The sequence below is a fragment of the Cydia pomonella genome, chromosome 26, assembly GCF_033807575.1.
Source record: "Cydia pomonella isolate Wapato2018A chromosome 26, ilCydPomo1, whole genome shotgun sequence".
Lineage (NCBI taxonomy): Eukaryota > Metazoa > Arthropoda > Insecta > Lepidoptera > Tortricidae > Cydia > Cydia pomonella.
The window spans coordinates 4763562-5231075 of NC_084728.1; the positions used below are offsets into that span (position 1 = coordinate 4763562).

Genomic DNA, 467514 nt, shown 5'->3' on the forward strand with positions numbered 1-467514 from the left:
CATATTACATGTAACGTATTACAACGATATATGAAATATCCAAAAAAATATCCCAGCAGAAATACCAATATTAATAAAATATAATTTTTGGACGTGTCTTGGACCGGAAAATTACTCCGTCTAATTTTTTCACTGGAATGCCAGTTTATTGCCGTTTTATAGCTACAAAATGAAAATCTAAAAAAAAATCCATGTAACTATACTCTTTTCAGAAATTGCCTTTTAATTCGCTGTGTAAAATTTCTCTATCCATTTTATTTATTGAATTAAGATCACAGTTTTATTTCCATCCAACTATAAAAACATCCAAAAAAATAACGAGCGTATTAAAAACTTAACATATCGGGAGCAGTGTGTAGGGAGCGGGGTGCGGGAGCGGTACCGGCCGCCGCCAGCGCGCGCGCCGCGCCTGCCCGGCGGTGGCAGCTTGCTACTTTTCTATTCATTCGCGTATCGCCGAGGTGAATAGGTTACTGTTTTTTTTTTTAATATTGCTACTTGTTTCTATTTTGACCTGCCTAATGCCTGCCTGTCTGTGTAGTACCTACCGTAAGTATAGTCTCTACCGTACCTACAAATGAAGTAGGTAGGTTATGCAGTGTCTCTAATTTAAATATTTATATTCTTAAATTCAATTTATTCAATTCGAGTCGTACGTATTAGGCCACCAAACGAAGGAAAAAACGGGGAAATAATTCGTGTATAAGCGAATTTTGGCATAGTTGTAGATAAAGGTACCTTACATAACATACTGAAAATACTGATAGATGGGGGTGGCGCTATTGTGTACGGGGGAGGGAGGGTTTAAATGTCCCTTTTTTAGTTTATCTTAAATAACTCGTAAACGGTGGCCCATGTCAAAAAATGATCTATCACGCAAATCATCTATTTAACATTTCCTACAAGAAAATTTCAGTACACTTTTTCACTAGTATAAATATTTAAAATGATATTAAAGCGGGAAAATTAATTGAAGTCAATTTTCTGGTCCATTTTTCTATAATATTTTCGTAAACGGTTGCAATTAGCAAAAAACGCTGTAAAATGTAAATAATCTACACAAAACTTCTACAAAAAAGATTCAGTACACTTTGTGAAAGGATCAATATTTAAAAAGATATTAAAAAGGGAAAGTTAATAAAACCAATTCTAAGGTTCCTTTTTCTTTAGTTTTCGTAAATAATTTGTAAAGTATGACCCATAGCAAAAAAATGTCTCTTACTATCTCACATATCTATAGATGTTAAGAAACCTTAGAATTGGTTTTATTAACTTTCCCTTTTTAAATATTGATCCTTTCACAAAGTGTACTGAATCTTTTTTGTAGAAGTTTTGTGTAGATTATTTACATTTTACAGCGTTTTTTGCTAATTGCAACCGTTTACGAAAATATTACAGAAAAATGGACCAGAAAATTGACTTTAATTAATTTTCCCGCTTTAATATCATTTTAAATATTGATCCTAGATATTAAACGGAGAAAGTTAATTTTAATCAATTCTGCATATTATTTGTGTTTCTCGCTTTAATAGCTTAATAAATATTGATCTTAGGGAAAAGTGTTCCGCATCTCATTTGTAGAATTTTTCATTATAATTGTTTATATATATATATATATATACATATATATATATATATTTGCTATAGGTCATAATACTTTACAAATTATTTACGAAAAAATAAAAAAAAGAGACCTGAGGATTCATTGTAAGTAACTTTGCCCCTCTGACTAAAAAAAAACCGAACAAGTCCGAGTCGGACTCGCCCACCGAGGGTTCCGTACTTTTTAGTATTTGTTGCTATAGCGGCAACAGAAATACATCATCTGTGAAAATTTCAACTCACGCAGACGGACGGACGGACAGCGGAGTCTTATTAATAGGGTCCCGTTTTACCCTTTGGGTACCCTAAAAAGGACCTGGAAACTGATTATAATGAATTTTAATATCTCATTAAATATTTATCCTAGCGAAAAAATGTACGGAACTTTTGTTGTACAAAATTACATTTCTATTATTAATGTATAAAGAACTTTTTGCATTGGGCCACTGTTTACGAGTTATTCACGAAAAACAAAAAAATTAGGGACTTTCCCCCTTTAATATTGTTTTAAATATTGATCCTGGAGAAAAGTGTTCTGTATGTTTTTTGTAGGAAATATTATGTTAATTATTTATTAAACCTTAGAATTGGTTTTATTAACTTTCCCTTTTTAATATCTTTTTAAATATTGATCCTTTCACAAAGTGTACTGAATCTTTTTTGTAGAAGTTTTGTGTAGATTATTTACATTTTACAGCGTTTTTTGCTAGTTGCACCCGTTTACGAAAATATTATAGAAAAATGGACCAGAAAATTGACTTTAATTAATTTTCCCGCTTTAATATCATTTTAAATATTGATCCTAGTGAAAAAGTGTACTGAAATTTTCTTGTAGGAAATGTTATATAGATGATTTGCGTGAGATAGAGAGATATAGATATCTATAGATGTTATGTTACTTATTTATACATTAACGTATAAGTAACATAACATTTTCTATAAGAAATATGTAGCACACTTTTCGCTTGGATGAATATTTAAAAAGCTAAAATATATATAAATCAATGTTAAAAACCCTTTTTAGTTTTCGTAAGTAACTCGTAAACGGTAGCCCGTAGCAAAACACGTTCTTATACATAAAGAATGCACATAATATTTCCTACAAAAAATACTTCGATCACTTTTCTCTAGGATCAATTTTAAGAAGATATTATAGGGGGTAAATCAATTCATAGGTACTTTTTTTAGTTGTTCGTAAATAACTCTTAAACGGTGCTCCAGTGCAATAAGAATGTTAAACATAAATACTTAACATAAAATTTTCTAGAAAAAAGATTTCTTACACTTTTTCTTTAGGATCAATATTATTGAGATATTAAACGGAGAAAGTTAATTTTAATCAATTCTGCACATTATTTGTGTTTCTCGCTTTAAAAGCTTAATAAATATTGATCTTAGGGAAAAGTGTTCCGCATCTCTTTTGTAGAATTTTTCATTATAATTGTTTATATATATATATATATATATATATATATATATATATATATATATATATATATATATATATATATATATATATTTTGCTATAGGTCATAATACTTTACAAATTATTTACGAAAAAATAAAAAAAAGAGACCTGAGGATTCATTGTAAGTAACTTTGCCCCTCTGACTAAAAAAAACCGAACAAGTCCGAGTCGGACTCGCCCACCGAGGGTTCCGTACTTTTTAGTATTTGTTGTTATAGCGGCAACAGAAATACATCATCTGTGAAAATTTCAACTCACGCAGACGGACGGACGGACAGCGGAGTCTTATTAATAGGGTCCCGTTTTACCCTTTGGGTACCCTAAAAAGGACCTGGAAACTGATTATAATGAATTTTAATATCTCATTAAATATTGATCCTAGCGAAAAAATGTACGGAACTTTTGTTGTACAAAATTACATTTCTATTATTAATGTATAAAGAACTTTTTGCATTGGGCCACTGTTTACGAGTTATTCACGAAAAACAAAAAAATTAGGGACTTTCCCCCTTTAATATTGTTTTAAATATTGATCCTGGAGAAAAGTGTTCTGTATGTTTTTTGTAGGAAATATTATGTTAATTATTTATGTATAAGAACTTGTTTTGTTATGAGCTGCCGTTTAAGAGATATTTACGAAAAACTAAGAAGTGACTTTAAAATTGATTAGTATTAATATTCCCGCTTTAGTATCTTTTTAAATGTTGATCCTAGCGAAAAGTTTCACATATCTTTCTTGTAGAAAAATTTATGGTTAATATTTATGTATGAGAGATTTTTTGCTATGGATCATACTTTACAAATTAGTTACGAAAAACGAAAGAAAAGGAACCTTAGAATTGATTTTAATTGACTTTCCCTCTTTAATATCTTTTTAATTATTGATACTTTCAAAAAGTTTACTGAATCTTTTTTGTAAAAAAAAATTGTGTAAATTATTTACGTTTAACAAGGTCTTTGCTATTGGGGACCGTTTACGGGTTATTCACGAAAATATAGTAAAATGGACCATAAAATTTATTTTATTAACTTTCCCGCTTTAATATTTTTTAAATGTTGATCCTAGCGAAAAAGTGCACTGAATCTTTCGATTAGGCAATTATATATATATTATTTACGTTAAAGAACATTTTTTGCTATGGGCCACCGTTTACGAGTTATTTAAGAAAAACTGAAAAAGGTACCTTTAAACCCCCCTACCCGTTAGCGCCACCACCATCCATCAGTACTTTCAGTATGTTGTGTAAGGCACCTTTAACTACAATAGTACCAAATTTTGCTTATACACGAATTATTTCCGCCAGTGAGCTGTTTGTGTTCTTCATTTGGTGGGCTATATGTAATAGTGTTAGAGTTGCATAATATTTATAAATGTCAGTCTATGTGGGCGTCTAAAGAAGGTAGCTGGCTGGGACTGGATGCAGAAAACGGGAAATCGTGTTTTGTGGCGCACCTGGGGGAGGCCTATGTCCAGCAGTGGACTACAACAGGCTGACGATAATGATGATGAAGTATCTTTCAGCTTATAGTACAAGTTTCATCAAAACTGGTTCAGTAGTTTTAAAGATCTCGACGGTTAAGTTTTAAGATATCGCAATTTATTAACGATAAGCATACATTATGTAGGTAATCTTTATTACGTGGCAAAAATTCTAGAACCTAATTGTTTTTGACGTCGGTTGTTATTAACGTCTTTAGCGTGATATTATTCTAATCAATGTTATATAAAACTGCGTAAGTATATATTATTCGGTACAAAGAAAACGCAAAAATCACTAAATGTAGTGTAAAGACTCACACACCAGTGACAACGACAACTCCCTTCTTAAGTGTGGACTGCGGGTCACGCGGTCGGGTCGTACTAGTAGCACAAGGACACGTATCTGCACTTAACTGCTAAAGGAAGACGGTACATTATTGCGTAACCGCGGGATGGATTTATCTTCGCTTCAAAAATTTCGGTGTTCTGGATGATATTTCTTTTGGATATTTTGAATTTAAGTGTATACGTGACTACTTAGTATATATTTAAAAAGAATACAGGCTGAGAAATTTTCCACTCTCAGTTTTTAATAGTTGTAAAATACATACATTTGGGTATGTATTTTTTTTGGATATTCTTACCCACTACGCCAAATTATATTCTAAGATCATATAAGAAGAAAAAAAATGATAGAGCAATTTTCCGATGAAAATGAGTGCCAAAAAAAGGAATTATCATTAAAAAAAAATCTCATGTTTGACAAAGTTTTTAGATTTTTTTCTAGTATTACATACTGATACAAATAACTTATTTGGTAAAATAATTTTGAACAGAGGAATTACTCGGTTAAACATATAAACAGATTTATATTTTTACGTATAAATACCTAACTTAGAAGTGTTTTTTTTTTTGGATATTTATATGTTAGTTTCGACTCATACTATACAATAACCAAGCAAAATTTCATCGACTGAAAAATTAATGCATGGGTCTCCATACAACAACTTGCTTCATTTCCTACACTAATGACGAGAAACGTAATCTTAAATCTTCCACCGCTTGTACCAAAATAATATGTCCACAAAAGTACCTACGAAAATGAGACGATTCAATAACTAATAATGACCACACGGTCTAGCTATAAATTAACATTATCGACCCATTGTAAAAACTCACTCCTACACAATGAAATTAGTAAGAGAGAGACCCTGAAACCTAAAGGAGTTCAGACCAAAAACTAGTTCTGAGCATATAAAATTAACACACCTAGCCAGCGCACCTAGCGTATTCTTGGTATTAGCATTGAATGTGTATGTGTAATATTAAAATGTGTAAATTTGCACTATAAAATTCATCAACGATGCCAAACTTAGAACATTTAGACAAGAGTCGCCTTTTAGAGCTTACCCTTCTGCCGAAAACCTTGCATACTTTGCGGACTGAAGTTTTATCTGATAGCTATTTTTACGTTACGCCAACCATACATTGAGTGCCCCTCCCTCGCAAAAATCGGCAGACAGTTTTGAGCATGACAGACATGGCGTTTCCAGTGTTAATACTCTAAGATACCAAATGGACATTGATTTGAGTTGTAACGACTTTATCTTGTGTTCGTTGTGTCAAAAAAACTGTACGTAATTAACGAGGCAGCTAGGTAACCTAATTTGAGTAGCTTAAAGAAACAATAATGGATACCTACTACGAATAGGCTGGCATTAAAATGGGAGCCTTACTATGTCTCAGTATGAGTTGTATTTTAATATTGTTACAGCTAATGCTTTACTATAGGCAGGTAATAATATTTACATTGTCAAGAAAGATAATACACGGGCGACGTTTTTTAGGGTTCCGTAGCCAAATGGCAAAAAACGGAACCCTTATAGATTCATCATGTCTGTCTGTCCGATTATGTCACAGTCACTTTTCTCCGAAACTATAAGAGCTATACTGTTCAAACTTGGTAAGTAGATGTATTCTATGAACCGCATTAAGATTAATAGAAAAAATAGAAAATAGAAAAAAAACAATAAATTTTGGGGGTTCCCCATACTTAGAACTGAAACTCAAAAAAACTTTTTTCATCAAACCCATAGGTGTGGGGTATCTATGGATAGGTCTTTAAAAATGATATTGAACTTTCTAATATCATTTTTTTCTAAACTGAATAGTTTGCGAGAGAGACACTTCCAAAGTGGTAAAAAGTGTGCCCCCCCCCCCCCCGTAACTTCTAAAATAACAGAATGAAAAATCTAAAAAATATATAATATACATTACCATGCAAAGTTCCACCGAAAATTGGTTTGAACAAGATCTAGTAAGTAGATTTTTTAATAAGTCATAAAATAAAAATATTTTTTTTTTCATCAGACCCATACGTGTTGGGTATCTATGGATAGGTATTCAAAAATGATACTGAGGTTTCTAATATCATTTTTTTCTAAACTGAATAGTTTGCGCGAGAGACACTTCCAAAGTGGTAAAATGTGTGTCCAACCAAACTGGTAAAATGTTGAACGAGATCTAGTAAGTAGTTTTTTTTAATACGTCATAAATGGTACGGAACCCTTCATGGGCGAGTTCGACTCGCACTTGACCGCTTTTTTAATTTCGACCGCTCGATTTCTTGTTCCCCCTTTATTAATATCTCCACTACTAGGCATTTAAACTCTACTAATAGAATTGAAAACGAGTGGTAAATTTCACTGGATTCCCAATTTCTATCGCTCCTACTTCAAAAATACCATTTCGCCGTTTTCTACAGATTTTCGAGTGACGAAACCGAGCGCTCGAAATTCAAAAATCGGTCCCCAGCTATTGATTTAGAAATGAAGCTGTTTTAAAATATTTCGGCAGTAAATAAAAAAAATATTCATTTCAAATTTGGATCATGTTTATTGTATGTTGCATTTCCACGTTGTTACAATATAAGTCATGGGCACCCTGCCCTGGGCACAGCAATTCTAATTCTAAAAGAATACATTAATTCTTGGCATGTTAATAGAATTAAAATAACATTCCATAAATAAACTTAAAAGTTTACATCATTAAATTCTTCTGCATCCAAAGGTGCCCAGCGCCCGACAGCCAACGATAGTTTTACGAAATACCATCTGAACTTCCAACCCAGAGCCCTGACCTTTCAAAACCTCGAAACATTTTTGTCCGATATTTCATTTGCCAAATTTGGATCCGGGTACGTCCTTAAACTACGTCCAAAAGAGAGGTATGGGCATTGTGAATGTCATCTCGCTTTGTGTGGTAGGGCACAGCCAGTGGATGTCATTCCAGATCTAGAGCAGAGCCCAACTGGGGAAGTACCTCCACCTTACAGAAAACAGCAGCCAAGTAACACTAGACCCTACTCATAGTGTTGTTTTCCTGCCGGTGAGTAAGATTGCCAGAGCTCAACGAGGGGTTTGTTGGGGTCGGCAACGCGCATGTAGCTCCTCTGGAGTTGCAGGCGTACATAGGCTACGGAGACTGCTTACCATCAGGCGGGCCGTATGCTTGTTTGCCACCGACGTAGTATAAAAAAAGTATATTGGTCATTCATTTTGTACTTATCTACAAAATTGAATGGCTTACATAAAATTCCAATTACTTGTAACATTTATGTCCACGGCGGCGTTGAAGTTTATGACAGAAAATAAAGCTACATAGGTACCTAATTCTGCAAATTAATTCATCATCAGTCAAAAGGTACTGCTTGTTAGGCTTTGCATTCGCATCCGCACTGTCAGGCGATAGACACGGAGCCGGACGCGGGCACCTTACCGCCGAACTCGACGGAGCCCAGCACGGGCACGGAGCCGACGGCGGCGATGATGCCGCTGGCGCCGATATAGATAATTATCGCAGCACCCTTTATTCGACATTAACTAAGTTACTCTTTTTTTGTAAACTACGTCGTTACGTTGTACGTCGGTGGCAAACAAGCACACGGAGTTGCAGGCGTACATAGTCTTCGTATCCCATGTACGCCTGCAACTCCAGAGGAACCACATGCGCGTTGGCGACCCCAGCAACGCCACCCCTCCTCGTTGAGCTCTGGCAACCCCACTCATCGGCAGGAACACAACACTATGAGTAGGGCCTAGTGTTATTTGGCTGAGGTTTTCTGTAAGGTGGAGATACTTCTCCAGTTGGGCTCCGCTCTAGATCTGGAATGACATCCGCTGCGCTGTGCCCTACCACACAAAGCGAGATGACATTCACAATGCCCATACCTCTCTTTTGGAAGTTACTTACCTTTTAAAAACAGCAAAGATTTTAAACTTCACGCATTATTTTAAATAAAACATATTTTAAAACTTTGCCGAGAAAAAATTTATTATATAAAAAAAAACAATGTTAAAATCATCGATATCTGCATCCACACTGAGCAAGGTTAGCCAGAGTCAAGCCATTCTTCGACGCCGCATTGCTGCCACTCGGGTTGCCGTTCTCCTGCACAATGACGATGTTGCCGTCTCCACATCCGTAGGCAACAGTTCCGCAGCCAGAGGTTCCCAGGCTGCCTTCTAAAGCCACAGCGCTCAGGAAAGGCATGGAGCCGGTCACGTCCAAAGAACCTTCCATGGCTAGTTCGGAGAGAAGAGACAGTCCGTTGCTGGAAAGAGGTCCGGAGCAGGTGACAGTCACGGGTCCTCCGGTGGAGTAGGTGGCGGTTTTGGAGAAACCGTCATATTCGCCGCAGGAGCAGCCGCACTTCTGGGCGGAAATGGACTGGAAAAAAGGAGGATTATTAGAAAGATAGATACTTATTTAACTATAGTTGGTGCATGAGTTCCGATATGATTACGAGAAAGCAAAATTAACCCCCCTTAACCCCAAAACGCTTCCGCTTCATGAACATCCATAGACTTAAAGGGGCCCACTGAGTAACAATTCATTGGAGGATAACGCCCTGGCAGCGCTTGCGAATAACTGTAGGTTTCTGTATGAACTGTAGGTTTCGGTCGTAATTAACATAGGATTTTTATATTGTTCACGCCAATTAAAATTACTATTCTCTGCCGACATCCCAAAAATTAAGCAAATTGAAAAGGCTAACCTACTTTGGTATAGAATAATTGCATTTATATATATCATTGTCTAAGTACTCTCAACACAAGCCTTATTGAGCTTACTGTGAGACTTAGTCAATTTGTGTAATAATGTCCTATAATATTTATTTATTTATTTATTTAAAAATCAAACGATATACAAAATGAGCTTAATAAAGAGCGGTGCCTCCCAACACAAGCATTGTTTTGCTTAACGGGCGGCTCCATCCCCTGCATCACAAGTATTTTTGTATTTTTTAATTATATATCAGCGTCTCATCTTCAATTGAATATACTCTGATGATACGTTTATTTAGGTATGACAAAAGAAATAAGTAGAAACAAGTCCTCAATCCACAGTTCGTGATCAGCATGGCAGACTTCGTCAAGTGGACACAGAAACAAGTCAGCTACAGGCTTCATCACCTACTTACAATTGATACTGGGGATACCGGGGTGAGTTAAACAGAGGTAAGTTAAAACAACGTTAATTTAGCGGTATTTATTATCGTTTTGAGGCAAGGACGCATATTGAGGGACCAGCGGACGGGGGAACGAGGCTAAACGTCGTTTTTCCAGCTCGATAACACTTAACATTAACGTTGTTTCAACCTACCCCTGTTTTAAGAGGGAAGTCACATACTCATCCATACCAAAAGAGAAAATGATTTTCCACTTCTAAATATTATAAAAATAGGTTTATAGGTTTTCCTTTTTTACAAATTTTCAATACCATTTTTGTCTTCAAAGCGAAACCTATTAACCTACATTATATTATTCTGAAGCGATTGACAGCAAAATCAAAGTGATTTGTTAAGATTTAGTAAGAGAAACCGTTTTCTCCCGCAATAGAATTTCATAGAATAATAACCGTTATTTCGTTAGGATCGCACAGATATGCTTTCCTCATACCTTACCTTGGTCTCCCCTAATTCGCAACAAGTTGTGTCAGTCTTAACCACAAAATTAATTACTTTGATTAGAAAATAATACTTTAAAACTAATTACCTGCAACAAAGCAGCTTGAAGGCACAGAACGAGACCGACTTTTCCGAGCATTTTAAATAAATTTCAGCTGGCACTATAAGCTGACTAATATTTAAATATTTACACGCATTTATATGTAGTTTGCGTTGCTCAAATATTATCGCAATATAATTACAAATGCGACTGAGGCAAGCGAATGCGATAAAATTTTCCAAACGGCATTTGTTTCATCATGTAATAAAGTGTTTAAAATATATAGATGTAATATAATTATTGTCAATTATTTATTTACCAATGGTTGACTGAATAACATATGATGAACACTAGTTAAGTTTTATTTTGGTAGGTTTATATACTTAAAGGGCCATTTGCGCGTTACAGGGTTAGTCAACTAACTCGAAATTAATCGTTTATACGTACAGTGTTAAACTGTACTGTATAAATGATTAACTCTTAGTTAGTTGGCTAACCATGAAACGCACGCAAGTATTTCGCACATGCCTACTGTTATCGTAAAACGATATACACCACGTTTTTTTTTTTCAAGGGTACATCCCAGAGCTTAAATTAAGTAACTTTCTCAAAGACACTAGTATTCTAATTAACTCCATTTCGGAGATAACTAATCATTATTTTTTATCTTATAAGGCCCTTATAAGCGTGTACACTAGCTCTAGGGCCTGTTTACTTATTGATTAGTGTTTCGTACGAGTGTATACATTTGTAAACGTAAGTGCTATCTCTCACGATTGATGTTCGAAATGACATTGATATGTCACAGTTTTCAATTGTTTGGTTGAGTTTAAATGCAATGCCAACGCTATATGCAACATTTAATTAATTCTTCATAAAAAAAAAAAAAATTTTTTTTTTTGAAAATAACTATGCCATTTAGTTTCCTGAAATTTACCGATACTCCGAAGTTCATTCAATAAAAATTCAATAAAAACACGATGTAAATGATATCGTTTTTATGATAAATAGGAATCCTTATACCTACTTAGGAAGTGTGATCTTTGTACCCATTACAGGATGGCCTAAAATTGTTTTTATGCTGCATATTGTTGAAAGGTAAAGTAGGATATTTTAAATAATTTTTGTGTGATGATGCCTCGACATTTGGTTTCGTCGGTAACTGATTATGATTGTAAATGTCTATTGTAAATATTGATAAAGTAACACAACGAAAAAAACTTATGAAGCCTATGTGGTTATAAAAAAACACGTTTAATGATTGTAATTTTAATTTTTAAGGCCATTCTGTGAAATCTTGCAAGAAAATAAAATGAATGAACTATCGCCTGCGGTATTTCCGGACCGATACGACCTTCAAACCTTCAAGAAAAGAGCGTACTCCCATCTTAAAGGCCGGCAACGCACTTACAACCCCTCTGGTGTTGCAGGTGTCCATGGGCAGCGGTAATCGCTTACCATCGGGTGATCCGTCTGCTCGTTTGCCTCCTCTACCATAAAAAAAAAGATAATAATCCTAAAAATTATACAAAAAAATACGGTTTCTGGAAACAATATTAAATAAATATTTTTTAAGAACGTTGCATGAATATAGTTTTTGTAGTTCTATAGCATGTTTTGAGTTAAGATTTCCTATGAGTCATAATTAAATATTCGTATGTCGCAATTTTGTAAAATTTCAGTAGGTAAATATAAACACTAAGTAAATAATAAGCATCAACACTAAGACAATAGTGTCAGCAAAAAAAGTTAAAACATTTAAGCAAAAATGCTTACTTAATTGTTTACTTAGTGACCTAAAGGTGGAAATAATGTAATATTGAAATACATAGGATTAAGCAGTACCTTCCCTAAATTACTTTTCTTTTTCTCGGACTCCGAATAAAAAGTTTTTATCTCTGACCATTTTTTGGTTTTTTCGTATTATAATATTTAGTAGTTTGGATCCAGACATTTTTTCATCATTAAAAGCAGCGGATCAGACGTCAAAAGTTGTATTATCTAATCATCTGAATATGTCTATCTAAAATAGTACATTACGATACAAGTGCGAAAAATAGGAAATTCGAAACGAGGGGCGATAAATTAAAACACGACCGAAGGGAGTGTTTTAAATCGACACGAGTTGCGAATTACCTATTCGCACATGTATCGTACAACGTTTTACAGTACATATGGCCCTTTAAATGTTCGACACAGTAACATAATATGCTACTTCTCGCACTAGTGCTATAAAGTAGCCCCATATGTACTGTAAAGACATATTCAGGCCAATTCCAACAATATAACGTGATACTGATCGAACATGGATCTGACATCATTCCAATATGAGATGGTTCTAATCTCCTTTAGATGACCTGCTGAATTGCGCATGATATCAACCTTCATCTAAAAACGTCACATTTGACACTTCGAATCCAAAAACTATGGAAGGTAGAGGCAAGGAACAAAAACTCCTTAGGTAGGATTTACGGAAGGTGGAGATAAGGAACGAAATCTCTATGTACCAGAAAGTGTCATCAAAAAACTTTAAATAGGTGGCGCTACAATACCTAGAGTACTTGAACAAAAAAATCAAATAATAGACAGCGCAATTCACTCCGTCAATGACGCCTAGGTTCTTAGCTACTCTAGCGCTACTCTGGATACTTTTGCAACAGTTCTACCATAAGAGATACCACTCCTCTTAATGCCACACTCCATAGTAGGATTGTTGTAAAAGTGTCCAGCTGTCAGCTATAAATAATAGTTCCACATTTCGCCAGCGTAGCGCTAGAGTAGCTAAGAACCTAGGCGTTATTGACGGGGTGAAGTGCGCTGTCTATGATAAGATTTTTTTCTCAAGTCTTCTAGGTATTATAGCGCCACCTATTTATAGTTTTTTGTCGGACACTTTGTGGTATATGGAGATTTTGTTCCTTGCCCCTACCCTAAAAAGGGAGTGTACAGGTCTAGGGTCTGTAGTTGGATGCCTCCATAGGCACGATGACTGCTTACAATCAGATTGGCGTATGCTTGTTTGCCACCGATGTGGTATAAAAAGTGAAGCTTCCTATATAAAACTGAAGTGACTTATGCCCGGACCCATGCCGTTCTAGTGTGAGCTATTCTTAATTGGCTGTAATTGATCGAGCTAACAATTCTGAAACACTAAAAACGATTTATTAATACAGTTGCTCAAAAAATGGTACTTTACGTAGCTGTTTAGCGTGCGGAAAGTTGGATTTCGCGAACTAGTGCTTTTTACTTTTCCACTTGTTCCAATGGGGTTGGCAACTGTCAAAGGTTTGCATAGATGGCGCCATCATAGCTTGCCCCTGTCTCTAGTTTTGTTCTATGAGATTTGGCTTACTTTTACTGGAATCCAGGTCACCAAATTCCCAAAAAAAAACAAGAATTTGACACAATTCTAGGGATTGACAGGGCAAGCTATGATGGCGCCATCTGTTTAATACTTCGACCGGCCAACCCCATTCATGACTACTTATTGATGAGTGTTAATGTTAGTTTCCTTTAAAAGCCGTAATCAACATAATAATGTAAAAAATAATAAATATAAGCATATTTCATACTTTTTTACTTACCTCTTCCTCATTATAACACGTTTATTTCTTATTATTGAATACTGAAAAACCGTTTTTAATAAGTTGTCTGAATGGATCGGAATAGCTGCCGAAACGCCTGTCAAACAGAGGCGTTTTTTCTTACTGCAAGAATGTTTTGTTTCCAAAGGCAACATTCGATATTGTTTTCATACAATTTAAATATACGATACGCAAATAATCGTAAATAACGATACTTAGGTAATAATAGTATAATATTTTGTATTTACAATTGTTTCTGTCTTATAGAACATGCATAAAAAAAGTACTTGTTTTTATTATTTTTTCGCAACTGTATTAAAAAACGTCGTTCGATATACGTGCGGAAATGTCATTCTTCACTCGTCCCGAGTCTTGCCACGAGCCGCAGGCGAGTCGAGCGAGCACTGGCATCAAAATGTACTATTTTATCTTTTATTACGACCTAGTAGCTTAAATGTTTGTAACTTTGTACCTGCCTACGACGTATCAAGGTTAAAAGTGATAATGTTTGTATTTCATTATGTCAAGTTCATTACAACTCGACTTATCTGTCGTACGTGTCTAACGTGGTATTGCATTTCACTCACATCGAGAAATACTGACCGAGTAAAGTAAATGCCAGCAACATGCAGCAGCTCAACGAGGGACGGGAGGGGGTTTGGGTCGGCAACGCGCATGTAACTCCTCTGGAGTTGCAGGCGTACATAGGCTACGGATACTGCTTACCATCAGGCGGGCCGTATGCTTGTTTGCCACCGACGTAGTATAAAATAAAATAATTCAAACTGACTAAGGTCTGTTATTTTATTCCGTAGAATAAAATGACGTTTCATATGTAAGACATGCCATTTCTTAGTACCACATGAAATGTCATTTTAGTCTACGGAATAAAAAAAACAGAATATATACAGTTGATGTTTTATAAGGGGCTAACGTAAAGAACCATGAGAAACTTTGTATGGAGCCTGGTCCAAAACCAAAAGAGTTGAGAATTAGGGGATTCTACTGAGATACTTACCAATTTTCATTAATTATTTAGGTTTTGAGGACCGGTCTGGCCTAGTGATGGGTAGTGACCGTGCCTATGAAGCCGATGGTCCCGGATTCAAATCCTGATAAGGGCAATTATCCGTGTGATCACCGATACTTGTTCCTGAGTCATGGGTTTTTTTATATGTATTTAAGTATTTATAAATATTTATAGTATTTATATATATCGTTGTCTAAGTACCCATAACACAAGCCTTATTGAGCTTACTGTGGGACTTAATCAATTTGTGTAATAATGTCCTATAATATTTATATTCATTTCATTTATTTACAGTTTATTTATTTATAGTAGATTTTTTTTGTATACAATAGTGATATAATCAAGCTTTTCAATCTCGTACCTTACATAGACAACTCAGACAAACAAGGTATTCGATTGAAAGAATCTTTATTATATCACGTCACGATTGTATAAAATACTATTCAAGTTTGTTACTGAGCTGATTTTATATTTGTTGTTTTCATTGTTTTTGTTGTGTCTATATGAGTTCCATATTCTCTTGGGTGCGATATGCAGTATTCGCAACGGGGCAGGAGCCATTTTGACGACTTCATCATGCTGAAGTAGTTGGTCTGCGCCACTGTTCCCCGGCAGTTTTGGGGTCCAAATACGTCCAATACCTAGGCACGTAAGGCACGGTTGTATAAAATACTATTTTTGAATGCTGCCTACGGTTGTGATGAAGAAAGGGAACATGTCGCGCGAGTGACTAAAAATAAGTCAATTAAACCGTAAACTTTAATTAGCTTTAAGTACGAGTAATTGTTGAAAACATGTTTACAGTAACGGTTAATTTCATCCTGTAGTTGTTAACAACTGGAGTAAACTGACACTTGCTGGCGCGTGCCTAATAGAAATTAGTGAGTAATGGATAATATTAGGTTTATTCAGCGTACATTGTTGACATCATTACATATCCTACAGGGGACATTCGGATGTCAACAGTAGTTGTATTACTTTTGCGACATTATACTAGGTGTAATGTTAGGTGACAAAGATAAACATAGTTTATTATTCAAGTAGGCATATCACAATGTGCTTATGAACGTATATATAAATAAATCTACGACGGCTCTAACCCTACACCTCAAGACTTAAGTCCTCCCTCAATTACCACCAGGCCAGACTGCTTACCATCAGGCGGGCCGTATGCTTGTTTGCCACCGACGTAGTATAAAAAAAAAATTGGAGCATGATCCCAATATGGGACCGGCAAGAAACTCGTGCGGGACACATCTTTTCAAAACAATACATCTTATAATTAACATGCATTAAATAAGAAAAGTGATACAAGATATACTGGGAGTGGCAATGTTTCGAGCAAATAATTATAACATAGGCATATTATATTATACTCCTCAAACGATGCCACTTTTATTCAATAACTTTTAAAAATTATGAAGACTTTAGACTTCATATTTTCATATAAATGAAATATTACTTATCTTAAATGTACGCCGTCAGCAATGTAATTGATGTTGCTTGTCACGCTTTAAACATGGCAGAATTTGCAATACATTGCGTCTTGGAATAAACTTTAAATTGTGCTAAAAATCCAAACACAAGTTACTTTTAAAAGTCGCTGAACAAATATATGTTGGTCAGTCCAGTGGTCAATATCACTCGATTCCCAATTTCTATCGCTCGTATTTTAAAAATACCAGTTCGCCATTTAACATATATTTTACAGTCACGAAATCGAGCGCTCGAAATTCAAAAATCGGTCATTAATACGGTCAATTTTGCGTGGTCCGATATACGTACTTGGTCGGATTAATTCTTTTAATAACAGGCAAAACAAATAAATATTAAAAAATCTAGCTTTTATTCTGTAAAAATATCGTAAAAACTTATTCTTCTATCGTTAAACTTAGCGACCGCATCCACAACCGCCGTATCCGGAGCTGATGCCGCCGATCTGCTGTGTGATGGCGACGCTGTCCCCGCAGCCATAGCTCACCGGCGCCGAGCCGCTGGTGTCGAACTGGCCCTCGAACGCCACTGCGCTCAGGTACGGCAGCGCGCCGGACAGGTCCAGGTCGCCGGAAAGCCCCAGCTCCGTGGCCACGGCGATGCCGGACGGCGTGATTGGGCCGACGGCGGTGATAGCAAGCGGTCCGCCATTGTTGGAGAGGGTGATTGATTGGCATTGGCAGCCACAACTTCTCTGAGCAGCAATGGTCTAAAAACAATAATTATAATTTTGTTGGAAAAATTGGACACAGAATGATGCCATCGGCTACAATGTGGAATCCTCAGTCCGCATTTGACTTTTCTACACTATCTGATCTAAACAAGTATGATTCTTACATGAGAGTACTTTTTCAAAACTCCACAGAATGATTTTGTTATAAACTTAACTAAAAACAGATAAACACAAGGATAGGGACCTAGCCAAATTACAATTGTTTATCGATAAACGCCAATTGAAATGTGGGGGCTGGGGAGAGAGCTTGTGTGGGATGCCACCTGCAATGACACGCTCGCGCCGTCCCACCTAGAAGCGATCTCCGGGAAGGCGGGCCTGCAGCTACAACCTTGCTGATAGCTTGCAGGCCTTTTTAGATTCGACTTTAAAATGGATACAGTTTTTAGTGGCCTAGAGCCAACAAGGTCAAGGTAAAATAAGGTAATAGTTCGAAATGCCAGCTCATAAAAAAACACTAAATGTTATGTATTAGTTTATGAATGGTATCCCCTTCGAGGGTTTTTTGAAGGGGTATTTTTTACCAAAGCCGTTGCTAACTAAAACCCTTTCATTTGGCTTTTTAAGTGCTTTATAATACGGGTAAGCTGATACCCGTTCCTAAGCGCTAACCCTTTGAAAGGGTATTGATTATAAATTATAACGCTCATGCCATTTTCAACTTTCTCTTAGTAAAAATAGAATCAAATAATGCTTATTTATGTTTAAAGAGAAGGATTTGGGGTCTAGCGCGCTGACAGCACAGGTGTCATAATTTTTGAATTAGGAAGGGAATACCTTTTCATTTAGCGATATATCTGAAAGGGAAACCCCTTCCTAGAGCTAAGTCAAATGAACGGGTAAGCCATTCAAAGGGAAAGCCAATCGTTGGGGCTATTCGATGAACGGCTAAGCCATTTAAAGCCTTTTTTCTTGGGAAGGGTGGACGGGTCCCATTACTTACATATCAAACATGAATTTCATATTAATTTATGTGGATGTTAGTAACCTACCTGGACCATGACAGCGAATGCGCAGAGGATAACAATCTTGAATGCCATTTTATTGACCTTGTTTGCCAGTAGGTAAACACAATGAATAATTAGTCTCAGCCACCCAGTTTTATACAGCTATCTGTAACCATTGCGCCACGATAAAAAACTATTGAGAAAAAATATAAGATAACTATTACATAGTCGAACGTGTCGTAAAAAACAATTATGCATATAGCAAGCATTTGCTGAAATCGTTGATCTATTTCTAAATAATTCTTGTAACTGTTCCTATAAAAGTGGACGATTAAATCGGATCAGTCATTATAGTTGCTGTCCAAAGAAAATTTGTAAATTGAACATGTCCCGCTTCGCAGTTCTAGTTTTCTGCATTCAGGCTCTCCTGATTCAGGTAAACGACTTTTTGTTTTCGTGAAATTTTTATTCAATCTGATAATATAAGAGATGCTTAGGCATCTGATAATATAAGAGATGCTTAGGCATCTGATAATATAAGAGATGCTTAGGCATCTGATAATATAAGAGATGCTTAGGCATCTGATAATATAAAAGATGCTTAGGCATCTGATAATATAATAGATATTTGGCATTAGGGCTGATCCTTTTCCTTTATATTTTTCTCCCTTCTCGTCATTCTTCCACTTTTTTGCTTGCCTAAAACGAACTAGAATGAATTTGATGACATTCATTATTATAATCCCTTTCGCAGCGTTGAATATTACCAAATACACAATTAAAAAAAAAACCGACCAAATGCGTATTATTAAGCCAAGCCTGTATATTATTATATGATGTAACTAAACATTTCGGGTTTTCGCAATTTTTCCTTTATCTGTGCTATAAGACGTTGCTACTTGATATAAATTCCAGCTTGATACCTCTACGCGTTCTTGACGGATAGACCAACAACAAAGTGATCCTATAAGGGTTCCGTTTTTTTTCTTTTGAGGTACGGAACTCTAAAAAACGGTCAAGAGTATGCCGGCTCATTGCTCAGTGTAGGGTTCCGTATTTACCCATCCGTCAAAATAGGCTGCCTTGTACGGGGTGGGGTAGGAAGAGCGTTGGTGATATGCTTCACGTCGTATCCATTTCGGTCTTTGTAAAATTTTATATCAAGCAAGGTCGATATCATCTTGAGATGTCGTTTGCTCCTTGATTCGAAGCGTTGGTTCTTCTCCGTCTGATTCGCTGTCGGTTTCGTCAAGTTGATATATTTCTCTTGCTGTTTTGATGAATTTGCCTTTGTCGTCTGCAATGTTGAGCTACTCAGAGTGATGCCTGGTTAGTGCTGTGTTAGTAAGTTTTCCCACGATTGGTCTACCAACTTTCCCCCTTATTCATAAACGTGTACTAAAGTTACGATGCCGCTGATCATCGTTTGTCCCTTTCCATGTATGTGATAGGCTCGACAAGTTCGTATTTGCTCTAAGACGACTTAGCAGAATTTCCTCTAAAGCTGTGGCCTTAACAGCCTACCACGGACATGTCTCATCCATCTTGAGCTATGGATTATTGATCTGGGGCAACTCTGTAGATGTTCATAAAGCATTCCTGGCTCAGAAAAAATGTGTGCGTGCCGTTTGCAATGTCCATTTTCAAGAGCCTTGCAGACCATTATTCAAATCTACAAAAGTTCTTCCACTGCCATGCATGTGCATATTACAGGCATCTTTATTTGTGAGAGAGCACCTTGAATATTTTGACACAAATAGTAATTTTTTTCCTAGATCGACCAGACGTAGAAACCAAATATTCTTACCTAGAGCAAGAAAAAATGTGTTTAAAAATAATGTATACTCAATGGTCATTCAAATTTATAATAAATTACCAAAACACATATTGGAAACTGAACCGAGGCTATTTAAAAATGCCCTCTGTAAATGGTTATTATTAAAGTGTTACTATTCAATTCAAGAATTCATGTCCGACGAAAATCAATAAATAAATTATTTTATTATTATGTGACCTATTGAAATTTTGTAAATTTTTCCATGATTTTATTATTTAATTGCTTTATATTGCATGCCTTACATAGGGTAGAACATAAGGACTTTTTATTCTAAGACCACCAATTGTATCAAAATACTATGTTCTTGCAATAAATATATTTCTGTTTCTGTTTCATCATACCAATACGTCGGAAAGGGACAAACGATGATCAGCGGCATCGTAACTTTAGTACACGTTTATGAATAAGGGGGTTTAAGTTTACTGGCTCTATAGATCATAGATATCTCCTTCCTTCTGTAGTAACACAAAAACATACTATTCACAAATCATTTCCATGCTAGACTCAAAATATTTTCTTAAGTTTCTGCTCCTTCATATTCAACAGTAAATAAGTAATTTAAACTTAACCGTGTATTTTCTTACAGGCCGCTTTCAGCCAGTCATGCGGTTGTAATCAATACTCATACGGATCGTCCGGACTGAGCTCACAAAGCTACGGCTCGTACGGCGGCACCGGCACCGGACAGGTGGGCGTGTCCGGCAACATCGACGCGTCCGGCAACACCTGCGTGGTCGGCTCCGTGCCCGTGCTCGGCTCCGTGGATTTCGGGGGCAAGGTCGCCGCGTCCGGCTCCGTGTCTATCTCCGGACAGTGCGGATGCGGATGCAGTTAAATACAATAAGTGCATTATAAAGCTGTTTTTCATTTAATTTAATGATCGAAAAAGTCGTGTAAAATGTCACATGAATTTTTAATATGGAGGATATCTATTATAGGTTTCGGTATATAGTGATACCAGAAAAATGTAGTTAGACAAATGACTTCTCACCCCACCAGCTGGTAAAGGCTCTCTTGGTCATTCAAATGCGGATAAGATAAAGACATTGAAGATATTGTATCCACATGTGTGACAAAGTAATCTGATGGAGTTGTTTGCTTACGTTTTATGGAATTACTTATAACTTGATAGATATTGTATCCACATGTGTGGCAAAGTAATCTGATGGAGTTGTTTGCTTACGTTTTATGGAATTACTTATAACTTGATAGATATTGTATCCACATGTGTGACAAAGTAATCTGATGGAGTTGTTTGCTTACGTTTTGTGGAATTACTTATAACTTGATAGATATTATTGTATACACATGTGTGGCAAAGTAATCTGATGGAGTTGTATGTATGCTTACGTTTTATTGAATTACAGCTTCATAGAATTGACTTTTAAGTGATGATTTTGAATGATAAATATTTGATGTGTGTAGATTGACCATAGCATTATTTATAGTGGAACTTATTAGTACATAAATGAAATGAAATCAAATAAATCAGAGTCCTCACGTTGGTGTGGTGAAAACAAAATGTTTAACTCGGGAACGAAGTTTGTTTAATCGTCGTACCTTGAAACTCTCGCATCGCTCAAGATTCAACTTTTCAAACCACTCGCAATGCTCGTGGTTAAATTTTGGAATCTTTCGCTTGCTCGGATATCAATATTAGTACGATGGGTGAAACAAATAACTATCTATATCACAACATTAGCTTAAAACGCATTTAATTATGCAAAGATTGCAAAAGCAAAAAAATTATACTTGTGACCGCATGCCATAAGGACCATATTTGCTTGTATCTGTATAACCGAATAACCTGAAAAGACGTCCTTATGGCAAGCGACAAAGTGGGACGTTTTGCCGGCCGCGGTCACGTATTTGGGTTTTAGGGCACCTAAAGGTTTAACTGAGCGACCTACTGTGTAACTAAGACGATTAGTATATATGTATACTTTTATTTGTCCAAAAACTCAGACAATTTCTACTAACAAATCAGGGTGCAACATTTTGCCCGAAAACCTGAGTTTAGCCGTAGATTCGCATTATAATTTTTATCTATTTAGGTAGGAATCACTACACCCTATAAAACAAAGTCGCCCGCTGCGTCTGTATGTATGTATGTATGTTCACGATAAACACAAAAAGTACTCAAGGATTTTTATGCAGTTTTCCCTATCAATACAATAATATTCTTGAGTGGTTTTGTGTAACCCGCGCGAAGCCGGGGCGGGTCGCTAGTAAAGATATAAATTTGTTAATCCATTTTAAATTGTTAAGAGTGTAATTTACACACTGGCATACATATCCATATAGGTATGTACGCAACCAATAAGTACCTAGTCAGCTTAGTAATAAATAAATTAAAAGAGGACTTTTGTTAAGTTAGTGTTTTTGTAGTCAGCATAAACAATTAAGTAGGTTTCATTTTCTAATGACTTAACATAAAAAGGTGTATATATTTAGAACAATACGATTGACAACGCGTATTCTTACACGCGTTCGATTTTGTTGTAGGAATAATTTAGGGCATGCTATATCGTAACCTTAGAAGCCACCGTTCCGCCGGCACACTCATTCGATCTAAGTTTTCCCCCCGATGGAACCTGCTGGAACTGCCGCTGCCCAGACCAACAGGAGCTTTGCTCGCCCGGCGGCTAACTCACGCCGCTAGCGGCCCCTTACTCGCTTGCTGACAGGCGCTCACTCACCGCCGCCAGCCGCTCACCCACCGCTGCCAACAGCCTAGCCCCTCACTCACCGCCGCTGACAGCCGCTCACCCACCGCCACCGCTAGACACTCACTCAGCGCCGCCGATAGCCGTTCACTCCCCGCTGCGGACAGCCACTCACCCACCGCCGCCGACAATCGTTCACCATCCGCCTCCGATAGCATGGGCATCCACAGTTCGAAAGTACCAAATAAATTACAATAATGTAAACCGTCAACGGCCTACAGCAGCAGGAAATTAAGTTATTGTTTCTGGACGAGATTCGAGCTATAGTCATCGTCGACTCTTCCTTTTTCAAGTGGCGGTCACCGTTCTCTTTAGTTTATCATCATGAAACTGAAGCTCCTTGATAGGAAACAGTGTTGGCCAAACGTTAATTAGAATTGACCATATTGAAAATTAACCATTACAAATTGAACCTTATACTGTAACCGTCCATTACGGTTTACGGTTCAATTTATAATGGTTATGTTTCAATATGGTCAATTCTAATTGACGTTCGGCCAACACTGATAGGAGAGTGAAAGCTGTCATGAATAGCAAACATCATGTGGGGAGGTTGATTTTTTTAAATGGGCCATATGCCAGGCCTTATCTGAATCGTGCCGATAAGTTGCAACGGATCTTCGTGAGGTATCAAACTGTTTTTATTAGATATGGTCTTAGTATTACTCGTAAATATCATAATTAAATCAGTTTTAAGATGGAAAAAGGTCTTATTTCTCACACTGCCACATATATTAACGTGGTGACTGCTACTGAAGAACCAGCAGATGACGCTATTTCTTCTGGACGATAATGGTAAATAAAAAAAGGCTTGTCGTTTAGCTAAACCTAGTTTTCACTGAAATATATTTAATAAACCATTAGCTAAACTAGTTTTCTGGGAGTCACTTTGTGACCAATAAATTTTACTGAAAAATCCCAGTTTAAACTAGCACCTAGGCACCTACTGAAAACCCGCGATACGGAAAACTAGATAGGAAAGCAAGTTTTTACTAAACACGGTTTTTACAATTTTTACCGTATCATATCTAAGTACCTAACTCTATTTGAAAAAGTATTCCAGGGGTACAGATAATTTTGGCTCTTCTAGATGCAGACTGTACAGCGAGATGCAAAAGTGTATTGTCCTCTTTATGAATTAATTCCATCGCTGAAGATAACATCAAATGGCGCACTAACAAGCAAAAGGATAGTCACGAAAAAGATTCAAATCCATTTTTTATTTCAATATAATACAATAGACAGGTTTTTAGCGCCTGCCGCATCCGCATCCACAGCCGCTGGAGCCGCCGATTTGCTGCGTGATCGCAACGCTGTCCCCGCAGCCGTAGCACACCGGCGCCGAGCCGCTGGTGTCGAACTGGCCCTCGAACGCCACTGCGCTCAGGTACGGCAGCGCGCCGGACAGGTCCAGGTCGCCGGACAGGCCCAGGTCCGAGGCCACGGCGATGCCGGACGGCGCGATGGGGCCGATAGCCTGTATGTTCAGAGCGCCGCCGCTGCTGGGAATGCTGATCGATTTGCAGCTGCACCCGCAGTTTTGCCCAGCGATATTCTGAAACCAACATAAGAAGTTCCGTTAGTTCTAGCTCGCCTTCATCGCTTTAGTCAAAATAATTATTGTAGTTCCAGTTTTATTATATTTTTTCATTTTCTTCATAGTGCTAGCGAATTGAAAGCCCAGGAAAATAAGTATGTGATCAATATTTTACGCTAAATGAGTAAAATACTGGTTTTCCTAAATAACCTTGAGAACAGTTAATTGACTATTCTACAATTCATTTATGTTCTTTTATTTGTAGTTTTTTTTTAATATTAAATAGGTAGAAATTATATATTTGGAATTAAAGTTCGTTTAATTCACATTAGATTTAAGTTAAAATTGCTAAGCACAATGAATATTGCATTAAAAAAACTTATACATACCTGTACTAAGAAGGCAAAAGCACAGATGATGGTAGCTTTGAAAACCATTTTTGCTTCTTCCTAAGTCTGTTCAAAAACTAAGAATGAATAACTGTGTTGAAGCCTCAATATTTTATACCACAATTCCATTCTTCTTTCCTAACGAAAAAACAATTAATTTATGTTACTAAATTGTATTTTATCGCAAATATTTAAGTAACAATATTTTGACACTAAGAATCATTAAGTATATTTAGTAAGAGAGCAAGTCAGTTCAGTGTTATCGCTGACCTATTTCTTCATTTAGAATATAAAGGCAGTATAAAAGAGCCTTCAAAATATAAGGTCATCATTCTAATATCTTTGTTTAAAGAATATTAGTGATTATTCTAAAATGTCTCGCTTCGTAGTCCTCGCTATCTTCATCCAGGCTTGCCTGCTCCAGGTAAACAAATCTTTTATCATTTTGAATACTTTATGTAACTACTTCACTACTTAATTTTAATAAACCTTAAAAATTGTTACATGAATTAAGACAAAAGGGAACGGCCGATTTACATATAAATGTAGGCCCCATTTTCCTCTCTGGATGTTGACATTATGGAAAGTATTTTACGTAAAATGATGTAAGTATATTGAACATAGATGGTCCTTTGCCTTTTTTCGTTTTTTTTTTATTATTGTAAAAAATAGGAGCGAAAACCAGATTTGCTACAAATTGTGATATAGCTCCTAACTCTTATAATAATTAATAAATCGAAAAATAACTCGTAGGGGCATAGGTGTATTGATATACAACAAATTGTTTAAAAAAATATCAATATTGTGAATATCCATAGAGGAAAATGAGGACTACGTTTGTATGAAAAGGCGTTTTCGCCCGGGTCCTCCACGTTCATCTTAAGGTGATATTCAGATGCGGGCAGTTGCATTATTGTTGTGACATTATCTGTCAATTTCTTGAATCAAATAAGTGACGGCGTAGTCACTAATTTTAACAAGGAAATGTATATTTTAATTGTTTGACGTATATTTTCACATAAGTATTCAATTGTTTGACATATTTTTCACATATTCAATTGTTTGAGATATTTTTGTAATTTTGACATTTTAACGACAATTCCAAATTAATATTAAGTTGGTATATATTCAATTGTTTGGCATATTTTTCTTTACACATGACGATCCTTATTGGGAGACACAATTAATTTTAATTTTATTATTTTTAATATATAATGTAATGTTTGACCGATGGACTTTTATGTCTGAAATAAAGTATTTTTATTTTATTTTGACGGTCATGATGAGAAAATAAACATACTTTTGACGAATGTAGCAAATTTATAGTGAAATTAATTTTCATCGTAAAATAAAGAAATCTTAATCTAATATTTATTTGGAAAGAAAGAGAGTTATGGTATTTATTTATTTGTTTTATGATTCTTATATTTTTTCTTTATTTCACAGATGGTTCTCAGCCAGTCATGCGGTTCTAATCAGTACTCATACTCGTCCGGATTGAGCTCACAGAGCTGCGGCTCATACGGCGGCACCGGCACCGGACAGGTGGGCGTGTCCGGCAACATCGACGCGTGCGGCAACACCTGCGTGACCGGCTCCGTGCCCGTGCTCGGCTCCGTGGACTTCGGCGGCTGCGTGCCCGCCTGCGGCTCCGTGTCCATCTCCGGACAGTGTGGATGCGGATGCGATTAAATACGCCCGCCAGTGATTTTTCTTACATGATTCAAAAAAAAGTAATATTAAGCATGTGTTAAATCATTTGTTTTATTGAAGGAGGCATTTATGCTTAAACCTACGTAGGTACCTATAAATCTTGTTATATGTTATTTTCTACTGACGAAAATGGCCTGACAGGCTATATTAAAAGTCCGCAGCAAGCTCGGTTCTGCATACAGATGTTACAGTTACACTCTCATTTTAAAACGACCAGCTAGATTGCTCGGAATTTTTGTACTTACAATAGGATAAGGTATATCTATGCATGTAATTAGTTTATGTAGCTTCAGATACATACCATAGCTAATAAAAGTTTGTCCGAGGGTTTATAGTATAAGGTTCGTCAAAAAAGGAGTAAGTATACAGATTTTTAAAGGGTAGGCAACGCGCATGTAACATCTCTGAAGTCGCATGCGTCCATAGGCTACGGTGACTGCTTACCATCAGGCGGGCTTGCTTGCTTGCCATCGTCTTGGTATAAAATTTTCATATAAAACTTGTTTTTGCTCTATTTTGTTTGTTTTATAAACTGGAGTTATATGAACTAAATTCAGGCATAGATATACCTCATGTCATTATATGTGCAAAGTTTCAGTACAATTAAATACGTAGTTTTAAAATGAGAACAAAACTCCGTTTGTATGTAGCTTAAGTCTAAATGTCTTACTGTACTTATATTGTTTATCCTAAGATACTGGAATAAGCTGTGGTTACCTATAATTAGACAGTCAGCGTCAAATACTTTGTAGCAGTCAAAGTGGCCAAATAGTTCGGTACACCATACTAAATATATGGTGTACCGAACTATTTGGCCACTTTGGTTGCTACAAAGTATTTGACGCTGACTGGACAAACATCTACCCTTAATGTTATGTAAGCTACAGATTATTTTTTCTCTGATGTATTGTCTGTTGGTGATCCTAAATAAATTAAATTAAAAAAAAAAAGTATGGGAAAGTGAAATTCAGCGCTTGTTGCCGACTTTAAAAACTGCATGATTGGCAATTGGCAATATCCTAATACTGCATGATTGGCAATTGGCAATATCCTAATACTGCATGATTGGCAATTGGCAATATCCTAATACTGCATGATTGGCAATTGGCAATATCCTAATACTGCATGATTGGCAATTGGCAATATCCTAATACTGCATGATTGGCAATTGGCAATATCCTAATACTGCATGATTGGCTCGAATTCGTGTGCGTGACGCCGCTGTACTGGCCCCATTCTTATTGCCCGTAAGGCCTGTCCTTTAGATATGTCAATGCCTAATAGTCAGAGGTGCATCCCAAAGCCCAGCTTAAGAGGAAAGTGGAGAGGAACCTAAATGGTCACGCACTGTGCGGTTAAAGAGGAACTTCCTCCCACACACGCTCCGGTTGTGGAATGAGCTACCTGCCGAGGTTTTCCCGAGGGTTTACAGTATGAGGTTCTTCAAAAAAGGAGTGTACAGATTTTTAAAGGATCGGCAACGCGCATGTAACACCTCTGGAGTTGCAGGCGTCCATAGGGTACGGTGACTGCTTACCATCAGGCGGGCCGTATGCTTGCTTGCTACCGTCGTGGTATAAAAAAAGTATACCACGTGATCGTCCATATAAAAAAAGAAAACGTTTTTCGTGTGTGTGTGTGTGTGTGTGTGTGTGTGTGTGTGTGTGTGTGTGTGTGTGTGTGTGTGTGTGTGTGTGTGATAACAGATAGTCACTTTCGCACTTATAATACTTGCGATCCGCCCTGACCTTGCACGGGTGCATCATTGTTTTATGATTAATTTACGAAAACGTTAACTGATGAAAATCCCCATAGGATTCGTTCACAAAGTTAGAAACAATGTGATTAAACAGAGATGATCGTGAACAGTTAGACACTACATATAAGTCGCAGACCACGTTTGACTACGTAGAAAAGCGATGCCTCAACTTATTGAAGCATTGAGGATTGGACATTGGTCCAAGGCCCTAGATCAAGCAATAGACCTAAACAGCACTGGCTGGATATCGTGAAAGCGGATATGGAAGAGAACAATCTCGCACCTTAGTATGCTGAAGACCGGGCAAAGTGGAGAAGATTGTGAAGGAAAGCGGAGCCTGGCACTATGCCGGAAAATGCTAGATTGGAGAAGACATGATAAAGTACGTACAATGCATTTATAATACCATACATTAATTCAATTCTGTGAATTGTTTTAAAAATTGACACGGGCCTTAACGACGCAATGAGGTGTGTTTACGGTACGATCAAATCGATCTATATATCTAGTAGATGTCAGTAGCGTATGCATTTCGCTCGTACTTGTTCGTACATGTATGGGAGCGAGCGAGATGTACGGGCGATTATCTAAATTTACCTCAAGGGCACACGCTCTTGAAAAAACCCGAAAATATATGTCTGATCCGATATACCTGGCACTCAGCGAGTCAGAAAAAATGGAACAATCTTACACAAATCTTAGTCCCACAAGTAGATAATAGGGCTTGTTGTGGGTAACAGTGGCGGATCGTTCAAAGAACTCGATTCCCACCGGCTTGTCTAGTTTCAGTCCGTTGTCAGTCCGTCCGTTACTGTCACAATCGGTTCATGAAGAAAAGGAATGCAAAATTAGCTCCGGGTTCCCTACGAATACTTGTGACGCGCCGCCACTGGTGGGTAGGTACTATATGTAATTATGTATACGTAATACATACATTTGGAACAAATGCATAGAAAACATCCATAACTCAGGAACAAATATCTGTGATAAACACACAAATGAATGCCCTTGCCAGGAGTAAAACCTGGGACCTGCTGCCCTGCTTCATGAGGCAGTCTCTATCGACTCGACTAGAAAGTTTAAATTGATGTTTTCATACCAGAAAAGAAAAATACATGTGTATTTTACAAAACATGGCTAAAGTATAAAATATTTAAACAATTGAAAAAAAAGATCGTTATTTATGGATCCAGAAGTTAAATCACAAAATGGAAGTTATACGACTAATATATTTAAACCCAAATTCTCATTGTATAAATCGAAAATAGTTATTTGTTTTAAAAGGGGGCAAAGTTGTTGTTAAACCGCTCGTGCTAATATTGATACCCGAGCAAGAGAAAGATTCCAAAATTGAACCACGAGCGTAGCGAGTGGTTCGAAAAGTAGAATCTTGAGCGTTGCGAGGGTTACAATGCACGAGTTAAACAAACTTTGCCTCCGAGTGAAACACAATTTTTTTCGCCACACCAACACAAGGAAACTACTAACTATGAAATACCAAAAAAATCAAATGAAATCAAATCCAAATGAACGTAATAAAAAAATAATCATTCAAAATCATCATTTAAAAGTCAATTCTACTAGCTAACATAAGGAAACAACTCAAAATTTGCATTTGATTACTTTGCCCCACATGTGAATAAAATACAACTTTCTTATTCGTTTTTGAACAATCGAGAGGGCCTTTACCAGTTGGTGTGGTGAAAAATCACTTTCAACCTACTTAATATATAGACAATGAACCACTTTCAGTGCATGAGAAATGAAAATACTGAGGTACTTATTTATTCTATGCAGCGTTACGTGACAAAATAAGCAAAACGTGATACGCATTGTCTGGCCAACCGTCTGTGACAGGTGTTTGTTATACCTAATAACTTTAAATTATCAATATCAATTTCTTGGTGATTATGTTGTAAAATTCGCTTCGAGCTTCACCCAAAAGGCCTGGGTAATACTAGGTATACCCAAGTAAACTTGACCTGGGAGTACCAATTATTACCCAAACCTTTTGGGTAAAGCCCGAAAATTAAATCAACTTTTATTTGTATTCAGCGTGTACCCGTATACATCTAGGTTTACCCAACACTGAGAGGGTAATGGTAGAAATGATGATGCAACACCTAACTTTACTCAATTTTCGGACTTTACGCAAAAAACTTGGGTAATACTAGTTATACCAGGGTTAACTTGGTTGACCTTCTAACATTACCCGTAACATAAGCAAATTATACAGGACATGCTGCACAAGAAAATAAATATTCATTAAAACAACAATTTGTAAGCAAAGTGTAAATTTATGTTTGCATGTTTATGATGTATAAAAAAGGGCTTTAGCGTCTGCCACATCCGCAGCCGCTGGAGCCGCCAATCTGCTGTGTGATGGCGACGCAGTCCCCGCAGCCGTAGCTCACCGGCGCGCAGCCACTGGTGTCGAACTGGCCCTCGAACGCCACCGCGCTCAAGTACGGCAGCGCGCCGGACAGGTCCAGGTCGCCGGACAGGCCCAGGTCCGAGGCCACGGCAATGCCAGACGGCGCAATAGGGCCGATAGCCTGAATGTTCAGAGCGCCGCCGCTGCTGGGGATGCTGATCGATTGGCAGCTGCAACCGTAGTTCTGTCCGGCAATACTCTAAAACAAATATGAGCAATTTTTATGCACTTATTTTTTTGACTGATCTTGTTCAGATGTAAATTTTAATTCTTTCGTCGTAGCCAAGTAAATTAAATCATAATTGCATAAATAAATTGTTGTCGTAATTTTTTTTATAATCTCAAACAGCTAGAAATTATACCTTTACAAAAAAACCTTTCGTTACAAACCAGAAAGTTAAAATTGCTAAAATTTAGATTAGAGTTCAATCGAATCTTATGCATACCTGTACCAAGAAGGCAAAAGTGCAGATGACGGTAACTTTGAAGACCATTTTTGCTTCCTCCTAAGTGTGTTCACAAACCAAGAATGAATAATTAGGTTAAATATCCTCATTTTATATACTATAATTTTATCCTTCTTGCCTCACAAATAAAACAATTAAATACGTTACTAAATTCTATTTTATCGCAAATATTTAAGCAACGATATTTTGACACTGAGAACTATAAAGTATATTTAGTAAGAGGGAGAGTTAGTCCACGTTATCAATGACCTAATTTCTTAATGTATAATTCAATATCAGTATAAATGGGCCTTCAAAATATAGGGACACCATTCTAAGTTCTTTGTTTAAAGAATATTAGTATTCTTTCTATAATGTCTCGCTTCTTAGTCCTCGTTATCTTCATCCAGGCTTGCCTGCTCCAGGTAGACAAATCTATTAATTTAAATTATTTACCTAATATTTAAACCTTAAAAATTATAATACGAACTTCGATGTGAACAAATATTTAGCCTATTATATTACATATTTATTCTGATTGTTATCGTTTTAAATATCCATACGCAAGGTTTTTTGTGGCTATTAAATATTTTAATTCGAACGTAGATTATTTACGTAACCTAATTTTGTTTGTTTATTTGTTTTATTATTCCATTTTGTTTGTTGCTTTCACAGATGGTTCTGAGCCAGTCTTGCGGTTGTAATCAGTACGGATCATCCGGACTGAGCTCACAGAGCTGCGGCTCGTACGGCGGCACCGGCACCGGACAGGTGGGCGTGTCCGGCAACATCGACGCGTGCGGCAACACCTGCGTGACCGGCTCCGTGCCCGTGCTCGGCTCCGTGGACTTCGGCGGCTGCGTGCCCGCCTGCGGCTCCGTGTCCATCAAGGGACAGTGTGGATGCGGATGCCAATGATCTGCTTACTTTACTCAAAAAATACAAATAAAAGAAAAAAACATTAAATATGCTTTTTGTTTAAGTTTCGCTTGAAGGCTTCCAATTATACTTGCATTTCTATAGTCCATAATAATTTGCATGTCTTAACTCGTAAAAATGGTGACTTCATTGGGAGCAACTATAGACATATTATTTGAACATATAATCCTCTTACGGCCCATTTTTGTGAGGGGGCAGATGGATGAAGCCTCACTCAACGGTGTTGCAAAAGAAACTCAGGTTCTGGACGACGAGGGTATTTAGTATTGAAATTAAAATGGCACAATTAATATGCCTTTAGGATGTAGGTACTTTTGGTGACTCAGCGGACGTTTACACTGTACATTGAACTTACAGTTGTGTGCAATATAATAAATAGCAGTACATAAGAAAATGAAAATTAGGGCAAAACTATATCTGTGGATCTATTGGATCTTTTTTATAATTATTCTGTATTACTTGACATTGTTTCAAAATTAACTTTAACCTTTACTAAAATAAAATAAAAAAATATCATGAAAACCGGCTTTTATACCAACTCGCCGAAATTCTTATAAAAACGTAAAACCTCCACGAAAAAAATTACAGTAGTGTGCTATAATTGTAATTTTGTAACTTGCTTATCATTTCCAATCAAAGTTTTACATTTAAACCGATGTCATCCAGAAAAAAAATAAACTTTTCTATAATATGATTTTCGTCTCAAAATGTACTAGTAGTCCATCATTGAGACTTTGTTATGGGTGGCACTATATATAGAAGCTCCTCAAGCAAACTAACAAAATCTAGTATTTAGTCAAAAATCAACAACAGAGTCCGAATGATGGGCCACTTGTACCTACACTCTGCGACGAAGATCGTCTTGTAGGAAAATATAGTTGGTCAAACCAATTTGTCAGTAAATAAGAACAAAAAAAACTATACTCATCCTTTTCTTTTGGATGCTAGTACTAGTGTAAGACAAAGATAGTATGACTCCTTCTGTCTATGTTTGAAATGAGATAGCCCTTTGACAAACATTATCTGAGATTTAAATATTTTAGGTGAATATATCCATCTCGCTAAACTAGTGCAATAAGAACAATGCCAGCATAGCTGAAAAATCCTGCGTAAAAATCTCAAAAAACGATGTTTTGTAGTCGACTGTTTGCCCCTTCAAAACCAAATGTAACGAAATTTTGAGATATAAATGGTAATGAAATTATCTGTGTCGAACTGTTTTGCTTTTCAGGGTAATTGATGTCAGTTTTGAATACCATGCTTCCCTTTGCGGCTTAGTAAATTAGGGGAATATTAGAAGTGCACTAGAGCCTTAAAAAACAAATATATCCAAAAATATATTAATAATAATAATCTGTGTTGTAATAATCGACGACCGGTCTGGCCTCGTGGGTAGTGACCCTGCCTATGAAGTCGATGGTCCCGGGTTCAAATCCTGGTAAGGGCATTTATTCGTGTGATGAGCAGGGATATTTGTTCCTGAGTCATGACTCAGGTCAACACCCATGGGTGTTTTCTATGTATTTAAGTATTTATAGATATTTATATATAATACACTATAAAACTTAAAACCTAAATCTAAAAATAAATAATACTAAACTTAAAATAAAATACTAAAAAATATCCCCCTGCGGCATGGTACCGTAGATACTGGCAGCATTTCCTCGCTGTATTGCAAGACTAATTCTTTGAGCGAGAAAGCTGCCAGCTCTGCGGTCGCCGGTGACCTCTGCTATCCTTTTTGAAAGGTCCTTAAAGAGCTTAAGGGCACTTGGACCCCACGGGCCAAGGGTCTCGACGCCAAAAGGTATGAAATTGTATTCGGCGCCGAGACCCCTATATTTGGACATTTTTAAATTTTCGGCCGCTTCTGCCGCCGCGCCGACCTTAGCAGATGTGCCGTGGAGATGAGACGGGGCTAGGGTGTCTACACAAGTGGCGTCCCATACCAGCACCCGTCCCATCTTCCACGGAATTAGTGTCATTCCGTCCGGTCTCTTACCATCGTCTCTTAAAATGCCGGCGGGCTCAAGTAAAGCTGGCACGTTGACGCTGGCGAGAAACCGGCGGAGAATATCGTTGAGCGCGGCGTGTCGGGAGAAGCGGCCGGCGCTCCTTTGGCAAGAGAGCCCGTGGTGTCCAAGGACGTCGACGTTAGTGCCGCAGGGGCACCTATGTGGGGCACAGACCCGGACGCCGAGTCGCAGGCAGGCAGCAACGCGCAGAGTGTGCGGTTCCAGGAAGGTACCGGTATGTACCGACGGGAAGGCGTGTAGCCAGGCGCCGGATTCCCTAGCACCTGCTGCTAATAGTCTGGCGCGTGCTGAACCTGTACTGCGGCTTAAGAGAGAGTCGTAAATGATTTTACATTGTATGTCATCCCAGGTCCTTTGCGAATTTAGATTTTCGGGGAAATCCTTACCCGGGCAGACAATGGACCAGGCGTTTTTACAGTCCGTTAAGCCAGCAATCTCGTAGTTTGATGGACAGGCCCTTAGGATTTTACCTACAAGAGTTGCTGAGCTATGGACGGAGGATAAAAACGCCGGGGTAGAGACACTTGAAATTTTGCGGATCCCTAACCCACCGTGACGAATGGGAAGGGATGCCTGGGTCCAGGACTCTTCGCTAAACTGCAAGTTCAAAATAGATTCTAAATTGCTTTTGATCAAGTCGTCAAGTGGTGTTAATAAATTTTGAAATTTTGAAAAAGGGCAGCAGCGAAGTACGTACATTAATTTTGGAACAAAGAGGCAGAATTTAATTATAGATAAAGCGAAATGAGGGCTAATTTCGAGAAGACGACTTTTGTAATCTTGAAATTTAGAAGTAGTATCGGAAATGAAATTTGGATAGGATTCTTCAAAGATGGGGGACCCTAGGAGGCAAAGAGAGCTTTTGTCTATTATTTTAATATTTGGCGTAAGTAGGTCAAATTTTGGTTTTATAACCGAAAAATTTAAGGAGGCGTTTTTAACAAAAAGTTCGCATTTGCTATAGTTTAGCTCTAGCCCAATTGCTTGAAATTTTAATTTTATCGTCGAGAGGTCTGACAGTACGGAATCGAGGTCGCCTCCGAGGGTTCCATCATCTAAATACCAGACATTAAATTTTGATTTTAAATTTTGAATAATCGGATTAATAACCAAACTGAATATTGCCGGCCCGAGAGGATCACCTTGCTGACAGCCGACTTCAGAAGATAATACATTTTCGCGATAGATCAATTTGGTAGGGTCAGCATAACAATGCAAGAGGTAGTTGTAAATTTCCGGAATGTTGTTCTTTATTTCAGTCAGCAAGGTATCCCTGTTTACTGAATTGAAAGCGTTCCGAACATCAATTTTGACCAGCACGTCACAGGATGAATTTGAGAGGTATGTGCGTAAGGCATGGACGGCTGCCTCACAACCTCCTTTTATGCCGAAACCGAGCTGTACAGGTTCAAAAAGTGGTTTTAATTTGGAAATTATGTACCTGACTGCAATTTTGGAGGCGAGACGTCTGATAGTAGAGCCAACGGCAATCGGTCTCACCCCTCCGTCCTTTTTGGTGAGAGCGATGAGATTTGCCCCGTATAGAATCGGGACTATTTCCGGATTCACGTGTCCTGTGTACATTATATATTATATATAACGTTGTATAAGTACCCTCGACACAAGCCATATTGAGCTTACTGTGGGACTAAAAAAAAATTCATTGATCTAGCTTCAAAAATTACGTAGGAAACAGTCGAGTACGTTTGTATGGAGAAAGGACTATTCCTGTTGTCTCTTAAAAGTAAGAAATAAAACGCAAAGACACGGTTTATTTTTTTATTACATTTTATTTTCGTCTACTTTAAATTTTGCAGCCGCACCCGCACTGTCCCCGGATGGACACGGAGCCGGTCGCCGGCACCCTGCCACTGAACACCACTGAGCCGAGCACCGGCACGGATCCGACGACGGCCGTGTTTCCGTACGCACCGATGTCGCCCTCAGCGCGCACCACTCCGGCACCCTCGCCGCCGTACGACGCGCCGTAGCCGCTGCTTATACTAGATGTACCCAGGCTGATGCTAGGTGCACTTACGGCAATGCTAGGCGTACTGTAGCTGACGCTAGGCGAACTGTAGCTGATGCTAGGCGAATTGTAGCTGACGCTAGGCGCACTGTAGCTGACGCTGGGTGCATTGTACTCATATGCACTAATGCTGCAGCTTGGCGCACTAACACTGTAGTTCTCGATGACTTTTTCGACGCCTCCGATGCAACCGGAGGGCGCGTAAGAAATTTGACTGCAACCACACGGCAGCCCGCACAGAGCAGTCTGTAAGAAAATATAGAAATATATTTATATGCAAGAATGCAGGTCAAAAAAGGTACATACAAAGTTCCAGATACGTTCTGCCACAATAATAACTATTACTATTATTATAATAATTGTATTATGATTATTAATTAGATACCTACATTATTAAAGAAAAAAATGAATAAGTCTGCTCAAAGGGCCTTTGTGGGATAGATCGATGACCATCTAAATATGGCTGGAGAGACAAAGTTGACAGAGACCTACTCGCTCTGAACACAGAAAACTGGGAGGAAATTGCACTAGACAGGACGCGCTAGCGCTAACTCGCATCGGAGGCTACGACCTAGGGGACTACCGCAAAAACCAAAATTCGCATATTGCGGTAATCTCTCTCGTTTACTCTCACTAAGACGTAATTAGAGTGACAGAGAAAAATATAGCCCTGAGATGTCGCTTAAGGCACCGTTCAGATTTATAAAATGAGCAGTACTGCCGCAGTATTCCAGTATTACCTACGTTAATACCGATTTGTTGCTGGCAATTTTGCTGCCCGGATTTTTGGCAATTGGGGAAGCAATCCAGTCGACAGTAATGTCGCGCTGCAATACTGCTGCCGCAATAATGGTACCTTTAGCCAACGGATTAAGTAATGTAAGCTATTTGGTCTTTGAACAAATGAAATTAAATTTGAATTGTAAGTAATCGTTACCTGGATCAGACCAGCCTGGACACACAACAGGAGGAAAGCAAAGCGAGACATGTTTGTAATACTTTTCTTACTTATAAGAAATGATGACTTACCCAGAATTTCTACTGTTTTTATACTAACCTAATCATACAAAATTTGGAAATTAGGTCAATGATAACACACCTGTGGTATTTTCTTTCTCTGCCAAAGAAAGGTAATAGGAAATGCGTGACGATGCGTGAAAAGTTACTTCTTTGTCATTTTGTTTGAATATTTGACCTAGATTTATGAGCATGATTGATAACAATGTTTAATAATAGTAGAATAAATCGCAATAAAAGGATCTGTCAAAGTTGAAAGTAACAAAATGTCATTCAAGGCAGCATTACTCTGTGTGGTCGCTTGTTTAGTTCAACTGGTAAGTTTTTGCACCTTGATGTTTTCGGTGCAAGATAGATATAAGTCGGCTTACATTGGCATTGGATGGTAGCTTTGGCCATGGAAATTGCTGGTTTGATTATTGCATCGAAATTATGCTGTCTTGTGGTGATGTGGTTGGCATTAGCTGAGCGTTTACGTTTATTTATATTTGTTATTATATCGTTCTACTAAAAAATACATATAATGAATACGTGCTCTTCATGTGGACTAAAGTTACCCTCTGATGGGTAGATCATAGCAATGTTTAGCCTATGTTTCTGTACTTAAACAATCATGGTTGTCAAACCTTAAAATATTAATGATATATTGTTTTAATTTCCCGACCGACCGCCCGGTCTGGCCTAGTGGGTAGTGACCCTGCCTATGAAGCTGATGGTCCCGGGTTCAAATCCTGATAAGAGCATATATTTGTGTGATGAACACTATTTGTGTGGGACTTAGTTAATTTGTGTTATAATGTCCTATAATATTTATTTAGTTTGACTGATCTTTGTCCCAATTGACTTTGACTGTTGTTGATCTTTTTTTGTTTAAATTAAAACTTATAGTTTTCTACCTGTGACGTCATCGGCGTGGGATGATGATGATGATGATGATTGACAATAACTATCGTCTGTCCTTCCCCGGGCTTCAAACTCTCCCCATACAAATTTCACATAAATCGCTTCAGTAGTTTTACCGCGAAGGGGTAACCGACAGACAGTCTGACAGTTATTACGCATTTATAATTTTATTTATAAAGGCTGATGTAACCGAGGCATACTATATAAAATAAAAACCAGTGTTGGCAGCACGTTAATTAGAATTGAACAAATTAAACCGTAAACTGTAACCTCTATTCTGGAAAATTAAGAAAATAAGGAAATGTAAGACGTCAAATTAATATGGATCTATAATTTTTTGTGGCAGACCAACATTTTGGATTTTTTTTCTTGCTTACTATTACTAAGGACTAGTATTATAAATGCAAAAGTAACTGTCTATCTGAGTGTCTGCATCTGTTTCCTCTTCGCAGTTCGCACTTAAACCGCTGGACCGATTTAGATAAATTTTCATTTGGAGATAGTACGAGGCCAAAGAAAAGACATAGGATCATTTTTATCGATCATCGTATGAAATTGTGGGCAGAAGATTATTTTTTTCTATTTTCAGTCTCTAGCTGGTCCGTATTGCCTTCCGAAACCGCCTAGCTGCAGCTGCGGTAACGTGATCGTCAAAGAAATCGATCAGATTAGTTACAAACCTATTCGACCGAAAACCGCTGGTAAAGTGATCGTTGAAAAAATTTAGCAGATAAGTTACAATCCGATTCGTCCGACAAAATATTTAAGCAACAGCGCGTCCATCGATGTAGCTAGTTATGGTGGGGCCCTGGCTGTTTCTAGCATCGGGCCGATTTCGCCCTCCGGTATCGCCGTGGCTACCGACCTGGGCCTGGCGGGAGACGTGGTGCTCTCCGGCGAGCTGCCGTACCTGAGCGCGGTGGCGTTCGAGGGCCAGTTCGCCACCGCCGGCGCCGTGCCGGTGGCGTACGGCTGTGGAGACTACGTCGGCATCACAGAACAAATCAGAGGCATTGCTGGCTCTGGTTCTTACATTGGAGGGAATATTGGTGCTAGCTCTTATGGCTCTTCTTACCTTGGTTGTGGATGTAAATACTAAAAGTTGAACGAAGTTGCTAAACTGAATGTTCAAATAAACAATAATAGTTATGTCATAATTTTTCTCTATTCGTTTAGATACCTATAAAAACTGACCCATGGTAGCGCATAACGAGCTAGAACTGCGTATGTAATTTTTTATTTGACGACCTGTCTGACCTAGTGGATAGTGAACTATAGTGACTCTGTCTATGAAGATGGTCCCGGGTTCAAATCCCCGTAAGGGCATTAATTTGTGTGATGAAAAACGATATCTGTTCCTAAAAGTCATGGGTGTTTTCAATGTATATAAGTATTGTATTTGTCTATATACGTACGATTATATATATCATTGCCTAGTACTCATAGTACAAGCTATTCTTAGTTTGGGGCTAAGTCGTTTCGTGTAAGTCCTCAATTTTTTTTTCAAATAATTATTTATTTATGTAAAATCTTCATCAGTTACATGAGCACGTCTACTACTAAAATAAGTTCTTTAAGTTTACATATATGACACACAACAACAACCGGTCATTTATCAAATATCTAAATTTTCCGGCTTAAAGTTCAAGTGTGGCTCGGACACGTATGCCGTCCATTATTTGACTGTGTTACATGCGTAGAGGGAGTCCTGGGGCCCATTTCTCGGACGGTATTAGACTAATATTATTTGTCCACGAACTGTCAAATCGTATGGGTTACCATGGCAACACCTTATAATATTAGACTAATTAATACCGTTCGAGAAATGGGCTCCAGTTCGTGGACTAATATTAGTTTAATACCGCTCGAGAAATGGGCCCCTGGAGACTTACCCACGCGCCACGTGGGAAACTTGAACAGTTCAGTTCAGTTCATTTTCTTTATTGGTAAAAAAATATATATCAGGTCACACAGGTACATTTGAAATTATGCTACTCGTAGTTACCCGTATAGTGTTAGGTATATATAGTGTTGAGTAAACCATTTTATAAATAAAAATCGGCCTAGAGCATGTCGGGCCATGCTCAGTGTAGGGCTCCGTAGTTACCATTCTGTCAAAATAATTGTGGCATTATCTATGAAAAGGGACCTTATTGTCGATGGCGCTTACGCCGCACTGCGTCGCGCAGCGTTGTATTTGTTTCAGAGCATCGTTTATAACGGCGGGAGCGCCATCGACAATAAGGTCCCTTTGATAGATAACGTCACTGTGGCATTATCTATGAAAAGGGACCTTATTGTCGATGTAGCTTCCGCCGCACTGCATCGCGCAGCGTTGTATTTCTGTATCGGAGCATCGTTTTTGACGTCGGAAGCGCCATCGACAATAAAGTCCCTTTTCATAGATAACGTCACAATATGTAGTTTAAACGGTTATTAGTAAGTATCATGTACATTACAAGCATAAGGGAGTACCTACGCAGCTCTTTGTACGTCTTTTTACTAAGAGGAGAAGATTTTTTGCAATTACTCAAAAAAGGCTAGACCGATCATGTTCACTATAGTTTGCATTGAAGTTATTAATTATATTTTAAAAACCGGACACCTGAGGAAACTTATTGGTGACCTCTATACATATATTACGGTAGTGTGTACATATTTTTGTCACTTAGTCTGTATCGATATTTAATACCTTAATTGTACCTACGTCGCGCCGCTGACTAAATAAATACCTACTACACTACTTAATCAACAGCAAATATTGCAATACAACAAATCAAATATAATCCTGAACACTTCGCTTTAATAGGTACCTACAGCATTTTTTTATTTATATGTTATAAGTTAAGTTATAGTGAAGGTGGCCATACTAAAGAAGAGACGACTGAGGTGGCTTGGGCATGTGTATCGAATGGAACGGACTCGTTTGCCACGTCAAATCCTGCTAGGGGAGGTTGCAGACGCAAAAAGACTGGTCGGGCGGCCAATGCTGCGCTTCAAAGATTGCGTCAAGCGTGATATGGTTGCTTTTAATATCACATGTAACCAATGGCAAAAACTGGCCGAAGACCGACCCGTATGGCGTCGTGCTGTTCACGATGGTCAAGCCAAACACGACGATGCCTGGTTTACCTCTTTAAGAGAGAAACGTATGAGGCGCCACGAGCAGGCCTCCAACCCTCGCCCACCTGGGCAAGCATACACCTGCCGCGTGTGTGGACGTGGGATCCTCTCTCGCATAGGGCTATACAGCCACGAACGCAAGTGTCGTTACCAGGATGCTGCTTAAAACATCTCACACAGATGAATAGGCCTAGTGTGTTAGTGAAGGTGAACGATTGGCACGTTGGCTACCATCCCACGCATTTCTGAGGCCAAGAGAAGGAAAAAATGTTATATAAGTTTAGGTCAATTTCACAAGCATAAAATTTTTGTTTATTTTTTTTCGAATTTTTGTATGTATTTATACTTACATAAAATGTAAATGCTAACTTTGACTTTAAGCTTTGTAAAACTAACTCAAAATAAATTTAAACTTTTTTTTGTAATATGTACCTGTTTTTTGCAAAGTGTTACTTGTCACTTTTTGACATCTATCAATAAGGATATTTGATTTGGACTAGGTCCCTTAGTGGCAACATCGCCATCAAAAAAGACGTTTTCTCTAAGTAACAATAAAAAGATGTTTTTATTTGTGAGTGGCTTTAACTCTGAAATTAGGCGAGTTCCAAAAAAGTTTATAGAGGTTAGTCTTTAAATATGATCAGGAATATACTGTTAACATCTCTCGCCATGCTCAGGGGCACCGTAGTTATTGTGCATTTTGAGACTCACGATAACAACATCATTCAGATATCATTCTGATGTCAGTGTACGTTCGAATTGGCCTATAAGGTAAAATAATGATTACCTACGTGAATTGACGTCCGTTCTTACTTATTTACTAACTTATATAAGTGTACTATGTACTTATTCTAATCTATCAAAAAGGGGCATTATACCCTTGCAATAAGAAGGACAATTGTGATGTAAATCAATGTGAATATGAGGCACTTTGGGTCTCGGGTACTAACTCATGATAGTACTTCTACTTCTTAGAAATATTTTTTGTTTTTAAACAGATTAGCTTCGGTACCTGAATAACATTTAATATAATAAAAACAAGTAATTAAAAATAAAATATGCAATTATACATTGTTACACAATCGTATTTTCGCAATATTTTGCAACCTTTTAACCTCCATGTCACTTTATCATTTTCCGCCCGCGCGTCTCCTCCCGTGCGTATGTCCTGGGGCCTTATTCGAGATGCACAACTGTCAAATTTCGCGTCCACATCCAATCAACACTTGATTCTATCGCATGTTGATTGTATCAAGTGTTGATTCTATCAACTGTGGATAATATCATTTGGAACAATCAAAACTCATTCATAGAAAAAATAATCAAACAAAAATCAACTTTGTTTATTACTACTATACAGTTTGTAATGGCTCTGAACTCGAAGTGGTTCGGTTTGATTTGATTGTCACCTGACTGTGGATTGCTAATGTCAAATTTTGACATGTGTTGATATTATTGCTAGACTTTTTTGTCCATGGGCTTGGGCACCATCTTGGATTTTTTGACGTACGACAGGGAATACCCTTCCTTTCATACAATATATGGCATAGAGTAAGGCGTCTTTTTTTTAAAAACATAACTTTACAGGAATCAGCGACATCTTGTATTCGATAGAATAAGTAATGCGCTATGAACAATGCGGCGGCGAGTAGTGAAACTATACCTGACTACGTCAATCAATTAAAAAGTGACCACACAGTTGATGGTCGATAAAGGCGATTATTAATTGAATTTTAACGACAATAAAGCACTATTGACATGCGATCTTTTTGTTGAACCCACACCTACACGTCGAATAATGCTCGCTCCACATATTCTCCTATGAACGCTTGTATTTGTAAAAAAATTGAATTCTCGAACCAAGTTATAAGTATAGATTTAGAGATAAAGTCCGTTTTTTTTTAAGAGGTGGTTCATGAATAACCCTATGTTGAATTTATTACTATAAAAATAATTCTACATTTGTCAAAAAAAATTACTATGTTGCGCTATTACATTATGCATAAAATAGATACAAAGATAGGTACTTTAGTAGCTGGCTCACTTGGTCTATCAACAACTGTTTTAATGCTCTTTGTACTCGTATACGCGACCCCCATTGTATGTACAGTTTCCATCAGATATATCGGAACGCATGTATGAGATCTCAAATTATTAAGATAAGACCTACTGTACTGTCTATATTACTTACCAAGACCTAAATACCTATTGTTGATATGTACAGTCAGCATCAAAAGTAGCGGATGAAACAACGCGCCAAAAGTATCTGATATTCCGGGTAACTTTTCCAAATATAGATAAATTTCTAAAATTCGCGTTATATTTTACAGTATTAGTTGTTCTATATTAAAGACATCACTTTTTGTTAAGCTGATACAGAATGGCAGTTACTTATGAAACGTTATTTGATCCGCTACTTTTGATGCTGACTGTACCTACACAAAGATGATTCCTATGTTAAAAGGAGATCAATGACATAATTCTGTTATTCAACTACAAATAAAAAAACAGATATTTTACAGTTAACATATTTTTATTATCGATTTCTTCAATTAAATAAAACATGTGACTATATTTCATTTTCTTCAGTGTAAATTATTTACTGATATTCCAGTTTCCTGTATCAGTTTGATACCAGGAAATATAAAAACTACACCTCTTCAAAAACTTTGCTGGTAATTGGACATCTGTAAGTTTAAATAAAAAACATGATAAAAACACTTAAGTTAAATACTTATAAATCAAATATTTGCCCTATATTCTGGTCGCTCGGTAGGGTGCCCAGAAGGCTGGCTGCATTGCCCCCCTGGATAACAATGCTGATCCGCTGAGTGAAATATAGGCCAGTCCTCTGGTCACCAGAAGCCTATATAAGGCGCTCTCATAGAGCCACGCTAGGGCCCCAGAGTTTCAAATTCAACCCCAAGCGCCACAATGTAGTTAAGGGTTTAAATTCTAGATCAAGAACATGGAATACTGTTCGCTAGTAACTAGTAAGGCCATACGTATTAGAAAAATTTAATGGTAGGAGACGGCCGTGGTCGTGGTAGGTAGGTACAGCATACGTGGGCCAGGCAAGCCCTGAAATTATGCACCTATTTTACTATAAATTTGTTCACCTGTGTATATTTACTGTTTCCATGATAATCATTTTTAATATGTAGCCCGTGTAATCGGGCTGTATTATTTGCTTCATATGTTTTAACACAAAATCATAATTTTAATTCAATAATTAATGGTGTTTTACATATTTTTACATATTAATCATGAATGTACCTATTTTGCAAACTTTTCTTGGATATAATAATATTGTTTACTTCAATTGACGTGTTTATTATTTTCGTTACTATGTCAACGTTAATTCTTAAAAAAATATAACTTTAAGGTTGAGTCCGCAATACAGTTACAGTTTACTTACATAGTGGCATTAGCACAATCGGATTAGGACCAACCTCGAAATCTCTGGAACTGTCGTGAAATTTGGTATGTATATACATTAAAGGCCCCCTTTTCATGCCCACACCATTTAACATTTGGGGACCTCGAGGAATCGCAGCCATCTTGGAAAATGTGTACCATCCAGGAGAAAATCGCGTTTTACTCTAAATCTACGTTCTTTATTCAAACATCGTTTAGGGCAACATTCAAGCTTCTTAAATTCTACACAAAATAGTTCCAGACATCTTTGCGAAAAAAATTGATTTTGCTATAAAAGTACTTGCTGAACCCAGATTTAGCGCTTATACCCTTTCAGGGGATATTCTCTTAATAGGAAACTAGGAAGAATAAAAATTCCACTTTTAACTATACATTTGTACATGATCTACTCCAATATCCATATTTTGCTTGACTTCAACTTAACCAGAAAGTAGGGTTATGGGTATGAGTATTGATTATTCAGTACACTGTAGCTTAGGATAATAGACGGATTTTTTTAAACGACATATCGGTAGATTCCTCTTGCCATCCACAACCTATTTTTACTTGTTCTATTAAAGAAAAATCAATACAACCGTCTTGAGTTGAGAGGATTCCGAATATTAAATCATATTTTTTCTTCTAGCGCCTTAACTATTGAGCGGATTTCAGTAAAATAGACATCAGTAAATCCACAATTAGTATAAAAGTGCTATGCAATACAAAGTTACTAAAATTAATGGATGAAAAAAGTTTAGGGCTAAATAATGTTATTGCAAAAACAGATTTTAGGTCTTAAATGGGGTTCAAAAAATAGTGACAGTAATCAAATTCTAGGATCCCCATAACACACTCTCGGAGATCCTAGAAATTGTAGGACTCCTACAATTTCTAGTATCCCTGTTTACGTGTCTTAAAATTTAAGCTTCAGGGGCCACTGGGATCAGACGGCATAGGAAAAAGTGTGTGACTTATTTGTTTTTTTTTAAAGAATGTAGATTTAGAGTAAAACGCGAATTTCTCCTGGATGGTACACATTTTCTAAGATGCCTGCGATTCCTCGAGGTCCCCAAATGTTAAATGGTTTGGGCATGAAAAAGGGGCCTTTAATTTATATACATAATAAATTTCATGACTGTTACAGAGATTTCGAGGTTGGTCCTAATCCGATTATGCTACATTGTGCGTCCGCAGCAAATTCGGTTCTCCATACAAATGTAGTTACGCTCTCATTTTAAATCGGCTAGCTAGATTGCTCTGAAACTTTGTACTTACAATAGGATATGGTATGTCTATGCCTATAATTAATTTAAAACATAGGTAAATGTGAAATGAGAGCCAATTAAGTTCAATATTAAGAATATGTGTCGTTGTTGACTCGCCGACAACGGAATTGAGATCTATATGGGTGCCATTTCTGTGCTGTGTAGAAAATCCTGAAATTATAAAGGATTTGTCTTGGCTAGTTTTTACGTATAGGCTACGTATCACCGAAACGTCACAAACACCACGAAGGTTCGGCTTATACGGGCCCTCGTTTTTCCTATATTCTTATATGCTGCGGAGACCTGGATTATCCGAAAAACAGAGGAGAAGAAGATAGACGCCCTAGAAATATGGTGCTGGAGGAAAATGCTGGGGATATCCTGGACCGAGTTTCGGGCTAATGTCTCCATCCTTAAAGAACTCCGTATCAAGCAGCGCCTTTCGACTCTCGTAAAGACCCGCATACTCAGTTTTTTCGGTCACGTCTCGAGAAGGAACAACGGCTCCATAGAGCGTCTAGTGGTGCAGGGTAGAGCAAACGGAAAAAGACCGCGCAAAAGGCCACCTATGCGATGGACTGACCAAATCAAATCTGCCATGAAGGGACCCCTGAACGCATTTGCCAGAATGGCCCCCAACCGCGAAAAATGGCGAGAAATCGTACGGCAAGCAACATCTGCGCCTGATGTCAGCAGTTGACCACGACGCTCTGCAAAGAGTACAACGACAAAGAAGTAGAAGACGTATCATATTTGTCTAAAATTTGGTTTGTTGGTACACACACAAGGGATAGTCTCTAACTAGGTACGGGGTGCCACACTCGTCAGCACGACTGCGATATTTACCTAAAAATCTCAAATTTGTGTGCGGACTCAGCTCCTGTTTCGCCTTAAGCCTGAATTTAACAGATTCTGACTCACAGGGGGCTTTGAGCATGCTGTTGCGTTCATTTTCAAATTTTGAAAAAATAATCTAGCCTAACAACACAATAAATACTTGTTTTTCCGCATTCTTCACTATATCTCCCTGTCTCACTACTATCTGACCTTCTAACCCAGAAGGGAAAATATACCTTATTGGGGCTACTCCATCTTCCTCATGATATTTTACTTTACTGAAAAGCAATCGGTACATGTTACAAGATGCACATTGTTAAGAGCCGGGGTTAGAACCCACGACCATTGGTTTTAAAACGAAGCTTTGTATATAATTTGTATTTTTATAATAAATCTGTTTTCTTTTTGACATTTTGTGGTATTGTATTGCTTTATGTTAATTGTCAGATATTTTTTTAATCCTGGACAATTGTCACTTGCGTCACATGTACGTTTTTATGATAGATCTACATCGACGCAACTGCATGTCATTGTCATGGTTCTTGCGGTTTATTTTTATAACGCCAAGATCGGAATATTCGGAATCAAAGAGCATATATAATCAATACATTTTAAGAGACGGGACTTCCATACTAGCGAGTGGAATCAGTTTGTTTCGCAAATCATTACCAAAATATACGACAAAGAACTGTCAAAGACCCATAGTACCAACATAAGCGATTTAAATAGTGTAGTACGCTACACGCTTGCGATTCTTATCGATATCGATAAAATGGGGAGGGTTGAAACATAGGCTCCTGTCTACAAATTTTGTACTCGAAATCAGGTTAGCATCGAGTCCACATTTAAGTTGTATGTTATATAGTGGATAGTTCTTAATTGGACTACTATCTGGTCGGGCTTAATGTGGACTCGAATTATTTTAATACAGTTTTTAAGTCGTGTTTTTTTTTTATTAAAGCTTTATTTTCAAAATGATGTGCACATACATGTTTGAATAAATGTAACTTTTCTATGGGAAGATGTATCAGGTCTTCGTTCCCAACAAATTTGACCCACTGCCTGCATCTGAAAACATACAGCCTTGGACAAACATGACTTTATCTACAGTTTATATTCCAAGTGTTTGCTAATGAAATGATCAACTGATTATTTCGCGCTAATATGCATCTATAAATCATGTTTTTCGGCATCCAGTTATCAACAACCCTTTATCAATGCTTTAACTTTTTATGTATTTATATGTCTGTTAATCATGAGAACGGGTCTGGCCTTGTTGGCAGCGACCCTGCCTATGAAGCCGATGGTCCCAGGTTCAAATCCTGAAACGGGCGTTTATTAGTGTGGGACATGGGTGTTTTCTAGTACATTACGATACAAGTGCGAAAAATAGGAAATTCGAAACGAGTGGCGATAAATTAAAACACGACCGAAGGGAGTGTTTTAAATCGACACGAGTTGCGAATTACCTATTCGCACATGTATCGTACAACGTTTTACAGTACATATGGCTCTTTAAAGTTTCGACATAGTTACATAATGTGCTAATTTACGCACTAGTGCGGAAAAGTAGCACCATATGTACTGTAATATGTATTTATAAATTAGGTCTATGTAAATATATATATCGTTGTCTAAGTACCCACAACACATGCCATGCATACTTTAGTACTAAGTCAGTTTGTGTAATAATGTCCTATAATAATTCTTTATTTATCATAAAAACAGAGATTAATTTTCTTACATTTTAGGTTAATATATTAAATAATGACTAGATAAAAAAAACATGTTAACTAATGACCATTAATGCATAAGTAATAGATAATTTATGCATTATTAATCTTCGACGAATTAATTATGGTCATATTGCATGCAAGTTCTCAGGAAATTTTACATATTTAATTTAATTATTTACACTGATATACAAATAAAACTACAGTTATCGATAGTTATAGTACATCCCTAGTTCACAACGAAAAATAATATAAAATATCTAATTTTCGATGTGTTTATAGCCTGCTGACCCAAAATAAGGCCAAAAGTATCGAAAGCAATACTTACCAGTCTTCATCCAAGGGAAATTTCGCCATAAAATCCCTTTTTTCGTGATTTTCTCGAGTGGCTCGCTTGCCACATATTTCACACTTAGAAAACCGTTTTCTCGCTGGCATTGTAACAAACTCGCTCTTTACTCTGATCACGGTTGACTATTTTCGATTTTTTCACTAAATAATAAAGAAATTACACGAAATACCCGAACAAAACATTGAAGCCTTCAAAACAAACAAAACAATTAGACTGACAGTTGACTTGATGTAAACTTGACAGAATAAATAGCACTGACGTTTTCTTTTTCTTCGTTGGCAATGATTTGCGAAACAAATTCCATACAAAACTTTTTTATTCCTAGTTGCGTCAGCCTGATCGGAATTTGGCAGCTAACTCCATCTTGCGTCCAGTAGAAGAATCAAAATCGTACAGAAAAAACTTCTCTCTGCCTTAGGATCCCCTTTCAAATGTCATAAATCCAAACATGGCAGCCATACCCATCGACAAAAAAGTCTACCGTTGATCTAATTTCATTTGACAGTTAACTAATACGTATTCGACACGCTTATATTTGACAACTAGAATCCTGACTAGAGCTGGGACTGCGTACCAAAAGTACGTCCTCTGTTACTCGTACCAAAAGTACGTCTAAAATACCAGTTTTACGAGTATGACCCCCAATAGGCAGTTTACGTATTTGCCGTGCTTAGGCGTCTTACAAACAAGGATTATTTATGCAAATATCGACTTATTATTTCGGTAAGGGTCGGAAATATGGTGACTTTTTGAGTGAAGGCTATGAATCTATTGTCATATTTTTGTTATATATTATTACATTATTTTTAGATACAACAGACACCCAGACGACCATCTGTTAACAAAATTTTATTTTGCCTAAAGTAACGGTAAGAATGGAGGTACGAGGTGATAAAAGTTTCATATTTGTTTTATTTCAGAAATCAAAGTCCGTACTTTTAAATACTCGTCAAGCTAAAAGTAGTCTATTACAAATAACCTGTTCTTAAACTATTCCGGTACAACGCCCCGCCTCTAGTGTGGATATTATTCACTGACAGGTGGTGATGATAGCAATTCGACAAGTCACAATATTTCCCACATCAAATGGAAATCAACACGAAACGTCACTTTTAGCATGTCGAATAAGGGCCCAGTACTTAACAGTCTCCTATTAAAGCGCACGATTGGACTAAGTTTATTCAGTTCTTAAATTTGAGTCTTGATGTACTACACCATGCAGTTCGTGTCCGCGTTACTGCTGCTGGCAGCGTCGGCCTTCGCTTCACCGCTCAACGACAACCAGCGTTCAGAATCCAGACTCGGCGTTCCATCGCCTGCAGTTGTGTTCGTCGGCAAGCAAAATAAGGTGCTGAGGTGTCTTTACGAAGATCCTAATGAGTGCGAAGTTTTTTCTACCACTTTTACCTTTGTAAATTCCTTGTGTGTCTCCGGGGAGCATTTATACGTCGGCCTACAAAAGGGCGTGATCTTAAAGTGTAATCTATATCAAAAGGAGTCGTGTAAGAATTTTCACACGGGTGCTGGATCAGGGGTGAATGTTTTAGCTACAGCAAATGGGTACATTTATGCAGCTCTTTATAGTGGTACCATTTTGCGGTGTGTATTGGATGAACCAGACAGCTGCCGACCCTTCCACGTACCGGGTAATAATCTCTTTTCTTTAATTCATTATAATGAATATATCTACGCTGGCTTAGGAAATGGTACACTGGTGCGTTGTTCTTTAACATCTGAGAACAGCTGTATGCAATTGTACACCATGACCAGTAAGGTATTTAAAGGCATTATGGGCCTTTCAAGAGTTGAGAACAATATATTAGCCGTCGCTCAAAAAACACCGCATTTGTGGAAGTGCACCCAAAAACCAGATGCTACGATAGATTATTGTGAATCTGTGACTTTGAATTTGAGTGGCGTTAGAATTAGAAATATGGTATCATTCAAAGGAGTTCTATATATGGTTGAATTAGATAAAGGCATTCACATTTGCAAATGGGCAAACAATACTGAGTGCTCCAGCTATGGAAACTTCACCGGCGTTTGGAGTATGGCATTCGCGTTCGGTGCATATTATATGCAGAGTCGCTTCCACAACGAGGATAAGACTTGCGTTTGGCAAAAGAATTTCGAGTGTCCGCCTTTCATTACTTACTATGAAACACAAGAGAGAGCCGCCCTCGAAGTTCATGTGAAGAACGGCAAGCTATACAATTCACAAGGATTATTGGTGGACACTGAAGATGCCGATGTCGGCGAGGGACAATCGGGACGGTTCTCCATCTTTGTTATGCGCCCTGATGGTACAATTTTGTTGTCAAATTGGCATGTAACAGAACTACTGCACACGTCGAGCCTGCTAGCTGGTCACCCGGTATCTGGTGCGGGGGAAATGGTCGTCACTGAAGGCGTGATTGAAAAGATAACCACCTGTTCTAACCATTATCGTCCCGACTTAAATTTGAACCGGCAAGTTGTCGAGTCGTTACATTCACAAGGGTATACGGGCAACATAAAATTGGAAGAGTGTAGAGCGGATCAGGGCCGGATTTAGGGGAGGGCAACCGGGGCTACTGCCCCGGGCCTCCACAATAGAGAATTCGGAAAATTTAACATTTAATTTGGAAAAAATTTGGGGCCAGGGGACCTCCACTCCTTTATTGCCCGAGGCCTCCAGACCTCTAAATCCGGCATTGGTGCGGATGTTGACCAATATGATTTTGACAATGATGCAAAACAATTGGCGCAACGTAAATGAAATAGGGTTCAATTAAACGGATCGTAGCGTCATAGGTACCCTTGAATATCTCAAGGTTGCTTCCCAGAATGCTTTCAATAATTGGTAAATTTGATTTATTTCTAAAATTCTATCTGTCTTTAGTAATGTTTTAATTTCGAATTATTGCATTTGGTTTTTAACATTAGTTTGGCATTGTTAATAAGTGAAACTTTTCAATTTCATTTTCTAATAAATATTTTAAATTTTTGTTTTATCCGTGTTTTTATTTTACCTACTATAGCTTTCCTATCAGTAAATTGCCTATGTTTTGTCAAATATATATATAATATAAGTTTTTGGCAAAAAAAAAAAAAAAACATTTTTGGTACTAACTTTTATCGCTGACTGTACTTTTCTTCCCACAAGCAACTAATACTCATCGAGGCAATTCTAAAGAACCCAAACACAATTAGTTCGCGTTGTTTTACCACAGTGTTCCCAAGGCCTACTGCTGTCTCCATCATCAGGTCAGCTCTATGTTCTCATAATAATGCATTATCATACGATTTGCATGAAAACATATTCAAAATTTCATCTCAATCAGAAATCGGGAAGTTGGTCAAATTCAGCCAAGTTTTGACCGACACTAACTAACATATATACCTACAGACTAGCAGGGCAAGTTAAATAAAAGCTTGTAAAAAGGATTCTACTTCAAAAAAGGATATAATAAAATATTATCTTTTAAGATGCTTAAAACTAGAGACTAGTAAGAGCGTGCGACTTGCATACCGGAGGTCGCGGGTTCAAACCTGGCTCGTACCAATGAATTTTTCGAAACTTATGTACGAAATTTTATTTGATATTTACCAGTCGCTTTTCGGTGAAGGAAAACATAGTGAGGAAACCGGACTAATCCCAATAAGGCCTAGTTACCCTCTGGGTTGGAAGGTCAGATGGCAGTCGCTTTCGTAAAAACTAGTGCCTACGCCTATTCTCGGGATTAATTGCCAAGCGGACCCCCGGCTCCCATGAGCCGTGGCAAAATGCCGGGACAAACGCGAGGAGAAAGAGGAAGAGAGACAATGCTTAAACTAGCACTTATGTCATTAACTTACTCCTTAAAAGCGAAAAAAGTTTAGAGATTCCAATATATTCCGTATCAATTTATTTCAACCAATACCTCCACCAAATCGCTCAACTTTTAGTATTTACATCCACAACCAAGGTAAGAAGAGCCATAAGGGCTAGCACCGATATTCCCTCCAATGTAAGAACCGGAGCCAGCAATGCCTCCGATTTGTTCCGTGATGCCGACGTAGTCTCCACAGCCGTACGCCACCGGCACGGCGCCGGAGGTGGCGAACTGGCCCTCGAACGCCACCGCGCTCAAGTACGGCAGCTCGCCGGAGAGCACCACGTCTCCCGCCAGGCCCAGATCGGTGGCGACGGCAATGCCGGAGGGCGAGATCGGTCCAACACTGGAAACAGCCAGCGAGCCTCCATAATTGGGTATATCGATGGATACGCAGTTGCTCGAAATGCTTGTCGGTCGAACAGCGATCGGATTGTACCTTATCTTTTCAATTTCTTCGATTTCTTTGACGATCACTTTACCAGTGCTCTTCGGTCGAATAGGAATCTGTTTATAACTTATTTCATCGATTTCTTTGACGATCACTTTTCCGGCGTTGCAGCTAGATGGTCTAGGCAGGTAACAGCTAGCCAAGGACTGAAATTAAAGATATGTTATCAGACATGAGTCGTACAGAAGGACCAGAAACGACAAATTATAACATTTATGTTCTTGTGGTTTCTTTTCCGAATTATACGAATAAATGCTCAAAACTTTGGTCCAGCCCAAAACGTTTAATGTGACACATATACTCGTATTTAGGCGATGTATAACACATTAACCAAGATTGATTGAGATTGTAACAGATTAACCAAGAGATGAAAGGCACTCATTTCTGCCAAGGAAGTTTGGCGCTCGAACGCAGCGAGAGCGCCAATAGTCCGAGACTGAAATGATGCTTTTCGCCCGAGTTAAATACTCTACTTTTCATTTAGAATACGAGGATAGTAAAATACATGTGTTTTTTTTAAACATGACTAATTCTTATAGCATTTCTTGAGGGTACTTTCAATTAACCATTTAGGTAAAAGTATCTTTACTCGTATTTATGAAATGGAGTGTTATCAGAATGGAAATTGCATAACAAATCAATTTAAAACCAAATTTCAATGCTTTTAAATGTGTATAGGGAGCGTGCGTAAACTATAGGGGACAGCACAGGAGACATCAGATTTTTGGCCCGTGGTGTATCTAAATATAGTTTATGCTTCCAATGTAGCCCACACGATGGCAGAACCTACTATGCACAAGAAAACGTGTGATAACGGTAGATGGCAGCACTTGCTTTGGCGTGAAGTGTCAATGTACATGTTTATGTTTCCGATTCAGGCCACACGATGGCAGACCATCCGACGCGCACGGTCTTTATACTTATAGAGTACTAGCTGTGCCCGCGGCTCCGCCCGCGTGGAATTCGGTTTCTGTTATTAAGCGGCTATTTCGCCCCTAATTTCTCTGCCTCTCCCCTGGAGGTGGAACTTAAAGTAAAGTTGACAGATGGATACGCTAGAGGACTATAGTCCAGATAAAATATTTTACAATTAGGAACCCCTTCAACTACACTCCAAAATCAAAAGTATTTTTCGCGCTTATTCAAATTTTTGAGGTGATTTAAACGACAGAGTAGTAGGTGTATATCGGACAATACAGTACCATTTTTTGTATTTTTACGTGCTTGACTGTACCTATCCAAATCATGTCCATGGCAAATATCATCCAAATCGGTCCATGAAAAGGTAAGAAATATACACATAGAAATCCATACTTCCTAACATACTTTCGCATTTAGGTGTAATATTAGTTAGAAAATGAGAGGAAAGGAGAAGAGATATCAAAATCTTGAGGCCGAGCATTTGCATTTTATTTACAGTTACGTTTATGTATACACACCCAAATATATACATACAATTATATCTACAGTTACATACAAATAAGTAGGTATGTAAAGTATATTTACATTGACATATAACATTGACATTTTACAATATTTCTTTGTACACCACATTGGAAGTCTCCCTGGCGGGTATTACCACGAATAGCTGGTATAAACGCGCAAACACGCCACGTAGAGCTGCCCGTGCGAGAAGCAGCCCGTGCCCAAGTCCATGCCGGCGGCGCGCAATGTCTGCCCCTGCGACTTGTTAATGGTCATGGGCGTCATGGCAAAGCAGACGCTCAAGGATAACTGTAGGTGCTTGAAGCGGAACGGGAACTTGCTCAGGATGAGGGGCATGCGCGGGATGAACACGGCTTCTCCGGCGCCGCACCCCATCAGGATCTGCGCCTCGATGAGGTTTCGCTGCAGTTGCACTACTTTTAGCCGGGTTCCGTTGCACGTGTGCTAGGAATCCTGAAGCACTCGATGAGTTTAGGAACTCCATCGGGTATGTTGTGACGTTGCCTTCATCCAAGACAGTGTTAGAGGAATTATATACTGCATGTTCACCTTCGATTTCCGCGCATTAATTGCCGCTGCCTATTCCTTTTTTTGCGTGAGTATAGCTCTCTCACAAACCCAGGATTTCTCACGCTGCGTCACCTGTGTCAGGTCTCCGTTCCGAATGAGGTTTTCACGGACGGAAGGAACGATTCTGCATAACGTCTCTGGTAGTCGTGGCTACGTCTGAAATCTCGATCGTCGCTAGTTTCGAGCGATCTCACAGATTGCGTACGATGTCTTTGGGATCGCAACGGAGACTCGCGCTGGCATGCCTTTTCAGCCGAAAGCGAAGCGGTCTGCTAGAGCGCCACTGAGTCTCTTACCGTGGTCTTCCTCAGACTCCTGAGACCGTGCCCCTTGTAGCCTTAATGCGTTGCGAGACTTTCGCGAAAGATTTCATTTTTTTCGGGAAGGCATTTAAACGCGTATAAAATGCGTGTTCCAAATCGTTTGACATTTACTCCGCAAACGTCAGAGAAAACTGTTTTTTTTTAAAGTACCCACCTTCGAGGCCATCATTGAGTGCTTAAAGAAGGCTATACGTATGAATATGGATGCGATATAATTACGATTAGGTATAATTCATGACGGAGAAAATTAATATTTTTTAAAATAATTATGCAATTATGCGCGTGTTAATTTTACCACTAATACGTAAGTATGTAAGTAAACTCATTTTTAGTTTACTTGATTACTAAATGTTTAGTCAGTTCCCCAAAAGATGGCACTGTGCAATGTGTGACAACCAATTTACTGTTAAATACAATTAAATTTGTTGATATCCGTACCCCCTCTTCTAAATTTAGAGTTAATTTGGCAAAAATCCTTCCTCGGAGGTTTAATTTCAGCGCCAACTGTTAGTTTAGCAGGGTACTCGATAGTAGTAGCATATATTTGAAAAAAGTTTGCACCTCCTTCAAACTAAAAAAAGAAAAACAAAAAAAGTTTGCACCTTCTTTCCTTTTTTGTAGCGCCATAAGATTCAGGTGCAAACTTAATCGAGTGTAGTGGCTACCCCCCCCCCCCCCCCCCCCTCTAGGGGTTGAATTTTTTTAGCCTATAACTTGGCCGGGGATTTTCTCGACCGATTAGTAAAGTTTGCATCAAAATCCGTTTAGCCGTTTTCATGTGATGCGCGGTCAAATAAACAGACAAACAGATAAACAGACAAACAGACAAAAATTCTAAAAACTGTTGTAACGTGTTCTGTTATCGAATATAAGTATCACCAGCCAACTTTTTTTCGAATATCTTCCATGTACAGACTTTCGACCCTCTTCAGCTTTATTATATGTATAGATAGATACTTATATGTGCCTCAGTTAGTATTTACCCTACTCTTTACATCAGTATTTATAAAAAGAAATAGGTACCTACTAGATTACATAGATCAGTCAAAACCTCATAAATCTTGGGCGACGCTTATTACGTGACCGTGATACATATGAGTAAAAACATATAACGTAAGAATGAAAATAAAATAAAACCTACCTGTTGAACTAAACACGCGACCACGCAGAGTAAAGCTACCTTGAATGCCATTTTACTGCTTTCTACTCTGATAGTTCCTTTAGTAATGATTATTCTAATGCAGCTACCAGCTTTTATTAAAATTGTTATCAATTTTTTATAATAAAGTACGTCAAATAATTAAACAAAAGATAGAGAAAAACCTTTTCGTCACGCATTTCCTATCACCTTTCTTTGGCAAAGAAAGAACAAACTGCAGGTGTGTTATTGCTGACCTTATTTCCAAATTTTGTATGATAAGTATTAATATAAAAGCAGTCGAAATTTTGGGTAAGTCATCATTTCTTTTAAGTAAGAAAAGTATCACAAACATGTCTCGCTTTGCTTTCCTCGTGTTGTGTGTCCAAGTTTGCCTGATCCAGGTAACGTTTAGCTTATTAAATACATAATATCTTCTTGTCCTATCCCTTTATCTGAGGTCAGAGGAGAGCTGAGGGCCTACCACGAACCACGTTCGACGTGTTGCCTCTCTATTGCACTTGTAAATTCGTAGCTAAGTGTGACAGGGAGGAAACACGTCGAACGTGGTTCACGGTAGGCCCTCAGCTCTCCTTGTCTGCCTTTTTCACTGTTCCCGGTTTTGGGCTACGGTGTCACCTACGCCCCTACGCCTATCTCTTTTAGGTCCTTATTAATTCAATTATATCCAATCTTAACAATGGCTGCCACGATATCTCATGTATATTAGTAGCAGGGTAGGATCCCATAATAATATACCTACTTAAATTCCTGATCATGTGTTTTTTTGTTTTCGCTTTTTAAATAAATAAAATAAATATTATAGGGATATTCTTACACGAATTGACTAAGTCTCACGGTAAGCCAAGAAGGCTTGTGTTATAGGTACGAAGACAACGATATATATAATATACAAATACTTAAATACATAGAAAACATCCATGACTCAGGAACAAATATCTGTGCTCCTCACACAAATAAATGCTCTTACCGGGATTAGAACCCAGGAACATCCACTTCATAGGCAGGGTCACTTCACTACCCACTAGGCCAGACTGGTCGGTCGGTTTTTTAATTCGTAATGGCCAAGTTTTTAGGGTTTCGTAGTCAAGTAGGAACCCTTATAGTTTCGCCATTTCCATCTGCCCGTCTGGCCGTCAGTGGTTTAAGGTCAGTGATCATTAGTACTAAAAGCTAAAATTTGGCATGGGTGCTGCCAATCAGCAGAGAAAAATGACCTTCCTCTGTATAGAAGTTTGTATGAAAAGGTGCAAAGCGAATAGTATTGCTGTACAACTATAAATTAGGTACACGGACAAAATGTTAACAGAAAGTAGGGATATCTTTTTGCTATAGATTTAAGGATAACTTACACTAGACCGGGACGGGCCCAGTCCGAGGCATCCGCCACGTCATTTTCTATGACGGCTGATCGGTGATCATGTGGTGTTTTCCATAGAAAACGAAGCGCCGGATTTATTATGAAAGACATATTCAACGATACACCACACCACAAAGGACTGAGCCGGAGCTTCCGGCGCTTCGTTTTATATCGAAAGCACCACGAGGTGGCTTTCAATTTTTTTTATGTAAATCTGTTTCACATATTTGGAATTCGAAAGTTTGATCATATAGCCAGCTACCGTCGCCAGCTCAAGTGGCTTCCCATACGTCAGCGCCGTTCCTTTCGAATACTCTCCTCACTTTTCTCTATCCTATTCGAGCCCTCCACTCCAGAATATCTCAAATGTAACTTCAACTTTATGACCCCCCGCCCAGGCTGCGAGCTGCGCTCTGTCCGTTCTCTTAAACTCTCTGTTCTCCCTCACCATACTGGTTTCCTAAAGTCTTCTTTCGCTGTTCAAGCAATCCGTCTTTGGAATGCGCTTCCTCTAACGATTAGACAAGCCCCAAACAAGCTGAATTTCAAACGAACTCTCTACAAGCACCTGCTAGATACTGTCTAGTGGGACCCCCCCCCCTCTCCCCCCCCCCCCTGCCCCGCACACATGCAGAAGTATATTTATGTATATTGTATAGTATATTATGTAATTAATTTATATATGTATTTATAATGATAATTTGTGTAGTTTATAAAAGTATTATATATATTACCTATTAGTTTGTATACTGGCTTAGTAGTATTAGACTTAGTATTTAATTTTGGAATATTTTTTTTCACACTGCACCCACCTTAGCAAATTTCTGTTTGGCCCAGTGGTTGACTGGTAGAGAATGCCTCAAGGCATTAAGTCCGCCTATTGTACGTTATACTTGTACTTGTGCAATAAAGTTTAAAATAATAAATAATAAACCATGGGTCCGAAAATATGATAAAGAAATGTATGAAAAAGGATTAATAAAATGAATTTATTTGGCAGACTGTTCTGTGCGGGCTGCCGTGCGGATGCAATCAGATCTCTTACGCGCCCTCCGGTTGCGTTGGACTTGGCGGAGTAGGGAAAGTCATCGAAAAGTACAGTGTTAGTGCACCCAGCTGCAGTATTAATGCATATGAATACAGTGTACCTAGCGTCAGCTACAGTAAACCTATCAGCGTAAGTGCACCTAGCATCAGCGTGGGTGCATCTACCATCAGCAGCGGCTATGGCGCGTCGTACGGCGGCTCGGGCACCGGAGTCGTGAGCGCTGAGGGTATCGTCGGCGCGTCCGGCGAATCGGCCGTCGTCGGATCCGTGCCGGTGCTCGGCTCAGTGGCGTTCAGTGGCAAGGTGCCGGCGAGAGGCTCCGTGTCCATCCAGGGACAGTGCGGGTGTGGCTGCAAGGTTTAGGTACTGATGATGGAAACAAACTTTGGTTACTTAAAAAGTCTAAATGTTAGTGAATAGTAGTGAAGCAAGAATAATAAATGGAATGGCAATTTGTTAAAAGTTTTTTGTTTTTGTATTTTTGGCCCTGGCAAATGCCTTGAACCTCTATAGATCCAATGTAGATAGATTGTGACATTTTATCTAATTAGGTCTACACTTTATATTTACAGAGACTAAATTAAGAAATCCTTGTAAAATCCTACGTCTCGTTTAATTAGGTATGCGGTATTAAAAATACAAATAGCGAATGTAAGAATGACAAATTAGGATGACTATAAGATAAGGCTGCATCTAATACAAACTATATTGCAAACCGATAAGAAGAATCGATAAAAAGTATAGGATGACTAACGCTAGAACGGTCCGGGCAGGGGACAAGGCTTTAAAAAAACTAACACACTTCGTTGTCTATGACGGGTGATCGGTGATCACGTGATGTTTTTTATAGAAAACTGAAGTGTCGGACGCCCCGGCCCGGCCCCGGGCCGTTGTAGCGTGAGTCATCCCTGAGGCAGTAAAAAAATCAAAACCTTATTAAAAGATGGATGATGGTAGGGAGTCCGCTTAGTATTAGCTACCTATATTCAGTAGGTAGTAGGTCGCTCACGTTCATATCAGTTGCGTAGGTTGCCTATCGTAAATTTTACCTTAAGGGGCAGTAGGCTCAGAGAATGGAGTTTTTGAGAAGTCGTAGCGCTTACACTCAGTGAGAGTGAGAGAAGAACACAAACCTACTGGGCCTTAATGGATGACCAGATTTGACCTAAACTCAGCTCTAATTACAATGTTGGTGCTGATGATTAAATAATAATTAATAATTACAGGCCGGCACAAAAATATGTTAACAAGATAATCTAGTCATTGTTTTTGAAAATATTTTTTTTAGATTAGTTTTTGTTGAAGTAAGAAAAATATTCATAATAAAAATATAAATAATTTTCTACGTATTTTTTGGCCACCCTATGTCGTTTTACTTTAGGACTATTTAATTAACATACTCGTAATAAGTAAGTAAATGATGTTCTTGTGCGTATAGAGTAGGGAGTGCAAACCGGACTGATATTCAATCCAGCCGGATCCAGCCGGATTTTGACCAGAATCCTGCCGGATCCCGGCCGGCCGGGTCTGGTGTAGTACAAGAATTTTGGAGTTAATTAAATGACACATTTTTCAAGATTTTTGCGTAATATGAGAAATAAATCGATGAGTGTAGATAGACACCGAACCGATTATATATTTGAATTATCGCATACGATCGCTTCTGCCTTGATGAGGATTAACTATGTCGACATTGGTTAATTTTAACCGACTGATTTACCTTAGTCATATAGGGAAAAAATCAATGCATTTTGCTGTTTTATTATAAAATATGGCAATTCAAGTACACAAAGTCTTAGCGTCTGCCGCACCCGCAGCTGCTGGAGCCGCCGATCTGCTGAGTGATGGCGACGCAGTCCCCACAGCCGTAACACACCGGCGCCGAACCGCTGGTGTCAAACTTGCCCTCGAACGCCACCGCGCTCAGGTACGGGAGCGTACCGGACAGGTCCAGGTCGCCGGACAGGCCGAGGTCGGAGGCGACGGCGATGCCGGACGGCGCGATGGGGCCGGCGCTGGTCACGGTTAAAGCTCCGCCATTGTTGGACACCTCGATGGACTGGCAGCCGCAGCTTCTCTGAGCGGAGATGCTCTAAAACATCCAAGAAAATATACAGCTTTTGTATGAGAATTGTATGAGAAGAAAATATAAGTAAATTCTTTTAAAATTAACCATCATGTGCTTAGAACGAAATATCTTTTGGTCTGAACTCCTTTAGGTTACGGGCTCTCCTACTCTTGGTTTTTTTTTTCTCGAAACAGAACAAAATCGATTGTTTGGCATGTAAACTATAGCGAATATTGATTTATTCTATGTCAACTAAGTATTTTACTTATAAAACTACAGGATATTCAACATTTAATAGTTTATTGTGTTCATAATTACCTGAACCAATAAGGCAGCGGCACAGAAAATCACAGCCTTGAAAGACATTTCGTAAATTTGTTAGCAAACTAGGAATGAATATTCCGGTCGAAGACTCCATTTTTTATACTGTTCCAATATCTCTTGCTTAACTTCGAGGAAAAACAATTAATTAATAATATGCATTGAACATTATCACAAATAATGTAATAGTCTTGACACAAAAACCTATTAATAAATATTTAGTAAGAACGGAATTTCAGGCTTATCTTCAACATATTTCTCCATTCACATTACAATGTTAGTATAAAAATTGGTTCAAATTCTGGGTTGATCATTCTGTCAAAGAAGTACACAAGTCACGAACAATGTCTCGCTTCAGCATCCTTATTCTCTGCGTCATGGCTTGCCTGATCCAGGTAAAATAGGTTTAAAATTAAGTGAGGAAGCCACCATAAAGAAGTAAATGACAAAAACATATTTTGCTAATAATTTATAGATCGTGTGATTCATGACGACGCATGCCTTGACTCGTATTGTAATATTATTAAAGGTTAGATTTGACAAATCAGCGCGTCATCGTGGATGACACGATGACACGAACTATAATATCCAAAATGACATGTAAACTATTAATTTTATTAGTTTGCTTTTTAGAAAGACTTTCGACTGGAATTATTTAATGTTTTCAGAGTATTACCGATAAATTAAAAAAATAATTTGCACTATATTTCTTCCAAAATACAAAATTAAATTTCGCGTTAGCCATTTGAAAAATGAAATAATCTACTGAGATCAGAGACTACTTTGCAGGTCCTTTGATGGTGAATTTTACGATACTCATTTTGGAACGGATGCATATTCAAACCTATTTCTTCCACGAACAAAACTTAAGAAGTTTTCTTTTACATCTATAACTTTATTACAGATGGCTTTAAGCCAGAATTGCGGTTGCAACCAACTCTCGTACAACGCTGGCTCGTACGGCGGCACCGGCACCGGACAGGTGGGCGTGTCCGGCAACATCGACGCGTGCGGCAACACCTGCATCGTCGGTTCCGTGCCCGTGCTCGGCTCCGTGGACTTTGGCGGCAAGGTCGCCGCGTCCGGCTCCGTGTCCATCTCTGGACAGTGCGGATGCGGATGCAACTAAATTATTTTTAATAACCTTTTTTTACTCATTACACAAGTATTTCTAAATAAGAACTGGTTTTGTTTTTAATGTCAGCATGCGACTGAGTTTTGGGTGGATACTAAAATCTCCATAATAGCTACACTTTTTGCATTATTGTCTAAGAATTCTCGCTGATTAGTGTGGGGGATGGTAAATATTGTATTGGTTGCATCCAACACGAGTTTTTAATACCTACATAATTCATAGTAGTTTTGCTAAGGAGTAAAAACTTAGGAATGCGCGTTGTATACCTATGTCAGAAAAATAGTCATTTTATCATTTAAATCAATTATAATTATAACATAGAAAAGATTGCACTAAATAGAACGTTTTATGTGTATATTTACAATACATTTGGTGCTACTTTATCGCACGAGTGCGATGATGAGCACATTACGTATCCATGTCGGAAATTTAAAGGGCCATATGTACTGTAAAATGTTGCACGATACATGTCTGAATAGGCAATTTGCAACTCGTGTCGATTTAAATCACTCCCTTCGTGTTAAAGCACTCCGGTGGTGTTTTAATTTATTCCCACTTGCATTGCGTTGCATGTTTCTTATTTTTTGCAGTATTGAAATGTACTATTATGTGTTTCTTATTAACAAGGAAGACGATGACCTAGAAACATCTAATACGTGACATATCTCGCTATATGCATAATGTATTGAATTTAATGTGGCGTCATCATTACGTAAAACTACTTGCAACGATTGATAAAAATAATGTACCTGCCTAGTATTCATGTAGGAAAAAGGCGTGCATCGAATTTCAAAAAGAAAGATGCTATCAGTCATCTTTAGGATTATTTTACGACTTAAATGTTCGAAAAAAGGGGGTCTGATTTTTTTGGGATCATTGTTTTTTGACGTACCTAAGTATGTTCTCCGATGACTCCAGCTAAACCGGGCGGGGCCGGGCCGGAGCTTCCGGCGCTTCGTTTCCTATGAAAAGCACCACGTGATCACCGATCAGCCATCATAGAAAATTACATGTCGGACCCCTTGACCCGGGCACGGGCCGATCTAGCGTGAGTCATCCTTTTCGCGGCTAGGTCTGACTTTAATAGGCTCGAAAGGCTTATATCATCAGCCCTGGATCTCATGATGATCCTTAAAAATCGAAGGAACTCTTCAAATATCATTGGGGCAACTTATCTGCGCCAAGATATGAACATCTATGAACGAATATTTATGGTAGAAAAAAAACTTTAGTTATTTAGAAATAAATACTAATTTATTCAGTCAACAAAATTAAATAAACTTATAACATTAACAAAACTTAATACTGATGCTTTCTTGTTAAAAACACACACTCTTACTTAAAGCCCTATATTAAGTTTTGAGAATAAGATGATCAGTATTTGCCACTGACAAGAGGGTTAAAATTAGGGTTTCCCCTTATTTCTTCCGTGATAGCCACACAGTCGCCACAACCATACTCCACAGCTGCTGCGCCGTTAGCATCAAACTGTCCTTCAAAAGCTACGGCGCTCAAATACGGAAGGACGCCGGATACCTCCAACTCACCGCCGAGACTTAAGTCGGTGGCAACACCGATGCCGGACGGAACGATTGTGCCGACGCTAGTTACGAGAAAAGTTCCTCCATTACTAGGCACGTCAAGTGAGGGCACAAAAACAGGTTTGTTGGACTTGTAGCTCTCATTTTCGGAAACTCTGACGTAAGTAGGTTTGGACCTGGACTTGTAGCTTTCTTTTGCCGATGTGCTGACATGGTAAATAGGATTATAACTTTCTTTTTCAACCCTGACTGAAATAGGTTTGTAGCTTGATTGGGTGTCCTTTTCGGAAAAACTGATAGAAATAGGTTTATAACTGGGTTGGTAGTCGATTTCGGAAATAACGACGCCGTCGCTACTGTATACTGGGGGGCTAAAATCTTGAGAGCAGCCGCAGCTAGATGGCGCAGCAAAGGACTGAAAAGAAAAGTGATTTTAAAGATTATAAAACATACGATTATGCTACTTTATTAGTAGTAGTAATAGTAGTTTATGTAACTGCTACATAATAAAATGCATTAAAATACACGAGTGTGGGTTTAAGAAACGAACGAAGAGAGTTTCTTAATAGGATCACACGAGTATTTTAATGCCTAATTATGTACAGTTACATACACTATTTAATCTACACACATACTTATTATAAACTTTCTATGATATATTGACTAGCCCAAATTACAGCCAACGTTGGGGCATGTCTTGGCGAAACTCGGGGAAGTGGCGTGGCGTCAGGTGGGAACAATGAACATGTAAAAATACGCAAGTAAGTATAACTGATTGACTAGCACGTTATCTTTTCGCGGATAAGCAAAGTAATATTTTTTTGTTTTAATTTCTGAAATATGTCGCACGAGTAATTAAAAATACGACAATTCAACAGTAAAATTAGTTTAACTGTATTGCTTCATTATAAAAAAAAATTCTATCCTAAAGTTTCAAAAAAGTCTTGCCAAAAGTCTTTCATAAATAAATAATAAAATTATTATAATATATATTTATTAAATCATTTCTTATTTACCTGACCCAAGACGGCAATAACACAAAGTACAACTTTAAACGCCATTTTAACTATCACTTTCCTTTTTAGCAGTTTTCTTAACAATGACTTAGTTTTCGAAAATATTGGTTTATATGACCCATATCTAACTATTGCCTAATTAAAGATATGTATCGAGTTTTAACTTTATTGTGAAAAGTCGTTTTGTAAGTAGTTTTCGGGTACGCTTATCGCTTTTCACCGAAAGAAATAAAATAATTTATCACTGACCTATTTCTCCATATTACATGAAAGTTTTAGTATAAAAGGTATTTTAGTACGAGTCAATCATTTAATTTCTTTTAACGAAGAAATATCATGCTGCCCCGCTTTGCTTTTTTAGTTCTATGTGTGCAGACTAGTCTAATTCAGGTAAAAAAAAGCCTTTTATTTTAGACTTTATTTTTTTTTCTATTTAATAAGCTTATTTAAGCAAGAATAATTTCAAGCCTGTATACTATGAAAATTTGCTCAACCATATCAACTTCACACTTCAAACATGCATTTATTGTATCAAAAAAATAAGATTCGTCGAGGCTGAATATCTAAAAAAAACGAAAATTAATAAGTTTAACAGTAAGTTTGTATATTTACACATATTCCTTCTACTACTTCAACTAATTTTCATGAATGAAATTAATTGTACCTATCTACATTCTTATAAATTATTTTTAACTTTATACTCCTCAGTACAGCTCCTTAAATAAGGTGCACATTAATTAATACAGATTTATTTCCTCACAGTCTACTCTGAGCGATGAACCATGCGGGTGCGGCCAAATCTCGTACGAATCCTCCGGACTCAATCTCGGCGCCATTGAAAAATACAGTTCACTTAGCTTAATCCCGCCCAGTCTCAGCTTAAGCGCGCCTACGCTCAACCTGGGGGCATCTGCCCTCAGTCTGAGCGCGCCTGCTTACGGCGGTTCGGGCACCGGGCAGGTCGGCGTGTCCGGCGACATCGGCGCGAGCGGCACCACCGTCGTCGTCGGCTCCGTGCCCGCGCTCGGCTCCGTCGAGTTCAAGGGTATAGTGCCGGCATCCGGATCGGTTTCTATTACCGGACAGTGTGGATGCGGGTGCCAGTGAATATATAATATTAAAAATAAATGAAAATTACGTACACTTAGTTGTTTTATTAAGCCTGTCGTGGTAACAGAGTTTTATGCTTATAATCTGACACACAACTAAAAATCTCAGCTTAAAATAAAATGACATCACTATCATATCAGCCTTTTATCGGTCACTGCTGAACGGCCTTTCTTCGAGTACGCCACTTATCCCGGCGCTGAACCAAACCCATCCAAAAGTGACCATAAGTCCTAACCAAAGGTGACAAAAGTCAACATCCTCACACCAAAATATATCTTTTGTTAAAACGACAGGTCAATAAACTACAACAACGCTTATCAGTCATAGGTTACATTTAAAAATTATTCCAGCCATGTGTACCTTATTATTCTGCGATAAAGTTCAACATCGAACAGCCTCCAACGTCACTTACGTCTGTTTTGCGCGATGGGACAGTGATTATGCATGTTTGGGTAATCATGTACATGTTAGGTAATTTGTTAAAAAACTAACGACATGAATTTGCATAACATAATTTTTTGCTGTACATTTTTGAACATTATTAATTTTGGCGTTCCGTAAAAACCCGTATTCATCCGTTTTTCAAGGACAATACATAATAATATAATTATACATTTTACATACATATAAATTACAAATAAATTTTAACGGAAAATAGAACCAGGTAACAACAGGCGGTCTTATCGCTATAAAGCGATTTCTTCCAGAAAACCTTTATAATATAATTGTCAGCAATTGGAATTTAACTTATGAAAGGAATTCGTATAATACCTCCTTACTAATAATTGTACTTAGGTTAACTTGGTTAATGCCTTTATTAAATATTCAACATTTTTCACGACACGAATGCAAGGAAATACTAACTAAATTCTTCTTCCTCGCGTTTGTCCCGGCATTTTGCCACGGCTCATGGGAGCCTGGGGTCCGCTTGACAACTAATCCCAAGATTTGGCGTAGGCACTAATTTTTACGAAAGCGACTGCCATCTGACCTTCCAACCCAGAGGGTAAACTAGGCCTTGTTAGGATTAGTCCGGTTTCCTCACGATGTTTTCCTTCACCGAAAAGCGACTGGTAAATATCAAATGATATTTCGTACTTAAGTTCCGAAAAACTCATTGGTACGAGCCGGGGTTTGAACCCGCGACCTCCGGATTGCAAGTCGCACGCTCTTACCGCTAGGCCACGAGCGCTTTTTTTTTTAAATACTAACTAAATTATTTAACAAAAACAAACCGAATCCATTTAAAATTAATTTATACAAATATTTATCATAAAATAAAAAATACAATCATAAAAAATACTTAAGGACTAAAAAATAAACTATCAATAAACTTAACTATAAATAAAACTAACCCTAAACTAACCTATAAAAACTAGTCAAACAACCCACCCCGCATCGCTTCTAACGCAAAGGTGCCCATCACGCTCGCTGCGTTTCCGCGTTGAACCGCGATGGACAACCTTTGCGCTAGGAAAGACCCGGAGCGGGGTCGAGACCCCTCTCCTGCAAGCGCCGCCTCAGTTCCCCAAGAAGAGATTTCGCCTCCGCGCACCAGCACCCTGACGTCTCCACGGCAAGGGGAACAAACCAGTAGCTTGCTAGCCCCAAGTACTTGTCCCTCTTTAGGGACGCCGCCTGCTCAGCAGCAGCTCCTGCCGACCGCACGGTGCGGCCAAGGTGCGTGGCGGCGAACGTACTGACGCAGATGGCATCCCACAAAAGGCACTTACCACTCTCCCACGGCACTAGAGTCAAACCGTCCGGCCTTTACCATCCGACCGACTCAGGCCCGGCGGCTCCAGGACACACGGGACACCAGTGCCCCTCGAATAATATCGTTTAACGCGTGGTGCCGTGAGAACCTCCCCGCGCAGCGGCGACAGCTCGAGGCATGGTGCCTGTTGCTCTCCACCATAGACCCGCAGACGCATAGATGTGGTTCATAAACATCGCAGCCTAGACGAAGAGCAACGGCCACCCGCAACGAGTCGTTGTCAAGCAGGGTGCCAAAGTTAGGGGCGGGGAGGGCGTGTAGCCAAGCCCCAGATTCCGGCACCGAAGCAGCGTTTAACCTGGCTCAATCTTTAATATTTATCATACACAATTATCATTCAAAAGTCAATTCTACTAGCCAACATAACGAAACAGCTCAAAATTTGCATTTGATTACTTTGCCCCACATGTGGATAAAATGCAACTTTATCATGAGTTTTTAAACAATCAAGAGAGCCTTTACCAGCTGGTCTAATGAAATAGTTATCAGTATAAAACATTAACAAACAAATCCTGATGCAAAGATTATCCATAGCCGTTCAACGTGGCAACGCGGCGAGTGTCATGGGTACTTTTTATTTAGGTTAGGTTAGTAGTAAGTACCTAATGTCATGAACTCTTTAGTAGCTAAATTTCTAGTTTTAGTTTAGTCTTAACAAACAACAAATAATAACTGACAAACAAATTCAATTTTACCAGCCAACATGAAGAAACTACTCAAAATCTGCATACGTTTTTAAGGAATAAAGCGAGCCTTTACGAGCTGGTGTGGCGAAAAAAATTGTAGATAGGCATTTCTGATCTAAACACTGCACAGGTAAATTTTGATCTGCTCAGACCAGTGGCGGATTAACTGAACAGCAGAAAAAGCATATGCTAAGGGCCCCGCGCCTAAGGGGGGCCCCGCGCTCCGACCCTGACCATGCGATTTGGGCACGTGGAACCGGCCAAGTTCAAGTAGAACTCGCACTCCGCGGATCCTGTACTATCACATTATATTTACAATGTATTTGTTTCGTAAGTCAGTAACAATATTGATCAATTATTATTGTTTGTTATTATCCTGTAATTTTTTCTTTATGACGATACCAAATTTAAATAATTTTTAGGCTTACGCAAAGACCAAGAGCAGAGTTTAGCATAAAACCGAAGGTGCAGTGTCTCAAAACTTTTGTGCATGGCTAAGCTGCAGGAAACAGCAGAGCTCGGAAACGAACAAAAGAAGATACTGTGTTAAAAAACAAACATATTAGTGAAAAGCAAGGAAGGATGATTTATTTATTATTTCAAATAACAAATTTCACCTTACCGCTAATGCCTATAATGATGATCAGCTTTGAACCCGTAGTAGGCCAAAGGACGCGCTCCTCTACGGCTGGCCGGGCGCCCGAAATATGGCGAGTTGCTGCAAAGCCGTTGTAAAAAGAAAACAGCGGGGCCCCTATGCAGGGCTTTGCATTCGCGTAGGCCGCGATTTTTTTTATAAGTAGTTTTTATTTTACCGTACTGTCGCAATGCATAATTTATGTATCCATGCCAAATTACAGCTATCTAGCACTAACGATCACGGAGCAAACCCTCGGACAGACGGACATGGCGAAACTATAAGCATACACTGCATAACATGTTACAAACTAATCGAGAACTAGTCAAAAAAAATTAAGACATCGTAAAAATGTTGTGATGCTACTGAATCCTCGGGGTGCGAGTCCGACTCGCACTTAATCTTTTTTTTTTTTCAAACCAGGGGGCCCCGCGAGCTATTGTGCTAGGGGCCCCGCGCCTTCTTAATCCGCCCCTGGCTCAGACTGCTAATTTCAAAATCGTCTTCTAGACCTCTTCCACACTGTTTTTACTTAAGATATACCAGAGTCCCTAGTGTAAATTTATTCGATTTCGTAACGTGACGTACGCGTTTGCGTTAAGTCTAATTTTGAATGGGATTTAGAAACAGCGCGCCAAGCGGAACGTTTTGGAAAATCAAATTCCCATACAAAATGAGACTTAACGCAAAAGCGTACTTCACGTTACGCCATCGAATAAATTTACACTAGGGGTACAGGTGATCGTCCATAAAATAGTACATTTCGATGCTAGTGCGGAAAGTATGTCATTACTTCACGAGCACCGAGATATCAAATAGACTCGGGACGAGTGAAGAATGACATTTCCGCACCTGTATCGAACGACGTTTTTTAATACAATTGCGAAAAAATTAGAAAACCAACAAGTACTTTTTTATGCATGTTCTATAAGACAGAAACAATTGTAAATATTATACTATTATTACCTAAGTATCGTCATTTACGATTATTTGTGTATCGTATATTTAAATTGTATGAAAACAATATCAAATGTTGCCTTTGGAAACTTAAAACATTCTTGCAGTAAGACAAAACGCCTCTGCTTTGACAGGCGTTTCGGCTATTCCGTTTCATTCAGATTATTAAGAACGGTTTTTCAATATTCAATATTAAAAAATAAACGTGTTATAATGATGAAGAGGTAATTAAGTAATTAAATATGAAATATGCTTATATTTATTATTTTTACAATAACAGTAGGTTTTTATGGTGATTGTGGGTAGGTTCTTATTATTCTTTATATGCATGTGGGTAAGGAGATAAATAAAGGAGTCAGTCTTGATCCGAGCACGTAGTTTTATTAACGCATTCCAATACGTTTACATGGCGCAGCCGATTTAAAAGAACCTTTAGGTATCTAAATATTCTTTGTGATATTCTAGTGATAGTGAATAATAGAAATATAAATAAATAAAAAAGAGAGTCTTTGGAATGGAATCTATCTTGCCGCCGCCGCCGCCTTTTATTTTCGATAATAACCTTGAGAATGTGACCTCTGGTAATTTGTCTATAGAATGGACTAAGTGGAAGAAAGCGTTTAATATTTACTTCGACGCGTGTGAGTTATCTAAAAAGGAAGAAAAGGTGCAAATTAATATTTTGCTGCATGTTATTGGAGAGCGGGCCCGTGAAGTGTACCAACAGTTTGAATCGGAATGCACGACTTTGAAGAGTTTGATTGCGCGGTTTGATAAGTTCTTTTTGCCGAAGAAAATTTAACTATAGAACGGCACAGGTTTTTTACACGTTGTCAGCATGATGGTGAGTCTATCGAGCAGTATGCTTTCGAGCTCAGGAAGCTGGCTGCCACTTGTGAGTTTGGCACACTAATGCAGGATTTGATAAAAGATAGGCTGATTTGCGGCATAAAAGAGGACGCACTTCGGGAACGATTGTTACGTGAGCCGGATCTGACGTTGAGTAAATCTTTGGATATTTGTAATTTGGCCCAGATGTCTAAGATGCAAGCGGGGGCTATAAAGCAAGAGGCTGTGGAACATAAAGCGTATGTTGTAGAAAATAATCCCAAGCATAATACGGAGTATAATTGGATTAGTGAAGGTGGTCAACAGAATCAAATTTGGGGGGTAAGTCACCGAGGAGCGCCGGCGCATCGTGGAACGGCGAGGAGTCGGGGGCGCGGTGGCCGTTATCAGACCCCCGCCCGCTACCCCGTGACCCCGCGCCCGGGTCTTGCTCGGCGAAATCAACTGTTTAATCGACAAGTGCGTGATGTCAATAGTGCTAACAACAGCAGTGCTAATTTATCGTGTTCGCGATGTGGTTTGCCTCATGGCAGTTCAAGGTGTCCTGCCATCGGCAGAAGGTGTTTAAAGTGTAACAGTTATGATCATTTTTCGCGTATGTGCAATGTATACGAGGTGCGAGCTGAGGAAAACAATGATCAGGTAAAAAACTGCTGTACTAGTTCGAGTGATTGGTGGGTCGATTTGTTGTTCGAAAAGGGAAAGATTAAATTTAAGTTGGACACTGGGGCCGATGTAAATATAATACCACTTCGTTTCTTGAATCAAATTGGTATGAATAAAAACGATTTAAGCTCAACAGGTGATACATTGAGCGCTTACTCTGGCGGTGCTCTCATCGTAGTAGGAAAATGTAGCTTAAAAACAAAATACAAGGAACGTACGTATATTTTAGACTTTACTGTTGTAGACACTACTTCACAGCCGATATTGGGTAGGGATTCGTGTGCGGAGCTAGGTATAATAAAGTTGGTTTTAGATATTGAAAGTAATACCGGTAGTGACATACAAAAGCATGTGTATAGGGAATATTCGGATGTGTTTGAAGGAGTTGGGTGTATGCCGGGAGTGTATAAGATTGAATTAAACAAAAATGTTAGGCCAGTGGTACACGCACCGCGAAAATTGCCGGTAGCTTTGAAAGATAGTGTTAAAAATAAGTTGGATGAGATGGTTGGTGATGGGATTATTGCGAAAGTTGAGGGGCCTACGGATTGGGTCAATAGCATGACCGTTGTGAGGAAGGCTAACGGTGACATAAGGCTATGTTTGGATCCAAGGGACTTGAATCAGGCGATTAGGCGTGAGCATTTTAAATTGCCAACGTTGGATGAAATGTCTGTCAATTTAGGAGGTTCCAAATATTTTAGCACCCTTGATGCCAAGCAAGGATTCTGGCAGCTTCGACTTCACGAGGATAGTACCGATTTAGTTACCTTTAATACGAGTTTTGGAAGGTATAAATTTTTGCGTTTGCCGTTTGGAATAACTTCGGCGTCAGAAGTATTCCACAAAAAATGTACGAACAGTTTGATGATATGGAAGGTGTTTGTTTATTTATTGATGACCTACTCATTTACGGTCGCACGAAAGAGGAGCACGATGCTAGGTTGAAACGAGTACTAGATCGCTGTCGTGAGATTAATTTAAAATTAAATAAAAGCAAGTGTAAGTTTGGCCTATCGGAAATAAAATATTTGGGACATAAGATTACCCCGAATGGCATTTATCCCGACAACTCCTACACGTCGGCAATAAAAAATATGCCTTGCCCAAAAAACACAAAGGACCTTGAACGATTTTTAGGAATGGTCAATTATGTAGGTAATTTTATACCCAATCTGTCCGACAAGAATCATGCACTTAGGCAACTGCTTAAAAAAGATATCGAATGGCATTGGTCGGAGTCGCATGATAAAGCTTTTAATATGTTAAAACAGTGTTTGACGAGTGTACCGGTTTTACAGTATTACAGTTTAAAAAAGCCCGTAGTGATTTCTGTTGACGCTTGTAAGAATGGGCTAGGTGCTTGTTTACTACAAGATAATTTGCCCGTATGTTATGCCTCGAGATCTTTAACGAAGGCTGAACAAGCGTATGCGCAGATAGAAAAAGAACTCCTCGCATGCGTATACGCCTGTGAAAAATTTTATACTTATATTTATGGTCGAAGTGATGTCACGGTTGAAACCGACCATAAACCATTGGTAAGTATTATTTGTAAACCGATCGCCTCTGCTCCAGCCAGGTTGCAAAGGATGCTCCTGCGTTTGCAACCCTACAACTTTAAACTTGTATACAAACCAGGCAAGTATATGTATATGGCGGACACTCTCTCTCGTGCGGTGGATCCGGCGAGTACTCCAGATGTAGTGCCGCGCGACCAGCTGGACGCGCGCGCACAGGTGTGCGCCGTGCTGCTTAGCAACCCGCTCGTCGACTCGCACTTTGTACGTATACAAAAGTTGACCCAGGACGACGGTGAGCTTCAGGCGCTAATAAAATATATTACAGAAGGCTGGCCGGAGCATAAGCAGGATGTCGATGACCAGGTGACACCCTACTGGGGTTATCGTGATGAATTGACGGTCGCGCATGGTATGGCATGGAAGGGTGATCGGATTATTATTCCAGTAGCTATGCGGAAGGAAATGTTAAGGCGGGTGCATATTGGGCATTTAGGGTTAGAGAAATGCAAATTAAAAGTGCGTGAATCCATATTTTGGCCAAATATAAGTAGTCAGTTAGAGGATTTTATTAAAAACTGTCAAGCATGTCTTACTTTTAAAAACCAGAATGGAAGGGAATCATTGATACCACATGAGATACCGGACAGGGCATGGTCAAAGGTTGGGGTAGACGTGTTCCACTTTAAGGAGAAAAAATATTTATTGATAGTAGATTATTTTAGTAAGTTCTTGGAAGTTCTAGAGTTAAATTGTTTACAGTCTGGTCATATTATTGAGCAGTTAAAAATTGTTTTTAGTCATCAGGGTATACCTGACATTGTGATGTCAGATAATGGCCCCGAATTTTCCTCGAGTCAATTCAAACTATTCTCTCAGCAGTGGTGTTTTGAACATATTACTTCTTCTCCATGTTATGCCCAATCCAATGGGCAAGTGGAACGGAGCGTCCAAACGGTGAAAATATACTTAAAAAAACTAGTGTGGAAAAAACCGACTTCAGGCAAGCACTGTTAGAATATTTAACCACTCCCATCACTAATCAGCTAGCATCTCCATCAGAGTTATTGAATAATAGAAAGTTTCGTGGAATCGTACCGTATGCACCCCAACTTCTTCATCCTAAAATCCAAATTAATGTCACGGCACAGTTAGAAAAGAGACAAAATAAACAAAAACAGCAGTACGACAAGTCGGCCCGTGATTTAAAGCAATTGATGCCCGGTCAAAAAGTTAAGGTTAGAGTAGATAAGAAATGGGTTAGTGGCACAATTTTGCATGTTAGAGGTATCCGATCATATTTAATTCAATTGATGCAGGGTGGTACGTTGGTGAGAAACAGGCGTCATCTTATATTAGATTCGGAATATCGCCCGGAGTTACCTGTGTGTCCCGATCTTATGACGATATCACAATGTCGAGTGATAATGATAACGCTAGGGCGCATGCGCCCGCCCCGCTACCTCAGTCGCACGCGCAGCGTGCACTTATCGACACGACCCCAGTGTCCGAAAATGCTCCAAATAATAATTATTATGTCACTCGTTCTGGCAGGGTGGTGATTCCTCCTGATTGGTATTAATTAGCAGCCGGGTCGAATAGTATGTGCAGTTTCGAAGATGGATTTTTATATATAACTAAACAATTTGATAGGTACCTATAAACATGAATCAATAAGGTTCAACTTGCATTGACATTTCATCATTGTTTTTATACTCGTACAGCACACAATATTAAAACCATTTAATACAGATAACGGATTAATTTTTGTAAAGCAAACCTGTATTAAGTAGTTAAGTACATAATATAGGTATTATTAAATAATGTGTAGCCGTTATAATGAAATGTTGGCATTGTTTACCTACCTACCTGTAACTGTCGCAGGTCACAAAACACATTCATGATTATGAATGTGTTTTAATAAAATAAAATAAATTATGAAATGTTTGTTGTAAATTTTCGTTTATTTCCTGGTGAAAAGAAATTAGTTTCAATTACATAATGTGTTGCATGATGTTTCATTAGTCATTGTTATCAAATTAAGGATGAAAATAAGCATCTATTTCCGATGCCTGCATTTAAATATTAATGAATGAATGTTATTGATAAGTATATAATCTTTATATAATAAGTATGAAAAAATTATTACAATGATATGTCGTTTTGTATTCTGCCTACCTATATTGCTCAATAGTTTTGAATGATTATTTACTATGTAATATCTTTATGAAATTATTAACAATCTATTACACTGGAAAAGAAAAAATATATATATTATATGTATATATATTTTAACTTGTTCTAGCGATGACATTAAATTTCTTTCAACCTATTACCTAAAAGAACCTACCATAAAAAATGATAATGTAATTATTATAATTTTTTATTGATAGGTTTTAAATATAATTAGTGATTAAAATATTACTATTCTTTGAATGCCTGATTTCTTTTATCTTTAATACCATCACTGTAATTTTGCGAAGTATATATTGTAAACATTAGCGAAACATATATATATATTTTTTTATTTGTGAAAAAGAAAAATGTGTAAGCACTTACCTACTTATATTTGTTCTTGTGAATAAAATGCTTAAATGATAATTTGAACCAAATACAAAAATTGTAAAATGAAAAGTATAAAAGGGGGTTGTGGGTAGGTTCTTATTATTCTTTATATGCATGTGGGTAAGGAGATAAATAAAGGAGTCAGTCTTGATCCGAGCACGTAGTTTTATTAACGCATTCCAATACGTTTACAGTGATTACGACTTTTAAAGGAAACTAACATTAACATTCATCAATAAGTAGTCATGAATTGGAACAAGTGGAAAAGTAAAAAGCACTAGTTCGCGAAATCCAACTTTCAGCACGCTCAACAGCTACGTAAAGTAGCACTTTTTGAGCAACTGTATTAAAGAATATTTTCCCACTTCTAAATATTTTCCATTCTCCATGATTTTTTAGTATATTATTGACACACTGAAAAACTAGGTTTATAGGTTTACCGTTTTTTCAAAATTTGCAAAACAAAAAAATATGGCGAAACCTATAAACCTAGAATATATTATGCTGAAGCGATAACATAAAATTCAAAAAGAATTGATAAGATTTAGTTAGTGGAATAAGTTTTCTCCCGAAATGGAATTTCATAGAAAAATTACCGTTATTTCGTTAGAATCGAAAAGCTATTCTTCCCTATTAATATTTTTAAATATCGAATAGAACCCTGCATCCGTTTTATTTTGGCAAGGTCAAAGATCGGCCCTTGACAATTATTGACACAGTGGCATGGAACAATCTCGTGTCGTATCATACAAGTCAATTCCTGATGTTAGTATGACATCTAACTTATGTCATTCAGTTATCGTGCATTTGGCTCGTACTGTTTTATATGTACATGCATTGGCGCGGGCGAGACGCAGGATAACTAAATATCAAGATTCAAATATCATTTTTATATCAGTGTACGTTCGAATTGGTATTACAGACTTAATAAAAGTTTCGTTCCTCGTTTGATTTCAGTGCATTCCGGAAATTACACTGGTTTCACGCAGTCTTTTACGGAATAACCCTGTATTTTTGAGTAAAATATAGGTAAGTGCTATCTGAATTTTAATGTTGGGATCATGTGTTTTTTTAGCTTAACACGTGCAACTTCCAAACGTAAGATTGTGGGTTTAAACCTCGGCAATTATTATCCTGACATCGGCAATAATGATTTCCCAATACTATATAAATAGGCATCGGAGTTTTTATCGCACGGTAAGACTAATAGCGAGCTATGGAGTCGACATTAGCAATAAAATTCAACTCATATTCATATTCATACTCATTCATCTATTTAATAAGTGATTTTAATTTTATAACCAAGAACTAGAACTTTGACGAGTGATATACTATAATTTAATTTTGTTTTTGAATATATACTTTACAAATAAGAATAATTACTATTTTTTGGATTGATTATATTACGAAATTTAATATAAAAAAAAAACAATATGTATATTAAAAGAGGTGAAAATAATATGAATGTAAATTAATCAATACATAAAAATGGTGATTATTTTTATTAGTAATATTTATGTCCGGAAAGACAAAATTAAAGGATCGTTTACAAACATTCTTGTCCTTGTAAAATTAAAATCACTAATTAAATAAGTGAATAAGTATGAGTATGAATATGAGTTGAATTTTATTGCTAATGTCGACTCCATAGCTCGCTATTAGTCTTACCATGCGATAAAAACTCCGATGCCTATGTATAAATATATAAATATTGGGCATTATTACACGAATTGACTAAGCCCCACGGTAAACTCAAGCAGGTGTAAGGATACTGCTTAGTTTACATAGATATTTAGTAATTATAATTCATTTTTCTAGATTAAATAAGCTAAGTATCGTATATATTAAAGTATTTGTAGTGATCGATCACGTGAAGGGTCACGTGATCGATCTCTCCATCTTGAATATTTAACGATCATCCGGGAGGCGATGTTCGAACGATAATACAAGTGGTTACGTTGATTGTATTGGTAGCAGGTCAGTACTTTTGTATTGTTAGAACTCGAGACAATATGATGCGTGTCTAAGCATACCTACTGTCGTGTGGTTAGTAAGGTTATATTCATTGTGCCAAATAAATGTATTTTGATCACACTTCAGTTGTTTTAGTAAAATGGTTAGACCCCCAATACATGCTTGTTTTGTGGGTACTCAGACAACGATAAATACAATATACCTACAAATACTCAAATACATAGAAAACGCCCATGACTCAGGAACAATATCTGTGCTCATCACACAAATAAATGCCCTTACCGGGATTCAAACCCAGGACCATCGGCGTCATAGGCACTATATATGTACTTACTTACGTAATATCTACTATATAATTTTCCTGTAAATTTCTTAATCGTGAGCAATGAAAACATCTGAAAGAACTCGTAAGAAGTTGAGCTCCACCTAAGGTTTATTTTTAATTCGACCTTTCAACGCCGGAGAAACCTGCAATATATTACGATGGGAGTTTATAAGTATAGGTCATACTGAGCAACTTTTACTATGAGACTATTGTTTCCCGAAAACACGAAATAACAATCCTGCTGCTGTCAAAAGCACACATTTGCTGTTCACCATGCGCACTGATTTCTTGTTATTTTGCTGTTGTTGTCTGTACATGTTCATATATGTTTTGTGATCATCACGAATATTTTATCTTTATTTTCTAAAATAATGACATCCACTGTTCGAGAATTTTTTGTAGTTCTGAGGCACTTTTCTCTAGGAGCATGATGTCATCATCAAAAAACTTTTTTTTCACGCGTTATCTAGTCCATTGTTAAATTTAATAACATTGGACTTAGAGCCGATCCTTGCTGCACTCCATCTTTGGCCAGGAATCACTTCAACCTGCTGGGCTACGAATTTCTGTGCTGATGTCACGGTATATGCTTACTATAGCAGTATTATTTAAGTATAAAATAGCTAGGTGAGGAGGCGCGCCAGATCTTTTGTTCCTTCCATTTCCAGGCTTTAGAGGGAAGAGTGGGGACCCTCTCAAGCGGGAAATCGTTTAATGTAATTGATAAATCTGATTACCAATAGAATTTTATTATTACTTCTAGATAAAGCAATGACTCCATACGCAACCGATCAAAGGATCTTATCAAACACAAATGAGGAACTGCCAAAATTAATAGCCCCTCGAGCAGATGAGTGGAAATTCAAGGTTTCATACATAACAGTAGCTGCTATGACCTTCCTGCATTTGTCGGCGGTGTACGGACTATACTTGAGCTTTACATCAGCTTATTGGGCCACTATAGCTTTTGGTAAGTAAGTTTGAAAAGTATGTCGATTCGTTTAAATTAATATCGAATTATTCAAATAATTCCAGCATAATTTTTCCATCCATTTGTCGGCTAAATCAGCCAGGGACTCGTGCGTGTGCGGCTATGCAAGCTTAACATACATTTCAATTTGCGGAATTTCCCAAACTAAATGATTCAAACTCGAAATTATTTTCCAGATCTAATTCTCCTGGAAGCCAGTATGCTCGGCCTGATGGCCGGAACTCACCGCCTCTGGGCTCACCGAAGCTACAAAGCAACCTTCCCTCTACAGACTATACTCATAATCTTCCAATCCTCAGCTGGCCAGTACACCGCCCTCAACTGGGTTAGAAATCACCGGCTACACCATAAACATAGCGACACTGATGCAGACCCTCATAATGCTGCGAGGGGTTTCTTCTTCTCTCATGTGGGCTGGCTGCTGGTCCATAAGCATCCAGAAGTTAAAAGACGGGGAGCCAGAATAGACTTTTCTGATTTGATGAGCAATCCTGTGCTAATGTTTCAGAAAAAGTGAGTGAAAAGAGTTTCAGAGAGTTGGTTCTAGTACTTCTGGTTATGCAATCACACTTAGCTAATCCTTTGCTATTTATAATTTCTTTTTTTTTGCAAGATTATGTCGTTCTGTAATCTTAAATAAAGGACTTACTTGCTGTAAAAAAATGGAAGGTTATTTTCTGTTGACGCCACTTGACGCTATGCTGTCCTTATTTCAGTTAAAATGGGTATAGGCACGTCTTTATGTTCTAATGCTTAAATACTTTGTTCTTAACTGTATGTCTTTTCTAAGCATTATGTCAGTCATGTTACTCCACAATCCTCATTGCGATTAAATTCAAAGAAAAAGTAAATCTATGAATTAATTTTCATTGTTAATAACGAGGTGTGGGAGTACGAGTCTTAGCGCCTACGAAAAATTGCCTGTAGAAAACTTAATAAGTACTTCTTGCTTTTAAATTATGATTTTTGTAGGAGTATAATAACGAACAATCGATAACAAAGGAAGGTTGACGCAGCGTATCAATAATAATAATAGACCAATAGTAACGTGTTTGTAAGCGTTTAATTTTTGTTATACATTTGCTGCGTTTACGGTATCTACAGCAACATATTTTGAACAGCGGCGTGGCCAATTTTATTGTACTATAATGTACAGATGTGTACATTCTTCGGGCTTTACGATTCCTCATCCTTAGTTTTTTACCTACTTTCCCAAACTTGAACTAACTTTTCTCTTTTTTCAGATACGGCTTCTACATCATCGCTCTATTAACCTACGTTCTCCCCACCCTTTGCCCGATGTACTTCTGGAGGGAGACTTTCAACACAGCCTTCCATGTCAACATCCTTCGCACCATGTTATGTCTCAATTTCGTCTCTCTCATCAACAGTGCATCTCACGCGATCGGGAATAGACCTTATGACAAAGAGGTCCGAGCTACGGAAAACATGGCTGTGAACTTAGCTACGCTTGGCGAAGGATTCCATAACTATCATCACGTTTTCCCATGGGATTACAGAGCTGCAGAACTAGTCAGTAAGCTTAACTGGACCACGGCGTTTATAGATTTCTTTGCGTGGATTGGATGGGCGTATGATTTAAAGACAGTGGAGAATGGTGTGGTTGTCAAAAGAGCCAAGAGGTGTGGGGATGGGACTTACGAATAACTGGAACTGCGAAATGAGACGGTTTTTAAGAATCAGTAAAGTTTGGATTAAACAGTTTTATTATTGTTTTATTAAGTTTAAATAAATAAAATAAATATAAATATTATAGGATAAAAAATTAAATTAATTTAATTAATATTAAAGATCAAATATAGGGGTCTCGGCCCCGAATACGATTTCGTACCTTTTGGCGTCGAGACCCTTGGCCCGTGGGGTCCGAATGCATCTATACTGTTCAATGAAATATCCAAAAAAATAGCAGACGCTACCGGTGATCGTAGAGCTGGCAGCTTCCTCGCACAGAGAATAAGTATTGCGATACAACGAGGAAATGCTGCCAGCATCTACGGCACCATGCCGCAGGGGGATAGTTTTTAATTATTTATTTTAAGATTAGTTTTATTTATTTTTAGATTTAGATTTTAAGTTTTATATGTATTATGTTGTGTTTATAAATACTTAGTGTATTTATTAGATAAAAGAACTTTCATTTGTATATTAAATACCGTAAGTTTGGTGAATAAAATAATATTATAGGACATTTTATTACACAAATTGACTAAGTCCCACAATAAGCTCAATAAGGCTTGTGTTGCGGGTACTTAGACAACGATATATATAATATATACATATGTATACATACTTAAATACATAGAAAACAAATATCCATGGTCATCACACGAATAAATGCCCTTACCAGCATTTGAACCCGGGACCATCGGCTTCATCGGCAGGGTCACTACCCACTAGGCCAGACAGGTCGTCAAAAGTCGTTAAGTTTGCAGGTTATCTGTATTTTTGGACCCGGGTATGTCCTCTCTGTGTGGTAGGGCACAGCACAGCGGATGTCATTCCAGATCTAGAGCAGAGCCCAACTGGGGAAGTACCTCCACCTTACAGAAAATCGCAGCCAAATAACACTAGACCCTACTCATAGTGTTGTGTTCCTGCCGGTGAGTACGGTTGCCAGAGCTCAACGAGGTTGGGAGGGGGTTAGGGTCGGCAACGCGCATGTAACTCCTATGGAGTTGCAGGCGTACATAGGCTACGGATACTGCTTACCATCAGGCAGGCCGTATGCTTGTTTGCCACCGACGTAGTATATAAAATAAATAAAAAATATTCTTAGATGACATACGAGGGCTGCTGCTTATGTATCCGGAAACACAAGAAATAACCAATAGCTATAAATGGTTTTATTGCCTATAATTTATTCACCAAGATGAAAGATGCACTTTTGAATATGTAGAAACCACGTTTCATAGCACTTTTTTCATTCTGATCTATGTATACAAAACAAGTATAACAAAAACAGTTTTTTCACGAGTTTTTCTTTTTTTTTTCAACAAAATGTTCATGTAATATCTCACAAATGCTCATCATACTATTGCTAAGAGATGCCTCTATCTGTATTCTGCTTCCAAAGAGTTCCATTTTTATATGTTATATATATTTTTAATGTAGTTCCAGTACGAGTAAGTGGCACATTCCGGACACATAAGTGGCAGCCCTTGTAACAAAGACTACTTTTTTTTAGCATTTGACCGAAAATTTAATTTAGGTACCCAGTAGTGAGAAAATTAAGTCAAAATTGTTGATAAAGAAGATGCGGCATGTCGGGCTATGTTTTGTATATGAAGGTTTCAGTGGTCGTCTTCTTTAAATTGAAAGGGCGTCTATAGGCTACGGTGACTGCTTAACATCAGGCGTATGCTTGTTTGCCACGGACGTGGTATTAAAAAAAAGAAATGCAGTAAAATCCGGCAATGTCAATATTCAATAAAACTGACTGTTATTCTTTCAAAAACAATGTGCCAATATAAATGAGCTCTTGTTGTATTTTATGACTTATCATCGGTAGCAAACAAGCATATGGGCCACCTGATTGTAAGCGATTACCATAGTCTAGGCCAAGACACACAAGGGTTGTAGCGCCATCGGAAACGAAGAAGTGACTATTAGTCTAGAAACCCTTACAACTCCAAAGACGTCACATGCGCGTTGCCAACCCCTTAATAGTTTGTACCGCTTCTGTTAAACAGGTCACTTTAAAAGGTTTAAAGAAAATAAGAAATTGAAATAATAAAAAGTAATTTTATTACTATAAATATGATACATCTAAGTATAATTTAAGAACGTCTACAACCACACGTGCTAATGTACGGGGAGCCGGAGTTGACGTTGGCATTGTTCCCGCTCGGGTTCCCGCGCTCCTGCGTGATCGCCACGCAGTCCCCGCAACCGTAAGACACCGCCGCTGACCCGCTAGTCGGGTACTGGCCTTCGAACGCCACGGCGCTCAGGAACGGCAAAGCTCCGGAGAGGTCTAAGTCCCCGGCGAGGGCTAGCTCCGCGCCTAGAGCGAGGCCGGAGGGAATGATGGGGCCGTTGCTGTTCACTGTTAAGAGGCCGCCGTTGTTGGGCGATGTGATGCAACCGCAGTTTTCACCAGATATGCACTGGAATAGGGGAAATCGTATTTGAGTACCTATTACCTAACTCACAAAAGGATTTTGTCTGCATGTTTGGCACTATTGCCTTAGAGACTAGTTTTTAATGAGGTTAAATTTAACAACAAAATATTTTTGTATACAATACATTATATACTTTGTAATTTATATATAAATGTGAGTTTATGTGATCAAATAATAACTCACAAAATGCAAACTTATGCCAATGGCCTAGGAGACCAAACAAGGATGTGCGTTATTCTAAGACGAACGTAGTAAATTCAAAATGTTCAAGTGATTGATTGAAACTATATTGAAACGCAAATATATCAACGCCTACAGTTTTAAACAAGCAATATCGTTACCCAAAGTTTTTATTTGGTCGTCTAGATATTATTATAGGTAAATGTTCAATGTCAGTTGTTTTTACCGGATTTGACGCATTATTTTGTTCATTAGGTTTTTTTTTTATACTACGTCGGTGGCAAACAAGCATACGGCCCGCCTGATGGTAAGCAGTCTCCGTAGCCTATGTACGCCTGAAACTCCAGAGGAGTTACATTCGCGTTGCCGACTCTAAACCCTCTCCTCGTTGAGCTCTGGCAACCAGCATTTGTTATTGTTGTTGTTTTGGTACATTTTTTTACGACTGATTACTTCATTTAATCATAAAAATACTACTAGAGTGAGTTTCTCTTAATTACTTCTCTAAAATCATGCTATCGCACTGGCAACAATTAGCTAATATGATTTTTCACGTCAGCAGCTGGAACAAGGGTAATTTGCTGTTTAAAAACAGTGAGCAAAATCGCATTTTGCTCACTGAGTGAGACAAAATAACATTCAAGTGACCTTCATATTCGAATGTCATTTTAACGTGCGGGGCCTAATACAAGTTCGAAGTATTTGGATTCTATTGTCTTTGTCCCTTTCACGTCATTAGCAAAAAGAAAGAGACAAAAAAAGTGCATACGTAATTCAACGATATATTGACGGTTTATAATAGACCCCCGAAATAAGTCAGACCGCATCGTTCCAAAACACCCTACGAGTCTTCATTCGTAATAATTAATTAATAAAATAAAAGTTTAAAATTTAATAAAAATACCATATTTTACGTATTTTATTATACAATCAAAACAATGTACTTATACAAATTTACGCAATTGTTACGCAGTAAATAATTCTACTTAACGACTTTTAACGATCTCTACTATAGTTGACAAATAGTAGTATCCGCAATTCGGACCGTATCTTACAAAGTTTTTTTTAACAAAAAAAGTTGACGATAACTGTCAATTGATGTTCGTTAATTCATTATTTTCGTATCATTTTATTGAAATTTCTTTCGTTTTGTTTTATTGCGGTAATTAAAATTAATTGTTAGAATACCTTCAGAAAACATGTGTCGTCAAGCTCACCATACTTATTAACCTATCGAATGAGCTAATGCTTTTACGGATACTGGAAAGCGATATGTAAATGTACTACATACCTATACGAGGCCTGGATGTTAGTGAGATGACGATATGAGTTGTGCTGGTGTCCGACTTTATTATCACATGATTATCCACCTGGTTTCTTGAGCTTAATAGTCGCCTCCAAACCTCCCCTTATAGCGACCCCATTCCTCACACAAAGTTTACCTTAAGTTCATATTAGCCTCACTGGATCACTGTTCACTCTGAGTACTGATAACGTTGGTCACAATATACCAGAGACACATCATTATTCTAATAACACCATAAGAACGTTCTTGACTTGATCTAAAAGCAAGTATCACTGCCGCGTCGATTTGTTCGCACACAACCTCCTTTTTCCTACTGTCGTTCTCATCTACCCTCTCAACTTCCCTCAAAAAATCCCAATAACCTAGAAGCGGTTACTTAAATTAAACGTGACTACTAGCGCCATCTACTCCATGACGTTGGCAAATATTAGCTGGTTCGCAATACGTTCGCGACACTCCCGCCCAGAAAGAAAATGCTACTCTTAATTGAAATTAGATGTCTATAGGCAAACATATAAATAAATCAACAATCAGATAATAAGAACACTTGTGAATAACGATGTGTTTGAGCCGTCCATTCTCGAACCGCATGGTTCACCCTTTGCGTCGTGAATCGGCACGGCCTGAGACTTTGTGCAATTTCTGATGACGTTACAGAAATGTGCTGAGACACTGCGTTTCTGAGATCGATCCAATCGTGCATCTGGTCTGAGTTGAGTTGTGAGTGATCTGTCTTGAGATGATAAAGAACAGGATTCTGAGTCTGGTCTGAGCATTCATCAGTGTTTGTGCTGAGCCAACTAATAACAGGATCCTAAGACTGATCTGAATACTGATCAATTTCCGTGCTAAACTGATTGAAAGCAGGATCCTGAAACTGGTGTGAGCTTCCATCGATGTCTGAGCTGAGCTGAGCTGAGTGGGATCACGGCTGCGACCTGTCATATTTGGTCCATTACTGGTCTCTCCGTCAACCCATGACCAATGTTATTTCCTACACTCCCGCGCGTACGGTTCTAGATTGCTCCGAGCAGTCCCTAGTTGCAATTTAGGTCACGAGAAGAGACCGCGTCATGCGGCCCATGTGTCAGAGAGTGCCAATGCGATCTGATATCAAATATCGGTATTGTTAAACAGTGAGAACTCCGTTCGCGATAGGTCTATCCCATCTATAACTACCATCTGTGATTCGCTCTGTCACTTTGTCACTTTGCTCTTTTGACATCGTTATTAACATAATAACCTATTTCACCACTTCAAGTGTCACAACTATTACTACAGCAGACGTAAACAACTGTAACTGTTTTGAACACTACGACGACCGCGTGATCGAAAAGAACATACGTTTTTATATGCAATGATAGTTACCACACAGACAAATGCGGCCGTCTTATCCGAACGGGTGTATGTAACCTAAATTCCCACTACTTCTCTTTACTGTATATTACTCGCAGTAATCTACTATGTTAAGTATTCGCTTTAAATCTATTCGCTCATCCATTAAAGCCACTGTTGACATGTCCATCTCTCGGTGCACCCACTTCATGTCCGGCAGCCCTCCCCAGCCAAGGGAGAATCACGCTATTTCTATATAATCACAAATCAGAATGTAAAATAGAATCTATCTACAACTCGACCACACTCCTTTTTTTTATGCTAATTGGACATTCAATAGACTTGTCAAATCAGGCTCCCACTTCGAACCGTCAAATCCAAAACAAGTGATGTGATATTCAAGGCACCTTTTCTTACCGTTCATTTCGATTTATCAAGCAGATATTGAGTCAAAATGAACTGTGTTTGTTTGTTTGCAAAGTGGTTTTTATTCTTCTTATCATTCTCTGGTGCTTTTATATCGCGTCCGTGATTTTATTCACGTCGATTTACGCATAAACATTTTTGCCACACTTTATTCTGTCTAAATTGAGCTACACTGATACCGCCTTTGGGGGGTGGATGCTGGCGAGTACCTCGGTATTAATTCAACGCATTCAAAATGCTTTTCTTTTCTGTTTCTTGCCGTTCTCACATCACACCATTTTTTAAACCGTTATAACCTATTAAATATGTCTGCCAGACCTACCTTGCACTTTGCATCATTGCTTTTTGGAGTCATTCGCGGTTAACAGCCGTCTTATCTATTTGAAAAACTTAAGATTTCGAAGGGTCATATACGTGGTGTACTCAGGCTTAACGGCACGCAACACAGTAAGTCCGCTTTTCGTGGCAGCTTTCGATATGTTTACTCTTTGATTACATCCCCGTGCACATGCATCAGTCCTGCTAAGGATGGTAGAAACAGCAATAAATATACTGTACATCCGAGGTACCGATCCATCTTCCTCATTCCGATCAGATCTTAAATTAAGCAAAATATCGCCAGCCTTCCGCACCACAGTGTTTTAACTGCGGTGTCCATCAAATTGACCCACTCTGTTTCTATTATTCACGAATAATCACTTCACAACTTTAACAACCATGCGAGACATATAGATGGGTACTCAGTAGCAAATTCTCAACGTGTGCCAATTAATAAAGAATACAGTGGGTGCGGCGTCTGTATACTCTTTAAGGCTTTGCGCTTTATTGACTTCGCATTCGCAAAGGCTCTGATTCCTTCAACTGGAGTAAAATGTTCAGAGTTATGAGAAATGGGGATACCGCAACACGTAATCCTTTTATAGTTGAACGAGGAGTGCAACTGTTCACTGAGATCTGTGAATAGACAATGAGTATTGGAAGGTTGTGAGGGTGATGTCCAAGTTGGTGGCCAACTAATCAATAAACTCAGTTTTGCAGATGACATGACTATATTAGGTTAAGTGTCTGTGAAAAATGAATTTCGGTTCTGCTACAAAAGATTGAGTATGCCAGTAATGAGTCCATTTTCAGGATCCAGATCCATACATTATGATCAATAGAAATGAGAAAAAGATGATGCATGTCGATCTTCCTGGTAAAATTAAGAGAATCAATGAATTGCACGATCTTGAGGCAAGTTGTTGGTTTACTTGGTATCTTAAATAAGTGACGATGGCATCTGCGACTAAAAGGTGATCAGAAGAGCTCATATGGCCAAAGCTGCGGTGAAACGACTCGCCAGGATATGCATATGGAATAACATAAAACATGGATCAGACTAATGCGCCCGCCTTGGTTTCTCGATCATATTCTTTACATGTCCGAAACCTAGACCATTGAAACTGAAACCCATCATAGGACAGATGCATTTGAAATATGGTGCTGGCGAAGAATGCTTGAACGTTACTACGGTACAACTGCTTCATCTCTTGACAAACTCGACATCACCGAGGTTATCCACTGTTTGGACCCATAGCGTTCTTAGTTTCTTCGGCTATCGAGGCCGAACCAAGAAAGGAAGAGCCAAGGAAGCGTAAGGATGGACGTATGGTCACACGGCGTTGGGTGAACAGAATAACATTAAAGATAAATCCACATTACAGGCTAGCATACACCGCCCAAGAAAGAGTGGCTTCGAGTGCACTGGTGAAGAACCACACAGGACAGGTGTCCCCAGTGACTTATGACGATACGGCAACGAATAAGACTTTGATAAATCTGTCTTGTGACTATTGCTACTGTAGGAGTCGTACATAAAACAATTACGGCTCCTCTTCCCGCAAAATACCGTAAAACTAAGTTATTCAGAACCATATTTTATATTAAAGATTGATACTTTCTGAGCAGCAAAAAATATATAACAATCTACAAGATATGACCAACGATATATTTTCCTGGAAATCTATTTTAATGTACACAACTATATTTCTTTCAGTTAGATCGGTATTACTTCTGCAAAAATATGAAACTTTACAATCATTCTCACAAGACACTATAAAATGATTTGGTTTACTTGCTTTTTGCAATTTCATAAAACTATGCCTCAATTCCTAAAAACAATAAGCCTAAATTCCGCCTAGATGCCTACCATCACCCCCCTCTGCGGAGGCAGTGCGAGGCAAGTCGTATTGCTAGACGGACCTGTGCTGCATTGCACGCGCGAGCAAGCGATATTCTATTTCGAACGCATAGCTCTGCGCGCTAGATATTTTGCAGCGGGTGGTGCGGTGAGGGGTATAAAGCTCCGCCCACACGCGCGAGGTCATTGGCGTCAAGTGCAGCCTTAACACTACGATATTTCACGGCAATATTAAAATGAATCAAGAAAGATATCGAACTTCCTTATATGACATCTGATTCTAATTGTGATTATGATTCTTGGGATCATAGTGTAGCTCCAGTCTGCATTTAAATTCGATTAAATCTGATAAATAAGCTAACAAGCTGAGGTGTCCCGATCAATAATTATTTGGCTTATGATTAATCTCTTCCTTTTAAAGGTTTAATGGTCTGAGCTTTTGCATACTAAAATAATTAATAATAAAGTTATTTTTATTGTTTCTAAAGATGATATTATACAACATAGATATTATATCTGAATTCCTTCTGTCATTACATTTATTAAAATAACACAATACTTGAGAAATTCTGATCTTATTCAGAAATGTATCCACCATGGTCTTCTACCGCCTTTGTAATTATTACTATGAGTATGAAGGTTGAAGGTACTTAATATGTACATCTACGACGAGTAGACTCGATTGAGTTGACATCTACTGCTCGATTCCACTTTCATTTAACAAAATTAAAATAGTTATGCATGGCTAGTGACTATTCTTTAAATTATCTACCACTCCCTTACCTGTTTTTGTTCGAATAAAATAGATAATAAAGAAACCACTAGCCCATTCAATTAGTATGCCTTTCATTTGAAGTCTTCTCAATAATAATATATTTTAATATTTTTAACCCTAGGTTTGGGTCATCGCATGTACATGACATAGATACAGACACAATTCAGAAGTTAAGTTAATATTTATCTAATTAGTTTATATCAAATCGCTAATCTGTGACTGTCCACACTATGAATCAATGGTTGAATAATAATAGGAAGTCCTTATACCTATAGGGTATGGCTTAGGTGCAAACATATTATAATAGCCTGGTGGCTTATACTAAACAGTTTTGCCTTTGCAATTTACTGTTATACAAGTTGATATTTACTGATTCTCTGATGACAATCTCTAGATTGGAATGTTAATTGGGATTGAATCAAGATACTGTGCTGAGTTACATGAACAGAAAAAGTAAGTGAATATTATTTAAACATAATATATTCGGCAGTTCTTTATTCGTTTACAATCCTTTTAACCGTTTATTTTTCAGGACAGCAATATCATGCATGCCAACTGTTAAATCTAGCGAGAGCCCCATTATTGGCAGTTTGCTAGTGCCATTGGAGTGGCTGCGCGATTCTGATTATGTCTCAATGATGGTCCTGGTCCTTTGAGTTTGGGTAGCCATGTACATATTATGACATCAAATTGTAATCTGATTTCAAGTGCCTCCTGCATTTTCACTAAGGCACGTTACAGGTTATATATACATCTAAATGATACCTATAACTTCTAAGAAACCAACCCGTACCAATACCTTACAACTGTAACAACAAACAACAATGAGGCAAGACATTCCTTAACATCTCTTATGTTATGAGTGGTTCTAGTCCTTCAAACGAAGTGAAAGGGTTAATTTCGAATTTTGAATTACACGCAATGCGAATGCTTCTGATTTTAGCTTAGTGAAGATATGGATGCGCAAAATATACGATTATAATAGCCTAGTTTGGTTGTTTAGAAGATATTGCTCTTCAGCGATAAGACCGCTTGTTGTGCACAATAGTTTGAGTTATGTGCTTAATCTGTATGTTATTTTCGTTTTTATATTGGTGAGCAACAAAGAATATTTGTACTGTATTATTTTATTAATCTTGATAAAATAAATTTTGTTTCATTCTAAGAGAATATTTATGGATCATATAAGTATAACGAACGAATGTTAAATCTGGTTCCTACCTAATACGTTAAACATGATACATTCGTTTTCTAAAAAGACACGCAGTATAAATTGTTTCCATACACCACGCACACTTGCTCGCACGACGAGTCAAATCAGGGCTGAGCTGATAATTAGTGATAAAGTGGATATTCTGCAAGCAATGCGTGTTATACAAAAGCATCATGATTCATAAGAGATTATGGTCCTTTTCACAAAATATTATAAACACCAATATAACTAGATCCCGAAGTTACAGAAAATATACCAAATCGGAGGTCAGACCTAAACTGGTTTGTAAGCAACAACAGTCGGCAAGGCATTATATCAACTATCCGCATGATAAATAAACTTTAAATTTGATACTATTAAGTATAACAACTATTCCGCCAAACAGAACAATGAATGTGAGAGTTTGATTCTTATTATTTTAATATTAAAATGTTAATTATTTTGTTAATGAATTGTTGATCAACAGCATGACTTGAATCTGTGATAAAGTCGCTGTTTGAAAGGATGCATCCTGGGTCACAACACAAATTGACCAGCAAATTTCAATTCAAAATGTCGCAAATGTTTATTAGTGCATGATTTTATTTAATTTATATCAAAGATTGGTCAGGCAACTAAATCTAAACACGTAGGTAAAGTACCTTGTCCCCTACATAATCAAATATAAATATCAAAATTAACATAACGTATAGGTACCTAAATACAGATTATAGTTAAACCTCTTGTTCAACTTAAACTTAGGTTTGAGCAGTTTGACCTGTTAGGTATGAGCAGGTATGGTAATGGCACCATTCATATGACATTTAAGAGAACAATTGGATAATTGCTGACACTTCACTGATAATTGAAAAAATTTCTACCGCTTTGGGCGTTAAAATTTGAGTTGAATGTCCTTTCACCTTTTATTATTTTCGACATGTTTAATGAAATATGTAGTTAGGTACTTGGTTTCAATATAATGAAATGTGAGACTTAAGAGTTCTAAGGCTCTTGTTGAAGGTAAAATGTTACAAAGTCAGTGTTTAAAAACTGATGATAAATACTTGTTTTATAAGATTTATAGTAAACACGAATTATGAATGTTTACTGAGACCTACCTGATTCATAATGATTACTGATTACCTTTTATTATTCAGTAGAGATAACTATATTTTCTGATGTGACAATCTTTGCCACTCTCTCATTCTTTTAACATAGAAATGTTGAATCTGTTTAGTAACGTCACATATAATCATGAGCGTAAAAGTAAAATCTTGAGCGTTGCGAGTGTTTCAAGGCACGTGAGTTGAAAACAAACTTTGCTGCTCTGGTAAAACACAAACTTTTTTATCACATCAATTAGTGACAAATACTGGTTCTAAAACATAAAAATTTAAATATTTATATCATTCAAAACCATAACTTGAAATTCCATTCCACTGCTTATAGCTGCTATAGGGCTAATAAACACACTGTTTTCAAAGATTGAAGAAAGCTTTTTTTTTAATTCAGACTACCCTTTGTCGCAAAATATTAATAATCGTGAAAGTATGTATTTATATATCTGCTTTTTATAAACTATATTATGATACCTACTGACACTTGCAATCTCTTGTATATCAAAGAGCAAGAATGTTCAGTTAAAATTACTCACTCAATTGCCTATGTGCTCAGGTGAACCACTAACATTCTCCTGCTGAATACCTTTTTGGTATAAATAATATAAATATGGGCTTCATGGTTGAAATAAAACATTAAATTGAATTAAATAAACCAAATATTGTAGCTCTTTAGTTGTACGCGCGTAAATAAATTAACTTTTCATATGTTAGAGATAAACATATGTTACTTTTGATGATGATAACAGTGCATGTGAATAAAAATTCCCAGCATGCTCCACCATGTCGTCAAGCTCACCATACTTATTAACCTATCGAATGAGCTAATGCTTTTACGGATACTGGAAAGCGATATGTAAATGTACTACATACCTATACGAGGCCTGGATGTTAGTGAGATGACGATATGAGTTGTGCTGGTGTCCGACTTTATTATCACATGATTATCCACCTGGTTTCTTGAGCTTAATAGTCGCCTCCAAACCTCCCCTTATAGCGACCCCATTCCTCACACAAAGTTTACCTTAAGTTCATATTAGCCTCACTGGATCACTGTTCACTCTGAGTACTGATAACGTTGGTCACAATATACCAGAGACACATCATTATTCTAATAACACCATAAGAACGTTCTTGACTTGATCTAAAAGCAAGTATCACTGCCGCGTCGATTTGTTCGCACACAACCTCCTTTTTCCTACTGTCGTTCTCATCTACCCTCTCAACTTCCCTCAAAAAATCCCAATAACCTAGAAGCGGTTACTTAAATTAAACGTGACTACTAGCGCCATCTACTCCATGACGTTGGCAAATATTAGCTGGTTCGCAATACGTTCGCGACAACATGAGTGAAATAGTGATGAAGACGGATTAAATTTTTTCAGGTTGTATTTTTTGATGGCTGACTGACGTGAAAAATTTTGTGTACTACACGAGATCAAAGTTATTTAGGTACATTATAGAATTTTTCGCTTGCACGGGACTCAAAACAAGCACTCGAAGAAACATCAAACTTTGCTCTCTTGTTGTACAAATAACTATTCTCACCTGGACTAGGAAAGCGACGCAGAGGACAGTGACTTTGTAACTCATTTTGAATTAAATTCCTTGTTTAAAGTAAACAGTGAATGACCTACTTTATCAACTGGTTTACCTTTTATAGGTATCTAACACATTTATGTAAGATTTCGATAACAGTAACAAAATTAAAAATAATATGATGCAAATTTTTAACACTTCGCGCGCAATTTTTTTTAGATTCTGAACTTAATTTACATACTCCTAGAATTTATAATTCAAAGCATTTTCTATGTAAAAAAGAAGACGTACCACAGGTTAATTGTGGTGTTTAATAATAGTTGCTATTAAGTTATATTTTAGGTCTATATTTGCATGAAACTTGAAGGCATTCGACTTATTACGTGTAACATATTAATATTATTTTGTAAATATTTCTTATCATATGATAAGGAAAATTTCATATTTATAAACGTTTGATAAACCAATTAAGTGATTATACAAATTATAAATTGCCAATAGTTTACGTAACGTTGACCTGCAATTGCTGTGTCAATATAAAAATGCATGACATAAGTTAGTTGGAATCATTCTAATTCTAATTGTTTCGAAGAAAACGGGACAATCATTGTAACAAAATGTCTCCCTTCATCATTTTTGCCCTGTGCGTGCAGGCTTGCTTGATCCAGGTAAATATCATGATAATCATTCTAATGTTTTCCCAGCCTTTTCGCAAGGGTTATTTACGATAAAAACCGAAATAAAAATCAAACGATAGTCTTGTACGTACCTATAAAACCACAAAGCATAAGTTCCGAAAAACTCATTGGTAAGAGCCAGGATTTGAACCCGCGACCTCCGGATTGAAAGACAGACGTCATATCCACTCGGCCACCACCGCTTAATTAATATTACAAATGGGATTGTATCTTTCTGTTTGTTACCTATTCACGCTTAAACAGCTGAACCGATTTAGATGGCATTTGGTATAGAAATTGTTTGAGACCCGGGGAAAGACAATAGTTTTCGTAGGTTAATGTATATTATTACATATTAGATTGATAGCGTAAACTCACATGCGCTAGGTAAGCGCTGGGAATGCACCATAGTTACTTGTACGAGTTAAGTTATCCAAGTCGGCTAGTTAAGTATTTCTTTTCTATTCTACCCACTTTGTAACCTAACTAAAGTTTTGTATCGATAAATCTTACATTGTCTGCATGTTAGTCCTAAGATATATTATATAAATATTGTATTCTCAAGTAAGCGAATTTTGTAAATTCTTTTTGAGAATAAATTTCTTAAACCATATATAGTTCATATCAATCATCATCATCATAATTCCACGGATATGAGGCAGTGAATAGAAGCTAGTCAGTATATACAGTATATGTAGGTATATAATACATATTTCATCCTTTCACAGTCTGTGCTAAGCCAGTCCTGCGGATTCCCACAACTTCCCTACGGGTCCGGCTTGAGCGGAATCGGCGGTCTCAACAGTGCGAGTCAAAGCGCGCCCCCGCCGCCGCCCGCTCCGGCCCCGCCGAGCGCGTCGTACGGCGGCGTGGGCACCGGGCAGGTCGGCGTGTCCGGCGACATCGGCGCGAGCGGCCAGACCGTCGTCGTCGGCTCCGTGCCCGTGCTCGGCTCCGTCGACTTCAGCGGCACCGTACCGGCGTCCGGCTCTGTGTCCATTTCTGGACAGTGTGGATGCGGGTGCAACTAGTCTAAATCCCAGTATTTTAGTTTAATATAGCAAATTTATGAATAACCGTGTTGTTTCTCACTTTTTCGTCATATAAGTAATAACTATGGAACCTACTATCATCCACATTATTGCATTATCGGTAGTGACCCTGCCCACAGAAGATCCCGGGTTCGAATCCTGGTAAGACAATTATTTGTGTGTTTATCACATTACTCAATCTCAATGGCATGTGTCGTCTAGCTTCCCCGGTTATTCGACAGGTTTTCCATCACATAATTTATGCTAATAGGTATTTATTGCAGCGACGATTATTAAAATTACTCGCTAAACAATGCACAGGGAAACCAACCTTAAAAGAACTCTTACTTTTTTAATGCCGTTCATAAACCATACAGATCGTGTCATTCACGAAGACGCGTGCCTTAACTCTTATTGTCATGTTATTAAATGTTAGATTTGACAAATCTGCGCGTCATCGTGGATTACACGAAGAATACAACAACAACAACAACAACAACAACAACAAACAACAACAAACAAACAAACAAACAAGTAATATCTGCTGATGTAAAGTAACAATTAGGGCCACTCCACACTAGCGTCTCCCGAGTCGGTGTCGAGCCAACTCTAATGGCTGCTGCTCGACTCAGCGTTGACGCAACTGCGTAGCGACGCCATTTTCCATAGTGCTGACTAGACGCCGATGCTTGAATAATAAAAATCTTGAAAGATAAAAATCATTTTGGAATCATAGTTCTCCGTTGCGTCACGTGTTCCAGTCCGGTGTCGGATTCGGCAGACTACCATGGAACTGCCGAAACTACTACACCTTTCGGCCAGAAGTCCGAAGATGGTGGCCGTTTGAGCACGACCCCAAGTAAATGGGAAGGAGCCAGGCAAAAGAAGAGATATATTTTATATAATATGTATGATACTTTCAAGATGTATGTATAATATATGCCACTACGAGTAGTTGCCTAAAATAAAGATTTGTAATTTTTTCCACCGTCTCTGGCCAGACTTGTACGTTTGTTCGCGCAATAACGGCTATTATGTCGTATTATGACCAAGTCACATTGCATTGTGTTAGTTTAACCTCTTTATAATAGGCTCGGGGTGACCCAAGCGCCATTTCCTTAAACAGATTTAGAAGAGTCACTTGGACACTAGGACTTATACTGTTAGGTCTAGTCGGCATAGTTTATTAAAGTTAGCATTTCATTGTTCTAGGTTGTTATAGATTTTGTCTTTGAGCATATTGGGAAAAAGTGAAAATTAATGGTAAGTATATTTGGTATTAGAGCATTTACAGAAAAAAGTATACTTACCATTTACTTTCTTATAAAAAGTTACAATTAAACTTAATTTTTGGATTATTTCTACGAATCACGAATTAAACTTAATTTTTGGATTATTTCTACGAATCACGATGACTATCGAACTAAAAAAAGAAAAAAAATGACAAAAAAGTTGTCTTGTTTGTGACGCATTTTCTCATGAACATTTTGTATGGACCGTCACAAAACTGACACCCAAAATTTGTATGAAAAGCAGGGGCGATTTTTTTTTCTTTATTTTAATCAGCAGTCCGCGTGAATATGAGTAGAAATAGCCCAAAATTTGTAGGTTTTTTGACAAAAAGTAAATGGTATGATGCACTACATTTTATATAATTACTTTTCATATAATATAGTTTGAATAATTGTCATTTTGAATAACGTAATACAAGGCATAGTACTACATGAACTCATCGACGACATACAGAATGCTATTCTTGGTATACCTAATGGTTATAGGGTGTATTTATATTTCGTCTAATATTTATTACATACACCAAAACATTTTGTTATATTACGATTTAATCTAAGCCGTAATTGAAATAATGCCTATTTTAATAATTAGTATAAAGAAATATTGTATAATGGCTAAATTGTTATATTATATTTTAGTATAACGTATAATGTATTGACATTACATAATTACACATCTGTAGGAATATAGAATAAATAGTTCCGAGAAAAGTGAGTTAGGTTAGAACTGCGACCCTGTATAAAAAACAATGTTTTTAATTGTATAAATACATTATACGTTATACTAAAATATAATATAACAATTTAGCCATTATACAATATTTATTTATACTAATTATTAAAATAGACATTATATCAATTACGGCTTAGATTAAATCGTAATATAACAAAATGAACGTATTATTATAATAATTACATTATAATAAATAATTATATGTGAAATGGCGTTATGACAAGTGTAAGATAGTTTTTTATAATGATATTAAACACTACACACCCATATTTATCGTTGTTACCCACAAACCAAGCCATATTGAGCTTACCGTGGGACTTAATCAATTTGTGTAATAATGTCCTATAATATATATTTATCTATTTAAGCATACAAACTGACGATCACCGACCGGTTTGGCCTAGTGGGTAGTGACCCTGCCTACGAAGCTGATGGTCCCGGGTTCAAATACCGGTAAGGGCATTTATTCGTGTTATGAGCATGGATAATTCTTCCTGAGTCATGAGTGTTTTCTATGTATTTAAGTATTTATAAATTATATATATCGTTGTCTAAGTACCCTCAACACAAGTCTTATTGAGCTTACTGTGGGACTTAGTCAATTTGTGTAATAATGTCCTATAATATTTTATTGTTTAATTAAAAAAATATATATGAAAGTACTTTTTTCTTTTGTGTAACACCCGAGTCTACGAAAAAATTAACCGTCTCCCACTTAGTTTCAATGTTAGTTGCAAATGTTGCAATTATAGGACAACATAAGATTTGCAAAAAACAATGACTACACCATAACAATGTACTTAATCAATTTGTGGTGATTAGTGATTAGTTAATTACCAACTAGGTTGCACTAATTTATTCACGCTTTAAGGCGACTGACAATGCCAACGACCTTGAACAAATTGAATAAGTCACTAACGAAAATAACTTTAAATACTTACTACAGTCCAGTACCAAGAATGTTAATGCTAACAGTATATTATGCCTAAAGTTATTATCCAGAATATAATCATTACAAAAAAAATATGCCAAAGGTAGGGGAACCCTTATCTATATCATAATATATAAATATAATAAATAAATATATATATTTTTTTTATAGGACATTCTTACACAAATTGACTAAGTCCCACAGTAAGCTCAATAAGGCTTGTGTTGAGAGTACTTAGACAACGATATATATAATATATAAATATTTATAAATACTTAAATACATAGAAAACATCCATGACTCAGGAACAAATATCCATGCTCATCACACGAATAAATGCCCTTACCAGGATTTGAACCCGGGACCATCAGCTTCGTAGGCAGGGTCACTACCCACTAGGCCAAACCGGTCGTCAAATATATATGTATGATAATCTGTTTAAACATAAAGAATAACTGGCAGATTAGATTCAACTAGACTGTACTACCTTATATTAATATTCTACGTATCTAGTCGCCTTAAGAATTATCGAAATAACTGATCTTGAAGACAATGGAATTACTACCTGAAGTGTATTTATCCTGTTAATTTGCTCGCAATCAATAACAGATTAAAACGTATATTGCGAGGATGTAAGTTTTGAGTAGGCACGGGGTACAGAAAATAATAGAATTATTATAATAGAAAATGATAGGGTCCCTCTAAAGGTTGGGCCACACCGGTGCTCAAACAACGGTGACGGTTGTGCCGTTCTCCATTTTGTATGAAGAATATTCTCGTGCGAAAACATTCCTCTACTAAGACTAAGCTTGCTTACTCTAAACAAAAAAATGAGCTAGGATGAACAAATACGAAAAAACGACTTTTTTTAAATCGTCTATTTTTTTGTCCCTGTTAGCTTAAAAAGCCTGTAGCTCCTAAAGTATTGATCATAGGGTAAAAATAAACTTTTCAGGAAACTATTTAAGCCATAGAGAAATAAGAAGTAATAGAGTGCTCACTCCATACATCAGTTTTGGTACTAAAATGCTTATTATTTTCGCAGTCGACATCTAGCATCGAGTAGCGGAACTCTCAGTACTGCTACTCGACAATAGATATCGCCGCAAACAAAAAGTCTAATGCTCAACAATTTTCCGCTTTAATATGAACCTAACCTAACCCAGAACTTATCGTTATCGTATCTCATTCTTCGAATCGGGCCGTATGGCTGCGATGCATTTCGCAACCCCGCTGAGCTTACGTGTGCTTATAACCTATCTCGAATAGTTATTATGATATCATTAGCGAATGCGCGAAGGATATGGCATCTATGTACTCTCTTCTTCTTCTTCCTCCTGCCCTTATCCCACGTTATGTGGGGTCGGCACAACATGTTCTTCTCTTCCATTCTCCTCTATCTTTCGTCACCTCAGCACTCACTCCTTTCTTTCTCATATCCTCTTTCACACAATCCATCCATCGTTTTTTGGGTCTACCATCCGCTCTCCTTCCATCAACATTTATTCCTAACATTCTTTTTCCTATATGGCATTCACAATGTGTTAGACTGAAAATAACTATACTATTAAATTTAATTTAATTGTTCATTCTATAGTGTTTAGTGAGAAAGATTGTAAAGTTTCATATAATTCGATTTTGCAGTAGTAATTAGGATACAACTGAAATAGGGGTGACTTTAAGTTTTTTTTCTTCTCTTATTTGAATCAATATAAATTTTTCAGAACAACTATATCATTTCTGATATCTTGTAGATTGTTTTATATTATTTTGTGCTCAAAAAGTGTCATATTTAATATAAAAAATGGTTCAGAGTAACTCAGTTTTATGGTATTTTACGGGAGGAGGAGCCTTAATGGGGAATTCTAGGATTTCTGAGGTTAAATGAGATGTGAAATCAATAAGCAGTTATTCTACTTACTCATGCGTTGTATGTTGCTTACGCGTTTAGGTCGCAAGATTCACGCTCCGCTTCTATGTCAAAACAACAACAACTCATGGCGCAAAATACTGGTTCTCTGTGCCGGTTCCATACATAGTAGTAACAGTTTTCTATAAACGATGCCCCCTGAACTCAGTTGACAGTACTTAACAGTAACTTTCTTTTTACAGCTTCCAAAATGACTCCCGATGCCCGCAACGAGGCCGAGGGACGTATGAAGGACGAGGCCTGCGAACGTCTGATCGCTCCTCAGGCCTCACCGATCAAATTCGAGCCCTCCTACATTAATATAGCCATGTTCACATATTTTCATACGGCCGGCGCTTATGGGATATATTTAGCGATCACTGAAGCGAAGTGGTCGACTATATTATTAGGTATGTATGAAGCCGCCTCCATATAATCGAAATTAGACTCTTATTTGATAACAACATTCTGAAATAAAATAAAATTTGACATGAACATTGAAGTTAAAGATTAATGAGTATTAACAAAGAGTTCGCCAAACGCCTAATAGACGCAACGGGTGACCGGAAGGCTGGAGCATATCTCGCCCAACGCATTAGCGTTGCCGTTCAGCGCGGCAACGCCGCCAGCCTTCTGGGCACCATACCGAACGGCACAAGGGTTTCTGCTCGAGAATTCTCGAAGCGATAAATCTCGAGAAATTCGTCCTTCGTCGAGGTGGGAAAAAAACCCAATGCCTCGAGAACTCGAGAATTAAATCTCTTGTGATAAGGAAAAAGAAAACACGCGATAACAAGTGATGTGTCTATAGTGTATTTCATTAGGCAGGTAAAAAAATTTAAACAACGTTTTTATTTATTAGTTAACCAACAAAATAAAAAAACTGCCTTGATCCGTCCCCTATCGTCCTGACTTCAACCGACTTTCCTGTGTTGAAACTTGAACCTTCAAATGTCTAGAGAATTCATCTGGATTTAGGATCTTACTATACTTCCGTTTTTTTAGCATTAAAAAAAGGTAGACAATTGATGGATCATTCCAAAGGTAAACAATTTTGACGTGTCTTTTTTATCGAAAAACGCTTTAAAAAAAATTGTAACTATTACTTTTGAAAGCAAAGCAATTTAAATTATCGTATATTATTTAAAATTGTTAAATGTTTGCCGCGACTTATTTTTCAATAAAAAGACACGTCAATATCGCTTATCGTCTTTCTAAAACAAAAAAATAATTAATTATAGGGCCATGTAGTAACAAACATTATAAAACTAAATTAGTATTTACATTTTACTGTAATTCTTTTTAATTATTAATTGTTCGAAATAAATAGTCATTACTATTAATAAATCAATTCATCCAGATATATTCCTATTAGCAGAATAGCAGAATTTTACAGCTTCATTGCTACGTTGAGTAAGTATTAAGTAATATTACGTAGTAAAACTTCTGTAAGTTGACTTGAATATTGTTGCCTATTAATTTATTATGTTGTGGTTTGTTTACATTTTGTTAAATACCTAAAGAAATATTATACACTATCACACATAGTTCACACATATAGTTTATTTTCGTTTTTTATTATTATTGATTTTTTGATAATTAAGTTTAATTTATAGTAATTAAAATTTACCATTTGTTTGATTATTGATCTCACCTAACACCTAGAACTCGTATGAATCTGATTTGCAACAAACCAAAAAAATTCAAAACATTTCAAAATTTCTCGAGATACTCGAGAATATCGAGAAATCCTAGTCGAGAATTCCCTTGCCTCGAGAAATAAAAAAGGTCGAGAAACCAGAAACCCTAAACGGCACAGACCTGGGGCCAATTGTCTATTTGTAGTTAGGCTTTTATCTTTTAGGCAGTTTTAGTTTAGTTTGTTTAGTTCTTCGTTAAATTTATTTTAACATTTTAGTACCTAATATACGTATGTCTGGTACGGTCACGGACTTCAATTGTTGAGCCATTTAGGGTTTACTTTATATTGAATATGTCTTAGTGTTAGTATAACCAACCAAATTAAATTGAACCGTGAAAAAAAAATATGGCTCGTCAATTTAAATCCGTGACTGTACCTATATGTCTTTTCATTCTTTGTATAAGAATTCAATCCTTGGAGACCCCTTACATCTCTAAGGATATTTTAATTTTTTTTATTGTATTTTATCTCTGACACTTAAGAGACTTTTACATCGCTAAAGTATTTTAGTATTTGTTGTTTATATTTTTTATCATATTTTTTCGTGTAATTCGACAATTAGAGACTGTATACATCTCTAATAAAGTATGTAATATTTAATTAATTCCATTTTTGTAATTGTGTGTGTTTATTTATTGTAAATAATTTGACATAGTAGCCTATTTGCAGAATAAATGTTTGTTTGTTTGTTTGTATATTTTTCGTTGCTAGAAATTGTAATTTATGTATAGTCAGCTTCAGAGTAGTTCAGAGAGATTGGACCCCCCTGCGTACAAACAGTCTATGGAGAGGGAGGGTCAAATATCTCTGTAGCTGACTATGACTGTGCCTAAATAGAAATGAGAGCGAGTACAAGATTTACATAGAAAACTTCTACTTGCTCTAATTTCTTCGTCTTTTTTTATACTACGTCGGTGGCAAAAAAGCATACCGCCCGCATAATGTAAAACTTTACATGTTTACAATCATGGTAGGTAAATTAATCTTCAACCATAGACATACAATATAACTAGACAAGAAGTCGAGCGACCAGGGGTAAGAGAAAGACATATATGACGTCATCATGACATCATAATATGGGGTTACCATGGTCGCAAAAAATTACCCTAAAATGTAATAGGAAAACGATGCAACAAGTACTTAAATTACGTAATGAGTGAGTCGCCATTTTGACTCCCTAACTTGCGAAGTATCGCAAGAGAAATCGCAAACATAATCGCAACTAGTAGTCGGTTTATTTGTTTTTGTAGTAATTTGTAAGTAAGCCTTACTTACCTATATGAAGTTTTGAGTTGATATAAGATTAGGTGATTGTTGGAATAAAAAGGATAAACTATCAAAAGAGGTAATTTCTTTATTCAAAACTTATATTATTATAACTGTACTTACTAGAAATAATAATTAAATGTGTCGTTCTCAAGTAAAAGGTACCACATAGTCGCTTACCATAAGGATACAATTTGCTTGCTCTCTATACGTACAACCTGTAAGAGCGTTCTTATGATAAGCGACAATGTGGTACCTTTTACTTGAGAACAACACAAATAAATTGAATTTTAGGCCATAATTTGGTAAATATATATATATTATATAATACAAGCATTTCAAAATGGAAACAACCCTATTGCAGCGAAGGTTCTTGACGGTGTGCTTGAGCGACACCTCAGTAGATACGCAGTATATGATTTTAAGCTAACATGGTCATTTACATTAAAACTGTTACTTAAAACCGAATATTTGTGTTTAAATAAAAAATCTTACGTGTTGCGCGTTGTGCATACTGTGGGGGTCAAGAAAACTTTATTTACACATACACTTGTAACATGTGGATCAATTATATGAAGTTCAAAAATAGCTTCAGAATGCTGTTGAGACTGCCACGACTACGACGTGCACGAATGGACGATTTCCATGACATGATGAAGAAAAGAATGTTCTCTCTCCTCTCCTGCGGGGTAGTATTAATCAATTTTAATAATTACATTATTTTAGAGTTTTATACTCATATAATCCGTAATCCCATGTACCAAGCCTCCAAAGAAATAATTTAAAAATTTAAGTCTGTGGTCTTAATAGTACAACGGGTTATTCCTACTAGTTACCACCAAGTTTTTACTAGTGTTAACTACTAGGAATTTTTGTCCACCTTTTACCACAGGTAGTTACACTAACTTTATTCCCACGTTTTACCACTGGTAACTACTGGGAAATAAAATTCCCACTGGTAATAGGTAGGATTTTTAATTCCACTGGGAATTAACTCTAATAAATTATTGGGGGTGATTACTGAATTACCCCCAATAATTTGTTAGAGTTCAAGAACCCAAATAAATACTTCAAAACACTGTGAGACTTATGTTAAGATGTACCAACTCTAATATAGTGTATAGTGTAACGGGTTATTCCCACTAGTTACTATTACTTATTTAATAACAGCCAACTTACGTGTATGAACAAGGTTGGAAAAGAAAACTTTTCGATGAAAGTTCGTTTGCCCAGTTTGCGGACACAATGTTGTTCAAAATGTTTGGAACAAATACGCGAGTATTTGTGAGGCATCAAATTTGATTTTCCAGTTCCCGCAATCCATTCTTTAACAATTTCATCCTCCGTCGGAAAGCTGGAAATATCAAATAGCTTGAAACTCCCGAAATATGGGGTAATTGCAGGGGACTTTTTTTTCTATTTGTTTGCAACCCTAAATAAAATACTACTGAATTTGACTGGTTTACATAACCAAACTTTCTGTTTTATTTTTAGCAATAATTTACTGATATCTCCTATTTTATCAAGTTTTTCATAATCCAACTAATGATGTAACTCAGTAACTTGGTTCCTGTGAGATTTGAGAAAGAAATACATGATCAAAATACGAAAAAGTTGTACTTACGCATGAAATGTTACACCCGCTTATTTTCGCAAGCTATTGCTTTTGTAGGCAACCACTGAACAACCCACCATGTTAATTGTACGTAAAAACTTCTTACATCTCCATTAAATACTTAATAAACACAATCATTCACTTTATAAAACTTCTACAATAAGAAAACCACATTGTTTACTAGCACTCTTGACAATATGATTGACAGTTTAATGTATGGCATCTTGCGGTATTTTGTCTCTTTCACTCTTATAAATTTCTGTATATCGCCATCAGCCTCCTTCCTAAGCTGCCATAACCCGACCATGAAAAAAAACCCGGTCGGTGATAAAGACAAAGCATTGCACTATTTTCTCTTTCCTCTTATAGGAATCGCAATAAGACTATCTTTCTCTATCAAAGAGTGTCAGGCCCTTGTCTTCAACCCAGAAAACTCGCGTTAGATAAATAATTATGTTTCAATTTGAAGAAATCTGCTGATTTAGCGTCTGCTTAGGTAATATGCTTAAAGAGCAACAAACTGCATTAAAATCAAATGCACTCACATATTTATTACCTACTTAACGTTATATATCAATTCGTTTAATAAAAAATAAAAAAAATTGTTGTCAATTCAGCGCTATTACTGCGAAAATCGAAGTTCGTCAAATGCGGGCATTTTTCTCTGTCACTCTAATTATGTGTTAGTGAGAGTAAAAGAATTTCGATTTTCGCGGTAGGCCTCCGGGGTTACTTACATGCCATGCGTTACGTGAAACAACATTGTGTTTATTTCTAATCTAGAAAACGAAACGATTATCCAATGATATATTCATACAGCATATTATTGTTTTAATCTCAAGAATTGGCGTAGGAGCTAGCTTTTACAAGCTTTTATTTAGTTTCACCTGTCCCGTTGTCTGTCTGTAATCAAATCTTGCAAGTTAAATTTGATCCACTTCCCGGTTTCCGATGAAGCTGAAAATTTGCATAAGTACATATGTAAGTCGGGTGACAATGCAATATTATGGCACCATGGAGCTGATCTGATGATGGAGACAGGAGGTGGCCATGGGAACTCTGTGATAAAACAACGCAACCTAATAATGCTTGGGGTTTTTAGAATTGGCTCGATGAGTATTAGTTGCCTGTGGAAAAAAAACACAGTCAGCAATAAAAGCTTGTACCAAAAAATTAAATTTTTGCCAAAAACTTATTTCGAAAGCGACCGCTAGGCCACTAACCATGCCCGAGTCTAGAGACCTAGGGCCCCTAGGCACTTGGTATGGCACTTGAAATTTAGAGAACCCCCTTCTCCATCTTAATCTAGGTTGCCTGGGACCAGGCCTTGCGGACCTAGGCGGAAATCGGGCCCTGCCACCAGCGCTTTTTTTTCAAGAATAATCTAAATAAATCTGTATTTTCAGCTGTCATCCTCCACGAGGCAGCCATAGTTGGAACTACAGCCGGCTCACACCGCCTGTGGGCCCATAGAACCTACAAGGCCAAACTCCCCCTCCAAATACTCCTCATGCTGCTCCAATCCTTCGCCTGCCAGTACTCAGCCTTCCACTGGGCCAGGGATCATAGACTCCATCATAAGTTTTCTGACACGGACGGAGATCCTCATAACGCGACCAGAGGATTCTTCTTTTCGCATATCGGGTGGTTACTGGTGAAAAAGCATCCGGAAGCAAAGAAGAGGTTAAGGAGGATTGATGTGTCGGATCTTTTAGAGAATAAGGTGTTGATGTTTCAGAAAAAGTAAGTATTTTACTATTAGCCCATTTAGACGTCAAGTAACGCATAACGTCAAGTACACTAAGTATATTGAGTATCAATGTAGACCTCAAGGTCCCCTTTCGAGTTAGGGGACCGTGTACTTTAATTACAAATTGATTCGTTACGTTAATACACTAAGTGTAGCCGCCGTGCAGGTCAGGATCTCGACGACTTAAATAAAACTTCGATTTATAATGAAGCGAAGTATAATCTTCCAAAGGGTACTGGTTTACAAGGGTTCTTGTCAAAACGGTTCAATGTAGAAAAGTGGGTGTTGATAGTATGGAGGATGATGAAAGAGTGATTTGCAATATTTGATTTGATCAGTACAAAAGGTTTAGATTTAAATGCTTCCTATTGGCCGCGATACAGAATATGTGAAGCGCTCCTATTGGTGCTTTTAAAAAGCCTCCGAATACTAGCCGAGCCCGACGGCTGCGTTTAGCTACTGCATTGATTTTTATATCATAATAAGTTGCATTCGCAACACTAAGAAAAAAGAAAATAAAAACAATTGAAATTGAATAAAGCAGTAAATTTTACTGTTCGTAAACCAGTAAAAGCATTACAGTAAATTTTACTGTTTTGAGTATTACGGTTATGTTTGCGGTTAAATGTTCAAACAGTTAAAGTTACTGTTTTGTATTTTACTGTTTTTTTTAAACATTTGTTGATATTGTATAAAGCAGTGCGTGCTCGATAAATCATTTTTTTTTTTCAGTGTAAGCAAGTGCTGCCACCTACTGTTCATATTCCCTCTCATTCACGTTGAAGGGTATTGAAGTCTAAATAAGTAACTTAAACTACGTAGATATTGACCCTTCGTGATAGTTTATAAAGGGCTTTATTGCGCCCATGACTTCGGTTTTTCTATTTGAAATTTTCAAATAAGACGTATTGCGACGTTAGGAGTTCTTGGAGTCAAAATGTTTTTGATATAATACGTACAGATACGAGTAGGAAATTGTCCACATGATTTATCTTTTATCTTCCAGATATTCCACCCCATTCATCGGAACCATCTGCTTCATCTTACCAGCCCTCTTCCCCATGTACTTGTGGAACGAAACCTTCGCCTCAGCATGGCACCTGACCATCCTTCGAGTAATCATATCCCTCCACGTTACGTTCTTGGTCAACAGTGCTGCTCACGCCTTTGGCAACAAACCTTATGACAGAAACATTACACCGTCACAGAGCATTTCAATATCTCTAGCAACATTAGGCGAAGGATACCACAATTTCCATCACGTTTTTCCTTGGGATTATCGAGCAGCAGAACTAGGGAATAATGCTGTAAACTTTACTACAATTTTCATAGATTTTTTCGCCTGGCTTGGGTGGGCGTATGACTTGAAAACTGCTGGGAATAATATCATAGCTAAGAGAAAGGAGAAGACTGGAGATGGGACTAATCTTTGGGGATGGGGAGATAAGGATATGCCTCAGGAACATGAAGAGATTGCTAAAGTGTTGAGTAAAAAAGAGTGAAGATTTGTTCGAATATTTCGAGACACAAGTCTATACTGGTCCTAAGTAAGTAGACAATTCAGTTTTTAATCAAGAAAATCATATGAAGAATGTAATCTCTCGAATAAGATATCTCGGACTCTATAAGTACCTGAATTTATTTTGTTACTTATTGAAAAGAACTGTAAGCACGCAAAGTGAAGTAAAAATAAATTTAAAAGTAGAAAAATTACTGCCTTGGGTGAGACTTGAACTCAGTGCCCGTGGATCGATACTCCAGCGCTCTGCCAACTGAGCCAACAAGACCTCTTCCATAGCCAGCCAAATTTCCCACAATATGGGTCCCATATAAGGTCATAGCATAGTTCGCTGAGGTTTCTTCATGTTAAAAATTGATTTAAAAATATATGTCCATTTTTGTCAATGTGATTATATTCTTGTATCGTTTTGAAAATATTTATTAAATGGCATAACATAATCTTAATTTATAGATACAGATAGTGGACAGTGGAGATATAACCATCATCTACTTAGGGCTTGTGTTCATTCGGCCTTACTATAAGATAAACAGTATTGTATACAACTATACAGTAAATCTTGTATAATTTTCTATTTTCGTTATGAATTTAATTTATATTTATTATACGCGCTTCAAAATTTCGTGAACTAGTCTCGCAATTTTAAAGTGCGATGTGAATTTGAGAAAAAGTATCTACTCATTTGGTAGATATTTTTTCTTAGTTTCGTTCACTGTAGAAAAATACACGTGAGGTGTCCTTATACCCCCCTTCCCGCAACGTGAGCTGTCGTGATTTTTTCGTTACCCCCCCCTATCGAACCTCACGTGACTTGTGCACAAGCCCTTACAAAAATCTGTGGACTATGCTTGGATATTTTTGCCATTTGACACTAGTCTAAAAAAATATATTTAATATTAATGCAGTTTCGACCATAATGTACTAAGTTGGAGTTAATAGATAAAAATAAAATTTTCGTGTTGATAAATATTTTAATCTTAGTGTTCTTCTTAACATAGGTAACTTTGTACATATGTTATTTTTATTCGTTATTTTTAAGCATATGAATAAATAAAAATATTTATGCCAAAAGAAATTAGATACTCAAAAGTTACCGACTTTATTCTTTATTACAGCTATCTATTTTTTCGAAGTAGTCACCGTGAACACGTATACACTTTTCCATCCGTCTAAACCACTTAGAAAATACCGATGACCACTCTTCTTTAGATACCTCAGAAATTTCATAATTATACGCAGCCAGGGCATCTTCTTTGTTCTCAAATCGCCTTCCTTTTAATTTTTCTTTAATTTTGGGAAATAAGTAAAAATCGCAAGGGGCTAGGTCGGGGGAATATGGCGGGTGGGGCAAGATAGTCACGTTTTTTGAGCTGAAATAGTCAAGTGTTCTAGCAGAAGTGTGAGGGGCAGCGTTGTCATGGTGCCAGAGCAGGTGCTGAGTTCCCGATTTCGGCCGCTTGTCACACCAAGCTGACAGTACTCTGGGGGCACAAACTGTCACATACCATTCAGAGTTGACTGTCCTTTGATCTTCTAGCACTATCGTAGCAATATGTCCCGTCTTGCAGAAAAATGAGGCAATCATTTGTTTTTGTGTACTTCGGGTTCGGCGACATTTTGTTGGCGTCGGCTCATCTTCAAAACACCATACTGTGGACTGCCGCTTTGTTTCGGGGTCGTAGTTATATAGCCATGTTTCGTCACCTGTAAGTATATCATATACATTTTTTTTCTCGCCAGCGTCGAATTTATCTATCATAAATTTGCACCAATCTACGCGGCGGTCTTTTTGCAAATCGGTGAGTTTGTGCGGCACCCATCTTGAACAACGCTTATGAAGGGCCAGATGATAATGAATTATAGTTTGCAATGCTGCTGATCCAATACCCAGCTCACGCTCGAGCTCTGCATATGTAATTCGTCGGTTCGCACGAACATTTTTTTCCACAGCCTGTACGTTTTCTTGAGTGACTGCGGTTGGCGGCCGTCCGGTCTTCGCCTCATCTTCAAAGGTCTCTCGTCCCCTTTTAAATTCAGCAAACCAATTAAAAACAGTTGCACGTGAACAAGCAGACTCGCCAAAAGTTGAAACTAAAAGTTCAAAACACTCTTGAGGTTTTAAACCTTTTTTAAAATCATAATAAATCATAACACGAAAATCACGTCGAGTGAGCTCCATTGTTGCGAAAATTTCCCTCCAAAATTACCCAGAAAAAAAATAATTAAAAAAGGAATCCTAACATTTTCCGAGTGTTCCATATTTGAATTTATTAGCAAATAACCTACCTTTACAATGGTGTATAACTGGCCAGTATCGATCAAATGACCATAGAGTATCTAACTTCTTTTGGCATGACCCTCGTATTATTCGTAATTATTACTTCAATATTATCAGCCTTCTATTGTATTAATCCTTTCAGAGTTTTAGCCCACCCAATACGAGTACCCAACCCTTAATCCGTAAATACTTTATATATAGCAAAAACCTCTTAATCCATACTAATATTATATAAATGCGAAGGTGTGTCTTCTGTCTGTCTGTTTCAGCTTCATGCTTAAACCGCTGAATCGATTTAGTTGAAATTTGCTATAAAGATAATTTGAGTCCCGGGGTAGGATAGCTTTTATTCCGAAAATTATCCCTCAAGGGGGTGAATAGCGGGGTGGAAGTGAGATAATTAATGCATCGCCTGATAATTGATGCAAGGGTATGCTCAAATCGAATGATTGCAATTATACTTTATCTAGGCGTTATACTTGTCTCAAATAAAGAAGTTTGCATAGAGAATGAATAAAAAGCAGATTGTAAAAAATATAACCTACCCAAATGACTAAATCCACGGAATCGAAGTCGCGGGAAAAAGCTAGTTAGTAAATCAATCCTATACAGTGACTTTCTTAATGTAGCTAATCAAAGTTAATTGTTTTTATACTTACAGTAAGTCTGGTAAGCGAGTGATTGATTTGGCTTAATGAAAAAATGTAGTCTAAGAAAACAACTCTTAAGGTAATCAACCTATTTCAGAATTCGGTATTTGAAATGAAATTAAAATCTTAATTTTCAGGCAACTATTGGCAGTATTGGCCCATAGATAAATACCTTAAAACTATCATAAATCTAAAAACACTCAATATGGCTGCGATGCAGTTTTCAACCCCGCAGTGTCAGAGAGCCGGCCGCGTAACCGCCAAAACATGACACCCTATTTAATTAACTACTACATTTCGAGTTTGATTGTAGTATCTTGAACATAAAAGTTTAAAACCTAGTGTCTGACTAGCGTGAGGTAGGCCGTGGTCAACCCGCCTGCCCGCCATGGTCAACTTGGCGTTGGGCGTTGGGTTCACCGACACCTGCGTAATGGCGACGCCGTCTCCGCACCCGTACGTTAGCTTGGCCGGTCGACTGTAGCGTACCCAGCATCTGGACAAACTTAAGGTCTTCGCACACTATACCAATTCCACACCAACTCAACTCACTTTTGGTTCACCTTAGTGGACGACGAGTGGACGACGCGTAGACCACCCGACAGTTACCTAAATTTTAAAATTGTACTATAGGACATACAAGATAAGGCTTTAATTTCAATATTTAATTTTGAGTCGAGTGGCTGTTGAGTTGTAACAATGTGCTAAGACCTTTATAGGTCAATTCGAGCTTTATACTAATCTGTCAGTGTCACAAGTGAAGTTTTTGGTTGAAGAAATGGCACTTTTGACACTAACAGATCAGTATCATCGGAAACAGTACCCCTAGTGTGATCGACATCATAACGTGACGAACGCGTTTGCGTAATTTGCGTTAAGTCTCATTTTGTATAGGATTTTGAGTTTCCAAAACGTCCCGCTTGGCGCGCTCTTTCTAAATCCAATACAAAATGAGACTAAACGCAAACGCGTACGTCACGTTTCGAAATCAAATTTACTTACACTACGGGTACATATCGAATAACTGAAACTCAAATTGGCCTGTTAGAATTTGAAATCGCATGCGACTGGGGAAACGAACGGTGAGCACCTTTCATACTATCATCACAAATGATAGTAAAACACATTAGGTAAACATTTTAATGTTTTAATATCAGTTAACTTTATATTATAGGTATCTGGTATAACGTTTATGAATAAATATAATCACTTAACCCTGGCAGCACGTTATTTGTTTCAATAATCTTAGTAAGTGGCTGATTTAACTCTCGATAAGAATTCTTAATGTTCCATTTTTTAAGATTTTTTTACACTAAGCATATTTGTTTTTATTTGTCATTAATGAATACAAACCCCTATAAAAAGAGCATAAGCGTTCTATGAAAAAATCAATTATTTCCAAGAAATATCATCTGATTTGCGTTTTAACTGTTTTGTGTTGGCCACGTTTTTTTTTCTGTCAGCCGTGGTCAGCCCGCCTGCAAACTTGGCGTTGGGCCCGCACGAGTTCCCCGCTTCCTGCGTTATGGCGATACCGTCTCCGCACCGGCCATAGTCTACTGTAGCTTGGCCGGCCGGAGCTGACCATGAAAGGTCTGACTAAGATGGACAATAATAGCATAACACATATTGCAACATTTTTAACGATTTAATATCATTTAACTTTGTACAATAGGTATCTTATGTCTAACATTTACAAATAAATATAATTACTAAATCCTAGAAGCAAGACTTTTGTGAAGTGTAATCAAAGTTATTGTTTTTACTCTCGGTAAGAATTCTTATAATTCCAATTTGTAAAGGAGTTTTTTACACTACATTTGTTTTGTGGTATTATTTTATTGTTGGCGGTTCGTGTCCGACTTATTATTTGTATTATCTAAGAAATATTCACAATTCAACGTCTAACTAAAGCAAGGTCAGCCGTGCTCAACCCGCCCGCAAACTTGGCGTTGGGCCCGCACGGGTTCCCCGTTTCCTGCGTTATAGCGACGCCGTCTCCGCACCCATAGTCTACTGTAGCTTGACCAGTCGACGGCAGCGTGCCCTGCATCTGCACCGCACTTAGGAACGGCATGGAACCAGAAACGGCCAGCTGACCTTGCATGCCAAGGTCGGAGAGTAGGGAAACTCCGGATGGTGCAATGGGACAAGTGCAGGTTATGGATATAGGGCAGCCTTCGTTGTTTACGAGGGTTTTGGTGAAGGCTACGATGGGAGGTTCGGGGCAGTAGTCGTAGTACTGGGCGGTGATCGTCTGAAAATTAGTAAATTGATGAGGTTGTATCGCTAAGAGGGCGCGTAAAGTCAAAAAAATTAGAAAGGAACAAAAAATATGGCGCATCACGCGGAACGTGCGATGGAAGAGTTGACAAGGTTTTGACGTTTTACCTTAACAACTCTGAAAGTATACTTCTGATTAAAATTTGGCTGGTTAAATCCGGCGGCTATATCACATGTTTTTTTTTACTAAAATGATACTGCTGTGGAATGCAGGGTAATGTAGTATATACAATTGAAAATAAATTAAAAAGCCAAGATCCTAATTCATTTTAAATTTAATTTTAATTTTAAGTGTTGGTTAATATTGCACGCCTTCTCTGCTAGAACATAAGACATGCTTTTTTTAATTTTATCATCTTAGGTACTTAAGTATGTAATTTAACAATATTCTTGCAATAACATTATTGACAGAAAATTATAGATGTAGGAATACAAAAAAAATCTTATATAATTATGGTTACTTACTTGAACGCAAACGGCAAACACACATATAACTGTTCTAATATACATTATAATTATAATTTAAAATAAGTACCTAGAAGTATTAACTGCAACTAATATGATTAACTATCACTGGTTGATTTATACCGCTTCTTACCAAATAGATAAAATATTAAAGGGGAAATGCAATCAAATGTTAACATCAATAACTATGAATTTTACATTCGTTATCGATTTATGGATCGATTAGGTTGTAACATGGTGAGGAGTTTATCATAACGTAAGTAAGGTATTCAAAGCTTTTTTAAACTATACGTAAAGGCCGTAAGGAATTATAATTTATTGAAATGGGTGGCTCTTACAATTCATAGCATTCAAATTTGCTTAGAATCTCTATATAATAATTTTATTATATTAAGACAAGGCCTTTACTTATTCACTTAAAAGTGAAACAGAAACGATATTTTTTTAAATATTTTATTCCATTTGTAGCAGTAGTACTCGTAAATAAAACCACGTGTACAAAAAATTAGGATTAGAAAATTAGGAGGTACAAAGGCGAACTTATCCCTATTTGTATAGGTATTTTATGATAAACTATATGCAAAAATAAGGTATACTCGTACATAATTAAAATTACATTAATAACAAGTATTTCTATTTAAAAGCGTTTGAGAATTAAAGTAGCCGATTGTGATTATCCGTGTTTAACCTTGCGGATATAAAATACCAATTAAAATCTAAATCTGTGTGACGTTACTGATCACAAGTTTCTTTTAAAGAACAATAAATTATAATAACCAAAAACAAAGAAATAAACAAACATAATAAAACTTACTAAGTACTTAAAATAAAGATAAAAAATGTGGCCCAAATCGCCGTCAATGGGCAAGGCATAGAAGGCTGGCCGGCTGTGTGTTAAATGAAGCAGAAATTATAAGATTAAAATATACATTTTGTAATACAAGAGATGTCACAATTATTTAAATTTTGTTCGAATACAATAAATAGGCTTTCAATTTCACGTTAAAGGCCTTAGATGTCGGATGTCTGCCCTCTACCAGAGGCCAGACGGTCAGACGAGAGTTAATACAGTTAATATTTACTTACGTTACAAGATAAAATTAGAAAAATCTCCTTTTTAGGGTTCCGTAGCCAAAATTGCGAAAACGGAACCCATATGTCCGTCCATTCGTCTGTTCGTATGTCAACGGCATTCTTTGGTTTTGATTGAAATTAGTACAGTAGATAAATTTAATATATCGCTGATTATGTACATTTCATATCCAAACATTACTATAATATGTTTATATTGGCATTATTCTATTTGGGTAGGTACATAAAATATTTCAGGTTTATTTACATTAAAGATAAGTACATTGGCGGACTTAAATGTCTGAAGTAATTCTATATCAGTCAAACTAAAGGCTTAAACGCAACATTTTGTAAAGATCAAAACTAGTGGCATTTTTTAAATGCATGATATTTATAATGACAAAGTGAGGCCATGTCATCATTCACGTAAAATTTGTATAATGACACTACCTAACTTTGCTGTTACCGGGCGGCTCCATCCCCTGCATCACAAAAATTTATATTATTATGAAATAAAGAATTGTGTGTTTGTTTTATTGTTTTTTTTTTTGTTTGTACCTAAATCTGTACAAAATTAATTTACATGGACCCTAATACTCTTTTTTGGTAATTACGGTCACAGACTAGACAGACTTTAATTGCTGATCCATTTAGCGAGGGCAGCGGGCAGAGCGCGACATCATCGCGGCAGGCAGTGCGCGACGTCATCGCGGCAGGCAGAGCGCGACGTCATCGCGGCAGGCAGAGCGCGACGTCATCGCGGCAGGCAGAGCGCGACGTCATCGCGGCAGGCAGAGCGCGACGTCATCGCGGCAGGCAGAGCGCGACGTCATCGCGGCAGGCGGCGAGCTACGCGTGGCACAAACTCAGCTTTACCTGCTCCACCGGCATCGGACGAGTACCGAATTACTTTTTATAGTTTGGCCGGGATTTATCTGTAATTAAGGAGGAATAAACCAGCCTATTTAATACAGTCCGTGTTTTTATTTCTACGTCCAGTAGGACCCAAACATTGGTCCTTCGAGCCGGATTTAAGACAAAAGTGAAGACCCGCGCGAAATCGTATTTTCATACAAACGTTTCATACAATTTTCCTCTTTGGATATTAACATTATTGAAAATATTTTGAAACAATTAGTTGTATATCAACCACAGCTATGCCCCTACATTCGATTTTTTTTTTTCGAATTTTTAATTATTATAAGAGTATTTAAAAATTAGTATGAAATCTGTATTTCACTCCTAATTTTAACAATAATTAAAAAATCGAAAAAAAATCAAACGTTGGTAAATAGCTATGGTTAATATACATCTAATTATGAAAATAGTACATTAGTAATAGTAGCTCGGTCTGTGGTATACGAAGACTGGGCCCTTATTCGACATGCTAAAAGTGACGTTTCGTGTTGATTTCCATTTGATGTGAGAAATATTGTGACTTGTCGAATTGCTATTATCACCACCTGTCAGTGAACAATATCCACACTAGAGGCGGGGCGTTGTACCGGAATAGTTTTTGGAACAGGTTATTTGTAATAGACTACTTTTAGCTTGTCGAGTATTTAAAAGTACGGACTTTGATTTCTGAAATAAAACAAATATGAAACTTTTATCACCTCGTACCTCCATTCTTACCGTTACTTTAGGTAAAATGAAATTTTGTTAACAGATGGTCGTCTGGGTGTCTGTTGTATCTAAAAATAATGTAATAATATATAACAAAAATATGACAATAGATTCATAGCCTTCACTCAAAACGTCACCATATTTCCGACCCTTACCGAAATAATAAGTCGATATTTGTATAAATAATCCTTATTTGTAAGACGCCTAAGCACGGCAAATACGTAAACTGCCTATTGGGGGTCATACTCGTAAAACTGGTATTTTAGACGTACTTTTGGTACGAGTAACAGAGACGTACTTTTGGTACGCAGTCCCAGCTCTAGTCAGGATTCTAGTTGTCAAATATAAGCGTGTCGAATACGTATTAGTTAACTGTCAAATGAAATTAGATCAACGGTAGACTTTTTTGTCGATGGGTATGGCTGCCATGTTTGGATTTATGACATTTAAAAGGGGATCCTAAGGCAGAGAGTAGTTTTACCTGTACGATTTTGATTCTTCTACTGGACGCAAGATGGAGTTAGCTGCCAAATTCCGATCAGGCTGACGCAACTAGGAAGAAAAAAGTTTTGTATGGAATTTGTTTCGCAAATCATTGCCAACGAAGAAAAAGAAAACGTCAGTGCTATTTATTCTGTCAAGTTTACATCAAGTCTACTGTCAGCCTAATTGCTTTGTTTGTTTTGAAGGCTTCAATGTTTTGTTCGGGTATTTCGTGTAATTTCTTTATTATTTAGTGCAAAAATCGAAAATAGTCAACCGTGATCAGAGCAAAGAGCGAGTTTGTTACAATGCCAGCGAGAAAACGGTTTACTAAGTGTGAAATATGTGGCAAGCGAGCCACTCGAGAAAATCACGAAAAAAGGGATTTTATGGCGAAATTTCCCTTGGATGAAGACTGGTAAGTATTGCTTTAGATACTGTGGAGCGTAGACTAGTAGGGTTGCTGAAGAAAGAAGCCCGTCGATAGCACACGGGACGCTCGAAGACTCGAAGCTGGAACGCGCTGGCTGAAGACTGGAACCTTTACCGCATACCGCCAAGTACCATTACCGGGTAGTGTTGTGGGAGATTAAAAACACATACTTTTGGTTTAAGAACACTGGGTAGTGTCAGTATTGAATGTAAATGTGGAATGTGGAATGAATTTGGCCCGACCTAGCATCAATTTATAGTCAGGCCACGCCCATTTGTCACGTGGGTGTTAGGTGCAGAGTGTACTAGTTGTTTATTGACCAATCAGAGCACGTTATTACATAATAAGGTATTTACAGTATATTCTTAACCTAGTTTGTAAAACTTATGACTAACACAGTAAATTACACGTTATTAAGACAAATGGGACAAAAAATAAATAATAAAAACACATAAAAATACACAACAAAATTATACAGAAATTACAGCTATCTATTTACATTTCCTATACCTATTCGCGACAGTTCTCCCCCTCGTGCGTGAGCGCCGTATTTCGTAGAGGAGCGTATGGGAATAAGCCGGGAAGCTGGGCAGCGGACGTCACCTGCGCGCGTGCGTACTATGGCTACTCTTATGTGGCCGTCTGGGCCGTGAAAGAGTTGTGCGATTTCGCCTCTAGACCATGTACCTTGTGGCACGGAGCAGTCGCTTATCATGACGCTGGCGCCTACGTGCAATTTCTGTTGGTTGTGATGAGAGTCGGTTATATCTGTAGCTGCAGCGGTAGATGGCAGTGGATTCGTTCGAGGCCTCTCTGATGGTAAGTCGCCCACGGGAACCTTGAGGTTGGCCCCGTTACAGGTCCGACACCATTGGCGCTTATGTTTTCGATAACGAATACTACCGCGCAGTCCGACTATATGGAATTTACTTTTCAACTCGTTAATTAAGGACGAGTGATTGCCGCGGCACAGAGTGTGAAAGTGGTGGATCAGCAGCTTAGTGAAGTCTTCCTTGGCGTGTAGGACGGGTACTTGTTTGCTTCCGCCGTCTGTCACGATGACTCCAAATTCGTCTAGCTTTACTGCGATCTTGTTTAGCGGAGATTTTTTCGGCAGCGCATGCCCAGCTTCCAGGGACTTAATCTCTTCTGGATAGGCTTCGTATTGGCTCCGTTTGATCAGCGATATCTCGGCTAAGATCAAATTCCCCTTGTTTACCTCTGTATCCCTTTTCTTATATGGCATTTTGGCATTGTTTACCTCGGTGACAACCAGAACTCTAGCGGTGACGCGAACCAAATGCGTGAACTCGGAAAAACGATTTACCTTCGGCAGGTACTCGAATTCACGTTTAGTTTTCCTATTTGAGCGAACGGACCTACTTGACATGCGTTGTCGAGTATGACTCGTCGCGGCGTCGCCGGCGACTGGCGCGAACGTTCGTACTATAGAAGGTCGCGGCTTATGATCGCGTTTACGTTCGGGTTTTACCGCCCACCGAGATGTTGCTCCGATTTGAGCGGGTTTGCTTCGGTCGAATGTTGACGCTATCTGCCGCTTCGTAGGTAATATCGGAGTGGTGGGCACGTTCTTGAGCGGGTCTTGGAGGCCTTCGCTCCCCCCCGCGAAAGACGTGTTTCCCTCGCCACTACTAACGCTCGATATTACCGCGGACTTATTCGACGCGAAGCCGACTGTGTTCACTGCGCTCGTTATGCTATTACCGTTCGCGGGCGCGGGCGCGGCCGCGCTCAACCCGTGTAATAACCTATGGTGGCCTGCCTCGCATTGGCCGACGCCACACGCGACGTATTGGCATTTACCCGACCTACGATGCGCAGATTTTAGACAATTAAAACACAGCCGTACCTCCCTTACTAGCTGCCACCTTTCTGGAATCGTTGCCGCCGTAAACTGTGCGCACGTGTCAATCGTATGTTCCCTTTCGCAAATAGGGCACGTATTGCGCGGCGGAGTACATTTTGACGATTCCTGGCCGAGTCTAGATTCGGAGGGCGCGGGTTTTGTCTGACTACTGTCGCGGTGTTCCGCGAGCGCGACGGTAGGACATTTTTTATTTTGCGATTTATACTCATCCTCGCGTGCATGAGTTTCGTGGGTATCTGACTCCGACCCACTACTGCTACTGCTACTACTATCACGGGTAGATTCGGGGGCGCGAGATCGCGGGAGAGTTACGCTCGATCGCCTAGATCCGCGCTCAGAATTCGCCGTATCTACAGTATAACGTGATGTGCTGTTTGGATATTTATTACACGCTTTATTATCCGCTTTGCGTGTGTGAGTTTCGCGGATATCTGATTCCGAGTCCGTGCTACTGTCACGTGAGAACGCGGGTGCGCGAGACCTAGCGAGAGTGTCGCTCGATCGCCTAGGTCCGTGTCCGTAAGAAACCGCGTTCGCTGCATTACGCGACCTAGCTGACGGCCTATGTCGGTTTACGCGTTTGGACGCAACACTAATCTCGCACAAGAACTCCGACAACGCGACTAAGTCGGGAGTTCCGCTATTAGAATGCCTATACTTTGCCCATTCGTAACGCACTATCAGATTTAATTTGTCCACGATTTTGTTTACAAGTTCAGGCGCGTGTAAGTATTTATCTTGCCGTAACGATTTGATGGTAGCGACGGCGTTAGCAATATGCGCGGCGAAAGAAGCTATATTGCCGTTGTCCTCGGCCAATCGCGGCATACGCTTTACATTATGCAACTCGGTGAGTACTATCTCTTCCGGGTCGCCGAATTGCCGTTCTAGCGCCTCCATAATTTCGTACGGATCCTGAACTGTGTACATTATTGACTTTACGGCTGTCCGAGCCTCCCCTTTGAGTGCGCGCCTAATCCGACTCACGTTGTTGACGGCACTAAACATGGGGGCGGAGTCTTCGAACTCCGCTCTAAAAGCGATCCATTCCGTTATATCGCCTGAAAACGCGGGTAACTCGGGCGGTTTATGAAAGATCGGCGCGTAATTACTATGCGGTACCTCGTAAAATCGCGGTTGTGGTCGGCTAGGCCGGTCGACGGCGGCGGCGGGCGGCGCGGTCTCTCTCGGTAGAGGGAATTTATCGTCGTTCGCGATCTCGTGTGGTGGTCTAGCATGTCGTCCTACCCAATTTCTAGTTCGTCGCTCAGAGTCGTCAGCCGCGACACTGCCGCCGTCAGACTGCGCCTCTATTTGCGCAATCTGCAGCCGTACTTTGGCAGTTTCGGACTTCGTCTGGGCGACGGCTAGAGCGGCTTTATGGACCTCCAGCTCGGCCATCAACACGGTTATCTGACTATCGCGATCCCTATTTACCGATTCGCGGTCTCCATTCGATGCGCGAACGGACGGCGCGCGCGGCGGCGGCGGTGCGACTACGGCGTCTTTGTTGACTAGCGTACTCGACCTACTGCGGGGTATAACCGTATCTTCTAAATCGTTTTCAGAGTTACGCACTGATTCCCTATCTCCACTAGTATTCCGGTTGCCGCTGGTGCCTTTGCTCCACGTATTTGTCCCGCCGGAGGTAGTCTCACCTGGCGACGGGGTCGGGGTAGGCGCGGGGGCAGACGGGCCCGGGCGCGTGCGCGGACGTAGAGATCTTCCTGTCTCCGACATCCTCTTATTTCTTGTTCACACGCGGGGGTCCCTAACTATATACAATTTACCTGCCTAACGCCTATGCGCTGACGTCACAGAGCGCAACGTCAGTGCCCCTAAGCGTGGATCCCTCGGTGCACTGAATCTCCCGCAATGGCTAAGTGCAAGGCCTAGAGCGTTCGAAAGCAGTGTGTTGGTATCACCGTGTGACACATGCAACGAAAGTTGCCAGGACACGTGAGTGGAGGAAAAACCTACAACACAGCACGGTCCGACCGGTCAAGCCGGTATGGTGGGGTATGGTATGGGTAGGGGTAAAGGTTTGAGCCGAAGCGTACTTCTAGGCTCAGCGCGTTCGTGTTTCTTGTTTCTTTCTTCTTTCTGAGTCAAGTAAAATTTACTTAAAACTCAGCGCGTACTTGTTTCTTTCTTCATTCGGCTCTCGAAGGACCATTGATGTGGAGCGTAGACTAGTAGGGTTGCTGAAGAAAGAAGCCCGTCGATAGCACACGGGACGCTCGAAGACTCGAAGCTGGAACGCGCTGGCTGAAGACTGGAACCTTTACCGCATACCGCCAAGTACCATTACCGGGTAGTGTTGTGGGAGATTAAAAACACATACTTTTGGTTTTAAGAACACTGGGTAGTGTCAGTATTGAATGTAAATGAGGAATGTGGAATGAATTTGGCCCGACCTAGCATCAATTTATAGTCAGGCCACGCCCATTTGTCACGTGGGTGTTAGGTGCAGAGTGTACTAGTTGTTTATTGACCAATCAGAGCACGTTATTACATAATAAGGTATTTACAGTATATTCTTAACCTAGTTTGTAAAACTTATGACTAACACAGTAAATTACACGTTATTAAGACAAATGGGACAAAAAATAAATAATAAAAACACATAAAAATACACAACAAAATTATACAGAAATTACAGCTATCTATTTACATTTCCTATACCTATTCGCGACAGATACTTTTGACCTTATTTTGGGTCAGCAGGCTATAAACACATCGAAAATTAGATATTTTACATTATCTTTCGTTGTGAACTAGGGATGTACTATAACTATCGATAACTAGTTTTATTTGTATATCAGTGTAAATAATTAAATTAAATATGTGAAATTTCCTTAGAACTAGCATGCAATATGACCATAATTAATTCGTCGAAGATTAATAATGCATAAATTATCTATTACTTATGCATTAATGGTCATTAGTTAACATATTTTTTTTATCTAGTGATTATTTAATATATTAACCTAAAATGTAAGAAAATTAATCTCTGTTTTTATGATAAATAAAAAAATATTATAGGACATTATTACACAAACTGACTTAGTACTAAAGTATGAATGGCATGTGTTGTGGGTACTTAGACAACGATATATATATATATATATACCCACAACACATGCCATTCATACTTTAGTACTAAGTCAGTTTGTGCAATAATGTATATATATATGTACATAGACCTAATTTATAAGTATTTATAAATACATAGAAAATACCCATGTCTCAGGAACAAATATTCATGCTCATCACACTAATAAATGCCCGTTCCAGGATTTGAACCTGGGACCATCGGCTTCATAGGCAGGGTCGCTGCCAACAAGGCCAGACCCGTTCTCATGATTAACAGACATATAAATACATAAAAAGTTAAAGCATTGATATAGGGTTGTTGATAACTGGATGCCGAAAAACATGATTTATAGATGCATATTAGCGCGAAATAATCAGTTGATCATCTCATTAGCAAACACATGGAATATAAACTGTAGATAAAGTCATGCTTTTCCAAGGCTGTATGTTTTCAGATGCATGCAGTGGGCCAAATTTGTTGGGAACGAAGACCTGATACATTTTCCCATAGAAAAGTTACATTTATTCAAACATGTATGTGCTCATAATTATGAAAATCAAGCATTTAATAAAATAAAAAAACACGACTTAAAAACTGTATTAAAATAATTCGGGTCCACATTAAGCCCGACCAGATAGTAGTCCAATTAAGAACTATCCACTATATAACATACAACTTAAATGTGGACTCGATGCTAACCTGATTTCGAGTACAAAATTTGTAGACAGGAGCCTATGTTTCAACCCTCCCCATTTTATCGATATCGATAAGAATCGTAAGCGTGTAGCGTACTACACTATTTAAATCGCTTATGTTGGTACTATGGTTCTTTGACGGTTCTTTGTCGTACATTTTGGTAATGATTTGCGAAACAAACTGATTCCACTCGCTAGTATGGAAGTCCCGTCTCTTAAAACGTAGTGATTATATGCTCTTTGACAATGACATGCAGTTGCGTCGATGTAGATCTATCATAAAACGTACATGTGACGCATGTGACAATTGTCCAGGATGAAAGAACTATCTTGACAATTAACATAAAGCAATACAATACCACAAAATGTCAACAAGAAAACAGATTTATTATAAAAATACAAATTATATACAAAGCTTCATTTTAAAACCAATGGTCGTGGGTTCTAACCCCGGCTCTTAACAATGTGCATCTTGTAACATGTACCGATTGCTTTACAGTAAAGTAAAATATATAATTATCATGAGGAAGATGGAGTAGCCCCAATAAGGTATATTTTCCCCTCTGGGTTAGAAGGTCAGATAGTAGTGAGACAGGGAGATATAGTGAAGAATGCGGAAAAACAAGCATTTATTGTGTTGTTAGGCTAGTTCTTTTTTTCAAAATTTGAAAACGAACGCAACAGCATGCTCAAAGCCCCCTGTGAGTCAGAATCTGTTAAATTCAGGCTTAAGACGAAACAGGAGCTGAGCCCGTACACAAATTTGAGATTTTTAGGTAAAAGGTAAAAAATATCGCCGTCGCGCTGACGAGTGTGGCACCCCGTACCTAGCTAGAGACTATCCCTTGTGTGTGTACCAACAAACCAAATTTTAGACAAATATGATACGTCTTCTTCTTCTTTGTCGTTGTACTCTTTGCAGAGCGTCGTGGTCAACTGCTGATATCAGGCGCAGATGTTGCTTGCCGTACGATTTCTCGCCATTTTTCGCGGTTGGGGGCCATTCTGGCAAATGCGTTCAGGGGACCCTTCATGGCAGATTTGATTTGGTCAGTCCATCGCATAGGTGGCCTTTTGCGCGGTCTTTTTCCGTTTGCTCTACCCTGCACCACTAGACGCTCTATGGAGTCGTTGTTCCTCCTCGAGACGTGACCGAAAAAACTGAGTATGCGGGTCTTTACGAGAGTCGAAAGGCGCTGCTTGATACGGAGTTCTTTAAGGATGGAGACATTAGTCCGAAACTCGGTCCAGGATATCCCCAGCATTTTCCTCCAGCACCATATTTCTAGGGCGTCTATCGTCTTTTCCTCTGTCTTTCGGATAGTCCAGGTCTCCGCAGCGTGTAAGAATATAGGAAAAACGATGGCCCGTACAAGCCGAACCTTCGTGGTGTTTGTGACGTTTCGGTGATACGTAGCCTATACGTAAAAACTAACCAAGACAAATCTTTTATAATTTCAGGATTTTCTACACAGCACAGAACATGGGACCCATATAGATCTCAATTCCGTTGTCGGCGAATCAACAACGACTCATATTCTTAATATTGAACTTAACTGGCTCTCATTTCACATTTATGTTTTAAATTAATTATAGGCATAGACATACCATATCATATTATAAGTACAAAGTTTCAGAGCAATCTAGCAAGTCATTTTAAAATGAGAGCGTAACTACATTTGTATGGAGAACCGAATTTGCTGCGGACGCACTATGTAGCATAATCGGATTAGGACCAACCTCGAAATCTCTGTAACAGTCATGAAATTTATTATGTATATAAATTAAAGGCCCCTTTTTCATGCCCAAACCATTTAACATTTGGGGATCTCGAGGAATCCGAGCCATCTTGGAAAATGTGTACCATCAACACAACAGTCAACATTAAAACTTATTAAATTCTACACAAAAAAGTCCTCGATATCTTTGCAGAACAATACATCTTGTTATAGAGAATACTTGCTGAATCTAAGTTTAACGCTTATACACTTCCAGGGGACATTCTCTTAAAAGGAAACTCGGAGGAATATGAATTCTATTTTTAACTATACATTTGTACGTGGTCTACCCCAATATTAACATTTTACTCTACTGTGACTATACCAGAAAGAAGGGTTATGGGTGTACGTACTGATGATTCAGTACACCCAGTAGCTAGGTATTAGGATACTGGACGGATTTTTTTAAATGACGTATCGTTAGATTTCTCTTGCCATTCACAACCTACTTTTACTTGTTCTATTAAAGAAAAATCAATACAGCCGCCTTGAGAGGACTCCGAATATTAAATCATATTTTTTCTTCTAGCGCCTAAACTATTGAGCGGAGTACAGTAAAACAGACATCAGTAGATCCACAGTTAGTATACAAGTGCTATGCAATACAAAGTTACTAAAATTAACGGAAGAAAAAAGTTTAGGGCTAAATAATACGTCATTTAAAAAATCCGTCCAGTATCCTAAGGTACAGGGTGTCCTGAATCCTCAGTACTTATACCCATAACCCTACTTTCTGGTTAAGTTGCAGTCAAGTAAAATATTGATATTGGGGTAGATTATGTACAAATGTATAGTTAAAAGTGGAATTTTTATTGTTCCAAGTTTCCTATTAAGAGAATATCCCATGAAAGGGTATAAGGGCTAAATCTGGGTTTAGCAAGTATTTTTTACAGCAAGATCATTTTTTTTTCGCAAAGATGTCTAAAACTATTTTATGTAGAATTTTATAAGCTTGAATGTTGCCTTACACGATTATTGAATAAAGAACGTAGATTTAGAGTAAAACGCGAATTTCTCCTGGATGGTCCACATTTTCCAAGATGGCTGCGGTTCCTCGAGGTCCCCAAATGTCAAATGGTGTGGGCATGAAAAAGGGGTCTTTAAGGGGCCATACATACCAAATTTCATGACTGTTCAGACATTTCGAGTTTGGTCCTAATCCGACTGTGCTAATGCCACTATGTACGTAAACTGTAACTGTACTGCGGACTCAACCTTCACGTTATAATTTTTTAAGTATTAACGTTGACATAGTAACGAAAATAATAAACACGTCAATTGAAGTAAACAATATTATTATATGCAAGAAAATTTTGCAAAATAGGTACATTAAACATTAATGATTAATATGTAAAACACCATTAATTATTGAATTAAAATTATGATTTTGTGTTAAAAAATATGAGACCAATTATACAGCCCGATTACACGGGCTACATATTAAAAATGATTATCATGGAAACAGTAAATATACACAGGTGAACAAAGTTATAGTAAAATAGGTGCATAATTTCAGAGCTTGCCTGGCCCACCTGTACCACCTACCATGACCACGGCCGTCTCCTACTATTATTTTTTTCTAATACCTATGGCCTTACTAGCGAATAGTATTCCATGTTCTTGATCCAGAATTTAAACCCTTAACTACATTTGTGGCACTTGGGGTTGAATTTGAAACTGTAGGGCACTAGCGTGGCTCTATGAGAGCGCCTTATTTAGGCTTCTGGTGACCAGAGGATCAGCATTGTTAACCAGCGCGGAAATGCACCCAGCCTTCTGGGCACCCTACCGAGCGACCAGAATATAGGGCAAATATTTAATGTATACGTTTTTGACTTAAGTGTTTTTATCATGTTTTATATTTAAACTTACAGATGTCGAACTACCAGCAAAGTTTTTGAAGAGGTGTAGTTTTTATATTTCCTGGTACCAAACTGATACAGGAAATTGGAACATCAGTAAATAATCTACACCGAAGACAATGAAATATAGTCACATAATACTTTAATGTTTTATTTTATTAAAGAAATCGGTAAAAAAATGTGTTAACTGAAAAAGATAAATTTTATTTTATTTGTAGTTGAATAACAAAATATGTATTTAATCTCCTTTTAACATAGGAATTCTCTTTGTGTAGGTACATATAAATAATAGGTACTTAGGTCTTGGTAAGTAATATAGACAGGACAGTAGGTCTTATCTTAATAATTTGAGATCTCATACATGCGTTCCGATATATCTGATGGCGACTGTACATACAATGGGGTCGCGTATACGAGTACAAAGAGCATTAAAATAGTTGTTGATAGACCAAGTGAGCGAGCTACTATGGTACCTATCTTTATATCAATTTTATGCATTATGTAATAGCGCAATACAGATTTTTTATTTGACAAATGTAGTATTATTTTTATAGTAATAAAGGTTATTCATGAACCATCTCGTAATTTAAAAAAAACGGACTTTATCTCTAAATCATATGCCTTATATTTACAGATGTGTTAGGTTACAACTTGGTTCGTGAACGTGGTTTAGAAGCAACTTGAGACTGGGTGCGGAGTAAATTGCATCAATTTTTTTTACAATTTTGAGCGTTTCTAGGAGAATATGTGGAGCGAGCATTATTCGACGTGTAGGTGTGGGTTCAACAAAAAGATCGCATGTCAATAGTGCTTTATTGTCGTTAAAATTCAATTAATAATCGCCTTTATCGACCATCAACTGTGTGGTCACTTTTTAATTGATTGACATTGTCAGGTATAGTTTCACTACTCGCCGCCGCATTATTCATAGCGCATTACTTATACTATCGGATACAAGATGTCGCTGATTCTTGTAAAGTTATGTTTAAAAAAAAAAGACGCCTTACTCTATGCCATATATTGTATGAAAGGAAGGGTATTCCCTGTCGTACGTCAAAAAATCCAAGATGGTGCCCAAGCCCATAGACAATAAAGTCTAGCAATAAAATCAACACTTGTCAAAATTTGACATTAGCAATCCACAGTCAGGTGACAATCAAATCAAACCGATCCACTTCGAGTTCAGAGCCATTACAAACTGTATAGTAGTAATAAACAAAGTTGATTTTAGTTTGATTATTTTTTCTATGAATGAGTTTTGATTGTTCCAAATGATAATATCCACAGTTGATAGAATCAACACTTGATACAATCAACATGCGATAGAATCAAGTGTTGATTTGATGTGGACGCGAAATTTGACAGTTGTGCATGTCGAATAAGGCCCCTGCTCAATGTGTGCGAGGCCTATGCTGCTAGTCACGGTCTGAAATATAATGTTAAAAAAAGCCAGTATGTCGTCTTTGAGTGCGACCGCAACAAATATTCGGAGTTCCCCGCAATTGAGCTAAATGACAGTACTATGGACCGGGTAACCCAATTTAAATATCTAGGCCATGTGGTTGCGGCCGACCTCAAGGATGACATGGACATCGAACGGGAGCGGAGGGCATTATCGGTTCGTGCGAATATGATAGCTCGAAGGTTTGCGGGGTGCTCCAGGGGGGTACGGGTTACTCTTTTTAGAGCTTTCTGTACTTCCCTGTATACCTGCAACCTTTGGGTTCAGTATTCGCAGCGGGCCTATGGGGCTCTCCGCGTCCAATATAATAACGCGTTCCGGGTGATTGTGGGACTGCCTCGCTTCTGTAGCGCATCAGGAATGTTTGCGGAGGCGCGCGTTGATTGTTTTCAGACGACCTTGCGCAGGCGCGCCGCATCCCTGGTGCGCCGGGTGCGGGACAGTCCCAACATCATCTTAAGAATGATAGGGGATAAGCCTGATTGTCCGCTAATGCTACACTGTGCGGGACTACATTCCCCTATGGGTTCCATACAGTGGTAGCTGGTAGGTTAAGTGTGTAGGTTTAGGTATAATTTTTAGATATAATTTTTAGGCTTAAGTACTAACCCTTTTCAAACTGTTTTTTTTCTTTGTAACAAAATGTATGTGTCACAGTTACATGAAATAAATGTTTTCAATTCAATTACGATACAAGTGCGAAAAATAGGAAATTCGAAACGAGTGGCGATAAATTAAAACACGACCGAAGGGAGTGTTTTAAATCGACACGAGTTGCGAATTACCTATTCGCACATGTATCGTACAACGTTTTACAGTACATATGGCCCTTTAAATGTTCGACACAGTAACGTAATATGCTACTTCTCACACTAGTGCTATAAAGTAGCCCCATATGTACTGTAAAATATTTTTCATAATGTCAATATCCAGAGAGAAAATGAGGACTACGTTTGTATGGAGACGCGGCCGTCCTCTTTCCTCTTAATACCAATGGTGAAATCTCCATTCAAAAGTAAACCCTAAACGGCTTAACAATTAAAGTCCGTGACTGTACAGTCACGTCTGAAAACATCGACACGATCGAAGTGCCAAAAATATGTATACACGACCTTATAGCATAGCCCATATATGTATATAGTCCTTCACATCGATTTCGATGACGGCGATCTCAGCAATCAAGGGTTTTTCCTCTTATGAGCTCTTATGTGGCTGGCCAGGCCAAACTTGCTCTTAAACACCCTTTCACATTCACAACAGTATATTAGAGCCCATATATTAGATATACATATTTTTGGCACTTTGTCCGTATGGATATTTTTAGACGTGACCGTACTTACACGTATCTGTTAGCCTGTTACATATTCGGACCTACGTGATCTATAAATACAATGTCATTGCCATTTTCTTTATCGTTCTAAATACCGCACTGATAACCCAATATAATCGATGCAACATCACGTCCGATTATCGACATTATGACATAGATTGCTGATATGTATAACAAGTGCATTGTGACATTTTGATAATCGGAAATACCCATAGAGGTACAATAATATAGAGATGAAATTAAGGAGGAGGGGGGAAGGGGGATTGTTTGCAAGTCTTCAACCAGCGATGGCAGCATGGTTCCATTTTTATCACTTGTCACTATGCCCGTCACTTTCGCGCTTACATACTTGTTAGAACGTGACAGGCATGGTGGCAGATGATAAAGCCGACCATCTTAGCCCTACAGGAGCTCGCACAGATCCATTTCTACCACATCCACCCATTGACATCTATACACTACAAATACCGGGTAAAAACTGAGAACTATAAATTTGTAAAAAAAAGTTGTTAAATTTGTAGTTTGTACGGAGCCCGACTCGCACTTGTCCGGTTTTTAAAAAGCAATGCTCAAGGTGTAGTTATGTAGTTTATGATTTTGTATCTCATTTTTTTTTTATATACAATAATACAGTCCGGCAGCTTAAACATGGCGGGTGGCGTCGTTGATCGGGTCGCCACTTTCCCGAATGAAGGTTGAGGGAGGCGATGACTGAGATACGCGTCATACTCGTGAACGGGTGCTATTTGTGGAGACCGGTCTGTTTAAGCTTACAGGGGCTACATGTTATGTTATAAGTATGTAACTTACTTTTGAGTGGCATTAACGTGAGACACTTCATTCGGTTCTTGTCTGATTTAATTTCTTGTCTTTTAATTATTTATATATGTAACAATTCAAGTCTTGGAGACCCTTTACATCTCTAAGGATAATTTAATGATTTTTTTATTTTATTTTATCTCTGACACTTAGAGACTTATACATCTCTAAAGAATTTTAGTACCTATCTGTTGGTTTTATTTTTTTATCAGTATTTTTGTGTAATTTGACATTTAGACAGTATACATCTCTAATAAAGTATATATTATTTCATCGTTTCCATAATTAGTAATTGTATATTGTATTTTTTATTGTTTGCAAAAATTTACACTTAAAAGTCCTGTGGAGTTTGCTGAATAAATGTTTGATATTTGTTTGACCGTGGGCCAATTAAACCCGACAGATTTTAAAGGTGTATTCTTGATTTAGAGGCTAAAATGTCATACAAAGTTTCCTAATATTGATCTTGTTTAAGAGGTGATAATTTGTGAAAATTTGTTTCTGCTATAACTTAGTGAAAAACGCCTTTTTTTAGCTGTGACTTAGTTTAGGCATACCTATTGACAGAAATTAAAGTGTCTCGCAATTTTCATCTGTAAATAAAAATATAAACTTTACTTATTCGTTGTAATGATTTTTTTTCACCAAGGTGTAAAAATATATGACGTGTGGTGTGCAGAAAATGCAAAACTATTTTCGGAAGAAAAAATATTTTCTGGCATATTTGGCCAAAACTCATATAATATTTTTTGCTCCTTTTGAATGCGTGGTTAACATCTGTCGGGTTCAATTGGCCCACGGTATATATCGTTATTTTGATATGATAGTACCTAATGTATACTAAGTAGTAGGTATTTCAACTATCGTGTTTTTAAATTAATTCATTATAGTTAATTGTTGACTTAACGCACAACTTGTTGACTTTCGTTGTTAATTGTTGGCTTGAGAAATAAATGACGGTTGTCAATTGTTAACCACGGTTGCCTATTACTTAAATTTTAATGGTGTTTGTTTAATGTACTACTTTAATTATGTAATTATGAGTCATTATGGTACTTGAAATAAATAATTTTAATTTAATTTAACGAAACGTGCTATAGAGTGTGTAAATTCAATACGAGCTAATATTTAAACGGTTGTTATCATTATGACTTAAGAAGTATATTGAGATCATTTTTACTTAGAAATGCAATAAAAATATTAACCACACAAAATAATTTTGTCCGCAATACAAAGTAACACAAGTTTCGAGATACGAGCTTTTTAAAGTAACTGTCAGTGTCAACGCTTGTTGGCAGTTACTATAAAAAGCTCGTATCTTGTAATGACATGTTATGTTTCGTTATGTTTGCAGTATATTGCTGCTCGGTAAATATTCAAAATTAAGTGTAACTTAAAAAAACTTCTTAATTAATGATTACACGGATAAATTCTATATCTGGTAATTATATATTATCACCCGTACCTATTGGATTTTACACACTGTATAATTTGTTTTCCTTAATAATATCTGCTTAGTTATGTCAGTAAATTGTGTATAGACCGATGTTTAGATTATTTAAAACGATGACTTATCATTCGTAGCATGTTAAACATTGCTTTGGTAACACAATTTCCACAACTCCACAATAATATTTGCCTCTGACACATTTTCACAACGTTTTATTATCAAGGTTTATAAATTACAACAGAAATAAATTACAATACAAAACGAATCATTTATTAAACTTATGAGCAACCGCACGCATGGTTGACGTAACCCGTTCCGGCCGAGGGAACCGCTCCGTCAACGGCAACCACTCCGTAAACAGGGAAGCAACCTGTTACCCTAATGGTTCCACCAATAGGCAAGTCACCGGTTACAGAGACATCGCCGCATTGGAGAGAGGGAACGACTTCGGTGACCACTTGGCTGCAAGGTTCGATTATTACGTTGTTGGTGAGGCAGGGCTGGTTGCCGGATACTTGAAGGTTGCCGGGTAGGAGGAGGTTGTTGCCTAGCTGCAGCATAGGGCCGGCGAGGGCTTGCTGGAAAATAAAATATGTAAATTAGACAACTAATAGTACTGTGATCCATCATAGGTAAATTTATTCATCGATTTTGTCTACTTAATGGTTGACTTATTACTACTTAAAGGTTGATGTTGAAGAAAAGCGTGTTATTAAAATTAAGAGGAACATAAAATGTTTTTTCTTATATATAGCCTATATAACCAAATAAATAATAACTAGTGTAAAATTATTGTTAAATATTTAAATAGACAAAATTGCAGTAATTTAAAAACAATTTATGTACCTATGGTAGCTTTTTTATTAATTTACACTTAATTGATTAAATCCAAGCACTTTGTACGAATGAATAAATATTTAAAGTAATTAAGTCTTAATTTATTTTTTATTTTCACTTAATGGTTGATAATGGCTAATTATCTATGCAATAAAATAAGAGGCTAAAACAATTAAAATCTAGATGTATTTCTAACTTGTCCTACTTACATTCAATAAAAATGCTTGGAAGCACAGAAATACCACCGTCAACCGACACATTTTTAAGAAGGATTGACGAATAATATTGAAACATTAACTTTTATACAATTCATGTGTTATCACTGTTTTAGTTCTCTGTGAAATTACTTACGCAATTTTGAGCAAACGTTGGAAATAATTATCAATTTTCATTATGAAACTGAATATATACCAATTAAAATTATAGAATTATATTGGTTGCAAATGAGAATCATTGGATGTTGGTAAGGCTGCGGTCAAAACTTTACGATAAGCGGAGACGTATTCCCTTTGATAAAAAAATGCAACTCAACTAAAACTGACGTTCAAGACGTCTTTTCGAAAGGTGTATGTCAGTTCATTAGCGATGTGCGCCAAATACTTACACATTATAGGTACAAACAAACACACAAACAGAGACGCTTGCGGTGGCTGGGGCATGTGCACCGGATGGAATCCTTTAGAATACCTCGACGTGTCTTGCTTGGTGCAGTTGCGTATGCCAAAAGGAACGTTGGAAGACCGATGCTGCGCTTTAAAGACTGTGTTAAGCGAGACATGTCAGCATTTGAAATCGACCACCATGCCTGGGAAACTTTAGCTGAAGACCGTGATGGATGGCGCAAGCGTGTTGTGGAGGGGAGAAAGCTATGCGACCAAGCCTGGTTTACTACGTTAGATAGCAGAAGGTGTCGCAGAAAGCAAATCGGGACTGGAACCTCAGGCGCCATGAGCTTTTTCTGCCAAAAATGTGGGAGGTCGTGCCGCTCACGCATCGGCCTCCACAGTCACCAAACCCGCTGTCTAAACTGCAATGCTTAAATCGTCTGCAATAGACGCAAAGGCCTGTGATGATAGGTACTAAAAACGTTTATATTTTTATTTACAATAACAATATACACAATAAAAAAGGATGCAGCTTCTGCGGTGGCCTTTAAGTTGAAATTGCGCAAGTGGCTTCTTAGCAATACATTCTATTCCATAGACGAATTCTTTGATCTGCCTAACATATAAATATTATTCATTTACTAAATCTAGTCACTTGTATAAAGCATAGATACTTAAATTAAATGTGTAATAATTAAATTGAATAAAATTAATTAATTACCTAATGATATGAAAACCATCATGCACATAACATGTAACTTGGCGTTATAAATAAATTATTTGTATTTGTATTTGTAATTGATATATACAGAGGATTACTATGACTAGCTTAAATCTAAAATAGGCCCTTAAGGGATTGCACCAATGCTAGGGGCATTTCCTCGTTGTATCGCAATGCTATTTTGTGCGAGGAAGCCGCCAGCTCATCGGTCACCAGTTACGTCAACCAGACGTTTCGCGATTTCTACAAAAAACTTGAGCGCGCTGGGACCCCGTAGGTACTTATATCTAACATTGACTAAGATTAATTCGTTATCTTGAAATCGTTGATATCTATACCATTGCATCGGCATCGGCTAATGCCTAATTTAAGGTAATTCAATAAAAAGAAACCTTATAATCACTGACCTTCTTTCTATGCGAAAAAACGAAGCATAGGGAAATAAAAATATACAAGAGTTTTTTATGATTCACGGTTCGTTTCACTAGACTTAAATGGACCGGGATATGGACCGTGATTACCTTTTGTATTGTTCCCGGTTGATTTAAGTCTAATAAAAATATACTTATGTTACAATGTTTGTTGTTGTTGTTCGATTGAAATCTAATAAAAATATACTTATGTTACAATGTTTGTTGTTGTTGTTCGATTTAAATCTAATAAAAATATACTTATGTTACAATGTTTGTTGTTGTTGTTCGATTTAAATCTAATAAAAATATACTTATGTTACAATGTTTGTTGTTGTTGTTCGATTTAAGTCTAATAAAAATATACTTATGTTACAATGTTTCGTTTTGGAACTCCAATATACAGGATCTTTATTTAGTCACCTGCAATAATTTACGGGGTGAATATATAGGTCATCCTGAGCAACTTTTACTATGGGACCAACCCTGAAAAAATTGCGAAAAAAAATTGTCTGTTTCATACATTTTGACTGTATGACCTTGACATGTTGTATGGGAGAGTAATTTCTTTTCGCGATTTCGGGGTTGGTTCCATAGTAAAAGTTGCTCAGTGTGTTGTATCCACCCCGTAAATTATTGTAGGTGACCAAATAAACAGTATAAAAAAATGAGAATTTCACATTTTTTAGGTGTTAATTTCTTGTTGAATGTGATTACAGAATAAAAATTGAAAAATATTTTTCGTGCATGAAGCCAATTATCAAGTTAGAAGGCCTTATAATGTTTTGCGTGGATGCGTGGCAATCTTAATACACTGAATATCTCAGATGGCGCTGTTCAAAATCGTAAAAATCATGAAATGCGCTATCATTGTTTTCTTAGGAAATTGACCCAAGAGCTCATACAGTTTTTGTATAAGTAACTAGTTTATTAATTTTACGGGATAGGTACTATAATATTTCCCGATGTTCCGTGTAAATAAGTAGGTTTATGGAACATTTAAGAGAAAATTTGGAGTGTTTTTGATATTGAAATATGTAAAATTTCTATCGCTTACGCTTTAAAAGTTGAATATCCAATTCGTCCTTTATGTTTTCTATATATTTAATGAAAGCTACTGCAATTGGTTTCAATATTATTAACCAATTAAAACTGTGGTTTTTTTGCTCCAGTCATGGGATGTATGGCACCATTCAATTTCAAAATAACAAATATCAATGAAAAATTAAACTTAAGCCGCTCTTTGGCTCTTGTATATGGTAAAATCTTGCCAGCGTTTAAAAACTGATGGTAAATACTTGTTTTACAGGATTTGTCTATACTATCCCATTACTGGTGCCTGTTCCATTATAGGGGTGTTTACTATACTACAATTTTATTATAAACGTGTATCAGAAGCATCCATAGTAAAATTTACTAAAGCGTATTGACAATTTTTAGAGTTCCATTCCTCAAAAGGACTAAACGGAACCCTTACCTATAGAATCACTTTGTTGTTCGTATGTCTCTCTGTCTGTCAAGTCAAGACCCTTATCTCGGGAACGTGTGGAGGTATCGAGTTCAAATTAAAACCACATACTCAGGAGGCCTACCGCGAAAACCGAAATTCGCAAATTGCGGGGATCTTTCTCTTTTACTCGTAGTAAGACGTCATTAGAGTCTCTTCTTCCTCGCGTTGTCCCGGCATTTTGCCACGGCTCAAGAGAGCCTGGGGTCCGCTTGACAACTAATCCCAAGATTTGGCGTAGGCACTAGTTTTTACGAAAGCGACTGCCATCTGACCTTCCAACCCAGAGGGTAAACTAGGCCTTGTTAGGATTAGTCCGGTTTCCTCACGATGTTTTCCGTTATAAGTTCCGAAAAACTCATTGGTACGAGCCGGGGTTTGAACCCGCGACCTCCGGATTGCAAGTCGCACGCTCTTACCGCTAGGCCACCAGCGCTTTTAAGACGTCATTAGAGTGACAGAGAAAAATGCCCGCAATTGAAGAAATTCGATTTTCCCGGTAGCCGCCCGATCTATAGTCCCTTGAAGTAGTAAAAAAATGAAACTTTTAAGTTAATAAAAAAAAATACGGCCGTTTTTTTTTTTTTTAATACTACGTCGGTGGCAAACAAGCATACGGCCGGCCTGATGGTAAGCAGTCTCCGTAGCCTATGTACGCCTGCAACTCCAGAGGAGTTACATGCGCGTTGCCGACCCTAAACCCGCCCCCCTCGTTGAGCTCTGGCAACCTTACTCACCGGCAGGAACACAACACTATGAGTAGGGTATATTGCTAAAATTGTATTTTATACAATCGTGGTAGTGTAGAAAAGTACATATAATTTACGAGTATTAACCTATTGTTATATCTAGTTAAGAATATTACTATCTATGGACTTATATGGTTTGAAATAACAGACTCTATTATTATTATTATAATAGAGAGCTTTTCAGTCGAGTACCGTGTTTAGCAACGAAGCTTGCTGAGTTGCCTAAGTAAGGTACCAGATTGACAAGTACCCCTAGTGTAAATTTAGTCGATAGCGAAACGTGACGTACGCGTTTGCGTTAAGTCTCATTTTGTATGGGTTTTTGAACAGCGCGCCAAGCGGGACGTTTTGGAAAGTCAAAAATCTCATACAAAATGACACTTAACGCAAACGCGTACGTCACGTTTCGCTGTCGAAAATATTTACACTAGGGGTACTGATTGATTATATTACTATTGTGTATACGGTACTTTTTCTACGAGTCATCTAAAATAATACTATTTTACTACAAAACCTAAATAATTAATGAAATGTGGTAAGTATCTCAGTAGACAAAATTGTAGACATAAACGCCCGCCCCGCGTCCCGCGCCCTTTCGGTCTTTTCTATGGGAGCGCAGCGGTACGTGATTGGTCAATTTTCTTTCAGTTGACTACAGCGTATCGAAATGAATCTTATAGTTGAGTGGCCCATACATGAAAAGTACGCAATTATAGTTTGGTATACGAAATCTTAATTCAACCATTACAGCAGTAAATTTCGACACTCTCAATGGAATCAAAATAGAGTACTTTCTGTTAACCTAGATTACCTAGAACTATGAAATTTCGCAAGTAATATCGTCTTATACTACAAGTACAGGAAAAAATCTGACATTTCTAATTATAATTGTATGAGTGCCTTTTTGTAGTTTTTTTGCTTCCTGAAAGTCATGCCACACACAATTGTCAACCTAGACAGATTAAAAACATAATTTCGTAATGACTAGCGTTAAGAAATAGCGTTTTATAATTATTAGGTCAATAGGCCACGCACGTGACCATTAAATAGGTTTTCTCGAACACGTTTCGAGTTATGTTTAATTGCATAAGTGGACTTACAATGGTATATATCATATATATGTGAGTAGCAACAGTTTAGGTATAATAATGCGGTTGACAAGGTGACCTAAGCAAGTAGGTACTGAACCCTAGCCAAGTTTTCAAGAAAAAAATCAAAAAAGCATTTATTTCGTTAAATAGTATACAACATAATACCCAACATTCATGGTTGGGACTTCCTAGTAAGTATGTATAATACCTGTTACAGGAAGCCCCGCTTTTCTACATTTGTACACGGTTAACGACAATAAAGTCTAACATTGTGCAAACGGCTATTATTTTAAGTAAAAGAAAATAATACTATTATTAATATTAAAGAAGCTTTATTTATGTAAACATTATTGCCTAATACATGAATGCACAAATGGCGGACTTAATGACAGATGTGCAAACAAAGTAAATTAAAAATAATTAAATACGATATATTAATAAATAATATACTACTCTCTGGACATTGGCCGAAATCCCGAGTAGAGTTCGTTCTCAGGAATGTTCTAATATGGTAAATTATTTGATTATGGCTTGTGCACAAATCACGCGAGGTTTTTTCAGCTACTTTTTGACCCCCCCGTCCCCCTTGGTGATATTTGGTGAGGTTCTTGGCGAACCCCCCCTCCCCCACACAAACTCACGTGTATTTTTTTTTATTTTTTCCGCCAAGTAAAGATTTATGCTTAACATTACCGAGAAAATGTATGTGGTAGATATTTTTTCTTAGTTTCGTTCACCATAGAAAAATACACGTGAGATTTTCTTATAAAACGTGATCTTTCGTGATTTTTTTCGTGACCCCCCCCCTATAGAACCTCGCGTGATATGTGCACAAACCCTTAGTTTAACATAAAATGATTTTTTTTTTTAGTTCATATTGATCAAAAAAAATTATCAATAAATATGAGCATACTGTATTAGTCGTTCACGATGACGATAAGATTAAAGTGACACTAGTAACATGACATAATCTTTAATTACCGTGTATCTACAATCTACATACAGACTGTTCCAAAGTAGGTATTATCGTAAATCATTAATTTCTCCATTACTACTGTTGCGTGTGTAATGAGACTTTGTACTAGGTTAGAAATACCCTCATCGACATGTCATATTTAAGTCCCAAAAAGTAGACACACGTTGTAAACAAAATAAATAAATATACTTACACAGATAAATAAGGTTCCAATCGTTTACGCCGTGGCGAACCGGTAATGTGACCAGCTGACGGTCTTTCCACCGCGATAGAACTGGCTGACGGTTGTTTTTATTTAAAACAGCATATAAACTATCACCTTAGACAGTATCAATCGGGAGGCGATGTCTGATTTTTTATTTCCATTTCATGTCATCAACTGACGGTCTTTCTTCGCCATTACAACCGGCTGACTCAAATATCAAACATTTATTCAGCAAATAGGCCACGGGGGCACATTTACATGTCCATTTTTACAGACAATAAAAATTACAAAATACAATTACAAATATGGAATCTTTGAAATAATATGTACTTAATAGAGAGAAAAAAATGATAAAAAATAAAACCAACAAATACTAAAATTCTTTAGAGATATATAAGTCTTTAAGTGTCAGAGATAACATATAAAAAAAAAAACATTAAATTATCCTAGAGTACCATTTTGTACCATTTGGCGTTGAAACTCTAGGTCCATGGGGTCCCAGCGCGCACAAGTTTTTTGGAGTTTATGTTTTCTAAGTATATATTTAATGAAAGCTACTGAAATTGGTTTCAATATTATTAACCTATTAAAACTAAGGTTTTTTGCTCCAGTCATGGGATGTATAGCGCCTTTTTTCAAACTAACAAATATCAATGAAAAATTAAACTTAATTGGCTCTATTGCTCTTGTTTATGGTAAAATATTACCTAAGTTTAAAAACTGATGGTAAATACTTATTTTACAGGATTTTTTATACTATCCCATTACTGGTGCCAGTCCCACCATAAGGGTATTTACTACAGGCGAAAAACCCACCAGGCTCAAATGGGATTAGGCTGGTCACATCCATCACATGTATTTGGATAGGTGGGCCAACGTAGCCACCAAGTGGATGCCGATAGAGGGGCGTGGGCGGGGCAGGCCCGGAGATGACGGGATGACCTGGACAGCTTCCTGAACAACTGGCCGAAGGAGATTTGGGAGTCGTGGAAATTAAGGGGACACTGCTGACAGTGGGACACTCAAATCGGCTAAGAAAAAAATATATTAATAAAATCTTACTTGTATAACATAAATATTTCATGGTGAAAGACTGATCTTTCACGAGTTTTAGGTACACATAATACAATGTGTATTTTTGATATAACCGCAAACGTAAACTAGACGTAGGTTTTAGTGCTATAAAACGATTCTGAAAGATTTGTTTAATTTTGTCTCAACTAAAACATATTTAATTATTTTTTTAATATTTTTCAAGCGGTAATGTATATTTCATACATCATAGGCACTTCTGACAGTTGCGTTGTGATGTCACGTCATTAAATGCGACGTTTTGACTTAAAACAAAGTAGTGATACATAGATTGCTGAATTATTTTATATGGAAAAATAAAAGTCGTCTGTTGTCCCCAGGTCGCTATCATGTGTTAAGGTGCCCGGAAGACTGGCAGCGTTACCTCTTTGGACGAGGAATACAGCACAACAGACAACAACTGGCAAATGGCGCGTAGAATCGTCACCGCTGAGAAACTCAGGTGGGCCATAGACAGCTTCCATCCCTTCAAGGCGGCTGGTCCGGATGGGATCTTCCCTGCTCTCCTACAGTGGAGTCTAGGACTCATCCAGGAAACTCTAACCGATATCATGGTAGCCTGCCTAGCCTGGGGGTACGTGTCCAGGAGATGGAGGGATGTCAACGTGATTTTCATACCAAAACCAGGTAAGAATGACTACATGGCTGCTAAATCCTTCAGGCCCATCAGTCTCACATCATTCCTGCTGAAAACTCTGGAAAAACTGTGCGACAGGGATCTGAGGGATCGAACGCTAAAGAACATACCGATGCACAACAACCAGCACGCGTACAGCTCAGGTAAATCCACAGAGTCAGCCCTACACATGGTTGTAAGCCGCATTGAGAGAGCCATCCACGACAAAGAACTGTGCCTCGGCACTTTCATTGACATCGAGGGCGCTTTTGACAAGACCCACTTTACCAGTATAGGGAATGCCTTGGAAAGCCATGGCGCGGAACCCGGACTAAGAAAGTGGATCATGAACATGTTAAACAAGAGGATTATAAGGTATGCAGGTCAACCGCAGGCCGTAGCAGCGGTGAGAGGATGTCCTCAAGGGGGAGTCCTGTCGCCTCTGCTGTGGAACCTAGTAGTTAACAACCTTATAACCAAACTGAACGAGGAACACTTCTACACAATAGGCTACGCTGACGATCTGGCAATATTGATATCAGGTAAATTTGCCAGTACAGTATGCGACCTCACCCAGTCAGCTCTCCGGATCGTAGAACGCTGGTGCAGAGAATTTGACCTATCAGTTAACCCCACCAAAACAGAAATGGTAATGTTCACCAATAAATGGGCGCTTGGCAACTTTACCAGACCAACACTTTTCCAAACCGAGCTGCAGCTGACCGATGAAGTTAAGTACTTAGGACTAACTCTCGACAGTAAACTCAATTGGAACAACCACATCAACAAACGTATAGACAAGGCGGGAGTTGTCTTTTGGCAGTGCAGAAGGATGATTGGTAAGAGGTGGGGACTCAACCCGAAAATCACCCTTTGGCTCTATAAGATGATAATCCGCCCCCTACTCTGTTACGGTGCCCTGGTTTGGTGGCCAAGAACAAACATAGGCAACGTACGAGACAAGCTACAAAGACTCCAAAGGCTCGCATGCGCGGCCACCACTGGCTGCACGAGGTCCACTCCAACTGCAGCCATGGAGGTCATGTTAAACCTTCCACCGCTGCACCTACATATACAGCAAGAGGCCAGTCTCTCAGCGGTAAGGTTGCGAACCCTTAATATATGGTCTAACAGCATAGGAGCTCTCCACACAACATGCCTGGAAAAGGTATATGACGAATTTCCAGTGCTTAGGTCGGGCACGGATCGGATTCACAAACAAGCTATCTTTGACAATAGGTACAAAATACAGTTATATGAGGACGACAACCACGAAGGACTCAATCTCCGGGAGCTGAGAATCTTCACTGATGGGTCCAAAACAGACAGCGGGTCGGGCTCCGGAACCTTCTCAGAAGACCTGAACATGTCAATCACCACACCGCTAGGAGCCCATAACTCGGTATTCCAAGCTGAGTGCATGGGCATCTTAAACGCGGCGGCTGCCATCATTGCAAGGAAGGTAGTAGGATCCTCCATCCGCATACTCTCCGACAGTAGAGCAGTCTTAATGGCTCTAAATAGCCATATAATTACATCCAAACTTATACACGAATGCCACGAACGACTAATGGAGGTATGTCATAATAATAATAAGATCACTTTACAATGGATCAAGGGACACAGTGGATCCCGGGGTAACGATGCTGCGGACGAGCTTGCCAGGCAAGGATCTGGTGCGGGGGCGATTGGTCCGGAACCGATTCTTCCGATACCGTTTAGCAAGGTACGCTCAATGCTGCTGGCACGTACAGGGAAACTACACACAGAACACTGGCTGAATCAGACTGGATGCAGACAGGCAAAAGAAGCCATGCCTGGCATCAACGGAAAGCTCACAAGGGCGCTCCTTCAACTAGGGAAGGTCCGACTGAGTATGGTAACCAGTGTCATAACAGGTCATGGACTATTTAACAAACATCTTTTCATAACAGGTGTCACAGACAGTCCCTTATGCCGAGGATGCATGGAGACAGAAGAAACAGCCTCTCACGTGGTGCTGGAATGCAGCGGAGTGGCCCCATACAGGGCAAAACATCTCGGATCCCCGAGAGACCTCCCTGAGGTCCTACTCAACATCAAAGGTTTGATAGGATTCCTCGAGGAGTTGGGCTGGCAAGAGTAGCCAACCCTCCACCCCCCTTGTCACGCAAAATAGGCGCCAGTCGTCGAGTTGCGGAAAATCGCCCGAACTACAATACAATACAATACCTCTTTGGATGGCCAGACTTAATCTCTGGCCGAAGTAGCTGCCAGCCCTCTGGTCACCTGAGGCATCCACGCGGTTTTGGGAAATCTCTTTATATAGGGATTTCGCGCTGGGCCCCCACGGTCTCAGAGTTTCGACGCCAAAGGCGTAAGTGATTGAGGTTGAAACATTTAATATAAATCCTTAGGATATTTATTGTTGTACGAAATGGAAAAAATAAAATAAAAATCCCAATAATTCAAATCAAATCCAAAAAAACCGGCCTAGAGCATGCTCAGAGTAGGGTTCCGTAGTTATTCTTCCTTCACAATAAGCTAAACTGGAGCTTTAGACCCCTATTAGTTTTAAAAGACCTTTCCAACGATATCCCACACTGTAGGGTTGAAGTAAAAAAATTACCCCCACTTTACGTGTAGGGGAGGTACCCTAAAAAAATATTTTTTTAGATTTTATAGTACGACTTTGTCGGCTTTATTGATTTATATATCCATGCCAAATTTCAGCTTTCTAGCACTAACGACCACGGAGGAATGCCTCGGACAGACAGACAGACGGACATGGTGAAACTATAAGGGTTTCTAGTTGACTACGGAACCCTAAAAAGGGGTTTTGTTAAGGATATAAAAAACTTGATTTGGTTACTTATTGTATGTCCAGGGATCTATATTACTTACACGTTCATATAGGTATATGTAGAATTAAACTATGTGAGTAACTAGTATGTAGAAAATTTAAATAAACATGTTAGCTCAAAGAAAAATATAATTAACATGTAGACACTTCTAGTCTGATTATTTCATACTCTGTATTTAACATAATTACCTATATTTTATTCGTTGGATAGTTATATTTTATAAGTATCCAATAATATATTTTTGTATATAATTTTGCTTTGTTACACTTAACTTTATGAATAAATGGTTATGATTACCTATTATATAAATGGTCATAAATAGGTCAAATAAACATTATTTACTTAGTCATTAAATTGAAGCAAAAAACACAAATAAAATATAATTATATTTAAGCATGTAGGTAATTTACGTCATTTCATTACATAAGCAGTTATAGAGGTCATTCACTCTGAATAGCAACCAAATCGCCGATATGATCATACAAAAAATATTATTAAAATAAATTTCAAAAATGAAGATATTTTGGGTAGATACTATATTGAGGGTGGTAATTTATTACAAAAATGAATGAAATACGAAAGGTTATGTTTAAAATTGTATATTTCATGTACATAATAGATATAATTATGGTACTCGTAGTAAGTACTAAGTATACAGTATCTGAATAAATAACAACAAAAATTGTACACTTACACATATACATAAATAAATAACATTATTATATACATCACTCCCATAAATAAGTAGGATCGTCTTCATGTTACTGAAGAACTTCCAGTATAAATACATACATAAATATACTACATATGTATTTTTATAATCACTGTCAGGGGTCATCCATTAACTACGTCACAAGAAGTTCAAAGTTTTTTGACCCCTTGTCACATTTTCTTGACCCCCTCCCACCCCCCAAACGTGTGATGTAATTAACGAATGACTCCTCATTTAAATCCGGTCCACATCCGCATCCGCACCCACATCCGCACCCGCATCCGCACAGCAAGACGGGAGCGATCAGCTTCGTGCACGCTAGCTGGTTATATAGCAGCGGCGTGGTAACCGACAGTATCTGCAGCATGATACGCAGTTTGTCCGTTACGCTTTCTTTCTGAACTGTCTTTCGTCTTTTCTATGCGTTTTGTTGTATGGTATTTTTTTGTAAAATTAGTAGTTTCCTTTAAGGCGGTAAATATTTAAAATAAGTTTTTAAATACCTACCTAAACTATAAACGGTGGTTAATGTTCTAATTAATATATTTTCATAAACATGATAAATATGTTTTGGCAGTATACAATACCTACTGAATAAATAACAACAAAAAATTACACTCAAGAGACTTTTTACCTATGTTTGTTCTTAAAAATGACCCATATGCATTGCTCTTAAGTGTATATAATAAATAAACATACATAAGCAATAATTATTATGTATACATATCACTGCAATAAATAAGTCAGAATAACTTAATTACTTATATAAATACATAAATACGAGTACATTACATACAAATATTCTAAAATTCACTGTCATTTAAATGATGATAGGTCCGCATCCGCATGCGCATCCGTACGCGCAACCGCAAGGCAGGACGGGAGCGATCAGATTCGTGCACGCCAGCTGGTTGTTTAACAGGTTGGTCACCGGCAGCATCTGTAGCACGTTACACAGTTTGTCCGTTACGCTCTCAGACTGCACAATGGTGGTGGTGGATAACATGGGAGCGGGGAGGAGAGGAGCGGTCACGCACGGGGAGATGATAGGAGATCGCACGAGAAAGGGGGCGCCGATGCATCCTGCTGAAGTGCCCTGGAAATAGGTAATTAATGTCTTAATATTGCATGTTTCATGTGCACGAGCTTGGCGAGGAATAGAAGCCTATGGAGGAACCTGGTCTTCAACAGAAGGACATGAGAGAGGTATGGGTACTGTGAATGTCATCTCGCTTTGTGTGGTAGGGCACAGCACAGCGGATGTCATTCCAGATCTAGAGCGGAGCCCAACTGGGGAAGTTCCTCCACCTTACAGAAACCACAGCCAAATAACACTAGACCCTACTCATAGTGTTGTGTTCCTGCCGGTGAGTAAAGTTACCAGAACTCAACGAGGGTGCGGAATGCTGGGGTCGGCAACGCACATGTGACTCCTCTGGAGTTGCAGGCAGCTACAGGCTACGAAGACTGCTTATCATCAGGCGGGCCGTATGCTTGTTTGCCACCGACGTAGTATAAAAAAAAACATGATGTCACGATCCTCAACATTTAGGGACCGACTGAAGAAGAAGAATTCGTGTCTCTCCCATCACGAAATGAAGCCAAGGCGTAGAGGCCAATTTTACACGTCAGTGAAATGTAAGGGGTACACCAAGCGGAAGTTGCCCTTGCCCTTGTCATTGGACGCACGCAGAGTCAGCACCCGCCAGGGTGTAAGGACTATTGGGTGAAAGCGATGGACTAAATTCTGGGCTATGGGATATAAAACCGGACACCTGCCTAATAAAACGGTATGTAATTCTATTTCCGATAGACGGTGACTCGCAATAATTAACAGAGTAAAATTTCGTTAGGATTAGTTAAGTTTTGGAGAATTTTGTCAAGACCGAAACGTCGATTTCTGAGATTTTTGCGAAGGGTTTTTCGAATACGCTGCAATCGAGCTTATCGCACTAATTTTAGGTTAGAAACCACCCCTGTCAGCGCGACGCGATATTTACCTAAAATTCTCAAATCTGAGAAGGGGAGCTGGTATTTCTTCCTAATTTTGTTTCGTTATTAAGTAAACTGTTTGTATAGTAAAATTATAATACAGTCGGTTGCTTACGAACGGTTTTAATATTTAACCACTACTATCATTGTTATTGGCGCACATTTTTATTAAAATTCAAAATATTGTTTAATTTACTCCTGGGCAAGACTCCCAGTTTTACCCTGCTTAAAAAAATCCGAATTCGAATCAATAATTTATAATGTACAAATCAAATTACCTTAACGAGCACAGCAACCAGGGCAGCCAGAACCACGTAGGTATTCATTGTTAAACTTCCAAAAAAATTAATGTATGGACTCGAAAACCCCTAGTATTTATATTAAATATGTCACAATATAGGCGTATGGTTTTTATCATTGAATGTGTCTATCTGCCTAAAATGCAGGTGTTTTATTAGGAAATCGCCTAGTTCAGTAGGTAAGAGATAATTTGAAACTAGGTCAGGTATATATTATTTATGAGTCGAATCGAATCCCTGTTTTGGATTTTTCGCTAGCGCAGGATGCATACCTATCGAGGATAGTAAAGTTAGTCATCGACAAACGCCAAGCGACATGAAACAATTTATCGAGATGACAGTACCCCTAGTGTAAATTTAGTCGATAGCGAAACGTAACGTACGCGTTTGCGTTAAGTCTCATTTTGTATGGGTTTTTGAATAGCGCGCCAAGCGGGACGTTTTGGAAAGTCAAAAATCTCATACAAAATGACACTTAACGCAAACGCGTACGTCACGTTTCGCTGTCGAAAATATTTACACTAGGGGTACAGATCTTACGAAAAGCCACGTGACTTTTTCCAGACATAATTTAAAACCAGTAATTTTTCCAAACTTTTGAAAAAAATCTGATAGGCACTGGATTAGGTTAGGTTAAATTAGTGAGCATTGTAAAAATTCAACAGTTTTAAAAAAAACGCGTTCGTTCAAATGAAATTCAAAAATCACGTCTTAAAAATGATTTTTCTTAGGAAAATTTCTTTGAACTGGCGCCTAGCCTTTTATAAGACATGACTTTCTGAGTTATTTGAATTTAACAGGTTAATTATAAAGTTAACCATTAAAGGTACTAAATCTTGGCTTAATAAAAATAATTATACCTTAATACTTATATGGGCACATGTCTGAAATAAACAATTATTTTTTTTTAGCGTTTTTTCTTAAAAATGAGATCGATAATTTGAAAAAAATATAACGCCTGCAAAAGTGTAATAGCAAATATAAATGAGTAAAACTTGGAAACCACAAATAAAATGGCTCATATTATAATTGAATATGAAGGTACAAAAATTGGGCTTTTATAGAATTTATCAATAACCACGGGAACATAGCGTAATAAAGTACACCCGCCAGTCTGACTGTCAGGATGGCGGGTGTACTGTTTTATGATGATAACTTTGTGTACCGTGAGGTACATTTTTTTTAACGGAGGTACTAAATAGTACTAATTAGGTACAAAAATATGGTATGCTTTTCATTTAATTTTATTTAGGTACACCCGCCATTCTGACTCACGAATTCGGGCGCGGAAAAAGCCGTACATTTTAAAAGCTCCTATTTGACCTATTTCTTGTAATAATTTTCAAAATCAAACGAAAAGGCATCTACTTAGATGTGGTTAGTATATAACATACTACGTTAAAATATATTCTATAATGTTATTATATAGGGCATGGAGGAAAATGAGGACTACACTTGTATGCAGAGACGGTCGTCCCCTTTCCTATGAAGCCGTGATTTAATTGAGTAAAAAAAGGTGTTCACGTAAATAAAAATCACAGTTATATATCATGGAATGCATTGCGTCCTACATTTTTAATCGAAATATATTTTAGTAGGTACACGCCTTAGCAGTTTGAGGTTTATAATTTTATATGAGTATACCTATATTCTCAGGATTTTTATTGCGTTGATAACATTGTAGAATTGATGACTTTGATGAAAATTGTTGTTTGGATGGGACATTATATTAAATATTATTTACAGTATCATAAACTCTCTATTAATTAAGTGTTAAAAAGTTATGGCTTTCAAAAAGAACTGTTTTATTATAACAAATCTATGAAACTGTTATTGCCCAATAATAAAACATCGAGCGGTGCTCTAATCTCTTTCATTTTTACTGGAACTAATCGATATCGAGACTTTTTACATGATTACTTTATGACTTGAGTCAATTGCTTGATAATCCTGGCATGGTCAAGCTTTGATAAAAAGTATATTCTTCTTTTTCTCTTCTTCCTTGTCGTATCCTCATAACTGATGGACGTAACGACAGTGGACACTCTTCACCAGTGCTCTTCAAATATCTTGGGCCCGGTGTATGCTAGCCTGCAATGTGATTTTTGTTGTCCATACGTCCATCCCTACTCTTTACCATGCGGCCAGCGATTATGAGCTTTTCCAGACTATCTGGCCCTGTCCGGCTCAGATGGCTGAAGAGACCAACTACACGTTGGGTGCAAACAGTGGAGAGCCTTGTTATTTTAATGTTAAGTTCGTCAATGCATTTTTACGGCGTTCAGTCCATGAGATCCGGAGCATTCTCCGCCAGCACCATATCTCGAACGTATCTATCCTTCGACGGGTTTCAGTTTTAATGGTCCAGGTTTCGGACGCGTACAGAAGTAAACAAAGTAAACAAGGAGCCAAGGGAAGAGTTCATTATTATATAACCGGATACATATTCTCATAACAAGTATTTATCGATAATATTATCGATATTGCGCCATAATGCTTACTTATCACTATGCGATAAATATTTTTCACAAGCGCGTATCAAGCATAAACTAAGGTTAGATTAACAACCTTATCCTTTACGACTTAAACTCTAATTTAGAGTAATGCTGATTCTAAATGCGACCTAGATATCAATTTTTCATCGTAATTTTACAAATGACTAGGACTTTGATAGTGATGTGACAATTCGCAATCGATTATTGTTACGATAATTTTTCGTAATGTATAAAAATTGCATAAAAACTTGTCGTTAGTGTCTCTTAGTTTCATTTGTTTAACTGATGTTGATAAAACAGTGTTTTTATATTTATAATAATGTTAAAAGTTTTTGGATTGTGTCTGTGTTTTGCGAGTTTTAATGTAAGTGTGTTGCGTACTTATTTTATTCACGTATATAAATGGAAGATTAAATAATGAATATATCGTCACTGAAACATATTGGTTTTACCATATTCTGTGACTTAAATATCAGCAGATTAATTAATAATTATGATTATTATTATGCAGTTTTTAAGTCAACTTCATCATTAATATTTTAGGTCTACTTACATTTTATTGATTTACCTACTTCTATTTTCAGATAGTTAGCTGTGACTGCGACCTAATATTGCCTCAAGTATTCATCCCAGAGATAAAACTATATCCTCAAAACCCACCTAAATTACCCGTACTCTGTTTAACCGAAGAGAAATTCTCACTACCGCAGTTCTGCCAAAACGCCTCCGAATGGGAAGACGTGGACATGTCTCTTAAAATTTTAACGGATTTCTCAGAACCCGACCCAGAAAGATCAACATTCGCAGCTTTCATAAATCTTATAAAGTTCATCCTGATCAAAGAAGAGCTGTCTTGCATTGACGCTATGAGCGGACCTATATTAAAAGTAAAGCGTCCAGAAGGAAAGATTTTCAAAGATAACAGAGAAATTCTAAACGATATAGAAACAGCGTTAGCTAATAAACCTAAAATAAAGTCGAGGCCTGTAGATTTTTATGATAACATTGACATTTCAAATTTGTGTCCGATTTGGAGACCCAGAGGACCTTATAGGAGAAGAAATAATAACGTTATTCCTACAGTCAAAGCAGTGAATTCAACTTGTACTTGTGGTTGTTCATGTCCGAAAGCGCCGCAGAATTTGAGCCCTGTAACAATTTTTGATGGCAATTTGAAGCCAATGGCCAACGGAATAGCGCCTTGTTCGCAATGCCAAAAACTAACCTTGCAGCCAACTGGCTGTAAATTACAGAGTCTACCTTTAACTAACATAAAACCGGTAGCTTTGGGTAGCGGAGGAAATTGCAATTTGTGCCAAAGAATGGCAAGTCCACTTAAGGCTGGTTGCCCGAAACTGACTACACCACTTTTGGCTGGTTACTCAAAGCTAGGCAGTCCACTTATGGGTGGTTGCCCGAAACTTGCACCGGTTTTGAATGGTTACTCTAAATTAAGTCCAGTATTGGCCGGAATGGCTGGTTGTCATAAAATGGTAAGTCCATTATTGTCTGGCTGTCCGAAACTAGCCAGCATCGCGCCTGGAATGGGCCTTGGTTGTGATTGCCCGAAGACAAATATGATTTTAGGTGGTTGCCCATATGCGAACTCGATGTACGGTTGTCCAAAATGCGGTTTAGCCAATTGTGCCTGTCAAGCGAATCAGGCTATGTCTGTTCTGCAAAGAGAAACGATACCTTTGATAGATTGTTTTGGAAATTTAATGAAACAAGTAAAGACTACTGTTTTAGTTCCATATACTATGTCACAAATAGTGGCTTGACATAAACAAAGCAAATGTGCGACTGTTTTTATGGAATAAGCTAATTAATGTGAGTTTAGTTTTTAATTGTACAGAGGCCCAATTTGACTCGAGACAGTAACAAATGGCGAATATGTAACGATTTGTCAAATTTTGCAAATCCATAAATAACTATACGGTACCTACCTACCTACCGTTAGCTGAGGTCTATCTATTGAGTTTCAAAATTCATATTGAGTTTCAAAAGACATTACCGCCTATCACAAATATAGAAGTGTAGCATTACAATATAGTAGTCACGTCACCTTCTGTTACTTGCCTCAGTCGAATCGGGCCTATATTATTGTAATTTTAATAATTTATTGTTATAAAAACTGTAAATACCTTCAGGTGTTTTTATTTAATTTTACCTATTTCCAGTGGGGCGAAACTGCTTGATCCTTTAGGGCATTCTCGGTTCCATTCGGCTTAGCATTGCTAGAGTAAGACCAAGCTAAGTTGGCAGCGATTTTGATAGCCTAGAAGGGGCACGTGTTATTTTAAACGTCAAACTTCTATGAAATTATGACTTTTATTTAACACTTGACACTTGCACCATCTGGGCTATCAAAATCGCTGCCAACTTATCTTGGTCTGACTCTACCAGGAATATTTAGGGTTGGCAGAACTTGACTCCCTTTGCGTGCACAACGACAAATAATGGCTTGAATTTTGACAACCCTAAATAACCGAAAGGGAAAGTGCCATACATTAGAAAGAGACAACATGATTTGTCCCTGAATCGCTGTCAAACTTCGGTTGTGTAGGAAGTTTCTTTTCTGTACGATAGTATACCTACTATTACTTAATCTGTGCTATTTCTACCAAAATCTAGTGTAATGTTTATTTATTTAAACTTTATACACAAATTTACAAAAAAAAGTACAAATGGCGGACTTAACGCCTTGAGGCTTTCTCTACCAATCAAGCATTAGGCTAAACAGAAACAGTTAGTTTGGTACAGGATTGTAAAGAGTTGATATTCATATAAGTGTTCATCCTCACACCCTAGAACCTAAATGGTCACGCACTGTGCGGTTTAAGAGGAACTTCCTCCCGCGCACGCTCCAGTTGTGGAATGAGCTACCTGCCGAGGTTTTCCCGAGGGTCTACAGTATGAGGTTCTTCAAAAAAGGAGTGTACAGATTTTTAAAGGGTCGGCAACGCGCATGTAACACCTCTGGAGTTGCAGGTGTCCATAGGCAGCTGACTGCTTACCATCAGGCGGGATGTATGCTTGATTGCCACCGTCGTGGTATAAAAAAAATATGGAAATAAACACAAGTCGGGACTACTATGCTACTAATCCTACAAAATATACATTTTTTTAGTTTATTCAGAAACTAAACAGACATAAACATATTAAATAGGCAATAAAAAGATGTACTGCAAACTGCAACAAAAGAATAAGGCAACAAAAAGACCTGGAACTTCATAGTTATAAATAATGTTAACTAAAATAAGTACTTATAGATACAAGTACCTATATAAGTAAGGATCTCAAGGTTACCGTCTTACCGTTACCCTGGTTTAGTACATAATTATAGTTCGTGGCATCCACGATGACTCGCAGATTAGTCAAATCTAACCTTTAATAACATGATATTAGGAGTCAAGTCACACTTCGTGAATAACACGATTTATAATATGCTAATGTCACTTACGCTCGTGCTAGTGATGGGAACACGCGGCCCGTGCTTTGGGGTAAACAGGTGACGTCACGGGCACAGCGCGCATGCGTCCTGAGAGCGATACTCACGGGGTGAATTTCAATCCAAGATAATTTTACAAGCTTTTATTTAACTTGGCCTGTTAGTATGTTTGTTAAAGTCTGTTCGGAAAGAGAAGATTCGTGGAATGTTTGAGCCCCAGGCATTCCACGACTCTTCTCTTTCCACACAGACTCTAGTTAGTGTGGGTCAAATCTTGGAAGTTTAATTTGACTTTTCAGGTCCCTTTCTTTTGAGATGTAGACCTCCTTAAATTTTGGCATACTGGTCTGTTTTGCGCTCTATGTACCCATATCGATCCAGCTGTTCTCTTGATATCGTCACACAGGGCCGGATTTAGGGGAGGGCTACTGCCCCGGGCCTCCACAAAAGAGGGGCCCCCACAATAGAGAATTCGGAAACATTACCATTTTATTTGGAAAAAATTTGGGGCCAGGGGGCCTCCACTCCTTTATTGCCCGAGGCCTCCAGACCTATAAATCCGGCACTGTCGTCACACCAACGCATTTTTACCCGACTGCCAAAGGGAGGAGGGTAATGTTTGTCGAGTGTATGTATGTATGTATGTGTTTCTTTGTGGCCTCCGGTAGCCTAAACGGCTTGATGGATTTTGATGTATGAGGTATCGTTAGATTCGTCTTGATCACGGAGTGTCATAGGATGTTTTTTTGGGGGTAACTAAAAAATTATAAAAAAAAAATATTAAAAAAAAATCGAAAAACCCGACTGCACACTAAAAAAGAGGAAAACAAGCCCCACAAGAACATTAATTGTTGTTGATGGTAAGTATCGCAGGCGGGGACCAACAACCAAACAATATTCTTGTGGGGCTTGTTTTCCTCTTCTTTAGTGTGCAGTCGGGTTTTTTGTTTTTTTTTTTTTATTTTATAATTAGCTTCCCTGCTGGGCGCGACTCTCCCCAAAGTCTCCACTCTACCATCCTCTTGCACCACGAGCCGACTTTTCGGGCCACATGCCCAGTTTGGCCATGCGCCTGGTTAGATCAGTGACTTTACTGTGTTCTCGAAGCCACTTGTTTGTTTTTCTGTCCCTAAGTGAGATTCCTACCATTCTCGTTTCCATCGCTCCCGACCCAGGTTTCCGCTCCCTAAGTAAGTACTGGTATGGTAGGACACACAAGTCAAATATGCGAGCCTTTTGTAGTGCTGTGAGTTTCATTTCAAAAGCGAATTTCAAGTTGGAGTCATTTTTTATATGATTTCAATATTACCAGCACAGCACCTGTGTCTGTAGTATATTTTGCTTTATTCGATAGTCTTGTACGGCCTACGGCCTAATAAATGCACCGTAAGCAGACGCCTAGCATCCAAGCAACAAAAACGCAAAGATTAAGTAGGTGCAGTGTCTTTTAAAGTAAATGAATTTGTAACCGAGACTATATATGAATATAAACTATATATTGATAAACTTACACTTATACTTAATACAAATAAACATACATATATTAAGACATACATAATTATACCAAGTGTGAATCGTTAAGTTGATGAAAAAGAAAGTTTGTCAAGGAAATACTTGCGCAACATGCGCTTGAATATGAATTTGGTCTGCGCTTGTCTGATAGAGAGTGGGAGAACGTTCCAAAGTCTGATTGCCTGGACAGTGAAAGAATTGGACATGAAACCCGTTCGGTGTTGGGGGACAATGAGCTTAAAACTACGGGAAGAGCGAAGATCTGTGCCTGGACGTGGGGTAACAAATATAAATTTCGAACGGAGATAATCTGGGGAGGACGGGTCAAACAAGATTGAGTAGAGAGTACATAGAATACGAAGGGACCTACGCTCTCCAATAGGGAGCCAATTAAGTTTTCTACGGAAAGAGGAGATATGGTCATACTTACGAAGTCCGAACACGAACCGAATGCAGCTATTAAAGAGCCGATCAAATTTATTCAAGGAATCTTGAGTGAGATTCGTGTAACAAACATCAGCATAATCAAGGACAGGCAGAACAAGAGCTTGGACGAGGAGAGTTTTTGTGCTGACCGGGAGAAAATTTTAGCCAAGTGCTAGCTCTTATAGCCAGACGCGTCAACGTGACACTAGGAAGAAGTTAATATAGTAATAATTTAAAAATGTAATGTAAATAATGTAATATGTCAGTGCCTTATGGAAATAAACGAGCAAAATGCATTAACCTTCAACATATTATGCGTGTCATATTCCTGCACCAAGGTTTTAAGGATTCCTATTTGATTCGATGCTATGGTGGGCTGTATATAATGTTTATGCCTGCTGTTCACACTCGTCGAGAACCTCTCGCCGAGAGTCTCGGCACCACTCAGGGGGCCTACCGTGAAAACCGAAATTCACAAATTGCGGGGATCTTTCTCTTTTACTCTAACTAAGGCGTAATTAGACTGATAGAGAAAAATGCTCGCAATTGGCGAACTTCGATTTTCGCGGGCATAGCCCGACCCGAGTAAGAACAAAACGATAAAACAGAAGACGCAGGTTCGATTCTAGGTCTGGGCACTGGATGCTTTGATCACTTGTTTTTGAAGTAGGTAATACTTAGTTGGTATACCTATGTCCTATGTGGTATCACTACACGTGACTACACCTTATAAGACAAAGTCCCCCGCCGCGTCTGTCTGTCTGTATGTTCGCGATAAACTATGTGTGATTCTTAAGGTTTAGGTGTATAATTTGATTTGTTAATCCACGAGAAGCCGGGGCGGGTCGCTACTGTCGCTAGTATGACATTGTATATCATGGCTATAACCGCGAAAATCGAAGTTCGTCAATTGCGGGAATTTTTCTCTGTTACTCTTTACGTCTTAGTGAGAGTAAAAGAGAAAGATCCACACAATTTGCGAATTTCGGTTTTCGTGGTAGGCCCCCAGTATACATACCCAGGGAAAATTAGGTAATATTATTTCGTTGTTTGGTTTAGGTTGTGTTCGGTCAGAGTTATGCGTTCAAGTATGGTCAAAATCCACCCCTGTGTATCAGCCCGGACAAGGGAGAGGGAGGTTTTGGTTATACAAATTCATATCTATACATATATCGCTTTGCGGCCTGTTCAGTCAAAAACCGAACTTCGTGCCTGAATGTCGTTAACTAAGCACATAACTACTGTCAGAAGATACCGAAACAGTGAAAAAAAGCTTAATGTACGCCAAAGTGCAAAAACAAAACGCTAATAAGTAATTTTTTTAAGTGAAGTGATATCTGAAAGTGAAGTTATGACGTTGTATGCCTTACCGGCATCCAGTTATATGATACAGGAACAAAGGTTTAAAAGTATTGATTCTGAAACAAGTATGCCTTCATTAATATTTCGTAATCGGTAAGTAAAATAATCGTTATTGTACTTATTGTTATTTGCGTATTAAAGTAATCAATATTTTTAAATCGATCACGTCTTGCGGCTAACTTCACTGTGCTACAGCTGTTTTTGTGTGTGACGTAACGAAACGTTCCGTTCCACGTATAGCGGATAGCTTTTGTTATAACAAAGAACTAGTTTTATATGAACAGCGCAACATGTAACATAAATATATTATGAAATGTAAAATTTACTTACAGTTGCCATGTTCAATGAACACGTTACTAATATTTTATTTTAGGTTAAATTATAAACCTATAGCGTTGTGAAACTGCGGTGGTTCCTATTGAAATTATAAAATACTTTAATCAATAGTAAATATACGGTTCAATTAATACAAATACGTATTTTACAATGCCCGTTTAGATGAAAAATATTTTAAGCACCAAGATATTGTATATGAAACGGAACGCAAAGCTTACGAGTGAAACGTCACGTATCCGGTCGCCATTACGGAAAATTGTATTATGCTGCCAAATTCAGACAGCGCCTTGCCACGTGTACCTTGTATGTAAACAACCGTCAATATAATTCGGTCCTTATCGAAATCACTTGAATTTGTTCATTCGTCATCACAGATTACCCTGTTGTGAAATCGTTTGCACGCTTTCGCTGCGCAGTTACTTTTTCAAGTCCTTACGGTTTTGACCGTCCGTTTTTCACCCAAGTGCTTGCACGGCTTAACTACGATTTGCCAAGATGACGAAGTTAATACAACAGTTATCGTTTAGTAGTAGTATTTACGGGTCATCTACGGAACCAACCCCAGCGAAGGAGAAACAGAAAAACTACTTGTAAGTGATTTCAATTATCTACGCACTTTTCTACAGCTATTTAAAGGCAGCTAAGATGATCGACCTTTCTTATGCAACGGCAATTATTATAATGTAACGCAAATTAACAACGGTTTATATTACTACCTTCACGTTTTTACATTGAAGAGGTCACACTACTGTCCTTTGTTTAGTTTTTATCTTTTTTTAACTAATTCTTGTTTTAATTATATTATGTACTATTGGTAGGTGTCATAATTATAACCAAAAAATTGAAAACTATGATAAAGGGCTATTTATAACCAGGTACATATGTCGGCTATGTAGATGTGTGTATAGTGAGGTAGGTCAGAGTGTCTCTGAATCTCCTCCCACCCCATCCCCAATACACCCAACTCTTGCTCCATGGAACGGCACTAAGTAAATTTAGGGCCACCACGTTTCAGTTTTCCGGGCATCTTCCAGGTCAGGGCCATTTCGGATAGGTGTGTGTCAGGCTCCCTGAGGATATGCCCAATCCAATGCCATTTGCGCGTTTGGATCTCCTTGTGTATGGGTGCATAACGGACCCAACTCAGCATAATGCAAGCCCTAGCTATGAAGCCTGCGTTGGTCTGCTGTAGGACCCATTGTAACACACTATAGACAGAAGCTGTTGAAGTTGTAGTCAGACCAATCTTTTTGCATGCCATTTGTAATGGCAAAATGTGGAATGTCAAGTTTCTATGAAAATATGAGATTTATAATGGCTTAATGGCACTCCTACCTCAGCCCCAAGTCAGTGCAATGTTAGGTTGCATCAGCGGTACTCTAATGGGTCAGGGTTTTCTGGGTGTAGCACCAGGTGATGCTGGTATAGATACATAACCTTGCCATCCAAATGTCACCTTTCACTCATTCACTGCCAAGAACATGTATGCGAGTTCATTTCCTACTGGAAACAGGGCGCCCGGCACTGAAGTAGTAGATATAGTATATAAATGTCTGGGTTCTGATTCTGATGGCTAAGCAAATTCATCTTGGGCTTCAATACCGAACCATCTTTGCGGTTCTCATAAAAAAAGGTTGATTACTACTGGGCGGACTCTATAATATAATATCAGTCACCCAGTAACAATCCTTTGATGAGGGATCAACCAAAGAGAGGGATGGAACGGAGACATCACAACATACTTTTTTCTCTAACACAGTAGTTCCAAACTTATAAGATGTTTCATAAATTATTATAATAGGACTTTCTTATTCTATAATCTAGAAACATTTACTACTTATGTATCTAGTTAGTATAATAGTTAATACAGCTGCATAGATAACATTATCAAATGCAATTAACCAGTGTGATACCAAGCAAATGCAATGCACATAACATAATTAATTGTATGAGTTCATAACACAATTAAGACGAAAGATAATGAAGTCTCTAACCGCGTTTCCATGTAAAAATAGTCCCCATTTGTCTCTGGATATTATAAACATTACGAGTATATAAAACACTTATATGCTATTTGATGCATGTAACAGTGATGCTCCTCTGATTTTTTATTATTATCATACATCAGGGTTTTTGGTGCAGGAATATTTTACACTAACTATTTAACTAGAGTCTATGAAATTTCGAACTTCAAAACTATACTGAGGTCTTATAGTCTGCAAACATTAAGGCTTGACCATTTTCAAACTTGTCATAGAATTCTATAGACTCGAAATTTTACCATACAATATTTAATATTTTCTGTATACCTACGAGTATGAGATAAGACACTTGAGATATCATATTTCACTAAGACTTATAATTATCACCCTTTGTCAAAACAGAGTATTTAATGGAATTATATTATGATGCTCCACTCTGTAAATTACACCTCAAATGTATGGGTTGTTTTCTTAATGAATTTTAATGGAAATAGTGCTTTATTGACAAGTACTCTTTTTGTTGAAAACTGTATTTTCTACCTTGAAAATGTTGTAAAAACATTATCTTGATAAGAACAAATCTTTTCATGCAACGCAAATAGACTATCAACAGATATAATAGGATTATAAGTATTACCACTATTTAGAAAGTCAAATAAACAGCTTAGTTATATTAGCTTATAACTATATTAGCAGGCTTTTTGTTATTAAGTATGATTCCTTTTATATTCTCAGTGCAATCATTATATAATTACTTAGTATTAGTTATTTTATTTAATCGTATGGCATTATGGGGTATACAGTATGGGGTTCTTCAAAAAAGGAGTGTAGAGGTTTTTAAAGGGTCGGCAACGCGCATGTAACACCTATGGAGTTGCAGGCGTCCATAGGCTACGGTGACTGCTTACCATCAGGCGGGCCGTATGCTTATTTGCCACCGTGGTATAAAAAAAATGTATACAGTTCTTGTTTTCATTACATTACAATCACATGTTAGGGAATACACTCTTACAAGGGCGTCGCCAGCGGATGCTGATGCTGGGCTAGAGGGCAGGGCAGTTGCTAATGTTGGTAAGGGGCCAATGGCGGAGGAGGGGAAGGGTATACATGTAATGTTAGGGAATACAGGTAGGGGGGCAGTTGCTTATGTTGATATGGGGCCGATGGCGGATGGGAGGGGGAGTGGCATACCTACATAACTTATCTAGGGGCAGCTGCCCCCTGTGGCCCCCCTGGCGACGTCCTTGGTCTCTTAGTTCTAATGACAAAATGTTAGGAAATACAGATATGGGATTCACCACTATGGTTGGCAGTCATCAACTGTGCGTTTCTACAGAGACTTCCTGCCTCGCACAGCCTAACTGTGTAATGAACTATCGCCGCGGTATTTCCGGACCGATACGACCTTCAAACCTTTAAGAAAATAAGGCACTCATCTTAAAGGCCGGCAACGCACTTAAAACCCTTCTGGTGTCTATGAGTGACGTTAATAGCTTACAACTGTTGTGGGTACTCAGACAACGACAGACAGAAAACACCCAAGACTCGGGAACAACTATCTGTGCTCATCACACAAATAAATGCCCTTACCAGGATTTGAACCCGGGACCATCGGCTTCATAGGCAGGGTCACTACCCACTAAGCCAGAACGGTCGTCAAATTCTTAAACAATACTCAGAATTTAGTGACAACGTTCTCACCAGACATAATAATAACATTACACACAGTCTTTAATAATTACAGTTAAAATATTTTATCTGTCAGTCCTTATGACATTGATACAAGGTTTAATATTGCTTGAAGGTTTATTTAGTTAAGTTTTATAATAGAACTCTAATGACAACATACAATTGCACCAGCCCTACAAGGAATGCAGTATTTAAATAAGCTTAACATTATGAAATCTAGACTTAAAGAGTCATTTTTTAAATTATTAATTTTAAGAGTTAGCTTTTAGTATAGAATTTGATTTTCTCTCCAAAATTTTATAATAGTCATAAAATCGAGAAAAGTCTAATTTAATATACCTACATCAAACCGAATAAAAGTATTTTCCATAATGCCAATATTCAGAGAGGGAAATGTCTGAATTTTCGATTGCTATCAAGCGAACTTATATATTATAGGTGCGAATTGGAGTCTCATGTTTCATGTGACTCACGTCATATGCAACTGCACTGTGCAGTTGCATTTCTATGGATGCCGTATCTACTTATAATGTATTAGTGCGCATAGGTCGTAACGTAACGCAATAGCCAGCAATTTGATGCCATGATACACCTTTGTTTGAGTCAACTTTTATGGTTTTGGTTCGATAAATTATACAATGCTTTTACTATAGTCTGTATCTTTAGGTATTTAAAAAATTTAAACAAACAATTTGTACATTTTCGGGTAGTTTTAATATTTATTGGTTAACCAATCAAATACAAAAACGACCTGACTTTAAACCTACATTATTTGATCATGTAATGTTTTCATCTACCCTCAGCTGCCTTAAGGAGCCATTTGAGGGTAGATTTTGTTTACCTTTTTTTAAATACCTAAAGATACAGACTATAGCTCACCACATACACATATTGCACATTGCATATAACGGGGAAAAACAAAAATTTAATATCATCTAAGCTTCGGCGAATGTCGGACGCAGTCCCAGAGATGCGTACATTGATTAAGTAAGATGTGTAATATCTAAGACAATTTCGTGTTTCGAATTTGATAGGTAAATGAGATGGCGCTGTACAGCTCCATACATTTTGCGGTAACTCTGATTGTCATTGACGTTCGACAATTTAGTGGCCAAAAAACATCACACACTCATCAAATCATCATCACTCACTGCTCAATGCGCTCCTGGCATTGACGCCTGAATGCGATCTATTTGCTTGGCGATGGGCGGCAGTGTATAGTGAATGCTTGAGATTCTGTGAGGCGATGGATGCTAGGTGCTCAACTGTCCCAATTGAATTTGTTAATGTGCCATTATTGTTTTATAATTGTTAATACTTATAATTTAGTTAGTTTAAGTTTCGTGACGCATTGGTTCAACTGTAATGTCATGTAAACATTTTTATCAATAAAATAAATAAAATAAAATATATAGTGCAGTACAGCGCCATCTGTTTTGGATGTCATACTAAGAGGCATGTTTGTTTCTTAGACTTTACCTCACATTCAATTACCTTTGCTACAGAGTAATTAATATTAAAGTAAAACAACTATAGCCAACAAATGTGGCTATAGGGAGTGACTCTTTAATATCGAGTGACGTTATATGGAGTTTACACTAATTCAATGCAAAAAACTAATTTCGTTAGCCCCTCTTTATATACGTTGCCTGCTAGAAAAGAACTTATTCAAATTGTACCAAACAGATCTATTGATCTAAATTACAGAAATCTGATTCAATACCTACAAATATGACAATAATAACCTGGTAAAACCAGAAACAGCGTAACTAAATATACCGTTAAGTCGCTTACGGCATTTCTTCCCTATTCAATAGTAGTCCTCAATTAATGCTAATAATACAACAGCTGATACACACACATGACATGAGCACACTTATCTCACATAAATATAAACCCTGTTTACTGATTCTTAAAGTCCAAATCAGGTCGTGAAAAATCTAGATCTTATTAACACCTTTTTGTTCTATTTTCATCTCTATTTGGTTAGAAGGAAAGTTGAATTTCTAACAACTGTTTGGCTCACCCTATTTTAAACGTTCTTTCAATTTACATTCATTTGTCATGACCTTGAAACCACTCAAGGTAGGTACCTACTCGTTTATGACGTTTATGGTATGATTTTTATATGTTACAAGCTTTTATTTAGTTTCCCACATGCAGCACATGTCCCGTTGTCTGTCGGTCTGTAATGAAATCTTGCAAGTTAAATTTGATCCACTTCCCGGTTTCCGATTGAGCTGAAATTTTGCACGCATGTGTAAGTCGGGTGACAATGCAATATTATGGTACCATCGAGCTGATCTGATGATGGAGACAGGAGGTGGCCATAGGAACTCTGTGATAAAACAACGCAACCTAAGTGTATTTGGGTTTTTAGAATTTGCTCGATGAGTATTAGTCGCTTGTCTAAAAAAACCGGACAAGTGCGAGTCGTACTCGCCCACCGAGGGTTCTCTACTTTTTAGTATTTGTTGTTATAGCGGCAACAGAAATATATCATCTGTGAAAATTTCAACTGTCTAGCTATCACGGTTCATGAGATACAGCCTGGTGACAGACGGACGGACGGACGGACAGCGAAGTCTTAGTAATAGGGTCCCGTTTTACCGTTTGGGTACGGAACCCTAAAAAGTACAGTCAGCGATAAAAGTGTGTAAAATGAAGTTTTTTTCCAAAAACTTTTAAACGTGCATTTGTTGACGACATAGCTCTTTGATATCTTATGATTACATTGATGAGGCATCTAGAGTTTTCATCGCACGGTAAGATAGTAAGCCAGTCGCTATTAATATCAAAATTAAAGTGATGCCATTGAAATTTGTGATGCCATAAGGACGAGATTTGCTTGTATCTTTATACGAATAAGCTGACAAGGCGTCCTTGTGGTTGTGGCAAGCGACAAAGTGGACGTTTTGCCGGCCGCGGTCACATTTTAACATATTTTGCATTGCAATTATTTTGTGTGATATCACTATTATTTGAAAAGCTCGTCTTATAGAAATTCTGATAAATTTTAAATTTAATAAGTTCATTATTATCTCATATGAAAAGCAGCTTCATACCTAAAATAAATCAGTTATATCGTAGGTATGTTTAATCTAAAATATAAATATACTTTGAATTAAACGGCGCATTTATTTGGCCGTTTGAGCGCTGTTTGAAGTAACCTACAATACAATAAAATACAATACAAATTCTCTTTATTGCACACCTCAATACAATAACAATACAACTAATACAACACAATAAGAAGAGGTAAACAGCAGGCGGTCTTATCGCTAAAAAGCGATCTCTACAACCTAGAACCTACTTCTTATTACAACAAGAATATCAAAAAAAGAAATACGTACAGACACAGGTATTGGTAATATTGACCCCTTAAAAAAAACTATTCATCTAGGGCCAAAATCCAGACAGGAAAATGTCGAGTACGTTTGTATGGAAAAATTAACACTAAATGTTTGCTCTTAAATATTTTTTTCTCATTGAACTTCCCGAATATAGATGTGAATTAATTCGGTAATAACAGAAAACTTACTTACTTCGTTGGCTCAGCGACCCAAAATGATGGCTCCCCTACATGATGGCCCAGCGCAGGCCAGTCCAAGGGACGCATTTATGCGTTAGAGGGAGTAAGTGATATTGCTATCTCATTCCACCTCATAGCTGCGTCCCTTAGACTTTGCCTCCACACAAGACAGCGCCACTTTTATCGATCCTATGCGACTTCTCGCCAATTACAGAAAAGCTAGATTTTTTTTTCTTTAAATATTTCGGTGACTGGTCACCGAATCAGCGATCAAAAATAGTACGCACAGTTCCTTAGTATTTAAAAATAAAGTAAACAATTCGCGCGCCAATTGAACACGTGATATTTGTTTATTTGGGTGCCCCTAGGGTTGTCAACCGAATAATGAGGACTGTCACAAACGATGATATAAATTCAAGTTTATTATGTGCGCACATGTCTTTTAATTTAGGCAATTGTTTATAATTTAGAAAAGTGGTCTAAAGCAATAATGTACTGGTTTACTAGAGACAAAAAGAGGAAGCGTGGCAGGCCAACAAGAAGATGGGAAGATGAGATTAAGAGTGCAGCAGGAGGTTGCTGGACTACAATAGCAAGGGATAGGGATAAATGGAAAGAGTTAGGGGAGGCCTTTGCCTACAAAAGGCATACAGATGGATATTAGATATATATATATATATGTTAACAACAAAATGTACTTACAAAATACTTGTCTGAAATAAAGGCTATTTCATTCATTCATTCATTCAATTGTTTATAAAGAGATTGCTATATCAAATATAACACTAAATATGTCAAATATAACAATAAATCTGCAATGTTGGTCTTGATGTTGTTATGTGAAAATTACATAAGTAATATTTCTCACCACAGCCATGTTACTTATTTAGATGAGTCAATAAGGTATGACAAGTATATACATACTATAATGTCAGTATTGGAAGCAATACAGAAATGTATACAAGGATGATAATTTATAAGAATACTTACACTGATGTTTTGAAATTTGACACATTTTAATGCACTTACTGCGTTTCCAGGGTTGCCTGAGGAATTTTTTTCAAATATGACAAGTTGGATTGTTGTTGCTACTTCCAACTACATTTTCTGTTTTAAAAATATGTTTTATAAAATAAAACATGATCTGTCAAAATTAAACCTATACAATTAGCAATGAAATGGGAAAAAAATACTATTGGTGTGGGGGTTAGTTTAAGTACTTCGCAACGACTAAGTCGCGGGTATATCATGACAAGATATTATCAATATATTATAATAAAAAAATCTGTGTTTATTTGGCCCTTATTATATTTCGGATTTTCAGTGATACTAATTTTACTGGCAAGGAGACTCTTTGACCACAAACCTTGAATTGAACGTCATCAAATGTCATCTTTGTAAATAAAAAGAAAATATACACGATTACACCACAAAAATGTGAAAAATATTGTCAAAGATGCAAGATAAGTTGTTTTGAATAAAATAAAACATTTTATGATTAAAAAGACGAAAGATTGCGTAGCATTTCAATAAACAATGTTGTGAAATTAGTAAATGTACAATGAGGGGGCTACCGTTTTCGGACTCATCAGTTGGCGCCACTGTAGATGTAGGTCCAGAAAAACAGATCTCAAAATTCTGCTATGTTTTTTTTTAAATCAATACGTCCTAATATACACAAAGGTATTTTAACGTCTAAATTAAACGCGGTAGCCCTCATTGACATGACTGGTACTGACATTTTATTTGACTATTTATGATGTATCCACATTATTGCCATATGTAAGCTGCTTGTAGTGATACTATCTCAGAGCCAGATACAATCTTGACAGGCTTTAGAAACAAGTATCCAGTAAAATACATGTGTGGTGTTATGTATTCCGCTTCGCTAGTAGATAATGCTACAATATTTATTAGTACCATTGCTCACAGGCATGGCATCACATCAAATTTTCAAACCGCTGACGCAAATGCTGTCTATATTTAGAAAAACATTTTAATGTTTGTTGAGTTCCCGATACAATTCATATCGGTATCAAAAGCATATTTTGTTAGTTATACGACATTTTTGGCTTTGAACTTTTGCAATGATATAGTTTTTACAGTACATATGGGGCTACTTTATAGCACTAGTGCGAGAAGTAGCATATTACGTTACTGTGTCGAACATTTAAAGGGCCATATGTACTGTAAAACGTTGTACGATACATGTGCGAATAGGTAATTCGCAACTCGTGTCGATTTAAAACACTCCCTTCGGTCGTGTTTTAATTTATCGCCACTCGTTTCGAATTTCCTATTTTTCGCACTTGTATCGTAATGTACTATTACAGTACATATGGGGCTACTTTATAGCACTAGTGCGAGAAGTAGCATATTACGTTACTGTGTCGAACATTTAAAGGGCCATATGTACTGTAAAACGTTGTACGATACATGTGCGAATAGGTAATTCGCAACTCGTGTCGATTTAATTTATCGCCACTCGTTTCGAATTTCCTATTTTTCGCACTTGTATCGTAATGTACTATTTTACGATGATAAATAATGATAATGCATGTAGGTATATATTTTAAACGGGTTATTCACCCGTTTAACATAACACCTAGGTGGTAACTAGTGGGAATAACCCTTTTAAACACGCAAGTGATTTTATCGTAACCAAAAACATAAAAAAACTTAGTACTCAAGTCTACTTTATATTTTGCAATATTACGCAGCTTATACCGGTAAAATCGTAAACACAGCTAATTATGCAAATACTTAAGTATTTAAAATCATACGTAAACAAAACATTTACTATACCAAAAATATGACCAAGGAATGGTGCCAAAACGAAACCGATTTAGTAGAATGTGAAACTCAGCCAAAACAATATTTCTGTATTAAGTATACAATGTATAGGCATTGGTATGTAAGGAGAAAGTACATAGTTATGTTGGAATTACGTCATTATTTTGGCAAGATTTCAAAACGGAATATTATAAGTATTGTTTTATGTTACGTACGTATAATAGGAATGTAGTATCAGGATATCTCGATACTCGATAAAATGAAACGAAATAAGTAATAATAAATAAATTAGCAGTAGGTATTCGTGAGTCGTCAGCGATATCCGAAGTATCTTTCTACAACCCGAATATCATTAAAATCAAGGGCCTACAAACGTTGCAACAAATGGCATGTGACTTCGCAAATCGCACGTTTGAGGAGATATAAATCATTTTTTTTTTTTTACGAATTTAGAAAAACATGTGTTTTGCCCTCATGCGGACAGACACCGGCCGCTACTGTTTTCGTAATACCAAACGGGCCTCGCACTAAAACCGTCTTTTACGCCGCTTTTAATCTATTTTTACATTTGGCACTCATATTTGGCTCCAGCTTTATTTATCCTATCTATCAGTAGCCACTAGGAAATCAAATAATTCGGACGTCGAAATACCCCCGAGAAATTAAAAACACTAAAAAACTAAAAAATAATATGCTGTATATAAATTACAGCATAAAAATATATTTTATAAAATTGCCGTTAAAAAAACCATTTAGCTAAAACATTCCGTTGGTTGTGATATATTTGTATTTGTTATTAGTTTTGTACGAATTGTATTTTGTTGTTGTATATAGAAGGTTTATTTTTTATGAAGAATGGTCATGATTATGAAGTACTGGTGAGTTATTTGATTTTAATAAGTTTATTGCGTGTGAAGTGCCCAATCCGCATTGGGGCAGCGTGGGGACTATAGTTCAAGCCTTCTCACGCATGAGAGCTCTGTGCCCAGCTGTGGGAAGTATATAGGCTGAATTATTATTATTTTTTAAATGAGTTTTTTGCGTACCAAAACATGTAGAGCAACGGATGTGATAGTGAATTATTTGGATATGTATTCACTACAGTTGTATTTTGTCTATAATTTGAGTAGGTACTGCCAGCTACTATAGTACCGGATGAACAACTTGCCAACAGCAGCTTTCACTCTAGAAAACTTTCAAATACGTACAGGGTGAAATTTTTGTTTGACCGTACGGTGATGGATGAATATATGGGTCATACTGAACAACAGGTCATCCCAGAAATCGCAAAAAAAAATCTGCTGTTACATATTGACATGTGATTCAAGATCTGCTGTTCCATAGAAAACATTGACATGTGATTCACCAAAATTTATGAGACGGCAGACTTTTTTTTTCGATTTTCGGCGTTGGGCCCCATAGTAAAAGTTGTTCAGTATGACCTACATATACGTATGGTCAAACATACCAATTTCACCCTGTAGAGATATATCTCTAATATCTCTATAGTTTTTAATTTAATTTAATTCAATGTTTTTCATTACACTTGCTCGAAAAAGATCTTATTTCATTCAAGTATACTGAAATACAAAGGTGTGTTTTGTTCCTGGGGGACTTATGGACTGTGGAAAAAAGCAATAACTCCCGAGGGAGCTATAGCTTTTTTAAATTGTGTCTAATTCATACGAACCAAGGTATAAATGAGTTTTACTTTTAAAACACTGACGTTTACAATTTATTTTTATTGTTTATGTAAAAAATATTTAATTGGATTAATTGAATAGCTTTTTAAAACAATTTTACAGAATTTTCAATTGTCGCTGAATGCCGGATAGGTCTGTGCCTTCGATGCCTAACCTGCCAAAGAATGACAATATGGCGGACGAATGTTTGAAATGTAACCGCATTTAAGAATTATTACGCTTAAAATTCAGTTTTTTCTTCGCAAGTGTGATGAAAAACATTGTGTTAAACTCCGTGGGTAACAATATTACAAAGTCGAGTCTTTAATGAGCTCTGGCAACCTTACTCACCGATAGGAACACAACACAACACGATTTTCTGTAAGGTGGAGGTACTAATATAATATTGAATGTCGCCTCAATAGATTACAATACAATGCGTCGTTATCAGTCGACTCGACTGGTTTGTTGCTCTCTTATCACTATTTGAAATAGACTAATGATAATGCGTAGGATGAATACTTGGATTTATCACATTTCAGAAAAAGATCACTTCTGTGGACAAAACGATAATAATTTTACAACCCGGGTGGAATCAAGTATTGAAAAAATGTATTCCGTCTCCGGTTGCAGCGAAAAACCTCTTTAACTTTGCGAATTACTCGAAAGACGAATGAGTTAAGCATACTTACAATAAAATGTGTATGGCATATTGTAATGTAAGTAGTAACTTACATTTTTTTTTTATATACTACGTCGGTGGCAAACAAGCATACGGCCTGCCTTATGGTAAGCAGTCTCCGTAGCCTATGTACACATGCAACTCCAGAGGAGTTACGTGCGCGTTGCCGACCCTAACCCCACCCCCCTCGTTGAGCTCTGGCAACCTTACTCACCGGCAGGAACACAACACTATGAGTAGGGTCAAGTGTTATTTGGCTGCGGTTTTCTGTAAGGTGGAGGTACCTAGTTGGGCTCTGCTCTAGATCTGGAATGACATCTGCTGTGCTGTGCCCTACCACACAAGGCGAGATGACATTCACATTGCCCATACCTCTCTTTTGGACGTAGTTAAGGACATACCCGGGTCCGGGTACATTACAATATGCCATGGCAATGAGGTTTATTTTCATATCAACTCTTTACAATCCTGCACCAAACTAGCTATTTTTGTTTAGCCCAATGGTTGACTGGTAGAGGATGCCTCAAGGCGTTAAGTCCGCCATTTGTACTCTTTTTTTTTTTTAACCGACTTTAAAAAAGGAGGAGGTTCTCAATTCGACTGAATTTTTTTTTGTATGTATGTTACTCGATATCTGCGAGAATCGTGAACCGATTTTCAAATTTTTTTTAATCGAACGGGTATAACCCCGAGGCGGTCCCGTTGGCACCAAGTCGGCGTCAGGGAGAAATCGAGGGAACTCTTCAAATGTTATAGGTACATGTATGGCGCTTTTGGTAATATTTGAAGTCGGTTTTATTTTTGTTAAAAAGTTTTTGTAAATTTGTGCAATAAAGTTTAAACAAACAAACAAACAATATTATTAAATTATTATCTAATGTGAACCATTTTGGCCAGCTTACAAAAAGGAGGGGATTCTATTTAGAGAATTAGTTTCATGCATAAATGGTACGATCATATACGTAGATGTATACGCGTGCGCTCGTGAAGGACAATGCGACAAAATTAAAAACACGTTTTGACATTTCTGACAACATGAAACCATTTACTTAATTTGGTCGGGTTATTTGTTGCCCACCATAAAACATACAAAAATTTACGGCGGGGAATAATAAAAAAATCAACTTTGACGAGGACAAACAATAATAAAATAACGCTTTCTCTGCTACTCCTACTGAAAGATACATAAGACTATCCCGTTTGTCAGTTACCCCACTCATGGCCAATCCATACTAGATTCATGTTTCCGTGAGGTACAAATGTTTCTAATAAACCTGATATCTATTATATCACAGAAACTTACAAATTGCAAAAGTAAATATGGCGCGTTATATGCATTCCATTCAACACTCCATTCAAAAAGCGAGTGTGAAGTGACGTCATCTCGCCCACGGCTGCGCAAACATGTGTGCAAACGATACATGAAAAATATTGTACACCTATTGTATTAGGGCAATAAAATATGTCAAAGTTTTATTTATTTAATCTTTATTTAACATAAGGAAACACAATGTACAAAAGGCGAATTGAATGCCATTCTCTACCAGTCAACCTTTAGGAAAAGCAGATGAGTTGTAGGCGTTACAAAAACATGTGATGTAGATGATACAATTGGGTACCTGGACAAACACAATACAATATAAGAAATACACATGCATACATATATAAATAATATTGATACAAATACATATACTCAGAAAGAGAAATCAGATGAACTTACAAAGCAGAAACACTAAGATTTTACGTTTTTAAACTCGAATATTTTTACAAAAACGTTACAAAAATTTGCGTATTTCACATTCATAAATTACTTTCGTGTTGTTTAACGTGATTATTCAACAGAAACTTCTAAATATTTTTCACCACACCAACTGGTAAAGGCGTTCTTGATTGTTCAATAACTGATAAGAAAGTTGAATTTTATCCACATGTGGGGCAAAGTAATCAGATGCAAATTTTTAGTTGTTTCCTTCCGTTAGTTGGTAGAATTGACTTTTAAATGATGATTTTGAATGATATATTTTTATTAAGTTCTTTTGGATTGAATTTGTTTTGATTTTTTTTTTGTATAAATTTCATAGTATTTTCCTCGCGTTGGTGTGGTGAAAAACGTTGTCTCATTCGGAAGTAAAGTTTGTTTAACCCTAGTGCCTTGAAACTCTCGCGACGCTCAAATTTCCACTTCTCGAATCTTTCGCTTGCTCGGGTATCAATATTAGCCCGAGCGGTTAAACAACAACTTTGCCCCCTTGTAAAACAAATAACTATTTAAAGCTTATTATAAATAAACTTTGGTGTAATTAAAGTTAAAATCGGTTAGTAGTGTAGGTTAAGTAATCTAGTAGATATAACGATGACGTACACACATACGGGTCAAAACATGCGATAAAAAGATTTCCTCAAGGCTTCACTTGGAACTGACGTAGCAAACGTACTTTACAATCGAGGTCAAAGATATAGTGCTATACAAAAAAATTTAGAATGGGCGTGACGATTGGTTTTTAAGCTGCAGTAGGTTTAGAACCCGGAATTTTTATAAAGTCTTCCTGAAATTTAAACCTTTTGTGTTGAAATTTGAACCTGTTGTGTAGGAAATAGAGTACATTTTGTTTTGTTTGGAGATTGAACGAAACAAACAAATGCAACTCTTTTCGTCAGGGCCAAGGGCCTGGTTACATACACGGTGTTTTTGTTGAATTCCCTTGACTTCGGGATAGTGCTAACTCGATAAGTGCATTTAAGGAAACTAAAAATAAATGGCATAGTTAATTTTTTATACTTACATTAATTTTTTTGTAAACATTTTATACGTTAAACAGTATACATAAAGGATGGATACATACAGTGGTGTTACTATAGGTTAAGTGAACCCTCAGGGTCAGTTAACTCCGCAGCTTACTGTACATATTAGTGAAAATGTTTTCAAAGTTCCTTACCCAAATGGTAAAACGGGACCCTATTACCAAGACTCCGCTGCCTGTCCGTCCGTCCATCTGTCCGTCCGCCCGTCTGTCCGTCCGTCCGTCTGTCACCAGGCTGTATCTCATGAACCGTGATAGCTAAACAGTTAAAATTTTCACAGATGATGTATTTCTGTTGCCACTATAACAACAAATACTTAAAAGTACAGAACCCTCGGTTGGCGAGTCCGACTCGCACTTGTCCGGTTTTTAAATTAATCGGGTAATTTTTAATGAATAGGTAGGTATATTTATACAAAATACATTGCAAGGTATCAAAACAACGGCCTTAAAGTAAGAATCTCATGGAAAACACGTTAACTCATTAAACAATGATGTAATTATTAATAATGAGAAGTCTTATCTACGGAATTACCAAGTACAGTAGCCGTACCACGAGTTGACACTTGACGTTTATGTTAGCGACTGCGTAAACGATAACAGTCCTTCTCGCTCGCACTGATGTATTGGTGCGATAGAGGGAACAAGGCTCGGGAACCGGTTATATTTAACCATTATCATGTACTTGGCACAAAACCTTTTAATTTCGGCTTCGCTCGAAAAACCGTTATTATAAAACCGGTTTTTATGAGTACAGTTCTTGTCAAATTAACCGCTTTAGAGCGATAAAAACCGGTTTCTTTCTATGTCGGTGTCTATTGCAGATAAATAAACAGGCGACGGGGAACTGTTCTCAGACGCCCTGTAGCTCGAAGCAGTCAAATAAGTTTCTTTTTTCGAACTGTCAAAATGATTTGCTACTATGGATTTTTTATGAAACACTAGCAAATGACGTCACGATCAAGTTACCTACTCTTTATAGTTCTATACGAATTAATAAATATAAATAGTGTCTAACAATAACTGCTGTCTACGTTTCTTTATTACTTGCTTTATTTCGTTCATTGTGTGAAATAATTTATTTTAAATAAATTATTTGGATTTAAAATACGCAGTAACTTTGATATAATTTACTCAGCAACAGCATCGGTATCTCTTGTTTACATAATTATTATGCGGTCCAGACTATCAGTATGACATGAATAATATTGTTTTTCCAATTCTCTTATCATTTCGTTCCTATCACTGTCAGTGTCTTATCGCCTTTGAATGAATCAGAGCGGCCATTGGGCTCAAAAATATCTTAACACGCACTTCTGTGAACACCCTGGCCTCTACGATATATCTAGATGACTGTACAGTCTAGGTACGTTCTAGTTGATAAATATATATACATTTTATCACCTTATTGTGGGAAATAACCATCTAAAATTCCCATATTGCTATTGTTCATACTAAATTGTCTTTCACTTGTTAGTGTTTGATTAGCTGGAAGAGATCCCTTTTAGGGATAAGTTCGCCTTTGTACTGTTTTATGTTAACCTGTATATGTGCAATAGTGATATACATACATATATACTATAGGAATGTAGACCGGGATTTTTTTTATTTTCGTTTGACGACCAGGCGGCAACCCTGCCTTATTGAAAATGGTTCAATGTGTACATATTTATGAACTCGACTGTACTGATAGTTTCTGGACCGCATTACTCTTGACTAGTCCAGTAGAAACGTGTCCTTGAAATTTAAATTCACTTTATTTCACCCTTTTCTATTTACGTACCCTCGCGTGTTCCACAAAACGTGCTTTACTCAAGGACCGCACGTGTACGTTACGTAGGTCGCTTTTATTATTCACTTGGGGCTTCTTCAATGGAGTAACTAAACTTTTACAACAAAGGTGAATTCCTACTAAAATTATGTCTTTTCTGAAAATTCTGGTAAGTTGAGATTGGATTTGAAACTGTTTTGATTTAGCTTCCATCGAATTCCATCAGACCATTTTTTGCCATAGAATAAGCGTACGTGGATATATAACATATATTAATCGTTGATGTGAACTGCCAGCAAAGTAATGCAATGGCAAAGGGCTTTTTATACGTAAAAACCTAGAAAATTCATTCAGCAGTATTAGTAAAGAACCTACCGTAAGAGAAAAGGTTTTATGTTTTTATGAAGTTAATGTTTAGTACCATTACTACATTGGAATAATTATATTGTTATGTACAATTTCGTCATTTATTTCTGCGAACATGGTTCATGTAGCAGTTGTTCAAATATAGACCGTCAAACCTGTCTGCAATCTTAAGTTATGATAAAGAGGGCATAGCGAAACATGTGGGTCACGGAGTGGATGCTCCAAAAGTCAAACTCGGGATCCGGTAGATCTCGTCGGCGATGGCAGGATAACTTAGACTGTTTTTGTGAGACTGACCAGACATTGCACAAAACTGGTACAAATGGAAGAATAGGAGCCATATGCCTAGCATTAGGACACAATAGGTTCGATATAATGCATTATACTATAATATTTGTTTCTTTGTTACAGCGGCGATGGCGCGTCCCTGAGCGCTGCCGGCAGCAAGCGCTCCGCCGTCTCGGCTTCGGACGCCGAGTGCTTCTCGCTGTGCCTGGGCGCCGGGCCTCTGTGGTAAGTGATATGTAGGGTATAGTAGCTTCGGATTACAGTTACTTTATCGAAATCCTGAAAAGGCAACCAAGCTAGGTACTAGACGAAAGCAGCAAGCGATTGAATATTGTTACGTCGTTTATATTAACCATAAATATAGATGGACCAAATATGAGCCCTGAGGCACTCCACAAATTTTACTATAGTACCATTAAAACTGCATATAATACAACGACAGTTTTAATCTCATCGCTGTTGATGCAATAAGATTTGAGATAGCAGACAAGTTAAAATAATCCAATTTAAATAGAGCATTCCATGACCAACGTAGTCGAATGCTTTAGCAAAGTCACAAAATATCCGGACACGAAAACTTACTGTGCTGAGGAACCTGACCTCTGTGGTAAATGAGATGAGATGAGGTCTTGTGGGTAGATATAATGAAAAAAAAAACATTGAAAGATTTTCCTATCCACGAAAAATAGAAAAGATACCGTATATGTTGAGCGTCTTAAACCGAAAATAAAATTTATTTGTTATTTTATTTCCAGGTGGTCCTGATGTCCCAGCGAACGACTCGGCACCGCCCGGAGGGGTGAACAGCGGGGCTTCGAGCCCCGCTACCCCATCCACCCCCACCCACGACGACAACAATCGTAAGTTCTCTTCTTAATCTTGATCTTCGTCTTTTGGAAATACTTACCCCTCTCCTATTTTCTTCCAAAGCTTATACGATCTACTGTGGAATGTACCCATTTTGTACATACGCTTATTTTACAAATTTATTCTTAACTTTGTTTTCTCCGAAGTGGATCTTAAATCTTTTTGTTATAGGCTTATCTGGTTGGAGGTTTATATAAAGTCAGTTTTGTCCATTCTAGGCCGGGAAGTCTCAGCGACATACGTTATCCATTTCAGAGTAGCAAGCCGTCTACCCTTAGAGGGGAAAAACAGAAAACTAAGATTTATGTATTCTGGCAAAACCACATTGTAATTGACAAGGAGAGACGAGAGCCACGTAACGCACGCACAACTCTGATTTGCTAAAAACAAATGTATGGCGGCGCTTGCGTTTCATGGTTCACGTGGTTTCACTAAGCTAACTAAGCAAACAGGCATAAGGCAACAAACAAGCCTATCGTTATCGTACACTGACCTATCGTTCTTATCGATCCATTGCGTGTCTTTTTGCTTGTTTTCTTATGACTGAGAGTTAAGACCATGGGCGTCTCCTTTGATAGTGTTCAACGTCGTGTCACAATATTCTAACAGATGGCGTTAGCACGTTCTACATCGCGCTTACGGAGTTTCGATTGTCAGTTACTATAAATACAAAACCTGACCAATTCTCCGTGGACTTACGCCGCACACGCCAGCTAAGCTACCGGTCGCCTTCACCGCGACCCCGAACCCTGGCCCCGCTCAAACGGTATCACCAGGCTAGGGGTCGTGGGGTTGGGTAACGATCGGTAGCGAAGAGCTGGCCCACACCAGTCACACACCGTCCCCCAAATGACGGCCAACTGACCTCCCCACCGGTCGACAGCCGCCGCAGCCGAAAGGCGGAAGCGGCCCCTCATAACCCCCTGACGGGGGGTATCGAACGACATCCAGTCTCCGTGGACGTTGGCCCCCAGGCATAACACCCGCCTGGAGAGAGTAATCTCTATCTTACCACAACCACATAAGGTCGTTCATATTCCAAGGCATAACTATAACTGAAGCACGTATAATTGCTATACTTAATTAAATTCATGGTTTATTTCGCGTTTACACGTGCCCTATTTCCATTCGCGGGGTCGACCACGATTCTTTCTAAACTGACTGGCGGCCACTTCCCGATTTACCTATACAAGTTCGTTTTTTTTTTGTATTAGAAAAAAGTTAAACAATCTTAACATTTCTTATGTCCAAACGCTTTTTAAAATCAGTAACTATGTCTTACGAAAGCAAAAGAATGATCGTCTATGATTTATATATTGTTTATTTTTGACGACCGTTCTGGCCTAGTGGATAGTGACCCTGCCTATGAAGCCGATGGTACTGGGTTCTAATCCCGGTAAGGGCATTTATTTGTGTGATGAGCACAGATATTTGTTCCTAAATCATGGGTGTTTTCTATGTATTTAAGTATTTGTTTATTTCATATATCGTTGTCTGAGTATCCACAACACAAGCCTTCTTGAGCTTACCTTGGGACTTAGTCAATCTGTGTAAGAATGTCCTATAATATTTATAATTGTTACATATTTGTCGTGACTTATTTTGCAAGTGTTATTAAAAAGACACGTCAAAATCGCTTATCTTCTTTCTAATTCTAAAAAATAAGGACCTGGGAGACCCTCAAAAATACGCGTTTTCCCAGAGATAAGATCTAGCTAGATCGATTTTCCGCTCCCAAAAACCCCCATTTAGCAAATTTCATCGAAATCGTTAGTTGTTTCCGAGATCCCCGAAATATATAAATATACAAGAATTGCTTGTTCAAAGGTATTAGATAGGATCTGCCTTAACCCATTGACCGCCAAAGAAGGCCACAGACACGCACGGTTACAATTGAATTGACCTTCGTACATTCCGATAAGCTATACAATGGCGCGTTTTTGGTAAAACATTTGTATAATAAATAGACATAGCTTAATTATTAATTGCATCTAAAAATACGCAAGTAAGTATAACGGCTTAGCACTGTTTGACTAACACGTTATTTTCTCGCGGATTAGCAAAGTAATATTTCTTGCTTTAATTTGACATAGCTTGCAAAAGATTAAGCCACTTCTTGTACCGTTAAAAATATTGTTTCACAAACATTTGTTTATATTTCAGGAGACTTGTTGAGCGCGCTACTATGGGGCAGCGCGTCCTCGCTCAGCGGCAGCGCCGAGAGCCTGTGCTCCGAGCATCCCGCGCTGCAGACGCAGCATCAGCAAGCGGTTTGTATTATCCCATTGTCTCAACACATTCTAAACGCTTTTTGTTGTATCCCATTCTGTTAACTCATTCTAAACGAAGAAAGTGGCAGGTTCAAATGTCGAGCTAATGCATTTATTTTCGACGAAGAAAAACCGGACTTCGTAGTTGCGTCACGTTCCTTTGTCATGAATGAGAAGTAATAATAAACTACGAAGTGAACTTTTATCACAAAGTTAATTTAATACGTATAACCGCCCTTTGTCTCAGCTTCAGCTTTCAGTTACGAAACCCACTTGATGAGTGGTTTAGATCAACTTTTCGGAGGCCTAAAGACGCTTGCTAAATGTTGTGGCAGTTAATTTCACAGCTAAATTGACGCTGATGCTGAAAAAATGACGCGGAACGGCGTTAATTTGCGGCGTATTTAGCATCACCAACAATAAATCATGAAAAAATAATCTGCAGCTTACATAAGATTAAGGGTAGATGTTGGTCCAATTATAGCTAACCACAGCTTATTCCAGTATCTTAGGACAAACAATTAGGACATTCAGACTTCAGCTATTAATAAATAAAATTTAACAAATATTAAAAGAATAGTAAGACGTAGACGTAAGACGACCTGTCTGGCCTAGTGGGTAGTGACCCTGCCTATGAAGCCGATGGTCCCGGGTTCAAATCCTGGTAAGGGCATTTATTCGTGTGATGAGCATGGATATTTGTTCTTGAGTCATGGGTGTTTTCTATGTATTTAAGTATTTATAAATATTTATATATTATATATATCGTTGTCTAAGTACCCTCAACACAAGCCTTATTGAGCTTACTGTGGGACTTAGTCAATTTGTGTAATAATGTCCTATAATATTTATTTTATTATTATTTATTATAGTAGGAAATTATGATAATCGAATCAATTAATTAAATTTCCAGGTGGTTAACAAGATCCTGGAGCGTAAGGACCGCCAGCCCGTGAAGATCGACTTCAAAATCTTCCTCACCGAGAACACCGTCACCCGTTGGGAAGCTGTAAGTACCACACACGAGTAAGCTTATACATAACCGTTATAATCCTGAATTAATACGGGATTTATGATCAGCATCATATCAGCCCTTATCGCCCACTGCTGAGCACAGGCCTCTCTTCAAGTACGCCACTTGTCCCGGTCCTGAGCTAACCTCATCCAGAAGTGACCCGCAATCTTCCAAATGCAGTCCATTTAACAAGCCAACAGACACCAAGCGCTCCTTCCGCTTTTGGTCCACTTGCCACCACTATGTGCTAATAATAATTATTTTGGACCCGGGTACGTCCTTAAACTACGTCCAAAAGAGAGGTATGGGCAGTGTGAATGTCATCTCGCTTTGTGTGGTAGGGCACAGCACAGCGGATGTTATTCCAAATCTAGAGCAGAGCCCAACTGGGGCAGTACCTCCACCTTACAGAAAACCGCAGCCAAATAACACTAGACCCTACTCATAGTGTTGTTCCTGCCGGTGAGTAAGGTTGCCAGAGCTCAACGTGGGGGTGGGGGGTTAGGGTCGGCAACGCGCATGTAGCTCCACTGGAGTGTCAGGCGTACAAATTATCCCGTTGTTTAAATCAGGAACAAGAACCGACTCCACAAACTTTAGACCTATTTCAATACTACCGGCATTAAGCAAAGTGTTCGAGAAACTTATTCTAAATCAACTATCGTCACATTTCAACAGAAATAAACTGCTTGATAGCAATCAATTTGGTTTTACCAGAGGTCGATCAACTACTGACGCCGGTGTGGTACTTCTAAAACACATCTTTGACGCTTGGGAAAAAGCTCAAGATGCTATTGGAATTTTCTGTGATCTGTCGAAGGCATTTGATTGCGTTGATCACGAAAATTTAAAGAAAAAATTAAGTCACTATGGGATAAAAGCTAGTGCCCTTGACCTTGTCTCATCGTACCTTTCGAATAGAACTCAGCGAGTAGTTATTAATGGAACTCAATCGGCTGGGTCCCCGGTAGCCCTCGGAGTGCCGCAAGGTTCAATTCTTGGTCCCTTCCTGTTTTTGGTATACATCAATGACCTACCAAAAGTTGTGCAAGAAAGACATGATATAGTGTTGTTTGCAGATGACACTTCCCTTATATTTAAAGTGAACAGAAAGGAAAATAGATTCGAGAGCATTAATGACGCGCTATCTACCGTATTAAACTGGTTTACGGCAAACAATTTGCTTTTGAACGCAAAGAAAACCAAATGCATAAAATTTACGCTACCTAACGTCAAGCAGGTAAATAACAGCAAGATTAAAATAAAAGGTGATACGCTGGAATTTGAAGATCGAACTGTTTTCCTGGGAGTCACTTTAGACTCAAAACTGCAATGGCATGCACATATAGCCACTTTAGCCGGCAAACTTAGTTCAGCAGCCTATGCAGTGAGGAGAATCAGACAGCTAACAAACGTAGAGACGGCCAGGCTGGTATACTTTAGTTACTTCCATAGTGTTATGTCGTATGGAATTCTGTTGTGGGGAAAAGCGGCAGACATTCAGACAATAGTTGTACTGCAAAAGCGAGCTGTACGTTCCATCTATGGACTAGGCGCTCGAGTATCCCTAAGAGAGAAATTTAAAGATGCAAGCATTCTTACCGTTGCATCTCAATACATACTTGAGAATATTATGTATGTTCGGAAAAACATCAACGAATTCAAGCTTAACAGTGATATCCATAACTATAACACTAGAAACAAGCATAAACTTGCTGTGCCCGCCCACCGCCTCCGTAAGGTTAGTACGTCTTTCGTCGGGAACTGTACACGTTTTTATAACAAAGTTCCCACTGATATAGTGAATTTGCCTCTTAACAAATTTAAGTCACACGTTAAGAGCTCTTTGTTAAGTAAGGCGTATTATGCTGTGAATGATTTCATAGATGATAAGGATGCCTTTAAGCCAGTAGCTTGATCTTGATAGTATGATAAAAATGTAAGTAATAGTGTTTTCGTTTTCTTTCTGTGAAATAACCATACTAGCGTCCAGTAGAACTGACACAAGAGAACATCATGTTCTCGTTTGATTGTATTATTTTAGTTTTGGACACTTAGAGACCTTATACACCTCTAAGATTTTATTTTATTTTAAATTTTATTTTATTTTAAATTCAATTTTATTTTAATACCTATTTTAATGATTTGGACACTTAGAGACCTGTACATCTCTAAGTCAATTTAAATTTATAATTTAGTTTTATAGGTAGGCACTCCTTCTGAATAATATGTAGTCGCGTTTATGTGGCGCTATGCCGTCTTTAATGTAACTTACAAGCACAAATGTTGTATCTCACAATTTTTTATTATATTTTTATTAATACAACCCGGCAGCTTGAACATGTCATGCTCGCTTAAAAGTCTTTACTTACGGTGGTGTCGTTGATCGGGTCGCCACTTTCCCGAATGAAGGTTGAGGGAGGCGATGGCTGAGATACACGTCATACTCGTGAACGGGTGCCGTTTGTGGAGACCGGTCTGTTTAAGCTTACACGGGGTACAGGTTATGTTAAAGTATGTAACTTTACTTTTGAGTGACATTAACGTGAGACACTTCATTTGGTTCTTGTCTGTTTTATTTTTTTTGTCTTTTAATTATTTATATAAGAATTCAAGCCTTGGCGACCCTCTACATCTCTAAGGATAATTTAATATATTTTTTATATTTTATCTCTGACACTTAGAGACTTATACATCTCTAAAGAATTTTAGTATTTTATGGTTTTATTTTTTTATCATAGTTTTTTTTGTGTAATTTGACATTTAGAGACAGTATACATCTCTAATAAAGTATTTATTATTTCATAGATTCGATATTTGTAATTGTTTTTTTTTTAATTTATTGTTTGTAAAAATGGACATGTAAAAGTGCCCCTGTGGCCTATTTGCTGAATAAATGTTTGATATTTGATATTTGATATTTGACATAGGCTACGGAGACTGCTTACCATCAGGCGGGCCGTATGCTTGTTTGCCACCGACGTAGTATAAAAAAAAAAAAACTGCCTGGCAATATGTCCTGGTAATGACGGATCCCATATCTTGCACCTGCAGAATTATTATATGTATTATAAATTAATATACACTTAATTATTATACATATATACATACAGGTGGTGCAAGGCAACACCATGTTCCTGCGTCTGCCCGGAGTACTTCAAGCCGGCAGCAAGGAGAGCTTCATGCTGCTGCTAGATTTTGCCGAAGAACGCCTGCATGTCGCTCAGTAAGTATTTATGTAAGCGTAGAATTTAGATAAGGTAAGAGAAATAACCGGCCGAGAGCATGTCGGGCCACGCTCAGTGTAGGGTTCCGTAGTTTCTCTTCCGTCACAATAAGCTAAACTGGAGCTTAAAGTATAGTAAATTGTTAACCAAGGGATGAAACGGTACCTTTCACCCGTGTTAAACAAATGGGCAAATTTGCATAATCAGTACCTAATTAAAGTAAGTATTTTTAATATGAAGGGAAAACTTTTTGCGATAACTCAAAAACAGCTAAACTGATCATGTCCGCTATAGTTTTCATTTAATGTCTTTCTTAAGCTCTACTTCCACGATTATTTTCAAATTTTTTGGACCTATGGTTCAAAAGTTAGAGGGGGGGGGGGCGGACATTTTTTTTCTTTCGGAGCGATTATCTCCGAATATTATATTCACTTTATCAAAAAATGTTTCTTGAAAACCCCTATTAGTTTTGAAAGACCTTTCCAACGATACCCCACACTCTAGGTTTGAAGCAAAAAAAAAATTTCACCCCCACTTTACGTGTAGGGGAGGTACCCTAAAAACAATTAAATTTTTAGATTTTATTGTACGACTTTACTTTGTACTTTTTTTTGTAGATTTTATTGATTTATATATCCATGCCAAATTTCAGCTTTCTAGCACTAACGACCACGGAGCAAAGCCTCGGACAGACAGACAGACAGACAGACGGACATGGCGAAACTATAAGGGTTCCTAGTTGACTACGGAACCCTAAAAATTGCAGGGAATTCTCATAGGTACTATTTCTCGTACCCAAAATGACTTTATGGCCTATGCGGAAACGCCATATTTCCGCTATACACATGCACACAACATCAAATTATTACGCGGAGTATTTTAAGTTTAGTTCAACGACTTTGGTGTTTTGAATTTAGAATTGAATGTTGATTTTCATTGCTGACCCGTTATTGCCTCTGTGGAATTCGAGCATAGGATACAGGATATTTTTGATAAGCTTGCTGATGGTACTTGTTCTATCGTTTATTGTTGTTGTGAGCTTCAAGGTCATGTCTCCGTCGCAGCCATCTGGTTAAATTAGTCGCTTAGACTTAATTGGACGCCGGCATTCAATTTGATGCCTAGACCGATAGTTGGAATCACTCAATGATTAAGAACTTGGCGTAATTAAAGCCAGCTCTTTGAAAAAGACTGGTATACTCAGCCAAGTGATTTAAATGTAACCTAAGAACTTAAACAAAAAATGAAGTAACATAAGATAAAATAAATAAATGTACAATACATTAAATAAACAAATACTACAATCTAACGAAACATCATAAATTCATCAATGTCAATTAAATGTCTACACGACGTTTAGTCATCTGGTTAAACGTTAAGATCAATGATTTGTCTAGTTGTTATTCAGCCATTTAATTAAACGACGAGTTTAATGAACGGGCTAGGCGTCTCATTAGCTGGCTAAGATAATCAGTCGGTCTCCATAAACAAACACTTGGTTTATTTCAGTTTATTTCAAAATTTGAAAATTGTAATTCTAATTCACAAATGTTCTGACAATTGGTCATATTCGATTTCAGTTCCATATAAATAAATAAATATTATAGCGCATTATTACACAAATTGACTAAGTCCCACAGTAAGCTCAATAAGGCTTGTGTTGAGGGTACTTAGACAACGGTATATATAATATATAAATATTTATAAATACTTAAATACATAGAAAACACCCATGACTCAGGTACAAATATCCATGCTCATCACACGAATAAATGCCCTTACCAGGATTTGAACCCGGGACCATCGGCTTCGCAGGCAGGGTCACTACTCACTAGGCCAAACCGGTCATGTTGGGGTAGTATCTTTTTGTTAGCATTAGTAAGTTGTGTTGGTCGGTCCAGCTGCATCATCTGCGTGCTGAAGTCCCGCGCGGACCGCGCCACGCTGCTGCGCACGTTCATGTTCATGGGCTTCTCCGCGCTGCCGCCCGCCGCGCCGCTGCTGCCGCCCGACGTCGCGCACCCCGACTACATCTTCCTGCACTACAACATGCAGTGAGCCCCGTAGCCTTCTGTCCCCACTCTCTATACCCTGTATCTTTAGCTAATTCAATAAAAGACAAACTATTTGTACATTTTCGGGTAGTATTTTTTTTTTTTTTTGGGACAAAAACCAGTAGACAGAAGTAGAATACAAATAATAAAGTGCCAGACCAACAAGATTGTCCACAGATTACTAGATTAACCAACAAATCTAGTTATAACATTTATTGGTTAACCGACTCGATACAAAACCGCCTGGATCTATTAAACAACCTGGGGCTAGTTCTCGAACGGTATTAGACTAATATTATTAGTCTACAAATTGTCAAACGGTTGCTATGGCAACACACTAATAATATTAGACTAATATCGTTCGAGAAATGGACCGGTGAGTTTTACATTATTTGATCGTGTAATGTTTTCATTTACCCTCAACTGGCTTAGGAAATTTGAGGGTAGATTTTGTCTACTTTTATTTAAATACCTAAAGATACAGAGTATTATCCAGTCTGAAATGAGGACCACTTTGGAAGTTGTTGAATATAATGCCCATGTAAATGTTTCCATCGTGTTTGTCACCGACATAAAAAAATATCACAGTAAATCTTGCAAATCATACGACATGACCCCGATCATAAAAAACCTGCAGATCACTGTCTAAAACAGGCATTTTATAACTTCGCTCTAGTGAAACCATCATAAAAAAATAACTAATAGTCCTCAAAAGACTGGACAACAGAATCATACCATTATATTGGAGCAATGCTATACTTAAATATATGAATTGTACCACCAGAGTCTACCATCTATGTAAGAGAGTTCGGAAACAAAATTACCGGTTAACAATACAAATTAGATATCCAACGAATAGTGGCTTGGCTGAATACCGAATAATGGCCGAATATTAATCCCAATACAAATCCTCTTTATTGCCCAATAAAAAAATAAATATCAACACAAAATACATGAAGATAGAAGTTGTCCTGGCAGGAACGCCATGTGAGGTGTGGCATCAATTGAGACAACTTTTTGGTTGGAAGTATAGTTTAATTATGAAAAACGATCCTTAACCTACGGAGTATATATAGCCAGATTATCTGAAGGTATGTATAACGTACAGTGCACACGACAAGGTAAACAACAGCCTTATCGCTACAGAGCGATTTCTTTCACACAACTTTTTAAATTACCGGTTAAATTATATTTTGAAACTCCAATTTTGCTCAAAAACGTTTAAGATAGCATTGCTCAAGGCAACTCGAATGTACTCAGGTTTCGGCAGTAGTGCGATTAGTAATAGTTGGCCTTAAAGTTGTGTTGCGATCTTAATAAACTTTACCCTAACAGTTATAAACACAGCAATACAGATTGTTTTTTAACTGTTGCACATAAATATCACGACATTTGACTATATGACTAACTTTAAAATACAATCTACAGTGATTTTTTGTAAGCATGCTCCATCCTAGACCGCATTGACACTTACCTTCTAGTGCGATTGTGGTCAGATACGTTCATCCATTAAAAAAAAAATGAAAAGTGTAAGTTTTAAATGTGTTTAGCTGTTGGGTAAAAAGTTAATTATCTAGAAGGCATTGAGGTAGTATTTTCGATCAGCACATTTCAAACACTATGTCACGGCTTGCTTATAGTAAAAGCGACAACAAGTCTTATTAGTATTTAGATATTAAGTATATATCGATCTTACTCGATTGCTTGATTTAATGTTAACTTTATTTTTAAGATTTTTCTTGATATTTTACTAACACAGTCTTGTAGACAAAAATATGGATACTTGGTGTCTGAATTAAATATTTTCATTTTCATTTTCATTTCATTTCATTTTCATTTTTAAAAGTATTATGGAGACTTTAGGGCAGATATTAACATTGGTAATCTGCTATTTTGTAGATTTAGATTATTTCTGATAGTGTTTGGCCTTTTTTTTTAAAATTTCATTCGAATTAAAAACAGTATTTGACAAGCAAACGAGTAAAATTGTATTCAATTTCTACGAATTCAGCTTTGGATATATGCTAACTTAAAATCATGAATTAATTATTTTGCATTAAATCTGAAGGAGTAGAAATTTTGATAATTTCTTTATTCATTATTATTGTAATAACAAGTATGTATGTCGTCGTGTATTATCAATATTCACCCTATCCGGGATAGTGCGAAAAAAAAAAACAAAAAAATAAATAAAAAAAACTTAAAAAAAATAAAAACCCAAAAAAATGTTTGTAAAAATATTTCGAACTCTTCACGGGATTTTTGTACACAATTCTGTTGACACTGAAACACCAGCAGTCCGAAATATTTTCTTTCTTTATTACTTATATGAAATCACATTTTTTTTCCTACGCTGCGAACTAGCAAAAATTATTTACTAAAATTAACTTTTGCTATTTAGTGGTTAAATAATATATAAATTACTTAGAAGGTAAGTGGTTTATGTTAATTCCCGTATTTAGTATTACGATTATTTCTCGCCGTGTTGAGCATAATTATGTATACAAACCTGATTTTGTATGGACATACCATGAGTACTTCTTCATCATTTGTGTATTCGTGATTATGCTCAGGGGTAAGGCATAGATTATAATTTCACAGCGTGTTCACATTTCAGTATTTTTCACTAAAAGTATTATTCGATCTTTGTTCTTTGTTAAAAGTGAATAGGACACGCTGTATGTAGAATAATGGTAACTTTAAATGTATTATTAATTGATAAACGATTAAAGTTAATCTTAATCAATGCTGTTTCATTTTTATACTCCTTTTGAATTGATTCCTAAAAAAAACTATTACAACGATGGGTTTGAACTTTTTTGTTTTGAAGTAAGAATTAATTTAGATAATTTTTTGGCTAATAAAGGCTGTCGATGAGATTCAAGATGGCGAAGAATTCATGTAGTTTAAAGTGTAATATTGATAGCTTATTATGCAGTGAACTATCTAAGTGTGCAGCTAATGAAAAACTAATCTTGAACGTTTAACCATGTTCTAATCAACACCCGGCAATCCATCGTGGCTTTTAGTAAAGACCAGCTATCCCTTTACTAGACTAAAAGCAACTACCGCAGAACGTCATGCTCTACGAGCACACTTGAAACTTAGAACGTAACTTGACATCATCATAAATTTGATGGAAGCCATATTTTAAAAGAAAGCTCCGTCCTGCCACCAAATAACCATAAGGAGAAGAACCCACGTAGCAGCGTGGCACCGCTGCACCGCGCGGAACGGCGGAGGCGCGGCGTGAGATTTTGTATCGCGGTGCAGCGGGGTTTTTCGCTATAATTCATAATTCTGGTCCGAGTGGACGCTCGAGTTGGGTGTGCAGCGGGGCGGCGTGCGGCGTGCATATTAAACAAATGCAAACGTATAGGAGCGGCCACAGTGCACGCTGCTCACGTCACTTGTGAGCCCGACGCCACGCTGCACGCCCCGCCGAACGCTTCGCTTAGAGCGTCCACTCGGACATTACACTTAAGAGGATATATCAGCTGAGCCCCTTCTCAGAAATGAGATTTTTAGGTAAATATCTCAGTCGTGCTGACGGGATCGTCGTCGACGTCGAAGAGGAAAATGTCGAGACGTTTGTATGGGGAAATGACCACTAATGTTTCCTCTTAACATGATCAAATTGATGGATTCTTAGTCGGACCAAGCGAAGTTGGCAGGGTTTTTTATAGCGCAACCTGTGCAATTGGCTACTTGACTCTTTTTTGTAAATAATGTCAAACTATCTTGATTTTCCTGAGAATCAAATGTCTATATAGGACTCATGGCATTTAAGCAACACAAAGATCAGAAATAAGAATTAAAGTCTGACGCTCGCACTCGACGATTAAAACGCCTCTAACAAAATGATAAGGTGATGTGACGTCACATCATATAAGTTTGTCCTAAATGTATGGAAGATCAAGGAAATTGCCATTTTGACACTGAAATATTGCGTTTATGTGTATAGTTGTCATACAATTTATTTTTCAATAAAATGTAAGGAATCGAATGGTACCATTGTCTTTTCTATTTTTATAAAGACAATTTTTTTTTTAATTTTTTTTGGAGTTTTCGGAGCCTTGTATTTTTTTATAATCTCAATATTTTTTTTTAAATTCCACTATTTTTATAATGGATGGCTCATTTTCTATCCAACTAACTAAATTTTGTTATAATATTCAACATGTGTCAAGTACCCAATTGTTAAGTAAACGTCATCATTTCATAAAAGTTTGACGTCTAAAATAACACGCACTATACTTGCACTCTCTGAATCTTTCTCTTAGGGGTCATCCATTTATTACATCACAACATTTCTACTTTTTGGACCTCTCCCTACCCCTTGTCACACTTTTTCTTTGGTATGACCCCCTCCACCTATTGCTGTGACGTATGTGGATGATCCCTTATCAGCAAAATAGAATGATTTGCAAAGGAATATTAAAACGAATGGAGGCCAATGCAAAAATAACTTTATTGCTAATATACAAAATATAACACCTTATCAAATGACAACATTCTGGCAAATAATGTTAACATTATACCGGGTGTTTCCTGTAACAGGAGCAATAAATTAAACTGTAGGCTGTACTCCTCAAACTGACCAACGTTTGTTTAACAACTTTCAAAAATAACTTGTTTTGATTTTTATTATACGAATTTTGTTATGTTTAAAGCGTGACAAGCAACGTCAAACACACTGATGTCAGCGTACATTGAAAATAATATTAAATTTGCATTAAAAAGATAAAATCTAAATATTTCATAATTTTTTAAAGTTGTATCGTTTTACGAGTACAATATATGGTTAAATTATTTGCTCGTGTTACAGGAAACACCCGGTATAAACATCCAAAGGCTAGCTTAATTTTAACCCTTTGACCGCCAATCGGCCATAGCCTGCCCTTAACGTAATTACTGCGTAATTTTTGCAGTACTTTATGGCTTATGATTAAAAAAAGGAAAACAGCTCAACGAGGGTGCGTTGTTAGGGTCGGCAACGCGCATTTAACACCTCTGGAGTGGTGTGAAAGGGGGTGTTTTAGTAACCATAAGTTTAAAGTCTCTTATAAACCCTAAAGAAATAGCTAATATCTCCCTCCACCTGCCTCTCCTCAGGAATCTCCTCTTCATTGACCAGGTGGAACTGCTGTTTGTCAATGTTCGGGAAGAAAGTGTCACAGTCGAAGGACTTCTGGATTTCTGTCAGGTAGATCTTGCCGCAATTTGGGTGGGCCATGGCTGCCTGAAAAGAAGTGAGTGACACCGCTGAACTAGCACCATTTTTAATGCCCGTAAGGCCCGTCGTTAGAGATATGTCAATGATTGTAACAAAATTTTCAAGAATACCAGCAATGTATGTATTTACAGCAATGTAAATTTAATTTACCTCGTATATGGAAGATCCTCCTATGACCCATGTGCTCTCAATGTCCGGCCGATTGTCAATGTATTTAATGGCCTCATCCAAACTAGGAACTACTATTACACCTTCAGGGACCTAAAAATAGAATTATAATTTCAAATAAATTAAATATGTAACAAACCATGAACACAGTGAAATGGTTAACCGATTTTGATAAAAAAGGTTTAACACACATTGGCTGCCATGAGCATCACTGGTTGGGTCAAAAGCTCTCCATGGGAGCAACGATTTTCCGCCTTCCTAATAATAAGCACCTGTGTAGATACCTGGCAGGCCCTCTTTACAATGTCCACCCAGTGGGTTGGTGAATGTATAACTTTTCCATGTGAACTTTTGTACATTGCAGTGTTTTTTAGGAGTTTATTTTTTAAAGAAAAAGTCAAAACAAGGTTTTACTGATATGTAATTGTAAATTTTGCCATTATTCCTTTATTTCAAAATTATTAATATCTAACAAATTATAAAAGATAAATCACTATACCTTATTATTCAGATTGTCAACCTGCCGAGTCATCACTATGTTCACCCTGTTGGCCAACGGTCTATACTTGTCCGGTATACAGTCCCAAGTGATTCTGCCCATTATTACTGCATTCACCCGGTCCGGAGATGACACTTTGGTTGTCATTGTTGTGAAGTATGCCATTTCTTTCCTGCGTGCAATATAAGAATAATTTATTAAGAAAACCATATTGCTAATGTTACATTATGCGTGCACAATATATGAAATGTTACTGTGGATAATTTTTTTCTTCTTCACAACAGTGTATTCCTAATTTGTCCCCACCCCCATTCCCCATTGTAGCCCAATGCCAGTGTTGGCCGAAATTAGTTATTATTAGGTTGATTAGAAATGACAATTAACCATTACAAATTGAACCGTAAATTGTACCATCCTTTACACCGTAATTAATGTTCGGTGAACACTGCCTGATGCTCCTTTAAGTTATTTAGCTAATTACTGTACTTACAAAGTTATTTTAAACTACCTACCTAGATTGTAATATGAAATGCAAGTCTAACATTTTACTAAAATTCGTAAATATATTATTGGGTATAGTTAGCACACTATGAAGCAGAGGGTGGATGGGTCCATCAATACCTACCCTTGCTTGAAGCATCGTTTTTTTTTAAGCCCTCATAACTTGGGTTAGAATTATACCAGATAAACAAAATTCTCGAGATATGATGTCAATAGTAGACTTATCAAACATAAAAAGTTCCAACTGCTTAGCTCATATACTTTAGATTTTATTGATATCTAAAAACCTGGATTTCGTTACTGACTTACTCATTCATGATGTTCATTCAAGCTTCTAACTGAAGCTTGTCTCTACATGAGATCTGATAAGTTTTAGACTGTGCGAGCATTTTACATGAAAATGTTTTTTTTGGGATTCATGTTTTTAAAAGTTCTACTCACTTTAATCTCCAAGGAAGAGTTCCGTTGGCTCCAATCCCCATGTTTTCACACGCTGCAACGATCAGGTTAAGTTTTACTTTAGACATTATTGAGAAAGTGATAAAGGTCCAAAACAAAATCTTGATTCGTGTTTGGAATGTTATTGGTCGAGGTAGGCTTAATTTATAATTATATATTGATTTTAATTAATGTAGCAAACTGAACTTGCTTTTAATTATCTGAACACATTCGATGTATTTCGTGAAATAGTAATTTTATAACTTCAATCAATAAAACGTGCAATATTACCGCCTCCCGGCAACACAAGTTACCGCTAAAATATGACATTGACATTACAATGACAATGACATTTAAGTTAATGTTACTATAATAAAAAATATAGAATCTCTCGAAAAATATGCGATGACCGATTCGATCAACTACTAAGTACTAATTTCTTTTTTATACATTAGTAGTTTATTTGAACATTTTATTACGTGTAAAAGTTAAAACAAGAACTAGTAGGTAGTTAAATAAAAATAATCATTATATTTATGTGGCCGCATTATTATATAACATTGCTGAGTAAAATAAATACATTCAGACCAAGCTAAGTTGGCAGCGATTTTGATAGCCCATCGCCCAGCCTGTACAGGTGTTAAGTCAACGCCATAATTTCATAGAAGTTTGTCATTTAAAATAATACTTACACTGTCTGGGCTGTCAAAATAGCTGCCAACTTATTTTGGTCTGAGTCTACAATTATGTTTTCCAGCTGAATTATATTATGTACTCAATAAATAAAACTAGAATATAGGATATGTTTTGTACTGGTAACACCAAAATATGTCATATATCAAAGTGACGTATACGTTTCTATTTACGTAGTCATCAAATGTTAAACATAGTTATGTAAGTTATGTTCATCGATTTTATTTAGTATGGGAATCATGCTTATCATGAAATACTTTATAAACAATAAAATTGTATTTGCGTACAAATTACATTGTCACAAGATAAAGCAGCTTCTACACGGTACCAATAAAGCTTTCGTTGCCGAAGGTTTTCCTGCAACACGGCCTTAAGGGTTTGGCAGACGGTTGCCAACTAAGTTTCCCACTATCCAGTAAGTTCATCCCGGACCTGGTCGCGGCGCACTGTAATTTTATAGCAAATCAACGTCCACACGGTTAGAAAACGGCGACGCATGTGGTCATATCTTGTTGATTGTTATGCCGCTTACACACTGCACTAACGAACGCAAACGAAGGATATTCAGCGTTTGCCTTCGGAAGTACATTTGAGGGCCTACAGCGAATACCGAAGTTCACAAATTGGCGGTATCTTTCTCTGTCACTTTTATTACGCCTTAAATGAAGTATAAAAGAAAGATGTAACTTGCGGACTTCGGTGTTCGATGTAGGCCCTCTATAACGCCAACGTGCAATGGACGACGACGAAATAATGATTAAGTAATAGAGTCTGTGCGGAAAGAGAAGAGTCGTGAAATGTATGGGGCCCAATAGGTACATTCCATGATTCTTCTCTTTTTTTTTAAGTTAGCATAGTTAGTAAACGAGCAGACGACCCGCCTGATGGGAAGCGGTCATCGTCGCCCATGGACATAAGCAACACCATAGGAGCCACTTAAGCGTTGCCGACCCTTGAGAACCCTAAATACCCGCTTCTTGAAGAATCCCATGTCGTAGCGCAAAGGAAATACCTCAGGAGGCAAGTCATTCCACATTCCGCACGTTCTAGGAAGAAACGAGCGAGATGCCCGCTTATTCTTGGTGTGCCATGTATCTAAGAAGTGAGGATTCTTTCCGAAGAGACTCTATTAGTTTTATTTACCATAAGGATTTAGGACACCCGACCTCTCAGGGTGGAAGGTAGGAAAAGTTGGCACCATGACGGAAAAGACGATGGTTTAGAACATAATAGAATAGAAATATTTTATTTGATGTAAAACACAAATAAAGTAAAAAAAAAAAAAAAAAAAAAAAAAAACACCAAATTGACTCCGATTAATATTTTTTATTTTTCCGTCTTTTAGCTACATGGTTGCCATTTCTTAAGGAGATCGTTCCAAAACAATGCATTACATAAATTGGAGCGTGTGGCTAAGATCGATCGGTTTTGTAACGTTCGCTTCCGCTGATTTCCAGGGGGACGGCCAATCAGCGGAGGGCAATCTCCTAAAATAACGATATGCGAAGTCATTCACTAAGAGTACCATACCATAGAGTAAGCATAGAGGATTAAGCTTTAATGGGGTTGGCCGGTCGAAGTATTAAACAGATGGCGCCATCATAGCTTGCCCTGTCAATCCCTAGAATTGTGTCAAATTCTTGTTTTTTTTTTTGGAATTTTGTGACCTGGATTCCAGTACTTTAAGCCACATCTCATAGAACAAAACTAGAGACAGGGGCAAGCTATGATGGCGCCATCTATGCAAACCTTTGACAGTTGCCAACCCCATTCTGTTCAAGCGGGCTACCGCGAACTGTGAATAGACACAAACAGGCAGAAACCTGCCAAATTGACACGCTACCTTTTGAATATTCATACTCTATTTCGTTAGAAAACTTTTTCAGGCTTTCGTTTTATTCAGTGTCAGTTGCAAACAACTTTACAAACCGATAACAGACAGATTCATGCAGATGGAATCTAATCTGTTCTATCATAGAATACGAGTCAGTATTTTTTTTATAATGCGTCGGTGGCAAACAAGCCTACGGCCCGCCTGATGGTAAGCAGTCTCCGTAGCCTATGAACGCCTGCAATTCCAGAGGAGTTACATGCGCGTTACTGACCCTAACACTCCGCACCCTCGTTGAGCTCTGGCAACCTTACTCACCGGCAGCAACACAACACTATGAGTAGGGTCTAGTATTATTTGGTTGCGGTTTTCTGTAAGGTGGAGGTACTTCCCCAGTTGCGCTCTGCTCTAGATCTGGAATGACATCCACTGGCTGTGCCCTACCACACAAAGCGAGCTAACATTCACAATGCCCATACCTCTCTTTTGGACGTAGATTAAGGACGTACCCGGGTCCTTACGGTATGTAGGTAAGTATAGGATTCGTAAAATTGGCTACGAATTGGGTCTTGACATCCACTAAGAAGAAAGGGGACAACCGCTTCTTCATACAAACGTAGTCCTCATTTTACTCTCTAGATATTAATATTACGAAAAATATTTTTACCTAAATTTTATGTTTATTAACCATAGCTATGCCTTTTCTTTTTTTTTTTCGATTTTTTTGTTTATTATAAAACTTACGAGCGAAAAAAATCAATACATAAATTTGTAAAAGTGCTCTTAATTTTTATAAGTAAATAAAAATAAAATCCAACGAAGGGACATATCATAGATATGGTAAATATAAGTAGGTACAGTCAGAATCAAAAGAAGCGGATGAAACAACGCGCCAAAAGTATCTGATATTCCGTATAACTTTTCGTAAAAACATATTTTACAGTCGTAGTTGTTCTATATTAAAAACATTACAAGTTGTTAAGCTGTTATAGAATGGTAGATACTCATGAAGCGTTATTTGATCCGCTACTTTTGATGCTGACTGTACATTAAATTGTCAAAATATTTACAATAGTGTTCATATCCAGAGAGAAAACCCAGTTCGCCAGACGACATCAGCCTGTCAGTTATTCGTAAACTGACAATCGCGAATAACTGACAGGCCGATATCGTCCGGCGAACTGGTAATCAGTGGTCCCCGTAAGCCGATGCTCTCTAAGCTTCAAGAATAACATGGTAAGGTAAACTATTTAACCTAGTTTGCATACGAAATACCACGTTTAACCATTTAACCGTGTTTATCTTTGCTGCAGGCGGATCTAACACATAACCCCTTGCATACAATATAACTACGTAGCAAAGACTGCAAACAACAGACTCCGCACTACAAGTTCTTTATTCGTTGTCGAGATTCCACTTCTCGAACCAATAATAATGATAATTTTGGAATCTTTCGCTTGCTCGGGTAATCAATATTAGCACGAGCGGTTAAACAACAACTTTTCCCTCTTGTAAAACAAATAACTATTATTTTACAAGGGGCCCAAATTGTTGTTTAACCGCTAGAGCTAATATTGATACGCAACCCGAGCAAGCGAAAGATCTCAAATTTGAATGTGTGTGTATGTATGTATGGCGATAGGAAGACAATATGCTGGTCTGGTATTCAGGAGAAAATGTACCATAACATTTAATTTAAATTAAAAAAGAAAAACACCAACACACAAAAAGATGGACCGATTATGATAAAACATGTCAAAAAACTACAGCTAGATAAGCTGCTTTGAAATAGAAAATACCGTATCCAAATCGGATCATCCGTTTAAAAGCTACCGTGACACACGCAGCTATCAAACTCTATTTGCGTCGAGGGTTAATAAAATTACCACTACGCTGCCACTCATGCTATAGTACATTACGATATAAGTGCGAAAAATAGGAAATTCGCACATGTATCTTACAACGTTTTACAGTACGCGGCCTTTTAAATTTTTGACATAGCTACGTAGTTCATGTCATCTACGATGACGCTCAGATTTGTCAAATCTAACCTTTAATAACATCACAATACGAGTCAAGGCACGCGTCGTCGTAAATGACACGAATACACGATGTGCTATATATCGCACTAGTGCGGTAAAGTAGCACCATATGTACTGTAATAGTTATTTACGACACAAGTGCGAAAAATAGGAAAATCGGCACGTATTGTGAATTACCTATTCGCACACGTATCGTACAACGTTTTACAGTACATATGACACTAACTTTTCGACATAGTTACATAATGTACGGAAAGTAGCACCATATGTACTGTAAAATTAGTTATGGCATTACGACTTAATGAGCGAAAATGCTCTTATCTACATGCTCCATCTACTAGGTAAGTAATCTCTTCGTACTGCATACGAACAATATACACATTATACATTTAAATAGTTACCTTGCCTTAATTTTATTTGACCTACTTTTGGAATTTAGGGGTTTCTCTGAACCTGGGTGGATTCACTTTTTCTCTTTTGTGTTCTTTTGTGTTCTTTTGTCGCGTTGTTCCCGGCAAGAGTGGCCCAGTTACTTAGAAAAAAAAAAGTATTATATTTTATAACATGCTTGATATATGGGGGTTTTCGGAAATAATGGTGCTTAGTAGAGAAATACCTTAAGGTTGCTAATAAAATAAAATAAATATCATAGGACATTACGAGTATTAGACAAATTGACTAAGTCCCACAGTAAGCTCAACAAGACTTGTGTTGAGGGTACTTAGACAACGATATATATAATATATAAATACATAGAAAACACCCATGACTTAGGAAAAAATATCCATACTCATCACACGAATACATGCCCTTACCAGGATTTGAACCCGGGACCATCAGCTTCGTAGGCAGGGTCACTACCCACTAGGCCAGACCGGTCGTCAAATTAAATGTTTGCCAACCATATATATATATTTTTTTTTTATTCCGAAAAGGTAAGCATTTGACCACAATCTCACCTGATGGAGGGTGTATAATGATAAAAAAAGCTTTTTTTTTCAAAAACTGCTTCCTCAACCTGCAACACCTTAAGTCCCGTTAACGCAAATAATAATTAAAGTAGTATAAAATCAAGATTTCAAGAGTAGGTTTTTCCCGAAACAATTAACCGCAAGCATACTAAAAAGTTTGAAACTAAAAAGTTGTCTCACCCAATTACTTACTTAACTATGTTCTGTGCACACTAAGGGAGGCAGTTAGCAACGTGAAAGCCTTGCTAGGCTTCGTGGAGGAGCTGGAGTGGTTAGAGTAGCGATTTGCGGAAAATGCCCAGAAGCACTAACTAACTAAATACATAGTTACATGTACATAGTTAAGATGTACCTACATATGTTAAATGCTCATATCAATGTTGTGCCACCCATACAAAACTAAAGCTTGGAAAGTTTGAAACTAGTTCTATTTTTAATTAGGTTATATTTCATTTATTCAAATCCTGGTTCGTACCAATAGGTTATTTGAAACTAAAGAAAGAGAAAGCTCTAGAGAAAGGCTAAATTAGCCTCAAAAAAGCTCGGTGTGCTCAACAGATCGGGACAGTATTTCACACCGGCCCAACGCCTACAGCTTTATAAGGCGCAGGTGCGCCCGCACATCGCCCTACGCGACAACATTTCCATCCTCACCACTTAGAAGGTTGGTAGTCCTCAACTGTGCATTTCTCCAGGAACTTACTGCCCCGCACAGCTAAACTGTGGAATGAACTGTCGCCTGCGGTATTTCCGGACCGATACGACCTTCAAACCTTCAAGAAAAAAGCGTACTCCCATCTTAAATTCCGGCAACGCACTTACAACCCCTCTGGTGTTGCAGGTGTCATGGGCGGCGGTAATCGCTTACCATCAGGTGATCCGTCTGCTCGTTTGCCTCCTCTACCATAAAAAAAAAACTTATGTGCGAAATATCATTTGATATTTACCACTAGCTTTTCGGTGAAGGAAAACATCGTGAGATAACCTGCTTACATCTAGGAAGAAATTCAAAGGTGTATGTGAACTCCCCAATCCGCATTGGGATAGCGTGGGGACTATAGTCCAAGCCCTCTCGAGCATGAGAGGAGGCCTGTGCACAGCAGTGGGACGTATATAGGCTGAATTATTATTTATTATTATAATGCAAAAAATAAAATACAAATAATTAAAAATAGTTACAGTTACAAAAGTTAAGTACATACACAAGTGCAGAAAATAGGACGAGTGATGATAAATAAAAACAAGATTGTTTTAAATCGACACGAGTTGCGAATTACCTATTCGCACGTGTATCGTACAACGTTTCACAGTACATATGGCTCTTTAAAGTTTCGATATATGCACAGAAAGTGCTAATTCCCGCACGTGTGCGGCAAAGTAGCAACATATGTCGTGTAAATAAGATTTTCTTAATTCAAATAAAATTGGATCACTTTAGTATACAATTTCCATGCTCTGTCATGGTCCTTTTTGAATGCTATCGAAAATTTTTAAGTCCTCGCCATTATACTCACCATAAATTATGTGCTGTCTCTTCGTCGATTATTGTCCATTATTTTCATTCACTTACTCTTCCCATTCACTTCCGAATCTCGTTCGTTCAACATTAACATTAGCCTGCCTGCATAATTCTACAATATATATATTTGGTACAGTATAAGAACTCTTCTCGGTCAAAATCATCTGTAATATGCAGTAGTAAAAACAGGTTAAGTGTGAGTGAGAGAAAATATATATTAAGAAACTTAGTCAGTTTAATAATTATGATACCTCACCTGATCTAGAATTTGATCTTTTGACTTTTCCTCCTCCTCCGAACCTCACTACCGATCTATAAATAAAAGAGATAACAGTAGGACGGCGCCATGAGTGCAAGCGAGAGATCCAATGAAAACGTAACTGCTTCACAGGACAGAAGATTTTAACACAGGCACTTATAAGTAGCCTTTTTAGCTTAGAGTGAAATGTCCTACCCAACCAGAGTTTGTGGATTCAAATCCAGGCTCGTACTAATGAGTTTTTCAGGATTTTTTACTAATTTCCTTTTTAATATTCTTCAATTGTTTATCGTGGAAGGATTTTGAAAATCAATTGGTTCAGTACCAGTATTCATGGTTCATCCGCCGTTTTGACTTACATAGGAGACAAAGAGGAAGGGAAATTACGAAGAATAAACAATAATTCGCTCGCTGTCATTCTTTACATCCATCATACAGTCTAGATACACAGATTTAATTGTATAAAGTATAAGTTCTTAAAAGGAAAGGCCAGCTAAGCCCCTTCTCAGATGTGAAAATTTTAGGTACCTCCGTCATGGTGACGAGGGCAGTACCTCAAATTAGTGCGATACCAAATACGGACAACTGCAGCTTAGGCGAAAACTCCTGCGTTAAAATCTCAATACTCAAAGTTTCGTACTTGACTGTTTCCTCCTCCAAAACTTAACCAATCGGAACCAAATTTTGAAAACAAAATAGTAATGAAATCTTTGTTGGACTGTTTTATTTTTGGGAAAATTGGTGTATTGAGTACCAAACTTTTCTTTGCGGCCTTAGTCAATAGGGTTGTTTCCATCTACAAATCTTAGGGCAGAATTGTATCCCAATAAATTCTTTTGGATTATAAGAACATGTTAAACTACTGTTACGGGACCTGTAATGACCATATTTTTTGTAAATATTGAATTTAAAATATCTTTTGGCACACGTCACGTCACCAAACTCGAAACGTCATTGAAGATTCTGATGACGTCACAACTCTCGGATTGACACTGTTGACAGTTAGGCGATAAACAACAAATGACAAATGTCAGTTGACAGTTCGTATCTTCTACGTGTGTATGTAGTTATGTGTCAAACCGTAAACTGTGACGTCACACAATTTTCAAAGAGCGTTTTGGGCGCCAAAGCATCTGTCAAAATATATTTTGTTAATTTAACATATTTAAAGCCGTTTTTAGTATAAAAGTTGAATTTTAGGGTAACTTTTAGTTAATATAGAACGTAATACAAGCGTTTCAAAAAATTGGAAACTACCCTATTTGGCCGTTTTTGCTTGCGTGCGTTTGTACAGAGATGATGAAATGATCACTGGTTTTGTCTTTTAACGACCCCATCTCATCGGGTCTTAGTATATAATGCATCATCAAGTCTGTATAGGTAATAAAGATATTCAAGTTCCTATTTGTCTTCTTGTACTTGCCCAAAAATTATGAATATTTTAGGCGATTTACTTTACCAAACCAGAAATTAAGAGTTAGTCATTTTAACTTTCGGAAATAAGATGAAGCAACTTTATTTGCCCTAAAACGTCTAAATCGAAGGAATTAGAATAAGTACTGTAAATTATCTTTTAATTGTGATAATTTTATTACTCCCGCCTCTCGAGTGTTTTTAATTCATTTAAAAGAGGAGAGCTCTTTATCTTGGGGTGGTATCATACCTATACATATAGATGTATACATATGTATTTCTTTGGTCAAATTGGTATGTAAATTTGGCAATACTGTGCGGGATTATCAGGACGGGGAAAAGAAAAGCTGTTTAAATGAGATTTTTGAAGGCTTAAGAGAAAATATTAGTGTTCATTTTTCCATACAAAGGTTCACTATATTTTCCTGTCTAGATTTTAGGCCCTAGATATTTTTTTTATATATCAAGATTTTGTTTACAATAACAATATAGTCACGTCTGAAAATATAGTGCCAAATAAAGTGCCAAAAATATGTATACTCTACCTTAATATATGGGCATTAAGGTGCGTGAATACATATTTTTAGCACTTTGTCCGTATCGATATTTTCAGACGTGACTGTGCATAATAGATATGTACAGAGGATTACTATAACAACAGAATTTGAAATAGAGGTGGATTGTTAAAGAAAATTTTGTAGCCACAGTAAATATACTGCCATCTTTCGACACATGATTAAAGCTTTTGATCCTTATTCTTTCACTGATATGTGCTAAATTTGTTAAATATCAAAAAGTGGTGCCATTATAATATCTAGTTTAGGTATTAATATTAACCACCTTCGACGTCGCCAGGCAAATCGTCATACGTTGAGGTTTGAACGATTTGGCTGGTAGTCTCTAGTCAGATCATGAAATAGCGACGTTTTATGATATGCCTAGGAATATCTTGATCTGCCCGATTTTACGATTAGCCGCCACCATATATTATAATGAATGCTGTTACTGCTAAGTATGCGCATTTAACTCCTCTGGAGTTGCAGGCGTACATATGCTACGGGGACTGCTTACCATCTGGCGGGCCGTATGCTTGTTTGCCACCAACGTAGTAATAAAAAAAGTACGTACTTTGTGCACTGTTTTGTTTTATTTTTCTATCCATTATTTTTTATTTTATTTCTAAAAAATAGGATGCCAAAAAACTGCTCCTACAATTCAATTTTCAGCGGCAAGCTGCGAAATTAAGTCCAGATTTTAAATTAGATATGCAAAGATTAACATACCGCATACTCCATCAAAATGGCGTGGCATTTGTGTCGCTCGGCGAGCGCGGGCGAATTGTTCGCTCAGCTGAACCCACAGTTTTTTTTGACCGAAGCCTTAGCGATTTCCGTTTTATTTTATTTATTTATTTATTTAATCTTTATTGCACAAAAGAAACCCTTATAGTACAAAAGGCGGACTTAATGCCATGAGTCATTCTCTACCAGTCAACCTTTAGGCAAACTCGTCTCGTCGTATTGACTCGGACAATCTGTTTTCGTATGTCCGGATTTTTCTTCTACAGCTCGCGATTCTAATTTTGTGACCAGTGTATTTTTCATCGTGGAATAAAAAAATCTAACGGCCAAAATCGAAGAATGAAATACGATAACGATAAGTTCTGTTTTAGATAAGTTCTCATTTAGATATCGTTTGTATGTCGTATACTTGACAGAAGCAGCTCGATTCGGGCAACCAATGTCACTCTGACGTTAGAAATATCGTAGCTAGATCTTATTGGGATCACCGCGGATTCGAAATAAACGTCAATTTTGACATATCGTTTAATTATCGATCTTTTCAAGATCTTTCCAAGATCTTAAACGTGTCTTAATCATTTTTCGAATCGGGCCGTAAACCTATATCGTACATAAGTTCTGAAAAATTTATTGGTACAAGCCAGAGTTTGAACCCGCGATCTCCGGATTGAAAGTCGCACGCCTTTACCGCTTAGCTACCAGCAGCGATATTGTTACATTCCAAAGGTTAACTGCTGTTGTTTTCAAAGGTTAACTGGAAGAGATCCCTTAAGGGGCCCATTGATTACCAGTTCGCCGGACGATATCGGCCTGTCAGCATTCGCAAAAGCTGACAGGCCGATCGTCCGGCGAACTGGTAATTAGTGGGCCCTTTTAAAGCGAAGTTCGCCTTAGTACTAATGACGAGTATTTTTTCCTGTTTTGTTTTCATTTTATAACAATAAAGTGTTTTGCAGTACATATGGTGCTACTTTACCGCACTTGTGTGTAAATTAGCATATTACGTTACTGTGTCGAACATTTAACGGGCCATATGTACTGTAAAACGTTGTACGATACATGTGCGAATAGGTAATTCGCAACTTGTGTCGATTTAAAACACTCCCTTTGATCGTGTTTCAATTTATCGCCACTCGTTTCGAATTTCCTATTTTTCGCAATTGTATCGTAATCTACTATTACTACATTCCTAACAATGTAATCGTAAATCGAAACTGCTGCAAACCTACGCGCTGCATCTTTAAACTGCCATTAACCCAAAAACAACCATATGGCCCCTATATATAAAACCGACACACAACTTATTAAAATAAACCGAGAACAAACGAAGCAGTAAAAAAATGATTAACACTGTACGAAACAATCTGTCAAAATGACATTTTTCATACGTGCTTTTGTCTACATGTTTCATAAACCCTCTGTGATGCATTGAAAAACCGCACATTATGGACAGCATAACCATAAACTTTATCTTATCAGTGAAAATGAAGCAAAGCAAATTTATGTAAGTAATGGGGAATGGATGAAAATATTAAATGTGCCTGATTATTTTTCTGGTCATAGGAATAACCATTTCTAGTTACAGAAAAAAGTTACAGATTTTTTGGTTGCGTCATACATTTTATAAAAATAAAAACATTTTGCTTCACCGCACGTCCGGCCCATTACGGCTGTTAAGAGAACTTTCTAAGTCTTAAAAAGTTATCGCTATTTGAATCTGTGGAGCGCATGACATTGACAGTTGATTGACAGCTTGTCATTGTTCTCGCGGAATTCATAACCTTTTGTGCTCTCATCTGGTGAACTGGTTTCTTTGTATTTATGTGATTATTACGACTCGCTTCCCCACCCGGACCTCTGATTTTGCCTGCTCCAACGACGACCTTCGCTTTTGAACCCCGGACCTGATTTTGATAGCAATTTCGACGACCCCTGGCATTTGAATTCTGCAAACATGGATACCGCTGCTTTTGTTAGAGCAAACTCATCTAATTTGCCAATAGTAGACCCATATATGCTTATGGAGTTTATGAAGAATAGCGACAAACATAATGCCGGTGAAATAAGAGATGCCAAAACTTTGTCGTAAGTATCAACCTAACCCCTATCTCATTACCGCGCTTTATCTTGATATTGACCTGGCAAGCGAAAAATTAACACGCGGGACCTGGGTCATTTTTCATAAAATGTTTCAAATTAAAACAATATAAATTTTGGACATTTTTCATTTTGTAGCAAAGTAATCACATATTTAAATTTGCTTTAAAGTGTCTGTGGTTCCTTTAAATTGGTAACATTAATCCTATTTTGTTATAAAAGGAGAAAGTACTTAATTGTTTGTTTGTTTAAGGTCTTCAAGAGAATCATATGTTGAGACTGCTATTGGATATGTTGAAACAAAGCGGACTGGGAATCTTTGTGATGTGAGAGCTAAAGTTGTTCCTGAACAAAGAATAACAAGCAAATACTATGTTGTGATGTTCCATTTAGAACGAGGCTACACCTATATGCAGTGCCAAGGAGTCGAGCCAATCTGAAATACGCAGGCAGCCGACTTCACTTGGGATGCGATCCGGAGGGAGAAGCTAGTACTGGGGTGCCCCTGGCCATAGATGAGAACAGTATTCCATGTGGGGGCGCTTATAAAGCTGTGGGCCGGTGTGAAATACTGTCTCATTTATAAATCTATCTAGCACCCCAAAGCTTTTTGGAGGCTAATTTGGCCTTACCCTCTACATATATGGCCTAGGAACTGGACTTACCTGCCTACTACTCGAGGTTACCTATGGTATATGATAAAATAAAACAACATAATATCATCAAACGTCTTTTATTATTGGATTCTGAAGATTACTTAATCCGCAAGCTATAATGACCAGGTCGTCCAAATATTTTAAATGTTTGTTATTAACCACAGAGTGGGGTTTTAACATATGGAATTCCCGTAATCTCCTAATTACACGCTCAACGTGCACCCTCAAACTGGCAATCACCTTAGTTTTAATTACGTCTTTTTTTGTCATTTTTTGATTGGCGAAGACACTAGGAGGTCTTAAGAGTTTTCCATTTTTTGTGATTAAGAGTGATTCAATCTCCTTAAAACCACGATCGGCCATGATTACTGCATTTAGGGGAAGTACATCAACAAAGCAACTGTTCTTCGTGATGGCTTTATCAGATGTACGTCCCCCATAACCCTGTGAGATGAATGAAATGTATCCAGCGGGTGTGCAGCCAATCAAATATTTCATCGTGTTGCATGATTTGTACTGCGACCAAGTCTGCGCCTGCTTCTCTGGATCGCTGGGTTTTTCTATTTGAATCTCGAAACAGTCTATAATACACTGTACATTCGAATATCTGATTTTAAATGCTAATGGTAAAAAAATTTTTATTTCTGATAGTGGTGGTAAATATATACAATTTTGAAAGTATGTGGACAAAACTATTTCAAACACTAAATGTATGGTTGACCTGGCCATTTGAAATTCTTCACTCATCCTAGCAAAAGAGTCATTGTTTTTTAATTTAAATAGACATATGATAATATGAAATGCCAAACAAGAGCACTCCTGGGCAATGAAATTAATAATCCACCAAAAGCTTTTTGGCAGACCTAAAAACATTTTGGGTTTGTTAGTAATAATTTTTAGTAGGTGCTCCCTGCCACGTTTTTCAATATCCTCTTGTTGAGCACTCGAAGACGAGTCGAAGTTGGATGTCCCAAACAAGGATGGTGATTGATTGGGACTCTTCTCAGTGTTCGGTAGTTGCATCATTCGTGATGGCATCACACTTTCTTTTATTTTTCGCCCACGGAATTGAGTAGCTATGGTTTGAGTCTTCGGCTGGGCCAAAACAAACTTGTTTGAAACACCTATTCTTTTATCACACTGTATAGCTGCATCTATCTGAAACAAAAATGCAAAGAATAAATAAACAAAATATAATGCAACTTGTGACCCTACAATTTAACAATCACAGAAACAGGTAAAAGTTTATTTTTAGGTAAGGAAAGTGTGCATTTATTAAATTCAAATTATTAAAGCCACACAAGTTGTAGTAGGTGCATTTGTATATAAATATTTGACATTATATCCATTCCTGTGTTCTATAAATACATCTTCATGCACAAAGACCACTAGTAATTTTTACCTATACTTTTTCAGTAGGCCTAGCACATGACTGGCGCTACAGTATCTCGCAGCGAGATAGACTACCCGTCTTTTTCTATGTTAATTTAAGAGGGGCGGGTAGTCTATCTCGGCGCGAGATACTGTCGCGCCAATCACGTGCTAGAGCAGGTCAAGTGCTTATTTAACAATACTACGTTACCATACATTAGAACTTGTAAATTAGTGATTTAAGAAAAATTTAAAAAAATAAATAATTAGCACAGGTAGCAAAGTAAAGTTGGAATTTAAATTCAGTGTGTCAGATTAACTATACCCAATAATATTAATACATTTATGTGCGCAACACTATTGTGAATATTTACACTGTCAGAGACCTGCATGCCAGCATTGTCAGCAGCACTTGAAGTTGATGGCCGATTAAGATCTTCAATATTCTTATTGATTGCACTTAATGGTTTTTTTGAAAAATTCTTAAGTATGGCATTTATTTTCAGTCTTGGCTTTGCACCAGAGATCCATTGTCCATAATTTTCCAAATCTTCTTCAAACTGTAAAAATATTAGAAAACATTAAACTAACAGTTGTCATAATCTTCCAAATGTTCCCCAGTATTTGCTGTAGCTCACTTATGGAGCCTGGGGTCTGCTGGGCAATATAACATTAAGTATTGGCATAGGCACACATTTTTTTAACTGGAGGAAACTAGGCATTGTTTTGATCAGCCCAGTTTCCTCATAGTGTTTTTGTTCACCATGTACTGACAAATACCACATGTTATTTTAATACAAAGTGAAAATTCATTGATATGACAAAGGGTTTAAACATGACATAGCAGCATCCACATTAATGTAATGTATTAATAAAATTGTTTTTTACCAGCTTACCATAAATTATTCCATCCATTATTCCACAATTTAAAAAAATGCCATATCATCAAAACTAACATGGGGGGTAATTCATTTTTTTACAGAATGGTAAACAAAACAAGGTAACTAACATTTAAGTGGTCCGCACAGCAAAACAGTGCTCGGTTTGGACAGTTCCTGCCAACCAATTGACACCAACGTTGTTTCAGCTCTTTTCTTACAGTAAAAAACTTCAAATCCGGGTTTTTCAGATCAGTCTTGGAGCACGTTGGTATAAAGCATGTTTTAGGATCTTTATATAGTTTATAAGTGTTTGTATTCATGGTGATGAACACGGTACCAAACTAATAGTCCAGTTTCAGTTGCAGTGCAGTCGTCCGGGGTTCAAAAGTGTAGGTCGTCGTTGGAGCAGGCAAAATCAGAGGTCCGGGTGGGGAAGCGAGTCGTAATAATCACATAAATACAAAGAAACCAGTTCACCAAATGAGAGCACAAAAGGTTATGAATTCCGCGAGAACAATGACAAGCTGTCAATCAACTGTCAATGTCATGCGCTCCACAGATTCAAATAGCGATAACTTTTTAAGACTTAGAAAGTTCTCTTAACAGCCGTAATGGGCCGGACGTGCGGTGAAGCAAAATGTTTTTATTTTTATAAAATGTATGACGCAACCAAAAAATCTGTAACTTTTTTCTGTAACTAGAAATGGTTATTCCTACGACCAGAAAAATAATCAGGCACATTTAATATTTTCATCCATTCCCCATTATGAAGTTCAAATTTATGTAAGTATTTCGAACATCTCTGTAATAGTACATTGTGCAACGAGGGGGGTAAGTGAAGTTTTGGACAGCTGCAGACCCGACAGCTGCAGGCTGGAGGGAATTAAAGACCCAAGTTTGCAATATTCTTACACACAATGTTTTTCATCACACTTGCGAAGAAAAAACTAAATTTTAAGCGAAATAATTCTTAAATACGGTGACATATCAAACATTTGTCCGCCATTTTGTAATGTCTTGACAGGTTGAAACGATTGAAAATTATGTAAAAATATTTTAAACTGCTGTTAAATTAATCAAATTAAATAATTTTAATCATAAACCAAAATATTAAATGATAAACGTCAGTAATTTAAAAGTAAAACTCATGTATGCTACTTGGTTTAAGTGAATAAGTGACATAATTAAAAAAAAAAAGCTATAACTTCCTAGGGAGTTATAGCTTTTTTTCACAATCCATAACTCCCGCGGGAACAAAATAGGCCTTTGTCCTTCAGTACACCTGCATGAAATAAGATCTTTTTCGAGCAAGTGTGATGAAAAGGTATTTTTCTACTCGTCGACTGTGATGGTTGAATTAAGATTTTGTATACCAAACTATAATTGCATAATTTTCATGTATGCGCTCTCAGCTCAACTATAAAATGGTTCAAAAGTTAGAGGGGGGGGGGACACATTTTTTTTTCTTTCGGAGCGATTATCTCCGAATATATTCAATTTATCAAAAATTTTTTCTTGAAAACCCCTATTACTTTTGAAAGACCTTTCCAAGGATACCCCACACTCTAGGGTTGAAGCGAAAAAAAAATTTCATCCCCACTTTACGTGTAGGGGAGGTACCCTAAAAAAAATTAAATTTTTAGATTTTATTGTACGACTTTGTCGGCTTTATTGATTTATATATCCATGCCAAATTTCAGCTTTCTAGCACTAACGACCACGGAGCAAAGCCTCGGACAGACAGACAGACAGACAGACGGACATGGCGAAACTATAAGGGTTCCTAGTTGACTACGGAACCCTAAAAAGTGACAAATAATACTGCATAAAGTAGGTTTTACAAAAAAAAGTAAAAAATAATTTAAGGTGACAGGTTTACTAATAACATTTGATTTTTAGGTACAAATACATTAAACAAAGAAAAAAAAATGTTTATGAGAAATTTACATATACTCATTTTTTCCTTCTTTCAGAAGTGCGTGGTTAAAATCTTTCGGGTATCTCGTGTTATATCATGTATTTGTCACTAAACACAAGTAGCAATTCTCCCGCATTCACCTTACCGGTGGGTAATGACCCTACTACAGTGGAACCATTTATAATCTGCAGGTTTTAACCTCATTAGAACTCATTAACCTCATTAAACGAATTGTAATAATTGTAATTGTTTTATCCAGATAATCACTAAAACTGCGAGAATATAGCAAGATTCAGTTCAATCAGACACCAAAAATTGATTTAAATATTTTTTTTATACTACGTCGGTGGTAAACAAGCATACGGCCCGCCTGATGGTAAGCAGTATCCGTAGCCTATGTACGCCTACAACTCCAGAGGAGTTACATGCGCGTTGCCGACCCTAATCCCCTCCCACCCCTCGTTGAAATAATTAAATACTACACATACAAATCAATAACAATAAATCAACAAAAAATGTACGAAGTTAAATTAATTAAAAACGTGTATAAATGATTTCTAATAAACGTTGAAAACCGGCCTTCGTCTCCCGCCCAAATTAATGTCAATCGCTATCAATAAAAAAAAGTTTCAAATAACGCGCGTTCCAATTCACGCGAGCCCAATTTTTCGGCAAATTCCTTCGTCCACTTTTATAAGTACGAAGGATAATGAATCTGAGCGGGATCGATCTATTAACGATGCATAAGTGAGAGAAGGACAGGGATGTTGTGTACTTTCTTTTATAGATTTGCTGAAAGCGTTACGATAGGGCTCTGTATTTCAGTGCCGGTTGGTCAGTCGTCGAGAGAGGATGTTGAGTTTTCCCGTTGGTTGAAAATTTCCGCAATCTCCTCATGCGATTACCCTTTAAAATAATATTCCAATGCCCTTTTAAAGGCACAATAGTCTTTTAATTAAGTACATTTTTAAAGTTAAGAGTTTTTTGTGTAAATATGTGTGTTAGTGACTACCTAATAATAAAACATTAAATCTGCCGAACGCTTGATTTGTAGTACGATTCGTGCGTGTTTGCGTTTTCTCAGCGGCATCGTTACGTTTCCTTTGCTTTGGTGTGAGAGAAATTAAGAAAAAAAAGTGAAATGTGAGTGACAGTTTCGTGAATTTGAATTTGGAAGTTCTCGGGATCGGTACGTATAGTTTTTACTGTTTGTTTTTTATTCAGATAAATAGTGCTGTGCTCATTCAAATGTGTATTTTTAGTTTGTTTAACGTTAACGTTGTTTTCATTGTTTAGTGAAGATAACGTGTGCTCACATCTGTTTCAGCGCGAGGTGTTATTTGTTTTGGTTATGAAATTAGAATAGTTACACTTACTTATTTTATTCATTCTTTTATTCCTTTGTTATTTAGGCCGGCTTGATATTTTAAAATTAATATACCTAGCGAAAAATGTATATACAAATGCCTTCCCTAGACTTTTATCTGCTTACGTATCTGAACATGGCATAAATTAGTGCCCATAGCCATAGCCCATACCACGATTTATTGATTTATTAAATCATATCTACTTAAGACCGTGCGGCAACGCGTATGTAACTCCTCTGGAGTTGCAGGCATCTATAGGCTGCGGTAACCGCTTACCATCAGGCGGGCCGTATGCTTGTTTGCCACCGACGTGGTATTAAAAAAATGACAAATTTCTATGATTGTAATATTTTTATTTTGAAATTTAGCTTACTATTAGACGGGCTCTACGTTACAATAAGTATACTTATAGCAAAAAAAATATACTTTATATAATAGCGCATTACGATACAAGTGCGACAATTAGGAAATTCGCACATGTATCGTACAAAGTTTTACAATACATATGGCCCTTTAAATTTGCGACAAAGTCACGTAATGAGCTAATTATCGCACAAGTGCGGTAAAGTGGCACCATATGCAGTGTAATAAGTTATTTACGATACAAGTGCAGAAAATAGGAAATTCGCAACGAGTGGTGATAAATTAAAACACGACCGAGGGGTGTGTTTTAAATCGACACGAGTTGCGAATTACCTATTCGCACGTGTATCGTACAACGTTTTACAGTACATATGGCTCTTTAAAGTTTGACATATGCACGGAATGTCCTCATTCCCGCACGCGTACTGTAAAAGTAATTACTTGTCATTTACAACGATAGCTTTGCATCTCATTAGAGTTATAGGCGGTCAAATGAATAACAGACAGACAGACAACAGACGTTAAAAGTCACGTGACTACTTCCATCTTCGAGCAACACCGACTTCCGACACATCGTAAGGGAGGAGCCTAAGCATCGTAAGATATCTTACCGAACAAATCATTCTGCCATTTTTGCGGGGGAAACGTGCACACAGTCACACTTCTCACTCACTACATACAAAATCCTATCTGTAATGACGACACTATTACATAGAAAATGACACACGTCAAAGACAAATCTTGCACACCTCGATCTCTTTTTGTGTACGGACGAGTCACAACATGCACCGCCATAGGCACATTTGTGCCAATACTTTGGCAGAGGGGAAATAGTATGAATGCCGTCTCCCTTCCCTGTGTTGCTCGAAGACTTCTATACATTATTAAATTTTCCATTGGTGTTTTCCATTAACGAACGAAGCGCTGGTAGCCTAGCGGAAGCGCTGGTAGCCTAGCGGAAGCGCTGGTAGCCTAGCGGTAAGAGCGTGCGACTTGCAATCCGGAGGTCGCGGGTTCAAACCCCGGCTCGTACCAATGAGTTTTTCGGAACTTATGTACGAAATATCATTTGATATTTACCAGTCGCTTTTCGGTGAAGGAAAACATCCCATCCCAACAAGGCCTAGTTTATCCTCTGGGTTGGAAGGTCTGATGGCAGTCGCTTTCGTAAAAACTAGTGCCTACGCCAAATCTTGGGATTAGTTGTCAAGCGGACCCCAGGCTCGCATGAGCCGTGGCAAATGCCGGGACAACGCGAGGAAGAAGAGAGTTTTCCATTAACGATTGTCATCTTGGCTAGCCCCCCTGTGTCACTGCTTACTTTGTCACAGTGTCAATACTTATGAGAATGAAGTGGCACATGAATCAAATTCCTTGACTGTAACTTGCACAAATAAAACCCACTTCAAATCGCGTTCTCGTGTCATTTTGCGAGACCCATATCACCCGGCGCCATTTAGTCGGGTCCCAGGCGTAGGTAAATTCCTATGTATAAATACTTATTGGGTAAATTGCTATGTATAAATACTTATTAATGTCCTGATTTGACGGGTGCAATTAGATTAGATTAGATATTTTAAGGTCTCAGGGTGGATTTTAGAACAAAAACGGCAGAATAAACAAATCACAATTATTTTATTCGAAGTTCTAATAAATATCACAAAATTAAAGGAACAAATCGCACATTTTATATTACATAACGAAATATAAAATAACAGCATGGAACGATATCAAAGTAGCTCACGCAAACACGACGGCAGCCGATGGCAAAATGCCCCGAGCAACGGTTTGCACCAGTTTTTAGGGTTCCGTAGCCAAATGGCATAAAACGGAACCCTTATAGTTTCGCCATGTCCGTCTGTCTGTCTGTCTGTCTGTCTGTCTGTCTGTCTGTCTGTCTGTCTGTCTGTCCGAGGCTTTGCTCCGTGGTCGTTAGTGCTAGAAAGCTGAAATTTGGCATGGATATATAAATCAATAAAGCCGACAAAGTCGTACAATAAAATCTAAAAATTTAATTTTTTTTAGGGTACCTCCCCTACACGTAAAGTGGGGGTGAAATTTTTTTTTCGCTTCAACCCTAGAGTGTGGGGTATCGTTGGAAAGGTCTTTCAAAACAAATAGGGGTTTTCAAGAAACATTTTTTGATAAAGTGAATATATTCGGAGATAATCGCTCAGAAAGAAAAAAAAATTGTGTCCCCCCCCCTCTAACTTTTGAACCATAGGTCCAAAAAATATGAAAAAAATCGTGGAAGTAGAGCTTAAGAAAGACATTAAATGAAAACTATAGCGGACATGATCAGTTTAGCTGTTTTTGAGTTATCGCAAAAAGTTTTCCTTTCATAGTAAAAAGACTTACTTTAATTAGGTACTGATTATGCAAATTTGCCTATTTGTTTAACTCGGGTGAAAGGTACCGTTTCATCCCTTGGTTAACAATTTACTATACTTTAAGCTCCAGTTTAGCTTATTGTGACGTAAGAGTAACTACGGAACCCTACACTGAGCGTGGCCCGACATGCTCTTGGCCGGTTATTATACCCTATGCGTGGTAGGGTAGACTTGATGTTGCCAACAATATATTTATTTCTTAAAGAAAAAGATTCTTCGAAATGTAGCCCAGTCTTTTGCAGATTCACTACCATCACGGAACCACTAGTCGTAGTGTTCCAAAAGACCTGAGCCTTTTAGCTCTTTTTAGGGCTCGCCTCATCTCTTGAAGCCTAAAGGACTAAGCCTATTTAACTCTTTAGCTCCCGAGCCGTGTTATTTAAGAGCCTAGAATCTTGGAACTGATCTTATACCTTTAAACCAGCAATACAATATATTTCAGGGAACTCGGAAACGGCTCTAATGATATCGATAAAATTTGGTATCTGGGGGTATTCGAGGGCGAAATATCGATCTATCTAGATCTTATCTCTGGGAAAACGCGCATTTTTGAGTTTATATATGTTTTTCGAACAAAGCTCGGTCTACCAGATGTTAACCTTATTAAAGGACTACACTATTTAAAAGCTAAAAGTCTTTATCAAAATATTTAGACTGAACATTTTTTATGTAACAAAGGTAGATTTTTTTTTAATAACTACGTGTCAGATATTCCATGTAAAAATGATGTAATATTACACACCGTTGCATCGCCAGTTCCTTTTTCTTTGAACTTGGCTCTTGGCTGGACATGCTACCGCGTGTCTAGAACTGTGTACGGACCATCATTAGACGCGATTTTCCCATGGACCAGTTTAAAGGGAAGCTTTTTGTAAGCTTACATTTGGTATACATATATGACTAGGAAATCATAACTTTATAAATTAGACCTACGATCTAGAGTTTCTAAGGAAAGAGATGAGCCGTGGAATGTAACGGAACCTGTACAGGGCGTCCCAAGACTATGGGACATCAAGGGAAAGTACCTTAAATATCGTAGATAGGATATTTTGCTGAAAGAAGACTTTATGTTATTTTTAAAAGTCAGTAATTCTGCATTTAAAGATTTTCTAAGAATTACTTGCTTCGTCTGGGAATCGAACCGACTTAAATGTGAAAAAAAATCACCCCTATTTTTATGATGCCAATCGAAAGAATGGACAAATAAAATATTCTTAAGTAACATAGTATTTTAAAAGAAAGGAACAACGTAAAATGTTTGAGTTTTTCAAGAAAATTATAAAGTTATCATTAAAAATTACATTGCAAGTTAAATAAAAGCTTATAATATTTATTTTTTCAAAATTTTCTTAACCGTTGTAAGGCTGCCTTACGACATGCGGAGCTGAGAGACGTGCAGGAATCAGCGTTATAATAGCAAATGCATCCGCTCATCTTGGCCTCAGTGGCAAGGCAGCCTAAATGAATGTACTTTACTAATGCTATACTATATTGCCGTATATGTATATTTGAGTTTATATAAAAAGTGCTTAAGTGCCAGTAGGCGGGGCATGTCGTAGATCTCATGGTCGCTAGGGCGGAAAGATTCTTGAGTGCTCACGCCAGGGTCTCCAAGCGTGGGCAGGCCCAATACAAGTGCTAGCATATCTGTAGGTAAAGTAGCAACATATCATCTCCCTCTATACATTACTAGTCAGCTTTAGTGTATGTGAGCTGAAGTAGACCTTGCGAACCCGCCCGCTCCGCCATATTGGAAAATATGTAAAACGTGAATCGACAAATAATAGTATTTTATACAATCGTGATATAATAGAGAGCTTTTCAGTCGAGTACCGTATTTAAGCAATAAAGCTTGCTGAGTTGCCTAAGTAAGGTACGAGATTGAAAAGCTTGATTATATCACTATTTATTTAATCGTATGGCATGCATAAAGAAGGCAATCAGAGTATAGCCTTGAGGTCGCTAAGCCAGGTAACCAACTCAGGCGTGACTGACTCCAGATCTTCAGCTGGTCCAGAATACGAGTGAAGGGGACAGCGTTGGAAAATATGGTCAGTGGTCTGCTCTTCCTCGCCGCACTCGCAGAGAGGAGAATCTTTCCAACCCCATTTATATGTTAGGGAATTACAACGGCCATGCCCAGTTCTCAGCCTATTTAAGCGACACCAAAGTTTGCGGGGGAGGTCAAACCCTTTTGGTTTTTTTGTTGGGGCGGTGACATGGGTGACATGGGAGTGGTGCCCTGTTGTAGCAGCAGACCACTCCGTTTTCCACCGATCTGAGATAGAGAAGTTGTTCAGAGTCTGAGCTGCAGAACAGGGTGGATTTCGGGATTTTAGTCGCTGGGGAGGTGGACGGCAGAATTCATCATGAACTGGCAGCGCGGGATTCTTGACGATTTTCTCAGTTTCCCTCTTCAGAGCCCGTAGTCGTCGGAGATGAGGTGGAGCTATGTGACTTAATGCCGGTAGCCAGTGGGCGGGTGTGGATCGAATGGTACCAGATATGTAGCGCATAGCCTCGTTTAGCTTAACGTATACTTTGTGGACATGTGTGCTTTCAAGCCACACCGGTGCGCAGTATATATATCACTGTGTTGTATACAATATTACTTTTTCTACGAGTCATCTAAAATAATACTGTTTTATCTATAAACCCTAAATAATTAATAAAAATTGGTATCTCAGTAGACAAATATGTGGTACAAAAGACACAAACGCGCGACTCCCGTCCGCCCCGCGGCCCGCGCCTGTTCAGACTTTTCTATGGGAGCGCGGCAGCACGTGATCAGTCAATTCTTTTTATAGTTGACTACAGCGTATCGAAATGAATTTTATAGTTGAGTGGGAGCCCATACATGAAAGTCCGCAATTATAGTTTGGTATACGAAATCTTAATTTAACCATTTCAGTCGACGAGTAGAAAAATTAATAAATTGCACCTGCTAACAATAACTCAGGAAAATCGGCTGAGAAATGCCATATGTATAGAACAGTAGGACATACGAAAGAATTTTTGCCAAATAATGCGCAGTAATGTACCAAAAAGAATTTTCAGAAATTGCAAAGTTTCCATGAAGTATTCTCGGTATTTTTCCTGCACCTTTGTTGCCAACCCTTGTATTGTACACGGGCAATTTTCCGCAACTCGACGACTGGCGCCTATTTTGCGTGACATGTGGGGTTGGGCTAGTCCTGCCAGCCCAGCTCCTCGAGGAATCCTATCAAACCCTTAATATTGAGTAGGACCTCGGGGAGGTTTCTCGGGGATCCGAGATGTTTAGCCCTGTATGGAGTCACTCCGCTGCATTCCAGCACTACGTGAGAGGCTGTTTCTTCTGTCTCCATGCATCCTCGGCATAAGGGACTGTCTGTGACACCTGTTATGAAAAGATGTTTGTTAAATAGTCCATGACACTGGTTACCATACTCAGTCGAGCCTTCCCTAGTTGAAGGAGCGCCCTTGTGAGCTTTCCGTTGATACCAGACATGGCTTCTTTTGCCTGTCTGCATCCAGTCTGGTTCAGCCAGTGTTCTTGCCAAAGCTTCTTTTTATTATTATTATTGTATCTCCTTGGATTTCACGGGCCTATAAATCCCGGTCTTTTGATAGGCTTGCGTGGGGATATAGATCCAACACGTAGAGGCCTCTTGGAGAGCTTTAATGTCATGTAGAACGCCTGCTGAAACCCGTTCACGGGCGCAACAATAGACACCCATGAACCGGTCGCAACAGGCATTGGGACTATTGTAGTAAAGTGAACAGTATAACGGTCTATGGATTGAAGTTTGGGAGGACAATGAGACTGGGTTATTGCAAAGATATCCGGACACCTGCCATAACAATGTTTCCACTAGTTATCGAGGCAGGCGGTGACTCGCCGCCCACTAGATGGGCCCCTGAAAATGCCGTCGTGAAGACGACCAGGAGCAACACCGGTGTGAGCGGCTCAGGGGTGTAGAGAGGTGTACGCCGCTTTCTACCCAGTGGCTGATAACAGCCACTGTGCCAACTCGCGTCTTATGCAAGTTTTCACTTCCACCCCTGGAGCATTTAGCTCTAACGACTCCTCTCTGGACGGCCAATGAAGGCAAGCCAGAGCTGAGAGTCCTGCGGGTCCCCTTGGGGTCCATTCCGACTGACGAAGACACGCCGGAGACGGAGACCCTGACCGACTCTCGGGAGTACTCGGGTCCGTGGGGTCGTTACTCTCCAACAGCTCGCCACAAGCTGCCCTGCGGTATTATTATTATTATTTATTATTAACATAAAATGATACATCTCCAACAGATACGGAGTCCCACAAAACAGTTAGTTTTGATTTCTGACACTTGGAATAGATGCCAATGATATCGTGTCATTCAAGAAGAAGCGTGCCTTCACACGTAATGTCATATTATTAAAGGTGAGATTTGACAAATCTACGCGTCATCGTGGATGACACGAACTAGAGTGACGTAAACGTTGAGCAATAATCCCTAATCTTAACGGGAACTTTCTAAGTGGAAACTTCCATGAGAATATTCTATCTGGCATAGTGGGTAGTGAGGTAGTGACCCTGAATGAAGCCGATGGTCCTGGGTTCGAATCCCGGTAAGGGCGTTTATTTGTGTGATGAGCACAGGTATTTCTTCTCGAATCAGTGGTGTTTTCAATGTATTTAAGTATTTGTACATGTATAGTTGTCTGAGTACCCACAACACAAGCCTTCTTGAGCTTACCGTGAGACGTAGTCAATCTGTGTAAGAATCTCCTATACTATTTATTTATTATTTATTTATTTATTTAATGTTCTTATGTAAGTTTCCAGAAATTTTTAGAGTGGGTGAGGGCTGGTATTATGTCTGTTTTCTTAAATAACTTCAAAACTATTTATCTTAAAATTATAAGAAAAAATATATTCTCACAATGATAAACCCTAAAGAAGGAAGGTATTCTCTCATAACTAGTCGGATGAGATATCTTTTAAAGACAAAATTCAACATATTAAGTATAATAAAAAAAGACATTTCATTTGTAATATATTCCGAGTAATTAGGTATACGAAACTTATGTATGAGTCCGTATAAACACTAGATTCTAGATAAAATAGTTTGTTTACCATTTGATATCAAGGACGTCTGTCACACAACACACAGTTGAATAACATGTAAAGTACGTAACAGACATTAGAAGATAACCTTTTACCGATATGTGGTGCGAATAGATAGTATAGTTGTTAGCTTTGTAGCTGGCCCGCAATGGATTATCCTTTGTCTATTGTTAACTAAAACCACGCGTGCCACCTGCAAATAGCAACTTATTTTTTTTTTATCCTTTATTTCAGGCAAAACCCATAAAAGTGTTAGTATTACACAACATAACTTACAACACTATTGTTAGTACATACAGAGATCACAAACACAGACATAACCGGATTATACCTACCGTGGCGAGGCATATGTCTGTCTATTCGATATTTATTTTAGTCTTCAATAAAAATATATTTTTAGTTTTGTACTCAATTAAGTACAATATTATTGATTTTACTATTTTTCTTATTATTAATCTTTAAACTAAAAAAAATGCGTACATAAAAGACAAATAAATACACTAAAACATATAAAAGCTCAAAAACGCGCTTTTCCCCAGAGATGAGACCTAGCTAGATCGATTTTGCGCCTGCGAAAACCCCCTTATATAACGATGCTCTTACCTATTGATTTATTGAAAGTACCCTCAAGAAATGTTATAATAAATTATACTTAGTCATGTTTAAAAAAAAACACATGTATTTTACTTTCCGCATATTCGAAATTGAAATTAAAGTGTTTTATATCGGATGAAAGGCATCATTTGAGCTTCGGAATACTTAGGTTAAGTAAATATCATGCCGTCTTAAATAAAACATTCACATTCTTTATTATTTATTTATCCCTTGAAACTTAAGGATATTTTACCTATTTACTCGCAACCCAAATCCAACATTTCTCCGATATTCTGTCAGCTGTCAAAACGGGAAATGCTGCCGCGTTTGACAGATTAATTAACGTCAAAGTTATGTATGACGTTAACGTTATTTTGACGTACCGTACAGTAACTTAGTAACGGAGCTGGGATATAACATTTGAGGGTTCCTCTACACGATGGCCCAGCGTAGGCCAGTCTAAGGGACGCAGCTATGCGGTGGAATGAAATAGCAATATCACTTGATCCCTCTAACGCATAAATGGACTGGCCTGCGCTGGGCCATCGTGTAGAGGAACCATAACACTTTCGCGTTTTGAACACATATTATGGCTCCTCTATACCATGGCCCAGCGTTGGACCAGCGAGATGGCCATGCGATGGTTGAGAGCACGCACTATGGAATGGGTCACGTGTAGATGCGTACGCACCATCGCTAGTCCACTACCTTTCATGTGCGGACGAAAAACCTACACCATGGCCATCCCATCGCAGTCCCGCCGCGCCATAAGCCATCCAACACCACTACCCTCTCTACACGCTGGCCCATCTTACCTAGTGAGCCAGTATGATGGCCCATCGTGTAGAGGAGCCATTAAAACATATTTAAAATCGAGTCTATGGCGAATTTATTGTGTTAATCATTATTATAGGCCAATACATGCCTGATTCAATGACTTACATCAAATTTATGTATTTACTAGAAGTTATACAGGCTATTAAAAGTACACAAAACGAATACTTACATATTTTAATTTTTTTCTCATCGATCGACGTGGTTTATTCCTCGGACACAAATCACAAACTGGCATTTACGTTCAATCTTGCCAACCGTAAAAAAAGGAATGCGATCAGAAAACGTAATATTCGAGTTCGAACCTCTCCTTTACTCTCACTAAAACGTAATTAGAATGACAGGGAAAAATGTCCGCAGTTGACGAACTTCGATTTTCGCGGTTATTATAGCCTGAAGTAAAGTTATCAAAGTAAACCCAGTAATGAAAGTAACCAGCCCCATTCCACGGTAAAGCCCGACCAGAACTGAGAACTCGCGGTTCGCCAAAAATATAGATCAATTGAATGTAATACTTAGTCGGTAAAGGATCGAAATCCGCGTGCGACTTATTGCAAGGTCTGCGGAGCCCTTAAAAGTCACCATTGTATCTGTGGTAAGCCGTAATCTTTCTTGTCAAATGTCAAATACCTATATTAAGTTTTATGGAGTGTGGAGGGAAATCTCTTATGGTAGAACTGTTGCAAAAGTTACCGGCTCTCAGCTATAAATAATAGTTCTAAATCTCTCCAGAGTAGCGCTAGAGTAGCTATGAACCTAGGAGTTATTGACGGAGTGAAGGGCGCTGTCTATGATTAGTTTTTTTCTCACGTATTCTAGGTATTGTAGCGCCACCTATTTAAGGTATTTTGATGACACTTTTTGGTACATGAAGATTCCATTCCTTACCTCCACCTTCCATACTAAGTTTATTTGATTTCGTTTTTATCTTGCTAATTATTTTAAAATCGAAAATTTAAAAACAATAAGTATTACAAATATGTAAACCGAGCACTTTCATTTGATACCAAACTCGACCACACTTTCTTGCAAATAAATGACCACAATAGCAAATAGCTTTTTGGCCTTCTAGCTCCATAACCCCTTGATCGAGCCTGCTCATAATTTAATAACTAAAATATAATTAGAAATCGCTGCAACCAAATGGCAAGAGCAGCGAAACGACGTTACATACACGACAACATCACGACATCTTCTCCCGCGGACACGTGGAAATTTCTCCGATCACTCGGGATTGGTAAAACCAAGGCCGATATCGACTCGCTTCCTTTTTCTCTTGACCACTTAAATTCGCATTTCTCTCAAACTCCTGTTCTTAATTCCATAATAAAGTTTAAAACCCTATGTTATATCGCGTCTCTACCTACTCCCAATGTTGATCCTTTTTCTTTTGCCCCAGTTACGGATGATGAGGTCCGAAAGATAGTCATGTCAATTAGGTCGAAAGCTGTTGGACACGACAATGTGAGTAGAGTCATGATCACCCTTATCCTCGACAGCATATTGCCCATCGTCACCTATATTGTAAATACTTCGTTGCTTACTGGGGTCTTTCCTTCATGTTGGCGTAAGGCCTTTGTTATCCCACTTCCTAAATTATCTAACCCTAGTTCTCTAAATAATTTTCGGCCCATCTCCATTCGTCCTTTTCTCTCGAAAATTCTTGAGGCAGCAGCTCATAAACAGATTTCCAAATTTATACACGGTAACAACCTGCTTTCTTCGTTTCAATCGGGATTTAGATCAGGGCACAGCACCACCACCGCACTTCTCAATGTTGTTGAAGATGTCAGAAATGCCATGGAGAATTCCAGAGTAACGGTGTTGGTGCTTATCGATTTCTCCAACGCTTTTAATGCGGTTGATCATGACCTACTTGTTGCGACTCTTACACATCTGAGGGTCTCATCAAAAGCGACTGAGTGGTTCGCGTCTTACCTTTCTGACCGCGTTCAGGCTGTTAAAGCCAGTGGATGCTTATCTGCTTGGTGTGACCTGAACACGGGAGTACCACAAGGTGGGATCCTTTCTCCTCTTTTATTCTCAATCTTTATTGACCAAATCACAAAAAAATCACCTCCAAAATCCGCAGCTCTTACCATTTATATGCAGATGATTTGCAACTTTACGCCCATGCTTCTGTGGAAAACGTAAATTCTGCTGTTTCCCTCATCAATGACGATCTAGTTTACATAGCTGAATGGTCCAATAGCTTTGGCATCAGTGTCAATCCGGCAAAATGTCAGGCTATTATTCTGGGTAGCCATCATCAACAAGTAAAGCTTGGTGCGGTTTCTGTCGCGCCGATTTTGTTTGATGGCACTGTTATTCCAGTTACTAAACAAGTGAAAGATCTCGGCCTTGTATTAGATTCTAGCCTTACCTGGAATGACCAAGTCTCTGAAATAAGTCGGAAAGTTTCAGGAACATTGCGTTATCTCTATAAATTTAAGAATTTTCTCCCAGTAGGTACTAAGAAATTACTTGTGCAGACTCTAATTTTGCCAGTTATTGACTATGTGGACGCGTGCACGACTAATATCTCTCAGGAGTACCTCAATAAGCTAGACCGTCTTATGAATAATGGCATACGTTTCATTTTCGGACTTCGCAAATACGACCATGTTTCTTTTTATCGCCGTCAGCTAAATTGGCTCTCCATCCGTCGTCGTAGGTCCCTTAGAATCCTGAGTATTTTATTCTCCATTTTGTTCGAGCCTTCCTCCCCTGGTTATCTTAAACGTAAATTCACTTTCATCACCCCCCGTCCAGGATGTGAACTCCGTTCCTCCCGTTCTCTCAAACTCTCGATTCCTTCACACCGTACTGGTTTTATGTCTAACTCTTTCGCCGTTGAGGCAATCCGTCTCTGGAATTCCCTCCCTCTCTTTATTCGACAAGCCCCAAGCAAACCCGTTTTCAAACGACTACTTCGCAAGCATCTTCTGTCAGAAGAACTTAAATAAGGTTCACCATCATGTATATGTACATAATTATATGTATTAGTCTATCTTTTATACATTATATAAGTAGTAGTATTTAACTATTTATATATTTTTGATATTATTTGACTTCACGTTTAATTTTTTCCTTATTATTTGTTATTATTTTTTCCTGCACCAACATACACAAATGTCTCTGTTTGACCCAATGGTTGACTGGTAGAGAATGCCTTTTGGCATTAAGTTCGCCATTTGTACATTTTTCTTTATGTGTGCAATAAAGTTTAAATAAATAAATAAAATAAATAATTCCCTCAACTACACCTTTACCCAATTTCACTTAAATTAGAACAAAACTACTTAAATTATTGTCTATCAAACTACTTATCCTCTGATTTAGCTTAAAAACATTAAAAAGTCGGAAAGTGCCCCTAGCCTGCCGTGTGTTCCAAGTTGAACGTAAGAACTTCGCTTCGCTCGCTCCTTCGAATATACCTATTTACTTAGGTATTCATGACTACGTATAAACACATTTACACATTGAATAACATCTATTTCAGTTTATAATTTATAGGTGTATATACTCTGTATCTTTAGATATTTAAATAAATGTAAATAAAATCTACCCTCAAATGGCTCCTTAAGCCAGTTGAGGGTAGATGAACACATTACATGATCAAATAATGTAGGTTAAAGTCAGGTCATTCAGTGACAGATCCAGGTGGTTTTGCATTTGGTTGCTTAACCAATAAATCTTATAACTACCCGAAAATTTACAAATTATTTGTTTTCTTTTATTTATTTACCTAAAGATACAGAGTATAGTAGTGTCACGATTTAAAAACACAAATCAAAAAATATTTAACGAAATAACTTGCTTTGTTCCTTAGTTATAAATAATTCTGGTATCATCAAACCTGGCGCATTTAAAAAAAATACTACATCGGTGGCAAACAAGCATACGGTTCGCTTGATGGTAAGCAGTCTTCGTAGCCTATGGACGCCTGCAACTCCAGGGGACTCTGCACCCTCGTTGAGCTCTGGCAACCTCATACTTACTGGCAGGAACACAACACTATGAGTAGGGTCTAGTGTTATTTGGCTGCGGTTTTCTGTAAGTAGGTCCGTTTTAAGTAGGTCTACTTTTATGGCAGTCCTAGGAATTTTTTGACTTAACCCCTAAACTTTAGAACACTACTGGCCGACAAAGTCTGTCTCTTTTATACCACGCTGAATAGATAGAGAGGACTAACGTCGCGTGTTAAGGGATAGTATGGGTTTGAGCTATTTACGGGGCACGAAGATCATAAACGTAAGAATGTGTAGATGTTTCGCAGTTTGACATACATTCTTTTATGGAGAGAGGATAATGGAGGACATACAAACGTAGTCCCTATTTTCCTCTCTGGATATAGACATTATGTAAATATGTTTTCACAGATCGATTTAACTACATTTATCAAATCACTTAGTTAATGAAAATGAAGTGAAGAATAAGAATAAATTTCATTATCAATAAAATACATCACAGAATATGTCAGGGGTGTCCGCACTTGGTCCGCACTAACTAACCAGTTACAATTAAAATTATTGAACTAAGTTACTCAATAAAGTAATATTGAGATACACATTAAAATAAAGAGTAATAGCCTAATTATTACCTTTTTCTCTATTCTAAAATTTTTCAGTTCCGCCACAATTGGTGGTCGAAGTGACACTCAAAAGGCCTATGATGATACAATAAGGGCTCCTCTACACGATGACCCATCATAGGCCAGTCTTAAGGGACGCAGCTATGCGGTGGAATGAGATAGCAATATCACTTGCTCCCTCTAACGCATAAATGCATCCCTTGGACTGGCCTACGCTGGGCCATCGTGTAGAGGAGCCATAACAATTTGCCCTAAGTATATAAATTATATTAAGTTAAATTGCCTATGATAGATAAATAGTGAAAATATTAATTCATTACCACAACATACATGGTAGGTTATAGATAAAAAGAAGACATGCAGCTTAGAATGAAACATAAAAACTAGTTTAAAATTCTTGAAATAAAATAAAAAATGGCTCCTCTACACGATGGCCCATCGCAGGCCAGTCCAAGGGACGCATTTATGCATTAGAGGGAGTAAGTGATATTGCTATCTCATTCCACCGCACAGCGGCATCCTTTAGACTGGCCTACGCTGGGCCCTCGTGTAGAGGAGCCCTCATACAAATACCAAACCATGTCTCGTGGCAGAGAATAGGCGCTGGCTCAGCAAGCCACATTGCTGATATTCTGCCAGGAGCTTACAAAAACAAAGAGACTACTACTGTACTACGCTTAATTCTAACTTAATGATGCTCAAATTGTGTGTGTACTGGCGTGTACTTTTGTGCATTAGATGTAGCAATATCAAATATCAAACATTTATTCAGCAAATAGGCCACAGGGGCACTTTTACATGTCAATTTTTTACGAACAATAAAAACAACAAAATACAATTACAAATGAAATCAATGAAATATTAGATACTTTATTAGAGATGTATCTCCAAATGTGGAATTACACGAAAAAAAACTATGATAAAAATATGCAACCAACAAATACTAAAATTCTTTAGAGATGTCAAAGTCTCTAAGTGTCAGAGATAAAATATAAAAAAACGATCATTAAACTATCCTTAGACATGTGAAGGGTATCCAAGACTTGAATTCTTATATAAATAATTAAAAGACAAGAAATTTAATCAGACAAACAGATCGTTTCCCGTACTTGTTTTATGTGAATAATTTGATGATATTTAAGTTATCATTTTGTGGCTTTTTAATAAGGTATAAATTTTATTTACAATAACAATATACATAATGGATATATACAGAGGATAACTATAACTAGCTTACACCTAAACTAGGCTCTTGAGACAATGTACCAATTTTATCGCAATGATACGTTGTGCGAGGAAGCCGCCAGTTCTTCGGTCACCAGTTAATGTATACGTAGTAAGTATATAAGATTAGTAAGTAATTTAAGTACATTATTGAAAATGAATTTATCCGTGTTATTTCTGGCATGAAAGTAGTCTTATTTTTAATTACTGCTGGTTACAGTTTTTCAATACACGTCCAACAGAGACGAGAGGCAAGAATAATGTCCGTTTTGCTAATTGAATTTAAGGATGTACAATATTGGGAACGCCGGTCGGAATGTCAATTAGAATCGTCCTTCCACAGAGAGATATATTGTTTTTAGACTTTGTTTAAGTAAAATTGACGAATATATTATAGTTACTGTGTTTTTATTTATTTCCGTTAATTTCAAGGGTGCATCTCTGAGCTTAAGTTAAGTAACTTTCTCAAAAACATCGTATTCTAATTAACTCTATTTCGGAGATAATCAATAATTTGTTTTTATTTGCTTCAACTGTATAACGCTTCAACTGTTGTTTACTCTGAGAGTACGTCTGAGGGCTCCTCTACATGATGGCCCAGCGTAGGCCAGTCTAAGGAACGAAGCTATGCGGTGGAATGAGATAGCAATATCACTTGCTCCCTCTAACGCATAAATGCGTCCCTTGGACTGGCGTACGCTGGGCCATGATGTAGAGGATCTATGAATGTCTGTCAAGTTAGACCAGTTTGACAGCACTGGCTTCCCTCGAATGCGGCTGACCCAAGTTGATAAGGCCCTTACGAGATGTAAACTTGCCTTAGGGCCTGAGGGCCTACCGCGAACCACGTTCGACGTGTTGCCTCCCTGTCACACTTAGGTACGAATTCACCAGTGCGACAGAGAGGCAACACGTCGAACGAGGTTCGCGGTAGGCCCTCTGTTTATATATTGATTAGTGCTTAGATGTTTAGAATGAGTTCATACATTTGCGACTAAAAGTAAGTACTATCTCGGTCGGAAGTGTGATGAAAAACATTGTGTGTGCCACGAGTGGTGCAAAAATTACGAACTCGTGTTAATTCAGCCCTCACCTAACACTTGTTCGTAAATTATTGTTTAACACCCGTAATACACAATATACTATTTCATTTATCTCGAACAAAATCCACAACACACTTCAGAATAATATTTGGGATAGTAATTTCTAAAAGTGTCCCAGCATTATCCCCAAGCGACATTACAGCGAAGTTCCCCGAAAGTTGTCCCGGCAAAATATTATTATAGGGCAATTATACCAACTTTCCTGCTTTCGATTACTTCACGACTTTCTGTGAAAATAATACTTTTACATGATCTGTTGTATACTTAGTTGAGTTTCGGAAAGTGGATTTAAATAATACTTACTGTCTTAATTTTGTGTTAATTTGGCAAAAAAAATGGCAAAAAAATTAAAGGCCCATCAAGAGCCTTTAATTTTTTTGCCATTTTTTACGTGACCTTTTTTGCCACTTTTGTGTTATTGAGCGGCGTGAGCCCTTTGTATCCTTATAGGAAAAAAAGTGTCCTAAATTTCCATACATATTTCAAGCTTTCCTTTTTATTACCGCCATACAAAGTAGTTACGGTCACTAGCGACTAGTTTAGGATGGGCTTGGATTTTTACCATGGGATTTTTACCATGGGCTCGCCTGCTCTTCGGGTGCCGGCCGCTTGTCTCGCCATGCCGCCCTTAACGACATCCTAAGAAGGGCACTCGTCAGTGCCGGCATTCCCGCCGCTCTGGAGAGCCAAATAGTGCGGAACGACGGTAAACGCCCTGACGGGATGTCGTTAATTCCCTGGAAGATGGGCCGCGCGTTGGTATGGGACGCCACTTGTGCTGACACGCTAGCGGCTTCCTACCTTCCATCGACCAGCAGGCATGCTGGTGCGGCGGCGGACACTCGGGAGCGTCAAAAGGTAGCCAAATATAGCTGTCTCGGCGCTCAATACGAATTCGTTGCGTTTGGCGTCGAGACACTTGGTTCGTGGGGCAGAGGGGCACAGATACTCCACAAGGCGCTGGGCAAGCGGCTGAGGGAGGCAACGGGCGACCCCCGCGCGGGCAGCTTTCTCGCACAGAGAATTGCAATCGCAATCCAGCGCGGGAACGCTGCCTGCGTGATGGGCACCCTACCAAGGGCGCAAAATTTTGATAGGTATTTTTAATTTTTAGCTTTAGTTATTTTAATTGTAGTTAGATTTAGTTTATTATTCATGTTGTGAAATTTTTGTATTTTAATAAGTATTGTTAACTCATTAAATGTATTAGTTTAGGAGGACGTAACTATTTAAATGTATAATTGTTGGTGCAATAAATAATATTTACTTACTTACTATTTAGGTAGTCGTCAGCCGACAGACCAGATAGTTCCATCCTGTGTACTCATGGGTCAAAATTATTAATTAAAATATATCGACATTTTATACTTGTACCTATTGCACTTTTGACATATAATCATTATTTATGGGAATATAAATAAAAATAGTAAATTTTGACATGCTTATTATTATTCTAGTCTATTTTATTTTGAATTTGACATGTTAATTTATTATTTATTTTTATAATCATTATTTCAATTAATTTAAATTTTACATTGTTATTATGTCAATATTATGAATTATTTATATTATGTTTGGATTTGATTTTAATGTACTTACTAACTCCTAGCTATAACGATGTTACTAACAATGTTTTATGGAATTCTGAAGGTACTAATTTTTTTTTTATTTATATTGGAAATTTCATACCGTCGGTATTCACAACCAAATTAGCTTAAACCTTAGTTGGATCATCAATTAAAGTCTTCTGTACCTACAATCTACATATGTATTTAAGATAAAAAATATTCGTCAAAGTATACTACATATATGAGGGCAATACTAAAAGTTCTTAGAAAAGGCTGCTTAGAGATCATAAAAAAAGAGGCATAGATAAATAGATCATTTATTTGGCAGCTCCAAAAACACACAATATAAAGTTTAAATCATCATATAAGACACAAAATATTACAATCACAAAAATAAAAATGGCACAAAATCAAATTGAGACAACGGGAATAGGAATAATAAATAAAAAATAAAATAAAATAAAAAGTACCTACATACTGTGTGCATTGCAGCAGGACAAAAGGGTCACTGCTCAGTGATACTCTTCACTCTTTCGAGTAAAGCACTGGTTTTCTGCCGGAACCCAGGTCACAACAGATGTACTTTAAATAAAATGAGGGTGTGTGTGGCATTATTTATGAAAATATAACTCTTTTTTTTAAGTAAGTATATGTCTTTTGGTCGTTACTGTGTTTCCGAATTGCTGGCAATTTGGAAATAGTACGTCGAGTGTTATTCGACATTTTCGAATTTCGACCCACAATTTTTTTGTGTCACTATTTTAAACGATTTTCATTGTGTGCTCAGCCAACAACACAGTTACAATAGGCTTCAGTTATATTTTCATAACTAAGCCTAGTTCTCGTACGTCTGTTTATTCTTAGAATTTCAAATTTAATCGCTTTTATAGTCTCTAATCGACGATCGTAGAGAAGCATGTCATTCAAGAGCAGTGTCATAAGGTTACATCGCAGTTGTGCAGTTAATAAGAAAACACTGACAAAAAATTGTATATCAGCAGTTTCTGACATTCCTCAATATTCACATGACACCATTAAAAAAATTCTTGCATAAATATTTACGTGTAAAAAAACTTAATCACGATAGGTTCATGAATTTCATACAAAACCTCCGAGGACCTAAACACGCCATCACACCATACAAAAAAGGCACTGGAAGAATGAGCTGTGTGCGCTTCAGGATAATCTTATCCTAATGAAAATTTGTACGCGTGCTCAGAAAGAGTTAAAGCTCGCATTAAAACCGTGACGGCCTAATTGCTTCAGCTTTTTCTATTCTAGAAACTTTGAAGCGGTGGTGGTCGAGTGGATATGACGTCCGACTTTCAATCCGGAGGTCGTGGGTTCAAATCCTGGCTCGTACCAATGAGTTTTTCGGAACTTATGTACGAAATATCATTTGATATTTACCACTAGCTTTTCGGTGAAGGAAAACATCGTGAGGAAACCTGCATACATCTGCGAAGAAATTCAAAGGTGTATGTCAAGTCCCCAATCCGCATTGGGCTAGCGTGGGGACTATAGCCCGAGCCCTCTCGCGCATGAGAGGAGGCCTGTGCCCAGCAGTGGGACGTATATAGGCTGAATTATTATTATTATTATTATGGGTTCTTTAAATATCTCAGTACACAGAGTACTGGCGTAATGAAGTACACGGGCCAAGGCCAAGTGCATTTCATATTTAAAAAAAAAAATGTAGTGTCTGGTCTAGGTCTGTGTGGCTATATCATTCTGTAAAAATTTTCGGGTGATTCGGCAAGTATTCAGAATTACAGCTTTCTGCATAACAATGTAAGACGATGGAGGTAATGACAGGGATTTTAAGGAGGTGTGTAATTGAGGCGGGATGACACCTGTGGTAGACAAAACAATGGGTACTATGGTAACGTTGTTTAGCTTCCATATTATTATTATATTATTAGAAACTTTCAGCTTGACCCTCGTATATGTACAATGTCTATGTAGCCTACTTTTAACGTGTCAACAATAGTAATCTTTGTTTGAGCATGAAGTGTTTGCTCAACAGATAATTTTGCCACGTGAGGTTTAACTTGCTCTGTTTAAATGCTTATGCTGCGAGTTTTTTTTTTTGCCGTAATTATTTGTGTATTTTTACCGTGAAAACCAAAAAAGTGCAGACACAATAAAATACTTACACAATTAAACGGCGAAATGCATTTTTGAAACACATGCGATAGAAATTAGGAATCTAGTGGTATTGACCACTCGTTTTCAATTCTATTCATAGAATTTAAATGCCTTGTAGTGGAGATATTAGATAACACGAAATCAAGTGAAATAGTTATTTGTGCAACAAGAGAGGAAAGTTGGTTTCTCTTGCGAGTGTTGATTTTGAGTCCTGAGTAAGCGAAAGAATTCTAAGATATAATCTTGAGCGTAGCGAGGGAATCAAAACACGAGATGTAAAATAACTTTGCTCTCGTGTGACACATACAACTTTTCACCTCAGTAGTGAGAACATATTAAACTTACTTACTTACTCCGTTGGCTCAGCGACCCAAAATGAGACTTGGCCTCCGACACAAGACAGCGCCACTTTTCTCGGTCCTGTGCGACCTCTCGCCAATTGTCGACTCGAAGCTCGCGCAGATCCGCCTCCACCATGTCGCTCCAGCGATACCTAGGGCGTCCGATAGGACGTCCTCCTGCTAGGCGACCCAGGTACGCTCTTTTTACGTTCCGATCTTCGTCCATTCTCTCAAGGGACACATAACATATTAAAGGTTTAAATTCAACATCAAGTAGTTAACCACATTTATTTACATTCATGAATGAAAGGCATCATCATTATGATGAAAGCTTGTCTCACTCCGTGGAGTGACGAAAGTAGGCTTGTTCGAGCTGCTGAGGTGAAATAGTTATTTACGATACAAGTGCAGAAAATAGGAAACTCGCACGCGTATCGTACAACGTTTTCCAGTACATATGGCTCTTTAAAGTTTCAACATATGAACGGAAAGCTCATGCACGCGTGCGGGAAAGTAGCACATTATGTACTGTAAGTAATATTTGTTTCATGTTCTAGGATTGCGCAAACTCGGATTACACGCATTTAGGAACAAATGAAGGTATAAAAAAGATTTCCAGCTCGCTGGGAATTAATTCTTCGAAATAATTTAATTTGATTGGATTTTTTCTAAGATTTAGAAGACAAAAATAACTATGGAATACTACATACTCATAATAGATACATATATAGAATATATACTATAGCGATTTGTCCCGGCTTCACATGGATAGTTCAACTAATTTACACAAAACCTTAACAAATTAAACACCTAAACCTTCCTCAAAAATCACTCTATAGACAAGTGGAAACAGCATGAAAATACGTTCAGTAGTTTTTGAGTTTATTGCGGACATACAGACAGACAGACGCGGCGGATTTTGTTTTATAAGGTGTAGTGCTTGTCGTACTAGTCCCAAAAAAATGTTAAACTTATTGCCATCGACATTTATGACAAATATCAAAAACGTTATTGTAAAATTTCCGTCTAAGTTTCAAGAAATACGCTAATCTAACTTTTAGCGTTAATGTTTAATTAGCTTGCGCAAAGTTTAGGTACGCTTAATCAATTAAAAGTACCTGAAAGTTCGTTAGTATGTACTTTAATTATTTTCGTATTTTCACGCAGATGAATATTTAATGGTTAAGTAATAAATGGGACCTATAATAAATTAAAGAATTATTTATTTTTTCGCTCATATTGGTTCTGTGATATGTCACATTAGCACACTTATGCTGCAAACAGAGAAAGTTGCATTTTATCGTCAAGAGCGGCAAAGTAATTAGATACAAATTTTGAGTTGTTTCCTCATTTTGGCTGGTGGAATTAACTTTAAGTAGCGATTTTGGAAGATAAACATTAAATAGCGTTTAGTTATTTGGATTTGATTTGTAATGTTTTACAGTTAGTATTTTCCTCGCGTTTGGTGAAAATTTTTGTTTTTCATTCGGTTGCAAAGTTTGTTTAACCCTCGTGCCTTGAAACCCTCGCAACGGTCACGATTTCATTTTATAACGATTATATTTTGGAATCTTTCGCTTGCTCGGGTATCAATATTAGCACGACAGGTCAAAAAACAACTTTGCCCCCTTGTAAAATAAATAACTATTATATAACACACTGGCATTGTCCCAGCTCCAACAGACTAATGTAAAAGCGCAGCGGATAAAAGCGCCAAAATTTTGAAAAATAATAAATATAAGAGCTTCGCTAGAGATTACCATTTTGTACCATTGAAACTCTAGGTCCATGGGGTCCCAGCGCGCACAAGTTTTTTTGCAGAAATCGCGCAGCGTCTGGTCGACGTAACTGATGACCGAAGATCTGGTGGCTTCCTCGCGGCTCGCACAGCACAACGTATCAGTACTACGATACAATGAGGAAATGCCGCCAGCATCCTTGGTCCAATCTTAGATTTAAGCTAGTTATAGTAATCCTCTGTATATATCCATTATGATTATTTTATTTATTTATTTATTTATTTATTAAATTAAATTGCACCCGCCCTCACAAAATAGACAATAACCATAACACTCACCATTTCAAACCCAGCCAGATTACTAAGTTAGTTGAATCAAAAATAAACGATGGAGACCTCAAAGGCGCTGCCCAACTTCTTTTTTCCAGCGACACATCTGCTCCAGACACCCCAGAAACTCTGACTGCCCTACAAAGTAAACATCCCCCGGCACCCGCAGTACCTGGTCTTCCCGATCCTCCTAGCCCAGCCTTACCATGCCTACAATGCTCGGAAGACGCAGTCCAAGCAGGCATTGCTTCATTTAAAAACGGCTCTGCAGGCGGTTTAGATGGATTAACACCGCAACACTTAAAAGACCTAACCTCAGGTATGCCTTGTGGTCCGAGTAATAACTTACTTGCAAGTATTACGCGTTTAGTTAACTTGATGCTTGCAGGCAAAGTTAATCCTTCTATCATACCAACGCTTTACGGAGCTAATCTCTGCGCCTTGAAGAAAAAAGATGGAGGAATCAGACCCATCGCCGTAGGGTCAACCTTCCGCAGACTAACCTCCAAAATTTGCTGTAAGATTATCATTTCGGACCTAGAAAAAAAATTCCAACCTATCCAACTCGGATTCGGAAGCAAAGGCGGTTGCGAAGCAGCCGTTCACGCTTGCCGAACCTTCCTACATAGGCCCGAATGCGAGGTACTGCTCAAAGTCGACGTAAAAAATGCATTTAATTCGGTAGAAAGAGGCGTCCTATTGACAGAAATCAAAAAAAATAGCCCTTCTATCTATCCATACATGTGGCAGTGCTATAGCACTCCCACAAAACTGTGCTACAAAAAAAACAATATCCTATCCTGCGTTGGCTGTCAACAGGGCGACCCTCTAGGGCCGGCCATTTTCAGCCTAGCTATTCACCCTATTATTTCGGCTCTAAACTCTAAATTCAACGTTTGGTACCTCGACGATGGCAGCTTGGGAGGCAACGCGAGTTCCGTCCTTAATGATCTTTCATTAATCATCAACCAATTCAAATCTATAGGACTAGAACTTAACACAAATAAATGCGAACTGTATATCAATGCAGACACCTCAGATAAACTGCAAATCCAACAAAATTTCGAAAATATCTGCCCGGGCATCAAAATCCAGCAAAAAAACTCGCTCTGCCTCCTGGGTGCACCTGTTTTCGAGGAATCAATCTCAGATTTCATCAACTCAAAAGTACATAGTTTTACAGAATTCTCGGACCGTCTACTGAAAATTAATTCCCACATGGCGCTCTGTATTCTTCGTTCCTGCCTTTTTGTTCCCAAATTTACATATTCTCTGCGCTGCAGTCCTTTATGGAAGTTTCCAAACATTACCGCATCAATAGATTCAATCCTCCACATTCAACTGGAAAAAATTTTAAATGTCAAAATAAATGATCGCCAATTTCTTCATGCTACCCTACCGATCAGATTCGGAGGTCTCGATACCCGTCAAATATCAGGTGTCGCTTTACTCGCGTTTCTGTCCTCAGTACATAGTACGCTCCCCCTCGTAGGCAAAATCCTTACGCCATCACTCCGTGGTTTCGAGGTAGCGTACATGTCTGAGGCTGAAGACGCATGGAAAATGGCTTGCCCAGGAAGAGATCTACCCATTAACAAATCCATCCAGAGAATCTGGGATCAACCCATCTGTTCACAAGTACATACACACCTCTTAAATTCTTGCTCCACCAGCCAGGAAAAAGCACGCATCCTGGCTGTGGCGGAAAGAGAATCTGGCTCCTGGTTGCACGCTCTCCCCTCATCAAACTTTGGAACATTGCTAGACAACAATACCCTCAGGCTGGCTGTCGGTCTTCGCTTGGGATCCAATATAGTCACACCCCATCGTTGCCCCTGCGGAACTTCTGTGGACAGCCTTGGACACCATGGGCTGTCGTGTTCTAAGAGTGCCGGCCGCCTATCACGCCACGCCTGCCTCAATGACATCCTCCGTCGTGCCTTTGTCAGTGCCAACGTCCCAGCCATTCTCGAGCCACCTGGCCTCGCACGTGACGATGGTAAGAGGCCCGACGGAATGACTCTTGTGCCCTGGAGTGTTGGACGGCCCCTTATTTGGGACGCAACGTGTGTGGACACCCTGGCACCGTCTCACCTCGGCTCAACATCATTGAGAGCGGGCGGGGCGGCCATAGCTGCCGAGGCTGCAAAATGCCGCAAATATATAGCTCTCACTGACCGGCATATATTTGTGGCTTTTGCAGTCGAAACTCTAGGACCGTGGTGCCCAAGCGCTCATAAATTAATTCGGCAACTTTCAAAAAAAATTATTGATGTCACGGGGGACCGTAGGGCTGGCTCCTTCCTCGCCCAACGGATCGGCATAGCGATCCAAAGGGGGAATGCAGCCAGCCTTATGGGAACCCTTCCACAGGGTTCTGACCTGGGTGATCTAGCTTAATATAAACATATCACTCATGTTACCCTTTTTTTTAGGTTTTAATTTTAGTTTTGTAGGTAGTTTTAATTTTAGGTTACATTTTATACTAAGTTTGTTATTATTTAAATAAAGTATTTATTAATCTTTTGTTTTAAATTTTATTGCACGATATAAAATTGTACAAATGGCGGACTTAATGCCTTAAGGCATTCTCTACCAGTCAACCATTGGGTCAAACAGAAACTTGCAGTTAGTGCAGGATTGTACACAATGAGAGGGAATATGAAACACAAATCAAGTTATTCTAAACAATATAACAATATTCTATTTATACACTTACACATATAAAAATAATAGCAATATATTTTATTTTATTTTATTTTATTTTATTATATTTTATTTTGATAGGTACAATAACACATACCTACATATACCTACATATACAGGGTGATTCAGGGGACGTGAGCAGTATCAAGCCTGCATATTCAGTAAGTTATCAGTAACTGTTTCGTTCCAGTATTTGTGAGATTAACGTTAAATTATTTTTACTGTTCAATTTTTTTTTTATGACATGTATGGTTACCCTCTTTGTTTTATCCATAACAAGTGACAAATTGAATGTCATCGGAGTCTGGTTAGTTTTGGAAAATCGTATCCCACTCAAGTGTGACATATTATTTTCTTCATAATCAAAGTGCTGTCATAACGGTTAAAGAAGTTTTATCTTTGTTAATTAAGTGTTGTAGGGTGTCCATGATTGTAGATAATCAAAATTGTCCTTAAAAAAAGTTAGATAACAGAAAAAAGCGTGATTGTTTTACTTAAATATGACGGTGAACGATTCATTAACATTTACTGATTGTGTAGGCTTGATCCTGCTCACGTCTCATGAATCACGCTGTATACACAACATACATACATATATACAAAGAAATATATATAATGTTATATTGTTATTGTAAATAAAATGGTTATAACACTTGACTTTTTAAAATTGCATAGCTATTATTGATAGAACACCTAATGCTCGTCTATAACCTTATCTTCAACCGCGTTTGACGTCATGACATTCTGTTATTAATATACATAATCATTCCATGAGTAATAATCGTATGAGTGGAAGTGGAAATATCTAGGGTATATCAATGTTCACGGCGGTGGTGGCCGAGTGGATCTGACGTCCGACTTTCAATCCGAAGGTCGCACATTCAAATCCTGACTCGTAGATACGAGTTTTTTGGAACTTATGTGTGGAATATCATTTGATATTCACCTGTTGTTCAGTGAAATAAAACATCGTGAGGAAACCTGCATACATCGGAGAAGAAATTCAAAGATGTATGTCAAATTCCCTACCCGCATTGGGCTAGCGTGGAGACCTGGATACTATAGCCCGAGCCCTCTCGCGCATGAGTGGAGCCGGTGGCCAGAATTGGGACGTTTATAGGCAGAATTACTAATATTATTTTATATTAATGTTACGTTACGTACAGAATAGCCATGTTAGATAAACGTTAGACCATACAATAAGTATTTTTCGACAGGAGTAAGCTCTTAAAGGCGACTCAGGCCATACCTATATCAAAACTTGACATATAATTTTAATTGCCAGTCCTAGAAAACAAACAGTAATCTAAGAAAATGTAGGTGTAACTTTAAAAAATGGAAGATTTATTTTTTATACATAAATGTCTTCTTTAATTGCATGATTCTTTACGTAACCCAAGTCAAATCAGATAAGTTATAAAACATCAAATTATTTTGTTATTCAATCCATTCCGACTTTGAAGTAACAAATTTTATAGACATTTCACTTGATATTTCATCATTTTCAGTTGATATTTTTTTCATTACACAGTTGTCCAAAGTTAGGTCCAACTCTAGTATGAGAAAATATTAGTTACATGAACGTCATAATTAATCCGCCTCCCTTTAATTATAACACATTCACTTCAGTGACCCGCTAGGCGGGTTCTCTGTTCGTAGGCGTTTCCATTACATACAGGTACCTATTTAACAGCGCAAAACATGTCCGATCTAGAATTTTTATTTTCGTTTTTATTGAAATAATGAAATAATTTATTAATGCATGTGGAGAATGGGTTACAAATATTAGCTAAAATTGCTACTCTAGTAGTCTCACCAAACTCTACCTTTTCAGGCGTACATCATTTTAGACGATACACACACATACACACACCCACACACACCCACCCACACACACACACACACACACACACACACACACACACACACACACACACACACACACATTATATAACATCGATTTGAAATAATTTAACTTAATTCTATAACTAACATAAATAAATTAAATTATATTAAAATTAAATTAACATGTCATACATTTTGCATTTTCATATTTCATGGTCGCTGTTAAACAATTTAATATATTTAAAGAAAAATAAACGTATTGCTCTTTTTTGCATTAGAAAGAAGGATCGATATTTGTTAAATATCACTTTTGGAAAAAAAGTCACAGACAATATGTAGCAATTATAAATCATATACGATTATTTTCATTTTTTTGCTTTCATAAGGACACGTTTAAATAAAAATAAATATTATAGGACATTATTACACAACTTGACTACGTCCCACAGTACGCTCAGTAAGGCTTGTGTTGAGGGTACTTAGACAACGATATATATAATATATAAATACTTAAATACATAGAAATACCCCTGACTCAGCAGGAACAAATATCCATGCTTATCACACGAATAAATGAACCAGGATTTGAACCCGGGACCATCAGCTTCGTAGGCAGGGTCACTGCCCACTAGGCCAAACCGGTAGTCATAAAACAAAAAAAAAAAAAAAAAACAAAAAAGAAGAGGAATCTTTAAAAGATCGATAACTAAACTATATGTCAAAATTGACGTTTATTTCGATTCCGCTGTGATCCCAGTAAGATCTATCTACGATATTTCTAACGTCAAAGTGACATTGGTTGCCCGAATCGAGCTGCTTCTGTCAAGTATACGACATACAAACGATATCTAAATGAGAACTTATCTAAACTAGAACTTATCGTTATCGTATTTCGGCCGTATAATCGGCCGTATTTTTCTAAAAGCAGTTTTCAATAATTTTCTATAAAAACATACCTACGTCAAAATTGTTTACCTAATGTTACAAAACAAAGTATATTGTGACGATTTCGAACTCGTAGCTTTTACATCATATCTAAATTGTGCACTTATTTATGACGCTACTGGCCGTCTGAACTGTCTAAACAACTTCTAAACTGTGTCCCTCATTTTACTGCATTACCTACCTACGGATGCTTTTTACTAAATTGTATTTTTTGCTACTTTGAAATAAGCAATATGTTTTATATGACGTTGAGCTACCTACTGGAAATATACGAGTAGGATGAACTTGAAACATTATGATGTAATTTTTTAGAACGATTAATAGTATATAATATAGGGATTGAAATCAAATGAAATGTTATGAACATTGGCACGAAATGGAGGAATGACAATCCCATCAAAAATATTTTCATGTAAAATGTTGCCAAGACGAAACCATAAGGCTCGCACTGTCAAAAAGTTATTAGATCTCTTGTAGAGCTAAGCTTCTAACTCTACGCTTGTAGCTAACCTAACCTAACTTTACAAACTCTAAACCTTAGTCAAAATATATGGCTTGGCCGTTTCGTTTAGATTGTGCAGTTAGGGCTTGTAGAGTTAGAAGTTTGGCTCTACAAGAGATCTAATAACTTTTTGACAGTGCGAGCTGTATGGCGTCTTGGCAACATTTTACATGAAAATGTTTTTGGTGGAATTTCACTTATTTTTGTAAGTTGCTTAGGATAAATGCAAAAAATCCTGAAATATGTATTTTATTATTTGTAACAAGGAGTCCATATATCAATTTTCATACCTGTAGCATCAAAATTTGCGGAACCCTCATACAAATTTTCATCCCCTAGTTTAAGGCGTTGAGGGGTTCAAAAGTTCCAAGTTTTGGATTTTTGTTGTTGTTTGTGAACTTATACTAGCTTACATACCAAATTTCAGCTTTCTAGGACTTCAGGAACTACTCTAAGAGTTTTGATGATCATCAGTGAGTGAGTCAGTGACGAAATCGGGGTTTTTTTTAGACATGAATAAAATATAAAGTATGAGAGCTATGCAATTGAAACTTTTCATATTTAATAGGTTCACTATTGACATCATAAATAAATAAATATTATAGGATATTATTACATAAATTGACTAAGTCCCACAGTAAGCTCAATAAGGCTTGTATTAAGGGTACTTAGACAACGATATATATAATAATATAAATATTTATAAATAGGTACTTAAATACATAGAAAACACCCATGACTCAGGAACAAATATCCATGCTCATCACACGAATAAATACCCTTACCAGGATTTGAACCCGGGACCATCGGCTTCATAGGCAGGGTCACTACCCACTAGGCCAGACGGGTCGTCATAATTCGAGAATTTTGTTTTTATGGGATAAACCAAACCCAAGATCTGAGGCTTCAAAAAAACGACAAAGCGCTTCGAGAAAAGGTAGTGCCCTTGCGTCTCGCTTGGCTCGTCTTGGCGGAGGCACTACCGTGCCTCTAAATAATAATCCGAGTGCTACACAGCTAGGTACTGTTGCTTTCAATGGATTGCCTTCGCCAGGGGCCATCGCAGTTTGCAACCCTCCTGAGATATGGGTATATCTTCAAAGTCTAACGTAGCCTCCGGCTGTGCGTGATTGATTTACGTTGTTAAAGTTCCTTTGAAGGATCTTTTTGTGTTGCCAAGGGCATACCTATATACCTCTTACTACAAGTAGCCATATTAATATTTTTGTAAGTTTTATTTGTTTTACTTGATATCTGACTTTTAAAGGGCTGGTCCAAAAATTAGCATAATAAATAATTGGTCTCTTAACTTTATCCTGATATCTATATCATTTAAGCTACTAGGCCAATTGATATCGGGTTCATATTATATCGGGGATATCTAATTCATATATAATGGTATTATATTGACACCATTCTAAAGTAAATAATGTACATTAAAAAAAACATCAGATCGGATGGGATGGTGGAGGCGGATCTGCGCGAGCTTCGAGTCGATAATTGGCGAGAAGTCGCATAGGACCGAGAAAAGTGGCGCTGTTTTGTGTCGGAGGGCAAGTCTCATTTTGGGTCGCTGAGCCAACGGAGTAAGTGAGTAAAAAAATACATTTTTTGGGGTTTTATTTATGAAAATGGTTAAAGTCTTAATAGTTACTATTATGTTTGGGAGAGGACACTGACTTTCTGTAACACAGGTTTTTACCTAGCTCAGTACCCCTAGTGTAAATAATTTCGATTTCGAAACGTCACGTACGCGTTTGCGTTAAGTCTCATTTTGTATGAGTTTTTGAACAGCGCGCCAAGCGGGACGTTTTGGAAAGTCAAAAATCTCATACAAAATGACATTTAACGCAAACGCGTACGTCACGTTTCGCTGTCGAAAATATTTACACTAGGGGTACTGAAGTCAGGAACTTCAATCACTAAAATGTACTTACCTTAATGCCAATAAAAATTTATTTATTATTATTATTTATACTTTCTAGTCAGCTGTGTACAATTACATAGAATATTTTCGAAATCCAGGCCCTTCCAAACTGGGTGACAAAACTACATAACGTTCACGTTATCTTCAATAGACCAATTTTTTCACGTCAAATACAATTGCGAGTTCCAGAGGGTTAAAATGGGCGTTAGGTATCCAATAATAAGGCCGTGGGACCCTTTTGTAAAGGGACCTTTTTAAGTGTTTACTCATTCCCTGTTCAATCGGGCTTATTTATTTTACCCTTATCGAATCTTCAGCAAATAATGTTTTTGGAATCCGTAAGCAAGGTTTTTATTGTTTTTTTTTTTATGACACTTGCTCGAAAAAGATGGGAGTTGGATTGCAAAAAAGCGGGAGGGAGTTTTCAGTCGTAGCTGAATACCGGATAGGTCTGTGCCTTCGATACCTAACGTTGTTTGAAAATGAAAACCAATGTTTGAAATGTCACCATTTTAAGAATTATTTTCAAGTGTGACGAAAAACATTGTCTATAACTCCGGGAGTAAGAATATTACGAACTCGATTTTTACTTAATGTACTCCAGCCTGCGGTTGTCGCGCATCTAAAGATTTCGTTTCCAAAATTTCACTTACCTCCCTCGTTCCACAATGTACTATTAACCGAATGTTGCAGAAAGGATAGATCGTGTCATTCACGAAGACGCGTGCCTTAACTCATATTGCCATGTTCTTAAAGGTTAGATTCAACAAATCTGCGTGTCATCGTGTATGACACGAACGAAATAACTGCGGTGAGTGCGGTGAGGTAAACATCTAATTTGCATCTAATTTCTTCACCAGTCTTGTGAATGAAATGCATCTTTGTCATCAGTTTTTGAAGTAAGTAGTTTTTATTGACATTTTGTATAAGATGTGAATATCTATTAAAATTATTCCTTTCCTGTTTCCATTTGCCTGAAGAAACAAACATGTAAAAGGTATCCAATTATTTTAATTTCACGGAACCCTTCCGGCTGAATTAGGACCGTTGGCGCAAAACGCGTGTTTTGGAAACGCTTTCCAACTCAAAAATAATTATTTAGCTATGATATTAATTTGAATTTCCTCATAATTCTTTTTGTAGCATGGGGCAGGGAGGCCTGGGTCCTTAGCCAAGATGACAATCGGTTGCAGAAGACGAAACTTAAGGCTATACTTTCCATATATTATTTACGTTTATCTTAGCGTTTCGTTTTTTACCAATGTACCTTTGAGATTTGATTTAAACTTGTACCTAAATAAATGACGCCAATTCATGGATTTTAAGCAATAACAAAAACCTAATTTGCTTTATTTTCCATCCATCGGCTAAAGTAGGTACTGAAAGGTTATTTTGATCACACTTGCTAGGCAATGTGGTTTGTAAATTCTAAGTTTCGACCTAGGGCAGTAATGTACGTCTAAAATTAGGCAGAAGAGATTTATTCCCTTTTTTCTCACGTGTGATATAAATTCAATGTGTGTGCCAACCGCGGTACAGGAATTACAAACTCGTGTTCATTAAGCCCTCGTCTTCAGCTTCGGGCGTCAATTCACACTTGTTTACCGCCCTTAAGAGCAATTCCTAGCTGAGCAACTTTTCAAATCTCGAATTTTTGAAGCTATGTTTCTGTCGCGCTGCGGTGGGCGGGAGCGGGAGCTATCTAAGTGTGAGTGCGCGCACACAGACGCGAGACTCGAGTGCTCGCTCATTGCGCGCCGTTCCGTCAACATCGCCCGCGAGGCGGACGGAATTTATCCTGCGCTGCCCGACGCAAGTTGTTTTTGTTATTGTTTTTTATTTTTATATTATACCTACTGTATCTATTAATTACCATATAGGTAAAAACTGCAAAAAAGAATGATGTCCCTGCTTCGGTCGTCGTCGTACAGTCAAGTGCAAAAATATGTATCGAAAGAATCGTCTCATAAATATGGTACTACGCTCTTATTACACTGGAATAAGATGCCATGGGACATATTTTTGAGTAAGATGTGTATACCCATATTTTAACACTTGACTGTACCTACCTATCGGTTTTTGTAAGTAGCTATAAATATATGGTTAAACTACAATCTATTTAACTTGTAGTACGATGGGGCTAAACTTGGGCCGTTTTATTGAAGAACGTATCGCAATGACAATCTGGGTAAAGTATGTTGGGATAATGCCGGACAATTTTGGGCCCAATTGAGAGAACTCGTGAGAAAATATTTTTTCGAGATCTCAGCACGTGACAGACTCTTGGAAGTACGGAGCGAATCGTTAAATAATAACCGTAGATTCGGCCTGAATTTTGGTTATATTCAACTTAGAACGGTTTCAGTTTTGTACCTGTGTAAAGATAAGACATACGTTTTTTTAGAGTAACGAGTGTTTTACCATCAAGGGGGGAAACTTCGGATGGTGAAAAAAAGTTGCTTCTAATGAAAAGAGAATAAGGTATCACAAAGAAATAGGTCCGGTGTCTACCCTTCTCCAATGTATATAAATTACATTACAGCCACCAATAATTACAAAGTTAAAAGTTGTCAACGAAAGTTTTCTTTTTTCGTATTTTTGTATCCGATCTTAACCCTGATACAAAAATTGGTAAAATTGTGGCTCTCAAACTTTGGTACCTATGTCATAAGGCAATTTGATAAGTAAACAATGTGCTAAGAAACCTCTTATTGTAAGGTTTACCCGAAATAATAAAGTAAGAAAAACCACTAAAATAATAGATAGGTTTCGAAGTTTTGACAATTTAAGATCTCGTGAACTGTACAGGTTTAGTGAAAGTGTAAATGTATTGTTTATTGAAAGGAATGTACTGGAAGATATTAAGTACTTAAGTAGGAGGGACAAAAATCAAAATAAAGAATAATCGTGCCCAGTCATTTTTAATGAAGGTCGCAAAAAAAATAAGAATCAAACTTAGAAATCAAAAAGATTAAGTAGTTCTTTAAAAAGGTCAAGGTTTTTTTTTATACTACGTTGGTGGCAAACAAGCATACGGCCCGTCAGATGGTAAGCAGTATGCGTAGCCTATGTACGCCTACAACTCCAGAGGAGTTACATGCGCGTTGCCAACCCTAACCCCCTCCCACCCCTCGTTGAGCTCACTGAGAGCCCATCTTGAAGTATGGAAAATAAGTAAAATTGCGATTTTGTTGGTATAATTTTGCAATTATGTATATAAGTATATAGTTGATATACAATCTTTTTTTTATAAAATGTAAGGATCGTATGTAAAGAGTAAAGTAAATATATAGGAAAAGAGAGCCCTCTTGAAGCATTTTAAGGAAACTAATTTTGACGCCCTATCTCTAATTTGTATCCTAAACTAGCTATGTATGTATGCGTGCACAACTACATATGCATCCGTATGTGTAGGTACTTTATTGCAAAAAATTGCTCACTTGCTATCTATTTTACTCGATTTTGTTATACAATTCAACATGTATAATCATCCCTATACAATATAAATACTCTTTATTGCACACCTCAATAAAAGAAAACAATACAAAAGAAAACAGAAACATAAGCACAGGTAAACAACATGCGGTCTTATCGCTAAAAAGCGATCTCTTCCAGGCAACCTTTGGGTTGCGGAAATTAAAAAAATTACATTGTCAGTAAGTAGGTGTCGGAGCTGTTATTAATGAACAGCTCAGCTGAGGGTTTGACTCTTCAAGAAAACTCCTGCTTCACGTTTACTTATTTTAATTTGGTATTTTACATGATTTAGGTATGTATGAGGCGGTAGTTGAGAGCCGTGTGTGGTTTGCGCGGTGAGTCGTCGCCGCGCTCGTGACGTCATACTCCGCAGTCCTCACCCCTCCGGAACTGGTTTGACCGCTGATGCGTTAACACCCTGCCCCCCTTGAAAGCTGCTGCTTTCAAGATCGTTCATGCAGGGGAGGGGGCACACTCGGTTGAGCGCTCTTATGACCACGCCCTTCTGCGTGGTGAAATCTGCTACCCTGCAGACTCCGTCAGCTCCTGGATAGAGGTGTAGAGCTCTCCCGAGCCTCCATTTGAGTGGCGGGGTGTTCTCCTCCTTGAACACCACTAGGTCTCCAACCTTGAGTTCCTTCTGCCTCTGGCGCCACTTGGTACGTTGCTGCAACTCGGCCAAGTATTCGTTCCGCCATCGTTGCCAGAAATGCTGGCGCAGCTGCTCGATCCTCTGGTACCTATCAGGGTTTTTAAGACAAACGGGGGGTGACGGCAGTGAAGTCATGGGCCGCCCCACCAGAAAGTGCCCTGGAGTCAGAGGGGAAAGATCAGTAGGGTCTGACGAGAAAGGAGTAAGAGGTCTGCTGTTTAGGATCGACTCAATTTGAGAAAATAACGTGCTCAGCTCCTCAAACGTCAGACTAGCATTACCCATAATTCGCTTCAAGTGGAATTTGGCCGATTTAACGGCTGCTTCCCAAATTCCACCGAAAGTAGGAGAGTAGGGGGGAGAAAAAATGAATTTTATGTGTTCCTCATTGCCAAACTCATAAACTGAATTTTGAGCGGATCTTAGCATTCTGGCTAATTCGTTATTTGCCCCTACAAAGTTAGTGCCATTGTCGCAATAAATTGTATGCGGTCTACATCTTCGAGCCACAAAACGACGTAAGCTTAGGATGAAGGCATTAGTGCTAAGATCGCTGACTGCTTCCAGGTGAACGGCCTTAGTTGCAAAGCAGACAAAAATGTTTAAGTAGCATTTTGTTATGCGGTTACCCTTTCCCTTTTTGCTGGAAATCATGAAGGGCCCCGCAAAATCAAGGCCGCACACCTGGAAGGGGTAAAACGAGGTAACCCTATCCACAGGTAGATTGCCCATCAGTGGCTTCATAGCTTCACCTCGAAGTCGTACGCATGTTACGCATTTATGAACGACACTACGCGCTAGAGACCGACCGCCAACTGGCCAGAATTCGTCGCGTATGGAGCTAAGGAGCAACTGAGGGCCAGCATGTAGTAGACGTAGGTGTTCGCTTTCCATCAAGAGCCGTGCAAAGTGATGCTTACCGTCCAATAGGACCGGGTGCTTTTTCTCGTAATTGCAATCGGCATTTTGTAAGCGACCACCTACTCTAATTACGCTGTCGCCATCAACAAAGACGGCTAACTGTAACAAATATGATTTAGTTTTAAGCTTCTTTCCCTGTAAAAGTGTAGATAATTCTGTAGCATAAGTTTGTTTTTGTGATAGTTTTACTAAGTAGGTTAATGCATTATTTATTCCTTCTAATTTCAAGGTTCCTTTTATTTTAGTTTTAGGGTTTTTACAGTTGTGAATAAAGCGAAAGATATATGCTACTATTCTTTTTAATTTATTCGCCTTGGAATAATTTTCAAACACTATCAAGGGGGATTGCTCAATATTAATCATGGCAAATATTGAGCTGTCGCTCTGCTTTTTCCTTTCAGGTAAATTGGTATCTATAGAACCTATATTCTGTGGCCAGCTACTCTCATCATGCAGTAAATAGGATGGGCCATGCCACCATAAACTCAGTTCCGGCAACTGACCAGGTTCGACTCCTCGGGAGGCCAAATCTGCAGGATTTAAGGCAGTTGGCACATGCCGCCAGGAATCTCTCGTAGTTAATTCATGTATATCATTAACACGATTCGATACAAAAGCCTTAAACAGTTTTGGTTTGTTTCGTATCCAGCCCAACGCCACGGAACTATCAGTCCAGAAAACCTTGCGATCCACAGTACAGCGCAATGCACTAGTGACCTTGGCAGCTAGCCGCGCACCTAATAGCGCTCCCGATAATTCAAGTTTCGGAATAGTCAATATTGATCTAATTGAGGCTACGCGCGTTTTGGCACATAAAAGATTAACAGCCACATTGCCAGCGCCATCTGTCGACCGCAAGTAGACACACGCTGCATAAGCTGTTTGAGAAGCATCCACAAAACAATGCATCTGAATTGAAGTGGGACTGGAACACAAAACGTGTCGAGGTACCTTTAGGTTTGCCAGAACATGCACGTTTGACAAAAATTTAAGCCAGATTTTTTTTACGTCTATTGGTACTTCATCTTCCCAAGATAATTTAAGAATCCATAGTTTTTGAAGCAATATTTTTAGCTTTATTGTGCATGCACTGAGCAAGCCCATTGGGTCAAATATTTTGCATGTATTGGACAAAATTACCCGCTTTGTTATGGCACAGCTATTTTTGTCCAATTTCACTGAAAATTGTAAGGTATCATGATCAGGAAACCAAATTAAGCCCAATACGCTGGCCTGTTTATTTAAGTCTAATGACTGAGTTGAAGTACAGTCATCTTCGAAAATTTGTGGACAATTTGTTCTAAATTTGTGAATAGGGAAGCAAGCTGAGGCAAGCCTTTCTTTAACTAACTCGTAAATGTGCCTCAGGTTGCTTTCACTTTCAGCGCCACTAAGGAAATCATCGTAATAAAAATCATGTTTTATTATTTCGGACACTATTTTGTCGGGACATTCATTTGCCAACTGTACAAGACACCTAGCGCTTAAGAAAGGCGCTGAGCTGGTCCCATACGTCACCGTATTTAGCCTAAGTACATCAAGCGGTTTGGTTTTATCGTCCCTCCAAAGGATTAATTGCAGATGGCGCTGCGATTCGTCCAAGAAAATCTGCCTGTACATTTTTTGTATGTCCCCGGACAAAACATATTTATGTTGTCGAAACCTGATAAGAATGTCAAATAATTCATCCTGTATAACGGGTCCTATATATTGAATGTCATTAAGTGACTTTTGTGAGCTAGATTTAGCACTACAGTCAAAAACTACCCTCAATTTTGTAGTTTCGCTGTCACGAATAATTGCGTGGTGGGGAGCGTAATAACCGAAGTCAGGTTTATCAATTTTACTCAAGTGACCTAGTTCTTCGTACTCCTTGATAAAGTCGCAATATTGTTTTTTAAGAACTGGATTTTTATTTAATCTAGCTTCTAAGTTTAAGAATCGTTTTTTAGCCATATTAAAACTATCGCCAAGTGTGGTTTCCGGATTTTCACGTAACGGCATTTTAACTAAGAATCGACCGTTATCTAAACGGCGCGTGTTATCTAAAAAGTGTTGTTCGCAAATATTATCGCTCTCGCTTTTAGTGACGTTCGGTAATGAAATTTCTTCAAGCTCCCAAAACCGTGTGAGATCTTGTGAGATTTGTTTCGTAAAGCAACAACGCACAATCTCGTCCTCATCCGAATCAACGTCACTTACGGGTCCCGCGACCAACCAGCCTAGTTTTGAAGATTGAAGAGCCGGCTTATTTGGTCCGAGTTCGATTTTATCCGACGTCGTGATACTAAAGAAAAATTCAGCACTTAGTAGCAGATCGACTTCAGAAGGACGATAAAAACCAGGATCCGCCAGCTGTATATCCGCAGGTATGTTTAATTTTGAGGTATCTACATAATTGTTAGGTAGGCTATCTATAAGATGCTCCACGACGAAACAACGAATATTAACTTCATAAGGACTCGTTAACGAACTTACAGTGAGCTCACATCGATCTGAGACATTAAATGATAATTTATTTAAGCCGTACACGCAAGCCGGTTTTTTGTTATTGTTAGAGAATCCTAACTTATTTTTCATGCGTTCAGTTAAGAAACATCTCTGCGAACCAGGATCTAACATAGCTCGAATAATGTGAGATTTGTTATTTTCAACGTTCGTTATTTTAACTAAAGCTGTGCATAACAATACCTCCCGATCCGCTATCGCGTTCGCGGCGCACGCGCTGGCCGCGCTAATGACGGGCGCCGGGCCAGCTGTTTTATTATCAGCCTGTAAGGATAATGATTGATTATAATTATGTAATAATGTGTTATGTTTTTCCTTACAGACCTGACACGAACCGAGGCGGCATTGCTCGACGTTATGACCACGCCTCAAGCAGTTCAAGCAAAGATGTAACTTCAAGGCTTCGCTTGACCTACTTTCGACGTTCATGTCCTTGAACTTGACACACTCCGAGATCCTATGCGCGCCGTGGCACACCGGACACGTTGGCGGTGGCGGCGCCTTACTAAAGTGTGTTTGTTGTTTGCGGGATGCAGTTGCAGCAGCGACAAACGCCTTAGTAGCCTTAGGCTGTAGGTATTTATTTTCGGCTGGTTTATCGCTCCTGCAAGCTACCATTGTTTCAAGTACATCGGCCCGAGTGCGCAAGAATTTCAAGAACTCGGATAATGCAGGCAAGTCTGTTAAGTTAGCCTTATATTCTTCCCACTTTCTTGACGTAGTGGGATCGAGTTTACTTGCGACTAAGTAGATGATTACGTCATCCCATGAATCAGTCGGGCGGCCTAAAGATTTAAGGGCGCTTAGGTTTTTTGTAATGTGATCAATAAGAAATCGAATTGACCGATGAGATTCTCGAGTCTGCGGATCTATGTGAAATAATGCCTTCATGTGATTATTTATAAGCAGATTTTTATTATCAAATCGTTCGCACAGTAATTCCCATGCCGTTTTGTAGTTTTTAGCTGTAAATTCAAGTGATTTTATTACGACACTGGCACTGCCCTCTAACGAGGAGCGTAAATAATGATATTTATTTATGTCAGGAATGGACTCGTTCACATGGATCATGGCTTCGAAGGTGTCGCGAAACTCCAACCATTTTAAGTAATTTCCGTCAAAAGACGGGAGAGAAATGGTCGGTAAACGAATTTTACTAAGAGGGCCCGTCTCGAAAGTCGATTGGGCTGTTCGTGCACCCTCGGAACCACGGTCATCATTGTTTGTATGAGAGTCAATTATCTCTTGTGTGGCTGAGATGAGAGAAATGAACTGCGTTTCTATGACGTCCCTTTCTTCCATCTGATCATCTAACTTATCACTTTTCATTTCAATTTGTGTTTGAATCGAGTCAAATTCCGAAAATAAAGTTTGTAATCTAGCCAATCGAAGACTTAATTCTTTAATTTGTAATGAAGTTATGTTTGAACGATCTATTTTTTGTATATTAGAAAGATAATCCTTATATTTTGTTACACGACCCTTATAGGTGCCTCTTTGACGTATTAATTCTTTTAAAGTTTCCTCTGACATTTTAAGTTATTTATCTACACTAAACACACTAATTTAATCAAGGGCAAATAAATAATTAGATAGAATAACTTGTGCACTCAAACCCAATTAAAAGTCTTGACAACTGGTCCACCGGCACGTTGATTTGCAGCGAAGTAGGTAACGTGACGTGCACGTCAAGCTATGACGCGACGCGTACGCCGTGCACGACAACACTCACAGCTTGGCACAGGAATGAGCGCAGAACTCTCGTAATCACTGGAATGCACGGTTAGGACCGTTTGAGTTTAAAGAACACACTATTTTGCTGATTTAGGGAATAATCTAAATTATCTAAAAGATTGAAAATATATATTTTTTAACGTATCTCTTGTTATACTAGATTTAAGGTACTGAGAATTGTATATAGCAAATAATGTGTAGTTATTTTATTACCTTAATCAAGGTAGCTACCTAAAGCAAGATATGAAATGAAGAATAAATATAAGATTTTGTAAGATAAATGCAGTCGCTATGCAAAGCTGATGCAACACAAAATGGACGCTCGCTTATCGCACTGAGTAGATACACCTATTTAATGCTCGCAATTTACGTAGTTCATGAATGCAAGTAGGCTTTTCTTAACTTTATGCACAGTAACGAATAAGCAGCGATTTTGATAGCTATAGCACTGATTAATTATTATTTTATCACGAATTATGAGCACTTCAAGGTCTAGACAAAAGCTGAGGGCTGAGCACTATATTCACACAAATTAAGGGGAATGGATCACAAGGTGTTAAGGAAAATATAGGATGGGCTACTTTCCTGTATAATTGCGATGACGATCACTGGATGCAGGTGCAATTGTTGCAATCCGTCTGGAATATTCCGCTCGCCCGTCGATCTCCCTTTAGATTATGGTACGCGGACATTGGTACAGTCCTGTCACGGTCGCCAATTGTCGGAGCTGTTATTAATGAACAGCTCAGCTGAGGGTTTGACTCTTCAAGAAAACTCCTGCTTCACGTTTACTTATTTTAATTTGGTATTTTACATGATTTAGGTATGTATGAGGCGGTAGTTGAGAGCCGTGTGTGGTTTGCGCGGTGAGTCGTCGCCGCGCTCGTGACGTCATACTCCGCAGTCCTCACCCCTCCGGAACTGGTTTGACCGCTGATGCGTTAACACCAGGTGTACATACACATACAATATACAAACATACAAAATAGACTGCCAAAATCTCTTCCTTTTGATTTACCGTCGCGCTGGTAGTGGTACTGGATAAAAATAATGGTGCGAAAGTGTGATCAAGAAAACAATAAATGTGATAATTAAGTAGGTCAGTAGGTAAATAAAAGAAAATTTAAAGTTTGACAATCACTGCTGTTTTTGAAATAGGTAAAGATCGGATTGTTTCTTCCGATCTTTACCTGGAAGGGTCGAGATCGGATAGCGGTCTACAGCAGTGCTAGGTCTATTAACACAAATACAAAAACAAACACAGTTTCATCACAATACGCAAAATAAATTACAGGTCGAAGATCGGATAGAAGAAAGAATTCGCGAAATTTACCTTGCTCTCTGTGATTGCGCATAGCACAAGCCCGACTCCCTGAGCGACGCGGGGACACTGGCAGTCGAGGCGCAATGAAATGGCGTCTTACACAATATTGCCAACATTAAAAAATAAAGCCAAATTAGGGAGAAATGAATGTCCTACGTTCTTCACCCGCATCCGGTATTTACCCAACATACCTTAATCGTTGAACCGCCGCATTTCAAAATGGGCCTTATTTTGATATCGGCTAGCCGTAATGTAATACGGCGGATTATACAATAAGACTGCGATACTTATATGTCTATAAATTATAAATCCCCTTGTCAATGTAATTTCATTTAATTTGCTATCTAGTGGCAAACATCAATGTAGTTATCTTTTACTTGTGACGCACAAGTGTGAGCAATGTAAAATACTATATTTCTAAAAAAATGACTTGTTTATTGTGATTATACGTAGTAAAAGAAAATGTGATTATTAAATTATAATACGAAAGGTGGTCAAATCGCAAAATGCTGTCGTTTTATTTAAAATAATGAAATAATTAGACCAGTTCCGAAAGTACCGGGAAATCCCGGTTCTTTAAAACAGTACCGGTTCTGCAATCCCTAATAAGGATGTTATGCCCATCACTATTCCTTCTGTGTACGTATATTTAGAAACTGTCTCCGCCTCCAATTCGTGCGATAAGGACAACTGCAGCTCGGACCGAAATTCACACGCAAAAAACTCAAAAATCGAGGTTTCGCTCTCGACTGTTTCCTCCTCCAAAACGCAACCAATCATTATGAAATTTTGGAAATTGCAAGAGGAAGAAATAATCTATGCCGCTATGTTTTGATTTTTTGGATATTTGTTGTCATATTTGTATACTGCGCCTTTTTTTACAGCCAATTCAATTGAGCCGTTTTTGCGATTTTCGAGGCGCTGTAATTTTCTTCAAAATAAAATAATCCAAAAAAGCAAAACATAGCGGCACAGATATTGATGATATTGATCTTATTTGAAAAAATCATTGCTCTAGGTTTAAAATCCAGGGAGGAAACAGTCGAGAGCGTTTGTATGGAAAAATCACAACTAGGAATTCCTCTTAATACATAATGTACTATTTTCACGGAATCCCTCCATCGAAGGCCTTCCGGCTCAATTCCCATTGGCGTGAAACGTTACAGGTAGCCTCTGGGTATAAAGGGTTCGGATGGCATTCGAATTTGAAACATCTGTTCTTGTTTTGACGTACGTACGCTAGGTACGTATTTTTTGTGCATCTCACTGGTACTTGTATATCGGTGCGAGAGTAATGTACAAATAAAGCGAAACTAAAAGAGACTGCCTAATTTGGCCCCTCAACGGATGCGCGTAAAATGCGTTTTTATGGTCGCATAGTCTGTTCGCTTTAAAGACTGCGCCAAGAGGGATATGGCAGCTTTTAAGATCGACCACCGAAACTGGGAGAAGCTTGCGGAGAAGCGAACGGAGTGGCGCAAGTGCGGTGCAAGTTCTGCGACCAGTCCTGGTTTGCGGCACTGGCAGACAAAAGGGAAAAAAGGCACCGTAGCGAAACGTCACAGTCCGTCGCGAACTTCCCTTGCCAGCTCTGTGGCAGAGTATGCCGCTCTCGCATCGGTCTTTTCAGTCACCAAAAAAGATGTTTTGCGGACTTTGCACTATAGATCGTCTGAAATAGACGCTAAGGCCAGTAGTAGTAGTCTGAGTGGTGAGAGCTTTATCACACTTGCGATTTGCGGGACAGTTGAGAGCGAGTCGACCGCAGCAGCCAGTTGGCGAGGTCGCCGCGGGTGCGCAACGTTTTCGCCGCGCTAAGATTCTGCTCTCCGTCCGTCCGTCCGTCTGTCATCAGGCTGTACCTGTGTCTCATGAACCGTGATAGGTAAACAGTTGAGATTTTCACATATGATGTATTTCTGTAACAAATACTAAACAACACACACTAAAAAGTATGGAACCCTCTGTGGGCGAGTCTGATTCGCACCTGTTCGGTTTTTTCAAAATTATCGGTACCTCATACGCAGGAAAATGATATCATAACAATGTCACAGATAAATATTGTAAGATTGCCTGTGTGATTTCATTAAAATTTTATAAAGCCTGTCCTAGACATTACGGACCCATTTAGACCCTCATTCAGGGCGAGGGTAAAATGAGTTTTTACGGCCTGGAGGCAAGAGTACTTATGGCAAGTACTGAGAATTGAGTGATGGGATGAGGTTTTATTTTCGCTGTTGTAACACCTGCTGCTAATGGTGGGCCAACACTATACTTGCCGCAAAACTAACTGGCCACTGAGATCATATTGCTATCTCCTTTACCCTTGTTAAGACCAGCCAAGAGTGAAAGAGATGGCATTATGACCTGACTCGCCACTTAGTTTTGCGACAAGTATAGCTGTTATATAACGTTATACAACATCGTGTGACAGGGACAACTTGATAGTATTGATAGTGTTTTATTATGTTGTTCCTGTCACACAATGTGATAGGTACAGTGGAACCTCGATAGCACGAATGTGAACGGAAACGCTAAAAAAATCTTGTTAACGAGTTTGCGACTTAAAGGGCTGTCAAAAAAGGGACCCCTCTAAAAGTCAGCGCTGGGTATCTAGCAAAAAAGGTGAGACTGGTACCCATTGCCTATACCACAAAATCACATAGGTACCTAATAGAATAGTTAAATAATATATCTTTGTCTTTAACCTTTTGACCGCCAAGACGTCATATGACGCGCGCGGCTACAGCCCAATATCAACCTTCATACGTACCGATAAGGTTCACGATTACGCGCCGCGTGCGATAGGCGTGGCGTTCAAAAGGTTAAAAGAGGGTATCGACTGAGTGAGGTTTCGAGTTACAGAGGTAAAACGAATGAAAAAATCGTATTTGAGAGGTAAATTGTACTTACGTGCAAAAATACGGTCTTATTCTTTAGTTCGAGTTACAGTCTGTTGATAAATAGTTTTGAGATATCATTAATGGTTTGAGACATCATTATCTTTATTATGTATTTTGTGATAATTGTTTTTCATTTGATTAAATTTTTTGCAGAACCCCCCAGTGACATTGCGTGAGCCATTTAGGCCCTCCGCGGATACGCGGAAAACGCGTTTGTTACGCGAGGGTGGTTTTATAGTTGCGGAGCCTGTTCTAATATTGATCCTAGCGAAAAGTGTACGTTTCTTATAGAAAATTTTATGGTAATTATGTATGTATGAGATTTTTTTTTGCTATGCGTCATACTTTACAAGTTATTAACGAAAAAGTAAAGAAAAGGAACCTTAGAATTTATTTTAATTACCTTTCCCTCTTTAATATCTTTTTAAATATTGATCCTTTCAAAAAGTGTACTGTATATTTTTTGTAGACAATTTTGTGTAGATGATTTACGTTTAACAGCGTTTTTTGCTAGTGGCCACCGTTTACGAGTTATTTACGAAAATATAGATAAATGGACCATAAAATTGATCTTAATTAACTTTCCCGCTTTAATATTGTGTGAGTGAATGTAGGCTTCATAACGGTTTAGCAACACCTACTTTTTCGTTTAACTTCTCTATTTCCGCTACCCAAAGGTTGTCTGGAAGAGATCGACTGCCTCTAAATTTAATCAATTGTTTATTTTTCTTGTATATTTTTACTGAGGTGTGCCAATAAAGAGTATTCTATCTATCTTTCCTTTCCTTATAGGAAATTTTATATAGATTATATGTGTGAAAGAATATTTTTTGCTATGGGCTACCGTTTACGAGTTATTTAAGAAAAACTAAAAAAGGGACTTTAAACCCCCCCCCCCCCCCCCCACACACACACACTACCAGTTAGCGCCACCCCCATCCATCAGTACTTTCAGCATGTTATGTAAGGTACATTTATCTACAACTATGCCAAAATTCGCTTATACACGAATTATTTCCCCGTTTTTTCCTTCGTTTGGTGGCCTATTCAGGCTTTTTGTTATTTTATTTATGAACTCGACTGTACCTTACTAAATTATTCGGGGTGTATTTTTTTGATGTGATACAAGATATATACATATATATACGCGACTGTACCCACTGCTTAGCCCGAAAATCGCAATGAAATTGCAGGTGTACGGACATATACCTACAGTATACAGTATGTAATAGAACGAAAGGCAAAGAAAGAGACCCATTAATGTTTAGGTCATACTGAGTTTTATTATGGGACAAATCCTGAAATCGCTAAAAAAAATATTTTGCCTGTTTCATAAATTTTGCTGTTCTGATTTTACAATTTCCTACGGGAGAGTCAATTTTTTTTTGCGATTCCAGGATTTGTCCCTTCATCTTTCTATCTGTTACATATTGTATGGTGATTGTCATACGTCCAATAAATATTAATAAATACATATTATGAAACAATCTTACACAAATAGAACTGGCCTTACAGTAAGCTCAATAAGGCTTGTGTTGTGGGTAATAGGTTTTGGACCCGGGTACGTCCTTACACTACGTCCAAAAGAGAGGTATGGGCATTGTGAATGTCATCTCGCTTTGTGTGGTAGGGCACAGCCAGTGGATGTCATTCCAGATCTAGAGCAGAGCCCAACTGGGGAAGTACCTCCACCTTACAGAAAACAGCAGCCAAATAACACTAGACCCTACTCATAGTGTTGTGTTCCTGCCGGTGAGTAAGGTTGCCAGAGCTCACCGAGGGGGGTTGGGTTTAGGGTCGGCAACGCGCATGTAACTCCTCTGGAGTTGCAGCCGTACATAGGTTACGGAGACTGCTTACCATCAGGCGGGCCGTAAGCTTGTTTGCCACCGACGTAGTATAAAAAAAAGACAATTAGAATACTTAGAAAACATCCATAACCCAGGAACAAAATAAATATCTGTGATAAACACACAAATACCTTACCGGGATTCGAACTTCGAACCTCCTGCTTCGTTGGCAAGGTCGCTAAGCGACTGGACTAGGAGACCATTCATCCATAACCATAAGACAGCCAGTACCATTTCAACAAATAAAACAGTATACAAATGAAAATTATACACCTATGGGCCGATGGTCCTGGGTTCGAATCCCGGTAAGGGCATTTATTTGTGTGATGAGCACATGTATTTGTTCCTGAGTTTGTTTTCTATGTATTTAAGTATTTGTATGTTTCATATATCGTTGTCTGAGTACCCACAACACAAGCCTTCTTGAGCTTACCGTGGAAAATATTTATATAAGAATCAAGTGATGGAGACCCTTTACATCTCTAAGGATATTTTTTTTATTTATATTTTATCTGTGACACATAGACTTTTACATCACTAAAGAATTTTAGTATTTGTTGTTTGTATTTTTTTTTTGTTTAATTCGACATTTAGAGACTGTATAGATCTCTAATAAAGTATCTAATATTTCATTGATTCCATATTTATGATTGTATTTTGTTATTTTTAATGATTGTAAAAAATTTACATGTATTAGTGCCCCTGTGGCCTATTTTTTGTTTGTTTGTTGGCCTAGTCAATCCGTGAAAGAATGCCCTATAATATTTATTTTTATTTATTTATAAATACACAAGCCAATTTTCGCAGAATCCCAAGAGTCCTTGCGCCCATTGAAGCCGCGTAGGCGTGTAAAATGCGTTTTTACGGCCGGGTAGCCTGGGGGTAAGAGTGCTTGTGAAGCCATTTAGGGCTTTTGTGAAGGGAAAGTGGTTACAATAGTTCGTCGCTACTCTGAAATCTGTGACATAATCTGATTTTCACCTAATGATGTGTCATCAGAGAGATTCAGAAATTTTTCACTTGGAAAATCTTCGAAAACGTCTCATTATTTTTATGAGTCGAATTTTTTGAAATGGAATTTTCCTTTCTTTTCTGTAAACCTCACCATGTAATAACTTATAGGACATTTTAGTAGGGTGGCAAGTCAGGTTTTAGGTTACTTTCCGTTCAAGTTATCTCGGATATGGGTAAATATGGTACAGTCGGCGTCAAATACTTTGTCTTTGTACCAACCAAAGTAGCTAAATAGTTCGGTACACCCTATGTTTAGTATGGTACCGAACTATTTGGCCACTTTGACTGCTACAAAGTATTTGACGCTGACTGTATCAATGATGTCCTGAATAAAAATATATGAGATGACAAGCGCGAAAATGTTGGGGTTAGTAACTGTGTCTAACGTCATGAAGTCGGCGGTCTAAAGATTTTTAAATATTTTTTTTTTTTTTTTATGTATGTATTATCAAATGAAAGAGCTTTGTTTAGTAAATACATAACATACTATGATATTTTCACTACTTGGTCTAACAAATTATTGGAAAACTTCCAAATATTTCACAATGCAGAGTTGACTTTGAAATGATCTAGATTGAAGGCGACTGAATGGATTATACCAAAATGTATACCAATAAGTGACTGTAAAATAAAAATAAATAAATAAAATAATATGTCCTCAATTTTCTTGCCATCTCGTTTTACATAGTTATTGCAAAAAGTCTACACTTACTTTTTAAAATGAAAATATTTTTTTTGTATAAAAATCGTGTTACTTTGCCTAGCAAGTTAAAGAAGCTACCTGATTAATTGATTATTTATTATATGTGAAGTATGAAGCGATAATATATGATTTTTTATGATAAACGTTAGAAAACCCATGAAGCCCTTTGAAACTGGCCGCTTTCCGAGCTTCAGCAGTTTCCGAGTTAACAGCGTAATTAGCTACTGAGGTCATTCCAGCGCTAACTATCGCTAGGGCTTACCAGTAACCAGTATAAGCGAACCCCGATTCGAAGAATGAGTACGACACGTTTAAGATCTTTAAAAGATTGATAACTAAACGAAATGTCAAAATTGACGTTTATTTCGATTCCGCTGTGATCCCAATAAGACCTATCTACGATATATCGAACGTCAAAGTGACATTGGTTGCCCGAATCGAGTTGCTTCTGTCAATTATACGAAATAGAAACGATACATAAATGAGAACTTATCGAACTTATTAACAGCAACGGCTGTAAGCAATATAGTTTACCATATTTACTTCAAAGTTCACTTTCTTCGAGATATTTGGCATCGAAATTGAACAATTTTAGGCCAAAAACTGGTTTACTGGCCATAACTTTTGTGTTAATTAGTTTGTAAATTAAAATCTCTGACCAGTTTTTAAAGACATCAAAGATTAACCCAATTGTGTAGATGTCGTACATGTAAAGTCCTTCACAACAATCTAGTAACAAAAAATGTTTTTTTATAGACATTTTTGAAAAATAAAATAAAAAATAAGTGTTCATTTCTTTCAAAATCCGGCAGACCAGAATGGAGATAAAAGATTGAAGAACCGATAGTCGTTTGTTTTATATTTCTATCTATAGTGCAAATGTAGGAGTAACGACTCAAAACTAGTCAAAAATCGATGGAAACCGCGGGGAGCCCCTTAAAAAGAGTAACGCTTTTACGGAAGATGTCGCTAGGGTCTCCTAGACTCATATGGTGGATAGATTTGCTTGTTATGAGTTCTTGGTGGCTCAGTTGGCAGAGCGCTGGAATATCTATCCAGAGGCCGTGAGTTCAATTCTCACCCAAGGCAGTAATTTTTCCACTTATAATTTGATTCTAAGCTTAATAGCATCGTTCATAGACGTTTCAGCTTGTTAAAAATTAATGTAACACATTACGACACAAGGCACGTCTTCGTGAATGGCACGATCTACGTTACTATGGCTCACAACAGTTTAAATTAGAATAAGAATAAGAATAAGAAATATTTATTAGCACAAAAAGTTACAAAATTTAGATTAATATTTAATTGTACTCACATAGAAAATTGCGCTAAAAGGTCTTCACTCAGCTTGATGTCCCGAAGTTAGTCTTACGACACACTACGGGACGCTGGTTTTCAGTGAAGCCTGGTAAAACTAAAACTAATTATAAGACTAGAACTAAACCTAGAACTAGAACTAAAAAAAAAACTAGATGCTACCAATATCCAAAAAAATATACTTAACACAATAAATATACACAGCATTTGTAACAAAAACATAGAATTCGAATACTTACTAATCTTTTAATGAACATAAAGAACAAACACAAGAAATAAATAAAAATAAAAAATCAGAAGAGAGGAATTATAATTCGATTATTTCTATTCGCTCGCTAAGGAAATGGTAATACCATCTCCTATTTAGCGTGTACAAAGTGAAAGGCAAACAAACAGCTTTGAGCTCCCGTCCTACTTACTCTATTCCACCTTAAGGGGATAGTGGACGACCGCTTCTCCGTACAAACGTAGTTCCCCTTTTCCTCTCTGGATATTCATATTCTTTAATTAGTGGGTAGTGACTAGTGCCAGCTGATGGTCTCGGGTTCAAATCCTGGTACGGGCATTAATTTGTGTGATGAGTACAGATATTTGTTCCTGAGTCATGAGTGTTTTCTATGTATTTATAAATATTAATATTAAATATTATATCGTTGTCTAAGTACCCATAACACAAACATTATTGAACTTACTGTGGGACTTACAATTAGTCAATTTGTGTAACAACGTCCTATAATATTTATTTATTGTGTCAAAATGTTTTTAAATAATGTTAATATCTGGTTCGATCACGAATTAGATCGCTATAATGTCTTATAGCGATCAGGGGTTACTTAGTTTAGGGCTCAGGACTACTCAAATAAACAATAGAATACTCTAATCAATATAATACTCTTCTACGATGTAATAAGCTGCCAGTTTTGATAACCAAATTTTTTTTTTTTCATAGTTCATAATTCATTTATATGCATAAGATTGTATACGTGCAGGTTCATACAGGTTTACACATAAGTAGGAAATAACTATCTCGTCGCATACTGAATTGCAAATTAATATGGTCTTAATCTATATATACAATTCATTATTAAAAATTACACTAATAAATATCACTATAATAAAATGCGCATTACCATTTTGATTTTGATTTTCATCCAGAGAGGAAAATGGGAACTGCGTTTGTATGGAAAGGCGGTTTCGGGGCGGTCCACTTTTGTTTTAAGTATTTATTTCAAAAACCCGCATTGCTGACGTAGGCGAGAAAACCGCTAGGCTAAAATGGGACTGGGCCGGTCACGTCTACCGCATGCACCCAGAGAGGTGGGCTAGCATAGCCACCAAGTGGATGCCGGTAGAGGGACGTGGACGGGGCAGGCCCAGGCGATGGCGGGATGACCTGGACAGCTTCCTGAACAACTGGCCGGTGGAAACACCAAATCGGGAATCGTGGAAATCAAGGGGAGAGGCCTTTGCCCAGCAGTGGGACACTCAAACGGGCTATTAAAAAAAAACTTTAATACGATTTTCTTTAGCTTTGTAAAGAGTAATCAGTTGACGACGTCCACGGAACATTTAACTTGTTACTGAGTCTAATGAAAAGTTAACGACAATAACTAAAGTTCTTCAGTTGTTGTAGATGACAATTAAAATCCATACTTAATTTTATAAAGCGCGTGGTTGTTTTATGCGATAAACACAGCGTTGAACGCATGCGTTTGCGGAATGTATGAAAAATGTCAATGAGCTTAAAGGTGACAGTCCATTTCTGACCGCAGCTGCACTACTGCTCCGACATTACTGCAGCGGCCTGATCGTGTCGGTGTTATTGTCAATTTCCATAGTAAAATCAATGACGGTACCGACTGCACGTAATATGGTAATTTTAACGTATTTCCGACCGCAGCTGCACTACTGCTCCGACATTACTGCAGCGGCCTGAATACGTCAGTGTTATTGTCAAATTCCATAGTAAAATGATGACAAGACCGACTGCACGTAGCATGGTGATTTTTAGTGTTTGGTGTACATACGACCGCAACTGCAAACCGCACGTCAAATCTTTACAGAAATGTCTTTGGTCACAGATATTAGTAGCTCTAAGCAAAGAGGATATAACCACTACAATATAAGGAGTTTATTACACCCGTGGATAAACAACTCCGATAGTTTCTGTGTTTCGCGGTAGTTCCTCTGTATCTTGGCGTTGCTCTTATTGTTTTTGTTTAATGTTTCCTGATAAATTCATTAAATAAACAGTTTTTTCCTTTTTTCGTAGTTTTCCGAGAACAGCTATAAGCTCGAAAGGGCAAGAACGATAGAGAGCCAAATATACGATTTTCAAATTAAGATTTTCATGGTAGGCAATAAGTAGATAGTAGCTATGTATGTATGTATATATAAATTATTTACAAACTAATAATAGTGAAAAAACTGGAAAACTAGTTCGCCTTTGTATTAATGATGAGTGTTTTTTTCCTGTTTTGTATTCATTTTTGTACAATAAAAAGTTTTACTACTACTACTACTAAATTACAGGACGCACTTATGTGTTAGAATAAGATCGATGTAGGTATGCTAACCATTATCGTACAATCATGTACACATAGCATAAAAATGTGACAACATAATATTTCTATGATGATTCTAATACTGAACGGAGTGGTCGTATGCAATTTCCTCTCTCTTTCCTCTTTCTCTCTTTTTCCAAATATTGACTGAGAAAATGTTTCGAATGAAATAGCTTACTCTGTATCCTCTATATTTGTGTTAGGATACTACGAAACCACAGTAGATTACATTTTTTAGTGGCAACAATGGTCGCGCACTGTGCGGCTTAAGAGGAATTTCCTCCCGCGGGCGCTCCGGCTTTAGTATGAGCTCCCTGCCGAGGTTTTTCTGAAGGTCTACAGTAGGGGTTCTTGAAAAAAGAAGTGTACAGGTTTTTAAGGGGTCGGCAACGCGCATGTATCACTTCTGGAGTTGGAGGCGTGCTTAGGAGTTTCAGTGACGCTTATATTTAACAGGATTAATTACTGAATTCTCGCTGACAGTACCTACCGTGGCACAGTGAATTTGGCGTGATAAAATGTGAAAGTGTCGTAATATCATATTATATACACCGTGGGTTGGTAAAATCCGACAGATCTTAACCACGCATTCCTGAGGATCAAAAAATGTTTAGTAAAATTCGGAAAAAAAAATGTTCTGTTTTTTTTTAGCCGATTTAAAAGCCATTTTCTGCACACAGCACGTTATTTCTTTCTACATCTTGGCGAAAAAAAAAGACATTACAACGAAGAAGTAAAGTTTTCTTAATTCATCTATAGATCAAAATTGTTCTTTTTAGTTGAGTAATGTTTGTCAGAAGGTATGACTAAACTAAGTCACATAGAGGCAGCATTCAGTTGTATTACCTAGAAATACAAAAGGCAAAGTTGTTCCTTAACACCTCATGGTAGCATATGGATACTCAAACGTAAGAAAAATTACAAAATTGAACCACAAGAGAAGCGACAGCGGTTTTAAAATAAAATTATATTGACAGTCGCGGGGACTTCAAGGCATGAGGGTTAAACAAACTTTGCTACAGAGCGCAACACGAATTTATTTTATCACACCATCACGAGGAAAATATTTATTATTCCAATTAATTTATTAAATATTCTTTCTATCAGCCCCTTGGCTAACGTAAATAGCTTTCTTCATAAAGGATTTCTTGTCTCGCCCATCAAGTTTTATATGGTCTAGTCATAAACTGTATCTGCCACGACCACGAGTGCCGTCGCCCATGGACACCTGCAACACAAGAGCGATTATAAGATTTAAATTTGTGCTTTAGTTTGAAATAGGAAACTGGACAATATTAAGTGTAAATTGCGTAATTTTAGCTCTTACAAATCAAATTTATTCGTTTATTCTTTACTTTTAGGTAACTAATAAAAGATTGGTTTAATATGAAAACTCAGAAAGATAAATCTGTAATATTTTGCTAACACTGAACGACTGCATTGGAGAATTTATTTTGTCGCATCGCCATCTCCGAAACCCACGAATCCCTTTGCAAAAATAAAGTAAACCCGGGATAAAAGAGCCTACCTAGCTTTTCGAGGGGACGTTTATCGCAGACTTCTACATCCAGGCGGTACTAGGCCACCAAAAACGTGCAGACACCACCGGCTGGATTTGGCTGCATCACGTGATGCAAGTGGATCAAGTGCGCATACCGTATCCATCACGAGCAACATGAGTCCCGCTCTCGTCGGGTTGCTGTGTGTGCGGTGGCCACGCATTTAGTCAAGAGGATGGGGAAGATAATTTCAAAATGTTAACTTACCTTAAGTGAAGAAATATTTCTCCTCTGCATTCATTTAATTCGAGTAATTTGGTTGTATTTCTTCAATTTGAAATTAAATTGTTATTCATTTAATCGGCAAACAAACGATCACCAACAATATCTGGTTTTTTAATAATATTGCGTAGCTGCCTTCGACTGAATGTGACTTTTGTAGAAAGGCAAACTGTTTTTCGTTTTCGTGTACCATGTAGCATTATCGTCACTTACTTCTTCTCGTAAAAAATACAAATAAGTAAATTAGTAATTTTATTTATACGTCTGACAGTGACATTATTCATTGACTTTGACAATCAACTGACGAACGCTGCCGCGACTGCACGCCGCAAACAGCAGCAGTCGGCCGCTGCAGTAATGTCGCACCAGTAATGTCGCAACGGTAGTGCAGCTGCAGTTGGAAATGGACTGTCACCTTAACGTAAAGCCTGAGTGGACGCTAGAAGCGGAGCGTTCGGCGGGGCGTGCAGCGTGGCGTCGGGCTCACAAGTGATTTGAGCAGCGTGCACAAAGGCCGCTCCTATACGTTTGCATTTGTTTAACATGCACGCCGCACGCCCAACTCGAGCGTCCACTCAGGCCTTACTCTTACCGCTGCGTTTATCGCGTAAAATAATATAAAATAGGGCCTTCATAATCCGTACACGGGCGTCACGGGCTAATCCAAACTGCCGGTGACACCTTTCATTGAAGGACAAAGCTTTTGCTTGATCAAAAAATAGAACCCGACAGACAAAATTAGAAGAGTTCTTCAAATGATTTCACGTTTCACATTGTTAATAAGTTTATTTGTTTTTGTAGTTTTGAAGTCTCATCAAATATAAAATATATTCAGAATCATTGACATATATCTAAGGACGATTTTACGGGCGATAAGAATGGGGCCAGTACAGCGGTGTCTTGCACACAAATTCGAGCCATTCCACAGCGCGATTGATCGCATCGCAACTAATTGCGTTACGCAGCGGCTTACGTGAGCGATGACTCGCGAATGCGACGCAGCATTCGGAGATCGCCCACGTAGGATACTTCCATAGGTATCAAAGGATTGAAATCACCCGCGCTGCTTCGCCTTCGCGAGTTATTCGCTCACGAAAGACACTGCCTTAGACTGCACGATGAGCTCGAATTCGTGAGTGATCCCACTAAACTAGCATCATTCTTAGTACCCGTAAGACTCGTCCTTAGATATATGTCAATTTTCAGAATGTACTTTTGTTTTATATCAAAAATACTATAATCGGAACGCTCCATGAGTCCGAACAGGAGTTGTTTTTTGTATAACGGATTATTAAGGCCCTACTGTATGTATGTATGTCACTTTATTGCACATAAACAGGTTAACATAAAACAGGCAAACAAAAAAAAATTTTTATGTACATAGGCGAACTTATCCCTAAAAAGGATCTCTTCAAGCTAACCCTTGAGAAAATGCGCAATGATCAAACACTAACAGGTGAAAGACAAATCAATATTAACTGTAGCATTATGAGAATTTTGGATACACATAAAAGTAGGACGGTGCAATCAATAATAATAAAATATAATAAAAAAGTACAAAACCCGTAGTATGAATACGCAAACTATAACATTGACATAAATCTATATATAAAAGTACCTGTAGTGCCATTAAATTAGATTATCTCATATAATTCCGTTGATCGCATGCGTTCGACGCGGCATTTACAGCATAATATAAAACAGTGGTTTTATATTATGCTGTACGCAGTGGCGCGCTTAAATGCGAAAGTGACTCTGTCGGTCTTTCTGTTGCCTCTCCGCGCTTAAATCGCTCAAGCGATTTAGATGAAATTTGGTGTGGAGATAATTTGAGTCCTGGGAAACGAGATAGGATAGTTTTTATCCCAGAAATCTTCCCTTGAAGGGGTGAATAGGGGTTGTAATTTACGGTGGAAATGGTATATGGAAATACTAATTCTACGCAGACGATGTCAACCTGCTCGTAACCATTTTTTTTTTTCTGAATAGAACTTTTGATTATTATTATACGATTTATGATATATCGTTAGTATTTTCAATGAGAATTGAGTATAGAGGCGTATTGTCAAAGTCCATTTTGGACTCGACTTTTACTGCCATCTTTCGACACAGGACTAAAACTTTTGGAATGACATATAGCTATTTGACCCATGTTCTTTCACTGATATTTGTTAAATATCAAACGGTGTCGCCATCTACTCGAGTGTAAGCCAAAGTAATATTGCCATCTATTCGAGCGTGTTTTTTCTTTATTTTTCGAGGCACTTTTTTTTTCTTAGACTATTTATCTTATACGGAGTTATATATATATTTGGTATTGTTACGTATTTTTGAGACCCTGCACTGTCTCTATTGACCAAGTTATCGCTGTAACACAAGTAATTAACTAATTATTACATTATCTTCACAATTATTAATTGATTAAAGTACTAAATATCATATATCTCCCCGACCTATATGCGTCATATTCACGTGTCATAAACATATTAACTTATTTTGTGCCATCATAATAATATTGTCTGCAAGTAAATAGTTCATTTCTGCTGACATTGACGTGACATAAAGGTGTGGAGACATTAATATTTAAATAGGATAATGTGACAATTGAGACGTTATTGTGATTTTCTGGAACCTACAATTGATGCGTAAATAAACATACACACCTCGGCCAGTAAATAAGAAAGCCTGACGGCCCGATTAGAAGAATGATTAAGACGTTTAAGATCTTGTAAAGATCTTTAAAAGATCGATAACTAAACGATATGTCATAATTGACGTTTATTTCGATTTCGCTGTGATCCCAGTAAGATCTATCTACGATATGTCTAACGTCAAAGTGACATTGGTTGCCCAAATCGAGCTGCTTCTGTCAATTATACGATTATGAAAGGTAGAGGCAAGGAACAAAATCTACATAGGCAGAACTGTTGCAAAAGTGTCCAGCTGTCAGCTATATATAATAGTTCCAAATCTCTCCAGAGTGGCGCTAGAGTAGCTAAGAACCTAGGCGTTATTGACGGAGTGAAGTGCGCTGTCTATGGTTAGATTTTTTTTCAAGTATTCTAAGTATTGTAGCGCCACCTATTTATGTTTTTTTGTCGGACTCTTTTTGGTATATGGAGAGTCTGTTCCTTGCCTCTACCTTCCATATATAAGACTTACAAACGATATCTAAATGAGAACTTATCGTTATCGTATTTGATTCTTCGAATCGGGCCAAGAAATAAAATTAGGCATTTCTTACTTTACTGCCTGAATATTTACGTAACACATTATGTCAGATACTAGTCGTTGTTAAATTTTTGGTCAATTTTGAGTAGTGTAGATCTGGGTAACAGTCTTCTTTGAATGTTCATTTATAAATTAATCTTTTGATAAATAATAATCACCTATGAGAATGCGATATTCTTTATCTAAAATATTTGCTAAGCGACACAGGGATTGGAACCGGTTTTTTGTAAAAACTTCGAAATAACCGTATATTTTGGTTATTATTAAAATGACCAATTTGAAATTAAATAATTAGCAAAGAACGAAATACTACCATTTTCGTTCCCTTACAAAAAATACCGGTTTCCGATCCCTGAAGCGACAACCCTATCCACAATTAAACATAAATACCCAACAGAATGCTCAGGGTTGTCCAAAACGTAATTCCGTAAGAGCTTCGACCAAATCTAATTATTAAACTGAAAATATCATCAAACTCTTCACTGGAAAAGTGACCTTATAGTCAACTGTTTTGGAGTTTATTTGGCGAGTCGCGTAAACAATGGGTGAATTAACAATAAATGTGGTATTATAGGGTGCGGTTACAGTGGATTTTATTTGCGAGCTTATTTATGATTCCCGGTCATTTAAATGTCTCCGGTCTTTGAAAAGCGGTCGTTTTTTTGTTTATTGCTCATCAATGTGGTTTCAAATGTAATACTGATAGCTAGATACAATAAACTAACGTGGTAGACTAGTATGCAGCTAAGAGTGAAATATTTTTGGGAAAAACGCTTAACTATTATGAAGCCAACATGTTTCACTTAACTAAAGGCAACGAACACACTTTTGACTAGTTTTAACGTTGGAAAAATCATCATAAATTTAATGGAAGCCATTTTTCAAAAGAACTTAACTAGAGTTTATCTTGAAATTATACTATCAGTATATTCCCGTTATATTTTACCAGATTCATAATAATCTGACAGCTGAAAAAATAAGAACAAAATAAATATGATGTTGGGGATAAGTGCATGAAAACTAGGAAATATGAGATTTCAAAGCGCGAAAATTTTGAAACGTAATAAATATAAGAGCCTCGGTAGAGAGTACCATTTTGTACCATTTGGCGTTGAAACTCTAGGTCCATGGCGTCCTAGCGCGCACAAGTTTTATGGCGGCTTCCTCACACAACGTATCAGTATTGCGATCCAACGAGGAAATGCTGCCAGCATCCTTGGTACAATGCTTCAAGAGCCTATTTTAGATTTAAGGTAGGTATAGTAATCTTCTGCATGTATCCATTATGTATATTGTTATTGTTAATAAAGTTTTTGAGGTAAAATAGTTTTCAATTATTAAAACCTAGAAAGACAGAATAAAGTGTGGAAATGTAAAATATACAATTCACACAATTTTGACGTTTAAGATCACTGCGGAGTCAGCTTGGTTGATAAGTTTACAAATATTATTTCGTTGACAAAATTTAAATATTTGTTTTTAAGATATCAATATCTTATATCTTTTGTCGGCAAATAATTATTTCACCGTTTCATCCGCTTGCTTTCCGCTACTGTGGCGTCGAACAGTTTCTAAAATAGCAAAATTTCATGTAGTGCATTCGAAATATTCCATTTCCAATATTAAAGTTTCATTTGTTATTTGTATAAAAAATTCCGAGAAATGTCTTAACTTTTTGGATGTTTTCTTCAATTTCTAAATTTATACTCTCAGTTACCTGCTCCCCGCTCTGTCTATCACCCACGACCTCTTGATCCCTGTAAATAAATAACTTAGCCCGGACTCGCAAACAGCTTTGTTCTGCTCGTTATAATTATTTTGTCCACTTGCTCTCCGCTATCCGCTCCCCGCTCCGCGTATCACCCACGACCACTTGATCCCTGTAAATAAATAACTTAGCCCAAACTCGCAAACATTTTTGTTCTGCTCGTTATATTTTGTCCGCTTGCTCTCCGCTACCCGCTCCCCGCTCCGCGTATCACCCACGACCTCTTGATCCCTGTAAATAAATAACTTAGCCCGGACTCGCAAACAGCTTTGTTCTGCTCATTATATTTACGTTTGAAATTCGAATCGAAATTTAAGTAAGCCCCAACCCGAAATAAAACAGCTTAAGCGACACTATAAAAACAACAGTTCTACAATGTACAGTCATCAAAGATCATCGATTTTGCGCCCAGAGGAAAGCAATCGCGTATATGGTATAATTATATACAGAATATTACAGTTATTATATACGCAATTTATTTATTATTAAAAATGAAACGGGAATGAGAAAAACATAATAAAAAGACATTATATTATTCATTTCCATAATTCAATATATTTACTGACAATAACTTTGCCGTCGTCAACATCTTTATTAGCTTTGACTTAACGCTCAACTTCACACAAACCGTGAGGTTTTTTTCACTCAGGATATAATATATATTATCCTTGCACTAAACTTGTCACTTGTCTTTGTCGTATCGTGTCGTATCAGGCCGTCAAGGAAGAAGCCAAAGAAAGGCATGCCTGGAGATTGCTTCACCGACAAGAGTGCAGCTCTTAAATTTATGATGATGCACTTAACTTGATTGTGGGAAGAGCCTGTATTCTAGTTTAACCAGTTATACTTTTATTCCAATACTCATCCTACAGCCCTTAGTCTGACTAAATTACCAGCATTATATATACATTATTGATTACCTTCCTATATTCTAGGCGTGAATTACACAGAACAAAGCAAACGCCAACAGGTTGCTCCATGCAATACGTCAAGCTAATCCCTGACACAATACGAATGTTGGTTGTATTTAAAATAAAATATTTCACTCCATGTACGAAATAAAGCACCAGTGTTACAGGCGTCCATAGGCTACGGTGACTGCTTACCATCAGGCGGGCCGTATGCTTGTTTGCCGCCAATGTGGTATAAAAAAACCGGCCAAGTGCGAGTGGGACTCGCGTAAGAAGGGTTCTGTACTATTACGCAAAAACGGTAAAAATAATCACGTTTATTGTATGGGAGCCCCACTTAAATATTTATTTTATTCTGTTTTTTAGTATTTGTTATTATAGCGGCAACATAAATACATCATCTGTGAAAATTTTCATAGTCTAACTGTCACGGTTCATGAGATACAGCCTGGTTACAGAAGGACAGACAGATGGACAGACAGACAGCGGAGTCTTTAGTAATAGGGTCCCGTTTTACCCTTTGGGTACGGAAAATTAAAAAGGACCTTATCGTATCGAGTTTTCATTTTTGGGCACAATATCTATTTAATAAATTAGATAGAACTATAAAGAGTAAATAACTTGACCGTGACGTCACAAACTAGGATTTCATATAAATTTTAATGCGTTTTGATAGTTCTAGAAAAAGAAACTGATCCGACTAGTCAATCAAATACCTACCCTATTATGAAACGTCACAAACATCAGAAATTATTCACCGCTTCTAGCAAGGTTAGAATTAGAATTTTTAGAAGACTCTTGTGGTACAGAGAATAAAAACATTTGTTCCGCCATTTTGTTTTGTTAACAAAATGGCGGAACAAAAAGTTTACGTGAATATCGATTTTATTTTATATTTTTTATCAGTGGTGGCCGAGTGGATCTGACGTCCGACTTTCAGGTCAAATCCTGGCTAGTAAAAATGAATTTACAGAACTTTTCAGAATAAGCTAGAATAGAGAAGTAACACCTTGATCCCTTCCGGCAGGGAAGATTTCCGAGTTGGTGATGTGAAAAGTTATGTTTGATTATATTTAGCTGATAGGTCTCTAAAGGTCACAGCTCATTAGAGCCACCCCGCACCCGACCCTCACCGCCTCGCCTCGAGCGGTTAGTATTCTTCGTATGGATTTCTATGGGCATGCGCTCACTACATCAACTTATCCGGTGGTAGTACGAAGTTGATGTAGTGAGCGCATGCCCATAGAAATCCATACGAAGAATACTAACCGCTCGAGGCGAGGCGGTGAGGGTCGGGTGCGGGGTGGCTCTAATGAGCTGTGACCTTTAGTTTAACCCTAAACATTGGCCAACATACAAGTTTTTTAATACTACACCGGTGGCAAACAAGCATACGGCCCCCTCATGGTATGCAGTCTCCGTAGCCTATGTACGCCTGCAACTCCAGAGGAGTTTCATGCGCGTTGCCGACCCTCCGCACCCTCGTTGAGGTAGTTCGTTGAAAGAAAACCAACAAAGGAACAATATTTCATTACGTTTCAAGTTACCTCCCCCGGGTAATGCTACAGAGTAACCGATGTTAACGACGTAAAGATCCCTTTGGGAAATACGAGGAAATACCCGTTGATTACTTTGTTGTTTACGACGTTTTCTGGATAGGGTTTAGGGTTTTAGAGTATTAGGATTAGTAAACAAACTTTGTTGTTTTATCTATAATCTAGTTTATTAGCTTTGCGAGTAGCCTAGGGTTAAACTTAGGGGATGAGGCCTAAAGCGGGTAAGCTAACGGAGAGGGGCATAAAGTTCTAGTTTTTTTAAACGCGGTGTTTACTTAAAGTCCATTAATTCCAAGGGTCCATTCCTGAGCTTATATTAAGTTACTTTCTCAAAGAAACTGGTAAGTAATCTAATTAACTCCATTTCGGAGATAATCAATGATTTATTTTTATCTGAAATGGCGTGCCTTAGGTCTGTTTACATATTGTTTGTTTGTTTGTTTAAACTTTATTGCACAAATTAAAAAAAAGAGTACAAATGGCGGATTTAACGCCTTGAGGTATTCTCTACCAGTCAACCATTGGGCTAAACAGAAATAGTTATTAGTTTGGTGCAGGATTGTAAAGAGTTGATATGATTAGTGTTAAGTATACATTACTTACGCTACTAAACGCAGGTACTATCTCGGACGATTGATATTCGAAATGATATTTTAAATTGTTTGGAGGATTTAATATAATCCTAAACTAAAGTACGTACGCCCTACAAACTAGAAGAATCTACCTAATATACTTTTTTTTGAGTTGTGTATCTGTCATAAAAAATTATTGTCTGTAGCCGTATTATGAGTTGACACCTGTACCCCTAGTGTAAATTTAGTCGATAGCGAAACGTGACGTACGCGTTTGCGTTAAGTCTCATTTTGTATGGGTTTTTAAACAGCGCGCCAAGCGGGACGTTTTGGAAAGTCAAAAATCTCATACAAAATGACACTTAACGCAAACGTCACGTTTCGCTGTCGAAAATATTTACACTAGGGGTACTGAAGTTTACATTACTGCGTAAACTCGATCGCAGATCGCAGGCATCTCGCTCGCACGGATGGATTGGTGCGATAGAGGGAATGCAATCTCTTCTTCTTTTAATGGCGGTCTGGCCAAACAAGTTGACACAAATTTGCCAATATCAAGTATTCGATGCGCACCTGAGAACAGAGAAGGACAACACAAATATAAACCATCGCCCACACAGAACAAAAGCACTACACGTTTTGTTATAACTAAGTAAAACAAAGGTGAATGATCAGTGCCCCTAGTGTAAATTTAGTCGATAGCGAAACGTGACGTACGCGTTTGCGTTAAGTCTCATTTTGTATGGGTTTTTGAACAGCGCGCCAAGCGGGACGTTTTGGAAAGTCAAAAATCTCATACAAAATGACACTTAACGCAAACGCGTACGTAACGTTTCGCTGTCGAAAATATTTACACTAGGGGTACAGTCCAGATACAGACGACACAAACATTATATAATATGTTAAACTATAGTATAAGGAGCACGATAGCACGATATTATTTCTCTTCAGAAACCTAGCAAGATTTCATTATTTTATTTTCAGTGAGGCATAATAAGGGCGTAGATTTAATAGGGAGGAGGATTTTAAATTTTGTTAGGACCGAGTATAAATTAAATTAGGGGGAGTTTCGAGGGCAGTTAAAGAGAACGTGATCCAATGATCTCATTACAATCACACATTGGACTCGTTGGAGAGTCTCTACGCTTGAAGCGATGCAGGAGTTCTGGTGAAGAAGAAAAACCCAAGCGGAGTCTAATGATGGTGCTGGTGTACCTTTTTGAGAGTGATCGGTTTAAAAAACCAAGGGCGAGAGGGAATCGAGGGTTGAATGTACGAGTAGAAACATCTTTTGGAAATTGATTCGATAAGATTGTATGGAAAAATAAGTATAGAATTATATGAAAGCAGAATACTTTGTCCGACCCGCTTTGCCTCGGAGCATGTTTTAGGGTTCCGTAAACAAAGAGTAAAACGGGACCCTATTACTAAGATTCCGCCGTCCGTTCGTCTGTCTGTCGGTCTGTCCGTCTGTCACCAGGCTGTATCTCATGAATTTTCACAGATGATGTATTTCTGTTGCTGCTATAACAACGAATACTAAAAAGTACGGAACCCTCAGTGGGCGGTGGGCGAGACCAACTCGCACTTGTCCGGTTTTTTTAGTTTTTTACTATTTTTTATGAACAAAAATATAATGAAAACGCCTGAACTTCTCACTTCTTCGTGAGTAAAATAAAAAGCTTCTACATTTATTTTTTAAATCCGGACTTACAATTCACTTTTTTCTTTTCAATCTGTCGCTTTTTATATCCCCAGACCAATCTTTCGGTCAAGCCCTGATGCAACGAGAAGGTCGTAAAAGTGATTTTTCCAAACAATCCTATAAAAATAAAATCAGTTCGATCCAACATTATGCAATTTGCCAGTGGAAAATAGGCTTAGTACATTTTGATTTAAGGTTGATTGACCTAGAAATTTAATACAGTACTTCGCGTAGAGATGGGATATTTAGGGCTTTTTGTTAGAAAAAGTAACATTTTGTATCATGTTACAAGTTAAATGTTATAAATACTGTAATTTTGGCATGGTGTCTCGATTTCATCCTTATCAAAATTTTGATGGAAACATTTTTTTTAATACAGCTCAGCTCTCCTCATCAAGCAGTACCGTTATTTTTAAGAGCCAAAACCATTATAAAACGTTATTTTCGAAATCATCATCTCCTTCTGCAGCGTTAGCGTATCAATTTTTTTTTAAAGCGAAACCTTTTTTTAATGTGATTTATTATGATTTAGTTAGTGGAAAATATTTTCTCGCGAAATAGAATTTCATAGAAAAAGTGGGTTATGCTCTTAGTTTAGCATAGTGTCTCAATTTTATCGTTATTACAATGTTGATGGAAACCATTTTTTTCAAGCAGTACCGTTATTTTGAAACCGTTACATAAAAATCGCCCAAATCTCATGCTGCAGTGTTATTTTAGAGCACAAACAATGGAATCTATTCGCTCTAGATTGAATCGTATCTGTTTGAAACAATCGAGTAAACAGTCCGTCTGAAACGTGTCTCGTTCGATAGTGGATGGATTAATAGCAAACTATGTTTCAATTTTCAATAGTTGATGGACGCTCTATTTTAGCGCTTATAGTTGGGCTCGGAACCGGTATTAAAAAAAACACTAACTAGCCGAATATTTTGAATTGGGTATATGACACAAGTCGAATATTATAACAAAATTTAAATAAATGGATAGAAAACTAACCATTTATTATAAAAAAGTGGAATTTAAAAAGACATATTGAGATTATAAAAAAATACAAGGCTAAAGTCTGTTTTTTTTTTTTACTTTCAAAGAGTAAAAAGAAAATGGTACTATTCGATTCCTTGCATTTTATTAAAAAATTATACATAAACGCAATATTTCAGGGTCAAAATAGCATCTTGATCTTCCATACATTTAGGACAGACTAATTTACTTAATGTGAATTCACATTACATTATCATTTTGTCAGAGGCGTTTCAATCGTCGAGTGCGAGCGTCAGACTTTAACTCTCATTTCTGACCTTTGTGTTGCTTAAATGCCATGAGTCCTATATAGACATTTGATTCCCAGGAAAATCAAGATCGATTGATGTTATTTACAAAAAATGGTCAAGTAGCCAATTATTAAAAAAAATATGAAAAAATATTTCAAAAAATCTACAATATTACGCTTGAGGGAGCTCAGTGATTACTTTTTTTATTAGTTTTATTACAGAAAAAAAAAAAAATATCAAAAACATGATATCCGCGGTCCCGAGCGCTCATTCCATCCCGCTCGCGCTTTACGCTCAGTGGGAGAAGGACACGAAACTACCTTTTGGCCTGGTACTAGTTTTCGTTGCTAGAAATTGTAATACAAAGAAAGAAGTCAATTATACAAACAAAACTGCTACTGGCTATATTTTCTTTGTAGGTATAACAATTTTATACAACAAAAACCATATCCGATATACATATATGTTACAGAATGTCGTTTTAAAATGTGACCGTAAGGCCGCAGACTGGACGCATGCGGCGCGTAGTGCGGCGAACGGGGCGGCGGGCGGCGCGGGAAGCGTGGCTTCCGACTAGACGCACGCGGCACGTGGTGCGGCGAGCGGGGCGGTGGGCGGCGCGGGAAGCGTGGCCGTGGACTGGACGCACGTGGCGCGCGGGGCGGCGGGCGGCGAAGATAGCGTCCGCCGCTGTCGTCCAAAATAGATTCATTCAATTCTATACACTGCGTCCAGTCCCCGGCGTAACTTCGATTGATCGTGACTCATAAGTCTCAAACATGTATAGTCAGACCAAGTCAAGTTGGCAGCGATTTTGATAGCCCAGCCTGTGCAAGAGTTAAGTAAACGTCACAAATACGAAGTTTGACGTTTAAAATAACACTTGCACTGTCGGGGCTGTCAAAATCACTGCCAAATTATATTGGTCCGACTCTATAATAATTCAGTCTGTATACGACCTACTGCTAATAGGTACAGTCAGTCAGTACAGTCCCCACACTGGCTCAATATGGGTCAGGGACTTCGCATACACCTTTGAATTTGTTCACGGATGATTTTGCTACACCGAAAAGAGTGGTAAATATCAAAAGATCGCTCATAAGTTGCGAAGAGCTCATTGCTATGAGCCAGGATTTGAACCCGCGACCTACGGATTGAAAGTCGACGTCAGATTACTCGGCTACCATCCGCTCAAACATTTATGAACACGAAATTAATCACCCGCAAAGTGAAGTCCATATTTCACCCTCGCCAAGCCGTCTCCGTGAGGTCCAATTTAGGAAATTAAATTTGCTAAATTACTTACGTGGGTGTAGGCTTATGTTCATGACAAAGACGATAGATGAATAGAGACTGTCAAACGTCAAGAAAAATTTAACGGGGTTGTTACATGGCAGTCGTTTTCGTAAATCACATGTGTCTAGTCCAATTCTTGAGTTGAGATTAACGGCCTGATTTGAAGAATGGGATACGATAGGTTCTGGTTTAGATAAGTTCTCATTTAAATATAGTTTGTATGTCGTATAATTGATAGAACCCGCTTGATTCGGGCAACCAATGTCACTTTGACTTTAGAAATATCGTAGATCTTATTGGGATCACAGCGGAATCGAAATAAACGTCAATTTTGACATGTCGTTTAGTTATCGATCTTTTAAAGATCTTTCCAAGTTTAAGATCTTGGAAAGATCGTATCTTAATTATTCTTCGAATCGGGCCGTAAGTTGCCGAACAAATCTTCTGAAAATACGCGGAAAAATAAATGTATGGGAGCCCAGCGTCCAGTCAACGTGTACCACTTCACTTAGTTTTAATAGTTCTTTGTTATTTAATGCACATATCAATTTATTCCGATTAAAGGATGCGTTTAGGGCAGCACCAATTTAGGAACTAACTTCGCCAAGATGGCGTCTCATACGAATGCCGAAGAACGAGACGGCAATAGGCTTTCTGCGCGTTGGCAAAGGATAGGTAATTTGAAGGAATTTGAACGTTTTCAGAAGTACCTACATTTAAAATATTAGGAAAATCTACCTTAAATAAAAATATAAAATTTAAAACTCAACAATACGAAAGCATTTTTACCCAAGTTCAAACGTTAATAGCACTCTGTATTAATAACTTGTCTCTGATTTGTACCGCTGTTTTTGTCGGAGTGCCTAAAACTGGCAGAATTTACGAAAATACTTTTATCGCGTCTGGTTTCCATAAATAGAATCCCATTTTTATTGGACAATGGTGGCTAAAAAGGGAAAATACAGATGGAAAGCATTGTGGTCGTCTCCCTGAGAGCCGTTTCACATTATCCGATCCGATATCGAATGTCGGATATGACCACAAGGAAGTAGAATTTTAAAAGTGACTTTTAATATTTATTTATCTATTCCATTCATAACTAGTCTGCGCTTTGAGCTGTAGACTTCGCTTTGCACTGAATATAATGAAAAAAATTTGAAAACAAACTATGTCACCCTTATTTGCCCATCCTGTATTTTAAAGATATTCTACGTTTATATTAAGACAACAAACAATTTCAATTATAGAACAAAAAAATATACTACTAAAGTTACAAACATTGTTACGTAAATAAGTATAAACATAACAATAAAAAATATGTGTACGAGCAAATGATAAGAAAAATAGATTTGTTCAATTTGAGTTTCCGACTGATTCTTCAGTTTGGTTAGTCTAGTCAACGAATACTATTATGCGCAAAAGCAAAGCTTCTATTGCAAACTAATCAGTGATAATGCAAATGCGTATTCTTTGTAAGTACCTAATACATTCCCTCAATAAATGGTAGGTGGGTCAAAATTATTTTCGCTGTCTTATTTCTGACCACTCTGTCACGCTCTTACGCTTTTTTTTTTTTAATTAGTCTTGTATTAAAAAAAAAACAAAACAACGGGTTGCACTCCGGGTGTGCTTGCAGAAGTGAAAACTTGAATATTAACGTTGTGCATTTTTGATAATTTGGAATGGTTAGGGAATAATTTTGCAAAACATTCCATGCCTAAACGAAACAGCAGGCGGAGGCATACATTTTTGCCGTGCGGTAGAAAGAGAGGGGGATACTTCCTCTCCTACGCCACGCCGGTGGTCTACTGGCTTCAATGACATTGTAACAATTTTTCGAACAGGTCACGTGTCCGTCTTACGAATTTTCAATCTGACGAATCTGTCAGTCACGTGACCTGTCGCTAGTTTAACATTTATTCCCCATCACAAAAAGTGCACAGCGCCGCTGAAGAAGTTTTCACTTCAAAAAAGTCGAGTACTAGTGTATGTATTTCTAGCTGTATATTACATTTACCATGAGAAAAAATAAATACTAAATTTCATTTCATACAAAAAGCTATACTCCGGCACATTTTTGGGGACAAAAAACAACACAACGAAAATGGTTTTACCTACTTAAATGTTATCACACCGAAATTATTCCTAACGGCCCGATTCGAAGAATGATTAAGACACGTTTAAAAGATCTTTAAAAGATCGATAACTAAACGACATGTCAAAATTGACGTTTTTTTCGATTCCCAATAAGATCTATCTACGATATTTGTAACGTTAAGAGCAATTCCTAGCTGAGCAACTTTTCAAATCTCGAATTTTTGAAGCTATGTTTCTGTCGCGATGCGGTGGGCGGGAGCCGGAGCTATCTAAGTGTGAGCGCGCACACACAGACGCGAGACTCGAGCGCTCGCTCATTGCGCGCCGTTGCGTCGACATGTCGACGTCGCCCGCGAGCCGGACGGAATTCATCCTGCGCTGCCCGAAGCAAGTTGTTTTTGGTCTCATATCACAGATCTCATATTTTGATCACATAATATTGTTTTTCATTTTTATATTATACTGTATCTATTAATTACCATATAGGTAAAAACTGCAAAAAAGAATGATGTCCCTGCTTCGGTCGTCGTCGTACAGTCAAGTGCAAAAATATGTATCGAAAGAATCTTCTCATAAATATGGTACTACGCTCTTATTACACTGGTATAAGATGCTATGAGACATATTTTTGAGTAAGATGTGTACACCCATATTTTTACACTTGACTGTACCTATCCGTGACAGTAAGTTGAGTGTGATCATGGTGTGTTGTGAAATTTTGTAAGTAGGTATAAATATATGGTTAAACTACAATCTATTTAACTTGTAGTACGATGGGGCTAAACTTGGGTCGCCTTATTGAAGAACCTATCGCAATGACAATCTGAGTAAAGTATGTTGGGGTAATGCCGGACAATTTTGGGACCAATTGAGAGAACTCGTGAAAAAACGTTTATTCAAGATCTCAGCACATGACAGATTCTTGAAGTACGGAGCAAATCGTTAAATAATAACCGTAGATTTGGCCTGAATTTTGGTAATCTTCAATATAGAACGGTTTCAGTTTTGTACCTGTGTAAAGATGAGACATACTTTTTTTAGGGTAACGAGTGTTTTGCCATCAAGGGAGAACATCGGATGGTGAAAAAAAGTTGCTTCTAATGGAAAGAGAATAAGATATCACAAAGAAATAGATCCGGTTTCTACCCTTTTCGAATGTATATAAATTGCAGCCACCAATAATTACAAACTTAAGTGTTGTTTTTATTTCGTATTTTTGAATCCGATCTTAACCCTGATACAAAAATTGGTAAAATTGTGGCTCTCAAACTTTGATACCTATGTCAGAAGGAAATTGTGGCTCCCAAACTTTGATACCTAATATAAGGCAATTTGATATGTAAACAATGTGCTAAGAAACCTCTTATGGTAAGGTTTACCCGAAGTAATAAAATAAGAAAAACGACTAAAATAATAGATAGGTTTCGAAGTTTTGACAATTTAAGATCTCGTGAACTGTACAGGTTTAGTGAAAGTGTAAATGTATTGTTTATTGAAAGGAATGTACTGGAAGATATTACGTGCTTAAGTAGGAGGGACAAAAATCGAAATAAAAAAATAATCGTGCCCAGTCATTTTTAATGAAGGTCGCCAAAAAAATAAGAATCAAACTTAGAAATCAAAAAGACTAAGTAGTTCTTTAAAAAGGTCAAGGTCATTGAGAGCCCATCTTGAAGTATGGAAAATAAGTAAAATTGCGATTTTGTTAGTATAATTTTGAAATTATATATATAGTTGATATACAATCTTTTTTTTTATAAAATGTAAGGATCGTATGTAAAGAGTAAAGTAAATATATAGGAAAAGGGAGCCATCTTGAAGCATTTTAAGGAAACTAATTTCGAAGCCCTATCTCTATTTTGTATCCGAAACTAGCTATGTATGTATGCGTGCACATCTACATATGCAAGTGTAGGTACTTTATTGCAAAAAAATTGCTCATTTGCTATCTATTTTACCCGATTTTGTTATAAAATTCAAGATGTATCATCATCCCTATACAATATAAATAATCTTTATTGCAAACCTCAATAAAAGAAAACAATACAAAAGAAAACAGAAACATAAGCACAGGTAAACAACATGCGGTCTTATCGCTAAAAAGCGATCTCTTCCAGGCTACCTTTGAGTTGCGGAAATTAAAAAAATGACATTGTCCGTAAGTAGGTGTACATACACATACATACAAAATAGACTCCCAAAATCTCTTCCTTTTGATTTACCGTCGCGTTGGTAGTGGTACTGGATAAAAATAATGGTACGAAAGTGTGATCAAGAAAACAATAAATGTGATAATTAAGTAGGTCAGTAGGTAAATTGAAGAAAATTTAAAGTTTGACAATCACTGCTGATTTTTAAATAGGTAAAGATCGGGTTGTTTCTCTCGGATCTTTACCTGGAAGGGCCAAGATCGGATATCGGTCTGCAGCAGTCCTAGGTCTGTTTTGATTGGATAGTTATATAAAAAATATCGAAAAAGAAATGGCAGTCGAGGCGCAATGAAATGGCATCTAACACAATGTTGCCAACATTAAAAAAAAATAAAGCCAAATTAGGGAGACATGAATGTCCTACGTTCTTCACCCGCATCCGGTATTTACTCAACATACCTACCTTAATCGTTGAACCGCCGCATTTCAAAATGGCCCTTATTTTGATATTGGCTAGCCGTATTGTAATACGGTGGATTATACAATACGACTGCGATACTTATATATAAATCCCCTCGTTAATGTAATTTCATTTTTGCTATCTAGTGGCAAACATCAAAGTAGTTATCTTTTACTTGTGACGCATAAGTGTGAGCAATGTAAAATACTATAAGTACTTATTTCTAAAAAAATGCCTTAATTATTGTGATTATACGTAGTAAAAGAAATTGTGATTAATTGATTATTAAATTCGCAAAATGCTGTCGTTTTATTTAAAATAATGAAATAATTAGACCAGTTCCGAAAGTACCGGGAAATCCCTGTTCCTATTTCCAATAGTACCGAAAATCCCGGTTCTTTAAAACAGTACCGGTTCTGCAATCCCTAAAAAGGATGTTATGCCCATCACTATTCCTTCTGTGTACGTATATTTATAAACTGTCTCCGCCTCCAATTCGTGCGATAAGGACAACTGCAGCTCGGACTAATATTCACTCGCAAAAAACTCAAAAATCGAGGTTTCGCTCTCGACTGTTTCCTCCTCCAAAACGCAACCAATCATTATGAAATTTTGGAAATTGCAAGAGGAAGAAATAATCTATGCCGCTATGTTTTGATTTTTTGGATATTTATTGTCATATTTGTATACTGTGCCTTTTTTTACAGCCAATTCAATTGAGCCGTTTTTGCGATTTTTGAGGCGCTGTAAGTTTCTTCAAAATATAATAATCCAAAAAAGCAAAACATAGCGGCACAGATATTGATGATATTGATCTTATTTGAAAAAATCATTGCTCTAGGTTCAAAATCCAGGGAGGAAACAGTCGAGAGCGTTTGTATGGAAAAATCACCACTAGGAATTCCTCTTAAAGTGACATTGGTTGTCCGAATCGAGCTGCTTCCGTCAATTATACGACATACAAACGATATCTAAATGAAAACTTATCGTTATCGTATCTGATTGTTCGAATTAGGCCTAAGTTATCCTAAAGTTTTTGGAGTAACCTAAGGGTTAAAGCTAGGCTTAATCTCAAAAAATACTTCGTTGAATGAAGTAGGCAGGGTCACGTCTCAAATATCGACACGAAAAAAGTTCCTAAAATATTTATACACGTCTTTATTGCCCATATATTAAGGTAGTGTTTACATATTTATGGCACATTTTTCGTACCGATATTTTCAGACGTGACTGTACCTAATAAGTCCTTCAAATACAGCACTTTTTAGGCTGCCATCTTCAATTCTCCATCGCTGAAGACGAACAACTGTAAATTGATTTCCAGTGAGATTGAAATTCTATTGATATTTTATTTTCGTTGCTGAAAGTTTTTTATTGTATCCGTTTCGGTTTAAAGAATTTTATTTCTCATAAGATTTTTTTAACAATTCACTTACATGAGAATTAGGAGTAAATAAGTTAACATTGTACGGGTGAGCGTATGCATGCGTATTTACATTCACATAATACAAACAAGTGCCTTAAATTACCTTAAAATATATACATATTTCTATAGTTTTCATTTAGTGTAACTACGCAAAAGGCAAAATTAAGAAATCATTCATGGGTAATTGTGTAAGATTTTACAATAAACTTCCTAATATTATAACTGAATTGTCTGTTAGTAAATTTAAAAATTATGTAAAACGTAAGCTTATCTCTAAAGCCTATTATAGCACACAAGACTACATGAATGATGAAACACCGTGGGATTAAGTGTGATTGTAAAGAATGAATTATTTATTGTTATGTTATTAATGATGAAATTGATAATTCAATGTATATATATACCGTATTTTTTGACATTTAGATTTTATTCTAGAAAGGTTCTAGACTAGTATTTTTATACAATTTTGATGTTTGACGATCTTTTTGTGAAATTCTTATTATTAAGTTTACCATATCTATAATAGTTCAATGTTTTTTTTAGAACAATAATAACTACATCAATAAATTGCTCTGATATTTAGATTAAGATAATATTTGTAAAATTTGACGATTTAAAAGTGCTTGTTGCTAGGCCTATTTAAATAAAGAATATTTTGACTTTGACTTGACTTTGACATTATTTCTGCACTAAATGGGGGTCATTGACAAACAACAAACTCATTAATTTACCTTAGTAGGATTAATCTTAGGTGTAAGAAAATAATTCTAGCCATACGCGACCATATGCCGCTCAGTACAAAATATAATTAGCGCAACTTTATTATTTTTGTAAATTTTTATTGGTAAAAAATGTGATCATATAATGTTATTTACTTTAGCATATTCGATACATAGACTTACATTAGTGGATTAGTGGTTTCGAAGGATCATCTTCCTTGCTGTTGAAACCGTATATTTTAATCTTGTGAATTTCTTTAGTACTTTACAGCTTAACTTTATTCACCGATAGATGGCATTAATAGTAGCGATTACGGAAATTTATTTTGGTTGTTTTTGTTGGTAATTAACACTAAAATATTTGTATAATTATTTGAAATAACTTGGATGTAATATTTTGCATTTAAAGTCACAAATTAGCAAATTGATGTTAAATAAAATTAATTACCAAATAAGTCAAAAGATGGCGCTTTGTTCCCAATGCGTGTTTTCTAGAATGTTCCCGGTTTATATACACCGTGTTTTTATTGAATTCTGTTGACTCCGGGGTATCGGTAAGTACGTTTAAGGAAAGTAAATGACATAGTTAATTTAAAAAAATATACCGTTTTTTTTTTTTTTTTTTTAATTTTAGTTAAAAGTAATTAAATGTTGCATATAGCGGTGTTGTAACAGGGGCATTACTCGTACATTTTAATCAACCAAACAATTGAAAACTGTGACATATCGATGTCATTTCGAACTTCAATCGTCCGAGATAGTACTTACGTCTAGTAGCAAATGTATCAACTCGTACTAAACACTAATCAATATGTAAACAGGCCCTAAGGCTAGTGTACACGCTCGTAGTGAAGTTATTTACCGATTTCGCAAACGAGTTTCTTAGTTTAAGAGGAATTCCTAGTTGCGATTTTTCCATACAAACGCTCTCGACTGATTCCTCCCTGGATTTTTAACCTAGAGCAGTGATTTTTTCAAATAAGATCAATATCATCAATATCTGTGCCGCCATGTTTTGCTTTTTTGGATTATTTTATTTTGAAGAAAGATACAGCGCCTCGAAAATCGCAAAAACGGCTAAATTGAATTGGCTGTAAAAAAAGGCACAGTATACAAATATGACAAAAAATATCCAAAAAATCAAAACATAGCGGCATAGATTATTTCTTCCTCTTGCAATTTCCAAAATTTCATAATGATTAGTTGCGTTTTGGAGGAGGAAACAGTCGAGAGCGAAACCTCGATTTTTGAGTTTTTTGCGAGTGAATTTCGGTCTGAGCTGCAGTTGTCCTTATCACACGAATTGGAGGCGGAGACAGTTTCTAAATATACGTACACAGAAGGAATAGTGATGGGCATAACATCCTTATTAGGGATTGCAGAACCGGTACTGTTTTAAAGAACCGGGATTTCCCGGTACTTTCGGAACTGGTCTAATTATTTCATTATTTTAAATAAAACGACAGCATTTTGCGATTTGACCACCTTTCGTATTATAATTTAATAATCACATTTTCTTTTATTACGTAGTAGGCAATTTTTTTTCGAAATATAGTATTTTACATTGCTCACACTTGTGCGTCACAAGTAAAAGATAACTACTTTGATGTTTGCCACTAGATAGCAAATTTAATGAAATTACATTGACGAGGGGATTTATATATAAGTATCGCAGTCGTATTGTATAATCCGCCGTATTACATTACGGCTAGCCGATATCAAAATAAGGGCCATTTTGAAATGCGGCGGTTCAACGATTAAGGTATGTTGGGTAAATACCGGATGCGGGTGAAGAACGTAGGACATTCATTTCCCCCTAATTTGGCTTTATTTTTTAATGTTGACAACATTGTGTAAGACGCCATTTCATTGCGCCTCGACTGTCAGTGTCCCCGCGTCGCTCAGGGAGTCGGGCTTGTGCTATGTGCAATCACAGAGAGCAAGGTAAATTTCGCGAATTCTTCCTTCTATCCGATCTTCGCTCTGTAATTTATTTTGCGTATTGTGATGAAACTGTGTTTATTTTTGTAATTGTGTTAACAGACCTAGCACTGCTGTAGACCGATATCCGATCTTGACCCTTCCAGGTAAAGATCGGACCAGAAACAATCAGATCTTTACCTATTTAAAAAACAGCAGTGATTATCAAACTTTAAATTTTCTTCAATTTACCTACTGACCTTCATTATCAAATTTATTGTTTTCTTGATCACACTTTCGTACCATTATTTTTATCCAGTACCACTACCAGCGCGACGGTTACTGACAATGTAATTTTTTTAATTTCCGCAACCCAAAGGTTGCCTTTTAACGATAAGACCGCATGTTGTTTACCTGTGCTTATGTGTATGTTTTCTTTTGTATTGTTTTCTTTTATTGAGGTGTGCAATAAAGAGTATTTATATTGTATAGGGATGATGATACATGTTGAAATTTATAACAAAATCGAGTAAAATAGATAGCAAATGAGCAATTTTTCGCAATAAAGTACCTACACATACGGATGCATATGTAGATGTGCACGCATACATACATTGCTAGTTTCGGATACAAAATAGAGATAGGGCTTCGAAATTAGTTTCCTTAAAATGCTTCAAGAGGGCTCTCTTTTCCTATATATTTAATTATTTACTTTACTCTTTACATACGATCCGTACATTTTATCAAAAAAAAAAGATTGTATATAAATAAATAATAATAAATAAATATTATAGGACATTATTACACAAATTGACTAAGTCCCACAGTAAGCTCAATAAGGCTTGTGTTGAGGGTACTTAGACAACGATATATATAATATATAAATATTTATAAATACTTAAATACATAGAAAACACCCATGACTCAGGAACAAATATCCATGCTCATCACACGAATAAATGCCCTTACCAGGATTTGAACCCGGGACCATCGGCTTCGTAGGCAGGGTCACTACCCACTAGGCCAGACCGGTCGTCAAAATCGTCTTATATCAACTATATATTGCAAAATTAAACCAACAAAATCGCAATTTTAATTATTTTCCATACTTCAAGATGGGCTCTCAGTGACCTTGACCTTTTTAAAGAACTACTTAGTCTTTTTGATTTCTAAGTTTGATTCTTATTTTTTTGGCGACCTTCATTAAAAATGACTGGGCACGATTATTTTTTATTTTGATTTTTGCCCCTCCTACTTAAGTACTTAATATCTTCCAGTACATTCCATTCAATAAACAATACATTTACACTTTCCCTAAACCTGTACCGTTCACGAAATCTTAAATTGTCAAAACTTCGCAACGTATCTATTATTTTAGTGGTTTTTTTTTATTACTTCGGGTAAACCTTACAATAAGAGGTTTCTTAGCACATTGTTTACTTATCAAATTGCCTTATGACATAGGTATCAAAGTTTGAGAGCCACAATTTTACCAATTTTTGTATCAGGGTTAAGATCGGATACAAAAGGGTAGACACCGGACCTATTTCTTTGTGATACCTTATTCTCTTTCCATTAGAAGCAACTTTTTTTCACCATCCAATGTTCTCCCTTGATGGCAAAACACTCGTTATCCTAAAAAAAAGTATGTCTCATCTTTACACAGGTACAAAACTAAAACCGTTCTATATTGAAGATTACCAAAATTCAGGCCGAATCTACGGTTATTATTTAACGATTCGCTACGTACTTCAAGAATCTGTCACGTGTTGAGATCTCGAAAAAACATTTTTTCACGAGTTCTCTCAATTGGTCCCAAAATTGTCCGGCATTATCCCAACATACTTTACCCAGATTGTCATTGCGATACGTTCTTCAATAAGGCGGCCCAAGTTTAGCCCCATCGTACTACAAGTTATATAGATTGTAGTTTAACCATAGGTATATTAAATTTATACCTACTTACAAAATTTCACAACACACCATGATCACTCCCAACTTACTGATACGGATAGGTACAGTCAAGTGTAAAAATATGGGTGTACACATCTTACTCAAAAATATGTCCCATAGCATCTTATTCCAGTGTAATAAGAGCGTAGTACCATATTTATGAGACGATTCTTTCGATACATATTTTTGCACTTGACTGTACAACGACAACCGAAGCTGAGACATCATTATTTTTTGCAGTTTTTACCTATATGGTAATTAATATCAATCAATCAATCAATCATTTATTATTTCGTCATCATAGGTGTAAAATACATTTAGTACAGGTGATAGGGTGTTTGGTATTAGGGTGTAATAGATACAGTATAATATAAAAATGAAAAACAATATTACGTGGTAACAACAAAAAGAACTTGCGTCGGGCAGCGTAGAATAAATTCCGTCTGGCTCGCGGGCGATGTCGACGGAACGGCGCGCAATGAGCGAGCGCACGAGTCTCGCGTCTGTGTGCGCGCACTCACACTTAGATAGCTCCGGCTCCCGCCCACCGCAGCGCGACAGAAACATAGCTTCAAAAATTCGAGATTTGAAAAGTTGCTCAGCTAGGAATTGCTCTTAATTTTAAAGAGGATTTTTTTCCTTTGTTGATTACTAAATCAATTACTTACTCGTACATATGAAAAAGCAATACTTTTTGCTGTACATAGAAAATGAAACAAGTTAGTAATAAAAACGGCAAAGTCACTATTTTGACTTAGTATTCCTTACTTATCAATACGAAAAATGTGCCAAAAATATGTGTACACTACCTTAATATATGGATAGGTAATAAAATCGTTTATACATATTTTTGGCAGTTTTATCGTATCAATATTTTCAGACGTGACCATACAATATCCCCATCTCAAAAAATACCCAACGCGGCTAAAGAAGTTTTCACTTCTAAAATTTTACAACAAAAAAAAATCGCCCCAAATAGTGGCAAAGTACTTTTATCAATTTGTCCTCTCCGAAGGAAGAGCATTATTTCTAACAAATTCCTAGTATTTTCAAAGTAAATGAACCCGTAAAAGCCCCCGGGAGGCCCTTAAGGACCCAATTGGGCATACAATGGAGCCTCTGGGCAAAGTCGACAAATTGTAGTTAGAAGGTCACTTCAAACTTTATGGAGTTAGATAGCTTTTCACAGTTGTATAAGGAGTTTTTAATGATAATTTATCTTAACTTGAAATGCTTCATTTTGAATTGAATTAAAAAAAGTTATTCGACTCGTCGACTATATTTGAGATGATTGAATTAAGATTCCGCATACGAAACTATAATTGCGTACTTTTCATTGCGCCCAACTCAACTAAAAGAAAAGTTTCGAATACGCTGTAGTCAACTTTAATAGTACATTACGATACAAGTGCGAAAAATAGGAAATTCGAAACGAGTGGTGTTTTAAATCGACACGAGTTGCGAATTACCTATTCGCACATGTATCGTACAACGTTTTACAGTACATATGGCCCTTTAAATGTTCGACATAGTAACGTAATATGCTAATTTTCGCACTAGTGCGGTAAAGTAGCACCACTCCCTTCGGTCGTGTTTTAATTTATCGCGACTAGTTTCGGATTTCCTATTTTTCGCACTTGTATCGTAATATATTTTTCTTTGTATTACCTCTATCACGTTGAAGTGGCACTTATCGATAACAGGACTGTAGTTGTTTTTATTTTGTCAAACACTTAGACGTCAACGTTCGTGCTACAAATATATCTAGGTATACTTACTATTTTGTATAAAAGCTATGGAAGAGTGTTCATTAGGGCCTAAACTAACTAAAATTATAAGATTGTATATTACGAGTATACACGTTGTATATTACGAGTAGGTCGTTGCTTTGTCACGTTCAAAAGACCAGACATACCTACTTATAAATACAAATTTGATACGATTAATATTTAATGTAAATAAACGCAAATGAAAAGGTAACCTCTAGCAAACAAAGAACTTTTTGTTTATTATGATACCTACATGAGAGTTGTAAGTCACCTTCATTTGTTCTAGGTGTATGTACGTGGGCAGCACAAAGGGTTCTTAGAATCTTAAGAACTGTATTATTAGGCTATACATGTTGTTTTTCTCAATCCTTTTTGGTGATGAAATCGACATTTAATTTATTTAGATGAAAATATGTGACAAAAAGTTATAAAATAGGTACACTTTCAAGAATAATAGACGTAGGTTTTAGTGCTATAAAATAATTCAAAAAGATTTTTTTGTTTTAGTTTTAATGGGTTTCGATTTCAATCCCTTAGTTTTGTAATGGTTTTGTAGCTGATCATATTAATAGCAACGACCTAAGAAATATAGTATCCCATATTTACTTCAGAGTTCACTGTCTTCCAGATATTAGGCATCAAAGTTGAACAATTTTGGGCAAAAACTGGTTTTCTGGCCATAACTTTTATGGTAATTAGTTTAAAATTAAAATCTCTGACCAGTTTTTAGAGACGTCAAAGACGAGTCCAAACGTGTACATTTCGTACATGTAAAATACTTCACCACAATCGAGTAACGAAAGAAGTGTTTTATTTGACAATGTTTAAAAAAATAATAAAACAATAAGTGTTCATTTCTTTCTAAATCCGGCAGACCAAAATGGAGATAAAAGATTGAAGAACCGATAGCCGTTTCTCTTATAATTCTATCTATAGTGAAAATTTTGTACAATACTTATGAAAGTGAATAAATAAACCAACAAAAAGTAATTTCATATAACAAACGATACTATAATTCAACACGAACACATAATTTCAAAAATAATGCATGTTTGCATTGCAAAGGTTTTTGATGATTATTTATATATCAAAATACACGACAGAACCCCAATAAAATGGCGTAATGTCTTCATTTTACTTTATTTGTGGCACATCAAAGAGCAATACTTTATTTCTCGGTTTGATGCAGAATATACAGACGGACAAATTATTATTAGTAGGGAAAGTAGGACGCATTCTGTTTAAAGGTGAGAGATCTATCGCTGTCGTTGGGATTTTATTTATGCAATATTTGATTTACTTCGTGGAGTTATTCTTGTTTTATGGATTTTTTATCGGATTTTTAGGGTTCCGTACCAAAAAGGTTAAAAGAACCCTTATGATGTGACTGTGTTCGTCCGTCTGTCACATCGCTAAACATCTCGAGATCTATCTATATATAAGCTATCGATTTGAAATTTGGAATAGTTAGGAACAAAGCTAACCCATAAACCTAGAAAGTGTTATTCATTTTTTTTCTTATTCACCATGGAAAATGCTCAATATGAGGGCAAAATTACAAAGTTTAGAAATAGAAATAGAAATATATTTATTTGCCATTAAATGTGGTACAAAAAGGTGGTACATTATTTTTATTTGAGCCATACACATTTAGACTTTAAAAAGCCATGCAAATTGTTTTATACAAAATTTAAGATTAATTGACATAATTATTTTAATCAAAACATGCATTATTAAACTTGTTATAAAGCCGTTAAGTCATAAACGTGGACTGTTACTAATACAAACAAATTATAAAATTTACAGTCCATTATCGAAAAATTCCTTCAGACTGTAGTAACACTTGTCAACAAGAAAAGAGTACAGTTTGTTTTTAAATTTATTGAGTAGTAGTTGTTTAAGCTCATCAGGCAGTCTGTTAAATATTTTAACGCACATTGCGTATCAACTTTTGTTTTTCATGACTGTATGCATTTTAGGGAGTACTAGCCTGTCAGGATATCTAGTATTAAAATTGGTTATATCTCTTTTCATGACGAACATATCGGGGTGTAATTTGACAAATACACAGACTTCGTATATATAAATCGAGTGAACCGTTAACAATTTCAGTTTAATAAAAGAACTTACACAAGATGTTCTTCTAGGCATGTTGCATATTGCTCTAATGCATTGTTTTTGTGCTATAAGGGCATGATTTACATAAGATGAATTTCCCCAAATCAATATACCGTACCTTAAATTGGATACAACAAAAGCATGATACGCCATTATAGCGGTTTTCATATCAGTTATGCGTGTCAATCGCCATAAAACATATACAAATCTATTAATTTTTGAGCATACTTTATCCACATGCATTTTCCAAGTACATCGATCATCCAGGGAAAACCCTAAGAACGTAGTGGTATCACATTCTACAAGAGTCTGTCCGTTGTAAGCTATATGCAATTTCTCCTTCTTACCTCTAGTATTAATAAACTGGATGTACTTTGTTTTATCAACATTAACTTGTAAATTATTATCATTTAACCATTTAATTATATCAGTAATAGCATTATTAATAACATTCTCATAATTTCACTTACAAGGTTCAGTGGAGCATCGGAAACAAAAATACACATAAACATAGGCGCTTAATATTATTACGAGACGCAACGAAGACCATGTCGTGAAAAAGGCGTTGGCCCTCCAGGAGACCAAAAGAGGACCAGGATGCCGGCCTGCTACCTGGTGGTCCACCGTATCAAAGGACGATCGAGCCCAATCACATCCACAGACAACCCAGGACAGAAGAACCTGGCGCATGAGAACGAGGAGAGCTGACTGCAAATAATGGGAGAAAGGCAAAGGAAACGAAGAAGGCGCTTAATAGATAAAGATAGTTTATTATTCAAGTAGGCATATTACAATACGCTTATGAACGTCAAATAAAGCTACGCCGGCTCTTACCCTACACCTCTGACCCGAGAAGATTTAAATCCCCCCTCAATAGGGTTGTTTCCAATTTTTAGAAACACTTGTATTACGTTCTATATTAACTAAAAGTTGCCCTGAAATTCAATTTTTATACTAAAAACGGCTTTAAATATGTTAAATTAACAAAATATATTTTGAATGATGCTTTCACGCCCAAAACGCTCTTTGAAAATTGTGTGACGTCACAGTTTACGGTTTGACACATAACTACATACACACGTAGAAGATACGAACTGTCAACTGACATGTGTCATTTGTTGTTTATCGCCTAACTGTCAACAGTGTCAATCCGAGAGTTGTGACGTCATCAGAATCTTCAATGACGTTTCGAGTTTGGTCACGTGACGTGTGCCAAAGGACATTTTAAATTCAATATTTACAAAAATATGGTCATTACAGGTCCCCTAAAAGTAGTTTAACATGTTCTTATAATCCAAAAGAATTTATTGGGATACAATTCTGCCCTAAGATTTGTAAATGGAAACAACCCTATTGGAGGGTATCCCAATAGGGACCGGTAAGAAACTCGGCGGGACACATATTTTCAAGACATTACATCTTAAAATGAACATGCATTAAATAAGAAAAAAAAATCACAATTTAGATTACTCAATTTAGACCGCTTGTTGTTTACCTCTTCTTAATGTGTTGAATTATTTGTATTGAATTATTTGTAAAGAGTATTTGTATTGTATTGTATTAGTATAGAAATCATGCAATTACATACAGTAGCTACTTTTCTTAACAGATTTTTGAAAAAAAAAATACAATATACTTCTGGTCAAAATCTTTCGTGTTTATTGTTACATGAGCAATCGCAAGTTTGTACGGAACTCTCGGTGCGCGAGTTAATGAATTGGCACTTGACCGTTTTATTTATAAAGTAATAACTTATATAACAGGAAATGACGGCGTGTTGGAAATATTGCTATCAACACCTTAAATGATGCTCATCTCATTTTTTTAAGAAGAAAAAGGTTCAAAGAAGGTAAAATTGGGAAAAGGGAACTGTCTGCTTTATTCTTGATGAAAACGACAAATAAATATATTTTATATGGTGAATATACAATTTTATGGTTTGCTTTTAATGGAAAACGCGTTTTTTTTTGTAAGAGAACTTGTTTACCATGAGAAGTACCTAATCGTCGACAATAATACTAGATTGTACTCGTAAACCAAGGGATAAAAGGCACCCATTTCTGTCGAGGTAGTTTGGCCAATAGTCCGAGACTGAAATGGTGCCTTTCACCCGAGTTAAACACTCTACTTTTCATTTCGAAAATTCGGTAGTATTTCTTGAGGGTACTTTCAATTAACCATTTAGGTAAAAATATTGTTATTTATGGAATGGAGAGTTAGTTATCAGAATGGAAATTTATAACTAATCTATTTAAAACCAAAATTTTAATTGCTTATCTAAAAAAAAAATGAAAAAAATTGTACTTAGAAAGTACAGTGCTCTAGAGCAGAAAAGTATTCTGCACACGTTTTAGATCAACAACGACCCACTTTCAGAGAATGAGAAATGAAGAATAATATAACTACATCAATTATACAGATCGCTGAAAATGTTAACTATGGGTTTCAGACAATAATTGATGATCAAACGAACTTCTTGAAGTGAAGTTCGATCGATATTATATGAGTCACTTCATTTGAAGATATAATTTTATATTAACCATGTAGTTTCCCTATTGTACAGATAGCATCGCACACATTTAAGAGTAACTATTTTGATTAAAACTGTGAAAACCAACCTCCGCCCACTTCCGCTTACTGGTTACCTGCGTGCGGCGACCGCTGCGCTCTTCATTATTTTTAGAGAAGGCAAGAACCAAAACTTATATCAGGGTTCTAGGGTGGGTGGGACCTTATATTATATCTTCAAATGAAGTGACTCATATAATATCGATCGAACTTCACTTCAAGAAGTTCGTTTGATCATCAATTATATTTCGTCACTTCATTTTTCAGATATAATTTTATATTAACCATGTAGATGTTTAGAGATATAAGTTTTGGTTGAAATAAGACAAAAGCTTTGGCTGTCTGAGTGCCTAGTTTAAGTTAAGACGTTCCTCCTAACTCCACACACCACAATGAAAAAAAACTTCTCAATGTATATTATGCCATGCCAATGACCGCAGGATTTTTATTTTAATTACTGTACGTTACGTATACACCGTACTAACATTAGAAATATATTATTAAAAAACATCATAGTGAGACACTAAAAACATATATCTATCTTAGTCCGAAGTAAAATAAGTCATTCGGGTGAAATTTATTTGTTAATGTTAACCATGGTGATAACCCGAAATGTTTTTTTTTTTTTTTTTTTTTTATCTGACCTACTGTATTTGCAGTTAGTATCCTTGGTATGACATATTTATAATATAGTTCACGTTTCAAAATCAAGGTGATATTTAAACAGTTATTATAATAAACACAAATGGGTGGAAAAACAATTAAAAACTTATAAATAAATATTATAGTTTAATATTTCAAATTATTAGATTATATAAGTTAATAGCAAGAATTTATTTATTATCAGGTGCTAGGGATTTATTTTGATCTGAATTTATTTATTTTCAATTTCTAGGGATTTATTTTGATAAGTTGTATTAAGTTAGTGTCCCAAATGTACCATATTTTGATGTTTTGAGTTATATGATTTAAAACCGTATTTCAGCAGTCGTTTAACTTTAACCAATTCTGTAATAAAAGAAAACAATCTGATGATCCTTTTTCATGAAAACACATGATACTATTTTAATTGACTGCTAAAGAAATCCAGAAGTATGGTAAATTAAACTGAACCAAAATTAAATCAATGCTTTAGCGAATAACTGTCTAACGGGTTGTGTTTTAAGCCATCAAGTAATTGAAGTTATTATCGCTGTATCCCACCTGCGCAGAGTAGCCCACCTGCGTAGACTGCAGACCAAGTTCAGGACATAACATGTGTACTATACACAAGTATACTGTGCCAATTGAGTTATAAAGCCTTGTTTAAAAGCATAAAGAAAGTTTAGGTATGAAGGTTCAAAATAAAAAGTACATATTAGGTATATACACATGATATATATATATTGTAACACGCCTATTAGGATATCAAAACAAAGCCTAATAATCACGTTTCAATTTGTTGTTCACACTGAAACATAATTCACTAAGATTCTATACACTTTGTGGTCTACTTTACATTCAGTTTAATTCGATTACAAAAAGTAGAATTAATTCATAAAACGTCCTTTTATGAATGTGTGAAAGTTCACTAGCGGTCCTTGTCTGCGATACGGAATTAAAGAAGACAGGCGGTACTACTATTGATATCAACTTTAGACTCGTCTAAGAGTAATAACTAAAATAAGACCTAATTTATGTTAACGATACAACCCAGCATTACCTCCAGACAGGGTGGGTTACGCTGTGTTCACTGAGCAGCTGGCGACAATGAGAAAATTCAGTTATTAGGCTCATGCACACGCAAGTTGGCTTACAGCAGCTCCTGCTGAACGAATAGTGATACAACGGCCTACAAAGACTTACGCGGCCTAGCGCGTTTTAAGATTTTTAACTTAAAAATAATAGTTTTTTATTTTACTTTTCTCCAAAACGTGTCTAACGTCATTGAAATTCGTTAAAATCTCTGATCTATTCAAGAAGAAATATACTTCGGATATTATCAAATGTAAAAATCCATCATGTTCTTGAAATATAAGAAATATATGAACGTGCATAATTCCATATGCTTTCGGTTAAGTTATGAAAAAATAAATTTATAAGGCTACTATAACTACTACTCAACTTTCGAAGTTATTTCTTATATAAGATTAGAATTTACCCAAATTCAAATGTTTATTATTGCGCTCATATTGCATACAATAAAATAGGGCAAGGGCCAAGGCCCATTAATGACATCGGAATATATTTATAAATTAATTTTATATACCTTATGTATATTCGAGCTACTCGTATTACGGTGCTTAGTTAATAATAACCAGTTAAACCTGAGTAGGTAAAGTCAGCGTACAACAAACATGATCAGTAAGTCTTTTCATTTGAATAAAGATAAATAAGATGAACTTTTTTTCTTTTTTTTTTTTTAATATTAATGACAGCATGACACGTTTGACCATATTTGCACAAATATCGGTGCTGTAGCTGCTATTCTCTCAGCGCAAACTAAACTAGCACAGCAATCAACCACGATAACAATAACAATCCACAGTATTTCAGGTATTAAGCATCAAATCTCAAATGCCCTCTATTTTTATTTTATCCAAATATTCGCTCTGTCGGTAACGAAAGACTGAGACGTAATGTTGTATATTTTTATAATGTATTAAAAAAAATACACTTATAGAACTGACATAATAAAATAGAAAATGTATTTGCTGTATTGCTACTGTGGTTGTATTGTGAGTTTAGAAAACAAATATTATATTTAGTGATTCGGTTTTAATTTTATGAATGACTATATTAATTATGATACTAAATGTATATGTAAATATATTTCAAACTTAGCAAAAACGTATTGCATAACCGTTTTGAGTGTTTTAAGTCTAGTGAACGTATTGCATAGTACCATCGCATTAATGATGGCTGAAAGAGTACCGCGACCGACACATGAGAGTTGAACCATACATTAATTTATTAATTTTATACGATTTCTATTACCTATTTAATAACTTAGTTATTTAAGTAGTAATCTGAGGGGTAATCCTTTAAAGGATAATCAGAGGGTAATCGTCTTGTTGTTTTAATACAATTAAATAAATATATGAATAGGTATTTACCTAGTTACCGATTATTTACAATCATAAAAATAAACACTCAATATCTGTGAGAGATGCGAACAAAATTTATTAATAAGTGCAACTCGCCAAAATGAAGAGAAAACCGCTTTCTGATTAACTCAGATGGATGGTACTCTAGTGGTGCTTGACACTGAGTTCTTGCAAATTGTTCTAGTAAATTGTGATGAAAAAACTCGTTTTCCTCTAATTCAATTGAAGTAAGTGTACTTATTATAATTTAATGATTCAATTGAATTAATTATCCAATATAACTTTAAGAAAAAATCTAATTTTCAAACAGATAATAAGTACTTACTGGCATCGCCTATGAGCGACCAGGACAATTACTCATTTATTATCAAGTTTTGTTATATCTTATTCTGAGAAATAAAGATTCTTAAAGCTGATATTATAAATAGGTATATTTTTATATAAGTATTCATTTGGTTGACTCTTTTTTATGCGATTTAATATAGGAGTAAACCAAAGTTGTTCAAGTTTTATCGCCCATAACATTATTGACGTACGTAGCCATATTTTTATAGTTCGATTTATGAATGTTTCTGCATATCATAATCATTTAAAAATCGACACCAAAATGTAAGCACTCTCAGGGCACCACTATACATATTAACAAGATATTTTATCAAGATTAAGTTTAGAAATTGCTTTCAAATTCACTACACGTCTTTTATAACATATAAGAGTTTAAATATTGTACGTCAGAAAGAATATACTTTAAATAATACTGTGACGTGATGTAGGTACACGTAGCAATTCCCACTTTTAGAGACAAGTTATACCTACCCAATGTATTAATATTATATTTTTGTGGGTAGTGTAGTATAGAAACAATGTACTATTGTGTTAAATACAACATTTGTGAGTCGCTTGTTGATTTACATTCAACCTATGGGCGGGGATTCATACTTCTTTTTTCATTTAATACCGCACTATGGGTTAGGTGTGAGTAAAATTTGGATATATTTTAAGTGTTGGGCCATCTAAAACCAAATAAAAAGAAAGCCTCCCTCGGCTTTATAACACAACATGATTCCCATTTTTAAGGCAATAAATTTCCCACAAAATATATGGGTATTATGAAAAATGCACCAATATGAATGTCTAGGCCCTTTGTTTCGTTGTGCGTTGTGCATTATCCGATCTTTTGGTTCACGACCAATCGCCGCGCCGGGCGAAATCGGTGTTCGAAATACGAACAGACTTTCGTTCGTGTTGGTTCACGACCAACCCCCAGGATGATTTTTTATGCCTTTGTTTCGTTGTGCGTTATCCGATCTTATACCTTCGTGTTGGTTCACGACCAACCCCCGGGCGAAATCGGTGTTCGAAATACGAACAGACTTTCCTTCGTGTTGGTTCACGACCAACCTCCAGGATGATTTTTTCCATCGTGTTAGTTCTCGACTAACCTCCAGGATGTATGTATGTCCTTCAAGTTGAAGGATTGCACAACGATTATAAAAACAAATATATGTATATTGCACAACGAATTCAATGAAATCTCACAGCTAACACCATAGTAGGCATAGGCAACGAAGATCGTTATAAAAAATGTGGTCTTGTGCCGAAGTGTTCGGCAACTAGACCGAGGTGTGGACGCTACCACGCACAAATAAAGAATGAAGAGCGCAGCGGTCGCCGCACGCAGGTAACCAGTAAGCGGAAGTGGGCGGAGGTTGGTTTTCACAGTTTTAATCAAAATAGTTACTCTTAAATGTGTGCGATGCTATCTGTACAATAGGGAAACTACATGGTTAATATAAAATTATATCTGAAAAATGAAGTGACGAAATATAATGATGTAGCAGAGTACAAGTAACTTTTTTAATTCAGGATTTTCAGTATAACCTACATATTCATAATAAATAGTAAGGCTAGATGTAAAAAAAAACAACTTGCAGAAAGGTACGAATTCAGTCTGAATCGCTTCCAATCGATTTCACAATCTATTACAGCGCTCGTCAAAACGCTGAGACGGCAGTTGTACTAACCCACAAATAGGTATCGATAAAGTTGAATGATCCGTAAAGAATTCTCCTTCGAAAATGTTAGCGGTAGGTACAATACTAACCTACGAGTATGTAATGGCTCCTCTACACGATGGGCCATCATACTGGCCCACTAATAGATCCTCTACACGATGGGCCATAATACTGGCCCACTAATAGCTCCTCTACACGATGGCCCAGCGTATGCCAGTCCAAGGGACGCATTTATGCGTTAAAGGGAGCAAGTGATATTGCTATCTCATTCCACCGCATAGCTTCGTCCCTTAGACTGGCCTACGCTGGGCCATCGCGTAGAGGAGAACATCATACTGGCCCACTAAGATGGGCGAGCGTGTAGAGAGGGTAGTGGTGTTGGATGGGTTAAATAAATTTCTCCAATTTCTCTAGAAACTTCACGCCTCGCACAGCTAAATTGTGGAATGAACTGTCATCGCCATATTTCCGGACTGATACGACTTTCAAATCTTCAAGACAAGAGCGAACTCCCAGCTTAAACGCTGGCCGAGTATTTACAACCCTTGGGATGTTGCAAGTGTCCATCGATGACGGTATCGCTTACCATCAGACGATTTGTTTGCTCGTTTATCTCCTCCTATGTCATAAAACAACGTCGAATGTATACACGTCACAATTACAACTATAAAATTACAGTTTCATCTGTGTTTTTGCGTAATACATCATAAAAAGCATTTTTACGCTAATCCGTTCACAAGCCCCGTAAACAAACACCGTTTTTTTGTACACCGAAGAGCAATAAAAACGGTTCATGTTGTATAGAAATTACCCTATAAAGTGACTTGCTGATACACTCGAGTGTAGTTGGCAAGTGGCCAGCGGCGTCCGGTACCATTTTACAATAGATTATTCATGTCCAGTACAACATGATCTCTAGATACGTAAGAACAATATAAAATCGAAGCCTATTGTTATATTGGTTACTGTAAACGTTGTGAATGTGTTGCATGGTTGTATGCAGCCAAAACTATTAGCAAAGATAAGACACTTTGCGAAAATTGATTTTAACCAATTTAGGTTATAAATAAACCCTTTTTCGGTTTCAAGTGGTTTTTTCCTGTCGTATTGCCTGTATATATGAGAATAATGGAACTAATAGGCTAGATTATGATTATATGTATAGGAAATATATAGGAAAATACATTTTTGTTGAAAAGCTGTGTTTAATGTTTGGAAATTATACCTAGCAGCAAAAATAGCTGTTCATAATTAGGTATCTGCTCACGTTTTTATTTTCTAACAACACAAAATAGTATATTTGGTTGAACTTATAATACACAAAACATAAAAGACTGGAATTCCCATTAAGTATAATAATACCTACTTGTGTTGGGATATCCCGCTCTTTCATTAGAAAATAGGATTAAAAACAAACAAACTGTACTTAATTAATATACAATTACAATTTATAAAATTTACAATTACAATCTAGTTGTGTTCCGGGCATTTTTACATTATTTTATTATTTCACTCACTTAGCTTAAATAGTTCAACTGATGACTATTCAAAACTACAAAGTAAATTGAAAACCATAATGTCAGGTAACATTGGCCCTGGATTAATTCGGTACGTTCATTTAATTATGTCATTGAAATTAATAGCATATTGTCATGTTGTTAGTTTAAATGCCCATTCACATTTTTTTAAACCCTTCTATATCGGATGTGGCCTGTAACTCGAGCAAATAATTAAAACATATATTGTATAAAGATAAAGAAAAAATATTTATTGACAATAACAATATACATAATGGATATATACAGATGATTACTATAACTAAATAAAGATAAAGATATTTTATTATTCAAGTAGGCATATTACAATGCGCTTATGTACGTCAAATAAAGCTACACCGGCTGGCAGCTTGTACTTCCCAAAAGATATAACTTTTGATTAACAACTTAAAATTAATGAAAGCTTTGTATTTCCTCTTTTTCATACAAATTAAATATTATTTTCAATGTAATACATATTATGTCATCAGTGTGCTTAAAGTTGCTTGTCACGCTTTAAATATAACAAAATTCACGATACATTGCGTCTTAGAATAATATTTAATGTGTAATTAAAATCAAAATACAAGTTATTTTTAAAAGTTGCTGAACAAATGTTGGTCACTTTGGAGTACAGCCTGCAGTTTAATTTATTGCTCTTGTTACAGGCCACACCCGGTATGTGATATTTACGTGGGCCAAACTTACCCTTGGTTGGGTCAATGTTACCCAACTTTGCGATAGTTTAAATATATAGATGAAATATTCAGGTTATTTATATTTTCAATTTATTTATTTTATCCCAGAACCAAATCATAGCACAAAATATAACCAGTTTTAAAATAAACTAGATAAGCATATTATATCTACTACTCGTTCATGATAACTAACTTTATGAATACTGGATACAGGTCATATCAGTTATCATAACTGCCTGCTTATTAAATAAATAAATAATAATATTTTTTTCTTGTTTCAGGTAAGGAAAGTCAGGGAGCGTAAAGAGATTTGACAACAACGTAGTACGAATGGGACAACAGCGGTATACCTTCCTCTAATTTTTTTAAAATAAAAACTAAACGTAGACCACGATCCAAGCGGTGCTTTATTTTCACGTTTTCTGACTGACACATACACACAAAAAAATGCCGACATATTTAGTTATGACCACTGGTTGTAGGCGACCTTCGTAGGCAAAGGCAATGTTTGCTAATATTATTTTTTTGTTGCTCAACAGTTAGGTATGTATTTAGTTGAGTTGAGTGAAGTGAATCTACCCTCATTTGCAAGCAACAAATAACTAAAAAAATCTTCCTTTTTAATAACTTCAGGTTTGCGATACACGTCAACTTTACAATCTTTCTTTAAAAGTAGGTGTAATACGTATTCGATATTCAGCCCAATAGTATGCAATATTCGGCAATGGCCGAATAGGCCGAATACCGAATAGTTGCCGAATATTCGTGGCATCTCTAATTTAAAGTACTCTCCACGATCGATCACTGTTGATCGAAATGGCACTCAACAGGCGATATAAAAAATAACATTTCAGCTTAGCTCCATGTTTTATTATATAGTTAGTTGCTAAAACTAAAATACAATCGGAAGTACACGTCGCCATCACAGCGTGTTATGACGTCATACGGCATATGACGTCACAGGAACCGATCGATCATTGGCAGTCGCTCAAATAAATTAATTGAAATAACACCGAGTTAGAAACGAGAATGACTTATGTGTTGTCCAGTTTTTTATACAATAATGAATGTGAATGGTTTAACTGCGAGAAATTAGACACAGACACAGCTAACAGCTTCGGGCATAAGTCTTACAACGCTCTACGCTTGTAATATAACATTGCTTAGTGTAAGGGCTGAATGGACGCTCGTAGCGGAGCGTTCGGCGGGGCGTGCAGCGTGGCGTCGGGCTCACAAGTGATGTAAGCAGCGTGCACTAAGGCCGCTAATATACGTTTGCATTAGTTTAACATGCACGCCGCTCGCTCCGCCCCGCTGCACGCCCAACCCGTGGACCCGCTGGACAGTACCTGTGGACCCGGGTACGTCCTTAAACTATGTCCAAAAGAGAGGTAGGTATGGTCAATGTGAATGTCATCTCGCTTTGTGTGGTAGGGCACAGCACAGCAAATGTCATTCCAGATCTAGAGCAAAGCCCAACTGGGGAAGTACCTTCACCTTACAGAAAATCAAATAGCACTGACTCTATGAGTATCTAGCTGCATAGTGTTGTGTTCCTGCCGGTGAGTAAGGTTGCCAGAGCTAAACGAGGGTGCGGAGCGTTAGGGTCAGCAACGAGCATGTAACACCTCTGGCGTTGCAGGCATCCATTGGCTACGGAGACTGCTTACCATTGCCACCGACATAGTATTAATAAAATCCTATCCTTCCCCGGTCCTCAAACTATCGCGTTAAGCGTCAATAAGTAGGTAACAGCCAGACATACCAAAGTAACTTTCGTATTTATAATATTAGCTATCCTCCTAAGACCCAAGGTCCTGCCTATAGTATTTATTCAGTTCGATGAAATTTAAATCATATTCAATTGGAACAGTGTTGCATTTGTTTTGTTTCGTTCAGTTTTCGTATAGTTTTATTGCCTCCAGATGAAGCTGAAATAGAATCCTTAATACTTAGTCTCAAAACTGATTGTGCCACCGGCTGGGATCTCATTCCAGCAAAACTGCTCAAACTTGCAAAAAATGTAATTATTAACCCTTTCACAAAACTTATTAAAATGTGTTTTAAACAAGGGGTCTTCCCTGCGGTACTTAAAAGATCCCTAATCACACCTGTTCATAAAGGAGGGAGCCAAGACAATGTTGCTAATTACAGGCCAATCTCAGTTTTGTCAACACTCTCAAAAATCCTTGAAAGAGCTCTAAATAACCGGCTTGTTAAATACTTGGAGCACCATAAAATTTTATCAAACTGTCAATTTGGATTCAGGCCAGGCAGGAGCACGGAAGACGCCATCAGTGCTTTGACTGAACACGTTATTACCCAATTAGATACTAAAAAGAAATGCCTGGGCGTTTTCCTTGATCTTGCCAAGGCATTTGATACTGTCTCGATCCCAGAGCTTATCGACAAGCTGGATTGCATTGGCATAAGGGGAAAGGCTCACATGATTTTCAGTGACTTCCTGGTCAATCGTACACAGCAAGTTAAAATAGGTAACACTGTTAGTAAAGATTCCCCTGTTGTTTATGGAGTGCCCCAGGGCAGTATATTGGGACCCAGCTTGTTTCTAATTTACATAAATGACTTGTGTCAATTATCTCTTACAAAAGGAAAAATTTTCACTTATGCTGATGATACATCCATAATTTTCCATGGAGATACATGGGAGGAAGTGTACAGTAATGCTGAGATTGGACTCCATAAAATAAATACTTGGTTACAGAGAAATCTACTTACCTTGAACTTAAATAAGACCACATATTTACAATTTTCTTTAAATAAATCATTTATGTATAATAGGGAGCTTAAGGTTCACAAATGCAGTTTTCAGTCAGGAACTGATTGTACTTGTACTGTTATTGCTAAATCTGACTGTATTAAGTATCTGGGCGTTCTGCTTGATGACAGAATGAGTTGGCAGCCACACCTAGACCTAACCTCAACACGGATAAGAAAATTAGTATATATTTTTAAGAAACTAAGAAATGTATCTGACCTAGTTTTATTGAAAAAAGTATATGTTGCTCTGGTTCAGCCAGTGATTGGTTATTGCAATGTTGTATGGGGTGGCGCTTGTAAAACCCACATGTTAAAATTAGAAAGAGCTCAGAGATCCCTGTTGAAGGTCATGACATGTAGATCATATAGATATCCAACGAGTCTATTATATAAACAATGTCAATTGCTCTCTGTTAGACAACTATATATACTTCAGTTAGTGCTAAAGCAGCATAAGCTTACCCCTTATGATCAAAATAAAATTACAAGCAAAAGAACTTTGACTAATGTTTGTGCACCATATAAATGTAGACTAGCTACGGCCAGACGGCAACAAAGATTTATGGGCATCTTTTTATATAATAAGATTAACAAAACCCTAAACATTTATCCCCTAAATAAACATGAGTGTAAGGAAAAACTTAAGTCCTGGTTGCTGTCATTAGACTATGTACAAACTGAAAGCATCTTACCCTGATTTACTCTCACACACACACACACACACACACACACATCTACACAAAAAATATATATGTAAAATAAATTGCATTGTATTCTTATTAGAATAGCATTTGTTTTATAATATTAAAACAAGCCTTAATTATCTACTTTAAGTCTAAAATTAAAATGGTTAATGTCTTAATAGTTACTATTATGTTTGGGAGAGGACACTGACTTCTGTAACACAGGTTTTTACCTAGCTCAGAAGTCAGGGACTTCAACACTAAAATGTACTTACCTTAATGCTAATAAATTTTTTATTATTTATTATTATTATAATATAACATTGCTTAGTGTAAGGGCTGAATGGACGCTCGTAGCGGAGCGTTCGGCGGGGCGTGCAGCGTGGCGTCGGGCTCACAAGTGATGTAAGCAGCGTGCACTAAGGCCGCTAATATACGTTTGCATTAGTTTAACATGCACGCCGCTCGCTCCGCCCCGCTGCACGCCCAACCCGTGGACCCGCTGGACAGTACCTGTGGACCCGGGTACGTCCTTAAACTATGTCCAAAAGAGAGGTAGGTATGGTCAATGTGAATGTCATCTCGCTTTGTGTGGTAGGGCACAGCACAGCAAATGTCATTCCAGATCTAGAGCAAAGCCCAACTGGGGAAGTACCTTCACCTTACAGAAAATCAAATAGCACTGACTCTATGAGTATCTAGCTGCATAGTGTTGTGTTCCTGCCGGTGAGTAAGGTTGCCAGAGCTAAACGAGGGTGCGGAGCGTTAGGGTCAGCAACGAGCATGTAACACCTCTGGCGTTGCAGGCATCCATTGGCTACGGAGACTGCTTACCATTGCCACCGACATAGTATTAATAAAATCCTATCCTTCCCCGGTCCTCAAACTATCGCGTTAAGCGTCAATAAGTAGGTAACAGCCAGACATACCAAAGTAACTTTCGTATTTATAATATTAGCTATCCTCCTAAGACCCAAGGTCCTGCCTATAGTATTTATTCAGTTCGATGAAATTTAAATCATATTCAATTGGAACAGTGTTGCATTTGTTTTGTTTCGTTCAGTTTTCAAACAAAGCAAAGTCATTTCCTACACTATAGGTTCAAATATGTATTAACCTTAGTATTATAAGTTAATCATATAATTTAGATTAAGGTACTAACGTTGAAAATGAGTGCCTCATTTCGCCGTTAAACGTAAGTTTGGCGAGCCTAACACAAGTTTAAAATGTACCATACTATTTGTGATAAAAAAAAATGCAGTGGAGGGCAAACTTTGGATGGCTGGGCCTTAGGAGGTTATACTAAGGCGCATATAAGTGATATGATGGAAATATTCGCTGTCATCGAGTGAAGTATCTGTAGCTCAGTTGATAGCGCGGGTTCTAGACACCACTAACCATCACTAGATCCAGAGTATTCCAGAGTAGCAGATTTCAGTCTGGTCAGAGTCAGTGATTTTTTTCTACTTTTCTAGTAGGGATTGGATCAGCATAATACGTACTCGTATAGACTTACGTTCTTTTAGAATAGCAGAAATACATTTAGCAAAACATAAACATGATTAATATTGTACGAGGTTACGCATTTGCAAGGGAAATGAGCCTTGAGAAGTACAGACCCAAGTCAATTAGGTTTATAGATCTCACAATTTAAGAGAGAATAATAGCTTTGCGTTCCTAACCGAACGGACCTACGTACATTTTTGATTAAATTTTCATTTCGGGAGAAAACGTTTTTCACTAACTAAATCTGAACAACACTGATTATGATGTTGATCGCTTTAGCAAAATATATTCTAGATTTATAGGTTTCGCTTTAAAGTAAAAGTAAAGTAAAAGTAAAATTCTTTATTTGCATTAAATGTGGTTAACAATACAGGTCTTATTATAATTATAAGTATCACACATTTAGCCGTATTATAGCATGCAAAATATGTACAATTACATCTTAAAAATCTATTTACATTTAATGCTTTTTTTATCAGTTAACAGTGATAACAAATAAAATGATAAAATAATAATAAAGAAAATGAAAATGTCATTAGCTAGTGTGGAAGTCAAAATATTCTTTAATATTGTAAAAATTATTGTTTAATAGCCAGTTATACAATGTCCGTTTGAATCTTTTTATGTCAGAAATTTCCTTAATATCTAATGGTAAATTATTGAATACTTTAATTGACATTATGCGACAGTTATTTTTAAATAATGCACTTTTACACATTGGTCCTATCAATTTTGTAGGATCTCTGGAGCGTAACCTTGGATTTGCAACGAGTTTTGTAAATAAGTTAGGGTTAGACTTAACAAAAATGCCGACTTCTAAAACATACATACTAGTTAAGGTCAGCAATTTAAGTTTTTTAAATAGAGGTCTACAAGATTGTAAAGGTCCTTTCCCACAAATAGCTCTGATACATTTTTTCTGGCTAATAAACACCCTTTTTTTGTCTGTTGAGTTTCCCCAAATAATTAGTCCGAATCTAAGCAATGAAGCAACATGGCCGTGATATGCAATAATAGCGGTTTTTTCGCCAGTTAAGCGTTGTAATCGTTTCAGAGCATAGGAAAATTTTTCTAATCTAATACACAAGTTGTCTATATGCGATTTCCAGCTACAATGGCGATCTAAAAGTAATCCAAGAAACCGTGTTTCAGTATCTTCTTCTAGCGTATGTCCTCTACAAGTAATGTCCATATTTGATGTATTAGCTCTAGTGTTACAGAACTGTATATATTTTGTTTTACTTATATTAATCGTCAAGTTATTTAATTCTAACCAATTACATATAGAGTTAATAGTCATATTAATACTAGTCATATGCATATTTTTATCGAGATTATCACCTGGTATCAGTATAGAAATGTCATCAGCGTATAAAACTATCTTATAACTACTAGTTTTTGGTAAGTCATTAATATAAAGAATAAATAAAAGCGGACCTAAAACACTGCCCTGAGGTACTCCTGTGCCGTTGCCTTTTTTTATAGAACGATATGTTATTACATCATTTTTGTCATCTAACCTATTTATTTCGACGCACTGTTTTCTGTCATGAAGGTAACTTTGAAGCCATGCTAACGATACTCCTCTAAAACCGTACCTTTCGCATTTTGCTAGTAATATGTCATGATTAACAAAATCGAACGCTTTACTCATATCAAAGAATACTCCTGTAACGGGAGTTCTTTGGTCAATCCTTTGAGTAATGGATTCAACAAGTGAGTAACAGGCATGTGTGATTGACTTTCCCTTTTGGAACCCATTTTGTTCGTTAGCAATTATTTTATGTTTTTCTAAAAATTGAGACATTCTATGGTGCATAGCTTTTTCGTAAACTTTTGCAAACACAGATATGAGCGTAATAGGACGGTAGTTACCTACGGCTTCTTTATCGTCTTTCTTAAAGAGCGGTTTTACTACAGAAGTTTTAAGCCTTGAGGGAAACCTCCCCTGGCTAAAAGACTTGTTTACTAAATGAGTTAGAATTGGTGCTATGGCTCTTGAACACAATTTAACAATATGAGTCGAAACGCCATCAAAGCCTACCGCTTTTGTATTATTACCGCTTTAGTATTTTAAAATATACATATAGTTTTCATAAAACAAACGGCTTAATTGGACCAAGTTTTAATCATATTTTATACGTATTCTAAAAAATCACATACATTTAAGTCACTTTTTTAGGGTTAGGCACCCTTATAGTTTCGCCATGTCCGTCTGTCTGTCTGTCTGTCCGAGGCTTTACTCCGTGGTCGTTAGTTTTTTAGGGTACCTCCCCTACACGTAAAGTGGGGGTAATTTTTTTTTTACTTCAATCCTACAGTGTGGGATATCGTTGAAAAGGTCTTTCAAAACTAATAGGGGTCTTCAACAAACATGATAAAGTGAATATATTCGGAGATAATCGCTCCGAAAGAAAAAAAAAGTGTCCCTCCCCTTCTAACTTTTGAACCATAGGTGAAAAATATATGAAAAAAATCGTGGAAGTAGAACTTAGGTAAGCAAGACATTAAATGAAAGCTATAGCGGACATGATCAGTTTAGCTGTTTGAGTTATCGTAAAAACTTTCCCCTTCATAGTAAAAAGACGTAGATCCATAGTTCATCCCTTGGTTAACAATCTACTATACTTTAAGCTCCAGTTTAGCTTATTGTGACGGAAGAATAACTACGGAACCCTACTCTGAGCATGGCCCGACATGTTCTTGGCCGGTTTATTTAAAAATTTGAACTAAAATAATTTTCAATAAATACCAAGTTTGGGCTTTTCCAGATACAATACCTTTCATTTTTTTTTTAAACAAACTTGGTATGTTTTGTTTTTTTTTTTATTCTAATTAAAAAAAGTAATGTGATATATTTTTAGAATGGCTTAACAAGCCCTTTCATTGAATACCACCACATTTAGTACCACCAACGATAAGTTTCTGAACAAAAAAAATCCCTTACAAAAAATTTAGGTCATAACTCCTCCCCTTTTTTTCGCCTAAGGATCAATCGTACCGATTTTCATGCTTTTAACACAATTTGCATCGTTTTTAGTTTTTAGGCGTATCTCTACCACTAATACACATAATATTATGTGTTTCCAGATGTCATAAACATTTATTCTGAGGTTAAGCATTAAAGAGGATTTATATTTGTAGTTTACACAGTTGTTTGTCACATATACTCTTCAAGTAGAACTTTCTCAAAGACAATGCCGTCGTATATTAACAGTATGACGACATAGTTTGATCTAAAACATCCACGGCCCCATCTACATGCTAATGTGGGGGAAGATCGATAAGGCAGTTTGTTAGTGCGTGGCAAATACACCTTATATTCCATTCCAGATGGATAAGATAGAAGGAATAAACTTATCGTAAAAAGATAGGTAGGTAGGTAGTCTAGTGTCATCTAGTATGGCCAGTGGCAATTAGCTGTGAGGAAGTTCAAATATAAAAACCGGCCAAGAGCATGTCGGGCCATGCTCAGAGTAGGGTTCCGTAGTTACTCTTCCGTCACAATAAGCTAAACTGGAGCTTAAAGTATGGTAGATTGTTAACCAAGGGATGAACTGTGGGTGTACGTCTTTTTACTATGAAGGGGAAACTTTTTGCGATAACTCAAAAACAGCTAAACTGATCATATCCGCTATAGTTTTCATTTAATGTCTTTCTTAAGTTCTACTTCCAAGATTTTTTTCATATTTTTTGGACCTATGGTTCAAAAGTTAGAGGGGGGGGACACATTTTTTTTTCTTTCGGAGCAATTATCTCCGAATATATTCACTTTATCAAGAAATGTTTGTTGAAGACCCCTATTAGTTTTGAAAGACCTTTCCAACGATATCCCACACTGTAGGGTTGAAGCAAAAAAAAAATTTTCATCCCTACTTTACGTGTAGGGGAGGTACCCTAAAAAAAATTAAATTTTTAGATTTTATTGTTTGACTTTGTCGGCTTTATTGATATATATATCCATGCCAAATTTCAGCTTTCTAGCACTAACGACCACGGAGCAAAGCCTCGGACTGACAGACAGACAGACGGACATGGCGAAACTATAAGGGTTCCTAGTTGACTACGGAACCCTAAAAAGGGTTTAGCCAAGGAGTCAGGGGTTAGGTTGTTTCCCATCGGTTTTCCCTTACCAGAATTCGTGTCCAACCGTTTGGGAGGATCGTAGACATAGGCACGACCTGTGCGGACACGAACTACCTTGAATAAGGCTGACTCATATTGAATGGGAGGTAGGAAAATGCTATACTCTGTAAGGGGCTGGAGTAGGCAGGACTCTGTAGTTAGGGTAGAATAGGATAGGGTGTAGTTTTGTGAAGATGTTTGCCACTTTCACCCGAGGAGGCGAGATATGTGAAGGTTGGAAACCTTCACAGTCTCTTGATAGATAACTGGCAACGATTATTTGAATTCAGAACTATCGCCCTGCTGAAGGACTAAAGATCTGCAGGCGGTTTCATTCTGAAAGTAGCAAGCATCCGGGTTAGTCGATATTAATATATTTCGTTTATGAAGAAAAAAGATTATCGAATAAAATAAGAATCTACCTGGAGCGTTTACATTCCCCACCTCAGCTAGACCTAGACCGTATCTCTTTTACAGTACAAAACTCGCCACGTGTTTTGCCTCTGTACGAGGCATTATCAGGTGCTGGAGATGTTGACGTTCTGGCATCCGGGAACTCGCAACAGCACGCCATCGCCACCTGGACAGTGGTCAATACCATTTTGTAGTAACTGTATGACGTCATAGCTTGATCTATAACATTTACGGTCGGTCCCATCTACATGCTAATGTGGGAAGATCGATACAGACAGTTTGTCAGTACGTGGTAAATGTAGGTATCTTAGTTAGAATAAAGCGAACCATTCTATCGTTCAACCCAGGCGGTTGATGAGAAGTTATTATGGTCAGCTACAGAAGGCTTGGCTGCAAGAAACTGACTGCCAAAAAGTTATAGGAGGCAAACGAGCATACGTATCGTGTGATGGGAAGCAATTATTGTCGGTCATGGACACCTGCAAATGTCTGTGAAGTTGGCACACAAACTGGCAAAATCTAAGAGATCTCGTTTTTATTGGAGTTTTGATCATAAACCTTTAAGTCTAAGGAGAGACTTTGCCTTCTTGTGTATGTTCTACTGCTTGTACAATGGGCTGTGGTCTGAAGAATTGTTTGACATGATGTTAACGGCCACTTTCTATCACCGCACCGCTCGCCGTTGGCAGGGTGTTCATCCTCCCGTGGTGGAATGTCATCGATCCCAGTGCACCCTCATAAACGGCAAAGTGGGTGAAACGCCGGAGTGGGTTTAGTGGGTAGGGCCAAATTCTCCCCCCCCCCCTCTTGCCAGGAGAGGAGAAAGGAGCGGCGAGCCCCACACACCGTGCATAAATGCATTCCCACTCCGTCAAAAAAAAAGGATGTTCATCCTCACACCCCAGAACCTAAACGGTCGCGTATTGTGCGGTTTAAGAGGAATTTCCTCCCGCAGACACTTCGGCTGTGGAATGAGCTTCCTGTCGAGGTTTTTCCGAGGTGCTATATGGGGTTAAATATATAATTTAAAAAATATGCTTGCCTCGTCACATGATAAAAAAGAGTCCCTCGCACAAAAAGGGCATCTCTGAGACCATTCACTATAATTTTTATTTCTTTTTCAATTCTTTGATATGCTACAGACAGACATATTTGGTTTCAAATGATAGCTCTTGCTCTATCTTTAATAGAACTCAGGAGTTCTCGGTTCTAAATCAAGCGAGGAAGTCAGAAAAAACTCCAATAAAAACATGACCTGCTAGATTTTGATATGCCCACTTCACAGACATCACTTGCACTACATTCTTGTCTTAGATATATTCATATGTGATTCCTCTAAGATGACCTTCACTAGATCTTTTCACTCGTAGCTGTATACTATCTGTCAATGCTACGGTTAGTCACGGAACTATTTACGTTACCGTCTTATTGAATTACACCACAACTTACAAGAAAATACACACGAGATTGGGTAATCAAGTTTTTTTACGTTCTTCTTAAAGATGGAACCGGGTACGTCCTTAAACTAGGTCCAAAAGAGAGGTATGGGCATTGTGAATGTCATCTCGCTTTGTGTGGTAGGGCACAGCACAGCGGATGTCATTCCAGATGTATAGCAGAGCCCAACTGGGGAAGTACCTCCACTTATAGAGCAGGTGAGTAAGGTTGCCAGAGAACGAGGGTGCGGACTATTAGGGTCGGCACCGCGCTTGTAGCTCTTCTGGAGTTGCAGGCGTATATAAGCTAAGGAGACTGCTTACCATCAGGCGGGCCGTATGCTTGTTTGCCACCGACGTAGTATTAAAAAAATGCATCTACACTGCAGTTTTATGAAGCAAGGTCTAGGTAGGTCTTTTTTAAGGTTCCGTACCCAAAGGGTAAAACGGGACCCTATTCCTAAGACTAAGACTGTCCGTCCGTATATCTGTCCGTCTCTCACCAGGCTGTATCTCATGAACCGTTATAGTTAGACCGTGGAAATTTTCACAGATGATGTATTTCTGTTGCCGCTATAAAAAAAAATACTGAAAAGTACGAACTCGAACTCGGTGGGCGAGTTCGACTCGCACTTGTCTGGGTTTTACAAGCTTTTATTTAGTTTTACCTGTCCCGTTGTCTGTTGGTCTGTAATCAATTCTTGCAAGTTAAATTTGATCCACTTCCCGGCGGTTTCCGATTGAGCTGAAATTTTGCATGCATGTATAAATCGGATGACAATGCAATATTATTATGACATAGATCTGATCTGACTGATGGGGACAGGGGGTAGCCATAGGAACTCTGTGATAAAACAAGGCAACCTAATTGTGTTTGGGGTTTTTAGAACAGTCTCGATGAGAATTAGTTAACTGTGGAATCAAAAGTACAGTCAGCGTTAAAAGCTTGTACCAAAAATTATTTTTTTGTTAAAAACTTATTTAGTTTAGCCTTCTTTGGTGTCCCACTGCTGGGTAAAGGTCCCCCCTCGTCCTTGTCATTGGCATTTTCCTACCATTTTGGATAGAATGGACGTATTCTGCCATCTTTTCGGTCTACCGCGATTAAGTTTCATTATTTTACCTTAATCCGACGTGTCTGCTGGATTGCACCAGATGTCACGGAAGGCTTGGACGGGAGACGAGAGCTTAATTGCCACCAACTACCCCACACTACACGCGCTTCTCCCAAGCGTTGGCATCTAGTCAACTCTATGGGTGCTCCTCAACGCAACGTTGGCGCAACTGCGCAGCGACGCCATTTTCCATAGCGCCGATTAGACGCCGACGCTCAAAAGACGCTAATGTACATTAGCGTTTTTTGAGCTGGCACTTATGCGTAGTTTTTAAGTCTTGCCGCCGCGATACAATCGAATAAGTTAACGACATAAACACCCCTAAAATGGGCGTGGTACCAATAATGAGACCTTTAACCGTTGTGAATAGTGACGGCTGGGGTGAATTGAAAAACTTAAAAAAGTGATTTAAATGACAACTTAAAAATACCTATACAAATTGTACTATTCGATTGAAAATAATAGTAGATTTTGTATGATATAATTTGTGTGGGTATTTTTTGATAAATTGTCAGGTAAGTCACGTATTCAAATGTTTCCATATTTACCCCAGCTGTCTCTATTCACCCGAGTTGATGGTGTTGGCACGTGGGCGGATGTCGGAGGATATTGAGGGAGTCGGAGACAAAGAGCGTCTATCCAGTATATTTGGAAAGTAAAAAACTAATTCAGACACATTACTTAAATGTTCACGCCAAGTTTTATTACTTCAGCTTGTCGAAATGAGAACGTAACTTCGATTGTATGAGAGCGGCGGGTCGTATCACTGTATTTATTATTTTTTTATACTACGTCAGAGGAGTTACCTACATGCGCGTTGCCGACCCTAACACTCCGCAGCCTCGTTGAGCTCTGGCAACCTTACTCACCGGCAGGAACACAACACTATGAGTAGGATCTACGTGGAGTGTTATTTGGCTGCGGTTTTCAGTAAGGTATGGAATGACATCCGCTGTGCTGTGCCCTACCACACAAAGCGAGATGACATTCACAATGCCCATACCTCTCTTTTGGACGTAGTTTAAGGACGTACCCGGATTTCACTCTTAATTAATATGTCTATACGTCTATTTAGGATCCATGGTGTAAGTTTCAGCCTAAGCTTGGAATGATTATAGCATACTCATAGAGATCACAAATCCTATGAAAACGATGCCATAGGATCTTACGTCTACCCATGACTTCACTTCTGCCATATTATTTTGAACCTTATCCTCATATGCATAGAATTGCAAATGGTTTGAGAATCGAAACTATTTTGCGGATACTATACCGTCGTAAAACGTAGTAGATTAAGGCATAAGTGTTTATAAAGTTTTGGACTTCATGCCGAGGGAATAAGGTAGAATGTTGCATGGCTGTTGTTTCTAGTTGTACGTATTATGTTGTTCAAGTACGAAACTGGCATACCTGGCGAGTTATTCTTATTGCATGCATGATCACGGGCAAACCATACTAAAATGTACACTCAGACACTTAACAGGAATCAATTTGGGGCATTTTGTATAAATGTACCGTTCGGATAACCATACCAGACTAGAGATGGGTAGGGGTGAGTAAATACTGAGTATTTACTCAGAATTTACTCAAAGTACCCGATAAATACCCAAATTTACTCATTTAGGTGAGTAAAAACAATTGCTAATAAAATATTTTAAAAGTGAGCTTTAAGAACAAAAAAGTATTTTTATTGAAGAGTGTTAACGTGTATTAACAATATTTACATAATAAAAAGCATAATGGACGCTTAATTGTTTAAAGAAAAGGTAATCATCAGTGAGAGACAATTAGTGATAATGTGTAGTTAACATTTTTTTTTATACGACGGTATTTACTTTAAAAATATGGGACATAAAGTTCTATCGATGTTCTAGATAACTGCATGTCACGCAAAAGTGCGTATTTACACTGCACTTTTATCAAGGGTTTTTTAAAGAAAACTCAAAAATGGTTCTACCGATCATGTTCAAAGTAATTTTTTAGTACTCTATTCTACGGCTAATCTTCCGATCTTATTTCATATATTTTTTAACTTTGGATTGAAAATTAAAGGGGAATAAACATTAATTCTGCCTTTAGAAACGGGTTTTTTACAAAAGTATTTAATTTATCAAAAAATAAAGATTTTTTTTATTTTTTTAAGACCCATGTGGTTTCTATTTTTTTTTTTGTGACAATTAGTTACATGTATGGAGTGCCCCCCTTAAAAAACTATTTCTTACAATTTTGAGTAGGTACTTTATCTAGTAGCGGCTTATAAAGGACACCTATACTCGTATTTAAAATTTATATGCCCCTTTTAGCACTCTAAATAGTTTATACCCAACAATTTGGGTATAAACGAGTAAATACTACTAAATTGAGTAAATACTCAGTATTTACTCGTGAGTATTTGCTCACTACCCATCTCTAGACTGGACCAGTAGGGCTGGCTAAGATGGTCGGATTTTATCATCTGTCATCATGCCTGTCACGTGGGTGTGTAATGTTTTTAATAATAACAAGTTGCGAAATTTCATTTTGCATAATTTGAATTGCATAATTTTGAAATGCAGAAATTATGATTTGGTATAAAAACAAATACAATAAAAAAGAATTGCATAATTTCGAAAGTAATTATAGTTTAGTAGCATAGTAATGTATTTGCATAACAGGCAACCAGTATAATGTTCACTTTGTATACTATTTTATACTCGGAACGTGTTTTATTCATGAAAACCAACAGCATAATATTGAAGGTGTGGTTTCACAATCAAACCACGGCAAATCGTTCATAAACTTTATTTGATTGAGTTTGCTGAAAGTTTAACAACACTGAATTACTAATTAATAAAAAACTTAAACATTATATTTGCATGGAACATAATCGATTTTTCTAAGCGTCAAACTTACCTACATCCATACTTTACCTCTGTCGACATATATCATTTTACCGCAAAGCAGCGGCCAGTGTCGTTGAAACCTCTGTGGTTCCTAAGGGATTCAGATAAACTTCATATAAACGCCTAGTGAAAATGAACAAGCAAAAATACAATTTCCGAGACATATGGTTCTGCCCATATGGTCGCAGTTTTACCTAACACTCCTCCTCGCTTCGCTCGTCGTCGTACCTAACGGCGACCAGCTTTAAAGTTGAAAAGGTAGATTGTTGTATAATTTAATAGTTTGATTGACACCAAGTATATCATAGAACACTATATCACCATTCGTTAAAATTTAGTACTATATTTTAATTATTATACGAAATGTATGTTATAACAAGTAAAATTATTCCTAAGGATTGTTATGAAGAATGTTTTTATGATTATAGAGCATTCTGTCATTAAATTAGTATGACTAACAACTTTATATATTTTGTTTTTATACATAATGTTTATTATGAGTTTCAATAGTAGTTAAATGAAATTATGCTAAAAGTTTGTATTAAAATTGAACGGCACCCCTGTCACGTTCTAACAAGTAAGTAAGCAAGAAAGTGACGGGCATAGTGACAGATAATAAAAATACATGCTGCCACCGCTGGGATGGGTGCCGTTCAATTTTAATACAAACTTTTAGCATAATTTCATTTAACTACTATTGAAACTCATAATAAACATTATGTATAAAAACAAAATATATAAAGTTGTTAGTCATACTAATTTAATGACAGAATGCTCTATAATCATAAAAACATTCTTCATAACAATCCTTAGGAATAATTTTACTTGTTATAACATACATTTCGTATAATAATTAAAATATAGTACTAAATTTTAACGAATGGTGATATAGTGTTCTATGATATACTTGGTGTCAATCAAACTATTAAATTATACAACAATCTACCTTTTCAACTTTAAAGCTGGTCGCCGTTAGGTACGACGACGAGCGAAGCGAGGAGGAGTGTTAGGTAAAACTGCGACCATATGGGCAGAACCATATGTCTCGGAAATTGTATTTTTGCTTGTTCATTTTCACTAGGCGTTTATATGAAGTTTATCTGAATCCCTTAGGAACCACAGAGGTTTCAACGACACTGGCCGCTGCTTTGCGGTAAAATGATATATGTCGACAGAGGTAAAGTATGGATGTAGGTAAGTTTGACGCTTAGAAAAATCGATTATGTTCCATGCAAATATAATGTTTAAGTTTTTTATTAATTAGTAATTCAGTGTTGTTAAACTTTCAGCAAACTCAATCAAATAAAGTTTATGAACGATTTGCCGTAGTTTGATTGTGAAACCACACCTTCAATATTATGCTGTTGGTTTTCATGAATAAAACACGTTCCGAGTATAAAATAGTATACAAAGTGAACATTATACTGGTTGCCTGTTATGCAAATACATTACTATGCTACTAAACTATAATTACTTTCGAAATTATGCAATTCTTTTTTATTGTATTTGTTTTTATACCAAATCATAATTTCTGCATTTCAAAATTATGCAATTCAAATTATGCAAAATGAAATTTCGCAACTTGTTATTATTAAAAACATTACACACCCCGCTGGGATGTCACGAATTTCGCATTCTTCACATTCGCGAATGTTAATGCGAATCCGAATGTCTAGGTTGCGAATGTCCGAATGCGAATAAGAATGTTAGGGAATATGTAGTTGTTATTATCATTCCTAATTAGAAAAAAATCTGAGTACATAAATAGGTATGTTAACTTAGAACGGGATGTTATAAAGTGTTGAGAAATGCTGTCTGATTGCTTGCTTCCCGCGCTCATTCCGATACTTCGCGCTCATTCCGATACTTCGCGCTAAGCGAATTTGCTTTGGGCTAGCTTATTCTATATGCGTATGCGGCAAAACGGGTTTTACCGTTTAAAGTAAAGTAGCAGAATTAATCGATAACTCAAAACTACGAAATCAAAGTGTGTTTTTAGACTAATCTAGACGAAAAATTTAGAGGCTTGAATCGGTCCCATTTGCCTGTACAATGAAAACGTTTGTTCAAAAAGAGGCATCTATGAGACGCTTTTTTCTGCTATAGAAGTTAACCAATCGTATAACAGCAACTACAGAAATGAAGTAGATGCCTTGAGCATCCAGTTCATCAATCAATATACTTGCCGCCAAAATTTACAATTCAATTCGCTTATTTTTTTTTAAGACAACAGTGATTTCATTTTTGACAGTATTACATATAAAAAAATCTTAAAAACTATGCTTATACGCTATTATACATGTGCTGTGTGTTATGTGTATATTGTTATTACATGTGTTTTATCTATATATGTATGGAGTGAGCACTGTAAGCTTACCTACTCATTTTCCGATGGTCAAAATTACATTAAAAAAATCCAAATTTAAAACAAGGTTTATCGTAGAACTTTAAAATAAGATGACCCTATAGTTCGTATTCTTTATCATTAGAAAGAAGGCAAGCGATCTTGACGTATCTTTTTATATAAAAAATAAATCATAATAATATTAGTTACTATATCTTTAAATAGTTTGCTTGTATATCCAAAAAAAATTAAATGGTTTGCTTGTATATCCAAAAAAAATTAAAAGTCACCCATGATTATTTATACCGATCGCTCTCTGAATATGTCGCAAGATTTGTAACTAGCCCTAGCACAGGCTTCGGTCTTTTTGGGCTGCCACCATGCACACCATGCCTTTAAACGCTGATTGGGAAAACCTTTTTGTATGTTATTTTGTATAAATAGTTAATAGTTAGTAGCTTTGTATTGTTTTTAAATACAATAAAAAAATATACGGTTATCTACATTCTTTTGCTTTCATAAGTTCAAAAACTAATTTTTAATAAGCGTTTTTTAATCATTTTCAATAAAAAGACGTTAAGTTGGTTAAACTTTTTTCTAATGCTAAATAAACGAAGTACTTATAGTGGCGAATGTTTGCCGTGCTTTCGGAATAGTCTCAGTAAATATAGGAAGCTATTTTTGTGGCTTGCATCGGCCGTTGACTTGTAGCAATGAGTAGTAAACACATTTTAGGGTTCCGTGGCCATTTCAAAATGGCGGATACTTTTTTAGTTTTAACATAAAAAAAATGAGGCGTAACTAAAATTAAGTATGATTTTGTACCACACTGATATGACCAGTATTTTATCTGTGTATATTAGCAAAATAAATAATTCAATTGAATTCCTGTAAATCAAAAAGTGAATTTCCCAAATTTTGGTCAACATTAAACGTTTAAAGGATGACTCACGCTAAAACAGCCCGGGCCCGGGCCGAGGGATTCGACACTTCAGTTTTCTAGATAAAGCACCACGCAATCCATCGATCACCCGTCATAGAAAACTGTCGGAAACCACGGATTGATTCATCCTTAATGTGTTCTAAAAATCTTATTAAAGACACACAATTTAAAAACTGACTGAAAAGCTTTCAGATTACAAAATACCATGACATTAGGCTAATTTTCCTTAAAGCTAAAAAAATATTCTTTACAGAACAAAAGACATTTTTGTTTCGACGGTACGTTTAACGAACAAAATGGAGGTTTTGTATGATTCATTAACTTTTCTTAGTGAAAAAGCATCCGTAAAAAGTCAAGGCGGTTTGGGAACAAAAATCAAGTTGCCGCTACCTTATTTAACAAAATACCTAGAAAATCAGTCCTTTCTTTGGATAGAAAGGTTTTAGGTCAAGGGCCTGCAAGGGTTCTTTAAGGTTCGGGATATCACAGTGGCGATTTGCGCACTGAAAAAAATATGGTCTATTAAGCACTCATTGAAGTGGTTTTCATTAAGATTAACTGCTTTATGCAATATCCAACAACAGTAAATTTTACTGTTTTGTTAGATAGGCTTATATGGAACTGTTTAAAGCATTAAACGTTAATGCAATTTCAATTGTTTTAAATGTTTTTTTTTAGTGCGAGCGAGTTGAAAGCGAGGCGAACTCGCTGCGCGCTCGCCTCGCTTTCAACTCGCTCGTAAATCGCCAGTGTGATAGGGCCCTAACGCAGCGGCTTACGTGAGCGAATAACTCGCGATGCGACGCGGCGCGGCGTGGCGCGGCGGCCAAACACAACGAGATCGCCCGCGTAGGACACATCCATAGGTATCAAAGGATTGAATTCACCCGCGCGGCGCCGCGCCGCGCCGCTTGGCTTTCGCGAGTTATTCGCTCACGTAAGCCGCTGCGTAAGAGGTCACATGAACCCGCCGTCAGAAAACCGCTCCCATACAAAGTTAAGCTCTCATTTTAAAACTACTGCTTAAATTAACTGAATCTTGGCATGAACATTTACTTACATAATTATATCTATTTCTGGGCCGGATTGCAAAATAAAATATAAACTAATACTATTATTATTTCGCTTTACATCTTAGATTAGGTTTTTTATAATATGAATATAACAAAAAAAATATAAAAAAAACAATAAAAATAATATAAACACATCATAAAAAACATAACCTTGGGTTTAGGGTTCTAAACCGCTTAAAACCCGATTTATTTCATTTAAGCAAAATGTCAAACAGTCAAAGTAGCTAGAAGAAACTAGTAATCCATATATTTCACCTGACTGCACAGTTATAAAACAAATTTAGCATTCCGCCGTGTCACTGCGCAACCAACCATAAATCACTTTTATAGCTATCGATGAATCAACTGCGAAATTCCTGTCAAACTCCTGTGTATTGTTGAACCATTCTTAAATTGTTCATACCTTTACGGCTTCAACTCAAATCATACGGAATTTACAAGCTTTTATTTAACTTGTAATAGGTATGTACATATGTTCGGGTCTGATGTTTCAAGCTAAATTAGTAGGCCAGGAAATGAATGCTTAAAAATGTTATAGAGAGAAATGCTTGGAACACAATTTTTGACTTCGGTACTTTGTTTGGACTAGTGAGTAGGTGAACATATCAAAAGTCCCCGACCGGAGCTCTTAAGCAGGGGGGGGAGACGGGATTTGAAGGTCCCATTTTTCGGTTTTTCGATTATATCTTGGAAACTAAGCGTCTTAGCGACATGACCACTTTTACAAAATGAAAGTTGATTCAATTTGTTACAAGTTTAATTAAGTCAAGTTATTAGATATCTTGTATAGTTTTTACATATCCGCTCTTAAAAGTCTATTTAGGGCTCTCAATTTTATGTCTCAATTAATTTATGTTATCACATTGACATCATTCCGAAGTAATAACAAAAATTTTAAATATACTTTTTTTAACTCCTCTTCACACTTTAACCGCTGAATCGATTTTGTTGAAATTTAGTAGGTATAGAGGTCCCGGGACAGGACATAGGATAGGTTTTATAACCAAAATCATCTTTTCAGTGTGTGATAAATGGGGTGGAAGTATATATGGGGAATCAATACCCGTTGAACCGATTTAGATAAAAGTTGGGATGGTCTACATTTTTGATATAGTTAAGTATTAACCTCAGGAATTCAGCTTTAGCGAAGAATTTTATGTGTTTTTACTCCGTCGTGGTATCAATGTACCATAAATTAATTTGGCACTCCCGATTTATACGCAAACGATACCAAACATGGCCTAGTAGCTTCACTAATGTAGATATCAATATGAAATTGAGAGCCCTAAAATAAACTTTCAAGAGAGGAGATCTCGTAAACTATTAAGATATCGAAAAACTTGACAGAATTAAACTTCAAAGAAACGTCCTTATTAGGATTTCACGTGTGTTATCTCATCATCATCATAACAGCCTTTTAATGCCCACTGCTGAGCATAGGCCTCTGAAGTACACTACTTATCCCGGTCCTGAGCCAATCGCATCCAGAAGTGACCCGTAGTCTTCCAAATGTCGTCCACCCAACGAGCCAACGGACGCCAGGCACTCCTTACGTGTGTTATACCAGTGCATTATGTGGTATAATTTTGTTTTGAACTATTAGCAACCCCTCACATATTTTTTTGAGCTGAGAATTCATCAAACAGCAATCTCTCCGACGTCTTGGTTTTCACAAAAGGAGCGTTAGTGTTGTTGTGTTATTAAAATTCGTTTTTTTTAGCATTAAAAAGACGGTAAACGATCTTGACGTGTCTTTTTTATTAAAAAAAATAACACTTTTGTTAAATAAGTCACAGCAAATATGTTACAATTATGAATCATAAATGAATAAATATTATAGGACATTATTACACAAATTGACTAAGTCCCTTAGTAAGCTCATTAAGGCTTGTGCTGTGGGTACTTAGACAACGATATATATAATATATATATATACAATTAGTTGAATCACTCGTCCTGTCAAAATTGAATTATGTTGATGTTGTGTTTGGGCCAAGACTTCTTGCCAAAACTAAACGACTCATACAGCGTGTTCAAAATGCCTGTGCTCGCTTCTGTTTTGATATTCCGTTGAGAGCTCACGTGACTCCGTATCTGAATAGCCATAAGATCCTTAAAATGCAACACCGCCGTAAACTTCACTTAGCTTGTTTGCTCTTTGGCGTACTGAACTATAAAACTCCTGCATATCTTTTCAAGAAGCTATCTTGCATTAAGCTCCGCGAGCGCCGTGATTGTGGAATTCATCTGTTGACGCCACGTCATGCCTCAGCCGCTTTCCGAGGAAGTTTTAAGTATTCTGCATCCCGCTGTTGGAACAATGTTCCGCCGCCAGTGAGAAACCTGCAAAGTATTCATAGTTTTAAGACAAAGCTTAAACAGTACTTGCTCAATCACCAGCTTAACCAGGAAACCTGCAGATTGGAAACAAGTTGCCTGTAGTCAAGACTATTATTACTTACCACAATGTTTTTGCTCCTTCCGCAATGGAATCGACACCATTCCCCACACACCATCCTTATAATAGTTATTTTATTTAAGCTGATTATGCTACTATTAGTTTTTCTTTTGTTTACATATTTTAGTCAACTTTGTTTTATGGTTTTCATGATCGAAAACGGATTGAGATTATGAGTTTCATCTTATTATTATGTTTGTCAAATCTGTCACTGGATTTAATTCGTGTAGCTACCGCTGACCTGGCGCTAGTTGCGCACGCTTAATGCCGCACCACGATACGATCCGACCGGACCGGTACAGACTGGACGTTCGTTTCGTCCGTGCAATTTTATTTAGTGTTAAGTATGTTCGTCATGTTTATTTTATGTTTCTTTCCTTTTTTCTGTTACCTTCCGTGACTATTTCGCACTCGATGGTCTCATCGGAAGATCAGCGCTGGAAGTCGCCAGCAACATGCTGAGATGAGGCCATTGCGTGACACTTTACTCTCACTATGTTCTCTTTTATGTCTGTATATTACTGTTTGTGTGTTTATGAATAAAACAAATTCTATTCTATTCTATTCTATTCTATTCATACTTAAATACATAAAAAACACCCATGACTCAACAAATATTCGTGCTCAATACACAAATAAATGCTAACCTAACCTAACCATATATTTTAAGATATAAAATTTTTACTAACAATAATGATCTCAGTTGGTCTCTCAATAAATGAAATTGAAATTGAAATTGGAAATTAAATTATATTTAAATGATGTCATTTAATGCGAATGAGGACAAATTGACGTCACTTAGATATCATTTTGACATAAAAATGTAAGTTTGAATTGGCCTCTATGTCACTGCGCAGCTCCAGACTCGTAAATCACAATAATGGCGTCGAATAAATCATCTGTAAAGCTCTTGTCAAACTTACACCACTAAATCATACGATATTGGCATTGCGTCTCGCACTCACGCATTCAGTTTCAAGTGGGTGGGAAAGAGAGGGGCTATTCAATTTCGAGTTTTGTGAAGGTCTAGCTGTTAAATGTCTAAGTCTGGCACTAAATCATTAGATATTGTATTAGAGTTAGATTTGAAACTCGTTAATCGAACTTTAGACGAACTTGAGGTTAATAGAATATCCATTTTAGTTTTATTGATTTTTCAACAACGAACCAGATTAGATGTTATAACCTTTAGATGTTTGAGTAGTGCTCAAAAATAATAAGCTTTTGTCTAAAAATTCATATTTGGTACAACCTTTTGTCGCTGACTGTACTTTTCTTACCACATACAACTCATTGAGACAATTCTGAAAACCCCAAATATAATTAGGTTGCGTTGTTTCAACTCAGAGTTCCTATGGCCACCTCCTGCCTCCATCATCAGGTCAGATCGATAGCACCATAATATGGCATTGTCACGCGACTTACATATGTATGCAAATTTTGAGCTCAATCTGAAATCAGGAAGTGGGTCAAAGTTAGTTTCCAAAATTTGACCCCACACTAACTAACAATAGTAATTTATACAATCGTGATATAATAGAGAGCTTTTCAGTCGAGTACTGTGTTTAGGCAACGAAGCTTGCTGAGTTGCCTAAATGAGGTACGAGATTGAAAAGCTTAATTGTATCACTATTGTATACAATACTTTGTCTACGAGTCATCTAAAACAATACTTTTTTTACTATAAAACCTAAATAATTAATGAAAATTGGTAAGTATCTCATTAGACAAATATGTAGTACAAAATACATAAACGCCCGCCTCCGCGTGACCCCGCGTCCAGCGCTCATCTTTTCTATGGGAGTGCGGCGGCACGTGATTGGTCATTTTTTTTTTAAATTGACTACAGCGTATCGAAATGAATCTTATAGTTGAGTTGGAAGCCCATACATGAAAAGTATGCAATTATAGTTCGGTACACGAAATCTTAATTCAACCATTACAGTCAACGAGTAGAAAAACTTACATACGAGTACTAATAATAGGACAAGTTAAATAAAAGCTTGTAATGACCCCACGTGTACTGAACGCAGCTTGACAGCGTCAAATATTGTAATTGTAATAATGATGATGAATAGGTATGTAACGATACACGATTTTTCCGATACGATACCGATTCCGATAACGATATTACAATACAATACATACCTACAATATACTGTTTCTAGTTACTTCTAGTCTACTCATTTCCTCAAAGGTTATCTGGAAGCGATCCCCTACAAGGATATGTCCGCATTTGTTGAATTTAATTAACTATGTAACCGTGTTTCTCGTGTTTTTATTTCCATATACAGTTATTAAGACACAAGTGTGGAAAGTAAGAAATTCACAAACGAGGGGTGTTAAATTAAAACGCAATCGAAGGGGGTGTTTAAATCGACACGAGTTGCGAAACTTTTGAATCACCTATTCCCACGTGTAACGTGTATCGTACAATTGAATATCCCTTTAAACTTTCGACATAGTCACGGAAAGTGCTATATTCCCGCACTAGCGCGGGTAAGTAGCACCATATGTACTGTAAAAGTTTAATTGTTTATTTATTTATTAACTAACTTACACTAACAGATATACCAAGCATGTAAGTTACTATACACTGAACAGATAAACTTTATAAATATAACAAATTATTGTATTACTACTATATACTATATAAATGACTAATAACACTAATATTAGGACGGTGTAGTCGAGGGTATGGAGATCGACTCCAAATACCGAGTTGCTGTGGCTAGGAGTCTCGGTTCCTTCTGTGAAAATATGTCTGTCTGGGGGTCGAATAGAAGGATATTATTTATGTGATTCAGTGCTGCATACATACTAGTTTATTTACCATACATACCACTACATCGGTAATACATACAATATAGGCCCTATTTATTTTTGGAAAGCAAATACCACTTGCCCATAGTCCTACGAATAATAGGCCTGGAATCCGTTCATGGTCCCGAGTTCGAGCAATTCCCTTTATGGAGGCAACGGGAGATATGAAATTCCTCGGTTGGAGGGGCAAGGGATAGGAGGTGGCGATAGCGGGTGATATAGCGTACGCGGGCAAGAGACTGGGCGAATAAGTAGGTGCTCATTTCCGTAATTGCGATATTGTATTTCTCCTAGGGTTTGAAATCCGGATCCGAAATGTAAGAAATTATCCGGATCTGGGTCCGGATCCACGGATCTTTCCATACATTTCAGATCTGTCATGCGTATCCTACTCCTACCCATAGGTTATTCATTTTATTAAATTTTATTTCAGAACCTTCAATATTTCATAAAATAAAACATTGTTAGTACAGTCACTCCTGAAAATATCGGTACGAAAAATGTGCCAAAAATATGTATACACTACCTTCATATATGGGCAATAAAGTCGTGTATACATATTTTCGGCACTTTTTTCGTATTGATATTTTCAGACGTGACCGTACCATCGTTATAGCTAGGGGTTATTAAAATGAGTTAGAATATTAGCGATCAGACCGTATACTGATTGTATGCCTTCATTTAATATAAATCAAAAATCAAAATCAAATCAAAATATCTTTATATTCTATATGGTAACAAGGCAAGATCTTATGGATAAGTTGTACATAACTGGGATTATATGTATATTACTGGGATTAATTAATACACAGGCAGCTGAAAGCTGATACGTGTATATCACTGCACTTGTTTTTTACGGATAATGTTCATTTTGTTATGTAGATAATTAAGTTTTGTATATTATTCTTTCAATTAAAGCAAGAAATATTACTTTGCTAATCCATGAGAAAATAACGTGTTAGTCAATCAGTGCTAACCCGTTATACTTACTTGCGTATTTTTACATGCAAATAATGTTCCCACCCTCCCACCGCAAAAATAAATACGCAGATAAATATAACAACCCACCACCAAAAGTACAAAACTCATTAATAGATTAGCAAAGTAATATTTCTTGCTTTAATTAGCATGGATTTCCGCAAAGTAACGCCTAATTCTATTAATTATTATTCTTTCTTTGGTGAACAGTGAAGAATATCACCTATTATATTTTCCACACAGACTACCATAGAGTTCTGCAATTCGGAGGGTAATGCTTCGTAAATGTTGTTGCTGCTATTATTATGTGACCTTGGAGAAAGGGATCATGATGTAGAATAGAATAGAATAGAATATCATTTATTTCAGTATAAGTACACAGTTATACAATACATATAGAGAAAGAAACAGAAAAAATGACTTATAACTAACTTGTACACTGTATATAATTATACTGAAAAAGGTGAACACTCAGCATAATGCCAGGTCCTGCTGAAGTAGTACGCTGACGCTGGTCTTCCGTGGACACCTGTAGGGAGCATATATATGGTGCATGTCAAAATAAAGGTTCAAATTATAGTGGGACGGGAGATCTTTTTATAGGCTTAGTGGCTAGAGTTTAAACGTGGTATCATAAATGTAAAATCGCTACCGATTATCACTTGAACCGCGTCTAAACAAGCCCGAATTCTCACACCACGCCCGAGTTTTCTTTTACTGCCATTGTTTAATTAAATAAGTTCTTGTCCACTTCATTCGGCTAATTTTGCTGAAGTGAATCTTGAATGAAACAGTAGCGCGTAATCATTTGAGCGTCTTGCGGTTTATTTAGTACTTGCCGTTGTTTAAATATTATCAGGGAAAGTTAAATAATTGGCTACTTGACTGTTTTTTGTAAATAATGTCAAACGATCTTGATTTTCCTGAGGATCAAATGTGTATATAGGACTCATGGCATTTAAGCAACACAAAGATCAGAAATGAGAGTTAAAGTCTGACGCTCGCACTCGACGATTGAAACGCCTCTAACAAAATGATAAGGTGATGTGACGTCACATCATATAAGTCTGTCCAAATGTATGGAAGATCAAGGAAATTGCCATTTTGTCCCTGAAATATTGCGTTTATGTGTATAGTTATCATACAATTTATTTTTCAATAAAATGTAAGGAATCGCATGGTACCATTTTCTTTTCTATTTTTTAGACAAAAAAAATGTTTTTTTTGAGATTTCGGAGCCTTGTATTTTTTGTATAATCTCAATATATTTTTTTAAATACCACTTTTTTGTAATGGATGGCTCATTTTCTATCCATCTAAATTTTGTTATAATATTCAACATATGTCAAGTACCCAATTGTATTTTTAGTGTAAAGTCCGACCAGAAATATATGATCAAACATTGTCAAGAGGGCGCTGTTATTCTCATGTATTGACAGTTTAGTTTATGTTAGGGTTTGTTAGGGTGTGAAAGAGGATATGAGAAAGAAAGGAGTGAGTGCCGAGGTGACGAAAGATAGAGGAGAATGGAATAGAATAACATGTTGTGCCGACCCCACATAACGTGGGATAAGGGCAGGAGGAAGAAGAGGAGGAGGGTGACAGTTCAGTTCAGTATGAAAAATTTTGTTCCAATTAAATTCCGCAATATGGCGCGTGATCATATATTACTGGTCAGGCTTTAGTTGTAGCGTAGCTTAAAGTCAGGTACCCACTGAAAATCAGCGCCATGGCTTGCCGTTGCGTGGCAATATGCTGACGGCCCGATTCGAAGAATGATATACGATAACGATAAGTTCTATATCCCTAGTGTAAATTTATTCGATAGCGAAACGTGACGTTACGCGTTTGCGTTAAGTCTCATTTGTATGGGATTTTGAGTTTCCAAAACGTCCCGCTTGGCGCGCTGTTTCTAAATTCCACACAAAATGAGACTTAACGCAAACGCGTACGTCACGTTACGATATCGAATAAATTTACACTAGGGGTCCAGGTTTAGATAAGTTCTCATTTAGAAATTAGAAATTAGAAATTAGAAATGTTTATTTGCCAGAATACGTTACAATAAGGTCTTAAAACAGTTTTAGCATCAGTATTCAGTCGACATATAGCCAACATGCAAAATGTTTGTAATTTACATTTACTAGTAGAGTACATCAGGTACATGCATAAAATTTTAATAATCCTAATAAAAACAATGACATAATGCAATTAAAAATAAATGAGATTAAAATAGAAATACTAAGCTAAACTAAAATAGATTCGTAGGTATGTCAAGTTATGTCATAATATGATAATGAAAAATTAAAAATTACAATTTGAAATTTAAATAGTCCTTAACAGTATAAAAGCAATTGTCTTGTAGCCATTTAGTCAGTTTTATCCTAAATTCATTTCCACGCAACATTCTCAATTCATGAGGGAGCTTATTATACAAAACAATACACATGTTATACGCATTTTTCCTATAGATATCGCTCTTACATGCTGGCTGGTATATCATATTTTTATACTGGGCTCGTAGCTCTCTTGCAAACATGTCTTCTCGCTTTTTAAAATGTCCTGGGTGGCTTTTAGTAAATAGGCATGCCTTTAAAATGTACATACAGGCTAAGGGGAGAATTTTAAACTTTTGGAATAGAGGTCTGCAACTATCGTCAAATCTAACCCCACCTAATTCACGCAAACATTTTTTCTGAATTATAAATGCCCTCTGAACGTCAACAGAATTGCCCCAGAGTAAGAGTCCGTAATTGAGAGTGGACGACACATACCCATGATACGCAGTTAACGCGGCCCGAATAGAAATTGAATTTCTTAGACTTCTTAAGGCAAAAACAAACCTCGATAGCTTGGAACATACCAGGTTAACATGATCTTTCCAATTTAAATGTTGATCGATAATTAAACCTAAGAATTTAGAAGTTTGAGTTTCTTCGATAGGAGTATTATTAAGGCTAACATTTATATGTACTGGATTTGAGTTATAGGTATGAATGGAATTGTAGTAATGAAGTCTTGTTTATATTAATTTTAAGGTCATTATTTTCTATCCATGTGTTAACGTCGGTCAGTGCATTATTTACGCTCGACTCATACATGGTTTTGTCAGTTCCTTTTATTATTAATGTTGTGTCGTCTGCGAAAAGTATACACCTTTGCGATGTTGCTTGCGGAAGATCATTGATGTATAGCAAGAACAATAAAGGGCCTAAATTACTCCCTTGTGGTACCCCTGACCTATTGACATGACCCTGAGACCTGAACTTCTCCCTTATAAGTTTGTTATCCTTAGTAACCGTTCTTGAGATTTCAGTACATTGGATTCGGTTGGCTAAGTAACTTCTTATCCAATCAAGGGCATAGATATCGTTTGTATATCGTATAATTGACAGAAGCAGCTCGATTCGGGCAACTAATGTCACTTTGACGTTAGAAATATCGTAGATAGATCTTATTGAGATCAGAGCGGAAAAGAAATAAACGTCAATTTTCACATGTCGTTTAGTTATCGATCTTTCCAAGATCTTAAACGTGTCTTAATCATTCTTCTAATCGGGCCGTGAGTGGAGATCATTTTTAATATTTAAGACCCACTTGCACCATCCCACTGACCCGGAGTTAAACGCTTAAACCGTTAACCTAAAGTCAAAATGTGCTGGTAACCATTGTAACTCCAGGTTTAACCGGTTAACCCCGGGTTAGTGGAATGGCGCAAGCAACTTAGGCCCAGTGGTTTGTGTTGTGTGTTATTTTACAGTTCTATCCGTATGTTTGTACAGATAATGACATAAATAAATGTATTTTCTTTCTTTCCTTTTACGAAAGATGTTATACTAGGTTCACATGATTTTTTTCCCGTATACCGTATACGAGATTTTATCGAAGACCATAGTGACAGCAAATTTTGTGTGGCAACTTACAAAATCGTTCACACGGCGTCTATACGAGAAAGCCGTCTAGATGCGTTAACGGTTTTGTATAACGATACGGGAAAAATTAACGCCGTGTGAACCTAGTTTGACAACCTAATTGTGAATCAATTTAATAAGCTCAATTGGTTAAGAGCAATATGCACGGATTTCAGAGGTTGCGGGTTGAAATGCTGCATTAGACAGCTTCCATCTGAGATGCCTCCGCGACATTATGGGTGTCCACTGGTCCGACCGTCTTAGGAACACGGAGATCCTTAGACATGCCGATGTCGCCGGAATAGAGGCCTACCTAATGAGACGACAGCTACGATGGTGCGGTCACGTCTCCCGGATGTCCCAGGACCGATTCGCGAAACGCATCTTCTACTGCGAACTGTAAAATGGTAAGCGAAAGCGAGGCGGCCAGTTTCTGCGGTTCAAAGATGTGTTGAAGCGGCATATGAAGAGAGCTCATATAGATTCAACGGCATGGGAGAGTCTAGCTGGTGACCGTCCACAGTGGAGGCATATTGTGCAGATGCCGGTGCGTGAATTCGAAGCCAGGCGGCGCACAGAACTTGACGATAAGCGTGACGCGAACTATTTAAAGGCCAGACCACCTATGGCCATAACATATAATTACGTCGGAGGGGTGGTGACCTGCAGCGAGTGCGGCCGCACATTCGCTGCTAAGATTGGCTACGTCAGTCACCTGAGAGCGCACCAGCGACACTCTCAGCGCTAGAAAGCAGTTACTGTGGCCGAAAACGGCTAGGAGAGGATGATATGTTAGTGTATGTAGGATAGGAACTTGAGTCTTTTGAGTCTGAATGTGAAGAACTCGACTTGTTTTTACGAAACTTGGTGCTTAAATAACTTCCGAGTCTTTTAAGTCTCGACGCGAGTCATTTATTGTGTCTTTTTTAAGAGAACTCAAAAGGACTCGAGCCTCCGAATAAAGACTCCGTCAACTATTTCATAGGTACCTAAATAAAAGTAAAGAAATTATGTGTTATTTTTAAAAAAATTGAGAGCTCTCTGAAAAGGACTCAAGTTCCTACAAAAGACTCGAGTCTCTAACAAGTTGAAAAGCCATCGAATTTTGACTTAATATGTCGGTCTGAAAAACTGAGTCGAGTTTCAAAGCAGACGACTCAAAAGACTCGAGTCTTAACCAACACTAATTATGTCGCGTAACTTCAACATCAGATAAATCGCTTTTAGGAAATATCTAGCTTATTACTTTTTCTTAATACCAACATCGCAAAATCTGACAGATTAATTTATCTGAGTTTAAAGTTAAGCGACTCAATATAGCTTTGTTGTAACATGGGCATGCTATTTAACTTAACCAAACAGTTGAAAACTTTGACATATCAATATAATTTCGAATATCGATCGTCCGAGATTGTACCTATTTGCGTTTTACTTTATGCTTAGGAATTTCATGATATGTCTAATCTTACGATCGGCCGGCGACATTTATAATTCGAAAATATATATCTGACGAGTACACAGAAAATATTGTATCCGTAGAGTGGGTTAAACCATCGCTCCATTCACAACATCCACGATAGCAATAATGCTATGCAATATGCAATGCTTCAATAATAACCGTTGCTCCTGCAGTCAGGTAAATATGCAAATTGCAGCCGTTTCAAAATGGCGGACACTCGCTGTGTCAGCATCGGGAAATTCAGATCATAGTCGGGTCAAATATTTTTCCTATCTTTAGTTTAATTTATTGTAAGCTAATGTTTAAACGCGGTTTATATATAATTGATTGTGGAAGTGCGAAGGGACTCTGGTTCTGGCTGAAAAACAGCGCTGAAGTGTCACCCACGCCAAAACCGTTTGCCGCATTATTAGAAATAAATATATTTAAACTTATAAGGTATACTAAATATTATTAGAATTGTTAATTTAAATTAAGTTAGGTTATTTCTTGTACTTGTTTTTTTTTGTGGCAATAAACCATTTTTGTTTCTTTCTATCTAAATACATTTTATAAATTTATTTAGAAAGAAAGAAAGAACCTTTTGTCTCCGGTATTTAGGAAAACCGTCCTAGGCGCTAATTCGCTCATTCCACGACTATGTAGATTATACAATAAACTTAGCCACTGCTGCGATATTCATTCTGACTCATTGCTCAGGTTCCGAAAATTATTGAATATAAATCTATAGTATAGACAAGTTTAATTTATTTTTGTTATTTAACCTGTAACTTTCACTTTATACTGTTACGTAAGAAAAACAATTTCTTACTTAACAGTAAGAAATCGTTTTTCTTTTGCATGTTGTGTTTACCTATACTTAGTTATGCATCACCACAGCATCACTGAATGTTTCTTTTTTTGAGTTATGTAAACGTATTGGATGTAATAACTGTTGGTAGACCTTAATAAAATAAAAATAAAATAAAAAGATCACTTAATTCTGTTGACAGTAGGTACAATAAAATTTCACAACCAAAATACTTATATCAAAAGTTCTTCTTATTAGAATCTCAAGTACTGAAAAAAAATCCCAGCTGTGCTGAAGAGTGAAGCTTTAGATTCACTTGGCTTTGCAGTTTATACAAAATGACGCGAACGAGTTAAGATGACTCACGTTAGGACGGCCCAGTAGGGCTAAGATGGTCGACTCTTTATCATTTGTCACCATGCCTGTCACGATCTAATAAGTATGTAAGCGCGAAAGTGACGGGCATAGTGACAAGTGATAGAAATGGAACCATGCTGCCACCGCAGGTCCGGGCCGAGGCATCCGACTTTGTCTTCTATAGAAAGCATCGCGTGATCACTTGTCATACGGCCCGATTCGAAGAATGATTCAGATCTTTGAAAGATCGATAACTAAACGACATGTCAAAATTGATGTTTATTTCGATTCCGCTGTGGTCTCAATAAGATCTATCTACGATATTTCTAACGTCAAAGTGACATTGGTTGCCCGAATCGAGCTGCTTCTGTCAATTATACGACATACAAACGATATCTCAATGAGAACTTATCTAAACCAGAACTTATCGTTATCGTATCTCATTCTTCGAATCGGGCCGATAGAAAATGAAGTGTTGGTTGCCTCGGCCCAGACCCGGCCTGTTGTAGCGTTTGCTACGCTTGCGTGAGTTGATTTCTCAACTTCTCAGATGCTCTAATACTGACATATTTTGCGCAATTCTAATATAAATGTGTATTTGTTAGGGTTCCGTAGTCAACTAGGAAGCCTTATAGTTTCGTCATGTTCGTCTGTCTGTCTGTCTGTCTGCCTGTCTGTCTGTCTGTCCGAGGCTTTGCTGCGTGGTCGTTAGTGCTAGAAAGATGAAATTTGGCATGGACATATAAATCAATAAAGCCGACAAAGTCGTACAATAAAATCTAAAAATTTAAGTTTTTTAGAGTACCTCCCCCTACACGTAAAGTGGGGGTGAATTTTTTTTTACTTCAAGCCTACAGTGTATCTTTGGAAAGGTCTTTCAAGACTAATATGGGTGTGCAACAAATATTTTTTGATAAACTGAATATATTTGGAAATAATCGCTCCGAAAGAAATAAAAAATGTGTCCCCCCCTTCTAACTTTTGAACCATAAGTCCAAGAAACAATACTTTATCTCCTTGGTTTATAGTCTACTATTATTATCCTGACCGATTTTAAAATTTCACGTCGAAAATAGTCATTCAAATTATGCGCAATGCTTGTCAGCGTGCACGTCTCTACAATAACCGTTGCTCCTGACATCAGGTAAATATGTAGATTGTTGTTTCAAAATGGCGCAGACACGCTGTATCAGCAACGGAACATTCAAATTGTATTATAGTACAATGCTTGCTCTCAGATATTCGCTTCGTGCACGACTGTCACGCAACTTATCCGCAAATTCAGGGGGAAAACGTCAATTCACTACATCTTATAAAACAAAAACTCAAAAACTAGCTAACGGATTTTCAAACGAAATCAGAAATCATAGCATTTATTCGTAATAAACTATGACATACAAAAGTATAACAATATAACAAAAGAAAGAAACATAAAGAAAGAATAAATAAATAGTTTACCACGAAATGGTCCCGCCTCAGCATTAATGCTAACTCAAAAGTCAGCGCTCTTCCGGCGAGACCATTTGTGGGTCACGAACGCAGCTGTACGACACGGCATAAAACTGAACGCGGCTTTGCGGCGGCGAAAGGGCGAGACGTCATGATGACAAAAGAAGCCATGTCGTCATAGAATACAGATACGATTTTTACTTATCAATAGAGTGATTCTTGAGGAAGGTTTAAGAGTTATGGTTTGTTAAGGTTTTGTGTAAATTTGTTGAAATATGATGATGTCGAAAAAATCACGTTGTATGGTAGCTTTAATCGAAAACGCTGCCTAATCCGTTAAGGTGTAACAACACAATGTATGGCAGAGTTGTCTCTCTTTAATTGGTCTACAAAACGTCTGCGATGGTGTATAGACATACATACTTTTATGGATAAATTACTATACCCATTCTTAACTTCCAGGAAAAATATTACATAATATTAGGAAAAGAGCGTACTTCCATCTTAAAGGCCGGCAACGCACTTACAACCCCTCTGGTGTTGCAGGTGTCCATGGGCGACGGTAATTGCTTACCATCAGGTGATCCGTCTGCTCGTTTGCCTTCTCTACCATAAAGAAAACAAAAAGTGGTATTTGCAAAGCTATTTACACGGATTCATTTTCAAAGTAAATAAGTAAGTTATATTTAATGCATTTCATACAGATTACGATGGTCCCATACAGTGCTTACATCAGGCGGACCGTATGCTTTGCCACGGACGTGGTAAAAAAAACTAGCTTACCATAATAAATGGCAAATCTACGATTTGTCTGAATATTCGAGACGCGTGTATTCGGTAGGCACTTGGAATGAATGCTTCCCAGCAACGCCGCAATTTGCATTTTCGTCACATTCTCTCTGTTCGATGCTGTAACGTTTAGGTAGCTAAAGTGCAATGAGTTTACTTCTGTTGCATTTTTAAGTGGCCGCAAGTCCGGACCGGAAAAATTTGACCCGGGTACGTCCTTAAACTACGTCCACAAGAAAGGTATGGGCATTGTGAATGTCATCTCGCTCTGTGTGGTAGGGCACAGCACAGCGGATGTCATTCCAGAGCTAGAGCAGAGCCCAACTGGGGAAGTACCTCCACCTTACAGAAAATCGCAGCCAAATAACACTAGACCCTACTCATAGTGTTGTGTTCCTACCGGTGAGTAAGGTTGCCAGAGTTCAACGAGGGGGGGAGGGGGTTAGGGTCGGCAACGCGCATGTAACTCCTCTGGAGTTGCAGGCGTACATAGGCTACGGATACTGCTTACCATCAGGTGGGCCGTATGCTTGTTTGCCACCGACGTAGTATTAAAAAAAAAGTCAATTTTATACAATGTATATTTTTTACAGGTTTATTGCGTAATTGAGTATTTCTATTTAAAATTATACCTAAAATGTTTTTGTTATAATTTGGAATTTTCACATTACTTCCACTCATTATCACGATCTTTTTCCATTTTTTACTGAGAAAAAATATTCCCATTTTTAGGGTTCCGTAGCCAAATGGCAAAAACGGAACCCTTATAGATTCGTCATGTCCCTCTGTATGTCACTTTTTTCCGAAACTATAAAAACTATAGTGTTCAAACTTGGTAAGTAAATGTATTCTATGAACTGCATTAAGACTTTTACACAAAAATAGAGAAATAACAATAAATTTTAGGGGTTCCCCATACTTAGAACTGAAACTCGAAAAAATTTTTTTCATCGAACCCATACGTGTGGGGCGTGGGGATAGGACTTTAAAAATGATATTGAGGTTTCTAATATCATTTTTTTCTAAACTGAATAGTTTGCGGGAGAGACACTTCCAAAGTGGTAAAATGTGTCCCCCCCCCCCCCTTGTAACTTCTAAAATAAGAGAATGATAAACCTAAAAAAAATATATGATGTACATTACCATGCAAACTTCCACCGAAAATTGGTTTGAATGAGATCTAGTAAGTAGTTTTTTTTTAATATGTCATAAATCTAAAAAAACATTTTTTTTTTCATCAAACCCATACGTGTGGGGTATCTATGGATAGGTCTTCAAAAATGATATTTAGGTTTCTAATATCATTTTTTTCTAAACTGAATAGTTTGCGCCAGAGACACTTCCAAAGTGGTAAAATGTGCCCCCCCCCCCCCCCCGTAACTTCTAAAATAACAGAATGATAAAACTAAAAAAATATATGATATACATTACCATGCAAACTTCCACCGAAAATTGGTTTGAATGAGATCTAGTAAGTAGTTTTTTTTTAATACGTCATAAATGGTACGGAACCTTTCATGGGCGCTTTTTTTGTTACAGACAGATATCCCATCTGTATGGGGCATTGTAGCTCTTCAACGGATGGGCCGATTTCGATGCGGTTTTTTTACGTGAAAGCGAGTTTTCTTGCGGTGGTTCTTAGCTATGTTTCATAGAAATCGATCCAGCAGTTTGAATAGTAGCAGCTCTTTGGCATAAAATGGATTGGCATATTTTTGGATACGACCGCATAACCACACCACCACACTAAACCCTACGTCTAGTTTACGTTTGCGGTTATATTAAGGGGCTCCCCTCGGTTTTCATCGACTTTTGACAAGTTTTGAGTCGTTACTCCTATATTTGCACTATAGATAGAAATATAAGACAAACGACTATCGGTTCTTCAAGTTTTTATCTCCATTCGGGTCTTCCGTATTTTGAAAGAAATGAACACTTATTATTTATATATTTTTTAAACGTTGGAAAAAAAAAACACTTTTTTCTTTACTTGATTGCTGTGAAGGATTTTACATGTACGAAATCTACACATTGGGTTCGTCTTTGACGTCTCTAAAAACTAATTAACACAAAAGTTATGACCAGAAAACCAGTTTTTTGGCCTAAAATTGTTCAACTTTGATGCCAAATATCTCGAAAACAGAGAACTTTGAAGTAAATATGGGATACTATATTGCTTACAAAAAACATAAGAAAACTAAGGGATTCAGATCGAAGGTCGTTGGCGTTAGGGAGCCCCTTAAAAATACACACTGCAGATAGTACAAGGTGGTTATATATATTTTTTGATTTAATAGTAATTGTTGTTTTATATATTGAAATCACATCATATTATTTGACCAAAATGATAAAATTGATAGGTAAAAAAAAAAACGTTTATTCACGTTTCATGCCCTATAGATATTTACAATATATTTCTGCCAAACCACAAAGTGTAAGTGGTGGTTGGTAGAATGACTGCGAATATTAACTCATTTATCTGTAGCCTTTATAGTAGCGCTGGTGGCCTAGCGGTAAGAGCGTGCGACTTGCAATCCGGAGGTCGCGGGTTCAAACCCCGGCTCGTACCAATGAGTTTTTCGGAACTTATGTACGAAATATCATTTGATATTTACCAGTCGCTTTTCGGTGAAGGAAAACATCGTGAGGAAACCGGACTAATCCCAACAAGGCCTAGTTTACCCTCCGGGTTGGAAGGTCAGATGGCAGTCGCTTTCGTAAAAACTAGTGCCTACGTCAAATCTTGGGATTAGTTGTCAAGCGGACCCCAGGCTCCCATGAGCCGTGGCAAAATGCCGGGACAACGCGAGGAAGACGTATCTGTAGCCTTTATGTAGGGATTTAACTACAATAAATCCAATATTAACAAATTCATTGTTACAAATAGGTTTATGATGTTACAAATCATTAAAATACTATATATCTTAAACCAACAGATCTAAAACAAGTCACATGATTAAAATACAAGATAATCAGAGGCCAATTCTATTATTTTAATTCGATGTGGTTTAAATCTTATTTTCATATGACCTTGAGGACATTTCCTCCAATCAAGAGCCATCCATTAAGGCATTTTGTTAGTATTTATAAAAAAAAAAACATTTATACACTGTGGGTCAATTAAACCCGACAGGTTTTCAAGGTGTATTCTTGACCACATTTAGAGACTAAAATGTCATACTTACAAAGTTTCCTGAAATCGATCTTGTTTTAGAGTTACAGTAAATTTTTGTGAAAATTTGTTCCTCTTATAACACAGTAAATAACTCCTGATTAGCTGTGACGCTGCCACTGTCATTTGGTTTAGATATAATTACTGACAGACTTTAAAGTTTTAAAGTAAACTCGCAATTTATATCTGTAAATAAATAAAACTTTACTTATTCGTTGTTATGTTTTATTATTCACCAATGTGTTAAATAGAAATTTGGTGTTGTGTCATCCGCTCTCATATCGGTTTGGCCAGTTTGCCCCAAAAACTCTCAAACATGACAGCCTTTTTTTTCAAAATTTCCAAACTGTTATCATGTACTTGGCGCACAACCTTTTAATTTCGGTTTCTCCCGAAAAACCGTTATTTTTAAACCGGTTTTTATGAGAACAGTTCTTGTCAAATTAACCGGCTTAGAACAACAAAAACCGGTTTCTTCCTATGTCGGTGTCTATGTTTACGTGGCACACCAGGCCGGCCAGCCGTTGCGTCGCTCGTCGAATAAACCGATTTTTTTAGGTTACAATAAAGTTCTTAAACGTTCGCGTTTTTATAAAAGTTCGGAGCTAAACCGAAATAAACCGGTATTTACCGGTATTCTAAAAATCAGTTCTCAGCCTTGCTTCGAAAGTATGTTACTGATGCGCGTGAGATGTCTAATGATAAGATTCAAGGTTATCAAAATAAGACCAAAACCTTATCAAATTTTCAAAATATAATAGGCCTCAGATAATTCGTTACAGGCCAGGTATTTCTGTTTTATGATACTATAACTCAATGGATCTAATATTCGTTGGTGCAGTCATTTTCAACAGTAATTTACATTTTATGCGCCATCTTTGATCCTAAGGAGTAAAACATACGGAGCGGCATTACGTCAGTAATTTTATTTACGTGTAATAAGTATTGAACCTCACAAACTCACAAGCGGTATTGAACCTTTAAGTCTAAGGAGAGACTGCCTCCTTATGTGTGTTCTACCGCTTGTACAATGGGCGGTGCTCTGAAGAATTGTTTGACATGATGCCCACGGCTACTTTCTATCACCATACCGCCCGCCGTCGGCGGGGTGTTCATCCTCACACCCTGGAACCTGGATGGTCGCGCAATCGACTATTATCTTTATACGATGATAAAAAAATGGACTCCTATACAAGATATCAACATCAGCCAGCCAAAATGTATTAGAGAGACAATTATTTTCGCGATTCCGGGGTAGGGACCATAGTAAAAGTTGCTCAGTATGACCTATACAACGTGTACCCACCCCAATTTAAGTGGCTCGTGTAACCACTTGTATATAGCTATACAAGGTGACCTTAGCCATTGGACAAACCCTGAAATCCCACGTAGGGTTACTTCAGGAATGCTCTGATGTTAATATTTTTTTATTTAGAATAAAAGATAAAAAAAAAATCGAACAAAAGTTATTTGCAATAATCGACAACAAAAATAAACATACTGTGTTAATCTTTGACAGTGTTTTTGACAATTTGTTCGAAATATTTGATAATGATGACATTTTACAAAAGTCAGAAGCTTATTAGTGTCATAAATAAAAAAGATAATCAAAAAGGTCGAAGAAGGTTCCATACTATTCTTTGAGGATATTACCTTAGGAGCTACTAACACATATAGGCTGCTCCAAAGTAAAAAATGGTAATTTGTTAATTTCTTCGAAACCGCTACACCGGTTGTTATGATACTTTGTACACTGGTTCTAAATACCCTCATGCATATGTACATTCCGGCTTTGTCCAATGGCTAGGAACACACTGTATATAGCTATACTACAATGAGTATAGCTATATTTGGTTATACTATATAGGTCTATTACACTCTGGAGAATTTCAACTAATTTTCCTGTACCTTCATTAATAAAACTGGATTAGACCTGATGCGATATACTTGTTTACATTGGCGAAAGACTTTCACAGCATAGTAACAATATATGTACTTAATGAAAAATCAATATTTCACCTAATCGAAGCCACAGATAAGTCGCGTCACATTATAGCAGATACGTCACTCTCTAAAATCGAATGTTTGTGCAGCGATTAAATTCGCGATGTATTAATTAGAGCCTCTTTTACAAAGTCCAAGTAAAGTCCTGAATAAGCTACTTGCCACTTATTTGATGAATGAAGTCATCGTTGGCGTTTCACAATCTTCAAAACAGCTTATCTGGTAGATAAAATGCTAAGGCTCTGTTTCACAAAGTCTAAGTAAAGTATTGTATAGCTAATTAACTAATAAATTAACTACCAGACAAAACTTTCGAAATTGTGAAACAGGCCCTTAAGACTATTTGTTAGCATTAACTGGAAGTAATAAATCTATTTAACCCTTTTCCAGGCATAGTATGATTTATCGACCGTGTATGAGCAATGTGCCAATAGAATTTTAACTTCTTTTAGATTGAAGGTTCAAATTATATTGCATTTTCGGGAAATTTGTCGTGTGTAAATGAATCATCAAAGCTGGATTAATTGGAATATATTTGATTTTTTTGGGAAAACCTTATAAATTGGTGCGGCCTGGAAAAGGGCTGGGTTTGACGACCTGTCTGGCCTAGTAGGTATAGTGACCCTGCCTATGAAGCCGATGGTCCCGGGTTCAAATTTTGGTAAGGGAATTTATTTGGGTGATGATCGCGGATATTTGTTCCTGAGTCAGGTTTTTTTTCTATGTATTTAATTATTTATCAATTATATATATACCTATCGTTGTCTAAGTCCCTGCAGCATAAGCCTTATTAAGTGGGACTTAGTCAATTTGTGTAATTATGTTCTATAATTTTCATTATTTATTTTACTTATTACAAATAGCCTTGACACGATACTTTTTTGTATGTGGAGGATCTCCAGTACCTACGTAATCTGTATCCGGGCATCGATGGCGCTGTAAACGTCGGCCATCTTTAATTTCGTTAGGACTGATCTTCCGGATAAGCCTAAATTGGCCGGATATCCGGTTTGACTTATCGTTCGATAGGAAAATGGATGGTAAAAGGGAATAAGGCAAAGGGTATAAAAAGGTTTTATTAAAGAGTTTCGATTCGAGCTTATGATTAATTGGAGAGTTAATTTCAGCAAAAAAATCTTTACCTGCTGACTCTGCCACAGTGTGGAATCCCGACCATAGGACATTTGGACTTCCAAATCCTATCAAAAATGACGTATAGTAGTGTTGCCACACTTTGCCGCTGCTACGGACTCTAACTTTAAATTGTAAAAGATACAAATATTAATGAAAAAAAAATCGTCACCAATCAGAGAAGAGTATTTTATTCAAATTGACAATTTCAATTTTGACATTAGCTGTTAAAGCGTCAAAATTTGCTGCTGTCAAAAAATACCAGGACAACGCGAGGAATAAGAAGAAGTTTACCTAGTATACCCAGAGGTTGTCTGGAAGCGATCGCTTCTCAGCGGTAAGACCGCCTGTTATTACCTAGCTTTTCACTGTATGGTGCACTATAAAGAATACTTACTTACATAACAAATATAGCTAGTTTATGACTCGTAGAAAAATCAAACAAGTATTTAAAATACAAAGGCGAATCCCTAATTAAACCTGCTTGCAGAATTTATATTCACAAAATAACAGTACGCAAAAGATGAAATAATAAAATATTTACAGCGTAGAATACGGCCAAATACAGATAAAACACGAAATGTGTAGAAATTGCAAAATATATACTGCAAGAAGAAACAAATACTGCAAGGGAAGCAAGCGACTTTCTCTCTGCGTTACTGTTTGGTTTTAGGGATCCGTAACCAAAATCAGAAAAACGGAACCTTACAGTAGCGTCTAACACTAGACCCTACTCATAGTGTTGTGTTCCTGCCAGTGAGTAAGGTTGAAAGAGCTCAACGAGGGTTCGGAGTGTTAGGGTCGGCAACGCGCGTGCACTCTCCCTCCGGTCGATCCTCCGCACTTTCTAACTGAAGACCATAAGAAATGAGGATTTGTGGAGTATGTGCCGCCAACCTCCGATCGCCCAAGAAGTAGCGCTGCGGAAATGGAGATGGACATACCCTTCGAAGAGGAGCTGCGAACAGCGCCAGCATCACATTTGAGTGGCGGCCTGAAGGCGGAAACCGAGCATGCAAACCCGTACACACCTGGAGGCGGAGTGTAGGGAATGAGCTGCGAGCCGTAGGACTAAGCTGGAACGAGGTCAAGACGGTTGCTCAAAATAGAAAGGCGTGGAAGGATCTTGTGGAGGCCCTATGCACCTCCGGGGTGACCTAGGACGAACAACAATAACAACAACTGTATTGCCCCTATGCCGGAATTGGCCGCATTAACCTTATCAATGATGTATCCTTCATGTTGCATATAAACCAGAAATCAGATATCTTTAAGATACTTTATTATATACTCTTAAAACTTAAACTTAAATACCCTCAATTTTATCAAAGTAATAACATAATTCACGCAGCTTCCAGCCATTTAAAACGTCGATCGATTATCCGCCATGTTGGATATGGATATAAATCAGATACCGGTACCGGATAACGTGGAATTACCGGTATCGTTTGTCATTATCGGTTTCAGTGCTGTGTTGAATGGCGTTTAGATAAAATCAATATTTATTACGAGCTTTGAAGAACTTATACACTGTGGGCCCGTATAATACGGTATATTTTAAAGGTGTATTATTGACCGCATTTAGAAACTAAAATGTCATACAAAGTTTTCTGAAATTGGCCTTGTTTTAGAGATATTGACAATTCTTGTGAAAATTTGTTTCAGTAAAAACTCACTGAAAAACGCCTTTTTAGCTTCGGCGCTGCCTCTATGTGAGTTGGTTAGTTAGTTAGTGCTTCTGGGCATTTTCCGCAACTCGACAACCATTGTGCCTATTTTGCGTGAAACGAGGTAGCGCTACTCCAACCACCCCAGCTCCTCCACGAAGCCTAGCAAAGTTTTCAGGTTGCTAATTGCCTCTCCTAGTGTGCACGGATTCCCTAGGTATTTGTTCCTGTATACTTCTACCTGTTTGCAGTCTAGGAGAATATGTTTTGTTGTTTCTTCTTCTTCCATGCACGCTCTGCACATGGGGCTGTCTGTTTTACCCATATTGTGTAGGTGTTTGTTAAGTGTGTTATGTCCTGTAATTAATCCTACTATTTTACGTAGTTGGTGTCGAGGTGTTTTCAGTAGTATTTTGGTGAGTTTGTGGTTCAGTTCCGGTAGAAAATCCTTAGTCTGCCTGCATGTGTCCATTTCATTCCAGTATTTATTGTGAAGTTGTCTGTGACGTAGGTCTAGCTGGTTGTGTATATAGGATATTGGTAGGGGTATGATGGGCTCGGGTCCATATGTGAGTTGGTTTAGATATACCTAATTACCTACTGAGGGATATTAGAAAAAAATAACGCATCGCACACACATAAACATTTTTGCCGAATTTCACAAAAAGTTATATAACTTTTTCTCCACATGACCTCAGGAATGCGTGGATAACATCTGTTGGGTTGTATGTGTACCCTCGGTGTATAATTTTGTTAGTCTAATAACATATACAATTCTTCTAGTCTTTCTTTATATGATTCAAACCAAGGCTATACCTATCCTCCTGAGACCCCTCGTACAATTTTTTGTACATATTCCACAATCAATTATGAACTTTTGTTGTTTAACTAAAGGTTCCAAATTCAAAAACGAAACAAATGCCTTTGGGTCCCCTCCCAGGAGACTGTATTGAATCAAATTGGATTTGCAAGTAAAAGCTACTCATTTGACCCCCATGAAATTTTTGTGAAAATATATGGTTTTGGATAATCATCGATTTTGTTTTCATATTGAAAGGAGTTTTTGAATAGTCGTAACGCTTCTTTATAAAAATTTAATAAGAATTTTTTAAGACGTTTTTCTAGGGACTTCAGTGATTCGAATTCTGAGAATTAAAATTCGCTCAATAGAAAAGAATATGTTCGTGATTCTTCGTGGTAATGCACTTTAAAAATTATTATAAATTTTGCACAAAAACTTAAAAAAACCGGCCAAGTGCGAGTCGGACTCGCGCACCGAGGGTTCCGCACAAACCTGTAGGTATATATTATATGATGTTACAAAAAATTTACGGTTTTCGCAAGTTTTTCCTTTATCTGTGCTATAAGACGTTACTTCGTACCAAATTTCAAGATTCTGAGTTCACGGGAAGTACCCTGTAGGTTTTGATTCCCTTGCGAGAGTCGAAAATTTGCGGAAATTTGCGGCATAAACGGCTGTATCTTTTGGTTGCGTTAGTAGTTAGCTTAGAAGTTTGATTTTTTACAGCTTCAAGGGACAGTAGACCTGAGTATTTGATATGAATTCCAGCTTAATAGTATTAAGCTGGAATTCGTGGAGGTATTAAGTTAATACCTCCACGTATTAATGAGAAAAAGGGTCTTGACAGACAGACAGACGGACGGATGGACAATAAAGTGATCCTATAAGGGTTCCGGTTTTTCCTTTCGAGGTACGGAACCCTATTAATGAGATTTTTTCGTAAAACCGAGCAATATCATGCTTTAGGGAATTCAGCGATCACAAAATTAAAATCCAATTACATGATATCCGTGGTCTCGAGCACATCCATCTCGTTCACGCTTATGCTCAGCGAGAGTGAAAGAACTTTACTTAATTTACTTACTTACGCAAATAAAGAACTTTACTTAATTTACTTACTTACGAAAATAAAGAACTTTACTTACTTACGCAAATAAAGAACTTTACTTACTTTACCTTAACTTACTTTAAAGGAATTCCTACTTGCGATTTTCCATACAAACGCTCTCGACTGTTTCCTCCTTGGATTTTTAACCTAGAGCAATGATTTTTTTCAAATAAGATCATTGTCATCAATATCTGTGCCGCTATGTTTTGTTTTTTTGGATTATTTTATTTTGAAGAAACTCGAAAGCGCCTCGAAAATCGCAAAAACGGCTCAATGGAACTGGCTGCAAAAAAAGGCGCAGTATACAAAAATGAAAAATAAAATAATAAGTCATTTATTGTCGGAAAAAAAATTGTACATACAGCAAAGGATAAGATGACAACAAATATCCAAAAAACCATAACATTGCGGCATAGATTATTATTCCTCTTGCAGTATCCAAAATTTCATAATGATTGGTTGCGTTTTTGGAGGAGGAAAAGGTCGAGAGCGAAACCTCGATTTTTGAGTTTTTTGCGTGAGAATTTTAGTCCTCAGCTTCAGTTGTCCTTATCCCACGCACGCACTCCCGCCCACGGCAGCGCGACAGAAACATAGCTTCGAAAATTCGAGATTTGAAAAGTTGCTCAGCTAATCGCTCTTAAGAAGAACATGAATCAACTAGGCATTAATTAGACTTTTATAATTCGAATCTTGAACCTAACTTTTGCAAGTATCAATGTTGACTAATGTTATTTAGGTTGTTTAGTACGTAAACGTCTTGATGGAGTTGTGTTGTCATACTTATATTTGTTAACTTTTTCCTCCTATGTATTGACTTACGAGGAAACTTTGATGGAAAAATATATTGACATAAGAATTTAATATGTCAGTTTTATTTGTATGAGTGCTGGTGGTGATATTATGTACGTTTTTGAGTGTTTAATGCAAAACATTGAAGTTTAAATATGTTTTATATTGGTAATAAGTAAGAGCGACATCATAGCGGTTTTATTTAGTTTGTGAATGGTCATAATTTTAAGTATTGTGTGTTAAGATATTTGTGTTAGATTGTTAGTAGTGAATATGGACACAGACAAAAATTCATCGCATTCGGAAGCTGAGGTACCTAATTCATTAATTACGTAAATTAATAATTAACAAAGTAAGATGCATAACTTCTAAAGCGTGATTATTGCGTGACAGTTCCTAATTCCAATAGCCTCTTGCGCCTAGTGTTAGAGTCGACTGCTTGCGCCTTCTGGAAACACTGGGAGGGTGTACATATGGGACACAGAGGTTTAGTTAATAATTCATTATAATTTAGTAGTAATGTAGGTTTAACTAACATAGAATTAAGGGAATGTACACTAACACTATGGACATGGTCCAAAATAAAATAAATTAAATTGAATCGAATTGTTAAAGTAGGCACTCGGTGGGTTAATGCCAGGGGATCGTTACCGGTATAACTATTAATCAAAAAATCACGTAGCATTCGAAATATTTCTTTGATGTTCTAGAATGTTATTTAGGTAAGGACCATGAATTATCAAATTACCTAAGTGAAATGCAAAAAATAAATAAACAACCGAGATCCTGAAATGAATACCGGTTATATTGTATGAAAAATATACCGGTATTCGATCCCTGGTTAATACCCACCACCGCGGTGGTACCACCGGATCGGTGCTCGTCAATCCGACAATTGGCGACTCAGTATGCAGGCGGAGTGATAATGGGTGGGCAACTTAAGAGACTGTGACATTGCATACACTATGCTGGCTCAAAGCATTGCACATTTGCGCCTCACGGAAATTGACCGTATTTTTTTTTGTTTTTTTTTTTTATAATTATAATATAATAAAGACACTAGTTTGATTGACCAATAAATAATGATCATTTGAGTATATTAAGTAGGTACGGTCACGTCTGAAAATATCGATACGAAAAAAGTACCAAAAATATGTATACACGACTTTATTGCCTATTAAGGTACCTAGTGTATACATACTTTTAGCACCTTTTTCGTATCGATATTTTCAGACTTGACTAAGTCAATAAGTTCATAGTTTCCTGTTACCCAAAGCTTGTCTCGAAGAGATCGCTTCTTAGCGATAAGACCGTCTGTTGTTACTTAGCTTTTAACTGTATTTCATTTTTTGTGTATTTTAACTGTGCGGTGCACAAAATATAGGATATTTACTTACTTTACTTACTTAAATACTCGATATTTTAGTCGATTTGACATGTTTAAATTTTTTTTTTATTTTTAGATTGTGTTGTTTCAAATAAAACATTTTCATCTTTAAAAAAATATATCTTTTAATACCTCATCTAATCGGCAAAGAATCTCAATCAATAAAGTAATGAACACCAAACAATTCCATGAATATAATCCGATTTCCATCACAAAAACGTAATTTAACACCAAAGAACCATAAAATGAAAGCAATTGGTTCCGGAACCTCTTATTTTGCATAACGGTCTTTATTTAGGATCGGTTTCAAAGAAATTGATATCTTTATGTAGAAACAACTTGAACCGGTGTTTTGTCAAAGGATGATGGATTGGGGTTCCGAGGTGAGTTTGAGAGGTTTATAAAAGATCAATAGATAGGGGAAAGCCCCCACTGGACACCTACGCGTGCTTAAAGAAAATAAAACAAGTATTTGAAAAACTATATCTTTGATGTAAATATTTATTTTCCTTTTTTATTGTGGAACCACATTACAATCTATAAATTGTATATAGGTACAGATGTCAAACACAATGAAAAAAGCGGCCAAGTGCGAGTCGGACTCGCCCATGAAGGGTTCCGTACCATTTATGACGTATAAAAAAAAAAAACTACTTACTAGATCTCGTTCAAACCAATTTTCGGTGGAAGTTTGCATGGTAATGTATATCATATATTTTTTTTAGATTTTTCATTCTGTTATTTTAGAAGTTACAGGGGGACACACACACATTTTTTCACTTTGGAAGTGTCTCTCGCGCAAACTATTCAGTTTAGAAAAAAATGATATTAGGAACCTAAATATCATTTTTGAAGACCTATCCATAAATACCCCATACGTATGGGTTTGATGAAAAACAATTTTTTTTTAAATTTTATGACGTATTAAAAAAAACTACTTACTAGATCTCGTTCAAACCAATTTTCGGTGGAAGTTTGCATGGTAATGTATATCATATATATTTTTTAGATTTTTCATTCTGTTATTTTATAAGTTACAGGGGGGGGGGGGACACACATTTTTTCACTTTGGAAGTATCTCTCGCGCAAACTATTCAGTTTAGAAAAAAATGATATTAGAAACCTCAATATCATTTTTAAAGACCTATCCATAGATACCCCACACAAATGCAAATGCAAAAAAAAAAAAAAAAATGGGTTTGATGCAAAAAGATTTTTTGAGTTTCAGTTCTAAGTATGAGGAACCCCCAAAATTTATTGTTTTTTTTCTATTTTTGTGTAAAAATCTTAATGCGGTTTATACAATACATCTACTTACCAAGTTTGAACAGTATAGCTCTTATAGCTTCGGAAAAAAGTGGCTGTGACATAATCGGACAGACAGACGGACATGACGAATCTATAAGGGTTCCGTTTTTTGCCATTTGGCTACGGAACCCTAACAACGATGATCAACTCTGGTCAACGTGGTCATGCAAGTCATGCGCTAACGCATGTCCTCAGAGTTGGTTAAGGTTGTAAACCTTAAAGCACAGATGTCGCTAGTGACGTCACAGTTGCAATACTTACAATGATTAATTTTGCGGTAAATGACGGATGGTCAGCTGGCGCAATTGGTAACGAGTTGGACGCGTTAGACAACCGGTCTGGCCTAGTGGGTAGTGACCCTGCCAATGAAGCCGATGATCCCTGGTTCAAATCCTAGTAAGGGCATTTATTTGTGTGACGAGCATGGATATTTGTTCCTGAGTCATGGCTGTTTTCTATGTATTTAAGTATTTATATATTATATATATCGTTGTCTAAGTTTCTACAATACAAGCCTTAATTGAGCTTACTGTGGGACTTAGTCAATCTGTGTAATAATGTCCTTTTAATATTTTTTTTTCATTGTGATTCACATCTGTATACAAAATTTATAAACTGTATCTTTACTTACCTACATATTAATTACTTTAGTCAACAAACTTTATTTAAGGTTTTGTATCGTGTATGTGGAATAATTTTATGTTGAATTTTAATGGAAATATTTATTAATAAGTGTGCAAAGTTGTGGTTTAACTCGTCGTGCTATTATTGGTACCCGAGCAAGCGAAAGATCCCAATTTGAACACGAGCATAACGGGTGGTTCAATATGTAGAATCTTTAGCGTTGCGAAGGTTTCAAGGCACGAGAGTTGAACTTTGCTACCGAATGAAACGACTAGCTCTTCAAACCAGCCAAATTTTATACAAATTTTATATATTATTATTAATCGTATGGAAAGATTCGAGTCGCTTAAGGTAAGAATATTAAGAGTTAAAGAACTATATCCAATGTCTTGGCCCATAGGGCTGCGTCTTCACTAGGAGCGAGCAAGTCTTCATGGGAGGATGAAGTTGCTCACGTCCGCAGGAATTGCCCCTATTACCCTGCACGTGTCCTCCGGGTGGCGCTAAACGAGCAACAGCCCATCGGCGGCTGTACCTGTTACTGAGAGACCCTCACAGCCCTGATCCCGAGTCGCTCTTATAATTTTATATATAAAAAATATGTATATATATGTCAAATATCTATGAAATTTTAACGTTAAGTCTGAATTAATTTGATCGTTACAAATGTTAACCACACCTCTATTGTGTAGGTCATTCTGAGTATCCCGCCCGCATACCTAGGTACTTCCATTGCTGACGACAAGTAGTTTTATCTGGTAAAGAAAGTAATAAAGTTAGTATCGTCGTTTTTAGGGGTTAAGGTGTGAAATAGTGCGGCTTTGTCCGCCCATCAGAACACTGATAAAAAACCGCAAAGTTGTATGGCTGTATAAGTTTTATTTAACGACGTTGGTAGCAAACAAGCATACGGCCCGCCTGATGGTAAGCAGTCTCCGTAGCGTATGTACGTCTGCAACTCCAGACCCTAATACTCCGCATCCTCGTTGAGCCCTGGCAACCTGATACACCGGCAGGAACACAACACTATGAGCAGGCTCTAGTGTTATTTGGCTGCGGTTTTCTGTAAGGTGGAGGTACTTCCCCAGTTGGGCTTTGCTCTAGATCTGGAATGACATCCGCTGTGCTGTGCCCTACCACACAAAGCGAGATGACATACACAGTGCCCTTAAGTACCTCTCTTTTGAATGTAGTTTAAGGACGTACTTGGATCCAATTTATTTTATTAGTGGCGGTACAGACGGGCTACTTACCCGGAGGCAATTTATATGGAAAACGCACGCTGCTGCACGCCAACTGCACGTCAACTGCAGTTTCCATACAAATTGCAGCCGGATTGCAGTCCGTCTGAACCGGCCCTTAGATATATATACATGTCACTGGATTGCAATACAAAAGGAAAAACAGTAAGTTAGAATTTAGCCATATACACGTCTGCTTCATATAATAATTTACGCGACTTTAACAAACAAAATTACTTTATGCATTTATAATATTGGTATTGTCTTAATAATAAAGTTCTACTCAGGGTGCTTCGTGTAGGCGGGCCGTATGCTTGTTGGCCACCGACGAATTAATCTAAAAATGTTAAAGGAATACAAAAAATATTTTTTGAAATTCAACCTCTAAATGGTTAAAAACGTGATGGAAAAGTGTTAAACTTCTACGCGAACAATAAAATGTATTTCTTTATTCTTCATTCTATTCTGAACAATATTGAAAATAGATACGGAAACTGATTGGGCATTTAATACGACACGGCCATTTCTTTAAAATTATACTGGAAGGGCGGATCAGCACAATCAAGATAGAGGAAAACCCCGACGCAGTTACTTAGATTAAGTGAAAGAAAAAGTAGGGGTCGTGTCGTATCAATAAGTAGGGGTCGCGTCGTATCAAAAAGTAGGGGTCGCGTCGTATCAAAAAGTAGTGGTCGTGTCGTATCAAAAAGTAGGGTTTGTGTCGTATCAAAAAGTAGGGGTCGTGTCGTATCAAAAAGGCAAAGAGCTGGTGCAAGATAGGGAGAGCTGGAAGATACTCCACCGACAAGAGAATAACTCTTCTTCTGTCTAATCTTATCTGGAATTGAATATAGTATTACATATAATAAAGGGTGATTCAGGATAAGTGAGCAGGATCAACATTGCACATTTATTAAATTATAAGCAAGTGTTTCGTATCAGTATTAGTGAGATTAATATTATGTTTTATCGTGTTGAAACAAAAGTTATTAATTTATTTACGAAATGCATGGTCACCCTACAATTAGAATATTTCAAATACCGATACTCTGTGACAAGTGTCAAATTGAATGTCATCAGAGTCTGGTTACTTTTGAAAACTCCTATATCACTCAGGTTTGACACCTTATTTTCTTAATAAGCAAAATGCTGTCATTACAGTTAAAGAGGTTTTATATTTATTAATTAGGTGTTGTAGGGTGACCAACTGACCATAATAGTGAATTAAATTTGTACTCACCATAAACTTGAATAAGAAAACGTGTGCTTGTTTTACTTAAATACGACGAGGACCGATCAATTAACAGTTACTGAGTGTGCAAGATTAGTCCTGCTCACGTCTCGTGAATCAGCCTGTATAATAGGTATAATATAAATTTGTGTACGAATTGGCACAAGTCAAATTCTTCGATCGTACCTTCTACCTTCGATCTTGCCACCCTGTATACTCTGCAATTGCATTATGCTTGGAAGATAGGGCGCCATTCAGATGTCCGATTGATCGATGGCTTTTCAGCGGAGCTGTTCGCTATCGTTCGGGTTCAGGGCGTCCGCGGGTGCACGGAATGGGTGAGCTGGTTAAATGGGAAAAATATTGTAGTAATGTCGCGCTGCAATACTGCTGCTAATTGCAGGTGTAGTCTGAGGGCATCCGTCAGCTGGCGCGGGTGCACGGAGCGGGCGTACGCACGCGGGTGCCATTGTAGGTAAAATTCATCGCACACCCGCGCCAGTCAGCGTTGCTCATACTATTTTTCGTTAAGTGGGAAGAATAGTTTTGCGATCCTATCCAAACGTACGTACATTTTTGATGTAATTTCCATTTCGGGAAAAAACGGATTCCACTAACAGCAGCAGTATTGCAGCACGACATTACTTCCGACGTATAACAGCGCTGGAAAACTAGTTTATAGTTTGAATTTATTGCGCGAGATTTACAAAAATGAATTCTTCCGTTGAAAAACATATTTTCACCTCAACAGTCACTCCAGGGAGTGAGACAAGCTTTCTTCATAATGATGATGCCTTTCATTCATATTCATGAATTTACATTCGTAAATAAATGTGGTTAACTTTACTTGATGTTGAATTTTTTTAACCTTTAATATGTTCTCACTACTGAGGTGAAAAGTTGTAAGTGTCACACGAGAGCAAATTTATTTTACGTCTCGTGACAACACTTGCAAGAAAAACCAACTTTTCTCTCTTGTTGCACAAATAACTATTGTTGGTGTAGCTGTAAGTAATGCATTGTAAAGCAGAGTGCGGGCGTCCGCTGGTGCGGGTGCACGCACGCGGCTGCCATTGTAGGTAAAATCTGCCGCGCGCGTCCGCGCCAGTTAGCGTTACTCATACCACCTCATACTATTCTTCGTGTTTCCGTAGGTTCGTGTTCATCTATCACTCTCACTGAGCATAAGCGTGAGCGAGATGAATGTGCGTGCTGGGGACCGCGGATATCATGATTTGAGTTTTAATTTGTTGGAAGTTTTAAAAAAGAAAAAAGTAATCGCTGAATTCACATCGAAAATAAAATTGCGCATTTTTAGGAGCAATTTTCAAATTTTTAGCTTTTTTGCATAATTGTTACAAATTTTTAAAGTGCGTGTTAGACCTATGTTCGTGATTTTTTCTATTGAGCTAAAATCATAAAACCAGGATTCAAATCGCTGAAGTCAGTCTAGAGAAAATCATCAACGGTTGCTAATTAAATTATTGGCAAACAACAATAATACGGTTGCCACGAAAGCGATACGGTTTTTCCAAACTCCGCACTCTGAACCTACGGCACTTTAACCCAATCGCCCGTGCAACCGCGCCAGCGAGCGGATGCCCTAAATCTCACTTGTATTTATTTGTGCCATGTCAAATCGAAATCCAATTGCTAAAGATCGGATGCTGCTTATTGCATTATGGCGTGAGATAAAGCACCATTCAGATGTCCGAGTGATTGATCGATTCACCCTGTATAATCTGTGTTATATTTAGCGTACGGAAAGTATATGGTGGGAATTTGAACAGAGAAGAAAATGGAGTCGTTATTATCTAGGTACACTATTTTTCTGAAATAAATTTAAATTTTATGTTTATATATTTTATAAAGTATAAATACTTATATAATCAGATTTAGGTACCTTCTATGTCGTAATCATATTTTGTATACATAGCAGTATCATGTATATTTAATTATTACAAGCTTTTATTTACTTTCACCTGACCGTTGTCTGTTTGTAATCAAATCTTGCAAGTTAAATTTGATCCACTTCCCGGTTTCCGATTGAGCTGAAAATTTGCATACATATGTAAGTCAGGTGACAATGCAATATTATGGTACCATCGAGCTGATCTGATGATGGAGACAAGAGGTAGCCACAGGAACTCTGTGATAAAACAACGCAACCTAATAATTGTGTTGGGGGTTTTTAGAATTGTCTCAATGAGTATTAGTTGCCTGTTGAAAGAAAGGTACAGTCAGCGATAAAAGCTTAACCAAAAATTAAATTTTTGCCAAAAACTTATTTTAGGTATGTCGAAAATGTTATTTGACATATGATATTCTATTTATTTTTAAATCGTACCGGTTTTTTAGATACCGTTCATAAAAATTTAATTAGCAGCCTCGAGGATTTTTGCTAGTGACTTCATTCACTTGAATTCTGATTTATTGACTTTCGCTCAATAGGAAAAATCACGAACATATGGAAATTTATACACAAAAGCTTAATACATATTTTTACACAAACATACAGTTGTGTTCCTGCCGGTGAGTAAGGTTGCTAGAGCTCAATGAGGAGTTGATGACGGGGGACCCTGTCTGGGGATAGGAGGATTATAGGATACCCACTGATAGCAGCCCCCTTCCCCAAACTCCGTTTAAAGGCAGGCTAATTTGACGGACGGATAAATATGGAACCCTACCCTGAGCATGGCCCGACATGCTCTTGGCCGGTTTAATAATTTGTTCGTTTGCGCCATTTGCTAAAGTAAAACTGCCGTGTAAATAGAAATACTCTGGACAATTTAAACTAACTAAAAGTCAGTTTTATATGCTATACAGCTTTACGTTATAAAGAAGCTGAAAAGGATTGTTACAATGAAAGTAGCGACGAAGAAATTTAATTTACCGCAGATACAAAGTATGGGGTCAATTCGAACTTATATTCTGATGTCAAAATGGTGCAATTTTGTTAATATTCGCCCATGTGTTGTTTATTTATTTATTTATACACATAATGGATATATGTATACAGAGGATTACTATAACTAGCTTAAATCTAAAATACTGATACGTTGTGTGAGGAAGCCGCCGCGATTTCTGCAAAAAACTTGTGCGCGCTGGGATTATGATTTTATTTTATACCGATATGTAAGTCCGAATTGGCCTCTATGAAAGCTGTGCTGAAAAGGATATGGAAGCGATTGAATACTATCCATTCTTTTTATTTTCTGTATTACTGTTTTCTGTATCCATTGTTTTTATTATTTGTAAGCCTTATAGAGCTTACTGTGGGACTTAGTCAATTTGTGTAATAATGTCCTATAATATTTATTATTATTATTATTTTATTTGTATTGTTCTTTTATGCGAACATAAAGTAAAAACAATGCTTGTAAATTGTCTTTTCTTTTACATTTTTTTTCTTAGAACCTTAGAAGACCTTAGAAGTTTTGTAAGTTAGTTTAGGTTTAGTTTTATTTATAGTTAAGTTTATTGATAGATTATTTTTAGTTCTTAAGTATTTTATTAATGATTGTTTTTTTTGATTGTGTAAGAGTTAGTGTATCAAATTTCTGACGACAATTAAGTATGAAATTTTTATGTACCTAACGTATGGTATTGTTTCAGATCATGCCGAACACTCCGGTGGCGCCCGGGTTCCAATGGGACAAGCTGTCACCCGCAGAGTTTCAGCAGCTTCAAGAGCTCGCCTCTTGTGAGTATATTGTTATTGTACTAGAACTTTATTTGTTGTTAATGTTGTATACACTCCGGTGGCCCCCGGGTTCCAATGGGATAAGCTATTACCCGCGGAGTTCCAGCAGCTTCAAGAGCTCGCTTCTTGTGAGAAATTTGCTTGTTGTTACTGCTGTATCCACTCCAGTGGCGCCAGGATCCCAATACTTCCAATGGGACAAACTGTGACCCGTAGAGTTCCAGAAGCTTCAAACGCTCTGTTCTTGTGAGTTTACTATTGTAGAAGGACTTTGCTTGTTGTTACTGCTGTATACACTCCGGTGGCGCCCGGGTTCCAATGGGGCAACCTGTCACGCGCAGGGGTCCAGAAGCTTCAAATGCTCACTTCTTGTGAGTATACTGTTGTAGACAAGAACTTTGCTTGTTGTTACTGCTGTATACACTCCGGTGGCGCCCGGGTTCCAATGGGGCAACCTGTCACCCGCAGGGTTCCAGAAGCTTCAAAAGCAGCTTCTTGTGAGTAACCATGCCGCTTTTTTCCGCCGTCGCTCTACACGACAACATTTCCATCTTAACCACCTAGATGGTTGGCAGTCCTCAACTGTGCACCTTTCTAGAAACTTCCTGCCTCGCATAGCTAAACTGAATGTCACCCGCGGTATTTTCGGACGGATACAATCTTCAAAGTAAGTAAGTAAATATTCTTTATGCACCAACAATTATACATTTTACATACATGTAAAACTACTGAACTAGGTAACAACAGGCGGTCTTATCGCTAAAAAGCGCTCTCTTCCAGGCAACCATTAGGTAAAGCTTCTAGAAAAGAGCGTACTTCCATCTTAAAAGCCGGCAACGCACTTACAATCCTCTGGTGTCCGTGGGCTAAGCTAATTTCTTATCATCTGGCGATTTGTGTGCTCGTTAGCCTTCTGTATCATAAAAAAAACATATACACAAATAGTTATGCATTAAAACCAGGAAATCTAAGTTAAGTTTTAAAGACGTTTGAAAACTCCATGCGGGCGTCATGTTCAAAGAAAAACGTTTTACTCCAATTAGACTTCCATTATCTCAGTACTCGGTGAAACAAAGTCCTATCTCACCATGAAAACCATAGGCGGTTACAACCTTGTCAAACCGGGCTTTGGTTGGTTGTTTTGGTCTTAGTGCGGTATCAAATGTCTAAAGCGTTTGCGTTGAACGTTTTCTGAGGCAATTAAGTGATAATGGGAGATGGTTTTCCGTACACATGGAACGTCGATATCGAGGTTTAGTGCTATACGGTTTTCTACTTCAAAGTCCAAACAGCTGTATTCAATGAAATGACATTTCAAATCAATGATTTAAGTTAGTCGAAAACAAATTTTTAACAAGAATCTGCGTGCAGCGGTGGCATCATGGTTCCATTTTTATAACTTGTCACTAAGCGCATCACTTTCGCGCTTACATACTTGTTAGAACGTGACAAGTGTGGTGACAAATGATAAAGAGCCGACCATCTTAGCTAGGCAGCGGTGGCAACATGGTTCCATTTTTATCACTTGTCACTGTGCCCGTCACTTTCGCGCTTACATACTTGTTAGAACGTGACAGGCATGGTGACAAATGATAAAGAGCCGACCATCTAAGCCCTACAGCGGCGGTATCATGGTTCCACTTTTATCACTTGTCACTATGCCCGTCACTTTCGCGCTTACATACTTGTTAGAACGTGACCGGCATGGTGACAAATGATAAAGAGCCGACCATCTTAGCCCTCAGGTCTGATTGAATGGATAAAGCCAACATATTTAAAACCGGGTCAAATTGAAATCTCTATTTTGACATTTTGCTGGGACATCAGGAGGCCTACCGCGAAAACCAAAATTCGCTAATTGCAGGGATCTTTCTCTTTTTACTCTCATTAAGACGTAATTAGACTCAGTTATCCGCCAACACGACCAGTGAAACCTGCGTCAAAACGTCGAATAAAGGTAATAAAAAATATACGCGATAGACACTGTTTTAAATATGTTTTAAAATATAACATTTTATAGTGCATATGGTGCTACTTCACCGCACTAGTGCGCAAATTAGCATATTATGTTACTGTGTCGAACATTTAAAGGGCCATATGTACTGTAAAACGTTGTACGATACATGTGCGAATAGATAATTCGCAACTCGTGTCGATTTAAAACACTCCCTTCGGTTGTGTTTTAATTTATCGCCACTCGTTTCGAATTTCCTATTTTTCGCACTTGTATCGTAATGTACTATTACAGTACATAATACATATGGTGCTACTTTACCGCACTAGTGCGCAAATTAGCATATTACGTAACTGTGTCGAACATTTAAAGAGACATATGTACTGTAAAACGTTGTACGATACATGTGCGAATAGGTAATTCGCAACTCGTGTCGATTTAAAACACTCCCTTCGGTTGTGTTTTAATTTATCGCCTCTCGTTTCGAATTTCCTATTTTTCGCACTTGTATCGTAATGTACTATTATCCTCCTACACCTCTTTTTAGTACCTACTACTGTTCTATTTCGGCCACTAATACCTAAATGTATTAGAGATCGAACACAATTCGCTAATAGCCCCTAATGATATTGATCAACAACGCTCATGTTGTGGTAGACCTTTGCCCTTTTGCCTTTAATGTTCGTATTATGTGGAGAAATCATCTATGAGTGCAATGCATTTTCATAAAGTCCATTTTGTTTATTACCTGAATTGGATTCAGAGTGAAATAGTATTTTTCCTACTCCACTACTGTTATCTGTCATTTATGCATTCATTAACACGAATATAAGAACAATACATAAAAGGTTTCAAGAAAAGTCTATATTGTCTATTCCTCATAACAGCACTTGTGTTTTTAATCGCTATAACGTTACTGCGATTAATGGCTGCCAACCTAACAAAATCAAAAAGAATACAGTTTTAAACTAGTGCATTGCTACCAACTTACAAAATATTCATTTGGTTGAGTACAAACAATTACTTCATAAGTCAGAAACACGCATGTGACATCCGTAATATAGCAACATCCATAGACTACGAAGACCGCTTAGCGTTGCTTGTTAGTCTCCGTCGGCTACGGTGGCCAAAATCGAGAAAAAACTGTCCAAAAATTTAATTTAGCAAGTAGCAAGTACCAGGCCTCATGAGTTACGAGAAGGTGTCGCTGACCGCGGCCCGGGGCGGGCCAAGGAGGACAAGGTATGCTCGCGCGTCTTGGCTATATACTTTGGCTTTGTTTACCTAAATTAAGATTTATTTTTGTTGACTCGTAGGAAAAGTATTGTATGCAACGTTGTATAAGTAGCTCAAAAAATGCTCGTGGCCTATTCCTTTACAATGTTCGCCTACGCCTTCGGCTCCGGCTCACATTGTAACTCACGCCCCTCGCCTTTTTTGACCCTTCTTAAACAACTGTTGCATACAATACTATTATACAATTGTAATATAATAGAGAGCTTTTCAATCGAGTACCTACCGTGTTTAGAGACGAAGCTTGCTGACTTGCCTAAGTGAGGCACGAGATTGAAAACCTCGTTTTATCACTATTGTATACAATATTTTTTCTACGAGTCATCTAAAATAATACTTCTTTTACTATAGAACTAAATAATCAATGAAAATTGGTAAATATCTCAGTAGGCAAAAATTTAGACATAAACGCGCCACTCCCGCCCTGCGCCCCGCGCCCGTTTAGTCTTTTGTATGGGAGTGCGGCGGCACGTGATTGGTAATTTTTTTACAGTTGACTACAGCGTATCGAAATGAATCTTATAGTTGAATGGGAACCCATACATGAAAAGTACGCAATTACAGTTTGGTATACAAAATCTTAAAGCGAATCTTGAAGCGCTGGTGGCCTAGCGGTAAGAGCGTGTGACTTGCAATCCGGAGGTCGCGGGTTCAAACCCCGGCTCGTACCAATGAGTTTTTCGGAACTTATGTACGAAATATCATTTGATATTTACCAGTCGCATTTCGGTGAAGGAAAACATCGTGAGGAACCCGGACTAATCCCAATAAGGCCTAGTTTATCCTCTGGGTTGGAAGGTCAGATGGCAGTACCTTTCGTAAAAACTAGTGCCTAAGCCAATTCTCGGGATTAGTTGGCAAGCGGACCCGAGGCTCCCATGAGCCGTAGCAAAATGCCGGGACAACGCCAGGAAATACAAAAGAGGTACAAAATCTTAATTCAAGCGTTACTCGTACAGTCGACGAGTACGAGTAGAAAAAGTTTTATTAGAGTGTGCAGTCCATTTCAATTAGAGTTACTTACAGGCACATCTATAAATAATAAATATTATAGGACATTATTACACAAATTAACTAAGTCCCACAGTAAGCTCAATAAGGCTTGTGTTGAGGGTACTTAGACAACGATATATATAATATATAAGTATTTATAAATACTTAAATACATAGAAAACACCCATGACTCAGGAACAAGTATCAATGCTCATCACACGAATAAATGCCGTTACCAGGATTTGAACCCGGGACCATCAGCTTCGTAGGCAGGGTTACTACCCATTGTAATCAAAGTAATCTCATAGACTCAACCCAGATAAAATAGGTCGTTGTCTTCAGATGTGAGGGTATAGGTGCAATATAGGGGCGCGTGGTTAAAAAGTTGTTTATTTCTACCTTGGAGACCCGTAGAAGAAAAAACCGGACAATTGCTAGTCGGACTCGCCCACCGAAGGTTCCGTGCTTTTTAGTATTTGTTGTTATAGCGGCTACAGAAATACATCATCTGTGAAAATTTCAACTTACTATTTTTAATTTTGGGTTTTGGTTATTTTTAATAAATGTTTTAAATCAAGAATTTGTTACAGATTCAACAAAGAAGCTGCAAGATGTCCTCAACGAATTCTGCGAAGTCAAGAAGCAGAGTCCAGATGGGGTGAGTAATTTATGTAGTTTCATTATCATGAAGTCCTGGCCGATAGAGGCCGTGCGTGTTGTTTTGAAAGCGAAAACTATTCACGCTTCTAAGCAGGTGCTGCCCCCGGCGTGTACTGGACTTTTATATTTAAATATTATGCTTTGTTGGAGTGTAGCTGCTTCACTCTCCAATACGCCTTTAAGAGGAATTCCTAGTTTCGATTTTTCCATACAAACGCTCTCGACTGTTTCCACCCTAGATTTTTAACCTAGCGAAATGTATTTTCAAATAAGATCAATATCTGTGCCGCTATGTTTTGCTTTTTTGGACGATTTTATTTTGAGAAAACTTACAGTGCCTCGAAAATCGCAAAAACGGCTCAAATATGAGCGCAACAGAAACACAGCTTCAAAATTCGAGTTTTTTTATTATTATTTATTTATAATACAAACAGTCAAATATACAAATGGATTTGAAGTACAATGTAGAGTACTTAACATACTTAAGAATCATAGACCAGTACCCCTAGTGTAAATTTAATCGACATCATAACGTGACGAACGAGTTTGCGTTAAGTCTCATTTTGTATAGGATTTTGAGTTTCCAAAACGTCCCGCTTGGCGCGCTCTTTCTAAATCCAATACAAAATGAGACTAAACGCAAACGCGTACGTCACGTTTCGAAATCGAATTTATTTACACTAGGGGTACTGGAGGTTCATTATTAAGTACATAATGTTAACATACATACTAACAGCATAAAGAAAATGAAATCATGAGCCATACTTAAATTCTATTTACTAGTCTTCAGAGGAAAAAAAACACAATAAGTATCAATACAGTAAGCAGGTTTGACATTACTGTCTGTTTCATTAATTATCGGATAGGTTGTACATTTTTTTTTGAGAATTGAAAAGTAAGTGGCTTGACTTGAGTATACATCCAACACTTGTATAGTTTAACCCTACTTTTAATTGGTATACCTCGGCCACGAAGCGAAAACTCTAAGCGCTTTACCACCATACTTAGTTAAAACAAATGTATGACATCGGCGTCAGCGTCTAGAGAGCTTGTTCAGAATTCCATGACCCTCGGGTTACTCGTAAAAGGGGGCTAACACCAAATTGTACAGGCGAAAACATCGTAGTTATCTCAGTCGGTTTAATTACAAGAACAACTAATATTATAAGATTTAACTTTAGAGTTTCGAAACTACTGAGACGTGGGCAGGCGTTTCGATCGAGACACCGCACCGCTGTCACAACAGTTTTCAAGATTATTGTTGAAAGGTGTTCAATAGCTTAAATTTATGCAGCCATCCAAGCACAAATTTTGTTTTTAACATTTGACATTGATCGGTAATTTGCATCTCGGAGGTCATTATTCTACGTCGATACATCGTTAGCGCGTTCTATCTCGGAGGTGGCGCCATCTCTTGATATCTTCGTGTACTACAGTTTTGTTTTTTAAGTTTTACACGTTTTAATCAAGTGCCAGATGCCATAAAATATCTACAATGAAATTAGATTATTTTTGCAAGAGCAGACTCCAAGTAAACATAAGTTAAAGGTTTATAAAAGGTTAAAGTTGGCTTGATAGAATAAATCACGAACATGTCTAGTTTTCATTAACTTTCTGTTATATATCTTTTACTTTGCATATAAGCCAATCAACTTATATCCATAAAAAGCGTTTAGAGAAATCGGAAACCATTTTAATAAGTAGGTACCTTCATTTGGTCTAAAATGACGTGCATTTAGGACCGAGTTTTCGCAATCGCATTTTGGGAGTCTTAGGAGATAATTTTTTTTCTTGGATTGCCAAACCACTCGATATAGAAGGAGCTCACCGTAAATTAAAAAGGGCACTTTTAATAAGGTTTGATGGATCAGACACTGGAGAAAAGGCGTTTTCGGATTTTTGACATGATCATACCAAAAATAAAGAAATTCAAAATGGCGGCCATTTTTTGGAACTTTGACTACGAAATCATATTAAGGTACCATTCGGATCCTCAATTTCCATCATGATTAGAACAAATTTTCCGTCAGACGCACCGTTTTCGATCTACAAGCTAAAAATTTAAAAAAGCAAAAATGTATGCACACTTTCTGGCATTACGTTAACTCGGATTACACGCATAAGATCCAAATGAAGGTATTAAAACTATTTTCACCTGGCCTACTACCAAAGCAGTATAATTTAAAAGTAGATTCAAAATTAATTATATTCCAGCAGTCTTATTCTGCTCGATTTGGTTGTGGCATCGTCCCCAGATAACCTATAACATGACATTTTTATACAGATCACTTGCGTGCTAGATGGAATCTATAAGTGTACTCTCTACTGTCGGTCAACACGCGTAGATGCTCCCATGCTCATTTAATATTTGAGCGCATCTGCTCATTTTAGTTGCAACTACCATTAGAGCCTGGGTGCCTAGCCAAGATGTCAATCGTCCGCTCCGTAGCGAACAATAAGAGTGATCAATGAGAGTATCGCTCGGAGCATCTTGGCATCTTGGTTAGGCACCCTGTGTATGTCAATAGTCTTAACATATCGTTGGTAAATTTTATTAATTTACTGAGCAGAAGTTAAGGTCTCCGTTTCAGATTACGCAAAAATTATTTTGTACGTCCCGACGGTCTCCGCTGTAATGTTGTATTTAATAATTTTTGACAATCAGCATCCCATCAGAGGTGACTTGAAACTTAAGGTCCGACCGAAATCGGTTTTTTTGCCGAAACTAAAGGTTCGATTTTTGGCGGTTTTGATTTAGTTTCGTCACATGATTTTTATATCGTAACTTCCCGAAACCGAATGTTCTGTCGAACACGACCGAAACTAAAGTTTCGGCGCAACCGAAAGATTCGGCAAATTTTACCCGAAACCTAACAAGACGAAACATCATTTCAAACTTCAAAATGCATGTATTCAAGTAGGTTTGATAGAAGCACTTTCACAAGACATACAAAATAAAATATATCTATTATTAAAAACATTATTTAAATTTTATTCCGATGCCTGTCAACTTCGAAACCGACACTTCGATCGGATACCACCGCAAACTAAACAATTTCAACTGCGGAGTTCATACGACGTAATCCGTATGTGTCACAAAAATACACTTTCCCGAATCGGGCTATAATTAAAAATGTGAGTCGCGGCCCTGTCAAAGAACCGGGATTCCCTCAAATTACGCGCAGCCAAAATAAAGAAGTGTTACGTGCATCGGTGTTAATGTGATTAATGATTTATTTACAACCTTATTTCAGTTTAAGCCAAATAAAAAAATATATTTGGGGACAATCTTACACAAATCAACCTAGCCCCAAACTAACCAAAGCTTGTACTATGGGTACTAGGTGACGACAATATATATACATACGAATATAGATAAATATATACTTATATACATAGAAAACACCCATGACTCAGAAACAAATATCTGTGTTCATCATATACATAAATAGAAATACCCTTACCGGGATTCGAACCCGGGATCATCGGCTTCATAGACAGTGTCACTACCCACTAGGCTGGTCGTCAAATAAAACATTTATGCAGAAAAAATTCTTGGATGCTTTTGGGTAGGTATTACTGAAAATCTTAAGCATGTCTAATCTTAATAAATAAAAAAGTGAAATGCAAAACAGCATTAATTTGTAAGTAACGAAGTAACAAGTCAAGTAGGCGTTGCAAAAAAACGAAAATAGAATCACTGTTAAATAAAAAGGCAGTCTCTGAAAAAAGACATTAAACAGTTTTATCTTTAAACAGGAAGTAAGCGAGCAGACGAATTATCTGATGGTCAGCGATTATCGTCACCCATGGACACCTACAATACTAGAGAGGTTGCATTGCAAGTGCGTTGCTGGCTTTTTTTGATAGGAGTACGCTCTTTTCTTGCGAAAGACTGCGGGCGATAGTTCAATCCATAGTGTAGTTGATACAAATAGACTTTTAGTAACGCAATTGTAAACATACATTTCAACCTACCATATCCCAATCTATCTATTTATCTCTATGTCTATGTTTTCAATTGCTTTACAAGTCTATCTGTAATTCTGTATCAAAAGGAACTATCGCCCTCAGTATTTCCCAAGAAAAGAGCGTTTTTTCATGGTTCGTTTTTGATAGATTTTTGGTTTTCTTCGTGATACCTAAAAACACATAAAAAGTCAGTCACTGATAGACAGTTAATTCCATAATTTTATTTTATTTTGGCACAAAACGGAAACCTAAATAAATAGAACCCCTGAACTTTCAATGTAAAACAAACAACACACCTAAAAGCAATTCTACGTTGAGGGTAAAATTGCATGAAACAATAGAAACTAATTTCAAAATTTTATTCCTCATTCGGAACAATAGGGGTGTCGCTTTTGAATTTTAATCGTCGAAGTTTAACAATTTGGGGCAAACAAGGTTGGCAGCGAAGATAAAATGTTTAGAATCAAGTGGAAGTGATTGAGTGACAGGGATTTGATTGATGTTTCTTAAATTGATTTGACAACAATGCATTGTTTTAAATATTAATAGCTTTTAATAAAAACTGTTATCTTAAGTACAAAGGCCAAGGGTTTTTCGCGCCAATAATATTTTTCTTCTACTTTTTCCTAATCAGAACACACGATACATAAGTATTAAGTTCATTAAGTTCATTAAGGGCATTAAGTTCGCCTATTGTACAGTGTGTTTTCTTATGTGCAATAAAGATTAAATAAATAAAATACATAATGTGCCCTTAAACGGTTCCCCACTATTTTTGTTGCACCTTGTATGTATAGCGACACAATTATTTTTATTTTATTTTTTGTATTGGCCTCACAAAACAAGTTACAGACAAAAGCGAAATTACAGTATTAGCATACAGTTCAGATCTAGACTATAACTCTAAACATGTGTGCACCGAAGGATAAGGACGTATAAATACAATTTATCGCTAGAAATGAGATGTCATTGATATTACGAGTAATAATTAATTGATAAAAAGATAAAAAAAAAAATATTCTAGTAGGATCTTTTGGATCTCTTTTGCATCGTAAATATCTACATTTTATCTTAAACATACACAATTACAATAAAAAAATAATTAAAAGGAGTCAATAAAATACAAGGGAATGTCTAAAAATAACAAAATAAAAATACAATGTCATTTCGAAATTAAAGTACTTAATACTAGACTAGAAATTAAAACATGCCCACACAAGTGCGATGACCTAATAAATAAATAATTAAATAAAAACCGTTTATTTCAGATCACTGATCCATGTCGACTATTAGTATAAACTTAAAACTATGTTAATTAGGTACTAAGAGAAAAATAAAAATAAGAAAATATAACTAAAAACTAAAATGTGTGGAGAGAAGGGGCGCAGGTTGCCATACTCTATTTCGCTCTCCCAACTGCCACCTCCACCCAAAACTTTATAACCGGACTGTCGAGGCGCTCGGCCAACACTCTGAGAAGACTGTTGCTGCTGCCGCGCACCCGTCTCAGCATGGAGGCGATTCTTTTTCGCCTAATGGCACAAAAGTCATCTACTCGCGCCTCAGCGAACATGCCGGACGCGCTGCAATGCTTTGGCAGCCGCAACAGCATCCTCAAGATGTTATTATATTGAACGCGCAATGCGTTATAGGCTCGTTGTGTAAACTTCACCCACAGGCTGCACGCGTAGAAAATGGTAGTTATGTATTTGCTATAATAAAGTTTCATGTAACATAAAAAAAATACAAATTATACTTACCTAACTTGTATAATGCCTGAATCAGCATTTTGCATGAATTGAATAACTTGACTAACCAAAACGAAATCAATAAGTTTTATTATGAGAAATAACCCTGAAGTCGCGAAGAAAAAATTGACTGTTCCACATATTTTGGCTGCCTGACCTTGACATTTTCTATGGGAGAGTAAATTTTTTTTCGTAATTTCTAGTTTGGTCCCATAGTAAAAGTTGCTGTTAAATTATTGCAGGTGACCAAATAAACACCTGGCATATGTAAGATATCTGCAACGCAGATTTTGTCAGGTGCCTCCACACGCAAATAAGCGACACGCTTCATACCAATCAAAACAAGTGTGATATCCGTAACAGGGTTCGTTATTTTTGATAATAATTTAAGGTATGGGAAATAGTTGACCGATATCCCTTGAGTAATTATTACTATAGAGAAGCCATACCAAACAAAGAAATTGTTACAATCGCAACCAACGCGACCAAAATGTCGTAAGCGCCATAAAATTTATGGCGCTTACTCGTTTAGGCCGCGAGATTTACGCTCCGTTTGTTGTCAAAACAATAACTTATGGCGCAAAATACTGGTTCTCTGTGCTGGTTCTATACGTAGTAATAACAGTACCCCCTAGTGTAAATAAATTCGATTTCGAAACGTGACGTACGCGTTTGCGTTTAGTCTCATTTTGTATTGGATTTAGAAAGAGCGCGCCAAGCGGGACGTTTTGGAAACTCAAAATCCTATACAAAATGAGACTTAACAGTACCCCGTTCAATGCCGATAACCAATATAATTCTTAATTTAAATACTTAAACGGCATGTTAATGCAAAATGTCGTATTTACATCCCTGTATAACGACTTTCACAACTCAAATATCGCGTTCGGAAAACGACCTTGCGTTTGAGGGGTAAAGCTCGTGTTTGAAGGGGTAAAGGGGGGAAATAGGACTGTTTGTATTTGTTCTGAAACTCATTTATTCTGGTGACATAGATCTATCTCATATAGACTCTGCAACATGTGATAACAAAAACGCACGGTCACCTCATAGCTGCTCTATTGTTTATAAAATAGGTATAGGTAATAGGTCTTACGGGCCAGCCATCATCGCGCGCGGTCATAGGTTAGAGCGAGACACAGCGATCCGATCTTTCGTTCCTACCAGTGGCCTCACCGCCGCTAAAACATTTTTGATTTTATGAATTTAACAGGCGCTTACTTTACACAGTTCTTTTCTTTTTCTCATGCGTTGCAATCTTATATGCGTCCTTTACGCGAGCAATGCTGTCGGCCGATGAACTTCAGCGAGGTCAGACGCATGCCGGTCGCGCAATGCTCCAATCTTCATAAATATGATATACTAAACGTTGAGCCGTACTTCTATAAACTAGAAACGGAATCGCAGATTTATTAAGAAAATCAACCAACTCATTGAGGGTAGTTAGTGTAAAATAAAAATATGCGATAGGTCGAACCCGGAAATCAAAAAGGCAACGTTTTATGAATTTTTTGTCAATAAACTGAAAAAATACCTCATTAATAAAGCATTTTATAGGGTGGCTGTGTAGGTTTAATTGGTTTTAGGTGTACGTTTCCGGATAGTACGTTTAACCGTATTAAACGATTTGAATTGAATTGAATCTTGCGTACTAGCGAGGAGGGAGGAAATGGCGGGCGTTATTTTCGAATCGGTATCCACATCCGCAGCCTTTGTAGGCCCTAAAACGTCAAACTGGGATATTAAGATGTTTTTGAAACAGGTCACAAGGTCGAAAGACCAAGACCAACGCACATGGTACCTTGGTACCCGTATGTTCAGTCTAACGGGTAAATGATCTGTGTCAGCTGCATATTGGATGCTGTCGAACTTTAAGTAAATATTTGGAGTAAACGGCAGATCCATTGTATTGCTATTTACTTGTCTGTTTTTAAAAGGTTTAATTGCTTTTATAAAAACCTTTAATTAAAATTTGCCCTGTTAATATGTATGTTAGTTACTGTGGGTCAAATCTTGGAATTGATTGAGCTGAAATTTACATACATATGTAAATCGAATGACAATGCAATTTTATGATGACATGGAGCTGATCTGATGATGGAGACAGGAGGTGGCCATGGGAACTCTGTGATGAAACAACGCAAACTGATTGGGTTTAGGGTTGTTAGAATTATCTCTATGAGTATTAGTTGCCTGTGGAAAGAAAAGTACAGCCAGCGACAAAAGCTTGTACCAAAAATGAAATATTTGCCAAAAACTTCTTGCATATCTCATGTGGTGCCTTTTGTTTGAAAAAGGCTATTTGTAGGCGGAAATGTCAGCCATATCAATAACTACCGTGCAATATCGAAGAAACCACAAGCACTCAGAACCAAAACTACCTAACTCACAACAAAACCAATACACATTCTGACCTTTCACCAAAACTATACTCACGGGGCGTTCTGCCCATATATCCTGAACTTACGACATCAAAAAATACTTCTAAAAATAGAACACAAACAAACAATGAACCTTATCACTTCCAGCGTAAGTCGAAAATTGTTTATCCATTTCGGCCGTTACAATTCGTGACGTCATTTAGGGAGAGTGCAGTTGATCTATTTTGAGTCTTAATGCGATTCAGTTTAAGTGTGATTTCGAGTGGGGCGTTAAAGTATGTCGATAGCGATGACGTCATGAGGGAAGAGGATGGAAGATATGACGTCATAGAAAATTTTAGTGACAGCCGTTGTGTAAGTCATAGATAGTCATAGATAATCCAAATAGGATTGAGTAGCCATCAAACTACTTAATTTTTCAAAAAACTGTTTAAGGTGGTTCGATTTCCATACAAAAAACAATTGCATTTTATTAACTTATTACACACTATTAGTGTACAAAATATGTGCACATCTTTATCTACTTTTGAATATTCGTTTGCGTTAAATTTATGGAAAAACTTTGTTCTATACAGAAATCACACAAAAAAGGTTATTTTGGTGTAACATTGATTTTTTTATTCTACATCGGTGGCAAATAAGCATACGGCTCGCCTGATAGTAAGCCCGTTTCCGTAGCCTATTTACGCCTGCAACTTCAGAGGAGTTACATGCGCGTTGCCAACCCTAACACTCCGCACCCTCGTTGAGCCCTGGCAACCTTATTCACCGGCAGGAACACAACACTATGAGTAAGGTCTAGTGTAATTTGGCTGCGGTTTCCTGTAAAGTGTAGGTACTTCCCCAGTTGGGCTCTGCTCTAGATCTGGAATGATATCCGCTGTGCTGTGCCCTACCACACAAAGCGGGATGACATTCACAATGCCTATACCTCTCTTTTTTATGAATATTTTGTTCGCATTAAAACTATTTTTACGCAACTATTTTTAATGCGAATTCAATGAATCTCTATTTCTTTATAGAATTATTATTTTAAATATAATATCCAAGTTTTATTTTCAATAACAATATACATCATAGATATATATTATACATTAGCGTGACTATAACTAGCTTAAATCCAAAATAGGCCCCTAAGGCATTGTACCGAGAATGCTGGCGGCATTTCCTCGTTGTATCGCAATGCTGGTACGTTGTGCGAGGAAACCGCCAGTTCTTCGGTCACCAGTTACGCCAACCAGACGCTTCGCAATTTCTGCAAAATACTTGTGTGCGCTGGGACCCCATGGACCTAGAGTTTCAACGCCAATTGGTACAAAATAGTACTCTCTACCGAGGCTAACTTTAGAGATACTTTTGTCAACCCTGTTTTTCAATGTATTGCAAAATTGATAACGGGTCTTGCTCCTGACACAAGACGACGCTGACACGTGTCAGATCAAACCTTCTGCCAAAGGCTGAGCCTTCCATGCTTACGTTATTATTTTAATAGCCCCGACACGTGACGACTTCTACACGACACGTGTCAAAACAAACCATCTGCCAAGAACTGAGCCATCCATGCATACCTTATTATTTTAATAGCTCCGGACACGTGACGACTTGGACACAACACGTGTCAGATCAAGGCTTCTGCCAAGGACAGAGCCTTCCATGCATACCTTATTATTAATAGTCTCCAGACACGTGACGACTTCGTCAGTCTGTCAGAACAAACCATCTGCCAAGGACTGAGCCGTTTACATTATTGTTATGCTTAAAGTGAGGACGTGTGTGGAATAAAAGTTAAGGGAAAACGCGCAGTGGGTTCAACACTCAGAGCCCCTAGTGTAAATTTATTCGAATTCGAAACGTGACGTACGCGTTTGCGTTAAGTCTCATTTAGGGATTTCGATACAGCGCGCCAAGAGGGACGTTTTGGAAACTCAAAACCCCATACAAAATGAGAGTTAACGCAAACGCGTACGTCACGTTACGACATCGAATAAATTTACACTAGGGGTACAGAGCACGTTAGATATACGTCAAAGAACAAATTAAATTACTTTCTTATGAACATATTTCAATCTGTGTTTTTTACAAATAGTGTACTACTAGTACTATTTCAGGGCTGGCCAGGGGGCGCCACAAGCCTTCGCATTTTCGAGCCATGCCGTCGAGCCCGGGTGGCCGAGAGGTTCAGGCATCTGTCATGTAAACGGATAGACGCTGGTTCGATTCCAGCCCCGGGTAGTGTTGGTTAAGACTCGAATCGTTTGAGTCCTCTCCTTTAAAACTCGACTCAGTTTTTCACTCTTAAATTAAGTCTCAACTCGTGTTCTTTTCAACTTGTTAGAGACCCGAGACTTTTGTAGAGACTTTGAGTCCTTTTCAAAAAACTCAAAAAAAATTTGTTTACTAAATTTCGTAATGCATTGTCTTTAAGTAATATTCGTGGATTAAGTAACACAAATCATACAGTAACGCCTAATTTATTTACTTAGGTATAGGTTATTTAGGTAAAACTTATACAGGATGATTCAGGAGACGTGAGCAGGATCAAGCCTGCATATTCGGTAAATTATCAGCAACTGTTTCTGTTATAATTGTTGACGGAGTCTTTATTCGGAGGCTCGAGTCCTTATGAGTTGCCTTTGAGAAGACTCAACAAAAAACTCGCCTCGGGACTTAAAAGACTCAGAAGTTATTTAAGCACCGAGTCTCGTAAAAACGAGTCGAGTTCTTTAAATTCAGACTCTAAAGACTCGAGTTCCTACCAACACTACCCCGGGCACTGGAGGCATGGTAATTTTTTCCTTTGTATATGACATTTCGTTTACGTTAGATATTAGTCATAAAACGTACTACTCGGGAACAAATATCTGTCTCGAACCCAGGACCCTTATTCGAACCCAGGACCATCGGCTTGATAAGCAGGGGCACTACCCGCCAGGACAGGCCGGTCGTCAATATATTCACCCGTAAATTATTAAAGGTGACTAAATTTACACCCTGTATTAATGATAGGTACATTAATAATATGAGTGACTTTTCCCTTAGAAACAGTCACGAACGCTATTATCACGTCGCAAACATATCCACTCGACAGAAGGGGATAAATTAAATTACTCTACATCTAAAACACTCAAGAGCAATCAGAACGGGTCGCCGCGTTCTAACCTTGGTGCCATTTATGTATTACGTAAGACGATTTTTACCAGATTTTGATCACCTCCTACCCCTATGTAAGAAAAAATAAGAAAATACCGATCCCCTCCTTCATTTATTATTATGTAAGAAGCTAAAGGAAAATTTAATACACATAGGGTTTAATTTAATTTTGATTGCCAACGAAATAATTTTGGGAACATTTATTTTATACTTCAAGTAGTATTAAAATTATTATTTTTTTGATAATAATCTACTTTGTTTCATTAAAGAGCTCTTCTTTATAGGCGCTGGCGCGGATTCACGTGCTATTTAAAGTATAGATAATATAATCTTAACTTGCACTTTTTTTGTGATTTACGGAAGAACTATCAAGATATCCGATGGACCCGGGCATGTCCTTAAACTACGTCCAAAAGAGACGTATGAGCATTAATCAAAAAAATACCCTTCCTGAAAAAAAAAACATGGTCGACCCGTCCTTAAATCGTCTCACGTAATAAATGAATGGCGTCCTTGCAAAGTGTGCCGTTTTAATTGCGTTTGGCTGTATGACACTAACGTTGACGTTAAGGCTAAGCCTTGTTTATGATAATCCCTTAATTCTGTACGTGTTGAGTTGAGATCTTATGAAGGGTTCCGTAGAAATGGGATCAGACTCGTTCGTGCATAACGTTCAATATTCCCGCGACTCATGTACGGCCAACAATTTGACTGACATATTCGCTATGATTGCCGCAAAACTAAGTAGCGACTGAGATCATAATGCTATCTCCTTTACCCTTGTTAAGACCAACCAAGAGTGAAAGAAATGGCATTAAGACCTGACGCGCCACATAGTTTTGGCGCAAGTATAGCGTGTGCGTAACTTAGTTTCTATGCATCTCGCTCGTACTCGTATATTTGTGCGAGCGAGATATATGTCAGTATGAGACTGCTAAGGCGACTGCCTGGTAAAACTACTAAGACCAATTCGAACTTACATTTTGATATCTAAATTATTAGGTAGGTACATGTCCGTATTTTTTCAATTCACCCTGCTTAGCTGGAGGACCCTGGAGGAGAGGAGGAAATTGAAAACCTGATTTTTGCAAATCTGTACTTTCTTGGGTTCATTCTACTCAGAATCGTTAGCATTCTCCATCCTACCATTCAAAAATGTCCCAAAATGTCCGTTCGATTACGTCACGATTTACAAAGTGTGAAAAATATTTCACTTGTTCATACAAGTTACGTGATGTAGTGGAAACTACAATTTCCATACAAATTTTTGTGACTTTTTTAGCATCAAGATTGAACATCCCATATTCTGAAAATACAATATATACTAACTGGTATATTTTGTGGTAACAATTTGTAGATCCTTCCCTACCCACTGTTCACTGATTTTGTTGTCTTTGATTTGAACTTACCTTATCTATACTTAGATAACTAATTATTGTTTTATTATTGTTTGTATAGATAATAGATAATTAAACAATCTGCAAGTATTATACTAAAGGGGTTTCTTACGCGTTGTGCGCGTAATAAAATTTGTTTTGTTTAACAAGCAAACATACGTTGTAGTTTTTATTTAGATTTAAGTTTTAGTTAAGTGCTTTGTAAGTGAGTACACACTCGCTATACTTAATTATAATTTATTTCTGTATTAGCTAAATTTCTCTGAAGTGAAATGTATAATTTCTTTGAGAAAATAAAGTTCTATAAACCTAACATGCTAGTGATTCTGAGTTGAAATATCCCAAAAACAGTGGATGGGCCAGAAAGAAAAACGAATATTATACCGGGTGGATATGAAATTTGGGAACAATCAGATTAATTTAAAGTAAAACATGTTTGTAGGCAAAAATATGGCAAAATCTGACACTCTTCTTCTATAAATATATTAAATCCATGCATAGATGTAAAATTACTTAATATTGATTGTAATTACAAATCTCACGACATCTCACCAGGGGGAATGGGGGGTTCAAAAAATGCTCAAAACTCCTCGCGTAATTAATGGATGCTCGCCAAATGATGAATACTTTTGACGCATATTTTGATCCGTTACTTTTGATGACTAGCTATGTAGTTTACTCCGTGAAGATGGAATATGCAACTGCGCCGAAATATAGAAAACTTGCCAAAATAAACATATATGGTAAACAGGGATCGTCTCGGCTAACTTTCCACCGATTTTAATAGAACACTTATTATAATAAACTTCACATTACAAAAGTACTATTTGAATGAAAACATTTATTTTTCAAATGGACTCATACAACTTGTAAGTAGACTTACGTTCCTAATGTTAGTACCTAATTAACTATATGCCTACTTAAATACAGTTAGAGTATACTGCTGGAAACATGCATTTCCCAACATGCGTTTATTCGTCATGTTTTTCTGACACAATGAACATGTAATTTATGTACAATATTATATGATAAAGAAAAAAAAAATGAAAATCATATTTAAATACCTAGTTAACATTACGATTTACGGCACGCGTCTTCGTAAATGACATGTTCTATATAGAGTAAACTCCTCTAATGGCTAAATTAATGTTTTGAAACTCTTCTGTGTTATTACACTGGTAAGAAATTAAACTGTCTAAAGATACGATAGATGGCGTTTAAAATAATTCATGCATCGATTTATTATGTTTAAATAGCTTTTTAAAAAGGTTTTGGATATTGGATAGATTTCAAATAAAATAAATAACGATTCAGACCCTGCGTTGCTTTGAGCGGCATCTAGTGAAAGATAACATATATAAATATTATTAGAATTTAAGACTAGGGTATAAGTCCTTTACTCTACCTAGTTAATGAAATCTTAAATCGTAAATATTGTAACTAGGTTTAAAAAATATTATTTAGTTAAAATAAAATTAACAGTACTCTAGTGTAAATATATTCGATAGCGAAACGTGACGTACGCGTTTGCGTTAAGTCTCCTTTTGTATGGGATTTAGAGTTTCCAAAACGTCCCGCGTGGCGCGCTGTTTCTAAATCCCATACAAAATAAGAATTAACGCAAACGCGTACGTCACGTTTCGCTATCGAATAAATTTACACTAGAGATTCAGATTTTTTTTTAGCTCATGTTTACTGGAACTCATCGATACTTCTATTTGCTACTCTTTATATGATTACTTTATGCCAACAATTACTAGTAACTTTTAATGGCAATTCTAACTCTGAGCAACACCGTAAAGTTTATGCCATTAAAAGTTACGAGAAAGTTTTGATATTACAATATCGTAATTCGTTAGAATTACTTTATTTAGTTAGTAAACGTAATGTTAATGTTAGTATAGCTCAGTATTCAATTCAATTCAATTCAATTCAATTCAAATATACTTTATTCATGTAGGCCTAGCAACAAGCACTTATGAATAGTAAGACAGTATTACATATAATTATCTTAATCTAATTATCAGAGCAATTTATTGATGTTGTAAATATTATTCCATACATAATCCTAATGAATATAATTCATAGATCAAATTTAATACTTAAACTTTCACAAAATATAGTCATACAAAAAAAAATTATAAAAAATACTAGTCTAGATTGTTTCTAGAATAAATTCTAAATGTCAAACAAATATAATAAAAACAACAAAGGAAATACATGCATTGGAATATCCATTTCATCATCATTATTCAAATATAATAAATAATTAATCATTTCGAATCACAATTAATCCCACGTTGTTTTATCATTCATGTAGTCTTGTGTGGTATATTATTATGACTCTTGACATTTTAAATTGTATTATTATTATTCTCTTTATTTATCTTGTGTCTTAGATTAGGTATTTTATAATATGAATATAAAAGTAAAATACAACAAATCATACAAAAATAATACAAAATACATATAAACACATTATAAAAAACCTAATCTGGGCAGGCTGGGGCAGGGCCCAAGCTGCCGGTGGTCAGGGCCGTAGTGAGAGGAACCGACGTACTATCCGCGCCGTGTCCAAGATCACCGCCTTCTGCATCTGACCCTTGATCCAATCCAACCACCTAGCGAGAGGCTCTCAAGGTGTTGGTCGAGACTCTTCGCTTCGTATTATTATTATTAGTATAGTTATTTACATTGAATAACTACTATTTACTTTGACTGCAAATCGAATTGTATTTAAAATTATTTTCGGAAGTATTCATAGACTACTAAATTTAGGTATTAAGCAAAAGGTAATAATAACATGTTTTAAAAGGTAATTATAAGTATTTAGCTATTACGGTTAACTTGCTATACCCTACTCAGGGTCCATGTTTTAAATAAACAATTTAATTTAAAATAATATCTGTATGTACCATGGAATGCAATAATAAATGAAATGAAACATGTTGATATTCATCGGGTACTGATAATGTTTGTTTTTGTTCGATATGCTTACATATAATAACTTTATTATACATCTTTCATTCTTATTTATATTCAACTACCTATCATAATTAGCAAATTATAAAAACGGCATGGCTTGTCTAAGAAACAGTAAAAATCCAACAAAAATTGTATAATTATGGTCAGTAGCGCCATCTAGTAGTTGGTACAGACTTCATGCCGAATTTATTGGACCATATAAAAAATAATGGCCGATTACATGTCAAATAAATTAGACAACAAAGTGCTTGATTAATTCGAGTTTATTTTATCAAATATCATCTATATATATTGTATTCTTGGTGTCAATCTGACTGACAGATTCAGAAATCCCATCTTGCGCTCCAAAACCAAAGTAGCCGACGTAGCCTTGACAGCCGCTAAGCTTGAATGGGACTGGGCCGGACATATCTGCCGTATGCCAAACGACTTGTGGGCCAAGCAAGCTACCGAGTGGACACCAACCATAGTGAGGCGTCACGGCAGACCTCGAAGGAGATGGCGGCACGATCTTGACGTCTTTCGGAAAGATTGGCCTAATATTGCCATAGACCGTGAGTACCGTGACGGGTGGAAAAAAGAGAGGGAGGCCTTTGCCCAGCAGTGGGACATAACAGGCTAACAAATAATAATAATAATAAATAATAATAAGGGAATAATAAATAATATTGTCTTAATAAACAACTGTTTACACATGATAATACCAAAGATATTACTGTTCGCAGAGCAGTAGTATTCTTGTTTTGATTAATATTTCCGTAAAATAACGCCTCGTTCTATTAATACTCGTAAGGGCTCATGGTGTATACGAGAATCATACATCAAGCTCTATTGTTTAATGTTTTTCATTTCTCATGGTCTGAAAATGGGTCGTTGTTGTTGTACAAGGTGTGCAGAAAGTGATACGTTTCTGCTCTGGAGCATCTTACTTTCAGAAGTAAGTTTTTTTGCATTTTTTTAGGATAAATTTGTTGTACAATTTTCATTCTGATATTTAACTTCCCATCCCATAAATAGCGTTCCTTTACGTAAATTGTTATTGTAAGTACCCTTAAAAAGATGTAAGTTTATAATTAGTCAGGTTTTTTTTTAATAGACATGTATTTTATTTTCCTCGTATTCGAAATGTAAAGTAGAATGCTTAACTCGGGTCAAAGGCATCATTTCAACCTCGGACTATTGGCGCTCTCTCTGCGTTCGAGTGCCAAACTACCTCGACAGAAATGAGTGCCTTTCGTCCCTTTAATAATCTACTATTATAGCATACTTTTACCCTTATTTTTAGTGAAAGCGAAAGTTACATTAACTTAACTATTTGACCCAATTCTATTAATTGTGGCTTGAAATCAAAAAGCCATCAATTCCGTACAATATCAGGACTGATAACGTATCTCGCTATAATATTGCCCTCTCCAGTATTATCTTATAACAATAAAATTCATTTAAATATTGCGCAAAGCTCCATTTATCGAACTAAGCTTGTGATCTAAATACTATTAAAAAGTGGATCTTTTTTGTTATTCCGCCCCATCAGCTTGGAGATAATAGTATAGTAAACGCCCCTATAATGGGATTGGCACCAGTTATGGGATGATATAGAGAAATCCTGTAAAACAAGTATTTACCATCAGTTTTTACACGCTGACTACATTTTACCATAAACAAGAGTCAAAGAGCTGCTTAAATTTAATTTTTCTTTGATTTTTGTAGACTGGAGGAAAAAAACCATAGTTTTAATTTGTTAATAATTTTGAAACCAATTGCAGCAGCTTTAATTAAATACATAGAAAACATAAAGAATGAATATTACATTCAACTTTTAACGTATAAAGTGGTAGACATTTTGCAGGTGTCGGTGAAATATCAAAAATACTCCAAATTTTCTCTTAAATGTACCATGATTGGTGCCGTTAACAAAGCATGGTTTGTTACTCGTAAACGAAATATTATACTACGTTAACCAATAAGCTAAGAAAATGATGACCTATTATGGAAATAGCTTAAATCTGTCATAAAAATGTACTCTTGGTTATTTATTTATGATAGAGGAGGCAAACGAGCAGACGGATCACCTGATGGTAAGCGATTACCGCCGCCCATGGACACCTGCAACACCAGAGGGGTTGTAAGTGCGTTGCCGGCCTTTAAGATGGGAGTACGCTTTTTTCTTGAAGGTTTGAAGGTCGTATCGGTCCGCAAATACCACAGGCGACAGTTCATTTCACAGTTTAGCTGTGCGGTAAGTTCCTGGAGAAATGCACAGTTGAGGACTGCCAACCATCTAAGTGGTGAGGATGGAAATGTTGTCGCGTAGGGCGACAACATTTAATATTTGGCTGCGGTTTCCTGTACGGTGGAGATACTTCCCCAGTTGGGCTCTGCTCTAGATCTGGAATGACATCCGCTGTGCTGTGCCCTACCACACAGAGCGAGATGACATTCACAATGCCCATACCTCTCTTTTAGCCGTAGTTTAAGGACGTGGGGACCCGGGTGGGTCCAAGTATGGTCAAACAGGAATTTCAGCCTGTATAATAAAAAAACCGAACAAGTGCGAGTCGGACTCGCTCACCGAGGGTTCCGTACCTACTCTGTAGTATTTGTTGTTATAACGGCAACAGAAATATGTCATCTGTGAAAATTTCAACTGTCCATCACGGATTTTAAATTTCGAATGACAATTACAAATTGTTCGAAGATGGACTACTGACTGGGTCTAAAATACACCTTCCCTATAATGTGCCATTAGCAGTATTGACTCGTCTCCGCCCTATTTACTGCCTTACGGCTACTCTGTATTCCGTCACTGCCCAATACCGAAGGGTATAACTATAAAAAGCAATTTATAGTCTCCTTAAACTTTTAGCACGCCTTATATCCTGTGCTGCGGTAAAAGGACCTATCTTTGTTTTGGCAAAAAATTTTGAGTGAAAAAATCGGCTACCTTCTTCTTCCTCGCGTTCTCCCGGCATTTTTGCCACGGCTCATGGGAGCCTGGGGTCCGCTTGACAACTAATCCCAAGATTTGGCGTAGGCACTAGTTTTTACGAAAGCGACTGCCATCCGACCTTCCAACCCAGAGGGTAAACTAGGCCTTGTTAGGATTAGTCCGGTTTCCTCACGATGTTTTCCTTCACCGAAAAGCGACTGGTAAATATCAAATGATATTTCGCACATAAGTTCCGAAAAACTCATTGGTACGAGCCGGGGTTTGAACCCGCGACCTCTGGATTGCAAGTCGCACGCTCTTACCGTTAGGCCACCAGCGCTTCCAAAAAATCTGCTACCAAGAATTTATAATTTATATTTATAAGTGAGAGTTGCCCAACGCAATTGTAGTAATGACATTGAATATACACGTTTTCGTTTAAAAAAAATACACAAAAAATAGTCTACACTTTCAAGGACTGAATCTAATAAAACCTTAATAGGTTAAAGTTGGCTCGGTAACCATCACAAAAACATGTTATTTGACATTTATTTACCTAATAAATATATACAGAGGTGTTACAGTAACTGTACAAATGCTAAACTAAATTTATTATTATTATTATTATGAGCCCATACTGTCCCACTGCTGGGCAAAGGCCTCCCTCTTATTCTTCCACGTGTCCCTATCCTCGGAAGTCTCCCACCAGTCTCTGTCGAAGGCATCAAGTTCGTCCCGCCATCTCCGACGAGGTCTACCGTGACGCCTTACAACCTGTGGGACCCAACAGGTGGCTGTTTTGGCCCACAGGTCATCCGGCATACGGCAGACGTGCCCTGCCCAGTCCCATTTGAGCTTAACGGCAGTTTCAGCTACATCAGTTATTCCAGTTTTGGAGCGTAGTATTGTATTTTTAATGCAATCGGTTAACTTCACGCTCAGAATACTACGCTCCATAGCTCGCTGACAAACCTTGAGTTTGGTTTTTAGGGAGTTAGTAGGGAGGTTTCCCTATATCACTAATTAATAACTAGCTTAAATCTAAAATAGGCCCTTGAGGCATTGTACTAAGTATGCTGATGATATTTCCTCGTTATATCGCAATACTGATACGTTGTGCGAGGAAGCCGCCAGCTCTTCGGTCACCAGTTACGTCAACCAGACGCTTTGCGATTTCTGTAAAAAAACTTGTGCGCGATGGGACCCCATGGACCTAGAGACGTGTTTAATTTTCATTTATTTTTGTTGGATGTCGTTACTCTGTATACCATAACAGTATTGAAGTATAATTATAATTCATACTAATATAGTCCAGGGATTTGACTAGCAAGATTTTAAACACAAGTATATTTTTAAAGTCCTCGCGTTATCCCGGCATTTTGCCACGGCTTATGGGCTCGTGGGATTGGGATTTTTTTTTCAAAGTAATTGAGAAAAAACTTGAAACTCCGAAAGATTAAACGCAATTTTACCGATATTCCGAAAGCTCGCATTTGAGTGTGGCCAGAAGTGGCGAATTTCTCCTTTAATATAAAAAAAAAACTGAAATAGATATCATATACTAAAGAAAAAGTTTTATAATTTTATATATAGTCTGACTACTTAAAAGAACAAATCAAAAAATATTTTATAAAATTCGATAAAAAATTAAGTTTTTTTTTCTTTAACAAAAAAAAAACATGTGCCTAGATGAAGGGATAAAGATAAATAAAGGTACTTAGTTAATTTTCTAAGGCAGATTACAGTATTCTAAGCGTGCTGGCGCAGCGCTGGGACTCGCCTTTGTTTGCGCCGCTTTTAATTATTGTTTTTTTTTTTTTTTGTTTGTTGTTATAGGTGTCACTAACATAGATTTATAAGTTTTGCTGTGCTATGTACTTGCACTAATATGGATTGTATTATTCGAATTAAAAATATTGAATTGAATTGAATGCGCTTATGAAGGTGAGAAAAAACTAACTATTTTAGACATAGGCCCTTTTACCCAAGCACGACGTAATATCCCCTTAACGACGCTCTTCCGTTTTGGGCATTCAGGGTTTATTACGGTTGATTCAATATCTATTCGACTCATAAAAGAGTTTTCTAGGTAGGAATGGGAATGACCCTTACGTAAGGCATTTTCATTTTGTGTGCGACTGTGGCGCCGGCCTGGCGGCGTTGGAACTAAACTAGGGTTTGCACGACGGATCTCAAATGTATGGGAAGATCAATTATCATACTCGTATCAATCAAGATAATTTCATATGGAAAACCTAGTCTAAACTCAAATCTAAGCCTGATGAAACAAATGACACCTATTTTATAATATTATTTAGGGCTTATTTTTTCTACTGTTTTTTTTGTATATTTTGATAAAATTTAGTAAGTTTAGTAAGTTTCTCATTCTGGGCGGATAAAACGTGAAGTCCCAAATTGAGATTTTTTTTTTAAATTTCAATGTTGGTACAAGCTTTTGTCGCTGACTGTACTTTTCTTACCACGGGCTACTTATACTCATCGAGAAAATTCTAAATTAATTACGTTGAAATTGAAATTTTCAGCTCAATCGAAAAGCGGGAAAAGGGTCAAATTTAGCTTCCAAGATATGACACTAACAAAATAAAATACTTAGGCAAGTTAATTAAAACCTTTAAAATTTATGTGATTTACCATTGAATCACGAAAATAGGTATGTGTTAAATCAGAGGAAGAGTTTTTTGGACCAACGGTGAAATTGCGCTTATTTGCAAAATAACGAACTGTTCCTTATTCTTCTTAGAGTTACTCTATCTATTTACCAAATGTTCTCGAAATCTGATAAATAAACGACAACAAAAATTCGGTGAAAAATGAATTTCTGCGATTCCATCCCCTATTGCATGGACACCCTGTATACCACGGGATCTCGTTACGCGTAACGATTAGATACGCCATGAAACATGGCGGCCAATTTGACGCGCTGACGAGGCGGTTATTACTCCTAGGCGATGGAATTTGACGCCCATCTGTCTTTTCGAGGCTAATGAAGAGACTAGTTATTTCAAACTACTTTTCTTGAGAACTTGTTTATTTATTTAACCTATATTGCACAAAAGAAAAAATCTTACACCACAAATATGGCTGCTGCTCGACGCAACGTTGGCGCAACTACGCAGGGACACTATTTTCCATAGCGCTGACTAGACACCGATGCTTAAAAGACATTAGTGTATGGTGGCCTTAAGAGCCACTCTACTAGCGACTCCAGAGCGTCAGCGTCTAATAAACTCTATGGCTGATGCTCGACTCAACGTTGGCGCAACTGCGCAGGAACACTATTTTCTATAGCGCTGACTAGACGCCGATGCTCAAGGACGCCAGTGTGAAATGGTGGTAAAATAAGGCGGAAATTTAGATGCTTCTCCATACCAGAGTCTGTTCGGAAAGAAAAGAGTCGTGAAATTTATTGAACCCCATACATTCCACGACTCTTCTCTTTCCGCACAGACTCTAGTAGTCTTCATATGTTTCCCTGGTCATTGACATTATGGAAAACATTTAAACTATTTATTGTATAAATAAATAAATAAATATTATAGGACTTTATCACACAAATTGACTAAGTCCCACAGTAAGCTCAATAAGGCTTGTGTTGAGGGTACTTAGACAACGATATATATAATATATAAATACTTAAATACATAGAAAACACCCATGACTCAGGAACAAATATCCATGCTCATCACACGAATAAATGCCCTTACCAGGATTTGAACCCGGGACCATCGGCTTCATAGGCAGAGTCACTACCCACTAGGCCAGACCGGTCGTCGAACATGTATGTTTCCTATAACTATGCCCTTTGCTATATAAGCTTGGGCTTGAGTCACTTCCGAACGTCGGGTTATTTCAAACATCCTTTATCCAGCTTCAGAATCCATTTCAATCCCTGACCACCCAGCCAAGACCGATGAAACCGGTCCCGGGTTCGAAGCCGAATCAGGCATTTATTTGCGTGATGAACACAGATATTTGTTCCTGAGTCATGGGTGTTTTCTATATGTGTAAGTATGAGTATTATTTTCGCCCAGGAGAAGGTTTTGGTTAGTTTGGGGCTAAATCGAACTCTGTAAGATTGTGCCCAAATATTTACAATCCTACATTCGAAAGTGTTTCGTCAACTGTTAATAATTAAACCCATCAATTTCCTCGTAATTCTAAGTCGCCGCAAACAGCTATGAATATAAACTACACAAAATTGTTTGGTTTATTTAATTATATACTACGTTATTAAAATCAAACAAACCGTACCCACCTATTTTATACCTTTCAGTTAATTCGCTTAATGAATATGTCACTGACGAACTTGAAATTTAATTAATTGTCGTTTGGCTGGCAGCCAATCGAAATCAATAATGAAATTAATTTGACGGCTCAATTTCATATTAATCTACATCGCATATCTATAAGGACCTTTACACACACACGTGACCTTTTGCAGTGGTGTAAACGTGCATTTGAAAGTTACATAAAGTGGTTTGTATTTGATATAATAGAGAATTTTGAGTACCGTGTCTAGGCCACGAAGTTGGCTGAGTTGTCTAAGTAAGGTACATGATTGAAACGCTTGTTTGTATCACTTTGTATACAATATTTTCTACGAGTCATCAAAAATTTTTTTTTACTTTAAAACCTAAATCATTTATGAAAATTGGTAAGTAGGTAAACAAAAATGTGGTACAAAAGACATAAACGCGCTACTACTGTGGCAAGTTTAGTCTATTGGATTGGTCAATTTTTCTTATAGTCGACTACAGAGTATCGAAATGAATATTAAAGTTGAGTCATACATGAAAAGTACGCAATTATAGTTTGGTTCACGAAATCTTAATTCAACCATTACAGTCGACGAGTAGAAAAACGTCCATTTCACAGCTTCATAGTACAATAGTAATCGTGATATAATAAGAGACCACCACCAGCTCCACCGTAGACCGCATCATCACTTACCATCAGGTGAGATCGTGGTCAAACGCTTGCCTATCGTTTTTTTTTTAAAAAAAAAGAGAGCTTTTCAGTCACGTACCGTGTTTATACAATATATGGAGTGTGGAATTAAGAGGAGTGACATCTCTTATGGTAGAACTGTTGCAAAAGTGTCCAGCTGTCAGCTATAAATAATAGTTCCAAATCTCTCCAGAGTAGCGCTAGAGTAGCTAAGAACCTAGGCGTTATTGACGGAGTGAATTGCGCTGTCTATGATTTGATTTTTTTGTTCAAGTACTCTAGGTATTGTAGCGCAACCTATTTAAGGTTTTTTGATGACACTTTTATTTACATGGAGATTTAGTTCCTTACCTCCACCTTCCGTAATACAATATTTTGCAATACAGAGTAGGGGTAACGTAATGACAATGCTCAATTTTTATTCCAATTAAAACAGCGAATTGAATCTAATTGATTACGGCAAGTACTTGATATGACAGATATAATTTTGTATCGTTACCATGAAGCTGTCATTCGTTTTATTATTTACTGTATTTTTCACTATAACCTTTCAATTACAATTTACGAAAAAACAGGACCATATATACGATTTGAAAATGGCTTCAAAACTGTTCAATGAATTTCAGAAACATTACAAAAAGATGTATACGGAAGAGGAGAAGAAAAATAAATATAAAATATTTGTTGATAATTTAGTGAGAATTAATGCGATTAATCAGAATCTTCCTGGTGCTTGGTTTGCTGTGATTGGTCCATTTGCTGACTTGACTTATATGGAGTTTATTAAATTAAATAAACTTACGAAGAAGGATTATGCTAATGTTGGGAGTAATTTCAGGTTTGGTTGTAAATATTGTTTTTCTCTTTATTTTATTTACTTGTTTAAAAGATGCATATGTATGGGCATGTGATGCGGAGGGATGAAAGTCATGTGACGAAAAAGGTATTACGAATGAATGTGGAGGGATGGAACGGGAGAGGAAAACCTAGGAAAAGGTGGATGGATTGTGTGAGAGATGACATGAAACGAACGCGAGTGAATGATGAGATGACGGGTGACAGAAAGATATGGAAGAAAAAGACATGCTGCGCCGACCCCAAATGAATGGGATAAGGGCAAGCGAATGATGACTTGTTTAAAAGACTATAGTTTCAACCCTAATTTTATTAATTAAAAAAACATGATTAGCGTTTCTGTAATCTTATCCGAAGAGGGGTTGAAAGTTTCGGAAATGATTCTTTTGATTGTTGAATGATTCTATATATATGTACAACACAGTCGTGTTCATGGTTTTTGATTTGTTGGATGAGTCTCCGCCCCGAATAGCAGAATAACTATTAAAAACATTGAAAAAAATTACGAAGACAAAATAATGGAAGAAAAATCAGTCCCATATACAAAATGTTCCTAGGTTTCGTACCTGTCAAACATTAGGTGTTCATCCCGTCGAAACTTCGTAAAAAAGCATAAGTAAGTATTATTATTATAAAACAGGGGTAAAAAGGGGTTGAAAGTTTTTAAGAATAATCAGGGAATATAATGGAAAAAAAAATCACTGCACTTAATCTTAAACAGAAACCTCATGAGTTATGAATCACTTAAGCCATACTTTGATGCAATTTAACTTATGACATTTTCATTGAGCAGCATTGATTTGCATTTTACACCATTTTATATCCTATGTTCGTTTACCATTGACATATATCTAAGGACGGGCCTTACAGGCAATAAGAATGGGGCCAGTACAGCGGTGCTACGCACACGAATTCGAGCCAATCATGCAGTCCAATCCAACGCAACTAGTTGGGACCAATCGCGCGCGTAATAGGAACTCATCATCCAATCGCGTTGAGCCGTTAGACCACCGCTGAACTAGCACCATTCTTAGTGCCCGTAAAGCCCGTCCTTAGATATATGTCAATATGTAGGACAAATGTTTTTTTTTATATTATTGTATTACAGAAACGTTATAAATTGTACTGACCGCCGCGGCTACCTTTTCGAAAGATTCTCCGACAAAGTAAGGAACGACTATGAATCCAAAAGCAACGCTTCTGAAGAATATTACAGTGACGAAGATGACGCACACAATGGGACGAATGCTGACGTTGAATATGAGAGTGACGAGAATGGGACGAGGTCGTATAAGGATCGGACGTAACGATGTATAAATAATATTAATGAAAAATGTTTTTTTTTTTTTTGCGTTGTGTCCTTTTTTTCGTAACGAAGCCCAGTGTTAAGTCCATATCTTTCACCCAATAGTCTAGTTCATATTATGGCTCCTCTACCCGATGGCCCAGCGCTGGACCAGCGAGATGGCTTTGCGATGGTTATGGCTGCTCTACACGATGGCCCAGCGCTGGACCAGCGAGATAGCCATGCGATGGTTGAGAGCACGTACTAAGGAATGGCCCACATGTAGATGCGTACGCACCATCGCTGGCCTTTGATGTGCGGAGGAAAAACCGACACCGTGGCCATCCCATCGCCATCCCGCCGCGCCACGCCATAAGCCATCCGACACTACCCTCTCTACACGCTGGCCCATCTTAGTAGGCTAGTATAATGGCCAATCATATAGAAGAGCCATTAGGTAGTCAATAGTCAACAGTCCTTACACCTTGGCAGGTGCTGCCTCTGCGTCTGTCGTGTGTAACACGGGCAAACGCAGCATCCGCTCCGTGTATACCTCTTATATCTCATTAGTGTCAATGGGGGCCGCGTGTTGTTTTCGGCTTCGCGCATGCCTTTTAAATGTCAGGAGCATTGCTCCTTGGTAAATACATAAGAAACTATTTAAGAGTATTTCATCAGGAAGAGACGTGGTATGACCACGTTAGTCGTCATGCCCATCGCTCCTTATATTGTCGGTTTTATGGCACGAGTCAAAGGACCGGCACAAACAAAACAAGTAGCGCAGTGTGTGGCTGGAGGGGGCAACATCGCGGCAAGGAGGAGAGCGATGAGTAGCGTAGTCGTACTATTAGAGATCCATAACTCCACAGTAGTACTAGTATTATATATGATCTGTGATGGTAGTTAAATATACAGGCTTAAAAACTGAATAAGTAAATAACTACAACTTAACATACGAAAATATAGGGACAGTTCTCTCAAAAGCAAGTAGTTTGATATGTTTTATTTGTACTACTCGGCTTTGCTAATAATTACCTCTGGCCAGTACTTCGTGAACGGGCAGTCGACGCCCGCGGCTAACACCTTTAAGGTGACATTCGGATATCGATTGCAGCTGCATTACTGTTGCGGCGTCGTTGTTGCCGAACAGATTTCCATGACCAATTGCCTCCCGGGCGAAAACTCGTAAAGTGGTTAAGGGCGATGTGTAATGAATCCTCGTGGAAGTCAGTTGCCGCTCCGTTGGTGAGTTGAGGAACAGCAGCCACCGAAACAAAAAAAAATTAGTCATCGCCTCCCGGTTGTAACTTAGTCAGAAGATTATTGTGATGTTACTGTGAATTAAAAAAATCGTCAGCCGAGTATATTACTTTGGAAAGATCGTCAACTGGTTGCATGAACATGTAAAAAATACGCGCCATAAATTTTTATAATAGTCCTTTTTTTATACTACGTCGGTGGCAAACAAGCATACGGCCCGCCTGATGGTAAGCAGTCTCCGTAGCCTATGTACGCCTGCAACTCCGGAGGAGTGACTTGCGCGTTGCCCACCCTAACCCCTCCTCCCCCTCGTTGAGCTCTGGCAACCTAACTCACCGGCAGGAACACAACACTATGAGTAGGGTCTAGTGTTATTTGTGTGTTAGTGTTGTTTTGTGTTAGTGTTATTAGTTATATAAAAATCACGATGGGTTATGTTTACACAATCGAACAAAAAAACATAGCTATGGTTGATCGTGTCCAAATATTTTCAATAATGTTAATACTTGTGTTAATAATGTTTTATTGTAATGTCTATTTTAATCCTATGTTAATATAATTTGTATTGTGTGGACCATTGTTGTCTATAAATAAATAAATTGATTGATTGATTGAATACCCAGGGAGGAGGATGAGGACTACGTTTGAATGAAAATGCAATTTCGCTCGGTTGTCCACTTTCATAAAGAAAGATTCAATCAAATGATACCGAAAATTAATGAACTCAATGGTTTGTGTCCAATTACCGAAGCATCATAGCAATCAAAATGCATCTTCGATTTCACACGTATAACTTTAACCAAAAACCGGCCAAGTGCGAGTCGGACTCGCGCTCCAAGGGTCCATACTTCACACATTTAACAAAGTCACACTTGACTACAACACTTATTATAGATTGTCTAATTAGTAATCCTATCGGTAAACAATAATTTTGTGTCTAGAAATCTAGAGATAAGGGAAATGAATGGTCATTTTTACCTATTTTCTTAAATAACTTCTATATTAATTATAGAATTATTATTTTTTCTCATTTACTTCTAAAAGAGGCCCCTATATTTAAAACTCATTTATTTACGATATATGTCCATCTTTGAGGTCACAGACTTACCTACATATGTGTTTTTAAACTAAATTTCAACTAAATTGGTCCAGTAGTTTCGGATAAAAAAGGCCGTGACAGGAGGGCCAGACAGACACACGAGTGATCCTATAATGGTTCCGTTTTTTAAGCTACAGAACCCTAAAAATTAATTTCATACTTCACGATTATAATTTTCGTTGCATTTTGATGAAAATTGAATACAATGAGTTTTGAAAAATATATATCGCAATGAAGTTTTATGTACTCGTATTTTTAACCTTCTTCATCCACGTTTTTTGTGTTTTTGATAAAAGAACATATACTTACGACTTAAGATTAGCACCGCAATTATTTGAAGAATTTCAAAAATATTACAATAAAAGTTATACATCAGAAGAAAAGAAATTGCGTTTCAAAATATTTAAAGAAAATCTGAAAAGGGTGAATGCGCTCAATCAGAATGTTGTGTTAAAATGGATAGCTGTTATTGGACCGTACAATGATTTGACATATTCGGAGTTCGTGAAAAAGTACGATTTGCCGGAATGGGAAGGGAAAAAGGAAGAAAAGTTAGTATTATTTAGTTATTTACTTACTTACTTAACGGCGTAGCGACCGGCGACCTAAAACGAGTCTTGGTCTCCGACACGAGTACACGCCAGTTGTCTCGATCCTGTGCCATCTCCAACCAGTTAGCCTATAACTGGAGATCGCGCAAGTCCGCTTCAATAGCATCGGCCCAGCGATATCTGGGACGTCCGATAGGCCTCGCCCTACCGGGCATCCCAGGTATGCTCTTTTAGCGCCACGATCCTCCTCCATTCTCAAAACGTGGCCGAGCCAGCAGAGACGGTGAGCTTTCGTCTCGCCGACAATATTGGGTGTAGCCACAAGATCTTCAATCTCGACGTTTATGCGGAGTCATTATTTAGTTGGCCAGCGGTAATTTGTAATGTAATTTAATATGAGAATAAAAATCTAAATCTTTTCGGACGGGTGCGTGCCACCGTGACCGGGTGGCCTACAGGTTATGGCGTTAACCACATAAGTTATACTTAGATTTGAATCAGTCTTTGGCTCTGCGGCGGTATCATGGTCGCATTTTTATCACTTGTCATGTCATGCGTGACTTTCGCACTTACCTATTTGTTAGAACGTGACAGACATTGACAGATGATAAAAAACCAACCATCTTAGTCCGGCTGGAGGGCTTAGTAATTTTATTAATCATCATCATTTTCGCGTTGTCCCGGCATTTTTGCCACCGCTCATGGGAGCCTGGGATCCGCTTGGCAACTCATCCCTAGAATTGGCGCAGGCACTAGTTTTTACAAAAGTGGCTGCCATCCGACCTCCCAACCCAGAGGGTTTAGGCCTTTTTGGGATTACTCCGGTTTCCTCACGATATTTTCCGTCACCGAAAAGCGACTGGTAAATATCAAATGATATTTGAAAATATCGTAATTTTCTCTATTAATATCATATCTATTTCAGTTTTATATCTTTTATGATAGTCAATCATGCAAGAATAGCATAAAAAATGCATCTATTTATAACCTCTAGTCCATATATGATAATAGTTTTATTTCATAAACATAATTATATTGTCTATGTTTTAGGAATATTGTACAATGCATCGATCAGAAAATGTATCTCTTCAAAAGATTTTCTCAATACACAAAGGACTTGTATGCAAAATGGGGATCCTGGAAACCGCCCGTCGAATACGAAACTGAGGAACTAAATGACTACGAATACGAATACGGTCACTATTAATAATAAAATAAAGAAACAAATAAATAAATAATAAAAACATATTTTGGGGACAAATCGACCTAGCCCCAAACTAAGCAGAGCTTGTATTTATTATGGGTATGAGGCGACGGTATGAGGCGACGGTATACATACTGTTGGGCTAAGATATTCATCTTAGCCCAACAGTTTAGGCCCACCAAAGAAAGTTTTCTTATTTTTAATTTGAAACTTGTTGTATAAGTAAATTGGAATGAATTTCGTTTCTTTGAAAATACCAATAAAACAAAATACATGCTATTAAGCTAAGAAATACATTTACTGTGGGAAAATTCACTGTCTTGGGCGGGGCTTAAGCCCGCGACTTTGGATCACTAGTCCAGGCTCTGCCAACTGAGCTACCTAGACCCCACTCAAGGACAGCGAATATTTCCACCATATGCGCCTTAGGGAGGCGCCCTAGCGACATCTACCGTGAAGATAAAGATAGTTTATTTTCCAAGTAGGCATATTACAATGCGCGTATGAACCCTGACCCGAGAAGATTTAAATCCCCCTAAATTGTAGGAAGGTATCCCAATATCGGACCGGCAAGAAACTCGTAAGAGTATTACACTTCTTAAACGGCTGCTGCAGTTCCAAGTCATGTTGGAAATTCACCAGTAACGATACCACCAACTAAATTAATTTTGTATACGTATTAAGCAGTAAACGTCTGCTTCTTCTTTTTTCTCATGGGAGCTTGGAGTCCGCTTGACTTCAAATCCCAAGAATTGGCGTAGGCTGTAGTTTTTACGAAAGCGTTTGCTTCTGACCTTCCAACCCAGAGGGTAAACTTGGCCTTATTTTGATTAGCCCGGTTTTCCTCACGGTGTTTTCCTTCAGCGAAAAGCGACAGGGGAGCTTGCGACCTCAGGATTGCAAGACGCTGTTACCGCTAGACCACCAGTGCTTCAGCAGCAGTAAACGTCCGCAAACCATTTTATATACATTTTCGCGTAAGGTACTGGCAGAATACCAGCGATGTGGCTAGCTGCATCATCATGCTGAGTCATTCGTATTAATTAACAAAAAAAAATGTTTCTTATTGAATTAAGTTTGCATGTTTTTATTTTACACTTTTCTTTTTTGTTTGTTCTGATGTCAATGTATGTTGTGGGTATGAATAAAGAATGTACCTATCTATTAAATTAACATACGAACAATTAAATTAACATTTCGTTTTAAAATAAGAACGCAAAGCATAATCTATCCAGTACCCATAATTTTCCCACCCCGTAGAACGTAACTTTAGAATCCTTGACATTTGGTAACCAGGGTAACCACAGTGATCAAAATTCTACGGACGCGGTCTCTTTATTGTGGTGATTACAGCTCCGCGATTCCGAAGTTATCGTTCCGCAGCGACGGTGACCATGTGTTTTTGGGAATCTGGGACACATGGCAGGATGCTGATAAATTGATGGCCAAGCCATAATACATGCCTATACAGGACGATCCTATCTGCATACTTACGTATCCGGTGTGCACTGGCATTAACCTAGGTATGTACAGTCACCTGCAATTTTGAAGTGCGGTAGTGCTACATATGTGTGCGTGAGGCTGCGTCCACACGTTGTCAGTTGTTTAAATATATGCCAGAGCGCTAACGGCCGTCTGTGGTGTTACTCGCTTCTAATCCGTATTTATCAGGGTGGCCCTTAAAAAAAGGCGGATACTACATTAAGACTTAGAAAAGGTAAACTTCGACGAAATAAACAACATCGTGATGAGCGTACTTCCCGGGCCCAGGACTGGAATTCTGAACAATTAGAAGCCTACTATGCTTAGTGCACACAACAATGTAGATATATGTTTTAAAATTTGAAGTCTTTCATAAAAATGTCTTTTTACCTTTCAAATGATGTTGTATTATATAGGTCAAAATCGTTCTCGAAATAAATGCAAAAGATGACTAAAACTTCGGTCAAAAACTTTATCATACACAGACTAGAGATTAAAATCCCAAATGTAAGACCTCTCATGGTCAACCTACTTTACGAGTAAACTTCGAGTCTTGATGCTTTGGGATTCATCATTTTAATACCTAGCTACCTACTTTATTAGATACTTATCTCCATAAGGGGGTTGGTTATTGGTAAGGTGGTAAATATATCTACACGGGGTGTAGTGACCTAGTGTCGTTTCAATGAAGTTTTTTCGCCTAACATTAAGTACAACTTTTTTATAAAGAGATTCTCAAAGTGTAGAGATCTTTGTTTCTTAGGTGTCCGCTAGCTGGCGCGGGTGCACGGAGCGACGCTAACTGATTTGGACGCGGGTAGCGGATTTTACTTACACTGGCACCCGCGTGCGGGCGCCCGCTTCGTGCACCCGCGCCAGCCAGCGGACGGACACCCTTAATGTACAGTAAACCATTAAGCTATAGTCGAAAAGCTTCCAACTATGTTCCAAAATCTACTTGAATTTCTTAATTAGGTGTAAAAATTAAACGCTTATTAAGTTCATCCATCCTGCCGCCGGACCTTGCAATCAAAGCCGACATCGGGCCCGATGACTCTTGGAAGGGTCGTTTTCCGTTTCACGAAATATAAGAACATCGTTTTAAATATTGGACTCGTAAAAAATACTTTGTCTCGAATTACCAAAATTTCTGTAAGGTAGAGGTACTTCCCCAGTTTTCTTCAGATTTCCTTACATTTCTCGATTGCCCAATTCCGCCGGCCACGTGGCCCGAAGAAAAACGTCCCACAGGAGTTATAAATATGAAAATAATATTCCTACGAGTAAAGCAATTTATTCATGGCCGAAGTTTAATGAAAATGTGAAGGCAAAATCGAGTTCTGCTTTAAATTAAATGTTAATAAATCAATGTGCTTTGCGTAATTTATTGTTGTTTCTGCGAGCACAACTTTTTCGTCTGAAGAATTTTTTTATATCTGGAAAGTCCTTTTGTCTAATCTTAGTGTTCAAAGAACGGAGTTTTTGAAAAATCGTAGAGCTTTTTTAGATCATACGGTTGCCAAACATTTAATTAGCAATTTTGGAGTCTTTCTCTAATAACTTCGTCGATTCGAAACGTAATTTTTTGATTTTCGGTCTTTAGAAAAAATCACGAACATAGGTCTAAACCGCACCTTATAAATTTGTAATAATTTTTGCATAAAACCTGAAAATTGCTTCTAAAAATGAGCAGTATTATGTTGAAGTCATGGATTACATTTTTCGTGAAACTTATACATCATACCTATCTGCGATCCCGGGCACTTACAGACATCTCGGTCATGCTTAACCTCAATGAGAGTGATGGAATAACCTGAACCTACGTGGCCTTTATGATTAGTCACAGATTTAAATGACGAATAAAGGATAAATGTAATACAAAATAACCAGTAATGTAGATTGATATACGAATTCTTCAGTACTTAACTCTTAAATCAGATTTTCGACACGTTCGAATGGCTACTTAAGAAGAAATAGCAGCTGAGTCCTTCTCAGATTTGAGAGTTTTTGTGTAAATATCTCCGTCGCGCTGATGGGCACGGGTCCTAAAATTAGTGCGATAAGGACAACTGCAACTTAGGCGAAATATCCAGCATAAAAATCTCAGAAATGAAGGTTTTGTTCTCGACATTCCTCCTCCAAAACTTAACTAATCGTAACGAAATTCGGGAACAGAATGAGAAAGAAATTATCTGTCTGACCATTTTGATTTTTGCGTTTATTGTTGCCGAATTTGAATGTTAGCGTCTGTTTACGGCGCATTTATTTGGGTGTTTTAGCGCTGTTTGAAGTAATCTACTTCTTATAAAAATAAAAATATCAAAAATGGCAAAATGTAAAGACTGTGTGTGTGTGGATGTGTACTGGTAATATTTAGCACATATAAAAAAAACATTGTGGCCCAAAATTCAAAAAGGAAAATGTCAAGAACGTATAACTACATACTAACGTAACTTAATTATTATTCACAGATTTAAATAACAAATAAAGTTGAAGTTGAAATACACTTATTAAAATTTAACGACACAAGCTACTTATACTAAGAATCCTACATTTTATTTAATTAGATATAAAATATTAATACATTGTTTTTTTTCCTCTGAACTGTCCATCGGCACACAAACCTACTCAAATTTTTGCCTACGATGGATCATGTATTAAATTCTAGACTGTATTTTGTTTGTGAATTTAATAAATAAAATAAAAAAACCGGACAAGTGTGAGTCGGACTCGCCCATCGAGGGTTCTGTACTTTTTAGTATTTGTTGTTATAGCGGCAACAGAAATACATCATCTGAAAATTTCAACTATCTAGCTATCACGGTTTATGAGATACAACCTGGTGACAGACGGACGGACGGACAGAGGAGTCTTTGTAATAGGGTCCCGTTTTACCCTTTGGGTATCCGCAAGTAACCACATAGGTCCGGAACCATTCGTGGGGCTCTCACAGGGAACCATTATAACGGCTATCAAAGACCACACTAAGACCAGACACCAAAAAGAATGGGACAGTCTGACAGGTCTAAAGCACTCAAAGCTCTTCATACAAGAAGTAGACTCCGGTTGGAGCAAAAAGCTATGGAAACTTAGCAGGAGACAACTCCAAATTATAACAGGGGTGTTTACGGGCCATTATGGGGTCAAAGGGGTTTTGGCCAGGATGGGACACTCTGACAACACCGATTCTCGAATGTGTGGTGAAGAGGAAGAGACAGTAACACACCTAATGTGTGAATGTCACGCCCTCGCCAGACAAAGAATGAAGGACTTTGGAGCAGGCTATCTGGAACCAAAGGAATTCAAAAGGCTACCCATAAGCTCCATCATCCGACACATGGAAATGGTCAAAAAGGCTCTTGAGTAGCTAATGGGTCTTTCCTTAGGGGGCAACTACACAAAAGATCCTATGGGTCGAAGTGTATCCGCAAGGGCCCCCGGAAATTAGAAGATAAGATACCCTTTGGGTATGGAACTCTAAAAAAATAACCAGTAATGTAGATTGATATACAAGCTCTTCAGTGCTTAACTCTCAAATCAGATTTTAGGCACGGTCGAGTGACTGCTTAAGAGCGATATAAGAGCGATTGAAGTGTCTATCAAGACGAAAGGTGAATTTTCCCTCTGTCTAGACATACCTATCGAAAATCAATAAAGTACTTCACACGTCATTGAAATTTAATATCTTTTATTTCATACTCCCCTGTCTAACATAGGAACATAGGTACTATCCTAGACACGCGGCAGCATGTCAAGACAAGTGCAAAAGAAGGACTGTAGGGTTAAGATAGTCGGCTCTTTATCATTTGTCACCATGCCTGTCACGTTCTAACAAGTATATAAGCGTGAAAGTGACGGGCATAGTGACAAGTTATAAAAATGGAACCATGCTGCCACCGCTGCAGCGGTATTATGGTCGTATTTTTATCACCTGTCATGTCATGCGTCACTATCGCACTTACATACTTGTTAGAACGTGACAGGCATGGTGACAAATAATAAAGAGCTGACCATCTTAACCCCACTGGTGACGCAGGGGCCGTGTGTTATATTACACGAACAATTTGGAGCCCCATTTTTAGGGTTCCGTAGCCAAAAGGCATAAAACGGAACCCTTATAGTTTCGCCATGTCCGTCTGTCTGTCTGTCTGTCTGCCTGTCTGCCTGTCTGTCTGTCTGTCTGTCTGTCTGTCTGTCTGTCTGTCTGTCTGTCTGTCTGTCTGTCTGTCTGTCTGTCTGTCTGTCTGTCTGTCCGAGGCTTTGCTCCGTGGTCATTAGTGCTAGAAAGCTGAAATTTGGCATGGATATATAAATCAATAAAGCCGACAAAGTCGTACAATAAAATCTAAAAATTTAATTTTTTTAGGGTACCTCCCCTACACGTAAAGTGGGGGTGAATTTTTTTTTCGCTTCAACCCTGGAGTGTGGGGTATCGTTGGAAAGGTCTTTCAAAACTAATAGGGGTTTTCACGAAACATTTTTTGATAAAGTGAATATATTCGGAGATAATCGCTCCGAAAGAAAAAAAAGTGTCCCCCCCCCGTCTAACTTTTGAAACATAGGTCCAAAAAATATGAAAAAAATCGTGAAAGTAGAGCTTAAGAAAGACATTAAATGAAAACTATAGCGGACATAATCAGTTAAGCTGTTTTTGAGTTATCGCAAAAAGTTTTCCCTTCATAGTAAAAAGACTTACTTTAATTAGGTACTGATTATGCAAATTTGCCTATTTGTTTAACTCGGGTGAAAGGTACCGTGTCATCCCTTGGTTAACAATTTACTATACTTTAAGCCCCAGTTTAGCTTATTGTGACGGAAGAGTAACTACAGAACCCTACACTGAGCGTGGCCCGACATGCTCTTGGCCGGTTATTTATAATTACTTACACTCAGACCAAACTAAGTTGGCAGCGATTTTCATAACCCAGCCTGGGCAAGTAAGTAAACGTCATAATTTCGTAGAATTTTGACGTTTTAAATAACATCTGCACTGTCTGGGCTATCAAAATCGCTGACAACTTATCTTGGTCTAACTCTGACTCAGAATCTATTAAACATAAACATGTGTATATTGGCAATTATCATGAATATAGCACAATCGGTTATTAAAGATATCTAAAAATCACGATTTTTCTCACTGACTGACCTAACATCAAAAACCTAGCAAGCTGAAATTTGGTAACAGCTGGACAATTGTTTGGATAAATAAATAAACTTACTAATAAAAAAAAGAAACAGTGAATTGTTTACGATTTTTTACGAAGACAACAACGGTGGTCTAGCGGAATAAAAGCGGACGACTTGCAATCCGGAGGTCGCGGGTTCAAACCACGGCTCGTACCAATTATTTTTTCGGAACTTATTTCCGAAATATTATTTGATATTTACCAGTCGCTTTTCGGTGAAGGAAAACATCGTGAGGAAACCGGACTAATCCCAAAAAGGCCTAGTTTACCTTATGGGATGAAAAGTCAGATGGCAGTCGCTTTCGTAAAAACTAGTGCCTACACCAATTGTTGGGATTAGTTGGTAAGCGGACGTCAGGCTCCCATAGCCGTTGCAAAATGCCGGGATAACGCGAGGAAGATGATGATGGAGTTATACCCAATGTTTTTCATCACACTTCCGAAGAAAAAACTAAATAAAAAACGAAATAATTCTTAAATACGGTGACATTTCAAACATTCGTCCGCCAAATTGTCATTATTTGACATGTTAGGCATCGAAGGCACAGACTTATCCGGCATTCAGCCACATTGATAACTCTGTAAAAATATTTAAAACGGGTATTAAATTAATGAAATTAAATATTATTAAAGATAAATTATAAACGTCAGTATTTTAAAAGTAAAACTCATTTGTACTTACTTGGTTCGTATGAATTTCTGACACAATAAAAAAAAGCTATACTCGTAACTCCCTGGGCAATTATAGCTTTTTTACACAATTTATAACTCCCGCTGGAAAAATACGAGTACATGCCTTTGTCCTTCAGTATACCTGCATGAAATTATATAATAAGATCTTATTAGAGCAAATGTGATGAAAAAAGTGTTGCCTAATTTTCAGCCTGACAAAATTTTAAGGTAACCTAAATTATTTTCCTGGCCTGTATTATCCATGGACACATGCCGTCATCTGTATTCATGTCCCATCTATATGCATATTGTTTTGCTCGCTAGATGAATACTTGCGAGCGTTGTATAATTTCGCGAAATGACTTTAAACAACACATGTTTTACGACATGTTATTCTCTTTATGTAGGTAATTTATGTACAATTTGGATATAAAAGTAAAATATAAAAACACACAACTAATTAAAAATATAAAAAACCTAACCTAGAGTGCCGCTGACACGGGAAGGACGCAAGCTGATCACTAAAAATTTGATAGGTTAAAATAAAATTCTATGTATGTGTCAAAAGTCTTAGGGGGTCCGCTAGCTGCTAGCGGGTTAACCAATAATAGTATGAACAACTCTATCTGGCGTGGACGGGTGCGACGAATTTTACCTCCATTGCTCGTTGTGTATTGTGCGTACGCCCGCTTAGTGCACCCGCGCCAGCCAGCGGACGCCCTCCGTGGCATTTCTTTTATAGTTTTTTTTTTAGTTTGGAAATAATTAAACTGTTCAGTTGTTGCGTTCAGAATAGGTTTTGTGTGTGTAGGCTCTATGTAGGCAATGTTGAAAATGAGTCAGGTAAAAGCTCTGATTGAGAAGGGACCTTCAATTTATCATCTCTTAGGGAAACAAATATATTCCTGTATGGTTCGGAAACCTGGAATCAGAAAGCAACTACTTGGAGTTCCTAGAATTGACGCATTTGAGATGTGGTGTTGGCGCAAGGTGTTGGGGATTCCTCGGATGGCGTGCCGCATTAATTCGTCAATCCTTTTGGAATTAAAAATCCAGTGCCGGTTATCATCCATTTGTCTCCAGCAGATCCTTAGTAACTTGGACACGTAGCCAGACGGGAGCCGGACAACTTGGAAATGGTCATTATTGTTGGCATGGTGGATGGAGGACAGGGTAGTGGACATCCACCAACCCGCTGGGTGGGCATTGAAAAGAAGGTCTGCCAGGGATTTAAACAGCCACCTATTATTACGAAGGCGGAAAATTGTGCAGATAACGATTTGGTGATAACCCTCAGTCATGAGGAAACGAGGAAGAAAAAGGGAAACAAAAAAACCGTTCTACTTAAATAATACTATCACTTTGTCCATCGATCGACCTGTCTTCCTAAACGCGAATAATCTCTCCCAGATTTCTAGACTGCCAACGACCCTTAAGAAAGATAGTCTATTATTAAGAACCAAAACATAAACCGTGCCCCGAAATCACCATTTCAATGGCAATATCACAAAGCTTCATATCTGATAACAGCCATACATTATAAAATCAACCGTAAAGCTTAGCACTAAAGTTTAAAATCCAATAACACTCCAAAGGAAAAATAAAAGAATCCTCAGCGTTTGATTTTGAACTATGTACGCTTGGAATGAAGTTGATTTTAGATTGTAAGAGAAGTACGTTTGATGTTGAGTCGCGAACGCGTTGTTTTAATTTCGGTTTTATTCATTATGACATAGGGTCTGTTTTGGCTTGTACTGGTAGAAGGATACGTCGACCCAGTGGTATTTACGTGACCTACTTAAGGTTTTATTATGAACCCTTATTGTAAGCAAAAATAGGCCTTAATACTAGCGATTTAGAATGTATTTGTTTGTAAGTTTTGCAGTACGTTGACAGTTTTTGAGCGAATATAGCTATAAATTTGGCAATTTATGGATGTTTTGTTGTGATACGAAAGCGAAGAAAAAAGATGGAGAAATCTTTATCACGAAAATAAGGAAAATAGTTTACTGATACGATTTTCGCGAATTTCATAGTAAGTTTTTCAAAACAATCGAGAAAATAATGCCATTTTTCTATTGTTGACCATTGTATTTAAGTAGTTGTTAGGTACCTAAAAATTTAAGTAATAAAACTAATAAATCAGGCCGACTGTAGAAAATTTTGAGGTCACTTTGACAGTTAAAACGGCCACTAAATAGCATTATGCTATATTTTCTTGAACTGTTCATGTAAAAAGGTAGATAATTATGAACTCTTGCTTAACTATTACCTTTAATCCCACATAAAATGATATTAAGGTTTAAAAATTAAATTTAAAACTCGCCCCTGCATTTACTACATTTACCAGTTCCAAAGAGAATGTGTGTGAGACAGAGAGAGAGAGAGAGAGAGGTGGATTGTAAAAGGTGGTAAAAGTAAACTTTGTAGTATGGAAGGTAGAGGCAAGGAACAAAATCTCCGTATAACAAAAAGTGTCCAACAAAAAACCATAAATAGGTGGCGCTACAATACCTAGAATACTTGAGAAAAAAATCTAATCATAGACAGCGCACTTCACTCCGTCAATAACGCCTAGGTTCTTAGCTACTCTAGCGCTACTCTGGAGAGATTTTGAACTATTATTTATAGCTGACAGCTGGACACTTTTGCAACAATTCTGCCTAAGGAGTTTCTGTTCCTTGCCTCTACCTTCCATACTTTGTAGCCATGTCTTTGGCATATGCGCGCTTTTTTTGGGCTATGCTTCGAAATGAAATGAAAGTACCCATACTTTAGTAGCTCAGTTGGTAGAACGGCTAGTGTCCCAGAGTGAGTTCGAATCCTGCCCATTGCGGATTGGATTGACATAAATGTTATTTTTTTAATAAATCTGGTCTGTAGCTGAATCAACTTTCAATAGTACGAGTACATTGTGCAACAAGGGGGTTTAAGCAAACGAGGTTTTTAGATGCGGGACAGCCACAAGCTGGAGTGCATTAAAGACTCGAGTTTGCAATTTTCTTACCACCGGAGTTACACATAATGTTTTACATTACACTTGCGACGAAAAAACTAAATTAAAAAACGAAATAATTCTGTAATATGGTGACATTTCACACATTCGTCCGCCATATTGTTATTCTTTGACACGTTATAGGCATCGAAGCTGTCGACCTATCCGGCATTCAGTAAAAATATTTATTTAATTAATCAAATTAAATATTTATTTAAGATAAACGATAAAAATAGCTTAAAAACGTCAGTATTTCAAAAATAAAACTCCCTCGGTAATTATAGCTTTTTTTTAGCAACCCATAACTGTAACTCCCACGGGAACAATACAGGCCTTTGTCCTTCAGTACACCTGCATGTAATAAGATCTTTTACAGTACATATGGGGCTACTTTATAGCACTAGTGCGAGAAGTAGCATATTACGTTACTGTGTCGAACATTTAAAGGGCCATATGTACTGTAAAACGTTGTACGATACATGTGCGAATAGGTAATTCGCAACTCGTGTCGATTTAAAACACGACCGAAGGGAGTTTTGATGATTTGGAGTTTTAATTTATCGCCACTCGTTTCGAATTTCCTATTTTTCGCACTTGTATCGTAATGTACTATTTCAAGCATGTCTGATGAAAAATATCAAGTCTTCTCAATAAAGAACACAGACTAGATTCAAGTTTCCATTCAAGTCGACACGATTCGCCACTTACCTTGCGAGTAGAATATACTGTTTGTATAGTCTTGAGTGCCCTCAACATCTTTAGAACTTAGAACTCGACTCATTCTTAGACTCTAGGCTTTATGATAAAACTTGAATTCTTTTAAATTCGTTATAGACCGCAAGCAAAGAACAATTTCCATGACCAATCGCCTCCCGGCTGAAAACTCGTGTAGTCGTTAACGGCTAGGTATTATGAACCCTCGTGGACGTCAGCTGCCGCTCCGTTGGTGGGTTGAGGAGTGGCAGCCAACGAAACACGTAAAATAAAATAAAAATTGTCATCGCCTCCCGTTTGATACTTTGTCAAATGATAGTTCAGATGCTGTTGTTAATTTAAAAAGCGGCCAAGTGCGAGTCGGACTCGCGCATGAAGGGTTCCGTACAATTTAAGACGTATTAAAAAAAATCTTCTTATTAGATCTTGTTCAACATTTTCCCACTTTGGACTCACATTTTACCACTTTGGAAGTGTCTCTCGCGCAAACTATTCAGTTTAGAAAAAAATGATATTAGGAACCTAAATATCATTTTTGAAGACCTATTCATAGATACCCCACACGTATATGTTTAATGAAAAAAATTTTTTTTAAATTTTATGACGTATTAAAAAAAAACTACTTACTAGATCTCGTTCAAACTAATTTTCGGTGGAAGTTTGCATGGTAATGTATATTATATATTTTTTTTAGATTTTTCATTCTGTTATTTTAGAAGTTACAGGGGGGGGGGGGGACACTTTTTTTCACTTTGGAAGGTTCTCTCGCGCAAACTATTCAGTTTAGAAAAAAATGATATTAGAAACCTTAATATCATTTTTGAAGACCTATCCATAGATACCCCACACGTATGGGTATGATGAAATAATTTTTTTTTTTTAATTTCATGACGTATTAAAAAAAAACTACTTACTAGATCTCGTTCAAACCAATTTTCGGTGGAAGTTTACATGGCAATGTATATCATATATTTTTTTTAGATTTTTTATTCTGTTATTTTAGAAGTTACAGGGGGGGGACACACTTTTTTTCACTTTGGAAGGTTCTCTCGCGCAAACTATTTAGTTTAGAAAAAAATGATATTAGAAACCTTAATATCATTTTTGAAGACCTATCCATAGATACCCCACACGTATGGGTATGATGAAAAAAAAATTTTTTTTTTTAATTTCATGACGTATTAAAAAAAGACTACTTACTAGATCTCGTTCAAACCAATTTTCGGTGGAAGTTTACATGGCAATGTATATCATATATTTTTTTAGATTTTTCATTCTGTTATTTTAGAAGTTACGGGGGGGGGGGGGGGGGCACACATTTTACCACTTTGGAAGTGTCTCTCGCGCAAACTATTCATTTTAGAAAAAAATGATATTAGAAACCTCAATATCATTTTTGAAGACCTATCCATAGATAGTATCTATGGATAGGTCTTCAAAAATGATATTGTGATATTGAGGCGACAAGTGCGACAGAGAGAAAAAAACTTTCTTCGGTAGGTTCTTTGATGACTTAGACTTTTCGCTTTTGACAAGTAACTTAGCAATGCTAGGATCAAAATGGCGTAATATGTATGTAAGCTTGCGGACGCTTACGCTTGTTTTCTTTCGTGTTTCATTTTTAACGTATTTTCGATGAGGTGTTATTGAAGCACGGCGCGTGTCTGTCTCACTCCCTCTTTCGGTAAATCTAATTCATTGTTTCATTTTGAAAGGATTTTTGAGGGGATGTCACAGTGAGGCGAGTGAATGGTACAAACACAACGCATTTCTCGGTGGACCTTTTGTCCTTGCAATAAGGTTTGTAGTTGGGCAGTTGATAGTGTGAGCGATGAATGCGATGACGTCAATGACTCATTTCTTCATTTGAATGTCGGCGAGCACCGAGCGCCTCGCGACTCTCTTGCGAGTTGTGAGGAACGCGAGTGAGTTTGAAAGGCTGAGAGTTTTTTTTTTCAAATTTGAAGTGTTTGAATGGTTTGAGTGGTAAGAGCTGTGTGTGATGCGCGCGAGTAAATGAGTAAAATTAATTGAGGAGTGATGTATGACATTTATGCGGTGTGAAGTTCTGCGACAATTTTACTAAATGAGTGGTACAAATGAGGTGCCTCACGAGTGAGCAACTCAACACTAATAGATACCCCACACGTATGGGTTTGATGAAAAAAGATTTTTTGAGTTTCAGTTCTAAGTATGGGGAACCCCCAAAATTTATTGTTTTTTTTCTATTTTTGTGTGAAAATCTTAATGCGGTTCGTAGAATACATCCACTTACTAAGTTTGAACAGTACAGCTCTTATAGTTTCGGAAAAAAGTGGCTGTGACAGAATCGGACAGACAGACGGACATGACGAATCTATAAGGGTTCCGTTTTTTGCCATTTGGCTACGGAACCCTAAAAATCGTCAGCCGAACAGCCGGGAGGCGATGACTTACGAAATATGCTCCTGGCCCGCGGTCTATTAGGGCCTTGAATCGTTTTTAAAAAGTAGTATAATTTTATACACCGTGCGCACGAGTAACACTTACTCATACACGAGTAACAGATTTTAGAGGTGTATTCTTGATCGCATATAAAGACTTAAATATCATGCAAAGTTTTCTAAAATCAGTCTTGTTTTAGCGATAATGACAATTCTTGCGAAAACTTTCTGTACTAACTCGGTGAAAAACGCCTTTGAAGAAAACTCGCAATTTTTAAGGTAAATGAAAAAAATCTGTACTTATCCTCTGTAATGTTTATTTTTCGCCCATATGTAAAAAAATTACGTGTCGTATGCAAAAAAACACACAAACACCACAATATTTTTTTGCTGAATTTACCAAAAGCCAATTTTTTTTGCTCTTTATGACCTCAGAAATACGTGGTTAAAATCTTTCGGGTTACTCAAGCCCACGGTGTATATAATGTCAGAAAAAAAAACACTTTTTTTTGATAGTGTGGTGAATAATAATTTTACTCTTACTGGCGCTATCAGTATCTCACGTCAGTAATCACTTAATCAATATTAAATAATTAAATAAATATTATAGGACATTATAACACACGTTGACTAAGTCCCACGGTAAGCTCAATAAGGCTTGTGTTGTAGGTACCTAGGCAACTATATAATTATATAATATATAATTATAAATACTTAAATACATAGAAAATACCCATGACTCAGAAACAAATATCCGTGTTCATCAACCAAATATATGCACTTACCAGGATTTGAACCCGGGACCATCAGCTTCATAGGCAGGGTCACTACCCACTAGGTCAGACCGGTCGTCAATATATATTATCATAACAAAACTTTTACGAGACACATACATATTGAATATATTAAAAACGGGTCACTCACGTATTTTAAGTCTAAAAAAGTTCGATATGCTTCACTCCGTACCGAGTAGTGTCATCAGGAGCTCGCGTTTGCAGACCGGCGCAGACTACGTCACAGCCCTCCGCGCCCGATGACTCGCTTTTAATATATTTAATGTAATTATACTGTAAAGTATCCTTGGGTAAGAAAAGCGTGTTATTTGCCATATGTATTGTTTGCCTTTTGCTATCGTTTTTTTCGGCTATTTAAATCAAGAAAAAGGAGTTTCTCCTTTATCAATGTCAAAAACCGACCACGAGTTAAAAAAATAAAATAACCCTCGTACTTACTTGAAACAAATGGCATAACATAATATATCATTATCTGAGTGACATCCCGTCAAATTACTCCGTTATGTACGTAAGTACGCAAACATTTTGATATATTTTGACGTACACGCACTTGGATACCTTCGAGCACGTGTTCGATCAGTCACGCGCTAACTTTGATGAATAGTCGTGTATAAGAAGTGTAACACACGTGTAACGCGTGAAAGTGGCAGCTTACGTTTATAACACTCAGATATTGTGCCTTTATGTCGAAGCGGGGAAATAAAGCATTAAAGCATTTTATTATTATCTCTATATTCATTTATGGTCTTAGATTAGATCATTTATGATGTCCTCCCAGACGTATCCGTCGACGGCGACATCCTGACAAATAAAAGGGTCTTAACTATTACGTGCATGGGCACGGACGTGGCTTGCGAATCCAAATTTTGTTTTAAAAGTCCGGCAACACGAATCACAGTAGAGCTGCCCAGATGCGTTGTATGTGTAATGGTAGGAGGGCTTGGGCTGAGTTTTTCGGAGCTGGCGTTTGGCGTCAAGATCTTCAAGTCGGGTGTGCTCGAAGTTACTAAGACCTTTGTTGACAGCAGTTCGCCAGTCCGATCTCCGAGATGCAAGCTCCTCCCACGACTCGCATGATATGCCGGTGGCCGAAAGGTGGCGTTTTAAGACATCCTTGTAGCGTAGGTACTGCCCACCAGCCTTGCGTTTACCTGCAGCTAGCTCAGAGTAAAACACTACTTTAGGCAGTCTAGATGGTGCCATACGTACAAGGTGCCCACACCAACGCAGTTGGCCCTTTATGAGCAGACATTCCATACCCGGCATGCCCGTTCGACGAAGAACCTCCGAGTTTGGAACACGATCCTGCCACTTCAACCGGAGTATTCCTCGGAGACATCGTAGATGGAATGTGTCTAGCCGTTTTATGTCCCCTTTGTATAGAAGGGGAGATCATTTATAATATGAATATAAAAGCACAATATAAAACACTTATAAAACAATACAAAAAATATATAAACACATTATTAAAAAACCTAACCGCCAGCAGCGGGGCAAGGCCCAAAGATTCAAAGAATTTATTTGCACAGAATACACGTATATACATGCAGATCATATTGGTACAAAAAAAAACAAAGTACCAGTGTATTCAGTCTGCGTGCAGACATGCAAAGATTATAGAGGAGCACATTCTAACATGAATCATTCATTGGCGAGAGGTCACACAGGACCGAGAAAAGTGGCGCTGTCTTGGGTCGGAGGCCAATTCTCATTTTGGGTCGCTGAGCCAACGGAGTAAGTAAGTACATTCTAACATCAAATCATCAATCAATACAAACATGAATAAAGAATAATTAGTAAAAAATATAAAAATGTCAATGAAAAATAATTCCAAAGTCAGTTATTCAAATAATCCTTAATACTATAAAAGCATCTGTCCAAAAGCCAGCTAGTCAACTTGCGCTTGAATATGTTGCCTTTGAGTATCTTTAAGTCATCACTCATCAGGTAGTCTATTATAAATTAATATACACATGTTATATACATTTTTTTTCCCAAGCTGCTGGCGGTCAGGGCCGCAGAGAGAGGAACCTACGAACTATCCGCGCCTTGTCCAAGACTACCGCCTTCCGCATCTGATCCTTGATCCAACCACTTAGCGAGTGTCTGTGTGTAGTTGGTCGTGACTTTTCGCTATGAGACCGTTCGCTGAAACTACTATAGGGACAATGATCTTCGAATCAACATCAACATCCCACGTTATTATTATTTGTATATCTTTCCCATCACGGAACAATTGTATTCCGGACCTTTGGGAGGCGTGCACGAAGCTGAAGCCAATACGTAGTGTCCCTTTTGATACTTTAATGAAATGTAAGGGGTATTATTAAATATATGTTATCTGGCGTAATCGGTAGGATTCCGTACCACGTATACACGTATACAGGGTATTCGATCTACAGAACTATAAGAGAAATTTGAATCAGGCAAGGCTCATATTACAAATACTTTATAGACATACATACAATATAAAATTCAAAAACTTTAAAACCAAACTTTTATGGCGACCGAACGGCGTGGCTCCGTTGAATCGTCAGCTCTTGTGTCGAATTCGGCAGTTTACCCCGAAACCTCTGAAACACTCTTCGGCTAGAAGTACACGCACTCGACGGTCCCATACACCGGTCGCGGCATGCGCACCAAAAAAGAGTTGAAGTGCCCATCGTGGCGCCGGTGTTCTGGTTACACCAAAACCAACCATGAACCATGTTTTGTTGGGAACAATGCAACCAGTTTTACAAGTAGGAAAGACTGCTTTCAAATAATTAATCCCTCATACTCATACTAAAGAAGACTGAAAATTAATATGCAAAGAAAGAGGAAATTATTTCACAGCGGAAATGAAAGTTAAAACAGCAAAGTAACAGATGTTGTTGTCTCTCCAGCTAAATAAATTAAGTCGATAATCCGTACTATAGATCGTGTCATTAACGAAGAATCATGTCATGTTATTAAAGCTAAAAAAAAAATATTTATTGACAATAACAATATACATAATGGATATATACAGATGATTACTATAACTAGCTTATATCTAAAATAGGCCCTTGAGGCATTGTACCAAGGATGCTGGCGGCATTTCCTCGTTGTATCGCAATACTGATACGTTGTGCGAAGAAGCCGCCAGCTCTTCGGTCACCAGTTACGTCAACCAGACGTTTCGCGATTTCTCCAAAAAACTTGTGCGCGCTGGGACCCCATGGACCTAGAGTTTCAACGCCAAAAGGTACAAAATGGTACTCTCTACCGAGGCTCTTATATTTATTACGTTTCAAAATTTCGGCGCTTTCCGCCGCTGCGCCCGCTTTTACATTAGTCTTTTAAAGCTTAGATTTGACAAATCTGCATCTCATCGTGATTGACACAAACTATTATATTACAAGTGCGAAAGTAACTATGTTTGTTACCTCTTCACACTTAAACCGCTGAACCGATTTGGATGTAATTTGGCAGGTATAAGTATGCCGATAGTATGAGTGTCGGGGAAGGAGAATAAGGAGTTGGAGTAGTTTTATCACGCTGCCGACTACATTATTGCACAAATGTCAAATACATACATAAATATATAAATATTCCGGATTGAAAAATAAAACGGTTTCCAAACCTAGGTCAAAATCGATGTTCCTGTCTGGATTTTCGATATTTGTGTCAGCAGAAGTAATGTCGATGTTCGTTTAGTCTAAATCCGAACGACACCCGTAATGTGACATGTGACGCATCGGTAAACAATAAAATCCAAAAATGCGCCACTTGCTTGCTTGCTTGCTTCCCGAAACCCGCACTCATACCGATACTTCACGCATAGTGAATTGCTTTTGCGCTAGCTTATTCTATATGGTCTTAAGGTCGTATGCGGCAAAACGGGTTTTACCGTTAAAAGTAAAAAAGACCAAGAATTAGTCGCAAAATCCCAACTACAGTATTGAAGCGTGTGTTTAGGCTGCTGTGGAGCGACATGGTGGAGGCGGATCTGTGCGAGCTTCGAGTCGACAATTGGCGAGAGGTCGCACAGGACCGAGAAAAGTGGCGCTGTCTTGTGTCGGAGGCCAAGTCTCATTTTGGGTCGCTGAGCCAACGGAGTAAGTAAGTAAGTAAGTTTAGGCTAATCTACCTCAATAATCATTTACCTGTGCTATGAAAATGTTTGTTTAAAAAGAGGCATCTTTGATATGATTTTCTCTGCTATACAAATTAGCCAATCGTGTAACGGCAACTACGGAAATGAAGTAGGTGCCATGAATAACCTGTTTACCAAACAATACTTTCATGAATTTTATTATTGCTGAAATAAATCAAGATCCTGTTGCTAAAATTTACAATGCGTCGTCTTAAAACAGTATAATCTAAGACGTCTTTAAAGTCTTGAACTAACAAGAACAGAATACAGAATCCAACTTCACGAAACTAGTAATAGTTCTCGCAGAACATCGTAAAAGCTTTAGCATTATTCTATTTCTGCGTAAAGCAGTTCATTTAAAAGTAATAGAAATAAATGTGAGTTCGGATCGGGGCTGCGCCACCAATCTTCGTTAGGAGAGTGGGCTGCGGCTCACACCGATAGGAATCTTTGTAGATGCGACTAACTGTAGGACATACAAAGTAATACAAAGCAATACGCGAAATAGTACATTTCGATGCTAGTGCGGAAAGTATGTCATTACTTTACGAGTACCGAGATATCTTGCCACGAGCCGTAGGCGAGTTATTATTCGTCTATTAGTTTTTACATTAACAGTAGGTTTTTATGTTGATTACGACTTTTAAAGGAAACTAACATTAACACACATCAATAAGTAGTCATGAATTGGAACAAGTGGAAAAGTAAAAAGCACTAGTTCGCGAAATCCAACTTTCCGCACGCTAAACAGCTACTTAAAGTAGTACTTTTTGAGCAATTGTATTAAAAAGTATTTTTCATAACTCATGCTCTGAAAGTGTCGTTGTTGTTCTATAAAGTGTGCAGAAAATGATACGTTTCTGCTCTAGAGCACTGTAATTTCTAAGTACGCTTTTTTCTTTTTTTACAATAAGCAATAAAACTTTTGGATTTAAATGGATTTCTTGTATAGTTAAGTCTGATAATTAACTCCCCATTCCATAAATAACGATATTTTTACCTAAATTGTTAATTGAAAGTACAAGAAATACTACTGAAGTTTATACTTAGCCGTGTTTTTTAATGCACATGTGTATTATACTTTACATGTATTCGAAATGAAAAGTGCTTAATTCGGGTTAACGGCACAATTTCAATCTCGGACTATTAACTAGCTCCACAGCAATGGGTGCCTTTCATCCCTTGGTTAACAATTTACTATTGCTATATCAGGAGGCGTTTTTGATTCAAAAATACACGCTGTCTAAACTATATATAACTGTATAAGCTGTATAACCTGTAACCCATTTAATAAAACGTCCGGTGTGAGAGTGTGCCAAAGGGCTATACGTGCCCTTTAAATTTATCTCTTCCTCGCGGTCGGGGTACAAATAACAGCCACTCGCAATTACCACACGAGCGTTGCCGCTATTCCAACCGCTTTTCACATCTCTAGCAAACCAAGGTAGGGTTGCACCTCAATTATGTACGTTAAATAAATTTCTTCGTTTTCTTATCTTAATAACATAGATAATACTTAATAAAATCGTTGCAAATGCTTTAGGAGAAACAAAGTTATTGATTTTTGTAAATAACATAACATTACACTGTCGTATCTGCAAATGTCAGTGCAATTTAGGGCACCTTTTGTAAGAATAGGAATCATGTGAGTGGATACAAAATATATGTACATACTTATATACAGCGGCGTTGGTTACGTTAACGGCCAGTGTCGCGAGTTCAATGGTTTTTTTCCCATTTAAAAAAAAAGCCAAAATACATGTGTATCTATGTACGAACATCACAATATATTATGTACATACTTATATACAGAGGTGTCGGTCACGGTACCGGTAACAGTGTCGCGAGTTCAATGTTTTTTCCCATCTCAAAAAATGCCAACATACATGTGTATCTATGTACGAACATCACAATATATTATGTGCATACTTATATACAGAGGTGTCGGTCACGGTATCGGTAACAGTGTCGCGAGTTCAATGTTTTTTTCCCATTTCAAAAAAAAGCCAAAATACATGTGTATCTATGTACGAACATAACAATATATGTACATACTTATATACAGAGGTGTCGGTCACGGTATCGGTAACAGTGTCGCGAGTTCAATGTTTTTTTCCCATCTCAAAAAATGCCAACATACATGTGTATTTATGTACGAACATCACAATATATGTACATACTTATATACAGAGGTGTCGGTCACGGTATCGGTAACAGTGTCGCGAGTTCAATGTTTTTTTCCCTTCTCAAAAAATGCCAACATGCATTTGTATCTATGTACGAACATCACAATATCTGTACATACTTATATACAGAGGTGTCGGTCACGGTACCGGTAACAGTGTCGCGAGTTCAATGTTTTTTCCCATCTCAAAAAATGCCAACATACATGTGTATTTATGTACGAACATCACAGTATATGTACATACTTATATAAAGAAGTGTCGGTCACGGTACCGGTAACATTATCGCGAGTTCAATGGTATTTTCTAATCTCAAAAAATGCCCAACGCGCCTAAAGAGGTTTTCACTTCAAAAATCAAAAAAGCCACGCTTATGCTGGTTTGTAGGAGGTAAGTTATGTCACAGTATAATACACATGTTAAGGGTGAGAAGGCTAGATTAACTTTCTGAAAGATTGCTTTGAAATTTGATGAAAATGAGAAATATATTGTGGGCAACAGTTTAATACGGAGTACTTACTATGAAGTTTTAAAAGCGCTTTTTAATCGGTTTTTGTGGCTTGATCTTTATGCAAGAGATTTTTATTTTCGTCTGACCGAGGTTTTTTACTTATACTGAGTAGTTTTTGTACCTAGCATTTTTTAAGAAATAAACATTTCAACGGCAGACAAAAATGATTGCTTCTACTATTGGGGGGTTTTTTTTGGGCCTTTGAGTGCCACGTCGACCAGGTAGTGATCTATTGTGACAGCCCTTTAAAGTTCATTACTTATGCCCGTTGAATCCAGGAAATTCCAGATTCTTTGGGCCGTAATGTTTGTGTGCTTCTACTATACCCAAAAAATTAAAATACGGAAGCGTCATTTCGGATTGTGGACGACATCTGTCGGGACTGGACGAATCGAGCACAAGATTGACAGGAGTAGAAGAGGGAAGAGGCCTGCATCCAAGATTAGATCACCAAAATGCCACCATGATGATGATGAATCAATGAAAAGCAGATTGGATAAAATATTATGTTACCCAAATTACTAATTCCAGTCGCGAGCAAAAGCTAGTACTTATATGTACAAATACGATATAAAATACATATTTACTTATATATATATATATATATATATATATATATAATGGCTCGTGTCTTATTTCGTACGCACTCACTCGTCCCCTTTAAGGCACCCGACGCGGGGGATATTAAGAAATCCAATACCAACTCGAGTTTTCAGGGTTCTGACGTTTCTTCTATTTACGCACAAAAAACTTATAAATAATAGTACATTTCGATGCTAGTGCGGAAAGTATGTCATCACTTGATGAATGACATTTCCGCGCGTGTATCGAACGTCGTTTTTTAATACAGTTGCGAAAAAATTAGAACAACAACAAGTATTTTTTTATGCATGTTCTATAAGACAGAAATAATTATTGATATAAAACTGTACTATTATTACCTAAGTATCGTTATTTTACGATTATTTGCGTATTGGATATTTAAATTGTATAAAAACAATATCGAATGTTGTCTTTGAAAACTTTAAACATGCTTGCAGTAAGAAAAAACGCTTCTTCATTGACAGGCATTTCCGTAGCTATTCCGTTCCATTCAGACTACTTAAAATTAGGAACGGTTTTTCAATACTCAATATTAAAAAATAAACGTGTTATAGTGATGAAGAGGTAAGCAAGTATGTAGGTAATATGCATATATTTATTATTCTTACATTAACAGTAGGTTTTTATGTTCATTACGACTTTTAAGGGAAACCAACATTAACACTCATCAATAAGTAGTCATGAATTGGAACAAGTATAAATTAATAAAAATCGGGTTGCACTCCGGGAGTGCCGGCAGAAGTGAAAACTTGAATATTAACGTTGTGCATTTTTGATATTTTGGAGAAATTGAGTAAAAGAGATAATTCTCTATTATACCTACGTAAATAAATTTGAGTGTGGAAGATATTTTGAAATGCGAATTTTAGTATTAATATATAACATATACAGAGTAATTTATGAGACGTGAGCAGGACTAATACAGCCTACACAATCAGTAAATGTTAATCGTTCACCATCATATTAAGTACTTAAAACAATCAGGCTTCTTTTCTGTTATTTAACTTTTTGGCAAGGAAAAATGATGAGTATCTACAATCATGGACACCCAACAACACAAAGGTACAATACAACACAATTAACAAAGATTAAATCTCTTTAACCGTTATGACAGCACTTTGATTATGAAGAAAATAAAATGTCACACTTGAATGAGATTCGATTTTTCGAAAGTAACCAGGCTTCGATGACATTCAATTTGGACGTCACCATGATGTCACGTGTCCGTCTTACGAATTTTCAATCTGACGGTCACGTGACCCTGACGCGAGTTTAACATTTTTTCCCCATCACAAAAAGTGCACAGCGCCGCTAAAGATGTTATCACTTCAAAAAAATTGAAAAGTAAAAAGCACTAGTTCGCGAAAACCATCTTTCCGCACGCAAAACAGCTAAGTAGCACTTTTTGAGCATCTGTATAAAAAAATATTTCTTGTTTGTTATTAAATTAATAAATGATAATGTTATTCCCAAAAATTAGGTGCATCTGACAAACATACTATATAACGATGGAATAAAATCATATATTAATAATCATCTAATTCGTAATTATGATCAAAATCATCACCTACTTCCAGATGACCTAGAAACTTGATATTTCCGGTTCCCGGTTTGACTCTGACATATTCGCTAGCGTTTGCATTACTCTTTAAGCATCTCACTCGTACTTACGTATTAGTGCGAGCGAGATGTACACAAAGTAAGTTACGCAGACGTTAGCAAGTATGTCAGTTTAACACTACTAAGACAGTCGTGGTAAAGCTCAGTTTTTTTTATTACTTTTCCCAAATTCTCGAAGACGTCATGACCGATTAAAATAAGTTTTTGTTGTAAAATAAAATAAATAAATAAATATTTATAGGACATTATTACACAAATTGACGAAGTCCCACAGTAAGCTCAATAAGGCTTGTGTTGAGGGTACTTAGACAACGATATATATAATATATAAATATTTATAAATACGTAAATACATAGAAAACACCCATGACTCAGGAACAAATATCCATGATCATCACACGAACAAATGCCCTTACCAGGATTTGAACCCGGGACCATCAGCTTCGTAGGCAGGGTCACTACCCACTAGGCCAAACCGGTCGGTCAAAAGCTAAGAATATATTCACAGTTGGTCTAATTAACATCAAGATCCGATGATGGGACATTTAAAAAAGCGAAGGAATTATTAAAAATTACAGGCACATAAAAACAAGCCCTGTATCTCGAGCTACAATTACAACATAAAATAAAATATGAATACTTATGAAACATAATATATAGCAAACATTATAAAACATATTTACCTGTTCTGATCCCTGTTTGTTTGTGTACCAAGCGCCGCACACAATGGAATAAATATTTGATCCGCTCAGACCCTGGGTGTTCCAAATGTGAACGCGAGTGAGTCGAATCCAAAGATTTATAATGACACTTACGTTACGAGTATTCTTTAAAATAATTAATTCGACGACCAGTCTGGCCTAGTGGGTAGTGGGGTACCGGTCGCTTCATCGGTGGGGACCTATGAAGCCGATGGTCCCGGGTTCAAATCCTGGTAAAGGCATTTATTTGTGTGATGAGCACGGATATTTGTTCCTGAGTCTTGGGTGTTTTCTATGTATTTGAGTATTTATATATTATATATGTCGTTGGCTGAGTACCCTCAACACAAGTCTTCTTGAGCTTACTGTGGGGCTTAGTCAATTTGTATAATAATGCCCTATAATATTTATTTATTTATAATTAAAGTTTATACGTCCGCTAGTTGGCGCGGGTGTTCGGTGCGGGCGCACGCACGCGGGTGCCATTGTAGGTAAAACCCGTCGCACACGTCCGCGCCTGAGAGCGTTGCTATATTAAATACTATTTTTTGTTGACCAAAGTTCGGAACCGGTTTATAAAATACCGGTAAATACCGGTTTATTTCAATTTTCCTCTGAACTTTTATAAGAACACGAACGTTTTAAGAACTTAATTGTAACCTAAAAAACCGGTTAATTCGACAAGCGCAATCACAGCGCAATACTAGCGTCGTCCTTAAACTCGACTCACACAAACCTCCTAGAATATTCGACCTTCTATTGTAGGTTTCGCAAATAATTCCCAGCTGAATACTAAGAAATTATGGACGACTCCTTACAATTGGAATTTAATATTAAAGGTACAAGTTTAGCTGATTGTGTACTTGAAACAATAAGAGGATGTTTAAGACGAAAATAGATAAATTATCTTAACAGGAAAATTGTAGGTAGATTTATTATATAAGAGCTGGCGCGTGATTTTTAACCACTGAACTGTAGCCGTACCACGTGTTGACGCTTAACGTTTACGTTAGCGACCGCGTAAACTCGATCGCAGTCCATCTCGCTCGCTCTTATGAATTGGTGGAGGGAGTTCACGCAGTTGCTGACGTAAATATCAAATGCTAACTCGTGGTAGCCATACTATTCAAATTCACGTATTCTCTAGCCGCCTACAAACCAAAACTTGCCAAGAAAAATGTAATTCTGGTTATCAATTTTCAAATTAATTTAAAATCAGGGTTTGGGAAAAGTAACTACTGTAGAGAACCCTAACTTCGCCCTTGTGCTGAACTTTGCCCAAGTAAAACATTAAAATAATAATTTCACCAAGAAATAGACACTACAAAAAGCTACGTAAAATAGTGAAAAAAATCTTAAACCGTGTTTATATTTTTAGGGTTCTGTACCTGAAAAGCAAAAAAAACTGAGCCCTTATAGGATCACTTATTGTCCATCCGTCCGTTTGTCTGTCTATCAAAACCCTTTATCTCGGGAACCCGGGGAGGTATCGAGTTAAAATTAAAACCACATACTCGGGTCTACAGTCCCTTGAATCTAAGAAAAAATCAAACTTCTAAGTTATCCTTGGTACGATGCCTCAAGGGCCTATTTTAGATTTAAGCTATTTATAGTAATCCTCTATATATGTCCATCATATATATTGTTATTGTAAATATACTTAATAATACTAAGTTCACGTAAAAATATAGGTATGGCCGTTTAGATATGCCGCAAAAAATGCACACCGACACCAGTATTTCGACACTCTCAAGGGAATAAAAATTTAAAGGATACTCGCGCTGACCTAGAACTATATTTGTCAAGTAATATCGTCTTACACTACAAGTACAGGAAAAATCTGACAAAAATAAATGTGTAAAAAAAAGTTAAGTTTGTACAGGTGGGCGAATCCGACTCGTACTTGTTCGGTTTTTATAATAATAATAATAATAATAAAATGATATGACACAGTCGTTGGGTATTGAGGACGAGGGTATTAGACAGTCGGTGAAGGAGCGCTTTTTCAGTCGGCTCACAAAAGTCCTTAACAGTCTTTTGTCAGGCGGCAACAAAGTGCGCGCCTTCAACGCCTGGGTAATGCCCCTACTCACATACTCCTTTGGCATACTAAGGTGGACTCAGACCGAGCTGGACGCCCTGGATCGGAGGGTCCGACTACTGCTAACCACACACCGTATGCTACACCCACGCTCGTCAGTTATGAGATTGTATATCCCACGGAAGTGTGGAGGTCGCGGCTTCCTAAACGCCAAAGATCTCCACAACCGCGAGGTGTGCAATCTCAGGAATTATTTCCTTAACAACGAGTGTGGGATGCATCGTGATGTGGTGGCAGTAGACAGGAACCTCACGCCGCTCTCCTTGGCAAACGAGAACTGGCGCAAACCTGTGGTACTAAGTACTGCGGATCGCAAGGCGGCATGGGAGAGTAAGGTGCTACACGGGCGGTTCTACAAGGCCCTCACGGGACCCGACGTGGACCTGCTCGCGTCGGTGAACTGGTTACGATTCGGGGACCTCTTCGGAGAAACCGAGGGTTTTGCCTGTGCAATTGCGGACGAAGTGATGATGACGAACAACTATCGGAAATATATCCTGAAGGACGGTACGGTCGACATTTGTCGGGCATGCCGCCGTCCCGGAGAGTCACTCAGGCATATAATTTCCGGTTGTTCTCATCTTGCTAACGGCGAGTACTTGCACAGACATAATCTCGTAGCCAGGATTATTCACCAGCAACTTGCTCTTCTATACGGCCTTGTGGACCGCGAAGTACCGTACTACAAGTACTCACCTGCGCCAGTTCTCGAAAATGGTCGTGCCACGCTCTATTGGGATCGATCTATTATCACTGCCAGGACTATTGTAGCCAATAAGCCTGACATCGTGATAATAGATCGATCGCAACGCCGGGCCGTGCTCGTCGACATCACCATCCCCCCATGATGAGAATCTCGTGAAAGCCGAGAAGGACAAGTCCAGTAAGTACCTAGACTTGGCTCACGAGATAACCGCCATGTGGGATGTTGATTCGACGATCATCGTCCCGATAGTCGTTTCAGCGAATGGTCTCATAGCGAAGAGTCTCGACCAACACCTTGAGAGACTCTCGCTAGGTGGTTGGATCAAGGGTCAGATGCAGAAGGCGGTGATCTTGGACACGGCGCGGATAGTCCGCCGGTTCCTCTCTTTGCGGCCCTGACCACCGGCAGCTTGGGCCCTGCCCCGCTGCTGGCGGCACCCTAAGTTAGGTTTTTTATAATGTGTTTATATATATTTTGTATTGTTTTGTAAGTGTTTTTATATTTTACTTTTATATTCATATTATAAATGACCTAGCCTAAGACCAAAAATAAATAAAGGAAATATAATAATAAATTAGGCAGGCGTCCGGTTTTTTATCCCATAGCCCAGTATTTAGTTCATCGCTTTCACCCAATAGCCCAGTTCATTTTAGATTCCATCAACCCTCAAATAGTCCTTGCACCCTGGCGGGTGCTGCTTCTGCGTGCGTCCCATGACACGGGCAAGGGCAACATCCGCTAGGTGTACCCCTTACATTTCATTAGAGTGTCAAAAGGGTCTCTACGTGATGGCTTCGGCTCCGCGCACGCCTCCCAAAGGTCCGGAGCACCATTGTTCCGTGATGGGAAAGACATACAAATAATAATAAAATACTTTATTGTGCACTACAAAGAAATATACATGTTACAAACAAAAAAAAAGGACATAAGTAAGTAGGTAACAACAGGCGGACTTATCGCTAAAAAGCGATCTCTTCCAGACAACCTTCAGATAGCGATTCAGTGGCTAGAAATAAAGTTATTGGGCAGTGCAAAACCACATAAGTGTAAAGTTTATAAAATAAGTAAGTATATATTATAAAAATTAAAATAAAACTTTACCAAGCCTTAAATATAATGTAAGAAACATTATAAAGTAAGTAAACTACGAAAATAGTAGGATTAATTACAGGACATAACACACTAAACAAACACCTAAATAATGCGTAAAACGGACGGAACGGACGGGTGTGCATGGAAGAGGAAACAGCGAAACATATTCTCCTAGACTGTAAACAGGTAGAAGTATACAGGAACAAATACCTAGAGACTCTGTGCATACTAAAGGAGGCAGTTAGCGACCTGAAGACACTGCTAGGTTTCGTGAAAGAGCTGGGTTGACTAGAGTAGCGCTACCTCGTATTCACGCAAAATAAGCACAATGGTTGTCGATTTGCGGAAAATGCCCAGCATAACTAACTAATTAAGGTGCAAAAACGTACTTTAACACGTTCAGAGTCCACTGCGCCATATATGGGTCACGTTGCATTATCTCCACACCTCCATGACCCACATATGGGTCACGAAGATACGACCAGGTACGCACTTAATTTAGTATAACTTCATACTGCGAGATAATATAAGTATAATTCTTGTATAATAATATTTTTGGCTAGTTAGACAACAGCATACAGAAAGTTATTGTTGTAATTCGAGAGCGTGCATGTTTTTTCGTATTGACCCATATGTGAAGCATGGACGTGTGGTACTGATAATTCCGCTACTCGATGCTAGATGTCGACTACGAAGATAATAATCATTTTGGTACCAAAACTGATGTATGGAGTGAGCACTCTATGTTACTTATTTCTCTATGACTGTACCTTAGAAACTAGTAAGTGCAGATGTAAGAATTCTAAAAAGCACCTACAAATGGATGTGAATCTGCGAAATAAAGTCAACTTGACATGAACGTAGTGGTTCCATAAGAGGCTTACTTTCAACTAGAACTGACAGAAGCTCTTTGCCTTTTTTAGATTTATTACAACCTTTTATTTAACTTGCAATGTTATATGTTGTATGTGTTTATAAGTCTGTACGGGTCAAATCTTGCAACTTAAATTTGACCCACTTCCCGGTTTCCGATGAAGCTGAAAATGTCTGTTGCTCCTTTTTGACATTAGACCTTGAATAACTTCCGACGCGCACACGATCTATGCTTAGATTTTTGTGAGTACATTTAGAACGCCACAATGAAAATTTATACGATCTTTCGAGCTCTCATTCCGAGAATACCCGTTTTGGGCAGAAGATGACTGGGCAAATTGCTTAGTTTAAAACCTGATCTAAGATAGCTAAAATTTCTATTTTTTTAAAGTTATAGGCAAAATTGTAAACTGGGATATTTCAGTATTTATCAATTGTTTGATTTACATTTTAACGATCACGATTTAAAAACATGCGAAATCGAATCTTTTTTGAAAAAAGGAATAAGTGTCACGTTTTTGGGAACGTGTCCTTAGCGATTTTAAAAACGCACTTTAATTTTAAGAAAACGGCACTCGTTTAAAAGTTTATTCCGTATTGGATTGCTTACCATATTAATTACATGCATTCTCTTTGTTGCTTCCTAAGAAATCTCCACATATTAAATTGTGTCCCAATTTCCTGTTTGTGGTTCGGCAAGTTAAACACAACTCACGGGGTTATCAGGAAACGCCTGGAGGTTTAATGCGAGTAAACCTTAGGGAGTTAGGGATCAAAAGATATACAAAGTAGACAATGTAGTAATGCATAGAATAATATGCTGATAAAAAATTCAAAATTAAAAGAAAAATTGAATAACTTTACCGCTGACTGAGTTTTTCTTTCCACAGGCAACTAATACTCACTATGACAATTCTAACAACCCCAAACACAATTAGTTTATGTTATTTTATCACTCACAGAAACACACAGAGAGTTCTCATGGCCACGTCCTGTCTCCATCATCAGATCAGCTCCATGTCATCATAATACCGCATTGTCATCCGATTTACATACGTATGCAAAATTACAGCTCAATTGGAAATCGGGAAGTGGGTCAAATTTAGCTTACATACATACTACTCTTTTATTTATATCATTATTTATAGTATGTAATAATACATAATTACTTTATGTATAGCTTGTAATTACTCTTTTAGGTATAGGTTTTATTTTTATTTTTTATAGGACATTATTACACAAATTGACTAAGTCCCACAGTAAGCTCAATAAGGCTTGTGTTGAGGGTACTTAGACAACGATATATATACTTTTAACGGTTATTTGGAAGAGATCCCTCTTAGGGATAAGTTCGCTTTTGTACTCCACAATTATGTTATGTCTGATGTAATCAATATTTCTTTTTTCTCGTACAATAAAGTGTTTACTTACTATTGATTTACAATAACAATATACATAATGGATATATACAGATGATTACTTACTTACTTACTAACAGGGTAATTTAAATGAAAGCTTGTAAAAACCACAAGATTCCAAGTATTCCAACACGAGAGCCGTGAACATTAATCATTTAAATTTTAAAATTGTTTCTTTGCATATTCGATATTATCTTCAAAAAATAAACATACCAGTTGGCCATCGAAGCTATACAAACATTTATAATTATAAATATTAATATTAGAATAAATGTAGAATAGCCAATGCCCTCAACCAGTGAGTTGACAAATTAAACACAACTCACAAGGTTATCAAGCAAACCGCCCGGAGGTATTGCGCGATTATGCAAACTTCAGGGACCAAGGGGGCTTATGTACATTCTATAGCAGCCCATAAAGTTCCTTTTATGGAAGGTAAGGAATGCAATGTCCATAGGCAGAACTGATGCAAAATTGTCCAGTTATCAGCTATAAATAGTTCCAAATCTCTCCAGAGTAGCGCTAGAGTAGCTAAGAACCTAAGCGTTATCGACGGACTGAAGTGCGCTGTCTATGATTTGATTCTTCAAGTATTCTAGGTATTGTAGCGCCACTTATGTAAGGTTTTATGATAACACTTTTTTGTATATGGAGATTCCATTCCTCACCTCCACCTTCCATAGTTCCGTTACTTAAATACTGACAGATAACGCACAGTCTTAATCGTGGAAAGTATCTTAAAATATAAAACATTTATTGAAATATTAAGGGTGAAAATGAGGGTTATGGAATTTAACAACATTGATGCGGTTGCGAGCGAAGTATGTATGTAAACGCTTCGTTATATAAAAGAGAGGTGAAGACACGATAAAACAAAATATGTACAATTTAATTATGTACAAAAGTGAACTTATCCCTATAAGGGATCTCTTCCAATAAACTTCTGAGCGCAGACACAGGTGGAGGATAGTATAAAAAATATGGAACAAAGGATACTAAATCATTTATAAAGAAAAAAATCATCTATCCCCGCGAAATTTGAACTCCAGCTTTCGGGTAGACACATTAAACACAACTTACAAGGTTATAAAGTAAGCTTGGAAGCATTGCGCAATTATGCAAACCTCAGAGCACAAGGGGTTACACCCAAGAGAAAGTTTGCGTGTTACTGTTTTTTTTTTTATTCTTTTATTTCTTTTATTTGACGACCGGTTTGGCCTAGTGGATAGTGACCCTGCCTACGAAGCTGATGGTCCCGGGTTCAAATCCTGGTAAGGGCATTTATTCGTCTGATGAGCATGGATATTTGTTCCTGAGTCATGGGTGTTTTCTATGTATTTATAAATATTTATATATTATATATATCGTTGTCTAAGTACCCTCAACACAAGCCTTATTGAGCTTACTGTGGGACTTAGTCAATTTGTGTAATAATGTCGTATAATATTTATTTATTTATTTATTCTAAATATTTAAAAAAGAATAGAAAGAAACACGCAGGGAAGCGCTAGTGGCCTAGCGGTAAGAGCGTGCGACTTGCAATCCGGAGGTCGCAGGTTCGAATCCCGGCTCGTACCAATGAGTTTTTCGGAACTTATGTACGAAATATCATTTGATATTTACCAGTCGCTTTTCGGTGAAGGAAAACATCGTGAGGAAACCGGACTAATCCTAACAAGGCCTAGTTTACCCTCTGGGTTGGAAGGTCAGATGGCAGTCGCTTTCGTAAAAACTAGTGCCTACGCCAAATCTTGGGATTAGTTGTCAAGCGGACCCCAGGCTCCTATGAGCCGTGGCAAAATGCCGGGCCAACGCGAGGAAGAAGGAGGAGAAAGAAACACGCAGTTCGTGTAGAAATTTCATTTAAAGAGACTTGTTTTAATAGCTGAGTGAAAAATGCACGGAATAGACGACTAATTTTAACTCTTATCCGGGCTAAAACTGCTGACAGTTCAAAATGGCAAACGAAATGTGAAAATGTATACTTAAAATGTCTTTGTGATCGTTAAATCGCATCAGCTTCGATAAAAGTTTACTGTGTAATTTTAAATTGACAGAAAAAATGAATAATTTACCGCCTTGAGGGAGATTCGAACCATCGACCTTCGTATCCTGGTCTAGGCACCAAAATGTAGTGCCAACGGTGCTTTGACATATCCAGAGTGTATTTTCGATACGACAACATAAGTTAGTAGTTTCGGCTTCAATGAAAACACTTTCATAGGTTTTATCGAAAAAATTACGACTTTTATTTTTCCACATAAATTAATTCAGCAAGCAATCATTACTTAGTTTTAACTCAAATGCCGCATTAATGAGTTCTACATTTCCTGCTACCTAAAGGTTGTTTGGAAGAGATCGCTTTTAAGCGATAAGACCACCTGTTGTTACCTGGTTCTATTTTTCTTTAAAATTTGTAGTTTTACATGTATGTAAACTGTATAATTGTTGGTGCAATAAAGAATATGTACTTACTTACTTAATGACGCCATGTCACAACAGTCACAAATGATGACTATGTACGAAATACATTGCCGCTCAAAATATTTTCAGAAATTAATTATGACGTTGCGGTTACAAGTATTCAGAATAATTTCATACCATTAAAACCTAAGTCTCGTTTAAGTTTGTGGTTATATCAAAAATATATGCAGTACTTATAATATACTATCGATCCTTTTAGCACCAAAGTGTAACTTTCCCACCCCTCAGCACTATAAGCTTAATATGTGATGAATAAATGCCCTTAATTATGCTAAAAAATGTGAAATGAATCTCGATTAAATTGTACCCCAATTTCCTTAACCACCGACTTGACAAATTAGACACAATTCACAAAGTTATCTAGTGAACCGCCCAAAGACATAGCGTAATTATGCGGCTTTAGGGAGCTTAAGTAGAAATGCATAGAACATGTTGAGTATATTAACTTAAAAAAAATCCTTAGCCCTCAAATTGGCAACGGAATAAAGAACGCATGTTACTTTGACCGTCTTTTTGCATTTTTTTTCTGGGAATCATTAGCACTATTTTTTTTTATACTCTCCTTAGCTATCCCTAAATTCCTTGATAACGACTTTACACGTTTTTTTGCTAATTTAAGGGTATAACCATGCCTAACGGAAAAAACCATGCTTGCGACCCTCGAGGTGACGACGATTGATTGCTCAATTTTATTTTGATGAAGTCTGCATTTATGGAGAATGCTTTTTTAGATAATTACTATATAAATGGATCTTAAGACATCATCATAATCAGCATTATCATAATCATAGTCATGGTAGAGTGGGACCAAGCTTTGTATGGCATTTATAATGACAAAGTGTGTATTAGTTGTATGAATATTATGAAATGATTTTTTCGGTTCGAACTCTAATCTGTAAAAAAAAAGCCTTGATTTATTTTTAAAGCAGTTACCAGTACTGACTGGAGAACAAACTCGTTTAAAAAACAATCTTATCTTCCTATTTACATGGTTCAGATTCATGTGACAGCTCATTCTGTTATCTGACAGGCCACACACAGGCAACCGATCGTCCTACATTACCATAACTCGTTATTTTAAAATGAGCTGTTACATCAATATGAACCTCAATACTATCACTATAGGTGCTTTTTAACGACATGGTTGCTTTGGCACGCGCTAAACCTGTAGTTGATTCATTTAACCCAGCTCAGATCACCCGGGTCAATGACGTAAAGGTGAATAAAGTGTATTTTTAGTTTACTTAATTGACCCGGGTGATCTGAGCTGGGTGAACAGAGTCAACTACAGAGCGCTAAATACGCTTCTCCAGAAAAGAAACAAAGGCTTTTATTTAACAGATTAGGACCTGAGTCGAAAAATCTCATAAAATTCATACTAAAAATGTCATAATTAATGACAAATTTCTATGAAAATATGATGTATGGTTACTCACTCATTTTATTCTATTCGAGTCGCTGCAATTTTAAACGGACTACTTAATTTTTTTATGATCTTTATTTACAACAACAATATACATGATGGATATATACAGAGGATTATTATTACTAGCTCAAATCTAAAATAGGCCTTTGAGGCATTTTACCAAGGGTACTAGCGGCAATTCCTCGTTGTATCGCAATGCTGATACGTTTTGCGAGGAAGCCGCCAGCTCTTCGGTCACCAGTTACGTCAACCAGACGCTTCGCGATTTCTGCAAAAAACATCTGTGCGCTGGGACCCCATAGACCTCTACTTATTGATTATAACATTCATTCCTCACTCCACTTCTTTATTCTAAAGATCTTTTTCTTCAGTTAGTTTTCTAGGCCAATCGCTATTGAATTCTATTTTCAAATGAAACTTACTAAGAGCTTCTGAGCACACAACATTGATTCGAAATACTTTCATCCTCTTAGACGTTTCCTATTGTATCCGTAAGAGACCATAGATTTTAAAATAGATATTATAAAAGAATAGAACGAATAGAATATTTTTTATTCGTAGGCACAAACAAGACACATTAAATTACATGATATAACAAAAACAAAGGAAGTGTAAAGTGCCACGAAATAGCCTCATTTCAGCATGTTGCTGGTGGCTTCCAGCGCTGATCTTCCGATGAAGACATATTATTTCAAATGCTTTATACACATGCTACAATACGTTAAAACCAATTTTAAAAGAGAATACATTATATTAGTGGTAATTTCACCATGCAAACGTTCTCGACCATTTTTCTCTCTGGATTTTGGCTCTAGACGATTTTTTTTTATATTATGAATTTAATATTACCAGTATCTGTGTCTGTAAGTTTTGCTATTTTGATATCCTTGTTTTCATAAGAACTAGGTTACTTCAAACAACGCTAAAAACGGCCAAATAAAGGTATTTTTCTAGTAAATAGTAAAATAGCATTCAGGCAATATATTATCTATTGATTGAAAAAAAACTATTTTTGCACAAAAGCTTATTACTTGAACTTGTCAATTAGGAACTTTTTTTGTTAAAAATAACTAAAAGTAACAATTTCACTCACTGCTCAACAAGAAGGACCAGATCTCACTGCATCTTTAATATACAAACATATTAACGTTATACGAGTATTTACATATTCTTATTGGACTTTGAAGTATCAGCACCCCTACGTACGTACGCGTATGCGTTAAGTTTCATTTTGTATGGGATTTTGAGTTTCCAAAATCGTTTGGCGCGCTGTTTCTAAATCCCATACAAAATGAGACTTAACGCAAACGCGTACGTCACGTTTCGCTGTCGAATAAATTTACACCAGGGGCTCAGATCGCGAAAGCAGTGAATCGGGAATATAATGAAATTTTGTGCGTGAGAGTGTCATTTCATGTGCTTCGTCAAATCGCATCATATGTTGATTATTTAAGCCTCTCCGAGCCATGTAGCGCGGTGACGGTGACTAAAATTCAAAGCTAACAAGTATACAAAATTATTTATTTCTTTAAAATACACATGACTATTGGCTATGATTTAGGAGATGGAGGCGCCCGGTAAAGAAAGAAATGCCTGTGTTGGAAGGCACCGCTCTTCCCTAGGTTAACAACAAATAAACTATTGATACAATATACGAAAACCTAAAAATTTCCAAACCTAAAATAAAAACAATATGTGTGTGTGTGTGTGTGTGTGTGTGTGTGCGTGCGTTCGTGCGTGAGTGCGTGCGTGCGTGCGGTGCGTGCCGGTATGTACTTATATGTATGTATGTATAATAGACTATTCGTAGGATAAGTATTAGTCATTTCAAAGGTATTAATGCCTTTAATGCTACAACTTACTTAATTAGGTGCTTTTAGACATTTTTAAATTTATAAAGTTAATGAGTTCCCAGAATTACAAACTTAACAAGAACGATCACACTGACAAATGCGAAACGTTTCATAAATATTTAGGAAGGCTTAGGTGTGAAAACCCTTTACAGGCGCGGTGGCGTGTTAAAGGAAATAAGCCGATTTAAGTATGACTTACGGTCTTATGCCATCCCGGTACCCCCATCCGTGTGTAAGCCGGTTTTGTAAATCAACTAATATATTTTTCTGTTCTCGGTGTAGGAAGCGTCAGCTTTCTAAACGAAGTTGCCTCTTTCCGGCTCCGTTGAACAGAACAAAATCATCCCTCGGATTGATATATAGATAGATAGAATACTCATTATTGGCACACCTCAGTAAAAAGATACAAGAAAAAAAATGTAAACAATTGATTAAATGTAGAGGCAGACAACAGGCGGTCTTATAGCTGAAGAGCGATCTCTTCTAGACAACCTTTGGGTAGCGGAAACAGAGAAGTAAATCGAAAAAGTAGGTGTTGCTAAAACGTCATGAAGCCTGCATTCACACACATAATTACACTGAATAAATATAGACATATAAGAAATACATATAGACACACATAAACATACATATAAATATATATGACACCGTAAGATTGTGCACCCGTTAGTTTATAATCTCACGTAGGTTAGGTTAGGTTAGTTTGTAATCTAACTACCGCCAGTTTATAATGTAACTAGCGAGATTATAAACTGACGAGTGTTTACAATTTTACGGTGACATATATAAAATAAACCGTAATATAGGATAGTAAATAATAAAGTTTTGGATCACCATGTTTGTCGACTTCGGCTTCGCCTAGGCCGACAATTCCATGTGATCTGAGCAGGATCTGAGACATTTCCTACTTTTTTGCCATACTATTCCATCATAACCATATGATCATCATCTTCCTCGCGTTGTCTCGGCATTTATACCACGGCTCATGGGAGCCTGGGGTCCGCTTGACTCTAGAATTGGCGTATTTTTTCCAATCCAGAGGATAAACTATTAGGCCTTATTGGGATTAGTCCGGTTTCCTCACGATGTTTTTCTTCACCAAAAAGCGATTGGTAGATATCAAATGACATTTCGTACATAAGTTCCGAAAAACTCATTGGTGGTTAATCAATGGTTTATTTTTCTTGTATATTTTTACTGAGGTGTGCCAATAAAGAGTATTCTATCTATCTATCTACGTCACCTTCGGATTACAAGATGAACGCTTTTACCACGTAAAAAAAAACAATATTAAAACGGGTCACTTGACCCATGTATTTTGTGTCGAAAATTGCTCGAAAATATCGACTAGAAATTTTGAAAACTTTGAACTCTTTTTTCACCAATTTAGGGGATTAATGATAGATAGATAGATAATCCGTTTATTTGTTTGCCACAATACACACAGGAAATACAATTAATAAAATGACAAAAAAAACAGATAATACAAAATTATATGAGAGAAATACACATTTATACAAAATAGTAGTAGAAAGAGAAGAAAAATAATAATAATAATAATAATACATTTAAATAATACTGTTCCATACATATAGGAAATGTTGTGTGCGTCGCAGCAAAACAAAAAATATATAAAAACCATATGTGCGGTTAATACAAACTGAACGCCATCTTAACTCCCTTGGGGAATGAATTTCTAAAAACGTTGAAATCACTGTTCTCGTTTCCTATTATTGTGTCTTTTTACCATTTTAAGATCACTATTTACAAAAACTTTCGTTCCCAATGCAAACTTACAACCCTTTTTTCACTAACTTAGGGAATGAATTTTCAAAAAAGGTATTATGTATCAGTTTTCGTCTATTTCAATATAGAGGTAATGCCCGTTTACCAACTTTCAAGTTCCTAGCTTAAAAGAAAGCTCGTCCCACATATAAACTTCTATCCCCTTTCGTTATAGATATATATCGTTGTCAGGGACCGTGGCGTGGGACTTAGTCAATGTTCATAAGAATGTCCATATAATATTTATTTATTTAATCAATAAATGAAGGCCGAACTGTATGCGGCATTACAATATTAGAAATCATAAAAACACCTAAGTATTCCGGCCAATGCCTTTTGAAGAGAACTCTGAATGTATTTATAACCTCAAAGATGGCGGCGTCTGCCTCCATGGGGACCGTTGCTAGGCAACGAACTTCGAACTGGCACGGCTTAAATATAATCAGTATTGAGAGTTTAGAGAAAGACGTTCGATTTGAATTCATCAAGTTTAAGTCTTTTAGCAACTCTTAGAAAACGATTAAAGGACGAAAGTTCGTAGGTAAGGTCAAAAGGGTTAACACATTCACTGCCAGCGACCCGCTAGGCGGGTTCTCTATTCGTAGGCGCTTTTCGCTACACACGGGTGTTCCCGTGTTATCAACTACGCTTGTAGCGTGTAGCTCGCGCTGGGACTGAGGGCCTACCGCGAACCATGTTCGACGTGTTGCCTCTCTATCGCACTTGTAATTTCGTACGTAAGTGTGACAGGGAGGCAACACGTTGAACGTGGTTCCCGGTAGGCCCTCTGAATGTGTTAAATGCTACGATGCGATTATGGCGTCTATTTGAGTGTTTTTTTTTTAAATCAATGTGAATTACAAGAGCTCCCGTTATCTAGTGTTAAGGCATGAGCTACGTGGAAATAAAACGTAACATAGTGTGCGTTCCAGCCAATCGTATTCGAAAAATAAATAATAGACGTAACCCTATAGTTTCCTGTACCTCGGTTGACTTTACCTAGAACAAACTTGTCGAAGTACGGTCACGTCTGAAAATATCGATACGAAAAAAGTGCCAAAAATATGTATACACGAGCTTGTTGCCCATATATTAAGGTAGTGTATACATATTTTTAGCACATTTTTTGTACCGACATTTTCAGACGTGACTGTACATTACCTACAATAACTATTATCACAATTTAAAGTTTCTTACTAACAATCCTACAAGAAATTGTAGAATTAAAAAAATAATTGAACTAAACGCTAATCATAGTTGCAACACTAGTCATAACAATAAAAAAATGGTGTAATTTTTTTAAACATAGTGTTTAATTTGATTGTAATTCATATTTTGCTCGCGAATAATTTATATTATGCGAAGTTTCGATAGAGTAGACTAACACAACTGTGGGCTTTTTGATTCTAAAACATACAATTATTATTTATTTTTTCGATTTTACCCAGAGAGGAAAATGTTAGAAGACTACGTTTCTATGAAAAAGCGATTTCGCGCGGTCGTCCACTTTTTTGTTAAGGTACAGCGTTTATTCCATGTCAAAAGACTGCGTATATAATTGTACAATAACTTTGGAACATAATTAATCGAGAATTACAAGGTGAAAGTCGAGACAATATTATATTTAAGACTTTCCACCTTGAGGCAAGATTGGGGAACTTTAAATTTCGGTGGCTAATTTCAGACTAAAGCTAAGAAATGAATTAAAACAAATTCTAATATCTCTTCTTCCTCGCATTGTCTTGGCATTTTTCCGCTGCCCATGGGAGCCTGGGGTCCGCTTGGCAACTAATCTCGAGAATCGGCGTAGGCACTAGTTAGAAAGCGACTGCCATCTGACCTTCCAACCCAGAAAGTAAACTAGGCCTTATTGGGATTAATCCGGTTTCCTCACGATGTTTTCCTTCACCGAAAAGCGACTGGTAAATATCAAATGATATTTCGTACATAAGTTCCGAAAAACTCATTAGTACGAGCCGGGGTTTGAACCCGCGACCTCCGGATTGCAATTTGCATGCTCTTACCGCTAGGCCTCCAGCGCTCCCAAAACAAATTCTAATACAATGACTAAAAATATTACAGTGTTAATGTATATCAACCACGGAGCTATGTATCTATTGAACAAAATACAGTCGCCATCATATAAATCGGAGCGGCCAAAGTGCTGACAAATATCTGAACGTAACTATTGTCAAGGCGTTAGTGTTTGTTAAAAAAAAAAGTGTTTGTTCAGATATTTTTAGCACCTCGGCCGCTCCGATATATCTGATGGCGACTGTACTATGATGATATTGATGATACTGGGGAGGGGGGGCTTTTCCTGAGGAAATAGATGAAATTATAAACTGGAATAGATATCATATACGAAAGAAAAAGTGACCAAGACCTCCGCTGGGACCAGCGTCCTCTGCATTAGCAGCAGTAGCCTTACCACGAGTTTGACCCTGACATATTGGCTAGCGTCTGCGTAAGCTACTTTCTATGCATCTCGCTCGTGCTGACATATTAGTGCGAATAAACTATATGTGAAAAATAGTTTACAAAAAGTATTTAAATACAACATTGAAATACTTCCTGGATATACTATTTCAAATGCAAAATACAAAATAGTTTTTAAATTTGTATTTAAAGCACGTATTTTATTATACATTTTTAAAATACAAATACTTTGCGATAAAAGGTACTCTGAATAGTGAATAGGTACCTAGTCTGAACTAAAAAATATTACTCGGAATTTCTTAGTTGGAAAGGCTCTGTTTATTCTTTGAAAACAGTCCTCTTGAGTGCAAATTTCGAGTTGTTTCCTCATGTTAATCGTTAGAATGGACTTTTAAGTGAAGGTTTATAACGGTTAATTTTTAAAAGCATTCATTTACATTCGTAATATTTTACAGCTAGTATATGCCTATCTTTGGTGTGGTGAAAAAGTCTCGAGGTCGAGACACCAGAAACCCAATTTGTTCACCTCTCGTGCCTCAGTTGAAACCCTCGCAACGCTCAAGATTTCACTTTTACACTAACCACTCGCTACGCTTGTGGTCATGTGCGGCGTTACTAACAGATTCCAGAGGGCCTACCGCGAACCACGTTCGACGTATTGCCTCTCTGTCGCACTTGTAAATTCGTACGTAAGTGTGTTAGGGAGGCAACCTGTCGAACGTGGTTCGCGGTGGGCCCTCAGTTCTATGTTAAAAGAATGAGAAAGTTGCAAGGATTGTAACGTCAGAAGAGATTGTAACTCCTACCTACATTTCTTGATAAAAAGTATTTTTTATTTTAAAATAGAAAATAGGTTCCAAAAACTATTTTAAATAAAATACAAAATAGTTATTTTCAAAAAGTATTTAAAAAAAAACATAATAGGTATTTTGCATTTTAAATACACGTGTTTCCAATAAGTCACATCTCTGGCGAGCGATATGTATAGAAAGAGTCACACAGACGCTAGCGAATATGTCGGTGGCAAACTCGTGGTAAGGCTACAGAGCCCCCAACCACTCGGCTACCCAAGCACACGACCTACTTCGTATCAAATGTTTTCATAATTTACATGCTCATTATCTTAAAGGTCAAAGCGGAAGTTACCCCTCCGGCGCTCCATCAAGCTAAAAACTTAACCCTACACGCTTTATAATGGAAATTAAATTTTCACCATTTCACTTAGAGGATATCTTGTTTCACTAGTCAATTTATTACACAAATACATTTCGTCTTAGAATAAACTTTCAAGTGTGCTAAAATCAAAACACAAGTAACAAAAAACATAAGAAACTTAATACTAGATTACAGGACGATATTATAACAATTACTAATTACACAATTTAAAAAAAATTAAATTAAGACTTTAACAACGAAACATTTTTAAGCTAACAATTGAGACTAAACTAAAACTAGAAATTTAACTACTAAAGAGTACATGACATCAGGTCTTTACTACTAACCTAACCTAAATAACGCCCTATACTAGAAATTCACCCCACGACCCCCCCGACGCAAAAGTACCCATGACACTCGCCGCGTTGCCACGTTGAACGGCTATGGATAATCTTTGCATCAGGAAGGTCCCTGAGCGAGGATCCAACCCTCTCTCTCGCATGCGTCTCCCAACTTCCTCGAAAAAGGCCTTGGCCTCGGCACACCAGCACCCGGCGGTTTCTACAGCAAGCGGAACAAATAAATAGTTCGCAAGGACCTCATATTTCTCCCGCTTGCGAACCGCAGCCAACTCGGCCGCTGCCCCTGCCATCCTCAACCGTACGGCCAATATGCGACGCCGCGAAAGTGCTGACGCACGTTGCGTCCCACACTAAACATTTCCCCTTCTCCCAAGGAACCAACGTCAACCCATCAGGTCTCTTCCCATCAGAGCGACTGAGGCCCGGAGGTTCCAGCACGCACGGGACGTTTGCAGAAACTAGCGCTCTCCGCACGATATCATTAAGCGCGTGGTGCCGCGGAAACCTCCCTGCACACCGACCACAACTCAACGCGTGATGACCGCTGCTCTCCACCCTAGTACCGCAGATGCAAGCGTGGGGTTCACACACTGCACAGCCCAGGCGAAGAGCAACTGCAATCCGCGTCGAGTCGTTGTCAAGCAGTGTACCCAAGTGCGGAGAGGGAAGCGCGTGAAGCCACGCTCCCGACTCCGGCTTCGACACTGCGAGCATCCTCAATTAAAATTAAACATAGATTAAGCTTTTAAGTTCATATTTGTATGACTTTAAAGAGTTCTTTAGTCTCCGAAAAGAGTGTAATTTTACTTAAAAATTCCACGACTTAAGCTTTTTAAAGGCAACATTTATTTGTTAAAATGTCAGCCGTATGTCTAATCTACTAGTGCTCATTTTCTAATGCGCTAGAATTATTAACGTAATTTCTTGTGGACTCCGTAATAACATAGCCTATTCTTGTGTTCTAAACCTTATTACCTAAATGTTAGAGTTGATTTTGCAATACAGTATAGATTATTAACGTAAGTCAGTTCATTTTGAAACTTAATCGTAGGTTGTTAGAGTTCATTTTGTGTGGTATATGATATTAAATTATTAACTTGGTCTATTAGGACGATTAAGTGCGGTCGGAGGTAGTCTCCGTTTCCTCAGAGAGAGTTTAAGAGGGAATAGAGCACGTGGTCGTCCAAAAAGGAGAAAACGTTTTTCCACTTCTAAACATTTTCTATTTTCCATGATTTTAGTATGTTATTGACACAATAAAAAACTAGGTTTGTAGGTTTTCCTTTCTTTTACAAGAAATTTTTTTTTTTAGAAGAGCGAAACTTATAAGTTCCCTTTTAAGTTCAAAAGTAAGAGACCCTATTCGTTTCGAAAGTCCTATCCAACGATAACACACACTATTGGGTCAATGCAAAAAAAAAATCAAAAAAAATCTCTTTGTATGGGAGGTGCCCTAGCGATTGTGTAGCGTAATACTACCTACGTAGGTAATTGAAAGTAACGGAGATCACAAGACAAATATGAACTTGGCTGGAAGATTAATTATGCTTCATATACCTATTTAATGTGGAGTAGGCGGTTCTATATACATATAAACGCTTAAGGGAAAGCGGGGTAATTACGAACACCTTACCTTACCTTAGGTAGTTTTGAAATATTTCAAAAGATAGTTTTTATAGGTTAACTTTAATAATATAAATCTTCTGAAAGGAAAATTACTGTACCTATTTTAAACTAGTTCAATCAACATGATTAATTTTTTTTTAATCAACTTTTATGACAAAAACAAACCTAGTATTCGTGTTTACCTGACGCTGGTCGGGCAACCACGTACACCTGATGGAGCAATTACTATCGTTCGCAATTAATCCAAACTAGCCTAAAAATTAGATCATGTACGACAGATAATATACAGGATTAATCTTAAATTCCAAAAAAGTGAAAACGATTGCATGTCTGTACACATTTTACAGTACATATGGTGCCACTTTAGCGCACTAGTGCGAAAATTAGCATATTACGTAACTGTGTCGAATATTTAAAGGGCCATATGTACTGTAAAACGTTGTACGATACATGTGCGAATAGGTAATTCGCAACTCGTGTCGATTTAAAACACTCCCTTCGGTCGTGTTTTAATTTATCGCCACTCTTTACGAATTTCCTATTTTTCGCACTTGTATCGTAATGTACTATTATGGGTCCATTTTAACAAACGTAAAATGAAGGATTACTTTTAATTTTAATGAAATAGCTAAACATTCTTTATTGTCACGATACAATACTAAATTAACAAGTTAAAGAGCTGATTTTTATTATATATGGGGTAAAGCCGAACGTTCATAACTGATCCACTCAATACGTTCGCCAATACTACCAATACCCACCAAGGTAATAAAACAAAAAAAATATAATGCTAGTTTATTGCCTGGCATTTAAATCCTCAGCTACTAATTATTTATGCAAATAATTGTCGTTTTAAAACTATTACTACTATATAATCTTTGAATTCGTTTTTGCTTTGCGCCCGTAACGCTCCGCCAGTCGATTGGCCCTAGTGATAGCGTGATTTTTAATGGCGATAAGTGAAATCATGTTATTTCTTTCTAACGTAGCGAAACAGCCGTGTTCGCGATTACCCATCGTTCGTGATTACCCGGCATCCCCCTACACCGCTGACTAACTCTGATAAAAACGGGGGACTTGAGCCTATTCATTACGGAGGGATCGGACTTTTTTACCACCCCAATTATATTGTGTCACAGGAACCTTTTTTTAAATTTATGTCACAAATCACAATATACAATGTACCTCTAATTAAAGTTTCCCCAAACTGTAAAGCAGTTTGTTGGCGATGCGCTCCAACTAAACTAAAACATAGATACTGTTTAGGTACCACATCGACGCTTAAGAATCAATACTGTCTAACTAACATTTTTTACGTTTTTTACCTTTTAATGCAGTTAGATGCAGAAAAAGATAACGAACATAACTGCATTAAAAGGTAAAAAACTTAAAAAATGTTAGTTAGACAGTATTGATTCTTAAGCGTCGATATATCGACAACACAGCTGCCCCCCGGCCAATAACCTATTTCGACGCAATAAGCTGTCATAACAGTTGTCCGGTTAATCCTACCTACCTACCAAGGCAGGTTCGTGAAGAAAATACAGCGAGTAGAAGTTTTTTATGTTTATGTGTACATTTTCTAGTAATGAAAACTAGTCTAATCTAAAAATGTTTCGTAAACATAGGTAATTTTTACATGAAAGTTCTAGAATTTTGTGTTATTTCAGATTTTTCAGAATGTCGTTTTAAAATAAGAGCGTAGCTTCCATTGCAGAGCGGCGGCTAGGTTCATAAAATTAGACCAAGATAAGTCTGCAACGGTTTTAATAGTTTGAAAGTTCTCTGAAATTATGAAGGTTAAATAACAGTTGCACTGCATGTACAGTCAGCATCAAATGTAGCGGATCAAATAACGCTTCATAAGTATCTACCATTCTGTAGCAGCTTAACAAAAAGTGATGTATTTAATATATAGCAACTAAGACTGTAGAAAATATAGTTTTGAATGCGAATTTTAGAAATGTATCTATATTTGGAAAAAATATCCGAAATATCAGATACTTTTGGCGCGTTCTTTCATCCGCTACTTTTGATGCTGACTGTACTATCAAAACCGTTGCAGACTTATCATGGTTTATCTCTATGACTCTTTTTTAGTGTTCCGAACAAAACTTTGTTCACGGAACACTTATGGAATCACGTCCGTCTGGCAAATTGGTTTGATGCGGTTTTCTCAGAGACCGTTTGATGGAGGCAGCTTTTTGGAACAGTTACAGTTTACAGTAATTAGCGCGACTGTTATTATAAATAAGTCAAAACCGCTTATTTCTTATTTTAGACGGTAATTTAGGGGGTTGAGAGGGGTAATTTTTTTTTGTTTTAATATAGTTTTCCTTCAAAACTCTGGGATGGTGATGATGATGGTAACTGAACGTCATTTCTGTTTGTTGCAGGACATCGACTTCGAAGGATTCCGCTGGTTTCTGGACAATTTCCTTGAGTGCTCAGCTCCAGATGAACTCTCCAGGTAATAAAATCAAATCTAAATGCTTATTTCAGTCCAGGGTGAACAGGCTACAACTGAACCGGTGAGCTCCATCTTAGGCCCTGTCTTCACTTTCCTTCAGGTGTGACTAGCCACCGCCGCCGTTAACGATTGGCACGTTGGCTAAGCACCCAGGTATCTTTATTATTATTATTATAAACTGATCGGCGATTGGCCCTAGTCACACCTGATGGAAAGTGAAAACGTAGTAGCCTATTCACTCGTGCTTTACAGAGACCGAGGTCATTTTTATCAGGGAATACGATGGCGGGAGCGCATTCCATTCTTTAGCCGTCCGAGGAGGCAAATCGATTTGTCTATAGATAATACAAAAAATAAAACTATAATATATAGTACCTTAGAATTCAAATACTGTCCATAATAGGGCCGATATCTGTGCTGTACAATCACTAACCCTTCGATTGTAGTAAATAAACGCATTATTCCAGGCATTTATTCCTGTCATTCGTCCGGCGTGACCGTCGGCCGGCGCTTCGTGAAATGGCTGCCGCCAGTTCAGCCGCCGCGTGCGCAGCCGTCACTGCGCATGGAGATCATCAGGTGAGCGGGACAGGATTATACACTTGTCTCTGTCCTTAAGAAGTGGATGCCGTCAGCTCCGTCGCCGCATGCACCGCTGTCACAGGCTGTGACAGGTTTATACGTCTGTCTCTGTTTTCGAAAAATTGTCGCCGAATTCGATATTCGATTCGATGCAATAATTTTTAATTGTTTGGTGGATTTAAATATACCTAATGTCCGTGTTACAACAATGCTATTAATTTAATTTTACGAACAAAAAAAATAATTAAAAAAATAACCATGCCATTCAGTTTACTTAACCATACCCCGACGTTATGGAGTTTAAAAAACACCGTGTATGTTGCACATAAATGTTTATGCCAACTTTCATATTAGGTACTTACAATAACCGTATACTTTCGCTGTGAACCAGTTCAGTTTTTTTTTTTGCCTCTATCCTTACGATCGAGCTAAACTCCGCCTCCCATAGAGATAACCAATTACGATGCATTTAGAATTAATTATCTTAATAATAAAAAGGGTGAAAGCAGGTAATGAGACAAGCAATAAGTAGTAAGGACCGTTTATTAGTTGTTGTTATTTAGGCTAAACTTCGCCTCCCCATAAAGATAACCAAATAGGATGCATATAGGATTCATTATCTCAGTTTGCAAATGGCGGCCGGCACAAAGACAATGGACGACAATAAACTTTACCTGAGCTAACCTTTTTTTTCGACACCCACTTTTTTAAGTGCCATACTATTGGTCAGCACTTTTGTGTTATCGCCTCACCGCCTGCAAGACGTTTAAAAGATTTTCGCCCTTAAGGTGGTTCACCACAAATGTCCCCGATGTACCTACCAAGGATGCTGACGGCATTTCCTCGTTGTATCGCAATGCTGATACGTTGTGCGAGGACGCCGCCAGCTCTTCGGTCACCAGTTACGTCAACCAGATGCTTAGGTTTCACGTTAGGTAGGTACTTCAGTTTGTAGTTTTAAAATGTGAGAGATTTTATCTCGGCGACTATGTCATGTGGCTCTTGAGTTTTTAGTAAAATGTCTAAATATTTAACAGACGAAACACACCTTGGCCTCGAAGATCCATGGGCTAGCTGAACGGCTTCAGCAGCTGGGCAAAGGCTCAGGAGACTCTGTGGATGGCAGCGACAAGGGATCGAGAAGTCGCACTGGTAAGTCCTGTCAAAGCCTTTTTCTTGCCTTCTTGGGGAAATGCATTTAGCCTGCCACCTGTACCCTCACAACGAGCTTGCCACTGACCAGACACTGACATATTGGCTAGCTTGTGTATTAGAGCGAGCGAGATGTATAGAAAATAAGATCCGCAGACGTTTGTTAATGTCAGTGTCAAAGTCGTGATAGCCGTACTGGTCCCGGGGAACCAGGAGGGTTGACGGACCAACCAGGGGTAGGACTACCGTCTAAAACCACCAACGAATGCCGGCTACACCTGGTAGTGGAGCGCCACTGGATCGCTGTCAGCATTCGGTCACGTGAAGTCCAAAGAAACAAACCAAGATGCCAATCGTTTGCGCCGTAGCGAACGAAACGGTAATGTCGCTCTATCACTCATCCATATAAGTACAATGGATATTAGACATTAGCGTTTCCTTACTATGGCGCAAACGGTTGGTATCTTGGTTAGGCTTCCTCTTATAGCTTAGAAAAACGCTCCAATACACTTCCCAGATTTCTAAAAGTCGTGTTAAAGAACAGCAAAGGACTGCTATAAAATTTATACTTTTTAAGGTTCCGTAGCCAAATGGCAAAAAGGGAACCATTATGGATTCGTCGTGCCTGTCTGTCTGTCCGTCCGGATGTCACAGCCACTTTTTTCCGAAACTGTAAGAACTATACGGTTGAAACTTGGTAAGTAGATGTATTCTGTGAACCGAATGAAGACTTTCACACGAAAATTGAAAAAAAAAATTTTTTTGGGGGTTTCCCATACTTAGAACTGAATCTCAAATTTTTTTTTATATCAATCCCATACGTGTGGGGTATTTATGGATAGGTCTTCAAAAATGAGGTTTCTAATATATTTTTTCTAAACTGAATAGTTTGCGCGAGAGACACTTCCAAAGTAGTAAAATGTGTCCCCCTCGCCTGTAACTTCTAAACTAACAGAATGATAAAACTAAAAAAAATATAATTATGATGTATATTACCATGCAAACTTCCACCGAAAATTGGTTTTGAACGAGATCTAGTAAGTAGTTTTTATAAAACGTCATAAATGGTACGGAACCCTTCATGGGCGAGTCCAACTCGCACTTGGCCGCTTTTTTGAAATAGTATATTTATAACCGGTCAAACAACGTTATCAGTAGAAAAAAGTCTATAGAACGATAACTCTTAGCGCCTACTTTTTTTAATTTGTCGCTTTATTCTACTGACGGAAATGGCTTGACTTGCCGTTATGATTTTTGTATGCTAGGCGTCTGTTTACGGCGTATTTATTTGGCCATTTTTAGAACTTTTTATTGTAACCTAGTTCTTATTATACCTAAACACAAGAATAACAAAAAAAGCAAAACGTACCTACAGACAAACTGGTAATATTGAACTCGTATAGAAATATAATCTAGGGCCAAAATCCGGAGAGGAAAATGTCAAGAAATTTTGTATGGAAAATTGAATAGTATTTCCTCTTAAGTCGAGCAAATATATGCCACTAATGAGTTCTGAGCTATAAATAGAATAATTGCAGCTAAAGTCTACACAAATCGATTTCCCGCCTTATGCCCCCCCCCCCCACCCTTAGGTAAACCTTGGAGCTTGCTACCACGCTTTCTGCTAGTGCATTTATTGATTTAAAGTAATTTAAACGATGTATTGCAATCTGTATTGCGGTCTTAAATTTTTTACGAAGTTGTTTTTATTTTGTTACGTCGGTGGTAAACAAGCATACAGCCCACCTGATGATGAGCAGTCTCCATAGCGACGCATGCAACTCCAGAGGCATGCGCGTTGCCGAGCCTAACACTCGTTGAGCACTGGCAACCTTTGCCGATGATGAACTATTTGGATCTGTACCTCTAGTGTACATTTGTTCGACACCGAAACGTGACATACGCCTTTGCGTTAACTCTCATTTTGTATGGGATTTTGAGTTTCCAAAACATCCCGCTTGGTGCGCTGTTTCTAAATCCCATACAAAATGAGACTTAACCCAAACGCGTACGTCACGTTTCGCTATCGAATAAATTTACACTAGGGGTACAGAATTCTGATCCGACGGTTTTTTACAACTAGCCATTTTTAATCGCATTATAAACAGTATTTTACAAACTTTTATTTAACTTGCAATGTATGTATTAGGGTGGGTCATTTTTAGGGTTCCGTACCCAAAGGGTCAAACGGGACCCTATTACTGAGACTTCGCTGTCCGTCCGTCCGTCCGTCTGTCACCAGCCTGTATCTCATGAACCGTGATAGCTAGACAGTTGAAATTTTCACAGATGATGTATTTCTGTTGCCGCTATAACAACAAATACTAAAAACAGAATAAAATAAATATTTAAGGGGGGCTCCCATACAACTAACATAATTTTTTTGCCGTTTTTATAAATAATGGTACGGAACCCTTCGTGCGCGACTCGCACTTGCCCGGTTTTTTATTATTTTATAGGAAGCACAGTTAAAAAAGGTGCCATTTGATAATTAATTACTGCGCGTATTTTTATTTTATTTCTAGCTTTAATTTTACTGCCTCCGGATTTAAGTTGAAGTTTTCGTAAAATGTATGGACATCATGAAATAGTTATTTGTGCAACAAGAGAGGAAAATTGGTTTTTCTTGCGAGGGACTCAAAAACACGAGATCTAAAATAACTTTGCTCTCGTGTGACACATACAACTTTTCACCTCAGTAGTGGGAACATATTAAAGGTTAAAAAAATTCAACATCAAGGAAAGTTAACCACATTTATTTACATTCATGAATGAAAGGCATCGTCATTATGACGAAAGCTTGTCTCACTCCCTGGAGGGACGAAAGTAGGATCGTTCGAGCTGCTGAGGTGAAAAAACTGTTTCTTTTTGATTACTTATTTTTCAGTTTATTGGCTCGAACCTTTACAATGCTATTTCGAGCTAACAATGGTATATATTTTCAGCTAAATATTGAATAATGAAAATGTAACAATATTTACATCAAAACTTTGAAATTGATGCGGAGGCGGAAAATGAATTCCAATTGCAAAATAAATTAAAACACTGTTTATTGGTATTATTACGTTACTTTTTATAACCGTGCCTGAAGGATAAATAATACTTTTTCCTCCATAAATGAGTGACTATGTTTGTGCGGGTCAAATCTTGCAAGTTAAATTTTACCCACTCACCGGTTTTCGATGAAGCTGAAAAATTGCATACAAAAAGTCGGGTGACAATGCAATATTAAGGTACCATCGAGCTGATCTATGTAGACAGGAGGTGGCTATTAGGAACTCTGTGATAAAACAACGCAACCTAATTGTGTTTAGGGTTGTTAGAATTGTCTAGTCAGTTGCCTGTTGAAAGAAAAGTCAGCAATAAACGCACGTCTTCTTCTTCCTCGCGTTTGTCCCGGCATTTTGCCACAGCTCATGGGAGCCGGGGGTCCGCTTGACAATGAATCCCAAGATTTGGCGTAGGCACTAGTTTTTACGAAAGCGACTGCCATCTGACCTCCCATCCAGAGGGTAAACTAGGCCTTGTTGGGATTAGTCCGTTTTCCTCACGATGTTTTCCTTCATCGAAAAGCGACTGGTAAATATCAAATGATATTTCGTACATAAGTTCCGAAAAACTTATTGGTACGAGCTGGGGTTTGAATTTGAACTTTGAACCCGCGACCTCCGGATTGCAAGTCGCACGCTCTTACCGCTAGGCCACCAGCGCTATTTATTCTTCTTTGTTGTAGTGATTGCATTGAGCTACAGTATCTAAAGATGTTTTCACTTTTAAAGGTTATTGCTATTAAATAATAAGGCGCAAAAGGGTAATGTAATAAACCAATACCCAACCGATTACAAATTCTTTGAATATTCTGTTCAAATATTTCACAGAACTCGTTTGGTTTGATTCGATATTTATTCGTAATCGCATCAGTGGTTCCGAATCGTGATTTGTCCCATTTCATATTCGCGATGATCGAGAAAATAATCGTGTTTAGCAATTTATGTATATTTTATAACGTTAAATTTTGATGGAAAATTGAGAAATGAGGTTAACGCGAGTTAATGACAACCGCAATGAATACGCAGCTTTAAATATATTTTCGGTTCGTTAGCGGTCATTTGGAATCACTCGCGTTCTCGACTGTTACGACCGTTTTTTTTAATAATCCTTTTACAATTGAATGAATAAATTAATGTATTATAATGTACTCATGAAATCATATACTAGAATTGTCGGAAATGTTATGTTCCATACACTATTTTATTTCTTTTACATTCTCACACTTAATTGATATAAGTACTTTCTAACCTATATTATAGAACCTTCATTACTGGCATACATTATATATACGATTATATCAAATAATGTTATCAATGTAGACAACTGTTATTTACTCTTTATTTATCTTGGGTTAGGCATTTTATAATATGAATATAAAAGTAAAATACAAAAAATCATTAAAAAAGAATAAAAAATACATATAAACACATTATAAAAACCCTAACCTAGGGGCAGCGGGGCAGGTCCCAAGCTGCCGGTGGTCAGGGCCGCAGAGAGAGGAACCGCCGGACTATCCGCGCCGTATCCAAGATCTCCACCTTCTGCATCGGACCCTTGATCCAACCACCTAACGAGAGTCTCTCAAGGTGTTGGCCGAGACTCTTCGCTATGAGACCGTTCACTGAAACGATTATCGGGACAATGATCGTCGAATCAACATCCCACATGGCGGTTATCTCGTGAGCCAAGGTACTTGCTTGACTTATTCTTCTCGGCTTTCACGAGATTCTCATTTTCGTAATGTCGACGAGCACAGCCCGGCGTTGCGATCGATCTGTCAGCACGATGTCAGGCTTATTGGCTGCAATAGTCTTGTCAGTGATGATTAGGCATCGGAGTTTTTATCGCATGGTAAGACTAATAGCGAGCTATGGAGTCGACATTAGCAATAAAATTCAACTCATATTCATACTCATACTCATTCATCTATTTAATAAGTGATTTTCTCAATATTTACATTCCAAAAGCTTTAGCACCACTTGAATAAGTGTATGATTTAGAAAAATCAATCATTTATAATCGTTATTCATTCAATTATAAAATATACCTAAGCCACAGACTTTGCTCAATAATGCCACCATCTGTCCGTAGTATATGTACGCTAGTGATCAATATTTGTGGTTATCTGACAGCAACGAATAATACTAACACTATAATGTGTCATTAATTCCAGGGAGCGTGCACCCCATGTTCACCGTGACCACGCACCCCTCGTACTCCTCGCATGAGCTGTGTCTCGGGCGCACGGAGACCAGCCCCAGTCATAGCCAGATGTCCAGGAACTCGAGCAGAAAGAGCAGTAACTCCTTGAGGGTCAACCAGTCTACCAAGATCGAAGGTAAGAATGAGTGTATCGGAAAGTTAGATATTCACAAGCGGTATTGAACCTTTAAGTCTAAGGAGAGACTTTACCTCCTTGTGTGTGTTCTACCGCTTGTACAATGGGCTGTGCTCGGAAGAATTGTTTGACATGATGCCAATGGTCACTTTCTATCACCGCACCGCTCGCCGTCGGCATAGTGTTCATCCTCACACCCTAGAACCTAACTGGTCGCGCACTGTGCAGTTTAAGAGGAACTTCCTCCCGCGGACGCTCCGGCTGTGGAATGAGCTCCCTGCCGAGGTTATCCCGATGGTCTACAGTCTTGGGGTTGAAGACAAGGAGTACACAGGTTTTTAAAGGATCGGCAACGTGCATGTAACACCTCTGGAGTTGCAGGCGTCCATAGGCTGCGGTGACTGCTTGCCATCAGGCCGGCCATATGCTTGTTTACCACCGTCGTGGGATAAAAAATATACATTTACATTTACATTACACACACATTATTATGTACATTTAGCCCATTCTGGCGTAATATTAATTAATTTTTCATTTCAAATTTTTTTAACAGAATCCAGCGTACTATGGCGCAGCCCTTGTTCACTTTGTATTTATTGGATGTAAAGGAATAAAGTGTATTTTTAATGAATCGTTGCAAAAATATTATATATCTTTCCAGTAAACCTTTGTTAAATAAGTATTTTTCTTGTTGACCAGTTCACACCCTGAAATGGCCAAGAATTCTGGATTTTAATCTAGGATATCAATAATATTGTTGTTTTTAATTCACGTGGCTATTACCGATATCTTTCCATATTTTGCCACCTTGATTTACTTTATCCTCCTTACCTTTATTCTACTAGTGACCATTTTATGTTTTCAGATTTTAAGCACCTCATGCGGCGATCGTCTACCCTAGAAGTGCACACCGCCAGGGTCTCATTGAAGGACATCGTATGCTATCTCTCACTGCTGGAAGCCGGGAGACCTGAAGATAAGCTGGAGTGTAAGTATAAATCTCCAGGAGAAACCTGGACCTAATATCATCATCATCTACCTCGCGTTGTCCCGTCATTTTTGCAACGGCTCATGGGAGCCTGAGGTCCTCTTGGCAACTAATCTCAAGAATAGGCGCAGATTGATTTTATAACCTACAATCTCATAATCACATACATACATACACATAGTACATAGCATAGTACATTTCTCGTTGTCCAATATATTTTGACGACCAGTTTGGCCCAGTGGGTAGTGACCCTGCCTACGAAGCTGATGGTCCCGGGTTCAAATCCTGGTAAGGGCATTTATTCGTGTGACGAGCATGGATATTTGTTCCTAAGTCATGGGTGTTTTTTATGTATTTAAGTATTTATAAATATTTATATATTATATATATCGTTGTCTAAGTACCCTCAACACAAGCCTTATTGAGCTTACTGTGGGACTTAGTCAATTTGTGTAATAATGTCCTATAATATTTATTTATTTATTTATTTATTATAATATTCTTATAAACTATCTACGTATTCTTCCTTATTTTCAAAAGTTGGTTTATATTCTCAGCTTTTTCCTTTAACTTCTTAATTTTCTCTTGTAGCTTCACAAGTTCTTTCTCTATATGTTGGCCAAGCTTGTATGCCTTGAATACCGGTGGTAGTTCAAACTTCTTCTTACATACATTCCATGGAAATTTGACCAACACTCTCGACAGTCATAAAAGAAACCGTGGCATAATCAGACCAAAATTCACTCCCCGGCATTCTTATAGCAACTCTTGCGTTGTAATGTTTTCCAGCACAGGGTAGCTTTATATCTGCATAAAATTCTATCGAAATCCAGGATTTGCTCGTAGTATTTATTTGTATACCATCACCTCCACGGAATCTGTAGTGCACTTGGTATTCTGTGGTTTTCTTGAAACTCATCAAAGGGCGTGGCGCACTTTAAGACTACACTGTGACTACTTCTATTGAAGATAGCTAATTCTCTTGGAGGGGCAAGTTGCAGCACTACGGCATGTTTGATCTCAAACGTATCATCACGACAGTTAATACGGTTGCACGTCCTTAATATTAACGAGTATGTGTTTTCTACCCATCGGTACTGGGGGTTAGAAGTAGTAGTGTACCACGGGCAATAATACAATTTTTCTGAAGTAAAATCTGTCTTCAAAGGCGTTATTGTCATACTTTCAGATTTGCATATTTCTGTCGGATATCCATCTATGAGAACAAATAAGGAAAATATAGGTTCTATATTTACTGATTTTCAAGTGCAGTTAAGTACCTCATAAATAAAAGATTTGCAACTAAAATTTGTTATTTCAGGAGTCTTGTGATCGACTATTATACGTACAAATACGGCATCAAAAATATCATCGAAATATCCTCTTTAGTAGCCTGCGACTTCGTCTGTAGAGGTATTGTTAGCTCAACCACATTTTAACCCCTCTTGGAGTTCAATTTCTAAAAATTTATTCATAATGGAGTTTTTAAAACAATGAGACTGTGTGTCTAATTTGAAGATACTACTTGGAACGGTTTAGACTGTGCGTTTCTTTCTTCCTACTACTTCATCATCTTCCTCGTGTTGTCCCGGCATTTTGCCACGGCTCATGGGAACCTGGGGTCCGCTTGACAACTAATCCCCAGAATTGGTGTAGACACTGCATAGTTTTACGAAAGCCACTGCCATCTGACCTTCCAACCCAGAGGGTAAACTAGGCCTTATTGGGATTAGTCCGGTTTCCTCACGATGTTTTCCTTCACTGAAAAGCGACTATACATATATATATATCAAACGATATTTCGTACTTAACTTCCGAAAAACTCATTGGTACGAGCCAGAATTTGAACCCGCGACCTCCGGATTGAAAGTCACACGCTCTTACCTCTAGGCCACCAGCGCTTGCTTATGTCATATAATATTAATTTATTCCAGTCATGTTCCGCCTATACGACACGGATGGTAACGGGGTCTTGGACACGAATGAGATGGACTGCATCGTTAACCAGATGATGACTGTGGCTGACTACTTGGGCTGGGAGACGTCTGAACTGAAACCGGTGAGACACGCTTTTACGTACTTTTTTCTCCAACATATCGGTTACAGTAAACGTATCAATTACTGACGCCAGTCAGCTTTACGTTTTCAATACTGGTACCAGTGGTACCTTAGGTACCTACAGTTCGTTCAAGTTGATTGCACTGCCAATCTAACGCCAGCATATAACGTTTATAAAATTAAACTTCCTTGAAACACAGACATATGAATTATATTAAACCGGATCACTCACCCTGCCGCCGCCTTCGCCAACATCGGTCTGCAACAGACCGCCGGTCCACCAACAGCAACACGTGCTCCCGTTGAAGAAGCTCCTCGCTATGGAGCGAAACGTGTCGAGCAATCATCGACTTAATATACATGAGTGACCTGGCTTAATATATTTCATATATCGTTATAGTGGCACTGTAATACTTTTTCGCTCTCAATCCGGTGAGAATACACCTTGGACGGATTTTACATAACAGAGCTCATAAGAAGAGTAACATAAGCTCATAACCGTAATTACAGGCTAACAACGCACGAATTAGGTGAAATATCTTCTTGCCAATATCTGTCTACTTGTAATATAATTGACGTTAGCTACCCGTTATTATTAATTTTATTTCAATTTGTCAGATTCTACAAGACATGATGGTGGAAATAGACTACGACGCTGATGGAACTGTGTCGCTGGACGAATGGAAAAGAGGAGGGTATGTTAAAACAATAATCTTAGAATATGTTTTTCCAGAAATGGGCACAATCATCCACATATACATGGAGATGACTGGGCTAAACCCATGAAATGAGCTGCCCCATGCTGAGCTGCTGTCCCATGGGCTGGGATGAGGATGGGCTGGGGATGGAAGAGATCCCTCAAAGGGATAAGTTCGCCTTTGTACTTCTTACTCATTGTATGATACTTTTAACATGTATTTTTGTACAATGAAGAGTTTACTACTACTATTACTACTAAAGTCCTCACCCTGGCCCCAAACGAGTATATCAGTTAAGTTATAAGAATATAACTCCTGCATAATATTATGTATCAGATGCATTAAAAGTTTCTATTGTTTTAAGATGACAGCTAGAAAATGCAGTTTCAGATTTCCTTACAATATCTCCCGTAAAAATACACCCTGAAAAGACTATAAAAAGATTGAATTTAATAAGCTTGTTATTTTCAGGATGACAACCATCCCACTCCTCGTGCTGCTCGGCCTGGACACCAACGTGAAGGAGGATGGTGAACATGCTTGGAGGCTGAAACACTTCAGCAGGCCTGCCTACTGCAACCTGTGCCACAACATGCTCGTCGGGCTTGGAAAGAAGGGGCTGTGCTGCATTTGTAAGTCTATTTAACTCTAGAAAGATAAAACATATTTATTCATGACGATCACAAAACTTGTACGAACATGTACAGATAACAAAATCGTGTGCATCACGAAATGTACCCAACTCAGCATACTCACTATACACTCAGCATACAGCAACACAGAATCAGACATATATCATTATATTACATTAAAGGAATTCCATCAAATGTCTTTGAATGGCGTCAGCATCAAAAATCTGTAAATAATACAGTTGAATTTAAAGCTACCTTATCAAATTTTATCATGCCATATATCGCCACCAAAATTTTATCAAAAAATATTTTCAAAGTCAGTAGCGTAGCGTCATTCGCCTCATTTCTGATTTTGCACCATGTTAAGAGAGCCTAGTCAGACCGCTCGAAGAAAATTATGTAAGTAGGAACAATCCTTGAAGTCGCCAGAAAAATTGGCACTCTTCTTCTTCTTTCTCGCATCATTTTGCCACGGCTCATGGGAGCCTGAGGTCCGCTTGGCAACTTACCCGAAGAATTGGCGTAGACACTAGTTTTTACGAAAACGACTGCCATCTGACCTCCCAACCCAGAGGGTAAACTAGACCTTATTGGGATTAGTCCGGTTTCCTCACGATGTTTTCATTCACTCAAAAGAGACTAGTAAATATCAAATGATATTTCGTACGAGCAGGGGTTGCCCGGGACCTCCGGATTGAAAGACGCACGCTCTTATCGCTAGGCCACCAGCGCGAATACCAGCCAATTTTTAACACTTCGCCATATGATTGCTTTATAGTTTCTGTTTTTGTGTGTATTTAAGTATACCATACCATAACAAATCTGTTTCTGTTGCAGTCTGCAAGTATACTGTTCATGAGCGTTGTGTGCAACGCGCTCCTGCGTCCTGCATAGCAACGTATTCAAAGTCGAGGAGGGCTCCCGCTACTCTGGCTCATCATTGGGTTGAAGGTATTGTTTGTATTTAACACACATCCCTGGGATAATTTGCAAGTAAGGTTAGATGGGGTAAGAGAAACAGTTATAGGAAATCCTCATACTATTTATTTTGTCCTGAGCACAATGAATTATATTTATCTTAACGCACATGACCTTAAACTATTCATGAGCGTTGGGTGCAGCGCGCTCCTGCGAGTCTTGCGGAGGGCTTCCGCCACTCTGGCTCACCATTAGGTTGAAGGTATGATATCTAATGAAAAAGGTCTAGTTTGTATCCTAACACAATTCCTGAAACTTCTTTAAATAGTTAATATGCTAATAAAATTGAAAGCTTATGTCTAGCCTATCACTGGTCCGTTGGTGAGGTTTATATTGAGTTTGTTTAGCAGTCTGCAAGTACAGCTGTGCACACGGCCGCCTCTTGTAAGCCACTTACTCGTACTTAAAGTTTGGTGCTTTAACGTCAAGGCATGTGTGCTCTAATGGTTTATAACCTCAAAAAACCAATTTTTTTTTTCCAAGAATAGAACCTAGACAAATTAATCTTTTATGATCGCAAAGGGATACTGTAGATAATTTTTTTTTCCTCTTGTTTTGAACACTCCTGTACATAAAACGTAATTTTTATTGATAAACACATAACCTAAAATTAACTAAAAAGTTTTTATTTTGGGGTAGGCTCTCGAATACATTTTTTTAATTTTTCGATGTCAATCAATAGGTATGTCCAGACTAGACCTCTAAGTGGCAATGACGCAGTCATAAATGTGTTTTGTACCGACTTATGGCGAAATAATGATTTCGAAAAACATTTAATTATCTCTGAAACTAGGCTAATCCAGAAAATTGTATATGACATTTTAGTTTCTAAATATTACCAGGAATTCTTAGTTAAAATGTCTCGCAATGCATCTCGAAATCTTTATGTATGAAAAAAAAATGCTTATGAAATATTAAATGTTAATAGGAAACTGCCACGGCAAGTGCGCTCGGTGTCGGAAGAAGATCAAGGGATACAACGGGATCACCGGACTCCACTGCCGCTGGTGCCACATCACAGTATGTATCATGGCTTACCACTGTTTGCCTTTCATTCATTCAAGCTCGAATCTGCCTCAAACGTCTTCTTTAGACAGTTGTTTGGCCATCAGAGACCGTCATCAGCTATTTCGTCATGAAATGAAAGATATTCACACAGGCGCGGATACAAGGGGGGGGCCATAGGGGCAATGGCCCCCCCCTAAAACCCTGGCTCTCACATTACTAAATTGATTTACCATTGAAATTGATTACCATTTTGAGATTTTCTCAAAATGGCCCCCCCCCTAAGCCAAATCTTGTATCCGCGCCTGTATTCACAGTAGTAATCGTCGAAAGCTGATAGCTGAAACTGCTCATAAACTAAATAGAAATTGACACTTCTGAAGTGCAATTCTCCAACAACTATAAACCCAGTCGCAAAATTATATGACCATATTATGAATGAATTTATCGTAACGCCAGTATTAACCGTTAACTGAGCATCGTTAACGGTTAATAGTGGACCTTAATATGAGTTACAATACAATTATGGACGATAGGTAGTTATATCATTTCCCACATAATATTTTATTTTCGATATAAGTAGTACTGAAGTCTTTGAAAATGCCCCGAGTTTAACAGGTGAATAATGGCACTGTACGGCACCATACGTTATGAGATTGTCTAATCGTTAAACATCTGTATATGACAACCAAAGTTACCACATAATATCGTAAAGCCCCATTAAGTACCTAGCATTGGTTGTCAAATTCAAGGCCCAAATACTTATTAGACTCGTTACCTCATCTGGCATTAATACCTTCTGCTATTAACAGCTTCACAATCGCTGCGTGGCCAACAACGCCGGCGGGACGTGTTCTTTAGGCCGCCATGCTCGTCACATCCTGCCTCCGACTGCCATCCGTCCGCTCGTGCTCGACCGGCAACGGTCGTTACCTCACCGTCCGCATCATGACCAGGTTACACCAACAACACTATTGTTACTTGTGTGACGACTACATGCTCGACACACCCTGCCCCCGACTGCAATCCGTCCGCTCGTACTCGACCTGTAACGGTCACTGCCTCACCGTCCGCATCATGACCAGGTTACAACAACACTATTGGTACTTATGTAACGACTACATGCTCAACACATCCTGCCCCCGACTGCCATCCGTCCGCTCGTGCTCTACCGGCAACGGTCACTGCCTCACCGTCCGCATCATAACCTGGTTACAACAACAACACTATTGGTACTTGTGTAACGACTACATGCTCGACACATCCCGCCCCGACTGCAATCCGTCCGCTCGTGCTCGACCGGCAACGGTCACTGCCTCACGGTCCACATCATGACCAGGTTAAAACAACAACAACAATATTGGTACCTATGTGACCATGTTCAGCCCTGGGCACTAGAGGTCTTGGTCACTTATTCTTCGTATATGACATTTATTTCGGATTAGAATCCTATTGTAAATACCCCAACAAAATAGAACATGTCTAAAAAAGTTTTTCTTTTCCAGCAAACCCTCCCAACTTCCATATCCCTCCCCATCTCCATCTCAGCCCCCCCAGACGAGAAAAAGGAGGAGAAGAAGGAACACCGCGCTCCCCCCATCTCCTTCCAAATCAGCCCTCCTGACGGCAGCTGTCCTCTCCTGGTGTTCATCAACCCTAAGTCTGGGGGGCGCCAAGGGTCCCGGGTGCTGAGGAAACTGCAGTATATCCTGAATCCGAGGCAGGTGCATGATATTGCGAAGGGCGGCCCGATGCAAGGTTAGTTTGGTGTGTTATTTATGCAACGATGGAATATATATATGTGTTTGATTTCGAAAAACGCTCTTATATAAATATCTGCATTTCAAGAAAACTATTTCATAGCAAATAAAATCATATTTTTCTTTTATCTTAGAGAGACTAATCTGAGTCCAGAAAACAATTGCACCTTGCATCCCTAGCATCCATAACATAAAGAACTTATGGTTCCAGGTCTGCAGATGTTCAAAGACGCGAAGAACTATAGGGTGATATGCTGCGGTGGTGACGGAACCGTCGGCTGGGTGCTGGAAACCATGGGTGAGGATTACCTATAGATATTTCTCTTCACTTGTGACATGAGTGACCTGACCGCTTTTGGCTCGCATAATGCGTTATCTCACTTATCTGTCTTGGCATTACCGAATGGGCCCTAAGGAAGACCATCGCTGGTTTCATGGCTAGCATTATGCTGATTTGAGTTCATTTCGTGATGCGTACTTATTAGTTCTGTTTTTGTCTGTACAAATTTGTAATTGCCACAATAGTTATTTGTGCAACAAGAGAGGAAAGTTGGTTTTTCTTGCGAGTGTTGATATTGAGTCCCGAGTAAGAGAAAGATTTATTTTATTTATTTATTTAAACTTTATTGCACAATATAACAAATAAAGTACAAATGGCGAACTTAATGCCTAAAGGCATTCTCTACGTGCAGGCATTAAACAAAAAAAACAGAATAAGTAACTTAAAACAAGCAAAATAGCTATAAATAATATATACTAACGGTAATAAGATTCTAAGTTATAATCTTGAGCGTAGCGAAGGTCTCAAAAATACGAGATGTAAAATAACTTTGCTCTCGTGTGACACATACAACTTTTCACCTCAGTAGTGAAAACATATTAAAGGTTAAAAAAATTCAACATCAAGTTAAGTTAACCACATTTATTTACATTCATGAATGGAAGGCATCATCATTATGAAGAAAGCTTGTCTCACTCCCTGGAGGGACGAAAGTAGGCTTGTTCGAGCTGCTGAGGTGAAAATAAATGTATTTTTAGTATAAAGCAAAACATGAATTTGGAAATTTTCAAATCAAATGTATGTGACCAATATCGCCTAGCACTAGACAATACACCTCTATTTCAAATTCTCTTTGCTATATCTATCTATATATTATCATTTAGTAGGTACCCATAACACAAGCCTTATTGAGCATACTTTGTCGTTTGAGAGGTCGATCTTAAATTGTCGGTAAAATTGTCCTATAATATTTATATATTTATTTCAGATAAAGTGCAAATGGACACACAGCCGGCGGTGGGCGTGATCCCTCTCGGCACTGGGAACGATCTGGCTCGCTGCTTGAGGTGGGGTGGTGGGTAAGTACTATTTTTTCTACAACTTCTAGCAATAAAAAGTACTATATGGAAACGGCTGCATACATCATTAACCTTTTAACCGCCGTAGTCTGAAATATAAGACATAAAATATCCAGCTTATTTCGCCGCGGTCTGATAAATAAGACAAAACTTCGAACGACTACTTCGCAAGCATCTTCTGTCAGAAGAACTTAAATAAGGTTCACCATCATGTATATGTACATAATTATATGTATTAGTCTATCTTTTATACATTATATAAGTAGAAGTATTCAACTATTTTATTTTTTTCCTTATTATTTGTTATTATTTTTTCCTGCACCAACATACACAAATGTCTCTGTTTGACCCAATGGTTGACTAGTAGAGAATGCCTTTTGGCATTAAGTTCGCCATTTGTACATTTTTCTTTATGTGTGCAATAAAGTTTAAATAAATAAATAAATAATAAAACTTCGTGTAACTTTGTGCCCGCGGCGACACGAGCACGCTCCAAGAAAAATTATAAGCGGTTAAAAGGTTAAATATGAAGTACATAGGTCATAGGTCGACCCGTCAATCGACCCGACTATTCTTCTTCTTTGTCTTTGCCTTATCCCATTATTTGAGGTCGTCTCTCCTCATTCTCATGCGAGCCGACTATTACGATATACAGTGACCTTAGCCATTGGACAAACCCTGAAATCCCACGTAGGGTTACTTCTCAGGAATGTTCTGACGTTCATATTTTTTAAATTAGAACAAAAGATTAAAAAAAAAAATATTTTTCGAACAAAAGTTATTTTCAATAATCGACAACAAAAAGAAACACACTGTGTTAATCTTTGGCAGAGTTTTTGACAATTTGTTCGAAATATTTGATAATGATGACATTTTTCAAAAGTCAGAAGCTTATTAGTGTCATAAATAATAATAATAAACAAAAAGGTCGAAGAAGATTCCATACTATTCTTTTAGGATATTACCTTAGGAGCTATAATGTTGCCACATTTTCGAACAGAGGCATGAAAATTACCTCACAGCGACATCTAATTGAAAAGCTACCAACATTAAAAGGAAAGGGGACGGCCGTTTCCCCATACAAACGTAGTCCCCATTTTCCTCTCCGCATATTGACATTATGAAAAATATTTTTATATATTTTGATCTATATTAACCATAGCTGTGCCCCTACCTTTGCTTTTTAGGGTTCCGTAGCCAAATGGCAAAAAACGGAACCCTTATAGATTCGTCATGTCCGTCTGTCTGTCCGATTCTGTCACAGCCACTTTTTTCCGAAACTATAAGAGCTGTACTGTTCAAACTTAGTAAGTGGATGTATTCTATGAACCGCATTAAGATTTTCACACAAAAATAGAAAAAAAACAATAAATTTTGGGGGTTCCCCATACTTAGAACTAAAACTCAAAAAATCTTTTTTCATCAAACCCATACGTGTGGGGTATCTATGGATAGGTCTTCAAAAATGATATTGAGGTTTCTAATATCATTTTTTTCTAAAATGAATAGTTTGCGCGAGAGACACTTCCAAAGTGGTAAAATGTGTGTCCCCCCCCCCCGTAACTTCTAAAATAACAGAATGAAAAATCTAAAAAAAATATATGATATACATTGCCATGTAAACTTCCACCGAAAATTGGTTTGAACGAGATCTAGTAAGTAGTTTTTTTTTTAATACGTCATGAAATTAAAAAATTTTTTTTTTTTTTTCAACATACCCATACATGTGGGGTATCTATGGATAGGTCTTCAAAAATGATATTAAGGTTTCTAATATCATTTTTTTCTAAACTGAATAGTTTGCGCGAGAGAACCTCCCAAAGTAAAAAAAAGTGTGTCCCCCCCCCCGTAACTTCTAAAATAACAGAATGAAAAATCTAAAAAAAATATATGATATACATTGCCATGTAAACTTCCACCGAAAATTGGTTTGAACGAGATCTAGTAAGTAGTTTTTTTTTAATACGTCATGAAATTAAAAAAAAAATTTTTTTTCAACATACCCATACATGTGGGGTATCTATGGATAGGTCTTCAAAAATGATATTAAGGTTTCTAATATCATTTTTTTCTAAACTGAATAGTTTGCGCGAGAGAACCTCCCAAAGTAAAAAAAAGTGTGTCCCCCCCCCTGTAACTTCTAAAATAACAGAATGAAAAATCTAAAAAAAATATATGATATACATTACGATGCAAACTTCTAACGAAAATTATTTTGAACGAGATCTAGTGAGTAGTTTTTTTTAATACGTCATAAATTAAAAAAAAAATTTTTTTCGTCAAACCCATACGTGTGGGGTATCTATGGATAGGTCTTCAAAAATGATATTTAGGTTTCTAATATAATTTTTTTTCTAAAGTGAATAGTTTGCGCGAGAGACACTATCAAAGTGGTAAAATGTGTGTCCAAAGTGGTAACATGTTGAACGAGATCTATAGTTTAAGTAGTTTTTTTTAATACGTCATAAAGGAACCCTTCATGGGCGAGTCCGACTCGCACTTGGCCGCTTTTTTATTATTATTGTAGAAATTAGGACCGAAAAATATAATAATCAAAAATTCAAAAAAAACAAACGTAAGGTAACATAGCTCTGGTTGATATGCAACAACACACAGTCGTGCACACAGTCGCACTTCTCACTCACTACATACAAAATCCAATCTGTAATGACGACACAAATACATAGAAAATGTCACACGTCAACGTCAAATCTTGCACACCTCGTTCTCTTTTTGTGTACGGACGAGTCACAACGTGCACAGCCATAGGTACAGTTGTACCTATGCTTCGGCAGAGGGGAAATAGTATGAATGCCGTCTCCCTTCCGTGTTGCTCGAAGGCAACGAGGCTTATTAAGAGCAGTGTAGCAGCCAAGGTTGATTACTCTTTAACACCACCCGGGAGTCACGGGTAATCTTCTTGCGGACGCGAGTAATCTTCGTCTCCATACCTGTTGCGTTGACTGTGTGTCTGTGTATCAGTCTGTAATCAAACCTTGCAAGTTCGATTTGAATTCCCGGTTTCCGATGAAGCTGATTTGCATATTATGTGTAAGTCGAGTGACAATGCAATATTATGGTATCATCGAGCTGATAATCTGATGATGGAGACAGGAGGTGGGCACTCTGTGATAAAACAACTCAAACTAATTGTGTTTTAGGTTGATTGAATTTACTCGATGAGTATTAGTTGCCCGTGGAAAGAAAAGTACAGTCAGCGATAAAACCTTGTACCAAAAATTCATTTTCAGGTACGAAGGCGAGTCCATTCACAAGATATTAGATAAGATATCGCGCGCCAGCACCGTGATGATGGACCGATGGCAGATCGACGTTGAAAACACCAATGAAGAGGTACAAGTCTGTTCTAATAGCTTAGGTAATTAGAGTATCATAAGACCCTATCTGGTTAAGGTCCTAGATCCTAAACGACAGTGGAAATATCTATGGTGGTGAGGTCTAGCTACAAATGTGCACGTTGCGTAATGTTTCAAATAACTTAGAAAATTTCACATCGGTGGCAAACAAGCATACGGCCCGCCTGATGGTAAGCACTCCGTAGCCTATGTACGCCTGCAACTCCAGAGGAATTACATGCGCGTGGCTGACCCTAGCACGCCGCACCCTCGTTGAGCTCTGTCAACCTTACTCACCGGCAGGAACACAACACTATGAGTAGGGTCTAGTGTTATGTGGCTGCGGTTTTCTGTAACGTGGAGGTACTTCCCCAGTTGGGCTCTGCTCTAGATCTGGAACGTCATCCACTGTGCTGTGCCCTACCACATAAAGCGAGATGACGTTCACAATGCCCATACCTCTCTTTTGGACGTAGTTTAAGGACGTACCCGGGTCCAGAGATTCATAAGACCTTATCGGGTTAAGATCCTAGATCCTAAACGACAGTGGAAATGCCTAAGGTGATGAGGTCTAGCTACAAATATGCAAGTTGCGGAAAGTTTCCCATAATAAAGTTTAGAAAATTTCACAGGAAACATAATTATGACATTCCCCTACAAGTGTGATACAGTCGTAGCCAAAATGAGATAGTTTGGTACCACTGTATTATATATATTTGTCTACTTTTGATATGTTTATGTGCTGCATGTTTAATGTTTTAGATTTCTATGTGTGTAAATTACATGAAATAAATAATTTTAAATTTGATAGGAACTTTTTTATTTTGGAAGTAAAAAATTTCTATTCCAATACAAAACCATGCGAAGTTTCTGAAATGTCTCCATATAGAAATTCAGCAATTTTAGAAACTTACCGACGCCAGTCAGTAGTCTTAGCCAAGTGATAATCGTTTACAGATAACACAAACCGAAACTTAAATAAGTGTCCTTATATGGAAATGTACACGTATTTTTTTGTTTTAACTGTCATTCCGATAAGTACAATACGTATACAAACATTATAAACGCCAAACAAAAAATTATGTATCGGGATAACAGATACTACGAAGTCTCGTTCGTTAATGTAATAGTTATTTACTTTTGTCATCTGGTGTTAGGCCTCCTGAGATTCAATAGATTATGTTTAATTTTCTAGCAACGAGAGCCATCAGAGCAGCCAGAAATGCCGACCTCGGCGCCGCACCCGACGTCTGTGCCCTACAATATCATCAACAACTACTTCTCTATCGGCGTTGTGAGTACATTGTCTGTAGTTCTGTGGGACATTCTAAGTACACTGTCACTAGTCCTGTGGGACATTCTGAGTGCATTGTCAATAGCCTTGTGGGTCATTCATTTAACAACGGGGGCCATCAGAGTAGCCAGAAATGCTGACTTCGGCGCCGCACCCGACGTCTGTGCCCTACAATATCATCAATAACTACTTCTCTATCAGCGTTGTGAGTACATTGTCTGTAGTTCTGTGGGACATTCTAAGTGCATTGTCACTAGTCCTGTGGGACATTCTAAGTGCATTGTCAATAGCCTTGTGGGTCATTCATTTAACAACGGGAGCCATCAGAGCAGCCAGAAATGCCGACCTCGGCGCCGCACCCGACGTCTGTGCCCTACAATATCATCAATAACTACTTCTCTATCGGCGGTGTGAGTACATTGTCTATAGTTCTGTGGGGCGTTCTGAGTACATTGTCAATAGTCCTGTGGGACATTTATTTAGAAACGGGAGCCATTAGAGCAGTCAGAAATGCCGACCTCGGCGCCGCACTGGAAGTCTGTGCCCTACAAAATCATCAAATGAAGACTAAAGAGACTTTGAGTACAAGTTCGTGTTATGAAAATTGAATAATTTTTCCAACATTTCAGGACGCAGCAATCTGCGTGAAGTTCCACACGGAACGGGAGCGCAATCCAGACAAGTTCAGCTCTCGGATGAAGAACAAGCTGTGGTACTTCGAGTTCGCCACGTCGGAGCAGTTCGCGGCCAGCTGCAAGAACTTACACGAACACATCGATATTGTGGTCAGTATTAATAAGCATTCGATCCCAAGCAGTAGTGCTATCTCTGTCACACTTACGTAGCCTATAAGCAACCCGGACAAGTTCAGCTCTCGGATGAAGAACAAGCTGTGGTACTTCGAGTTCGCCACGTCGGAGCAGTTCGCGGCCAGCTGCAAGAACTTACACGAACACATCGATATTGTGGTCAGTATTAATAAGCATTCGATCCCAAGCAGTAGTGCTATCTCTGTCACACTTACGTAGCCTATAGGCAGCCCGGACAAGTTCAGCTCCCGCATAAAGAACAAGCTGTGGTACTTCGAGTTCGCCACGTCGGAGCAGTTCGCGGCCAGCTGCAAGAACTTACACGAACACATCGATATTGTGGTCAGTATTAATAACCATTAGAGCGCGAGCAGGAGTGCTATCTCTGTCACACCTACGTAGCCTATAGGCAACCCGGAGAAGTTCAGCATTCGCATAAAGAACAAGCTGTGGTACTTCGAGTTCGCCACGTCGGAGCAGTTCGCGGCCAGCTGCAAGAACTTACACGAACACATCGATATTGTGGTCAGTATTAATAACCATTAGAGCGCGAGCAGGAGTGCTATCTCTGTCACACCTACGTAGCCTATAGGCAACCCGGAGAAGTTCAGCATTCGCATAAAGAACAAGCTGTGGTACTTCGAGTTCGCCACGTCGGAGCAGTTCGCGGCCAGCTGCAAGAACTTACACGAACACATCGATATTGTGGTCAGTATTAATAACCATTAGAGCGCGAGCAGGAGTGCTATCTCGGTCACACCTACGTAGCCTATAGGCAACCCGGAGAAGTTCAGCATTCGCATAAAGAACAAGCTGTGGTACTTCGAGTTCGCCACGCCGGAGCAGTTCGCGGCCAGCTGCAAGAACTTACACGAACACATCGATATTGTGGTCAGTATTAATAACCATTAGAGCGCGAGCAGGAGTGCTATCTCTGTCACACCTACGTAGCCTATAGGCAACCCGGAGAAGTTCAGCATTCGCATAAAGAACAAGCTGTGGTACTTCGAGTTCGCCACGTCGGAGCAGTTCGCGGCCAGCTGCAAGGACTTCGTCGAAAAATCGAAGTTCGTCATTGCGGGCATTTTTCTCTGTCACTCTAATTACGTGTTACTGAGACTAAAAGAGCCCGTAATCCCCACAATTTGCAAATTTCGGTTTTCGCGGTACACGCCCCCTTACACGACCATATTGATCAGTTGTGGTCAGTTTTTTAGCGTACAATCCCTGCCTACGAAAGTGGTGTTCTTGAGCGAACCAGGGGGCCTAGTCAAGATTTAAATCGTACATCGACAAACGCCTAAAAAAAGAAAAACTGTATCGGAATGACAGATGCTATGAAAAGTCACGTAACTATTTCCTGCCTAGTCTCTCAATCCAAATGGGTCGTTGTTGTTCTCAAGTTCAGAAAATTATACGTTTCTACTCTAGAGCACTGTACTTTTTAAGTACGTTTTTTCTTTTTTTTTACGATAAGCAATTAAAATTTCAGTTATTAATGGATTAGTGGTACGGTTTCCATTGTGATATTTAATTAACTCCCCATTCCATAAATAATGATATTTTTACCTAAATTGTATTGAAAGTACCCTCAAGAAATACTACTGAAGTTTATACTGATAGCCGTGTTTTTTTAATGCACATGTATTTTACTTTCCTCGTATTCGAAATGAAAAGTAGAGTGAAACTCGGGTGAAAGGTACCTTTTCATACCTTGGTTAACAATCTACTATTCTAACATGAGTTCCGATAAACTCATTGGTGCTATGTGGAATTTTAATACGATTTTTGATCTAGATGCAGCACTCTTAGACATTGCTCATTTAAATTTAAATATATAAAGCAGTTACCTACTTCACAAAGATACTGACAACACTCTTAAAGATGACACACTAAAAAAAAGTCTGTATGTTTAGGTAGTTCAATAAATGTAAACAATGTGTTTTTACATTTTCGGGTACTTGAAACATTTATTAGTTAACCAACGAAATAGAAAACTGCCTGGATCTGTTCCTTCATCGTTCTGGTTTTAACCTATTTCATTTAATAGTGTAATGTTTTCATCTACCCTCATTTCGTCGCTGGGCCTGCAAAAGTCGCTATGTGCATTTTTTCATTTTTTCGTTTTTGGCACCATTTTGAACCTTACGTCAATACTCATATGGTCCAAAAACAGCGATAAGCTAACATTATTATTTCTGGCCATGCTAAAAATAAGCATGTGAAGTTCATACATTAAAAGTGCCTTAGAAAATAGCTAAGTTTCAGTAATCACATAACTGTGTCATCGGTATAATACTATTAAAGCAAAATTGTGGCCGATATGTGTACGAATAATTCGCTATGTGCTTTGAAGCACATAGCAAATTATTCGTACTAGTTTGATCGGGTCGTTTGCGCCTGCGATGTGATTTTCGGCACATAGCGACATTTTAGTACAAGTTATGACCTGTCGCACTTCGCGTTAGGATCCGATGAACTGACACATGCGTATTTATTAAAGTAAAGTGTTCATTGATGTTTTGGCGTTTCTTGTGGCAACATCGTTTTAGTTAAGATCGTGATTATTTAATAAGTTAATGTGTTAATGCGAGTAAAGTGTGACGGGGTAAGTAATTTAACTATTTATTTAAGTAAAAGGAAGTGCTGTTAATATTAAATATTACTGATTAGAGTTAAAAATGACTACTGGTGGAAATGTTTGGTTTAGTACTGAGTTTTTTCTTTAATTCTCGGTTAATACGGTGGTAATCGGTTTTCATAAATACTTTTTAATAATAAATGTTATTTCCGCGGCCGCATCTGCATGTCAAAGGGTATCAGTTAAGCTTAAGGTGTGTTTAAATGATGTTTGTTTAGAATCATAACTTTTTGGTACTTAACAACTTAACTAACGAATAGTATAAGGCCTGGTAAGAAAATCGGTGATCCAACTGTAACAGACATAAGAGGGCTGCTCTATGTCGACGGCGACGTAAAATACAAGCTCCGTCACTCAGATGACTGGACCACTTTACCACAAAGAAGAAATCCCACCTCTGAAAATAAGGAAGTGATAAGACTGTACAACTCTCCTGTTAAAATCGACAATACTAAATTTAACCATTTACAAAGTCTAAAAAAATACATGCACCGAGACTATCATTCTTTCTATGATAATTTACCTCATTAATTCTGATCTCAAGTTATTTAATTTTAATTTTGTAGTAATTATTATTATATCGACGATTAAGTAAGTTTTTTTAAGAAGAAATAAATTTGAGCTTGTTTTATATTTTGTTTTTAAGGATCTCATTAGGTCTGTTTCTCTTACTTTTGAACAAGTTAAAATTTTGATATTTTAAGTAAATTTTGAGTAGGTCGATAATGAACATACAGTTCAAGATTACTTTTTTGTTAAGTGCAATTGATTAATTTAATTTAAGGAATGTGGAGAAGACCATTTTTATTTAATTACATTTTTTTGCCTATTTTATATTCTGTTTTATTACCTGAGCGTCCTCTTTGCAAAAATAACTATGTGCAATTTGAAGCACAATTCAGAGTGCCTCAGCAACAATTTGAAGTCGCTATGTACTAATTATGCACATGGAGGTTATTTTGGAACCCAAATATTTGTCGCTATGTGCAAAATTAAGTTTTTTTTTGAAATATAAAATTTGCTTTCCATTATGTAATTTTAAAAATATTCTTAAATTACGTAAAAAATAAAACTCTGTTACCCTTTTTTTTCTTTTTTACTTGCTTTCAATGCATACTGAGAAAACTTGTTTTTTGTTGCTCCTGAAAAATTGGTATAAAACACATAGCGACTTTTGCAGGCCCAGCGACGAAATGGCTAAATATTCGATTAATCAAATCATCCCGATATATTCCTATTAACGAAATAGCATGATTAGAACAGCTTCGTTGTTACGTTGAGTAAGAAATTGATCATAGTAAAATCTCTGGAAGTTGTGGCACATCGAGATATATTAATTGTCTTGAAGAATTTTCTTGCCCAATAAAACACCTAATTGGTGGTTTGTTTACAGTATTTTCAATACCTAAAGATACAGACTATAAAACGGTCCGGGAGAAGACGTCTGACACTTCGTTTTCTATACCCTGCAACTCATCATAGAAAACGAACTGTCAGACGCCTCAGTTCAGACCCGGGCCGTTCTTCAAGCGTCAATCATCCTTAAACCGTTAAAGGTAAGACCGTGCTCGAAAGAAGAGTTCCACTGAAAAATATTTTTTTGAAATTCAACACCGTCTTCTGCGTGGGTAAAATCTCAGGCGATTAATCCATTACATAAAAACAAGAAACAAGTAGTGTAAAAATAATATCTGTTGCAGTGTGACGGGTCATCCCTAGAGTTGAATAAAGGTCCCGCTCTGCAGGGAGTGGCGTTGTTGAACATCCCCTACGCGCACGGGGGCTCCAACTTATGGGGGGCAAGCGGGGTACATCGAAAAGGTCGCTTCCCTAATGCACAACAAGGTAAGTTCACTATAAGGTAATATAATGTACCCTACATTATGGTGTGACGGTTCATCACTAGAGTTGAACTCGGGTAAGTATATTACAATAAGTATGACAGATCGTCACTAGATCTGAACAAGGGCCCAGCGCTCCAAGGAGTAGTGGTAATTACTGAACTTTCCCTATGTTCACGGGGGCTTCAACTTATGAGAGGCAAGCGGAGTCATCGAAAGGGACGCTTCCCTAATGCACAACAAGGTTGATTTAAGTAATAAAAATGACATCCTTGAAAATACTAAAAAACAGAATATAATAGATATTTAAGGGGCCTCCCATACAACAAACGTAATTTTTTTTGCCGATTTTATAGATGGTACGGAACCCTTCGTCCGCGAGTCCGACTCGCACTTGACCGGTTTTTTCCTGACTGTGTCTGAGTTACGTACATATACAATTACCGGTTCTAGCCCTATAACGGTCTTCCGTCTTCCGGTATTTTAAGCACTTAATTATAATTTGTACTATTTACAGATATTGGTGATAAGCTGATAGAAGTGATCGGCTTAGAAAACTGCCTCCACATGGGGCAGGTCAGGACAGGTAAGGTTGTTTCAAAATAATATTTCCATAGTACAGTCAGCATCAAAAGTAGCGGATGAAACAACGCGCCAAAAGTATCTGATATTCCGGATAACTTTTCCAAATATAGAACAATTTCTAAAATTCGCGTTCAAAAGTATATCTTTTACGGTTTTAGTTGTTCTATATTAAAGACATCACTTTTTGTTAAGCTGTTACAGAATGGTAGATACTTATGAAGCGTTATTTGATCCGCTACTTTTGTCGTACCTAGTCAACATATTCAAAAAAATATTTCAATAAACACTTAAACAGATTTTGCTGAAGCCTGTTTAAGTGTCTTCGATGTATGGCACCGAATTTAAGTAGATGATTTCGCCGAATACCTCTCTGGGTGGTTTTAGGATTGTGATCCTGGACGTTCAAAATGTGATGGTGATACTAAGCAAATTTCTCCACGGAATTAACCACGGAATTGCGAAAAAACTCATGGAAACCCAAGGGTATATTTTCATGCCGGTCCCACGGAAAACCTTGTGAAGTATAACCATCTAAATACATTCTGACTTTCGGGATCAGGACCCCTAAATCATCCTCTGTATCTTTAAGGAATTCTTCTTCATGGTATTTCATTTAATTTAGTAAAATAATTGATATGACACTGAAGAATTTTGATTTTACAGGCCTCCGAGCCTCCGGCCGTCGCCTAGCGCAGTGCAGCTCCATAGAGATGACCACCAAGAAGACTTTTCCTATGCAGATCGACGGCGAGCCCTGGATGCAACCGCCCTGCAAGGTATCAAATCACGATTATATTATGATACAGGCGACAAACGAACAGACGAATCGCCTGACGGTAAGCGATTACCTTTATCCATGGACACCTGCAACACCAGAGAGGTCACAAGAATGTTGTCGGTGTTTAAAATAAAAGTACACTCCATTCTTGAAGGTTTTAAGGTCGTATTGGTAGGGAAATACTGCGGGCGACAGTTCATTCCACATGGCTGTGTGAGGCAGGAATTTTCTGGAGAAAGGCACAGATAACCACCAAGTAGACGTTCCCCATGAAGATTGGTGGCAAGCTCTGGATGCAATTGCCTCGCAAATTATCAGTCCACTATGAGAATGTGATTGAGTCCAATATTAAACTAATTTTAGGGTTCACACTCACGTGTTGTTATCGTCACTCGTGGGACATGTTTTGGAGAGCTTAGGTGGCGACACGGCGTGGAGCAGTACGCGAAGGACGGCCATCGTGAACGCTGTTCGCACTGTTGGTGCTTGAGAAAGGAGACCTAAGCCAAAGAGTATAATAATATATGTACGAGTATAGGCTCTCCGTTACTTGCTATCGATATCGATAACATTTGAGTCGACATCTAATTAATTACTAGCACTGGTACTTTTTTACCCTCGATAAACCGGGCTATGGATACTCTTATTTCGTTTGAAATAATCATATTTTTTTTAATTTCAGATAACGATCACCCACAAAAACCAAGTACCAATGCTCATGGGGCCAGCACCTGAGAAAGGAAGAGGATTCTTCAAACTCTTCACCCATTGCTAACCGTCACTTTAACTCATTCCATGTTAAATAAAATAGAAGGAGATGAAATTTACCAGTGTTGGTATGTTTGAGTCTTTTGAGCTTAAGTTCTCTCATCATCATCTGATGCAATGTATATTTATTTTTCCTCTTCCAATATTGTGTTTACATACTCACTTAAATTTGAAGACCTTGACTCAGCGCCTAAAACATTTACGAGTCTTTTAAGTCCCAAGTCGAGTTTAAGGCGACTTAAAAAAGACTCGAGCCTTTAGATAAAGATTTCTTAAAAAATATTGTAGATTTTATCTAAACCAATACTAAAATAGGTGTTAATTAATGTTGTGTACCTTCACCCATAAATTTGATGTAGAAACTAAGAGTACTCTTTTAAAGGACTCAAATTCTTTACGAATGACTCAGGCTTCAATAAGAACTCAAGTTACGACTCAATGACTAGAGCATGAACAAATGAGTTAAATCTTAAAGCAGAGGACTCAAAAGACTTGAGTCATGACCAACACTAAGATGAACATATTTGGTTGTCTTATTAGATTAGCAGTGCCACGGCACTTCTTTTTTTTATTAAAGCTGAATGCCAAGGATTTGACCATCTAGAATTGATCTTGAAGCTCGTATCGGGTTATACATTAAATAATTCCAATTTCATTGATTATCGCTGTAATTAGTTACATAGGTAAATAAGCATTTTATGACTTTGAATTGCTTTTATTTTCAATGATAAAAATGCACTTTTTTTTTTTTTTTTTTGAGTTCTTTATTTAACATAATTTAGTACAATGTAATTACTTAATCTAGTGTACATTTCCATCCTAGACAGTAATAACAATAAATTAATATAGTTTAGTGAGCTATAGGCGCTCATTATAAACTTTTTAACAACTTAGTGTTTATAACATTGCCGTGGGTAAAATCATACTTACACTAAAGCTTAGAACAACAGCATAACTATTATTAAAAGCATAAATATATAAAAATGCACTGTATATGTAATACTGTCCAATTTTGCCCAGGGTTACTTTGCCTATTGAATTACTGTTAACATTTTTGGCCATTAGGGTCGTGTCTTGCCGCTCAAATCCTCTTCAAAAAAGTTTATTTTTTTCTTCAAGAAATGTGTGTTGTTTTTTCTCCTGTCTCAGTACAATTTACCTCACACGTCGAAAGATGGTCTTAATGACACTTCCTGTGAGTCTCTTTTGGTTGAGCTTAATTCAAAAAATAATTGAAGAAACATGTTTTTGTATGTTACGTTTATAAGTAAATTAATGTGTTTAGCTTCCAAAAAATGTCTACAAACTTCATAAAAGTTAATTGTCATAAAGGTATAATAGTGGATATTTTTCGACTAACCAAATTTTCTCCAGGGCAAAGTTAAACGTTTCTACTGTAAATCCGCCTGATTTCTTCGATTTGTTTTAAATATATATTTTTGTTTTGTCGATATCAGTTGAGATGGCTGTAATCATCAATTTCTTGACTTCTTTTGAGTTTACACTACTCAAATGCATTTAAAAAAAATGTGGTCCAAAATTACAGCCATTCAATTAAAAAATGCTGTAAATTAGTAAACTAATTTAAGCTTTATATGTATACCTGAAAAAACTTGGCGTCCATTAATAATAGGATTTTACTTTGACTTTTAAGAAAAATACAATTTAAATTCAGTTGCCACAAGTATGAATAAATATATTTTAAAACAATAGATACTATTATACGTATTTACATTAGATAATAAGTTTAATACATAATATAGGTTGCTGCCATTTTAAAAGATCTTTAAACGAAATAATTTATGAAATAATATTTTAACATTAAAGTCATAGGAATATAACGGAATTTAATTTTTAAGTACAATTCGTCATTTAAAAATTCTACACATTTCTGTAATTAATTTGTAGAGCAAAGTTTTCAGCTTTAAATGTATTATATTATTATTATCAATATAGTAATTAATAAATAGTACTTCATTTTACATTGTAGATAAAATAGTAGTGTATTCTAACGTAGTTTTAAAATAAATCCACTAAAGCTACAATGCAAAACTCAAAATAGACGTGTTTTTAATACAAAAATTTTGTCACTTTATACATAATATCAAAATGTCAACTTTTTAGAAAAATTTAAAATCGAATATTCGATTTACTAAATCTACGATTTTATTATTAAAGGAAAATATCATAAACGTGCCAACCCGTGGAGGCGTCCTACTAATCCTACACCGGCTGTTAATAAAATTTCTTAAGGGTTTTATGATCCATTTATTGGAAATATAACTTTAGAAATAGTTCTTTATCTAGACATTGGAAAGTATTTCTAAGCGTTCGCTCTTCGTTCTAATAAAATTATGAATATTTTTTTAAGAACGGGCATATTTATTTAACTTTAGTGTTCCATTGTATTTTAATCCATTAAAATGAATTAAATTATATATAATAAATATCTTGTAATTTTATTGGAATAAAGGAAATAAAGAGTGACTGTAATTTTACTGTAAATTATTGTTATTTATTTCCGTCAATGTTGAAATTACGTTAATGCTTATTTTATTAATAATTTGTAGAAATAGTAAAAATATGATTGAAAGACTATGTGATTCTCGTAATAGGTTGTTAAACAACAAAATATATTATGGACGTGGAATTCAAAAATAATTGAAAAGATATAAAAATATTTGTTGTCGACTGTTTCTAGCTGTAACTACTTACTATTATTATTATATTACCTATCTAACAGAGTGGTATAATATCAGTAATATCACAGATAAGGATGTGCCGTTCTTTTGAAATTTCGAAGTTTACACATTACATATTAGACACTTATCATATTATCTGTTTTCAAAATGAAAAATTCCTCAATTTACAATTACATTTTCCTGAATGTTCCGACAAATCCCTCCTGTTAAAACTTTTTTAACTTTCCGTTTTTTTTAATTTACACATCTGTAATCCAGAGTATTTATATTGACATATTGACTTAGTCTTTTTCATATTTAATTAAACGGGCTTAATTTTTTTTTTAAGTTATCCGTATGTATTTCGTCATTTTATGTACAGAGTGTAAATTCTATAACCCATTTAAACGATAAGGACTATTAAAATAAACTAAATTAATAAAATATTATACGACTCTGTGTGACGAAATCTATATACTTTATACTTTAATAAATGTTGTTACGTTATCTACTTGTATTTTACATGTTATAAATGGGCAATGTTACCATGAAATATTTTATCTTTGCACTCTTACTATTAGTTTTGATAATCAGTCAAACGATGTAGGGACTTAGGAAAAATTGGAATTTTAGACTTTGCGGTCTTGAATTGAGCAAAATATTTAATATTTTTTGATAGTCAACTTCGAGCATTAATTTCAAAATAGTAAGAGTGGGCAAAGATGAAAGCTTTCATGTTTTCACTAAATTGTAGGAAAATGTAAGAACTATCGAATTAACTATTGGATATAAGTAATGATGCTTACGAATAGTTCAATTTTAGGAGTGAGTTCAATTTAACTCAATCGTAAACTTTTAAGCGCATTAAATACCTCCTCTCTCCTCTTCACAAATGTCTCCCGAACCGAGAAAAATGTGACCTATACCAGCTACCACCAGTTTGACAGTTACATATTCGCTAGCGTGTGCGCAACTTACTTTCTATGCATCTCGCTCATACTCGCATATTAGTGCGAGCAAGATGTATAGAAAGTAAGTTACGCAGACGTTTGCGAATATGTCAGTTTGACACTGCTAAGTCAGTTGTGGTAAGACTACTGAGGTCTTTATAATTGATTTTATGTCAGTTTTTGTTTATACAGCTTATACGGGCCCAGGCCGTAAAATTTAGTTATCAATTTCAGGGTAACTTAAAAAAACGAGTTTAATACAATATAACATATACGAAGAAAAAAAATGCTTCTATTTGTCTGAGTATTTTTGTTAAATTAGTTCTAAATATAATTATTTGACTTTATAAGTAATATTGTTAGTCTAAGATGATCTACTGTTAGTTTGGTTGCCAAAATTTTACATTTAAAAAACCAATTACAATAAAATATGGCGCAATACAGCGCCATCTAGTTTTGAGTGTCATATTCATGTACACGTTTTTCCTGATATGAGCATAATATGATTAACTTACATTTTATCTGTCGAAGGGTTTTGAACAGCGTGCATTGAGGTCGTTCGCATACGTTTGCATTTATTTAAGGCCAGAGCACACCGAATACGTAGCTATGTTCATGCGCGTGCGCGCAAACGTTACCCACGCAGTGTGCCGTTTCTCCCAAAAATTTGTATATTACAATGCACATGTCTACGCTGGCGCATGCCCCGCTGGTTGCTCTGGCCGAATGTCCACTCAGTTTTGCACACTAAGTATTATTTTAACGTAATAAGGTTCACACAACACAATGTTTTACCCACAGACTAATAGACTAAGGTCAATGTGGTGAAAGCATATAAACATTGAGTTATTATTACTATAGAGAAGCCACAACAAACAATGACATTGTCGCAATCGCTGTACCACGCGATCAAAACGTCGTAAGCGCCGTAAAATTCTTAGCGCGTTTAGGTCTAGTTTGTTGTCAAAAGAACAACAACTCATGGCGCAAAATACTTGTTCTCGGTGACGGTTCTATACGTAGTAATAGTAGTTCAATGCATATAAAAGATAAATAAATATTAATTATATTTTAATTTATTACAGGGAAGACCTTCATAGAGCAACTCTCATATTTTTACTTTGCGTAGACGCAGTCAGGAAGATATTTTCCTTCTGCTCCACCGACCTTCTGTAAGTGGAGTAAACGCGAAAGTTAAAAGCTACTAAAAACTGCCTTCCCCTATACTAGTTCTTCCCAATATTGACCTTACCTATAAAGATATTAAGTACATAATACTTTAAGAAACTTACTAGCTAAAAATCCAATTTAATATTCTTAATTTCAAATTATTTTTTGAGTGATGTAATAACAGGCTGGTATAATTTTAAATACCAACATAATACATTTTTAAAAATACGAAATGTTGTGTGATCCGATTTAATAATAATTTTGAGATTATTATTGTAATAGTTTGCAGATAGGTAATGATTTCTATTTATTTGAATGTTTTCAAATCGGTATCGTTGCGGGATACCAATCTGTGGCAGCTTTAATAGTGTTAAGAAATATAAATTATTATATTACATTATTAAATATTGTAACGAATTATATGTGCATTTTAAACTGTATTATGCGTTTGATTTCATTTTAAACATTTGCGAGAACATACTGATTACAAGTCCATTACTTGAAATGGACGCTCTTTTGACGTCAATACTCTTCCATAATTTAATAGAACTCAGAAACCTAGTTCCATAATGCTGAGGTTTAGAAACTACAGAAGTGCAAGTTTTCTAAAAGTAGAAAAGTTCACTGAAATTTAAGGAAAATTTGTCAGGAAACCAGAGCACATTTCATCTTGCAAATAGAAATTTACATACATACATACATACATATAGTACTTAGAATAAGTCATAATCATAAATACTTAGATAAATAAATAGTTCATAAGATAAGATCGGGTACACAAAAACTGGAAGTGAGTGCAACATTCGCCGATAAACGTTATGTTTGGCGAAATATAATGTAAATGTATATTGTACCAACTTTCTTTGATAAAAAAATAAATAAATAAAAACACTCCTACAAAAGATATGAGATATTACCAAAATTTTCGAAATGGAAATTTTGCAATTATGGAAACTTTTCGTTGGCACATTTGTAGTAGAAACTTTGCCAAAAAGCCATTATAAAAAAAGGCTTGACTTCAGTTGCCAACCTTCTTGATTTTCTAGGCTTTATTATTCTCACTGTTCCAAGTCAATATTACATTAAGTACCCACTTACTATACAGACAAAACGCGTAACTTTGCCCACCTATAAACATTTATTTTATTTGAATAATATACACTATATAACAAAATTATTGCTTGGTTAAGTAATTGAACATGATCTTTCAGTCCCTATATTGGTTACTTTACTAAACTTTACTACTAAAAATTACTTTTTTAGGTTCTTTTTTTATGCTCAATTATCAGATGTAAACACACAACTGCGTATGATTTATTGTGTAAGATGACATTCGATTGGAATAATAAATGATGGCTCGAGGGTG

At 37.4% G+C, this 467514-nt stretch overlaps 26 protein-coding genes, 4 long non-coding RNA genes and 1 pseudogene across 35 annotated transcripts; 14 read left to right on the plus strand and 17 right to left on the minus strand.

The window, feature by feature from the left end:
• Positions 1–250: 250 nt before the first annotated feature.
• On the minus strand, positions 251–2304 carry LOC133532274 (uncharacterized). Its single transcript, XR_009801671.1, has 2 exons — positions 2204–2304; positions 251–1164 (listed from the first exon to the last, which is right to left on the minus strand). It is a non-coding gene; the product is annotated as an uncharacterized LOC133532274 (long non-coding RNA).
• Positions 2305–8855: 6551 nt separating this feature from the next.
• On the minus strand, positions 8856–10752 carry LOC133532267 (chorion class CB protein PC404-like). The gene is made up of 2 exons (XM_061870862.1): positions 10607–10752; positions 8856–9278 (listed from the first exon to the last, which is right to left on the minus strand). The coding sequence occupies exons 1-2, from the start codon at positions 10655–10657 to the stop codon at positions 8910–8912; spliced, it is 420 nt and encodes a 139-aa protein (XP_061726846.1). The 5' UTR covers positions 10658–10752; the 3' UTR covers positions 8856–8909.
• Positions 10753–17003: 6251 nt separating this feature from the next.
• On the minus strand, positions 17004–18504 carry LOC133532268 (chorion class CB protein M5H4-like). Its single transcript, XM_061870863.1, has 2 exons — positions 18392–18504; positions 17004–17375 (listed from the first exon to the last, which is right to left on the minus strand). The coding sequence occupies exons 1-2, from the start codon at positions 18437–18439 to the stop codon at positions 17064–17066; spliced, it is 360 nt and encodes a 119-aa protein (XP_061726847.1). The 5' UTR covers positions 18440–18504; the 3' UTR covers positions 17004–17063.
• On the plus strand, positions 17949–21720 carry LOC133532272 (chorion class A protein Ld2/Ld41-like). The gene is made up of 2 exons (XM_061870867.1): positions 17949–18782; positions 20770–21720. The coding sequence occupies exons 1-2, from the start codon at positions 18732–18734 to the stop codon at positions 21016–21018; spliced, it is 300 nt and encodes a 99-aa protein (XP_061726851.1). The 5' UTR covers positions 17949–18731; the 3' UTR covers positions 21019–21720.
• A 2389-nt stretch (positions 21721–24109) lies between these two features.
• Positions 24110–24970, minus strand: LOC133532269 (chorion class high-cysteine HCB protein 12-like). The gene is made up of 2 exons (XM_061870864.1): positions 24836–24970; positions 24110–24464 (listed from the first exon to the last, which is right to left on the minus strand). The coding sequence occupies exons 1-2, from the start codon at positions 24881–24883 to the stop codon at positions 24159–24161; spliced, it is 354 nt and encodes a 117-aa protein (XP_061726848.1). The 5' UTR covers positions 24884–24970; the 3' UTR covers positions 24110–24158.
• A 108-nt stretch (positions 24971–25078) lies between these two features.
• Positions 25079–32156, plus strand: LOC133532273 (chorion class high-cysteine HCA protein 12-like). Of its 3 annotated transcripts, none has more exons than XM_061870871.1 (2): positions 25079–25259; positions 31863–32156. In XM_061870871.1, exons 1-2 carry the CDS (start codon positions 25209–25211, stop codon positions 32103–32105), a joined length of 294 nt encoding a protein of 97 aa, XP_061726855.1. In that variant the 5' UTR covers positions 25079–25208; the 3' UTR covers positions 32106–32156. The 3 variants fall into 3 exon arrangements, with proteins under 3 accessions (XP_061726855.1, XP_061726853.1, XP_061726854.1); XM_061870869.1 differs by lacking the exon at positions 31863–32156 and adding an exon at positions 26282–26590; XM_061870870.1 differs by lacking the exon at positions 25079–25259 and adding an exon at positions 31502–31612.
• On the minus strand, positions 30585–31284 carry LOC133532270 (chorion class high-cysteine HCB protein 13-like). The gene is made up of 2 exons (XM_061870865.1): positions 31188–31284; positions 30585–30940 (listed from the first exon to the last, which is right to left on the minus strand). Exons 1-2 carry the CDS (start codon positions 31233–31235, stop codon positions 30641–30643), a joined length of 348 nt encoding a protein of 115 aa, XP_061726849.1. The 5' UTR covers positions 31236–31284; the 3' UTR covers positions 30585–30640.
• A 3771-nt stretch (positions 32157–35927) lies between the features above and the next one.
• Positions 35928–37366, minus strand: LOC133532275 (chorion class A protein Ld2/Ld41-like). Its single transcript, XM_061870873.1, has 2 exons — positions 37129–37366; positions 35928–36437 (listed from the first exon to the last, which is right to left on the minus strand). Exons 1-2 carry the CDS (start codon positions 37177–37179, stop codon positions 35967–35969), a joined length of 522 nt encoding a protein of 173 aa, XP_061726857.1. The 5' UTR covers positions 37180–37366; the 3' UTR covers positions 35928–35966.
• A 108-nt stretch (positions 37367–37474) lies between these two features.
• On the plus strand, positions 37475–39234 carry LOC133531854 (chorion class CB protein PC404-like). The gene is made up of 2 exons (XM_061870249.1): positions 37475–37525; positions 38842–39234. Exons 1-2 carry the CDS (start codon positions 37475–37477, stop codon positions 39208–39210), a joined length of 420 nt encoding a protein of 139 aa, XP_061726233.1. The 3' UTR covers positions 39211–39234.
• A 13468-nt stretch (positions 39235–52702) lies between these two features.
• On the minus strand, positions 52703–56764 carry LOC133531826 (chorion class B protein PC10-like). Its single transcript, XM_061870219.1, has 2 exons — positions 56624–56764; positions 52703–53289 (listed from the first exon to the last, which is right to left on the minus strand). Exons 1-2 carry the CDS (start codon positions 56672–56674, stop codon positions 52762–52764), a joined length of 579 nt encoding a protein of 192 aa, XP_061726203.1. The 5' UTR covers positions 56675–56764; the 3' UTR covers positions 52703–52761.
• Positions 56765–56890: 126 nt separating this feature from the next.
• LOC133531855 (uncharacterized) lies at positions 56891–62620 on the plus strand. The gene is made up of 4 exons (XM_061870250.1): positions 56891–57024; positions 59002–59406; positions 61720–61833; positions 62343–62620. Exons 1-4 carry the CDS (start codon positions 56896–56898, stop codon positions 62565–62567), a joined length of 873 nt encoding a protein of 290 aa, XP_061726234.1. The 5' UTR covers positions 56891–56895; the 3' UTR covers positions 62568–62620.
• Positions 60795–61529, minus strand: LOC133531828 (chorion class CB protein M5H4-like). Its single transcript, XM_061870221.1, has 2 exons — positions 61436–61529; positions 60795–61141 (listed from the first exon to the last, which is right to left on the minus strand). Exons 1-2 carry the CDS (start codon positions 61481–61483, stop codon positions 60845–60847), a joined length of 345 nt encoding a protein of 114 aa, XP_061726205.1. The 5' UTR covers positions 61484–61529; the 3' UTR covers positions 60795–60844.
• A 1185-nt stretch (positions 62621–63805) lies between the features above and the next one.
• Positions 63806–65275, minus strand: LOC133531825 (uncharacterized). Its single transcript, XM_061870217.1, has 2 exons — positions 65131–65275; positions 63806–64529 (listed from the first exon to the last, which is right to left on the minus strand). Exons 1-2 carry the CDS (start codon positions 65173–65175, stop codon positions 63948–63950), a joined length of 627 nt encoding a protein of 208 aa, XP_061726201.1. The 5' UTR covers positions 65176–65275; the 3' UTR covers positions 63806–63947.
• Positions 65276–65317: 42 nt separating this feature from the next.
• LOC133531827 (chorion class A protein Ld2/Ld41-like) lies at positions 65318–66273 on the plus strand. Its single transcript, XM_061870220.1, has 2 exons — positions 65318–65520; positions 65893–66273. The coding sequence occupies exons 1-2, from the start codon at positions 65467–65469 to the stop codon at positions 66235–66237; spliced, it is 399 nt and encodes a 132-aa protein (XP_061726204.1). The 5' UTR covers positions 65318–65466; the 3' UTR covers positions 66238–66273.
• Positions 66274–70595: 4322 nt separating this feature from the next.
• On the plus strand, positions 70596–75533 carry LOC133532141 (uncharacterized; annotated as a pseudogene).
• Positions 75534–76875: 1342 nt separating this feature from the next.
• LOC133531878 (acyl-CoA Delta(11) desaturase-like) lies at positions 76876–80855 on the plus strand. Its single transcript, XM_061870276.1, has 4 exons — positions 76876–76926; positions 78960–79166; positions 79364–79700; positions 80432–80855. The coding sequence occupies exons 2-4, from the start codon at positions 78968–78970 to the stop codon at positions 80853–80855; spliced, it is 960 nt and encodes a 319-aa protein (XP_061726260.1). The 5' UTR covers positions 76876–76926; positions 78960–78967.
• A 2074-nt stretch (positions 80856–82929) lies between these two features.
• Positions 82930–93499, minus strand: LOC133531879 (chorion class CB protein M5H4-like). The gene is made up of 2 exons (XM_061870277.1): positions 93389–93499; positions 82930–83314 (listed from the first exon to the last, which is right to left on the minus strand). Exons 1-2 carry the CDS (start codon positions 93431–93433, stop codon positions 82985–82987), a joined length of 375 nt encoding a protein of 124 aa, XP_061726261.1. The 5' UTR covers positions 93434–93499; the 3' UTR covers positions 82930–82984.
• A 431-nt stretch (positions 93500–93930) lies between these two features.
• LOC133532291 (chorion class CA protein ERA.1-like) lies at positions 93931–95132 on the plus strand. The gene is made up of 2 exons (XM_061870897.1): positions 93931–94047; positions 94785–95132. The coding sequence occupies exons 1-2, from the start codon at positions 93997–93999 to the stop codon at positions 95085–95087; spliced, it is 354 nt and encodes a 117-aa protein (XP_061726881.1). The 5' UTR covers positions 93931–93996; the 3' UTR covers positions 95088–95132.
• A 1061-nt stretch (positions 95133–96193) lies between these two features.
• On the plus strand, positions 96194–107788 carry LOC133532289 (acyl-CoA Delta(11) desaturase-like). Of its 2 annotated transcripts, XM_061870894.1 has the most exons (5): positions 96201–96350; positions 97481–97565; positions 100156–100362; positions 105942–106278; positions 107292–107788. In XM_061870894.1, exons 2-5 carry the CDS (start codon positions 97544–97546, stop codon positions 107785–107787), a joined length of 1062 nt encoding a protein of 353 aa, XP_061726878.1. In that variant the 5' UTR covers positions 96201–96350; positions 97481–97543; the 3' UTR covers position 107788. The 2 variants fall into 2 exon arrangements, with proteins under 2 accessions (XP_061726879.1, XP_061726878.1); XM_061870895.1 differs by lacking the exon at positions 97481–97565 and having other exon boundaries at positions 96194–96350.
• LOC133532292 (uncharacterized) lies at positions 102989–104963 on the minus strand. The gene is made up of 2 exons (XR_009801672.1): positions 104100–104963; positions 102989–103602 (listed from the first exon to the last, which is right to left on the minus strand). It is a non-coding gene; the product is annotated as an uncharacterized LOC133532292 (long non-coding RNA).
• Positions 107789–112359: 4571 nt separating the features above from the next.
• Positions 112360–113618, minus strand: LOC133532290 (chorion class B protein M2410-like). Its single transcript, XM_061870896.1, has 2 exons — positions 113481–113618; positions 112360–112989 (listed from the first exon to the last, which is right to left on the minus strand). The coding sequence occupies exons 1-2, from the start codon at positions 113523–113525 to the stop codon at positions 112630–112632; spliced, it is 405 nt and encodes a 134-aa protein (XP_061726880.1). The 5' UTR covers positions 113526–113618; the 3' UTR covers positions 112360–112629.
• An 18048-nt stretch (positions 113619–131666) lies between these two features.
• On the minus strand, positions 131667–132624 carry LOC133532293 (uncharacterized). Its single transcript, XM_061870898.1, has 2 exons — positions 132521–132624; positions 131667–132052 (listed from the first exon to the last, which is right to left on the minus strand). Exons 1-2 carry the CDS (start codon positions 132569–132571, stop codon positions 131753–131755), a joined length of 351 nt encoding a protein of 116 aa, XP_061726882.1. The 5' UTR covers positions 132572–132624; the 3' UTR covers positions 131667–131752.
• Positions 132625–143709: 11085 nt separating this feature from the next.
• Positions 143710–146250, minus strand: LOC133532090 (uncharacterized). The gene is made up of 2 exons (XM_061870585.1): positions 146109–146250; positions 143710–144934 (listed from the first exon to the last, which is right to left on the minus strand). The coding sequence occupies exons 1-2, from the start codon at positions 146154–146156 to the stop codon at positions 144659–144661; spliced, it is 324 nt and encodes a 107-aa protein (XP_061726569.1). The 5' UTR covers positions 146157–146250; the 3' UTR covers positions 143710–144658.
• Positions 146251–166304: 20054 nt separating this feature from the next.
• Positions 166305–184718, plus strand: LOC133532089 (ornithine decarboxylase antizyme 2). The gene is given in 8 exon segments (XM_061870584.1): positions 166305–166585; positions 173421–173522; positions 174053–174059; positions 174061–174157; positions 176328–176434; positions 177348–177443; positions 180563–180675; positions 182578–184718. Coding segments are annotated over 8 exon segments (702 nt in total). The 5' UTR covers positions 166305–166562; the 3' UTR covers positions 182735–184718.
• Positions 184719–187182: 2464 nt separating this feature from the next.
• LOC133532091 (dihydrofolate reductase) lies at positions 187183–189907 on the minus strand. Its single transcript, XM_061870586.1, has 4 exons — positions 189576–189907; positions 188634–188805; positions 188117–188227; positions 187183–187972 (listed from the first exon to the last, which is right to left on the minus strand). Exons 1-4 carry the CDS (start codon positions 189659–189661, stop codon positions 187784–187786), a joined length of 558 nt encoding a protein of 185 aa, XP_061726570.1. The 5' UTR covers positions 189662–189907; the 3' UTR covers positions 187183–187783.
• An 11208-nt stretch (positions 189908–201115) lies between these two features.
• On the plus strand, positions 201116–202417 carry LOC133532059 (uncharacterized). The gene is made up of 2 exons (XR_009801637.1): positions 201116–201686; positions 201952–202417. It is a non-coding gene; the product is annotated as an uncharacterized LOC133532059 (long non-coding RNA).
• A 3-nt stretch (positions 202418–202420) lies between these two features.
• On the minus strand, positions 202421–205368 carry LOC133531857 (uncharacterized). The gene is made up of 3 exons (XM_061870251.1): positions 204735–205368; positions 204100–204285; positions 202421–203512 (listed from the first exon to the last, which is right to left on the minus strand). The coding sequence occupies exons 1-3, from the start codon at positions 204924–204926 to the stop codon at positions 202421–202423; spliced, it is 1470 nt and encodes a 489-aa protein (XP_061726235.1). The 5' UTR covers positions 204927–205368.
• Positions 205369–207050: 1682 nt separating this feature from the next.
• Positions 207051–462081, plus strand: LOC133532149 (diacylglycerol kinase 1). 2 transcript variants are annotated; one of them, XM_061870681.1, is made up of 23 exons: positions 351836–352199; positions 357030–357097; positions 432601–432674; positions 433142–433253; positions 434294–434408; positions 439633–439797; positions 440663–440785; positions 442720–442844; positions 443462–443538; positions 444013–444173; positions 445011–445124; positions 446080–446171; positions 446969–447112; positions 447662–447914; positions 448128–448214; positions 449185–449275; positions 452527–452629; positions 453827–453925; positions 454555–454710; positions 459076–459220; positions 459734–459802; positions 460465–460577; positions 461262–462081. In XM_061870681.1, exons 1-23 carry the CDS (start codon positions 352097–352099, stop codon positions 461352–461354), a joined length of 2682 nt encoding a protein of 893 aa, XP_061726665.1. In that variant the 5' UTR covers positions 351836–352096; the 3' UTR covers positions 461355–462081. The 2 variants fall into 2 exon arrangements, with proteins under 2 accessions (XP_061726664.1, XP_061726665.1); XM_061870680.1 differs by lacking the exons at positions 459076–459220; positions 459734–459802; positions 460465–460577; positions 461262–462081 and adding an exon at positions 207051–207713 and having other exon boundaries at positions 352112–352199; positions 454555–454991.
• Positions 241856–248377, minus strand: LOC133531922 (uncharacterized). 2 transcript variants are annotated; one of them, XR_009801622.1, is made up of 3 exons: positions 247310–248377; positions 245877–245957; positions 241856–242422 (listed from the first exon to the last, which is right to left on the minus strand). XR_009801622.1 is itself a non-coding variant. In XM_061870350.1 (2 exons), exons 1-2 carry the CDS (start codon positions 247224–247226, stop codon positions 242396–242398), a joined length of 1377 nt encoding a protein of 458 aa, XP_061726334.1. In that variant the 5' UTR covers positions 247227–248340; the 3' UTR covers positions 241856–242395. The 2 variants fall into 2 exon arrangements, 1 of the variants encoding a protein (XP_061726334.1); XM_061870350.1 differs by having other exon boundaries at positions 245877–248340.
• LOC133531999 (uncharacterized) lies at positions 277749–283844 on the plus strand. The gene is made up of 2 exons (XR_009801630.1): positions 277749–278818; positions 283487–283844. It is a non-coding gene; the product is annotated as an uncharacterized LOC133531999 (long non-coding RNA).
• On the plus strand, positions 380698–382830 carry LOC133532150 (uncharacterized). Its single transcript, XM_061870682.1, has 2 exons — positions 380698–381467; positions 382593–382830. The coding sequence occupies exons 1-2, from the start codon at positions 381130–381132 to the stop codon at positions 382789–382791; spliced, it is 537 nt and encodes a 178-aa protein (XP_061726666.1). The 5' UTR covers positions 380698–381129; the 3' UTR covers positions 382792–382830.
• Positions 462082–467514: the final 5433 nt, after the last annotated feature.

Bases quoted from the DNA above. Each gene is read 5' to 3' on its own strand.
- LOC133532267 (XM_061870862.1), bottom strand. From the start codon at position 10,657: ATGCTCGGAAAAGTCGGTCTCGTTCTGTGCCTTCAAGCTGCTTTGTTG. The intron at 9,279-10,606 runs GTAATTAGTTTT...CCTTTTTTCCAG, and splicing joins TTCAAGCTGCTTTGTTGCAG to TCCATTTCCGCCCAGAAGTG.
- LOC133532268 (XM_061870863.1), bottom strand. From the start codon at position 18,439: ATGGCATTCAAGATTGTTATCCTCTGCGCATTCGCTGTCATGGTCCAG. The intron at 17,376-18,391 runs GTAGGTTACTAA...TATTGTTTTTAG, and splicing joins CATTCGCTGTCATGGTCCAG to ACCATTGCTGCTCAGAGAAG.
- LOC133532272 (XM_061870867.1), top strand. From the start codon at position 18,732: ATGTCCCGCTTCGCAGTTCTAGTTTTCTGCATTCAGGCTCTCCTGATT. The intron at 18,783-20,769 runs GTAAACGACTTT...ATTTTCTTACAG, and splicing joins TTCAGGCTCTCCTGATTCAG to GCCGCTTTCAGCCAGTCATG.
- LOC133532269 (XM_061870864.1), bottom strand. From the start codon at position 24,883: ATGGTTTTCAAAGCTACCATCATCTGTGCTTTTGCCTTCTTAGTACAG. The intron at 24,465-24,835 runs GTATGTATAAGT...TGTTGGTTTCAG, and splicing joins CTTTTGCCTTCTTAGTACAG to AATATCGCTGGGCAAAACTG.
- LOC133532273 (XM_061870869.1), top strand. From the start codon at position 25,209: ATGTCTCGCTTCGTAGTCCTCGCTATCTTCATCCAGGCTTGCCTGCTC. The intron at 25,260-26,281 runs GTAAACAAATCT...TTTATTTCACAG, and splicing joins TCCAGGCTTGCCTGCTCCAG to ATGGTTCTCAGCCAGTCATG.
- LOC133532270 (XM_061870865.1), bottom strand. From the start codon at position 31,235: ATGGTCTTCAAAGTTACCGTCATCTGCACTTTTGCCTTCTTGGTACAG. The intron at 30,941-31,187 runs GTATGCATAAGA...TATTTGTTTTAG, and splicing joins CTTTTGCCTTCTTGGTACAG to AGTATTGCCGGACAGAACTA.
- LOC133532275 (XM_061870873.1), bottom strand. From the start codon at position 37,179: ATGTCTCGCTTTGCTTTCCTCCTGTTGTGTGTCCAGGCTGGTCTGATC. The intron at 36,438-37,128 runs GTAACGATTACT...ATTTTCTTACAG, and splicing joins TCCAGGCTGGTCTGATCCAG to ACTGCTCTGTGCGGGCTGCC.
- LOC133531854 (XM_061870249.1), top strand. From the start codon at position 37,475: ATGTCATTCAAGGCAGCATTACTCTGTGTGGTCGCTTGTTTAGTTCAA. The intron at 37,526-38,841 runs GTAAGTTTTTGC...AAAATTTAGCAG, and splicing joins TCGCTTGTTTAGTTCAACTG to ATAAGTTACAATCCGATTCG.
- LOC133531826 (XM_061870219.1), bottom strand. From the start codon at position 56,674: ATGGCATTCAAGGTAGCTTTACTCTGCGTGGTCGCGTGTTTAGTTCAA. The intron at 53,290-56,623 runs GTAGGTTTTATT...CTTTAATTTCAG, and splicing joins TCGCGTGTTTAGTTCAACAG to TCCTTGGCTAGCTGTTACCT.
- LOC133531855 (XM_061870250.1), top strand. From the start codon at position 56,896: ATGATAAGTATTAATATAAAAGCAGTCGAAATTTTGGGTAAGTCATCA. The intron at 57,025-59,001 runs GTAACGTTTAGC...TTTATTTGGCAG, and splicing joins TCCAAGTTTGCCTGATCCAG to ACTGTTCTGTGCGGGCTGCC. The intron at 59,407-61,719 runs GTTTAGGTACTG...TTACAATGTTAG, and splicing joins AGTGCGGGTGTGGCTGCAAG to TATAAAAATTGGTTCAAATT.
- LOC133531828 (XM_061870221.1), bottom strand. From the start codon at position 61,483: ATGTCTTTCAAGGCTGTGATTTTCTGTGCCGCTGCCTTATTGGTTCAG. The intron at 61,142-61,435 runs GTAATTATGAAC...TGGATGTTTTAG, and splicing joins CCGCTGCCTTATTGGTTCAG to AGCATCTCCGCTCAGAGAAG.
- LOC133531825 (XM_061870217.1), bottom strand. From the start codon at position 65,175: ATGGCGTTTAAAGTTGTACTTTGTGTTATTGCCGTCTTGGGTCAG. The intron at 64,530-65,130 runs GTAAATAAGAAA...TTTTCTTTTCAG, and splicing joins TTATTGCCGTCTTGGGTCAG to TCCTTTGCTGCGCCATCTAG.
- LOC133531827 (XM_061870220.1), top strand. From the start codon at position 65,467: ATGCTGCCCCGCTTTGCTTTTTTAGTTCTATGTGTGCAGACTAGTCTA. The intron at 65,521-65,892 runs GTAAAAAAAAGC...ATTTCCTCACAG, and splicing joins TGCAGACTAGTCTAATTCAG to TCTACTCTGAGCGATGAACC.
- LOC133531878 (XM_061870276.1), top strand. From the start codon at position 78,968: ATGACTCCATACGCAACCGATCAAAGGATCTTATCAAACACAAATGAG. The intron at 79,167-79,363 runs GTAAGTAAGTTT...ATTATTTTCCAG, and splicing joins TTGGGCCACTATAGCTTTTG to ATCTAATTCTCCTGGAAGCC. The intron at 79,701-80,431 runs GTGAGTGAAAAG...CTCTTTTTTCAG, and splicing joins GTGCTAATGTTTCAGAAAAA to ATACGGCTTCTACATCATCG.
- LOC133531879 (XM_061870277.1), bottom strand. From the start codon at position 93,433: ATGAGTTACAAAGTCACTGTCCTCTGCGTCGCTTTCCTAGTCCAG. The intron at 83,315-93,388 runs GTGAGAATAGTT...CCCCTATTCCAG, and splicing joins GCGTCGCTTTCCTAGTCCAG to TGCATATCTGGTGAAAACTG.
- LOC133532291 (XM_061870897.1), top strand. From the start codon at position 93,997: ATGTCTCCCTTCATCATTTTTGCCCTGTGCGTGCAGGCTTGCTTGATC. The intron at 94,048-94,784 runs GTAAATATCATG...ATCCTTTCACAG, and splicing joins TGCAGGCTTGCTTGATCCAG to TCTGTGCTAAGCCAGTCCTG.
- LOC133532289 (XM_061870894.1), top strand. From the start codon at position 97,544: ATGGTCCCGGGTTCAAATACCG. The intron at 97,566-100,155 runs GTAAGGGCATTT...TTCTTTTTACAG, and splicing joins GGTCCCGGGTTCAAATACCG to CTTCCAAAATGACTCCCGAT. The intron at 100,363-105,941 runs GTATGTATGAAG...CTGTATTTTCAG, and splicing joins GTGGTCGACTATATTATTAG to CTGTCATCCTCCACGAGGCA.
- LOC133532290 (XM_061870896.1), bottom strand. From the start codon at position 113,525: ATGTATATTAGAACAGTTATATGTGTGTTTGCCGTTTGCGTTCAA. The intron at 112,990-113,480 runs GTAAGTAACCAT...ACTAATTTTCAG, and splicing joins TGTTTGCCGTTTGCGTTCAA to ACGATCACCGCCCAGTACTA.
- LOC133532293 (XM_061870898.1), bottom strand. From the start codon at position 132,571: ATGTGTCGGTTGACGGTGGTATTTCTGTGCTTCCAAGCATTTTTATTG. The intron at 132,053-132,520 runs GTAAGTAGGACA...TTTATTTTCCAG, and splicing joins TCCAAGCATTTTTATTGAAT to CAAGCCCTCGCCGGCCCTAT.
- LOC133532090 (XM_061870585.1), bottom strand. From the start codon at position 146,156: ATGAATACCTACGTGGTTCTGGCTGCCCTGGTTGCTGTGCTCGTTAAG. The intron at 144,935-146,108 runs GTAATTTGATTT...ACCTATTTCCAG, and splicing joins TGGTTGCTGTGCTCGTTAAG to GGCACTTCAGCAGGATGCAT.
- LOC133532091 (XM_061870586.1), bottom strand. From the start codon at position 189,661: ATGTCTAAAGTAAAACTTAACCTGATCGTTGCAGCGTGTGAAAACATG. The intron at 188,806-189,575 runs GTGAGTAGAACT...TATTGCACGCAG, and splicing joins ACTCTTCCTTGGAGATTAAA to GAAAGAAATGGCATACTTCA. The intron at 188,228-188,633 runs GTATAGTGATTT...TTCTATTTTTAG, and splicing joins TTGACAATCTGAATAATAAG to GTCCCTGAAGGTGTAATAGT.
- LOC133531857 (XM_061870251.1), bottom strand. From the start codon at position 204,926: ATGAATACAAACACTTATAAACTATATAAAGATCCTAAAACATGCTTT. The intron at 204,286-204,734 runs GTTAGTTACCTT...ATATTTTTACAG, and splicing joins GCTGTGCGGACCACTTAAAT to TTTGAAGAAGATTTGGAAAA. The intron at 203,513-204,099 runs GTAAATATTCAC...TTTTTGTTTCAG, and splicing joins GCATGCAGGTCTCTGACAGT to ATAGATGCAGCTATACAGTG.
- LOC133531922 (XM_061870350.1), bottom strand. From the start codon at position 247,226: ATGTCAGAGGAAACTTTAAAAGAATTAATACGTCAAAGAGGCACCTAT. The intron at 242,423-245,876 runs GTATTGTTATGC...CTCTGACTCCAG, and splicing joins ACGCGATAGCGGATCGGGAG to GGCACTTTCTGGTGGGGCGG.
- LOC133532149 (XM_061870681.1), top strand. From the start codon at position 352,097: ATGGTATTGTTTCAGATCATGCCGAACACTCCGGTGGCGCCCGGGTTC. The intron at 442,845-443,461 runs GTGAGACACGCT...TCAATTTGTCAG, and splicing joins AGACGTCTGAACTGAAACCG to ATTCTACAAGACATGATGGT. The intron at 448,215-449,184 runs GTGAGGATTACC...TATTTATTTCAG, and splicing joins CTGGGTGCTGGAAACCATGG to ATAAAGTGCAAATGGACACA.
- LOC133532150 (XM_061870682.1), top strand. From the start codon at position 381,130: ATGAAGCTGTCATTCGTTTTATTATTTACTGTATTTTTCACTATAACC. The intron at 381,468-382,592 runs GTTTGGTTGTAA...ATTGTATTACAG, and splicing joins AATGTTGGGAGTAATTTCAG to AAACGTTATAAATTGTACTG.